Source organism: Aphelocoma coerulescens, chromosome 17 (genome assembly GCF_041296385.1).
Source record: "Aphelocoma coerulescens isolate FSJ_1873_10779 chromosome 17, UR_Acoe_1.0, whole genome shotgun sequence".
NCBI lineage: Eukaryota > Metazoa > Chordata > Aves > Passeriformes > Corvidae > Aphelocoma > Aphelocoma coerulescens.
In genome coordinates, this window is record NC_091030.1 from 947,430 (window position 1) to 1,433,234 (window position 485,805).

The 485,805-nt window shown below is 51.9% G+C and overlaps 16 protein-coding genes and 2 non-coding genes across 33 annotated transcripts; 12 read left to right on the forward strand and 6 right to left on the reverse strand.

The window, feature by feature from the left end:
• Positions 1 to 76,190: 76,190 nt before the first annotated feature.
• Positions 76,191 to 76,263, forward strand: TRNAT-AGU (transfer RNA threonine (anticodon AGU)). Its single transcript has one exon. It is a non-coding gene; the product is annotated as a tRNA-Thr (tRNA).
• Positions 76,264 to 132,741: 56,478 nt separating this feature from the next.
• RGS3 (regulator of G protein signaling 3) lies at positions 132,742 to 208,433 on the reverse strand. Of its 8 annotated transcripts, XM_069031464.1 has the most exons (25): positions 208,138 to 208,433; positions 205,788 to 205,931; positions 204,648 to 204,884; positions 202,844 to 202,894; positions 201,899 to 201,957; positions 201,180 to 201,274; positions 200,284 to 200,352; positions 199,549 to 199,609; positions 198,194 to 198,284; positions 197,513 to 197,580; positions 193,473 to 193,554; positions 192,695 to 192,800; positions 192,096 to 192,429; positions 191,657 to 191,696; positions 188,289 to 188,476; positions 186,422 to 186,505; positions 181,000 to 181,111; positions 176,374 to 176,414; positions 164,896 to 165,018; positions 143,308 to 143,958; positions 139,723 to 139,796; positions 135,746 to 135,847; positions 134,880 to 134,941; positions 134,097 to 134,263; positions 132,742 to 134,006 (listed from the first exon to the last, which is right to left on the reverse strand). In XM_069031464.1, exons 1-25 carry the CDS (start codon positions 208,178 to 208,180, stop codon positions 133,821 to 133,823), a joined length of 3,270 nt encoding a protein of 1,089 aa, XP_068887565.1. In that variant the 5' UTR covers positions 208,181 to 208,433; the 3' UTR covers positions 132,742 to 133,820. The 8 variants fall into 8 exon arrangements, with proteins under 8 accessions (XP_068887565.1, XP_068887568.1, XP_068887567.1 ...); XM_069031467.1 differs by lacking the exon at positions 204,648 to 204,884 and having other exon boundaries at positions 208,150 to 208,433; XM_069031466.1 differs by lacking the exon at positions 204,648 to 204,884.
• Positions 208,434 to 216,833: 8,400 nt separating this feature from the next.
• On the forward strand, positions 216,834 to 219,327 carry POLE3 (DNA polymerase epsilon 3, accessory subunit). Its single transcript, XM_069031911.1, has 4 exons — positions 216,834 to 217,098; positions 217,772 to 217,857; positions 218,515 to 218,633; positions 219,109 to 219,327. The coding sequence occupies exons 1-4, from the start codon at positions 217,033 to 217,035 to the stop codon at positions 219,267 to 219,269; spliced, it is 432 nt and encodes a 143-aa protein (XP_068888012.1). The 5' UTR covers positions 216,834 to 217,032; the 3' UTR covers positions 219,270 to 219,327.
• A 2,469-nt stretch (positions 219,328 to 221,796) lies between these two features.
• On the forward strand, positions 221,797 to 229,911 carry ALAD (aminolevulinate dehydratase). Its single transcript, XM_069032062.1, has 12 exons — positions 221,797 to 221,884; positions 225,080 to 225,221; positions 225,397 to 225,447; positions 226,137 to 226,233; positions 226,611 to 226,746; positions 227,177 to 227,260; positions 227,450 to 227,538; positions 227,811 to 227,866; positions 228,610 to 228,697; positions 229,126 to 229,212; positions 229,337 to 229,466; positions 229,548 to 229,911. The coding sequence occupies exons 2-12, from the start codon at positions 225,109 to 225,111 to the stop codon at positions 229,619 to 229,621; spliced, it is 1,005 nt and encodes a 334-aa protein (XP_068888163.1). The 5' UTR covers positions 221,797 to 221,884; positions 225,080 to 225,108; the 3' UTR covers positions 229,622 to 229,911.
• A 4-nt stretch (positions 229,912 to 229,915) lies between these two features.
• HDHD3 (haloacid dehalogenase like hydrolase domain containing 3) lies at positions 229,916 to 231,066 on the forward strand. Its single transcript, XM_069032063.1, has one exon. It carries the CDS (start codon positions 230,198 to 230,200, stop codon positions 230,912 to 230,914), a length of 717 nt encoding a protein of 238 aa, XP_068888164.1. The 5' UTR covers positions 229,916 to 230,197; the 3' UTR covers positions 230,915 to 231,066.
• Positions 231,067 to 231,416: 350 nt separating this feature from the next.
• BSPRY (B-box and SPRY domain containing) lies at positions 231,417 to 241,624 on the reverse strand. The gene is made up of 6 exons (XM_069032061.1): positions 241,554 to 241,624; positions 240,857 to 240,955; positions 239,692 to 239,922; positions 238,259 to 238,284; positions 237,021 to 237,145; positions 231,417 to 232,965 (listed from the first exon to the last, which is right to left on the reverse strand). The coding sequence occupies exons 1-6, from the start codon at positions 241,575 to 241,577 to the stop codon at positions 232,439 to 232,441; spliced, it is 1,032 nt and encodes a 343-aa protein (XP_068888162.1). The 5' UTR covers positions 241,578 to 241,624; the 3' UTR covers positions 231,417 to 232,438.
• A 23-nt stretch (positions 241,625 to 241,647) lies between these two features.
• Positions 241,648 to 249,837, forward strand: WDR31 (WD repeat domain 31). The gene is made up of 11 exons (XM_069032065.1): positions 241,648 to 241,714; positions 242,688 to 242,788; positions 244,078 to 244,181; positions 244,668 to 244,797; positions 245,183 to 245,257; positions 246,170 to 246,314; positions 246,398 to 246,498; positions 246,717 to 246,784; positions 247,147 to 247,288; positions 248,124 to 248,286; positions 249,593 to 249,837. The coding sequence occupies exons 3-11, from the start codon at positions 244,135 to 244,137 to the stop codon at positions 249,751 to 249,753; spliced, it is 1,032 nt and encodes a 343-aa protein (XP_068888166.1). The 5' UTR covers positions 241,648 to 241,714; positions 242,688 to 242,788; positions 244,078 to 244,134; the 3' UTR covers positions 249,754 to 249,837.
• Positions 249,838 to 251,376: 1,539 nt separating this feature from the next.
• PRPF4 (pre-mRNA splicing tri-snRNP complex factor PRPF4) lies at positions 251,377 to 259,789 on the reverse strand. The gene is made up of 14 exons (XM_069032064.1): positions 259,580 to 259,789; positions 258,710 to 258,887; positions 258,167 to 258,353; positions 257,482 to 257,569; positions 256,664 to 256,743; positions 256,334 to 256,427; positions 255,411 to 255,505; positions 255,070 to 255,128; positions 254,332 to 254,455; positions 253,082 to 253,171; positions 252,442 to 252,564; positions 252,008 to 252,115; positions 251,812 to 251,930; positions 251,377 to 251,660 (listed from the first exon to the last, which is right to left on the reverse strand). Exons 1-14 carry the CDS (start codon positions 259,628 to 259,630, stop codon positions 251,467 to 251,469), a joined length of 1,590 nt encoding a protein of 529 aa, XP_068888165.1. The 5' UTR covers positions 259,631 to 259,789; the 3' UTR covers positions 251,377 to 251,466.
• Positions 259,790 to 259,956: 167 nt separating this feature from the next.
• Positions 259,957 to 261,113, forward strand: CDC26 (cell division cycle 26). Its single transcript, XM_069031759.1, has 2 exons — positions 259,957 to 260,103; positions 260,171 to 261,113. Exons 1-2 carry the CDS (start codon positions 260,023 to 260,025, stop codon positions 260,348 to 260,350), a joined length of 261 nt encoding a protein of 86 aa, XP_068887860.1. The 5' UTR covers positions 259,957 to 260,022; the 3' UTR covers positions 260,351 to 261,113.
• An 853-nt stretch (positions 261,114 to 261,966) lies between these two features.
• On the reverse strand, positions 261,967 to 285,707 carry SLC31A1 (solute carrier family 31 member 1). 4 transcript variants are annotated; one of them, XM_069032175.1, is made up of 5 exons: positions 285,661 to 285,707; positions 269,124 to 269,279; positions 266,820 to 266,892; positions 266,268 to 266,436; positions 261,967 to 265,664 (listed from the first exon to the last, which is right to left on the reverse strand). In XM_069032175.1, exons 2-5 carry the CDS (start codon positions 269,232 to 269,234, stop codon positions 265,463 to 265,465), a joined length of 555 nt encoding a protein of 184 aa, XP_068888276.1. In that variant the 5' UTR covers positions 269,235 to 269,279; positions 285,661 to 285,707; the 3' UTR covers positions 261,967 to 265,462. The 4 variants fall into 4 exon arrangements, with proteins under 4 accessions (XP_068888276.1, XP_068888275.1, XP_068888274.1 ...); XM_069032174.1 differs by lacking the exon at positions 285,661 to 285,707 and adding an exon at positions 279,465 to 279,571; XM_069032173.1 differs by lacking the exon at positions 285,661 to 285,707 and adding an exon at positions 278,341 to 279,411.
• A 228-nt stretch (positions 285,708 to 285,935) lies between these two features.
• FKBP15 (FKBP prolyl isomerase family member 15) lies at positions 285,936 to 311,156 on the forward strand. Of its 2 annotated transcripts, none has more exons than XM_069031664.1 (29): positions 285,936 to 286,041; positions 287,294 to 287,403; positions 287,703 to 287,790; positions 288,356 to 288,425; positions 289,514 to 289,588; positions 290,634 to 290,732; positions 291,099 to 291,248; positions 291,936 to 292,004; positions 292,877 to 293,020; positions 293,468 to 293,613; positions 294,618 to 294,666; positions 295,368 to 295,487; positions 295,723 to 295,816; positions 296,501 to 296,604; positions 297,248 to 297,341; positions 298,078 to 298,187; positions 298,565 to 298,675; positions 299,290 to 299,384; positions 299,963 to 300,065; positions 303,299 to 303,470; positions 304,331 to 304,467; positions 304,787 to 304,942; positions 305,353 to 305,505; positions 305,828 to 305,920; positions 306,352 to 306,462; positions 307,273 to 307,380; positions 307,569 to 308,299; positions 308,718 to 308,808; positions 309,444 to 311,156. In XM_069031664.1, exons 1-29 carry the CDS (start codon positions 285,989 to 285,991, stop codon positions 309,516 to 309,518), a joined length of 3,711 nt encoding a protein of 1,236 aa, XP_068887765.1. In that variant the 5' UTR covers positions 285,936 to 285,988; the 3' UTR covers positions 309,519 to 311,156. The 2 variants fall into 2 exon arrangements, with proteins under 2 accessions (XP_068887765.1, XP_068887766.1); XM_069031665.1 differs by having other exon boundaries at positions 287,706 to 287,790.
• Positions 311,157 to 313,866: 2,710 nt separating this feature from the next.
• On the reverse strand, positions 313,867 to 335,113 carry LRSAM1 (leucine rich repeat and sterile alpha motif containing 1). 2 transcript variants are annotated; one of them, XM_069031498.1, is made up of 25 exons: positions 335,009 to 335,113; positions 331,635 to 331,817; positions 331,140 to 331,196; positions 329,730 to 329,774; positions 329,242 to 329,319; positions 328,987 to 329,055; positions 328,211 to 328,295; positions 327,302 to 327,423; positions 326,128 to 326,218; positions 325,170 to 325,300; positions 324,550 to 324,579; positions 323,841 to 323,963; positions 323,613 to 323,752; positions 323,023 to 323,067; positions 322,540 to 322,610; positions 321,959 to 322,058; positions 321,174 to 321,261; positions 320,479 to 320,553; positions 318,911 to 318,991; positions 317,488 to 317,583; positions 316,860 to 316,958; positions 316,074 to 316,205; positions 315,588 to 315,669; positions 315,284 to 315,423; positions 313,867 to 314,799 (listed from the first exon to the last, which is right to left on the reverse strand). In XM_069031498.1, the coding sequence occupies exons 2-25, from the start codon at positions 331,704 to 331,706 to the stop codon at positions 314,674 to 314,676; spliced, it is 2,178 nt and encodes a 725-aa protein (XP_068887599.1). In that variant the 5' UTR covers positions 331,707 to 331,817; positions 335,009 to 335,113; the 3' UTR covers positions 313,867 to 314,673. The 2 variants fall into 2 exon arrangements, with proteins under 2 accessions (XP_068887599.1, XP_068887600.1); XM_069031499.1 differs by lacking the exons at positions 327,302 to 327,423; positions 328,211 to 328,295; positions 328,987 to 329,055; ... (3 more) ...; positions 331,635 to 331,817; positions 335,009 to 335,113 and adding an exon at positions 326,892 to 326,968.
• Positions 335,114 to 335,626: 513 nt separating this feature from the next.
• On the forward strand, positions 335,627 to 338,556 carry RPL12 (ribosomal protein L12). The gene is made up of 7 exons (XM_069031501.1): positions 335,627 to 335,759; positions 335,844 to 335,917; positions 336,270 to 336,368; positions 337,045 to 337,126; positions 337,742 to 337,828; positions 338,259 to 338,371; positions 338,461 to 338,556. Exons 1-7 carry the CDS (start codon positions 335,723 to 335,725, stop codon positions 338,464 to 338,466), a joined length of 498 nt encoding a protein of 165 aa, XP_068887602.1. The 5' UTR covers positions 335,627 to 335,722; the 3' UTR covers positions 338,467 to 338,556.
• LOC138119905 (small nucleolar RNA SNORA65) lies at positions 336,759 to 336,886 on the forward strand. Its single transcript, XR_011155658.1, has one exon. It is a non-coding gene; the product is annotated as a small nucleolar RNA SNORA65 (small nucleolar RNA).
• Positions 338,557 to 340,503: 1,947 nt separating the features above from the next.
• Positions 340,504 to 351,509, forward strand: ZMYND19 (zinc finger MYND-type containing 19). Its single transcript, XM_069031938.1, has 6 exons — positions 340,504 to 340,624; positions 340,942 to 341,001; positions 342,203 to 342,309; positions 347,322 to 347,462; positions 348,420 to 348,600; positions 349,945 to 351,509. Exons 1-6 carry the CDS (start codon positions 340,574 to 340,576, stop codon positions 350,086 to 350,088), a joined length of 684 nt encoding a protein of 227 aa, XP_068888039.1. The 5' UTR covers positions 340,504 to 340,573; the 3' UTR covers positions 350,089 to 351,509.
• Positions 351,510 to 354,112: 2,603 nt separating this feature from the next.
• DPH7 (diphthamide biosynthesis 7) lies at positions 354,113 to 362,934 on the forward strand. 2 transcript variants are annotated; one of them, XM_069031706.1, is made up of 9 exons: positions 354,113 to 354,301; positions 354,749 to 354,885; positions 355,315 to 355,402; positions 356,119 to 356,213; positions 357,700 to 357,866; positions 358,682 to 358,754; positions 359,531 to 359,596; positions 359,766 to 359,938; positions 360,957 to 362,934. In XM_069031706.1, the coding sequence occupies exons 1-9, from the start codon at positions 354,164 to 354,166 to the stop codon at positions 361,565 to 361,567; spliced, it is 1,548 nt and encodes a 515-aa protein (XP_068887807.1). In that variant the 5' UTR covers positions 354,113 to 354,163; the 3' UTR covers positions 361,568 to 362,934. The 2 variants fall into 2 exon arrangements, with proteins under 2 accessions (XP_068887807.1, XP_068887808.1); XM_069031707.1 differs by lacking the exons at positions 354,113 to 354,301; positions 354,749 to 354,885 and adding an exon at positions 354,905 to 355,020.
• A 704-nt stretch (positions 362,935 to 363,638) lies between these two features.
• Positions 363,639 to 364,509, reverse strand: MRPL41 (mitochondrial ribosomal protein L41). Its single transcript, XM_069031708.1, has one exon. The coding sequence runs from the start codon at positions 364,313 to 364,315 to the stop codon at positions 363,908 to 363,910; it is 408 nt and encodes a 135-aa protein (XP_068887809.1). The 5' UTR covers positions 364,316 to 364,509; the 3' UTR covers positions 363,639 to 363,907.
• Positions 364,510 to 364,711: 202 nt separating this feature from the next.
• Positions 364,712 to 482,364, forward strand: PNPLA7 (patatin like phospholipase domain containing 7). 3 transcript variants are annotated; one of them, XM_069032100.1, is made up of 36 exons: positions 364,712 to 364,832; positions 365,457 to 365,491; positions 367,868 to 367,933; positions 368,639 to 368,726; positions 369,318 to 369,400; positions 371,239 to 371,327; positions 371,669 to 371,809; positions 373,142 to 373,301; positions 374,262 to 374,342; positions 379,285 to 379,413; positions 380,736 to 380,816; positions 381,312 to 381,456; positions 382,272 to 382,364; positions 385,329 to 385,429; positions 386,422 to 386,568; positions 390,831 to 390,908; positions 391,719 to 391,924; positions 397,071 to 397,202; positions 398,621 to 398,744; positions 410,382 to 410,495; positions 423,704 to 423,764; positions 426,302 to 426,451; positions 435,360 to 435,423; positions 435,889 to 436,057; positions 437,142 to 437,324; positions 438,322 to 438,440; positions 454,602 to 454,758; positions 461,216 to 461,332; positions 465,242 to 465,311; positions 467,245 to 467,361; positions 469,233 to 469,381; positions 470,652 to 470,804; positions 472,807 to 472,914; positions 476,865 to 476,949; positions 480,494 to 480,597; positions 481,552 to 482,364. In XM_069032100.1, the coding sequence occupies exons 1-36, from the start codon at positions 364,814 to 364,816 to the stop codon at positions 481,630 to 481,632; spliced, it is 3,999 nt and encodes a 1,332-aa protein (XP_068888201.1). In that variant the 5' UTR covers positions 364,712 to 364,813; the 3' UTR covers positions 481,633 to 482,364. The 3 variants fall into 3 exon arrangements, with proteins under 3 accessions (XP_068888201.1, XP_068888202.1, XP_068888203.1); XM_069032101.1 differs by having other exon boundaries at positions 381,315 to 381,456; XM_069032102.1 differs by lacking the exons at positions 367,868 to 367,933; positions 368,639 to 368,726; positions 369,318 to 369,400.
• Positions 482,365 to 485,805: the final 3,441 nt, after the last annotated feature.

Sequence of the window (485,805 nt, forward strand, 5' to 3'; positions counted from 1 at the left end):
GAGCCTCTCTGTGGGATATGTGCTCAATAGTCCGGAGGAGGAAATTATTGATAGCAGTCTGCCTAAGTAAATCTAGAGCTCATGATCCCCTTAATCCCATCACAGCATTCACTCATCTGGGCCAAAGGTTATCCCTGTGGGATGCGGGGTTCCCTCTGTTCCAGTGCCCACTCTGAAGTTTGGAATCTGTGCCCAAACACTGAGGTTGAGCCCCGTGCTGGGGCAAGATGCCGAACACTTCTCATCACTGCCATAAACAAGGAAGAGTCGGCAAACCACAGTCAGGAAATGGCCAAAGGACTATTTATAATCACTGCTATCTGCAAAGATATTTGTGAGACCGGCAGAAAAAAATAAATCCCCACTTCACTCTTCCTGACCCTGGCGCCGTCTGTTTGCTTCGCTCTGAGGCATTAAAGCTCACCAGAAATGTTTGCCAACGGTTGTACAGAAAGGAAGTGTTGGATTGTATTTGTTCTTGTCAGCACTGAGCCGCTCCTTCCTTTTCCACCTGTGGTCCCTTTCGTCCCCTCCTCTGGCAGGACCGTGTGTGCCCTGAGCACTCGGAAGGATCTGCACTGCTGTGAGGTGCAGCACAGACTGGGGATCTCTGCAATGCACTGAATGCACTCAACACCAGCTGTGGACAACTGGAGCTCCAAAAAGGTCTGGGTTCAGGTATAAAGCTCTTCCCTGCACAAGGATTGACGAGTCCTTCATTTGCATCAAAGCCTTGTCAGAAATCGCAGCGGCTGAGTCGTTGGGATGGGCTCTGTTTGGGCGATGCCAATAACGCCATGTCCTGGGGAAATTCCAGTGAGAGCCAGTGCCTCTGGCTGTGGAGCTGATGGTGTGAGCTGGGATGAGGGTGGTGCTCTGCTCCTCCTGCTCTGGGTGGCTGGTGAGGAGGCTGGGGCCGTGCACGGCTCAGGATGCAGCCGAATTTCAGGAGCAAATGCCAGGGTGTGGGAGCATTAACAAGCATGGGAGCGTGTACTTTACCTATATGAAACAAGAAACCTTAGGTTTCAAAAGCATTAGGATTGTATAAACATGACACTCTCCAGAGCAAACTGCAAAGCAATAAAATCCCAAACCATGGGACACCTCTTACCCACTCCTTAATGACCACACAACACATTTCTGCTGACAGGGGGAGGTTTATTGCTACAACAAAGAGCTTCCTTTTACCTCCAACAAATAATGAAATGGCCACCTCCCAGTGTTGGAATCTACCCTTCCTTTACCTTAGAGCATCTTCCAGGGCCTAAAGCGGCTCCAGGAGAGCTGCAGAGGGACTGGGGACAAGGACACAGAGGGACAGGACACAGGGAATGGCTTCCCACTGCCAGAGCGCAGGGCTGGATGGGATCTTGGGAAGGAATTGTTCCCTGGGAGGGTGGGCAGGCCCTGGCACAGGGTGCCCAGAGCAGCTGGGGCTGCCCCTGGATCCCTGGCAGTGCCCAAGGCCAGGCTGGACATTGGGGCTTGGAGCAGCCTGGGACAGTGGGAGGTGTCCCTGCCCATGGCAGGGGTGGCACTGGATGGGCTTTGAGGTCCTTCCTAAGCCAAACCATTCTGGGATTCTACCTGGAGGTGCAAGGCAGCAGATCCCCCTCTTGTGCATCCACCAGGTGGGACTGCAGCTGCAATTGTTTGGCCATCTGCCTTTATGGGAGCAGGGTGCTTGGAGCCCCCCTGCCCTTCCAGGGGCCGCACTGGAGGCAGCATTGGGATGCTGGAGCTGCCATCAGAGCTTAGGCATCTTCTTTCATTTATCTGAGAAATATGTGCTGGACTGAGGGAGAACATTGCTGGGAAGAAGTCCCTGGGTGCTGTCCCAGACTGGCGGAGAACCCACAGGGATGTTCGGGGCTGGCACGTGGGCAGCAGCTGCACATGAGGCAGGGCTGTGTGCCTGGGGACAGCTCAGGCTGTGCATCATGCCCAGGATTGTGTTTGCCAGGAAAAAGGTGTCCAAGAAAATTCAGACACATAAGCAAAGAACCTTAATAAATGGGATTTAAATAATAGATTTAGCTGAAAATCCCCAGAAGACGGATTTTTTATCCACACATCAGGTGCTGTAAGCTTAGAAAAAGATAACAAAGCATTCCTCAGACAGAAAAGGTTGAGTTTCTGCTTTAATTGAAAAATCATATGTGGTTTTGATATTCCTAGAGAGATGTTAAGAAGTAGTTTATACTGCAAGATGTATCATCACTATTTTGGGGTAAATTAGATTAAAGTGATTTGCAGTTATCCCCATGCTAAGCAGTATAAACGGGAGAAATGGGAAGTTGAAGTTGTACTTAGGAGAAGTGCAGGCAGTTTGCTGAGGAAGTCCTGACTCGGCTCTGCCTTAACAGGCAACTGTCGGCTCAGTACCAGAAAGGAATTGTAGCTTTCTGGACCCATAATCAGATTCATCTGTCTCTTCTTTACAGTGGCATGGCAGAGCAGAATTAAGAATATTTGCATGCCTTAAATTGAGTCTTTCTGCTTTAATTGTGTAATTATGGAAATCACTATTTAGGGATCCATAGCTACGGCTCTGCTGAATTCTGCACTCGAGGCAGGCACACAATCCCTTCGTTAAAGAGTATTCCCTGCAAAATCCCAGCATCCAGTGTGGAGTATGGAATACATGTCCTGAGTACATATTTGCAAATTCATTAATTAACTTATCAGTTAAAACTAATTAAAAATTGGTTCTTTAACAAATCTAATACATTGTGTCAGACCTGTCTCTTTTTTTCCTGAAGATCCTATTAGCGGAGTAACGCAGACCCTGCAACCTTCCTGTGTAATTAATACTCACAGAAATCTTGTGGATAAATTTCACTGGCAGAATTTATTTGACAATGGTCTCTTACGAGATTACACTTCATAACTGAAAGTTTATTAAGCAAGGCTCGTTTGCAGGGTTTTCCTTCAGTTTCCCATAAGGATTTGCCTCCCTTCCAGCCCTCATGGTCCCGTGTCACTGGGGCACTCGTGCTGCTCTGCTGGGGTGAAGCTTCACGGAGCAGGGAGCTCGGGAGGGTTGTGGCTGCTCTGGAGCAACAGGAAGCAGCCAAGCACATGGGAGAGTCGGACCACAAGCCATGGGTTGACTAACGAGCGTAAACTGTCCTTTAAATTCATTATAACCCGTTTAGTTCATCCCATGTGGGCCGTGGGGCGGGAGGTTGAAGAAGAGAAAGATTTCCTGGCTGTTTGTTACCGTCACAACAGAATATACTAAATAATACATGACTGAGTGGTGTGATTCATTTTACTTGCACTCATGTGAGGTGCTCCAAAACATGCACTCCCAGCTTCCCTGCGTGTGAGTAATGTGTCCCTGCCAGACACACGCCAGTAAAGCCCTTTGAGCCACCCCACCGCAGACAGCATCACCCCAAAAGCACCCCAGAAACTTCCCCAGGCTCAGGCAAGACAAAGAACCTGACCAAAATGTAACACGCTCTCATTTGTAATCCTGCCACAGCTGCTGACCCACCTTGGGTCAGTCTGAGCTGTGCCCAATCCAGTTGTGCAACTGGCAGGAAATCACGGATCCTCACGGAATGGCACTCAGTAAGACTGGGGATTTCTTTGGCAGTGGTAATTACAAACAGTAGCTAACACAGCTCTCACTCAATATCAGCAGAGCACAGCTCTCACGGAGCTTTGCTCCCCCTCCAAGAGGAACTGAGAATAAAAAAAGGTAAAATTGAGTAAGTCAGGGAAGGGCACATTTAAAAATGCATTTTAAAGCTGAAGTGGTGGTGAGGAGCTGTGCTGGGCTGGCTTCCCCAACACCAGCTCCTGTAGAGAGTGTCCCATTCGCTCTCCATGGAGCAGATCTGGTGGCCCATCCTGGCACAGGACAGAGCAGCTCCTTGGCACCCGGGAGCCCCTCGCTGCCAGCCCCTCTCGCAGCCCCCGGCGCTCTCCTCCCGCTGCGCCGCTGAGCCTCTGCTCATAAATTAACAAATTGCAAATACAACATTAAATAATAGCAAATGCATCCTTACAAACAAACAAATAAATATTTCCAGTGCTTTATTAATAGAATTTTGACAGCTTCATTAGGTTGGTGAAATTTCAAGATACTTAATGAAATAATGCTTCATCCCTTGGCTTGTGATATAAATTCTAATGAAATGCGCAATTCCAATTCATTCCCAACAAACTGTGATGCTCTGCTCACAAAGCACTATCATACTGCCAAGGGTTTTATTTCCCTGACATTATGATCTTAACAATTTTATTTTAACAGTTGGAATGGTTGTGCCTAATAAGTTAAACAGCAGAATAAAAGATCCCTCTAGAAGGAAAAAAAAAAAAAAGTATATGTTTAGGTGGAAGAGACTTCAGAACAGATTATGGGTTGTTTTATATTCTAAATATGACACATTAATATCTACTCATTTAATACTGTAATTTTTTTTAAGTTCCTTTCACTGAAAGATGATCTTTATTTCTCTGAAAATTGCCTGGTGGAATCCCCACTTGTGCAAATGATAAGTGACTGCCGCACACCACGAGCTAAATGCTCCAGAGCTCAGTGGAGCTGCCCTTAAATGAACAAAGTAAATGGGAAAAAAATTAAGTAGAATTAATATTATTAAAGATAATAATATAAATTATTAGTAGTATTCTATTAAGGTCAGATTAATCCCACTACAATTCAATTGGAATAATACATGCAATTTATGCAATCACAAATGTTTTAACATTTAAATTACCTTTCTGGCATTCTGGAAAGCTGTATTTTACACTGCAGAGCCAGGCGAGCCCTCCCCGGGGCGGAGCGCGGAGCCCCGGCCCCGCTCCCCCGGCCCCGCTCCCCGCTTCCCGCTCCCCCGGCCCCGCTCCCCGCTTCCCGCTTCCCCGGCCCTGCTCCCGCTCTCCGGCCCCGCTCCCCGGCCCCGTTTCCCCGGCCCCGCTCCCGCTCTCCGGCCCCGCTCCGGCTCCCCGCTCCCCGCTCCTGCTCCCGCTCCCCGGCCCCGCTTCCCCGGCCCCGCTCCCCGGCCCCGCTGCCCCGCTCCCGCTCCCCGCTCCTGCTCCCGCTCCCCCGGCCCCGCTCCCCGGCCCTGCTTCCCCGGCCCCGCTCCCCGCTCCCGCTCCTGTTCCCGCTCCCCCGGCCCCGCTCCCCGGCCCCGCTCCCCCGGCCCCGCTCCCCGGCCCCGCTTCCCCGGCTCCGCTCCCCGCTCCCGCGGCGCTCCGGCCGGGCCGGGCCGGGGTCGGGCCCGCAGCCCCCGAGCGCCGAGCGGCTCCCGGCCCCCTCTAGGGGCTGCAGCACGAATCGAGGGCTGCGGCTCGGCTCCAGCCGCTCACCCTGCTGGGGCTGCTCGGCTCGGAGAGGAGAAGGCTCCAGGGAGAGCTCAGAGCCCCTTGCAGGGCCTAAAGGGGCTCCAGGAGAGCTGCAGAGGGACTGGGGACAAGGGGCAGAGGGACAGGACACAGGGAATGGCTTCCCAGTGCCAGAGGGCAGGGCTGGATGGGATCTTGGGAAGGAATTGTTCCCTGGGAGGGTGGGCAGGCCCTGGCACAGGGTGCCCAGAGCAGCTGGGGCTGCCCCTGGATCCCTGGCAGTGCCCAAGGCCAGGCTGGACATTGGAGCTGGAGCAGCCTGGGACAGTGGGAGGTGTCCCTGCCCATGGCAGGGGATGAGATGTCTTTCAGGTCCCTTCCCACCGAAACCATTCCGTGATTCTCTGACTCTGATTCTCTGATCTTCTGGATGCTGAGTTTGGCACCCCTTGGGTCTGGGCTGGGGCACCTGAGGGATGGGGCCTTTCCCACCTCTGCAGCATGGTGAAGGATCTGGACAGGCTGGATCAATGGGATGAGACCAATTGTAGGGGGTTCAACAAAGCAACGTGCCAGGTTCTGCACCTGGATCACAACAACCCCGGTGCAAGGCTCCAGGTTGTGCCACAGGGGTTCTTCCTCCTTTTCCACTTATTAGAAAGACTGGAAGCCCTTTGAGACCCAGAGCATCTTGTTTGCTGTTTGTGCCAAGGCTGGCAAGGAAACCCTGCTCCCAAGGAGACCTCCTGGTACTGCGGAAATGCAAATAAATAAGACAGGAGTAAAGTTTTAACTCAAAAGGAGTTTTGTGGCTGGCTGTGGGTGCAGGATCCACCTTCACTCATTTTGCAGCACCATGGTGGGACAGTGACACAGTTGTGGGCTTATAATACAGTTCCAAGCACTTTGCAAGCTCCAGCAGCTGCTGTGCCATTCCAGGTCTGTGTAGGAACACCATCCCATCCCCTGGAAAGGCTCTGTGCCCTGTCACTGTCCCACCTGGGTGCTGACCTGTCCTCTCTTGGGGCTTGGAATTCAGGGATGAGGCTGCTGTCCATGGCCGCAGCATCCTGGGGGTGAATGCAGGGTGGAAAACCTTCTCCCAAGCTCAGGTGACACTGGGACATGGCCACAGAGATGGTGGAACACAGCTGTGGCATCACTGGGAGTGGGACCCTCTACTTGGAGACAAACCCTGCATTCCACCCTTGCGAGCTGATCCCATTCTCTCCTTCATCGCTGCTTGCAAGGATAAATGTGTCAGAGGCTGCCAGGGGTCCAGCTCTTCTCATAATGGTGGTTATACAAATAATCTCAGGTTTAAATTAAAAATAATCATGGTTTTGACTGCTTTCCCCCCAGTGCTCTGCAGCAGCAGGGCCGTGAGCCAGCAGCTGTCCCCAGATAAGATCTACACAGAGTAAGGGAGGGCAACTGGCCATCATTTTTAAAGACAGTATTTTTAAACACTGTGAGCACAGTGACAAAGGAGAGGCTCAGGAACAAGAGCTCTGTGGCCTGGGTCAGCCCCCTTCCCAAAGGGGGGGAAATGCTGGATTTCAGGAAGCCCTCGCAATATGCAATGGATCATTTGCTGCAGTGCCCTGAAGCCCTCAGAGCAAAAAGTCTCTTGTACGCTCTCTAAATTTAAGCTTCCTCCAATGCCCCGAGGAGTTTATGAGCTGCTTGACCAAGATAATGACACTCTGACATTTTTGGATCCTCTCGGTGACACTGTTATTAATTTTGCCATCTAATTTTATCATTTTTATAATCTTTTTCAAGTAGCAGTAGGGACCACAATTAGGGTTCTTTTCCTTGTTGATAATAACAGCTCTTAGTACCTATAACTCATCAGCCAGATTTTTCTTTAATGCATTTGGCTTCCCTTATCAATTTCCCTCCACTCAGAAATGTTAAATTATCTTGATTACTAGTTTTTCCCTTTTTCTCCCCTATTCTTTATACACTGCTTCTTTTTCTAATTGCTGCTTTCATTTTCACCTAGAGAGATCTCAAAATCAAACACCATTCTTTAAAAATTATGGCACAAATAGAACTTTTTAGCCAGGTTGGGAACTCTTAGTGGGAACTTTTAATTTTTCACTCATTTACGTACATGTTTATTTTTCTTCCCAGCAAGTTTCCCTCACCTCTTTATTCAGCCTCACAGAGCCAGGGAGAAGCACCAGGTATGTATTACTGGTTGGGACTGTCTTTTATTATCCCATAATTAATGTAATCAGGTCATGATCACCGGTCTCCAGGCAACCACCGATTTCTAGTTCAGTGATCAATTCATCTTTATCCATCATAATAAGATCTAAAATAGAATTACCTCACGTTAGGTGCCATCTCTTTTGTGTTAGAAAATTATCATAGATAATTTGTAGAGATGCCACTGATGTTTTATTGCTGCCTGCAGGAGGTCTCCAGCGTTCACCTCCCACAGCAATGTCCTGCAGAAAAGGAGTTTCTTTGGGCACCCCAGGGGCAGTGCCCCCAGCTCGGGGTGTGGTGGCACAAAGAGCCTCTCCCCACCTGTCAGCTGCCACCCTGCAGTAAAGAAATGCAGGAAATAGAGAGAATTGTCACTTCATCTCTGTTCATGGGATGGTGGGGATGGAAGGGACCTGAAAACTCATCCCATGGGCAGGGACACCTCCCACTGTCCCAGGCTGCTCCAAGCCCCCACCAGGGCTGGCCTTGGGCACTGCCAGGGATCCAGGGGCAGTCCCAGCTGCTCTGGGCACCCTGTGCCAGGGCCTGCCCACCCTCCCAGGGAACAATTCCGTCCCAATATCCCATCCAGCCCTGCCCTCTGGCACTGGGAAGCCATTCCCTGTGTCCTGTGTGGACAAGGACACAAGAACGCTGAGGAGCAGCTGAGCTCATTTGGGCTCTCCAGATTCCAGAAGGTTTCTCCCAAGGCTGGTGGAGACCAGCCTGCAGAGCTGTCATGAACTGTCACCCCCTTGCACCCCTAACTATCTGCAGAGTGCCCTGGCAGCCCTGGGGCAGGGGTCCTCTCTGGCTGGACATTGTGGTGGGTCCCATGTCCCTCCCAGGGGCAGAGGGTCTCCTCGAGCCTTGTGCTGCTCCAGTGCCCCACCTTCCACTGGAAACACTAAAATCCAGCCTCTTGTGTGGGGCTCTGCAAGGAAATGTTTTCAGACTGCCTGAGGAGAGGGAGAGAAAGCTAGCTGGATGGCAAATAATTAGAATAATTATTTGAAAATCAATAACTGTCTGAAACAGCAATCAATTAACCTGGAGACATTTCAAAATGAGATCTGTACTGACTGGGCAACTGAAGCCCGAATAATGACTTGGAATTTGCCCTGGATAACCTTAAATTATCTTTTGCCTTAGGTCTACTCCAGTCAACAGCCACCCCTGAATCACCCACAGCCCTGGGCCCTGAGGTGGCCAGCTCTGGGATGAAGGGAGCTTCCTCTTCCTCAGGGCTGTCCCAGGTCTGTCACTGTACACAAGGGATTGGAGACACCCCTACATGGAGAGAAGCCCATACTGTAGGGTGAGGATTCGCCTCCTTGTTCAACAAAACAAACCCTGGAAAAAGATTTTAGGGCATTTGTGTTTGAAGCCCCAAACAGGGGCAGGCTGGATCATGTTTACTGCAAAACAGAGCTGTTTGGGGGGCTCCTGGAGGCAGATCACTTCCCACAGAGCCCTGGAGAAGCAGCTGGTTTATTTTTGAACTGTAGCAGCTTTCTAGGAAGGGATGAATATCACTGCGGGCTGTTTTCTCAGATTAAAAAAACAAAATTAAAGATTTCACAAGTGTGATTGTGTACTGCCTGCATGAAAACTGCAACCCCAGCCTTTAAAGTGTTCAGCAAAGCCTTTTCCAAAGCTCTCCCCTGTGCCTGACTGGCCACTAAAAGCAGTGAAAAGGCAGAAACAGCCCAGCAACCTCAGGCAGGGGCGGTGTTGGGACGTCCCTTGTGCTGCTGAAACTCCTTTTCCACTTTGCTCAGTCCCTCGAGAGCTCCTGCCTGTGAGAAGGGGAGGCTGTGCTCAGGCTCAGCAGCAGACACAGCTCCCCACAGCTCCATGCTGGGACAACTCCAGGTGCCACCAACCCTACTCCTGCTTGTGGTGAGTTCCTGGAGTGCTTTAGGATCAGGTGTTGGATGTTTAAAGCAGGCAAGGGGGAAGAGGAGCAGGTGGGTGCCGACTGCTCTGCCTGCACTGGTGGCTCTGACTTCGAGGAGCCCTCACGCTCCTCACCCCTTCCACATCCAGCTGGGCCTTTTCTTTTTCATTTGGCTCCAGCAAAGACAACACAGGGATGGACCAAAAAGAATGTTGTGAGAGTATAATGTCCCCTCTAATCTGGCAAGCGAAATAAAATGAAGAGTTCTAATGCATTTTTTTTGTGTGGGTAGTCTCTGGTTAGTCCCTCAGCGTGTCCCCATGGCGTGAATTATGGTGCAATAATTCACACTGAGCTGCATGGACGGCCCTCAGCTCCCAGCCTTGTGCCTGACACTGCTCCAGGCATGAATTACTGTCCTATAATTCACACCTTGTCATATCTTATTGCCGGAACATCCCCGAAATGACAAAGCTGGAGTCATTAAGGAGAAATTCAGTCAAAACTTGGCAAAGGCAGTTGATGGCAGGAAGGACCATGTACTTAAGTGTGATGAGGAGCAGCTGAGGGAGCGGGGGGGCTCAGCCTGGAGAAAAGGAGGCTCAGGGGGAACTTCTGGCTCTGCACAACTCCCTGACAGGATGGTGCAGCCCCAGGCTGCCTCTTCCAATGCAACTCTCAAAGAGCAGGATATTTCTTGGACTTCACTGCCTTCCTTGGGAGTGCAGAGAGACATTTGGTGGGACAGGCTCCAGACTGTGCTGAGGCCTTGCATGGTTTCATCTTAAACCCAGAGGAGCAGTGACAGTACCAACCTGCTGGCACCGAGCTCGAGAGGTAGAACACTGCACACAGCACAGGTCCAAATCCACCAGCTTGCCCAGGTTCTCATTTCTCAGGACACTGATGCTGCCCTGAGTTAAAAGAGCAGCTGGAGAAGGTCAGGACAGCCTGTCCAGGCTGACATCCAGGCACAAGGCAGGAGCAGGGAGGTGTTTGAACAAGTATATCACAAATGACATGGCAAAAGCAGCAGCCAGTTGGCTGAGTCCCCCAGGGAGGCCACTTTGGACTTGCTCAGTGAAGATACCAGCAAAATGCTTTGGGCAATGGGGATGGCTCATGTCAGGATGTCCCAGGGGATGACACCCTGGACCACAGTGACCCTCCGAGCCATCTCCTTGCCAACTGTTCATGCAGCAGAAGGCAGCGAGCTCAGATGGAGACACATCCCAGAGAAGTCGGCAGCCCCACCAGCTGGCACCGTGCTGCTTCCAGCTGGCTCCCAGGCTGCATCCAGCTGGCAGAGGCAGGAGCACAGAGCCCTGGAAAGGTGAAGCCAGCCAGGGAAACCCAGGCCCCCTGTCGCCCTGGCAGCTCTGGCAGTGTTTGTGCTGGCACATGGATTCAGCTCGATGCTTCCTGGGTGGATGCAGCACCTCCAAGACATCAGTGCAGCAGTGTAGGCAGTGTTTGCTGGCAGCTGGGAATAAACATGCATTACCATTAGTTATCCAGTAATTAGTGGACTAATAACCAGCTAAGCCAGGTTGTTCTTTAGTAGGTGAGTCTTTCCTGTCATCCTGGATTATTATAATAATCACAGTCACTCTGTGTGTTCCTGCAGAGTCACTCACCCAGAAGGGACCATAGGACAGCCCGTAACTCTCCTGCTGCTTCTGTCACCCCAGCCCTGCCAAATCTGGTGGAAAAATACTGTCATCTGCCACAAAACTGGGTGTTGGGGTGTGTGTGTGTGTGTGTGTGTGAAGTCCAGAAATCTTCAGGACAGTTCCTTGTCCCAGCCTTGTGCTGGACCTCCACACCTGCCTCAGGTGTGAGATGTGGCAAAAACAGGAGCAAAGAGCTTGGAGCAGGTGAAACGAGCTGAGCCCAACAAGCCCAAGTGCAGCACGCAGCCAGCTGAGTTTTCTGACCACAAGGAGCACTTCAGCTTGTTCAAACCCCCTTTGGGATGTTCTCTGGGCTTGTCACTGCAGGAAAACAGCCTCTTTCCTCCCAGATCGTTGACGTAGCTTATTACTGAATACTCGTCTGTTTGCAGATGTTCTATATTTTCCTGACATGAAGTTTCTTAACATCCCTTTTAAATTGTCTTTATGCTCACAATGTTGATGCATAATCTCTTTTTTCCTTGAGAAGTTCCTGTAAGTGCCTCGTGCAGTGATGAGATGAAAGCTTTCTTTGTGTTCCTGCCAATCCAGTTTGTATGCCTCTGTTTGTCACCTGCAGATAAAAGCTCAGGGATGTTGTTTAGAGCCAGGCTATGAAGTAGAGACTCAACTGGAGGCAAGGACAGGAGGAGAATATTAGCAAAGCAACCACCTAATTCTTGACAATGCCAGCACCAGCCATTGTGAAGCTTTGCCCAAACAGGAATCCCTTCCTAAAGCCTCTTAGGGTGCTTACATGAGTACATTTGACTTCAAAGAGGGTACACACAAGGCCAGCTCAGCTGACGAGAGGGAGCTCATTAAGCTGCAGTAATTTGGCAGGTCTGTGTTTACTTCTGCTGGAGCATCACATTTTGTGAACCATTTTTTTCCAACCCAGAAGGTTTTGAACTGTGTTGAACTGATGAAACCCAGTCACATAAACCATTGCATGGCTCAAAAACACTCTGAGTGATGAAAGTCTGTGGACAGATCCTTTCATTAAACAGGGGACCAAGTTTCCTTTGGTTTTAGCCAATTAGAAACTGGTTTTAGCTGAAGCAAAGTTGTGTCTTTTTGTGACAGGCTCAGAGATGAGCTCTGCTGTGTGGGCACACTTGTTAGTTTATATCCCATGAGGGGGGACAGCTGGAGCTTTGTTCCCTTGGGGGTTCCTGTGAATCCCTCTCCACCTCCACACACCACAGCCCATCACTGGAAGCTGCTCTGTATCCCTCTCTGCCTTCTGCCCTCTGACCTTTGGGGTTGTTGTGTTTATATCTGGTTTGCTGGGAGAATGCTTAACGTGCATCCAGGCAGAACCTCCAATCCTTTAAATCCTATGGACTATTCCAGGATAAGTGAATTCACTGATGGCCCAGCTGTAGGAATATGGAACTGGAAGGAACCTGCTCCACCTGGGCCTGTAAAGGTTTGTTTGTCTGCTCAACAGTTTCTTTTCTTCTCCTGATGGATCACCTTGGTGGCCACCAAACACTGCACTCAGCCCATGTTCGCTCTCCCTCCTCTCCATCCCTGCCCCTTTCCTGCTCCTGCACAGTGGGCTGGGTGGGATGCAGAGTGTCAGGACTGGGGAGCTCTTTGCATTGGGGGAAGAGTCACAGAACCAGAGTCACTGAGCTTGGAAAGGACCTCTAATGTAGGGGTTTGGGGGCTTTTCCAAGGTAGGAAAATAGTATGATTTTCCTCCTCTCTCCTAATGCAGATGTGGCCAGATTGATTTCCCTCCAGCTTTCCATAGAGCAGATTCATTCCAAGAGGAGAATTCTGGGAAAATGTACAAGTTTGTGAAGACAGAGTGTTCTCGTGGAGGCTGAAATAGTCACTTCAGCTGGAACATTCATGGCACATGGCCACAAAGGCAGGGTTTGAAATTGGGGTAGGGAACATCTCTGGATGGAATCCCAGAGGAAGGAGGATGACAGTTGAGGCAGGGGATTCAGGGGCAGATCAGCTCTGGATAGTGCAGCACAGTGGGGAGACCTCACAGCATGGTGACAAAGAGAATGATGAGTGAGGGCTGAAGGGGGAGAGCCAGGGTCCCAGCAGGGCTCCACGCTGGCTGTTTGTCCTGGCTTTGTGTCCACTGCAAGGCCAAGTGCTGCAGTCTTGACTCCAGTGTGGGAATGGTGATGTCCCCAAGCCCCCAGTAATGAACACAGAAGTGATGATTTAGGGTAGATGCAGCCCCAGGTTTGCTCCAGGTGCTGGGGTAGATGATGCTCATGACTGGCTGATGTTGTTCCAGATCTCCTAATGAGGGTCTGACATTTTTATTTTCTTTGAGCTTTCTGCAGCAAGGTCAATAGAGAACCATTGCAAATCAATTTAAAGAATGGTGCAGGAGCAGGTAACTCTGAACTCCCAAGTATTTAAAGTAGCTGCCACATCCATAGTGAAGAACAGACTGAGTTACTCAGCTCATCTGTGTCAGCTGGTGGAACTGCCCCCGTATGGAAATGTGCTCTTTGCATTCGTTTGTGCTGAGAACTCGTTGAGATTAATATAGGCCAGCTCTGTCTCATTTCAGTTTTCTTTTGAATTACCCTGAAGATCTGTTTATTTACGGCTGTCTGAGCGTTTGAATGCAGTCACTTGGTGTCTCTGCAAACACCACAGGGTTGGACACGGCACTGACAGACCAAAAACTGAGAGCAGGAGAACTGAGAGGGGACCCCAGGCATGGGATGCCCAAGCTGTGAGAAAGCCATGGCTGGCAAGCAGGAGATGCTCCAGTTCCCAAAGGTCTGCCCAAGAGCAGCAGAGCATCTTTGGAGGTGGCAGGAAGGTGCCTGATTGCTGCTTGTTTAGCCCCAAAGTTTGTGTGGCAGGAAGGGCTGTGGTTTGGGCTGGAAGGGACCTTACAGGGAACTTAAATCTCATCTTTTTCCACCCCCTGCCATGGGCAGGGACACCTTCCCCTATTCCAGGCTGCTCCAAGCTCTGTCCAGCCTGGCCTTGGACACTTCCAGGGATGGGGCAGCCACAGCTTCTCTGGGCACTCTGTGGAGCAGTATTGGCTGGACACCACATTCCATCTCCTTCCTGCTGGGAAGACAGAGCTGGCCAGGACCTCAGCCATGTCTCCAGGAGCACTCAGCAGCTCAGGATGCTGCTTGAGGCCACTCTTGTGCATAGCCTTGGCTGTGTGTGGGCAGGAGCTGCAGGCTGAGGGAGCAGAGCAGACTCTCCATGGTGCCAGTGAACAGGCAGATCCACCAGGTTTGCTGCAGGTAACCTGGGTTTTGGGACTTCCCAATGTGTGCTGGGGTTTTCCAGCAGGGTGGGGTTCACTTCTGCTGATAAATTGTTCCCCCAAGGCAGAGGGTGCATGTGAAACCCTGGAGATTTCAGGCTGTCAGACATTCGAGTTCTCCCGTGGGGGGATGATGTGCTCAGCCCAAGCTGGCCCAAATCTTGGGCGGTACCTGTGCACAGAGGGATCTACCCAGGCTCTGTCTGCCATAAACCCTCCATGCCTTCAACCTGGACAAGCTGAGGCTGTTCCCAGGCCAGTTTTGAGCTCCAGTTCCCTGTGCTGAGGCACATGTGGATCATGGCCGTGGGTAAGGAGCTTCATGGAGGGTCATTGTCCTCACTGGCATGGTCAGCTGGGACCAGAGCACGGGATATCATTCAGCTGCCATGGGCTTCAGCCCTGCCCCTGGGCTGTGGGGTCCTGCAGACATGGGCTGAGTTTTGGGTTTGGGCTGCTGGAGGGACCTGCTGGAGCACTGGAACTGCCTTTTGTCTTCCCTGCACATCTCGAGGGGGTTCCCCTGGTCACAGAACCATCAGGTCTGACCTCCCACACCGTGGGCCTGCTCTGTCAGGATGAACTCACCATTTTCTGTGTGTTTTACTGAGCTGGGTGGTTCCCACCCTGCAAGAAGGGGCACAAGCCACAGCCCCTTCTGTGCTGCGAGCCAGGAATTACAGACAGAGCACGAAAGGTGAAAGACTTGGACTGGGAAGTTCTGCCAGTCTGAATAAAACTGGATTTCAGGTTTCACACCTTATCATCTGGATTTTCATCTGGCAATTCCAGGAGCCACTGCCAAGCAGCCAGAGCTCTGCAGATCCACCGAGGTGGGCCTGCTCCTTCTCCTGCTCGAGTTTCATCAGGGAGGCTCCATGCACTGTATCCAAGCTCTGCCCATCAGATAAGGGCATGAGGTACTCAGCTAATGCAAATGTACAGTAAATCAATAACACGCCACTGTTAATACACCTTAATTAAAGCACAACAGGCTGCAGCTCCTCTGCAAGCACAGGGAAGGAGAACTGGCTGATGTGGCGTCAGGAGAAGGCGGCTCAGAGATTTGGGGATCAAAGGAAACCTGTCCTAGGAGTGGATGGGGGAGTGGGAGGGATCTGAGCGAGGAATGGTGGAATTCCAAGGGAAAGGCAGGGGCTGGAGCACAGCATGAGCTGAGCTGCTGTTGCACGTGTAGAGAACAGAAACATCCCTTGGGATGATGGGGTGGGAGAACATTGGGGAAAGTGGTGCCTGTGGAAGGGATGTGAAATGGGTGGTGACTCTCAGCTGCTGCAGCTGAGACCTGGAAGGACTTAACAAATCTCCCTTCACAAGGTTTCAGTAAAGCAAATAGAAATGATGAATGAGACACTCCCAGTCCAACACCAAAGGGAAGTCAGGAGCTGAAGGGATGGGTTGGAGCATGTGGCCCAAGGCTCTGCATCCCCCAGGGCTCGGGCAGGGCTGTGCTGTGGTACAGCGGTGCCCTATGGACAGTGTGACCCGGCTGCTGGCCCAGGGCTCCTGTGGGCCAGGGGGCCCTGCTGCGATGGGGACTCCTTCCCGTCCCCACAGCCCTGCCCTCGAGCCAGACACGGACCCAGCTGCCACCAGAGCAGCCCCATTTTGGGAGGTTTGCAAGTGGCCACGCAGTCCCAGAGTGAATGGCCTCAGGGTGAGCTGCTCGTCTGCATGCTTTGATCCAGCCCTCCTGGTGATGCCGTGGCAGAGAACACTTTGCTCAGATCTGTTAATTGAAATTTAATTGAAACTGCTTGACTGGGAGCTCTCCGAGGGCTTAAGGACTGGGGGAATGGCAGTCCACTGAGGAGAGCTCTGCACTGCAAGGCAGCAATCCAGGCTCACCAGGGCCTGGGCTTGGGCTTAAAATAGTTACCAGTTCTCTGAAAGCAGGCACGGCAAGGATGTTTGTGGATTGTGCTTCTTTTGGAAGAGAAACAAGCAATGGGCAGCGATGGGATTTGAAGAGAAGGGGAGAGAGGAGTTGTCTGGATTTTTTTCCTCTGTGCTTTGGAGGGAATGATGGGAGAGCAAAGTGCTGCCTAGGTGAGAAACCAGGAGTCAGAGCTGTGGAATAGTCTGAAAGCAGGGAGAGAGAGGATGGGAAGGTGGAGATGGGTTTTCAGGATTACATGGTTGCAGGAAAGGGGGAATAAATTTGGCTTGCATCCCAAAGAGACACAAGAGCGCAGTGACCATTCATTTAGGGACTCCATTCCACTAGAAATATCCCACTATTTGGGAGTTTTTGGCAACTCTTACTGGTTCAGACTGGCAGCATTGGAACCATCAGACCTGAGGCTGATGAGGAGCATTCTGTGGTTCTCTGTGGGCTGTGGATTCAGCGTTGGAGGTGATGCCTCACCATGCAGCCCTGGCTCCCTCCCTCCCTATCAGCATCTCCCCTTCCCCCGTGTGGGACTCATTTCCCGGCACATCTCCGAGCTCTGGGAATCCCTGGCAGATTACAGCTGGCTCAGTGCACAGGGAAGGCTACCAGCATCTGATACCCCACCCCTGATATGGCTGAGGGGAGGAAGTTCCCTTGTCCCCAGCTGCTGGCTGAAATGCTACACCCTGCTCCACCCACTGCATGAAATCCCAAGTAAATAACTCAACAGAGCAGGATTACCCTGAAATTTGTTTCCATCCACTCACTGTGATTTGGTTGTCTGTGGGCATTAACTCCACAATGTAATAAGCAAAGCCTCTGAAATACCTTCATGAGAATTAGGGTTCTATAAATTAACTGATTACTGATAAAGCCTAATTATAAATTAGGTCTTATTATCAGAAGCTTCTGAACGAGTTTGAATGAATTAAAGCTGTAGGAGCAGGAGTATTTCAGTTAACTCTGTGAACTCTGATAAAGGTCTGAAGAGGGGCTGTGCTCTGCCCTGCTGCCAGGGAGCTTCTACAAAAGCACAGCCTGACACAGCCATGAGTCTGTTCTTTCCTTCTTTCCCTTTGCCCAAGGAGATCCCTTCCCCAGGGGGAGATCACTTCTCACCCAGTTCAGTAACACCCAAGGTCCCACTGCTACAGGCAGAGGTGCTCAAGGGATGAAGCCTGGGAGGCAGTGGGTCAGAGGGCTCACAAATATCTTTGCTCTCACTTTCCATGGAAAAAATCCTAATTCTCACCAGCCACTCTCTAACCCACATCCTGCAAATCCTCACTGTGACCTCGGTGCACTGTGCACACAAACAAACACCTGTCCAAGACTCATGCACCATTCCAGCTCCCCTGCCCACTGAAGAACTTGAAATCTATGAGTTACATCTTTTGAGCTGATAGAAGAGGCTGAGTGGCTACTTTGGATTTTAATGCTGTTTCCCAGCCTTTGAATGATTCTCATTCTGTCCCACCTGTCCAACATGTCAGCAAATTTTTGATAGAGGAATAGGAAACGTTCCCAATAGGAAATGATTTCCAGGTGTGGGGTCACCAGTTGCAGGCTGATGACCATTTTTGCAAGACCCATAGTTCTGGGAACAATCCACTTTTCCCACTCTGGGAAGAATCCACTTTTCCTCCTCCAGAGTGGTGGTTCCCTAAAGGAAAAGGAATTCTGGCAGGACTCAATTCAGCAGTGCAGGAAAATGTGCAATTCCCTTGGGAAGGGCACGTTCCCAAGCAGGTGATCCCTGGATACCAGCTGGAGAGCAGGAGCCAACGCCTGTGAGAAAGAACATGGAGAAAATAACACCCATCTGCTCTTCCAGCATGGAAAAATCATCCTTTGGCTTTTTAAGGAGAAGTTCCACATAAAGCTATTTTCATTCCTCCACAGCACACAGATGGAATGGGATTGTTTTCATGATGGCGAGGATTTGCTTCTTCTATTTGCCAGTGCAACCAGACATTTAATTATAAAAGCTTCTGAAATTAAGTAGATGCAAAAATTAAGACGAATATGCTCATTTTTGCCAATCCTGTGGAATGCTTTTCCTCTGCAAGACTCGTTCCATTACAACACAATGTAGCAGAAAGTTAACACTCACATAACGACCTTAAAACCTGCTTCGAATGCAGAAACAGGTCATTGCTGCTCATTCTCTTAAGAAAAGTTATAAACCCCTAAAAATTGAGTCTGCAATGGAAACCCTGTCATTATAGAGCACAACATGTGACACCAGCATTCTGTGCTCAGTGTAAGTGTCTTCGATTACAGAGCACTTACAGGATACTCAGCTGCCTCAAGGTCACTGAGGCTGTCCCCTTCCTTATTTCCCTCTGCTCTGGAACACTGGACTTCCCATGAAGTGTCCAAGGCCAGGCTGGACAGGGCTTGGAGCAACCTGGGATAGTGGTTGGGATGAGATGGGCTTTAAGGTCCCATGGCAGTGGGTGGGATGAGATGGGCTTTAAGGTCCCTTCCAACCCGAACCAGCCTGGGATTCTGGGATTTGTAGGAACAGAAATTCCCACTTAGGAGGATTCAGCTGGATGCCGCCATGGGGAGCTGAACCGGTCCCGTGGAATCAATGCAACCAGGCCAAGGCGTTTTTAGTATGGTTGCAGTGACTGGCTTAAGCTTCTTCCTGCTTATCTCAGGCAACCTGGCAGAGGCCTGACTGAGAGGCAAAAGGGAGAATTGCTCCTTTCTCAGGTGGAACCGAGTCACATCAATGTGGCACCTTAAATGGGCACGAGCCCAAGCACACGGAAACCCCAAAGGAGGCATTCTCCTCCCACTCCATGGAGAGCAGAACAGAGCAGCCAAGGGCATCTCCTGTGCTGAAGCCCAGGTCTGTGGTGGGAGGAAATGAATTCCACAGATTTCAGTGTTCTGCCTCCCCCAGTTCCACAGGGGACCTGGGGGTGAGGGCCTGACCTCAGGAGGCTGTGCTCCCCTATTGACCAACCCCACAGAGACACAACACCCGGACATTGTGTGGGTCCAGTGACACCCAGGCAACAGTGCAGGGCCAAGGAAAGCTGCCTGGAACAGCTCAGCTCCAACAGCCTCATCCCTCTGGAAAAATTACAGCTGCCATTGTGATCCAGGTGTTAAACTGGGACAAGGTCTCCTCAGCCCCCCAGAACCATGATACCGTGGCTGGTCAGGGAGAAAGGAGAGGGGTGTGTTGGCCACAGCTGCACTGTGCCCTGGAAAAGGTGTGGGAGTCATGGAACACGGGGGTCAGCAAGCTTGGAAAAGCTGCAGGGACCCCACCAGGCTGTGGGTCAGGGTGTCCTGGGGAGCTTGGCCAACTTCACAGCTCCCACACGATGTGCTGGTGTCACCTGTGTGACCACAGGCAGGCCAAACGAGTCGGGGGTAACCCCTGAACTATTGCACCCTGAAACATTGCATCAGCAAGGGGGGACATTGGTGGGCCTGGCACAGCCCTCAGATGTGACAACGTGCCCACCCCCAGGAAATTGTGTTCATGGTGTCACATCCCCTCCTCCTGCCCTGGTACCTGGAGCAAGGTCAAGCCTCTCTAGACCTCTCAGAAGATACATTTGAGCCTTCTGTGCTTAATGTTTGTCTTTAACACATTCAGAGGCCACCAGGCTCCAACTGAGAGCTCCAAGGAGCTGCTGGGCTGTGCCAGTGTGAGGATGGTATCTGCCAGGCTGCCATGGGGCACCTCCAGTTCTTCAGTCCTCCCCAGATCTGGGAACCCAGAGCAGGTTGTGGCAGTTCAGGCAGCCCACCCCAGCAGAGCTGCCTGGTGTTCTTCCCTTTGCAGCTCTTCCCAGGAGCTGCAGGAGGAAAATGTCACCAGCTGGCTGGAAAACCCTCCAGAGGCCATGGCACAGGGAAACATGGCCCTTGCTTTGAAACTCCCTCGTTAAATAATGAATTTCCTGGCAGCAGTATCTCAGAAAGGCTTAGCATGAGGGTGCCAAAGAAGTGACCTTGTGTGACAAAGCAGCTGGAAAATGCCACAAGAATTAGATCAATCAGTCTCCCTAATTTGCTACTGAAAAATACCACCTTTCCAGCAGGATGGAGAGGGTGCCAGGCCACCTCTTTTCACTTGGATCTTCAACTGACACCTTCCCGTGTGTGGTCAATCCACCCCTCACTCTGCTGTGTTATTCTGCAGTGATTTGGATCCATCCTCTGTGGAATCACCGTTTCCTCCCACAGCCCAACTCCTGACATGAGGAGGAAGGCCTGTGTTGTGCTCCCGTCCACCAGGGTACATTTACACACCATAAATCCGTTCCATTTCCCCCATATTTGTAGTAAAATAATCCTGGGTCTTGGCACCTGGGCTGCCAGGTATCAGAGCTCCTGAGTGCTGTCACTGTAGGGAAACACAACCCCAACAATGCGCCATTAGCACTACAAAGTGACACAACTGTAGCTGTAGCTGTGCTAATGCTCTGCACTCTATGATAATTACAAATGCTTTTCATACAGACACTTCTTTTTTTGAGAGAGAGAGAGAGAAGCCTGAAAAGACTCTGAGCTGGCAGCACTGCACGAAAACCTTCTGCTCCAGGGGCTGAGAATCAGGAATCCCAGACTGGTTTGGGAGGGAAGGGACCTTAAGGCTCATCCCATCCCACCCCTTGCCATGGTCAGGGACACCTTCCACTGTCCCAGGTTGCTCCCAGCCCCGTCCAGCCTGGTCTATTTGTTATAATATTGAATAAAACCAGCAAAACATTTCATAGTTTCAGCCCCACCACCTGCACATGAGCCTGTCTGACCGTCACTCTGTCACACACTCAGCTCCGTCAGCCATGGTTTGTAAATAAGGAATTAACAAAATACACACAGAAAGTCTCCAGTTGGCTGCTCTCCTTTGCAGACACCCAAACCAAATGTGCATTTGAATGGCAAAATGGCACTTGGAGAGCATGAGTGGGCACTGAGCCCCTCAGTGCCAGTGCTTGGCAAGGCATGCAGATGTACTTTCTCCTGTCCTTCAGTATGGCAGGATAATATTAAGCAACAACTATTAGATCCAAACATTTTAACATCATATTTCATCATCCCAAAACAAGGCTGAGGAGATTTCTTATACTCTGATGTGAACTTTTAATCCCTGTTGATATTCAAGCTGGGGTTCTGGGCTAACATCAGTTATTTCTGAGTGAGCCTGGCATAGTCCTGTGCAAAGCAAGGGTTCCACCACAGACTGAACACCTATAAAATCAACAAATGTTGGTCCATGTGGTTTCATAGCAATCAGATGCTGTCAAACAATTTTGATTTCCCTTTGTGCTGGAACTGGCAGTGGGTTTGGGAAGCAGCAGATGTTTGCAATGCCCCTGACCAGGCAGCAAATTGAATGACTGGGATCACAGGTATGGATGTGAAGCCAAGTGAAGCTGATCCATCCAAAGGCAAAAAGGACCTCCTGGAAAACAGTGGGGCCTAAAATGGATTAAAGACCACTGTGGACAAGCAAACCAATGTGAGCTGCCAGTGCACCAAGAGTTAATAATGCTCTGTTAACACAGGGATGGGCAGGGGAAGATTTCTTCCCTCCACATGGAAATCCTCACATCAAGCCTGGTTTGTGTTTGTAAAAGGGAACAGGAACAGGAACAGGAGAAGGTTCGGAAAAGAGCCGCAAAAATGATTTGAGGTGAGGAGAAATTGCCCTGAAGTGAATGATTTTGAAAAGCACAATCTGTTTAGATTGTGGAAGGGAAGAGTGAGAGGCGGCTTGAGTAGCCTGTAAGTACCTGCACAGGGAGAAAATACCAGGTGCTAAAGGGCTCTTTGATGTAATGGAGAAAGACATAATAAGAACTAATGGCTGGGAGCCGAAGCTGGAGAAATTCAGACTAAATGACCCCCAAGATTTTAACAATGGAGGTGATGAAACCCTGGCACAAAGTCCTGAGGGAAGTGAGTGTCCTCTGTCTCCTGAGAGCTTCTGTTCAGGCCAGGCTTGTCTTTTGGAGGACACCAAACATCCAAGATTTTCCTTTTGCAGGGGTAAAGCCCTTTCTCAGAGTGAGGAACCACAGAGTTGCAGAGTCACAGAACCAGTCACAGAATCACAGTCATAGAATCACAGTCACAAAAGCAGAGAATTACAGAGTCACAGAATCACAGACAGAATCAGTCACAGAATCACTTCATAAAATCACAGAGTCACAGGAGGGTTTGTGTTGGAAAGGCCCACAGTGGGTCACTGGTGCCCCCTCCCTGCTCCAGCAGGGCCATCCCAGAGCACAGGCACAGCACTGTGTGCCCACAGCTCTGCAATATCCCCAGCGAGGAGACCCCAGAGCCTCTCTGGGCTCTGCTCAGGGCTGGGCACTGCTCAGGGCTGGGCACTGCCCAGGGCAGCACTTCTGCCCCGGTGCAGGGGAATTGCCGGGCTCAGGCCCTGCCCATTGCTCTGGTGCCATTGCTGGGCCCTGGAGCAGAGCCTGGGCCCTGCCCTGAGCCCTCCCTGCAGCCAGGGACACCCCGAGACACCCAGGGACACCCAGGGACACCCCGAGACACCCAGGGACACCCAGGGACACCCAGAGACACCCAGGGACACCCCGAGACACCCAGGGACACCCAGGGACACCCCGAGACACCCAGGGACACCCAGGGACACCCAGAGACACCCAGGGACACCCCGAGACACCCAGGGACACCCAGGGACACCCAGGGACACCCAGGGCTGAGGGCCCCTCTCAGCTGGGGCTCCTCTCCAGGCTCCAATTCCCCTGGATGGAAATTTCATGGATGTGTGGGAAGAAAAGGCCTGGTGGCCGTGTTGTACTCCATGGGTAGGGACAACCCCACGACAGTGACAGAGGCAGCAAGGCCTCAGCAGTGTTAGTTGGTCCCTCAGGACTGAAAACACAAAAATAAAAGTAGACTCTGCAATTCCCCCCGTGGTGATTGGTGACTGCTACAAAGGGCTGAGGGGCTGAGACTCCATTTTCAGGCAGCAAAAGTGCTGCTGCTTCCGAGTGCAGGGAAGAGGAGAAGCAACCTTTGATTTAGTGTGGAGCAGTCCAGGAGCCCTGGTTCAAGGGGAGCCATCAAAACCCATCCCCACAGAAGAGTGACCGTAATAGACTGAAGTTCAATACTCGACAGGAGAGGGGGGAAAAAAGCAGAAACCAGTCTGATAAAGTTTAAAGGGAAACTACAAAAAAAAAAAAAGAGGAGACTAGTTAAAAGGGAATTGAAAGGGAATGGCTAGAAGGGTAAAATGATTGAAAGTGGTTGGGATACTTTTGAAATAAACTGTATTAGAAGTTCTGGAACATTATTAGAAAACTTAAAATGGGCAAAAGTCATTCTGGCCATGGTTATAAAGCAACATAAAAGAGGCAACTCGAACTCAAAGGATAACTCTGGCAAGTTAATGTAAACCCATATTAACAAGGGCCAAAATTGTGCTTGAGAAAGAACTTGCTAAGGACTATTAAAAGCAATGATAACCTTTTTTCTTTCAAGCACTAGAAGGTAACCCTTTGCCATGGTACAGCTCATGGAAGATCAGGATTCAGTGGGAGAACTGTGAAAGGGCACGGCAGGAAATTTAAATAAACAGAGGAATTTAGTCATGTTCCCACATGGGGAATTTTCATTACCAGGGATAAGTATGAGGAACTGTTTTATATTTTAGGCTTGAAATTAAAAATTGAATAATAAAAATTCATCAAGACCAGATGGTATTTTCCAAAGAGCGGCAAAGGAATGAAAAAATGAAATTCCAGTCTATTAACTGTACTGGGAAATCTGTCACTTCACCTATGCATGAGGAATTAGAAGGTTGAGAATTTCTTGCCAATTTATTAAAAGGAATTGAAGGAGAAATACAGAAAGCTGTGAAATGGGAACCCTGATTTTTTACAAGGAAATCCGGGAGGCACCATAGTAAAGAACAAACTCAGTAGGGAGAAGGCAGAACAAGCTGTTATCTCATCCAAAATTGACCAACAGAGCAATTCCACATCCTGGAGGGAAGAACAGATGTAGCCTTGAGTATTTAAATTTCCTAAAAAGCTTTCAAGTAAAGTTTTTCCAGTAATGAGATAACAAGAAAGAACCTTGTATGGTGTATAAATATTTTGGATATTATACACATTCCTGACACATACTCCTATTGAGACTGCCACAAAAAAAAAAAAAAAAAAAAAAAAAAAAAAAAAAAAAACCTTCAGCAAACTAGAAGAGCTTCAGAGATGGGAAAGAAGGGTAACTGAAGATTTAGAACAACTTTGGAATAACTTTGACACCCCAGCTTGGATGGTGCTCAGGGAAGAGAAAGATTGTGGTGGACAAAGAGCTACAAAATCATGAGTGACAGAGGAGTGAGTGGAGAGCAGTTATTCCCTATTGGCCCAAACACAAACTGCTGCAATGAACATCTCAAATCATCAGGCAAGAAGTTTAAAGCCAGTGAAGGGAGGATCCCTAAGAATGCACAATTACCCTTCATAATACAGGGGCTGGAGCCCAGAGGGACAAACAGGTTCCAGAAGCTGGGAAACCACTTTCTGTAAGAGAAGGATGTTTTGTGAAACACAGTGATGTAGAAAAGTGTGCAGAACAAAATGCTTGAGCCAGGGGGACAACCCAAGGAAAAGCCACTCCAGGGTCATCCTGTTTCTTCTGGGCATCCCACAGTGACCATGGGCAGGGACAGGTGATGAGAGGGATGGATCTGGCTCAGGAGGTCCCTTCTTCCATTCTTATCACATCCTGATGAGAGTTTGGTGACTCTCCCAGTGCATGGATTCTCAGCTGGGTGTTTCACAGAAGCACCAGTTGCAGCAGTGGACAGTGGTGGATTAGGATTTCTGACAGCAAAGGGAAAAGTTGATCTTTATTCTGTTCAGAGAACTAGAAATATGATCAGCCTTTTAAAAAACTGGGACACGTATTTGTCAACAATTTTTTTAGAATTAAAAATGCACTTTTTAAAATGCATGCTGGTGCCACCTCTGGCCCCGCCCGGCCCCGCTCGGTTGCTCCGGTGCTAAATTAAACTGGATTGTGCTTCTCCCACTTTAGTCATTTAGATAAAAGTAACATTTTGTTTGAGAGCAGCAGCAATTATACCCTGGGGTTTGGGATTAACATAATTAATACTTTCTCAATCTCCAAACGGCCCCCCCCGCCCTCGCTCCTGCTGCAATCAGAGCCTCTGTTTTTGGTGACGCTGCAGCTGAGAGCGTTCCCCAAAAAGGTACATGAGTCCTTCTGAGGGAGCCTGGAGTGCATTTAGGATGGAGCATCTCGGAATGGAAAGGAAAAGAGAGCCGTATCAGCCTGCATTAGTGTCTGCAGCACATGAAAAGCCTGTCACTCCACCACCCAGGGAACTAATGAAGATCCCAATTATGCAGCAATAAAATATACATACGCACTACACAGGGCCTTATACATTTTTAATTTTTTCTTCCACAGCCAAATGCAGAGAGAAAATTCTAATTAGTGGTTTTGTCATTTTTAAGTAAAAAGGTATGTGGCTGCAGGAAACACTGGCATTGCACCCCCAGCAGAGCTGAGCAGGCACAGTCTGGGTGTCCAGTCACCATCCCAGCACTGTCCCCATTCCCGCCCTGCCAGCAGCTCCCTGACTCCCAGAGATCCTGGGAGGAGGAAACCACATCTTTTAGCAGTGATCCCACTGATTCCCACACCTTCCACAGCACCCAAGCATCCGGCCAGGCCATCCCCTCTTGGGTGTCCTCACTCTGAGGGAGCTCTTTGCTGCTTCCATCACCTTGGCATTGCACAGGAAGGTGACAGCAGCACAGCAACGGGTGACAAGCCACCAGCTGCACCCTCCAGCTTGGGTTTGCTTCTCCTCCCTCATTGCCAAAGCTGGAGGGAGAGCTGGGATGACCCAGCCCAACTCAAGCCCCACCAGGGAAGACTCAGGTATCGCCTGATGAGAGCAGGAGAAGAACAAAATGGAGCTGCAGCAGCAGAACCAGCATCTTCCCACAGAAATCACGGAATCATAGGAGAGTTTGGCTTGGAAGGGACCCTTAAAGGGCATCTGGTCTGCCCCCTGCAGTGACCAGGGACATCTTCAACCTCTGCTTTCTGCCAGGATCAGAGCCCTGGAGATACCAGGGACTGTGAATGGTGTCCCTATTCCAACATCCCTGGGAAAGGGTGTTTGGGAGCAGCACAAGTGGAAACTTCTGGCTTTCCTGCCCTGGGTGTCCTGGGAACACTGAGCCTGCACAGCAGAGCCCCACACTCATCCTCCCTGAAAAATCCCAGCCCAGCTGTGTCCCTGCTCCCCTGCTCCTGCTGGTCCCAGCCTCTAATGGGATGTGGGGAATGGTGCCCATCCTCACCCCCACACCATTCCCTGCCCTTGGGGACAGGGTTTATCTTGGGGACAGGACCCCACCCCAGCCCTGTGACACAGTTCAGCTGCATCTTCATGGACTTCCAAACAAAATCAGAATTGGGCTTTCCTGTGGTCCACAGGACATTTAAACCTGGCTGGTGTCCACAGGGACAATATCCCACATCACTTCCAGCCCTCCCAACCTTCTGATGCTGCTCCCAACCAGGAAGGTATCAGAGCTACTCAACAAAAACAACTTTAAGAGGTTTTCAGCATTAGCTTAGCAATATATCTCCCTTAATTGCATCTAAAAAAATGATAGGCCTATTTGAGAGTCAGTTTCCCAACAATTTGATATAAAAGCATCCATCTGAAGCAGGAACTAAACTCAGAAAGTTTCTGACAAAATGCTCAAGACCTGGCAAGGTTTTAAGTGATTCAGAGCAATGTTTTAAAACGGAGCTGTCAGGAACCTGAAGCGTAAAGCAGTTCTGTCAACTCCTCCTGTAATAAAAATAAATGATCATTTGTTGCTTTCTGAATTCCAATATGCAGATGAGTGAATATATTATGCAATGTCCGATGTCCTAAACTCCATCTTCATTTAAATTTTAAACTCACCGTAATATGGTGCATAAATATAAGGGTAAAAAAATAACTCCTGATGGTAGCGAGATGCTGAAAAGTTTCCAAGCATGGAAAAAGCCCAGAAATTGTTATTTTGACATTAATCAGTGAGGAGGCTCTGAGCACAGGGAGATGTGACAGACACAGGATCATTATCACCAGACACGGCCGGAGCTCTCACCTACCGTGGAACTGTCAGGGGGCAGGGAGGGAGAGGGGAGAGGAATCCTTCCTTTTTCCAGCTACAGACCAAGGACAAGGTGTAAAAAAAAGTTTCCAGGGTCAAATTCACCCTCGTGTAGCTGAGATGAAGGGGAACCTCAGTCATGGCTAAGAGGGTGCAGGTGATGCACGGATCTCCCGGGAATTCCCTCACAGGGATTGAGGGACACGCCTGGAACTGGGGATTGTTGGGCTGAGTTTCCTGCTCCGCTGAATCCCTGCCGGCAGCAGATGTGGGCCCCTCTCTATTCTCCTCCTGCAGTGATCCAGGTACTTTAAAGCTGCTTGAGCCCTGGGGAGAATGGAATGGCTCAGATAAAGCAGACGAGGGTCTCTGGTTTAATGTTTTCCTTCTCTAAGTCACAAAGTTCATCTGGAAATCCCAGTGTATACCTGGCTGCCTTCCTAATTACTGTTATCTTAAATACTGGGCCAGTTTTAAATTGCAAGCTGAACTGGAATAAAAAGCAAGGCAAGTTTAATTAATTGGTTAATTAATTATTTTTCCTTCTTTTAATAAGAAGATAATATTCACAGAGACAAACAGGGGCACAGATAGATCTGTGGCTGGTTCACCACTGCGGTGCTGCTCCTCATTGCCAGGAGCTGCCCTGGGCCCCTGAGCCCTTGGAATCTGAGGCTTTTCTCCAGGGTCCTTCTCCTTGATCCTCCTGCTGCCTGAAGGAACTGCTTCTGAGCTATGAGAGTGCTCCTGAATTGGGTGAGGGGTGTCAGAGGGCCAGCACTGTCTGAAAGTTTGGGAGAAAACAATCCCAGGGTACAAAAATAACATTTGGATTGTTTCTTTCTGATTGTTTTTCAAAGTCCTGCAAGCACTCAGGGCTCCTGGTGAAAACAGTGAAGTATTGGGCACAAGGTTGTCTGGGGGTTCTATTAACTCACCCCTTTGCAGAAATTAATGCTCCAGAGCAGCATTTTGGGTGAGGTGTTCCTCAGGAATTCCACCAGCAGGACCTCAGGGCCGTGGCACCAAGTGATGGTCAATGAACACTGGGGAGATTCTGCCCAGCTCAAAAACCCCAAACCCCCAGATTTTATCAAGGGAGGGGGTTGTGGAGCGGCCCTGCAGCCAGCCCAGATATCCAGGGAGATATTTAGAAGTCAAAATATTTGCAACACTGATACCCAGAGGCTGAACCTGACAGATTCGGAAATAGAATTGTCTGGGGGGTTTTATTTTCCATCCCAGGTGATTCCTCAGCTCCAACTTCTGCAGCAATGGGATTTTTCACATGGGGACCTGCAATAAATAATTTTATCAACTTTTCCTGGTGACAATGACTCTAAATTGTGAGATGCTCATGATTAGGGGCAAGTGTTCCTGACTTGTGTTTGCTGGGAGGATGGCCTGGGACAGCGGTGGACAGCAGGGGAGTATTTCAGCAGTGACAACAGAGAGGAAAGCTCCTCTGCTTCTCAACATGCTCAAAAATCCCAGCAAAGTGTCCCAGCCAAACCCCACCTGGCAGAGTTGGTTTTTCCCGTGTGCCCCCCTGTGTCCCCACAGCTGGAGCCCATCGGTGCCACCTCACTGCTCACCCTGGAGCCAGCTTGAACTATTCCACCTCAGCTGATGCCTCTCAGCTCCTTACACCAGCAACTGAGGAACACAGAGCATCATTAGACTTTTATCTGGAAATCCACTTGTCTCAGGAAGGTACCTGTGCTTTTCCTCTGTTTCTCCAGTGAGAAATTAATGTGTCTGTCAACAAGTGCCCTTCCATTAAACCTGCACTTGTTTATTTTAAAATAAAAGTAAGCTGCCACGCTGAGCATAAAAACATGCAACGCTTTATGTGGGAATCTGAAAGAATATTATATTAACATGCACATTTCTTTGCTTCTTTTCTGAATCCCATGAGACTCTCTTCCAGGGAATTTCAGCTGGCAACTGCTTTCTTCCACATTAATGTGAATCAAACCTTTTCAACTAGAAAAGTTTCTTCTTGTAATACACAACCCTTGAGTGAAGCTTGCCTTAAAATAAACAATAAAGCAGTTCCTTGGCCCACCAGCTCCAGCACCTGCAACTGCACACCCAGGCAGGTCCAGGGAATGTGTCTGAGCACAGCATCCTGAGCTGATGGAGATTCCCAATCCCAGGAGCAGCCCAAAGGAGGGAGGGCCCAGGAGAGGATCACACCCAGCCCAGCACCTCTTTGCACCCCACTCTGGGCTGAGCTGGCCATGGGACGAGTCCCACGTTCTCAGCAAAATCCACTCGTCTGCGATGCTGTCGTGGGATTGGGAGGGGATCATCCATCCCTATCCTGCCTCACAGGGGGCTCCAGACTCTGCTTTCAGCCCTACTGCCCGTGGAGCTGGACTGGGAACATCCCACACTGAGGTGTAAATCCCGCCCATGAAATGCCCCTCTGATGGTCCTGCAGAAAAAACACCTGCAGCTCCTCCAGGGCTCTTGCTGGAAAGGCCACCCAGGCCTCTGCTTTCAGTGTTTTCATTTTATATTTTTCTCCACAGAGTAAAATATCAACTTTACACTGATATAACACCCTGTCCCCTATCCAGGACACAGCCTCCACAGGCTCCTCCTGTCCAAATCCAACTCTGGTTGAAGCAGAGCCTGGCGGGGCCTGGATGGGCCTCCTTGGAGCAGGAAACACCGGCTTGTGGTGTGCTGGGGCTGCATGTGTGCTCAGCCCACGAGGCTGCTGCAATTAAAAGTCCTCTCTGGGATTGTGGCTGACCCTCCCTTTATCCACACTCGATGTCAAATGTCAAACTGTCTCCCAGCTCGGGCAGCGCGGGCCTGATGAGGCGGCGGCTCTGTGGGGACAGCTGGCATTCAGCATAATTGTTTATGAGACACAACTCGCCAGCAGCAGCAGCAGCAGCAGCAGCAGCAGGCCAAATTGGAGAGAACTAATGGCTAAATATTGGGGAATTATCTGGCAGGAGCAGCACAGCCCAGCCTGGTTAATTAAGAGCTTGCAATGAATTTAGGATTGCTGTAAATTTTAACCCACCGTGCCTTTCCCGAGGCGAAATAGAGGAAGTATCAGTGTTATGTGATTTGGTAAAGGGTGGAAAGGAATGTTTAATAATGGTGGATTTGCTTCTTTATCTTAAGTGCTTCCCCCTTCGTGTAGCAGCCGCACCCCCACTGCAGCGAGGCAGCCGAGCTGAGGGCAGCACACACCCCCAGGACTTGCCCTCAGTGCCTTTCCAGTGCGGAATTCCTTCCATGTGGGCTATTCCAGTGCCTGCCCATTGCAGATGGAGCATCCGTGCCCCCCAGCCCCATCCCAGTGTCCCCCAGTCCCTGCAGTGCAGCCCAATTCTCTCCACAGAGCAGGGGCCAGAGCTGGGACGGGATGAGGATGATCCAGATCCCAGGGACTGCTGCAAGTGCTCTCCTGGGCAGGGCAGGCAGGGGACATCTCCCTGGGAGCCTGGGGCAAGGGGACTGCACTGGAGATGAGGGGACAGGGAAGTCCAGGAGCACTGAGCAGGTTGGGATCCATCAGAGATGATTTGGGGCAGGACAGGGGTGTGGTGAAGGGGGACAAACCAGGGCAGAAGATGAGGCTCTGCACTGGGACCAGATGAAATCAGACTGGATTTTGGAGCTCTGGAGGCTCTCCATGCAAGCTTTCAGCAAGGTCTGGGCCACATTTTGGTGAGATGAACCTGCACTTAGCATTCTCTATATATCAGCACCGATTTGGGCAATCAGGTTAATACCTTGGCCAGTGCTCCCATTCCAGAGTGTCGTATCTTAAATTTCAATGTTCCCAAACTGCACCCAGTGTTCCTGAACTGTAGCTTTGATATCTCTGAAACTGCCTGGGGGACTCCAATATCAGAGAGAGGTGTGCACCAGGGCAGTGCCACCAAGGGTGACAGTGACTGCTTGCTCTGTTAACCATGGGACTTGCAAATGCTCAAGAAAATTCTCCAAGTGACTCAGCAAATCCATGCTTCATTGTACCCCTCTTTAGAGAAGTTTGCCTTAAAATAAACACCAAAGGACACTTCACTTTTCTGAGCACCTTCTTTCCATAATTCAGGTGAGCTGGCCTGAAATTTTGGGGAAGGAAGGCTTTTTCTGCAACAGTAACCTTTTTTACTTCATTTAAACCTAAATTTATTCCATATTTCAAAATCTGAATGCTCCTGGCTGTAGAACATTTATACAGACAACAGGAAATTGAGTGTTGCAATGAACGGCACTTTCCATATTATTTGTGGCAAAATATTTTTAGTGCGTTTAGTGGAAATTTCAAAACATGTCTGGTAGGACATCACTTGGCTCGTGGATCTGCTGAAGTGAAATAAAGTACTCTGGGTTTATTAATAGCTGTGAAAATTCTTACCAGGCGTTAATAAGTAGGAGAAAAATCTTTTCTCTTTTATTTCTCCCCCTCCAAGGAAATAAATTATTATGTCAGAATGTAGAGGAATTTAGGAGATGCAGAAAGGTCTGGGTGGGATTTATGAAAACACCTGGGCATGAAATAAACCTTTGCTCCCCCTTGAAGAGCTGGTGCAGTGGTACAGCCACATTTTATACAATTTGTACAACGTTATCTTTCTTCTCAAATATTTAAAATCCCATGACACTGTTTGGAAAGCTCACTCAGGGATGTGTCATTTTAGCTTTTCATCAAGCTGCCATGCATGGATTTGTTAGTACACATTTTAAACCAGGCAAGCATTCCTTGTTCACCTGGCATCACTGAGAGAGGGAGAATTCTTTCCCTCAGAGCAATCTCAGAGAGGCACTGCGGTTCACGATCCATCCTCTCCCAGTGTTCCACAGACCAGGAACACTGACACTGGTAAATCACCAGCAACCACCAACTGAGGGGAAGAAATGGTGCAGGAAAAGGGTGCGACCTGCAGGACACAGCTCAGAGCAGCTGAGGAAGCTGCTGCTGCCAGGACGTGCCCAGGCCCCTCGGGCTGTTTGCTCTCAGTGACAGACAGGGAGGATCTTGATCATACAGACGAGGGTGGGTTTGGATGCCCTGGTGAGGGCAGATCAAGGGGAGAGATCACCTGGATAATGGAAACCCCCACAAAGAGAAATCAAGTGCAGAACATGCACAGAGCGTGGGAAGATGCCATAAAATGAAATCAGGGTGTGCTGGGGTAGAGTTGGAGGATCTGAACAGGCCCAGGGTGTTCACAGAATCCCAGACAGGTTCGGGTAGGAAGGGACTTAAAGCCCATCCAGTGCCACCCCTGCCATGGGCAGGGACACCTCCCACTGTCCCAGGCTGCTCCAAGCCCCAATGTCCAGCCTGGCCTTGGGCACTGCCAGGGATCCAGGGGCAGCCCCAGCTGCTCTGGGCACCCTGTGCCAGGGCCTGCCCACCCTCCCAGGGAACAATTCCTTCCCAATATCCCATCCAGCCCTGCCCTCTGGTAGTGGGAAGCCATTCCCTGTGTCCTGTCCCTCTGCCCCTTGTCCCCAGTCCCTCTGCAGCTCTCCTGGAGCCCCTTTAGGCCCTGCAGGGGCTCTAAGATCCATCTGGCATTGTCTCTTCTCCAGGTGAGCACCCCCAGCTCTCCCAGCCTGGCTCCATGGCAGAGGGCTCCAGCCCTCGGAGCAGCTCCATGCCCTCCCCTGGACTCAGTGTGCTTGAATTCCTTATGTCAGCCCAGGTATTTCTGACTGTAGAGGTGTGTCCAGGTTCAGCTGGGCTCACAGGAGCCCTGGCTGTGAATCCCACAGTGGGTTTTGAAAGAGGCCATGCAAACCCTCCTCAGCCCAGTGCCCAGCTGAACACCCTTCCTCCCAAACACGGCGCCTTTCCCAACCCCCCAGCCCTAAACCCTGCTGTGCAGAGCCTCCCTGGAGCTGTTTGGGAACACTCATGGGGTGTTGCTCCATGTCAAAGGCCAGGGGAACAGCAGAGGGGAAGCAGAGTGACCCATCCATTTTTAATGTCCCTCATCTCCGTGGGGATGAGCTGCAGGTCACATTCCCCGTCAGGTCCCTGCCTCACCTGTGCCAGCAGGGTCTGGGATAAGATTCCCCCTCATTCCCCACAGCCCTGTCCTGGCTCACACAACTGTGATTACAGCCTAACACTTCCAGGGGTTCAGTTAACAGCCTGATTAGCAAGATACCATTCCATTTTATAATTAGATTAATGAGAGCATTCATTCAGAAGTTGTTATCTCACTTAATAATGACCTCACTGATTATTTTATCTCCTTTAACTCAGTGAGTGATTTTGATTAAAATAAATATAGCTCACAGCACCTGGAAATTCATTCTTCTCTTTAGAAGGAGTCTGATGGAAAGAGATTCCCTTTTAAGAATTTCTTGAGAGTGATTAAATATTTTGGTCCTCCTGAGGCTGAATTTTCATGTTTTTAAAGATGACATTTTTGAAATATTTGATGATAAAATATTTATTAAGCCCTGTATTTATATTTTCAATACATCTGTTTCTGCTTTGACTGTTTGAACATCATTTCAGCAGAAATATATATTTGCATGCTGAGCTGATTTAAAAAAACACCCGCAAGTGCTTATACACACACACACATTTGCACACACAGACCTCACACACTGAGCCTCGCTCTTCCTTTCATCCTGTCCCTCACAGAATGGTTTCTGATTTAGGGAAAACGCTGCCAGCAGTCATTGAGCCAATTGAGTTTATCAGATCCCTGCTGCTCGTGGTGTTATTTTGTGTATTAATCTATTTTCTAAAAGTGGTAGGAATTAGACAGCGCAGCTGCTGAGGACTCAGATGGGAAAGAGGCAAACAGGAGTGCAAACAGCATTTGGGGTTTGCAGGACAGGCCAACCACGGCTGGTTACTGTGGGGCTACAATTAAATCACAAAATCTGGGCTGTTTCAGGCAACTTCAGCCGTGCCAGCAGCAGAGGGAAGGTGGCCATGGGGTGACAGCCCCTGCTTTGGGGGTTCACAGAATTCCAGACTGGTTTGGGTTGGGACGGACCTTCAATCTCATTCCACCCCTCAGAGCCCACTCTGCTCCTGCCCTGTGGCATCCTTAGAGCCCATCTCACACCCAGCTACTTCTGGTAAAGCAAGATCAGCCCTGAATTATCACGTGCTGTCCCTCAGTGAGCACCCCAAGAGTCACACGTGGCCCCAGCTCTTGGAGAAACTCAGGGCAGACCAAAGCTCTGGAGGAGCCAAATCCAGAAGGGGCAGAGGTGCTGGGAGCAGCTCCTACAGGGCTGCACAGCTCAGGGCCATCAAAGGCTGATGATTTGGATTCTGCAAGATGGTTCAGGGTGAGGGATGAATGGAGAGACCCAGCCCAGCCAGGGACATCGTTGTGCCATGGTTACTGTGACCATCCCAGTGCTGAAAGCAAATAATCACCATCGATCTCCAAATTTCCTGCAGCAAAAGCTCAACAGGCAGGGATGAATTATTCCTCTGCTTCCAGGGGGATGGAGTAGTTTAGAGGGGCAGAATTTGGTCTCTCAGATACTGGCTGGAGTAGGTAGATGAGGGGAACACTGAGATTTCCACAGGTTTAGCTCATGCTTCTTATTTTACAGGTTTTAATGTGTTCATTCTAATTTCTTGCCTTGCTAAAGCCTATAAAGGTTGCACGTCAGAAATGAGAGCAGGAGAATGTCAATCTCGCCCAGATTCTGGAGAAGGAGATGGTGTTTGCTGACCTGTCTGCGAGCAAAAGACAGGGACAAGTCTCATCCTGCATCTGCAGGTACGGAAGAAAAAGCCTTTTACCTTTAGAACAAGTCTGAGCTGCAGCCTGAATTCTGGGGAAAAAATGACTGAAGGGGACCTGGCAACCTTTGGTATTTTAGTTCTCGTTTTACAGTATCCATAGGCAATTAACATCCTGCAACCTCCTTTAGAAGCTCTTTAGAAATACTCGTGTTCCTTTTGGGAAGCTGACAGGCTCTGCCTCGCTTCAATTCAAAATGTTCAGAATTGCTGTTACCCAGTCAGGAGAAAATATTAAGGAAAAATATATATTCCTGTTTCTGAGGCACAGTCTAGCTCCAGGGGTATTCCTGTGGTTGTATTCCTGAAAACCCCAATGGAAAATAGGGACTTGTCCTGTAGGGTGCCATTCGCACCAGAGCTCCTTGGCCATTCAAAGGAGCAAAGAGAAATAAATCTGCTGAAATAAATTTGTCGAATTTTTTTGGTGGTGCTTTGGTTTTGCTTGGTCTGCCGCTTCTATTTCAATTTTATATTAAAAAGTCAAGTCCTGTGTAAGCACAAATATCCTCTGGGGCATTTGGAAACAGCTCAATAAGTGAGACAGCCTGGGGAATGGAAGTGGAGTGCTCACGAAGAGAAAGCAATGCTGAAAATGTTGTTCTGTGTGTACAAATAAACTAAACTGGGCACTAAACCTTCAGATGGAACAAGAGGAAACATTATTTTAGCAAAAAGGAAAAAATCAGCTCTTCTTTTTCCACAACTCATCTGTCTGTCTCTTTGGAAATTGAAAGGTGTGGGAATGGGTGGGACAATGTCCCTGAGCTGTGTGAGAGCTCCAGTGGAGCCACCCCTCCACATCTGGATCAACACCCCAGGAACCTGGGTTGGGCCAGATGGGGCCTCTCTGGGACTGGGGCTGTGACCTCATTTGGTGGAGTCCAATGATCTCCTGCTCCCCAAAGACCAGAGATCCCCACTCCCAGGGCAGGAGCAGATGTGGAGTCCAAGCACAAAGTGTCACACAAAGAAACAACAAATCTGGGCAAAGCTCCACAGCCCTGGGCCGGGTTTGGTGAGGGTTGTTGGGGCTCCAGCTTTAGGCCTTCTTGGTTGTGTTTGCCTCACACCAGGAGAAGATTGCTCTTCAACACCCCCTGCTCTGCAGGGTTCTCAGAATTTCTAGTTATGGGTGATCACAAATTCCTTTTTGTCTGGAGTGCCACCTTTTCCTCCAGCTCTGCCCTCCTGCCCAATTCTCTCGGAGCTACTGGAGTCTGACATTCAGCAGAAAATTCCTGTCCACCCTGATTTCCTGTGGCAGCTTTCACTTAATTAGGTCCTCATTACAGTGTCTTTGTCCAGAGAGCCTTCAGTGCCAGGCACATCTCCTGAGTCACAATAAATGGATTTTTAACCTTTGGGTAAACATTTCTATATATAAGGAAAAAAGCCGGGGAGGGAAATGACTTTTGAAGCTGAATTGAAGGGCACAGAGTGGGCAGAGGAGTGAGTTAAGGAGATTTCAACAACAGCCTCTCCAGAAAGTGAAACTTTGCTCTAAAACCATCACCTGCAGCCTGACTGAAATGCTCCAGGGAGCCCAGGAAGGAAGACAAGGAGAGGGAGAAGCTTTCATGTGGCAAATGGAAAGGCCTCAAAGGAAATTCAGACCCTGCTGATCCTGACTCTAACCTTGAAGCTTCTGCCCCGTTCCTCTCCTCATTGGCACAAATATTTCTGATAAAATCAGATCAAAGGCTTTTTTCTTCAGTGGCTGCTCTCTTCCTCTGTTTTACTCTGACTTGCTGGAACTGGCAGGGAAGTGGCCCCAAAACCCAATGTCCCTCTTTTCCCTCTGCCTTTGAGCTACAAAAGGGCATTTTGGCAGCCCAGGGCAAGCACTGCAAGTAGGATTGAAGGATTCAGGGATTCAGGGACACAGATAGATTTGATGGGCTGGAAGTATTTAAAAGTTAATTAGAACCAGCATCAATTCCAGTGTGTTTTATACGGGCACCAAAGCTACAAAGGGAAATTCAAGCAAGGAGAAGCCAGGAATGTGAGGAATGTGTGATGTCAGACAGATGGCATTTCATACTCAGGACATCTGATGATGCAGTTTGAGGAGAGAGGATGGTGCTGGCTCTGCAGAGAGGGAGCAGGGTGGGGGCAGAGGGAGGGACCTCTCCGAGCTGTTTCCAGCCTGCCCTGCACAGGATGGGCACAGGATGGGCACAGGGTGGGCACAGGGTGGGCACAGGGACAGCAGCAGCTGGAACCCCCCGAGATGGGCGGTGACCCCCTCCCTGCAGGACAGCACCAGCTCTGTTTTTGGGTTATCCAGTGCCTGAGATGGGTCATTCCAGCAGTTCCCTGTTCCACTGGCTGTGCTCAGAGCACTGGTGATACAAAGATAAGCCTGGTTCAGATGCCCAGTGAGATAAAGACACGACATTGTCACAACAGTTTATCAGTGACAGGAGATCCCTTTGCCTCTGCAGCCCTCAGAACAGAACAGGGGCTCTGGATTTGTCTCCCTGTATTTCAGAGCTCCTGTTAGGAGGAGAGACAGAGGTCAACTCAATGTAAAGAGCAGATGAAAAACTTCCAGCTCAGCATCAGCATCTGTCTTTAAGAATAAGGAGAAACCGTCAGGTTTCTGAAGCAGTCAGACCTAAATAATGAATGTGAGTAAAGAATGGGTCATCAAAAATGCTTCAGATTCTGCATCTGAAATACTCCCGTGTCCTTGTGCTGTGAAGGATGCTCAGCTTTACCTGTCTGTGCACTGCAAAAACCACAACTTTCTTTGGAAGTGTGTAGAAATCTACAAAAATCTCTGTGTTTCTGCCGAGCTGTGGCTCAGCGTCTCCTGGAGTGACTCAGATGAATTTTCACTGTGGGCCAACAGCTCTGCCCTTGCTCCTTGCACCATCCCTGCCCTCCTTCACAGTCCCTGCTGTGAAAGTGCTGCCAACTTTCTGGGCTTTCATTTCACTTTCTGCTGCTGGACAGAGCTCTGAGCTGATCTCCCAGACTTTTCTACTGGTGGAGACCACATGGAGCTGAACTTGAGCCACACAGAATCCTTAAGGTTGGAAAAGACCTTCAGGATCATCGAGTCCAACCATCAGTGCCACCATGTTCACCACTAACCACGTCCTCAAGTGCCACATCCCCACATTCTTTGATCACTTGCTGGGATGGTGACTCCTCCACTGCCCTGGCAGCCTGTGCCAACACTTTGCAACTCTTACCATGAAGAAATTTTTCCTAAAATCCAATCTAAGCCTCCCCTGGCACGACTCGAGGCCATTTACTCTCGTCATGTCGAGACATGAAAATGTGTCTGTGATTCTGATTATGCACAGAGAAGGCAGCACAGAATTCCTGTCAGGGTGCTGTGGCAAACAACCAAGAGCTTCCCAGTTCCAGCCAGAAGATCCTCATGGAGGTACTCAGGTGTCCTCATGGACCCACCTGGTCCATCTCTCTCCTCTGGCCAGGTCTGTGTGAAACTCAGAGATGTTTTTAATTCCTCTAAGACAAAGGTGCTGATCAGCCTCCAACACAAGCAGCTGGTGTACTTGGTAATCCTTAGGGATGCTTTCCCAGCACCCACTCCAAACACCCCTGAGGCAAATCCAGCCCCATTTCTCATCCTGCCTGCCCTAAGACTGCTCAAGACCTCTCTGAAGATGCTCTCAGCACCTCCTTCTCTAATGTAGCTTAAACAACCCACAGCTCTCTCAGCCTGCTCACCTCCAGTGCTCACTGCCAACTGTCCCATGTTTTTCCTGAAGTGCAGAGCCCAAGCCTGGGTGGATGCAGCTCTAGGAAGAACTTCAGGGTTGTTGGTCCACATCCAGCAGGTGATCTGTTTGATCTATTCTATTCTATTCTATTCTATTCTATTCTATTCTATTCTATTCTATTCTATTCTATTCTATTCTATTCTATTCTATTCTATTCTATTCCACTCCATTCCATCCTGTTTAATTCTATGCCACTGTGTTCTGTTCCATGGCAGAAGCTCAGGTGCAGAGCTGGAATCCCCTTTCTGATATCCCCAAGCCCAACCCCTCAGCAGCTACCCAGGGTCAGGGCCATGGCAAGGCCAGAATTCCTCATCCATTTAAAATTACACATCTCCTTTAGGATTTCTGCACAGCTGCTTTAATTGGCCAAAACTCCAGCCCCAAAAATTCAGGGAGTTCTGTCTCAGGATGCACAGGCCCTGCTTTTCATGTTTGATCAGGACAGGGTAACCTGGAGCCTTGTCCATGAGGATAAGCAAGCAAGGAAAGAGCAGAGAAGGCAGCCCAATAATCACAGAATCATGGAATCGTGGAATCATTTAGGCTGGAAAAGGCCTCAAAGATCCAACCATTCCCCCAGCACTGCCAAGGCTGCCACATGTCCCCAGGTGCCACATCCACCTCTTTTAAATCCCTCCAGGGATGGTGACTCCACCCTTCCCTTGGCAGCCTGACCATCCTTTCCATGATAAATATTTCCTAATATCCACCATAAACCTTCCCTGGCCTCGGCACGAGTCTGAGGGATGCCACAGCCCTGGGGAGGGTGCAGCCAGCAGCTGTGGACAGATTCAGATTCCAGACTCCTCCCTTTCCCTACAAATTCCTGCTGCTCCCAGATCTGAGTGTGGGGTAAGGACAGGTCCCCGAGGGCGGGGTGATGGAGCTGTGGGGACTCAGGATGTCCCTGACACTGCCCCTTGCACTGCTCCTCCTCCTGACACTTTTCTGGCCCCAAAGGCTGGTAGGAGAATGGAAATCGGGTCCTTTGCAGGAGCTGGGCCGGTCCTTTAGTGCCGAACCCACTAAACACAGGGAGGGTTTAGAGCAAATCACTTTCACTCAAATCAGCCACAAACACTTCAGAGGTTTTAGGAGGAGTCTCACCCCCTGAGGGCAGCATCAGCCAACACAGTTGTGAGCAGAGGACCTGACATCCCTTCGCTTTCTGCTGCTGAGCGACCGAGGACCAGAACCTTTGCTCCATTTCCATGGGATTCACCCAGCAAGTGGCAAATGGACCCAGCCACCGTCATACCCCACTGCTAACGAGGGGCACTGCTGCTCCCCGGCGCCTGGGGGGCCACAGCCTGCACTTTGTACCCAGTTTTCCGGCAAGAAATTTGCCTGCATGAAATGAGGGGCTGCAAGTCTGCCCATCACAGTGGGGCACCTCACGAGGCACAGCTCAGCCCACAGGTAAAAGCCTTTTTTCCCCCTTTGCATGAGTGCTTGTGCCCAGGCTGCTGTCTAATTCCATCACTGGGTACACTGTCCAAACTAACGTCCAGGATCAAACTGTAAATATTGGAAATAACCATCATTCTGCTTCCCAGAGCAGCCCATGGCTAACAAAGGACCCAACCTTCAGCTGGATGAGGGGATCTCATCTGAAGTCAGTTGAGATGTGCTGATTTATACCGAGGGACTTCAGCAGCTCATTAATTTTGCAAATCAAGCATTTGGACATTGGGAAATGCCTTTAGGAAATGTAACCAGGTTTCTGGTGCACCTTAATTGCCTATGTTCATTATGTTGATTGGCGAACAGAGATGCCACTGGAGTAAAGGCCGAGGCTTACATAGTTAAACAAATGAGTTCTTCTGAAGTCTCTTTTATATGGAAAATTGATCAGGATAATTATACCGCCGTTATAATTTTACCAGTACATCTCCCACTCACATCCCTGCCTACGGATGCTTTTTAGTGTCCCTGCTTTTCCAGGAATGCAATGGGAGATAAAACAGAAACTGTGCTGCAAACAAGTGCTCATGTGAGGGGTGTTGCCTGGAGGAGGATAATTGCCCTGCTAGAATTAAGATGCTGATTTCCCTCTGCAAGCAGACTAAAGCCATGTGCCTGCATCCACATGCATCCCTGAATTCCTTGGGAATTTTCAGCAGCAGTGCTGAGGTTCCTTCTGACTTCGTGGTGCTGAGAGCAGGCATCCCTGGGAGTTACTGGGGGCTGCTTTGGAGCCCACCTCCAACGCCAGGGACCAGTTTGTGCTTTTCCTCTGGACATGACAACTTGAGAAGTGCCTCAGCAGCCTTTGGAGGTCAGGAGCCTTCAGAAAAACAGATGGAACGTGTTTGAGAAAAGTGGGATGTGCACGGAAACTTCAGCTAAGGATACACACCAGGTAAAGGGGATGTCCGTGGAACAGCAGGGCTGGAGCTTTGCTGAGCTGAGAGCACTGGCAGGCAGCTCAACGGCGTTAGAAAGGGTCACATCCTGCCACAAACAATGCCCAAATACTGCACAAACTGAGGGAAATTGAAGTGTGCCCCATTACCCCCACCCAGCCCTGCACTGTGGGACCGTGTGTGAAAAGGGGAAGCTGAAAATCCCAGCGAGGGCAGCCTGGGGTTTAAAGCTTTCTGAGCATCACAGAGCTCTGCTCCAAGGACTCACCCAAGATCAAATTTGGCTGATATTATGCCAGAATCCTATCATATAACACCAGCACATGCTTTTCGTAGAAAGTCAGATTTTGAGGATTCATGGAGCCTGTGTAAAATGCAGGATCTCATCATTCACTCCTGGGTGGGGGCAGAGAACAAGGGGTCCCTAGGGAACAAGAGTGTGAGAGAACTGTGAGGTGCCTCAATCCCTGAGGCTGAAAGGAGCTCTGCAGATCACCCAGCCCTGCTAGAGCAGGAAGGGAGCCTCCCCATCCTGCCTGGGCTATCCCTGATCCCTGGCAGAGGCCAAAGCCATGGAGCTGGAGCAAAAGCATCTCAGGCTCTTTTCTTGCTGCTCAGTGAGTGTCTTGTCCAGTCCACATTGCCCTGTTCTCATTAGGGCACCTTCCAGGCACAGAAAACTCTGTTTATCTCTCCTGTTGTGTCCAGGGCCTCCTGGTCATCTCTTGGCAGAGTTGGGAAAGCTCTTAACCTCAGGATCAGACCCAGAGAGTTTAACTCTGGTTTAGGGCAGAAGCAGATCCCAGTCAGGGCTGGGAGCAAAGGTGGGAAGAGCCCTGTAGTGCCAAGGCTTGGGAAGGGTCAGCCCATAAAGCACAGGAGGTCCAGGTCCCTCCAGGAGAAGATGACTCTAAATGGAGCATTAGGAAATGTCAGGGGGGCCTGTGGGTTTGATTTAAACAACTCAAGAGAGATTTAGGCACCAAAACCCATCTGTGGGTGCAACTGAAAGGGCCGTAACAAACCTGGCACAGGAGATCATCCCCGGTGCTGAGGCTCTGCACAAACAGCAGCAAATACAAATAGCAAATGGAGCTGTAACAGGAGAGGAACATTTTTACAGATCTTCTGTCTCCCAGGCTAAAATGGAAAATCTGGTGCTGTGTGGCATTCTGGAGCCTCTGCTCCTGGCAGTGACATCACAGGAGGGCTCTGCCTGGCAGGAGCGCCAGGGTTCTCCAGCCAAAGCCCCAACAGAGCAGGGCAACCTCCCTGCTGCCACTTCCATGTGCTCTGGTGCTTCCCTTCAGAGCCTCACTTCCCTTTTGGATGAATTTCCTGATTTTTAGAGCATTTTGGAGGAAAGGGATGTGGAGTCATTCTCATCTAATAAATTCCCAGAGACCTTACCCCCAGCACTGATCCACAGCAGCAATTTTTCATACCCAGTCTGGAGCAGACCTCGTCTGGGAGAGCTGCAGCCCAAGTGAATTAAAGTAGCAAAGTTATCAAAAAGTGAGAGCTGAGTCCCATAATGGGAACTGTCAGCACATTTAGGCATCGCTGCCTGCAGTTATTGTTGCTTTCTCCCTCCAGCCTGCTCACCTGGGTTACATTTATTGCTGGCCCACTCGCCTGGCTTTGTTTAGTGAATTTTCTTGAGCTGTCTGCCACTTATCAGCACTATAGGATTTTTTCCTCAATGAAATCTATTTCTAAAACATTCTACTGCATCTTGCTGCCTGATACACTGAGCATTTAAAGAGCAGATTGAATTACTTGTAAGGCGATTTCCTTATTGCACAGAATCCCGTTTTCCACCACACCTTTAATATTTCTGTCTGGTTTGTTCTAAGGCCTAACTCTTTCTGAGCAGGACTCAACCTCCAGCTGCTCCACTGTTTCCTCCCTCCTTGCAGGTGAATTTGATGTTCATGTGCACTAAAAGTCCTCAGGGGCCTTTTGATTTCACACATCAGCTTTTCTGGAGTTGTGGTCACTCCCAGGTCTCTGGAACGGGTGGCTGGCCAAGGCTGTCAAGCCAATCTCAGTTCCTCAAACCTTCTTTTGGAAAGTGTCCTGGATGAATTTTAAGGAACTGGATGATCTTTAAGGTTCCTCCTAACCCAAGGCATGAGTCTTTCTGGGATTCTGAGAGATATTTCAGGAGGAATGTACAAATCTGGAGCATGAGAACATTTCAGCCCTGATTTTTCACACTGGGGTTGGCTCTTGGGGCACCTTGAGCTGGGGGTTCTGACCCTCCAGGCTGTGCAAACACCACTTCTCTGGGACATCCCTCCAGCACTGGACATCACACCACTACACACATCCACCAGCCCTCTCCTTTGGGTTAGGGACACACCATCCATGCATCCCACAGGAAAAATGGGATGGGACTGGCTCAGCCACACAACTGCTCCTTTTGCTTTGAGCACCTGGAGTTCTGCACTTCTTTCACTGCTCAGGTGTACCTTGGATAACTTCTGGAGGCTCCTCGTGCAGCCTGGAAGGGTGACAAGAAACTGCACAGGAATAGAAACTGCACCACAGCTCCCAGCAAGGAAAAGTCTGATTTTCCTGGCATAGCCACCATGAAGTGGAAAAAAAGCCCTGCCACCATCTCATCGAAGAAATCTGATCAAGCAATATCCTGAACTACCCACAGATGTGGCAAGAGGGAGAAAAAAAAAAAGAGAGACAAAAATCGTGGGATAACTCATTTGCCCAATTCTGCTGGCAATGGGACACCAGATTACTTGGAAGTCCTGGGAAGTTTCCAGCCAGGAAAAACACGTTCATTTCATTTGAGATTCCAGCCCGGATTTGAACTGACAGCACTTCACAGAAGAAGCAAAGCACTCAGCCATCCTTGCAGCCACAGACTCTGCCTGGCTCCGCAGCTTGCAGTTTATTCTGCACACTTCAGTTCCGCTGGGTTGGGAACAAATTTGGCTGTGTGGCACTTTGGGGTGTGCAGGGAGCAGGGCAGGGATCTGCTCACAGGGGATCAGTGGTAAGATGGGGTTTGTGATGCTGATAAGGATGAGCCACGGTGCCCATGATGTGATCAAACCTTCCCCTGGCAGCGCTGGCTCAGGACCATGGCCCAGGGTGAGGGAGGGTTGAAGGTGATGGGGTGCAGCTGCAGGATATTTGTGGTTTATTCTTGGTTCTTGCCCATGAGGGTTAATGAAATATTCGGGGGTTTTCCCTAATGCTGCCAATGCAGTAAAAGAGAGCTTTGCTCTCTGTGAGTTTCAAGGTGAGCAGCATTCCCTGGGCTGTGTGTGCAGTGCCAGCTCCGGGGCTGGGATCAGGCCTGCCACTGAGCACATTCCCGCTGGATTATCCACACCCTGTGACAGGGCATTAACGCTGCCCCTGCCAGCAGGGATCCTGCTGGGGCAAAGCTCCCCAGCAAAGCTCAGAGCAGTCTGAGCCATCCCCGTGTCCTGGGCCAGCTCAGAGCTCTGCAGGGGCTGCTGCTGAACATTTGGTGGAAAGGTAGAGGATTTACCTTCTCCAGGTTGTCCGGCTGCTCCTAAAGCAGGGTCAGCCAGGGCAGAGCTGGGCTCAATCACAGGAATGGCTCATATGGACTGGAGATGCTCCAAAAGGCCCTTCTGGTGCCTCTGCTCTACCTGAAGGCCACTGTGACCTTGCTTTCCACAGCTCCTGCTGCTCAAAGGCAACAGAGGTGCTTCCAACTCCATTTCATTTCACTTGGCATTAGGCCCTGCTGCAATTATGATGAAGGTGATCATCTCTAAAAGGGAATTTTTAATAGAAATAGCAAAACATGTGCTGATGATTCCTCATTGCAGCAGCCCTGAGAGGGATCTTATGGACTGAGGGCCCATCACAGGCACAACATTGGATGGCAGCAAGGAAAAGGTGAGGATGGATAATTCCAAACACAAATGGGTTAGACCAAGGTCCATCCAAAATACCCATCCATGAAGTTCCCAGCTCATCAGGTGCAGTTCTTTAAGCAATTGACACAAACCCATTGGAGAAAGTTCCTGATCATTAATCACTGCATGTTTTCCATGGATTTTATAGGAACCCCAGGCGAGTGTGCTCCCAGGAGCAGCAAATCCCTTACTGCCCCTTCCCACTGCTCTGGATCAGAGGGCAGTCAGGGAAGGCAAGGTTAAGACTAGGTTGGATTCATCTCTTTGGATTTGTTTGGTTTGCAGTTTCAGGGTCTGAAGGACAGAACTGCCGTGAATTAAAAGGTGATGCACGGGGCTGGTCATGGGGCAGGGCAGGAATTTCCCTTTTCTGACCTGCTCAGCCTTGCAGCCAGACACTGGCCCCACAGCTGTGCTCTTTGGTGGCAGGTGTCCTCCCCACGTGCAGCAGGGGACACCCTCAGTGTCCCCAAAAGATGAAATATTCTCACTGATTGTGTCTTCCCTGGCACCACTCTGAGATAAACAAAATTGCCCAATCAAAATTTATCAAGAAATGACATTTATTATGCGACCGAAATATCGCTTTCAAAAGCCACGATGGAGAAAAGCAGCTCCGAGCCCGGCGTCGGAGCTGGGTGAACACGCATAGATCTGATCTCTATCACACCAGACATCCCAAATTCACCACTGCTGCTTTGGCTGGTCCCTTCTTATACAGTTTTTGGGTGAAGTCCGAATTAATTATATTCTTTTCATATTCATGAAGTTTTCTTGTCCTGGAGTTGGGCTGCACAAAGCCTTTCCTGGGTCTGATGAATCGTCCATCCTGGGTGATGAGTGGGTCATTTCTGCTGATGGAGGGGCCATCTCTGGTTCGTGGAACAGTTATTTTTAGTCCGATTCCTTATCAGATGAGATGTAGATACCAGAAGGTGGAAATCAAGTGGTCACAGTGCAAATGTCCCGGTGATAAGATCCAACCCCACCTAGGTCGAATCCTCACTTATTGTGAGAGGACTTCTTTTGGTGCTGTGAAATTTTTCTCTCAGCCAAGCCGGTGGGGGGGGTTTTGAAACTTTGTCTCTACATGGTCTGATTACATTCTAGTTTTATATATAACAGCACGAATTACATACTTTATTTATAACAACTCCATGGTTCTGCTCTCAGGCTGGACAGAACCCCCAGGAGCTCTCCCTCCCAGCTGGCCAGAATTCCCAGCTGGTTTGAGGTTGGATGTTTGTGTTCCAAACTGGAGCTATTCCAGATTGCTCAGGTCTCCCCTGTGAAGTGGCAGTGTCAGGTATTTTGTGTTTAGGGCAGGAGCAGGATGGCTCTGAGGCAGAGCCCTCTGTCCCAGCAGGAGGCTGCAGCAGAGCACACCTGGTGTTGTTCCAGGTGAATGAAGCTCCCACCTCCGAGGTAAAGCACCCTGTGTGTGCCCCAGCACAGCTTAACCTCTGTTCTCAGTGGGGTCTGTTGTATCCTGACTTGACCCTGCCACAAAAGGCACTGTTTTTATGGGTTTTGTTAAGTTTATGCTGCTTTTTTAGAATAGAGGAACCCAATTCTTTTACCATCTCTTCAGATGTCATGATTTCCAACCTCTCATCGTTTCTGCTGTTCTTTTCTGGATTCTCGCAGATGGTGACACTCCTACTCTGGCATCTCACGATCTGTGACTCATGAGGTGCTCACGACCTGTCCCAGCCTCATGCACAGAGGGGCTGTCACAAGAACACCCCCAGTGCCACCCTGTGAATTATGAGAAAAATGGTGCTGAGGGTCAAACCTGGCTCTTCTCCTGGGAAATCTGCTGGCAATGCCATTCCTGTGAGAGGAAGCCCAGGCAGTTTTGAGTAAGGTCTTCCCAGCAGAAGAGCACTCACACCTTTCAATGAGAGCGTGAGGATATTGCAAGGAGAAAATGAGGATCTGTCCGGGGAAGCCTGGCTGCCTTTAGGCTGGAGTTTGCTCCCTCCCTGTCAGGATGATCAGGGGATTTTGGAGTGGGATCCTCCAAGAGCTTCCTGATGCATTTTGTGCAGGGGAGGGAAGAGCCCCTCATTGTTCACTCAGCCCCACGGCTTCCCAGTGCTCAGGGTTGGCATTTTCAGGAGTCCCCTCTGGCTCTGTGTTCTCTGGAGTGGTGGTGCTGGACAAAACCCACCCCTCCCTGCTCCTGCTGGAGTTGCTGAGCCCCCACAGCCTGAATTATCCACACTCTTATTTATTCCCTTGTGCTGAGCATCCCTGCTCGAGGCAGCACCTCCCAAATTTGCTCTCCAAATGGATGTGCAGGTTCTAGAAAGCAGCTCCTGGGCACCGGAAAAGCAGAGATGGTCACACACAGCCCAGGGCATCAGCACCTGTGGGGTGGAACCTGCTCTGCACCTCCAGGCTTGCACCAGACTAAAAAATATCCCTGCTCATTATGCCTCAGATTTTATGGCCATCAAGAAACTCTTGGATGAATTTGGGGGCATTTTTGTCCAGCAATGCTCCTGAAGGGGTTAAGCCAAACCTTTATCAATAGGTATTAAATGCAATTAAATCTTTAGGAACTTGGATGCTCAGTGGGTCTGGTGCTCTGAATTCCTTCCTGCTCCCAGACTGGCAAATCAGAACAATTCAGCTCCTTGAGTACATGGAAATGTGCCAGCAAATGGCATAAGAATATCAGAGTGCATTAAAATCAAAATAAGTAAACATCAGAATGAGTTAAAATCCAACTGAGTTATTGCTAATGGCTTTCAACCTTCAGTTTAGTTTTTCTTTAAAAATAACTATAAATGCAGAAGCTTTACAGGAAACTAAGTGAATATGAAACTAATCCCCTGAGATTGGCTTCAAATTTCAGCTCAATCAATCTCTTCTCTCTTTTTCATGTGAAATAAAGGAAAAGGAGTACGAAACAATGGATGCACTATGTGTGATTTTTTCCCCTCATTAACACAGAAATACTCCGAGTAGATGCCAAAGCAGCCGGTAAACAAAAACTCCAAACTTTAGATGTTTTCAATTTTTTGCTTCATTTTTGCAGTAAAATACTTGGAGCTTTAATGTGATTTTTTTCCTTTGAATGACTCAAGACTTGTGATATAAAATCCTTATAGCCTCATCCCTGAAAACTGTGAGAAACCAGTTCTGTTAAACACTGGTGTGGGGAATGTGGACCCCAGAACAGCAGGAACAGGGCTCTCGATGAATTTCCAGGGAAGCAGCTGCTGCCGTGTGGTTTTGACCCCAAACAGCACTTCCCAAAATAACTGGTAACGGGAATTTTTCCCAGTTTGAAATATTGATGATTTTGTGATCTGGATGGACCTCCTGGTCAGAATGGCCAGAAAGTGTGGCCAGAGAGATTTATTCTCTTGGACAGGAGCTTTTAGTAGGGATTTCTGAGGAAATATCTGCAACCTGAACACACAAACATCTCTCAAATGCAGGGGCAAAGGAGTTTATACATAAATGCGGGGATTTTGGAAATGTTCTCCTTGATACCTATGAGATATGGAATTATTTGAAGCCATAGGATTATTTCTGGAACCATTTAAGCCCAGACATTCACATTTTGAGGATGACTCTGCCCAGCACACCCAGCTCCGACCCCGAAATTCATCCTCCTTAAAACACAGGGGATGCAGGAAAACAGTGGTGGGAAAAGAGTGGTGGGTTCAAACTGAAAGAGGGGAAATTTAGGGTAAATATGTGGAAAAAATTCTTCCCTGGGAGGGTGAGCAGGCCCTGGCACAGGGTGCCCAGAGCAGCTGGGGCTGCCCCTGGATCCCTGGCAGTGCCCAAGGCCAGGCTGGACATTGGGGCTTGGAGCAGCCTGGGACAGTGGGAGGTGTCCCTGCCCATGGCAGGGGTGGAATGAGATGGGCTTGAAGATCCCTTCCCACCCAAACCATTCCATGATTTTAAATAAAATGCTGCCAGTCCTTGTGAAGGAATTATAACATTGCCAATAAGTGAGTTTTTATTTCAGTTCCAAGTTGAAGGATTTGGTATTTTCATTGCACTGCCTCGAAAGCTGACTCTGCCTGAAATACATTTTCTGTGTCCTAACCCAAGGAAGTTCTCCAAATGCAAAACAACCAAAATGTTTCACCCAAAAAGAGCTGGTTTGGTTTGATTGGTGAGATTTTTCTTCCCCTTACTAAAAATAAATCAGAATTGCTCTGATTTTTCTATCCATTTTCACCCATTCTACTTTTGACAGAATTCACTCTGGAGCACCCTGAAACCAGGTGTTTGGATTAATTATTAGTTGATTATTAATCCAGATGATGTCAGCCTAAATTTCAGGAGGGAGTTTTAGGTCCTGCTTTTCTTGTTGCTTTTTTCACAACCCACTCCATGGCAGGAATTGCTGTTTTCGTAGAAACAGTAGCTGAAGTTTATTTTAAAAGCAATTATAGGACACATATCCTCCAAACTGTCTAGAAAAATATTCCTGCTCACAGCCAGTCCGATTTCTCCAAGGGTTTTAGACTTCAGAATAAATCTACGAATCCCCATCAAAAGCAGCTCAGATATTTTTGAGATCTTGGCTTATCAAAACTGCACTTTTCTTTGAATTCTCCAGCTCTAGGTTTATATTTGGCTTGTCATGTTGGGTAACATCAGTGGCAGGAGTTTATTATTGGATGTAACACAATTTGACTGATGCAATATGATGTGATAGGTCACAGTCTGATGTTTCATCTCGGTTATTAAAAATGGTTTGTGGAGCTGCAGCAGAGGAAAGCCCGGCCTGAAAACGAGGGCTGATGGCTGGAATGAGCCTGCTCTGCTTTTATTTTTAAAACCCACGGCAGAAACACAGATTCCAGTCAGGTTTTGCCTCCCTGCAAGCCCAACAGAAGGATGTGACGTGTTCCAACCCACGCAGGGCTGGAAATCGGGGTAATGATCCACCCAAAATCCCGAGTGTGCCCAGCTCCCCTCTGGAACGGCTGCTGAGTTCATTCTCTGGCTGCCAATATCCACAAATAACCTTCCCTTGCCTGATCCCACTGCTCCCCATCGCTTTCCCCGGGATGTGGTGGCCGTGTGTGACACACAGAAGGTGCCCAAGCCCCTCTCCTGGGGAGGGGATGAGTTCTTTTTCCCCGGAGCCCTCCTCAGCCCCCAGCTCATCTCACATGCCCACAGCTCCTGGCCTTGCTGGGGACAGATTTTGTCGCTTGCCAGCAAAGCGAAAACAACAGGAAAAAAATGCTAAAAGAGGGGTTTATTCCAGAAAGTTTTCCTCTATTCCCCTGCACCTCCTCAATTCCTCCCTTTTTGTTCTTTTTTTTTCCAAGCTGCGATTTCCAGCTTTAAGCCTGTGGAAGCGGGGATTTGCCAAAGCTGCTGGAAGGTTGCACCTTTTGTGTGGGTTTCCTGGGACCAAGCCACAAGGGAAGCAGGATTCCTCCAATTCCTACATAATTAGGAGGAGTGCTGCTTTCCTGCTCAGATAAAGGAACTCCGGGTTTCCTTTCTCATGCAGGTGATGTTCCCTCCTCAATCCTGCACCTTCTGCTTTCTCGGAATATTTCCTTACCCGAAGCACTGTAAATGTCCTTTTGTTTTTGCTCTCATTCTCTGTTGGTTTAATTGAGGTTTGTTTAGCATTGACTGGAACACCCAGGATTCACCTTGAGCTTGGAAATAAATAAAAATATATATTTTATACTCAGCCATATTTAGTTCTTGCTGGCCTTGTACAACCACCGACCTTGACAGAGCCCAAGTCCTAAAAATAAATTAAATTCTCCTTCTCAGGTGCATTAATATCAGATCAGATGAGTGAAACGGTCTAAACAGGAAAGGGGAAGCTGGGAGACGGAAAATGTTCAGGAATGGGAGATTTCAGAGGGATAATCGAGCCCATGGGTGATAAAGGCACTGAGCACCAGCGCTCGCAAGAGCTCACAAGCTCTCACTTGCTCAAGAGCAAATGCTGCGTTTGCCTGGTGAGAAAAATCTCTCATTTTGTGTGCAATTCCTCGGGTTTTGGACAACTTTTCTGCTTGTTAAGGGAGGGAATATTTCAAAGAATTTTTCACACGCAGTTGTTGGAGGGAAATTACAGATTCATTTTGAGAGCGTGTCCGAATGGACTCCATAATTTTCTCTAAATGCCTTTTGACTGATATTTTTTTGGAAAAAGTGGGGGGAAGAAAAAGAAAATCCAAAGGACATCCTAAAACCATTGCCCAGATTGTCTGCGTGACATCCCCGCGGCTGCATTCAGTTCTGGGCTTTCAAATGCACCTAATGGAGCAGTACAAGCCCCGGCTTTTCAAAAGCATTTAGAAAGCTCATTCGCCTCAATTTCGGTGGAATTTGGATGTTTAAACCTCTTTGAGGATCAGCCTTAGGCACCTCTGAATAGCAGAACTCCCTCCGAAAACAGGTATTGCAGAGAGAGAAGGGGCTCTTGTGAAGAGACTTCAAAGATGGGGGGTATTGAGTTGGGAAGGAGAGAAAAAGAACTGGGGACCAGGGAAGGGAATGGGAAATAATGAATGGTCTGGAGGAAAGAAATAATTTTCTGATTCATTATTTTCATATTTGGAACAGCAAAAGAATATTCTCTGAAGTTGAATGGCATGAAATTTAAAACTGCCGAAAGAAAATGCAGTAAATGATCACTCAGAGGGACTCAACGTCACAATTTAGCCTCGGGGCCAGGATTTTCACAGGCTGCAGTGCAAGATGCAGAAAACGCGTTTATTTGGGTTTTTTTTCCTTTTTGTCTTTTTCTCCAAGGAAGAAGCAAAGTCCCAAGAAATTATTTGAAATGAGGAAGTGAGGAAAAATTCTTCGTTTTACGTGAAAAATAGCTAAATTTTTCTCTTGAACAGTGCTGAAAGTTGTCAGCACAGAGACAGCGAGCGACAAAACATCCACCTTGCTACTGAAAAATGAGATTTGGATGCAGGAACAGACCCTCCCTCCCCACCCCTGCACACCCCAAAGAGCCTGAGGGATGTGGGCACAGGCTGTGCCCCCCGGCCCAAGGGAGCACTGCAGGAGGTGAGAGGAGCCCAGCACGCCCTGAGCTGCTCCTGCACATCTCATCCCCTTCCGAGGGCTCTGTGCCCATTCAGGGCAGGCTCAGGCTGAGAGCAGGGAAAGGTTCTTCCCCCAGAGGGTGCTGGGCACTGCCCAGGCTCCCCAGGGAATGGGCACGGCCCCGAGGCTGCCAGAGCTCCAGGAGCGTTTGGACAGCGCTGCCAGGGATGCCCAGGGTGGGGCTGTTGGGGGGTCTGGGCAGAGCCAGGGGTTGCACTGGATCCTGCTGGGTCCCTTCCAAGGATATTCCTTCAGGATATTCCCTGTTCCTGTGGAGAATCTCTGCTGACTCCAGTGGCAGCCAGAGTTCCTTTGAAGCACAAGGACAACTCCAGCCAGGACACAGCCCCTGCCCTGCCAGGAGCCCCGTGTGCTTCGTGCGGCCAAACTCATTTCTGTAAGGACCAGCAAAAACCCGATCCTGTGGCCCAGGTGAGACCCAAACCTCACCAAGCTCCAGAAAGGTGCCCCCAGCTCCCCTGAGATTGCAAACTGACCCAGGGATTCACTTCCATGACAGCAGAGTGGGGTTTCACAGGGCCGGACTCTGGAAACCGCCGCCTTTTTCACTGCAAGGAGGAAATGGTGTCATTTATACCCTACAAACGTGTAAGAGAAATGCCAGCGTCCCAAATTCAGCTGCTACAGAATGTTGGTACGTTTGCTACACACATTTTTCACAAGTAATAATGAGTGACAAAAATAACTGACCTACTTCTAACTCCACAAATACCTGCACCTCACATTTGGAGGAACAGAAATCAGCATGGAGACATTTAGAACAAGTCTATTCTTGAATGCCCTTTTTTAACTCTCTTTAAATTATTCCAATTTGGACACTTTCTAATGTAATTTTTTTGTACACCTTGCAACTCCCCGGAGCTGTTTCTGTAGTTCCAGGCACGTCTGCACTGAGTACAAAACCCTGGTGATCACTAATAGGAGATGATGTGGCTCCCCCAGTAGAGGAGAATCCATTTCTGCCATCACACCTTCCTTGATGGAGCCTGAGGATCTGGGCCATGCCTCAAACCAAGCCAAGGCTGATCTTTCCCCTTCAGGCTTCTCCCAGCGATGGCACAGTGGCCTTTGAATGGTTCCAGTGCTGAGCTGCTGCTCCATTCTGAGGATTTTTAAGGTCAGAGTCATCAAGTGCCTTCCCCATCCCACTGGATTTTGCCCCGCAGGTGATGGGAATTAGGTGCAAGGGCTCCTGTGTGAAACCAAGGATTGGGTCCTGTGTAAAACAAGGCAGGAGCCATCTCCAGTTTGGCCAAGCAAAGCCCAAACCTGTGACACCACAGAGCTGTAAAACACCCAGAGAAATCCTGGCTGCTCCAGCCCTCTGCCTTTCACCCCAGGATCCTTTTAAACTTCCCCACATTTCTCGGTCTCGTTACAATTGTCCATCAGAAAAGCAAAAGTTTTTCATTTTTCTTGGGGAATTTTGTGTTTTGTTCAGGACAGCTTTTCCTTCTTGGTTCTTGTGTGGATACAATGACACCGAGCATCTCCTGCTCAAGACTTTTTAGGCCTTTTAACAGAATTATCCCAAGCCTGCAGACTGCTCCAGACAGAGCCCGAGTGCTTTACCTTTGTTATTGTTTTCTCACACAGACAAGTCCCAGCTCCCACATTAATTATCATTGCCAGCTCCTTCCAGTCTCCATCCTGCTTAAAATTCCTCCACAGCTGCAAAGCCCCTGGAATCAAATGCAGATATAAAACTGATATCCTTCAAAAAAACCTGATTTTGCTGCTGCCAGACCTGCCTGCTGGCACCAGCTGACCACTGCAGTCCAGTCCTGAATCCCTGTGGAATGGCAAAACAAATCCCAGTCCATCCCCTATGGCAGGATTTGATCCACTTGGACATAAATATTCCTTCAGGACAGGCCTGACCAGAGCAATGCCCCCAGGGGGGTTCTCTGACCAGTGGGTGGGGACTGACCTGTGGCATTTCCCCATCCCTGGATTTGGGGATCAGCTCTTCCTGGGGGAGGTTTTGGGGACATCAAAACAGAATCCCCCAGCCCTGAACACACTGACCAAAATTCAGGAAGAATGGGCAAACCCCCTCCTCTCCTCTGATGTGATAATGCCACTGCAATCGTAAAGAGGAATATCAGCACTTCCCGTCTGTTCAGGGGTGGGTGGGAGAGGAAAGAGCACAGCAAGACCATTATTGAAGGAGAATAATTGATTGGTGAGGGTGTTCTTCCTTTTCTATCAAATTAACAAAGGTGGTTTGCAGCATTTTGGGTTGGTTCTCCTGAAAAATCAGAGAAATTTTCCAGCTCTGACTTCCCTCTGTCAGAAATCTGCTGAAATCCAGGGTTTCGTTTTTCTGACAAAAGCAAGAATTACCCTTGCCCACGTTCCTGTCCTTAAAATCTTCCGACAAACCTTCTGTTCTCTGGCAATCTCTGTTTGAATGAACAGGATGTCGATGCTGGAGCCATAATCAGATTTTAGGGAGTATTGAGTGTGTCTAACACTGAAGGCAGACCCTTCAAATCTCACGTCATGTGTTTCTGAAATTTGAGAGCAGGATTTTTTTAATGCAATTGTGGCCAGCTCTGCTCTCCAGCCCCTGTTTTCACCAGAGCTCAGCAGCTCCAGGTGAAATAAATGTCAGGTCCTGTGTTCAAGTGACGTTGGTGATGTGTGAACTGAATTTCAAACCATTGGTTAAATGCTGAAAGGAAAATTTCTTCTCAGATGTTGCATTTTTAAATCTCTGCCTGGCAGATTCCAAATAAAAGTTATATTGGAGTCTGTGCCATTAATATTCCTTCTGATATCACCTTCACTTTGGGCTGGAAATGGGGTCTGGTCAATCTTCTCCAGGAAATCAAGCACCTCAAGGCTTGTTCTGGGTGCTGATGGAAGTGTGCATTCACATGGAGCTTTTGGGAGATAAATTTTTAAAATCATTTATCCATTTTTGTTAATAGATCCTACAAGCATCGGTAAAAAGAATTTGCAGAAGTGAGAGACAAATTGAATTAAGAAATTTAATCAATGCCACAGGATGCAGGGTGGGGTTGTTGGGGTGTCCTGAGCAGGGCCAGGAGTTGGACTCCGTGATCCTGGTGGGTCCCTTCCAGCTCAGGATATTCTGTGACTCTCTGCCACAGAGCTCAGATTTTTGTATTTTGGCTGAACAAAACTCGGGTATTTTGCATTACAAGGGGCCTTTTAGGACAGATAATTGCAGAAAGAATAAAAAAAATCCACTATCTAAAAACATCCAGGCCTCAGCCTCCCTCAGCATCTCTGACGAAGACCTGGGCTGGGCAGGAGTGGGAGGGGGGCACCCCCAGGGCTGGGTTCAGGAGGGATCCAGGGGCACTTTGGATCCCAGATCCCACCCCTCTCCTGGCTTATCCATTCTCCTTTCCCTCACAAACCTGCTCAGGCAAACAGCAGCACAAAGGAGCCCAGACGTCACCGCCATCAAGCATTTCAAGCCCAGTGCTCTCTTCACAGCTCAAAGACGGGAGACTTGCAAACATCGACTACAAGCAGGAAAAATGAATAATATATGAAAGAAAAAGCAAAAACCAGGAAACAGTCACAAGTGTGAGGCGTTAAGTGCTGTACATCCCCCACGACACAGCGACAGACAGGGAAGGGCTGGATGGATGTGGCAGGGAACGCCTGACAGCAGCTCCCTGCTCCCTGCCTGCTCCCTGCCCGTGGGAAGGGTGACAGTGACACTGTCCCGTGCCACAGCAGGACATCCACAGGTGGACTCACAGTTTGAGAAAACCAGGCAGAAGGTGCCACAAACAGGAAAATTCATTCCGTTTTGGAATTTGGGACTTGTTCTCCACACAAACAGGTCCTCCCTGACCCTGTCTCCATCCTTGTTCTCTCTCCCCTCTCTTTCCCAGCCTCACCTGCTGCTGGGGGGTTCCTCCTCTGTCCCAAACGAGAATAACCCAGGTCTGGGCCCCACAGACAGAGCCTCAGAGTGGCTCCAGCTGGGAGGGACCTTTGGAGCTCCCCCAGGGTCCCCTGAGCAGTCACTCAGGAGTGTGTCCAGATGGGTTTGGAGTATCCCCAGGGAGGAGACTCAGCCCCTCTCTGGTGTCTGTCCAGGGCCGGGCACTGCCCAGGGCAGGAGCTCTGCCTCCTGTGCGGGGGGAATTGCTGGGATCAGTCCCTGCCCATTGCTCTGGTGCCACTGCCGGGCCCGCGGAGCTCGATCCGTGCCTGACCCCTCCCTGCACACAGGCACGGACACTGATAAGCCCAAGGGACATTGATAAGATCACTGTGGATGAGCCCTTTTGGTCCCACAAGCAGACACAGCCCCGTGGCCACCTTGTAGCTCCCCCTGTCACCCACCCTGCAGCCCTGGGGACAGCTTTGCTGAGCTGGCCTAGGGGATGCAGGTAGGGAAAAGCCTGATTTTGGGGGACTCGTGATGCTCGGAACCAGACACTTGACAGACAGTGGGATTTTTCAGGGCAGTTTCTGGGGATTTGGCACCTTTTCTGCTCAAAACCCAACTCCCTTCTGTGCCGCGTCACCCCCAGCTCCTTCCTCAGCGTCACCCAGAGCCTTCCCCTCCGTGTCACTCCTTCCCCAGCCCCCCACACCCTCGGCAGCAGCACATTTGTTAGTTGGCAGCTTTTATTTTATATTTCATTTGCCATTTGTCAGCCGGGGAGCACGGCTTCGAGCTCCCGTTTGATGTTTCCATGTTCTCTACAAACGCTTTAAAGTCGCAGCGCTCGCCGGGCTCCGGAGCTCACAGCAGCACAGGCACCCCCCTCTAGTGGCCCAAAGGCGAGCGGAGGGCTGCGAAAATGGGAGCGTTTTTCAGGTGTTTGAGGGTCCCTCTGAGTGCCACAGGCAGAGGTGACAGGAGGGTGACAAAGCTCCATCCTTCAGGTGCCGCCCCAGCGCTGCTGAGGCCTTCGCGGGGACACTGCCACGCCTTTGGCTGCCTCAAATATCACTTGGAAAACATGGAATGAGGCAGGAGACGTCCCGTGTTGGAGCTGAATTGTGTCCCTTCTGCAGTTCTGGGACCACAAGGCTCAGTACACGTGGGAAAATCTCATTCTGCTTTGCACTCTGGTTGTAGAAATCACTCGACTGGGAAGTTAAAGTGTGATTTAAACGCTGTTAAGGTGGGAAAACCGAAACTAAGAGTTGGTTAAAATTACACAGCTGAGGTCACTGTACCTGAACTTTATCTTCCTCCAGAACTGCTGCTAATAAATGTCATATTTAGGGACAACAGGAGAGAAAACCAGTGGCTGATTCCTGCCCTGCCTCTGCCCATGTGTTCTGTGTGCTCCTGGAGGTTGTGTCCAGCACAGGAAAATGTGGGTGAGGGATTTAAACACGGGAATGGTTGGTTTGAACTCTGGACTGGAAAATCACTGCTCATTCCGAGTGTAAAGTGATGGGTTTGTCAAAGATATCCATGAGTGAGTTTTGATCACAGATAATCTCGTCTGTAACCACCCGTCCCATGGCAAAGCTGCATTAGGGAGATCTGGGGATTTGGACAGGCTTTTGGTACTTTTCTAGTGTGAAACTTTTCAGTGCCCAAAGAGGGATTGCAAGAAGGCTGGAGAGGGACTTGGGACAAGGGCTGGAGGGACAGGACACAGGGAATGGCTTCCCAGTGCCAGAGGGCAGGGCTGGATGGGACATTGGGAAGGGATTGTTCCCTGGGAGGGTGGGCAGGCCCTGGCACAGGGTGCCCAGAGCAGCTGGGGCTGCCCCTGGATCCCTGGCAGTGCCCAAGGCCAGGCTGGACATTGGGGCTTGGAGCAGCCTGGGACAGTGGGAGGTGTCCCTGCCCATGGCAGGGCTGGCACTGGATGAGCTTTAAGGTCCCTCCCACCCCAAACCCACCTGGGATTCCACAAACATTGATCTCCTTGTAGCTCTCCCTAAATCTGTGTTCCCACAGTCAGAGTCAGCACAAAATCCACTCAGGACTCTCTGTAGGGACAATTCCAGGGCTCAGCCTGGAAGCTCTGGTGGCCAGAACACAGCAGTGAAACATCATCCTACAGGGCGCAGGCTGGAGGATCAATGGTCCTATTAATAGGATGAGACAGGTAATTCTAGGTGGAAATGACCACTTTCTGCATCAATTAGTCATGGAAGCAATCAGAGGTGGATGCTATTTTAGACATGGTTTTGGCAAGGGGTGAAGAGTCTATAGAGGAGCTGGTTATAGAAAATAACCTTGGACTGTGTGGCCAGGGGTTGATTCAGCTTGAATTAAAGGGAAGGGGAAAAAAAAATCCCAGACAACTAAGCCTGTGAGTGGGGGGTTGGTTTCATGAAGGGCAAGTTAGGAGAAATTTAATAAAATTATTTAGTGAAGTAAGCTGGCCACAGAAGCCCAGGGAGGTGTGGGATGTTTTTAAGCCAAGGGGCAAACCGTGGAATTTGTAACTCAGTGGAGGGTGAAGGGAAGAGCAGGTGGGGAAAATTCCCAGGTGGCTCCACAAATAACAACCTCAGGAAGGATCAGAGCCGTGAGGGTGACACCCGAGGGTGGGAGCAAAGGGCTGAGCCACAAAGGGGGCTCTGTGGGAGAGGGGAGGAGAGCAGAGGAGGATCCTGTCGTGCTGTGGGATCCTAAAGGAAAGGTGGAGTTGGGTTTATGGATAAGAGGGATGAGGATGGATGTGGGGCTACCAGAGAGTCATTTGGGATCAGGGCTTAAAATAATGAGGTGCCAACAGCTCCACAATAAGAGATCAGCTTTAGAAAAGGCTGACAAAGGAGGGTTTGGAACTGGACAGTCCCATGCTCGAGGCAAAAGCCTGAATCAGGGCACTCAATACAGTGAAATTCCATGTGATCTGCAAAGGGAGGTGTGCAAACAGCAGGAACAACGGGGTTTGAACCGATGTGGGTTCAAAATTTCCAGAGAAGTGAAAGAAGTGAAGGTAGAGAGTAAGAGGGAAAGGGACAGGTCTTTATCCAGGACAGACTCACCCCATCCCCTCTCTCAATTAAATACCAGATCCTGTGGGCAAAGGGAATGCAGATCCCTCTGCATGGACTTCAGCAGAGGATCTGATACAGTTCCTCCTGGGAAATTATTATTTCAGCTGGGAAAGATGGGGATTAGTGCAAGAATTGCAAGGAGATAAGCCTGAGCCAGGAAAAACAGGCACACTCTGTGCTGAGAGGGGTCTGTGGAGCTTGGGCAGGGCACAGGGGGGTTCAGGACCCAACCTTGGAGCAGATCACACTGATCTTCTACTCCATGACCTTGGCTGAGGAGGCAGGAATGAGCTCACAGAATTGCTGCTGCCACAGAACTGGCAGGTGAGGGTGGTTCAGTGGAGAATCTGAAAATTTGGGGGACTTTGAGGACTGAAGGAAGTGCCCAAAATCTGTAACGAAATGCAAAAATGTAAGGAAATGTAAAAATGTAATGAAATTCCCAGGTAAGGCTTTGGGTCATGCTTTTGTGGGCCAGGATTTTGCTGGGTTATGGGGCTCCCAGCTGGAAGGAGGGGAGGTGGAGAAATCCTGAAATGCAGCCATTGTGCTGCCACCTTCGTGACGGAGCTGAGAGCTGTGAAAGGTTTGAGGCAATGACTGATGGAGTGTTTCCACAGAGGTTTCACATGTTCACACACACTGCTGCTGAAACCTCGAGGGGATCAGCTGCGGTCTGAAACGGGGAACAGAAACTGCAGCGAGGGCAGTGAAGGTGCACGGGCAGCCTGTGCTTCAGCAGGGAATGGAGACCTGGGCAGTGGAGCCAGGCTGGGACAGGAGTGGCTGATCTTTATAAATTAAACTTTAGTGGAGGAAGGGATGTCCAAAGAGCAGTGGTGGCACAGACACAGCTCCACAGGCAGCTCTGGGGTGCGGGGGGGGGGGGGGTTGGGATGGGGCCCTGAACAGCAGGAGGGAAACCCCCAAATCTGTCAGAGGAGCTGTGGGGACAGGATGGTTTCCAAACACCTGGAAGCACTTGGTGCCTGTTAAAGGGCTGGCTGGAGACAGGAGAGAGGGGACAAAGTGAGCTGCACCTTCTTGTTTTAAAACACACTGCGGAAAGTGTGGGCAAGGAAGAAAATCAGGGCTCTTTTGCAACTCAAAGCTCTGGCTCAATAGCCACTTCTAGACGGATGTTTTCTGATGAATATCCAGAATTTTTGTTTTGTCTCCTTGAGGGGGCCACAATCAAATGGTCTCTGTGCATTGGGGCCACTCCAGCCCTCTGTGCCTGTCCCATACCCATAGATCCACCTGGAGACACCACTGTCCCAAAATGACCCTATGGGAAGGGTTTGCCCTTGCTCTGTTGCTGAGTCTGAAACCAAACAAGCTGCTCATGTTTGGTTCACCCCATCCCAGCCCCACACAGCCCAGGGCCAGCCCCAAACCGAGGTGACCTCACAGAAATCTGGGTGCTTGGTGGCAGCTTCCTTAAAGGATGGCCTTAACAAGAAGGGAGGGTTCCGCATCCCCCACAGGGATGGGCCAGACCTGCAGGTCACCTCCTGTCCCCAGACCTTCTGCAGGTCACCTCCTGTCCCCCTTCATTTCTCTAAATCCCCTGGGATTGCTGTTGGCACTGCCACACGAAGATGTTCCCTGTCCATGAACTTGATCAGCCACTTCTCCTCCTTTCCCAATAAAATCAGCTGCCCTCTGTGCAAGGAATTGCTATTTCTGTACCCAGATCCGAGTCTCTCTGGAGAACCAGCCATTATCTGCTATCACATATCCTGCAAATGCTCCTTGCTCTAATTAAGCAATAATTAATGGCTCCAAAGTATGAGGTGGATTCCCAAGTTCTCTGTGCTGCACAATAAGTAGCAGGTCTGTTTTCTGCTTTTCAATTTCAATTAAAAAAGCTCATGTTCCCTTTCAGTGTCCTTGTGTCTGCAGTCAGTGCTCAGCAGACATCACCATTCCAGCAGTATCTCATTTGTTCCTCACATGAAATAATACTAAAAAAAATAATACTAGAAAGTAAATTAATATATCCTTTTTTTTTTTTTTTGGCTTTTTTCCCTGTTATGAGCTCCATACCTAAACCTGAGTAGGAAAACTATTTTTAGATAGTTTTAGAGTGATTTTTTAGATCAATGCAGGTGGCATCCCTACCCAAAGCCCTCTGCAAACCCCTTGCTCTCAGTTCCTGCTCAGACCCTGCAGCCAGGGCAGAATTCAGGTGGTTCCTGTGTTGTGTGGAAAATACCATTTTCAATCTACACATCATATTTTCCTCATGGTTCCTAAAACCAGGGGGCTTCCTACTGAGGGAATTCAGCTCCAAATCTCTGCTGCCTGGAGCATATGGGCTAAATTTGGTTGCAATCCTCACACTTCGGTTTTGGCAGGGACAACGTGTGAAGCCTTCAAATGAACATTCTCTCCTTGGCTGATTTTTTGCATCTGTTTGGGCAAGGCAGGGGAAGGGGAAGCCCAAGCACCTGACAACACCTTTAATGCTGCCCTGGCAGGTCCTGCCCAGGAGTGTAAACCCAAGGTGCTGCAGTCCCTCGGGGCGTGTGAAGCTCTTCCCCTTGCTCCTCCTGCCCCTCTCCTTCCCCCAGCCCAGGATCTCCGGTGCTGCAAACACCTGTGGGGCAGCGCCGGCTGCCAGCAGGGAGGATTCTCCCCTCCCTGAGCACTTTCTGAATGAGCTTCTCTGCCCTGCAGAGCTCAGATCTGCTGAGGGAAGCCCCCATGGGGAGCAAGCCAGAGGCAGCAGCCAGGGCTCAGACAGCCTGGGCAGAAAGCAGAGCTCCCTGGAGGGACACAGGGCTGGCTTTGTCCCCTCCAAAAGGCCACTGCACCCAAGGACAGGGTGGCTGTGGCTCAGTGGAGCCTCCAGGTGCCATTCCCCTCCCCGCAGAGCAGGGTCTGCAGCCTCCACTCTCCTGCAGGGATATTTGAGCTGGGGACTGGGCTCCTTGGGCTACCAGAGCACTGGGGTCTTGCTGCAGCCCCATTATTTTTGTGTCTCCTGTGCCTCCACCTCGAGGGGACTGAAAGCAGCTCCATTTCTGTAGATTTTTGTCCAAGTGAATCAGAAAATCTCTGTCCGTGTGGGTTGCTGGGAACGCTGCAACGGCTGATACAGCCCATATGTTACTGCTGAGCTGGTGGCACCAAGATGTTATTTCAGAAAACAGCTGTTATTAGCTTTAACCACGGAAAACTTACATTTGGGGGACTCTATTTTTACCCCTCTTATCACTGTTCCTACCCCTGATTTATTGACATGGGTAGGGAAAATGTTGTTCCCTGAATTGGAGCTGCTGTGATGCCAACACAGAGTTCATGGTGGCTCCAGCTCTTAATATGGAATTGCTGTGTCCCATTTTAGCTGGATTTCAGCTCTGAAACAGCACAGGCAGCTGAGGTGAGGGAACAGGGAAGGTGACTGGCTGGTCAATGAAAACAAAAGGGCTCAGTTTGCCTGAATTTTCATTAGGGAAACTGTGAGAGTTGCCCACATTTGCTAAAAACATCCCAGCAATGCCTGTGGCTTCCATGGAAAGGATGGTGAATTCCTGAAGTTCCCCAAAATTTTGAGAGTTAATTCTGACTTAGAAGCTCCTTATTTACTATTTCCTCCATTTCATTCACTGGTGTCAGGGAGAGCTCGAGTGCTGCCAGTCTCCCACGCTCCCCAGCCCAGCTTCCCAGACTGGAAGTTCTCCCAGCACACTGGTGAGTGCCAGATGCCAGGGAAAATGAGGGGATTTTTGGAAAATGGACAGCAGAAATCTGGAAACAAACTGTGACTGAAGGTAAAACTTCAGCTGCTTGTTAGCAAAGGGACTGTTGATGTTATTCATGATGGAGCAGGGGATTGATCACCTCAGCTCTGCCTTCCCGGTGAGGTCTCTGTCACCTGCACAGGCTCCTTGTGTAGGAAAGGCAGCAGAGAGCTGTGAGTCCATCCTGACCAGAGCTGTGGAATCACACAATGTCCTGACTGGAAGGGATCTGCCAGGATCATCCAGCCCAAGCCCCGGCCCTGCACAGACACCCCAACAATCCCACCCTGTGCCTGGGAGTGTTGTCCAAGCCAAAGGGTCTGGATGTCCAGCACAAGGAGCTGCTCTCTCCTGGCTCAAAGTGTCCCTGGGCAGCCCCAGGCTGTCAGGAACCAAACCCAGAGGGTGTTAATCCTGCCCTTACCCTCAGCACTGCCCATTGCTGGGACTTCCTCTTCCCCCAGGAAAGGGCTGGGGTAGGACATGAGCACAGGCTGTGCCCCCCGGCCCAAGGGAGCACTGCAGGAGGTGAGAGGAGCCCAGCACGCCCTGAGCTGCTCCTGCACATCTCATCCCCTTCCGAGGGCTCTGTGCCCATTCAGGGCAAGCTCAGGCTGAGAGCAGAGAAAGGTTCTTCCCCCAGAGGGTGCTGGGCACTGCCCAGGCTCCCCAGGGAATGGGCACGGCCCCGAGGCTGCCAGAGCTCCAGGAGCGTTTGGGCAGCGCTGCCAGGGATGCCCAGGGTGGGGTTGTTGGGGGGTCTGTGCAGGGCCAGGGGTGGGACTGGATGATCCTGGTGAGCCTTTTCCAGCTGAGGATATTCTGTGAGGATCTCCTGATCCATAGGACAGCCCAAGCTGCAGATTCCAGCAGCTCCATCACCACGGGACAGGTGGGGCTGGCCAGGCTGGGCACAGCAAGCCCAACCTGCTGCAAGGGGAAACCCCAGCACGTCCCAAAGGCACCGTGTGGGCTCGGTGATGGGAGGAGGGGATGGACCCCAGCGTGGCTGGGGCTGCAGTCCCTGTGTGGAACGTGTCCCAGGGGAGCCTGGCAAGCCCAGGGCCTCCTTCTCCTGGGGCTCCCAGTGGAAGCCAGCACAGCTCTGACACACAGGGTGGGACAGAAGCTGCTTCTGTCCCTTTTTGATGTCCCCCCCAAGGGGCTGAGAGCTCTTTGCTGGGACAAGGGAGTCGAGCACATGGACACTTCCCTGCTCCGCTGTTCCCAAGGCTTTGCCCTCCCTTCCCCAATGGAATGACACTGCTCACATGGAGTGGGAGCTGCTGCTGGCTCCCGTGCCAGGTACAGCCTGTTCCTTCCTGCCTTCCCATCCCACTGGGAGCACTGAGAGCCTCAATGGGGAACAACACCATCGTTGTGCTGAGCACAGCTCTGTGTTGGGTCTTTTGTCTTAGGGTTGCTCTTCTGGAGAGCATTAGATCAAATTCTCATGGACAATTAGAACTGGGAGAATATTAACAAAGGAGAAAATTATGCATTGAACATTTTGCTTGCAAAATTCACTGAATAAATTATTCAGATTTAATGTGGAAGAATAATGGAGGAAATAATTGAATAATGAAATATCATAAAATTAATGGACTATTCTATTAATAATTTTACATCTCAGTCTAATACAATAGAATGGGGAACAAGAAGAAGAGGAAAAAATAATTTGGCATGTTTGGATGAGAAGAGAGCAATGGCTCTGTTTGTGACACACAGCATTGCCAGAGCTCATGAATTTATCATGACTCCAGTGCTGCAAAGGGCCTGTGCTGAGCATTCCAAGGCCACAGGCAAATCTCCGACTTCCACCTCTGTGATGGCACCCAAAAAATCCAAACTGTCACCTGAGTTTGGCCCAAACACCACCCATAATACCCAGAGGTTTTTAGAGCAGTCTCGGGACCTTTCCAAGCCAACTTGCCAGGAGATTTGGGATCCCACTGGCAAACCCTGGGGAAGGTGTGGTGCTGCTGGGAAATGGAAAATGCCCTCAGGGTTTGCTGCGTGTTGGATTGGGCAGGTTGGATCATCCCCAGAGCTCTAAATTCAGGGAGATGAATCCCACCCTGGAGGACTCAATGACTCACCAAGACCCTTCAGAGCAGCCACAGCAAACCAAGGGTGGGATCTGACCACCAACCTCTCACCCCTTCCACGGCTCCTGGGCATCCCCATCCTTGGATTTTGCCTGGTGAGGGGGCTGCAGGTGCTGAGTTTTCCATCATTTCCCCTGAGCTCCGAGGGAGGGGGCCCTGTCTGGTCCTGCAGCCCCCCAGGCTGGCGAGTGCTCCCTTCATTACCTCCCGTAACTGATGAACCCACAGAGGGTCAGAGTGTTCTTTAGCAATTAACTGAGCTCCAGAGACTGTAATTTGTCTTGTTCATGTTACAGCACCAAATGAATTTCCCTGTGTTTAATAATCATTCTAAAAGCAGATCACAGAGCGGGGAGGGAGGGCGAGATTGTATCAATCATTTGTTTTCCAACTCTTTCAAGGAATTTCCTACTGTGTTTAATTTCTTGCTGCTAAGTCCTACATGAGCCTCGGGAAGGCGGGCACTGCTATTATTATTCATTTTTTAATCATCAGAGGAAACTATTTAGCTGCTCTAGAAAATTAACGTGCTTCCAAATTCGGGAGGAGCCAACAACTGGGAAAATGCAATTTTCATGGACACTGTTGTATTAGTCTAAGTGGTATAATTTAGGACAGCTTCATTTAGGGGTTTTTGAAGGGAATTTAGCTAAAGCCCATGGATTCGTGCTGCAGAGAATCCCTTTTGGGCCATTTTTGGACTGAGCCACTCTCCCACTTTGCAAATGAGGCAGAGAGAAATTGGCTCACCCAGGGCTGCAGCAGCATCCCTCATCCCAGGCTGGGACCACAGCAGCACCTGCCAGGTACAAACACAACCTCTGCTGCTACAGGACCAAACCTCTGCTCTGTCCCAGCTGGATAAGGACAGGAATTAGAAATAACCACAGAGAAACAGCTCAGAATACAGAAAGCAGAGTAGGATTTGCCCTGATTTAAGAGGAAAAAAAAAAACCAAAAAGACAAAAAAAATAGAAAGAAAATTAGCATTTGCCCTGAAAACCGACCGAGCTTGAAGGAATTGTCAAAATTCAGTGTAGACAAATCATCCATATTCTGTGGGAAAAGGCTGCTTTTGCCTCCTCCTGCCTGAACTCCTGTGCTGGCACAAGCTCCGAGGTCGGGCTCTGGGGCACACAGGGAAACTGCTCCAGACAGGTCCTGAGGGGAAAATCCTCCCTGCAGCCCTGCCAGGGGGGCACAGCCATCCATTCCCTTTCAGGGAGCTTTCCCACATCAGCTGGGCTCTTCTCAGCAGGAATTTCTCCTTCGGGAGATGATCTGGGTGTCTGCTGTGACATCCCGGGGAGGTGACATGTTTGGGCATCTTGTGACTTTTCAGGGCCACTGGGTGGGAGACATTTCCCACCGGGTTTTCCTCCTGGACACCACGTGTGCAAAATCTGAAACCACTCAAAGGAAGGAATTCTCCACGGCAATGCTGGAATCTCACACCTATTGGAAAACTATTCAAATAACAGGAATTTTTTCCAAGCAAAGGACAACTTTTAAAACAACAGCTCCCTGTCCCTCTTCCTTCTTGCTATTCCCAAAGGCGTCCCCAGCTCGGTCAGTGTAGATGGTCCATGGGGAGGGGACTTTGTCCGAGGCCTGGGGGTCGAGTTTGGGGTTCCTTTTGCAGAGGCCGGGGTGAGGGAGAGCTCTGGGTCCGCACTAGAGGGCACTCCTGCCATGCAGAACCTGCGCTCCAGAAGGATGCAGGATCCTTCCAAGGCTGCAGCCGGAGCAGAGCACACGGGGGAGATCCGTGCTCTGTGCGGAGGGAGAGCGGCTGCAAGGGACAAACCCCCCAGCACCCTCCACTCCCTGCCAAAATCTCCTTCTGGAGTCTGTGGGAGCTTCTGGAACGCAGGGCCCACCGTCCTTGAAGGGTTTGTCTGTGAAGGGCCAGCCCTGGCTTTGGGTGCAGCTTCAAACAGGGGTAAGGGCTCGAGACTTCTTGGGCTGATGAAGCTCCCAGGTCTGCCAGGGGACTGTGGAGGGGCCAAAGCACTGCTCAGGTGGAAGTGAGTGGGCACCAGGTGACATGAGCTGCTCCAGGAGAGTTAACGTGGCTGACCCAAGTGAAAAGGATGTTTCTTCAGCCTTCTGGAGACCTTGGCAAAAACCAAGAGGCACCACATGGCCAAAGGGTGAGCCAGCTGATGGAGCCACCTGGGTTTCTAAAGGCCTTTCACAGAATCCTGATCAAAATTTTCAAGGAAATTGAGAGAACGGAGGACAAAGGGCCTGGCATGGACAGGTGGTTGACAGCAGGTGGAGGAGAAGAGGCAGAAGTCAGCTCTGATGAGACCTCCAGCAGCCCCCGTGGGCTCTGTCTGGGACCTGGGCAGCTCCACACACTCATGGGCTGGGAGAGGCCCCGAGCAGCAAACCCCAACATTCTCTGGTGGTGAAAAATTACTCAAAGCACGAGGGAGAAGAGCAAACAGTGCCTGGCTGCAGGAGGATGTCACAAATCCGTGTGAACAGGCCATGAAATGGGAGAGCAAATCTGGTGTTGAGAAGTTTACAGTGGGACAGCTGCTGACAAACCCGGGGGGCCCCAGGCTCCGCAGCACCCTTGGGAATGAGGCAATTCCATGGAAGTATGCGAGTGCCTCTGCCACTGGAGCAGCAGTTCCCACGCCATCTCCAGCAGGAGCTGACACCACATCAACCCTCTGGAGCAGGAACCCCCCAGGCTGCCCCCACAGCCGCAGCTCTTGCCACACACACGGGGCCTGATCCCACAGGGATCGGCTTCCTCAGCGTTATTTTTATTTTGCTCTCGGGGCTGAGCTCAGATGATGTGAAATGTGTGTGGCAAATCCACTCCCCACATCACATCTCCCGTGTGAGGCTGCTGGGCCTCAGACAACAACTTCCCTGTCTGCAGCCGGGTTATTTATGGAGGCGGCCGATCCGTCTGGGCAGCTGCTGGAATCTGCTGCTGCTGCCTGAAAATGCAGCTCTAATCACCTCTGCCCTGCCCCTTCTTTAGGGATGGAATAATAAACCCTTGTGCTGCCTTAATAAAGAAGAAAAGAGGATCACATTTTGCTTTTCCAAGTTTCTCACTGCAGGGAATTTTAAGGCCGTGCTTGCTGTTGTTCCCCTGCCTCTAAGCCCGAGCCTGAAGGAGCTCAGGCATTGCCCACTTCTGATGGGGCTGCAAACCTGATTTCAGGGCTTCTGCAAAAGTTGCTTTCAATAACCCCACCTCCAAACCTCACTTCCCAGGGCTGATTTCTGCCCTTGGATGTTTGGAAACTATTTCCTCCTGAGGAGCTCAGGCTGTGCAGACACAGCTTGTGCTGTGCTGGTAAAACCAACTGATAAGGAATTTAATAGGAAAGGCTGCTGAGAGAGGAGAGGAATGAGATTGTGTCAGTTGATATTCCCAAGAGCTGGAACCCATGGCTGTGCCTCTGTCTGATGTGACAGCTCTGCCCTTCTGACCAGGACTTTTCCTTGCTGAAAGCTCAGCCCCCCTAGGACAGGTTCTTCTGCCCCAGCCCCCCAAGTCCTGTTACCTTCTTCCCAGTAGCTGCTTCCCCAACCCATTGGTTTCTGGGCTTTCTCATCCTTTCACACCCCTGGAGAAGAGCTCCAGGGACCTTTCCCCAGCCAGGGAGTTGCTGGTTCTGGTCTCTCTATAATGGGATGCACAGGCTGGGCACCACGATATAAGAAAGATCTAAAGCTGTTAGAGAGTGTCCAAAGGAGAGCTGTGGAGATGGTGAAGGGCCGTGAGGGGAAGCTGCATGAGAGGAGCAGCTGAGGGCACTGGGATTGTTCAGCTGGAGAAGAGGAGACTGAGGGGAGACCTCACCAGGGGCTACAACTCCTCCCAAGGGGCAGCTCCGATCTCTGCTCCTGTGACAGGGACAGCACCCAGGGAGCGGCTGGAGCTGGGCCAGGGCAGGCTCAGGCTGAGAGCAGAGAAAGGTTCTTCCCCCAGAGGGTGCTGGGCACTGCCCAGGCTCCCCAGGGAATGGGCACGGCCCCGAGGCTGCCAGAGCTCCAGGAGCGTTTGGACAGCGCTGCCAGGGATGCCCAGGGTGGGGCTGTTGGGGGGGGGTCTGTGCAGGGCCAGGGGTTGCACTGGATGGTCCTGGTGAGCCTTTTCCAGCTGAGGAGTTTCTATGACTCCACACTGACCCTCAGCTGCTCCAAGCCCAGAGGTCTGGCTGAACAGTTACAGTGAGATCCCTGCAATCCCATCACTTCACCCTTCACACGCTGGGCAAACACCTCCAGCACATTGTCGTTGATTCTGACACCCTCTGTTCCTTTGATTACATGAAGAGCCATCGGTTTCAGGGCAGACCCAGCAGTGTTTATTTTGTAGCTGGTTTGTGAGCTCTGTCACTCACTCTAAAGCTGAGAGCTGCACCCACAGAGAGCCCAGGATCCCTGCTTTAGAGGAAAACCCTCACTCTTAGCCCACACTGGATAACCCAACTCCCACCGGGAGCACTGCTGGGCAATGTTTTCTCTTTGCCTTCTCACATGGAAACTGCACTGGTTTTCCCCCACAATTTAAGCCTGCTGACGATGAGCAAGGCCTGTTTAATTTGCTGTCCTTGTTTGCTCATTAATTCCACTGAATTACTTTATTTACTAACATACTTCTTCTAAATTACTTGATTACTTAACTAAATTTATTTATTTACAGTGGATAGCAGAAAAGAAAAACAGCTGCAGTGGCTCCTTGCTGACAGTCCCCCAAACCACAGGCTGAGAGTGGCAGTGAAATCCCTGGATTTTGGGTGCTGCCAGCACGTTGCATAAGCTCTGGGCAAAGCAGCGGGTGTGTCCCTCAGAAGGACATTTCCTCAAACCTGAGGGCAGATTTTCATGCAATTTTATTGTCCCCAGATGTTGCTTGTCCAAATGAGAACAAGCCAGAGCCCCTGAAGCAAGACTGAGTGGTGTGAACAGCGCAGAGCAAAGCCATGGAAACTCTGGGGGGATTCTGGCAGTGTGATACCTCCTAAATTATGGGATAAACAAGAGATTCAGTTGGAAACCATGGAACTCTGAGCAACCAACTGAACAAATGGAGATAAACCAAACCCCACTTTAGGTTCTTCATTCCTACCAGGTGTGCTGGAGTTTCTTTTGCAGGTTTGTTTTAAGAGAAACCTGGAATCATAGAATATCCTGAGTTGGAGGGATCCACAGGGACCATTGATTCCAGCTCCTGGCCCTGCACAGACCCCCCAACAGCCCCACCCTGGGCATCCCTGGCAGCGCTGTCCAAACGCTCCTGGAGCTCTGGCAGCCTCGGGGCCGTGCCCATTCCCTGGGGAGCCTGGGCAGTGCCCAGCACCCTCTGGGGAAAGAACCTTTCAAACAGCACAAGCCAAGAAAAAGAGGAAAATCCTGGTGGTTCTCTGCAGTGCCCTGAAAGAAAATGAACAACAGCTTTTGCAAGAGACCCCAAGGGGGTTTTGCTCATTATGAGACCCTGGATGAGGCTGTGTGATATTAGAGGGTCTGATGGGAAACAGATTTCAGGGAGAGCTTCCTGAGGGCTCCCAGAAAAGAGTCCTCCTTCCAGCCCTGGGTATTTGGGATGAACAACAGCTTGTTTACTCCTACAGAGGTTCCTGCAGCTGGCCTGAGAGAGTTAGGAAAGATGGTATCTCCAGCAGCTGATGTAAGCCAGAGTGGAAACATTTGTTCAGGAATCAGAGGCTTTATGTCTGCTTGGTGTCCAGTAACTACCACGGGGTCCATGATGGGGCCAGTGAATTATCCCTTCAGTCACAGCATGCAATTCATAGACCCTGTCTTTACTGTTCAGCTCTGGCAGACCCAAAATCGAGTCAAGCTCAACCTGCTCAGCTCATTTAACTTTCCTGCTGCAGAGAAGGTGCTGTCTCCCACCCTTGTGATCAGCTTTGGCACCAAGCAGCAGTGAGTGCGTCCTCCCCAGGGCACAGCAGAAAATGCTGCTTTGGCTGCTGGTCTCATCTGTAATTAAGGGCATCTGTCAATAAAACATCCTCCTCTCTCAGGGCCACTGTGCTGGCAGGTGCTGAGGGCTGCCTTTAGCTGGGCTTTACTCCCAAAGAGTTCCAAGAGGGCTCTGTCAATCCCTCCTGGACACCAGAGGACCTCAGACCCTCCCCAGAGTGGTGGCCCTGGGTTGGTGGCAGGGTCGTGGTGCCCATGACAGGGCAGGCTGGGGGCCTGGGCCTGTGAAATGCAGGTTTCCAGCTGTGCACAATCCCTCTGCTTCTGGGCACTGGGATACTCAGAAATACCGATTTCTTTATGTTTCACAAGTGTTCCTGAAAATTCCTAGAAAGGCAGCTTGAGTGGTGCCTGCAGAACTCCTCAGGCCTACACAGCACGGGCAGCTCCACGTGGTTTTCAGAACAAGCTGGATTTTGCTCTTTGCTAATCTGAAACGGGTCAAGGGTAAAATTTTGACCAATTTTGTATCTGAGGAGGGCTCCAGGGAGAAGTTACAGCAGCTTAAAGAGAGGCAGCTGCATTCCAGAAATAACTCCTGTTCCCTCAGCACAGGGAACAAAACGGGCACCCTCGGAGCAACGTGTTTATTCCAAACAGCACTCCAGCCTTATTTTGTTTCCCAGGACTTGAGGAAACTCCTCCTGGCTTCCAAGAAAATGTTAACAAGGGTACTTTAAAGGAAGGCAGGGACTTTAAGGCAGTGGTGGCCACTGGGCTGTCAAAGGCACCAGCAGGCCAGGAGAGCCTGAGGAAGCCAATCCAAATTTCCAGGTTCATTTTAAGGCCAGAGGGAAGCCTGTACCTTGTAACACTGTAGTAACTGTGTCAATTTTCTCGTCTAATTTCATCTTTTCACTTCTAGAAGGATATAAAACAGTATCCTTCAGGTATGGCTACAAGAATGAAATGAGTTTTTCCTTCTCCGTGCTTCAGATCAAAAATGCTGCTGAGATTTCAGGGATTTCTTATAATTAAGAGGATGCAGCTTCTGAGCTCTTGGTAGAATCATTACCAGGGTTTACTCATGCATTTTACAGAGTGCATCACCTTGTCCAGCCTTTGTGTGTGAGCTGAGGTGGCCTCTCATCCCCAGTTTGGATCGGAGCTGGGCTCCAGGGACTCTGGGCTTGTCAGAAATCCAACATGACGTAACAATTTCATTTGCTGGAGATAAATACCCCGTAAATAATGCCAGCAAAGCTCGCTGTTCCTTCAGGAGGGATGTTTCCATCCATGGAAAACAAACATCTGGGCTTTGGTTTGTTGCTTTATTGCTGCCCATTGCTGCCTTTTGCCTTCACAGAGCAGTGGGAGGTCACTGTCCAGGGACTCCCTTTATGTGACTTTTGTTCAGAAAATATTCTTGAGGATTGCAAAGATTACCCATGAATCATGCCCATAATGCTTAATTTGCTGTACACAAACATTTCCACTTTGGAGTAATTTTCCTGATCCCTGAGTGAAAGCAAGGAACACAGTGGAAACTCTTCTTTTCCATGAAAACCAGAGGCATTGGAACTGTCGAGTTCTGCTTTTCAGACTCCTCATCTCACAGGTAAAACTGGGACAACTCCACAGTGTTTCCAAGGAGTCTGGATCCAAAAAGCAACCAGGAAGTATCTGGTAGGAGATAAAATCTAAAAGAGTTTTTTCCTGGTGATTGAGCTCTGCAGAGAGCATTGCGATCTATCCCTAGACAGGTGTTGCCCGAGTGAGCAGGCAATATTTAAGTTTGTTGCAGCTAAACAGGTAAATTTTAACTAAATTGATGAAGTAACTCATGTAGAGGTTCAGGGGCAGAGCTTTCCACCTTCCTGATAACCAAGTGGTTCTTAGAGCAGAAGCCAAATCCTAGCACCTGGCTATAAACACAGATCCAAACATGAAAAACAAATCAAAACCTGATTTCTCATTAGCCCAGCTCCCACTGAACAAGAAAGTTCATGATGCCTTCATTAGCAGTCATTTCATAATGACCCTGGACAAACTGCATCAGGACTTGGCCAAGGCACTGTATGGAAGGGTAAAATGTTCCAGTTCCTTCAGACTTCACCAGGAGAAAGTTCCTTCATTATCCAGCCTGTTGGTGGCTGAGGCTGCCCTGCCAGGACCTAGCAAACAGATTACCATTCCCATCTCATCTAGCAATTGTTATTCCTTCCTGTTCTCATTTTCCATGGTAGCTCTCCCACCAGAGGCGCTCAGAAGAGCCCCCCAGCACTGCAGGAGACAGCTGTGCTTTGATTCATGGTCTGTGGGGTGAGACAGGAGTTTGGGAGGGCTTCACTGCTGATCCTCCACGGCCCCAGTGCAGCTGGCAAAGTCCCACCTGCAGCTGGCAGAGGATTAGCACAGAAATCCTGGGATGGACTCACAGCCCTTGTCCAGCCAGGCCAGATCTCACTGCAAATGGGCAGGAGGCAGATTTCCTTCTAGGCAGTGGGAAGAAAGTCATTTGCAGGTGTTTTAGGGGTAAAAATAGAACAAGTGCCAGCCTTGCAGGCACCAGGTCCTTCATCTGAGGGTGCAGGTGCAGTCCTGCCTGGGGGACAGGCACAGGGCAAGGTGCCTGGGTCACCCCTGTGGAGAGAGGGAAAAACAGGAGAGACTCCAGGAATGGGCAGGGATGGGGCAGAGATCAAACAGAGACTGAAACCTGGGGACGTGCCCAGGCTGTGGGGACAGTGCCAAGAGGGCACAGGGCTGCCAGGGCCCAGCACAAGCTCTCCTGCTGCCAGAGGCCTTGCAGTAGTACCAGCTCCATTCCAGGCCAGCTCTCAACACTGCAAGGGTCTGGCACCGAGGTTAAAACCTCCAGGTATTGCAGAACGCCCTGACATTGGGAAATGCAGCAGGGTTTCACTCAGGAAAGCAAGGACACAGCCTTTCCAGCACCAGCCAGCCTTTCACATTCACCACTCCATCACTTCCCATTACCAGAAGCATTCATTTCTCACCAAAGTACTCCCAGCATCAGCACACATTTAAACCATATTATTTTTCAAGTCAAGGTCTGAACACAGCCTGTATCAAACCGCTCCATTATTTCCCTCTGCCAGGCAGCCTCTCATGGCTCAGCCATGTGTTCCCAGGCTCCAAGCCCAGCTGCTCTTGGAAACCACGCTCCAAGCACATGTTTCTGCATGGGATGTTCGTTATTATTTTCAGCTTCGTTTTATTGGTGCACGTCCTCCCTGTGTGCCCCCAAAGGGCTGCTTTCAGCAGGGTTTGGACAAAGTTGTTTGATTGGCTCCAGGCTTCTTTGTGAGTTTATCCAATGCCAGGCTCAGACACTGAACCCATGCCAGGTAATTCATCATTTCTCCTTAAAAGCTATAGACAGAATCCTGCTCTTAGCCTGTCAGATAAAGGCCTGAGAATTGCCTTTCAGCCCACCTAATGAGGGTTTGTGTTTTTCTACGCTCGGGAGGATGGATGGTCTTAATTTCTGGTTTCTTTCAAAGAGAGCAATTTTCTTCCACAAAAAAGACCAGGAATAATAGACACAATGTGGCTTATTCTGAGTCACCCTTTAACCATTTGTACATATATTTTCTCTTTTTGCATCTTCCCTGAAACTCAGAGTCCCCTTCAGCAGCTGCTGTACATTTTCTCTTGCCATGAGGCATTTCTGTGCCTGAGGGTTTCATGCACAGCCAGCATCCCCTCCTGGACTTGCTGACAGCCTCCACAAATACTTCCCTCAAATTCGAGGTCTTCCAGGTGGGGCTTTTCTATTCCAGCCCTGCAGGAGTTGCCTGTGGGATCTGAGGAAGCTGAGACTTGGTGCACACAGGACTGTGCAGGGCCAGAGCTCCTCCTTCTGTGCCCCGAGATCACTCAAGGGCCAGCCCAGGGCACCACGGTGGGGGATCTGTAGGAGTCTCCCAATCAGTCTGGCACTGCCCATATTGAACAATCCTGCACAAATATTCCTGGGCATCACAGGGGTTCTCGTTGGCCAAATGCTAAATCTGAAGTTCTGTTCCCTGTGGTTCTTGCTTTGTCCACATTCTCCCCACTTTTGTGACAGTTTCATCCCCAGCTGGAAGCTCAGCCTGGGGAGTGCTCAGTCCCACAGTCCTTCAGATTCAGCCTTGAGGTGGCATCTGAAGGGAGGATAAAGCAGCAGGAAAGGAACAAAACATGGACTCCTAAGGAAGCAGTGACATCTGTGAAGAGCTGAGAGGGAAAAGCTAATGCCCAGCTGGTTTCCAGTGGGGAGCAGCGGGATACAAGAGAATCCCAGATCATTCTGGGTTGGAACGGACCTTAAAGCCCATCCAGTGCCACCCCTGCCATGGGCAGGGACACCTCCCACTGTCCCAGGCTGCTCCAAGCCCCAATGTCCAGCCTGGCCTTGGGCACTGCCAGGGATCCAGGGGCAGCCACAGCTGCTCTGGGTACCCTGTGCCAGGGCCTGCCCACCCTCCCAGGGAACAATTCCTGCCCAATATCCCATCCATCCTTGCCCTCTGGCAGTGGGAAGCCATTCCCTGTGTCCTTGTCCCTCCATGTCCTTATGAAAATCCCTTTCCAGTTCTCTTGGAGCCCCTTTAGGTACTGAAAGGCTACAGTAAGGTCACTTTGGAGCCTGCTCTTCTCCAGGCTGAATAATCCCAATTCTCTCAGCATTTCCTCATATGAGAGAGGCTCCAGCTTTTGGAGCATCTTTGTGGTCCCTGTTTATTCCCTTCTCTGATAAATTATTGCAACAGCTCAAACATCATCGTTTCTTTGTAAACTTCCCACTTTGCAGGGGAAAAGGGAATTGTCCATCTTACAGGGGATGAGCTGAAGGAGAGTAAATTCCAGGTTTGGGTTCACCTGGTGTGGTGGTGGTTTTGTGACTCTGATGGGTTTTGGTGCAGTTTGGAAAGAGAATCAAAAGCCCTTGGAGCAGCACATTCCAGCAGTGCTGGGGCCATTTCACTCTGGAATGAAGAGAAAATTATGATATGAAATGTTTGCAGAGGCAAAAGTGCCCAAATTTCAGAGGCTCCATAGCTCAGGGGTTAGAGCACTGGTCTAGTAAACCAGGGGTCGTGAGTTCAAATCTCACTGGAGCCTGGGGAGGGTCTGCACCTCCTGCAAAGACCTTGCTGCTTTATCTTCCTGTTTATTCCCAAAGTGCTCCTGATGTTTTTTGGAGCATCCACCCCAGTCTATGTGGAATACAAACATCCCACAGCACCTACACCAATAACAGGCAATGAGAAGCAGAGAAACCAGCCATGGTCAGAGTTGTACCCTTGGGATATTTTTAATGGACAGCAATGGGAGATGGGGAACACCCAATAATGGGATTTGGAGCCTTCTGGGCCCGGCAGACTTTGTGAGGGTCATGGATGGACAAAGCTGAAATGGCTGCCAGGTATTTACAGCCAGAGCTGCTTCATCTCTTCAGACATCAGCAGGACGATCAAATTACAGCTCCAGAGCTCGGTAATTGCAGAGCTGGCTGAAAACATTATAAATGTGGTTTGTGGAGGAGCAGCAGCATCTGTTGTCTCCAGAGCCCTGCTGGGGGGGCTGGACAGTTATAATTTCTAAGAATAAGGAAATAGGTAGGAATTAACCTATTTTGCATCTTGAATACCATGAATTGCTGTCCAGATTTATGATATTTCCTACTCTGCCTTTGCACATCTCTTTTCCCTGCTCATTTTCAAGTAGACTCCCTATATTGAGTCCAAATGAACCAAACCAGTGATAGAAAAGGTCATTTCTGAATTTCAAAACGGCCTTTTCTATCTGAGGGAAGGACGGCTCAAAAGCCTGAACGATTTTTGTCTTGTGGAGGGGGACACAGGGTGGCAGGAGGGACATGGTGCTTTGTTTGCCTCTCCTCAGGCTGGTTCCTTCCAGCTCTGTTGTCCCAAAAAAGGGAGCTTTGGAGGGTTGGTGTGTTTCCTCCACAGGAGGAGTGACCTGCAGGAATTTCCCTGTTTTCCCCTGCATATATCCCAGTAAGGATAAAGAAACAGAAGCCAGCAGGGTTCCCATTAATCTGCAATTAATAAACGAGCACAAGTTACTGTTATTGTAACCCAAGGTCCTGGAAAATGGACAGATGGGTTTTACTAAAAGTGAATTTATCTCCAGGCTGCTGTGGCTCCACATGGCCACCCCCTGTCCCCCATTCCAGCTTTATCTCTGCATTTGGCTTTCAGAGGAGACCGCAGAGCAAGACCCAAGAAGATCTTTGTGGTTCAATGTTCACTTCTGCAATCAGGCTCATGGGTTCAGCTGAGCTGAGCCTGGTGGGGATGGAAATGATCCTCTGAAAAATTAATGTCTTTCTGTGCAAAGGCGACAAATGTTCAGGATGTGTTTTGCTGAATTCCTAATCTCTGCAGTACTGATATTAATGCCAGGGCTGCTCTCCCCGTGACCCTGCTGCAACGCAGAGCCCAAACTCTCTGGTGCTGCTTGCTGAACACAGGCCTGGGGCAGAGATGAGTTTTACCAGGGGACTTGGCCCTGAAACCCCTTTGTATCCATCACCCATCCTCTCCTTCTCTGCTTTCTGAAGACACAGCTTGACAAGAGGAACAAAGAGGGCAAAGTGGTTTATATCCAAATCTTGAAGCCAGGTAAATGTGGCAGAGGGGGTGGTGTGGAGGGATCTTGGTGGCCCATTTGACTGCCCATTCCTTTGGAATGTGTGAGCCTCTTGCAAACACAGCAGCCCTGGCGGCCGGCAAAGCTCATCTCGCTGCTGGGCACGGCAGCTCAGAATGGAAAGATTATCCATCATCACCACATCCCAAACATTGCTCCGTGAGCGTTTGGAAAGGATTATGCCCTGTTCCAGGGGAAAACCCCAAACCAGCAATTCCTGCGGGGATAAAAGACCCCGTGGACAGGTAACAGCACTGCAAAAATGTCTCAAAGCCACAGAGCAATGGGGCAGCTTTTCACAACTCTTCCTTAGCATCCAGTGTGGTTTGCACAGCTCCCGGTCCTGGGAATCCTGAAGGTCCCAGTCCCTCCCTGACTGTGCTGCTCACCCTTGAAATTTCCATACCTCAGAAAATTTCCTTGGCAGGGCCCTCAGGGTGTAATGCTGGCATTCTGATTCTCCTGGACTCAGCCAGGGAGATCCCACTGACCTGCTCAGGGCAGTTGGAATATAAGTAAACATCCTCATTCCTGTGGGCCATAACTCCATGGGAAACCTGGGAAAGAACGTGGGGTTGTTGTAGTTACTGTAAATTTAACCAAACTACAAAGAGTATAAAAACTTACTGCCAGTTGAACCCAGCTTTAAAAAGCCAGCCATGCCCACTTTCACCCAGGGATGCTGCCGTGGAAATGGAGCTGAAGGGCAGATCCAGGATGGGGTAGGAATGTGCCAGGAAGAATGGCCCAGGGATGGCAGGTCTGCCTTCGAGGGGGGGATGGAAGGAGTTTATTGTGTTTAGTCTGCCCACAGGAAGGCTAAAAGTAGACATGAGTAACTCACAGAAATACCACAGGAGTAAACAGCCAGGAGAAAGAACTGTTTAAACTCAATTACGTGATGAGCAGGAATGAATATGATAGGCTGGAATTTAAAAAAAAAAAAAATCTAAAAATCAGAGGTGTCATTTTTTCAAGCAGCTGAGGAGGAGAAAACCTCACGAGAGGTGAGAAAGGGAACCAAGAGGTTATGGAGGAGCTGGATAGCACAGCCAGACTCCACGAGGCCAGAGCTCCTGTCCTGTGTTCTGTTCAGCAGTGACACCAGGGAATCACAGAATCCTGGGATGGTTTGGGTTGAAGGGACCTTAAAACTCTTCTCATTCCACCCCCTGCCATGGGCAAGGACACCTTCCATGATCCCAGGTTGCTCCAACGCCATCCAACCTGGCCTTGGACACCTCCAGGGTGTGACCTTGACTAAGTTCAGCTCCATGCTGTAGTGGGTGAGTGAGTACCTGTGTGTATTTTGTGTATTTTTAACAGCCTTTGAAGTAACTTGTTTCTCCAAATGCTTCTCCCCTTTTCAGGAGCAGGAGGCAAGGACTTTAATTCTGCTTTCTCCTGCTCCCTGGAGAGCCTGTGACGTACCTGCTGATTGCCTCAGCTGCCCCCGGCTGGGAGGGAAGCAGCTCATTCCCTGTGCAGAAAGCCCAGTTAGAGAGCTCCTTGTTCTAATAATGGTCATCTATTTATAGCCTTTCATAATTTGTTTCATGACAAAGAGATTCTGCAAGATGGTCCTTGATTTTTGCAAGTTTGTAATGATTTTTCCTTTCCTGTGTTATTGAAAGTGGCTTTTGTGCTCAGCAAAATGCCGGTAATAAAGGCTATTTCATGTGTTCCGAGTAAATGACAGGGACTTTAATAGGTTTCTGAGGAAAGCTTAGAATTCCTCTTTGTTTGCCTTCAATTCTTTTCAGTCTCCTGTGTCAGATGGGCCTGGCTTAGCCCAAGCCTTGTAGGAGCAGAGGGGGCACAGAGCACAATGCTCTCAGTGCTGCTGCCCGTTGCCAGCACAGGAGCTCAGCCCAGAGCCTCTGGGGGTGACACTTTGCAAAAAGCCGAAGGGCAAAGCCTGGAGATGGCCCTGGCTGTGCTTGATTTGCTCATTCCACAACTGTCTCTCACCAGAAATGATAATTTCATTATATCTGGGGCCAGCTGTTTAATATTTTGGCATTGGCACAACTGCCCTGGTGAAATATCTCTGCACCATCACAGCCACACTTCTATCACCATCATGAACTGCAGTGCACAACGGCATCATTGGCACTCCACAAGAACCATCTCCAGGTTTCCCCCATTTCCTACAGCATTTTTAACCCAAAGAACAGTTTTTGTCCCCATGCATCTCCAGGTGACAGTGCTGGTGGCCTGTCCCACCTGCAGTGCTGCTGGGGGATGTCAGAGCAGAGGGACAAGTCCTTGTCTTGACTGTCTCGGTGTCAGGGCTCCCAGTTCTCAGTCCCTCCACACCTTTCTGGGGGCAAACAGGATGGGGAGAGCAGAGCCCTGAGGGCACAGCCCCACCCCTCATTCTGCCAACCCTCATCAAGCCCTGGGCTGTGGGATTTCATTAGTCCCCTGTCAGGTTCACACTGGTTTGGTTCTTCCCTTCTCACCTGGTCCCAGCTGTGTCTGGAGTCTTTTCAGAGCTGAAGCTTTCAGCAGTTCTCCAGTGGGCTCCAGTTTTGTTAACCAAGAGAATCATGGAATACCTGGAGCTGGGAGGGATCCACCAGGATCCTGAGTCCAGCCCCTGGCCCTGCACAGACCCCCCAACAGCCCCACCCTGGGCATCCCTGGCAGCGCTGTCCAAACGCTCCTGGAGCTCTGGCAGCCTCGGGGCCGTGCCCATTCCCTGGGGAGCCTGGGCAGTGCCCAGCACCCTCTGGGGGAAGAACCTTTCCCTGCTCTCAGCCTGAGCCTGCCCTGGCCCAGCTCCAGCCGCTCCCTGGGTGCTGTCCCTGTCCCAGGAGCAGAGATCAGAGCTGCCCCTTGGGAGGAGCTGCAGCCCCTGCTGAGGTCTGACCTCAGCCTCCTCCACCTAAACAATCCCAGTGCCCTCAGCTGCTCCCCTCAAGATCCTTCCCCATCCCTGTGTCCCCTCTCTGAACACTTTTTAACAGCTTTAGTTCTTACCCTGTGGTGCCCAAAGCTGCCCCCAGCAATCCTGTTGTTCCTGCCTGGGCACCACCTCCGCCTTTCCCCATTTCCCAGCCTTTGCCTCCTGCCCCTTTGCTTGGACTCCTCCTTGCTGAGCATTCCCAGGTGGTGTCCATGCATCTTCCAGGTTCCCACTGGGATCTCCCCAGGCATCCCAGCACTAGGAGCCCTTGCTGGCTGTGGAAGGTGCACGGACCATCCCCACACTGCGGGTGGGATTGCCTGGGACCACCAGGAGGCATCAGTCCTCTATTAGTCCTCTAATACTCCTCCTCCCGGGGCAGCAGGTGGTGGGAAAGCTTCACCCCGCTGCCCAGTTCCACGAGTCTTGTCCCCTCTGGGCAACGCCTTCCAGGTTATCCACAGTCCCGGAGAGGCAGAGCATCAGCACCAGCATCCAAGCGGGTTGTTGAGAGCCTGGAGCGGCCTCTCCTGCACTGGAGCAGCCTCGGGGCTCCCGTTGCCGTGAGAGGGCAGCACCTGGAGCTGCTGAAGAGTGGAGCTCCCAGCAAAGATGCATCGGGCTCCCCGGAAAACGTTCAGCAAACCTACAGAGGATTCTTTTCCTTCGAATCCAAGAGTCAGGCTGAGGACGGGTCCAAACTAAACCTTCCCACAGCTCTCTTCACAGTGGGGCCGTTTGCTTCCTTGCAGAGCCAGTTTCACAAAAGGATCTCCCATTGCCAGGGAACTCTGCTGCTTCCGCACAGGACGGAGGTGAAGCGCGTTTTGTTTTGTTTTGTTTTGTTTTGTTTTGTTTTGTTTTGTTTTGTTTTGTTTTGTTTTGTTTTGTCAGCTGCTGTAACCAAAGCGTTTCAAGAGTTTGTGGGGACTGGAGGGGAATTTTGAGTCCCAGTCTCCAGTTGGGTTTCCAGCACACCCACAGCTGTAATTCCCCAGTTCAGCACCAGTATCACGCCTGAACAATGAACCCAGAGGATGATTAAGGAGCCTGGAATTGGCTTCCCCTCTCAAGTGAGCCTTGTGTTTCCTCTCTCAGGAAGACCGAGCTGCTCAAGGTGTGTGTTTGCTTTTATTCCCCCTTGCTTCTCTCCTTCCCCTCCCCAGCAGTGGGAGCAGCAGGAGCCAATTTGCAGGACACAGCTCAGCCGTATGCAGGGAAGGCTTCCCCAGCCCTGAGCACACACCAGCTGCTCTCTGCGCCTGGGGGTCTGCAGGAGACCCCACACATCCCATCGTGCCCATCGCAGTGCTCCCAGCGCTGCCAGGGGGTGGCACATCCCCTCTGGAAGAAAAGCACGTTCTAGGCATGAGTCTGGTTGTGTTTGCAAGGGGAATTTTCCTGGGAACCATTCAGGAACTTCCTGGTTCAGACACAATTGGCTGTGGCTGTGCAGCTGCTGGGGGAAAGCAGTGGAATTATTTTGTTATTAACACTCGTCTGGCCACATCAGCTCAGGATCCATCCCATGTCCTTCCCAAGGCTGAGAGCAGAACTTCAGCCTACACCATGTGAATGTGGGGCATTGAGAAGTGAAAGGATCAGTTTCAAGGAGCTCCTTTTCTGCCATGAAATTCATAGACCGAGCATAAACAAAAGAGGGTGAATATCCCCAAAGAGAACAGAATGAACCTTTTCAGCTGGTTTCATTGGCAAGGCCCTTTTTTTCACAGTAACTGGTTGTCTCCGTTGATTTTGGAATGGGCAGTCAGAACTGAAACAAAGCTGTTGGGCTTTTTGGAGTGGGAACTGAAATGTTAGAGTCTCTGCTGACTTGTGCTGGCCCCACAGCCAAATGTGATATTCCCCTTGGCTTTTCAAAGTGTTAATGAAGTCCAGAGACTACCTTGACTCTTGTTTTATATTTCATGGAACATTAATGGCAAATTCAGCCCCCTGGCCCCAGGCAGCAGATGCCAAAATGCAGCCTTGGCTCCCTTTCAGCCCCTTTTGCAGCCCCGGGGCAGGGGCTCAGCTGGCACCCGCCAGCACAGCCTGAGAGGCTGCAGCCCCTTCCCTGGGCTGAGTGCACGCATTGTGTATCCTCAGCCTGTGCCCCAAGGTGAATTTTATCCTCATTATAGCCCTGAGTCCAGTCCTGGACCTTGTCCAGCCCCTGGATGCTGTCCAGAATCTCTTCTGCACTGGAGCCATTCCTGATTGCAGGGACACGTTTCCTGCTGGACACTGTCATGGTCCTTAGGCCCAGCTGTGCCATGCACTGTTGGGTTTGGTGTTGTTGGGCCTCTGAACTTGTGGGAAGATGTTCCCATGGAAGCATTGCTGGTGGGGTTCAGGCACAATTCCTCCTGTCCTGCTGGACACTCTCTTTTGCCTTTTCCCTTTGGGACAGGGCCATGTCCTTCCTGCAAGGTGAGCGAGCATTGATTTATTCTGAGGACAACCCCTGCTTTTAGTCCTTTCCTTCTGATCCCTCTAATTTAAGCTGCACTCTGTTCTGCAGCTTCTATTTTCTCCTGTACCACAGCTCTCCTCTGGGGCTTCCAGCCATCAGTGTCATCAGGGCTTCAGAAACAGAGAATTAATCAAACACTGAGGTAGTGACTCACACTAGAAACGCAGCTTTTACACATTCCCCACCTGGAGTACAAAGAGGATCTCCTTGAGATTTCATGGGGGAAGGTGTTGGTGTCGAACGCAAAGATCAGGAGCATTTACTACATGAGACTTCAGGAAGAAATACTCATCCAAGTGTCTGGAAATCAAAGGCAGGGCCAGATTTGGGTGCACAAGGCGATGGAGGGGAAAATGGCACTCAGCTGGCACCCACCACTGCCCCATGGACCGGAGATTTAGGTCAGGAGAACACCGGGTATTTCTCACCTGGACAGAGCCAGATGGGCAGCTTGGCAGTGAAGACCCTGAGCTGGGGGAAGAGGAGGCAGGGAGTGATCCAGGGCAGGACCAGGGAAGGCAAGGCAGGGAACGGTCCAAGTGAGGACCAAGGACAGACACCAGCAGCCGTGACAGAGCACTGCCAGCCAGGAGCACCATGGCCACACCTCTGACCCCCTGAGAGTGGTGCTTTGAGGGGGAATTGAGGCAACACCGAGATTTGGGTTCCCAGAAGCATTTAGGAATTGAGGTTCTGATTCAGAGGCTTGGAAAATGCCTGAGGCTGTAAAATCCTGCAGGGGTCGCTGGGTTATGTCCTTCAGCCCCCACAGCATGTGTGGGTCTTGGAGGTGAATCTGCACCAGACAGCAAGTACAGCTTAGGGGCTGACTCAGCTCGAGCATCAACTGGAAAAGATTTATGAGCACTCCATAAGAAAACTGCTGCCAAAGAGCCCTGCAGCACCTGCAGGGTTTTTCCTCTTCATTTTGTTGGTCTGTGGCTCCTGAGCAGTGTCCTCACAGAACCAGTTCAGCTGGAAAGGTCTCACCTTCCTCTGCAGACCACAGGGAGTTCAGGGATTTGGGATTTCATTCCCTCCCCTGCAGTTCACCTCTCGCCCCATATTCCTGGATCACAGCTCAGGCTGAGCTAAAAACGCCCAGGGTTTCCAGGCTGGGAGGAGTGGGCTGTGCACCTGCACTTCCCCACAGCTCCCTGGGCAGCGTTGGGATGCTGGGGGTGAGGAGCAACACGGGGAAAACAAACACAGCGGGAGCAGGGGTTTCACAACATGGGGTGGGCTGAGCATACTCAGGACGTGGAGCAAGAAAACCAAAAGCAAAAGGGTTTCACTGAACAGACCCAAAGCTTTGCCAGTGATGAGCACCCATGTGTGGCAGGAGGGGTGGGGGAGCTGCAGCTGCCACAAAACACAGAATGTGCAGCACAAGTGACCACACTGAAGTCAAAATTCAAATAATTATTCATTCAGCCTTTCAGAAATCCTGAATTCCTGCCCAAAAAGCTCAGCTGTCTTCAGAGAAAGATCCACCTAATCTGTAGGTGGCTGTGAGAGGCATCCAAGTGAGGATCCTGCCCGAGGCTGTGCAGGGCACAGTGGGAGCAGGGAAAAGCAGCCCCATATCTTTCCCAATTATTCGTGGGCATTGCTGGCCCCTTCCCCTGGGGGAATGAAACAATGAGAAATTCTAGAAGTTTGTGGCCACACAGAGCAGCTCAGAGGAACCTCGTTAGGGAAGTGGGAGGTGAATGAAAAGGGCCTCAAGGAGCCAGGAGAGGGATGCAGGAGCCCGGGGGCAGTGAGGGAGGCAGCTTTGGGTGATCCCACTGCTGGGAGGCAGGAGGCAGGTGCCTGGCAGCCCCATTTCCTGGCATTGCACCCTGGAAAGCCCCGTGGGAGTTTCCTGTTGCTCAGCTCTTCAGGCTGAAGCAGCACCTGCCTCCCTTCCCCACATTGTGCTGGGCAGCGGAGGGAGGATGTCACTGGCCAAGAATTCCTTAGCAAGAAAATGCCACGAGGCTTCCAGGCTTTTTCCAGGCTGCTGGGCAGTGGCAAAGGCAGAATAATGCGTGGGGAAGAATTTCCCAGGTGTATCCTGCAGGCCAAGGAAGTGCCAGAGCCGGGCAGGGGCGGCCAGGCCTGGTCCCATGGAACGTGCAGCACCTGTGGAGAGAGCTCAGCAGCAGCAGGACTCGGATGTCAGCTGAGATGTGGCTGCTCTTGAGGCTTGCCCAAGGAAAGGTCTGTGCAAGGCTGCAGTGCTGGAATTCCTGAGGTTGGACTGGAGCCCTGCAGAGGCCCTTCCCAAAGCTGGTCATTCAGAGGAGCTGTGAGTCCCTGGAGCAGAGCCTCTGCCCAGGGCTGTGCTTGCAGAGCTGTGACAGTGACCCACTGTCCACATGTGGTGGATTCGCTCCAGGATTTCAGTGTTCAAACAGCACTGGGTTGTTACTAAATCACCCTACAGACCACCCACACGTCCCATTTCATTTTCTCTTTCATGTTGGAACCAGGTCACTTCCACACCCATCCTCCCCTGAACTCCAACCAAAGCTGCATTCCTGGGATCCCACAGCATCTTCAGCAGCTCCTGCTCCTAGGGTTTGGCTGTAACCACTCCTGTCCCCTCCACCTCTATTTTTTTGGTGGTTTTTTCTCCTGTCTCCCTCCCTGCAGCCGAGGGAGCAGCTGCCGTGGAAGCAGCAGAGTGCAGCAGCTTTCCACCAGCTCTGACCGACAGCAGCAGCAGGGCCCTGCTCCAGCTCCACCAGCAGATCCTTCCCCATGGGCACAGCCTGAGGGATCCCCAGCCAGGCACCAGGGAATGCGCCCAGCAGCTGCAGACAGGTCACTGGGAGGACACCTCGGGGCTCGGGGACAGCCCGAGCACCCGAGCAGTGACAAGCAGGATCAGTGTCAGGTGACGTTTCAGCTGCTGCTTTGGGGAACCCATAAAAACAGCTTTGTTCCCTGCACCGGGGGCCAGCCCTGCCCCTCCCTGCGGCACTGGGCTCCAGATCCCATCAATCCCAGCACAGGTAACAGCCTCTCTCTGATGGAATAACCCCAGGGAGCAGGGGAGATGGAACAACATGTGTCCATCCACCTGAAGCTCAGCCTCCCTTGTAGGGCCACGTGTCCCGGCCGTGCCTGGGCACCCCTGGCTGCTCTGGGACACTGCTTCCATCTCCCTGGAAAGCCTCGGGTAGGTGTGATCCCTCTGGATGTCACTGGGAGGGAATTTCTCCAGTGATTCATTGCATTTGGCTTTGATCGTGTCCGTGATCTCCCCTGGATTTGTCCCAACAGCTCCGTGTCCTTCCTGTGCTGGGGACCCCAGAGCTGGACACAGCACTCCAGGACCTGCGAGGGAGAGGAAGAGCTTTGAGCAATTCCAGAGGAGGGACAAAGGCACAAAAAGAGCAAATGGACTTGGACCAGCTTTCCCTATTTAGACTCATTTGTTACGGAAGTGTCCGAAATGCTGGAAGCTGGAAAGCTTCAACAAGAAAAAGCTGCTGCCAAGGCTGATGTTTTCCTGCAATGTTTGACCTTTAGCTCCAGAAGTCACAGAATTACATAAGACCCCTCATTTCTGCTAAATAAAAATATTGTCATAATGGAGAAAGAACCTTTCAGAGAAAAATAAAACATAAGCAAGGACCCAAAACCATGGAAATGGGAAGGCAAAGAAAACCCCAGGGTCTGTTCCCTGAAGGGTCTTTCCCTGTTAAAGCCAAATTTGTGATCTGGGTGAATGTGTCATGGGTTTCAACCACATCATGGGTGGCACAGTGCACACCAGCACCCCTGGGAGCTCCACACTTTAATCTGCAAGTTCAGCCTGTGAACAAACAGATTTTTGCTCAGTTTTTTCTCATTTTTTTTTGTATCTTCAAAAGTGTCCAAGGCCAGGGCTTAGAGCAGCCTGGTCTAGGGGGAGGTGTCCTTGCTCATGGCAGTGGATGAGCTTTAAGGTCCCTTCCAACCCAAACCAGTCTGCAACTCTATGATTTTATAATCACTGCATTAAATAAAACCCCAGAATGCCTGGGGGGGAATTTTCTATATCCTCCCTTCTTATGAGAAATGAGAGCAAGCCAAATAAATTATACCTGCAGCTAAAAAAAGCATTTCAACTAATTGTAGAATGTCATCTTTTTTTTTCCCCTCTCAAAAAAATCAGGTCACCAGCAAATGACAGCTCCAATTTTTCTCTTTGTAGTCACATCCCCAGCAGCTCAGGGGGGATGAAGAGCAGCAGGACCCCCCTGACCCAGCCCAGCTCCTGGGCCTTCCCTGCCAGCATCCATGTGCTGGGGAGGCAGGAGAGAGGGAAAAGAGAGTTTTAACAAAAGGTGGCACATTCATGCACTGGAAGGGCCCCAGGTACGACCCAAATGAGCTGCTGAGGGTGATGATCCCAACATTTGTACCTTGTGGGTTCAGGAAAGTGAGAGCCAGGCAGGCTGGAATTTACCTCCTTCAAAACCAACAGAAAATCAGCACCCAAACCAGAATTTCTCTGCTTTCCAGAGCTCCGGCCTGGGCTGGAACCCCGGCCATGCATTCCCTGCTGGGGTGGGCTCCCATCCCACTGGGAGCCCCCCTGGAGGGGGTGAGGCACATGAGGGGACCCTTGGGGACGGGCAGAGGCTCTGCTGGTGGCTTCGGCCTCGCTGAGCAGAGGTTGGCCAAGGCCCACTGCTAATTAACCATCACTGGGGCTGATGAGCCCTCCAAGAGCTGCAGCTGCAGGAGCTATAAAAAGCTCCAACAGCAGATCCCTTTTGCCAGCTCAAGATATTTCTGCAGCTCCAGCCCTGGCCTGGGTCCCACAGCCTGTGGAGAGTCCCCCTCCACCTCCCCTCCCTGGCACGAGGTGGGCATGAGCATTTTGGGCCTCAAAGCCAACGTGGAGCTCTCCACATCTTGCCCTTGTCTGTGTGCAGCATCCAGCTGGAAAAAAAAGTATTTCTCCTTTGCTATTTTCCTTTTATTTAGAGAATTGCAGATCAGGATGAGGGATTACAGTTGGAGTTAATCTTGGTTAGGATAACTACGAGTTTAGGACTGAGCTTTAATTAGAAATTGGTTACTTTGGAGGTTAAAATATACAATTAGGTTTTTCTTTGTGTCTGTAGGTTTAGATAAGTTTTAGGGTTATATCTATGGGGATGATTAAACTCAAGGACTTAGATTTTAAATTTCAAGAGATAATTGCCTTTGGGCTGGAATTAAATTTGAAATAATTTGAAGGATTAGGCTGGTATTAAGGTTAGATATGATTAACCATTGCATTATAGTAGATTACTGTAAAATAGAATCTCAGACTGATTTAGGAGTTCAGTTTGAATCTAATTATAATTAGGGCTGTTATTTGGCATAGACACTGTGATTCCTGATCAGGGGACAGAGGAGAATTTACATCAGGGTCTCTCTGCAGCTGCATTTCCAGTGGATGCCCCTGATTTGGGACTCCCCATGAGGGGAGGCAGCAGGAATTTCCGTGACCCAGGAAATCCCAAATCCCTGATGCCACCAGGAGCAGCCTGGAGCTGTGCTGGCTCTAAGATTGCTTTGTTTGCAATCCCTATTTCTGTTTTATGAGGCACAGGAAGGAGAAACAGAGCATGGTTTTGTTTATAGCACGTTGACACTTCCCCAGGCTTCCAGCCATTCAAAGCCAGGCAGGGGAAAGATCTGATCATTCAAATCTATTTTCCATTCTGTGCCTAAGCCTTTATGAATAAAACCAAAGATTTTTATTTAGAAATAACTCTCTTCCATATATAAATCCAACTTATCTGGGGGAAAAAAAAAAAAAAACAACAAACTCTCTTGATGTTTAGTCAGTGCTGTTTTATTCAGTTGCAGTAAAAGCAGGGAAGAGGAGCCTCAGTCGGCTGTTTATTACCAGGGATGTTATTTTTTGTACTTTACAGGATGCATTTTCTGTCAGAATTTGTAAAATATTAATCAAACAAACAGAAAACAGCACAGAAACTACAACTTGAAATGAAGGTGATTTCACAGCAACACTAAATCCATAATGGCACATTCCCCATCTTTCTTCTGTCAGCTATGCCACCTAAATGCTTCATTTACAGGAGGTTTGCTTTTGTTTTGGTATTTCTTGACATTTTATTGTCTCGGTTTCATTGAAACGAGAACAAAGCAGAGAAACTCTCAGTGAATAACAATGTTAAGAAGCAATTAGCCAGTAGAAATCAAAATACACGGTGCTGCCATTAGAGTGACAGAGCACATGCAGGGGAGGGAAGAGCTGCACTTCAGTGGGGGCTGTTCCAACCCCACATTCCATACCCTGCCTGGCAGGTTTGTCCCACAGACTGGGACTCCTGGAGCACCAGGGAAGCGGGAATTTGGCTCTGTTCCCATCTCTTCCCATCCCACTCCTCCCAGGATGTGTCCAGGGGAAGGTTGCCCATGTTGGGGTGGTTTCCACCCAGAACCAGAGCCAGGGCTCGCCTGGCAAAGGTGACCCCAGGGCACAGCTGGGGCAGTGGGGCCGAGGGACACGGCCCTTGGGGGACTCCATTGGGAAAGCTGGATCCTCCTCTCCTCTTCTGGGCACACCAGGCACGATGTGGGCACCACTGAGCTCAGGATGAGCCCTGGGAGCTGCAATGTCACGAGAAAAGTTTTGCAACCCTTATTCCCAGGACCAAGATTCCAGTGTTTCCCACTCAGCTGTTTTTGTCATTAGTTAAATATTTTATGCATTTTGATTTTTTCCGTAGGAATGTGGGCAAATCCCATCCAGTGTTCTGATTTTGGGGGAGAATTTCCAAAGCTTTGCTGAGGGCTGAAGGCACCTCTGCCTTGTATTGAATTTTGGGAGTATTTGTTATGTTCCTGCTTCTGCGAGGGTTTCCTGTCTTTAGCATCTAAAGGAACCCTCTTCATTAAGGTTTTCAAGATCTCCATGAATTCTCCCTCTGATATTTGCTAGAAGAGCCTCAACAACTGCTGCATTTTACATTTTTCAGAAAGAAGTAGATTGGGATTGACGTCACAGCCTATATTTGGGCTGCATTAAAGCTGGAGCTGCTCTGACAGATGCTTTTTATAGATTAAAAATATTTGTGGTCTAAGGATGTATTTACATGGTCTTCAGGAAATTTTGGCAGATGGTTGTACCAAAACAATGGCTGCATTTTTTCTTTCTAATTCAGACCAATTTTCCCCAGCTGGAGCTGCTGCCCTGGCTCCTCTTCGTTCGTGGGTTTCCATCTTGCACAGAATCGTTGCACTTCATCAAATTCTCCACTTTGTCTTTCAGGATCAGCTCTTTAGTCCAAAAGCATCCAAATTTCCTTTGCTTCAGGTACTCAAGTGTAGAACTTGGGTCCTCCTATGGGACTGTCCTCATATTGGGATTTTCAGGACCCCCAGGTTGAAAACCCCAGTAGGAACCCAGCTTCTGGCATCTGCCTTGGCATCTCCTGATGGCTCCCAGGAATGGGATGGAGGAGGCAGCACGGTGGGGAGATGCTCAGAAATCACCCCCAGGGTTTATTCTTTGTCAGGCTGGATTAGCAGATCTCCAGTGAATTGTACCAAAGCCATTTTGACATTAGAAAATGTCCAATATCAGTAAAATTCACAAACATCTGCACTTTTCTTTATCAGCTTTGACCAGTGGCATCGAGGATTTACCCCAAACAGCTGCTGGGGTGACCAAAAAAACCAATGTGGTCACAGACTCCATCATCCCCGGGCCACTGCCGCTGGCACCATGGCTGGGCTGCTCTTTGTTTCCTTCTCAGCTCCTGTTTTTACAGATTCTGAACTGTAAATACATTTATTTATTTATTCATTTATCTATTTTTTTTTTATTTTATTTTTATTTTTTATTATTTTTATTTTTTATTTTATTTTTTTTTTTTTTTATTATTTTAATTTTTTATTTTTTTTTTTTATTTTTATTTTTATTTTTAATATATTTATCTTTATACATGTTATATATTTTTCTATTTAGGTATACTTATATTTTTAATAAATTTTAAATATATATTTTAATGTTTATATGTTTATATATTTATGTATTTATTTATGTTTAAAAGAAGATAGGGCAACAGCTGAGCAGTGACATGGATGGCCAGGGAGTGGGATGGGATGGGATGGGATGGGATGGGATGGGATGGGATGGGATGGGATGGGATGGGATGGGCCAGAAACTCCTTGTAAGAAATGGATGAAAAGCAGAAAAATCCCAGAATCAGTGGGAAAGGCAGGGATGGGTTGGGTAGAGCTGAGCTAAGTAGAAAACAAAGGTGGGCAGACCTGAGCCTGCCCTAAAGCCCTTCAGGAGGAGCTTCACTCCGGCCTGAATGATCTAAAGGGTCTTTTCCAGCTGAGCCTTTGAGACTCCACAGAACCGCTGGAGTCACTTGACATAATCTGTTGGAACAAGAGACATTCCAGAAATAGTTTTCCAAAAGAAAAATACTGACTTAATGCAACTTTTTCTTAACTTGGTGATGAAGCCGGGGGAGAATTTCCAGAGCAGCCCCAGGGGGAGCATCGTTAACATCGGGCTGGTTTGTTGCCACACAAAGTTTCTCCTGGTTCTATTTATGTTCTTTACTCCAAGTGGAATCCGTTCCTGAACGGGGGAAAGGCAAGGTCGTGTTTATTTTGTGCAAAAAGCCATCCTTTCTTGCTGTTCACAAACAGCCCACTGGAACAGGATGGGGTCACTTCTGTCATTTCTTCTTGGTAGTGTTTCACGTTTGATCCAGTGCCTCCACTGGGCACACACAGACAGGAGCGAGGGAGAGGGACACAGTGAGGTGGATTTTACCCCGTGGCCCTGATCCTGGTGCCAATTCCTGCCACAGAGTTCAGATCCAGAGTGAAAAGCCATCATTTTTCAGGGATGAGCCACCTCCCCAGGAGCACAAGTGAATCCCCAGCCCTGTTTTCTTTCCCCAAGCCCCTCTTTTTTTTGAGAACTTACACATCACTACCCAGCAGCTCTTTGGGGGGAGGAATCCTGCTTTTTATACAGTCAGCTGAAGATTTTTACACAAATTTGGGGGCTTCTCTGCCCTCCTGGCCCAATGAGGACTTGTGCAGGGCTCAGTGAGGGTGAAAATAATAACCTGGAGTTGGGGGAATGGGCTCTTTGGCTCTGTTTCCACTGGCCAGGGCTTCTCATCCCAGGAGAGCTGTGCCCAAACTGTGTGGCCTCTATTCTCCCCCATCTCCTCTAACAGATTTTCTTGGCACCAGTCTCAGAGGGCTCCTGGAAATTTTTAGAGGACACTTCTCCCCAGGCTTCTCCGAAGGCAAAGCAGGCCACTCCTGAAATTGAGGTGACCTGGGTGGGAAATGAGGGTGGGGCTCCTGGTGTTCCCAGAGCAGGAGACAAGGGCTGGCATTTGTCCAGAACTGGTCCCCAGGTAGCTCTGCCAGGATCAGACCTGCACTGACCAGTTGTGAGGAGTCATGGATAAAAATGCCAAGAGCAGGAAAATCCAGAGGGACCCCTTACTGCAATAACCTTGTAGTGTCCTTGTGGACCTGCCACGGGTCTTGTAGCTCATTCCTCCTGTGGGCATCTGGCCCAGGAAGGCAAGAGAAAGCAGAAAACCCAAGGGTATCACCTCCCTAGAACAGAGAATCCCAGAATCAGAATCCCAGACTGGATTGGGTTGGAAGGGACCTCAAAGCCCATCCAATGCCACCCCTGCCATGGGCAGGGACACCTCCCACTGTCCCAGGCTGCTCCAAGCCCCAATGTCCAGCCTGGCCTTGGACACTGCCAGGGATCCAGGGGCAGCCCCAGCTGCTCTGGGCACCCTGTGCCAGGGCCTGCCCACCCTCCCAGGGTAGGATTCCTTCTCAATATCCCATCAAATCCTACTTTCTGCACCTGTTCTGAGCAGCATGGAGATGTTTCCTGTCACTTCTGGTGGACCAAGGGCAGCATGGATGCAGGCAGGGATTCTGCCAGGGTGGGAGAAGCCTGGTGGTGAAGTGGGAGGAAGGAAGGGGAACAGTGTGAGGCCTCCAGGGTCAGGAAAAGCTGAATAAAGTGAAGATTTTAAAATTTCAGCTTCCGAGTCAGGACGTCCCTGATTTACTTTGGCCAGAAACAGGGGGAACCAGGAAAGAACCACTCTGACCTTGATTTTATTTTTGTTTTTTCTTTTTCTTGTTTCCTAAGCCTTCCCTAAGGTCAGTGGCTGTTCTGGGCAGCGGCAGCTCCGGAGAAGGAACTGTCTGGTTTTGCTTTGACTCGAGCCTGTCAGGGGATTTTCCACCCTGCAGTGGAAGGCTCAGCCCTGCTTTGGGAGCAGGGCCTGGGAAGGAGCACTGGAAGCATCTCGGTACTCGCAGGTGGAAACTCCCTGCGTGTGTTGCAAAGCCCCAGACTGAATAAAGCAGCTGAGGCTGCCTGGCCCCGCAGCAAACCCCAGGAGCTCCTCGGTGCCAGCTCTGCTGGCAGTGAGGGTGCGGACACAGAGGCTCAGGAAAGCCTCAGCCTGGGGACTTTGGGCTCTGGTGTCCCTCATCCCCTGCACTGGCAGGGCCTGGGTGCCTCCTGTCAGCACCACCGAGGGTCCCTGGTGACCTCGAGCCCTGGACAAGGTCAGGGCTCCTGTGGCTCTGCCAGGCCCTGGGAAAGCTCTCCCAAGCACTGAGCACCAGGAGCTGCTGCCAGCCCAGCTGGGAGGAGTCACTTTTCCACCCTGCTGGAAGGTCCCCCCAGAGATCTGAGATCACTTCCCAGTGCTGGGAGCAGCTCTGGCAGCTCCCTCTGGGGTGTCCAGTGCTCCTGGTGTTCTCCACAGGGGTGCAGGAACCTGGCAAGAGCACACTGGGCACCCAAAGAGCTTCGCACCATCTACCCAAAGTCACTGAACTTTGCTTTGTGGCTGAGCCCTAAAATGGCAAAAAAAAAAATTGGCCAAGGAGGAAAATAGAACATGGATCAAAATTCCCTCTGTGACCCAACCTTCCAGCACCTCTGGTAAACAGGGCTGGGGCCTGGCTCTGATCCCAAAGAGGGGTGCTCTTACTTCAGGATAGATCCTCTAGATCCTCTAGCTGGATCTAGAGCTCCAAGTATTTTCTCACTCCCTGCTCTAGAACTTGTACTTTAGTTAAATTGTAATTACCCATAGAAAAGTGGGTAATTAAACTACCAAGGGAGTATTTTCTCTCCCCAGGGCAATATTCTTACCCCAGAATATTTTGCTGATGGTTTGCCACTTTCACACTCCCAAAAACCGAATGGGGGCCCTCAAGAGGAGCCCTAAACATGAGTGTTTGTCCTCATAATAAACCCTGAACGCAGCACTGAACAGGACGCCTTGCCTTGCCTTCAAAACATTTATTCCTCTAAAAGCTTGGCTGCATTTCACGCCTGGCTGCAGCAGGGATAATGTGGCTCTGTTTGTGCCCATCAGCACAGCTGGACTCCCACTCCTCTGGGCTGTAAATATCTGTTAAAAAGAACATCTGCCACATGGAAATCCAAACAGCAGCGGGAGGGGAAGCTTGGGAGACTGATGGGATTGTGGGGGAAATACTGGGAGCCAAAAGGAATTAAGGAATTTAATGGAAACGGGAAGGATAGAGATGGGTTAAGGCTGGGCATTTTCAAAGAGTGGGAATGCCACCTCTAAAGGGTCAGGTGGAATTAGAGCAGATAAAATATTTTAATTGGAGTTGGAAGGAAGCTGTGACCTCGTTGCCATTCCTGACACTTGGTGGGATGAATCCCGGGGCTGCCTGGAGTGACAGGACAAGCTTTTAAACTTAGAGAGGGTGGATTCAGACCAGATATAAAAGAGAAAGTTTTTTTGAGGATGATGAAACACAGGCACAGGTTGCCCAGGGAGGTGGTGGATGCTCCAACCCTGGAAATATTTAAGGTCAGGTTGGATGGAGGCTCTGAGCAGCCTGATCCATCTGAAGATGTCCCTGCTCACTGCAGGGGGGTTGGATTCGATGGCCTTTAAACGTCCCTTCCAACCCAAACCTTTCTGTGGTTCACTGAGATTTCAACATTTCCTTTCCAGCCATGCAGGGGAGATGAATTTCTATTTGCTCTCCCTCATAAGTTTCTTTGCCGAGAAATTATCTCATGTATTGATCAAATTCCTGACTCTGACACTGGAGATTACCAAATCTCCCGTTTTCTGCACCTGTAATTTCCTCTGGGAAGGAGTTTGTTTAATGTGTGGGTCAGCACCTTGCTCAGGGCCTGAGCCACAGACAGCAACTTCTTTGGAAATGTCTGGGAATCAGGGGACAAACAGTTTGGAGAATCCATGGCCTGGATGGGGCCAGGCGGTGTCACAAATGGGAACCTGTGGGTCAGCACTGTCTTTGTGTAAACACTCGGATTTAGGGAAACTCAGAGTAAATATTGGCTTTAGCTTTCCACTGGTCAATATTTACTTTTTCTGTCAGTAAAGCCTGATGCTCATTGGAGCAGAAGCCTGCACTTGTTGGAACAACAAGGATTCTCCTCCCAAACAGCTTCTCATGCTCCACATGAGCAGGAGGCAGAAGAGCAACATCTGGGCTGCCCTCAACATCTGGGCTGGCAAAGCAGAGGAGACTCCAAAAAACACACAGAGCTTTGAACAGAGGTGAGCAAAGCTCCAGCACTTTTGTGCTGGTGGAACTGGGCCACAGGGAATGTTCCTCTGGACCTCCCCAGCCTTTGCCAGGCTTCAGCTGAGAAGGTAAAGGTGTCCTTTGTCCCCTTGTGAGGGAATCCCCGTCCCCAGGACCCCCACATCAGGGGACGGTGTCTCCTGTGCCTTGGGCTGCCCGTGGTGTCATCTGATGGTATCATCTCTGTTTTTCATCTCTCTTTGATATCCAGAAGTTGCTGCCCCAGAAAAGCTGTCCAGGAGGAGCTCCTGGCTGTTGCCAGCCCCACATCAGGCTCAGGCTCCAGGAAAGGTCAGCCATGGGTGTGCCCTGCCCCATCCTGAGGACCCGATCCAGCCGTGCATTGTCCCCTCCCTTGTGCCATGTGAGGGCCACTGGCTGCCACATGGACCCACTACAGGAGCCAACCCCACCAGGGAGCTGGAGGTGATGATGGATGGACATGTGTGATCCCTCTCCTGCAGGCACAGAAGAGCCCTGGAGGAGTCATGAGGGGTTTCTGGTGTTCCCCAGGTGCTATTCCCAGCCCCAGCTCTCCACTGGCTGGAGCAAGGGTGGGCACAAACCCCCCCTTTGTGCTCCCAGTTCATAACTGGCTCTGGGCTTCTCCACAGCCACGATGAGCACAGAGGCACTGGGACCCTCCTGGGCTCCATGGGGGCTCCTGCAGTGCTGCACAGGAGGCTTCTGGGTGTCCAGTGTCTGGAACCCTACAAAACCCACAGGGAGCAGAACCCTGGCTCTGCCTGGCAGGGCAGGCTTGCTCTGACACTTGGAAGAACCACTGCCGGCACTTGTTGCTCGTTCCTGCAGCATCCAGGCATCCCCAGGAGCTGCTTCCCTGCCGTCAGCACCACATCCCAGACCCCCCAGAGCCAACAGGCCATGCCTGTGTTGTTTGAAAACAAAGGACAAATCGGCCTCATTAAAGATAAACGCAGCTGGGGCCGGGATAAAATCCTCACACAGCCAGAAAGGGGGGAAAAAGTGAGTGGGGAAAATCACAAAGAAAGTTGAAGATTCCCAGCTGGGAAACACATGAGAGAACTGAGGCAAAGAGACATCAAAGCAAGACCCTGGGTGTGCTGCTGCTGCTGCTGCTGCTGCTGGGGGTGGCAGAAATGCAGGCGCTGAAAATCAGGGAGCCACATCCCAGCCCAGTCACCGGGGTGGCTGCAGTGAGGGGAGCCCTGCCTGGCTCCAGGTGTGCCCCTGGAGCTCCTGAGCTGCCCAGAATTGCAGAGCTGCTGCCTCTCATGGGCTTGGCCTCAGTGCTGGGTTGGATGCTCGTGTGCTGGAGGTGGTGGCTTCACAACTGGGGGAACACCCAGGCACCAAAGCAGACTCTGGGCTGTGGAACGGGAAGCTGCATCCGTTTGAAATTGAAGTTCCAGCTCAGGCAACATCAGTGAAAATCCTTCTTCTGCTCTGAAGCGTGTGGGCAGCATGAGTTGGAGAGGGAGGGATGGAAATGTTGATGGGGCTTTTTATTTATTTTGGAAGCGAATTCCTTTGATGTCCAGCTGAGCGTGCCAGGCCGGTGAATCAGGGTAACCACCAGCAAAGAACCCGCGTGTCCTGCTGTGTTCCCATTGGTTTAGCGCCCATCCGGCAGGATAGGAGCCGAGCAGCTCCCCCTTCCCGATTTCCCTGCTCCGAGGGAAGTGCTGATACCGGGATTCGCTTCTCCGTTTCCAGCGCTGCTCTATTCAGCGCACACAATGAGAAAGCCGACGGCAGATGTGGCCGATGAAAAGCATCATCAGCTGCCAGGGACAGCCCGAAAGCCCCAGAACATTGTCCCGTGCTGAGGCCACCGGGCTGAGCCTGATCGCAGCACCTCCATCCTCCTCCCCGGCTTTGATGCCGGTGCAGCGCAGCCGCGGGCATCCCGCGGGATGGAGGGAGCAGAGATCAGGCACTGAAGCGGATCCGGGGGATATTCCGCTATCCGCAGGCAGAGCGTGGAGCAGATCCTTGCTGGAAATCAGCGTTTTTAATGAGTGGTGGCGCTAATTGTGTTAAAAACGGGAACGCACTCCCTGTTCTGAAGTGATTCCAGCTTTTATTATGTGCCCTGAAGCATAGGGGTCCGCGGGTGAGCGCACGCCGATGGTCCGGGGAAGCAGAGCAGGAGGGCTCCCGGCCAGCGGCGAGCGTGGATGCTGCAGAGCTGGCACTGGATCTTCTTCTTCCGAGCAGGGATGCTCCCGATGTTCAAGGTCGAGCGGCACGCCTCACTGACCTGGATGCCCCCTTTTTATACTGTTTTTTGTCCCTTTGGGTTGGTCTCTGTTTGGATCCTTCATTTGCATGAAGGTTAAGGCGCTGATTGGTTCTTAAAGGTTTCGGCCAGGCTGGCTCGTTGCTTGGTGGGGGTGCACTAACACAGTACCCCTTTTATAATATAATAACCAAACCTTTTAACAGTACATGCATTCTTAACATAACAACTATGGACTATTTAACAATATTACTATTAACAGTATGACAGTTTCTAACCTATTTTTGGCAATTGCGCTGCCCGCTCGCAGCCCTGCCCCGCTGTCCCCTGCACAGCTCCCTGTCCCCTGTCCACACCTGCCGGCAGCCAGGGAAAGACCCAGCACCATCCAGAGCCTTCCTCCCCTGATGGGCCACACCGGGTGTGAGATGTCTGGGCACGCTCCCAAGGGCTGAGGCCGCTAATTGCTCCTGGGTTTTGTAAAGCTCGGGGCTTTTTCTGGGATTTTGGACAGCTGTCTGATTGTGATGGCTCAGAGAATGGTTCCCACTGCAGGCACAGCTTTGAAGCTGTGGGATCGCAGGAAGCTGCAGGAAGCAGATGGATTTAACTGACAAATTGAAGCTCACTGAGTTTTCGTTTAATTAACTTTTAATTGGCAAATTTGGGGCTCACGCATTTTTAGTATAATTAGCTGCTTAAATTAGCTTTTAACAGAGGTTTAAATTTAGAAGCAGGCTTTTTATAACCCCTGTCTGGGTTTATACTGTATCCACGCTGTGATTCCTTTCCAGCCAAATGCTTTAACTCCATCACACCGAAGGATGAGGAGGTTTGGAAGCCACTACAGGAACTTAGAGCAGGAAAAATGAGATGCACAATTCCACAAGGATTATCCCTGGTCTGTCTTTCTCCGTGGGCTTTCGGGTCACTCTGCACCATCAGATGTGGAGGATCAAAGGAAGATCAGAAAATGAAGGATCCCGTGGACAGAGGAGAGGAGAGTTCAGCTCAGCTCAGCTCTCCAGGGTTTCTGTCCTCACCATGGCTCTTTACACCATTTTTAGTGAACCCAATTCCTCATATCAGTCCTACAGGCCCAGTTGTCTCCTTCAGCCCCAAGAAGCTCCATGAAGTCCTTGAAGGGGGTCCCTCACATCCTGTTTGGTGGCTGGAAGGAGAGGAACACGCAGAGAACTCCAGGCCACCAGGAAATGTTGATCTTGGATGTGTTCTTCAAGGCTTCTGAGCTCCTCAGAAAAAACACCTCCATAAATTGGGATGGATTGGCTCAAAGGATGAGCTGTACTGAAGGAAGAGCTCCCAGCAGTGGGGTGTATAAAAGGATTTAAACAAGTCCCAAAAGAAGAGAGAATCTTTTGATTTTTGCAGCTGAAAACAGCAGAAAAGTCAGCAGAGGTATCGATGTGACAAAACAGCCGTGATTTGCTCCTCTTTCCAAGGCTGTGTCTGTTTACTATTTTAGGAATAAATTCACCAGCAGGGTGGGCAGACCCACATTGTTCTAATCCTGCAGATTAAGGGCAGCAGCGAGGGCTAAAACCTGCTCGAGCCAGGGCTGGAAAATGCAAATCTGCTCCTTCCTCAGTAGGAATAAACTCCACATTTTTCTTCTCTTTGCTAAGTTCTGTCTAAACAGAACAAAACCATGTCGTGGAGAAATGACCTTTCCCCAAACTGAACAAGAAAGGCATGGTCAGGTCCCTGCTCTTTCCTGGGAAAAAGGTCAAAAAATATTTTAAGAACAGTGGAAAGAATGGAAATGTGGCTAAGTGGAAATTCAAGTGGAGCAGGAAACAATAGCATGGATTAGGTCATTCCCCTGCAAGAAGAGGGAGAAAATGTCAGGGATTCAAGTGCTCTGCACCTTGGTTTCCCCTCCTGTTGTGAGCAAAGGAGGGCCAAGCACTCAGTAAACGAACTGGGGGGGAAATGAGAGCCCCCCAACACCATCCCTGGGGGCACAGAGGGGCTTTGGGGCTGGATGGTTCCTCCAGGATGAGACAAATCCGTGGGGAGCGGCACGACCCAGCAGAGCCCTGGGGTCTGGGAGAGGCAGCTCTGCCTATTCCTGCTGGGAGGGAATTTTTGGGGAACCTTCATCCCTCCCCCCATTAATGATCCCGCGTTTAATTACTGCCCATTAAGGGATTGCACACTTTCAGTAGCCTCTGGCTGTCATCTGGCCCCAGCAATCCCTCCAGGATTTAGGTTCCTGGGCTGACAGACAGACAGCAACTGGCCGGAAGCCTCCCACACAAAGCCTTTGCCAAGGATTTCCACAAAATTTTAAAAACCCAGTTCCAGGAAGAGCTCTGATTTCTTCAAAAATGTTGAAAAATTGGGAGGGGAAGGTATTTTTCTACTGAGCAAAGGGAAAAAAATGTAGGTATTTCCACTGTAATTTCCTTTAGAAATTTCTACAGCCACTGATGGAATTTTTCAAAAAACATTTTTCCGGGCCCTGTGGGTTATGGGGTCACAATTTCTCCAGCTGAGTGGCCCTTGGGGAGCAAAAATTGGCCCTGGATCCCTGGCAGTGCCCAAGGCCAGTTTGGATGGGGCTTGGAGCAGCCTGGAACAGTGGAAGGTGTCCCTGCTCACAGCAGGGGTGGGATGAGCATTAATTAATGGATGATCATTAAGAACCTTTGCAGCCCAAACCAGGGCAGAGAGAGGAGTTTCATCCCCATCAAGACAGGAGATTCCTGCATGCCAGACCTCCTTTCCCCAGGCATTGGCTTTATTCCCTCACTGGGCTCACTCCCACACAGATTTTGTCCAAAACTGATGAGCCCGAGGTGCCGCCACTGTGCTCCAGTGCAGCTCAAGCTCTCCTGCTCTTGTTTCATCCTCATTTTCCCCACTGGGAGCTTTGCTCTCTCTCTCTCAGCTGCCTGGTTACTCCCAGCCCAATATTCCAAGTTCAGCTGTCCACGAATTCAGGATTCGGGGAGCCAGAGAACAGATGGGCAGATTGAAGCATGAATGGAAACCTTTGCCATTGAGGAGCTGAAATCCCACCCCAGAGCCCTGCAGGGCCGTGAATTACCCGGCAGCAGGGGCTGGAGCAAGGCTGGCATCTGGGAAAAATCCTCCTCGTCAGGGAGGCACGAGGAGAGCTCCAGCTGTTAGCCGGGAACCTCTGCACCTGGCCAGCCCAGTAAATCTGTCCCAAACCCAGCAGCACCGACTGCCAGCGCTGCAGGGTGGCTCCTCCCGGGCTATTTGCACACCCTGCCCACAGGAAATGTGCCCAGAAGGGATTAAAGCAAGGCCACGCTGAATAAATTGATCCCATCCTGAGCCTTTCAGCCCTGCAGTGAGTCAGCATCGATCCCCAAAGGGAGATTTCCGAGGAACTCTGGAAGGGAATAAAGTGCCAGGTTCAAATGCCATGTTTATCAAACTGAGGGAGAGACTCCCTTGTTTCCCACGTGATTTCAAATAAATTAGGGGCCCATCTGCTGTGCTCAGTTCCAATAAATTAATTACTTCCAAGGGTGACGAGTTTTTACAACAAAGTAATTATCGAGCTAATAATAAAGGCAGAGGTTGGGCCTTCAACAGGAGAGGTTGCTGCCACTCCAGGGCCTGCAGCTGGGTGTTCCTGAGAATCCCTCGGGACTCCTGCCCCAGGGTCTCCAGGAGAGGGATGCAGATCAATAAATAGTGGTGACATCACACTGGGCCGTGTTCAGAAGCTCCCAGACTGAGCTGGGACCCAGAGCCCCCCTGCCCTGGGCTGAGCCCCGGTGTGGGCAGCAGGGGAGGGCGACTCTGCCCCACTGCCCACCCAGGTGAGACCCCACCTGCAGAGCTGCCCCAGCCCTGGGGCCTGGCACAGGAAAGATGTGGAACTGTTGGAGAGAGTCCAGAAGAGGCAACAGAGCTGCTCTGAGGGCTGGAGCCCCTCTGCTCTGGAGCCAGGCTGGGAGAGCTGGGGGTGCTCACCTGGAGAGGAGAAGGCTCCAGGGAGAGCTCCGAGCCCCTTGCAGGGCCTAAAGGGGCTCCAGGAGAGCTGGAGAGGGACTGGGGACAAGGACACAGAGGGACAGGACACAGGGAATGGCTTCCCACTGCCAGAGGGCAGGGCTGGATGGGAGATTGGGCAGGAATTGTTCCCTGGGAGGGTGGGCAGGCCCTGGCACAGGGTGCCCAGAGCAGCTGGGGCTGCCCCTGGATCCCTGGCAGTGCCCAAGGCCAGGCTGGACATTGGGGCTTGGAGCAGCCTGGGACAGTGGAAGGTGTCCCTGCCCATGGCAGGGGTGGAACAAATTGATCATTAAGTTCCTTTCCAACCCAATCCAGTCAGTGGTTCCACGATTCTATGAAAAATTGCTGCTCTATATCCAACAAGGATTGGGCTGATTTAATAATAAAACAAAAGGAAACCCAACTGAGTTCAAGGGAGGAAAGGACAGGCTGAAACTCTCCTGAAGCACCTATCATCAGAAATACAGAGACCCCAGGGACAGGGAAAAGGACTTCCCATCCTGCATTCCAGGAAAGTACCCTGGAAAGACTGATTTTCCTCACTGAGAACCTGCTCTATTGGGAAGCTTCCAGGACATTATGCAAGCAAACCCTCATCACCAAGCTCTCTCTTCCCCAGGGACAGGCTTCTCCAAGTGCTGCTGCAGCTGCAGCAGGCAGGGCAAGCACCAGGAGAGGTTTCTGAAGTGTCCAGATAATATTCCTGCCACTTCTAAAAATCCCCAGTGCTATGGACACAGCTCCAGCCTCGCACAGCCGAGGGTTTCTGTGCTGCCTGGAACCTCTCTCCTCAGCTGCATGATTGTTAAGGACACAGGGCTGTTCCTGTGCAGGCCAAGGGCTTTTTTCCCACAGAGCTCATGGCCAAAAAAGTGATGAATCAGGGTTTGGGGTGATTTATCTCTATTTCGGTCTCTCCTAACTGTATTTTCTATTTCTAGCATCCACTGTCATTCAGGAAAATCTTGTAGGTATCCAAGGACACCGTGACTCACACCTTGGCTCTCCCAGCTCTCATGAACAGTTTTCACTCAGATTTTGGGATCCTGGCTTGCAGCAAGTGGCTCTCTGGGAGCAGGCCCGTGACTGGGGAGAAGGAAAATGCTTGGTTTCCTGTGAGTCATCCCAAGCACTGCAGTTTGTGTTGTCATCATTAACACATCTATGCAGCTGGCTTTAATCAACTCAATGATGTTAATGGTTTTAATAACGGTTTTAGGTGATAATTCCCATCCTCCAGGGAATCTCTTTGATTTGTCAGGGTTGAGTGAAACCCAGACCCTTGGAAGCCAATGATCTCCTTTGAGGAGGACCCAGTGTTTCACCTCACACACGTTCTTCCCCTTCTCCTTCCCCTTCCTCTTACTCTTCCCCTTCCCCTTCCCCTTCCTCTTCCTCCTGCCTGAGCTGTGCTGAGCCCTCAGTTTGCTGCTCTGCAGAGATCTGGCAGCACATCTGGTGAGCATCCAGCACAGCCAAGGAGAAGAAGATTGGGAATGCAGGCACGGCCACCCCCAGCCAGGGGACACAAGTGGTGTGGTAGCCGTGGTCCTGCTGAGGAGGAATGGCTGGAGGAGGACATTGATGGGGGAATGTTCTGGTTGAGGGACTTGTCAGAAAGTAGGACACACCTTAATAGACTTCTCAAGGAGTTTTGGGGAGGATTTGACTTTGAACTTCTTTTTTAAAAATAAGAAGTGGCCTACATAGGACCGAGTTTAAAATTATGCAAGTATCCCCCGGTAATGTATGGAGCAGCAGGAAACCCCAGAATAGCATCAGAGAGGGATTTGTGCCCTCAGCAGAGACCATCTGCAGAGGAGAAACTGAGCTACTTTGGAAAATCCACCTTGGGTCCCTGGGAAAGGAGAGGCTTTTGCTGCCTTGTCAAGGACACCGGGCTGACTGCACACAGAACGTCGTGGGTGTGCTCGAGTTAAATCTCCTGCAGGGCAGGTCCTTGGCCACACCGAGGCACATCTGAGGTCCAGAGGGAAAGCAGAGGAACTGGCCAGAGCAGGAGTGTGGAGAGAGCCTACCCAGTGCCTCTGGAGGCAGCAGGGCCAGGAGCTGCCCACAGGCAAAGCACCCTGAGGAGCATCCCCGGCCAGAGGAGCCTGTCCGAGCACCATCCCCGAGCCACGAGCGTGTCCCGGGCCCGGCCATCGGGGCAGTGGGGCAGGAATCGCTGTGGGCTGGGTTCTCTGGCCTCCCCTCCCTTTGTCCTGCCCTGGGAGGGGACAGTCCCGCCCCTGGCCAGCCCAGGCACCCACTGCCCTGTGAGCACCTGCTTCACTCCAGTTTCCCACTGAAAGGTTCCAAACTGCCCCAGAAGTTTCCCCAGGGCAGTTCTGCTCCCTGCACAGGCTCCAGGCCCCCTTTCCCAGCCACTGCCCTCCCGGGAGCCCTGGGGAATGTCCCAAGGGTGCTGCAGAACTGACTATTCCACATCCAACTGTCACATCCATGAGAGCCAGCAGAGACCAACCCCAAAACCTCCCGCAGCCCCCGGACCGACCCTCCCTCCCTCCCACTGCCAGGGAACCAGAGGTGCATTTTTAACCCAGCTGCTGCATCTGTGCTGCTCTCAGACTGCAGAGGATCCCCCCTCAAGGACGGGCCAAGACTGGCTTGGTTCCAAAGAAGCCTCTCCTGCCTTGTGCCTCTTACAAAATCCACCTGGAAAAACAATCCTGGAGGCGGTGCTGACACATGAGTACGTCTGCCTGCTGCAGCAGTTTGCCCCTTCCCTTTCCATGGCTGTGCTTTGGAAACCAAGCCCAGAGAGAGCCCCTCGGGGTGGCCAAAGCAAACAGCTCTGCTCAGGATACAGAAATAAATACATAAACCAGGCTGTGGGCAAATGAGCGAGGAGCATTTCTAAATACAAACCACGGGGCCTGAGCTTTCCAGTGTGCAGAGCCAACACTGCAGAGGGGCTCTGCTGGTGCTGTCAGATTTTATTGCTGATTTACAGCAGCTCTTTGTGCAGTGTGGCCCCTGCTCAGGGCTTGTGTGGGGTTGAATCCAGTGGGAAGCAAGGCATGGTCAGGATCCTTCTTCCACTAGATGAAAACCCAGCAGAGGGAATCTCAACCTTCCTCTTAGGGGGAAAAAAATCTCATAATTCAAATACAAGGAATTTTTAAGATCAACCCAGCAGAGGAAATCTCAATGTTCCTGTCAGGGAAAAGAAAAAAAAAAAAATCATAATACAAGAAATGTGTAAAATCCTGGTCCTGGTGTGATTTCTTTGCTTTTAACAGCTGCTGATAGAGACTTTTTGAGGCCATGGGGAGGAGCAGCCACCGTCTGCAAAACAGATCAGGAGCAAGGCTACCTTCTGTCTCTGATCAGGAACAGGGGGATATTTTGGGAACACGCAGCCTGGAAAGGCAGGAAGGGAGGAGTCAGGATGGAAACATGGGGCTGACACAGATGGAGCAGAGCCCCTCTGCCCCCAAATCCTCACTGGAGTCACCCCTGGGCACCCCGGGTCAGGCCAGGGGCACCGTGGGGCTGGATGGGCTGTGGGATGGGCACTGAGCCCTGGGATCTGTGTGGGAAGGGTGCTCCTGGGAACAGCCTGGTGTGACCTTCCCGAGCCAGGACGGGGCGATTTATGGAGCAAATCCTTTTCCAGCCAGGCCTGGAAGCCCCAGAGCAGCTTCTCCACATTTCTGGGGAAACAACAGGCCCATGCTGAGAGGGTCCTTGAAGACAGGGGGAGGAAAACTCTCAGAACAGCTTTTTTTCCCAGAAGAACCTTCTTTTATTTCCCCCCCATTCTGACATTGCCTTGAAAAGGGCCTGGTTTAAGAACCAACCCCCCCAAAAATGAAAATGTTTTTGTTTGAAAAGAGGATCATGTCAAGAGCAAAGCTCATCACAGCACAGGGAGGAGATGGATTGGACCCCTCATCTCACTGGATTTGAGCCAGGGGACAGCCCAAGGACAGCAAATCAGAATTTAGTTTCTGAATCAAAATTTAGGGAGTTTGGTACAGAAAAAATAAGTTTCTAAATGTTTCTTCTACTGAGTCAAACCTCAGGGAACTGAAACACCCAGCAGATGCACTTGGGCTCCTCAGGGCCCCAACAGAGGTTATTGAATCACAGAATCATAGAAAGGTTTGGTTGGAAGGGACCTTCAAGCCCATCCAGTGCCAGCCCTGCTGATGGGCAGGGACACCTCCCACTGTCCCAGGCTGCTCCCAGCCCCAATGTCCAGCCTGGCCTTGGGCACTGCCAGGGATCCAGGGGCAGCCCCAGCTGCTCTGGGCACCCTGTGCCAGGGCCTGCCCACCCTCCCAGGGAACAATTCCTTCCCAATCTCCCATCCAGCCCTGCCCTCTGGCACTGGGAAGCCATTCCCTGTGTTCTCTCACTCCATGCCCCTATCCAAAATCCCTCTCCAGCTCTCCTGGAGCCCCTTTAGGCCCTGCAAGGGGCTCGAAGCTCTCCCTGGAGCCTTCTCCTCTCCAGGTGAGCACCCCCAGCTCTCCCAGCCTGGGTCCAGAGCAGAGGAATTTCTCTGGGCTCCAGAACACCCCAGGTGTGAGCAGAAGAACAGAACCTGAAGCTGCCACAGCCTTGAACCAGGCCCTGCTCCAGCAGAGGGGGGGAGAGCAGCCCCTCGTGCAGGGCAGGCCCAAAGCTGCCCTGAACACTCCCCTGTGCCTGGCCAATGACATCTTGTATTCGTGTCATTACTTAGCCCGTGACTGGCTCCAAGAGCAATTTTCAGTTTCCAAAAGAAGGTGTTGGAAGTGCTGCTGCCTTTTGCATGGCCATGGATGCAGGAGTGAGCACAGACAGTGGTGACACTCGAAAGGCATTTCCCAGGATGAGCAAAGGAAATGCCTCAAATGCTCGTGGTGCACTGTCAAGTGTAAAAGTGGAACGTAAAGACAGTTCTGGTGCAATTTCTAGGGACAAAACGCTCCTCAAACTTCCTTTTGTTGCTAAGAAATAGCAAAACATGAGAATAAGCAGAGGAGCGCTGCAGAGGACACAGATGTGCAGCACAGTCCATCATTCATGGACATGCTCATGGCAGCCAGCTAAACACAGTTGTTTTCCATGTCTAAAATGATCTTTTTGTAGCACAAAAGCTCCTTGTATCACCAGTAATGTATTAACTGCTCTTTGGAGAGAATCACGGAAGACTTGGCTGAAATATTCATACTTTTATTTGTGGTTTCAGAAGTCTCAAACCATGAGGATTACAAAGCATTTCATGTGGCTCATTACAGCTGAGCTAAGAGGGAAATCATCTATTGTCGAGCTATGTTCAAGGAAGAAGCAGCCCTAGGAAGAGCTGAAAATGTGAGAAGTGCTCCCACCATATGGTTTGCCTCCTGATGATGATTCATCACTTGCCACTAAAATTTTAATTTTCAAAGTCAGAAATTAAAGGAGGGGGTGGGAGGCTGAATATTTGCTCCCAGGTTCTCAACCCACGTGTGTAAAACAGCAAAGTACGGTGTACATGCACTGTGTTGAGGAACACAAATGTATGAATTCCTTCCCCTGGCAAAGGGCTGAAGAATTGTAGAGGATTTGGGATCATTTTCCCATTAAATAGAAAGAAATGTTGAGGGAGTCCATGGAAAAATGGCCCTCTCTTCCTGAGAGTTATCCCAGGGAATTCAGCAGGAATAGCCCGGCTGAAGTTTTGTATTCTTTAATACAATACAGATGGCAAGAGAGGTGGAAAGTGCTTGGTATGCAAGTGCTGAAGGCTTTCAGTGTTCATTTTAAAATGCACAAGAATCCTTTAAAAACGAGCCTGCATTAATCTTTGCATGCCAAAATTCATCCACTGAAGTGTAAATTACAGCCAAGGACTGACAACAAATTCCTTGGCCATAAACGCCGACCTTCTCTGAAAGAAAAACCAAACAGTGCAGAGCAGAATCAGCAGCAAAGGGTTTTGTTTGCCTGGGTGTGCTATCATCAGACACCTGACTTCCCAGGGATCTCAGCACGTGATACTCACTTAACCTGAATCAATCATTTTCTCTGAAATCCACCCTGACTTCTCATCACAAACATCAGAGAGGGGTGAGTTTTTACAGCAGGCTTGCTGTGTATCAGACTGAGCACACACATGTTTTACAGGGGTTTAATTATGGAAGGGTCTGATTATGAAATCCCCGGCCTCTCTGTTGCTCCAAACCTCCTGGATCTCCTGCAGCTGTCAGGGATGAGTCCATGAGTGCCAGGTAGAAGCAGATCTGGGCAGGCTGCAACCTCCTGATAAATTCTGATTCTGCCAAAGGATGAGTCCCAAATTAACATCATTTGTCCATAGGAAGTGTTTTATGGCTTGATACAAAAATAAAAATACAAGAGGAATGGAAACCTCATTGTCATCCTGCCATGAACTTTTTAAATGAGGCATCAAATGTTCTTTCCCCAGAGAGTGCTGGGCACTGCCCAGGCTCCCCAGGGAATGGGCACGGCCCCAAGGCTGCCAGAGCTCCAGGAGCGTTTGGACAGCGCTGCCAGGGATGCCCAGGGTGGGGTTGTTGGGGGGTCTGTGCAGGGCCAGGGGCTGCACTGGATGATTTCTGTGGCTCCCTTCCAGTTCAGGGGATTCTGTGATTCCATAATGGGATGAGGGCTCTTAATGCCCAGAGAACCCCTCCAAACCCCGCTCCCTGCTGTGCCCATGGCAGATATTCCTTAAACAAGCCCAGCACTTCCAAACTGCTTTTCCCACCCCAGATCACGTTGCAGAGGGAGTAGCAACCCCACTGGGGTGAGGGGGACCTCAGAGCCCTGGCCTTGGCTGGAGGAGCTGCCACCAGCACAGACAGCCAGGGGACATTGGCTGCCCTGCGGAAAACTAACCTGGATTTGAGAAACTGATGCACCCCACTCCCACTGGCACCAAACCATTCCCTTGGTGCTCCTGGGGTCACAGCTCTGGCCATGGCAGTGACATGGAGCCAGTCTCAGCTGCCACCTGGTTTGTGTGGGGCCCGTGAGATCCCCACACGGGACATCACACAGGTGTTCCCATTGCCTGGCCCTGGTGTCCCCATCCTGGTGTCCCCATCCTGGTGTCCCCACTGCCTGACCCTGGTGTCCCCACTGCCTGGCCCTGGTGTCCACATCCTGGTGTCCCCCACTGCCTGGCCCTGGTGTCCCCACTGCCTGGCCCTGGTGTCCCCATCCTGGTGTCCCCACTACCTGGCCCTGGTGTCTCCATTGCCTGGCCCTGGTGTCCCCATTGCCTGGCTCTGGTGTCCCCATCCTGGTGTCCCCCATTGCCTGGCCCTGGTGCCCCCATTGCCTGGCCCTGGTGTCCCCCACTGCCTGGCCCTGGTGCCCCTATTGCCTTGGCCCTGGTGTCCCCATCCTGGTGTCCCCCATTGCCTGGCCCTGGTGCCCCCATTGCCTGGCCCTGGTGTCCCCCACTGCCTGGCCCTGGTGCCCCCATTGCCTGGCCCTGGTGTCCCCATCCTGGTGTCCCCCATTGCCTGGCCCTGGTGTCCCCCACTGCCTGGCCCTGGTGTCCCCATTGCCTTGGCCCTGGTGTCCCCATCCTGGTGTCCCCCATTGCCTGGCCCTGGTGTCCCCCATTGCCTGGCTCTCACTGCAGGGCTGACTGGCACAAACCAGACCCAAACCCCGCTGCAGAGCAGCCGTGAGGGGCTCTTTCCTCGTCTCTCCTCGGTAATTCAATCCCAGCAGGGGCTGGCGGGAAGCCAGGCAGCTCCGGCCAGTGAGACAGGCTCCGCTCGGTTATTAACGCGTTTCTTGATCCCAACGAGTCCTTCAGAAGGAAAAACACTTCCCTGCCGTGGGCCAGCGTGGGGCAAACAGATTGGAGCTGCTTTTCTCCTTTGGCTTTGGTGCCTGGGCTCTTTGGCCTTGTGCCAGTGGGCAGCAGCTGGCCCCAGGCTCACCCCCAGGACGTGCAGCTCCAGCCCCTCTCCCACCTGCCTTTGGGGAGGGGGAATCAAGGGCCACCTAAATAAAGCAAATGTTAATGGGTTAAAGGGCTGAAATGGGTTATTTTTTGTTATTTTGCTTTGCTTTCTGTTGTGGTGGTGTTTTCTTGATTTTCTTTTGGTGGGCAAAGCAAGAATACAGCAGATCCTGAGTGCTCAGACCTCACCTCGTTAGAGCTGGGGGACAGAAATTTCAGTGACTTGGAAAGACTTTGTGTGGAATCAGTAAAAACCACAGGGAAATAGGCTCTGTTTTAATCATTTGCCCAAATTCCTGTGAGTTAAGGAGATACCAGGTACCCTGTACCCAGAGAAATATTCCTGCTGCTGTCCATAACATCAGTCCCTGGGCTTTGGCTGCCTGGGGATCTGTGCCGTGCCTCCAGCAGATGTAACCTCTGTACAAGGGTGATGTTTGGTGGTTGTACTCTCCAGCTATTTCTGGAAGTGAACGCAACAGTCTTCCACTCGGATATGACTGTCTCCAGCATAAACAAATCCAGGCCAGCTTTGCACCATAGATGCACTGTCTGGAAATATCATCATGGATGATGTTTACTTGACTCTTTCCAAATTTTTTTCTCATTCTTTGCTTTGTTTGCAGTCAAGCTTTATATATATATATATATATATATATATATACTTTTCCCAACCTAAATGTCTTCCCCCTGTCATTTCAGCATCTCTTGCTCCAGAATTTGGGGAACAGCCAACCTCCTTCACTGGAACCAGTTTCCATTTGGGACGTGACATCTTTCCCAGTTGCCATAAAGTCAAAGCATGTGTTCTATGTATAGAACCAGCATGGAGAGCTTGGTTGGCTTTGGCATTATGGCACTGCCCCAGCCATCCACGCCCACCTGTCCCTCTGTCACCTGTAGCTTCTGAGAAGTTGTTGGGATGAAATCTTCCAGGATTGGTTCAGATCAACACACGGACACTGCTGGAAGCAGCTCCGGGGGAGGTGAATCACACCCAGCCCTGGAGACCATCAAGACAAGATGAAACAGCCTCAAGTTGCTTCAGGGTAGGTTTAGTTTGGATATTAGGGGAAAATTCCCAGTGAAAAGGGTGATGAGGAATGGGAACTGCGCAGGGCAGCGATGGGGCCACCATCCCTGGATTTAAAAGATGTGTGAATGTGGCACTTGGGGACATCGTTAGTGGTGGTCTTGGCAGTGCATTCCAGGGGGAATGGTTGGACTCATGATCTTAGAGGCCTTTTCCAAGCTTAACTCCATGATTCTAAGAGTACCACCAGCCCCCTTGCTCAGCAGGACTCCACTCCTGACTCTGGAAGAAGCCCCTGTACTTCAGAATCCCCTGGAAACCAGAGCTGAGGGCCACCTTTGAGCCACATCAATGTTTTTTCCACCACCCCTCTCCCCCTAAACAGCAACCAAGTGTCCTACAAACCTCTGTGTTTGCTGGGATCTGCTCCCACTAAGGAATAACCCTGCAGGGAACGAGGAGGCAGAAAAGGGACCAGGTTAATCTGGAGTGTGCCCTCCCAGCCCAGCGTCACAGCAGCGGATATGGGGATTTTTGAGCTGCTTCCTCAGAGATATTTTTAGCCACTCAAGTGACTTGTGGCAATTCCCCGAGGCCAGAGTGATTCACAGGGTTTGACTGAGCTGGATTGCTCCTTGGGAAGGGAGCGTCATCCCACTGAAATCAGGAGCTGCTTTCAAAGGCGTAAGGACTGTGAAAAATGGAGCAGGATTTCCAGAATGAGGTTTTTGGCTCTGGCTAAACTGGAGCTGTGGAATTTTCAGATTATTATATCATGGCGGGGAGGGATCTTTTTGTCTGAGGTTGGTGAGAGGCAGTGATTGATCTCACAGGCTGGGGGCAGGCAGTGTGCAGAGTAAGACTGAGCCATGGAAATTCCCTCTTCCCTCAGTCCTCAGCAGCTTTTAACCCTGCCCTGGGCACCATCTCACATTTTTATCCTGCCTTCCTCCCCTGCAGCCTCTTCTCCATCAGTGTCCATCAGTCCCCCTCCTCCAGACCCCCAGCCCATTATCTCTGATGTGTTGGCCTTCCAGAGCCTTTTTCAAGCTCTTCTTGCAGTCAGGTGGCCTTTGGCGGGATTTGTGAAGTTCAGCGGCCCAAAGGTGGTGGGGAACAGGACATTTTCCCTGATCGTGCCCATCTGGCTGCCCCTTCCCCAGGTACCCCTTAGATCATGTCCAAGAACTGCTTCTCTCTAGACTGACAAAGGCAGAGGAAGGAACCTCGCTCCAATCCCTGTGGAGATGAGATGAGGTCGATTCACAATAAAGGTCCTTTGTGAGGTATGCCCAGCCCCTGCCCTGGAGGGATCTCTGCTGAGATAAGAGATTTTGCAATCACCCAGCAGGACTCCCTGGAAAGGCAACCACTTCGAGGCGGGGAAAGACAGACCCACAATCCTTTAGGAGACCCTATGCAGATCCTTTGTAACCCATTGGCCTTTACCCATCCCAGATCCTCTGTAACCCATTGGCCTTCACCCATCCCCTGTATCCCTATAAAAGTAAGCCCTATGGGCCCCTGTAGGGCTCAGAGAGGGTTCTCGTCCCTGGCTTTCCCCTTCACTGGAGGGGACCAACAATAAAGCTACCTCTGTGCAGAACCAGCCACACGAGCCTCTCGTCTCTGTCTCTGGTCTGGTCTGGCCTGGAGGCTGCCCTGCAGAGCTGAGCTGGAATCACGAGCTGATAATCACTGAAGAGCTGACAGCCTCTGCAAGGGCCCTCCTGCCAGCAGCTGAGGGAAGACACCGGGCCTGGGGAAGGCGATTCCTTTTGGGACCATCTCCCCTGACCGGTCACCTCTTCCTGGGTCAGAGCCACTGACCCCATCACCAGCTGTAATAGTCCTTCCTCTTCTCTTTCTCACCCCTTTACTTAGGAGACCTTTCCTAAAGTGAGTTGAATGTGGGTTTGGAAGAATGTTTTGATGTTCCTCTGGAAGAGAGGAGAGAAGGTTTCCTGCCCAGCTTGGTGAGTTGGCAGTAGCTGTCCAGCCTGTCCAGCAGCTCCTTCCAGAGAGCATCCTCTGGACAGCAAAGATGGGAATGGTCAGGGAGGGCAAGAGCAGCACAAGCAGCGACCAGAGAAGCTCCCCTGTCACCAGCCCACACAAAGCAGAGTCAGGAGTGCTGCTGCCAACAGCTGTGAGAGCCCCATAGGAAGAGGGGAGGAATCAGGGGGCTCCTGGCAGAAAGAGCCCACAAAAGATGGAAAAGATCTGGAGGCAGAGAGGTCAAGGGAAGACAGGCTTTGGTCAAAGCTGTCTGGATGGCATCAGGCTCTGGGAGCTGTGTCTTTGGGCTGCTCCTCAGGGCTGAGGCAGCAGCCAGACTTCCAGGCTCAGTCCTCAATTTCCCCGGTCATGTGGCATCTGCTGGGCTCCTGACATCCCTCAGCAGCAGCTTTCTGTGGGCAGATAATGCCTGGCTGCTCTTGTTAGAGATTGTCCTGGATACAGGGCAGTTCTTGATCCCCCCTGAGGTATTTCTGCCATGGACAGGAGCCAGTGGGATCATGTGCTCGGGATTCAGTTCCCAGCTCCTGCCGTCACAGGCCTGGGCACAGCACACAGGCTCCAGGAGTTATTTACAGCAAACCAGCCAAGCCCTCTGGCAGAGCAGCTGCTGGGTGCCGGCACCAAAGGCGAGTGCTGAGGCCAGGAGCTTCCTGCCCGTGACCAGCACAGCCACAAAAGCAGCTTCTTCAAGCCCTGTCTTGCTTGCCTGGGACTCAGCCTTAGTCCACCCTTGCAGAGCAGAGAAGAGGCAGTGACCACACTGCTTGGTCTGCTCCACTGTGAACACAGAATCGCAGAATTCCTGAGCTGGAAGGGCCCACCAGGATCAGTGAACCCCTGGCCCCGCACAGACACCCCAACAATCCCACCCCGGGCATCCCAAAGCTCAGGCCCAGCACAGGGACCCAGTGAAACCCCTTCCTGTGAGCTCAGCCCTGGCTCTGCTCCCCCACTGCAGCACGGCTGGGGTGCTTTTATCTTTATGCTTTTCTAATTGTGCTTTATTGCCTCCAGAAACCCCAGGGAAAAGGGGCTGTTTGTCATTACAACACTCCCAGTTGGTGCCTTATGATACCCAACATTCACACCCTTTCCTGGGGAAAACAGTGCTGATGTTTTATGGATATTAAAGTGTCTGGGGGAAGCCTTGGCATTCGTGGATTTACTGCAGCAGAGTGAGGACAGGCCAGTGCCTGGCACTCACAGCTGGATCTCTCAGCAGAGTGGGGTTATTCGGGTTGTGATGGCACAGAAAAACTTGTCCTCATGACTCTGGATCCATAAAGAAAACATCAATGGACAGAAGTAAAGCACCGCTGGAATTGTCTCCTTGCTCCCAAAAAAGAGGTGTAAAATATTGAAAGCACTGGGAAGTTTGTGTTTTCTCTTTCCCTGTGCCCATGCTGGAGTGGCAGCAAACATTTACACCCAGAATCCTACCCAGGCCCTGCTGCCCTTGCTGTCCCATGCTCCTGGGACTCCTCTCCAGGCCCACTGCTTCCAGACCTGATGGGAAAAGTTGGGAAACAGGGCTGTGGGAAACTGATGGGGATTTATCACATCCTCCTCGCTGCTGCTGTTCCCACCCAGCACTGGGGCCACAGTGCCAGGACACCCCAGGCTCTCTGGGGGTGAGAAGGTCTCTGGGCATCCCATGTCCCTGCATGGCCTCAGCTGGCAGTGGTGACAGGGTGTGACGTGCCCGGGCTGTACCGGGGCACTGCCCCTCCTCACCCACACCCTCCTGTGCCCCCCCAGCCCCAAGAGTCACCCCTGGCTCAGCTTCCCCTCAGCTTCCCCACAGCTGCCAAGACCTCCAGCTCCTCTAGAAAGGTGCTGGGCTTTGTCTCTCCTCGTTCTGCACCTCTGGGCAGCCCCTGGACTTGTTCCTGGTGCCAGGCAGGGCCAGCAAAGCAACACCCTCTGTGCCCTGCAGCGAGGCAGCCCCAGCCCAGCCTGCTTTGGCCCTGGCACCCACGGGCTCATACCTGAGCTAAAATCCTTCCAGGAGGCTTTCACAGAGGGAATCCGAGCTCCTGAGTGAGAGCAGAGCTCCCTGGCCCTGTGCTGCAGCTCAGCTGCTCCTCAAGGTCCTCTCCCACCCCAGCTCTGCATTTGGGCTCCCAGCTGGGCACAGCTTGTGTCTCTCTCTCTCTCCAGATCAGGCAGCCAGGGCCTGCCAGGGCTGCAGGAGAGGCCCAGGCCCTGATTTTGGAGATTGCTGTGCCCACAGGGATGGAGTGATTCGCAGTCTGGCAGCCAGCTGGGAAGTTCCCATGAACATAAGCCAGGCTGATGGAGCAAGCAGATATCTATTCCCAAGAGTCCAACAGGAGCAACACATCCACAAGTGCTATAAAGAGACAGAGAAGCAAAAGCAAACCAGACCTGGACCTGCCAAGATGAGCCAAAGGGCTTATGTCACTCTCCTCTGTCCCCAGGCCAAGTGTCCTGTGCAGGTTCTCGGCTCTCAAGCTCTCAGCCACAGGGCAGGACCTGGGGCCGAGATTGCTCCCTTGCCTTTGGGTAACTTCCCTTCCCAAAGATGGGGCTGAAGGAAGATCCAGGAACGTTTACCCACTTCTCCACAGGGTATCACATTTCCTGGATTAATCAGCAGATATTCCTAGCACTGCTCCCTGTCCCCACACATCTGGCTGAGGAGTCCATCACTGGACAGACACACTGGAAACGTCCCTCTCCCCCGACTGACCCCGACATTCCTGCTGCTCCACCACACACCTTCCCCACCTTCCATGAAAACCTCCTTAACTCGGCAGCCACGCTCAGTGAGCTCTTGCAAGACTTCCCCAGAAGGCTCCTAGAATGCTGTGACAGCCATCACCCCCCCTGGGGACACTGGGGGCAGAGCCTCTGGCCTTTACCCTGCCCTGGGAGAGCTGCAGTGGCACAGCTGCTGTGTCACTGCACAGAAATGATGCTCCACCAAGTGCTATGGAGCTGCCAGGGACAGCCTCGTCCCCAACCATGGCCAGCCTCGTCCCCAGCCATGGCCAGGGGACACCTTATCCCTCTGGGAGTCTGTGGGGCCAGAAGTGGAGTGTGAAAGGCTCCAACCTCCTTTCCAATCCGAAAGAGCTTCCAGCACCATCCTCCTCTGTGTGAGTTCCTCAGGCTGTGCATGTGCTGAGTGAAGAACATTTGCCCTCCTTCGTTTTAACTTTTTTGCCCAATGATTCCCTTCCTCTCCTGTCTGAACCAGAGGGACCAAGCAATGTTGCTGGTACCCTACAGATCGGTCCCACCTTGATTAGAACCTCTCCAGCTCTCCCTGTGTCAAACCACAGCCTCTTTACCTGGAGAACACCTGGAGCAGCAGCCTGGGGTGGGAGTCGGGTGCTTGGCCCTGGGCCCCCGCTGCTGTTCCAGACACATCAGGGCAGCTAAAGCAGCCAGGACACATCCCAGAGCTCCTGCAGACCTGATCAGGAGATGGAAGTTGGGTAGAACCACCCAGGCCATCTCTGCAGGCACTGGGGGCCAATGTTTATGTGCTAAGGCCCAGCATTGGGGCCACCAGCCTGGGCCACTGGAAATCCTCAAGCCTGGAAGCTGCAGGAGACGCAGCTGATGGGGTTTTGGATCCTACAAAGGGTGTTCCCCTCACACACAGGGAGGGATACCTGAGCTCTCAGCCCTCCCTTCAGGATGTTTGGTCTCTATGCCATCACCCCAGCCCTCCCCCTGGACATGGAAGTGCAGAGCATTTTCCTGTCTGCAGAGGTGGCTTCTTGCCAGGCTCTCAGTGCAAGGATTTGTTACTCTGCTCCCCCAAGGACTCAGCAGTGGCAATTTTCCTACCCTGATCTTATTTCCCACCTGGTATTTGGCATTTCTCTGCACAGCTTCCTCCTCAGCTGGGGATGAAGGTCAGCCAAGACAGCAGGAGCTGAGAGAGACGGAACAGAAACATCTCAGGGTGAGACTGTCTGGCACAAGGGCACGCTCAGCACCAGCATCCCACAGGAAATACACATTGTCCTTGTCCTCAGGGCTGTGGGTCACCCTACCCCAGCCAGGAGGGGGCTCTGGGCAGGATGACCACCAGGACTGACACAGGAACCTCCAGGCAAGGGCTCAGGCAGCCAAAATCAGAGCCCCAGAGCAGGGGACAAGTCAGGCCTCCCCCACTTCCACACAGCCCCCTGAGAGGCTCCAGACAGGGGACACTGGAGCCAGGACTGGGAGAAAAAAGGGTTCTGGAGTAGCACTGGAGCACCTGAGTCACCATCCCAGCTCTCTGACTGGAAACAGCTGCTCGTCCAGGGATGAGTGGCCACAGGACTTGTGCCAGGGGGCGGAGGTCTCACCCCTTGGGCTCGGCCCTCTCGCACCTCCAGCCACTTTCCTGAAAGTTGGTGTCCCTTTGGGAGGAAAACAAGAAGAACCTCACCTCTTTCTGGAGCCAGCCTGGCAGCTTTGAGTCTGGCAGGGTGATTCCTGTGGGTTTTACTGGGAGGGTGGGCTTGGGGTGGGCTGGAAGCTGAGCAGCAGCGTGGTGGTGCTGGGATCTGCGGCTCCAGCGCAGCCCAGGGACAGCAGCTCTTTGTCTGCCCCAATCAAAGGATGTTTACCCAGCCTGGGGGCCATCACTTGATTGGAAATCACATCCCCAGAGCCCCAGTCATGCTCATCTGCCTGCCAGCCCTCCCCACCTCCTCCAGAGCCCTGACCACATCTGAGGTTCCCAGAACAGCACAGGACTGAGCAGATGCCAGCAGATAACAAGTCAGGCCCTGCTTGAATCCTTGGTGCTCTCTCTTGTTCCTCCAGCCGGGGGGGCAGGACCAGTTCTCCCTGGAGTTTTCACACAGACATCGTGAGGAAGGAGAACTGTCACTGACCCAAACAGCTCATGGCAGGAGCAGCTTCACCAGCAGGTGGAAAATGCCTGGAGAAGTTGGATGACACAGCTGGGGACTCCCCTGAGAGCTGGTCCTGAGCCTCACCAGGGAGTCTGGAGTCTGCCTGTTCCTCAAGCCCATGTCAAGTCAGACATGACCATGATCCCCCACAGCCCAAAAAAACCCGCATTTTTGGCATGTAAATAAATGAAAACCCTGATTTTGTCATTCTGCCTAGCTGACTTGCTGGTTCCAAGGTGCATTCTTTCCCAGGAAACACCCAGGAAGGCAGCTCTGGACACCAGCACTGGGCTGAGGAGGAGGCTAGGTGCTGCAGAAAGTTGTCACTGCTGCAGACATTTGAGCATCCCTCCAACTGCAGCAATCAGCTGTCAGAGCAATCACAAGGAGCTGGAAAGTTCCTGTAGCAGGATGAATGGAGCTGTTATCACACAGTTAAGGACTGATGAGAAGACTTTGGTTTGCACTTTAACAGCCCCTCTCATCTGCAGAGCTCAGAACACTTGAAAATGTTTATAAATAAGCCCCACATCTCTTCAGAGGAGACTTTATTCCCCTTTTAATGCTGGCCAAGTGCACGGGGAAGAGCTGAGTAGCTCAGCAGAGATCTGAGTTTGATGCTGGGAGCAGAGACCCCCCCTCCTGCTGCTCTGGCTCCTGTGGCAAAGAGCCAAATCCTCACGACATCTTGATGCCAGACCCAGGGCTGATAAAAAGGGCGTCTCCAGACAAGGTCCCAGCACTGGTGTTCCTCACCTCTAAACCCTTTTATCAGATGTCTTCATCTCGCGTTGCTGCCTGAGCCATTCCCAGTGAGCAAACCTCCCTCATGAGGAGCAGGAAAGGAACCCACAGCACATCCCAAAACCTCCAGCTAACCCAGGCAAGCCAGCACAGACACAGAGATTTCACCTGCCCTGAGCACGGCTGCTCTCTGGTTTCCCAAAACCCCATCTGCTTCAACAAAGTGTCCCAAAACCCTCTTTAGCTGTCCTGGTGTTTAGGACATGTGCTGATGACACCTCACTGGGGGTTTGATCCCTGTATGGGCCATTTGCTCAAGAGCTGGACTCGCTGATCCTTGTGGGTCCCTTCCAGCTCAGGATAACGAAGTGTGGGAGCAGAGCAGCCCCCGTGGGTGGCAGTGGGGCAGGAGGTCCTGGCCTCCATCAGCCCTCTCCTGGCCATTGTCCCTGTGCCACCCACAGCACCCACCCAGCCTCCTCTGGCTCCTCTTCCTGCAGAGCCCAAACCTCCCCAGATCCCATCTGGGCACATCCCCCCAAACCTCCGAGCCCAATCCCTTGGGATGGATGGGATCCGACCCACAGGCTCTGTCCTCTCGCAGCTGCCCAGGGAGGAACAGACCCCGGGACAGAGAGGAAATTCAGCCTCCTGTCCCGGGAGCCTTTCCTGCCCTTCCCAGAATGGCCACGTTGTTCTGCAGCCCCTTGTCTGCCCAGCCCTCATTAACTCCTTTTCTGCAGCCTCGTTAGTGCGGGGGATCAATGGGGCGATTGTTCCCCCGCGCCCTCAGTGAAGGGGGATTTTGTTTATTAAAAAGTCATGCTGCTGCTGAGGAGCTCCTCGGAGCCAAAAATAACTGAGGCCGCGATTGTTTCCTCGCTGCTCCCTTATCTGCTCCGCAGGACTCGCGGGCAGAGCCGCAGCCGGAGCAGATGCAGCTCCTGCTAAAAATACCTTGGAGCGAGGAGCAGCAGACGCCGGCGGGGCTGCAAAGGGCATTGGCGAAGCTCTCGGACACGCAGGGCCACCGGCCACGCTGGACAGGGGCTACAGGTGTTGGCTCAGGGTGCCAGGGGGTGTCCGTCCCCTGCCTCTGGAGGAGGAACAGCACATTTCAGCCCTCCTGAGGTGCTCTCTGGAGATTTCCTTTGGGAAGGGAGCAGAAGGCAGGAATCCACAGGCAGGGAGACTCCAAAAGGGGCTGGGATCAGCACAGGGTCTCCCCAGAGCCTGGCATTCCGTGGTCTCTGGGAGTTGTTCAGGGCTCCCTGCAGACGGGGAGCAGAGCCCCAGGGATCCAAGCCCCAGGACAGCAACACCCAGCCAAGGAGGCTGCACCAGCCACAGCTTTGGTTGGCTCTCCCAGAGCCCTCAGACAAAATGTTTGTGTCATCCAAACAAACAACCCCGATGCTTTTCCTGCTGCGGGGATGCAGGGTGGGCACTCAGAGGACACACACACAGAGCCTTCCTTGTGCCACCTCTTCCATCCACCCAACCCTGGGAATCTTTTTGCTTCCCAGAGAGTCTCCTGGCATGAGGTCCAGCATTTCCTGACCACCAGCCCAACCCCACCCCCAGCCCTCCTGGCACCAGTGGTGGGGAGCTGTGTGCCAGCCCTGCTCCACAGCCGTGCTCCATCCTGGCAGCAGGGACAACAGGGAGCCAGGTGAGCAGCAGCTCCAAGCGGGTCCCAGAGGTGCCCTTCACCCCCTCTCCATGCACATGGAGCATCCCACAAACAGTGCACAATCAGTTGTGGCCTCCCATCGCTTCCCTATGAACCATTCCTCCCTTTCCTTTTCCCAGCTGTTCCTTGACATTATTTAACTGTTTGTAATTAAAGGCCAAAAGCCTCTGGGCTGCTCCAAACCCTGGAGGGCAGAGCTTGCCCAGGACATAGTGCTGGTGATGCTCTGCCCAGGTCCACTCCCCAGAAGGGCAAGACATGAAATCTTCAGCACAATCTGGGACAAAGAAGTGTAATGTCCCCCCATCCCCAGGCTCCCGTGGGATATTCTGGCAGGGAAAGTGTCCATTCCCCACGGAAGCAGCACATCAGAGCCAGCCCCAGCCCCTCTGGCCATCCCTGACTCCGGACACAGCTCCATGGTCCTGCTCCCTCCCCAGCTGGGATTTCACTGCAGGAGCATTTTGAGGCTCGGGGTGGGGGAACCTTCACTGAAGCCCCCGGCAGCTTTGGAAACTCTCCCTGCTGCTTTTCCAAGAGCCTGATTTTGGCTTTCTGGCTCAAACACACCACTCATTTTTCTGCAGCAATGAAGATAAATGTCAATAAATCTTCCGCAGTCATTCCACGAGGCCAAGAGTGATCTCAGCCCTGAGGCATTTCAGTATCCTGCAGTTACACCCTGAGCCCCCATCCAGCAAACTCAGCCCGCTGCAGAGCCTCAAACACACAAGTACCTCCTTCAAGGAGGTGCCCAGTCCCTCTGTGGTCAGTGACACCTCTGTGCTCCAGGATTGGACTGGATCAGCTCCCAGACAAGCAGCCTGTGTGCAGCAGTGCCAAATCCCCCTTGCAGTGCTGCTCCTGGGGTCCCAGGTGTTCTCCTCGCAGCTCCCACCAGCCAGGCCCCAGCAGGGTGACCCCAGGCTTCACAGCCTCTGGGGGCTCTTTGCTCACAGGCCAAGGCACATCTGTTCTCCTTTTTGTCCCTTTAACGAGGGCTTGGGAAGTGGGGTGACGCCCTGGCCTCTTCTGCATAAATTCCCAGCGAATGGCCACTCCTCTGGAGCTGCCAAGTCCTTTTCCAGCTGGATGGGCAGGGAGAGATGGGGGATCCCACACTGTGCAGGGTGCAGCAGGCCCAGCTGATGGACACTTCTCAGCCAGTGGGGTTTTTCTAACACCTTTCCTGTACCACAGCGCTGTGGGAGATGCAGGATCCTGCTGGATTCTCCCTTCTGCTCCTGGCAGCAGGAAGGGTTTTCCCCCAATATCCAGCCCAGGCAGCTCCGTCCTCTCAGTCCATGAGTGTCCTGCCACGGGGTCACTGCCCTGCCTGGCACAAGCTGTCTGCTCCATGGAATCTGTTGGAGACAGCAGGGAGGGGCAGCTCAGCTCCACAGCACAGCTGGGAGCAGGCAGGGCACCCCTGAGGGTGCTGCTTTAAGGGATAAGGAGTTGTGTCCTTGCTGGACTGAGCCAGCAGCAGTGGGAGGCTGGAGCTGGAAATGGAGTTACGGATCTGCAGCACATGGCAGGGAACCAGGAGCTTCCCCCTGCCCAGGGCAGCAGGATTGTTCCCCTCCTGGGCATGCAGAGGTTGGATTTGGTCACAAAATTCAGTGGGGAGAACCTGTTACTCTGCAGCTCCCAGGTTCTCATCCAGCCCAAAGGCAGCAAATATTGCTCTGCTTCAGACACACTGAAGCCAATCTCTGCTGGCCAGGGTGGGTGACCCCAACCCCTGGAGCAGAAATCCCTTCCCCTTGCAGAGGCACAATGTCCATGCTTCCTTCAGCAGTTTTACAGCTTGAATTCCCCTCCTTCCCTCTGCTTTTCCTGGGTGAGCAGGACCTGCCTCGTGCCTAAACTGCCACGAGCTGCAAGGTCTGCAGTGCCACAGTTTCCCACCCTAAATTCAGTCTGTTCAGCATTGCTGTGGGTTGGCCCTTGCTAAACAACCTGACCTTGGAGAGTGCCCATGAAAATAGACTGTATCCAACCATCCTGGGAAGGCTCTTATCAGAAAATGAGCTTAGAAATTCCTCAGCACCCAGAGCTGGTGCCAGGTCATGGCTCTTATCTTCTGCAGTTGCTGCAGGAGGAGGGAACATCCAGTGTGTTCGGGAGAAACACAGAATTAATTGTCCTGGAGCTGGGATGGAGCCCAAAGAAATTGAGGGTAACTTTTTTTTTTTCCATCCCCTGAGTTTCTGATGTTCAAAATGTCTCATTGTTCCTTTGCAGTTGTTCTGCTCCAGTTCAAATGCAGGTTCACAACAAACACAAGCAGCTCTTTGAAATACACTTATTAGGAATTTGCACCTTGTGAAGGATGGTGAAGGAAATCTGAGGGATCCTCCTCTGAAAGCAACTGTGAACAACATTCCTGAACTTCTTCATTCCTCTTCATTCCAGGACCCCCAGAAAATCTATTCCATTTCATAGAATCATCAAATCCCAGAATCCCAGACTGGTTTGGTAGGAACCTTAAAGCCCATCCAGTGCCAGCCCTGCCATGGGCAGGGACACCTCCCACTGTCCCAGGCTGCTCCAAGCCCTGTCCAGCCTGGCCTCGGACACCTCCAGGGATGGGGACTCCACCCTAGCCCTGGGCAGCCCCTACCAAGGCCTGACCACCCTTTCCATGGAGAAATTCCTCCTGGTGTCCAGCCCGAGCCTCCCTGGCCCAGCCTGAGGCCGTTCCCTCTCCTCCTGTCCCTGTTCCCTGGGAGCAGAGCCCGACCCCCCCGGCTGCCCCCTCCTGTCAGGGACTTGTGCAGAGCCACAAGGTCCCCCCTGAGCCTCCTTTGCTCCAGGCTGAGCCCCTTTCCCAGCTCCCTCAGCCGCTCCTGATGGGATTTACCCCCTACACCCCTCAGTCTGTGTGTCCAACCCTGTCCCACTCCCCTGCCCGTACCTGGGGTGGTTATGCTGAGTTCAGCCTTTTACTGCAAATTCACTTTCCAGAGCCTGCTCCAATCCTTGGAGCAAACAGGGAATCACATCCAAGGGCCAGTTGTTGGCTTCCCACCAGGTCCCACCCCCTGAAGGCTCCCAGCAGAGCAGAGCCCCCCTGGCAGGCCCCGAGCCCCCAGGTACAGACTGGGAACAGCTGTTGGACAGATGTGCTGCAGACAGGCAAAGGCTCCCAGCCTGCCGGGGTTGCTCTGGTAACACCCAAACACAAACCTCACCTCCAAAGGCTTTGAGCCTTGCCATCAGCACAGTATGAGACAACAAAGTGATGGAATCTCCACCCTGCAGAAACCCCCTGGAAGCACCAGCCTGGCTCAGATTTTCAGGAAAAAATAATGCCAAGAAACTGAGCAGACTGGGAACAGGCAGTGAGAACAGCCTGGGGACAAATCCATGGAGTGCAGCAGAGGCAGGAGAGAGGACAGAGGCGGCAGCAGCCCCAGCAGCGAGTGGAAGGTGGAGGAGAGAGCAGAGGGGTGGTGGAAGGAGCAGGTGGTCCCCAGGGATGGGCTCTGGTCCCACTGGGGCCAGCGGGAATTGCTCTGGAGTGCACAGCCTCCAGCAGTGCCGTGTCCTGCTGCAATTCCCGGGAATGCTGTCTGGAGAGGGACCTCTGGGATCACCCCCAGAGCAGCTGCATTTTCAGACTCATCAGATCAGTGCAGTCCAGCATGAGGGACCTCCTGCAGCCACAGCACCACCTCCTGCCCCACCACTGGCTCCAAGGGCTCAGTCCCCCCTGTTGGAGTATTCACCCCTTCCAGCAGCTCCTTCCGGAGCACAGGGCCATGGAGGGGACACAGGGGACAACCCCTTGCGTGAGCTGGGCCAGCACACTGCACAACACCTCCCATGGAGCTGCCCACGAGGTGCTGGAAGTCCCTGGAGCAGAGACCAGGATTCACCCCTCCCTGCTCCAGGCACGGGGCTGCCTCAGGCTCTCAGTTGTTTCAGCTGACAAAGCCCCAGCCCCTTTTCCTCCACCTCCTCAATCAGTCGAGGGCCTGCTCTGCCAAACCCCACCACGTGCCCTGGTACCAGCAACCCCCAGTTCAGGAGGGACCCACCAGGATGGACCCACCAGGATGTGTGTCCTTATGAGGCAGCAGCAAGTTCAGGAGCTGGGAACCACACAAGACCACCGGCCTTGGCCCCAGCACTCCCTCACTGCCAGGCACCTCCTCAATTTATAGCCCATAGTTTTAAAGAGAAACAGCGCCCAGCCCATGCTGTCCCTTCAAGAGTGGTCAGGAGTCAGCCTTGGATTCACTTGGGAGCTGCCAGGACCCAGTGCTCCCCTGCAGCCCCACGGTGCTGCTCTGGCTGTGGGTTTGCTGCAGCTCTGCAGGACAAGTAACACTCCTGTGCCCTGTGCCAGCCCCAGCCACGTGGCACAGGCAGCTCAGTGGCAACTCCTGGAGCTGGATCACCCCATGGCCCTGAGCCTGCCATGTCCCTTGTGACTCATCCCACAGTGCTACCAGGCAGGACCTGGCCAGGCTGGCACTCCCTTCCCTGCCCAGCCCTGGGTGATAACAGCTCCACCTCATGCCCGTTCTGACCTTGGCTTTTCTGCCTTTGGAGGAGCCCTGCTGCAGGACAGCCACGCCGAGGCCAAAGGACAGCAAGGGTTTGGACATTGGGAGTGGCATCACCTCCATCGTGTCCAGGAGGAGCCTCGTCACCTGGGGACGCTGTGGGAGGCACCCAGCAGGTCCAGCCCTTTGCCCTCCACATTCCCACCTCCTGCCCCATCCCTGCTGTTTTCCACACCCAGGCACCAGCCCATGGTGCAGCCCCATGGAGCAGAAATGATCCCGGGCTGCAGAGCACAACAGGTGCAGGAGAGCACAACAAAGGCAGGAGAAAAGCAACGAAGGCAGGGTGAAGAGCAGGGGGGAACAACGAGGTGGAACCGAGGCCCCATCGCCCTGTGGGTGATGTCAGCCCAGAGCAGCCCCAGCCCCGGCTCCCAGCCCTGCTCACAGAGAGGCTCTGGTTCCAAAAGCCCTGGCAGAGCTCGGTCCTTCCATGGGAAACCAGAGCCCTGGAGCCCTGCAGCTCCAATCCTGGGCATCCTCACCAGGGAGCTGGGCAAAGTTTGGGCTTGACTCTGCTTTTCCAGGGCATTTCTGGAGTTTATGGGAAAAAGAGCCTCAAGTGGCCCCTGTAAACACACCTGTGCCTCTGGAGGAGCAGCCACCCCTGAGGAGAGCCCCCCAGGCTTCCAGACCCCTCTAGGGGAGGCAGCAGGAGGCCAGGAAAACATCTGTGAATAGGAATTTTTAAAAAGAACCAAACAATAATTTGAGGGATTTCATCCAGAGGAACGAGGGCTGTGACTGTTCATTTTCCTGACCTGGAACACGCAGACCTTCAGCACTCCCATGTCCAAACAAATTAATCTGGGAATCGCTGGCTGGACCAAGGATGGACGTGGTGGGGTGGAGTGGAGCCCAGGAATATCCCAAACCCTACCCTGGCCAAGATTCAGGCACTGCCAGCCCCAGAGCCAAAGGGGTTAAACCCTGCTGAGATCCACCAACCAACCCGAGCTGCCAGCCTTGTGCTGCACTCGATTTGTGCCAGCCTTGGAACAGACACATCTGGGGATGGCTCCTCACAACACTGGGGTTCAAACATCCAGGAACTGTCACAGCGAAGATTTGTCACCAACACAGAGTGTGTGGCACGTCAGAAGCTCAGGAGGGTGAGACAGGAACGGGAGATTCTCCCAGGGCTTTATTTCCATTGACAGCTGCAGTTATTTTGGGAGCTTGGCACAATGGAGAGTGCGTTTGCAGGGGCCAGTTGGATCCAGGAAAAAAGGAGATGTGTTTTTCTTTAAGAAAAATACAACAACAGTGTAGCTTGATTGGAAAAAGACCAGGTTTTGTTTTTCTGGTTGTTATTTTTTTCCTTAGCTGGAATTCCTCTGACACACAGCAGCATTTTAAAGTTTTTCCAGAAAATGAGGAGCAGCCTCAGCCCTGCCAGGAGCAGTTACTGAGCCACCAGGGCTAAAAGTGGCAAAAGCACTGAAGGTTTCCAGAAGCCACAGCTGGAAATAACCAAGCACAGCACCACAGAGAGCACAGGGCAGCCAGTGGGGCTCCACACAATCCCTGCTCCAGCCTGGGGCTTTCCATCCCTGTCCCCTCACCCTGGAGGAGTCTGACATTTCCTGATGACTCTGTGCAGCCATGGAAAAGTGGGGAACACGAGCAGGATGGTCTCAGAGCAGAGCAAATGGGGTGCTCGACAGCAGAGGGCTTTGAATTCGTGGTGCCTGGGGGAAGTACTGGGGATGGAATCAGAATCCCAGAATCCCACTCTGCCACCGTGCTTGCTGCCCTGTGCTGGGGACTCCAAATTCCCCAGAGTCCCAAAGCTGCCCACAGGGAGCCAGAGCATTGCCCTGCGTGCTGAGACCAACCTGGCTGGACCCTCAGCTGGGGGAAGAGCAAGCAGAGGGGTGGGAGCTCTCCCGGGAATAACTTCCCTGGCACGTGGACACAGCAGAGGAGAGAGGGCAGAGCCCCCAAGCTCCTTGCCAGAGTCAATTCCTGGGCTGTAATGAAGCTGCAGTAATGAGCGTGTCCATAATTATCGTCTCATTAATGCCGTGCCAGTGCTTCAGGAACTACGGTTTTATGGCTCAGCCATAAAAGCTGACACTATTTAAAATGTGATTTGCAGGGGCTCCCATCCTACTTCCTTCCCCTCTATTTATTTTAGGAAAGATTGGCTGGATCAACTTATCAGACTTCCTACCTCTGGCAACACTTGTGCTCCCTGAAAGATCATCTCGTTAATTAACTTGATTGTTTGCATACAGATGACAAATTAAATAAAATACGTAGGGCAATAGCTGCAAGAGCCATCCAGGATCCCCATCCCACAGCCGAGCCCTGTGCAGCTATCAGTGCTGCTCAGGCCTGGGGTGGCCAAATAAAAAGATTTTAGGAATTATTTCTAGAAAACATGGCAACGTGGAGATGAAAATTGTGCAGCCCCATCTTTTGTGATAGGGGACAGGGCAGCTGGAGGCAGCAGGAACATCACCCTGAGCTCCACAAGGCCATCCCACGGCCCAGCCCATGCAAAAATTTGTCTCTCAGCTCCCATCTTTTACCCAGAACCAAACAGGTTCGGAGTGGTCAGAGGGGAAAGGGAAAGACTCTTCCCTCAGCTCCAGCGTTAACACCATGGGTCCATCCTCAGGCTGTGGAATTGAAATTTTACCTTGTAGAAAACCACAGGATTTGTTTTCACATGAGGCCTTTGGCCTCCTGCAGCTCTGTCCTGGGGGACGTTGTCCGTGTCCACCCGCGAAGCTGCTGGGTGTGCCAGGGGTGCATCCCTGCGCTCTCTGCCCCAACCCTCCCAAGGACCAGGGATGTGCCCAGCGCCTGGACAGGTCAGCTGGGGCTGGGGTCAAGTCTGGGCCACTCGCAGCAGTGAGACCCCTCCTTCTCTGGGCCCTGTTTTTCTGCTGTGCCAGCTTTGCCAGGAGAACATCTGTCCTGTGGTGCCAGATGAAGGTCTGCCAGCTGCCACACGCTGTGGCTGTTCTCCCTTATTGTGCCACCTGCTGCTACCTAGAAAAGTTTGGCTCCATCACCTTTCCAGCTGTCCTCCCAAATCTGTGGGTGCTGTTATAGCCCACCCCTCTCCACCCCTCACAGATCCATGACCACCTCAGCAGCTTCTCCAGGATTCCCTCTGATTTCTCCACACCCTTCTTGAGCTGGCTGGAGGGAACAGGGCACAAAATCAGATGGACCCATCCAAAACCCCCATGTCAAGCACAGGAGCTCCATCCAGCAGCAGAGCAGTGCTGGTTTGGCTCCAGGGATCAGCTCTCAGCTCGTGAGCCCGTCCGGCCCTGGGAGGATTGTTTGGTGCTCTGTGACCCATCCCAGCTGTCCCCAGGCCCAGGAGCAGGAGTTCCACCTGCTTGTCTTTGTCTAGAAAATCACCTTAGGGACGGCAGGGCTGCTCCCCCAGGAGCTGACGCATGGCCTGGGTGGAACTTTCCATGAGGAACACGTGTGGCCCAAAATAATTGTCCCATTAGTTCGGGAAGGGACGAGAAATCACTTGCAAATGGCTCCTGTGCAAACACTCCCTCCACAGCCCCCACCTGCTCCTGCTCGGCTCTTCTTCCTCTCCCCCACCTCCCTCCACCTCTCCCTCTGCCGAGGGACGAAGGCAGGGAAAATGGGGGGTCCCAGATTTTTCCAAGGTGAGAATCCCCTTATCAGCTCCATCCCTGTCTGTGCCCCATGCTGGCAGTGGGGCACCCTGAGGAGCAGGTCCCCCTTGTCCCCTCCCTGTGTCCCAGCCCTGCTCAGCCACAAAGGAAAGTATTTCTCCCCCTCCTTTGCTCCAGCCTCCCCCCGGCCTCGGGGCTGGCTGCGCTCGGTGTTATCCGCTTTCCTTCCCAGCCCCGGGGAATGTGTGAGCTGGAGGGGCTGAGTAAAAATGACCTCATGCAGGGAAGAATCAGAACATGGGCAATGAGAGGGACACAACAATGCTTCCCCCATGAGCTGGAGGCACCCAGGGGACTCTGACCACCGCTGCATTTCCTGCCCTGGCACCGGCCCAGCCGAGCTGTGCTTGTATCCTTGACAGAAGCCTCTGAGTCTGGTTTTATTTTTACCTCAGAAGCCTTTTACTTTCTCTGTGTTTGCTCCCTTGGATTGTTTAGGGGTGACATCGTTAATGCCACCTGCAGAGGTCGGTGGCACTTGTGCTGCCAGCCTCAATCCAAGGATGCTTTGGAAGGGCATCCTTGGCACCCTGGGCAGGACAGTGAGCTGGGTACCCCCTGACCCACCCCAGCCAGCTTTTCTGAGCCCCGGGGTCACCACCCGGAAGGACAAGAGCCCTCAATCACACCCTGCACCCTCTCACCCTTATCACACCCAGAGGGTGCCAAAGTCCCCAAACAAACCCAGACCAAGCCTGACCTCCATCCCCACCGTGCAGACAGCTGGGTGTTCCCGTGGTGGGGCTCCAGACAGCTCCTGGGCATCTCAGACGCCCAAATTAGAGCTCGGTGTGCTCCTGATAAGCCTCAGTAGCCCTGAGCAGGGTGAAGGGACTCTCACAGCAGCTCCGCTGTTTACTCCGGGCAGGGAACTCTTGTGTCAGTGGTTTCAGTATCAAACTGCTGAGCTGTGTTTAGTCTGGGGCTGGAAAGCAGCCTGGCTTCTATTCTGAGAGTATTTGGCTAATCAGGGGTCCGAGGAATGATTTTGCTCAGGAGGAAGTGATGTTGATTTGGGTAAGTTTGTCCTCCAGGATGGGTGCCTTGGAAAAGCCCAGTGAAGGCTGGGCAGTGCTGGAGCCTCTTGGGGCACAGGGCACACCTGTAAAAAAGGCAAACTTCTGTTTCTGTAGAAATAAGAGAAAAGCTTCCAGCCAGCTCTGGAATGAGGCTCCTTGCAGCCCAAGATGCTCACCTGGTATCACCACGCTCCTCATTCCCTTCTCCCAATAAATCTTCATCCCAGAGGTGCTCAGCAGCTTGAGCTGCATTTTCCTGTTGCTGCCACGTTCAGAGCTTCCTTTGCTTTTGTAAACCACAGGTGACCCCAGCACCTGTCCCTGGCTGCCACATCAGGCAGCTGATGAAATACTGAGCTGAGGGACACCTGAAGGGTCAAGGCCATCACCTGGGACAGGTGAAACATTTTCCAGCTTCTCCAAGTGCTTTTGGTTCATGCCAACCTCCTCATCCCTGAGGGTGTGAGGGAACCATCACATTAAAGCCAGGACCTTAGGAGGTTTTACCTTTTTCACACCCAGAATCACGTCAGGTTTTGGACCTTTCAGCTCTGTCTGGGGATAATTCCCATTTTCCCATGTAAATCCCTTCCCTGGGGAGCTTTGCCTCCAGCTGGGTGAGCTTTGTCCCATGGATGAACCAGGAGCACCTTGGTGGACTTTGCCCTGTTTGCACACAACAAACACGGCTGAGTTGTGACTATTTGCAACTCAGCAACCGCTAATTTTTAGCCCAGAGATAAATCCCTGCTATCTGCCGAGATAAGGTCCTCCCTATTTTGGAAGGCACCAGTTTCCACACTGGGAAATTCCCTTTGTCTGCGGCACCAGCAATGTCCTCAGGCAGCTCTTCCCCACATCCCTGAGCCTCGGGATGAGCCTGGGACAGGCAGCAGCTCCTGCTGTCAGCCTTCAGAGGTGGCTTCATTGCAGGTGACATCCCACCTCCTCCCCCAGAGCCATCCTCAGCCAGGTGACCCCCATGATTCCAGCATTGCTGCCACAGGAACATCCCTCCAGCAGTGCCAGTTGTGCTGAGGCTGTGACTCAAATTAGGAATACACCTAATTCCCATTCCCATCACACAGGCTTGGGGCATTGGCATCAACAAGTCAAGAATTTCTTCTCGTGGCATGATTGGATTTTGTCCTGGACATCTGATTTTGTGCTAAATAAGGACATTTTTCTTCCCCTTCTGTAAGCTCAGTGTCCTGGAAGAGCTCCGTGTCCCCTTGGGGCAGTGGGGCAGGATCTCCATCCCAACCAATGTCCCCAGAACAAACCCCCCCTCCACGGGCTGACTTCCCTCACCCAGCTCCCACCCAGATGCTCCAAGCTCCTCACACGTTTGCTCCGCAGCACGAAGCCTCGGAGCAGCTGTCACAGCCCCTCTCCCGCAGCACAGCGAGGACAAAGCTGTGGCTTCGCTCTCACCACAGAGTCCACGATGAGACCTGAGCTCATTGTGAGACCTGTCCTGCTGCGGGGGCACTGCCCAGCCCAGGAAAACACGGGACAAGCACGTGGCACTTGCAGCTTTCCCCCAGCCCCGTCTCTCCAGGGAATCGAGTGTCTCCGAGCACGTGGGGATGGCGTTTGCTGAGTGACGCCAGCCTGGAACCAGCAATAAATTCTCTTACAGCCATAACCCAGCTCCTGCCGCTCACCCAGGGCTATTCCCAGCTTTCCAGGGAGTCACCCCAGGTCCCCATTTCTCCACCCCCACGGTGCCTTTGTCCCCTGCAGGGATCAAAGCCGAGCACCAGATTCCCACCCCACACGTCCCACAGCAGCTCCAGCCCTCCCTGCCTGCCTGGCTCACTGGGCTGGGATAATTCCTGGAGGGAAGGCAGGTTCCAGGCTCAGCACCCAGCGTGGTTATAGGGTTGGGATGGTCCTGGGCATCACCAGCACCATGGGATGCACCAGGGCTGCTGGGGCTGTGCTCAGGGCAGGGAGAAGGTGATAGCAGGGACTGAGCCCCCGAGCCCAGACCCTCTGTTGGGTGCCCCAGTGAGCCTGAGGACGGGGAAAAGTGGGGGAGCAATGAAGGGTCCCTGCTGTGAGTTTCCTAACGTTGATAGTTTGGGATGGAGTGAGGGGAGCTCATGGAGGGAGAGAGGGGGGAGGTGCAAGAAAATCTGTGTCGAGTTCAGACATGAAGGGAAACCCTCCCAGCTAGGAGGAAGAGGAGATGAAGGCTCTGGGCAATGCCAGGAGAAAGAGGAAAGGTCTCTTGGAGATTCAGCTGGGAGGGTGCAGCCCCCACTGGGTCCCAGCAGCTCCAGGTCAGTGACTGGGTCACCACTGGGACACCATCCATGGACCTTGACCCTGGGGTGCCAGCAGCATCTCCAGGAGAGCCACATCACCAACCCTGCTGTCTCCAGCCCTCAGCTGTGCCTCAGTGTCCCCACCTGGCATCACCTGCTGGTTGTTGAAGAGGGAAAGCAGGCGGCTCCCCAGGAGAGATGGTACCTGCTGGGGGAGCTGTGCTCAGGTGGGGCAGCCACACATCCCTGGGCATCACCAGCAGCACCTCTGGGCAGCCACAGCACAGCCCAGCACAGCCCTGTGACACCACAATCACATCCCTGAGCCATCCCAGGCCGACCACAACCAGGTGACACTTCAGGTACCAAACACGAAACATTCACATCCCACAGCCGAGCTCTGCCCTTGCTGGGGAGCAGCAGCCCTGCCAAGCTGTGCATGGACCTGCAATAGCTCTTTGTTGCTGCTTTTGGTGTGTCCCCAGAGGGACCCGGAGCCACAGGAGGTTGGTCACTGGTGTGTTTGGGATTTCCGTGGTCAGAGGTTCGTGCCCTGCTGTGTTGAACAGCGACCGCTGTCCTTGGGAACAGTCTCGCTTTGGGCAAAACTCTGCTCCTACACCCAGACCTGGCCTCAGGAGCATGTGGCAGCTGCTCCATTGCAAATAACAGCTCAGAAATTCACAGAACCAGATTTTCCCTTCTTTAGCCACGCAGTAATAGGATTTTACACTCCTCAGTGAGGCGAGGGCCACACGGCTCCACCAGCGCTGACAAACACGGCATGAACAAAAGGCATCTACAAGAAATGATATTCTCCTTTTATTTACCTATGACCATGACAATGTAGGTTTTTTTCTAGCTGCAGAGATGCTTTGCACTGTAAACTGGGAGGCAGGCAGTGCATCCCGCCCTGCCAGGGCCAGCAGGAACCCCCCTTCCCAAACACAGCATTGTTATCCAGAGTCAGGAGAGCGGCTGCTGCACAGAGTGGCTTTTCTCCATCACCAACCCCTCCGTCGTCAGAGCATGGATATATTGATATTTACACCAGGCTCCCCCGGCGGCCCGCTGCCAGGGAATGGGTCTGGCACACTAAACCTGCTACCTTACAAAATCTACACACCTGGAAAAAGAAAAAGGCATCCGCTCCGCCGGAGAACTCGGCCGCGACACACACGAATATTGCACTTTTAACCTGGGGACGGGGAGGACAAGGGGGTTCCTATCACACAGCAACGTGTCCAGCTACAGGAGGGCAATAAATAAACCAGGGGTGAGGGCAGGAGGGGGTGCTTTGCACACCTCCAGCGCAGGGCAAGGACCCGGCTCTCGCCGCTCCCAGGGGGACCCACCATGAGCCAAGGAAGCGCTGGGCTCCTGCCAGAGCTGCTCGGGGCCAGCCGGGAGGCCCCGTGGCACGGGGAAGCACAGCAGCATCCTGGGGCTGCTCCAGCTCACAAGGCTTTGATCCGGGACCGTGTTTGTGTCGGTGCTGCTGTCCCCTCGCCAGAGCCCTGCACGAGAATCCCTCCTCCTGCTCGCCAAGCTGGGCTCACTCTGCGCCTTGCAGCAACGCTCGTGGCTGGGGCAGGTGCTTCACAGTAGTCTCGTGGGAGCTTCCCTCCTGGCTAAATCCATGCCGGGGCCACCCCGACGGCGTCGTACCAGCGATGGTGGCTCGGGGTGGTGCAGCAGTACCAGACTGCTCGGCCTGTTGGTCCCCTCGGCCCCGAGCTCGGTGCCTTCAGCTGCCCCACGTCCATGGTCTGGGGGCACGAGCAGGGCCACAAGCTCCCACCAGCTCCCAGGGAGGCCTCCACTGCCCAATTCCATGTAAACACACAGCTCCCAGCCTGCCCCGAGACAGTCCTTGGGCCTACAGCGGGGAGCTGCCTTTCTTCTGGTTGATTATGTCCAAGTACAGGTCGGAGCGGAGGAAGCGGGGGTACGAGTCCTTCTCCATGAGCCCGTAAATCCTCTTCTGTGCCAGGTCAAAGCAGCTGCGGGTGATGTTCTGCAGGTTCTCCTTGGTGTGTTCCCGTGTGTAGGAGTCCAGGTTGACCTGTGGGCAGAGACACCAGGGCTGGTGAGCAGCTCCCCAGGCAGCCACAATGCCGGGGAGCCGCACACCAGCGTGGGAGCCAGCCCTCACCTCCTTGCAGGACTGGATGGCAATGTACTCAGCGAAGATCTTCTTGGCCTTGGAGACCATCTTGGACTGGGATTTGATCTTCTTGAACTCCTCACAGGCCAGCCAGAACTCCAGGTTCTCCTCGCTGAACTCGGTGCGCAGGAAGGCCCTGAAGGCAGCGAGCCCGTCTGTGGGGACAGGGACACGGCTCTACTCCCGCTCTCCGACAGGGAACACCCCACAAGACCCTCAGCAACTCTGCAAAGCTGCAGCCCAAACCACCTCCCTGCACTGCCCAAAACCTCCCCCTGTGCAAACGGGCAGCGATGGCATTGCCAGGCCAGCACAGCCCAGCCAGGAGCTGCAGCCACATCCCCAGCCTGGCTGCAGCATGGAGAGCCAGAAGGGAGGCTGGGCTGGAGTGGGGACAGCACCCCGCAGCCATCCCCATGGGCTGGGTGTAGGATGGGGTGCCTGAGAAGGACTGTCACCCCATCTTTGGGATGTTCTAAAGCAGCTCCTTCTCCACGGACCCTCTGCACAGCCCCAAACCGGGCACAGACACAGATCTCTGCCTCCTCCTCCCCAAGCTGGGGGGCTGCAGCCCCAACCTGCCCCAGTCACCAAGTTCCCCCAGGGCCAGGCAGGAGCAGGAGGGGTGCAGACAAGAACCACGCTAATTTCCCTTTGTGTATCCCCAAACACCAGAAGGGATTAACAGAGGAAATCCCAGCTTTATCCAGGCACGTGTCTGGAGATTCCCCTGGCAGCAAACACAAGTGGAAGGGATGGACACACACTCACATTTGTGCAGCAGCAGCTTCTCCAGGGAGTCCCCCCACTTGAGCGCTTCCTCGGGAGTGGGTCTGTGGAAAAAGGACGGCACGTTGGCAAAGCTCAGCAGCAAAAGCTGCTTTTGCTGCCTGTTAAACATTTCCAGTGGATTAAAAGCCAGGCTGTGAGCCCAGCACGGCTGCTCTCAGCTCCCAAATCGGCCTCCTGCTAAATGTTTCCAGGGGATAAAGCCACGCTGTGTGCCTGGTGGGGCTGGCCCTGGCTCCCACCTTGGCACTGGCACTGGCAGAGCAGCTGAAGGCAGAGCCAGGCTCTGCACCAGGCAGCACCACAGCAGCTCTGCCGGAAGGAAACCGCTGCCTTCAGGCTGGCAGGAAGAAAATCCGACCCCAGGAGGTCTGTGCAGGCAGCTGTGGCACTTGGGGTGTCTGAGCAAGACCTGGAGAAGCTCCGGGTGATGCGGAGCCGCGGGAAGTGGGATTTCAGCTGTCCCGTTCAAGCAGCCAGAGAAGCTGCCAGGAGCAAGAGCAGGGAGGGCTCGTCTCCAGCTGCTGGAGCATCTCCAGAGCAAAGTGGTTTTTCAAACCATCCTCTGGCCAGTTAAAGTTCCACAGACAGGCACTGGGAGAACGCTGCTGTCAGGTAAATTTCCAGCCCAAGCTGCTGCTGTGCCACTGCCCAGGCAGGACCTCTCACTCTCCAGCAGGAGATTTTCAGCCAAAAAATATTTTAAATGCTCCTCCAGATACAAAAATTTTGTCCACAGCTTCCCCAAACGGGGTGAACGCGTTGAACGGGGTGAGGAGCTCCAGACTACAGCTTGTCCCCAAGCCCCCATGGTCTCCATGCCCACGCCACCCGCTCGCAGCACCTACTTGAGAGATTTGAGCACTTTGTCCAGCTTGCCGGAGGGGTTGGCCCCGGGCGACTCGTTCCGCCGCCGAAAAATCCCCAGCCGGTTCTTCATGTCCTTGGCTCTGGAGAGAAGAGCGAGTGTGAGCGGGCGGGCGAGGGGACGCGGGGACCGCCAGCCCCGCGGGGACCCTCCGGCAGCCGCGTCCCCCCGTGCCCACCACCTACTCCTTCATGGTGTGCCGGCGCTGCAGGCTGCCCGTGTGCGGCCTCTGCACCGCCAGCAGCATCTCCGCGTGGAACTCCAGCGGCGGCGGCTTGGACAGGTCGCGGAAGAAGGGCATGGCTGCGGGGACAGCCGGGGCTGCGGGGACAGCCGGGGCTGCGGGGACGGTCCGTGCGGCGGGGACAGCCGGGACTGCGGGGACAGCCCGTGCTGCGGGGACAGCCCGTGCTGCGGGGACAGTCCGTGCTGCGGGGACAGCCCGTGCTGCGGGGACAGTCCGTGCTGCGGGGACGCTCGGGCGCTCTGCCGCCCGCCCCGAGCCGCGCTCCTGCCCGCCCCGGCCAGCGCGGAACGGGAAGTGGGAGGGTTCAGCCCCGAGAGCTTTAAATGCGGCGTGGGGCGGCCGCGGAGCGTGTGAGTGAGTAAAAGCTGTGTCAGCCCCGCCGCTGTTTGGGACGGCTCTGCCGTTGCTGGGGAAACTTGAGGAAAGGTGGAAAAATCAGCGCCGAGGCGGATAGTGGGGCCTTTCAAGAGACGGCGGGGGAAAAATAATCACGGCGAGGATTTACGAGGGCTATTTATAGAGCGCAGGCATCCCGGGAAGGCAGCGGGGCCGGCGGCGGGGCGGAGCGGGCTGAGGAGCGGAGCGGGGACGGCGGCGCTGCCCGGTGTCCCCCCGCTGCCCGGTGTCCCCCCCCATGTGGGTGCACCCACACATCCCCCACGGCTGTTCACATGTCTGCGGTGCCAGCCCGTGTCGGGCATGGCCGTGGGGACATTTCCATAAGGGGGTGGCCGGGACTGGCAGCGCGGGGCACTGGGGCAAAGACACCCCACTCTGTCACCCCAGCACGGGTCTACCCGCTGCAGCATCCCTGCACAGACAGACTGACGGACACACGGGCACGGGGCTCGCGGTTGCCCCCGGGAGCTGCCAGCAACACGAAGCGGGACAAATTTTTGGGAAGCTCCGTGGGAAAAGGCGCCGGAGCCCCCCCGGAGCAGCCCCGGGCACGGGCAGGGACGGGACGCGCGGGCGGTGCTGCCCCCGCGTGGCACAGCGCGGTCACTGCACCCGCACACAGCGGGGACAGGGACACCCGGGGGGACCGGGATGGGGCCGGCACCGAACACCCCCCAAAAACCCCACAAAATGCAGCAATGACAAGTTCTAGCGCTTGGACCTTGCTTCTCACTCCCTTCTCTGGCAATCTTCTCCAATGGCAGTGATGTGACGCTCATTAAAAAGCGAGTATAACGCTATCTTAATTACATGTGGCCGGGACGTTTATAATGGAAAGAATTACAGCTTCCATCTGTGTTTTTAATTTCTTCCATTTAAAATACCTCTCCTCGATCTCGCCGCAAAGTGCACACAGACAGTATTTCACTGCCTATGGATATACTGTATTTATCAAAACTTAAGAGCCTTTACACAACACATGTGCACTCTGCCCTCTAAATCTGAAGCTCCTTACCTGACAACATCTCATTGGGCAAGCGGCTTCAGTTTTCATTCCTTGCTCTTTCTGACTCTGCAAAGTTAATGTTACAGGACCTCCCAGGGGTCACACAGGTCTAAACAGGGATGCTCAGGGGAGCCACCTCTGCCTGGCCAAGCCATGCCCAGCCTGGCAAGGGACACAAGGGGGGCAGGAGGGATTCAGGGCGTGGATGCACCACCCCACCCCCAGGTGATGTTCTCCAGATCCACAGCTCTCTCCAGTCCCAGGAGAGTAAAAAACAGTCACCACCAGAGGGGAAAAAAAAAGACCTGCAACAACACCAGGGCTCAGACCAAGGAGCCACAGAATGACTGTGGAGGGCAATCGCTCCCCCCAGTCCCTGGTGCCATCCGTACCCTCACGGGCAGGGACAGTTTCACTGCCTTCACACCCTGGGCTGTGCTCCCAGCAGGACACACGTCCCGTTGCTGCCAGCTGCCAGCACCCACCAACGTGGGAAAAGCGGATCCAAACACGGAGCCTCACGCTCCAAACACCATCTGTCTCCCATCAATGCGCTGCCAGCGCCACCGGCAGCCGGGGACTCGCCAGCACACAGGACAAGCCACCCCATACAGCCTCGAGCAACAATTCCAGCAGCGTTCCCAGTTTAGCGGGGCAGCAGTCGGCGGGGCTGGCAGAGCACTGAACGCCCCTTGTGTGACACACGTGGGTCACCTCCACAGCACAACTCTCGGCACAAGGCCAGCTGGCCCACACCAGGCAGGTGATCGCGGCTGCTGGGTGGATTTTCCAGCTGGAACACACCAGGCAAGCACCTCCTAAGGAAGTTCCCCAACTTCCACGTGCTGCTCCTCTTGCACACCCTTGCAAAGAAAGAGCAAATGGCACCAACCCAGGCTGTGACAGCCCCCAGCTGCAGCCACAGTGCACAATAAATGCCACAGCAAAAATAATTCCATAAAAAATTGCTGCTTTCACTCTGGAGTTGCCTCTATAAAGTGATTTTCCCCGGCACCCCAGAATGACCACGAGGCCCAGCACCATCACCCCGCACTGCTTCCAAACCATCCCCTGGGCAGCACATCCCCGTTCCTGGCAGGATGCTGGCTGTCCTACCTTTCCAGGTATTTTTCCGAAAAGTCCACCATGGCGTGGTACATCGGGGCCGGCAGCGTGTGCCGGCCAGGCAAGGAGCCAGTGCCGACCCGCGGCCCCCGCACCATAAATACCCCCGGAGCCGGCCGGGACCGCGCCGCGCAGCCAATGCGGTGCCAAGAGCTCCCCGGAGCATCCCCCGCAGGCTCAAGGTGAGCGCAGAACCCGCTCCGCGCCGGGGGGGCCGCGCCTCCCCCGCCAGCCCCGTCCCCCGGCTCTGCCACGCGGCCGGGGGGACGTCCCTGCTGCAAGGGCTTCGCTTTCATTTCGACTGCTGGGGGGGGGGGGGGGGAAATAATAAAAAGAGCTAAAAATAGGCGGCAGCGATGAGGCAGCGCGGGCCGACAGTGCCGCTCGCTGGCACGGCCGGCGAGGCCGGGCAGCTGCGTGCGCAGCCCCCTCGCACCCTGAGCCGCTCCAACCACGTGTGGCTCCTCCACCTGCCCGCCACACGTGGCCCGGGGCACAGGACACGCAGCCACGGGCACCGCCGTGGCCCTGGCACCCGGCCGGATCCGCGTTCCGGAGGAGCTCGCTCCCGAACATCCTCACTCGTGCGCCTGCCCCCCCTCAGCTGCAGCTGTGTCTGAGGAGAGCAAAGGCCACGGCAGCCTTGTCCTTGCTTGCACCCCCTTTTTGGCACCCCAAAGCCTTACCGGGAGCAGCAGAGGGGCTGCCGGTGTCCCTCGGGGTCCCTGCAGTCCCTGCTCCCACCTCGCTGCCGCGGATGTGCCTCGAGGGCTGAGCCTGACCCGCGGTGGGAAACCTCCCCATTCCACCTCCCCATTCCTCCTCCCGGCATGGGGCCAGCGGGAAGGAGGCCCCCAGCTCAGATTTCACCGCTTCCATGTCCTCTCCCTGAACCCGGGCAAGCTGTTTTTCCCAAGAGCCGGTGTCTTCCCCCTGTCAGGGCACGGTGGAAGGGGGTGCTCCCAGCTGGGCTAGGCAGTGCCCCCAGCACACCCTACCACCCTCCCGGGACACAATTCCATCTGAAGTGAGACCCTGGTTCATGGCTTTGGTGCTGGAAAAAGTCGGGGGAAAAGACGGGGATCCTGAGGGCTCCTGGTACCAGCGGGGCTCAGCCGAGGTGTCTGACCCCACAAACAGCCCTGGCACACCCTGATGCCACCCCCGATGTGACACTTACAGGCTCCTGCTCCGTTTCTTGCGGGAGGTCTCGTCCCCTTCGTCACAGCTGCACTCAGGGTCTGCTCCACTCAACTGGGGGGGAACAGAGAAACAGCGACTGTGTCATCACACCAGGATGTGCCCACGGTGTCACTCTGTGTCACCAACCAGCAGGGCCAGCATCCCCAGGGTCCCCACAGCCACATAGACCAAACCCACGGCAATCCCAGGGCTCCTTCCTCGTGATGGCAATGACATGAGACAAGCTCCTGATGCAGGAACCTCCCTCCCCTCACTCATCCTCTGCCTCCTTCAGCCCGTGGCATTCCTGGAGCATCCAAGGAGACCCCACAGCTGGCGGCCCAGGTGCCCTCCAGGTTCAAGGAGTGGTACCTCCTACAGGGAGGGCATTCACATCCCCACTCCTGATGCTCCTTCTTATGCTCCTGAGTGGGCACAGGGATCCTGCCACTGCCCAAAGAGCCCCCCAGAACCAGGCTGGGCACCCAAAATCAGTCAGGAGTTCCCAGCAATCCCCAGGCAGGAGAATTCACAACAGTTCACCCATAATTGAATCCTATCTTTGCAGTTTACAAGTCTGCTCTCTGAGCACTGCTCCGGGGCAGCCTGGACAAACCAAGGGGACCTGGGATGTGCCATGAGTTCAGGGCAAACACAAAGCCTGGCACCGGGCGGGGACACCCCCGGGATCACCATAGCTCGGGGGCTTTAGCATTCCATCCATTCCTGACCGCTGCAGACGCTCACAGCCAGCCCTGCATCCCGCCCTGCATCCACCCGACCCCCGCCGCCTCATCCCCGTGCTCCCGGGGCTGCCAGGCGCTTTCCAGGATCATCACCCCGCGGCCGGGCCGTGGGAACCCTGTGCTCAGCCCCGCAGCCCCGGGCCCGAGGTTTCGGACACTTCCTTCCATTCTGCGCCCGGGTTTCCGGAGTTTATCGGCCCCGAACAATGCGGCCCTCGCCGAGCACCTTCCCCGGGCCGCTCCGGCCCCGGCAGACGGGCTGGCCGGGGCTTCCTGCCATTGTCCGGAGAGGCTCCGTGCTCGGGGACAAAAGGCAGCAGCAGAGCTCTCCCGAGGAGTCCCAGCGCTCGCCACAATGCCCAATAAAACGAGCGGCTGTGCGGGAAGGAGGGGAGTGGGGAGGCACACCGGGCACGATGGTGTTAAACAGGGCTCTGCAATGAGCCCCTCTGGAACGCTCCCAGCTGGGAAAATAACCGAGAACCTTGATGGATGTGATGGCCCTGCAGCCGAGGCCGCCGGGTGCAGGCGTTGCCAGTGCTTGACAGCTTGGTGGGGGAATTCCGTATGGGAATTGTGCATCAGTGTCCTGTTCTAAAAACCTCGGAGGTTTCATTGAATTATTCAAAAGCACAGACCAATAAAAGTGCCTCCAAAGTGTAGGCAGGGGGTGGCAGAAGCCCAATCCCACAGTGGCTCAGCCCCGTGTCCGGCTTCCCTGACTGCTGCAGACCCTCCACAGGCAGCTGGAGAGGCAGGGCAAGGGGAGCAGGGCAGTGGGAGCGGAGTGGGAATGGGGCAGTGGGAATGGGGCAGTGGGAACGGGGTGGTGTGAGCGGGCAGTGGGAACGGGGCACTAAGAACAGGCAGGGGTGCCCAGGAGGACACAGGGCCAGGGATTTAGGCTCCAGGCAGCCAGATCTGCTGCAGGCTTGGAAGTGGGAGCCACAGGAGGTGCAGCCACCACACTGCCCTCCTCGCTGGCACAGGCTGCCCGATCCCCGCCCCAAAAATCCCACTCTAATGTGCACCAGAGCAGTTTAACGCAGGAGGAGCTCCGTTCAACTCTGTGGAAAACATCCACCCAGGTGAGAGCAGGAAGCGCAGCTGGAGGCTCCCCGGGGCAGGGTGGGGCACGACCCGGGTGCCCCGGGACAGCGCCGCAGGGCTGCGGGGCTGCAGGGTTGCAGGGCTGCAGGCTCAGGGTTGCAGGCTCAGGGCTGCAGGGCTGCAGGGCTGTGGGGCTGCGAGGCTGCAGGGCTGTGGGGCTGCGAGGCTGCAGGGCTGCAAGGCTGCATGCTCAGGGCTGCAGGCTCAGGGCTGCAGGGCTGCAGGGTTGGAGGCTCAGGGTTGCAGGCTCAGGGTTGCAGGGCTGCAGTGTTGCAGGGCTGCAGGGTTGGAGGCTCAGGGTTGCAGGCTCAGGGTTGCAGGGCTGCAGGGTTGCAGGGCTGCAGGGTTGGAGGCTCAGGGCTGCAGGGCTGCAGGGCTGCAGGGTTGCAGGGTTTCAAGGTTGCAGGCTCGGGGCTGCAGGGTTGCAGGGCTGCAGTGTTGCAGGGCTGCAGGCTCAGGGTTGCAGGGCTGCAGGGTTGCAGGGTTTCAAGGTTGCAGGCTCGGGGCTGCAGGGCTGCAGGGTTGCAGGGCTGCAGTGTTGCAGGGCTGCAGGCTCAGGGTTGCAGGGCTGCAGGGTTGCAGGCTCAGGGCTGCAGGGCTGCAGGCTCAGGGCTGCACACACAGCAGCACTGTGAGCCCTCCTTCAGGGCACTGCTCACAGCAGCTCTAACAGGACACTGACAGTGTCACCACCTCCCTCGCACGTGCCGCAGGCAGCGGCCGTGTCCCTGACACAAGGGTGGCTTTTCTTTATCGGGGATAGGGCGGGTCTGAACCCCCCTTCTCCTGCACACAACTGTTGGCATCAGTTTCCAAGAGAGTTTGGATTGCCTTTTGGACAGCAGCCCCAACCCAGTACCTGTAACCTCAGGAGGAGCTCTCACCAGCTGGGCAGGGACTCTGAGCCCAAAAAGTGCTCCAGGAAACAGCATCAGGGTGGCTTTTCAAGCAGCACCCAGAGCCCCAAGAAGCACCCAGAGGCAAGGCAGGGATGGAGCTGGTGGGGGCTCAGGGGGCAGGGCAGGGTGTGGGACCAGAGGCCACTCTCAGCACCCTGCCAGTGTCACCCAGGGAGAACAGGAACAGCAGCACTTCCCATGAATGATCTCTGCACTGGCACCTCGTTTCCTGCAACAGTGCAGCCAGGGCCAGCTCTGCTCCGGGGGCTCAGGGAGCCCCCCAGACCCCTGGGCTTGCACAGGTCAGTCCCATGCAGAGCTCCCTCGGCACAGCCTCCACTGCTCCTCCTGCGTGGTGGGGTCACACCTCGCTGCTGACCACAGCTTTTGCATGAGATGGACCCCCACAGGGGCCGAAGCCCTGCAGGAGGCTGGTGGGGGCAGAGGGTCACATTGCTGCTGGCATCCCCTGCACACTGGGGATTCTGTGACCAGGGACTCTCCCCACTGCTCCTGTGAGCAGCTCTTCACAAGCACAGACCCCCAGGTGCACCTCTGCCACCACCAGTCCCAGCAGACAGCGGCTGCCCAGGCCATGGGACCTGCAGGATCTGGGTGCAGCGGTGGGAATGGCCACCCACGGCCCCAGCGCTGCTCTGGGTGACACGCCCCGGGTGCTCAGCACCTCCCGCAGCTGCTGCCAGACCAGGCACCTTCCTGACTGCTCAGAGGGCAGCTTGGCCATGGTCATGGAGACAGGGACCACGTGCCGGGACAGCTCCACCCCAGGAGCTCTCCCACCACCACGGCCAGCCGTGGCTCACGTACCTTCCTGTGGCCCGAGAAGAGCAGCGTGAGCTGGTGGATGGAGCCGCCGTTTTTGACGAGCTCTTTCTTGAGGGTCCTGGGGGAGGGCAGCGCCCAGTGTGAGGCGGTGCCCTGGCTGTCGGAGCAGTTGAGGGTGGTGTCGGAGGTGAAGCAGTGGCCCTTGGCCTCCTGCAGGAGGCTGCCCTCGCTGTGGGTGCGGCGCCGCAGCGAGCCCTGCACGCTCAGGGTGTAGCCGGGCTGCCCGCCCGACGTCTCGATCATGCTGCTGCGCTTCAGCTCGTTCCTGTCCAGGTACTGCTCATCGCTGTCCTCCTCCTCCTCGTCCTCCTCCTCCTCGTCTTCCTCCTCGTCCTCCTCCTCGTCCTCACCGTCCGTGGTGCTGCCCACCGGGCCCACCGGGCCCTGGCTGAAGGTGTTGTCAAGGCGCAGCTCGGGGATGACAAAGGCTGGCAGGGAGCTGGGCTGCTCCTCTCCCTTTGCGGTGGCCACCGGCTGCTTTTCCGCCAGGAGAGGAGCCTGGGTGGCTCCCAGAGCGTCCCAGGGCTCGGCCAGAGCCGCTGCCTTGGCAACCAGAGGGGCATCACCCACTGCTGCTGCCTTCCCATCCTCCGAATGCATCTGCCCCGGCTTCTCGGCGTCCGTCTCCAGCATCTGCCAGAGGGGAAGATAAAGAGGGATGAAAGCAGAAGCACCCCAAATCTCTCTGGCCTCCTTCCTGAGGAGCCTTTCCCCTCCTAACACCCCACCTACAAGGCTGGCACCGATTTGTACCACCCTAGCAGTGCTCTAGTGGGGCAGGATGGCATCATCCCCGTGTCCCCAGGTGGTGCCAAGTCACCCATTGCTCTGTCAGCACCCAGCCCTGCTCCTGAGCCCTGGAACACCAGCTTCCCCCAGCTGGCAGGAGTGCAATGGTGGAGCTCAGTTCCCCCCTCCAGCACCCGGCAGCACCGGTGGGTTTTGAGGGCCCCCAGGGTGCCGGCTCAGCTCCAGGCGCAGCGGCAGAGCCGTAACAGCATCCTCACCCCGATGGCTCCGAGTCCCCTGGGAGCTGCTGCCCTGCAGGCATCTTCCCCAAGGGCTGCAGAGAAATCCAGCAACTTATCCAGCAGCTCTGGCCCCTCCTGCACCGTGTTATCAAATGCCGAAGGGAAGCGCCGGGCTCAGCCCATCCCTGGATTGCCCCAGCTCAGTCCGTGGCTCTGGGCAAGCCCTACAAAACCACAGCCACTCCTGCCATCCCCTGTCGGGTTTTTAGCCCCTGGGGCTGTTTTTTCCAGGTTTCTTTGCAGCTGGAGAAGGCTTGAGTCGGCTCTGTCCTTTCAAAGGGAAAAGCCCAAGCGAAAAACTTCCAAGGCTGTTTTTGTGAGCAGGAGGAGCCTGCGATGAGCCCTCCCCTGCCAGCGCAGGGTCCTGTGTGATTTTTCTGTATAAGCCAAAGGGGCAAAACCAGCCCAGCAGGGAAAAAAGACCAAAGGAGAGAAAAATCCTCCCTTTAGGAAGTAATTCCCTCCTACGCACATCCTGGGCAGGGGCTGTTCCACAGGACCACCCCCAGCTAAGAAGTCACCCAGAAAAGTCACTGTGTCCCCAGCTGAGATCCAAGCATTTGCACAAACCCAATGGCAACCAGAAAGCTGGGGTTAACAAAGACACCCCCTCTGTATAAGTTAAGTTGACTTCAGCTTCAAAAAGGGCAGCAGCCCCAGGAATGAACCCATCCAGCCTCACATCCCATTGGGAAGGGGCACCCATGGAGTGGACAGAGGTTGTGTCCCCCTGGAGGCCCCAGCCTGTGACAGCATCCCCTGGGACAGCCACCCTGCTGCTGGAGGGCACGGAGGTGACAACCACCCCTGCACATCCCTGGGCAGCTGTGAGCAGATGTTGGGCTGCAGAAGCTGCTGTCACCGCCAGGAAACACCCGGGGGTGTGTGAGCCCCATGTGCACAGAGGGGACAGCACTGACACAGCAGCAGCTGCCTGAGCTCAGGGGCAAAGAGCCAGGCAGGTTTCCAGGAAGGTGCTGGAGCTCAGTGCCACAGCCAGCTGGGCAGGAGCCCACATGTGTCCAGCTGTGCCTTGTCCTGTTTTATCACACCCAAAGGGCCCCTGTGACACCTGTAGCACAGAGACCACCCAGCCTGACTCGCCCCAGCAGCAACTCAGCATCACCTGAACTCCCCCAGTGAGTCTGAAGACTAAAATTCAGAGACCACCACGTCCTTGGCCCCTTCACGACATCGCCCCATCCATGAAACAACTGGATTTGGTGTCAGGCACAAAGCAGATGCTCCTTTCACCCCATCCTTGGGGCTGTTTCACTCCCCCCCCAGTCATTCCTTGTAAGAAGGGAATGCTCCCAGCCTTGCCAGGCCAGGCTGCCATTGGCACCAGCGTGTGCCTCAGTGATGCTGCTGATGCTTTATTTGCAATCACTGTCATCATTATCTCATGAAATAATTAGAGGAAAAACCCACACAGCCCTCGAGTCACTCCCCACAAAGCCCTCCCCCCAATGCTGCCGATCTGCCCAGTCCTTCTGCTCACATTGCTGGGTGCCTGCATCAGATAAGGTCCTAGAGGGAAATGAACAGGCTCCTTTAAAATGAGAGACGTTCGGGGATTAAATTAAATCCTTGCACTAATTCAATCAGAGCCTCTGCTGCTCTTCTCTGGCATGGAGGGGATGAGCAGCAGCCTCAGCACGAGCAAGGCTTGGTTCCATCTCGGGCTGAGAGCCTCACCAGGGCTGTGAAATCCTGTCTGCACAGGGCTGAGCTCTGCTCAACATCACCTGGGGTGGGGAGAGACAGGGGAGGAGAGGCAGCAATGCCATCACTGCCAGACCTGCTCCTGGCTGGAGGCACCAGGGACTTCATCAGCACGAAGCCAAGACCACCCTGCTGCCCAATGCTGACTTGGGACCTCAAGGATGGGGATGGGACCAGGTTTCACAGACTCACAGGATGGTTAGGGGTGGACGGGACCTTAAAGCTCACCCATTCCCACCCCCTGCCATGGGCAGGGACACCTTCCACTATCCCAGGCTGCTCCAAGCTCTATCCAGCCTGGCCTTGGACACTGCCAGGGATCATCCTGCGGCAGCCACAGCTGCTCTGGGCACCCTGTGCCAGGGCCTGCCCACCCTCACACGGAACAATTCCTTCCCAAACAATTCCTTCCCAATATCCCATCCATCCCTGCCCTCTGGCAGTGGGAAGCCATTCCCTGTGTCCTGTCACTCCAGGCAGCAGTGGAGGCAGTGCTGGGGCTGTCTGAGCAGGGAGGTGCTGTCCTTCCACCTCAGAGATGCACCCAATACATTCCATGCTCTCACTGCAGCAGCAGCTCAGGAGCCAGCAGCCAACATCTGGATCTCTCCATTCTCAATGCCTTGCTCTCACTGCTCTCAACATCTGGGTGTCCCTGTTCTCCATGTGCAGCTTTCCCTTTTTTCACCATCTGCATCTTTCCCTGCACTCCACAAGTTGCTCTTCCCATTCCCAGCATCTGGGTTTCCCTGTCTGGATCCGGGCAGGTCAAGAGGCTGTGGAGTTTTATTCCATCCTCCCTGGAGGATCTCACACTTCACTGTTTCAGTCTGTCTCAGACTGAGAGGTCAAAGCAGCATTTCCTGAGAAGGGGAAGAGAAAGCAGAAGCAAGAGCTGCCTCCAAACCCCAGGATGGCTCTCTGGGGTCATTTTAGGGAAGGAGGATTGTTGCTGCCTGTTCTGAACTTCCCCTCCCCCTCCCAAAGACACGTGCTCCGGCCACGTGCTCCGAGCTCCTTTGTTCGAAGCGCGGGCAAAACCAAATGTAACTCAAACTCTTCAGCAGTGTCTGATTGGCCACTCACCCCAGGTCCTCCCCTTCCCTCTTCTCCGAATAAAGGATAGTCGAGGGGAGGCTCCGCCCTCTCTCAGCTCAGCTATCTTCCTGTGAACATCTGTGGTTGTCTCTCTCTTTCTTAAGGCTTCTAACTGCAGGGAATTGAGCGGGCAGGGAGCTATATTTCTCCCTCTTTGCTTCTGCTGATGGTATTTGCTCTGCAGCTGATACAGGTACCGATTTTAGAGCTATTAAGGTGCTAGATCGCCTGTGCTGCCTCTCTAGGCTGCTCGAGGCTTTCTAAGGCATTGAAATACAAGCGCTAGCCGGTATAAAGCTGAAAAGATACCATCCACATTTGGCGCCCAACGTGCTATCTCTGAACTCCGGTTCTGAGAGACTTTTAGGGTGTCCCGGCAGCTGTGTGTCTGCTGGAGTTAGCTCTGCACGTCGTGCTGTGCCAGCTCTGTGTAGCGAGCTGTTACTTTTTGCGTAACAGTGAGCCCAGAGCCTCAGCCTGTACCTCCCCCACACCACGTGGCGAGGGAACGGCTGGAAAGCAGAAGACCCTTCTCGCATGTTTTTTTTCTCCGGACCTGCTTTCCTGTGGTAAAATCCAGATTTCTGGTGAGTATTTCCCTGCTGGTTTAGGGGCTCCTGTCTTAAGCTGGTGCCGGTTCAAACTTTCTCTTTTTTTCTCCTTTTGGGCGAGTTGGGTTGAGGTTTGTGGTGTTGCTTTCATAATGGGATCTGAAGTTTCTGCACACCATAGAGAAATATACCACCAAGTTCAAAGCTACCTTTCCTTAACTGGGCATAAATACCCTAAAAATCTAGTTCAATCTTTTGTAGGATGGCTTTTTCAGTACTTTCCTAATCTTACCTCCGAAGACATAAGATCTCCTGAATTTTGGGATAAGGTGGGGAGAAAACTTTCCTCTCTTAGGCGTGCAGGAGATGAAACAGTTTCAAAATTCTTTCCTCTCCTGTTACTAAGTTATACTTTGCCTGAGAAAAACGCAGTACATGAAAAGCCTCTGCAAAATACCCCTGTTAATTCCCTTATACCCTCTTCCAACCCCTTTGTCCCGGACCCCTCTTCCCCTACGCTGGTAAACACAGCTCGAGCAGACTGCTTTTTAGCACAGGAGAGCTACCGTCCTCCTGGCTCACCCGTGTTTCCTCAGCACCCTGCCTCGGACGGGAATCCGGAGCCCGTCCCAGGACCTTCCCAACCCCTTTTCTCCACTCCCTTGTCCCCAGTTTCTAGCCCTCATGTTTCAAGCGCGCGAAAAAACCCCTTCTCCCCTGATCTCTTTGTTCCCAGGGAGAGCCATTGCCATGTGCTCGCAGCCCGGGGAAAAACCCCTCCCCCCAACCCATTTTCTTCGAGTTTGTTCGTCTCCAATAATGGCGGCCGCGATGTTCCTTCCTCTCCAAACTACACCTCCCACAATCCCTTTCTCCCCCACCCCACAAACCCCTTCTTGTCCCCATCCCCTCCCACTCCCGCGTCACAACCTGACCCCGCCCCTAACCGCGCCCCCACAGCGTCGTGTTTCACCCCTCCCTCTGTGCCCGCCCATGGCTCAAGTACCGCCCCTGCCTCCCACAACCCCGCCCCCAACCCCTCCCCTCCTCCGGCCGTGTCCGCGCCTCCACTCCCCGCCCCTGCGCCTCCACTCCCCGCCCCTGCTTCCTCTTGTCCCGTCCCTGGTTCCCACAATCCTGTAAATACCTCTTTAAATCCGGGAACCCATGGCTACCAGGAAGTAACTCCAACTGCTTCTACTGCACTCTCTCCTACTAGCAATGTAGCAAACCCTGACTGGAAACCCTTACCTTGTTCTAATATTAAGGATTTGTGCAAGGCCATTAAGGAGTTTGGAATGCATAGTAATTATTTTAAGAGCCTTTTAAGTGCTACTTTTGCAACTCACTTACTAGTACCTCATGATTTACTAACATTGATGCAAACTCTTCTAACAGCTGGTGATTTTATGATGTGGAAAAAGCAATGGAAAATAATTTTATCTGATTTATTAAAAATTTTGTGGCAAACTCCAGATAATTACCTGGACCTTGAGAATAATTATATCACATTAGACCTTTTATCTGGTGACAATAATATGGCAAATCCTCAAAAACAAGCAATGCTTATCCCTCGTCCAGTTCTTACTGAAATCACACGTGCTGCTGAAAAGGCCTTAACATTATTACCATCTCAAACTCCTAACTCTCATTATACCACCATCAAGCAATTGCCACATGAAAATATTATTCACTTTTATAACCGTTTGTGCGAAGCTGTCTCTTCTCAGGTCCCTAATCCTGACCTCCGACAAGCGCTCCTACTCGAACTTCTCCAAGTGAATACCAATGATGCTTGCAAACAAGTCATCCTCACTCTCCCTCTTCATCCTCCTCCTACTGTTGAATCCATCCTCGAAGTCTGTACAAAGAAGGTGCAGCTGAACACAGCTGCTCCCCTTTTAAAAAAAGTGGGGATGGTTGGGGAAGTTGTGGAGAATGCTATGGGTACAGGAGAAACTCAATCGCGTGGTAACCTTATATGCTATCGTTGTCAGAAAAAGGGACATGTAGCTCGCAATTGCAGAGCCATTATAACTGCTGATAAAAACTCTCCAAAGACTGTTTCCCCAGGTCAACAGCAGGGAAACTAGTGACTCAACGCGTCCTAACAGCTCCGCGTTCAGACAAAAATAGAGCTGCAGACAAAGCAACTTGGACTTCTGGACTAAGGTTTAAGGTAACCTGTGCCAAAACACACCATTTTAACAACAACAAACAGACTGCAATACCCATCTCATTCCAGAATGTGGACCACATGCAAGACTTTACATACCTTTTTGTTATTGGGGACACTCGGGTAACACCTGCTGGGATAGAGGTTACACCCACACTCATGAAAGTGGATCAGAATGGGTGTTCTAACGTAATGGTACAATGTATATATCCGCCGTACTTTATGCAAAAGGGTCAAGTCATTGCACAGGCCATTCCACTGCCCAAATACCTGCCCACAGATGGTCATATCCCAGCCATCTGTTGGACTGAGGTTTTGGGAAATAACAAACCTATAATAGAATGTAAGCTCCGTCATAAATCACATAAAATCAGTATAATGGGAATGATAGACACAGGTGCTGATGTGACTGTCATTCCAGTTGATAAGTGGCCTGAGCAATGGGAATTGCAATCTCAGGGCATCATACAAGGGATTGGAGGTACCCAAATTGCAAAGCAATCCAAATACACCATCCAAATTGAAGGTCCTGAAGGACAAATAGCAACTCTTCGTCCGTATGTCCTGGACACCAAATTCACCCTGTGGGGAAGGGATGCCATGTCTCAGTGGGGAACAAAAATTGATATCACCCCTAGATATCAAAATTTTCTCCTGCAGGCCACTGAAGCAGAGTGCCATCCACAAAAATTAACTTGGAAAACAGATGAACCCGTGCAAGTTAAACAGTGGTCTTTAAAAAAAGAAAACTTAGAGGCACTCAAAACATTAGTAGCTGAACAATTGGCTAAAGGAAATATAGTTCCAACTAACAGCCCATGGAACACACCTGTGTTTGTAATAAAAAAACCGGGAAAGAACAAATATAGGCTACTCCAAGATCTTAGAGAAGTTAATAAAGTTATTGAAGACATGGGACCCCTTCAACCAGGTATGCCATCACCTTCAATGCTCCCACAACATTGGCATTTAGCTGTTCTTGACATTAAAGATTGCTTTTTTCATATTCCACTCCATCCTGCAGATGCCCCTCGATTTGCATTTTCTGTACCCTCTCTTAATCATGAAACCCCCATGGAACGTTACCATTGGCTTGTGCTTCCCCAAGGTATGAAAAATTCCCCAACTCTCTGCCAAGAGTACATTGCTAAAATTCTATCTCCCATCCGTGCCAAAGCAGAGAAAGCCATCATCCTACATTACATGGATGATGTGCTGGTGTGTGCTCCCAATAATCAGTATCTTGAGCAGACACTTAACATGGTGATTGAGGCCCTAGAGGCCAAGGGCTTTGAATTACAACCTGAAAAAATGCAGAGAACAAGCCCTTGGAAATACCTCGGACTCAAAATCACAGAAACCTCTATCACCCCAACACCCGTCACCATTAATAATAACCCAAAAACATTAGAGGAAGTGCAACAGATCTGTGGGACACTGAAGTATTTAAGGCGCTGGTTAGGACTCACCACAGAGGATGTAGCTCCTATTGCAAACCTAGTAAAAGGGGAAGGCGGTCCAGCATCCCCCAGATCCCTGACAGAAGAGGCAAGGCAGTCTCTCAGAAAGATACAAGAGCTCATTTCCACCAGACAAGCACACAGGTATCAGCCCTCCCTACCCTTTAAGCTTGTCATTCTGGGGAAGGCACCACGCTTTCACGGCCTCATATTTCAGTGGGACAAAGAGCAGAAGGACCACCTCATCATAATTGAATGGGTTTTCCTTCCACTCCAGCCTCCTAAAACCATCACACAGCCACAAGAATTAATAGCAAAAATTATCATGAAGGGTAGAGCAAGGCTCCGCACCCTGGCAGGATGTGACTTTGCATGCATCTACTTACCAGTAACAACAGACGCATTAGATCACCTACTCCAAAATAATATAAATTTACAATTTGCATTAGATAGTTACTCAGGCCAAATCTCAAATCATTACCCAAAACATGAAATGTTTAATCTGGCATTCTCTTTCATCCCTCGAGAGATTCAAAGCAGAAAACCCCTCGATGCGATTACTGTTTTTACTGATGCATCAGGGAAAAGTAAGAAGTCCGTGGTCACGTGGAGAAATTCAAAGACACAAAAGTGGGAATCTGACATAAAGGTAATCCAAGGATCACCACAAGTAGCTGAATTAGCAGCTGTCATTAGAGCATTTGAGAGGTTCAAAGAACCCTTTAATTTGGTCACAGACTCAGCATATGTAGCTGGAGTAACTGTTAGAGCTGAGCATGCTCTCCTAAAAGAAATCTCAAACAAAAAAATTTATGATTTACTCTCAAAATTAATTTATCTGGTTTCCCACAGAGAGCATCCCTATTTTGTCATGCATGTGAGGTCACATACAAACCTGCCAGGATTTATTGCGGAAGGTAATCGTAGAGCTGATGCTCTGGCTATGCCAGCAGACATAGTTCTATCAGCCGACTTACCAAAGCTCCCCCAAGTTTTCGAACAGGCAAAACTGAGCCATGCTATGTACCATCAAAATATTCCTGCTCTCATCCGCATGTTCCATCTGTCACGGACGCAGGCAAAAGCAATAGTGGCAACATGTCCCAACTGCCAGAAGCTACAGCTTCCATCACTGGGCATGGGAGTCAATCCCAGAGGCATTAATAGCGGTGAAGTGTGGCAGATGGACGTCACACATTTCCCTGAATTTGGGAGATTAAAGTACGTTCATGTTTCTATTGATACCTTCTCTGGTGCTATGTATGCCTCTGCACATGCAGGCGAAAAAGCTAGGGACGTTGAAAAACATCTTGTCCAAGCTTTTGCTGTGCTCGGTATACCTGAGGAGATAAAAACTGATAAAGGACCTGCCTACACCTCTCAGGAGTTTAAAAACTTCCGTCAGCAGTGGGGATTTCGACATGTTACAGGTATTCCTCACTCCCCAACCGGACAAGGCATTGTTGAACGTGCCCATCAAACCCTCAAGCGAATGCTGCTACAACAATCAGGGACCACCAAACTCAATTCACCTGTCCTCAGACTCAGCAAAGCACTGTTTACCATAAACTTCCTGAATGGCACCTTTGAGGATCCAAACCCTCCCATCTATCGTCATTTCCAGAACACCGGGAGACAGAAACTGAAGGAGAATCCAGAAGTCCTGATCCGGGACCCAGAGACTCAGAAAATCCAAGGACCATACAAACTTGTAACTTGGGGACGTGGGTATGCCAGTGTATCTACCCCTCAAGGACTGAGATGGATCCCAGGGAAATGGGTAAAGCCTTATGTCACTTCCTCAAAAATTAAGGAGGTTAAAACTGCCTCCTGGAAGAGACGCCGTAAAAAGGATCCTAATTTTGCACCCTCATGTAAACCCTTTGCTGCAGATTTTGATGTTAATCCCTTGAGTTAAGTTGCACTGTTTTGCACTCAGGTTTTGCACTGTACTCTGTAAGTCTTCGTCCTGATACTCCATACCATAGATGTCCTAACTAACCCCCCTGAGTTTTGCTGGGGAACTAGTTTAAAGGCATCCTAGGTACTATCGAAGTTGTAGGGACGATAGATTCCAGTTATGTTTTGCACTGTTGTTCTGTTACTGTTCTATGCACTTTAAGTTACTAAGAGTTACAACCCAGCTTTAAAGAAAAAAAAATAGGGAATTGTTGCTGCCTGTTCTGAACTTCCCCTCCCCCTCCCAAAGACACGTGCTCCGGCCACGTGCTCCGAGCTCCTTTGTTCGAAGCGCGGGCAAAACCAAATGTAACTCAAACTCTTCAGCAGTGTCTGATTGGCCACTCACCCCAGGTCCTCCCCTTCCCTCTTCTCCGAATAAAGGATAGTCGAGGGGAGGCTCCGCCCTCTCTCAGCTCAGCTATCTTCCTGTGAACATCTGTGGTTGTCTCTCTCTTTCTTAAGGCTTCTAACTGCAGGGAATTGAGCGGGCAGGGAGCTATATTTCTCCCTCTTTGCTTCTGCTGATGGTATTTGCTCTGCAGCTGATACAGGTACCGATTTTAGAGCTATTAAGGTGCTAGATCGCCTGTGCTGCCTCTCTAGGCTGCTCGAGGCTTTCTAAGGCATTGAAATACAAGCGCTAGCCGGTATAAAGCTGAAAAGATACCATCCACAGAGGATGATGGGTCTGAGACCAGAGCAACAGCAAGAGAGCTCCTAAGAACTATCTCCTCATTCAACAAGTGTTAACACACTCCAAAAAAAGCCAACACTGCCCTGCCTGCTCCAACATCCTCAAACCTTGCACCTATAACCCACTTCCTGGCTTCTCTGTGCCTTCAAGGATCACTCCCTGACCCAAAAAGTTAAGGTTTTTTTCAAGGTTTTTTAAGTTTTATTGAAACCAAGGCATGGCAGAAGTACTGCAAACCCTCTGCTCCTTGGTCTGTACCTCGAGCAGCTTTTTCCCAGTTGCTGCTCACAACCAGGGCTGTTCCAGTTGACCAGCAGAGAAAATTCCAGCGACCGTCAGCACAACCTCGACTTCTTCAGCATTTCTTTAAATAATGTGGCCTTGCTGGTGGCCCACAGCTAGGACTTCCAGCTGGGAAAACCCCAGCCATGGAGACAGCACAGCTGGGAGCTGCAGCCTGCCCTGCCCTTGCCCTGGTGCTGCCAGCCCTCCCACTGCCAGGAGTGGCATTCCCTGAAATCCCCAGCTCAGGGAGATCAGGGATTGTTTTGAGGCTCTCAGCTTCTCATTTCAAAGGCTCTGCTCTTCTCAGTCATGGAGCCACCGTGGCTCAAGGAATGCCTGGCCATGGGGACATCTAATTGAGTCTCCCCTGGCTCCTGATGGGGATGCTCAAGTTTTGTCTTTCTTTTGTGGTGATGCTGAGGAAGAGGAGGCAAAACACAGCTCAGAGAGCTGCCCTGCACCCAGGTATCTCCTCAGCCAAACTCAGGGATTGGGAAAAGCAGGGAAGTCCCTGCAGGCCTGTTGGACATGGATGTGAGCAGGAGAGCTGCTGCAGCTGTGCTCTCACCCAGGAGGAGCAAATGGACGTCCTGGGATGCTGCAGGAAGAGCTGATTTTGTGGCTGTCCCAGACCATGGCAGCGCCATCCTCTGTGTGTCCCATGGGGAAACCTCTCTGGCTCCTGCTGCCCTTCAAAGGACCTTTGCTCCAAGATGCCTCACCTGTCCCCAAAAGCACTGAACTCCATGGGAATGAGACCAACTCTCTCTCCAGGGTTATTTTGGGAGAGATGCAGACAGCAGTGGGTTCCCTGTGCTGGAGGCAACATCCCACCCCACAGCAGAGGGGTTGCAGGGAAAAGAGCACCTACATCATCCAGGGCCCCATCAACCTTTCCAAGGTAGGTTTTTCCTAAAGCAGAAGGAAAATATTTTACAATTCCAGTTCTTAGCATGGGACAAACTGTGCCCAGATGCACCAAATCAGTTTCATGACTGTGAAATGCTGCTGGTGATGAGCACCTCGGGATTTAAAAAGTGACAACAAAGAACCAAGGAAGCTCACAGCTCCAGGGAACAGCATCTAATGCACAGCATGGATGAGGGGAAGAAAGCAAAGCCAGGAATGCAAAGCAGAACTACCAAAACTTGAGAAAATCTTCATGGGAGTCATTGTGAAAGTGCTCACGAGGAGCAGTCCCCGAGCTCTGCTCCTCACCCTCTGCGGGGCCGGCCAGGGCCCGGGGCTGGCTGCACAGCCGGGTTTTCTACCCTCTCCCTGCTTCATTACTGCACAATGAATAATTGATCCCGAGCAATTAGTGTAACAGCAAAAGCAGCGCGGGTGTATCAGCCCGAACAGCAGGGCCAGCAGTGCCTGGGGCAGGGCGCTGAGGGTGGAAGCACAGATGGGACGCTGCCGGGGGAAATGTTTGCAGCACCCCAAAAACCTGGCCGTGGGCTGCCTCAGAGCGCTGGCGGGAGAAGCCCTCACGAGGGAGGAAGCGATCCCGTGGTGCCCGCACAAATCCCGTTCCCCATCCCTGCATTCCCAGCGGGTCGCTGCGCACGGGGCTCTGCCCAGCCCCAGCCCTGCGCCGCTCCCGGGGCCGCTCCGCTCCCAAAACTCAGCGGGAAGGAGCCGACGCTTCTCCGAGGGCAGCAGCCCGGGCCGTGCCCGGGGAGAGGAGCCCGGCTGCGGGCTCAGCTTGCACCCCGCACCTCGGTGTCACCACCTGCTGAAGGTGCGGCCACCAACCCGGGACCAACCCTCCCCACGCCGTCACCGCCGCAGCTCCGGGCTGCCAGCCCCGACCCGCAGCTGCCCCGGCAGTCCCAGCTCCGGACCCCAACCCGTCCCCTGCCCGGTGCCCTCCATCCCCGGCGAGGCTCCGAGCGTGTCACGGCTGCAGTTCCAGGCTGAACCTGCTGGTTGTTCCCCAGTGCCAGTCCAGGGAGGGTATCCAAAAAGCTGCAAAAGTCCTGGAGCAGAAAACCCACACTGTGGGCACATTGCAATGCTGGTCCCACAGCAGGAGCCAGCTGGTGACGATGGCACAGCCGTGCACAGCCCAAATTTGAGAGGCAACCTCAAAACGTCCCCGCCGCTACAAATGCCCCTGCGCTCCTCCCGGGTGCTCCTCACCAACCCTCAAGCCCAGCCTGGTGCCAAATGAGCTGTGCAGGAGCCACAGGTTCCCCAGGAGAGAGCAGGGCCGGGAGCGGAGCGGGTGCCTCGGATCCCCAAGGACATCAGCGCCCCTGACGCCCGGTGCCGCTGCCTCAGCCTGAGCCGGATCCTGCCCAGCGAAGGGTCCGGCCTTCAGGCCGCAATCTTTGCGAGTAAAACCTACCACATGCGGGCTCTCAGCTGCATCCCCCGGGCCGAGCGAGCGGCATCTCCCCCGGCAGCCCCGGCCCCGCCATGTGCCCGCGGCGGCGCTCGGCTGCTGCTGGCGCAGCGCTCTGGCTCTGCCCCCGCCGTTATTAATGTCCGTGTCAAGCGGCGGCTGAAACCGCCCCAGCCTCTCCCAGACACGGCTCCCTCGTGCCCCTCGTGCTATTTATGGCTCTGCCGGCTCTCCCTGGAGGTGCTGTTACCTGCTGACAGCAGCGGACGGCCGCCGTGCCCTGAGGAAGGGCCATGCATCACCCTGAGAGCCGCCGCGCTCCCCTTCTGCTGCCCTGTCCTGCCCCCGAGCGACACCGAGCGCAGAGATCCCGGTGCTTCCTGCTTAATGAACCTCTGCTGCAAGTTCGCTGTTTGTGGGGTTTTCCCCCCCAAACTGTTTTCTGTGGCGAAGGGACAGCTCTGAAGTGGGGGATGCTCTGCAATGGGGCGCTTTGCCCTTTGCATCCCAACCTCTGTGAGCGGCTCGACCCCAATGGGCAGGGACAGGGAGAATAAACAGGCAGGATGGTGGACAGTGTCCATCCAGGGGACAGCCCACGCATGACCATCTGCCCCTCCTCTTCTCCTGCAAGGCCAGTGCCCTCTCGTGACACCCCCCTGCACACCGGGCTGGGGACCTGACTGGGCATTTCTCCTGAGATTACACTTCACTGACCAAGGCAGGCAAGTTGTCCTGACAGCTCCAGAGAGAGAGCACAGCGAGGGGTGTGTGCACAGCCACTCTCAGACACGTGCTGGTTTTATCTGCCCCACAGCCACCGTTCACTGACGGGTCCTCGCTGTGCTCAGCTCTCCTCCAGCACAGACTTCGGGCACACACATGTCCCCGTGCTCCGGCCAACTGCAGCCCCGTGAATGCTCCTGAGATGGAGCAGAGGACCTGTGCTGCCTGCTCTGCCTCACAGGCAGCCACAGCTTTGCAGTGGCACAGGAAATGTGGGCGCTCCCTGGTCTCACTGGACACCCTCTGTCACCACGGACAGCAGTGACATGGCACGGCCACCCCCACAGCCGTGCTCGGCTCCCATCCTGCCTGCGCTGGTGAAGGGAGCTGGGCCTGCTGGGGCTTGTGCCTGTTCCCTCCCCGAGGCCACCTGGGTGGCTGCAGGTCTGTGGGACACAGGATGTCACCACACTGGGGGTACCTGGATGTCCCTGAGACTTAGAGCACCCCCAGCCTGAGGGTCCCTGGCCCCTCTCAGTCAGGAATGACCCAGCCACCACCCAAACCTGCCCATACCCACTGCTCTGTGCCCACTGTGATGGGAATACAGCTCCTGAGCCGGACTCCAGCTGCTGCCTGCAGCCTCATCACCGCAGGGCGAGTGCCGGGGGACCCAGAGCTGTGAGATGATGTCTGGGTCATAAATATCCCTGGCAGTAAAAATCCAGAGTGGTGGGAAAGGGGGAGGAAGGAGCAGATCCTGTCACTGCCATTCAGCCCACAACCCTCAGCACCCTTTCCCTTCGGTGCTGCTCAGAGGGGGAATCTCTGCAGCATTATGGGCTGGGGCAGAGCTCTGTCCCCTGGGAGGGATGAGGGAGGTGACATCCAGAGCCTGATACACTCAGCCACTGCAGATCCACTGGGAAGGACTCATCCCAACACCACTTACACAGGACCACGAGGTTGGTGCTGGAAGCTGCTCCAGCTGCCAGCAGAGATCACTGGAAGAAAACATCCACCGAGAGGAGAGGACCTGGCAGAGCAGCTCTGCTGTCACTGCCTCCAACAGGGCCGTGGCCAGAGCCACACACAGGAGGGAGGAATCCCAAACGGTCCCAAAACCAGCACTGTTGGCTCCAAAACCACGCACAGCCCTCCTGCAGTGGTGCTGGCAGTGCCCTGCTGCTCCAGCAGGAAGGTGCTCGTTCCAGGGCAGGACACCAAGCCTCGTGGAGGGCCAGGGGATGCCACAGGGGCAGGATGAAGCTGTGCCTATCAGTCCCACACCGCTCTGGGCATCAATACCCAAAGGTCCCTGGAATTTTGAATAGGTCCTTTGACTCTGCAAAGATATCGGGGTTTGAGTAACTTTTGCAAGTAGTTACTTGAACTGGACTTCATTGGCTGCCCAGCCACACACTCACAGCCCCTGCCATGCTGGGAGGGAAGAGGAGGAGCAGCCACCCGAGGCAGGAGTTGTTTGGGGACAAGGTTGGAGCAGGGCTCCAGCCTGGCAGGCTGCAACAAAGCACTTCCAGCACCTTCATTAAATCACAGCCGCGCTGGCTCGGAGCACTCAGTCTGTGCCTTTGACCACCCTGTGCAAATGATCTCACACCGCTCAACCCCCCCCGGGCTGCCGGCGCCGCTCCTGCCGGCACTTTTCCTCTTACCAGCCCTTCTGGGGATTCCTTCCAGGGTTTAAAACTGCTTCTGGCCATGATGGAAGTGTTGGCGGCTGCTCATGCCCGGCTCCAACCCCGAGCCCTCCTGCTCTGGTGGGCGGGGGGATGCGGGCTCGCTGGATGCAAGCTGGGAGAACGGGAAGCACCCAGAGGAACGGGAGCCGCTGTTTGGTGGAGGGGAGAGCTCTGCTCTCCTCATGGCTCTGGAGCCCATCTAAGCAAACGAACGAGCCCAGGGGAGCTGTGGCTCTCGGCTGCCCCATCTGCTCCACACCTCGGGCGCTGGGAGCCAGCTGGGAGCCCCCGGAGCCTCGGTGCCTCCAGGAGCGGCACCAAGAGCCTCCGGGCTGCGCAGAGAGGCCAGTGGAGCCAGGGTTCAGTGACCCAGGGCTCAGGGGAGGTGACAAATAGATCCGTACCCCAGCCCAGCCCCACAGGCACATCCCAGCTTCCTGGGGCCTTGGTTCATGTCCTGGCAGTGAGGGCTAGAAGCCAACTGATGTGCAACTGTTCAGCCTGGGGAAGAGAAGATTCTGGGGAGACCTTAGAGCCCCTTCCAGTGTCTAAAGGGGCTCCAAGGGAGCTGGAGAGGCACTTTGGATAAGGGCATGGAGTGACAGGATAAGGGGGAATGGCCTTAAACTGAGGGAAGGCAGGATTAAGTCAGATATTAGGACAAAATTCTTTACTACAGAGGTGAGGAGGCCCTGGCACAGGGTGCCCAGAGCAGCTGTGGCTGCCCCTGGATCCCTGGCAGTGCCCAAGGCCAGGCTGGACATTGGGGCTTGGAGCAGCCTGGGACAGTGGGAGGTGTCCCTGCCCATGGCAGGGGGTGGCACTGGATAATCTTAAAGATTCCTTCTGACCCAAACCAGTCTGTGGTTCCATGACTATTCCAGGAGGGACAGCTTCCTCCAGATATTAGAGTGGACAGAGCTGAACTGGAGCCTCAGAGAGGAAGAGCATCTCCGGTCCCACGGCCTCACAAATCCATGGAGCCTTTGGCTGTCCTCAGTAAGGAGTTTTCCCAGTCCAGGGCGAGCTGGGCTGTGCTCCCTGGTGTGGAACAGTGCAACAACACAGAGCTTTGGGTTTGTGACCTGGCTGCACGTCCTGCCAGCTGATGCTTTAACCCTCACTGGGGCAGAATCACCCTCAAGGTTTCTCCCCTATTCGAGCCCCCTGACAGCACAAACGAGGTGCTGGAGGCTGTGGCCAGGGTCAGGTTGGCCCTCCAGGGGCTGCTGTGATGTGCTCAGCCCTGCCCAGTCTCTCGTGTCGGTATCATGGAAGGAAAGCAGTCTCTGGTGAAGTTCCAGGTTTCCTGCCCCTTGGCCATGCCCTGCCCCACAGCAGCAGATCAGCAGGACCCCCTGGAGCAGAGCTAGCACAGATGGGGCAACAGGTTCCCAGACCAAAATGGAAAGCCTTTGGCCAAAAAAAAAATAAGAAAGTACAAAATCTTCCCCTCCTTCCCCATCGAAGAGCTGATCACACTCTGACTGAACTGCTGTGAGTGAAGCACCTGCTCAGAGGGACAGCGAGGAATGGGGTTGGCCACAACCTTGTCCCCAAGTGCCTGTCACAGCCACCCCAGGGCCAGTAGCCCCTTGACCGTGCAAGGAAGTCCCGGGAGATGCCCCAGTGTAAGGAAAGGGAGTTGCTGGGGCAGGGAGGTGCCGAGGAGCAGGGATTGTGGAGGGACAACAGGGTGGGTGCCTGGGACGAGGAAGAGGAGGCAGGGGATGGGACAGGAGAGGGGTGACCCGCACTGACCCATCCCCAGCTGCAGGTGCCCGGGGAGCAGGGCTGTCCCCGCACCCCCCGGAGCCCTCCCACCCCCCCGGCCCTGGTTCCAATCAGCCCTCGGTCACACACTGTTTGCTTTTGCTGACAGCTCATTTACTCGCACTTGTCAAGCACGTTGTAAATAAGTGAGAGAAACAGCCCTGCCCTTCCTGACCACAGGGACGGCCAGGAAGGGGCCGGCCGGTCCCCCCCGGCCGCGCACCCACCGGCCGCTCATTCCCAGCACCGGAGCCAGCGCTGCCAGGAAGGGCCGGGGTCATCCACGCCTGCTCACAGCCATGGCACCGGGACAGCAGCCAGGGCTGGGACAGTGCTGAGCATCCACCACCTCCCTCGGGAAACAAGGGGAGCACCCGTCCTGGACTCCCAAAGTCCACGCCACCGAGTGTCCGTAATTATTTAGCTTAAGGATAATCTGCATCTTTCAGATACAGCCAGCCATCATCTCCGAGGTAATCTCAGGTCACGGAGCCAGAAGGGAAGAGTAATCAGCCGTTCTGAGTGTGGAAGACACAAAGAAAGAAGCAGTGAGAATCAGACGGTGGCAGCAGGTCCATTACACGCAGGGGGTTGTGCTGGGAATCTTTTCCCCGGCAGCCAAAGCAGCTGGAGCAGCTCCAGCCCCTGTGCCTTGCCTTGTCCCTGCTCTGCTGTTTGCCCTCTCTTCAGTCAGGCTGAAGCACCCTGAGCTGGTGCAGCAATTTGAAGTTGGCCCAGCACTGATGGCCAGCACCCGGCCCGGGGAGGCCGCCCTGTTAACTCAGTTAATGCTCAAAGCTGCTCCTCTCTAATCACATTGCCATGGCTGCGGTTCCTGGCAGCCCCAGCCAACCTCCAGGCTCCACACAGCCCCGCTGGGGAAGGTTTGCTGCCAAGCTGGCTCACCCTGGGCGTGTTTTACAGGCACAGGGCACGGAGCAGCATCCCGGAGCAGACCCGAACACACAAGAGGGGGGAAGGCTCTGCAGATGGAGAAAATATCCATAGAGTAACTCTTGGGAGCTGCTGCAGCTGCCAGGGTGGGCTCAGGGAAGTTCAGCCAAGTCTTAGAGTGGCAGCAGAGAAGCCCCACTTGCACCACATCTCCTGGACAGAGGGGGTAGAGAGCGGGACCACAACAACAGCCACGTTATCCCTGGAGCTCCTCCTGCACTGTCTCTGGCAGGAAAAGCCCACTGGGAGCAGGGCTGGACTATCACAGCTGCATCCCTCGTGGATTTCTCTTCCTCCATCTCCAGAAGCAGATGCTGCATTCAGCATGTGCTCAAATTCCCCAGAAAACGACAGCTTTGCTCCAAAGCCAGCTGCTCTGAAAGCAGCAGTGCCAACACGGCCCCTGCAGGGATCATCCCTCAGCCTGACACCATCCTCCCTAGAGACACTGCCAGAGGCACTGCCAGAGGCAGTGACAGCTCTGCAGAGCCCTGGCACCTTCCTGCCTTTACTGCTGCCCTGCCCAGGCAAAGCTCAGGGGGGCCTTGAAACACAGGAGGTACCATCCCAAAGCCCCAAACCTGTCTGATTTCTGTGCAGGCTGAAGGTTGCCACTGGTGGCAGCCATGGAGGCTCCTGAGGAGCTGCTCTCTGCTCGGACAGTGTCCCTTTCCCTGGCTCCAGCACGGAGCTGGCACATGGCACAGCTCTGCCTGGCACCGAGGCTGTGCTGGCCCTTCTCTCCCACCCCACAGCAAAGCCCACATCCCCTTGGCCAGACTGTGGCCACAGCAAAAACCTGCCTCTTGCTGAGCTGGAGCAGTTCTGATGGCTTTGCAAATCAGATTCCTGACCAGGCTGATATTTCCAGCTTAATTTGTCTGTTCGCAGAGCACAGACACTGGGTTTTTTCCCTAAATAGCCCTGGTATCGGATGCCCTGTAAGCAAAGCTAATGGATCAGTTCTCCCTTGCAAGAAGCAGCTGATTTTCCCAGCTCCTACCTGCCTCTGCTCTGGCATCCCCAGAGAGGTCTGCCCTGGCAAACCAGCCTGGGCACAGCCCCAGCTGCAGCTCTCCCAGGTCAGGCTCCTGCCCAGCCCTGTGCGCCCACCCTGCCCAAAGCACCCTCACCTGTCCCCCTGGGAGCTCCTTCCCCACGCTGCTCCTTCTTGCATTTCACACCAAGTTTGCTTTAAAATTGCATCCTGGGCACTTCACACTTTGCTGGGTATGGTGCTATAAACTCAATTTAAAGTGCCTGGTAGTTGCTGTCACGCTCCTTTTCTCCCTCCTGGCCCCACACCCCACCAGCGGGATTTCCATCAGTTTTGGCAAGCCAAGACAAACCCCTTTTGTCACAGCTTTGGAGGGCCCATGCTGGCTCTGCACAGCACCCAAAGAACACCCTCTTGGCTACTGAGGCACAGAAAAGCCTTTGAAAGAGATGTGATGCCTTCTGGAATGCTTTTTCTTCTGTCCAGTGGCCAGACTCCTTCCACAACTCGGGGAGCAGATGCTCCAGGGCTTTGCTCTGAGCAGAGCCCCACGTCCTGCCATGAACAGTCTGGGCTGGGGATGGCAAACAGCACCATCCCCTGAAAGCCCAAACAGCCCAGAGCTCCTGTCATGATGGAGAGCCACCAAGATGCCCCTTTTCAGGACCTGTTAGAGATACTCAGGTTGGAAATGTCCCTGCACAGCTTCACCCTGGATGATCTCCAGCCCGTAGTGGGATCGCACCCAGCCTAGCACAGAGCCCCTGGCAGCATCCAGCTCCATCCTGTGGATTCCAACAGGGCCCCCATGCCTGGGCACGGAGTTGTGCCAGTCAGATGCACCACAGGACAGCAGGAGCCGCGGCCGAGCGCTGTCACCTCCGTGAATCAGCTGCCCGGAGCCGCTCGCAGAGTGGGAGGTTTGGCTGGTAACGAGGTTCTCAGGCTTTGTGCGCTGCTGTTGCTATTTTAGTCCGCCTGAAACGTGCAGGAAAAGGAATCCGGAGGCTCTGTCTCCTGCGGAGATGTTTGTGCTGACCCAGTTTGGGAGGCTGCAGAGCCAGAGCTGCATCTCCCTGCTCCAGGACCGGCCAGTGCGGCGCCGGCTCCGGCTGTGCCGCGGCTCCAAGGACGAGTCACCTGCCCCGGAGCCAGCCCAGCCAGGCACCCACACACGGACAATGACGTGGGGCAGGAGCTGCTCCACCACCCTGCACCAGTCAAGGGAGGGATCCGGGGGTTTTACCCCTGAAATCCCCATCTGCAGCACTTAAAGCTCTTCAAACACTCAGCACAGGGGTTTCTCTTCTCCCAGAGCAGCATCACCCACCAACAACTCAAACCTCACCCCCAGACACAACATGACCCAGCAGAGACTGCCGCTGGCCCAGACAGCTCCGTGGGGCAGCCCCAGCCCCAGAGGAGGCAGATGAGGGTGTTCTCTCCACCCACGCAGGGCAGGCGTGTGTGACAGTCCCTCAAAGCCCTCCACACACATTTCTCTGCCAGAGCTGCTGAGACAGCGCTCCCGGGCCAGGCTGGAGCTCCTCCGTGTGGGAAAAGTGCTGGGGCTGCCTCGCTGGGCATGACAAAAAGCACTCTCCAAATGACCCCTCTGTGCTTTGAGGACATCTGTGGGGTCAGGATCAAACACCTGAGCCCACCCAAGTGCACAGAAGGGGTAAATCTCTGCCCCGCTACTCCCCTGACCTCAGCCTTTAAATCAGCACCCAGAGATCACAGCTTGAACCTCTCCTTCTGCTTTCAGTCCTGCCCCAGAGCCGAGCTCTCAGAGCAGGCTGGCCACGGGGGTTGTACAGCCTCAGCAATCCAAATACCCAAATGCAGAGGCTGGGAGGTGTCAGCCCAGCCTGCCTCGGCTCCAGCCAGCGGATGCAAACACAGCCACTGCTCCCCAGGCAGGGCAGGAAGCTGCAGACGCAGCAGTGCCTGAATACAAACTCACTCCTCACCTGGCAAACAAAGAGCCTCCTGCACAGCCCTCCTGGCAGGAGCATCACTGAGCAAAGCCCCGCTCTGCCGTGCTCCAGGCAGGAATTTCCAGCTCCCGCGTGGGTCTCTTACCTTGCTCTCCGTAGGAGCTGCTGCCGGATGTTGCTGCTTGGTGATGTTCTCAGCCAGACACCAGCAGATCCTCTTCTTCTGCTCCTGGGAGTAAGCCTCCAAACTTAATAAGCACTCCGACTTCTGACGTAAAGGAAACACAGGCAGGGAGAAGGTCATTAGCTGTGTGTCGCAGGCCCTGCCTGGCTTTGCAAACTCCTTGCTCCCCACACACCACAGCAGATGAGGGGACAGCTCATACCCCTGTCCTGCACCCTGGGCACGGGAAAGTAAAAGAGACTGGAAACCAGCTCCCTCCAGACAGGGAGAGTGGTGCTGGGGAGCTGGGTTTGCTTCCAGGAGCAGGAGTGGAGCAGCACGGGCAGAGCGCAGGCGGCCCTGCACCCTGTGCCACTGCGGTGGAAATGTGTCTGTGAAACCCATTCCGAGGGTGGAAATTGCTCTTTGCCATATGCAAACATAAATGAGGCACCAGAGCATGAACTGGTGAGAACAAGAGCCTTTGGGCTGGGTGGAGCTGGGAGGAAGAGCTCAGGGAAGCTCCAGAGCAGCCTCCCCATCCTGCTCCTCACTTAACACCAGGGTGAATTTGGGGATGAAGCTCCTCCAGCTCTGGTCACACACTGCCTGAGAGCAATATGCAGCAAGGAAGGAATTAAGAGAAATGATGGGAAGCCATCCCAGCTGAACCCACCTCCTCTTGCTGCACATGTCCTTTGTGGCACAGCCCTGTTCCTCTTGCACAGGTTTTCTTTGGGCCAAATCTCACTCACTTAAGGAACTGTCTGACCAAGTTTTCTCAGCAGCTGTCTCCCAGCCCTTCACCTGCTTCTCTCTCATGCTAAAAATTAAGCATTATAACATCTGCTGCCTGCTGGGATTTTGCATGTTTCGCTTTAAAAAGGGTCCAGAAATGCCCAAGGTTGGATCATCTCCTTAAGTGGCCAGATGGGAAGAGAAAAAAAAATAAAAGCAGAACTTTAGGACAGACCGCAAAGAAAGGAAAAAGAGTCTTTCACTAAGGGTCATAAAAAAGGCCTTTTCTTTCCCCCTAGAATTTCCTTCCAGAAGGGCAGGTCCCCAATAGCTGTTTTTTCCCAGAAAGGTCAGAGAGAACCTGCAGCTTTGTGACTCCAGAGACACAACACAGCCAGAAGGGGAAATGTTCTTTAGTCACACCATTTAAATCACTGTTTGCATTGGATGGGAATCCATTCACGTTTCATCCAAAATCCCCTAAAGTGGTAAATAAACCAAGCTCCTGGGAAAGAGGGCTCTGGTTCAGACCTTTGCCCCTACAAGGAGACTTCCATGAAGGAGAAAGTTTGGGCTTTCTTGTGCCTTGTCCCCACACTTACTGCTACAGGCCTAAGCACTGAAAATTCCTGCTCGGGCTTCCTGAGCACAGTCAGAATGAACAGAGGTTTGGGATTCAGGGACACAGGGTGGTGGGCTCCCTCTTCTCCCCCAGATCCTGTGATCCAGTGATGCTCTGAGCATCCCTGGAGTGTCACAGTGCTCTTTCCCATCCCAGATGTCCCAGTCTCTCCCAGCCTCACACCAGCAGGTCACCAGGCTGGACCACTGTGACACCCTAAGAAGTCGTTCCCACTTTCAGAGGAGAGGATGAGCACCCATTTGCTGGGATGAAAATCCAGGCTGGCATTTCCCTGCCCCACGCTTGTGGTCAGAAGAGAATGAAGCAAGAACTCAGAAAAGCCTCAAAGCCATCAGGGCAGCTGTGAGGAGCCCACCCTGATGCTGTACCTGCTGCACACTCCCAGCCCTGCCAGGCTCCCCTGGAGCGAGGCTCAAAGCAATTCCAAGGACATCCAGTGTCCCCTTGCTGTGACAGACACAGAGCTCACCTGGCCCTGCCCTGAGCCCCTGGCTGATTCAATTACAGCCCATCTCTTTGATTGAATTCAGCGCAGCAATGCTCAGCTCCCGCTGGCTGCTGAGAGCAAAGCACCCCTCTCCTCCCTGCTGCTCCCCCTCAGCTGCTGCAGGCTCCCTGACCTCGGCCACAGGGAATGTCACAGCCAGGAGAGGAGATCTCCCTCTGCTCCAGAAGTCAGGGAAAGGCAACCACCCCAATGTGTGTCCCAGGGATTGCGGGCAAGGCCGAGGGGGAAAGTGAACAGCCAAAATTGCATTTATCCAACCTGTACATATTTGACCACCACTTTTATTCCTTCACGGTGCCATTTAACTTCTCCAACGTACATTTCCCAAGGAAAGAGCTCTGGTTTTCCCTCTTCCATTAACCTGCTCTCCCAAAAACTTTCACCTGGACTGGGGATGGCCCAGCCCGCAGACCGAGCACCCACAGCTGCCTCCAAACCCAGGCAAAGTCTTTTGGGATGCAGCCAGATGAAGGGCTGGGTGTTATTTGGGATCAAGCTCGTGGCACATGTCCCTGGCCTGGTGGTCCATGCTGGGCACCGAGCTGCCCACACAGGGGAGGCTGGGCAGGGGGGACAGGGAGCTGCCCCACGAGCTGGGCACGGCCTCCCCGCTATTGTTTCCCTTCAGGGAGGCTGCTGCTGGGCCTGCCAATGTTTACAGAGAGAAAACAGGGTTTAATCTCCCGGTGCTGGGAAAGGAGGATGCAGATGGCGTGAAGGGGGCGTTTGCCACCAGATAAAGGCAGCGACTGAAGTGGCTGCCAGTGGCTTTCTGCCTGCCTTGCCCCAGTGACAAACATGTTATTGCAGGTGCTGTGTGCTGGGCTCAGGGGCCGCTGGTGAGCCCACGGCTCCAGGGCAGCACCGGCATGAGACCCCCCCACCCTGCCCATGGGAGAGCAGGAAAACACAGCAGGTATTGCAGAGAATGACCCAAACCTACCAACACCAGCCCCAAACGGGTCCTGCCACAGCCAAGGATTATCTGCAGGAAAAGGTTCCTTCTGCTCCATGGGAACAGCTTCCCCAGGCTGAGACCCAGCCCCACGGCAGCCAGGTGAGAGGTCTGGCCAAGCAGAGCTCCTGGCTACCCCAGCACACACCACACAGGGAGGGCCTGTGGGCTCTGTAGCCCGTAAATCATGTGAGGAGCTCCCAGAGAACGAGAGCATCACAGGAGAAGCCCCCAGACCCTACACACCGAGACCCCTCAGTGCAGACATCCCCTGCTTGCAGGGCCCAGCACACACGTGGGGCTCTGTGTGACACTGCCAAGCTGAGAAATCACAGGAACTACGAGCCAGACTCAATCTGACACCTCTGGTGCCCTGAGCTCAGTGCCCAGCAGAACCCAGGGCTGTTCTCTCACCGCTGTCTCCTCTGGCTGTGTCAGGGACACATTCCCAGGGTGGGAGGGAGGGGTCCTGTCACTGAATCATGGAATGGTTTGAGTTGGAAGGGACCTTAAAGCTCATCCAGTTCCATCGAGTCCAGGGGCAGGGACACCTTCCACTATCTCAGGTTGCTCCAACCTGGCCTTGGACATTTCCAGGGATGGGGCGGCCACAGCTGTGCTGGGCAATCTCCTCTCACAGATGCAGGGATGCACTTGTGCTCCTTCCCGGGCTCCTCTCTGCACAGGGTTTGTGGCAGGGTGGTTTGGGGTCAGGGCTCCCAGCCCAGCCCTGCCAGCCCCTGGCCTCCAGCGCTCCGGGTGTTGGTCCGTGGCCAAAGCAGCAGAGATCCCAGAGGGGAAGTACCTCGGAAACTGCTCCAGACTACAATGGCTCCAAATCACAGAGCAAACCTTCCCAAGGAGAAACAGCCAGCCCTGGGAATATCCTGTGCACAAAACACGGGCAGCTGCTGCCTGCTGACTTCATGCACCACCAACCCAGGGCTGGTGAGAAAGTTCTGTTTGCTCCCATGCTGGGGGGGAATGGGGGGACCACGGCTCTTCCTGTGGCTTTTGGACTGCTGGGCACACTGGTGACGCCCATAAAAAAAGCCCTGGCAGTAACAGCAGAGCCCTGCTAGAGCTGGGATGCCCAAAAGGTGCCAGGGGTGCTGCAGGAGAGGATGTGCATGGAGATAACACGGGCAGGACACAGCAATCTCTGCGGGGCTCTGCTGTGGGGCTTGGTTTTGGGAGCACTGATGATGGCACAGCCTGGGGGATGCCCAGAGGGACCTGGAAGTGTTCAAGGATAGGTTGGACAGGACCCTGATCTAGGGAGTGGCATCCTGGCCACGGCAGGGGTGGAACAAGATGAGCTTTAAGGTCCCTTCCAACCCAAACCAGTCTGTGATTCCGTGGCCCTCTGTTAAACCTCTCAGAGGAAAAGGCAGCCTGAAGAACCTTTTCCACCCACTGTGGAGCAGCCAGTGAGGACACAGGGCTGTTTTCCCAGGCCAGGCAGTTGTCCCTAAGTGGCTCATCAGGTAAAAGCCTTCAGAGGAATCCCTGAGAGGAGCCAGGCACAGAGCTCCTGCTGCAAACAGAGAGCAGGGCCAGCACCTTCCAGCTCTGCAAACATCCTTTCCTCTCCTGGAAGAGGAAAACAGCTCAGAGCTGAGGCTCCAGCAACACCAAGCTCACCAAGCTCACCCAGCACAGCCCCAGAGCTTCCCATGCCTCTTCCCTGGCACAGCCCCATGGACAGCGAGCTCCAGCCTCTGCAAAAAGCCCCAGGACCGTTTGAAATCAGCAGCCCGTGGCATCTGGGCCTTTTTAAAATCTCTCCAGCACTGTGACTGCACCATATCAACTCTTCTTTTTGCCAACATCTGGGAAATGTGACCCCAAAATTAAAGCTGGGGGGAAAAACCCCCATGTTTTTTGGTTATCTCAACACTCAGGTTCAGGCTGAGCTGTGTAAAGATGCACAAAACCAGGAAAGCTGAGTGTCTCTGTTTATCTGTTCCTCCAGATGGGACACGAGCACTCCCTGCTCTGCCTGAGGAGCCCTGAACTGGGAGCTGGCAGTGCCCAGGAGCTGCCCTGTGCCCCTGCTCTGGGTGATGCCAGCCTGGGGCTTCTGCTACCGGTGTCACTCAACATCTGACCCAGGTAACCCCCCTGGGCAGAGGAGGTGAAGCCCAGGGTCTGTCTGCACAGAGCAGCAGCCTGGCCACCAACCCCAGAGCCACAGCCATGGGCACTCCAGCTCCAGGGACATCCCCGAGACAGCTTGGACCAGGGGGACATTTCAGCTGCAGCTGGAATTTGGGGCGGTCATGGGGATGCTGGGTAGGGCAGTTCAGGAATGCCTCAGCCTCTGGGGCAATCTGCACTTGGGTTCATGGCACAGCACCCTCCAGAAGGGCTTTCCCAAATGCTGGCATTGCTCTAACGGTGTCTCACTGCTCCTGCAGCTTGGACTGCTCAGCACCACCCAGGGAAATCCAGGGGCTGGGACCTGATGTCCTTTGGAGGGAGGAAAATGGAAAGCACTGTTCAGGAAAGAGTTAAGCTGCTGCTGTGAGTGTGACATGGCAGAGGGACTCAGTGTCCAGCTCTCACGTGAGCTGGGTGACTCAAGGCTTGGGGAACCTCTTGGCATCCCAGAAATGAGCCACGGAGGAAACAAAGGAAATGTGAGAGAGCAGGAAAGGATTCTCCATCTGGGAACATCTCCTGGCCAGCAGCAGCAGAACGGCCGGAGCAAAGGGAGTCCCCCCTTCCACCGAACAGGACTGGAGCAGAGGGAACACACTTCTGTTCTCTCAGAATATGCATGTCACAGAACTGGTGAGGGCAAGGAGTCTCCAGGCTGTCTCTACCTGAAGTGCAGTGCCCACTCCCCCACAGCCCAGGGGATCCTTCCCCCCGTGCAGGACAAGCCCATCGGACAAATTACAGCCACAAATCTCACAAACACCATCTCTTGTCCTTTTGTGAATGAGAGGAAGTTGAGGTACAATTCCAACAGAGCACACAGCCCATTTGCCAGACAAAGGCTCATCTCCACTCCCTTCTCCCATCCTACAGCTCCTCACTAAACAAATTCCTCTCAGCTGTTCCCTTGCTCTCTGTAGGTTTGATGACACCCCCTGCCCAGCCCTTTTGCCCTCTTCCCTAACACCAAACCATCTGCCCAAGACAGCGCCCCAAATGCTCCTTGCAAACTCTCCTGCTGACATGTCCAAAACAGCCAACTCCAGAATTACCCAGGTGTACAGTATCTGCCAGGCTCCAGAGTGCCCCTGAGACTTGTCCTCTGTGCCATCAGTAAATTGCTTTTCCCAGCATTCAGCTTTGCTGTTTGGAGACAGGAACCTGGGCTCTCCCTGACGTCTCCCTTTGGACAATGCCACATCCCAAAGGGATTCAGTGAGCAGTGCTGACTCCCAGCAGGAGCAGAGAACACTCTGGGGAATGAATGCTCCTATGGAATGAGCTGGGACCGGGATGGAGTGAAGCACATTTACAGAGGCTACAGCACTGCTGTGATCCATTTGTTCAAAGCACTCCCTTGGCAGCAGCTGGGACACAGCCTGAGGGTGGGAACAGGAGCAGTGCCCACAGGGACCCTCTGCAGGGTGCAGGGGTGTGTCCACACAGAGCCAGGCTGTGGCTGCCCCATCCCTGCAAGCGTCCAAGGGATAGTGAGTGGCATCCCTGGCCATGGCAGGGTGGGACAAGATGATCTTTAAAGTCCCTTCCAACCCAAACCAGGCTGGGATTCTATGAAGGGGCAAGGTGGGGGACAGTGGCATTCCTCTGGCACTTGTCCAGAGGCTCTCCCATGCAGTCAGGAGGGGCATCTCCAAGGCCAAACCAGCTCAGGCACAGATTCACAGCATTAATTCGCTCAGCTCTGGATGGGTTGCTCACCACAGCAGCACAAGGAGCTGCTACTGGAAGGATTTTCTGTTGGAGAAGTTTCCCAAGACAAACCCCGGTGTCTGCAGATGAAAACTTTCAGAGGAAAAAAAAAAAGATCAAATTTGCCAGAGCTTTTCAAAGGAAAAACTTACAGAGCTGTTTGGTTTTGAGTCGATTTGGTCTGAATACGTTGGGTTCGAATCAAACGCTTGTAACAATGCATTAAACCCCTGACCTGCAGTTTCCTCTCAGCAGGATATTTCCGGAGCAGGGAAGGGTGTGAATACAGTCCTGGACCACGCTCACAGCTCCACATGGCTCCCTGGGAGGCTGCCCATTTCCTTCTGACAGGTTTTACACATCCCACGAGGTGTGTGTGTCCTGCAGGGTGGGATGGGGAAAATGGGGCTGAACTCCCACACCCCAAATCCTGTGGGGTGCAGAAATATGGGTCCACATTGAATCCCAGAATCCCAGACTGGTCTGTGTTGGACGGGACCTTAAGGGACCAGTGCCACCCCTGCCATGGGCAGGGACACCTTCCACTGTCCCAGGCTGCTCCCAGCCCCATCCAACACTTGGGCACTGCCAGGGATGGGGCAGCCACAGCTTCTCTGGGCACCCTGTGCCAGTTCCATCTATTGCAGTGCTCAAATCAGCCACAGAAGCTGTTGTCACCACAGGCAGGGTCTGTTCAACTTTAAACTGTGCTCTTCATATTTAAAATCCTGAAAGGAAAGATGCCCAGGCCAGGTCTCGATGCACTGGCAGGACTTTTCCACATATCAGCTGGCAAATAGAAAAGTTAGAGCAGCTGTAATGGCCATAAGCTACAACACAAGGAGTTCCACCCAACATGAGGAAGAAATTCTTTCCATGAGGGTAGCAGAGCTCTGGAACAGCTGCCCAGGGAGGGTGTGGAGTCTCCTTCTCTGGAAACATTCCAAACCCACCTGGACACATTCCTGTGTCACCTGCTCCAGGTGACCATGCCTTGGCAGGGGGCTGGACTGGATGATCTCCAGAGGTCCCTTCCAACCCCAGCTGTTCTGGGATTCTGTGATTCCAGCTATGCACAGCATTCCTGAGATCAAAAGGTAACACCTTCCCTTCCAAAGCCCCGGCTCGTGTCACAGCTGCCCCTCAGAAGGAACAAAACCCCCAAAAGGGGCAGCTCAGTGCAGAACCTCCCTCTACATTTGCAGTCTTTCCAATCCCATTCTACATTTAGCCTTTTCAGGATGCCAAGTGCCCCCCAGAACCGGGTCCATCTCCACTCAGGATCTCCAAACCCTGCAATTCACAGCTTGGAGAGGCTGTAAAACAAACACCCTTTGTGCTGGACCCCACACCAGGCTCTGCAGCTCCTGTTAGCTCTGCCTGCAAACAACCAAATTGCCCAGGGTTTAACCTCTGTGCAGAGATTTATTACACACAATTAGACAGGATGACCAGCAGGAGCTTTTCTGTGCCACTTCCTGAAGGTTGGAATTTTCTCTCTTGTTTATAATAAATTAAGCAATTCATAGGTAATAGAACATATTTTCATTTTGTGACACGTCAGATCCAAGTGCAAATCTGTGACCGTATGGGTAAGAACATTACTCAGAAACCCTCACGATGATCAACAGCAGGAGCCTGCGGCTCAAGGCTTCAGCAGAGAGCTCTTCCTGCAGCAAAGGCAGTGTCAGCCCGGCCCCGTGGGCTCCTCGCAGCTCACAGCAGCACTAAACACATTAGCGCTCATTGCAGATGATTTGTGGGCAACAAACAGCAGCTCGAGAGCTTCCTCCAACCTCCCAGCCCCGTGGCAGCAGCACGACGGATGTGTCTGCCCAGCCCACGGCGACAGGAGCCCTGCTGAGAGTGGCCACCAACCCCCTGAGCCACCAGCAATGCTCAGCAGGGAGGGCTGAGCCAGGAGAGGGCTCTGGGCGCACACAGAGCTGCTGACAGGGCAGGGATGGAGCAGGTCAGGGCGGGGAGGGACCCCTCAGGGTGATATGGGGCCGAAAAGCCGCGTCAGCTCCCACATCCTTCCCTTACCCATCCTTATCCTTTCTAGCTGCCACCAGCGGTCACAGGGTGGGCAGCCAGACGGTCCTGACCCCCTGCAGCCCAATTCCCACAGCCTGAATGTGTCCCCAGGGCAGAGCCAGCCCCCCTCTCAGGGGAATCCATGTTCCCAGGGCAGAGCCAGCCCCTCTCAGGGGAATCCATGTCCCCAGAGCACAGCCAGCCCCTCTCCAGGGGAATCCATGTTCCCAGGGCAGAGCCAGCCCCTCTCCAGGGGAATCCATGTCCCCAGAGCACAGCCAGCCCCTCTCCAGGGGAATCCATGTCCCCAGGGCACAGCCAGCCCCCCTCCAGGGGAATCCATGTCCCCAAGGCAGAGCCAGCCCCTCTCAGGGGAATCCATGTCCCCAAGGCAGAGCCAGCCCCTCTCAGGGGAATCCATGTCCCCAGGGCAGAGCCAGCCCCTCTCAGGGGAATCCATGTTCCCAGGGCAGAGCCACCCCCTCTCCAGGGGAATCCATGTCCTCAGGGCAGAGCCACCCCCTCTCAGGGGAATCCATGTCCCCAGGGCAGAGCCACCCCCTCTCCAGGGGAATCCATGTTCCCAGGGCAGAGCCAGCCCCTCTCCAGGGGAATCCATGTTCCCAGGGCAGAGCCAGCCCCTGTAAGCAAAGATTTGCTCCCACAATGTGAATGCAAAGAATAAAAGAGAGACAACCTGAAGGAAACGCTCTTCTTGGCTTCCGTGCAGGAGTCAGATGCTGGGAGGCTCCCAGGCTGGCCCCCAGCACATCCCGTTATTTCATCTCTGTTCACCTGGGGCCAAGGGCAGTTCACTGAGCCGCACAACCCCTGTGCTGCACAGCTGGGAGGTTCCTGCTCTCTGCCTCCATGCCCAGCCCCTGCAGCCCAGTCACCCCCTCCACGTGGCTCCTGGGGAGGGGACCTGCAGGTCAGTGTTTCCCAGAAGAGAAGTCTTGGACAAGTCTGGTGGGAGAGCCCCGTCCTGCCCTGGCTCACTGCTGACTCACAGGCACATCCCCCACTCTGTTCCCCTTTGGAACCCGAATCTCCCACTGCTGGAGAGCCCGATGGCATCTGCAGCTGGAAGGTCACTGTCCCCTTCACCCTGGGGCCAGCTGGTCCCTCTGGCTCAGGACAGACCACCCCGTGGGGCTGGCAGGGAAGGGGTGGCACAGGGCACGTCCTGCTTGGCAAGGTGCTGTCCCTGAGCCAGGGGCTGCCCCCATGTCACCTCAAAGCCTGGGCTGGCCAGTGCAGGAGGTGAACAGCCACTCCTGGGGTCCAGCATGAGGCAGAGCTGCTGGTCACCACGGGTTGGGAAGTCCCACTCCCCTTGTGACCTGCCCCAAAATACCCCAGGAGGAACAGGAAGGGTTTGCAGAATCCCACAGCGTGGCCAGTCCAGGCCTACTGAAGTCTGTGGGGGAACAGGAGGTAGGAAAGCAAAAGTCTCACATTTTCTATCCAACTACTCCACTCCAACCACAACAGATGCCAGGGATCTCCATTACCAGAGCTCTCACAGCCAATTAGGCCCCTCAGAAGAAAGCCCAGCACTTCATTACAGCCTGACAAAGACACCTCTTCACCTCTCCAGATCTCATGAAACACAGCCAGCTTTCTTTTAGTCACTTCTACTTAGGCACACTAAGCTTCTAAATCAAATAGCAGGCTCTGAGTGAGTGCATTTTTCCAAGTGCCTGAGAAAATGCTGGAGAGCCTCATCCAAACCCCCAGCGCAGCCTGGCTGAGTCACAGCCCAGGATCAGCTGTCACCAGCCCGGGGTGACATTGCCTTGGGACACGCACCGAGCCCACCCCGAGGAGAGGCTCAGCTCCTGCCCAGCCACCCCGGGCAGAAACACAGGAGACAAGGAAGGAACAGGAGGGAAGGAACAAGAGAGGAGTCGAGGATTCTGCAGTGAGTCGTGCCCTGGCCCAGCTCCAGCCACTCAAGGTGAACAACTTCCATGCTGAGCCTTTGCACCCAACTCTCACAATGGTTCATTATTCCACAGTGCTGCTGAGCAATGTTTGCCTTTCTCCTCCGTGCCCTGGGGAGCTTTCCCAGACCCACCTTCCCACCTCGGAAAATACAAGGCCTTGAAAGCAGGAACACAGTAAAGCCACTGGAAAAGGAAAAAAAACCTGCAGCCTTCAATGATTGGGGAGGTCCAGCGGGAACCAATTTTGCAGAGTCCTTGACAAGAGGGACTGTGCCACTGTCTGGGTGACCCCAAATCTGCTTAAAGCACTCAGGCACATAGGGGTTTCGAGCTATGATTCTGTCTTTTAGACTGGGCTTCCTTATTTTATTCGAGGGCTCCAAACCTGGATGTTTGAAGACAAGAAAAGCAAGGTGCCTAAAAATAACGACAAAACATTTGGCAAAGAAATCTGCCCCCAGGGGAAAGAATCCCAAGAGAAAACAAAAGTGAGATGCCTCAAGGAAGATCCACAGGGGGAAGGGGAAAAGACCTGTCCTAGTGCTGCCCAAACTCCCTGTTCACAGCTCCTTTTAGCAGCTTCTTACTCATGTATTCTACAGCCATTACATTTCTTTTCCAGGCTTCTGGCAAATTCATTTAAAGGGAAGTTAAAATCAGTTCTTTCAGTGCTCCTTGCCCCAGCAGAAAGGATCAGAGCTGTCAGTACCTGTCCAGCTGCCACTGGAAAGTTAAAGTGGAAAACAGAACCACTCACCTCTGCCAGGTAAAGGATGCAGAACTTCCGATCTTCGGAACCTGCAGAGAAGAAAAACCAGGATCAGAGCGAAGCTGCAGCTGCATTTCTGCAAGTGGAGCCACTGTCAGAGGAACTGGCCAAGAGACAGCACTGAATGAGTGTTTGTTGTTGCCCCCCCCAGTACCAGGCTGTGACCTGGGTGATGTATGTGGCATCTGCCGGGGCCGGGCGCGGGTGGGATCCTGCAGGGCCTCACTGCCCTGTCAGGGATTCTCCCGTGGGCTTCTCCTTTGGAAAAGGGTTTGTTTCATTCACAGGCCACGTGCAGGCTCTGCTGCCCAACCTGCCTTGGCACCTGCAGCCTGTGGGAGCTTCCCAGGGGCTGCAGAGGTCCCGCAGCACCCACACAGCCATCCTGGGAATCAGGGATGGGCCTCTCCCATCTTATTCCTGTGGGCACTTTGCTCCCAGGAGGGCTGACAGGGAAGCTCCTGTTCCTACACCTCATTCCCAGCCCCGAGGGAAGCCAGCTCCAGACACACACCAGCCTCACAGGAGGACACAGAGCTGCCCCAGGACAGGGTCACCTCGGCTCTGGAGCGGGACCATCCCTTCTCCAGAGCAGGACACCCCATCTCCAGGAGCTGGCTGGCTCCTTCACAGGCCTTTGGCTCCTGCTGCTTCCCAAATGCACCTAATGCTATTATCTGTGCCAGGAGCTCAGGGCTGCAGCCTGGGCATGGCTGCAGATCCCACTGGAAGTGGTGTCAGCACAAGTTCTGCTTCATTTCAGCAGCCTGAGCTGCTCGATGGGGGCAGGCTCTGCACGGGGCTGGAAACACCCTGTTCCCTGGAGGAAAATAATTCTCCCGCTGCAGGCAGCAGCCCACATGTCAAGGTAAGAGCTGGGACCCACTGAGGGACTCAGCTGCCTCTTGAGTCACTCCCTGGGCAGTGTGAAACCCATGAAGAAGTGGCCTGGAGCCCCTTGCTGGATGTCTATTGACCCTGCTCCTCTTGGGCCTCCGTGGATTCCTTCTGCAGTAACAGTGATAATAAAGAGACACTGACAAGCTCCAAACCCACCAGAATTAAGTTCCCTTCCAAATTCCTCTCCACTGAGCTGTGAATCCTGGCACCAGCGACCTCCAGAGCCAGCAACTCCTGTTCCCTGTCCCTCCAAGACTCGCTGCTACGCATGGCCCAGCAGCTCAGTGCCTGCAGGACATACAAAGCAGGGAGCCAGTCTGAGCTAAGGAATGGCTTAAATCCCATTTTCTACCAGCCTTTAGGGACAACTTTAGCAATAAACTGGCTGCCCATGCCAGCAGCTGGGCTGGAGCCAGGGCCCATCCCTGGCGAGGCACAGGGGAGGCTGGAAGGCGATGGCAGAGGCAGGCGGGGCAGACCTGGGTGCAGATTTCACCACAAACCAGGTTTGCCAGGATTCCTTCCACTTTTTCAAGTCTCTGGAGGATCAGGATGGAACAGCAGAGCCTGATGTGCCCCAGAGCCCAGGAAAAACACGGGAGAGGCACAACCTGGCACTGGAGAGGTGGCAGATGCGTGGGATGATCCCCAGCTCTGCTCCCCACATCTCTCATGACAACAGCACAGCAGCACATTCTCTCAGCCAAACTTGGGGAAAAGCTGAAAGGAAATAAGCAGGAGGAAAAAACTCACTTGGAGATATTTCCTTCTCTTCCTGATGTGTTGTGCTGGGGACTGGCTCAGCTTCCAGAGGAACGTGAACTGTCCCTGTGCCAGGCTGGGCACGAAGCACAGTGGGAGCTCTGTGGGGACACGTCCCCTCTGCAGCTGAGCCCTGTCCTGCACACCCACACTGCCTCACCCAGCACAGCAGCACTCCCAGCACCACCCTGCTCTGCCACTGCCCCGTGCAGCCCATGGAAAGCACCCACTGCCCACAGGATCTGGGAGCTGCGTGCCTCGTGTTGGGTCAAAAAGATGGGAAAAGGGGAAGCTGGTCCTGCTCCTTTGCACAGCCCAAGGGCTGTGGCAATGCCCTGGTGAGGGCAGGCACTCTGAGCCCCCAGAGCCTCAGATCTGCTCAGCGAGGCTGGAACTGCATCCAGCAGCCCTGGATGCGTGGGAAGGGAGGGAGGCTGCTGAGCACATGAAAACCCAGCTGCCAGGAGGGGACAAGCTTGTCCCACTGCAGCACATGTCCCTGGGGGAATGTGGCAGGGTGCAAGCCCTGGGTGCTCCCCAGCATCCCAAGGAAGGACAGAAGGCCCACAAATCCCACTCTCGGCCCTTGACTCCCTTGGAGCTGCCCGACACTGCAGGTTGGGAGGGGGAAAGGGTCAAGGCCAGTGAGCAGCACATGAGAAGCCCTCATTTGTAGGATCCCAGCTGGGGATGGGGCTCCAGCGTGGAGATAAAGGAATGCTCCTCTCTGTCCCAAAGCTGAGTTCACCCACCCAGGGGGGAGCCAGGATCCCGGCGCGTGGAAATTCCCACAGTGTCTGGTGAGGAAGCCAGCCCTGTGTCACTGGGAACCTGGGCTGGCGTGGTGCTCATCAGCCGTGCCGGGCTTGTAAAGCAGGAAGACAGAGCATTGTGAGGCAGATCAGACTGATTTGCTTTCGCACAGAGCGGCGAGCGGCAGGAACAGGAAACAGCACAATGGTCCTGAGCGCACCGGAGATGTCTCAATTGTTGGAGGCAGCCACACGCCTGTTCCTATTCATGTGCCATTCAGTCATTCAGGAGAGCGGCAGCAAAGCCCTGCCAAAAGGGACAGACATCTTCTCGCTCTCTCCACCCGCCTGTGAAGCAGCCCTGCCCGAAGCAGGAGGGTTTGAGCTGCCCGGGCACCAGCTGTGCTGGATTGTCAGCGTACGGGGGGTGGATCGGTGCTGTAGGGACTCCATCCCCTTTGGAGAGCCTTGGGAAGCTATTCCAGACGTGATCCAGCCAAGTTATTACGGCAACAAGGAAATAAGTGACAGAAAACTGCTCAGAAACCCGCCGTGCCTGAGGTGAGGAGGCACAGTCCTGTGCTGAGCTGCAAACAGACCTCGGGGTGCAGAGCCAGCAGCAGCACCAGGGGAGCTGATTTCTCCAAGCAGGTGAACAGGAGCAGAGCTATTCCCCAGCCTTTGGGAGCAGCCAAGGGCACTTGAACAAGGAACAATTTCTTTCATCCCTTTCTTAGAAATAAGCAGTGCAGAGAACACACTTGACAAAGCCCAGGGAGGCTTCAATGGCTTTTCTCAATGGCTCATGGCTGTCGTGCCCCATGTCCCTCACTTGTGTTTCTGCTCCCACCAAATAGGTCAGGGAATTCATCTGGAAACAGAAACGTTGCTGGAAATGGGAAATAACAGCTGACAGGCAGCCTGTGGTGTCCAGCACTGAGGCTCAGAACGTGGGGCACGTGGAGAGACACAGTCCATCCACAGAGCTCATGGCTGAGCTGGGAGAAGTCACGGGAAGCAGCAAAATTCATCCAGAAAATGATCCTTTTGGAGAAGCAGCCCAGATCTGGATTCATTTCTTTTGGTCAGGGCCACAGGACTGTATAAAGTCAGCAGTTCCAGAGTAATTTGAGTGTGAAGAGGCCTCTCTGGCGGGCTCTGGAGTCCAATCCCCTGCCCAAAGCGCCCAGGATCAGGGCTGTGCCCATTGAGGCCTGAATGCTTTCAGGGATGGAGATCCCACAACCTCTCTGGACAACTCAATATCTGACCAACCTCATGACAGGAAAGTTTTTCCTTCTGTCTCATCCCGATTTTCCCCATGGGGTCCCAGCACAGCTGCCTGGGCTGGAGGAGGGGCTGTGGCACAGTCAGGTAACTGTGCATAAATCAAGCCCATGCCCCAAAAGCAACCACACCACACAAGGAACAAGGTGAAACTGGGCCCAGGGCCAAGACGGGGCTCCACCATAGCAAATAGGACGTGGTAGAGCAATTCCCTCGTTCCTCTTTTGACCCCGAGGAGCTAAAGGGAGTCTTTTGTACAGCCTCAGCATTTCGACCTGAAATAACCCATTTCTAGTCACCCCCTGCCCTAGGAGCTCTCTCTGAGCCCTCAGCCAGGCACAAAAGGTGTCAGCCAAGGTGGAGAGGGAGGGCAAGGTCCCCAGCCCTGCTCTGAGGGTTTGCTCTTTCCTCCCCAGAGGGGTGAGCAGGGGGAAGGATGCGAGCAGCGGGGAAACCGTGGGTGGCTGAAGAGAGAAGCAGCAAAGTAAAGCAGCCAAGTAAAGGTCATCAGAGCTTGGCCAGCCACCCTTGGAGCCAATCTCTGAACTCCCACGAGGCACCACAGGGGAAACCTCAAGCCTTTGGTTCCCTTTCCCAGCCTCGGCCAGTCCCTGCTGTCACAGCGTGACACCAGCCAGGGGAACAGACTCCGGGGAACGGCACCCCAAATCCTGGGACATGCACCCAAAAAGGCCTGGAAAGGGCCTGAGAGCTCCTGAGGTGTCCCAGGAGATGGAGCTCCCAGGGCCTGGTTAACGCAGCGATAGGAGGGAAGGATGACCTGGAAGCACCGGTTGGATGGCACTGGAAGCAGCAGGACAGTGGGATACTCTCCTGCTGCTGGCCACAAACCTTGGCAGCTAGCAGCCAGAAAAGCCCCAAAATGCCTCCAACTGCTGCTGCAGACACTCACCCTCCTGGAGCTTGACACTCTGCAGGTACAGAGGGTTCCTCAACACGTTGCAGCGCCCGGGCTCATCCTCCTTGGTGAAGAGCAGCAGGTCAGAGTAGACAAAGAGAGTCACCTGGAGGCACAGGAGCAGCAGAGAAGCTGTGAGGAATTCATCTCTTGGCACTGAGAGTGTCCTGGGAATGTCCTCTGCCCTGGGGAGAGGCAGCAGCCACAACAGGGAGCCCAGAGAGCCCTTCCCAGGGGCTGATTGCTGCTGCTGCACCCAGCAAGCCTTGGATGAGGCTCCCCTCACCTGGCAGCTGCTTCCTGGGGCTTGTGGAGTCCTGCGACAGGAGGGATAAACCTGCCCGACAGTTCCACGCCACACAAACACACCCTCTGCTCCCTCCTGTCACTTCCCACTTCCATGGGTTACAAATCAGAGCAGGAGGAGGGAATAAGTCACCGACTAATCCCAGCACACTGCAGAAGTTGCAGCCTGAAAGCAAATCTGATCACCCTGAGCACCCTCACGGAGGAGCTTCTCATTTTTCTCAGTGAGAAAGTAAAGTGTGGTTTTTACAAGAGCAGGACCCACAAGAGCAGCTGCAGGGAACAGCCCTGACACCTCAAACCACAGCCGGGGTGGAAGGGAAACAGCAGCCCAAGTGTCTGCCCAGAGCTGGGCTCGAGCAGTGCCTCAAGAGTCCCAGGGGCTTTGAGCTACTCCAGACCAGGGGGAAAAGTCTTGCCCGAGGTCCTCAGTCCAATCAGTTCAGATTAATGAGACCTTTAATATGAGAATGAGCTTCTCCACTGCACTGGAGATCCTAGACCCAGAAGCCTCCCAGGGATGAGCAGCTTGGTGCCGCAGCTGAGGTGTGAGCCCGTCCTGCCCTCCAGGAGCTGGGGCACACAGAAAACCTCAAAGATCACAGAACCATGGAATAATAGAATATCCTGAGCTGGAAGGGACCCACCAGGACCATCAAATCCAGCTCCTGGCCCTGCACAGACCCCCCAACAGCCCCACCCTGGGCATCCCTGGCAGCGCTGTCCAAACGCTCCTGGAGCTCTGGCAGCCTCGGGGCCGTGCCCATTCCCTGGGGAGCCTGGGCAGTGCCCAGCACCCTCTGGGGGAAGAACCTTTCCCTGCTCTCCTTTCCCTGCTCTCCAGCCTGACCCTTCCTGACACAGCTCCAGGCATTCCCTCTGTCCCTGGTCACCAGAGATGCCAGGGACAGCTGCGATGTGGCAGTGGCACAGTGCCTGGCACAGTGGCACAGTGGGTGCCACACCTGCTCAGCGTGAGGCCCTTGGGGTACCCCCCAAAACCTCCCACAGCAAAGGGAAAGCTTTGCAACACTGAGCCACAGCAAGGAAGGGTGTGTGGCCTTTTAGCAACGCTAAAAGGAGCAAAAGGAGACACCCAGAGTCCCAGAGGGGTGGGAGAGAGCACCAAGAGGTGACTCTGCCCCCACAGGGACCGAGTCCCCGCTGCCAGCACAGTTTGTGTCCCTGCCCAGGGGCTGATGGACACATCCTGAGGAGGACAGGCTGGGTAACAGTTATCACATGCTGGGGAGCCTCACATCAGGGCAGCAGCACCTGGCTCCGAATTCAAAACCAAGCCCTTGCCACAAGATTTCTCCTCGCAGTGCAAGTTCTTTTTTGTGGGATTCTCAGTAAGTACAAAGCTGCTGGTGGAGCTTTAGCTGACAATGAAACCAGGGAGGGGCTGCTCTTCTCTGTGTTATTTGGAAAATCTCTTCCTCTGCTCTCAACACTCTGCTGGCCCAGCGCCCACATCCACCCTCTTCATTCCTTCTGGTCTTGTTGGTAATACAAGGAATAACCAGGTACAAACTGCACTATAACCTTCATCCCATGCCCACCTTGTGCCAAAAGGTGGCTTTTCTGGGATGTGTCTGGTGCCACCTCAGTTCCCTCAACCCCAAAGAAGAGATGCTGAAGGGATTTGGGGAATAGCAACCCAAAGTGAAGGAGATAAAAGCATGATCAGCAAATGGTCACATGGAAAGGGAGGAAAGAAACTGAAGACCTGCTACCCGTGGAAGTTTAAAGGGCAGGAAAAAGACTGGGATCAGCAGGAAAATCACTTCAACACCATGCAGGTTTCAATAGGGAATCCTGGAAATAGAATTACATGATTGAAGTGTCTAAAAAAAGCTGAAAGCGAGTTTGAAACACCTGTGCCAAGGAGTAGATTTTGGGTCAAGCCACTGTGTTGGCCAAACTCAGTCACCCACCACAGCAGGGTGCTGGCAACGAGGAGAGGAGAGGAGAGGGAGAGGAGAGGGAGAGGAGAGGGAGAGGAGAGGGAGAGGAGAGGGAGAGGAGAGGGAGAGGAGAGGGAGAGGAGAGGGAGAGGAGAGGGAGAGGAGAGGGAGAGGAGAGGGAGAGGAGAGGGAGAGGAGAGGGAGAGGAGAGGGAGAGGAGAGGGAGAGGAGAGGGAGAGGAGAGGGAGAGGAGAGGGAGAGGAGAGGGAGAGGAGAGGGAGAGGAGAGGGAGAGGAGAGGGAGAGGAGAGGGAGAGGAGAGGGAGAGGAGAGGGAGAGGAGAGGGAGAGGAGAGGGAGAGGAGAGGGAGAGGAGAGGGAGAGGAGAGGGAGAGGAGAGGAGAGGGAGAGGGAGAGGGAGAGGGAGAGGGAGAGGGAGAGGGAGAGGGAGAGGGAGAGGGAGAGGAGAGGAGAGGAGAGGAGAGGAGAGGAGAGGAGAGAGACCTGGCCATGCCCATCCATGAGGTTTCAGGACTCCAGGGAGGCCCATCCTGACCTGCCAGGGTGGCAGAATGGAGGGATGAGAAGGGGAAGAGCGTGGCCCATGCTGGGCAGACACAGGGCTTTGGGAGGCCTCCAGGTCCATTGGAGATGGATGGACAAGGCCAAAGCCCACGCTGGACACCTCGTGTGCCATCGCCCGCTGGCTCCTCTGGCACTCCATGGGCTGGAGGGATTTCAGGAGACCATAAAAGCGGGAATCGTAGCAAAGTCTAGACAGGATGTGATTAAGGCCTGAATAAGGATTGCCCCAGAGGTAAGGTCAGGGAAAGGACAGACCCTGGCAAGCCTCCAGAGAGATAGGTTGACTCCTTCAGGAGATGGGAGAGAGTTTGTTCAGGGACAAGGATGCAGTGCCTGATGTGGGAACGGCCACAGGGAAATGATTCTGGAGGGTTGGGGAAAAAAGAAAGGAGCAGGACCTCCAGCTCCAGCAAATTCACCTGGGCCCTCCTCTCTCAAGCCACTCGGTCCTGCAAACCACAGAGCCCAGTTTGAGAGGAGCTGGGTGGGAAGAGCAGTGGGAAAATGGAAAACCATATGGAGCAAGGAAAAAGGGACTGATTGGACACAAGACAAGCTCTGTCCAGGCATCAGAGGAGGCTGGAGAGGGAAAGAACTCAAATCCAGCAAAGAGAGGAGTGGGAGCCCTCCTGCACCAGGGGCAGCTCTGGTGTGTCCAGGCTGGTTAGGTCTTGCTGGCTCCAGAGGTTCTCTCCCCTCACAGCCCAGCAGGAGCACAGCAGACAGCCCTGCTCTGCTGGAGAACAGGAGCTTGGCATCCCAGAGAGACCTGCACAGCTTCCTTGAAGCTCCACAAAGCCTTCCATGGCTGTGCCACGCACTCAGACCTGAGAGAGCCCTTCCCGAGGGCCAGGGGTGACATCCTGGTGTTGCTGCCTCCAGGGTCACTGCCAGCACGGGCTCAGCACCACGGGGTGTTTCCCTTCCCCACAGGTCTGTTCTCACCCCCCTGACTCAGCCCCTCCTGCCCTGCCCTGTGCCAGCTCACCCAGACACCACAGCCCCAGGGCACCAGCATTCCCAAACGCTGTCTCACATTCCTGGCCAGCATCCTGCCCTTTCCTGGCACCAGCTCCAACTGGGAAATCCTCTCTCAGCTCCACGCTCATCCCAGGAGCATCATAAGCAGAGTGCTTTCCCTGAGACATTTTCCTCTAATCAATCATGGAATTTTTCATGTATTTCAATTTGCTTTCATGTACTTCAGTTTGCTTTCCTGTACTTTTTGGCAGAAAAATACCTCAAGTAATTCAAGTCAAAGCAAGGGATGAATTACACCATGAAAACCAGAGAGATAAGTCTCTTAGCACAACCCTGTACTGGTTTGTACTGGCCAGTGATGGGAAGTGGCCCTGGGCTTCTGCTGTTGGCCACCCAGAAACCGGAACAAGTGAAATAGAACTTCCTTTAGAGATCTGTGAAGATGACCCATTGCTCACTCCAGCTGAATTCAGCCCCAAATTACTCTGTGCAGTGGTGAGACCCTCTGAAACTGCCCCAAAGGAAATGGCCCTGGTGAGCAGTGCATGAGTGGGCTCTGCCTCTCTCCCAAATTCCAAGGCTTTGCAGACTTTGCAGTTGGATGCCAGTGGAGCCAGCAGCAAATGTGATCAACACATCCAAACTCTATAAAGTTGTCACATCCTCAGGGTGCCAAAGCCCCCAGACTTCTAGGAGCTTTCCAACAACGTGGCAGAAAAGCTGAAGTAAGAAGAACGAGAGGAATTTGGACGGGACATGTGAGCTGTTTCAGGAACAGAAATTCTGAGGACACCTGTAGCAAGTTCTCTGTCTAGTTCTAGTTTGTGGATTCTCCTTCCCTAGAGATGCTGCAAAGCCATGTGGACACAATCCTGGGGCAGTGACTGCTCCAGGGAATCCTGCCTGAGCAGGGAGGTGAGACTGGGTGGCCTCCAGAGGTGTCTGAACCATTCTGTCGTTCAATGCTTCTCTAACCTGGCACAAAATATCCTTAAACCCCCTCCTCCTGAGTCTGCTGGGCTGCCACTGATGTGTGTTTGCCACCCACAGTTCCTCTCTGTGAGCCCAAAGGAAACAGGAACAACAGCTGATTTCTAGCACAGGAGAGCTTTGATCTTTAGTTCATCCCACAATAAACTGACTACAAGTCTTTCCAAGGATCACATCAATATAATTACAGCACAACAAAACATTTCCCTTCTCAATGTAATGAGGTGTCCCTTCCAGTCCCTTCTCAAAGCCCCCTCCAGGGCCTAAAGGGGCTCCAGGAGAGCTGGAGACAAGGAAAAGAGTATGGAGTGACAGGACACAGGGAATGGCTTCCCAGTGCCAGAGGGCAGGGCTGGATGGGATATTGGGCAGGAATTGTTCCCTGGGAGGGTGGGCAGGCCCTGGCACAGGGTGCCCAGAGCAGCTGTGGCTGCCCCTGGATCCCTGGCAGTGCCCAAGGCCAGGCTGGACATTGGGGCTTGGAGCAGCCTGGGACAGTGGGAGGTGTCCCTGCCCATGGCAGGGGTGGCACTGGATGGGCTTTAAGGTCCCTCCCAACCCAAACCATGGTGATTCTATAATTCAATCCTCTGTATAAGACAGCAGAAGAGCAGGTTTGGAGAGCTCAGACAACAAGGAACAGTTTTACCTGTGTAGTCCTGTTCCTGCTCTCGTGAAGGAGCAGCTCCTCCGACAGCAGCAGAGTCCGGGCTGGGTTGCAAAGATCCAGGGGCTGCATTGGGACAGAAAAAAAAAAAGAAAAGAAAACAAAAGAAACAGTCAAACCTTCCAGTGGCAGCGTGGTTTGTGAGATAAACTTTCCACCCACCAAACCCACTCTGTCTTCACTTTGAGCTGTAACTCACCCGGGGAGAAGCAACCCCTCACTGTGCTCAGAGGGACACAAAGTCCGCAGTCCAGTGAGAGCAGAAAACAAAGCCTTGCACTCACACCTACGTCAGCCCAGCTGTGAAAAGACAGCCAGCCCTTGCCTCTGCTCAGGGGCTGCTCTGCACGGGGGGGTTACGGGTGTTTGTCAGCAGGAAGCACAACCACAGCGCTGGCACGTCAGGTCCCCGCGTCCCTCAGCCACCAACATTTGTACCCGATGGTTTGGATCACTCTTACTGCAACTTTTAAGAATTCCTGTCCCTTCCCGTGCCACACCCAGCTCCCCAGTCAGTGCTGGAGAATGGGACAGGTTCAGGTGTCCTGAGGGTGGAACAAACCCTGCACCGCCAGCCTGGGACCACCCTGGGGAGCAGCACAGTGGGAACAAGAGGGGACCTGCACGGGGCCCTGCAGATGAGACAGTGCAAAGAGAAAAACCAGCTCCTGAAGTGGCAGAGTCCCAGGCACAATCCAAGATGAGTTTTGGGAGTAAGGAGCCAGAAACTGCCAGCTGTGTTCCTCCCAAAGGCCGCCCATGCAGAGCCCAGGCAGGTGGGCACAAGGTGAGTGGTCACCCACCCAGGTGCCATCGGGGAGGAGGGAGGTGACCAAACACCTGCCCCCGGCTCCAGCCCAGCCCACACTGGCCCCAGGCAGGCCATGGCTCAGGCTGGAGCCACAGGGAACAAGGACCATGGTTTCAGCCCAGAGGAAGTCACCAGTCTGAGCTGAGGTGACACTGCCACTGGCAGGGGAGGACCAAGGGTTCTCCACAGGCTCAGAAAGGAAGGGATTCATCAGCAGTGTACTAAAACATATGGAGAGGATGAGATTTTGTGGGGTTCTGGCCATATGAAGGACAAAATGAAGGACACAGAGGGAGTTAGAGCTACTACCACCAAATTCAGGGCTGTTTTCTTAAAACATGGAATTGTGGAGGCAGAACATTCCCTGTCAAGCCATTACTGCTCTGCATCCTTGTCCTCTGCTCTGAAGCCAGGCTGGGAGAGCTGGGGGTGTTCACCGAGAGAAGAGAAGGCTCCAGGGAGAGCTCAGAGCCCCTGCCAGGGCCTAAAGGGGCTCCAGGAGAGCTGGAGGGGGCTGGGGACAAGGCATGGAGGGACAGGACACAGGGAATGGCTTCCCACTACCAGAGGGCAGGGCTGGATGGGATATTGGGCAGGAATTGTTCCCTGGGAGGGTGGGCAGGCCCTGGCACAGGGTGCCCAGATTTTAGTGCGACCACCAGCTAAACTAAAACCCCTTTGTTCGCACACCAACTGCACAAAGAACCTCAAGAAGAACCACACTGATCTGCAATTCCAAAGCTGGCTCTGAAGCCCAAAAGCTGGGACACCTTCTCCTAACTCAAGCAAGCACTGAGGGCCAGATTTGAAAGCTGAAAAGGAGACAAAAATCCAACAGAGAATTGCTTGGGCAGGACACAATTCCCTTTGAGACAGCCCCCAGCACTGTGCCAAGTACAGCCAGCTCCAGAGGAGAGCTGAGGGTGACAGGGATCCATGAATTCATGGGAGATACTGCTGGGAAAGAGGTCCCTGCATGGCTGCCTGGCCCCAGCCTGGGCACTGAGCACATCCCAGCCCCCTCCCAGCTGCACTGACCTGCACGAAGATGGGGAACACCAGCACTTTGGGAGCCAGGGTCACGTAGGTGCCGTAGGAGTGGGGGATGTGGGGCCTCACTATGGTGCAGTTCTGGTAGTTCCCGTAGCTCTTCATGGTCTGCACAGTCTTCATCAGCCTGGATTTCCTCCCAGAGCCCGTGTGGGATTTCCCTTTACAGGCATTCCCTGGATGGACAGAGGAGGCAGAAGGAAACACAGGATGAGGAGAGAGCTCCAGCTCTGCCTGCTCCAGCTCAGTCCTGCTCTCCCAGGCTGGAGGAGGGAACGGAAATCCTGGGGGAACCGCTGGAGCCAAGAGCTGCAGGGACAGGCATCACTCAGCTATCCAGGAGTCCCAGGGATTCATGGAATAACAGCACTGAATCCATTTTTTCTAATGGGAAACGAGTTGCCCCTGGGTGGTTTTGCTCCAGAGCTGCTCGCTCGGTGACCCGAGGACCTCAGTGGGTGGCACCAGCAGCACAGACACGGCTGGGAAAGGACAAAAAGAACCCCAGGGAGGCCACAGCAAGCTCTGCTTCAGGCCAGCACATCCCACCAGGTGCTCTGCCCTCTGATCTGCCCTTGTGTGTCTCCACCTGCAGAGCTGTGTCCCAGCACGGGAAGGACATGGAGCAGGTCCAGAGGAGGCCACAGAGCTGCTCTGAGGGCTGGAACCCCTCTGGAGCCAGGCTGGGAGAGCTGGGGGTGTTCATCTGGAGAAGAGAAGGCTCCAGGGAGAGCTCAGAGCTCCTGGCAGTGCCTAAAGGGGCTCCAGGAGAGCTGGAGAGGGACTTGGACATTTTTATCCACACAAGTGCTGCCTGCTCTGGATTCTGGGCATGGAAGTTAGCAAAGTGCAGGAATGTCATGACAAGGGGCAGTGGGTTAATCCCAGTTTTCAGGAGATACTGAGATTGGAGGTGTCAGAGACAGAGGCAGAAGTTATAAACACATTTGTGGCTGGGATCAATCCCTGCTGCTGCCAGCAATGGCTATTCGGACATTGGGGGTATTTATAAAGGATGACCTCATTGTTCATGAGGCTGGCACCACATCATCCTCTGCTTTTCAGCATTACATTCTGGGGCTGGAAAAGGTCCGAGCAGCCTCACTGGGTTTCAGTCTGTCCCTCCTCCCTGCAGAGCGTTATCCTCACTCAAAGCAGGGATTACAGGAAGCTGCACACTCCCACCTCAGCTGCTCAGCAGAGCCCAGACCACGTCCTGCTGGACACCAGCAACCTGTGCTCTGCCCTAAAACTCACAGGCAACAGCTCCAACAGGAGCTGAATGGCTCTCTAACCAAAAATTCATGTTTTCTTCAAAAGAAACCCCACTGAACAATCAAAATATTTCCTTCCTCCCTCCTCCCGTAGCTGATGAACTGAGCCAGCTCGGGACTGCAGGCAGAGCTCTCCCCTGAGATTGAACATATCCAGGTGAAGAGCTGGAGTGTTCTCCTTCTCCCCCACAGGGATGTCTCAGGAAAAGGAACGAGCATCCCTCCTGCAGCTCCCTGGGGACCCCCAGCAACCCTCCTTCCCTCCCTGCAGCCCCCCCGGAGCTCCTGCTCCCACCACAGCAGCTTTTCACCCTCCTGCTGTAACGGATGCCCAGAACCTTCCCAGGCAGGAATGAGCCCAAACCCTCCTGACCACGGCCCGGGGCAGATAAGGTCTCATCCAAAGCAAACACACAAACCTGCCTAGCATTACATATTCCATTAAGTATTAGGAAATGGCACATTTACTCCCAGATAAAGGCAGCAGAGCCAGCCAGCGCTGGGCTGGGAAGCCAGCCCTGCTGTTTACTGCTGCTGTAGCAGCTGCCTTTGCTGGGGGGGACCCTCGTGACCTAAGAGGTTGTTTCCACCTCTAAGTGCATTAATCCTGACATTTTCCCTTTTCCCTTTTTCATGGTTGCACTGCCAGATAACATCGGGGCACAAGAAACAGCTCAGCACAGGGCAGATAAGATCTGTCTGGGCTGTTCAGGATTTGCTTTTGCTCTTATCCCTGAATCACCTCGTTTTATCAGAGGAAATAATCACCTGCACAAGTCCAGGCACAGAAACACACCCAAATGTCAGCTCCTGTCACTGGGTGGGCAGCTCTGTGCTGCCACACTTCATCCCTGCTCACGTTAACCAATGCCTTCCTGCCTCTGAACTTAACATTGCATAATTAAAAACAAATCCAGAAAAATCCAAAATTTGTTATGGGAAGAAGCCCAAGCCTTTCAAATCCCACCCCACTGTAAGGACAAGTCCCCGTGGCCCAGCTCATCTTTTTACAAGATCCACAAACAGCAGGAAAGAGCTGCAATTATCCATGGAACAAAACATCCCCTGCAGCTGAGAGTGGAAAACTCCTGGCTGCAGAGCTCCAGGGCTGGGAACACCTGAGGCACGGGGGTCTGGCACCCACACTGCTCCCTCCTGCTCCCCAGCACTCCCCCCATGGCTCTGCCAGCCCCACACTTTGCTTTCCATGGACACTGCCCCACCTTAGAGACAGCACCAAGTTTTCCAGCTGTACCTTCAGCAGAGAGGGAATGCTGAGGGATACACACTCCTACAAGAGCTCAGCTCTCCTGGGGACACACAGCTCATGCTAAGGCCATCCAGACAGGCCAGGGTGCAAGCACAGCCTCCCAAAGCTCCCAAATCCATGAGCAGACAAGAGGCATTTCCACATGGACCTGGATTCCTGCAGTGCCCAGCCCTGCCACCCACCTCAGCCCACTCCTCCCACAAGTCCAACCATCCCCAGGGAGCTCCCGGAAAACCCAGCACACCTGTCACAGGTATGGTTTATGAGTTTATGTTTCAAAGGTTTTTTGGGGAGAGCTGGCCCAGAGACTGCCAGAGACTTTGCAGCAGCCCAGGGCTTGAATATTCCCCAAATCTGGCAGAACCACGTGCACTGCTGCTGGCCCTGATCTGAGCCACAGCCACCCTCACTGCTGTAGCACTGAAGGGAACCTCAGAGCAGGGGATCAGCTCTCCCAGCACGGCCTCATGGATGGGAAGGGAAACATGTCATGGACGGGCCCACGACACGTGGGGAACTACGATGCTCAGAGCTTTCACGCTTCATGTTCTCACCCTGCCCCTGATGGAAAGTCCCCAGCAGCCCTCTGTGAGCTCCCACAGACCTTCTCACACGAGGCTCACCCAGTTCCACCTCTGCTTTTAGGTTTGAGCCACAGTGGGAAGATGATCCCACAAAGAGCCCCAGGTTGCTGCTGTTGCCCTCAAAACATGAGCACTTTGCAGGGCTCAGGACAAGGATTTGAGGGTGCCAGGAAGACCAGCTTAGAGCTGGGTGCTCTGAGCAGCATTCCCAGCACAGGGGCAACTTACCCACAGTAGTGCTGTCCTCTTGATACACGGGCCTCAGCAGCTGTAGGGGACAGAGGGGACACGGTCACCTGCAGCAGCCCTCAGGTGCAGTGACAACAGCTACAGATCTTAACATGCCAAACCCAGCCAAGCCAAAGCACTTCAGAGAGGGGAAAAACCATTTTTGCAGCAGAAAATGAGAGCCATGACTTGCAGTGTGGTGTGTGCAGCGGGAACGCTCCCCACATCCTCCCCATATCCCCAGGGCGAGCCCTGAGGGGAGGCAGCAGGGAAATATTTTAGGAAAACTGTGAAAGCTCCACCGAGGGACAGAGGTGTGGCTTGTAAACTTGGCACGGCTCTCACAAATATTTAGAGATGGTGCGGGATAAGGCTGAAGCAGGGGCCAGGAGAGGCTGCAGCACAGAGCCCTGAGCCACGTGCAGCCCCTGAGCCCTACCTGGCTGCCGGGGTTCAGCGGAGCTAGGATGATGTAGTTCTGGTCTGCAGCCGAGGGCACCCGGGACAGGGCCGGCAGGGTGTTCTGGCCCCGCTTGCCCAGCTCCGTGTACCTGTCCCAGGTGTGCAGCCCCAGCCCCTCGGTGCCATCGTAGAGGATGTGGCAGCTGCGGCGCTGCTCCGCCTGCGCGGGGCCGTTCTTCTCCCGCTTGTTGGGAGGGGACTGAAGGTCGTAGGTGGATTTGCAGGAGGACCTGCGGGTCATGCCCTCGTGGGCCGGCTTCACCTGAGGCACCAGCCTCCACACCAGCAGGATGATCTCCGTGGGACAGTTCCTGGGAGAGATGGGATGGGGAAATCAGGGGTGGAGCACCCGTGTCCAGGCACCAGCCCCGCAGCCCTTCCTCCCTCCAAAGCCTCTGCCCCTCTCCCATGCTCCCCAGCTCCTGCATCCTTCCTTCTCCTCCAGGGAACCCTTTCCCAGTGTCCTGAATCCCTCAGAGCCTTCCCCTTCCCACAGTCACTCAGTGGCCCCACCACCCTGCCCTGCGCTCCCTCAAACCTCCTCTCCCTGCCCTGGGGTTTTGGGGGAGCCCTCACCGGATTTCGTGTGCCAGCTCCACACATTTCCAGTGCTCCACAGGCTGCTCGTTCAGCTGCAGCACCGTGTCGAGTTGCTGCAGACCTGCCTTCTCTGCTGGGCCACCTGCGAGGGACAAATGCCAGTCACCTGCCGGGCAGGAGGCTGAGTGGGAGGGGGAGGAGAAGCCCTGGAGCTTGGAGATGCCCAGAAAGCTCCACAGCTTGCACTATTCCCTCTCCCAAATCCCATCTGACACCCACACCTGAAAACGAAGAGGGGTCAGCCAACCTGGAGCTTCCCCATTCACACACACACAGCACCAGGGTGGAGCCATCAGTGCTCCCTCAGAGCTACTGCACGAACTTCCCATGTTTCCTGGGGTGCAGTGGGCAGCATCAGGGCACAATGGGGACACCAGCCCATCCCACAGGTCCACAGCAGGAGGATCTACTCAGGGAACTGAGGATTCCCACAATCCTGCTCCCCTCTGACCTGCATCCCCCCCAAATGATTTCCGAAGCTCACTCAACCAGACAGACAGTCTCAGGTTGGAGAGGGAAGGGAACAAAATCCCTGCAAGTTACCGCAAAACATTGCCAAAATAGTGACACAGTGCCAACCCAGTGGCCTGTGACCCCGTTAGAGGCAACAGAGAACTCATTAAATGAAGTTCCTTGGAGGTACCCAGAGTCCTGCAAGGTGTGGGAGCTCCAGAATCACAACCAGCTCTGGGAAGCAAAACAGGAGCAATAATTCATTCAAATCAAGAGGGATGAAAAGGATCTAGTCTCTTACCAGAGTCCACTGCCTGCACACGGACTGGGGAGTCGCAGCAGATTGTGAAGCCAAAGCCATCAGTGCCTCGAGGGATCGTGATCTGCAGGGAGACACCGGAGCCGCCCGTTAGGTGGGAAAGCAGCCACTCTGTGTGATGATCCCCCCGCATTCCCACCCTGCCCCACAGCCTCTGGAAACGCTGGCACACGGCATTTAGAGATGGGGAAGGGCTGTCACTGTGACCCCCACGGATAATGGGTGGAAAGGGTGCAAAAAGGCAGTGCCAGATCGAGCCAAGGATCTCTGGAAAGCCACAAAAGGAGCGTTTGTTTAGCACACACTCTGCTCCCAGCTCTTCCAAGTGTAAGGAAGGGTCTGAGTAGCCATTGGAAAGGAAAACCTGGCAGTCTGGCTCTGACACTGACTTTGCTAAGCAAGTCACTTAAGCATTTCATTTCCTGTTGGAGAATACAGAAATAGCAGCACTCCCCTGCTCCAGAGGGAGCTGCGAGCTCGGCACGCTCCCATCCTCCAGACATCTGTGTGCATCACCCCCTTCCCTGGGCTGAGCGTGTTTTCCCTCACTGAGTTTGGAGAGGATGGATGCTGGGTTGATTTGGGCTCATTTCTCCCCCTGATTCGAGGAGCATTGAGCTTATTAATAAAATGATGCTTATTTTTTGATGTTGGCTTCCAGCAGCAGCTCAGCGTGACAGATCCTGTAAATACCTGATTAGCCCCCAAGACATTAGTCAAGATGCTTGTTTTACTGACAGAGAAAAGAAAATTAAAAATCCAACGTCTGACCTGTATTATTTTGAGAACAAACAGGCAGAAGGAAGAGGAGGAATTCAGCAGAAGTTGCCAAGGAGGAGATCTGGTTCCTCACTCCTTTACCACGGGAGGGCAAAGGCAGCGAGATTTCATTGCACCTTGTCCCTGCGTGATTGCTCAGCATAAAATCAGGCTTCAAAAGAGAAACTGGCTTCCCTGGCAGGATCAAAACACAGATCCAGTCCCACTACACTGAGTATTTTTCTCTCTGGAGTTCCCTGGATTCTCAAAGAGGCGGCTCTGCATGAATGAACCTCATAGCTCGGTCCAGCCCGGAGTTGGACTCCGTGGTCCCTTCCAGCTCAGGATATTCCATATCCTATGATTCCACCTCCAGTACCAGCCACTGGCACCTCAAGAGCCAGCCCAGCGTCTCTCCCACCACGGAGACTCCATGGGCACTTCCCAGCCCAAGGTTTCCCCTGTGCCTGATCTCCCACTCCTCCCTGAGCTGGCTGGCTTGTCCCCCACCTCAAGAGCAGATTCTCCCTGCTGATGCTCCTCACCCCCCACCACCATGGCCATCACAGGCAGTGATTGCCCATTTTTTGCCCATTTTTGCTGCTGTGCACAGCACTAAGGAACTGTGAGCTTGAGCTGGGAGGTGGGTGGGGAGGTTTGCTGTACCCAAACTGCCAAAAAAATGCAGAGGAAATTTTCAAAATAAAGACTTGAGGAGGTCTCAGAGACAAACCAGAGTCAGTTGTTATTCAGCCAAGGCAGAGCAGCTTTCCTGCATGAGATGGTCTCCACAGCCCTGGCAAGAAGGGGGCCGTTGGGTTTGGGATTCTGCTGCTTTTGTAATTCCCAATATTTGCTGTTCCCCACAGCAGCTTTGGAATAACTGAAAAGATGAGCACAGGGAGAAGCTGACCCTGAGCTGGGAGTCCCAATCCAGACCACGGAGGGAATATTTCTTTGAAAAAGGAAATATTTCTTTGAAAAAGGAAATATTTCTTTGCAGGAGACTGGAACCTGCCCATGGAAAAGCAGCACCTGGCATCGCGCACTGGGAGAACTGGAACCAGCACAAGCTACTCCTCAGGAAACAAGTGCTGTTGGCTCCCAAAACCACTAAAATCATTCAAAAATTTAAAGTAACTTAAAATAATTTTAAATAATTTTAAAAGAGGCAGTAGCAGCCTGCTGTGCCTGCTTCTCCTCTAATAAGGGGGAAATTAAGACAACACCTTGCAGCTTAACGCTGTTACTGTCAGCATGCTGCCTGCAAGTTGCACAGTAAATATGAAATTTCTATTCAAATATATTTATATATTTGAATAATTTATATCTATTTAAAAAGCACCCCTCTCTGCCCATTTCTCCACTGCAGCAACAGGCAGAGACCAGCCACAGGCACCCATGTGAAGATGCTTTCCTCATGTTCTCACTACAGTTTACAAATTATAACGGTATCAAGTCGATGCCTCACCACCAGCACCCACAGAGCCCAGCCATGGCAAGAGAACTCCCAGACACTCAGAAATCTATCCAAGGCTCACAGCCACACGCTGGCACGGGGATTTTTGGCAGGGGGGATACAGACCTGCCTGTACCTCCGCTCCGAGCACACCTTGCAGAGTCCATTGAAGCGGTTCATGGCTGGAATCGCCGCGAGCCCATGAAAACCCCGCAGCTCCCCGGAGCCGCCGTGATCCCGAACTCCTCGCAGCGCACGAGTGTGGAAGGAGCCCCAGTCAAACTGGCATGACCGCCCATGGGAACCCAGCTCCCGAGAAGAATGGCAGGAAGCCACCTTTCACCTCCCCGGCCCCTGCGAGCGCTGTATGCCGCTTTACGATAAGCCAGAGGCTTCCTGAAAACCCTCACTGACGAGGAAGGGAGAGAGTTTTATATTAAAATTCCTGTCAACTCTTTAGTATTCCCTAGTCCCCGCTCTGTTGATGTGGCTTTTGTTCCCGTGGCATTCTTCAGGCGCACGGAGCACTTTGTTATTGCGACGTTCTCACAAACACTCGGAGGATGTTTGAGCAGCGTTTCACAGGCACCGGCTGTGAGAGCCTCGCTCCATGAAAGACACGACTCCAAGCTCATAAAAAAATCAGAGGTTTGGGTTTATGGAAGCAAAAAAAAAAAGAAAAAGCAGAGTTTGTTTTTGAAAGCACGGACCCAGAGGATACGCACGTCCCCGTGCTTTGTGCTCGTAAAGTCACCGAGCGGGAAGCACTGAGGTCAACTGAGCTGCATCCATGGTGGGATTTGGGAATTATAGGCCAAGAGGAACTCTGAGCACAGCCAGCAGCAGGGCACACAGCAGGGCTCAGCTGCCCCACTGCCAGAGTTGGGCACAACTCCTTGGAGATGGGGCTCCACCGGAGGAGAAAACGCCTTCCACACTCCTACATGGGGATGGAAAAAGAGGGAAGGCTGGAGGGAACCCAAAATCCAGGTTGTCTTGCAGAGCAGCTGGGGTGGCAAGGCCAGGGAGGCCAGGGAGGGAGCTGAGGAGCCTCAGCGCTCCCAGGGGAGCTGGCAGCAGCAGAGCCATCGCAGCATTGTCCCGGGCGGCCGCGCTGCCAGGCTGGAGCTGGAGCGAGGAGCAGCCTTCCTTCCCAGCCACCACCTTTCAAGTCGGTGGCGACTGCCGGAGAGGAAGGGAGGAGAGGGGCGCTGGCTTTGTTTGTCTTGCTCAGCCCTGCGCTGTAAAACAAATAACTGCAAATGCAGCTGAGGGAAGCACAGGGCGGAATTCGGCACAGATAAATCACGGGGCCGCCCGAGCCCCGTTTCCGATGCGAACCATGTGTTTGTGTTCCCATTTCCCATCCTTGCCTCTCCTATAAATCACCCAGGCTCCACCATGGGCCTTTCCCTCCCCAGAGCACGCGGTCCTGGGAGGAGGAGAGGAGCACACATGTCCAAGGAGCCACGGGGCCGGGCAGGAGCCAATGCCGTGGGGCAGGAGCCGGCCAGCCCCAGCCCCCCCCCCATCCCAGGCACTGCTGGTCCTTTGTCTTCAGGGGGAATACACTGGAAAAACAGGAGGTCCCTGAAGCAATGGGGGTTAGCACCCAAATCACAGCCCTCCACCAGCTGGGGCCTGATTGGGGTAACAAATTGCCTGTGGCAGCTGTGGTGTGACAGAGAGGTGACAGAGCTCCCTCACCAACACACCGTCCCTTGGCTCATCTGGACCCCCCCCAAGCAGGCACCTGACCTCACCTCTTCCCAGTGCTGGTGGGTCACAGCCCTGTCACACCCACCTTCAGCTGCTGCCGGGTCACAGCGTCCTGGCTCTCCTGGGCTGCACTTTGACTTCCTGGGTTGACCTCTGAAACAATTTTAAAAAGAATTTTTATAAAGGACAAGGCCCCGTGAGTGTGACAGCACATCTGACAATCCCACACTGCAGATGAGACCTTCACATGTCACGGGCACATCCCCTCCAGCTCAGGGGTGGCTGCACACCTGAGACGGGCACTGCTGTCCCACCCTGCCCTGTGCCAGCCTCTGCTCCTCCACACCCTGGCAGCACTGCAGGACCAAGGCAGGAGAAAAAGCTCCAGCACCCTAGGGGCAAACAGAGCGTGGTCACAGCAATGAGCCCCAAGGGCTCCCCAATGAGCTCCTGAGGGGCAGGAGGCAGCACGAGGATAAGGCCAAGCAAGAGGAAGAGACGTGGCTGCAGTGTCAGGGTCCCCACAGAGCCCCAGAAGTACAGCTGAAGGGGAGAGCAGGGCCTGCTGAACCAGCCAGGATCCCCACCCTACAAGATTTTGGGATCCCAGTGCCCACTGGGCACCAGAGGGCTGAGCAGTGCCTGTTGGGGCACAGGGTGCACTGGGGCTGGGGCTGCTCCACACCAGCACACGCTCAGACACAGGAGTGACTCCTCTTCCAAGCTTTGCCAACACCCCCTGGGATATTCCTGTGATGGGACACACCTGTGCTCTGCTTCAGCCTCCTCATGGCCACCTTCAGGTGCTTGGTCCTGCCCAGCTCCTCCCCAAGCAGGTAATACCAGCCACTGATCTCCTGTGGGGAGGGAAGCAGCTGTGGGTGCAGGGGCAGATGCTCAGCCCCATTTCACCCAACCAGGGCAGGAGGTGCCCCAGGAGCAGCACACGGAGGTGCCCAGACACACACAGAGCCCACAGCCCTTCTCTCAGCAACAGCTGAAATTCCATCCTCCTGCCCGGGGGGAATGAGCAACAGTGAAGCAAGAAGATCCCAGGTTTTTACAGGGATATCCAGCAGTATCATGCAGCAGCCAGAGGACAGGGCCACCTCATCTCAGCCTTGCTGAGGTCCCAGGAGCACCGCACTGCTTTAAAAAAGCTGCACCTCACTTGTCCACATTTCAGAGGAGGCCATGCTTAAGCCACCTCTCACCCACCTCTCAGGCCACCAGCTCCTTTTTATTCTCCTGCTATGAAGAAAATGTCCCCACCTCAGGTGTGGAAGTTTAAAAAATCAAGGAGGATTTGGACAAGGCTCTCAGGCACAGGGTGGGATTGTTTGTGCAGGAGTTGGACTTGATGATCCCTGATTCCAGCTCAGGATATTCTGTGGTTCCGTGAGCTCAGGGGATGTATTAACACTTCCATGCAGCCTCTCCAGCTTGCCGAGATATTCTGCTGCCCAGAGACAGAATCCCTCACCAGAGGCCACCGGGATGAAGCATTCCCATGCTTTGGTGGTGGCTGGGAGCTGTTCCCACGGGAGCCTTGCCCCAGGAAGGCAGAGCCAGCTGTACTAACGAGCAGCAGCCAGGCTGGGGCAGCAGCACTGTTACAAACCCGCAGCAGGGACAGGGATTCTGGCACAGAATTCCTGCAGGAACAGCCAAAAAACCTCTGTTGTCTGCCCTCTGCCCCCACCAGCGCGGTGCTGGGAATCAGGCAGGCTCCTGGGAGGAATGTGTCCCCACCATCACACCCCCTCACCCACGTGTCAGATGTGACCCATGCCAGGCTGGCCCCTCCTGTGTCCCCTCCTGCAAACTGGGCAGGCAGCACCTACTGGGGACACCTCTGTGCACCCCCAGTCGCTGCCACTCTGTGCCCCTGCCGAAGGAGGTGACATCCCCTGTGCCAGGATCCCTCCTCTAACAGCCTCCCCACCCATCTCCAACAACCACGCTAACACCAGTCTCACACTGGCCATCCCTCCTGGGAATGGGAGCAGGGAATTCCTTAGGAACCTTCTCCCATGGCGGGAAAAGCCTGTTTTGATCCACCCACCGGGCCAGATAGCCCAGGGAGCCAGGCCCCAGCCCCACACCCGGACACAGAGGTACCTTGTCCAGGGACAGGAGGGACTTCACCCCAAAGCTCATGCAGCCGATCAGTTCACTCTGCCTGCAGGACAACCAGAGTTCAGGGACCGTCAGCACACGCCTGTTGAAGAACCACATCCCCCCTTGCACCCCTTTCCAGGGAGTCCCCAAACACCCCTGCCCATGCTGGGAGCCAGGCAGTGCCCAGGATGTGCCCCTGCCCCGTGGTGTGAGCAGGCACGGTGTAACCACACGGCTCAGCTGCAGCAGGGCAAGGAGGAGCTGGGCTGAAGCACCCTGGTGCATCCTGGTGCTGGCAGCACCTTGGCCAAGGAGGCAGATGGCACTTGCCTGGGCTGGCAGCACAGCCTGCAAGGTGCCAGAGCCCTTGGTGCCCCTCGCTGCACTGTCCCCAGAGGGAGGGGAGAGTGTCCCAGCCCACTCCAGCCCCACCTGGCTTTGGCCAGCAGTGCAGGCACGAGTGGCTGTAGGGGGTTAAATGCTGGCCCAGCTGATGGCTACCAAGCAGCAGCAATGGCAAGAGAATGCCAAGGGCAGTGTTTGCTCTCTGACAGCACTGGCTGCCCCTGAGTGTGACCCCAGCTGGGACATTCCCGGCCCAAGCCCTTCCCGGAGCCAGCCCTCAGGGCCCAGGGCCCTGGAGGAGCTCACATGGGGTGACCAGAGCAGGGGGCAGGTTCTCTGCCACAACAGCCCCCTTTGAAAAGGATCATACGACAGCTGGCAGCCCCTTACCTGGAATTCCTCTCTCTGTTCCAGACTGTGACCAGGAGACGCTTCTGCTCATCCTCCTCTTGCACTGGGCTGGAACAAGAAGAGGGCACAGCTCATCAGCCTCCCCAGGAGCACTCAGCAAGGGCTGCCCTCGCAGCCACAGACTCCTCAGTGTCCTCAGAACCAGGTCTTCTCCTCCAGTCTCTGCACAGAGCACTGCAGCAGCTCCCCAAACAGCAATCTGCTCATTCCTGGCAGACACCTGCAAGGGGATGTGACCTCTCCCAGGCAGATGTGGGGACACCACTCACGTGGTTTCAGGGGGGAAATAATCTTGCAGGAAGACACACATCCACCATCAAAGGGTAAATGCAAGGAACAAGCCACAGTTCATGCTCTGAAACCACCACCCTGTGCCAAATCAAACGCTGCACGGGTCAGAGGGCTGGCACAGCCTCAGCCACCAGTAGTGACAAGCTCTACTCAAACACTAAGTCATGCAGCTCTTTTTCCATGCTGGAGCTGTAGGAAACCCTTTTACCTTCCTCATTCACACTATTGGAGGTGCAAGGTCTAGGAAATGCAGTGTGTTTGTCCAACTCCTGCCCAGCAAGAAAGTCTGAGCATGCAGGAGCAGCGCTGCCATGCTGTGTGTGCTGACAGCTCTGCAGAGCTCTGCCCGAAAGTTCAAGGCACTTCAGCTACAAAAACCAGCAGAATAATGTCTGTCACTCCTCATCTCAGCAGCAGAGCTGCTCAGGCGTGCTGAGTGTTTATTAGAGATCACAAAGCAAAAGCAAACAGGGGGTCTTGGCGTGGGGAGGGAGCTCCGGGACAGCAGGCACGGGGTCCCCGTGGCTCTGTGTGACACGGCGCTGGGGGATGGCCCAGAGCTGCCTCTGCCCTGCCATACTCACAACACAAAGTGCTCATGGAACACAGGATTTTTGCTGTCTGGCACAGTCTTCGTCTTTTGCCTGCACTTCCAATCAGCATCTGGCACAATGGACATCTTTGGGAGGGAAACAAAGAGTGTGTTAACGTTCCCAGAGCACGCACCGGCCCCAGCTGCCGTGGCAGGAGACTGGCACAGCCACTTGTATGGATGGCTGAGCTCAAAGACCCTCCTGAGCTGGTGCTAACGGGTGCTTGGGGTCACCTCACCCTTCTGCCTGTCAGGTAATTGCATCACAAAACTGCTCGGGGCAGGGGAGGGAGGGAAAAGAGCAGAAAAATCAAGGAATGATGCACACGAGTGCCTGGCTGGTGTCTGACTTGCACCCCCTCTCAGGGGAGCGGCTTCCTGCCCTGTGCACATCCCAGCAGGAGACCCACCCTGTGCCAGCAAACATCCCCACCAGGCTCTGGGCACCCACTGGGACGTTCTTGCAATGAATGGTTGGCACAGCCCTCAGCAGGGTCCTGTCCTCCCCTTTTCTACTTCATGCAGATGCTGCCAATAAAACCCATGAGCTGTCCAGGGCTGGGCAAGAGCCCAGCCAGCTCCATGCGGGCTGGAGATGCTCTTCCAGAGCAGGATGGAGAAGGAAGGGGAAGGGACAAACAGTGCAGAGCAAGCCTGGAAGAGCCAACCACAAAATTCCCAAAAAAAGCACAAAGCCCCAGGAGAACCCACCTTCACGTAGGAGTCGCATGCAGAGCACTCCGTTCCCATCAGACCTTTTGCTTCCATGACTGGAAAGGAAAGGAAGTGAAATGGTCGCATCCCAAAGCAGCAGGGAAGGCATCTTCCTACTCCACACTGCTCTGCTCCACAGGGGGGTCCCTCCTTGCGGGGCAGAACCCACAAACAGGGGCAGGGCTTTATTGTACTTTCCCTTTAACACACCCGTGCTATAAATACAGGCTGTGGGTGAGCTCAGTGGCAGAGGCAGTTCAGCATCCAGATGGCAAATTGCATTCCCTCTGCCTGACTTCCCCCAGCTTTGGTCTCCCTGCCCTGGAGCCAAATGTATCATCCAGTTAAATATCAACGGCCGCAGCCTGGCGCTGCTGCCCCGACCCCGCTGCCGGGACCCCACGGCTGCCTGGGGCAAGGGATGTGCCAGGGATGTGCCAGGGATGTGCAGCAGAGCTGGAGAGCACAGGATGGGCTGTCAGAACAAGGCCAAGCTCCCTCCTCACAAGCCCAGCAAGGCAGCAGTGGCTCTGCCTCTGTCACAGGCAGATTGTGCTCCTCATAAACTCATCCAGCCCGAAGGAAAGCCCAGGGCATGAGGGGAAAGGGGCTCTGCCAGCCCCTCTGGTGCTTCATGAAGGGGTTTGTAAGGTTCCTCCAGGAACCTGTGTTTGCCTTTTTTCTCTTCATCTGGAATAAAAGGAAAATAAGTCACACATATGGGTGCAAGCACAGTGTTCACCCTGGAATGAAGGTCTCTGGAAATTTCAGTTTGTTCTCTCAATCAAAGAGCTCCCAGTTGTGCCACCACACCACAGAGTTGTTCCCAACAGCTGCCATGAAGCTCCAAAGAGCTTAAAGGAAGAGCATGGAATTGCTGTCCCCACCACCAGCCCACTGTGGCTCTGGGGACACTTTGGGATGCTCCAGGGACACACTCACCGTGCAGGATCAGCGTCCGGCCCCGCACCTCAATGGACAGCTTCAGCTGGCCTGGGGACAGGAGAGGACAGGCTGGAGGACAGGCTGGAGGAGAGGCTGGAGGAGAGGCTGGAGGAGGCAGGACTCACCCACCCCACAACTCCAAGGCTCACACAGGGCCAGACACATCCTGCCTCCCCACCTGGGGAGCTGAGGGGAAACATCCCACCTCATAGAGGGTCAGGCTGGAGATCAGCACTGTCTGCCAGCACTGAAAACCCATCGGGTCGCAGCCCCTGTGCAGGAGGTCAGTGCTGGGAGAGCCAAGGTGTGCCCTGCTGAGTGAGGGCACAGCTCCCAGGGCAGCGCCACTGCTCTGCTAGCCTGCTCACACCCATTCCCTTGCTTTTCCATGCACTGGCAACTCTGCATCAGCCCAAAAATCTCCCCACAAGGCTCAGACTGGCACGCAGAGTCAGGCCATGGTGTTTGTCAGGGTCTGGTGCACTGGTTAAGGGGTGCAGGATGGGCAGCCACCCCTCTGAATGTCCTCTGAAAAGGTTCCCTGGGAGCTGGGCCTGGCAGCCTCGATGGGATGTGCAGATTTCAATGGCAGTGAAGGGTCTCTAATCATGTAATTGTTCCAGATCAACCCAAACATTTCCCAATGCCCCTGGAGAATGCAAAGGCTGAAGCCATCACTACTACTACAATGTTTCCCTTAGTCCAAAGCAAAATACTCCTTTTTCACTTCTTCCCCAGTTTACAAAACACAACAAACAAGTGAGTAAACCTAATTTCCAGGCGAGTAAACATAATGTACAGACACACAAACATCTTGCAAGTTAAAACCCAACATTTCATTTTGCCAAAGACACACCCAAGGGCTCGGGCTTGCTTGGGAGGGGATATCTGATGGGATTGTTTAGCCTGAAACAATTCAGAGAACACATTTTTCACTCAAAGAAAAAAAAAGTCCAACCTCTGAGCAGCTCACGTGTGCATGGACTCATGGAAATGGTGTGTGAGTGCATTTGTACAAGTGCAAGGTGAGAGGGCAAAGACCAGAGCCGGGTGGGATGAGTCAGGACAAGCTCCAACACTGCTTTGCAACAGAGAGAGCGCTGTCCCCCGGTTTCATCCTCCCACTCCAGGCTTTGGGCACGAGGTTTGAACTCCTCTGCAATCTGCAGATCTCTGAGGCTGTGGGAATCTCCCTGCTCCACTGTTAGCACACAACAGATGTTACAGCACGAAAGGAAAGTGTCCCTGTGCGGCCAAGCATGATGAGGAGTCAGCGGGAATGAGAGGGAGAGGGGAAGGAGAAGGGAAGCTTTGTGCTGGGTGATTTGGGGGGATGCCAGTTGGGGACTGTCCTGCCCTGTGTGCCCAGCCATCACACACCACGGGCGGCCGGGACATCCACAGGACATCCAAATCCTCCTGCTCCAGGGAGGCACTCGGGGCTCGCAGCCGAGCCGCGGCCGGGCCGGCTCCACCCGCAGAGCCGGGGGCTTCCCGGAGCCGCGCCGCACACCTGAGGCAGCCCCAGACGGACCGGCAAGGAGCAAAAAGGAAACTGAGGGCACAGCTCCAGCCAGCCCTACCCCAGCTCGTGTCCATCCGGGGGGCAGGACGAGCCGGGCGTGGGACACCTGGAGAGCGCTGCCCACACCGCAGCGGCTGCACCGGGGCCCAGGGCGCTCCTGGTTCCCGGCATTATTGCGGCTCAGCGAGGCAGAAGCTGCTGCCCGGCCCTGATTCCTTCAGGGAGCGGCTCCCCAGCCCCTTCCCACGGCTGCCCGAGCCGGGGTTCCGCGCTTACCGAACGTGCTGAGGCAGAAGGAAGCTCCCGGCAGGGCACCGGCCCGGCGGGAGCAGAGCGAGACTCTGCGCACGTTGCCAGCCTCCATGGCACGACACCTCGAATTAGGAGCTGCAGGAGCTGGAGCCGTGCCTGCCGAGCCCGCAGGGAGCGGGGTTTCCACGGGACGCGGAACAACCGCCGCGGTTTGAATGGAGCGGCTCCCATCGGCCCCGCGGGTTTGAACGGGGACCGCACCTGTGGCAGGGTGGGGACAGTGCCAGGCTGGGGACAGTGCCCTGCCCGCCCCCGTGCCGGGACGGGGACAGTGCCAGGCTGGGGATAGTGCCCTGCCCGCCCCCGTGCCGGGACAGGGACAGTGCCAGGATGGGGATAGTGCCCTGCCCGCCCCCGTGCCGGGATTGGGACAGTGCCAGGATGGGGACAGTGCCCTGCCCGCCCCCGTGCCGGGATGGGGACAGTGCCAGGATGGGGACAGTGCCCTGCTCGCCCCCGCGGACCCCGGAGCCGCGGCCACGCTGCCGATGGCCCCAGGAATGAGCTGCTGGGGAAGGGGGAAACCCTCCCTGCCGTAAGCAATCGCTGGCACTGGCCGTCCATCGGGTTTGCTGGCACATTCTCAGCTGTTTAAGGAACTGTCCCACGGGACAGGAGCATTCACAGCACCCCGGGGAAACTCCTGCAGGCAGGAGAACTGGTCTCTGAGGGTGAGGCAGGAAAGGGCGGATGGCAGCGCACGGGTGACCTGCCTGGCTCTCGTGACAAGGACACAGGCACGCAGCTCCCCCAGGGTTATGGGGTCACCCTGCAGGACCCCAGAACAGCCCATTCCATCCCTCGGGAGCTGGCAAGGCACCCACCGGCTCTGGGTGCTGCCCCGCGGCTCACCGGGAGGCACCAGAGCTGAGCACCAGCTCCGGAGGGTGTGCAGGAACGATGAGAGGCGTTTCTGGGGGAAAAATCCGTCCCCAAAGGCTGGGCTGTCCCAGAACTCTCCGGGATGAAAAAGAACAAGATCTCCTGTACAGCCCAGGGCGCTGGACACACACCCCCACCCCTGCCCGTGGTGGCCCCTCCACACAGCCCTGGCCAGCTCTGAGCCCCGGCTGGCCACAGCCCCTCCCACACCCCCTCGCTCACCTTTCCCTTTCACTCGGGCACGGCTGATCCTCCTCCTGCTCCCCGAGGGTCGCCGCCGGCCCCGCAGGGAGGATTGTCCAGCCCGGTGTGGCCCCCCAGTCACTGCTGGCAGATGCTCCAGCACCGGGGGACTCTGCCCTGTCCCTGCCAGGGAAAAGAGGAGATGAGAGCAGGACACGGCAGGACAGGGAGCGGGGACACCAGGGACACCACAGGCTCTGCTGTACCCACAGCTTCACCTGCCACAGGGCTTTGTCTCCACCTTGCCCCAGCCTTCCCTGTGAGCACAAAGGAGATGAACGATGGCCGCTCACCCCATGCAGTGTCACAGCAGGAGACAGACCCACGTTCAGAGGGAGTCACCCCTGGCAGGAGCCCCAGCTGCAGCTCTGGCCGTGGCCCTTCCCATCCCACGCACCAAGTGCGTCCCAGAGGCTCTGCTCAGCACCATTTTATTTTATTTAAAACAGATGACCAGTCCTGTCAGGGCTTCATTAATCTGTAAGCAGCTGTCCAGGACACTGCAGATGCTGCCTTGAACTGGATGTTCAGGACAGGCTTAGAATCACAGAATGGTCTGGGTTGGAAGAGACCTTAAAGACCATCCAGTTCCATCCCTGCTTCAACTACCCCAGGTTTTTCCAAGTCCCTGTCCAACCTGCCCTTGGACCCTTCCAGGGATCCAGGGGCAGCCACAGCTTCTCTGGGCTGCCTGTCCCTGCAGTGTCAGGCCGACCTTGGCAACCTGCAGGGGCCTTGGGAGACACAGCCCAGGGTCTGGTGCCTCAGGAGGCATTCAGAGCTGGGGAAGGCCCGGCAGGGTTTGTGCTGCCAGCTCCCACACAAAGCTCCTGCTTTCCTGGTGGAAAGGGGCCAGGTGCCTCCTCCTCCCTCCTTCACACAGCACAGCAGCGAGGCACGAGCCAGGATGGGAGCGGGGCAATGTGCAGCTCAGTGACCAGTGGGGCAGAAAGGGCTCAGAGCTGAGTCCACTCAGGCTGTGAGAGTCCCTTTCCTGCTCTGGGAAGCACCCAGATCCTGTGGATGCTGTGCTGCTGGAGCCCCCTGCCCCGAGGGCACTCCCCGCCGCGGGCACAGCCGTGGGCACAGCTGAGCTGCCCAGCCCTCCTACAGCTCCCCATCACCTCCCGCTGTCTCCAGCCACTGGGATCCAGAGCTCAGGGTGGGGTGAGGAGGGGGCCCTGAACAAAGACATGATTTATTCTCTAACTGCTGCTCGTTTGCTCAGCACAGCTGTGGCCTCATCAAAGTGCAGGGGATGCACAAGCAGTGCAGGATGTGTCAGCAAGCAGGAGCATCTGTGAGACAGCACCAGCAGCTCCAGCACATCTGCCTTTTCTCACTGCTGGATCTGAGTCCAGGGGGAAGCTGGATCCCCATTCCTTTCACTTCCAAATGTTCCTGCTTTCAGGATAATAAAAACTCTTCATTTGTTCAGCTGAACCCATTTGCTGACATTCCCACTGATCTCTATCTGCCACCCATCAAAATGAAAGCTTTTTTCCTGGCAAATTTATTTGCCCCTGGGAAAAACCAAACCAATCTGGGATTGCCTTTTTCACTGCGCTGAAGCTCAGCCTGCAGGACAGACGACACCAAGCAGCCTCCTGAGCGAACAGCAAACAATTCCCTCCACAGTCCCAGGTACCCTGAAGCTCCGGAGTGGGAGCAGAGTGTGCACCTGCCCAGCCTTGCCGTGTCCTGGTCCCTGTCACAGCACAGCACCTCAGCAGCCCCAGCACCATGATTTGTGTGGTTCCTCTCAGCAGCGCCCGCAGCTCTCCCAGCACACAGAGGTGTTTACACCCTCCCTGTCTCCCAGGAGCTCCCCAGGCTCACACAAAGCCTCCTCTCTCCATGCCTTCACTGCAAAAGGCTTTTCAGAGGCAAACAGGACTGTAACAAATGCTCTGTCTCTCCAGCTAAAGCAGGCAGTCTCATAGCTTTGGGTGAAAGAGTCCCAGAGGACAGGGCTTTCAAAATAATAATAAATAAATTATAGTAAAGAGTCTCTGTGGGACTCCCAGGCCATGGAATTCCCCCCACCCATCTCCCAGAGGGTTTGAGGCTCGCTGGCTGCAGAAATCACTCCTAACGCACAAACCCAGGAGATTCAAATCTGCTCCATCCTGCAGCACAGAGAACCCTGAGATCAAACGTGATCCCACACGGAGCTGGGCATCTCCAGCCCCCCACAGCAGGCACAGGGGAGATACAGATACATTCCTCCAGCCACCAGGATCTGGCTCCCACAAGCAGCCACCCACAGAGCCATCATCCATCCTCCCCCCAGGAGAAAGCGGTGCTGCAAAGGCAGTGGGGAAATCACCTGAGCACTCACGCCTGAGCCCCGGCTCTCCCAGCTGTTCCATGGCTCCCACGCAGGGTCAGGATCCTCTCCAGCGATGTCCAAGCTGTGACTGAGCTGCCACGAGCCTTTGATGGTGGTACCACTGCAAAGGAAGGGGGAAAACCCCAAACCTAAACCAGTATATAAATGTCCCAAGGGAGCAGAGATTCAGTCTGGGAAGGTACAAATTAAATTGTAGGCTGGGAAGAGATGGTGGAGTTGGAACAGCCCCGTTCTCTCCTGGCACCCAACAGCGAGGAATCGACTCCTTCTAACTTCCCTCCTCACATTCCAGCCCCGGGACTGACCTTAACCTGCAGTTTTGTTGGAGTCTCCAGCAAACTGCCCATTCAGCTGGTTGGCCTGGGAGTTAATGACTTTCTTTTAAAATTTAACACCGTTCTCCATCACAAATTTCAGTCTGCCAGCACCAGGGTCTGCCTTTGGTTGGATATTCAAATCCAAACACGTGCTTAGACAGTTATTCCAGGCAAAAGGGTAACATATGCACACAGAAAACCCACAAGGTTGAGGCTGCCTTTGGAAGTAAAGAAACTAAATCAGACTGGGAAAAATTATCTGGCTTCCCAGATGGTAAGAGGATTGCAAGAAAGAGGGTTTGGGCTATTTCTGGGCAATCCTGAGGGCAGATTTCTGGGATTAGCACAGCCTGCCATATAGGGCAGACACACAAACCACAGCGCCTTCCAGCAGTAGGAATGCTGCAGCCCCAGGGCCCAGCTGAGGTGCCGCTGTCCCCGACACCACCTCTGCAGCAGGCACAGCTGAGCCTTTCCCTGGAAAACTCCAATTAGGAACCCAGAAAAGAGGCAGACTGGCTCATTAGCAAATCCTTTTCCAAAGTGAGGCCCAAGAAAGGTTTCTCCTCCCGCCAGGGTGTTTTAGATACACCACCCCTTCTTTGCTCACGTCCCAGAGTGTGAACCCACCGTTGGGACCCAGATCTGACCCAGAGCAGCAGCAACATCCCCAGCGTTGTCTTTGCTGCTGCCTTTGCCACCCTGCAGCTCCCTTGGCATCTGCTTTTGAAGCAGATGAACTTGGGAGTCCACATTCCTGGAAAATTGCCCCTCCCAGCTGGGAGAGGACAGTGCACTGAGGATTAAACCAGCACTGACCCGACCTCATGGGCAGCTCCTGCTCACTGCCCACAAAACCATCCATCCCCTTCCACAGTGTCCCCACAGCCCGCACAGGATCCCAGCCCAGGATCCCAGCACAGCACTCAGCTCAGCGCTGCTGCTTTGCCAAAATATCGGAGTCTTGGCAACATCCAGAGTCTTACAAGAACTGTGTCTCTGCCTCTCCGTAGGACTTGATGTGTTTGGCATTTTGCACCCATCATTTTGGCTAACAAACTTCTTTGGCTGATCTTTTCTAAATCTCCCTCTCTGCCCCTTGCCCACAAACTGACCACTCTGAACGTGCAAAGGGAGCAGTCCACAGCGGTTCCTGGGCTCTGAGGCATTGCTGTAAGAACTCAGGATGCCCATGGCTGGAAGCACAGAGTATTTCTAGGGCAGGCAGAGGCTGTGTAAGAAACCCCACGTGAGCAGAAGCTGGCACAGCCCCTCAGTGGCTCACCAGGGATGCAGAGCACAGAACAGTCTCCATGCACAGCCACTTGTTCCTGTGCCCATCCTTTGGCAGGGCCAAGCTTGCTGGAAACAGTTCATCTTGTCCCTTTGCCATTGCTAAACTGTGGCTGAGACTAAGGCACTGTGACCACAGCATGGTTTGTATTAGAGCTGCTCCATAAACCAGCTCCTCTCCAGGAGGAGAGCAGCAGGGAAAAAGTGGGACAGCGAGAAGCTCTTGTCTTATTTCAGTTCAGATTTTCACCTGTCTTGAACACTCTAAAGCTGCACAAACTGCCTGGCTGCTTCCCTTGCCTGCCCTGGGGCTGGTAAGGGAGATATCCAGGGTTAACTCAGGAGAGGGATCCCTTTGAGGCACAGGGAGGCCCCCTGATCACTCCAGAAACATCCTGTACAGAACATCTCCTTTAGGGCTGGCAGAGCCTCCCACTGTCACCCTTCACAGTGAGGAAACAGCAATTAGAGAGGACAGTGGCCATCAGAGCACCGTGGGTTATCCGTGGGTTGTGGATTCCTCATCCCTGGTAGTGGCCAAGGCCAGGCTGGATGGGGCTTGGAGCAGCCTGGGACAGTGGGAGGTGTCCCTGCCCATGGCAGGGGTGGCACTGGATGGGCTTTAAGGTCCTTCCACCCCAAGCCAGTCTGGGATTCCATGATTCTCTCTTCAGGAAAGGAACACAGCACAGTCCAATCCCCTCTGAGCAGGCTGAGAGGAGACGCTGACCCCAAAGCACTAACGGGGCATCATAAACTCTTTTTTTCTCCTTTCTTTTTTTTCTCCTTTTCCCCTTTTGCCATGCCTAGCCTGCAGGATAACAATAGGTTGGGCACACACTTGACTTAGTACCCAAACATCTCACAATTCTCCCAGCTGAAGGCTTTGCCCTTGGTTTTGCATTTCCTTGGGGCAGTGGGACTTTCTCAGGCCAGGTGTTTAACACACACCTGCCTCACAGCCTTAACCTGATGAAAAGCCCAGTGAATCACAGCAGCACATCAGCTCACAGCACCATTCTTCTGCACTCTGAACCCTCAATGACACAGAAGAGCAGCACCATGAGACATTCCAGGTCTCTTAGAGGATGTCTGATCTTTGCATCCAGTCCTGCTGCAGCATTTTGACAAATGCTGAGTTTTAATCCATTGTTGATTTATTTTAATGCAATAAAAACAATGTAATAACCAAGCTGGGTCTTTAGTGACACTCCTCATAAAAGAGATCAGTTTCAATGTAGCAAAAGGTCTCTTGGGAATTATGCTTTTGGCCTTAGAATGGTCAAATGGATCAAAGTAATGAAGTTAAAACAGCTTAGGAAGTTATTGCCTGTCACCTGAGCTGAACTGCAGAGCTCAGTCTGGAGCTGCAGGAAATAGCAGAGCTCTCCTCTCAGGTACCTCACACAGGCTCTGCTCCCCAGGGTCTGACACTGTTCTGCCTCCCAGTCAGCCAGGTTAGCTCACTAATTTCACAGAAAATCAAATATTTCTGGCATTTGGCACCAAATCTTCGACTGGTTTGAGCTGGGAGAGACCTTAAAGCTCATCCCATTCCATCCCCTGCCATGGGCAGGGACAGCTTCCACTGTCCCAGGCTGCTCCAAGCCCCAATGTCCAGCCTGACCTTGGGCACTGCCAGGGATCCAGGGGCAGCCACAGCTGCTCTGGGCACCCTGTGCCAGGGCCTGCCCACCCTCCCAGGGAACAATTCCTGCCCAATACCTAACTGAATGTACCCTCCTTCAGTTTAAAGCCATTGTCTCTTGTCCTGGGGCACAACAGAAGGGGGTTGAGTTTCCCTTTTTCTTGACAGAGTTCGCCTTTGTCATCTGGTGAGGCCCCATTCCCAGGCTGGACAAGGTAAATCAAGGTTCTCCAATGCTTTTATGTTCAGATTAAGCTGGTCTAGAGTGAAGCTGCTGCTCCAAGGGCAGCTGCCTCCTTTCTCTCGCCACAACTGTGATCCTGAGCCCCCCCTTTAGCCCAAGCATGGGAACAGGCACACAGAGTCTCTCCAGCTAGAAGGGATCCAGAAGAATCATCAAGCCCCACTCCCTTGCAGGACTAGAATTAAAACCTATGACTAATCACATCCCCCAGATGTTTCTGGAGCTTTGGCAGCCTTGGTGCCACTTCCCCAGGGAGCTTGTGCCAGTGACCCACCACCCTCTCAGCAAGGAATTTTTACAAGAATATTTAAGGAGACAACAATATTCAAGAACATTTAAGAAAATAAAAACAGACCCATTGGGTCAGAAAAAGCTCCTGTTTCGTGTCAGAAGGTGATGAACAAAACAATAGGGCAGGCACATGAGACATTTTCCCAAAATAGCTGCCCAGCCCCAGACCATTTTAAATTCAAGGACTTTCCACTCCTGTAGGGTCAACTTAATGCACACTTGGCAGACATAGAAGCAGTTGGATCCCATTTGGGTAGTGGCACACCATTAGCCCAGCCTTACTGGGGCCCCTTGTGAAAAACGAGGTTCACTCTCCTGTGAGAATTTAAAGGGTTTAATAGAAAGACAATAAGAGACACATCAAATAAAGCAAAGGGGTAACGGTCGGGTGCCTTGGTGCTCTGCCAAGGGCACACCTGATGCCAGAGGTGAGTCCTTTTTATACCATTTTTACTGTCTGTTCTTTAATAATATTCAAACTTTTCCCGGAGCTGTTCTGCATGGCCACTCCTTGGTTCCGCCTTTTTAGAGCATGCGTATTCTTCTGCCTTGTGGTTTTATTTCTCTTGATTCTTGGGGTTGGGCCCGCTAGGCAAGAGTCGATGGTAGGGTGGATTTCTTAATTCTCCAGACAGTCAGGGCTGATTGCAGCTTTGGCCTCTTTGCCCCCCGGGCAGAGCGGTGATAACGGGTCTCAGACTCTCCTGGCCGCCCGTTCTCCGGGCGGAGCAGCCTTTGGGCCCTTTTGTTCCCTGGACAAAGTGTTGATCAGCAGCTCCTTGGGCCTCATCCCCTGTTCCCTTGGAGGTTATCTTACTTGCTCACCCTTGCTAACATTCTTGCTAAAAAGAGAGAAAACTACATCCACACAGCAAAAAGCATTTCTAACATTATATAATATCTACCTTTATACTTTGCGAGAAGCCAATATATAATATATGTTTATAACACCCTTTAAGCCACCTGTGTAGATTAATTTGCACTCTGGATCAATTAGCCGAGCACAGCCTGATTATTGCCTATATTGCTTAACCACGATCCCATTATCTGCAGTCAGGGGGCCATTCCCTTCCCTCGGAGCTGAGAGCACCCACTCTCCAGTGTTATTAGAGAGCACCAGCTTCACGTTTCCAGGTGAGACAGTGCCTGACCCTGCTGCAGAGCCCAGCTCTGGCGCAAACAGAAGCAAGATTCATGGAGTCACAAACCCGAGTGAGCACCACGAAAGGTGACCCAGAGGTTACCCCACAGGTTTCCTTCCCAATGCACTTTCCAAAGGGAATAACCAAGTTACAGTTAATGCAATAGTCAGTCCACGCAGCTGAAAATAGCTCCTGACCTGGTACACAGGATTTGTCCAAGTCTCTGTCTGAGGTCACACAGGAGAGTCCACTCAATCAGCAGAATTTTAGGCTGGCACTTTTTTGACAGTTAAAACTGCTGCATTAGTTTATGGTTAAAAAAAGAATGCCAGGAAGATATTTTGAGAGTGAAAGTGCTGCACTCGGAAGCCTTCGTCAGAGGTGAGCTAAACTTAGAGGGCCTGAGGTAGAAGAGAAGGGTGTGAGTGACACCTCCATGGGACAGCTCCATCCTCTGGGAACCAGCTCCTGGCTGCAGTGCCTGGCTTGTCTCTAGGGAAAGGAAAAATGGAATGATCCCAGGCACTAGCTCTAAGGTAGAGGCCTGATGCACTTAAAAATTTAGAGATTATAATGACCACGTAAAAGCTTATTTCCTTTTTAAAAGGGTGCTGCCAAGTGTTTCACATTCATTCTTCTTCCGTAGCCAAAAGGGAAAAAAACCACTTTTAAAAAACAGATCAGTCGTGGACAGTTTCCCAAGCAAATTTAAACTGGTAAGTGCAAACCATCCACACCAGTTTGGGATGTGTCCCTGTGTCCCTTCCTTCATCCACACCAGTTTGGGATGTGTCCCTGTGTCCTTACCTTCTGCTTTGTGAACACTGGGTCTCTTCTTGTTTGTTTTGACTCTCTTGAGCACTTCCCTGTCCCTCTGAGTCACCCAGAGCCAGCTCTCAGCAGCAGCTGGAGCGGATCTCTTCAGCACTAAGGAGGGAGGAGAGGTGTGAAGTGACTCACGGGATGAGGAACGCACTGAACGATTCTCAGGCCCAAGACCTCACAGTTAATCCTACAACCCCAAAACATCCCGAGCAGAGCCAGGGAGTGCCGAGAGGGAAAGGTTTGCAGTTCAGAATGTCAGCTCACCTGTGCACCACGTCCTGGCACACCTCATCCCTGATTTTACCAGAGGAAGGGTTAATCATCTGCATCAACAGCCTCCTCTTTACAGGACTTGTATGGCACCCATCAAACCAGGACTTCAAGAGTGCTGGAAACAATACAGGTGTTCCACAAGGACTGTTCTCCACCGGAATAATCTGTATTTTTGTATTGATATTTCTCTGGCCATGGTGATACTGAAGTGTCATTTCCACAGAAGCCAAGTGAGATTCAAGCCCCTCTGTACTAACAGTGGGTTCTGAGGAGTACAAACACTGCTGGGTAAGCTCTGTGCCTGCAGCTAACCCGTAAATGTCACATTTTGGTGCAATTTTGTGAAAAACAAGCAGGCTAAGGGAGTGCCCACCCTCACTGCAGGCTTAAAGCTCACAGTGTTCATTTCCTGACATCAGTGCAGAGTCACAGAACAGAGTCACAGACTCTGGAAGGGACCTTAAAGCTCATTTCATCCCACCCCAAGGCCAGGTTGGACGGGGCTTAGAGCAACCTGGGGAAGTGGAAGGTGTCCCTGCCCATGGCAGGGGTGGCACTGGATGGGCTTTAAGGTCCCTTCCTGGGATTCAGTGTACCAACCTTCAGACACTGTGATAATTAAAAACAAATCCAGACTCACACCAGTGACCAAGGAGGAGAGCCTGGTGTGTCAAGAAGACACACAGAGCTGGATGGTCCCAGCCCAGGCTTTGCTGGTGAGAGGGGCAGCTTTGGGCCAGATCCCTGGATTTGGGCAGCCCCATCCCTGGCTCTGCTCCATCCCCAGGCAGTCCCACACCACCACCTCACCTGGTTCTCAATTCATGGACAAAAACTCCTCACGCTCTAAAAAACAGAAACCAAAATGAGCAGCAGCGGCTCCCAAAGGCTCCAACAGCTCTGAGCCAGCAGCGTGTCCAGGAGCCGAGTCTGTCACGGTCACTGTCACAGCTCAATCTGCCACGGTGTGAGTGCACCCTCCCCACTGCCAGCACTGCTACACCTGCCCAGGGACACACAGCAGCCAGGCTTAACAACAGAGCACAGGAAAAGGAGCTAAAAACGAATCTCAGACACAGTTTGTACACGCAGGGATGGTGTTTATTAATCCAGTCACTGGAACTGTCACCCAGGGCTCACACAGGCCTGGCCTTTGTGTATGCAGTGTGGGCTTCTCCCAGCACAGCATTATGTCCACCACAATTACCTTTTCCTGGGCTCACAAGTTTCTGTGAGCTCTCCCCACAACAATAACACTGCCCTTGATAACAGAAAATTCCCATTTTCCACGGGAAAGAGCTGCACTGTCAATCACTGCTCACAGTTTCAAGTATCACCCCAACACAGCACCTAATTAATCTGCTTTCTTGTGCTCTGAGCTTACTTACCTGGTCAGGTTAACAACAGCGATAAAGTCTCATGGAATTACAAGGTTTAGGCCAGGCATGGGGCCAGGGGGGCAGCGATGGAGGAGCTCACACACCCTGTGCCCTCACACAGCACTGAAGGAAGAGGCCAGAAACCAGTGTGGGGGAAAACAGCTGTTATTTCCTGTTGGAAATGATGTAACTTTCCTAACTAATTGTTTTAATTAATTGTAAGCAGTACCCACTTTTAACCAGCATCAGTTAAGTTTCTTCACAGGCTCTTACAATTACTTTGATCATTAAATCACCAAAACCTCAAGTCTGCTAAAACCAACCTTGCCAAGCTTCAATAAACAAAGCCAAAGGGAGTTGTAGATTGGACATCTGGGATCTTAAACTTATGACCCTCCAAGAGTCCAGGGGGGTTGGAGTAACCAGAAAATGCAGAGGAGATTAAGGCCTGGAAAGCTGGTGATTCCCTGTCTGAGAAAAAAGATGATAAAAAGAATAAGGAATGTGGACCACATTAACATGAAGAGTGAGAAATTAATAACCAATAGTGGATAGAACACTAAGTAATGAAGAGAATTATGTAATTTAGAACCAATGAACATTAATTTGTTTGCTAAAGATGTATAAATTAGTGAAAAAGTTTTGTATCTGCATCGGTGTGGAGGCTGGAACTTTGTCACCCAAGGGTACAGTAACGCCTTACTCGCTAACAGCGCCAGACAGCGTTAGAGGGAATCTTACTGATCCAAAGGATTTTGGAGGATTTCGGTAACACTCCCACGGGCACCAGCTCTGCCCTAGGGCTCCACCAATTCCCCCTCCCCAGGCTGCCCCCGTGCCCTCACTCTGCTCCCAGCCCCAAGAGCCCCTGAGGCCCCGCGAGCTGCTGGGGCCTGCGGCGGAACACCACCTACACCTACACCTACACCTACACCTACACCTGCACCTGCTCCTGTCCCTGTCCCACCACCTACACCTGTCCCTGCCCCATCACCTACACCTGTCCTTGCCCCTACCCGTACTCCTACACCGCTCCCTGTCCCCTCACCTGCCCCTACACCTACACTTGTCCCTACACTTGCATCTACACCTATAGCTACGCCTGTCCTTATCCCTATCCCTGCCTCTCCTTCTCCCCCTCCTCCTTCTCCTTCTCCTTCCCCCTCTCCGTCTCCGCTCCCTTCCCCTCCCTCCCCGTCCCTCACGCCGCCGCCGCCATTTCCCGCCGCTGCGGGGGCAGGGCCGCGGTGCGCGCCGGGAGCGGGCGGGGCGGCGGCGGAGCGCGGGCTGGGAACGGCCGGGCTGGGGCGGCCGGGCCGGGCCGGGATCCCCCGTGTAGCCCCGGAATCCCGCGTGTCCTGAGGGGATCCCCGCATCCCACCGGGATCCCCCGTATCCCACCGGGATCCCCCCTGTCCCCGCGCTCCTGACGCCGCGTTTGCCTTGCAGGAGGCCCAGGATGGCGGAGAGACCGGAGGACCTGAACCTGCCCAACGCCGTCATCACCCGCATCATCAAGGAGGCGGTGGGTGCCGGGCCCCGCGGCCCAGCGGAGCGGGGCGTCTGGAGACCCTGGTCCCGGGGAGATCCCGGCCCCGGGAGGACCCGGCCCCGGGAGATCCCGGTCCCTTGAGACCCCGGCCCCGGGAGGCCCCGGCCCCGGGAGGATCCGGCCCCTGGCCGTGCTGTGGCCCCGCCCGCGGGGCTCTGTCCTGGCGCTGCTCGCCCTCGGGTACCGGGGGCTGCAGCACTCGCAGGGATGCTCCACCAGCACAGCTCCCGCAGTGGCAGTGTCAGAACCAGGCCCTCCCCCCAAAACCTCAGCGCTCAAGTCCATGTCTATATAAAAATCCAGAATAATTCCCAGCGGTTAATTCAGTAGGTTTGGTCCGAAGCTGTGAGGTGTTGCTGAGTGGATCTGGGTTTGGCAGGGGTGTCAGGAGCTGGGTAGTCACAGGATGAGTTACCTGGAGACAGTGGCCAGACCCCAAACTCCAGAGTCACTGGGCTTCTGCTCAGTCGGTGCCTTTGAGGGACACATTCCTACTGCCCTTGGCTTCCAGCTGGGAGCAGAGCTCCTGTGACAGCACCCAAGAGCAGTTCTGAGTCCTCTGCGTGCCTTCATGAACTGGAACATGAATTATGTGAGTTTAAGTCATTTCTAGCAGCTTCTGATAAAAGTTGGACTTGTTTTTCAGCTTCCTGATGGAGTCAATATTTCCAAAGAAGCCCGGAGTGCGATCTCCCGAGCAGCGAGTGTGTTTGTGCTGTATGCAACATCATGGTAAGGCTTTGGTGCAGCAGTCACTGGGGCAGTTGATTGATAATTCACCTCTCTGCTGGCCTGGGGACTCTTTCCCAGTGTTTGTTTCTGTATTGTCTGTTTATATAAATAAACCAGTCTGCCAGGCTGCAGCAGGTGGGTTTGGACTGCCCAGAGCAGCCCATGGGAAGGTAGCTGGGCTCTGGACACAGACATGTCCCAAAAGGAGGGGTCCCAAACTGCCATTAACCTTAAAGCGTGGCTGCACAGCCTTCCTGGCAAAGGCAGGAGCACCTGACTCACTTTTCAGGCTCCTCATTATGAAGCTGTCTTAGGGCAAGAGCTGCCACAGAGGACACAGTCACATTTTTGGGGTGGCTCGGCTATGCGGGGACCATTTCTCTGGTGTCAGGTGCTTCCAGGGCTGTGTGGAACTGTCACAGCCAAGGTTCAGGCTTTCTCCTTCTCCTGCTTGTAGAAAAGGTCTGTGCAAGCAGAAACTAACACTGTGGGCAAGCACAGCCAGCCAGTGTAAACAGAGAAGTGTTTCAAACCTCTGTTAGTAAGTGATAAAAAACCCCTAAATGTTTAGGAGATGGCTTTTTTAAGTTGCTCGTGACTTTAATAAGATGGAATTGACAACAGTTTCCAATTACCTCTCTTTTTGGTTCTGCCTAGTGCAAATAACTTTGCCATGAAGGGGAAGAGGAAAACCCTGAATGCTGGGGACGTGCTCTCTGCCATGGAGGAGATGGAGTTCCAGAGATTCGTGGCCCCTCTGAAGGAGTCCCTGGAAGGTACCGTGCTCCGTGGGTGTCCAGGGACTCTGAGTAGCAGCGAGTCCTGTTTTCCTCGAACGCTGGACAAGCAACACTTATTGCCTGTCTTGTTTCTCTTCTCTTTGCCCAGCATCCTACACTGCAGTTTGCCTGGGGAATAACTAATGTGCACCTTAACGGGACTGGGATAACATTATTGCACAACTGATGAGGACTGAGAAAGTCTCATCTGCTCTCACTCCCCTATTATGTTTATCTAAGGAAAGCCGTAGGTGCTGCCTGTAAATGTGACCTCCTGCGTCCTTTTCAGCATTTTTCTGCTGAAATTTAACCTGATTTCCTATGGAGCTGCTCAGCACAGCTCAGCTCATAGGGTGAGTTGTGCTCTGAGTTCCCTGCTCCCCTCGAAAGCCAGGAGAGCAAGTGGACGTTGGACCTCAGCCACTGACCTGTCCATGCCAGCTCCAACCCCTCACTGTTCCCTCTCCTCCAGTTTACAGGCGTGAGCAGAAAGGAAAGAAAGAGGCCAGGAAAGATAAAGACAAGAAGGCAGACTCAGAGGAGCAAGATAAGAGCCGAGAGGAGGACAATGATGACGATGACGAAAGGATGGAGGAGGAAGAACAAAACGATGAGGAAGAGGTGGACAACTGAGCTCGCTCGTGGGCAGGGGCTGGGGTGTGCTCAGAGGGATATAAACGCTGTAAATCAACCTTGCTGTGTCCCCTCGTGTTTCCAGCAGAGCTTTGTGCTGCCCCTCTGTGGCCTGTCCCTTCTGGCCTTTAATTTGTACATAAAGGACTTGTGCTGAGGCTTTTCCCGTGGCAGGGTGGCTCCTCCCCGTGCCTGGAGCGCTTTGGCCCTCCCCAGGCTCTGGGCTTTGGATGCTGGGCTGGCTCTGAAAGAGAGAAACAAAGAACTGGTGAGTGCTCAGTGCAGAAACTGGCCAGGAGAACATGAGACTCTTGAGTATGAGGGGCTGAATCCAGTAGATGGTTAATAGATCACTTCTGGGGTGTAGAACATAGATGATGATGTCCAGAGGCTTGGAAGCTGCACGTTGAAGCTGTTGATCCAAGTGAGTTGGTTTTTCCCCTTTGTTTCCTTGCATCCTGGCTGTGCCTTCTCTCCCTGCTGTACTGTGACAGTGACACTGTGTCCTTCAGCCTGAGCAGCAGTGCAGGGTGCCTGGACAGGGACCATGAGTTTACTCACTCACTCACCCAAACCAACCCAAAGCCAAAAAACTCACAGTGCTGACAATGTAAACTGCACACTGAAAGTGTCTTTGAGAGCCCTGAGAGACAAAGAGGAGATTGATTTAAAATCTGAAGCACCATGAGGGGCTACAGTGAGGAGCAGGGCTGGAAACAGGTGGCTCTGTGCAGTGCTGGGGGTGTGACAGGTCACTGGTGGCACTGGGGTCTGGTGGTCTCACCTGTCCCCCTGCAGGAGCAGCCCCTGCAGCAAGTTGAGGTGTGGCAGAGCAGAGTGGTGAATCGTGGTGGTTGTTTTTTCCCCTTTTCCCAACTGGAATGAGCTAATTCCATTCAAGGTCCCTCTGTAGCTTTCACTGGTCATTCCAGGGACACAGATGCCTCTGGGAGGGCAGCAGGGGCAGGACATGCCCAGCCAGGGGGTTCAGAAAAAGGCTCCTGCAAGAAGGAAGGGTTGAAAGAAGCTGTTGGTATCCCTTGTGCTCATGTAGGTTTGTGCTTTTCCACCTGAACTGTTAGTGCTGATGCCTTTCTCCCTCAGAAAGTTTTAGGTACATTTAAAACCCCCAAGTTTTGACGATGTGCAGTTTTAAAATAGCACTTGTGAGGAATCCTGGATCCTTTCCACCAAAATGTCACAGAGCTACCCACAAGAACCACCCTGCCTTGCTGCTTTTCTGGCACGCTGGATTTTCACATGCACACAAGCCCAGCTTCTGAAAAGAACTGAACCAACACGGATTTTCTGCTGTCTACTTTCTGCTGGCGTTCAGTGAGGCTGTGGAAAGCCTGAGCTGATGATGTGTTCCCAACATCTCTGACAAACACCAACCTTCCAGCTCTTTTCTTTTTTTTCTCTTCAGCACATATCTGGGGTGCATATTCCAGAAGGGAATGAGATCTAAATAAAAACCGGATTTTTTTTTTTTTACTGAAACGGAGTCTCGTATTTCGGTCAGTTATAAAATGAGCAGGTTTGTGGTTGCATAATTGGGATGGGAGCATGCAAGGCAGCAGCAAATGCTCTGGAAAATTGTTTCTGGAGCAGCTGACAGTGCAGGAGGATGAGGGGAGGATGAAGGCTGCTGCAGCTTGGCCTCTGTGAGAGGAAGGAGGGAATTGTGGAGACTGGGAAGAAGGAGGGGATTTCCAGGTCTCGGAAGTGAGGTTGGAGTGCTTATGTTTTCTGGAGGAAGGAGCCTTCAGCTCACCCTGGCTCCAGAGAGGCTCTAGGCTGGGGGGGAAGATCCAGGATCTGGATCCAGGGTTTCTGTGCTGGAGTGAGTCAGGGAATGATGCTTTGGTGTGGGAGCTGCAGAATGTCCTGCACTAAACCTCATCTTGGCCATGTCCCCTGCTCTGAGACACCAAGGCAGGGGTCTGGGCTTCCCTAGGCCTGGAAGACCCCCACCACCCCAAAGCCCAGCTCCAGGTCCCTCTGCAGCACCACAAAACCCTGCTCCACACCGCCAGAGCCTCTCAGCCATGCTCCTTAAACCAAACCCTCACAGCACCGCAGTGCCCTGCTCCAGCCACTCCAGAATCCTAAAACCTGGCTCCAGCTCCTCCTACAGCACCCTAGAACTGGACTGCATGAAACCCCAGCACCCCAAAACGCTGCTCCATGCCCCCCAGAACCCCAAAAACCTGGCTGAGTCCCCCTGCAGCACCGCCAAACCTGGCTCCAGGTGCCCCTACAGCACCCCAAAACTGGATTGCTTGGCCCCCCGCACCGGAAGCCTGCCTCCCGCCCCGCAGCACCCCGAAGCCGCGCTCCACGCCCCCGCAGCCCCATCCCCGCCGCAGGCCCCGTCCCCCCGTTCCGCCATCGCCCCGTCCCCCCGTTCGCCATCGCCCCGTCCCCCCCGTTCCGCCATCGCCCCGTCCCCCCCGCTCCGCCATCGCCCCCTCCCCCCGCGCCGCCTTTCCCGCGCTCCCCCGCGCGAGACTTCCCGCCAGCCCCTCCGCGGGGGCGGTGCTATGCTGATTAGGGGGCGCGGTTATGCAAATAGCGCGGGCGCTGTCGCACGGCCGGAGCGGACGCGGCGATCGGTGAGTGCCGGGACCGGGAACCGGACCGGGAATGGGACCGGGAATGGGACTGGGAGCGGGGACCGGAGCTGCGGCCGCGGCGACTGCCCCTCCTCCGGTCCCCGACCCCGGCCCCTTGCAAGACTGCCGGGGAATGACTCCAGGGACGGGGCCCCGGCCGCGCTTGGGTGCAGGCAGGAAGGGCAGCCCCGGGTAACGCAGCAAGGACAACCCAGCTTTTGCTCAGTTTTGTTCGGTTTTTGCTCGGTTTTTGCTCGGTAACCGTGGCAACGGCGGGGGAAGCACCGAGCAACGTGTGATGCTGCGAGCTGGCGTTGGTCCTGAACTCCCGCTTGTCCTGGGGCGTAATTCCAGACCCCTGAGCATCCCCGTTTCCATCGCGGAACAGGAAACCTGCCCTAACAGTTTGGTAGTTCTTAATTAACCCTGCTTGGCCTTCGTTACTGGCTGTTAATTAACCCACAGCTCCGCTGTCTGCCTAGGGAGCTCCACTTTCCTAGAACATCCCAGTCCGTTCCCAGCAGGGATTTTGGGATCTTAAATGTCCCTGGGATTTAGCTAAATGGTTGTGCGGCGAAGGCTGGGGCCACGTGGGCTTGTGTGTCCCGAAATGCTGGGACACAGCTTGCTGCCGAGATGAGACGAGAGCGAACAAACACTCCCAGCTCGTGGGGGGCTGTCGGGAGCCGGAGCAGCGTCGCGTCTGGCTCCAGCCCGTCCCCGAAAATTGTCCGGTTGGTGCCGGTGCCAAGGCCCGGCGTGTGCCGGGTTCTCCCGCTGGGAAGTCGCTGCGCGTCCCCCGAGAGCAGCGAGGCACCCGGGCACTGCCGCGGGCACGGGCTGGGCACAGCTGCGGCTTCGGCTGCTGCGGCTCTGGGCTGGCCCCAGTGAGAAGGAGCAAAGGTGAAGCCGCTCTGCTGCCGAGCTCTCCTTGAACTCCTCCGGAGCGCACGGAGCGAAGAGCTTTACAAAGACCGGTTTGGACCCTGGATGTTGAAGAAAGGTTAATTTGCTCTGCCGGGAGCCCTGCGGGATCTCGGGGGGAGCAGCCCCAGCCCAGGGCGCAGCGGCGCAATGTCCCCATTGCACACTCCCGCAGCCCTCGCTCCGCGTCCCTGCGCTCCTTCCCCGATGTCCCCGGCTGTGCCACCCCGGTGCCCTGCGTGGGCAGCAGCTTGTCCTGGACGTGGGGCTGGGAAGGAGGACCTGCCCCAGCAGCCTGGGACCCACCCGTCCCGCTCTTATCTCCACACTGCAGTCCGACCCGGTCCCGGCCCCTCCTCGCTCCAGAGCGCAGTTTGTGGAGCTGTGGCCTCTATCTGTCCCACACAGGCAGGTGCCTCTGGTGGGATTAACTGTTTAAAGCATTTTTTGGATTCTCGAGATGGGTTTTGTTCACTGAGCCCTTTGTTTGCCATTGCCTGGAGCCCTGCCTGGAGCCAGGCGCCTGCTGGAGCTGCCAGCTCCGGTTCACCCGAGGGCTGTCCCCTTCCCTGGAGTAAGGACTGGGGCGGCAGCTTTCCAAGGGCTAAAAATTACTTGCCAAGGGATGCCATGAGGCTGCCAGCATGCCCGTCAGCTGCTCTGCATCCCCCACGAGCACCACCTGATGTTTTTATTCAGGGTTTTTATACATGTAAGCCTCTAACTAAGAGGGGCCTTTCCCCATCCCCAAGCAGAAGTGATTCTTTGGGGTATGAGAGGCTCTGTTCCAGCCCTGGACTGAATACAATTCCCCTTTGTTCCAAGTGTCCTGTGCTCTGCGGTGCTCTGACAGACAGAGTTTGGCTCCATATTAGAACATCTTAAGGGTCTTGAGTGTATAAAATAGGTGAAACACCTCATGTTAAAGGTTTTCCAGAAGCACTGAGCCATCTCCTGCCCAGCTCTGTTACTGGCTGGTGTCGTGGGTGCTGGTGTAAAATTTTGTCCCCTGGATTTTGTGCTGTGAGCTGTGCCTCCAGAGAGACTCTGATCCCACTCTGGGGAGAACTGGATGCAGGTTGGGGGGTCAGCGAGGTTTATTGCCTGGGGAATCCCTCCTGGGATTCCCTCCCCAGGGAAGCCCTGCCCTGCCCAGGATACTCACAGGAATCCGCCTGCTCTTCCAGAACCCTGTCTCAGCTCTGCTCCTGCCCACCTCCCTCAGGCTCCAGCTCCCAAAAATCCATGTTCTCCAGCAGGAACTTGGCTTTGTCTCCCAGGGCATCCCAGCTCCTCTGCACGGGGTGTTCAGGGGATGTGGCCCGTGTGAGCAGCCAGCAGAAGTCCTCGGAGCTGCTCTGCACAGCTGTTCCTCTGCACTGCAGCCAAACACCTCGTCCCAGGAGAGCTCCCTTCCCACAGCCCCTTCCATCGCATCCACCAGCAGCATGGTGGTGGGAACTGAGCCCTCATGGAAATGGAATTCTTAATGGTGAATCACAGAATTACTACTAGGTCTGCTAGAGAAGAAAACATTGCTACAGAAGACGTTTCAGCCATGAGATAGTGATAATGATTGATTTGTGTGTAAGTTTTGTTATCTCTGAAATCAGTTTTGCCCAACTCCACGGTTTTCTTTATCCAGCAGCAAGTGGCCACTGGAGCTGTGTAACTGTGAAAGTTGTGTGATAGCTTTAGAGCCCTCAGGATGATCCCTTGCCCCTCTCCTGCAGTGCCCCTACTCTTTGTGACTGCGCCTTCACACTGCAGCCATAAATGTGCTGTGCTACACGGAATCACAGAATGGTTTGGGTTGGAAGGGACCTCCAGGATCACAAAGAGCAGCTCTGTATCCTCTCCATGCAAAAGCTGCATCACACAGTTTCTCAGCACTAAGGAAAAGCAAAATGAATGAAGAATGACCCTCGTGGGGCTCAGGGAAAGGAGCCCGTGGGGGGTGAACGTGATTTTGCTGGGGGAGGTTGTCAGTGGCTGGAAATGGGGGTTTCATACACAGAATTGGGGGGGCTTGTGGGGAGGAGTCACTGACATCCCTGTTAATGGGAAGGGCCGAGCTGTGACTGCTGCTGGGGGTCCTGCAGCACCCCAGGGTGCCCGGGCTAGGTGGGGTGGAGCTGCCTGGGCTGCAGCTCATGGCCTGGCATGGGATGGGGTCAGTCCTGCAGTGGCTGCCTGGATCCCAGCCCCCTCCTCACGTGTGCCAACATGAGCAGCTCACCAGGACCCTGCTGGTTTGTTCTGGTGTTTCAGAGTCTCCTTCCCTGGCAGCAGAGCCCACCATGCAGGCAGACTCCGTTCTCCACAGCGGCTACTTCCACCCTGTGCTGCGCTCCTGGCAGTGCACGGCCACCACCTTCGACGCCTCCAACCTCATCTACCCCATTTTTGTCATGTGAGTGAGCCCCAGCTCTCGGGGCAGGGATGGACCTGGCTCAGGGTGCCTGGCTGGGGCCATCCCTGCGGCCCCCTGAGCTCTTAGATAGGTTCAGAGTCCCTGTGCACACATGTGGGAGAGGGGCTTCCTTCTCACACCGAGTCATCATGTCTGTCCCATCCACCTCCCACAGTGACAGCCCTGATGCCGTGGAGCCAATTCCCAGCCTTCCTGGACAAGCCAGGTATGAATCCAGCCCCCCAGTCGCTGCTGTGCCCTGTGAGGAGGGTTGATTTATGCCCTGAGCATGAGCCATGGACGAGGCTTCCAACCCTCTGGTTCCTGCTTTGGAGATCTCCCAGCATCAGGCAAAGTGGGAATATTCATCCACTGAGGGAGCAGAGGGAATCATGCGGGGAATGCTGGAAAAGTATCAGCACAGGGAGGGACAGCACCAGGGTCTGGCTCTGTCCCAGAGCACTCCCAGGCTGTGTGGGCTGGGCACACAGGGAGGCTGGAAGTGAACAGGAGCAGCCAGAAAACCTCTGCAAGGACGTGGGATCTGCTCCTGCAGTGGATCCCACTGCGCTGGCAGCCCCTGTCTGCATCTGCTGCCCCATTAGCAGGGCTTTGGGCAGGGGTGCTCTGATGGGAAAGGGGGCTGGATCTGCAACAGGGACACCAAGATAAGGGATCCAAGGGCAGGCTATGCCCATCCTCCCAGAGCAGTGTCCCTGCCGGGCAGACAGCGCTCCTGGAGCCCAGATAAGGCCTCAGATTGCTCCTCCCAGTGTTCAGGCAACACCCCCCCTGTACCTCCAGCCACTGCCTGGTGCTGCTGGATTGCTCCCAGAGCAGCATCCCACTCCTAGGCCAGCTCTCCCCACAGAGCAGGTCTGGGTCCTGGCAGCTGCTTCCCTTTGCCCTGCTCAGGTATGGAGTGAACAAGCTGGAGGGGATGCTGCGGCCCCTTGTCGAAGACGGCCTCAAGTGTGTGCTCATCTTTGGGGTGCCCAGCAAGGTCCACAAGGTCAGTGCATGTGTGTGGGGATGCTGGGGTAGCCACAGGGCTGTCAGAGCAGTGTGGGGCCGGGCAGCAGGGGTCTCCTGATCAAACAGGAATGGTTTGGGGTCTCTGGCTGTGCTTACAGCCCACTTAGAACAGCAGATGGGGATGGGACATTGCAATGGCACCCAGAAAGCCCCCAGAGCTCTGCAGGTGACCCCAAAACCTGCCCTCGCTGCCCAGAGGCAGCTTCTCCAGTGCCCTTTTCCCTCAGTGGGGTCACACCATCCAGCCTTATGGGGTCCCACAGTTCAGGAAGTGCTTCCTGGGCAGAGCTGCAGCCACGGAGGAGCCGGTGGGAAGTGTCAGCTGTGCACGCTGAGGTGTTTCTGTCCTCACAGGATGAGAGAGGCTCTGCTGCTGATGCCGAGGGCACTCCTGCCATCCAGGCCATCAGGAAGATCAGCTCCACCTTCCCGGAGCTGCTGATTGCCTGTGATGTCTGCCTGTGCCCTTACACCTCGCACGGGCACTGCGGTGAGCACGGACTGCGGGGCTGGGCTGCGCTCTGGGCCCTTTCCTGCCTCTGGGAGCCTCTGGGATTTGTCATTTTCTGCTGAGGGTCTGGCCAGCTCCTGCTCCAAGACCTGGCTTCCCTGTACTGGTGTAGTTGAGCTTGGGTGACCTCTCCTGGGTTTTGACCACAGGGAGGGAGGCACAGCTGGTTCAGACCCTCCCTCAGGCCACCTGAGTCTGAGCACCCATCCGTGTCCCCCATCTCTGCCTTCCCTTCCATGGAGCACCCACATGTTGTGCCCAGTCCCTGGAGGGCTCCTGGTCCTCATCCACCTCCCTTAGCACATCGAGTTGCCCACTGCTGCTCTGAGCTTGTCCCCAGAGCCACACACCCCTGGCGACTGAGGCACCAGCTGTCCCTCCCCTGTGTAACCCTGGGTTTGTCTCCCAGGCATCCTGCGTGAAGATGGCACCATGCAGAACGAGCTCAGCTGCCAGCGGCTGGCAGAGGTGGCGCTGGCTTATGCCAAAGCAGGTGGGGAGCCCCGGGCAGTGACACCCCAGTTCGGCTCTCACAGAGCTGCCCCTCTCTGGCTTTGGGCAGACCCAAAAGCAAACTGGGCCTGGCTCCAACCAGGAGTGCTCCCCTGCCCTCCCTGTGCTGTTCTGGCAGCGCCAAAGCCTCGGGTGCTTCCCAACATCCCTGTCCTGTCCGTCCCCGCAGGCTGCCACATCGTGGCCCCCTCGGACATGATGGACGGGCGCATCGCGGCCGTGAAGCAGGCGCTGATCTCCAACGACCTGGGCAACAAGGTGAGCCAGGGACCTGCATGTGCCACAGGCAGGAGCCACACCCACGGGAGGCTGCAGCACCGCGGGGCAGGGCGAGTGGCAGGAGGGGCAAACCCCCACCTGGGTGCCATGGGCACTTCCCTGCCCCGGCGCACGCAGGAGGGGAATGTCCTTGGCTGGGCCCAGGCACGGTGAGGTGCCAGGCCTCTGGCAGGGGGAGGCTAAAGCAGCCGTGGGAGGGAATCTCTGCTGTCCTGAGCTCCCAGCCCTCACGGCCCCTGTCTGCCCCACAGGTCTCAGTGATGAGCTACAGCGCCAAGTTCGCTTCGTGCTTGTACGGCCCCTTCAGGTGGGTCTGTCCCTCAGCCAGGTGTGCCCAGCTGGGGCCAGGCTGGCTGGGAGGGTGTTCCCAGGGAGTTACTTGGGAAAGGGGCTTGCCCAGAGCGTGGGCCATACCTGGGGCCACACTGGTCACTTTGCAGCACCCTTCTCCTATTCCTCCATGCAAAAAGGAGACAAATGTACCTCAGGATCACAGAGAGCAGCTCTGTATCCTCTCCATGCAAAAGCTGCATCACGCAGTTTCTCAGCACTAAGGGGAGGGGGCTGGCTGGCAGGAAGGTCACTGAAGGGTGATCTTCCATCTCACCCTTCACCTGCTCCTCTGGGGTGCTGGTGGCAAGGCAGGCAGGGAGAGAGCTGCCTGCAGCTTTCCAGAGTAGTCAGGAGTCTCAGGAGTCACAGGAGTCAGTGTTGCCCCGCAGGGGCAGTCAGCTGTTAGACCTTGTCCCAAGAACAGCCTAACCCCAGTGGGGTATCCCCGAGGAACCAACCTTGGAAAAGAGTCTGACACAATTTTACCCAGACTCTGGGCATGGGGAGGGCAGTGGGTGTTGAAACAGCTCCCAGGGCCAGCCTGGGTCTGTAGGACCTCCCAGAGCAATCCCTGGGTGCTGAATCGGGTCAGGAGTGCCCCCTTTCTCTGGCTCAGTGGCTCAGATGCTTATCCTGGCCTGTCCTCGTGTTTCTGAAGCTGCACGAGGGGGGAGGCAGGGGTTCCTCACCCACCCCCTGCCCTCTGTTCCTGTGCAGGGACGCGGCGCTGTCCAAACCCGCTTTTGGGGACCGGCGCTGTTACCAGCTGCCCCCGGGCGCCCGGGGCCTGGCCATGCGCGCCGTGGTGAGTGCGGGGTGTGGGGTTATGGCTGTGGGGTGGGACACCCTCACTGGGGGCTGGGTGATCACACCCAGCAGGGCTTGGGGAGAGCAAGAGGGTCGGAGGTAAATGGTCAAGGATCTTCCCCTTCCACGAGTTAAAGAAACACGAGGTCCTCCAGCCTGGCAGAGCTGGTCCCCGTGTGTGCCCGAGGACTGGGCACTGGGAGCTGTGCAGTTGCTGTCCCTGTGCCCTGCTGTGGCTTGGGGTGTCAGGTCCAGGGACACGCAGCCATCAGCTCTCCCCGGGCACCACGTGTGTGGCGAGGGAGCACCAGCCCCCTTCACCATGAGGGGCTCACAGCCTCCTGTGATCCCTCCTGGGAAAACAACCACCGGCTCCACACTGCTGCGGAAAAACAACCCGTTCTTGTCCCCGCGCTGCCGTGGCAGGACCGGGACGTGCGGGAGGGTGCGGACATGCTGATGGTGAAGCCGGGGATGCTCTATCTGGACGTCGTGAGGGACGTCAAGGCTCGGGTGAGCTCCTGGGTGGCAGGGAGGGCTCTGGGGAGGGGCTGTGGGCTCTGTGTGCCGGGACGGGCGCTGGAGCATCGCGGCGGGGTGCGGGGTTGCTGTCCCCGCCGCTGACCCGCTCCCGCAGCACCCCACGCACCCGCTGGCCGTGTACCACGTCTCGGGGGAGTTCGCCATGCTGTGGCACGGGGCGCAGGCCGGCGCCTTCAGCCTGGAGGTGGCGGTGCAAGAGGCGATCACGGCCTTCAGGCGCGCAGGTGAGGCTGCGACCCCCGTGCCCCCCCCCTCTATCCCCCCGTGTCCCCCCGGGCTGGCTCCAGCGTCTCATCTCTCCGCAGGGGCGGACATCATCATCACCTACTTCACACCGCAGCTGCTGCGCTGGCTGCGGGAGGCGGCGGGCCGGCCCTGAGCGCGGCCATTGCGGCCGGGGCGGGTCCTCCTGGGTGGGAGGATCCTCCTGCATGGGAGGGTTCTCCGGGGGGGCGGGAATTCCGGGAGGGGCGGCATTTCCGGGCAGCGGCGCAGGTGGGCCCCGGCACCGCGCGCACCCCCAGCCCGCAGCCCCCGCGCACCGGGAGCTCGGCCCGGTGAGCGCCGGGACCGCCCCGCACCTCCGCGCCCCGGGAGACCCGCGGGGACACCGCGAGTCTGCACCGACCTTCCACCGGCGCTCCCGCCCCGGCCACCCTCCCCAGATACCCCGGATCCAGCCCCGGCGCCCCCGCCCGCCCCGTCTGCAGCAGCCACGTGGGGAGTGTCACTGCCCCGGCCTGGCAGCCTTTGCCCCTGGGACTCGGAACAGGGTTTGCCCTCCCTGCCGCGTCTCCATGCTGACCCCAGAGGGGCCCTGAGCCCCCGCACCCTCCGAGGGACACCGACACTTGGTCTGAGGTGGACAGAGGGCTGGCGTGCCCGCAGCCCCCCGATGTGACTGGCACGGCGGGGAGCAGCTGGCTCAGCCGTGTCCCCGGGCGTTGCTGAGGCCATGCTCAGGCTGCGCCTGCTGACGTGGGACGTGAAGGACACGCTGCTGCGGCTGCGGCAGCCCGTGGGCCACAGCTACGCGGCCGAGGCCCGGGCCCATGGGCTGCAGGTGCAGCCCGAGGCTCTGGCGCGCTCCTTCGGGGAGGTGTACGGAGCCCAGAGCCGGCGCCTCCCCAACTACGGCCACGGCCAGGGGCTCAGCTCCCGGCAGTGGTGGCTGGATGTCATCAAACAGAGCTTCAGGCTCTCGGGCGTGCAGGACGAGGCAGCGCTGACGAAGCTGGCGGAAAAGCTCTACCGCGACTACTGCGGCTCCCACAACTGGGAGGTGCTGCCGGGCGCCGCCGAGACCCTGAGCCGGTGCCGCGAGCTCGGCTTCCGCATGGGAGTCGTCTCCAACTTCGACAGCCGGCTGGAAGTCATCCTCTCGCAGTGCGACCTGCGGCACCACTTCGAGTTCGTGCTCACCTCCGAGGCCGCGGGCTTCGCCAAGCCGGACGGGAGGATCTTCGAGCAGGCGCTGCGGCTCGGCGGGGTCCGCCCGGAGCAGGCGGCGCACATCGGGGATGACTACAGCCGCGATTACCGGGCAGCCCGGGCCGCGGGCATGCACAGCTTCCTGCTGCGGGCGGCCGGGCAGGGCGAGGGGCCAGAGCTGCCTCCCGAGCACGTCCTGCCCACGCTCAGCCACCTCCTGGCTCGTATCGAGAAGGGGTAGCTGCGGTTCGGAGGGGTCCAGTGCTACTGCCGAGTGCTGAACTGTCCTGACACGGGATTTCTTGCTGCCAGGTGGGCAGGGAAGAGCGGCAAGCAGGTCCGAGCTGCCTGTGGAGCAGGAGTGTTCATGCAATAAAACATTTCTGACACCCAGCAATGCTGCTGATGTGTTTCATGGCTCTAAGAACACCACAGGAGGTCAGCAGTGGTGTCTTCCCCTAATGGGGCTGGGAGTGGGTTACTCCAGAGGCAGATAGTGAGGTTTATCCCTTCTCAGTCACCCCGGGGATAGGCTCAAGCATCCCCCAGTGCAAGTGCTGGCCCTGTCCCAGGCAAGGTTTGCCCACACAGAGCACCCAGGACACCCCTGCCCAGGCCCTGCACCCCTCAGTGTACCCCAGCTTTGCCACCTCACCAACATCTCCCCCTTCCCAACAGCAGTGGGCAGGCAGGAGGTGCCTGCAGGTCTCCTGCTATCGGCAAAACAGTCTGGAGTTGGGCAGTTTCACTTAATGAATTGCCAATTAACAAACTTTACTGATTTGGGTAGTGAGAAATAAAGATGGCCATTTTAAACCCCCTTATTTGGCTCCACTCCAGGCCAACACCTCTCCTTCCTCCCTGCCTGCTGCCATCAGCTCCCCATGTTTGTACCATGTAACACTCAAACCCCACTCCCTTGGGACAATCAGGTTTGGTTTCCTTCTGCTGCTCTTTGCTTGTTCCTCTGCTCAGACAGGGCCACAGCCCCTCAGCAGTGCCCCAGTCCCAGCGTGGTTCCCGCACAGGGGCAGCCTCCTGCACTGTCCCAGCTCTGCAGCGGGGTAGCTCCCCCCAAAAGTGCCTCCAGCTGTGTCCCAATCAGAGAATCACAGAATCATTTCAGCTGGAAAAGACCTTTAAAATAGAGTCCAGCTGTTCCCCCAACACTGCCTAGGCTACCATTAAACCATGTCCCCAAGTGCAACATCCACACCACCTTTTAAACCCCTCCAGGGATGGTGACTCCATCACTGCCCTGGGCAGCCTGTGCCAATGCCTGGCCACCCTTTCAGTGAAGAAATTTTCTCCACTATGCAGCCTAAACCTCTCCTGGCACAACTTGAAGCCGTTTCCTCTTGTCCTTTCACTGTTGCATGACCCCCACCTGGCTCCACCCTCTTTTCAGGGAGTTGTAGAGCACGGTATGTTCCTTTTTCCACGGGCCTCCTCCCTGCCATTTCTCCATACATACCTCTTACTATTTCCCCCCTTTCTCCAGCCCACCAGCAGGCTGGAAAGCTGCCTTTAATGGGGCAGAAATTAAACCATTCACCAGCAGCTGGCCCAGCCAGGCATTCCCAGACCCCTCACCCCAGCACGGGGTTTAGGCTCCAGGAGGGGAGGAAAGCTGCGGAAAACACGCGAGGAACAGGTGTGGTGTGAAGGCAGGTGTTGTCTGAAGGCCCCTGTACACAGCCCACAGCCCTGCCCAGGCTCCTTTCCCCCAGGCACTGTGCAGGGCACACACAGTCACACACGGCGCTCACGGGGCGAGCGAGATGCTCTGGTGGGCCACGGCAAAGACGGGGTAGACGGGCTCCGGGAAGGCCTGGTGGTGGGAGAAGAGGATGGCGCAGGAGTCGGGGTCGTAGAAGAGCAACTCCCCCCCTGCAAAGTCCAGCAGGACCCCGATCTCTGCCGGGGCCTTGATCAGCTCCACGGGCTGCGGCTGCCCCGCGTGCAGGAACCGGAATTCTTTGTCGTAGCGCGAGAACACCCAGGAGGCAGCGTTGAAGCCCAGGCGGCCTTCGTTGGCAGAGCCCTTCCTGGGCACGGAGCTGTAGCAAACCCCCAGCTTGTAGGCACAGCTCTGCTCCACGCTGACCTTCCAGGCACAGACCCCCGAGTGGAAAGGTGCAGTGGCCAAAGCGTTGGGCCAGTGGTCAAACCGCTCAGGGCAGTCCGAGGCCACCTTCGCTTTCTTGGGGCTGAAGGTCAGGGTTCTCTTGTCTTCTGACAGGCTGAGGTGGGGGCTCAGGGTTTTCTCATCAATGTGAATCTCCTGTGAGCCTGCAATAGAAGCCACGCAGTGAGCACTGACTCGGTGGCCACCACCTGAACCACCTGAGGTAGTCATGGCCATCAGGAACACAAGTGCAACCACCCTCTCCTTACACATTGCTCCTGGGGCCCCATCTGCTCCCCAGGGTGACAGTGCTGGGGGCTCAGGCTGGGTGCCACAGCTTCTCTCAGCCAGGGCCAGAACAAGGCAGAGACATCAAAGCCCACATTCACCAGACACCTCTCCACCTTGCACTAGAAGCCCTGCTCCTCTTTCTCTGACCCTGGCGTGACTCCCCACAAAACAGAACTCAGCAGGTTTGGTGCACCCCATTTTTGGGAGAGATCCAAGTCTCAATTCGTGTCCTTTCCCACCCCTGCGGTGGGTGAGCAGGACCTGGCTGCTCCTCCCCCAGCCAGGGGAGCCAAGAGCCTGGCGACAATGGGAGGGCTGCGTGCAGAAAACCTGCAAAGCTGGAAAAACTGGACTGGAGAGGGCTGGGCAGGGAAATCTCTTTCCTGCTACAAAGCCCCAGGTGTTGATCAACCCACCCTTAGGTGCCGGGAACAGCAGTGGGGGGAGGTGGCATGGGCGTGCCCAGATTTGGCTTTGCTGTGAAAGAAGGGGGGCCCAGCTGCACAAACCCCACGAGCAGCAGCCCAGGGTGAACAAGGTTGGCCAGAGGACCCTGCACCCACTGTGGGTCTGCGCCACTTCAAAATCATGGAATCCTAGGATTGTTAAAGTTGGAAAGACCTCTAAGATCATGGTGCCCTGCGCTGGCTGCATGCTTCCCCCTGAGACCCCTCAGTGTCTCAGACTGTGGAACTGCTCAAGTGTGTCCCTCACTCCCTAAATTTGTGAAGCAGGGATGAGGCTGATGCCCAGTGGACTCACCTGCTCCCAAGGAGACCCAGTTCCTGCCAGCAGGTGCCCCTCCTTGCCCTGCCTTCCCCCACCCTCACTTTATTAATTTTAGGTTTTAAACCACCATGGAAACAAGGATGGAGTGGGTGAGTCAGTGGCTCTCCCAGCCCTGCCAGCAGCTCTACCCTGTCACGCCAGCACCAGCCATTGCCCAACACCCTCTGCTCAGCATCCAGCACACAGCAGGATGAGCCCTTAAAGAACCAAAGGATGACCTGAACAGGGTCATCCCAGAGCCCAAGCTGCTCCAGGACCCAGGTCAGCATCCCTCTAACAGCAAACAGCACCCAGCAGCAACACTCCAGGGCTGCCTCAGGCTGCACCTGCTCAGGTGCTCCTTGGAAGATGAACCGAGGCTGAATTATCCCTTTGCAAGTCAGTGCCACGCACCTGTGCATGTTAAATAGGAATTATTGCAAGCAAGAGTGAGTCCAAAGAGGAGCTGAAGCCAGCATTTCCTTCAGCAGGAGCTGCCAGCCTCATTCATCTGATGATTTATTTCCCCACACAGCAGCCAAACCTGAGCTCTCCACAGGGTTCTGGGGCTGCCCACGCTGCTCGGTGCAGGGAGGCTTTCCAGGAAGCCAAATGCTGCTCTGAATTCATAGAAAACAGAGCAGCACCAGACTTTATCTTCCTCTGGCAGAAGGAGGGCACTAAACCTCCTCTTGTGCAACACACAGCTAACCTAGGGCTGCATTCTGGTGGTCCATGCAGGGAAACACCATCCTGGTGACACCCACGTTGCTTTGCTGTGGAATTGCAGCTCCAGGGGAGCATCTGAGGGAGGGGAAGTGCTGGCAGAGGAACAGCAGAGGAATTCAGATCAGCAAATTTTGCCCCTCACACAAGTATTTTGTCATGACTAAATCTGGATTTTAACATACAATCCTGATGAATGATTCCACCAGGAAGTCATCTTGCCCCCAAGTCTATTTTCTCTGTGTCCTGTATCCATCGGGGTGGCCTTGGACATGAGGGATACTGGGACAATAAATTCCCATGGTTAACAGCTCTGGGAAGCACATTTGTGTGAGCTGCAGCACATCTGACTGCTTTTAAAAATCCAAGTTCCCATGAACCGAGATCCCTCCCAAAACGGTGCCAGGAGATTTACACCATCTCGTGGTGTAAGGAAGAAGCTGCCAACCCCAAAAAGAAGTGATGCAGAAGCCTGGATGCCAAGTGAAGGCATCAAAGGAATCATATTTATTTTTGAGAGTGAAATGGAGGCCTTTTTGCTGCTGCTTTCCAAGTTTTTGAGAGGCTATGGAACGAGCCATCAAGGCTTGGAATTTTGTGTTTTCAAGCAAATAAACAAGACAGCCACCTGCTCACCTGCCTTTGGGAGAAGGACCACAGAGTGACACTTAACATCCCTGTGTCTTAAGGAAAGCTCAGACCACTGCAGTTAATAATAAATCTCTAAGGCTTGGTCCAGGGCAGACTGTGGACTGCAGAGATCCACAAGGATACACCAGGCATCCTCAGCGTGCAGTAAGGACACGTGAAATGTAACCACACGCTCAAAAAACCCAAACAGAATGAAATTCCTGTGTAGTAAGTGCAGCAGCACACCCACCACAAGAATCAAATGCCTTAAAGTCATTACGTTTCACAAGGATGCTCTTGGGAGAGGAATCCTGAAAAACTCTGTGTCACAACAAAGAAAATTAGGGAAAGGCTTCCTGCTTGACTCCATGGCTCTGAACATTGAGAATCTGCTCAAGTGAGTCTTTCAGGAAGAATTTCTTCACTGAATGGGCTGGTAAATACTGGAAAGGGCTGCCCAGGGAGGTGGTGGAATAACCACCCCTGGAGGTGTCCAAGCCATGACTGGATGTGGCACTCAATGCTCTGGGCTGGGTGACAAGGTGGTGATCACAGGTTGGATTTGATGGTCTTTGAGGTATTTCCCAACCTGGACAGCTCTGGGATTCTGTGTGACACTGTCAGTGCACCACTGCAGGGGCTGGCATAGAATCACAGAGTGATTTGGGTTGGAAGGGACCTTAAAACTCACTGAGTCCCAACCCCCTGTAGGGATACCTTCCACGACTGCCAGCACTCAGATTCCAAAGAGGGAAATGAATCACAAAGGGAGAGCAACACCAGAGTTTGCAGTAGAAGAAACACATGATGGTAGTGCTTGGCAGGCACAGATTCTCAAGCTAACACTTGAAACCATGAGAGCAGTAAAAGCCTGAAGTGCAGACCTTGGAGGGAGGCCTGGAAACAGGGAAAACTGGAAACAGCTCATCAGAGTCACAGCAAGATGAGCAGAAATCAGAAGTTTGTACAGAAGCTTTGGAAAAACCACCCTAGGGATTGTTCACAAGGCAAATTATGAAGGATGTTGCCATCTCTGAGAAACAAAAAATACATTTGAAATACTCTAACAACAGACTGAAAGCCAGAGTAAAAGCAAACATTTCACAACCAGCCATCCAAGCATATCATAGCCAGAAGAAAAATGTCTTTCCCTGCTTAACACAGCCAGCACCAACCAGGTAAACCGGTCCCAGAGCCTGTCAGGGGCCTGGCAAATGCCTCCAGTGCAGCCTCAGCTGTACAGCAGGAGCTGAGCCAGAGCACAAACACCTCTAGAACCACCAGCTCGTGCACAGCCACAACCTCAGCTTGTGATCAGAAAGCTGCTCCATCTACTCACTGCTCCCTGCACTGGTCAGGGTCTCACAGACACATCACAGATGAAATCACCCTCTCAAAGTCCCCAGCAGCCCGATGCTAAACGTTGTGAACACAGATCTGTGTGACAGAGATTCCCCCAGCAGCATCAGTTTCACTGCTGTCACCAAGAGACCCAGGAAACAGCAAAAGAAACCACACAACATTAAAGCCACAGAGCTGATAAAACACACACAGTCTTTTCAAACTCCAGTTCTTCCCTGAGCCACAGCCTGCTTGGAGCTGCTGCTTCCCCTAAATCTCCCACAGCTGCTGCTGCCACCTCCCTGAATGGAAGGCTCCAAGAAACAAGCAGGGGCTGGGAGAGCAGAGGGGCAGGACACAGCATGAGGGAGTTTTGACACGGTATGAGGGTGTTTCTTTGGGCACAACACGAGTGAGGGTGCAGGAATCCCTGGTGCACGTGAGATGTGAGCGAGACACTGACCTGTGAGGCAGCAGAGCACAGCAGAGGCCCACAGTCGATGCAGCAGTGGACTCTGAACACAGGTCTGATTAAAGTTTAACTTCAGGGACTCCTGTGGCTCCAAGATTCCCTCCGCCACCTCTGTCCTAGCAAAGAAAAACAAGAGTTGTTTCAAAATACAATGATTTATTGTGCTGGGAGGTGTTTATAAAGATCATGAGGAGGTATGGCAGAGGTTAAAGAGGAGCTGTGGCTGCAGAGAAACCACAGCAGGGGTGTCTGGGCCAGCTCTCCCCCTGAGCAATACTTTCAGTTGGCTTTGCTCACAGTTCCTCGTGAAAGGGCTGCAGTGTTGTAAAACACATCCCAGCAGCCTGAGTCAACAGCTCCTCACTCAGCAGACACAGGGTAAATAAATGTGTCTGAGAGCAGCCACCAGGGTACCAGGGGAGCACAATGAGCAGGGAGAGAATCAGATTTCCCTCTGTTGCCACAGTCTGAGCACAGAGCAAGCCAGGACACCAAGTTTCACCCAGGGGTTTGCTGGCTCCTGTGGCCTGCACCACCCACAGAACTGATGGTTCTAAGGACAGGCTGTGGCACAGGCTGCTGGGGATGTGCTGTGGCACATTCCATACTCTCCACAGGCACAAATACCCCCACAGACTCTCTGGGCAGCACACTGCAGCCACGGCCAGCACCCTCGCAGCAGCCACAGAAATCAATTCCTTAAATAAAATTAAATAGATTAAATAAAAACACAGCTACCAAGGTGCCTCCTCAGGAAGGGCAGCCCAGTGTCACCAATGGGGCTGCTGGGGACACTGACACCTGCACCTGGCTCTCCCTGCCCATGCAGAGCTGGGGAGATGCTGTGCCAGCCACCCCTAGCACGGAGCAGAGAGCATCCCACCTCCTGCCAACAGCCTGGCACAGGCCTGCTGCATCCCCCAGCAAGCCCTGTGGTTTTCTAAGGAGCTGGAGGAGTTCTCCCATAAGCAAGGGCTGCTGCTCTGACAAAGCACATGGAGCATCTCCAGGTGCAGCGCAGCACATGGAGCAGAGACAAGAGGCCACGATGGCATCTCTGCGCTCTGTCCTTGTCCACAACAAAAGCAGCACGAGGGACAAAAGAGGTGTCATGGAGTGCCTGAGTCACAGCACACAGCACGGGAGCTGTGAGGATGCAGGTGTGGAGCAGGAGCAGGCAAAGCTTGGAGCAGGGTCAGGGAAAGGACCAGGAGCAGCCGGGTACTGACCTCTCGAAGATCTCTTGTTCTGCACGCTGGGGACAAGGAGAGAAAGAGTCATCACAGCTGAAATCCCCACAGATGACACCCCAAACACAGCAAACCTGGGACCCAGGGAGCAGTGTTCCCCCTTCCTGACCCAGAGAAGCCACCCCTCACCCAACACCAGCCCTGGGGAGCAGTGGGAGCATCCAACATCCGTTTTCTTCAGCTGCAGCACTTCCCGACTCAGAGAATGAGTGGGAATGGCTGAAGGCAATACATTGCACATGTGGCTGGGGCACTGTCTGCTGTCTCCTCTCTGCCCCACCCCACAAGGACAGGCTGCAGGAACAGCCTGTGCTCCCAGCAAACAACCCCAGGGCTTTCAGCAAAGGAGGGAGGCTGCAGAGGGACTAAGCCAAGAGTCAGGTGACCTCATGGTCAGTCCCACTTGTTTCTGTACCTGGCGGGCATGAGGCATTCTCAAGATACAGCAAAGTGAAAAGAAAATACCTGATCCCTGCTCAAATCCACTTTGAGCACTTTGCATGCCTTCAGCTTCCCTGTGGCAGGGCACGTGTTGATTCCAGACAGGCACGAGTAGCAACACCAACAATCCAAGGGGGAGAACACATGATCCCCGAACTCCCCTCCAAAAGGAGAAACTGAGGGTGTGGCTGTTCTCTGCCACAGGCAGCTGATGGATCCTGCTCTCCAGCCTCTCCTCTTTATGGTGCAGCTACCGCCCAGCACACTGAGACAGAAACTGCCTTTCCCATCAAAGGAACATCTGCCCTCTTTCCATGGGATTGGGTCTGTTTTCCGAGCTAAGCTGCTGTTCACCTCCTCACAAAGTTACACGTGGGAAGCAGAGGCTGAGCACGGTGGTGCAAGGCAGACCTGCTCACATCTAAAATGAGAGGAATCACTTGGGTGAACCCAGATGATTCAATAACCAGAGAAGGAACTGAGCAAGGGGAAGCACAGGCTGCTTTGCACGGCAAATATCCCTAACAGAGCTAAGCCAGGCAACACATGGGGACTTTCCAGCAGAGCTGCAGGTGCTTCCAAGGGTCAGTTTTGATTAAAACTGCTCACAATACTAGAAAATGGATGGCACAATCAACACTTGCAAGAGCAGCTCTCAACCCAGAGCTGGTCTGGCTGTCCAGCCTAAAGGCAGCTACAAGCCCAGAGCTTGGAGACCTGAGCCTGGGTGGTTCTGGACCTCACTGCAAGCAAGAGCAGGATGGGGCAGAGCAGATGCTCTAGGAACCACCAGGAAACCACAGGGGCTTATCAGGACCAGGTCAAGGAGGTTCCCTGAGCCAGACCTGCAAATGTACGGTCCTGTCCACCTCCACCTCCCTGCTGTCAGCACAGCAGCTGCTGAGCACCACATGTAAATCCCATAACAAAAAGTCTGGTCAGCTCTGGGCTCCCTGACTCACAGTACTCACCAGCAGGCCCCGGTCATCCAGGCTGGTGATCATGTCCACCAGGTAGGTGCGGAGGGCACCCAGCTTGTGCAGAGCCTCTGTCCAGTGCACCTGCTGGGTGAGGATGCTCTGGTGCGCCCGCTCCTCCTCGGCGTGCACCCTCTCCAGCAGCCGCTGCTCCTCGTTCTCACAGGCCTTCCCCACGAAGAGCAGCCTCTGGATCACCAGCTCCCGCGCCGCGCTGGCCGCGCTCTGCCACGGCAAGGACACAGCAGGAGCATCAGCCCTGCTCCAGCCCCGAGAAGAGCCCCAGCTGCTTCTGCTGGCTCTCCATGTGCTCAGGCATTAGTGCTACTCTGTTAACTAAGCCCAGGCCACAGCAACTGGCATGATACCAGTCCCAAACCTGCCCACTGCCTCCTCAGCCAGCCCCAGTACCTAAGTGACAACCTGCGAGGGATCAGAGTCCTGTCCCTCAGCAAATCTGCATAGATTCACTGTTGGTGACAAACATGAGAACAGGCTGAGACAGTTGGGGATGTTCAGCCTGAAGAAAAGGTTCCAGGGAGAACTTAGAGCCCCTTCCAGTGCTTAAAGGGGTTCCAGGAGAGCTGGAGAGACACTTGGGACAAGAGCCTGGGACAGGACACAGGGAATGGCTTCCCACTGCCAGAGGGCAGGGCTGGATGGGATATTGGGAAGAAGTTTTCCCTGCGAGGGTGGGGAGGCCCTGGCACAGGGTGCCCAGAGCAGCTGTGGCTGCCCCATCCCTGGAAGTGTCCAAGGCCAGGCTGGATAGAACTTGGAGCAGCCTGAGACAGTGGGAAATGTCCCTGCCCATGGTAGGGGGTTGGAACCTAGGTGGTCTTTAAGGTTCCTTCCAACCCAAACCAGTCTGGGATTCTATGATTCCATCATTGTCCTTTGTCCTCATCCTCAGTGACAGCAAGACACAAATAAACCCAGGAACTCTAAGGCAGTGATCCTAGTGGGATGTTTGATTGCTATACACTCACACCATTGTCTGTGCACATTTTTCAGGCAAATGAAGCAGGAATTGCAGGCACACCCTGGCACTCCATTTCCACAGCCGCATCCCGACGATCCCCCCCCCCCCCCCGGCAGCTGAACATCCCTGCTGGGAATGGCGAGCAGGGAGCAGGCTGGGCCAGCCCTAGGGACTCACCAGGACGCCCTGGTCCTTGGCAGGCAGCACCTCGTCCACGTGCCGGGCGATGGCCGCGCTCTGCAGCTGGAGCCGCTCGCACCGCTCCACGAGCTTGTTCTGGGACACGGAGCAGCGGGGTGAGGGATGCGGGCCTGGACGGGGCCCCGAGCCCCCCGGCAGCCATCCCACACCCACACCCACACCTCCCCGCTCCCCCTGCACCACCCCACAGAGAGCCCCTTCCCACCGGGGGACCCCTGAACAGCCCCACACCCCACCAGGGCCCCACACCTGCCAGGAGCCCCTCCTAGAGCCCCCGTCCCCATCCTTGGGTGGGCCCACATCCCCCAGGGGTCCCCCAAAGAACCCATCTCCCCGTGGGAGCCACCCCCACGGCCCCACACACTCTGCCAGGGACCCCACACCCTGTCCGGGACCTCCACACCCTGCCAGGGACCCCCAGGGTCCCACAGCTCCCGAGGCACCCCCACACCCCGCCAGGGTCCCCTGTGGCCCCAAACCACCACAGGAACCCCCACACACCCCCAGGGACCCCCACATTCCCCCAGGGACGCCCATACCACCCAGGCGCCCTTACAGCCCCCGGGACCCCCCGTCCCGCCGGAACTCCCCGGACCCACGCGGCCCCTCTGCCCCCGCCCGCCCCGGGCTCCCCTCAGCCGCCGCCGGGCCGGGCCGCGGTCCCGGCGCTCACCCGCAGCCGCTCGGCCCGGGCCATGCTGTGCCCGCACCTGCCGCGGGGGCGGCGGCGGCTCCGCCCGGCCGCGCTCGGCGCTCCCGGCTCGGCTCCGCCCCGGCCCGGCCCCGGCGGGAGCCTGGAGCGGGCGGCGGCACGGGCGGGACGCTCCGGGGCCGGTGAGTGCGCGGCGGGGCCGGGCCGGGGCGGACCAGGGGGCTGCTCCGCACAGGGACGCGGTTCTTCACAAACCTTTCCCGAGGGCTGCCCCACATGGCAATTGAGGGACTCCCTCGGGATGCTCCCATTGACCCCCACGGGCCACCCCCATCCACAGGGACCCGGGATGCTCCCATTTAACCCCACAGGGCCACCCCCATCCACAGGGACCCGGGATGCTCCCATTGAGCCTCCCAGGAACACCCCCATCCACAGGGACCCGGGATGCTCCCATTGACCCCCACAGGGCCACCCCCATCCACAGGGACCCGGGATGCTCCCATTGACCCCCACAGGGCCACCCCCATCCACAGGGACCAGGGATGCTCCCATTGAGCCTCCCAGGAACACCCCCATCCACAGGGATCCGGGATGCTCCCATTGAGCCTCCCAGGAACACTCCCATCCATAGGGGCTCGGGATGCTCCCATTTGACCCCCACAGGGTCACCTCCAGCTCTAGGAACCCAGGATGTCCCCCATTTTCTCCAAAGCTGGTCAAACACCCTCCTCGAAAGGAGGCTCATTCCCTTGTGAGGTTGGGGCAGCTCTGCTGGGGTCCCCGTGCTGCTGCTGTGGTTGCTGATATTCCCTATCCCACGGTACAGGTTTCACTGCAGAGCCTGGACAGGTGGAGGCAGCAGCGTGGCTTATTTTTTAAAACCAATTCAGTAAAAAATGTGTTTGATTTCCATCAAGCAATGCATTTGTGGGGACGGGAGGATAAGGGGATCCTCCGACATGAAACTCGGGCTGCTGGAGGTGAAACTTGGTGTGGATCAGTTGTTGTAGGATCCCTGAGTTTTTGGAGCTTTGTGGTGGAGCAGGTGCTGGATAAACGTGTGTTGGGATACAGACAGCAAAACCTTGGATGAACATCCTGCCTGAGTGCTGTTCTCATCCAGGATGCAGAAAAATCTGCTCTTTCTTGCAGTGGGGAAGAGGCAGGAGAACTCAGTGAGACACAGGACAGAGCTCCCACCTTCCCTGCAGCCTCCCCTGGCCTCTGGCAGCTGCCTGTGAGCTAATGTGCAGGTAGGGATGAACATTAACTAACTGCTGGCTGGAAACAGTAACCATCAGAATTAAAAACTCAGAATTCACACCTTAGCTTTTCCTAGAATCTTGCTTTGCAACTTCCAGAGTTCTCCCACTGTCAGAGAAAAATCACATTCCTGATGGACTGAAACGATTGGGTCTGATTGAAACTCGGTCAGATTGAAAGAGTAAATTGCCAAATTATCACAGCCCCTCAGCTGTGAGATTGGTCATTCCTCACATCTTTGGAACATGCAAACTCACGGATAGAACAGCAGGAGATTAACTGGCTACTACTAATTGCTAATCACAAAGGCTGTCAGGGTAAAATTAGAAAGGGAATTTTGTAGAAACCCAACTCCTTTTGCTCAGTGCTTCCAGGATTTGGTTGTCACTTTTTTGGTGGCCAGAGCCTTCAAGCAGTTTTTTGCTGGAAAAAGAAGGTGTGGAGGTTTTATCCTGATTTTGATTAGCAAAATGCTGCAGCCAGGGAAGATGGGGATGCCAGCAGACTAAATCCAATTAGCATGCCTCGAGCTAAGCAGCAGCCAGTTATTGCCTGTGACAATTCACTGTCACTGAGACTGGTTTCTGCTCTGTCTGTGACCTGTGAGGACAGGAAGGAGAGATGCTGCTCCTCACCTGGATGGATGCTGGTGCAGGGTCTGGCTGTGCTGACCCCTCTTGAAAGGGACAGGGCAGCCTGGCCCCAGCCTGGCCAGCAGGTGTTTGCTGAATGCATCTGGGTTATCCACACGGTCCTGCCTTGTTGGAATTGGCGTTTGGACATGGAAACTCTTCCCAAAGTGTTCCTCAGCTCATGGAAAGATCACTTCAAGGATTGCCAGGCTGTCTCAGCTGAGCGGGGGCTGCCTGTGCCTGCACGTGGTTGGTCCCAGCAGTTGCTGTACGAGCTCCAGTCTGAAGGTGTTTGCCTTCACCGATCCAAAAACTGGGATCTCCAGGATATATGGAAGTCCAGACCAGATCCAGGAGTAAGAGGAGGTGTAAAGAATGACAAGCATCAGCTCCATCTCTGTTGTGGCCTCACCAAGCTTGGGTATTTTTAAGCTCAGTGTGAGGTCCCAGTGACCTCACCCTGCTGCTGGCTCTGCTCTAAGCTAAAGGCTCCACTCAGGACCTCTGGATGTCCCCTCCCTGAGGTTTTCTTCTTACTCTGAATGGAGTTAGGATGTGGATTACATGTCACCAGCACCTTATCCTGTTTGTGTAACAAACAGAAACTTCTCTGGATCCCTGGTGATGCCGTGTCCCCTCATCCACAGGTCGTGTCCCCATGGTGCTGATGTGACACGCACCACTGCCTGCTCGTTGCCAGGGCTATGGGGAAACTGCAGAGTAAAATCAGCTTCCACACCACCAAATACAGGTAAAGCAACACTGGGAGATCAGTTCTTGTTAATAAACCAGGTGTGAGAGAGAAGAGAGAACGTATATGAGCAGAGAATATAGCAAGCACAAGAGTTTAGTTTCATAATTGCATGTTTGAATCAGGTTTTTATTCCTAACCCTCACTTCTAAAGTCTGCTCAGCTTCTCTGGGGGATTGAAATCCCAAATGTCACTCACAGGAGTGGCCAAGCACATAACCATGGCCAGTGGTTGTGCTCTGTGATGGCTGAGGCAGAGACCTGAAGGGGAACAGCTCCGGGAGTGGCTCTTTGGCCCAAATATCCAAACTGCTTTGTTGTGTCTGCTCCATCTCACTCACAGCCTCTCTCTGGCTTTCTAAGACAGATGTTGTCAAGTCAGAAGATGCCAGAGGTGCCATCTCCCAGCCCCTGGTGCCAGGGAATGGCACCCTGACCTCGCTTCCCAGCCCCTGCAGCCCCCAGTGCTGTCCCTGTTCTCTGCAGGGCCGACGGCTCCGTGGGACAGACGGGACCCGCTGGTGCCCCCCAGCAGCACAGCCCCGCTCACACGGACGCTGTCACCTCTGTGGCTGCTCTCAGACCAGACCTGTGTGTGTCAGGAGGAAGGGATAAGGTGAGGTATCCCCCGGGGCAGGAAAATGTATCAATGGGTCAAAAATAAGGGTGAAATGTGAGCTTTGAACATTTCCGTGGATGGTGACTGTGTTGGTCCCTGAATTTAGACGGGAAAAATGAGCTTAGAGTGAGGGCACGCACTGAAGCACCTGGAATCAAATTTTATAACCTCTCCAGATCTCATATCACATCAAATGCTCCCACCCAGGCTTGGGATCGCTGGACTGACTCATATCACTTGGCTTTAAGGACAGCTCTAGGCACTGAAAACCAGAGGAACCTGTTCCCTGTCCTGTGGACTGAGCCTTGGTATGATGTAACCAAGGATGTGAAAAATCCTCCCTGTCCTGCTCTCGTGCTGACCCCTGTCCCTGTCCCTGCAGAGCGTGGCCGTGTCCAGCTGGAGGTCTGGGGCTGCCCTGCGCCGCTTCATCGGCCACGAGCGCGAGGTCACCAAGGTGAGAGCGCCGGGGTCTCCCTCAGGAGCTGGGGAGCCAGGACTGGTTTGTCATCCACACAGAAGGTGGGATCAGGCTATTCCTGGTATCCAGCTGGGGGCAGTTGGACTTGATGACCTTAAAGGTCTTTTCCAACCTTCACGATTGATGATTCTGTGATCAGAGCACGTCAGGTTTTTCCCAAGGTCCCAACAGATCCTTTGGGAAGCAGCACGGAGTGGTGCATCCAGACTAAACAGGGCTGCAGGAGGTCTGGATGTCAGCTTGTCTTCCCCTCCAAGACACTGTGTAGCAAAAGCTCAGGATGAATTATGAGGCCAAGTTTTTGATGCAGAGATGCCATTTACTTTTCTTCAGGTCTCATTCTGCTAGACTTGACATTATTCCACAAATCAGCCATACCTGGCTGATACATTCTGGGAATACCCATACCACGTGCCATAGCTGGACTATTCTGGGAATAGCAGGGCTTTAATTTCCTTTCTGGGACTGGAATGACAAAGCCAAGCAGGCTGCTGGGAGAGCAGACGTGCAGGGGGGCTGTAGCTGTGCATGGTGTGGCCAGTGCACCTCCACTGGGGACAGCCCTAGTGGGTCCCCTGGGCTCTGGGTACTGCAGGGACAAAGGGAGCTTTGTTCACCCCAGTGCTCAAAGCAACTCTGTACTGGGTTCATTTGGGCTTGTAGGGAAGTTTTTCCTGTAAAATGAATGGTTTCTAAGGACGAGACCTCAGAGCACCCATCCACCATCCTGCCCCCTGGCTCTGAGGGGACAAGGAACAGAGGTGGAAGGCCAGGCTCTCCCCAGACACATTCTTGCATGTCTTGGGCTGTGGCAGGACAGCAGCAGAGTTGTGCTCTCCCTGTGAGCTGGGTGGAGGATGAGCAGCTTCTCCTTCTGGTCCTTGGCAGGTCACCTCAGCCCTTGACTCTAACAGAGTCTTCAGCGCATCCCGGGACAAGACAGTGATGATGTGGGAGCTTCATGGGGCTTCGGAGCCAAGCCAGCACTTCCCAGGACATGACCTGGTTGTTACTGGACTGGCTGTGAGCCCAGGTGAGGGACAACACACTCCCAGTCCCCAGGGACTGAGTGACAACGTTCCCTGCCTTGTTTCTGATGTTGATGTGTGGTTGCAGATGCTTCCCAGCTGTGCACAGGCTCCCGGGACAACACCGTGTGCAAGTGGGACACTGAGACCGGGGAGTGTCTGGGCAGAGCTGCAATCTCCAGGAATCTGGTAGGATCTGCTGGTTCCTCAAATCCCATCCCAATACCTCCCCACCTGAATCACCCCCAGTAACCCCACTGGGTCTGCACCTGGCAGGGCAGCAGAAAATGTCTTGATCCAACATTTCCAGCTCCCAACACAGGGAGGGAGAGGATGGGAGCTCAGTGGTTCCACACTGCCTGGGCTGCACACAGAGATGGCTCCTGCTCATCCTTCCCTCTCCACAGGTCACACACCTGTGCTGGGTTCCTGGGGAGCCTTATGTCATCCAGACCTCAGAGGATAAAACCACCAGGTAAATTCTCCCTGTGGCCAGAGAGAAGGGAGGTGCAGCCTGAGGCAAGTGGGGCTGTTGTTTGGTTGGTTGTCATGACCCCTGCTGGTGTAGCTACAAGCCACCTGCCAGCTCACCTGGGCCTTGGAGTGCAGTCTCCAGCCAGGGACAGGGGCTGGGAACAGCACTGGGTGATGACTGCAGGTGAAAAGGAGAATTTGTGGAAAAGAAAGCTGGAGAGTGATCCAGCATGGATAAATGCAGAGATGCATTTGGGAGCAGCCAGAGCGCATGGGCACAGCTGGGGTGTGCGGGAGGCACAGAGGGAAACCATCGTGGTGATGATGCCTCAGGGTGTCCTTGGCCTCTGCTGTTCCCTGCAGGGTGTGGGACAGCCGGGAGCTGCAGGTGGCACACACGTTCCCAGCCAAGCAGCACATCCAGACGTGCTGTGACGTGAGCCAGGACGGGCGGTACTGCCTCAGCAGCAGCAGCGGCTGCGCCGGCCACGGCGCCGAGGCCACCGTGAGTGACGGGGCAGCGAGGCCTGGGCTCCTGCTCCCTTTCCCTCCCGTGTCCATGGCATACAGGGGAGAGCAGCACTTCAGTGCTCCAAGGGTCTGAGTGCTCCCACTGCCTCGGCCTTGTGCTGGTGTCACCAGCCAGGGCCAGTGCTTGGTGCCTTCCTGCCTGTCCCTTTGGGAAGTTCTGCTCAGAGATTATCAGCATTTATTCTGCCTGATTAAAGCACTGGGATCTGCCCCATCCTTGGAAGTGTCCAAGGCCAGGTTGGATGGGGGCTTGGAGCAACCTGATCTAGTGAGTGGCATCCATGCCCATGGTAGGGAGTTGAAACGAGATGGTCTTTAAGGTCCCTTCCACCCCAAACCAGTCTGGAATTTCATTTCAGCAAAACACACAGGGGGAAAAACAATGGAGGGCTTTGAGGAGCACAAGGTTCTTGCAGAAAGCCTGTGAGGGACCCCTTGCTCCAGGTGTTTCCAAACCAGGGATTCAGTCCTGCATGTTCTTAGCCCTTTGTGTGGGGCTCAAGAGGATGAAACTATCCCATCCCAGGGAGGGCAGGGCTGAGGATGGGAGCAGGCTGGACACTTCTTATCTGCCTGCATAGTCTTAGCTTGTTGGCTCTAATGGGTGTGGGCATGTGCTCAGTCACCAGTGGTGAAAATCCTTCAGATTTTGATGTTCTCCAGGCCTGTGAGCATGAGCAGGAACAAGGGCAGTAGCCAGGGTACTCTGAGGATTGGCAAGGAGCTCTTTATCCCAACCCACCTTCCTGTCCTGGTAAAACAGCCCCATGCTGGCAGAGCTGGGCTCTAACAGTGCCTGTTTCCTGCAGCTCTGGGACCTGAGGCAGACCAGGGGCCGAGTGTGTGAGTACAAAGGGCATTTTCAGACCACCACCTCGTGTGTTTTCCTGCCCCGGGGCCCAGCGCTCGCCCCCAGCATTGCCACATCCTCCAGCGACAGCACAGTGAAGGTCTGGGACCAAGACACTGCAGGTAGGGGAGGCTCCTGGCCACTCCGTGTTCCTTTCTCTTGGATAACAAATCCACTTCCCTCAGTTCTGTCTCCTGGTGGTGATGGGCAGGGTGACTGCTGCAATCTCTGGAGTTTACTCCAACCCAGCTGCAGGGGGGGGGGTGGAGAAATGCCCCAGAGCATGAAGGAGTTGCATGTCAGAGGCGACAGGGGACCTCCCTCAGCTAAAAGGAAGAGCAGCTTTTAAAGATACATCCAAGTTAAGCCGTGAAAGGATAAATGATAAAAAGAAAAAAGATCAGGGGAACTCCAGAGATTTCTGCAGGTGGAAGTTGTAAGGAACAGAATTTGTGCTGGAGGACAGAGGGCTGGTCAGCCAACACCCTCATTTTCATTGTCCTCTTGAAGGGGAATCGTGGGCATTTTTGGATTAAACCCGGTGGTGGGGGTGAGTCCTTCTCTGAGCTGGACACAAAGGTGTTTGTTTACCTGCCAAGCCCTGCCATGGCAGCAGGTTCTTAGTAACCCTTGTGCTGCAGGCAGAGACCTCCTGGGAAGCTGTTCAGGTTCATAGCATTAGACACTCCCTGGGGCTAAGCCCCTCTCCAAGGGAACTTATTTAAGATGGGATGAAAATAGAAACCTGAGGCTCTCCTGCAGAGAAGGACCTTCTGTTCTCTTACCCATTCCTTTGCCTGGTACCTGTGGAGCTGGCAGCAGCTTTGATCCTCTTGCCTTCCCAGCTGGGTGACCCATAATCCAGCTGCTTTGGGAAGAGTGCACGGCACCAGGAGGGGCAGCTGCCTGTGGGGCCACGCCAAGTGCAGCTCTGTTTGCAGCTCAGGCTGCTGTCTCATTAAACCCCCTGAGACAGTTTGTAACAGACACAAACAGAAAGGCTCATGTGACACTGGATATTGTAAATCTTATTTCTCTTTTGGAGATTGATCAAAACTGCATGGTGAGCATAGCACAGCCCTTAGGAAAACTTAATTTTGGGAGAGAAAGGTGTGTTGGGAATGGCTCCAGGCACACCCTGCAGCTCTGCAGTGGGGGCTGTAAGTCCAGCCAGCCCTGCTTCCTCTCCCAGGAAGGGGCAGAGCCTGACCCCAGTCTGGACCCCTGTCAGCCACTGCCTGCCTGGGCAATGCACAGGGGTGAGGGCCTCTTCTCCAGGGGGCACATCCCAATTGGATGTGTGGATCCAGGACAGTGAGGGCAGCAGCTCACTCACCTCAGGTGAAGAGAGCCTGGAGGTGGGAGATTGGTGTGGTCCTGCCTTGTCTCAGCAAACCCAGTGCCCCTCCCTTGTCCCTTCCCTTGCAGCCTGCCTGGCCACGCTGTGCCTCGAGGGCTCGGGCCCGCTGGCCTCGCTGGCCGCCTGCGACAGCTCCACCCTGCTCTGTGCCAGCTCCAACTCCGGCATCCACGTGCTCCGCGTCAGCGGCGGCGCAGAGCCGGCCCTGGAGGAGGTGGCAGCGTTCTGAGCACTGGAACCTCCTGTCCGAGACTGTCCCAGGAGGGGACGTGACCCCCAAGAGCTCCCCTGACCATGGGCAGCAGGGACTCTGTGCCTGTGGAGTGGGGATGTGTGAGCAGGAGCTGGGGGAGTTGCTGGTTGGTTTGGGGGTGGCAGGGAGGCACCAGGGCTGTCCAGGAGAAGAGCCAAACCCTGGGAGCCTTCAGACCAAGCTCTTGCTCCTGACTGAGCCTCCTGCATTTTCCTTACAAAGCCTCCCTGCAGAGCCAGAGGCAGGGGATGGGCAGAGGGAAGAGATGAGATGCCAGGACCAAGGAAGCTGAGAGCATCAGGCTGAGCACACACAGCCAGACCTGGGCTTGGACCAGAGACTGCAGTTAAATAATTCTTCTGTGTTAGTTGCTGGCCTCTCAGTATTTTCCCTGGAAGGAACTGTGCTCACATTCCCAAGGAAGAGACAGCTGCTCTCCAGCTGACAACAGGGAGGTGAATCCACCTTCTCTTTACTCCTGAAGGTTTTCATCCAATCACAAGAAGTCCAGGACCATCCAGTCCCACCCCTGGCCCTGCACAGACCCCCCAACAGCCCCACCCTGGGCATCCCTGGCAGCGCTGCCCAAACGCTCCTGGAGCTCTGGCAGCCTCAGGGCCGTGCCCATTCCCTGGGGAGCCTGGGCAGTGCCCAGCACCCTCTGGGGCAGAGCCTTTCCCTGCTCTCAGCCTGAGCCTGCCCTGGCCCAGCTCCAGCCGCTCCCTGGGTGCTGTCCCTGTCCCAGGGAGCAGAGATCAGAGCTGTCCCTCAGGAGGAGTTGTAGCCCCTGATAAGTCTCCCTCCCCTCAGCCTCCCCTTCCCAGTGACCTCACCCCCTCCTCAGCTGTTTCTTACACCAGCAGAAATCAAACTGAGCATTGTGGAATTCCTATAATTTCTCCATTCCTTGTCAGACCCAGAACTCAGGATACACATTCAAAACGTGTTTAGATTTTCCAGGGCACAACATTTGCAAAACCTCGATTTAAAGAACAAACAAGTACAAAAGCTCTCCATAGGGTAGGGCAGAACAAGACAATCCTACACTGAATGACCTCACACAACAAACCCTGAACAGGAGATGCTGACATGGATTTGCAACACCCATCCAGGGGACAGCTCAAGGAGTAGGACACAAGGTGGTACCTGGAAGATTCCCTGGCCTTGGACATGTACTGTAAACGAATCCAGGGGGATGCAGATCTCCATCCAGAGACACCCATGCGCAGGCAGGGGCAGGAGGGCACCACTGCTTCTCCCTCTGAGCTCTTTCTCTAAATGCAAATCAAGTTTGAAGTCACACTCCTACCACAAAGGAAGGTGAGAAGGGCAGTGACAGAGGCTGACCCACACACCAAACCTGAGGTGCTCTCTGGTTACTGCAAACGTCTGAAGGACACCTGGGAGCCGAACTTGCAAGGGAGGGTGGAAGTACATGGATCAAAATTACAGCAGAAAGTGGTACCTGCAGTACGAAAACAGTCCAAAAACTGGGAAAACCCCCAAGACTTGACTCCAACCAAGCCCTGGCCAACACTGGTGCTTCAAACACACCCAAACTCCAGAGCAGCCATGACTGCAGCTGCTGTAACATGTTGGAATTGCTGATTCCTATTTTTTTCTTTAATATAAAAAAGCAACCGGAAGTCATTAACGTCCCCATCCCAGTCCACAACCGGCCCCTCTGAGCTACTCGGCTGTCCAGAGCTTGAAGGTTCTGTCGTAGGAGCAGGTGGCAATGAGCTGCCCATCCAGGGAGATGTCCAGGCCCATCACCTTCCCCTCGTGCCCCGCCAGCGTCTTCAGCGGGGACCAGCCAGGGTGGGTCCAGATCTTGGCCGTGTTGTCGTAGGCGCCTGTGAGCAGGAAATTCCCGTGGTTGGCTGCACAGGAGGAGAAAAGGGGAGAAGTGAGACTTGGAAATAAAAACAGGACATCTCTGCTCACCAGCACAGGCCTTCCCGAGCTGCAGGTGTGGGTTTGAGCTGCTGGAGGGGCAGGGAGCAGCAGGGACAGGGAGCAGCAGGGACTCACGTTCGAACCTGACGCCGGTGACCAGGTTCTGGTGGGCAGGGATGGTGTAGATGCACTTCCTCTGCCGCAGGTCCCACACCTTGCAGGTGTTGTCCCCACTGCCCGTGGCCACGTGGTACCTGCCAGGGAGGGGAGAGCAGTGTTCAGGGACTGGGGTTTGCACCCAGAGCTCCCACATCGCCAGCTCCCTCCTTACCCATTTGGGGAGAAGTTGATCCCGTAGATCTCCTTCAGGTGCCCTTCCAGGAACATGATACAGCGTCCTGTGCGCAGATCCCACACCCGGCCAAAGGCGTCCAGGCCTCTGGAATCACAGGATCACACACTGGGTCAGGCTGGGAGGCACCTTACAGATCATTCAGCCCTTAGGCAGGGACAGCTCCCACTGTCCCAGGCTACTCCAAGTTCTATCCAGCCTGGCCTTGGGCACTGCCAGGGATCCAGGGGCAGCCACAGCTGCTCTGGGCACCCTGTGCCAGGGCCTGCCCACCCTCCCAGGGAACAATTCCTTCCCAATCTCCCATCCAGCCCTGCCCTCTGGCACTGGGAAGCCATTCCCCCAGCAGAAATCTCTGGTCACAGCAAGCCCTTGGTAACGTTTCCCCCCACCCTGAGCCGAGGGCAGCTCACCCCGTGCCGGCGAGGGAGCCATCGGTGTGGAAGGCAATGTCGTAGACCCCCTTGCTGTGCCCCTCCTGGTGCAGGATCTCCTCCTGGGCCTCCAGGTCCCACAGGCGCCACGAGTGATCATAGCTGCAAGAACAAAGCACTTGTTAAACCACGGAGTCATTCAGGTTGGAAAAGCCCTCCGAGACACTGAATCCAGGTGTTAACCCAGCACCACTAACCCATGTCCCCAGTGCAATCTGGATGTTTTTTGAACACTTCCAGGATGGTGACTCCACCCCTGGGCAGCCTGTTCCAGTGCCTGGCCACCCTTTCTGTGAAGACTTCTTTTCCCAATATCCAACCTAAACCCTCCCTGGTGTAACTTGAGGCCGTTTCCCCTGGTCTCCATGTAACTCCAGGGAGAACACCAGGGTATTTCACCAACTCTGGGGGTATTTTACTGCCAGCTGGAGCCCAACACTGTCTCACACAGGAACAGGGAAAGGAATCCCAGTGACCTGCTGTCACTGACACTGCAACAGCCCAGCTGTGGTCACAAATGGCCAAGCCCTACCCTGCTGTGGACAAGTCCTGGCACCACAGGGCCACCAGCTGGGCAGCCCATGGTCACTTCTGAAAGCCACTCCCGAGGTGTCCATACCAGGTGGTGCCCAGGAACCTCCCGGACGGGTGCCACATCACACGGGCCACTCTCATGCTGTGTCCCTCGATGTCTGCCACAGGCTCATCACTGAAACACACAACAAACCATTGGGCACTGGCCACAGGGGGCTGGCTCAAGCCAGGCCTTTGCCCACACATTGTGATGGCAGCAAAAGCTCTGCTGATGAAATCAAACCAGACAGGAACACCAGAGCTGTAGCTACTGGCTCTGAATTCTGCCTTTGGGTCACACTCCTAAAGCTCGGAGTGAAACCCTTTCTCCACACTCCTGTTGGTTGTAAAGCTCTTCTGGGATGATGATGATGAATAATAATGAAAATTAACAAGGCCCTTGTTATGAGCACTTTTGGAAGTACAGAAACAAACCAGAGACCACCTGTACTGCGGGGAGTTCTTCTGAGAACAGAGAACATCCTGAACTGCAGCAAATCCTGCTGTTCTGAAGGATGCAGGATGGAGGGAATATTTATTCTCCCAGAATGACAGGCAGCAGGTCAGGAGCCTTCACACACGACCTGAACAGCAGTGAAGTTTCTTTCCAACGGGTTAATTAAGAGATGTGGTCACATGAGCCTAACAACCCCCCTGTCGCTTTGCACAGGGGCACTCTTGCTGTTAAAAACTGTGATTTTCAGCCAGGGATAAACTGCTGGGGCTCTGGGAGCTGCCTGCCCTTCCCAGGAGCACTGCAGGCTCCACTTCTCAATCAGGTGATGCTGGGGCTCAGTACCTGAACCAGTCTCCTCTTCCCAGGCCTGAGAGAGGTGCTGCCCATCTGCCCCAGCTACTCTGTGCAGTGACAGCTGCTTGTCTGCAGCACAGGCAGAAGTTTCTCTGCCTGGTTGTGTATTTGGTCAGTCCCTCTCCAAATCCTGGTGCTTCCCAACCACTCAAATTCATTTCTTAATATCCAAGAGGGGCAATTTTCTCCTAAGTGATATGTTAGAATGACACAGTCCCCAAACCTTCCATCCATCAGCCCCAGCAGTTCAGCAATGCCCAGCAGCAATTCTGCCTCAATCCCTTTCAGACAATCTCCCTCGACTCCCTAATCAGGGAGATCTCTCTCCCTGCTGAAGAGGCTGGCACACACTGAGGCCAGGGATTGCACTGGGGTAACTACAGCAAAAGTTCATATTGGCAGGAGGATGGTAAATGTCTGGAGGAACATGGAATAAACCCCAGAACAGCAATGCTGCAGCTGTGCACATCTGGAACAGTTCTGACCTTTCCAGGTTCCAGAGTTTGACGGAGCCGTCGGCCGCGCACGAGGCCAGGCTGACGTCCTTCTTGTCCAGGGACACCGTGGCCTTGGGGTGGAACACAACTGCCCCCACGTTGGTGCTGTGCCCTGAGGGGAAGGGAAAACCAAAATTCAGAATCTGCCACGGGATCTTGGGCAGTTCCTCAGAAAAGCAGCATTTCCTTGGTACTGCTGAGTGAGGTGAGTGGACACCTTCACTGTGCCCTCAGTGCTGGGTGACACTGCCCTGTAACCCACAGGCAAACTGCACTTCCAGGAGCACCCAACACAGAGCATCCAACACCAAGGTTTGGAACTCTCAAAGTGCAGACAAAACTCAACATATAAATCAAGAGATTTTTCCTCCCATCTGTATTTAGTCCAAGTTGTGACCACTGCTCAAAGAACCACACTGTTGTCAAGTGACCTGCCCAAAACTGCTGCTGTTTGTAACTCAAGTACTTAACTCAAACCAAGTTTGGAAATGAAACAAAACCGTTCAGAAATAAAAACAGCAAACTGGGAGCTGAGGTCGGAGCTAAAGGCCAGGTCTCCCTCCTCATTATCTGACACATTCCCATGCTCTCAAGCCAAGGGATGCTCTCAGCAAGAGAAAAATCTGCCCAAACACAACATTTTGAGTCACAAAATAATTCAGATGTGGGAGCTCAGCACAGAGAGGAACAAAAGAACCAAAAGCCTCAATGAGAGCCGCTCGCTACCTCGTAAGGTGTGAACCAGGTTGCAGTCGGGCACGGACCAGAGCTTGCACAGCCCACTCCTGTGGAAGACAAGGAATGGATGTCAGTGGAGAAGGAACATCAAGGAACACATCAAACAGAGCTGCAAAGCCACCCTGAGGTTCTGCACTGGCTCAAACACCAACACACTTGGGGCAACCAGCTCAGATCAATGAATCTCTGCTCAGCTCTAAAACGAAGTGATGAGAGCTCAGGGTAGGAAGAAGCAGCCTCTCACAATTCCCAAGCCTCCAGTAACATCCCTGTCTTTCCCTGGTGTGCTCTCCCAGCCCCCAAAGCAGGTGCTGCCAAGGCTGTCTCACCAGCAGGCCGTGGCCAGGAGTTTGGAGTTGGGGCTGAAGTGGCAGTAGGACAGCGGGCGATCATCCCCGATCTGACTGCAGAAGTTATTCAAGGACTGTAAAAAAACCAAAGAAAACCATCAATAAATGACTAAAGTACAACCAGCCCAGAGCTATCCCCCGCCAAAGCCTGAGATGAGGGAGGCAAATGTGCACAGGAAGAGGCAGAGGCCTTTGGAAAGTCACTTTCAATGGGAGGAGTTGCCTCAGAGCCACTCCAGGGCCAGCCTGGCCCAGGTGGCCCAGCACAGCCTCGGGTGACAGCTCAGCCCCCATGGTATGGGCCAGCCCCAGAGCTCTGCAGCTGCAGCTCTGACACAGAACTGGCTGGAGCTGGGCATCTTTCCACAACTCATCCAAAGAATCCAACCAGACAGACAGGGCAGAGGGGAGAAGCAAATCCTCTGGCAGCTGCTGCCTCTGGAGTAAACAGGATTAGGGGAGCAGCACACAGTGTGCCTGAGGCTCTCTGGTTAAGCGGGGAATCTGGCTTAGCATGCTCGGAAAGGGCATCTCAGAGTCATCCCAACCACATTCTGCACCCAGAGTTGGGTATTGCCCTTGGATTCCCTGGATTCCCAGCCAGCCAAACTCGTGCCAAAGCCAGGAATGCATTCCTTTAGCTTCACAGGAGAGTGCCAAGGCAAGGCAGGGATGCCTCTACCTCCTGCCACCCACAAGAACAAAATACATCTCCCTGGATCACTCTGAAGGAATCAGAGCATGCTTTAGAGACACAAGGAAAGAGGAAAAGCAGAACTTCCCAAGATTGCAGAGACTGACGTGCATCTGGACAGCACCTCACACAGCTGAATTCCTGCTGAGCTCCTTGGAGGATCAGCCAAACCTTGTGAACACAGCAGTGGAGCAGCTGCCAAACCTACCCGCAGGGATTTGTGCAGCTCCTGCCTCTGGGATGTCCTGGTGGCCTCGGGAATCTCCTTGAGCAGCCGGGCCTCCTCCAGCCGCTTCGCTGCCCTGGGGAGAGCAAAGGTGGAGTGACAACTGCCAGCATTCCCCCTTCCTGCTGCTGGAAACAGGCTTCTCCCTGCTCTTCCCCCAAACTGGGCTAATGCTGGATCAGCCCCTGAGAGCTCTGGGCTCACTGGACGTGCCTCCCCACTCCTTGGATTTCCTGCGCTACCCCCAGAGGGATCAGCACTTGGATTTGACACATGGCTGCATCTCCCTCCTCCTCTGTGCTGTTTTCTCACCTGGGGAGTGAGTAGTTGGCCAGCCACAGCCTGGCTGTTTTCAGACTGCGTGGGCCCTCATGGTACCAGGTTTGCTGATACTGTAAAAACAGGAATAAAACTGATGGAAAAGCTCTGGTGCTGCTGCCCCTGCATTCATTCCCCTCGGCTGCCTCCTCCCAGCACCTGCCCCCAAACCCTGCTGTGCTCTGGCCTCTTTTTAAGGGCCTTCTGCACAACTGTAAGCCCCAGGAAAAGGGATTAAGAGAGATAAACCAAACTCTCTGCCCTACAGATCCGATCCTGACGTGCTGCCACTTCACTCAATGTTCCAGCTGAGCCCTGACTCATCTGTATTCACTGACATGTAACTCCCTCCTTGTTTACACATCACCCAGTAAACAGAAAGCCCAGAGCTGCAGAAATTATTTCTTACAGCACAACTCAAAAATAATAAGGAAAAAATAGACTCAGAAGAGAGACAGCAGCAGAAAGAGTAATCAAAGGCAGAAAGAGATGCAGCAGCAGGAACATATTTTTTCTTCTCGAGCATGAACAAAAGTAAGGGACTTGCTATAGTGAGTAAGAGCCCACACACCTGCTCTCCTGGTTTGCACACTGAGTGCAGCACAGAGCTCGGTCTGGGAGTAAAAAACCACACTCAGTGCTCCTCACTGAGGCCAAACATTGCCACAGGTTTGCTGAAGTGGGCAACACAGAAAAAGCCTGAAGGGATGACACGAGAATCCACAGGCTGGCCAAAGCCAGGAGTCCTGGATATATCAGCCCTGGATATACCATCCCTCCCTGAGCACTGAGAGGACAGCAGACACCCCTACCTCTTCTTTGGACTTTTTGGACCTGTCATCATCTTTCCTGGTCTTTTTTAACGCGTCTGTGCCGACCACAGAGAGGATGTTCCTTAACCTGGAAAAAAGTCATGAAGCTGGATTTAGCCAGTGAATTCTCAGCTCACCTGACAAATACCAGCGTGACATACCCTCTGCCTTGGGATTCTTAGAACAGAAATACAGACTGGGATGGGCTGGGAGGGCCATTAAAGCCCATCCAGTGCCACCCCTGCCATGGACAGGGACACCTCCCACTGTCCCAGGCTGCTCCCAGCCCCAATGTCCAGCCTGGCCTTGGACACTGCCAGGGATCCAGGGGCAGCCCCAGCTGCTCTGGGCACCCTGTGCCAGGGCCTGCCCACCCTCCCAGGGAACAATTCCTTCCCAATATCCCATCCAGCCCTGCCCTCTGGCAGTGGGAAGCCATTCCCTGTGTCCTGTCCCTCCATCCCTTGTCCCCATTCCCTCTCCAGCTTTCCAGGAGCCCCTTTAGGCCCTGCAAGGGGCTCTAAGGTCTCTCTGGAGCCTTCTCTTCCCCAGACTGAACACCCCCAGCTCTCCCAGCTGCCCTGTGGCACAGCACTGCTGACCAGCAGCACTCACTGCACCCCCAGCTCCCTGGAAAAGCTCAGGGATTTGCTAAATGGCCATTCCCTGTTTGCAGACACAGCACCTCTCCCTGCGCTCCGCAGGCCCCTCTCCGAAGAGCGTGATGGGCTCCCCCAGGGCCCTCAGGCAGGCCTTGACCTCGGAGTCGTCGGTGGAGACGTTGATCTGCCGGGCGCGCTTGCGGCGCTCGAACTCCGCCAGCACTTCGGCCTGGCGCTCGCTCATGTGGTCCTCGAGGTCAAACACCTCCCCTGGACACAGACACAGCCCTGAGCACAGCACATCCACCACGGATCACACAACAGCTGGGGCTGGAGGGACCTCGGGGACCACCCCGTGCATCCCCCTGCCACGGCACGGCCACCCAGAGCAGGTGACACAGGAACGTGTCCAGGTGGGTGTGGGATGTCTCAAGAGAGGGACACTCCACCCCCTCCCCGGGCAGCTGTTCCAGAGCCTCTCTGCCCCTGGATCCCTCCCAGGTGGGAAGATCCAAGGAGCTGCCCATCCCTGTCTGGTTTGAGGTGATGCCCAGTGAGCAATGAGAGACATGTGGAAGTGTCCTGTCTCCAGGGAGGGATAACAAAGGGTGGTTCCACAGCCTCACCGCTGCTGATGTTGATGTTCCCAGCCTCCATGGCAGCCTTCATGCCTTCCTTGCCCAGCAGCCCCGACTCGCCCTTGGCCAGGCGCTCCCGCTCCTTCTCCTCCAGGCTCCCGTAGAAGATGGGCGCCCGCTTGGCTGGGGGTCCATCGCTCTCCTCTGCAGGCTTGGGCTTGGGGGGCTGCAGGGAGAGGCACAGTTTGGAGTGTTTGGGGACACAGGAGCCAACAAACAGCCTGGGCATGCAACAGAGCCGAGCTGTGCACCATGCAAAGATCCTCTCAGAATCCCAGACTGGATTGGGTTGGAAGGGACCTTAAAGCCCATCCCATTCCATCCCCTGCCGTGGGCAGGGACACCTTCCACTGGCCCAGGTTGCTCCAAGCCCCGTCCAGCCTGGCCTTGGGCACTGCCAGGGAGGGGGCAGCCACTGGACATTGAGGTTTTTGCCCGAAGGCCAAAGTGCAGAAGTAAAATGCCACATTAAATCGCTTAAATCAGGCTGTGTTGTGTTCCTATTATTTATTATCTACAGACTTATTTTTTGAAAAAGCTTTAGAACATGAAGCTTTTCCTCCTCCTGCTGAGCGCCAGCACAGCCAGGAGCGATGCCACGCTCCAGCTCCCGGCGGCCTCCCAGGAAGCCTGGGGAAAGCGAACGGTGCCCGGCTCCCTCTCCCCGGAGAGCGTCACACGAACTTCTTGGGAAATCAATCAGGATTGTGCAAAAATGCAGGAAAACACGTGAGCGTTCCGGCTCCTTTAAATGGCTCCGGCGTCACCGGTGCATCGCAAACCTCACACAGCAACAGCAGTCGCGACCCCCGCGGCCTCTCCCGCTCCTGCGGGCCCAGAGGCGCCCCCGCCACTCACCTCGGGGGGCCGGGCCCCGCCTCGCGCGGCCGGTGCCCGCGCGGTGGCCATGGCGGGAGCGGGACCGGGAACAAGACCAGGAACCGATAGCAAGACTGGAAGGGGAGCGAGAACGTGAACGAGACGAGACTCGCCGCGCTCGGGCTCCGGCGCCTCACAGCCGCTTCCGGGTCGCGCAGGGCATGCCGGGAGGCGTGGCGGACGGGCTGCGGGAAGGGCGCGCAGGGCATGCCGGGAGCTGCGTCGCCCTTTAAGGTAGGAATACGCAGAGCACGCCGGGAGGTGTGGCGGGAGGGAAGCGGTGTGCGCGGGGCGCGCCGGGAAATGCAGTGCCCCTGGGGGCGGGACGCGCGGAGCATGCCGGGAGGTGTGGCGGGGCGGGCGGGGCCCGCTGAGGGCGGGAGCGCTCGGGCCTGGCGCGGGTCGCGGTGTCCCCGGTCGCGATGCTCCGTCGGAAGCCGACGCGGCTGGAGCTGAAGCTGGACGACATCGAGGAGTTCGAGAGCGTCCGGAAGGAGCTGGAGGTGCGCGCAGGGCCGGGCGCGGAAGGCTCGGCCCGCCCCCGGCCCTGACCGGCGCGTTCGCCCGCAGAGCCGCAGGAAGCAGCGGGACGAGGCGGAGGCAGCGGCGGGCGGCGAGGAGGCGGCGGCGATCGGAGCGCTGGGCACGGAGCACAAGAGCCGCGAGCAGCTCATCAATGACCGCATCGGGTACAAGCCGCAGCCCAAGGCCGGCGGCCGCACCGCGCACTTCGGCACCTTCGAGTTCTGACGGGGCCGCCCCGGGACCCCGCGAGCCCCGGCCCCGCTCAGCCGGACGGGCCGCGCCGCTCCGCCTTTGAGCTGTTACATATTTGGTTTTTAAGCTTGGTTAACATGCCCGTGAACGCCCCTTGGCCGAGTGTTTTGGTTTAAATAAATACTTTATTATTTTTTTAAAAAGAAAAGAATAATAATCCCACGAGCTGCTGTAAACGGCTGCAGTGACCAGGGGATGGGAACACCTGGACCACCCGTCCCCTGCTCCTCTGAGCAGGGGGGTAACACACTGCAGGACGATCCTCTGGGATCGTGATTTTAAACCAGACAGTGGAGTGGGGCCACCTGAACCTCCAGCTCTACCCGCTGGTGACCCCACTGAGAAGGTCCTGGAAGTGTCTGTTGAGTGTTTTGGGATAAAGGTGCCACGGTTCTGGGTGCCAGGTACTGCTCTGTCCTTTCCTGAGGCAGCCAGGAAAGAATCCCCTGTCTATTAAATCACCCAGTCCTAAATATGTCCCAGAGCTGCTGCCCAGTCCATGTCACAGCTGGGATGTGCCCTGACCAGGGAATGGCTGCAGACCTGGATGATGTACTGGGCACATGGATGTGGAATGATATCCTGTATTTTCTGAGCCACTTTTCCTTCGTACTTCCTTGTTCCCCCTCCATTCAGCCCTGCTCGGTGTCACCCCAGCTGCCCTGGTTTGTCACCCTTGGAATGGAGCTTCAGGGCTGTTTGCTGCTCAAAGCTCACCAAATAGTTCCCAATGGACAGTGTCACGTGAGAAGGCCAAGGGGGCACACTGATTTCTTCAGCAGGTCCCTGGATTTACCCTCATCAGCTGCCTGGGCAGGGTGAGGTGAGATTTGGGGCAGAGCCCACCCACGAGTCTGGCACACAGTGGGGTGAGCTGAAGGAAGCAACTTAAACACCTGAGCAGCTTCTTGGTGTTTAGGGAACTCTGATGCCTGCAGCCTGGGGAAGGAGCAGGGCAGGCCCAGGACACCTGCAGGGAATTCAGGAGCGGGAGGTTCTCCCTGCCTCTGGCCAGGGCTGTTTCCTGCCATCTTCAGCACAATGACCAGTTCTGATTTTTCAGTGTTCCAAGCAATGCTCCAAACTGGAGTTAGTCAAATTCAGGCTTCCTGTGTTGTAGCTGCATCAAATTTCAGGTCAGGCTGGGAAAATGTACAGAACTTCGAACTTTTCCAACTGGAAAGAGGCCCAGCCTGGCCTAGAAAAGAGCTGCTGTTCCTGTCTAACACAACATAAAATGATCAGGGATGGCTCTGCTGTTCTGGCATTCCCAGCAGGCCCCAGCTCAGGAGGTTGTTACAGCTCCCTAAAACTCCTGTCCCCAACTCTTCCCGCTCCAGGGCAGGCAGATCTGGGAGGCACCAATTCCACACTGCAAAGTGTGACTGGGCTGGAACAAACAGAAACTTCTCAGTGAATCCCCACATTCCCATTCCAGGAGCTTCAGGGTGCATTCCTGGGAGCTGGGGAGGCCCAGAGGATGCTGCTCCTCACCCCCATCCCAGAACACCTGAACAGGGACACTGGGCCCTGCTGCTCCCTCGGAGGGATGCACTGAGGATTGTTCCCAAAACACACCCCCACCACACTAAAATGCAATCTATTTTATTGGTTAATTATGTACAGGAGATTCTTGATTTTCACAGTAACATCAGACAAGTTACCGCCACAAAGAGCAAGAGTAAAAACAAAACTGACAGTCCACTGTAAACAAAACTAGAAATCCTGCTGGATTGGGTGGGACTGGCTCCAGACAAACTCAAAAGGCACTCAAAGAAAAGCAACAAAAGCCTGCTGAGGGCCACAGCCTGGATGCTCTGTGCTCCCTCCTCGATGACAATGTGGAGGCACAGCATGTGGAGAGCAAACATCAGGACACAAAGACACGCACAGGATGTCACCCCCAAGCAGGACAGCACACCAAGCATGCTACATGTGTGTCAACACAGGAATTTAACGTACCCAGGTCTGGAAATCCTTCCAGCCCTCCCCTTCCCGTGTTACCAGGACAACTTTACATTCAGCAGAGGGGCTGGGGCTGCCCCAGAGCTGCCGATCCCAGCCAGAGGGAGCTCAGGCTTTGCTCAGGCTCTGCCACAGCACGCAGCAACCCGGGCTGAGAAGGCACCGTGGTGGCATCTGGTGGCAAGGGGGAGGCTGGGACACGGGGAGGGCAGTGGCTTCTCTGGATTGTCACATTAACTGAGGAAAGCACGGCCACGGCAGGAGGGAGCAGCCTGGACACGCCCCTCCCCAACTGTGCGTCAGGGAGCTCAGGAGCAGAGGGGACACAGCCTCGCCCTGCTCTCCTCAGCCGCTTCCCTTCTGACGTTCCCTGGGCAGCCCAGGGTGCTCAAAGCACCCCTCGTGCAGGCTGTGGGAGCAGCTGGGGCACCTGAGACACTCCTGCCCAGCTGACCCCTGCTAGGTCAGTGTCCCTTCCCAGTGCATGCTGGAGAAAGCTGTGAGCCCTCTCTGGGAAGAGCATGGGCAGGACAGGAGCCTTGGGAGCTCATCCTGGGGGGGAAACAATTCCAGGGGCACAGGTGATACAAGTAGAACGAGGCAAAAAAGCTTAACAAGAACCAGATTCACACTGCACGAGCCACAGCCTGATCCCCAAGTCATCCCTCAGAGCATTCAAGTCTGGTCACTTGGATACACAGAAAGATGGCTAAAAGGTGACAGCAAGGTGAGGCCAAGCAGCTTCTTGTCTTCAAAGAAAAACACAGCAAGAGGTATATGAGGTGACCAGTGTCACCACACAAAGCCACTCCTCACTCCACCTGTGATTGTAATGGCAACAATTCCAGCCCCTTCCAGAAAAACCAACGGCAGCAGTGGCAGTGTCACCCTGGGCTCTTTCAGGGACAAGCCCTGCAGTGCAAACCTCCCACACCACCAACCACCATCTCCAGCTTTTAACAGCTCCAGTTTTCTCTGACAAACACTCAGATTTCCTCTCAGTTCCAGCAGGAGTGGGAAGGGATTGCCCATTTCCTTTGTCCAACACTAACATTCCTCCCAGCTCTCCAGGGATGGGGAGGGTCAGGTTTCCCCTCCCATGATTGCTTAGAGGGCGCAGGAGTTTTACCTTTGTGACAGGTGCAGAGAGGGCAGCAGTAGGTTCTGTCCCAGACAGAACTCCTTCAAAGATCAGACCGGGGAAGGAAGCACTTTTCCTGTCTCTCAGCAGGAGGTGGCTAGAACTTTTCCATGAAAATAACTTTGCCTCCTTCACCCAGATGCGAATTTGCTACAGAAAGCAGCTATTTAGGAACCTAAGCCTGCTTTTAACTCAGCTCCTTTTATTCTCTATTTACACTGTCCAGAGAAAACAAGGTGTCCAAATAAACAGTTGGCACCAGCCCAGGAGGGCTGACTTCAGGAGGTGCAATTCAAGTCCTGGTAGCAGCAGTACCGCATTTCCTCAGAGAGGGTGAGCTCTGTGCAGGGACAGCAGCACCAGCATCGTGGAGCACCCATGTACACAGGGATGGCCTCACCCTCGAAGGCTCAGGAGCTAAAATATGTCATTCCAAAGATCAGCTTTCCTCACACAGCTGCTGCCAGCAGCCACCAGCAGCATCTCCAGAGGAAAAAACCTTCCTGTGTGTGCCCAGAGGCTTTATCCCAGCAGGATTCTCATGGCATGTCCCAGACATCTGCCCCAGTCTGAAAGCGGGGCCTGTTCTCAGGTCCCTTCTCTAATTCCCACTGTCTTCTTTTCCAGCCAGTTACAGGCACAAACTGGGTAGAGGGAAGACTCCAGCTCTGCACCACACTCTGCACAACTTTTATTAACATCCAGGTGCTACACCAGAGCTGCTCCCCAAGCCTGTCCTGGCACCAGGCAGGTTCTGCCCCCTCACAGCCTGTCCTGCCTGGGCACTGGGCAGAGCCCACAGCACTGACAGAGTTCTTCACTGCACCACAGCACCTGTCCCCCCCCAGCACTGAGAACCTGCAGCTCCAGCATGGGCACACTGTGATTATTAAGACAAAGAGGAGTCATCTGGGTCAGGAATACTTTTTTATCAGCCCACACTGCTCCAAATTTCACCTGAGAAGACATTGAAGGCTGCTGTAGTCCTGTATTTTCCTTTTCCTCTTCCCCAAATCTCTCCTTTACAGGAACATGGTTGTTTTCCCCCTTCACCTCCATCTAGGAATACTCTCTTCAGCCAGTTTAACTTTCATGTCATGAAATCATTATTTAGCTCTTGCCTCATTTACAGCATCAGTCCTAATAACCCAAAGCTTAGCTCTAGTCCCATCCAGGTGCAGTTCCACATGAAGTATCTGTGGGTTCAATGGTTTATTTAGAAGCTTTTTTGCCCTCTGAATACAGAACTATTATCCTGCATCTGCTCCATAATTGGGAAGGGAAAGCAGCCAAACTCGAGTGTTCTCCCCGGAGGCTGAGTAAAGCTGCTGGATACATCAGATTAACAACACTCATCATCATCCTCTGGTGGGCTTGGAGGACAGGTTCATCCAACCCCTGAAGCACACAGCTCATATCCTTGGGTCAAAGTCCTCCCTTACCAGGACACACCTGAGCATGTCTGATGTGCAGCACCAAATCTTCCTCAGAGGCTGAGTCCTAGAGCAAAACGTGTCATTGGCCCCAAAAGCCACAATGCCAGGGCAATCTCCTCCGCTGGCATTATGTACACATTGAAAAAAATCAAAATTAGAACAGCCATTCACACATTATTGGCAACTTTGATCTTTTCCTACTGTTCATTAAACCCTCACTGACGAGCATTTACAATTTAAAAATAAAATGGTTTTGTTTTCTTTTTAAAACAATAATTTCTACAGTTCTGTCAGCCAACTAATTTCAATCACAGCATAATCTAAAAATAAAGCAAATCCTGGCCAAGAATGGGCTCTCAAGAGTCAAGGGGAGCAGCGTGTCCCAGCTCCTCACATCCCTGCACCCCTCCAGGAACTTGTGGTGAACTCCAGTTGATTTTCTTTATCATGATTCTCTTGGCAGCTTAGGAATGCTCCAGTCCACGGGGCTGGCTGCACTTGCAGGGAGCAGTGGGGTGGAGAGGCCTGTGAGCACATCCAGTGTTAGTGGCAGTGCTCTGTGATATCCACCACCACGGCCTTTTTCCAGCTGAAGAAGAAGTACCCGGTGCCCGCTCCGGCTGCCACGGCGATGCAGAGGTACCCGTTGTAGGTCATGAAGATCAGCATGAGGAAGTAGCTGACCACCACCTGGATGATGTGCAGCACAGTCTGCAGCAGGTGGGGCAAGCTCAGCATCTGCTGGCTGGGAACACAAACCCAAACAAGTCAGCAAACACAGGACAGGTGGGAAATGCACATCCCCAAAGAGAAAGCTGCCAGGACAGCAAGGTGGGCGTGCGATGGCAGAGAAGGTGACACCAGCCTGGGCAGGGACTCCTGCGTGCAGCTGGCACCTGGAACTGGTTTTGCTCACAGAGCAAAGCAAGCACGGAGCTTGCTGGGAGGACACAACTTTTAGCTGAGAAACAGACTCCACCAAGCTTCTTTTACCCCCCCATTCAACAGCTGACTGGCTCCTGTTCTGCAGAGGCCTTGACTACCTGTCAGCAAAAGGATCCTGAGTGTTTTCTGTCGGGGTCACTGGCTGTAACACCCAAACTCTGTTCCTGGGAACTCCCCCAAACACATGCATTACAAAAACCCCCAAGCTCATCTGGCTCCTTGCTGCTTTCCTCCTTTTGTCTCCATCCTCGAGGGTGCCCAGGTGTCCCCCATCCTCCAGTGCCACGCAGCATCCCAGTCTGGAGCCAGGACACTCTCCAGAGATCAAAACCGGCTGCACAAAGTTACTTCTGTGCCAGTTTCACCTGCAGAGCTTCGCTTTAGAATGAAGTGCAATCCTTACCCCACGGTTTTGTGTGTCTCCATCAGGATGGTGCCATTGGGGCCTGGCACTGGCATGGAGTTATAGCGGATGCTGACTTGGGATTTACGGAGCAGACACTCCCGGGCAATCTTAAGGCCTTCATAAAACATGGCCAGGAAGAAGACAGCCACAAAAGCACCAGCCATTTCTGACAAGAGAGGAAACATTATTGTCTCTGGGCAAGAAAATGTGTCAGCAAAGCCACTGCATGATTGAACAACCCCACTGTGCTGCACAGGCCATGGCTCTGTGTGCATGCATAGATAGGTGGGAAATGGGAATTTTAGCCAGACACTCACTGCAATTTGACCCATAAAGCAGAACCAGCAATCACTTTTGCTAATAAAACCAAATTCTTGAACTCTACAACATCTCCTTTTTTCTTTCACCCCACAGATGCCATTTAAACCAGATTCAACACAGCGTGTCCACGTATTTTTAGCACAAGTAACAGGGTAATTCCTGAACTATGAATCCTGAAACACCAACTGTAAACCTTTTGTTTGGACTGCACAAGACAGTGTTACTAACCTCCAGGAGAATTGATTGTAAGTCCAGAGAACAGCAATGGCACATTCTCACAGCTGAAGTGGAAAGTCATGGCCTGCCCAAAACACAAAGAACACCAAAATGAGCCTGAAGAGCTCATCCCAAGGTGGAGCTCACAGCAAGGTGTAGCAATGGGGTTTGTATCAGAACAAGAACTCAGATCAGTTTATTTGGTCACCACCTAAACACCAAGAAAGTCTCCAGTAAATCTGGTATAACACACCCAGGTGAGACAGGGATGAGATGCTCCAGGCTCCAGTTCCAGTTCCCAGCTCCTTCAGGCAGCCCTGGGCAGGAGGCCCTGTCCTGCACAGAACTCCAGGTAAGTGCCTTCTCCTTGCTTTTGGAGCTCCTTTTCCCCTCAGCATCAGCAGCAGTCAGGGATTGGGGATGTCTCCATGGAGCTCCTCCTTGCCTTCCATCCCCTCAGCAACTGGGGACAGGGCACTTTCCCTTCCCCACTTTGACTCTGTTTGTATGATGCAGGTAAGGGCTGTACAGGTAAGTCCTCTGCTCCCCTCCTGTACTGTGCCAGCATGGTTGTCTCCCTATGGAATTCCCAATATCCTAAGGGAAACAGAGGCCTAAACACAGCTACCATGAGGAGGTAAAGCAGGACTGCAGCTTCCATGGGTGAAAAAAAGGGCTCCTGAGCCTGCACAGTGAGGGGAAGGGGAGCCATCAATGATCCCCAGGCCAGTGGAGGTGATACAAACTTCCCATCTAGGTAAATACAGCTTGGCATCTCTTGGGCACAGCTGCACACAGTGTTTTCACATGGCAAGTACTGACCAACCAAGAGGAACTTCTCTTTGAACTTCCCTCATTGCTTAATTAAGGTTATTTGCTGAAGCTCAGAATTATGGTTCATTTCAGCATCCATAAGAATCAGCAGACACTCATTTTTCCCAGAGCAGAAATTACTGTAAAATAGCTTTTAGAGAGTAATTTCATCTCTTCAATTAATTTAACATCTTTATATTTAAAACAAAAGCCACATAAATCAAAGAACTGCAGCTGAGTCTGAGCCTGAGTTACTTGGTGCCAGTGAGGAATGGGAAAACACACATTAAATGTGCTCAGTCTGTTACCTAAGATGCTGTACCTATGTACTGCCTTCCCTGACAGATTTATTTGCAGTATGAATTCAAAATCTTGTGCAAATACTCACAGTTTTCAGCTGCAGGGCAAGGCAGGGTCCTGTAACTATCCAGGGAACACTTGACATGTGTAAAGAAATGACATTTTCATGGAAAGTAATGGCCCAGGGATGCCAATACTGAGCTGTGAGATGATGGGAAGAGCTTCACAAGGAGAGCAGTGGCAGTGCTGGACTGAGAGCTCCACGTGGGCCATGCCCACCAAGGCTGTTCTAGTGCTCTCTTCTCCTGCTGTGACACTGGTTGCAATAGAAGTAGAAGCAGAGATTCTTGGTTCTCTCCTCAGGCACACAAACTCCAACTGAAGGTTTGCAAAATCCACTCCTTGAGAACATTCTCCTTTGAAATGGAAATGTGCCCTCTCTCCCCTTCTTTTGAAATTTAACCAGAAACAGACATGTTTTAATAATCTGAAACTCACTCCAAAAGTATTTAGGCAAAGGAGAAAAAGCTGAAAAAGTTCCTAGAACTGGCTACACACAAACACTGATCCTATGGCCATCTCCATGGAAACTCTGGCCAGGATCTCTGCAAAGCCCCAGTGATGCCAAATGCACAAGTCTGAACCTGTTGGAATCAAAGTCTGCTGCAGCACCAGGGATCAGGACCAGTCCAGCCTTAATGCCAACATGGCAAAGAGCCCTGGCAGTGCTTTCCTCCCCAAACCGAGTGTGCTCTGAGAGTTCAGGAGGGAAGGGCACAGAGGGAGCTCAGCAGAGCCCCTCACACTGCTGGGCAATCCTCTCAGGGCTGCCTGGGGCTCGCACTGCCAGCCTGGAGAACTCCATTCATCCACTTCCTGCAGGAAAATGCTTGCTTTGCATTTCTGCCCTTAGTTGGCTGTCAAGCAGACACCAGGCTGGCTGCTGGAAAGGTTTTTGCAAGAGAAGACAATTTTGCCAAAGGATCTCCAGCTCTGAAATCCATTTCCTGCTCCATATCCCCTCATGCTGTTCCTTCACTCCAGAAGACCCACAATGGGATCTGGGTTTTACCTGGAAGGATTCCCACCTTCCAAAGCTCAGGTTCATTCCCAGTTCTCAAGAGCACAGTCTTTAAGATGACAAGTTACTCTGAACCACAGACAAGGAAAAATTCTCTGGTTAATCCTGACTTCTCCACTTACCATCATCATCATGTCGGGTCCGTGACCGTGGCCTGAGGCTGTGGTGGAGGAGTGGTGATGCTCAGGAGGATGCGAGGTTGGCAGCATGGAGCTGTTCATGTGGTGAGACATCTTGAGGACAGAGCGGTTCAGAAAGGCACATAGAAAAGTGGGACCCTGAAAAACAAACAAAAAATGAAGCCCTTTTCTAAACAGAATGTGGTCTATCTACTGCTACTGCAAGAGAAAATATTCCAAGCCACTGAGAACTGCTGCCTCTGGAAAACTCCTGGAGCATCCTCACGGTCCTGCTCTGGCCACAGAGAGCACACAGCAGGACAGTTTAAAGGAGGTGTGTCCCTCTGCAGCCTAATTTGATTGAGGTGGTGCCTGGGGACAAGTGCTCAGCAGAAAGGAACATTTCTTATCTACATGAGGAAAAAAACAGAGCCCCTTCCCAAGTGCAGTCTTGCAAGAGGCAAAAATATCACAAGCACCACTTTAAATTGCATAGACTAAAGACCAGATTATGGAGTTTCTCTTAATTGACAGTTATGCATTTTATTTGGAACATGTTTAACACAGAAATTGTGTTAGTTGGTACAAGACCTACTGCCAGGCAAAGGTCTGCAACAGCCACAGGCAATCCAATTTCATTTCCAGGAGCTTTACATTGCCACATCTCCCCTCTAATCACATTACCCACAGTGAGAGAAACACTCAAGAGACTGCCAGTCCCAATCCCTAATCTGGTTACCACAAATCAGGGATGTCTGGGCACACTAAAAATAAATAAATAAAAATCCATGGTTAGCTGTGGGCATGGCTGCTGCACTCTGCCCCAGCACTGCCTGGCAATTGCTGGTGGGAAATGAAAATCATCAGGTAGAAACAGCAACGGGAGAGAAAATAACCTGGGAATACCAGTCAGTCCTGCAAGCACAGCTTATGTCCTGCTGGGCCCTGCCTGGAATACTCTGTACCCTCCCACTTCAGTCCTGCACTAAAGTAAAACCAAGTGAAATAAAAAGCAAAGTTCGGACATTTTATAAAATTAAAGTTTAAAAAGAAATGAGACACTTATTTCCACATAAACCATCATAAGAGTTTACAAGTATGTTTTTTCAGTTTTCTAAGTCAAAAGGCAGCATGGTGTTTGAACAGGTAGGCATGGCTGTATTTAGATTGGAGAGAGGAAGTGACACTCTAGAAGAGCTTTCTAAACTGGAAATAGAAAATAAAACCCCAAAAGGCAGCTGGTGGTGGAGCTGGGTCAGTGTGACAGCAACCCTGAGCAGGGGTCACTGGTGGCCCAGAACATGAGTGCCAGTGCAGCCCCGTGGAGCATCCATGACAGGGGATATCTAAGGGCTTTAGGGTTAAATTAAACAGAGAAATGAGAGAAATTAAAAGATTTGGGAAAGAGAACGAAACTAAGTCAGCAGTGCTGGGGAGGGACTCAAGAAAAAGACCAAAGTAATACCCTGCAAACACTGAAATTACATAATGCAGGGAAGCACCAATCAGCAACACTGGGAACCCACAGCTCAGGTATGTTCTGCATCTCTGTGCAGATGAAGTTTGTACCCCATCCCTTATTGCAGCAGACGACTTCACAATAATCCCCTGCAAAGTAACTTGTCCTGGAATCTAAGGGTACTGGCTAAAGCACAATGAATTCCCTGTCCATATTTCTGCTAAGATTTTTTAGCTCACTTTGCCCCTGATTTGTGCTTAAATACTGAGACCAGTTACAGGGAGATAAAAAGGAGACCAATGCAAGCAGCAGCTCAGCTGACACAGAAACACTTCACCAAGGGACACCTGCAGAATGCCCAGTGTGATTTCCATATGGCACAGCTTGGAAAATTATCCTGTTCCAGAGCTGAAACGTTCAGGCTCCAGAAGTCCCAAAATACAAACACTTGGGAAAGGAATCCTCTGCCAAGACACACAAACATCAAATTGTCTTTTGCATCAGGGAAGGAAGAAGAATAGCCCAAGTGCTTTATGCACAGGATCAAACGTAAGTGTGCAGTGAGAGGAAAGACGTCACACAAGAACTTCCCCTCTCTCCCAGCCAAAATCTCCTGGAATCATAGAACCATGGAATATCCTGGGCTGGAAGGGACCCACCAGGACCATCCAGTCCAACCCCTGGCCCTGCACAGACCCCCCAACAGCCCCACCCTGGGCATCCCTGGCAGCGCTGTCCAAACGCTCCTGGAGCTCTGGCAGCCTCGGGGCCGTGCCCATTCCCTGGGGAGCCTGGGCAGTGCCCAGCACCCTCTGGGGGAAGAACCTTTCCCTGCTCTCAGCCTGAGCCTGCCCTGGCCCAGCTCCAGCTGCTCCCTGGGTGCTGTCCCTGTCCCAGGGAGCAGAGATGGGAGCTGCCCCGCTGTCTCCTCCCTCTTCTCCTCTCAGGTTGACTGATCCTTTGCTTTTCCTTTGGATACAACATCCTCACTAGTGACTACTGTCCAATGATTACTTATTCCTTTTAGGATTTCACATTCCTGCCAAGCTCAGCAGGTTCCAAAACGCTCCACAGAAGCCCTGGCTGGTTACCAGATGAAAAAACTGCCTTCGTGGCTGGGCTGTGTCAGCTTTTCACTCCTTTCCTTCTCACTCATCATCATTTGTCTGCAGAAAGGGAGAAACAGTGGCTGCATTCTCAGGATATTTACTCTGTAGGAACAAAGAATATGGTCAGGTGTTCAGGAGTGGCTGCCTGTGGCTGGGCAGGCAAGTTTAACCCTCACCCGTGTATGTCCTTCCTGCCCTGCTATCCCAGTGCTCCAACACCAAATCCAACCCCTTGCTGCAGTTACCCAACATTGAAGGACATTTTAAGAGATCCTGAAAGGATGGGGTATTAAGCAGTTTAAGAGGAAATAAGTGGCTCATCTGAGCCACTTCAGCTGTGTTTTGTGTCACTGAAGGTAACAAACAGTGGATAAATTTCTGTTTTAAAAGAAATCAGTTCCAGTGGACAGTCAGACTCTGATTTACAACTTAGGAGATCTCTATCTATGCCTTGAGGTAAAAAACAATATATAGGGCAGCAATAGGTTAATGGGTGTGTAATATTCCAAGCAGCAAATCCCTGGCTGGCTTGCACAGCTCCTAAGAAACAAGCTGACAGAGATGTGGAGCTCTGTGTGTCACCAGAAGGTGGTGGTTTAACAAGGCTGACTCCATACCTGAAGGAAAAAAATCTGCCCCCCTGGCCCTCCCCCAGTTTCTATTACTGTAAATTCTTTAAATAGGTTTAGTCTTGTACAAAGCCAGCCTTCAGCAGGTATTTCTGTCTGAATGGGTGACTTGATCTCTGGCTGCTGCCTGCTCCAGATGTTTGCACTGAGAGGGAGAGGCATTGCAGTGGATTCCTGAGCACGGAGCCCTGGAGAGGGATCTGCCACAGCCCGTGGCTGCATCAGGCTCAGGTACTTTGAACACCTGAAGGGGACAGACCCCAGGGTGTCCCTGTCACAAGGGACACACACACACACAGTGATATTTTGTGCTCTGCAGTAACCTACTACTTAAGAAAACAAACAGGGTAGAACAGGAGAGAGGAATGAGGAAATTCTCCTCCAGGGCTTCTTTCTTTCCCTTCTCAGTGCTGTTACCCCAGGTGAGAGAAGCCACAGCCTCCATTACACAACCCCTCAGATTTTTAAGGAAAACTGCAAGACTCAGAGCTCCACACAGGATTCCTCTTCCTTTAAGCAGGACCTCAGGCAGGCCCTGCTCACACAGAGGTTTCTGTCCCAGCCCTGCAATGCCACCGTGGCAGCTCTGCAAACCAGGCTGGCTCAGGACAGGTGCAGCCAGGAGCAGGATCTGACAGCAGCAACTGTCAGCACCAGGACTCACCTTCACCCTCCACCAACACAAAACCGGAGCTGCCTCACCTCACACATACCAGGAGGCCACGTTTGCAACTCCAGGGCACAGAGAAGGGGAGGACAGGCAGGAGATGGCCGGGCACACACGAGTGCAGGTAAAGGAGCTGGACCTGATGAGATGCCAAAGCCAGAGCAGTCTTTTCAAGCAGGTCTCAGCCACAAGATCACTGCCATTACACATAAGCCCCTCCACAGCTTCCCAATCTATTGCTTCTGCTGTGTTCATCCAGAGTCCTGCAGCTTCACAGCAAATCACAGTTTTTCCTGTGGCAAACACCCAAGGAAAATACACCTTTCAACGCAGAAACAGGACACACTATGGGAAGGATCTACCAAGCTCCCAGAAAGTACTTCACAATCAGCTCAGTGTCAAACAGATCTTCCTTAAAGTCACACTCCAAGGGAATTATGCCCCTTTCCAAATCAGAAGTCTAACAGGATTAACACTGGAGCCCTAAAGCAATGCCCATTACAGCACCAACTCTTCCCTTCTAAGCAGTGCCTCATCTTTCCCAAGCCAGTTCAGAAAACCCAAGAAATAAAACTAATTCCACTGGCTCTGCCCAAAAGGACCAGAGCCTTAAAAATCACCTCTTCAGTCTCCTTTAGAGCAGTTATTTGTCCCACAGAGAGGGTGCTGCTGCAGTGGCCAGCACAGGACTGGCTCCTGCTCAGAACCCTCCCAACTCCTCTCAGCACAGCTGGAGTCATTCGTACCCAGCGTCTCTCCACCAACATGTCTGGTAACAACAACAAGGTCAGGAGGTCCCTCTCTTCTGAAGAAGTCAGAAAGACTTGGTAATATTTACTAAGAATTAAAATCAAAGTTCCTGAGAGAAAGGGAAGGGAAAATAATTAAGAATAGCCAGCTGGAAAAGCAAAAATCTCTTGCTTACACATCACATATGGCTCAGTGCTGCATGACACAAAGGAATGCTGCAGCAAAAACACAGAAGGAATGGAAAAGGCACCCAGAAGTTCTTGGTGCTCTACTTACAGCAGTGCCCCTGGCAGACCGAGCTCCACTGGCTCCCAGCTTGTGGTCCCAAGCCCAATCCCTTTTTTGTTTAGCAGTGCTGTAAATGGAGTGGGAGGGAAGCAGGAGCCTGCAGACACTGCAGCTCTGTTCACTGGCTCTAGCCGTGGGCTCCACTGAGCTCTCATCAGGAGACCTAAGCACTGCTTCTAGTTTATTCAATTTCCTGGCAAACTTTTCTACTTTAACTGCTTCCTTTCCAAATGGGTGGACTTGTGATTCTTCCAGGATCCCGGGCATAGCTCCAGAGCTGCTTAAAGGCACCGCTGTGGGACAGACCAATTCTACCTGTTCATGCTGTAGGAGCACCCAGTACCCCAGGCCAGCTATAAAGACACACTTTAAAGACACAGGGAACAAACACTACATTCTTCAGTAATGCAGCAGAACACGTGTTACAGACACACACTGCTGTTTCCCAGCGTGAAAACTCCCCTTGGAACTCTCCCAAGCAGCTTCAGCAACCCCAGGCTGGCACTGAGACACAGGGAGGGACTGTGCTGTGCCCAGCACACTTAATTGCACACCTCTGTTTTTCCCTTGCACAATTCCTGAAGAAGGAACTCTTAGAGCTATATTAAGAATTCAAGGAATGTTTGTGAGATCACAGAAGAACTGTGGCTTGGCTTGCCCTGGTACTGCCTCACTACCTTAAGAGTCTCATCCTAAAGCTTTTCCCAGAAGTTTAAGGCTTCCCAAAAGCTGAACACACCAGAAGGGGTTAGGATAAAGGGAAAGAGAAGGGCACAGCTCAGCACCTCCAATACATGCTGAGGGTCAGGCTGTACAAGTTTGCATCTCCTGGGGCTTGTCCCTGACCACGGAAGCTTGAAAATGGATTCAGGCTGGATCAGCAGAGCCAGGCAGGAACACAGTGTGACACAGGGCACATTCTCCATGTCTACCTGTAAGCAGGCTGAGCTCTTCACAGCCATGGGTTTCAGAAGTTCTGAAGGATGACAGGCACTCTGCAGGATGTCCAGCCTGAGATGCCACAGGGTGCAGTGCAGGGAGCAGAGAATAATGGGCAAAAAAGAGCTGAGCAGGGCTGCAGACAACATCTTGTGTTCAGGGTCAAAAGGGGACAATGCCTGAGCAGCCTGTGACATGCCAGGATGGAAGCAGTCAGCAGGGACATCAGCAGGGACAGGAAGCCAAGCTGGGAGCACCCAGAGCCCAGCTCTCACAGCTGGAATGCACAACACAGGCAAAGAATGGGCTTTTACAATGACACACAGGGCTTTCAGGTTTTGTGAGGGGAGAAATCCACACAGGAGATCTGATCCTCCACTGAGGACCCCACCTGGAACCATTATAGCACAGCTGTGGATGCTGAAGGCAATGACAAAGTTTTGGCACATCCAAACCACTCTGCTGTCCACGAGCCGTGCCCACAGCTGATGGATTTGCCCAGGCTGAGACAGACCCTTAATAAGGTGATCCTGACAAACACCACAGGCAGGATGTGGGAGGAGAATGAAGTAAAACCATGTCACCCACACAGGGAGGTTTGGGGGTGACGCCTTAAGCCAGAGTTGAGCTGAGGTTCACTGCAGCACAGCCAGATCACAGGGCTGGGGCTGACAATCACACCCTGCAGTACGTGCTCCTCCAAACACCCATCCTTCAGGCCTCCTGGCTGCCATCATGTGCTTCTTTTACCAAATCCTTCTGTTTCTTGTACCAATACACATTTGTCCCTCTCTTTATTGTGCTGCTGTTTCCCCAAGGCTCAGGCTGCCCCCTCCACATGGAGCTGCCACACAGCACCCACTGACACGGCAAAAACCCCAAACAGTGCTCCAGTTCCAGACTGTGGACTCCAGTTCCAGGCTCACACAAACTTCCTGGAGCTGCACCACATCATATGGCAGCTTGATGCAGTTATATACATTAATTAATGATGAAGTATCAGCATATGTTCAATCCTTAAGGTGCTGTCCTCTGCTCTGAATCAAAGCATCCCTCAGCTGTCCAACTAAAGCAAAGCTGGTCACAGTCACTCAGCACAATCCCCATTACTCGAGGAGGGGCCAGAGCTCTTCCTCTTGGCATGGCTACAATAATGTCCCTTTGATGGAGTTTATTTTCATAGCAAACTTGTCTGGTCACTCTCTGTTAGAGGCTTCCCTAGAAGGGGATGGTCATTCCTAATCTCCCAGCTTCTGCAGACACCTCAGGAAATCTGTAATCTTTGAACAAGAAAAAAAAATAACCCAGGACAGATTGTTCTTTACAGGACAATGCACTAGACTTCATTAAGTGAAGCACACACCATGTCATTACCCACAGGCCCAATGGAGTGAAAGGCAGCCGAAAACAATCCTGCAGAGCAGAACACCTCAGACTCTAAGCCTGATAACATCAGAGGAAAGGCATGGCAGACACCAAAATTTCTTATAGCCGATGCCAGCGTGAATTCAGAGCTAGAACTGACAAGTTTCCATCAAAGGCAATCCCCAGGAGGGATCTACAGAAGCACTTCAGCACTCCCTGGGCATGTGAGAGCCTTCTGAAGCAAGCAGTCACCCCAGGTCTGCAGACCAGCAGGCCACACCATCAGAGCTTCACCTCTCTTCCTCACGTCATCGAGGGCATGACACAAAGCTCACAAAGTCCCTGGGATTCAGCTCTCAGGGAGGAGAAACCTGAGGGCCTTCCCTTCCTCGCAGGAAGGGAGGAAGTTTAGGCAGAGATAAGGCAGAATGGCTCAAAGGCCAGGGGTGTAAGAGCCGTGCTGGGATGGAGGAGCAGGAGGGTGGGTGGTGCTCAGGCAGGAATCACCTGGGAAGCTCCTGCTAGAACTCTCAGCACTCGCTCATCAGCTGAGGACAACTGAGGATGCTGAGTAGTGAGGAGACACAGGACAGCACTGGGAAGAGGAGACAGAAAAGCAGGGCCATGTGACCCATATTTTCCAAGATTACGTAGTTCCTGAATAAATAAGATGATGCTTCCTTATCCTCAGTGGCAGTTTTTGCTCAGATGTTACACAACCAAACACAGGAATGGTGACCAGGCAGATGTGATCCATATGGCCAGAGAGCAGGAACCATCCTGCTGCCTCGAGGGAAGCTGAGAACAAAATGGGACAGAGTCCTGAACCTTGTGATACTCTTCAACAACTTTTTAATATAAAAAAATATTAATATTTAAAACTCCATCTTGCAAGATGTGTATCCTTTAAGATTAGACAACTTCTGCTTCCTTAGAAAAACCAGGCCTAGTGGAGAATTTCACTTCCTATTTCACATGCCCTGATCAAGAACAGCTTCTAGCATGTATTCCTCTACTATAACAGCTCTTTTAAAATGAAGGGAGAGTTTTCTCTTCAAATGAAAAAAGAAAACCTCCTTTTGCATACAAGATTCTTCATCGTGCTCACTAATTCAGCCCCCAGATTCCTGCAGGTTCAACACCTCCTGCACCATCTGTACACCTATGGAAAGAAGCCTGTCTCCCACAAAAATGTGTCTGTCCACAGGGTAAGGACACAGACTATTGTTTGTGGATGTTCAGTAGCCACAGGCAGAAGCATTCCATCTGTAAGGAATGACAGATATGTCAGGATGCAAGACAGGGAACTACCTGCAAGTTAATCCTGATAAAGCATTACTCCATGGTTTGCTGGAGTGGGAAGGACACACACCAGGCTACACAGCACAAACAGCTCTGACCAGATGGATTTTATGGCGCCTTCAAGCCTTAAACCCCGTAAAACTATAAAATAATCTCAGGAGACACAAAATGCAACCAGGGTCAAAAAGTGCACTGCCAAGAAAGCAGGGCCTCAGGGCCAAAAGTGATTCAGTGTATCCTAGAAGTGCATTAGTGGGCCTTTAATACAGGTGAAGGAGAACAGAAGTTACCTGTTATTATCTCATTATGTTATCTAGCAACAGCATAAATACCTTTGTCCCATGCAGATAAAACTAAAGCTGAGGGTAATAAATGGACGGCACTGGTTTATTAGAGGCCTCATAAAAGGGAGTCCAGCACAGGTGATTCACAGGAGATCCCCACATCTTACACCACTTGCCCATTTTCACACAGTTCATTCTCCCTCTCTGGCTGCTCTTCAACATCATCATCAGACTCAGCCCAGAAAAGGCAACACTTGTACAAGTTCTGAACTGACTTTCAGGTGTTTTGAGACTCTGAATAGCAAGAAAACCACACTCCAGAACTGCTGGTTAATTTTTAGGAGGCTGTTTCAAAGGTATATGAGACACACTGGTTTAAGCAATGCACACACGTTTTTCCATGTCCAGGACAGCCACACACTCATTACCTTCCACCACATGGGAAAGCATCCTTGCAAAGCAATTCCACTTCACTCCTTTCTTTTCATATTTAAGCAGTTGTTTGTCTGTAATTACTCCTCAGAAGCGTGTCCATCTGCAGACACAGCATTTTAAGGTGGTCACTCAACCCTTCCCTGGAGCTGCCACGTTCCAGCCTGTGTCAAACGTTGTCGCAACAGCCACGTGTTGATGTCAGCTCCTACTGGGATACCCTGGGATTTCCAGCTCCTGCTCTGGCATGTCAGGGTCACCTCTGGAATGCAGGCTTTGACTAAAAACCTAAGAGTTCACAAGACTGACTTTTGGAAAAATGCCTTTTCTTGCAGAGGAGATACGGATGCGTGTTCATTTCATTTTGCAGCACCATCCATGACTGTCTCTCAACAGAAGAACTTGTTCTACCACAGCCAAGAATCAAATTCTTTTGTGCCTCCAAACACTTGTTTTGAGAAGCCTCAAGCTGTTCATGAGTAAAATGCAAGGTAGAACTCAGGTCACCAGCAGCAAAATCCATTCCAGTGGGTTTTTAATTAAGCCCAGGAAGTCGACCTCTGTTTTGGCAGATGGTTAAGGCCAAATATCCATCACCAGAGGCACCTTTCCACTCTTGATCCATGATCTTGGCAAACAGCAATAAGATGGCACAGTGACATATAAACAGCTTCCAGGTAGTGATGCAAATACTTGTAAGGGTTCAGAGCACAAATTCATAGCCTCAATCCATGGAACAGAGCATCTGCACATTCTCCTTTTCAAAATGCAACTGAACGATTAGAATTATTATTGAAATTACTGAATCACTGAAAATACAATCTCAGCAAGGTAGAATACCTCCAATATCAAGAAGAGGAAAAGAGCAATCAACTCAATTCTCTGGAAAGGAACTTATCTTTGGAAGAGCCTTGGCCTCGTGACACTCTTCTGACAGGAAGAGCAGTGACTGTAGGGCATGGAAAGCCGGAACGAGAGCCATCAACAATTTTTCTGTGAGTAACAAAAAACCACTCTGGGAAAGAGCTGCCTTTTTCATCATTTTCCATCCCCTGGATGGCCACAGAGCTGCTAATCCACAGCAGAAATGATTCAGAGCTAAAAAATGCTGAGTACTTACTCTTCCAGAGACAGGTTTTCCATCTACCAATTCCAGGAGAGCCTTTTTCTCCAGAGAGGCAACAAGTCTGAGACTGATCAAAGTTTCTCAACCCTCACATAATGCTGACAAGCACATCCTTATCTCTATCAAAGGCTAATCATTAACTACTGCTCAGAGGAGCTTAGGACCAGACCGAGCACTGGGATGCTCACACAGAGATCCACAGAGTAGCAAAAGCAGCTCCTGAGTCTCCCTCATGAGATCTTGGCAAAAATGCAAAGAGATTTTAGAACTCCCTGATCTGATTAAGTGCATTGCAGAGATTACTTTCCAACACATTAACCAAAACATTTAACATTTGAAACATTCATATCTCTATCAGATATATTAGTGGTTTGCTTGTTTTTGGATAACAAAGCAAGTTTATTTTGCCATTAGTATTTAAGTATTTTAGTATTCAGCTGAAAGAGAGAAGGTTTAGATAAAATATTAGGAAGAAATTCTTCCCTCCGAGGGTGGGCAGGCCCTGGCACAGGGTGCCCAGAGATGCTGTGCTGCCCCTGGATTCCTGGCAGTGCCCAAGGCCAGGTTGGACACCGGGGCTTGGAGCAGCCTGGGATAGTGGAAGGTGTCCCTGCCCATGGCAGGGGTGGAACAAAATGAGCTCTACGGTCATTCCACCCCAAACCATTCTGTGATTCTATCTGCCCCATAATGAAGAAATGTGATGTTTTCAAAGCTATCAGTTTTTAGAAGCATTGGGAAGTGAGAAAAAAATAACAAGGCAGATAAACCATCAATTGTGCAGAAATTCTTCAACACTATGTACAAGACAAACCCTGTTGGGGTAGCTCGCTCTGGGACCCCTCTGCTTGGAAGGCTGGAGCCAACAACTGCTATGGAAAAAAAAAGTGACAAAGCAGAAAAAGTGCAAGAACAGCTGTGCTGTGCCCTGCAATACAAGGGGCCTCGTGGTGGGGGCTGAGGTTTCAACCACGATCAAAAGCAAGAGTTACACAAAACGGGATCAACTGACAAGCAGTGCACATGGATCCTGCTCTTAGGATGTCCTGGAGGGTTTTACTGGAGGAATTCAGAAAATTAAGGAAAGTCATGCTGCTGCCAAGAGGTTTTTTAAACTAGAAGCAAAATAATCAGAGTAAGTGCATTAGGCTTTACCACCCATACAGCAGGAGATCCCACAGACACTGCTCTGTGCCTTGTATGAAAAGAGCACAAAAATGGCTTTACAAGTACAAGCAAGCCTGTAACAGGAACATGAGGACAGCTGTAAAACTCCCAGATGGCTTTGTTTCCAGCTGTTCAGGTTTCAGTATCTATAACATACTCCTCCAGCACAATTCAGTCTCACCTGACACCACCTCAAACACTAAAGTTCAGCACGTCCTTGTGAGATAATGTCTTATCCCAAGTTAATGAAGGGCACCAAAGCCAATGGTAAGTTGATTTGTATAAAACCGTCCTGGCAGAGAACCCAGAAATCCTGACTCAGTCTCTTGTCAAATCCATTAGACCAGGAGCTCAGACAAACACTGGAGCTGAGAAAACCAGACCAACACTGATTGCATTTCACTTGCACAGTATCCCGAGGCTGGGTGTGCTCCTCAGGAGCTTGTGCTCCCACTTCCCTTATCACTTTGATGTACGAGGGCTGATTTACCTATCGGAAGTGCCCTCCCACGGAGCCACACTGATGGCAGCGCTGCGGTCACTGCCCGAGGGCTGCAGGAGAGTGAACTGGGATGGCTCCTACTGGGAGCACTGGCTTTGAGTCTGCTCCACGTTTGTCAGTGTTTCTCCTTCCCGAGTCAAAGGTGCAAGCTTGAAAATGCCGTCCAGCTGTGCCAGTGAGTGCTTTGAGTCTCTTCAGTAGAATGCCTTTCGGAGCAGGGAAGGTTAAAGGGGAAAGCAGGTGAGCAAGGGGATCCCTGGCTCCCAGTGCAGCCTCTGGAAGATCCCACCAGGAGCAGCCAGGAGCTGCTGCTGTTCTCCCACCCAGAGTGCAGCCACCATTTAAAGATATCAGATAAGGAGTAGGTTGGGTCACAGAGAGGAGCCTCTCCCTAAGGAGGCTGGAGCCGTATCCCTTTCCAAGAGCTGCTTTTCCCAGCTCTCTGGAGCTCACAGCATTAGCTCAGGATGTGCACTGCACCTCACAGGTGGCCTCAAAGCACTTCTTAATCCTACAGAGCAAGTCCAATTACATTACCTTTAATGTGAAAAAAGCCTGAAAGTGTATTTGCCAGACACTCCCTCCCCTAACAGATGCAGTACTTAGAAAAGAAAAACAGCCAAGACTGTCAGGGTTCCTCTTTACCCAGGTTAGCCAGAAGATCAGCTAAATATATCACAAAGCTCATATTCCAAGCTCCTCTACCTTCATCAGAGGAATGAGATCTGAATCCGTGATAACTAATGAGTAACTGTGGGAAAAGAAGGTTTATGGAAGTGAAGTGGTTCTCATGAAGTCTCAGAAGAGTTCCATGCCAGAACACCTGTATTCTGTTCCCAGTTTTCTCCCAGTTTCATACCAGGACATGCTGAGCAAGCAGTGAGAACAGAAGAGCCTTGGTCACTCACAGCATTTGGCCTGTGCTCTAGAGCTACCATGCACTGCTATATTCATTTAGATAAATAATAAAGTGAAAAGATTATGTGCTTGTACAACCTTTTTAACAGAGATAAATGACATTTACATCTGTGATACAGCAAGTGTATGATTTTCTAAGGTTACACACACAGAGAGGAAAAGTGCAGGAAGCAAAGCTGTTGTTCTGGCTGCAATCACAGCTGCATTAGCAGATTCCAGCTTTCAGATGAAGAAAAAGGTTAATGAAAAAATCATTGTTTCCTCAGGACCTGATTGGGAACATTTCCAGAAAATTAGATTGAAACAAAAGGCAATGGAGTTGATTAACTAAGATTGGATTTCCCAGAGAAAAACAACATAAACTAGATTGAGTCTTTTTCATCCTTCCCTAAGAAAAAGTTGCCAAGACTCCCAGTGATTTCCAGGCAGACTTGTGGAGAAGTTCATGCTGGCAATGTGCTTCAGCTCAACTTCCCAAAATTCTGCTGCAGGCTCCTGCTAACTTTCAGGTGACCTTCAGGCCAGGGCAGGGAAGGCAGGTCTGCAGAACCATGGCAGCTTTCTGTTGGGTAGAGGGGTCTTCGCAGCCAATAGAAAAACCAAGAAGGAAAGGAGAAAATAGCACATTTTAGTTCAAAGACCAAAAGTTCTGTCTTGGACCTAATGCCTAACTGGAAAACAAGCCAGCTGAAAGGAAACTCCTCAGGGCCCCGCTCAAAACTCACTGTGTGAACGTGGTAGATTTTGTCATTTACTTGTAATATAAAACTGGAAAAGATTATTCTCAATGCCCTCCCTTCTCAGGCATTAAGCTTTCATTCAGGGATAAAGTGTCTCACTAATCCAAAACTTGAAGTTACACTGTAAAGGGAGAAGTGAAAAATCCTCCCAAACCTCTTTTCAAAAGAAAAAACAAAAAAACCACCCCACAAACCTTGTCCTTGTACCACTGCAAGTCTGAGTCAGTGGCAGGGATGATACCTTTAAAATAAAAAAGCAAACATGTAAAAGTGACTTGGAAAGGTGATTTAATTCCTCCTCTCTACTGGCAGAAATTATCCTAATTCTCAGCTTAGTTAACAACCTGGTCTAGATGAGAAATCTGATACGATGTGAAATGAAAAGCAGCCAAATCTCAGTAGGAAACGGTTGTAGAAAAATTCTCCATTCTCACCACAAAGTTGTGTGGGAGCCTGCAACTCCTGCCAGTTTCTTATATTTTCTTTATTACCTTGCTTTTTGGGGGGGAGGAGAGCAGAAGCAAAAACCTGCTTATTCCAACAATTGCTGTGTTTGTAGCAAAAAGCATGACTTTAGTTTCACATTGTACAGCAGAGCAGTCAGAGCTTCACCAACAAATCCTTAGTTATAAAACCAATTCTCATTTAAACAGCAACATTTACACATTATTCCCAGTATTCCCTTTTTAATGAACGATGGGGGGAAAAAAATGCAGAGTCCAAAGCCTGATGAAAGCCTCAGGAACCATTACATGACAAATTACATGATTTGGGATCATTAACTTGAATGCTAACTTACCCTATAAGATCCCACATGGTTACTCATGCAAAATCCTGCGAAAGCTTTGCTGACCTCAGGCTCAAGCAAAGGCAAGTTAAGATCAAAAAGACTGAAAGCCAATTTAATAAACACTTGAGAGGAGCATTTCATCCACCTGGGCACAAGAAGCAGGACTAGTAAGCATTCGGGAGCTTGGGATTCGAGCACCAACAGGAAGAACTGGCCTCTGCCTGGAAACTGTGTGGAACCACAAGCCCACTGCACACTCAAATATAGATGAGAATTATGCACAAATCTTAAATTAAAAAAGGACAAGTGATTAAGATGTGATGCTTGCTGACTGCTGCAGGATGTGCTGCTACAGCCTCTTCCTCACTACACTGGCATTAAAACCGGCCAGTGCTGAATACCAGTGGAAAAAAAAATAGGAAATATATACAGATCTAACATTGGGCTAGGAAGATGGTGAAGGGTCTCAAAGGGAACACAAGGAGCAGCTGAGGGCACTGGGATTGTTCATCCTGAAGGGGAAACTGAGGTCAGAACTCACCAGGGGTTGCAGCTCCTCCCAAGGGGCAGCTCTGATCTTTGCTCTGTGACAGGTCCTGAGGGAATGGCCTGAAGTTATTCCAGGCTGAGAGCAGGGAAAGGTTCTTCCCCCAGAGGGTGCTGGGCACTGCCCAGGCTCCCCAGGGAATGGGCACGGCCCCGAGGCTGCCAGAGCTCCAGGAGCGTTTGGACAGCGCTGCCAGGGATGCCCAGGGTGGGGCTGTTGGGGGATCTGTGCAGGGCCAGGGGTTGGATTTGATGGTCCTGGTGGGTCCCTTGCAGCTCAGGATATTCTGGCATACCTGTACCTAAAAAACCTAAACCAAAGTGCCACACCAGGACTTAGCCACATGGGTCTTCACCATTTAAAAACCACAACTATCTTGACAATCAACCTGATAAAAATACAGGAGCCAAAGCAACAAACTCTTCATCCAAGCGACCACATTTCCCATTGGAAGGAAGTTCATGTCCACCTTACCAAGATTGGAACAATCCGCTCTCACCAGGAATTTACACCAAATTATTGTAGTTTTTTTAACACAAATAAGATTCTGACCTTTTCCAGGTTGCATTCTAAATTCATCACACATTCCACAATATACATCTGCTTAACACTCCCCTTTACCTTATCCCTTTAGAAATGGAATCATTGATATCTCAATCGTTGCAATAACCTCCCCAGTTACTGCAAACTCAGCTCTGCAACAGACCTGGCAACTTCCTGCTCAAACACCCAGTCAGTAACTGACAGTACAAATTTCCAACCAGTGCTAGCAAATACCCAAAGCCAGGAAATTATTCAACCCTTATTGCCACTCTGACCTCCCATGCATTGTTTGCCTGCATTTCAACATCACTTGGATCTAAGGTGAAATTAAAGCCAGTGGGTCTCACAAAGCACACAGAGGGGAAAGAGGGGAAAAACACAGAAAAACCACAACAAACCACAAAAAACTCATTAAACAAACTAACAGAAAGGTGTATTTCTCAAGGTACAAGGCGAACGTGGAAAACTGCTTCGGCGGGCCAGCTCAGACATTTAACCACGCAAGGAACTATTCCGATGTTAAGAACACAGCGCATTGCTGATGTCCCTGGGTAGCTCAGAGACACGAGAGCCAAACGTGGAGCACAGCAGCGCTCCGGTGTCCCCAACATTCCCTCCCGAGCGCCCCACGGAGCCGCAGGGCCCTCAGAGGCCCTGTGGCTCAGCCCGGAGCCCCGGCAAGGGCAGCACGGCGGCCGCGGGGCCCGGCTGTCACCTTGGGAACCGCAGCGCCGCGCCGGGCGCCTCCCGCGGAGCCCCGGCAGCGCTGTCCGCACCCACACCGAGCTCGCCCCTCACCTCCACCCCCACGTCCCAGCGCTGCCCATCCCCTTGGGCCTCCCCCGGTGCCCCCGGCCCGAAGTCCCGCGTCCCGGCCTGAGGGGAGGGGGGGCGGCCATGGGGCCCCCTCAGGCGGGTTGGAGGAGAGGGGAGGGGGCACACGACCCCCTCCCCCCCCCCCCCCGACCCCACTCGTCACTCACCGCGAGACCGCCACGAGCCCGCCGCCTTCGCCCCGCCCCCACGCCAGGCCCCGCCCCCTCAGCGGCCCCTAAGCCCCGCCCCACAGCGGCCCGCCGCCCTCCGCCGTGCCCGCTGAGCCCCGCCCACTCCGGCGTGTCCATAAAGGCTCCGCCCCGCACGCGTCATCCCCGCCCCGCCTCTCGCTCCCGCCAAGCCACGGCCCCGCCCCGCCGGCCCATTGATGCCCCGCCCCCTGTGACGTGTCCGCCGAGGCCCCGCCCCCCGCCCCGTGCCGGTGCCTCCGGGCCGTGAAGCGCCCGCCCGCCCGCGCCCCGCTGCTCGCTGGTGATGTTCGCCGCGGCCGAGGAGGACGACGCCGATTTCCTGTCCCCGGCCAGCGGGTGAGCGCCCGGGGCGCGGCGGGACCCCTTCCCCGCCACCGGGAGGGCGTGGCGGCCCTGGCAGGCCGCGGGGCCGTGGCCCCGGCTCCGGTAGAGGCCTGCGGCGGTGAGGGGCGGGCAGGCCGCCTCTTGTGCGGCCGGGGCTGCCCTCCTGTGACTGGGGGTGCCGCCGGGGCAGTGCCCCTCTCCTCTCCGGCTGCGGGAGCGGCGTAGGGGCAGCCCGGGAGGGGTCCGGCCGCCGGCGGGGCTCGGAGGGGTCTCCGGTGTGCCCGGGGCAGGGGGTCTGGGGTTTGAGACCCCGCCCGGGGTCCCCGGCCCCGCTTTGCTCGGGGAGCCCCTCCCGCAGGGGCAGGCGGAACCGCCCCGGGGTCCCGGGGTTTTCACTTAAGCAAGGAGTGGGCGGGAGGTCCCTGAAGTGCTGCTTTGGGGCTGTTCGACCCCTGGTGGCTCCTCCCAGACTCTTCACCAGGGTTCCACTTGGATCGTGTCTATGTGTAAGCACATCCAGGTTTTTGTATCGCTGACTTGCTGCCGCTCCAGGAGCCGCGATTCCAGCTCTGTGTACTCCCCACCCCCTTCCAGGACCTTCTCTTTAGCAGTTCTTATAAACTAATCCTCTCTCTTTTTAGAAAGTTTAGTTATTTTTTAAAGCAGACTCACTGACAGTGGTGTCATCATTTGTTTGAATTATTCCCTTGTCCCGTGATAGCAGGCATAGCTGAGCCTAACTGGCCTTGAAGCAGTGAAATTGCAAACATCATGTCCTGAAGGAATAACCTCCAGCATTAAACCCTCTGCCCTTAGCGGGGAGAGCTTCTGCCCTCTTAAAACTTAATGGGAGAATGTGTTTCCTGGACAATTAAAGAAAAAAAACTTCAGATGCTGAATGTGTAGTTTCTCTGTCACATTTTTTGGGGGGGGGGGGGGGTATTTTAAGAATCAACTATTTTATGTGAAGCTAGTTCTAGTCATTGCTTCAAAGTACCTTCTTTTCTGAGTAGTTTCGGTTCTTATACCTTCCGTCGATTTTTGAGGAAATGAAACACAATTGTACCACTTTCCCAACCTCTTCATATACAAGTTCTGCCTATTCAAAGTTAAATGGTTAATTAGCATAGAGCAACTTAACCTGCAGCCCTTTGTTAACTTCCAAAGTGATGGTAAACACTTTGATATAACTTCTAATTAAGGGTGTTCATTATCTATAATGCCTGTTTTAAATGAGGCTAAATGGTTTTATTTCCTTTTCTAGAGCCAGATTAGCCTCCCTCTTTGGCCTGGATCAAACAGTCTCAAGCCCGGGAAATGATTTCTTCCAGTTCACTGCTCCAAAGCAGCCCAAGAAGGGTCAAACAGCAGCTGGTGAGTAACGGGGCTTGAGAGTGGGGAGCACACTCAGCAGCACATGTGTGTGATGAGAACAAGGCCCCTTGTGAAGAGCAGCAGAGCAAAGCATTCCCTGAGCTTTCCTCAGCAATGTTGTCCCCCAGCACCCTCCTACACCCGCATTTTCAATGTGGTGATTTTTGAACGTAAGTCTTGGGGGGTTTTTTTTTGTAATTTCCTTCTGGAGTTATTTTTCCTCAGGGGAAGGAATGTGTTGTGGAGGTGCCACTGGCCACTTCTGTGCCTCTGACAGATGTTCTGATCTCTGTCCCCAGCAGGCCAGGCCCAGAAGGCGCCCGTGGCCCCGGCAGCCTCAGGAGCCCCCTCAGTGTTGGTGGCCACCGCGGTGCTCGCCTATCGATAGTAAGTGACTTCTGCCTGACCTGGTGCACTCTGTGTCCCTAATCCCAGGGGGGAGATTTTTTTTTTTTGGCTAAATGGGAAGAGACAGTTGTTTTCAGACATACCTGCATGGTAGAAATGCTGCAAGTCGGTGGAAGCTTCTGCTCGAGAACAGTTTCAGTTGCTGCGCTGCAGCTCTGGGTAAGGCAGTTCTGAGATAAAGAGCAAGTTGTGGGTTTGGCTGTTGCTGGGAGCGTTGCTGGCTGCTGGGCTGATATGTGCACTGCTTCAGGTGGCTCTGTCAGGGGCCTGTGGCTCATGCATTAGAGAATTGAGGCATGAGCAGAGTGAGAGCACTAAAACTGCCTGCCTGATGCTCCCATCATGGAAGAACTCTTCTGCCCTGGACCTGTGAGAGCAGTTTTCAACTCACTCCACAATGTGTGCTCTTGCTTGTGGGCAAGCAGGAATGTCTCTAAGCTAAGCGAGGCTGCCTGACATTTTAGGCCTGAGGAAAGGGACCTGAACTCTAAAGAAGTCTGAGTTAGGGACAGTTCTGCAGCTGAATGTCTCCTTTATCTTCCAGTACAAATGGGCAGTACTTGAAGCAAGGCAAGTATGGAGCAGCTGTCGTGGGGAACCACGCTGCCAAAGAGGTGAGAAACACTCCTTCCCTCACTCTCATGCTGAGGGCTCATGGGTATGCCCAGTAAATTGGTGTGTTTGAAAGCTACTTTGAAAACTCTCATCCATCCTTGATGCTGGCATCTGTGATGTTTCATATTCCCCAAGTCCTGATTCATGTCTCACTAAGTTGCTTCTGCTTTGGCAAGAATAAAATAGATCTTAGTTTGGTAACTAAATTCCTGAGTCAGTGATCTGGGAAGCGTTGAGCTGTGTTGTTCTGGGGGAGCTGGGGAGGACAGAGAGTGCAGGAGGAACCTGAACCAGCCTTCCTCAGGCTGGAGATATCACATCCGGCTGGGAGCAGTTAGTGGGTCACTCCCAGTTCACCATTGAGCTGTGCCACGTTGTGCCAGCAGTGCAGGTGCACAAAGGAAAACACGTTTCCTTAATAGATTATGTTTAGTAGAGCCAAATATGTCAATAAATATCATATCTGTGCTGTTTAGTACTAGGAAAGCTCCCTCCAACTCAGTCTGTTACACGTTAATGGGCTTATGCAAAGAAAAAAGATTATACACACAGACATCTTGAGGCTGGATATTGGGGAAAATGTCTTTCCCAAAAGTGTGGTCAGGCATTGGCACAGCTGCCCAGGGCAGTGGTGGAGTCCCCATCCCTGGAGGGGTTTAAAAGCCATGTGGATGTGGTACCTGGGCACATGGGTCTGTGGTGACCTTGGAAGTGCTGGGGGAAGGATTTTGGGTGTCTGTTCCAACCTAAATGACTCTGATGGTTTTATGCCATGCGTGGTGAGTTCTGTATCTGGGAGGGGTAGTGCACCATCTTTTTCCACTGGAACTGTGAAAAATGTGGAATTAGTTAAAGCGTGTTGCTTATTACAAACCAATGAGTTTGACTTGCTTGTTTACTGCAGTTAAATAAAACCCTTGAGAATAAGCCAGTTTTAATAGGTGTCACAAAACTCTGTTAAGTATTTTTGCTGTGGTGTATTTGACAAATACCAAGCCTCAGGCTCTGTGTGTGACAAAGCACCTTAGAATTGAAGACATTTAGAGTTTCTGTTCTTTTTCCCTGTCCAATTCCTTGTGGAATCCAGTACAGGATCCTCCTTTACATCAGTCAGCAGCAACAGATCACCTCTGCAAGGATCCATCCAGGCTTCGTGCTCACGGTGAGGCTCTGGCTTAGAAAAGCATTTGTTGATCACAGCAAACACAGGGTTGGCTCTAAAATTCTTCCTTAAGCCTTGGTTTGTAACCTTTGAGATCAAACATCTGAGGGACAGAGCAGGAGGTGTCCCAGTGACTGTTCTCCTCATGTATTGCACAAGAGGCCCTGACAGCTGCCTTTTGCAGAGCACCTCCTCAGGAGATTTCCTAACCAAGGCCCCTGTAGGAGGTAAAGGATTACCTGTGCTCACAGAGGTGTTTTGGGGTTTGCAGCCCTGTGATGGATAAAACCAGCAAAATTCCTTCTGCTGAGAATTTCTAATTAAGTGTCTGAGAGAATACAACTGAGTAAGCAGGAGGAAATGACAGCAAGGAAATGTTTTCTCTCAGAAAATTGACACTCAGCATTTTCCTGCTGTTGAGAACAATCTGGAACATTGTAAGCCCTAAAATGGGATCTCTCAGGAAGTTGGTTTCTGCCAGTTTTACAGAACATTGATGTGCTGGTTTGCTGTTCTTCAAATTTCTTGGTATGATAGATAGAAATTTCACTCCAAAATAATGAAACTTCTGTCCCAGCTTAGACCTTGCTCTCTAGTTTTATAAGCACGTTCTTGAAAAATTAATGGGTTATGTAGTCACTTCTGGTGACATAGGTTTTTAAAAGTGAGGAGGAAGTGACTTCTCCAATTGATTCTGGAAGTCTAAATAGAATAAATTATGAAATGTACATTATTTACACTTAAAAATTCTCAGTATATGTTAAAGAACCAGGCTTCAAGGAAGTTTCTGGAATGTTTCACCTTCCTGTGTGAATTGCCGCATCTAGGAAGAGCTTAATATTTGCTCAAGTATTTGAGTTATAATAATTCTTCCATTATAATGAGCACATAAATTAAAGCAAATTCTGAACTTGGGCAGTAGAACAGCAGGGTTCTTCCTGCTTAATTTCAGGAGCTCTTATTTTAAGCTGCTTTGGGATGTGGGATGTGGGATGTGGAATGCATCACTTAATGCCTAAGATAGGACTGATTTCCTTTCCCGCAGGTTCAGCCCAACAATTACAGCACGTTCTACGATGATCAGAGGCAGAACTGGTCCATCATGTTTGAGTCAGAAAAGGCAGCAGTGGATTTCAGTAAGCAGGTAACTGCTCACCTCTGGGCCAGGCAGTTCTTGATGGCTTGTTTACAACAGGGGCAAGTCAAGTTTTATTTTCATTGGAGTTCAGCTTTGAGTGTCTGCATAACTGTGATGGAGACAGAGCTGAGAGGAGCCTGCCCTGAGTTTTGTTCATTAAAACAAATCTCTTCCAGGCAGGGAGCCTGTTGGTTCTCAAGTGCTGTAGAGCAGAGGGTGCTTAAGCAGCAAAATTCAGCACAAGGAGACATGGAATGCCCTGGGAGTGTGTTTCTAATGGGGGCTTGATCAGCACAGCAAGGAATGCATCAGATTAATGAGTGGAACTTGTCCATTAAGGGCAAGAGACACTGCCAGGCTTTCCCTCTGCAGGTGTGCATTGCCAAATGCAACAGCTCCCCAGCACTGGACTCAGTCCTCTGCCAGGATCTCCTCCTTGGAGAAGGGCAGGGAGTGGAAGGAGGAGACTCCCTGGAGGTTGCCTACACGGGGTGGCTGTTCCAGAACAACGGGCTTGGACAGGTAAAGACATTTCTGCCACCTCCTAATGCTGAGTGGGACAGTCCTTGGAAGGAACTTGCACATCTGGCATAGTACTGGTGTTGATGTTAAAAGTGTATTTTGGGCATTTATGGCACTGTAGGTGGGGTCATATGTATTGCCTATAGAATATTAAGGGATTCTGGCACATTACAAAAAAATTTCCTCACTGAAAGGGTTGTTGTGCATTGGCACAGGCTGCCCAGGGTAGCAGAGGAGTCACCATCCCTGGAAGTGTTCAAAAACCTGCATGTGGTGCTTGAGACATGGTTTGGTGACGAGCATGGCAGTGCTGGGGGAATGGTTTGACTTGATAATATCAGAGGGCTTTTCCAACCTTAATGTTTCTATGCTCTATTACTGTTCAGGGGAGGTGACTGAAATACTTTTAAACTTCCTAGGCACTCTCACACACGAATATTTAATGTTATGTTTTGCTGACCCAATCCTGTCCTAAAGCAGGTCTAAAATCTGAGTCTCCATGAAATTGTACTCGAGGAAGTGGACTAAAGCTCTGTCTTACGACTCAGAATTAATTTTGGTAGTAGTGGGATGGGAAATAGCATTTAACCAGAGGTTCTAGGAGTTTATGGAATGTGTAAAGTAGTGTTCAGAATCTTGAAACAGTTGGGAAGTCCATGTATTCTGTGTTCTTATTCAACTCTCCAGGTGTTTGACTCGAACGTTAACAAAGACAAGCTGCTGCGGCTGAAGCTGGGATCTGGAAAGGTCATCAAGGTACAACTTCTGGCACTTTCATTACAATAATTGAGAAGTCTCAGAGCTTTGAATTACTGCAGATCTTGTTCAGGATTCATATGTGCTATTTCTGTTCCATTTATTAGCAAACACTCAGTGACTCACTCAAGCTTTTTCTTCTTCGTTTGTGCAATAGAGCCCAGTCTCCTTTTCAACACCAGTGTTAGACAGGAGTTGTCCTCTCTGGGAAAAAGAAAACATCCTGTTTTCAGGAGCTGGGGTTTTATTGTCTTTGTTTTTCTGGAAGCCACTTAGTCCATTCCCTTGTTCTTGGGGAACTCTGTTTCTAAAGGAACTAATTTTTCCTCTGGGTGGTGTGATGTGATCCCATAAAATCAGGGTTTGAGCCAGAGATGTTTTTGTTCAGGTCACTTCCATGACCTGAGTAATTAATGTATGATCTGTTACAAGTTGTCCTTTATTGAACATGTGCTATTTATTTATTTTATTTTATCCTGTATCTTACTAGTTTTGCCAGGCTGTTAAAGCCATCTGGTTCAGTGCTGGCATCCCTTGGGAAGTTTGCATTGCTCTGACTTCACGTCCCTCGTTACAACTATTTTCTTTGGGTGCTTTGTCAATCTAACCAGAGCAATTCAGATCTCTTTGGAATCCAGTTCTTCCCCAGACTGCTGAGTGAGGCCACAACTCTGTGGTGGAGCTGCATCTTTATTCTTAAGTTAACACTGGAATTTACAACTGGCTGTCATGATTCGTGGCAGGACAAAGGTTTAGTGCTGCTCACTGAAAAGAAACAGGATTTTGCAAGGATCTCTCTAAATCTCTCTGAATTAAACTAATGTCACTGATCCAGCTGTTGCTTTCTCTTCTGTTGTCTCTGCAAACCAAAGGGCTGGGAAGAAGGAATGCTGGGCATGAAGAAAGGGGGGCGAAGGTTCCTCATCATTCCCCCAGCCTGGGCCTATGGGGCTCAGGGCGTGGCTGGTCGTGTCCCTCCAGACTCCACTTTGGTGTTTGAGGTGGAAGTCAGGCGGGTGAGTGTCTCCTGCCAAATGTTTGGTTTACATCTCTTTTGTGACTGCGAGGTGGGAACCAGCTCTCAGTGTGAGAACTCCAGCTCAGAAACTATTAGAAACCTCAGCAAAATATGTATCTTTAATTAAAACAAACAAACAAACCCAAAGCAGAACCCTAAACCTAGAAAATCCCTCAAGGCTGTCTGTTGTAACTGTCTTGGGACTTTTTAGTTGTCTCATTTGTTGAGTCACTTGGGAAAAAAAAATACTGTGGGAGGAATGAGAGGGTGTAAAGATTTAGCTTCTCCAGCTCTGAATGAATTGGCTGCTTTTCCTTGAAGTGCAGGAGTGGCATCACATCCACATCACATCCATGGGGAGTGGCATCACAAATAAACAAATTGATGAAAATTTTTACAGGAACCCAGAAAAACGTTTTTTTTTATTTGCTACCTGCTTTTTAAGGTGAAGCTGGCAAAGGAGTGCTCTGCTTCAGATGGGCTGAGTGTGAGTTCAAGGGATTCCCCTGCACCTTCTCCAGTTCCCAGCTCAGATGGCTTCTCCTCAGACACGGGTTTATTGCCTCCCTCCACCATCCCTCCAAAGCCTGGGTAAGAAGCAGCATGGTTTAAACAGCTTTCTGTGTTAAGGGTGGGGATGCCCATCAGCAGAGTGCTGCACTAACACATCATTTGCCAAATGTGGGGCCTCTGTGTGCTAGCTCAGTGCCCTCCATGTGGCAGAGCAGTGCTTGCTAACAGGACTTGCTGGAATTTTCTGCTTGAGTGCTGGCTTCCAGATTAAAGCAGCTGGAATAGGCTCCAGTGAAGGAAGTGATTCCTCTCCAGCATTCCTGAGATCCCGTGGGATTGAGCTGTGTGGGTGCTGCTCTAACAGCTGTCTCATCTCAGCTGGCATTGTTGTCATCACTTTGGACCTTCTCAGTCTCTACAACTCCCTGAAAAGAGGGTGTAGCCAGGTGGGGTTGGGTTCTTTTCCCAGGTATCAAGTGACTGGGGAGAGGAAATCGCCTCTTAAGTTACTCCAGGAGAGGTTTGTGTTGGATGTTAGGAAAACCTTCACTGACAGAGTGGTCAGGCATTGGCACAGGCTGCCCAGGGTGGAGTTACCATCCCTGGAGGCTTCAAAATGCAAATGTGGCACTTGGGGATGGGGTTTGGTGGTGAACGTGCTGGTGCTGGGTTAGTGGTTGGTGATTCAAACTTAGATGTCTTTCCCAACCTTAACAATGCTGTGTTCTGCTCCTTAAATTAAATGGGTCAGCCAGCCTTTTTAGGGAGTCCAAATAAGTAGTGCTCTTGTTGCCATAAGTAGTTTGTTATTGGACTTGGCTAAAATTGTTTGTAGCAGAATGTGGTCATTACAGCAATCAATAAAATCATCTTTCTATAATCAGCTGTTCCCACAGCGATGTCCTGAACATATCTATGGATAACACTGCAAAAATCTCCCAGAAGTGTAGGCTGAAAGAAATGCTCATAGTGTAAGAAAACAGCTTTCCTAAGGAGAGGGGTATTTAATGGTATTTATTAATCCAGAATGTTGGCTCCTGAATTTCCTCCTGGTTAATCTCCACACCTGTTTGGCTTTGCAGGGAGCCAGCTGTTCGGGCCAAGTCCAACTCCATCAGTGAGCAGCTCACAGTAAGTGCTGGCTTTTCCTAATTTGAAGCCTGAGTAGGGAAGTTGATTTGTTTTCACCTTAGCATTGGCTACTGCTGAAGATAAAGTGAGCATCATGCAAGCAAGACACTGGAATGTTCACCTTACAGCAGCTTAGGGCCTTGTTTTGAAGGAATTAATGGTTGGACTTGATGATTAATGCTTGGACTCTATGACCTTAAGGATCTTTTCCAACCTTAATGATTCTGTGATTACCAGGACCACAGGAATCTCAATCCCAGTTGCCACTCTTAAATGCAAAGTGACTTTGACCATGTGGATGCTCACAAGGCTACTTTTGAGATAAATGGACAAATTTAAAATAGATGACAAAGGAATTGGGACATTCAGGATAAGTTTATATAGCTGCATGAGAAGACTTTGTGTGTGTGCTTCCAAACAGAAAAAGCTGCTAAGCAGCTTCCTGAACTCACACATTTTCTTGTTGGTGTTTTGTGCAGGGATAGACTTTTCTCTGTGATGACAGCACTGTCATTCCAGAAGGAGGATATCTAAAACAAGCCACATTAGCAAATCCTGGTGCTACTTGTGTGCTTGAAGAGTAGATTTTCACCCAGTCATTGAAAAATTGAGTCAAAATGAAGTCAGAGATTTAGAAGTGTTTGTAATACCTCAAAAGCCTGGGCTGAGACAAAAGGAAAGTAACTAAATGTTTCTTTTAGAACCCAGATGTAGCAAAGGCAAAGCTGATTTCTCGGATGGCCAAAATGGGACAGCCCATGCTGCCTTTCCTTGCTGGGACAGCAGGGGGTCAGCTGGACTCCAGTGACTCGGAAATAGAGGTACCAGTCGGTCACAGCAGGGTGACTCCTGCACTGCTTTTCCTCCACTGGGGGTTGCTTAAAGTGGAATCTGTAGCAGTGGCTCTCCCCTTGTCCAGGGAAAGTCTGCTCTGGTTCTGGGTCAGAAAGGTTCCACTTGGGTTCATGGGGTAACACCTTGTCTCAGGTGACCTTGGGCTCAGGCTATTGGTTTGTTCTTTGGTGTTTCTTGTAACATGCAGAAATATTTTTTTAGGATCCAAATACTCTGAGAGGGACAACACAGCCACTGGCTTCAACCAGACCCTCCCAGCCAGCTCAGGCAGTGCTGCCCACAGTGTCCACACAAGGTAAAGTGCTGGGGAGCTGCTGCACTCCCATTCCACTCCATGAGGGCTGTGGGAATGGAGGATTCCTTCCAGGAACCGAAATAGGAACTGAAAGCTTCTTATAAGGCTTGCTGATCCACAAGCCACTAGTCCATGAAGCACAAGACTGAATCCTTGGAGTGTTTCTTCATTGGGGTCTTGTGCTTGAGGAAAAGCAGCCACTGTGCCTGAGCTGTTCTGTCACTGGGCACTGAGATGTGCAGGACATGGGATATGTAAATGGAATGTTACAAATCCTTTCCCAGTGAACAGCAGCTTTTAGGAATGATGGAAATCCAAGTGAAGGGCAGCAGAGGGCTGGCAGCTCTGCAGGGCTGGATGTGTCTTCCCATGATGGAATGGTCACATCAGCTGATGGTCAGCTGAGCAGACCTTGGAGTCAGTCACCTTGTGTCAATAAACTTCAGAGCTATCTCTGCTGAATGAAAAGGGGTTGTTTAAGTGTAGCTAGAAGTGGGATTTCTAAGAAAGGTTACTCTTTTCTTGACTGAATTTCATTTCATGAGGTTGCAGACAGGCTTTTGTTAAACTTTTGTCTATTTAGTGATTTTTTTTGTTTTTGGTTTTTTTTGCCATTTCACACTGGGTGAATTAAATTCTTTCGAGCTGCTTTATGGCATGATGAATTTATTTCTTCCTTTTCAGTACCTCAAGCATCTGGTGCTGCACCCTCAGTATCTTCTGCTGCTTTAATTCCTGCAACGATCCAGCCCCATTCAGCTCTGCCTGGAGGAGCACAGAGCTTTCAGGTACCAAAATGAAATCAAGGAGAATATTGGCACTTTTGTCCTTTCTCCTGAGTCTTCTCCATTGCTTGGAGCAAGGACTTTAACATAAGGATGAGAATTCCAGGCTGTTTCCTGTGACTCTTTGGCTTTCTCAGGTTTTCATCACATGCCTATCAAATTCACTCAGAAAGGGCTTATTTTCTGTTTATGTTCCCTAAACTAAGGATGAACCAGGCTTTGTTAATACCTGGTTTTGTACTGGATACCATAAAAGCTTCCAAGTACTTGAGCAATGAGCAGTAGAATTGCAATTAAACTGTGTTGTGCTTTTTGAGCCCTTTTTAGGCAATAACCTTGTGTTCAAATTAGCATAACTTCCGAGGGTGCTGTTCATGTACTGATCTCTGACTCTCACAAATGTAGGGTAACATGCTTTTGCTTAAATTTGAGTGAAGATGGGAACTAACTAAGCCTCAAAAGAAGAGTATTATTTTCCTTTCACAATGGCTGTTGTGTATTTTGACTTTCCAACTCCTTAATTTTTGGGTTGTTTTTTTTTCTTTCCAAACATCATCCTTGCTTTTGGGCTTAAAAAAAGTGTGAAACTGTGAGGACATGGGGACATAACAAAACACATTCTAACCTATTGAACTTGTCCTGCAAGGCATATCCAGGAGTGGCATTTGCTTACCCCCAAACTGCTGCATCTGCTTCTCAGCTCCAGCCTGTGGGTCAGATGTATCCTTCTCCTTACCAAGGTATGTTTTAAAAGAAGCATCTGCTTCTCAGAGGGCTGCAATTCCTGCAGAAAACTGTTGGTGATGATGATTTAGTAGCTGTGGTAGCACTTTGCTGTTTCACAAATGTTTATTTTTTAATACCAGATAGGGGCAAACACTTCCCAATAAATATCCATCTCTTTCTTACCTTAAGGAGATTTGTGCAGTGTGAAAGGGGCTGGAATTTCTGGGTCTTCCCAAGACTGGGAATTACTAAAGGAATTTGGTAACTGGTGTTTCCAGTTATAAATAAAACTGTAAAAGTAACCAGCTCCTACCAGCCAAGGAAAGAATTGAAGTGTAAAAGGCACAACCCAGAAAGGACTAAAGGCATTTAAAGAACCATTGAAGTCATCACAGTTGGTGAAGTCTTGAGTGTAGCTGAGCCTGTTTTTTCAGTGCAGTTTCAGAAGCTGACCTTCACTGCTGTGGTTTGATTGTGCCTCTGCTTTGATTGTACCTCTGTTGCTCTGGGGGCTTTGCTCTTGTTGAGCTGAGCTGTCACATGGCTCCAGAATTTCCTGTACTCATCAGCCTGCCTGCTGAGGTTATTTGGGAAATACCTACATTATTAATTTTCCAAATACCACACCCCTTTTATTTCTGGGCAGAGAGTGGCTTTCCTGGTGGCAGGCCTCATGCTGCCACGCTTTTGCTGTGTCTGTGTGCAGGTATTTCCCCTTGTTGCTATAAATCTCTCTCCTTTCCCTTCAAGCACCTGGAGATGTCACTTCCTTTTTGATGACAGAAGCTCGGCAGCACAACACTGAAATCCGACTGGCTGTGAGCAAAGTCGTGGATAAAATGGATCACCTGGCTGCCAAGGTATGGCCTGCTCCTGTCATTCCTGCTCTCCAGGTGTGCTGAGAGCAGTTGGCTCTGTTTAAATGCCTGCATTAAGTTTAAGTGATAGAGTAAATGAGCAAAATTCCAATATGATCCCATGTTGAAGTGGCAGCAGTTCAGCTACTGTGAGAAAGCCAAGCTTAGGCTTGGGGAAAGGGGCTTTCTTACTGTCTTGAATATCATGTGCTGCATTGTTTGGAGGGATTCCCTGCCCTGGGAGGAGTCTAGCTTGATTCAGTAGCCTGTTCCCTGCAGCTGAGCAGAAGGAACAGTGAAGTGCCCCTTTGCACATGTCTGACTCATACCTGCACCCATAAATTCATTCCAAATGGCTTAAGAATGGCTTATCCCTGCAGGTGGAGGAGCTGAAGAAGCAAAGCACTGCTAACAGCTCCCTGCTGCCTGGCATCTCCTCTGTCACCATGGAAGCCTCCATGATCATGAGCAATATCCAGCGCATCATCCAGGTGAGCTCTCACTTCCATCAGGAGCTGGGGCTCAGAGTGTTATCCCTAATGAGAGCAAATGTCCATCCACCCATGGGTTCTGGTTTTGTTTGGCCAGAATGAGGATGAGACTTATGATTTCCAGCCCTCTTTCCTCTTCCAAAAAGCTCTTCTCAACACTTTGGGGTTTGGGTACTTTCTGAGCTGGACTTGTTGGTATTTGATAGGCCTTGGCAAAAGGTTCATGTGGGAGAAGTTCAACTTCTCAAACAGTTACGGATTTAACCCCCAGCCTCCTGCAGAACAGCTTCACAGCTGAAGTATCATGTTGTAATAACCACCTGCTTCTGGTATTCATTACTTATTTTTATGCTTTGAAGCCTTTCTAAGCAGCAGATTTAAAAACTTGGGGGTTGTGGGTAAAAAAGCCAACCAGACACAATATTTTCTAGAATGTGATTTGGCAGCCACTGTCCTGTGCCAGGATGTGCTAAACGTGGCACGGTGCCTTCCTGGGCTGTTACCACAGGAGGGATGAGCCTCACCATTGTCCTGCAGCTGTGCAAAACAAAGGTTTAACAGCTGCTGCAAGGAAATCTGAGTAAGCTGAATACTCATGCTGAGCTGTGCTTTAGGAGAACGAGAGACTGAAGCAGGAGATATTTGAGAAGAGCAGTCGGATTGAGGAGCAGAATGAGAAGATCAGTGAGTTGATTGAGCGCAACCAGAGGTAAGGGGTGGGAGCCTCACTGCATTTCCAGACTCTCCATCTTACACTGAGGGGTGTTTGTTAGGAGAGAGCCATATTCTGATATTTTAATTTTTTTTCTAAGGTATTAAAAGTGTGGGATTCCCCCCACCCCCTCTTTGCAGGGCTTATCCCCAAAACTCTGATTTACAGTAAACATGAGTGTGTATAAGGGGAACAAAATCCCTCGTGCTGTTCTCGAGCACACTTGCTCTACTTCTGGGAGTTGCTTTAATTTTGCTGGCTTTTTAGTGAGGTTGAAGAAATTGTAGGGGATGTGGTATCCTTGGTGAAGTTCAGCTGATACCAAGTTACCAAAACTCTCGGAACATGAGACTTTTTCAGAGAGGTAAAGCACTTACCCCAGCTGATAAAATCTCTGCTGTGCCAGGCACAGCCCTCCCACCCCTCTGAGATCAGCACATCCTGCAAAATTGTCTGGGACTTGCCATGAGTTCCACAGAGAGCTTCTGTGCTTTGAAATGTCACCTTTTCTGTCTGAGGCCTTGGCTCCAAGCCCTGCATTCCCAGGAATGCTCACGGAGTCTCCCTGTTCCCAGGTACGTGGAGCAGAGTAACCTGCTGATGGAGCAGAGGAACCACTCCCTGCAGACAACAAATGAGAGCACACAGGCAAGAGTGTTGCATGCAGAGCAGGAGAAGGTAATGCTGGCATGAACAAAGCCAGGGTTGTTGCATTAAAAGATGCTGAAGCCTTGTTGGTCAAGGCAGCTTTCTTAGAAGGCAACTGCAGTTCTGAACTTTGTTTTGAGAAAAAAATTGAATGTTTTGATGGCTTTCATGACAAAAGCATCACAGAGGATATAACCATTTCATGCTGTCATAACTTTAATGTTCTTATCTTGTAGGAAAGTGACTGATTTATTTTTTAACTGAGTAGGAATGTGGCCAATGTGTTGAGGAATTGTGTATCACAGGGCTTTTAAGCTGGAAATACTTCAGTCATTTAGTTGCACTGATAGTTCCAGAAGAGTTTAATTCCTCCTATTGAACTGACAAAGAGTGAAGAAAAATTATTTCCTACTGGAGTTTCTTCATTGCACTTTTGTGCTTGTTTTAATGCTAATCAAAAGCTGTTTGTTTCTCCCAGTAATATGTTGTGCTTTTGGGAGAGGGACTGTTGGGAAATAGCTTCAAACCAGTGCAATGTGTTTATGCATGGCTGCATATCCTGAACCATCCCTGCAGGCCAGCCTGGCCCAGGTGTGCTGCCCTGGCTCTGCCATTGCATGGTGCCTGCTCTGCTTTCTCAAGCACTGGCTTCTTAAATTACACCAAGTTCAGCCTTGCACTGTGCTCTCCTGCTGAGCTGTGTCTCTCTCCAGTTCAAATGGGAGGTGACAAATGCTTCCTCTGCATGAGAACCATAACTTGGTGCACCTAAAACTGACTAAAACTGCAGCTTTCCAAAATGTGGTAAAGAGCAGAGCAGTGAATGGCTGATGGTGGTGAGAGCAGACAGGGAAGGGGGCTGGTTTTCCACCCCCAGCCCAGGTTGTATACCCATAATATGTAGGAATGTGAGAGATTCTAACCAGGAATAAGTCAGACTGAAATAAGAAATTAAATTCCTTTTTCTCAGTGAGGACGGCATCCTGCTGGTGCAGTAAATAACTTGGGGAGGAATCATGTTGTGGAGGTAGAAGATCCTCAGGAGTCTTTTGGGCCTCATCTTCAGCAGGACCCCACTGACTGAGCAGTTGCTGTTGATGTTACAGGAGCAGGCTTCAGGCTGTTCCAGCAAAGCCCTGACTTGCACTGGGAGATTTCCCCTTGTTCCTGGAGAGTATTGGCTGTAAATATGAAGGCTGGTATTCCTTCCTCTTCCCTTTATCTAACCCAGCTTGCCCTGGGACTGCAGTCACTGAATCCCCAGGGACAGACAAATCCAGGGAAGAGAACTGGAAGCTGTTTTATCCACTGTTTACACACAGATAGGGACTTAGCGTTTATTTGGTTGTAGCCAGGATCATTGAGGTGTTGGTAACTCACTGCTTTTGGGTCATGGATCTTTGGCCCTGGCAGAGCAAGGCACAGCTTTAGGTGAAGGCTCTGTGTACCATCAGTAATTCCCCACCTCTCCAGTGCAGGTCACACCCAGGACTGCTCCCACCTCTGGTGTGTGACATATCCTAAGGATACCTTTAGTGTCTTTCTTTTACATCAGGCTTCACTCCCTTTTCCTGTCTGAGCTTTTACAGTTCTTGGAGTAATTTAAAGGCTTCTCTGGCATGCCTTAGGCTCCTGCTATGAAGCATTTTGCTTTTCTGCTGATGAATGCCTCTGCCTTTCAAGTTGTGTTCTTAACCCTTCCTGTTTCCTGTCGCTGCTTTCTCTTCCCAGCACATGCTGCCAGTGGATCGGGGCTGGGACCAGGTGAGGCAGTGTCTGCTGACTGTGTAGGTGGTAGATGGTTGTGCCCTAGGTAGTGCCAGCCCAGCTTCCTCTTGAACTAGAAACTGATTGGCATGAAAAGAATTGTCTCAGAGCTTGAATTAGCACAGATCCTTCACTGGGGAAAGGGCTTTGTAACTGGCAGTGTCTCCCCACTGGCCCCCTCTTTCTTGGGGAGCCCTTTCCAAGAATTCTCTCACATTGCTGCTTGTTCCACTCCCCATGGGAGAACAGGATCACTGTCAGAGCAGGTACAGGTCACCCCGGATTCTTGGTGCCTGAAAGCTGGAGGCTGGAGCTGACCTGTGGACATGAAGCATCCTCTGTAGAAACTTCTGTCTAGTAACACTTCCTGCTGTAGGATTTCCTAGTTTTGTTTTCTTTCTTTGCCATTAAAGACAGAAGCCAGGGTTAAAATAACCTTTAGGTGTCTTTAGCTATGCCGTGGGGTTTGGTTTTAGCATGCCAGGGGTTAGTAGAGCAGTGGGACATTTATGGAAACATAAGAGGAAAGCAGATCTGGTTTTGGCCACTCTCTGAAATGCTGCCTCCTCTTTAAAATGAGTGGTGTAGTACCCCAGCCCTCCAGGTCAGCACATCCTCATCCTCACTGTAGTTGGAACAGTTTTGCTCACACCTCTTCTCTGCCACAAGGTGTTGGTCCTAGTGTGGAGGGAATTCTTTTAGAGGGGATAAAGCAGAGAGAAAATCCAGTTCCCCTGAACTCACCTGTTACAAGAATGTGCAAAGTCTGTTGGGAATCTCAAAATAGGCAGAGGTGTGGAAGCTGTTCAGGGATTCCCTGTGCAAGTTCTGTCTTTGCAGAGCATCCTCTGAAATTTGTGTGTCACTCAACAAGACTGGGATCTGGACTTTGTGTCAGTCTTGATGCCTTGAGCCCCTGCTAACGTTGTTTACAAGGTGTCTAACAAGCTGTGCTGGTGCCTGGTTTTAGCTGAGTCACTGACTCTCAACAATCCTAAATCCAAACAGGTCCACAAATGACTGAGAACTGCTGGGGAATGCCAGCCTTGCCCATGGGCAGCTGAGGTGACCTCGTGCTGTGTGCTCTGGGGACAAGGTGCTCTTTTGGCTGGGACAAGCCTGTGTTTTAAGTGGCTCTTCAGTGATTTGTAAGCTTATGGAAGACAATTAAACGTTGGAGCCCAGGCTTTTTACTCAAATAGTAAACTGAAAACTGAGTAGAGCCACCAGGCACTGGTACCAGGCTTAAACACCTTTAACCTTTCCAGGAAATCTCACTGGGTTGAACTGATGTGGTGATGAGGTTGTTGGTGACCTCGGGCAGCTTTCTGGTCAGTCTGGACAAAAGTGACATGGCAAAAAAGTCATTGCTGCCTTTTCAATTTGGAGATGTCTTCCCTGATAGGGCCTCCAGCCCTTTTCCAGCTCTTCCTGAGAGAAAAATTCTGCTGCTTCCTCATACTTCCCTTTTTTCCCTGCTCCATTTTGTGCTCCAGGCCAAAGTTGCAGAGGAGCTGGCAGCTGCCACAGCCCAGGTTTCCCAGCTGCAGCTGGAGCTCACTGCCCACCAGAAGAAGGAGATGGACCTGAGGAAGCAGCTCTCCTGTGCCGTGCAGGATGCAGAGAGACAGGAGGCACAGCTCAACAAGCTGCAGGCACAGGTGGCAGGTGAGGCTGCTCCTGCCCATCCCCTGAGAGCTCCTTCATGGCTCTTCTACAAGTCATAGGTTTTTCCTGTCTTCTGGGCTACCTTCCTGCTTTCACTAGGATCAGTCACAGGGGATGGAAGAGGGATATGGATGCACTGAAATGTCTGAAGGATGTGCATCCTTGTCACCACTAAAGGCAAAGTGGGATGACTCAACAAACAAAATCATCCTGTTACAGAGATGCCTTTTGTTAGAACAATCTCTTGGCTTTTCTGTCCAACACCCTGTAGAGCAGCCAGAGATGTCCCAGTGGATGGAAAGTTAAAAGCTGAGGTGTTTTATGGCCACATTCCTCTATGCTGGGCACTGGTGTAGCCCCACCCTGAATCCTGGGGTCAGTTCTGAGCTCCTCACGACAAGAAAGTCACTGAGGGGTTGGAGCATGTCCAGGGAAGGGAATGGAGCTGGGGAAGGGGCTGGAGCCCCAGGAGAGGCTGAGGGAGCTGGGAAAGGGGCTCAGCCTGGAGCAAAGGAGGCTCAGGGGGGACCTTGTGGCTCTGCACAAGTCCCTGACAGGAGGGGGCAGCCGGGGGGGTCGGGCTCTGCTCCCAGGGAACAGGGACAGGAGAGAGGGAACGGCCTCAGGCTGGACCAGGGGAAATTTAGGTTGGATATTAGGGAAAATGTCTTTACAGAAATGGTTGTAAAGGATTGGAACAGGCTGCTCTTGATAAATTCTAGTCCCCACTGCAGGCACAAGCAGAGTTGTTGGCTGCACTGTGTAGGAGATGCTGTTCCTCCCTATCAGCCCCAAAATATGCTCCCCTGCAGTGGGAGTTGCACCCAAAGCCACAGGGAAGTGTGGGGGTTTGTTTGCAGAGCTCCAAGAAGCCTCTCAGGACACTCAGAGCAGGTTCAAGGCCGAGAAGCAGAGCCGCAAACAGCTGGATATGAAGATTGCAGCACTGGAGGAAGAGCTGACAGACCTGAGAGTGGAGAAGGAGACTCTGGAAAGGGTATGTCCAGTGCCAGCAGCAGAGCTGGAGGTTTCAGTAGTTTACTGAAGGTTAACCCAAGGCTAACCAAAGGTTCTTGCTTTTAAATATATAAGTTAAGTAAAGCTTGACTCATCTGCAAGCTGGTGGGTCTTTGTGCTTATGTGGGTTTTATTTATTTATTTAATGTCTTACCCAGTAATGTGTCAGCCTTCCCTGAGATAACCTCAGCTTGATTTCAGGTGATGAAGTTCCCTGCCCAAAGCAGCTCTTTCTGCTTGAGGGAGAGAAGCTGCTTTGGTGCAGTCTGGCCTATTCTGTGTCATGTTCTGTCCTGCAGAATCTTGCAGAGAGGAAGAAGAAATCCCTCTCAGAGAGAGCTCAGGCAGAGGAAGAGATGGAAGAAATTCGCAGGTCGTACCAGCAGGAGCTGGACAAGCTCCGGCAGCTCCTGAAAAAGGCCCGGACCTCGACTGACCAGGCAGCAGCAGAGCAGGTGAGGAGTCAGGGGAGCTGCTGCTCCAGGTCTGGAGGGCTTGTGGGAATCTCCACATGGGAAATAATGTGAAAAGGCTTGAGTAGGGGAAGAGTGGAAGCGTTACCTGCTTGAATTCGTGGGTTAGTGTCAAACTGAGGAAAGCAGAGGCACCAAATTGAGCTTGTAGTAGAGAGAAGAATATGGGACTTCTGAGGAGTGAAAGGTTGTTTAGAAATATGCCAAGAGGTCTGAAATCTTAACCAGACCTTCTGGCCAGCTTGGGGTTTGTGGCTGGAGCTGAAGTGAGAGGTGTGGGCAGGAGCTGGTGGCAGCCACTGTGCTGCACTCTGTGTGGGTGTCCAGCCCCGGGCTTTCACCTCTTGTGCAAACACAGATTGTGTGTGTGTGTTCCTGGTGGTCTCCTACAGCTGTCACTGATCCAGGCAGAGCTGGAGTCCCAGTGTGAAGCCAAATGTGAGCGTGCCCTGGCCTCAGCCAAGGAGCAGCACGTCCGGCAGTGCCAGGAGCTGTGTGAGCAGAGGGACTCCCTGCAGCACCAGGTGGCCCAGCTGGAAGAGAAGGTAAAGGGCTGTTCTTCATTGCTCTAGTGGGCACTGAATACCTGTAGCTGTAACCAACAGTCTTCTCCACCTTACTGGGGCTGGACTTTCTAATTTCTTGCCTGTTGTGGAGCTGGATCTCAGCCATCGGAATGTGCACTTGTTCTGTTGGGTTGGTGGGTTTATGGAGGAGGGAGAGCCAAGGTGCTGACAGGGCTGAACTACAGCAACAGCTACAACTTCCACTTGTCTGCACTGTCCTGAGCAGCTGTTTGTGAGCAGAGGCTGTTTGGAGTGGGTGACACTGCCAGGGGCTGTACCTGCTCTGGTTCTTGTGTTTCAGCTCACGGCTCTCAAACACTCGAAAAAAGCAGAGGAGCAAAAATTGTCTGAGGTTCAGCAACGTTTGGAGGAACTGGAACCTATCCAAGAGAAGGTAAAGGAATAACAGCAGCTGGATGGGAACTGGAGTGCAAGGGAACACCTGCCTCAGGCTAGTCCAGAATAATGAGGATGGGAGTTCCAGAATATGGTAGGGAAGGACAATTTCACAGGGTTTCCAGCAAACCAGAACAGGCCAAATAATGAGCCCCAGGCCTCATTTCACTGGGATCTCAGTGATGCTGCACCCCCCCATTCTTGGTGGCACTTGAGGAACTGGTGACACAACTGTGACTCTCCCAGGCTGGGCTGGGTGTCCTTATTCTGCTGCCATTGCTTTCAGCCAAGTCTTTTGTGACACTATCAGAGCTCTGCTTAAAACTCCACTCAGAGTTTGTGCCTCACTAAAACCCTCCCCAGCTCACGCCTCGAGGGGAGGCTCTGGTGTGAGGAGCTGCCCTGAGGAGGGTGGGTTTCCCTTGGCAGTACTCAGCCCTGCAGGCAGACGTGCTGGTGCTGAAGGCTCGCTACGAGGAACGGATCCGAGACCTGCAGCAGGATCAGGATGGATCTTCCCCTGCAGACTTCACTGAGCAAGTGAGCTTGATGACTCCCCAGTACTTCTCCTTCCTAAGCAAATGGATGTATCTTGAATTATTTATCTTTGAACTGACATAAGAAGGGAAAATAGAATTTTGTCCACAGAGCACTGTTTGTAATAACAGTCCACAGAGGAAGAAAGGATGGGATCTTATCCTAGAATTACAGTCACACAGGATGGTTTGGGTTGGAAGAGACCTTAAAGCCCATCAATTCCACCCCTGCCATGGGCAGGGACACCTCCCACTGTCCCAGGCTGCTCCAAGCCCCAGTGTCCAGCCTGGCCTTGGGCACTGCCAGGGATCCAGGGGCAGCCACAGCTGCTCTGGGCACCCTGTGCCAGGGCCTGCCCACCCTCCCAGGGAACAATTCCTGCCCAATATCCCATCTGTCCCTGCCCTCTGGCAGTGGGAAGCCATTCCCCCTTGTCCTGTCACTCCATCCCTTGTAAACAGCCTCACTCCATCTTCCTCTTGCCCACTTTGTTGCCTGACTTTTATTTGTTGTTGTTAAAACTCTAGATTTGAGGTTTAGATTTAAAAACTAAAGTAAGTAAGAAGTGCCAGTCTGCCTTGGCTTTGTGCAGCCTGCCTTAGTTTGGGAGGGATGAGTTTGGTGCACGTGGAGTGGTTCTGAATTAAGGTGGCCTGATCTTGTGAGGATTTCTGCTCTGAAAAGTGGATTATTTGAAAAACCACCTTTTTGTGTTTGGATTTATTGTTCCTTCCCCTGGAGAAGTGCCTGATGTTGAGTGCAGTGTTCACATGCCAATGAATTGTATCTGTTTCCTGTCTTGCCCTTTTGCAGGTCAAGAAGATAATGAATGGTGTATTTCAGTCTCTTCGGGGTGAATTTGAGCTGGATGAGATGTACAGTGGCAGGACAGTCCTGGGGGTTGTCATGAACACTATCAAGGTATGACAGGGGTCAGAGAAGAGAGAGAGAGCCTTGGGCTAAAACCTCAAATCTGTGCTGTGAGACTGAAATAACTGAGGGAGAATTTGTTGTGGGTGGCAAAGCAGCCTGGTAGGAGGAGATGATGCAGGGATCTGTGATGGTTTGTATTTAGGGTATAACCTGTGTTCTCTCACTCCCTTTTCCAGACTGTGACACTGCAGCTGCTCAACAGGCAGCAGGAGAAGCCAGACCATGGCAGAGAAAATGGGGAGTCTGGCACAGGAGCAGGGAGACAGGAGGGGTCACCTGGAGCAAAGACTGAGCACGAAGAGCCCCTGCAGCACAGCCCAGCACAGAGCACTGCACCCCCAGCTGAGCCTGGGGAAGCAGCCAGAGGCTCCCTGGAGTCTGAGCAGGAAGACCAGGCTGCTCCTCACCCTGCCAGGCCCAGAGCTCCTGAGGAGGAGCAGGGGACACAGAGCAGTGGGGTCACAGAAGAAGAGAAAGTTCAGGAGGAGCATCTCCCTCCCACAGCTGAATCCAGCCCGGATCCAGAGAAGGGGCCTGTACTTGCAGGACAGGCTGTTCCTGGGCTGCAGCAGAGGCTGGAGAGTGTTCCCATCAGGGAAGCTGACCCAGAGCATGGTCCCTCTGCAGTGCCTTTGCAGGCAGAGGCTGCAGAACCTTCTGTTCCAGAAGCCAAGCCAGGAGCAGTGGATGAGGCAATGCTTCCAGCACATCCAGCTGTGGAGCAGCAGGCAGAGGAGGCTGTGGGAGGTTTAGAGCCTCCTCCCTTAAATGGGGAGAATGGGAATGGCACAGATCCATGGGATGGAGCTGCCTCAGTGTCCAGCACAGCACAGCCGGGCTCAGCTGTCGTGGGAGGAGCTCCAGGATCGCAGGAACTGGGCTCCAGCCCCAGGCACACGGATTCCAGGTGAGGGGTGGTGCTGGGCTGCCTGGGGCAGCAGCAGGCCCAGAGGCTGGGCTGGTGTGTCCCTGCTGCAGGACAGCACAGGCTGGGGGGCTGCAGCTCCCTCACAGTGCTGGCATTGGGTGGCACCAGCCAGGACCTGGCACAGGCCAGGCTGCCCAGGGCACATTCCACTGGGAACAGCCCCAGAGCAGCCTGGTGTCTGGGGGAGGCAGTGGAGGACATTCCCAGTGGATTGGGCAGTTCCTGCACAGTCTGATCCTGGTGCCTGCCCAGTCCCAGAACTGCCCTGCACTGCTGAACAGTACCTGCTACAAAGGTTTCCCCCAGTGCCAGGGCTTTGCCATCTCTCTGTGACAGAACTTGGAAAAGCAAATCCCATCCTCTGAGAGCAAGCTGTTCATTCTTTATCTCCTTGCAGCCTCTTTGAGGATGACAACTTCTTTGAAACAGCATCTCCTAAACCGCTGAAGCCTCAAGTTCCCTCTGAAGAGGAGGATGAGGAGGAAGTGGTATGTATTTGGGTGTTTGGGTATTTGGGGCTTTGCTCTGGGTCTGTAGCTTGTCTGTAAAACCCTCCCTGTGGCACTGGGGGCCTGGCTGAGCTCAGAGCTTCCCATCCATTCCCTGTGTACATCAGGAGTGTCTGGGGTGCTGACGGGGCTGGCTGGGCTGAGGGAGTTGTGGCAGACTCCTGCTGGCATGAAATCAGTGGGACTTGCCAGGTTTAATTGAAGGGTTTTAGTGTCTGGCCCCTCTCCAATCCCTTTCAGCCTGTAAGCAGCTCCTGGAATCATAGAACCACAGAATCCTTAAGGTTGGAAAAGACCTTTAAGATCACATCCAACCATCCATGTAGCACCATTCACCATTGAACCATGTCCTCAAGTGCCAGATCCACCCACTTTTGAATGCTTGCAGTGGGCCAATGCTTTAAATTCCTTTCCATCAAGAATTTTTCCTGGTATCTAATCTAAACCTAATCTAAACACTTAAGACCTCACATGAGAAATAAAACCTGGGGTAATGAGGCTTCTTGTTCCCAGCTCCTCAAAGCTGGCAGAGATTTCAGAGCAGTTTGTGTTGTGATTATGACATCCCAGGAAGCTGCTGGGGCTGAGCAGTTTCCCTCTGGTGTGGCTTGCAGAGCATGAAAGGGCGTCCCCCTCCCGCGCCGCTCTTTGGTGACGATGATGACGATGACCTGGACTGGCTGGGATGAAGATGTGGCTGCTGAGCCCTCTCCTCTGGGCATGGCCTCTTCCTGTGCTCTGAGCCCTTGGCAAGCTGCACATGTGGGACATTGGGAATGACCAGGGACTTCCTGGGCTTTTGTCCTGCGGATGGATGGGGGGTGGCAGCAGGGGGGCTCCTTTTGCACCTGTGGGTGCTCAACCCCATTGCTCTGAGCTGCCAAACACTCTGGGGTTGGGCTGAGTGCAGGAGCCACCCAGTCCCACAGCACATCCCACCACTGTCCTCCTCCCCTGAGCCCTGGATTCATTAACCTCAAACTTTATGCAGATAGGAACTTGATGAAGAGCTTCCGCAGAGTGAGTCTGGCAGGACCCTGCAGTGGCAACAGCCTGTTAAAAAATGAATCTAAAACCTCCTTCCCCAGTGAAGAACTCCTTGGAGTATTTCTTAGTCCCCAGGGTGGCTCCCAGGGACCTGGCACCCTTTCCCCACTGTGTCTGAGCCGTAGGGAGATTCTGTCTGCTACTGCAGATTCCCCCAGGAATCCCAGTCAGGTGTTTCTTGTGAGCCCCTGGCTCTGCACAAGCAGCTTGGGGAGCCCCGAGGGCTGAGGTGGTTCAGGTGGGCACGGACTCAGAGCTGGGGCAGAGGTGCTGCTGGACCCTGGGGTGCTGCTGGACCCTGGGCCTGTGTTAAGGCAGGGCCTGAGCACAGCTGTAGCAGCTGTGCTGGGTGCAAGGAGCCCAATCCCTGCTGTGTTATTCAGACACTCACGGGCAGCTCCTCTCCTGTGCCCAGAGCTGAGGTGGTTTTTGCTGGGCTGTGTTTCCCTGTGGGAGCAGCAGCTCTGGGCTGTGCTGCTTGTTTGGGAAGTCCTTCCCCTCCGCCCAGCCCTGCTCCTGTGCCTTTGGCTCTGCTGCTGCTAAGGTGTGACCATCCCAGCACAAGTTAAACTGTAGAGGGGGGTGGGACACAAGCCCCAGGCTGGGCTGGGCAGTTTGGGGTGTCACCCTGCACTCTGAGGGGACCAGGAGGGGAAAGGAGTGAGGACAGAGCTGGGCAAACAGCCTGGGGCTCTCACAGCACTTTTATTCTCTGCTCCTGGGCACTAACAAAATTTCACCCCAGAAGTCTTTAAAACAAATAAACCCTTCCTAAAAGGAAAGAACTTTAACTAATTATCTTAATTCTCTGGTTTAGTTTCTACACCTGCCTTTACCATCTCTGACTGGAATTAGATGTGTGTTCCCCTAATGGCGATTCCTTGGGAGGAAAACACCCAAAAGAGCACTGGGTGCTCCTGTTGGGGTGTGTGGCAGGTTTGCCACACCCTCAGTGCCACAGCTTGCCAAATGCAGCTGAAAGTGGGGCAGAGACTAAAGCCGGTGACAGCCCCCCTGCTGCCAGGCACGGTGACCTGAGCAGGGCTTTCCTGGGAGTTACTCAGTGCTGAACATGTGGGTGTTTGAAACTGGATTTTCTGAGGGTCCTTGTCCTGCTCTGAGTGTCAGGGCCCTGATGTGGCCTCTGGACCCGTCCATGCAGTGTCCCAGGGGACATCATTGCTCCTACTAACAAGTTCCACTTCTTGTTCCCCGTTACCCATAGACACCCTGAGGGATTTGCATTTCACTTCTCGGAAAATAAAGTGCAATTAAACCTGTATTTTTTGCTTGCAGTGGCTTTACTTTAGTCTGGCCTGACCCCGGGTGTGGAGTTCTGACCCAGAGCTGGGTGAACCACGGAGGACTTTGCTGAGGCTGTGCCCGAGGGGCTGTTGCTGGGGGCTGGGAAGGAGAGGACCCCCTTCTCCATCCTGGCCCTGGTGCTCAGCCCCTGCCCTGCCTGCCGAGGCTCACGGACTCACAGAACAACACCAGAACACGGAGCTGGGCCCATGTCTGGCTTTAATGTCTCGTGCCCTGAGGGGCTGAGCCCATCCCCGGCTGCCTCCTCCCTGTGCGGGCACCGCGCCGGGCTCTCTCCTCCCGGGAAAGGGCTTTGGGTTGCTTTGGAACAGCTCCGCCGCCAGGGCAGCACTGCGGGACCCTCCGGTCCCCTCTGAGCCCGGCCTCGCTGCCGGCGGGGCTGCACCGAGGCGCAGGCGGGGAACGTTCCGCTCCCTGGGCCTGCGGCACCGGGAAGCGATGCTGGCCCCGGGCTGCGCCTCCCGCCGAGCTGTGCCGCGGGGCCGGGGCCATTCGGGATGGAGCGTGAGCACAGCCGGGCCCCGGGGGGAGGAAAGCGCTGCAATAAGTTAATTTTTAAAAAGAGTCTGATGGCCGGGGGCTCTCGTGCGGGGCAGCCGAGCGTCCTGCGGGCCCCAGGGCTGCATCCAGGCCGGTGCTGAGCCCTGGCCGTGGCCGTGTCCCTGCCCACCGAGGTGTCCACGGCCCGAGATGTCCCTGACCCACCACCGGGTCCATCCGCTGGGGTGGGGTGGGAGCCCCCCTCTGCCATCCGGACCTACTTGAGGAAGACGAGCAGGAAGAAGGTGGAGACGATGAGCACGAGGATGCCGGCGGCGAAGCCGAGGCGCAGGTTCTCCATGGAGGCCAGCGGGGGCTGCGTGTCCAGCAGCAGCCCCCGGCCCAGCAGCCCCAGCACGAAGGCGTGGTGGGCCTCGGAGCCGCGGCGGAGGCCGCAGGGGGACACCGAGCTGCTCACGGTGAACACGGGAGCGGGGGACGAGCACAGCGCGGCCACGGAGCGCGACGAGCCCTGGCCGGGGTCCGGGGGGGCACCGCCGCCGTTCTCCTGCCGCTCCCCAGGCGGGGTCCCCGGGTCCGGTGTCACCTCGGGAGCCGCCGGGGCCAGCTCGGGCAGCAGCGTCACCATCCTGCAGAAGGGGCAGCTGAGGAAGGCCACGCTGGCAGCGCGACAGACGAGCCTGCGGAGGCAGCGCCGGCACAGCGAGTGGCGGCAGGGCAGCTGCTGGGGGCCCCCCCCGGCACCCCCGTACGCCTCGTAGCAGATGCCGCACTCCCGGCCGGGCTCGGGCCCCGCTGCCATCGCGCTCCGCGGGCACGGCCTGGCACGGCCGCTTTTGAAGGCGGGGGGCGGCGATGGCCGAGCCCGGGGAGGGGAGAGGGGCCCGGGCGGTCGCCCCACCCTGAACTTCAGCCTGGCCTCAGGGTGCCCGGCGGGCGCTGGAGCGGCACAGGGAACGCTCCTCCTCCATCGCAGGGCTGCTGCCCCTAAAACACCTGCTGCTCTTTCCCTTTTCCCTTTCCGAATCCATTATATTCTTAATACTTCCCAAGCACAGTTTCTATAGTTAATTTACTTCAGGACCAGGCCAGCAGCGGGGACAGCAGTCCCGTCGTGCACCCATTTCCCACCAGCCCTGGGGTCTGTTTGCCACCCGGTGCGGGAGGTGGCCCTGGCCATGAAGGACAGCCCGGCACTGCCGACGCTCCGGGAAGCGCTGGCACCTCTTTACGGGCATTGTCCCCGAGCTGACCTTGCCCTGAGCTCCTGTCACTCGTTACCATCCCCCGGCTGGGATGGAGGCGGTGCCGGGGGCGGTGGGATGGGAGCGGGGCACAGGGGATGGAGGGGGTGTTGCAGCATCGCTGCTGCTGACCAGGTGTCGGGGCAGCCCTTGGGACTCTCCTCTCTCTCCGGCCGCTCCCCTGTGGTGCCCGTGTGGTCCCTGACTGCCCCGGGGAGGGGGTGGGCGCAGGGGGGCTCCTTGGGGGCTGGATCCACTCTCCCTGCTCCTCGCCGTGCCTCATCTCCCCGGGCAGGGCTTGTGACTCCCTCCTCCTCCCCGATCCCAGGGAATGCCGAGGGGGAACGGGGAGGATTGAGGGTGCGTGACCCTTTCCACGACCTTTCCTGGCCTCATTCAGGCACCTCCGCCAGGGCTCCCCTCCTCCCTCCCAAGCACCCGCTGCTCCTGGTGCAGCCCCTTGCCCTTCCCCAGACAGGACCTGCCTGCTCTGATGTGCAGCAGCAGCAAAACGTGAAAACAGAGGCTGGAAACAGCCCCAGGATGTTCCCGAGGCGCCGGCCCTGGTGCTGTGGCACGTCCCCAGGACGCTGGTGGCACGGGGTGCTGGGCACAGGCCACCTCCATGAGGCCACACACGTGTCCCACAGGGATGCTCTGCACAGGGCACCTCATGTGAGGCAACCCAAGCGCAGGGTCCAAGGTCTCCTGTCTGCCTGGACATCCCCGGGGCAGCTCCACAGTGAGCAACACCCTGGGAGAAGGCCCAGAGCCTCAAATTCTTCTCTGTTTGACAAGGAGATGAGAAGGAGGAGGTGACACTGGGACAGCCAGGCACGTGGTGGCCCCGTCACTGTTCCACAACCCCCAGCTTTCAGCCATCCCCCCTGCAGAAGGAAAGAGGCAGCAAACACCCCCAGCAGAAACCAGCTGCAGTTTAATGGCTGCTTCTGGGGAAGGCTGTGGTGGGACCAGGGTCACAGCAGCATTTTTATATTTCAAGGTCAAGAGCCGAGGGACAGACAGGAATTGTTACTAATTAATGACAACGGAGAAGTCCCCACACCCCAATGCATGGAGGCACCGTGGATCTGAGCTGGGCACAGCCCCAGCCCTGTGTTAGTGCTGTCCAGCGGCAGCAACACTTTCTGCTCCCTACCTGATTTTTGGACAAGGGACCCCACTGGGCTCCGCTGGCCAGGGCAGGTCCCTCCAGTCCTGAGGGTGTTGCAGACTCTCCCCGCCCACAGGAGCAGGAATTAGGGGCTGGGGAGCTCCTGGCACTGCCCTGCCTGAGGCTGCAGCCCTAGACATGCTCCTGGGGGTGTCCAGAGCAGAAGCCCCAGACCTTTGGCATGACAGAGGTGCAAGGCACTGTCAGCTCAGGAAGAACAGCACATCCTGGTCGAGCGCTCCCACGGGAAATTCCCCCACTGCTGGAAGCACTCCCCGTGTCCCTGTTGAGCCAGGGCCCTTTCTGAAGGCAAACAGCTCTGCAAGAGAGGGGGAGCCACGGGTGCTCCCAGTTTGTCACCCAGTGCTCCCAGGCACGGGGATGCTGGGCGGACAGGCGGGAGGAGGGGATTCATTAAATGAGCCCCAGCTGGGAGCTGGGAGGATGCGAGGCTCCCGTGGGGCCGGGCAGGGGCTGGTGAGGGGCTCTCAACAGGGGCGTGAGCAGCAGCGGGGAAGAGCCCGGGAGCGCGGGCGGTGCCTCCGGGCCGGCCTAGGCGCTCTGGAAGATGCGGATGCGCTGGGCGATGTCCCGGCGGCACAGGGGACACGAGTGCAGCCGCTCGCAGCAGCGCTGGCAGCAGCAGACGTGGCCACAGGGCAGGAAAATCGTCTGGGGCTGGGGAAGAGACAGAGAGGGGACACGGACAGTGCTGCTGGCCCCGAACGCTGGTCCCAGCACGGGGGGAGCTGGGGATCAGCCGGGGGGGGATCTCAGCGTGGGGGGCAGAGCCCCGCACCCCGGTCTCCGTCCCCACTGGGTGTGCAGGGCCTGGGCTGTGCCGAGCAGGAGCGCGATGGGACACAGGGAAGGACACGGGGGGGCTGAACTGAGCAGCCCCCGGAGCGCTTCCCATGGCCGGTGCGTGGAGTTCAGCGCGGTCCTGCCCAAGCCCGCAGCGAGCCCTGTCTGTCCCTTCCCTGCCCTGCCCTTCCTTCCCTCCCTCCCTCCCTGCCGTGATGCCCGAGTCCGGCGGTGCTGGGAGCTCCGGGATGAGCACCCAGCACTGCCAGGGCCAGGCTGGGGACACAGACCCGGAGGTGTGCTGGGTCCCGCCCTCCCTCCGGCCCCTGCTCCAGCCCCAGCCGGTGCCAGGTCTCACCTCCTGCTCCATGCACACAACGCACTCCGACTTCCTCTCGTCCCACGGCAGCGGAGGGGCCGTGGGGCCCGCGGGCTCCTCCGGGGGAGCGCTGGGCTCTGGGGCCGCAGGGACTTCGGTGTCCTCCTCCCTCCGCAGCTCTGCAACCACAGCCGGGCCTGAGCCCGCTGCCCATGGCCCGGCCCAGCCCTGCCTACCCTCCTCCCACTGTACCCACAGAGTGTATCTGACCCCCAGGGCTCCCTGCCCCAGGCTCAGGTGCCTGCTGTGAGTGTAAAATGTGGCAGAAATTAACTGGGGGTACCTGGGATGGTCGCGGCCACAGCCAGGATCTCCTGAGCCCGCCTGAGGATGGCATGCTGCAGACCAGCCTCTGTCACACCGAGCTGTGGGGCAAGAGGAGGCTGTTGGCCCCACAGGAGACAGGGGGCTGATGTCCCCAGGGGGACACTGAAGACTCCTGGGCATTGCTGGCAAGATGTGGCCATGCCAAGGAAAGCCCCTCTGCCAGACACCAGGAATTCCCCGGTGCCATTTCTACACAAAGAGCATCTGGAGGATGTTGGAAGATGGAGCCAGGCTGCAGCTCACCCTGCAAGTCTCTGGGAGAGCCACTGCCCACAGGGACAGGCAGAGCAGCACAGGCACCTGTCCCTGTGGGGAGGTGACACAGCAGAGCACCAGCCAGACCCTTGTCCTGCCAGACCCGCCAGGCACAGCTGGGCTCGGGGCAGGGACAGGGACAATCCCTGCTGGTGCTGTCCCACACTGTGGCTCTGCTGTCTCGTACCTTTTCCAGGTCACTGGCACTCATGGTGCCGAGCATTTCCAAGGATATTCGGTGGTGAGCGAAGATTGGCACGTACTGGTCAGCAGAGAGCTCGAGCAGGAGGTTCACCAGCTGCTGCTCCAAACCCTTCTCCTGTGAAACATGGAATGAGCTCCCAGACTGTGCCCCTGAGGCCAGGGTGTGCTCATCCCTGCCCTGCCCTGTTCCAGGTGTTCTGCATCCCAAACACACCAAAGCCTGGAAGCCCAACAGCTGGAGCAGCTCTGGCCCCAGGTGTTTTACGAGCACGGTTCAAAATGTTGAGGTCTGGGAATCATGGAATATCCTGGGCTGGAGGGACCCACCAGGATCATCCAGTCCCACCCCTGGCCCTGCACAGACCCCCCAACAGCCCCACCCTGGGCATCCCTGGCAGCGCTGTCCAAACGCTCCTGGAGCTCTGGCAGCCTCGGGGCCGTGCCCATTCCCTGGGGAGCCTGGGCAGTGCCCAGCACCCTCTGGGGGAAGAACCTTTCCCTGCTCTCAGCCTGAGCCTGTCCTGGCCCAGCTCCAGCCACTCCCTGGGTGCTGTCCCTGTCCCAGGAGCAGAGATCGGAGATGCCCCTCGGGAGGAGCTGCAGCCCCCGGGGAGCTCCCCTCACATATGAAACATCCCCTTTGGCAATCCATCGGGATTGGATCTGTGTGACAGGTCTGTGCCCTGCTCCCAGCCTTAGCTCAGGGGGCTGTCCTTGCTCCCCCCACAGCAGAGCAGAGCCACAGTGGGAACAGGAACAGCAGCAGCACCTGGAGTTTCAGGGAGAGGGGCTTCTGGTTCAGCAGACGCTGGTACTGGATCAGCCAGTAGTTCTCCTGTTTGGTTTCACTCTTTGCCTCCATTTCCAGCTGAAAAACAAACTCCTTCACTCAGCAGCCCACGGGAATGTGGCCAGGGGGGTTCAGGGATGGATGTGCAGGAGGGAACCCCCAGGCAGAGCAGTGTACTGAGGGTAAAACAGGCATTTCTGGCTTCTGCAGGCTGGCCCCACTTTGACCCCCCTCCCACCCAGTGCACAGCTGTGCATCCCCCTGCCCCTTTGCCCCAGACCCTGTGGCCTGGATTCCTGAGGCTCAGGAGAGTCTGGAGACCTTCAGGATTGCAAGACCACAACTCCCATCCCTTGTGCTCATCCTGCTGACCAGTCCCTTTCCAGCAGGGTCGCTGATGGTGATGATGGTGCCTCGTGCTGCACCAGGGAGTGCTGCTGTGCCCTCAGGTTTACATCAGAACTTTCCGGGGTTAAATTTGCCTCTGGATCTGGACACAGCCCTGCTCTGCTCCCCTTCACTTCCACACTCAGCCATGGACTCTTCCCTGCAGCCAAGCCAAATGCTTCCTCATCCACAGGCAGCACTCCATGAGGGACTTCATTACCAGGATTTGTTGCAGTTCTTCCTCCCTTTGCTTCTTCTCCTTGAGCAGCTGCTGCAGGAGGCAGCTGAGCGCCCGGCGCTGCTCCATGACGGCCTCCTGCAACAGGAGAGCTCTGGCAGCCACATCCCCACACTGCTGCCACCCTGTCCCCTTCCCAGCAGAGCCCCTGCCAGACCCAAACCAGTCCCTGTGGCTGTGGAATCCCTGTGCCCCACAGCTCGGATCCTCTCCTAGCAGCTGGCAGGGCAGAGCCAAGCTGAACCCACTCCTTTCAGCCCTGCAGTGCCACTCTGAGCAGCCCCAGCCCACCCTGGCTGCAGCAGCTCCTCCTCACTCCATCAGAAGTTCAGCCAAAAGCATTCATGGTCCCCCTCCTTAGAATCATGGAATCTTAGACTGGTTTGGGTTGGAAGGGACCTTAAAGCTCATCTTGTTCTACTCCATGGCATGGGCAGGGACACCTCACACTATCCCAGGGTGCCCCGTCCAGCCTGGGATCAGCACCTGGACCCTGCACAGGGACAAAGCCCCTGATTAACAGGAACAGAGGCAGGAAGCATCAGGACCTCCACGGAAGGGACAGGGACAACTGATGACAGGGGAAGCTGCTCCAGCCCCAGCAGGGACCCTTTGAGCTGCAGGGCACCAAGGGCAGGGGCATCCAGAGACATTCAGGTGTTCATTCCTCGTTCCTCGGTTCCTGGTGCTGAAGCAGGTGGGTGCCTGAGCAGAGCCCTGTTTCCTGCACTGCTCTGTAGCTCCTGTGCTCACCAGGATCACATCTGGTCTGCCCTCCATGAACTCTGGGCAGTCCCTCTGCCCTCCAACACCACATAGTGACACAGAGGAGCTGTGTGAGTTCAGGTAGCACAACCCAAACCTTACACCTGAAGGATCCAGGACAGGGCTGGGAGGCACTGCTGCCTCAAGTCAGCACTTAGCACTGCTCTGGGGGTTTGTCACTGATTTTGGGCTGACTGAACAGCTGACCTGGCCTGGAACATGGCACACAGAAGAAAACAACTGGTGCAAAAGCATCACAAAACAAAATTTAAAGCCAAGCTTGCTTAAGCTAAACCTGGTATTCCTCAATGCATGACTGCTGATGAAGTCAAAACCAAAACACAACACAATGTAAGAGGACATGCAGTGCACAGCAGGCAGGTGGTTTTGGGACAGCCAACAACTGGGTTGCAAAATCCTTCCCCACCCAGCACACCTGGAACTGCCCATCCCTATCAGGGCTCCTCTGTCTCTCCTCTGAGAATGCCTGGGGATGTTCAGGAGCAGCAGGACAGAGGGTTGGTGTGTCCTGTGCAGAAGGACCTTCTGACTAAGCATAAAACCATCTGGAAACTGCCAGGAGCAAAGGAAGCAATCCCAGAGCAGAGAGGGTGGGGGGCAGGCCCAGAGCCCCACATACCTGCAGCGTCTCTGTGTCCAGTTCTTGCCTCTTTAACTCCAGCTGTGTCAGCTGCAATAACTCTGTTTCTATTAATTTAATCTAAACAGAAGATGAAACATTTTTTACTGACATTTAAAATGACTTTAATTTATGCTCTTTTAAAATGAGGTCTGACTGCTGCCCTGGCAAGGGCAGCACTGCAGAGCACCCAGAGGTTTGGAGGAGCTGTTTGTACTTTGGTGATGTTTGTGCTCAGGGTCCCTCTTCCTTTGCCTGAGGAGCTCTGTCCCCAACTCTCCAACTGTCTCTCTACTCTGAACACCTTCTGTTCAAGTCCAGAACCTCACTGCAATCAGTTTGTGCACCCAAACCTTTTGCAGCCACTCTGGAAAGCAGAGTCAAGGCCCTCCCAGCACCACAGCTCAAACCTCAGATTCTTGGGACAGTGCCCTGGTTTCCAGGTGCTCCAGCAGTCCCAGAACAACACCTGCTCTTGCAGGTGGGGCAACTGAGACACAGAGAGGTGAAGTGAGTTGCCCAAGGTCCCACAGCCAAGCCAAGATGAGACCCCAGCTCACCCCTCTGCCAGGCCACCAACTGTCCCCAGGCCACGCTGCTCCCGCTGACCCCGGAGCTCTGCCCCTGCCCTGCCCCTGCAGCACGGACTGGGAGGGGTCCCAAGGGTGAAAGGTCCAGCCTTGGCATCAAGGAACAAACTCCCTTTGTTCACAGAGCAAGTGGGAGCAAAATGCAGGGCCCTTATGGGTGAACCCAGGCAATGATGGAGAGCTGTCAGACAGTTCACAGGCTGCCAGCAGAGACTGGTCACTGGGGCACTCAGAATATCCAAGCCCTCAAGTTTATCCACCAAATCCTCACCTGAGACTTCTCTCCTGTGTTAGATCAGGAGAGGGAAGATTCTGGAGCACTGTGTCAGAAACCAGCACCCCACCTTCCTGCATCCAGCACTGCCACCTTCCCACCGTCCTGCATCATCCACTGCCACTTTTCCATCTTCCTGCATCATCCACCTCTACATTCCCACCTTCCTGCATCATCCACCACTGCTCTCTCCACCAGCTCTTGCTCTTCCCCCCCGACTACATCACTGCACCTTCTGTGGAATGGAGCTCAGAAAGGCAGGCTGAGGATGGGAAAGAAAAGGTGAACTTATGGCTCAAGGTGCAGCTCTGATGTGCTGGATGGAGATGCAGTGGGCTCATGTAGGAAGCAGCAGCCCTGCCAAGTACCTGGCCTGAAGGAAATCAGAGGTGCAATTGCAGATCACCCCCAGAGCCAGCACAGGTCTGTTCTCCAGTGCTTTACCCACCAGTGCTGAGGAGCAATGGCAATGCCACCACCCCCAGGAATCTAAAACCTGCTTTGACACTCCCTCCCTTGGTGCTGGGAGACTGGGGTGTAACCAACACTGCCCAACTCTGTTCCAGAGCTCTCAGCAGCACCAGAGCTCTCCATGGCCTCAGACCTGCTCTGTGCTCACAGCACTTTGTTCTTCCTCCCAGGGTCTCATCGAACAGCAGGATGAGCTGAGCAGCTGGTTGTTCTTTCCTCTGTTGCTGACTCACCTGGTTCCTGATCTGCCTGTGCATAAGATCCTTCTTCACCTGGAGAGCTTCAAAGGCAACTTTCTGCATCTCAATCTAAGGGACAGGCAAAATCCTGCTTAGTGAGGTGGTTGGTGATGGGCTAACAAGCTGCTGCCTTGCAGGGACTCAGGTACAAGTCCCTGACTGGTGTTTGAGCAACAGTGTCCTGAAACTACAGCTGAAAGCCCAGCAGGTAAAATCCACCTTGGAGACACACAGAGAAATATTAATGTTCTTCAAACATTCATCTGGAATGCTCTGTGTGACCCCACCTTTCCTCTTCAGTAGCACTGAGCAGCCAGGCTGTGCAACAGGGCACAGCTGTCCAGCACTTCTGAGAACAAACGTTGAAAATGCTTGTCCCAAGTCCCCCAGGAAATCTGCCAAAAGACAGGAATTCTGTCTCAAAGTCCCCTCTTAATTATCGTGTCAGTTTTGCTTCCCATGGTCTGTGCTTCTGTCTTCTCTGAAAACTTGCTGTCTAGATAAAAAGTAATTTTCTTTCAGCCACCCAAGTTAGTTTGCCAGAATAGCAGATATTCTCAAAGTTTAGCATGTAGTGTTCAATAAAATAACTCCTGCATGCAGCCCAGCTCAGCCCCCGCTGCTCCTGTGACCCACTCTGGATCCTGCTTTCCCTCAATCCCCCGTGAGCAGTTTGCTCCCTTGCCTACCTGCTGCAAGATCTGACTGACAGCTTTGTTCTGATCCAGCTGCTGCCAAGCCTGGATCTGCTGGAACTTCTGATCCATCTCAGCTAGGCTGCATGGAGATGGATTTGCCACGGAGTTACTGCCAGGTCTGGGACTCTTGAGGCAAACCAGAGGAAAAGCAGGCAATGGGGAATGCAGGGGGAGAAATTTCTGACTGACCAGGGGGAAGAGCTGTGGCACCACACAGCTGAAGGCCATGGATTTAACACCTTCCTTGCACCCAAACCAAACCTGCACCACAGGCCCCTGTTCAGCAGGCTCACAAGGCTGTTTTTGGTCAGTGCCAGATGTTGCCAGATTAAAATTTCTCACCTTGTTGTAACCAGTGAGCCAGGATGCTCTCAGTATGTGCAGCAACACACAGGTACTACTTGTGCACACACAGCATCCTTGAGGCAGCCTGGGAGGGGAGGGAAGGAGCTCTGGGCCACAGTTTGGCACTGGAGTGCCTCAAAAAACAGGAAGACAGCTGGTCTAATCCCCTATTTAGCAGAATATATAAGGCAAAATAAACAGTGCACAAAAGTGACAGCTCCCCCCAAGTGTGATTAACATTCATATTGTGGTCACTAGAAGGGAGTTCATTCAAGGGAGTGTGACAGTTTAATTTGCACTGTCCTGTGCTGTTACAACTGTCCTGCTGCATTCCAGCAGCTGCAGGAGTTCCTGGTGTACTTAGGGGAATTACAGTGCTGAAAGAAAGGGATTTAACACCAGCACCAGCAGCCCCAGACACCCCCCTGCACCTGGAGCAGGCCTGGCTGACGAGGTCCTGCCGACGAGACTCAGAGGTCATTTGGAGGAGCTTGTTCTTGTAGGTCTCAGCCAGCATCTGCTGCATGGCAGCTGGGGACAGAGGGGACAGAGGGGCTGTCAGTCCCTGCCTGGCCTGGGTGTGCAGAGCAGGACTCACCCACCACTGCTGCTGCAGTCACTGCAACCAACAGTGACTCCTCTCCCATTGCTCTTCCCATTTCACTGATTCCAGAGCACACCCATCCACCTGAGAACTGTGGCTCTTCACTGGGAAAAGAGCTGAGGAAACTCCACTCTGCCTGTGCCTGCTCCTCTTCAGTGCTCAGAGGAACCCAGTCCCTGCCTACCAACCCTGAGATCACAGAATCATGGAATATCCTGGGAAGTAGGAAGGGACCCACCAAGTCCAACCCCTGGCCCTGCACAGACCCCCCAACAGCCCCACCCTGGGCATCCCTGGCAGCGCTGTCCAAACGCTCCTGGAGCTCTGGCAGCCTCGGGGACGTGCCCATTCCCTGGGGAGCCTGGCCAGTGCCCAGCACCCTCTGGGGGAAGACCTGTCTGGACTTACAGGCCACTTCCCGCCTGCGCAGCTGCTCCATCTCCTCCTGGGTTATTGCCATCAGCTGTTCCATCCTGATTCTGCCAACACACAACAACAATTCAGCCACTCCTTCAAACAAGGCCTTCTCCTCCACCCACTCAGCTCAGAGTCTTAAGGCTGGGCAGGTTCACCCTGCTCAGGAAAGCTGGGCTTATCAGAGACAGCAAAGCCTCAGTGATTTTTTGGTGAGCAACCTCTAAGTTTTATGGGAGACAACATAATTTTTGCTCAAAACCACGGAGACAATGGCTGGGTGTGCCAGACTGGGTAGGACCAGGCACACCTAGTCCAGTGTTTTGCCTCAAACAGTGACCAGAGCCAGCTGCAGGTATGAGATGAACCTCTCCTGACTTAGGATGGATGCAGACTGGTGACTCTGAAAGGAAACTCCCATCCCTCTTCCCAGCTTCTTGCCCCTTTTCCAGACAGTCTTGTTTCAAGGAGACTCACCTCTCATTCTCCAAGGACTTCAAAATGTCTGAACTTTGTTTTTGCCTATAAAAAAGATAAAACAAGAGGCTTTCATCAAGCTGAGCAGGACATCCTGGTCGCCCAGAGAGCAGAATCACAGAGTCACAGAATATCCTGACTTGGAAGGGACCCACAAGGATCATCCAACTCCTGGCCCTGCACAGGACAACCCCAACAATCCCCCCATGTGCCTGAGAGAAAACAACTTTGCTGTCATGCACAGCAGAGCAGCTCTCAGCAGGCTGGGCACCTCCCATCAGCACCAGCCCACACAGAGACCCAGCAGACACAGGCAGGGGCACCTCAACACTTCAAATTTGCACCTTCCATGAGGAATTTGAATTTGTTCCACAGCACTGCAAAATCCCAACATCACACATGTGTGAAACAGCTTTTTGAAGATGCAAATTCCATGTGCTTTAAATGGGTCTTTGGCAGTCCAGGAGCTAAGGCAGCTCCTCCACACATCGATCCTGACCAGGTCCAAAACATTCAGGGATGAAATGAACCACTCAAAACAACATGACCAAAAAAAAAAAAAATCAGAGAAAGACCCCCTGGGACCCCACCTCTGGTTGTCGTCCAGCAGCTTCTGGATCCGGCTGGCAATGCCCTGCTCTGTGTCCTTCAGCTGCTGCAGCAGCTTCAGCCTCTCCTCCTCCAAATAGCGCTGGTGCTTCGACAGACCCTGCTCCAGCCTCTGCTGCTCCTGCCCAGAGCACAGGGAAACCAGGAGAAGCTGCTGGGTTTGGGGAAGGCAGGGGATGCCCTGGAGGAGCCCTGCCCAGCACACCCACCTCTCTCACTGTCTGCAGGATCTCATCCTTGTGGCTGTTGAGCTGCTGCACGAGCAGGGCCTGTTCTCGCTGCCCCACATTCAGGCGCCGCTCAAATTCCAGCTTCTCCTGCTTTTTTTTTTCCTGAGAGGAATAAGGAGAAAGATGAATGACAGGAATCTCCTTCCCAAGCAAGAACATATTCGGGGGAAAAGGTAAAGCAAGGCACAGCAGCCTCCTTGCAGAGAGGAAGGGAAGTCAAATGGCAAACAGGAGGCTTGTCTAGGGGATGGAATCGTTCTCTCCTTAGGAACCCAAAAACCGGGAAGCAGAAGCTGCTGCTCTCTTCACAGTCTCCAAACTCTTTCATGTTGTGAAGCTGAGGTCCCTGGGCATCGACTGATACCAAACCAGCCAATATAAACACGTGGAGGGAAGCCCAAAATGCAGGGTGGGTTCAGTTCCACGTGGCACAGGATTCCCTTGTCTGAAGGAAGCAGCCAGCTCCGAGCAGCTCGAGCCACAGGCAGTGGGAACTGCATGGCAGGAGCTGCTGGTTATCTCAAAGTGAGTCTTGCACAGGGGAAGAGACAGAGACCAGGGAAACAAAATGAACAAACTGAAAGTGCAGCCAGGTGAGGGGAATGAAAAACCAAATAAAAAGATGGAAAACAAAAACCAGAAGCAGACCCATGCTGCAGACAAAGCATTTGCAGGAGCTGATCCTTACCTTCCTCTTCTCATAATCCAAGAATTTGTTCTGAAAAATAAGCAAAGCAGACATTTACCCCCAGAAGGACTTTTTTTTTGTAGATGCTATTAGCCCTCATTACATCTTCCCCTAACTGAGTGAAGGCATCAACCAAAGGCACAGGAACACAGGCCCAAAGTCCAGTCCCTCAGGCTTCTCCAGGGGCACAGGCATTGACTCTGCACTTGCCAAAGAGCACAGGAATTAGCACAATTAACACAATTATTGGCCCAGCCTCCCCTTTCCCGTGTCTAGCACTTGGCTGGGAAGCACAAGGTTCTTCTGCAGCTTGCTGTCCCCCAGAAATACACATCACACACTGCACACTCCATGTCCCACCATCACCCCTGTCCCTTGGCTCCATCATTGCTTTCAGGATGGAGACAGTTCCTTGGGTTGTGTCTTCCAGGAGTCAGTGTGGCGACACCAGCCCCAGCTCAGGAAGGAGATGAGCCACCCATGCACACACTGTGCCTGGCTGCTCCCTCGATCCCAAAAGACACATCTCATGGAGGGGAAGGTGATGGGGGATCATGTGCCAAGTGCTGTGATGGAGCACAGAGACAAATCCCAAACCCTCTCGTGCAGAGGAGCCTCACCTGCCACTTGCTCTCCTCCTCCAGGTACTTCTCCACTGTCCTGTCCACCCCATCCACTGAAGTTCCTCCTCCATCGCTCTCCAGCGTGGGGAGCAGGTACTGTGAGGGAGGGTAGTATGCAATTCCACACTCTGGAAGGAACCAGACACAAAATAAGAATATTTGGGGATCAAAGACCTCCTTGGCAGCATGGCTGAGGGCTGGCTGGTGTGTGGGACTGCTTCCAGCTGTGCTCCCTCTGCCCACACACCAAGGAGTGCCTGGCAGGGCTCCTCCAGCTCAGGCAGAGTGGACAAGGAGCTCTGGGAGGAGCTGGTGCCACTCCATCCCCACCAGGACAAGGACCTGCTCAGACAGAAACACACCCTGCACACGGGTGCAGGCTTGGTGACTTCTGCAGGCCTGCAGATGTTACTGCCCAGACCAAAATAAGTTCTGACTATGCCTTGCAAGGCACTTGCCCTGCATCAAACCTCCACCAAAGCTCCCTGTCTGTACTAAAAACAGTGTCTACAAACTCACAGTAAATTTCCTTTGTTATTTGAGTTTTCCATCTGGTTTCACCATTCTCATAACACCCTGCAGGGCCCAGGTCCTTCCTCAGAGAAAATGAGGGCAGAAAGGACCTCAAGTGACTCCTGAGTCTCTCTCCTTGTCCCAAGGCAGTGACATCTGGACAATGCCTACTCCTCCCCCAGGAGAAAATCCAAATAACCACAGGAGATGCACTGACTTCCTACAGTCACTGAGATAGCCTGCCCCAGCCACTCTGATTTTTAACAAACCATTCTAGACTTCAGTGTGGCAGGGCTCAGGGAAGGACTCGTGTTGTGCTGTTTGCCAACAAAGACAGGTAACCAGGAGTGCAGGGCATCAGCAGGGTGCCAAGCAGAGCCCACACAATGCCTGTCCTTCAGAAGTGCCATCCCTGAGCACACCACAGGTGCTCCTGGCTTACCCTTGCAGAGGAATTGCTGGATGGCCTCTGTACCCGCACTGCAGATCTCAGGGGATGGGTAGGTCATGGAAGAGGCATCCAGGGTCAGCGTCTGCAAAAGAGAACACACAGAGCTCCAGGTTATTCTGATGGCCCAGACAGAGCCCAGCTGCAGTTCTCCTTGCAGCTCTCCAAAATTTTACTTAATGTTACCCTAAATGCTGACATAAATACGAGGCTGTAGGGAATCCCTGCTGGGTGTCTGGCACCCTTCACAGGTGACTCCACTGTCCCTTATTTGGGAGCTTCTGAGCTGGCCACTCACTGGCACATTCCCCTCATGCAGACATTGGCACTTGATGTTTAGGTACCAGAGGTCCCAGCACTTCTCAGCTACAGACATTCCCTGCTCCATGTCAGGGAGCTGGAGCCCTTCAGCATGGAAGGGAGGATGATACAAGGGCATGGAGAGGAGTCCCATAAAGAATGAAGGGAAGAACCAGTGTTTTTGTCCTCCTGTGGCCACCAAAAGGACCTAATGTTGCCTTTTGTAGGGAAGGACATAGCAGGAAGGCCTAGAAAAGAACCACTTTATCAAGCACAGGGGGCAAAGCTGCACAGATCCCTCAACTCAGGCTGTCCACAAGAGAAGTGAAGCCCAATGTTGTTTGTGAGACAGGAGAGAGCATTTATTCACACCTTCCTGCTGGTGTCTGAGGCAGCCCTGTTGCCTCATACTTGCACCATTTAGTACTGACAGGTTTGGCAGACAGGAGGCAACATACCCATAAAAATCTTGATGCTTTTCCCATCCTGAATGTGCACTTCAGGGAGCCATAAACCCATGGAAGCTGACAACGAGCTGGAGATCTGCCAGGGTGACACAGGCACAGTTTGTGCTCTCAGAGACAGCCCTGGCAGGTAAAATCCAGGGGTTCACTCCTTGGGGATCGCTTTTGTCATGATTAAATGACAAAATTCTCAGAATTAAATGGCAAAGTGATCAGATTAAATGGTAAAAATGATCAGAAAAGACCAGAGCAGGTACACAAAAGTTATTTTGGACAGTGTGAACAGCCCTGTTACAATCCCCTGCAACACATCCTGCCCAGACCCTAAACATTCCCCTCCTGGGCTGGGTTTCTGCCCAGCTGAGGGAAGCAGGCTGGGAAGGGATGGAGCCAGGGCTGGGTACCTGCAGGGTGCGGATGTGGGCCAGCACCCGCGGCAGCTCCTGCAGCACGTTCCCACTGACATCCAGAGCCCGCAGGCTCCGCAGGCCGCTCATGCTCCCGGGCAGTTCCCTCAGCTTGTTCCCTACAGAGACAGAAAAGCCAGTTAAAACCATGGAACCTTGCCAAGACAGGAGCCAGCAAGCTCATCTGCTCCAACACCAATCCACAACCATGTGTACGGCTCATTTCCCCAGAGACGGGGCTGTCCCAGGTCACACAAGGACTCAGATGATGTCACTGCCCACTGCAAAGGGCAATTTGGGATCCAAATCTCCTTCACAGCTGAGGTCACTGCTGCAGGCTGGATCTGTGCTCTCTATGAGGTCAGTATTTGTACCATGGAGTCTTCTCCCCTCTGGTATAAAGTCCCAGGGATGGGAGGAAGGGGACTGAGTGGGGCTGCACACCCAGGGCTCAGAGCCCAGCTGCCCTTTCCAAGTTCCTCATCCTCCATTCCCTTCCCCGTTTCACCAACAGCTCCACGTAACTAAATCCCCTTTTTCTCTCAGATTTATGGCACTGCATAGCTGGAAAATGCCCAAGAGTCTGGCAAAGAGGTGTGACCTTTGTGCTCGGGCTGTGCCAACCTGGTGGGGATGCACAGGCTCACAGGACCCAGCTGGGATTTGGTTTATCTGGCTGAGTGCTCTGCTTACTTTACTGGAGGGCTTGAGGCTGACACATTTTCTGCTTAGATGATTTCTCCTGCCTTGCCAACTATTTGAATTCAAACCTTCCTTGTGTTCTTCCTCAGCTTTCAGAGTGTAAACCGTGTGGTGCTTGCCTTGGCTGAAAGGAATAACTGCTAATGCAGCTCAACATAACCCAGATAATAAATGTGCTTTGCTCAGAGCAATCCCATTCCATACCTTTCACATTGAGGACTTGGAGCTGGGTGAGGTCTCCTATAGATTGTGGAAGGCTTTTTAAAAGATTCCTTTCAAGGTTTAGGACCTAAGGTATTAACAGAAAAGATATTCAAGATATTCATCCAAGTCTCATGTCTTCTACACATCTGTGCTGCTGGGACTTTCAGGCCCAGAAGGACAACTTGAAATTGGTTTAAGCAATACTTTCTGGGTTAAAAAGATGTATTTTCCACTAGCCCTGGATGAAGGGTATGCCAGGCTACCAGGGGCAGTGAGAAACCCTGCTCACCACCAACATCTGGTGCTGAATCCAGATGCAGGATTGGAGTACCCAGGGCAGCACTCCCCAACTCCAGCTCCCACAGGCTGAGCCTAAAGCTGCCTCCTGAGCAGAGAGACCCTGAGTGTGCCCTTAGACACCACTCTGGGCTCTCCACATAACCACACCAGGGACAATGGCAAAAGCTGAATGTTTTGGGAAATCAACAGACTCTGCTTGCTTGGCCATGGGAGCCACTTGGGCTGCACCAAGCTTGGAGAATATAAGCAAGCCTGGCTTTTCCTGCTACTCTCCTGCTCCTTTCCTCCTCTTTTCCTGCTCTTTCTCCAACCAGCCAGCTCAACAGCAACAGCCAGGTTGATGTGATAGATCTGACAAAATGGCAGCATCATGGAAGTTGTGATTAATTATAAACCAAGCAGCAGTAACCCCACACCCCTGCTGACCCCAAACATGCCCTGTACAGACACCTGGGATGCAGCTGCATATCTTTTACCTGGAGAGCTGCCAGCTGACCAATATCAGCAGGAAGCGATGCCAGCTGGTTGTCATGCAGGTCTAGAACCTGGAAAAGCAAACAAGGTTGGCAACAAGTCATGAATTACCTCACAGTGAAAATTACTTTGCTTCCAGTGGGGCTTTGAAGAGCAGCTCAAGCTTTTCAGGGGACGTGGGTACTTAATTCTTGGAGGTCTTTTGGAAATGCAAGCATCAGTAACAAACAAAATAGGCTGTTAAGAATCACAATTACCTTCACAGTTATGAGACTCAGGAGGCTGCAGGACTTTGGAACTAAAGATGTCAGATTATTTGTATGAATAATCAGCACCTGGGGGGGAAAAATCTCATTGACACATGAACACAAGAGACACCAGAACAAGCACTTCTGTTGAGGTTGAACTGGGGAGGCTGCATAAGAGCTCAATATCTTATTCAGCATCATATAAAATATTAAAGTAGGAAATGGATTGTCAGAGAGGTCAGACATTTTACATGAGATCTAAACCAGAGCCCAGTTCCTCACATGAGAAATGCCCTTAGATAGGCTAAGACAGGAACAACCACCTCATCTTTCCTGGCAAAAGTTAACTTTAAAGAACACAGACAGGATTCATCTGACTCAAAATGCTCTCTGTGTAGTATCACACATAAAACAACCACACACAGTCATTTCAAACACAACAATAATACTCAAGCATAATAACAGAATTATTTAATAATTTCTGATTGCAACATTACCTTTTTTTGCAAGACCTTGCAAGTTGCAAAGGCCCCATAAGGAACCTAAAAGCAATTAAAAAATAGTCATGTCAGACTTCTCTTGTAAGCAGTTCTACGCTGTACTGTAAATTTATATATAAATATATAAATTTATATATAAATTTATAAATATATAAGTTTACTGTTACTGCCTGTAAAGTGTAAACAACTTGACTGAAAATAAAAGTGATGTTAAAATTACTGCCCCCTGATTTTGGCCCAGTATTTCCCAGGGAGCTTCCATTTAAACAGCTTCCAGTGGCTCTCCATGACACAACAGTGCCACAGAACAGGCTGAGGCTTAGGCAGGAGTTCAAGCCTTATGTGATTTAATATTCATTGTGCAGATGAGTTCAGGCAAAGGTTCAGTTTAGTCATCACAGAAATGCATTCTGTGGTTTGGCAACCTCACAACCACGCTGCAGTGTGCTGAGAGAGAAAGGTGAGCACCAGGCAGGACTGAGTGTCCCTGATGTGCCAGGAGAGGGGCAGGCACAAAAAAGGAGATGCCAGTTCAGCCCCTGCCAGGCACAGCTGGGCACTGTGACCTTCCCAGCAGCAGCCAAATTCGTGTCCATGGTTAATTTTAAAACCAAACTGATGTCTCACTTCATTTATTGAAACAACAGTGACTAAAATCAAACAGCAAGACAGAGTTTTATGGGTGGTCCCAAATCTTCCCCACAAGAGCCTGCTTGGCAAGGGCATCCTGTGTTCAGGATTGACATTGTAGAAGCATGAGACAAGAACTAAAAATTGAAAGTGAAATAGAAATGGGTTTCTGCCTGAGGCTGGCCTGGCTGGCAGCAGGAAAAGCTGTGTCTGGGTGCCTGGCACTCTGTCAGTGCCTGCCCACACACCAGCAGATGGATTGTTTCTCATTTAGTTGGCTGCCATAAAAGAAGCCAAGCTGGGAGTGAGATTTCCATCCTTAATCAGCAGCTTGGAAGCAGGATTGGGATTTTCACTTACACAGAAAAATAACCATGGGTGGCAGACTGTGTAGCTCTAAGATTAGAAATACTCAGCCTTTGGCAAACCAACTCCCTCAGGACCAGCAAAATTAAGCCATGAGGTCCCAAGCTAGGGTCAAACAGGGTACTGGTGGAGGATATGAGACCACCCTGCCCTCCTCACCTTGTCAAACTAAAAGATTCCCAGGACAGAAATGGTGTTGAAGCACCAGGCAGGACAGGCAAACTCCCACCAAAAAAATAGAGCAGAAGCCCCCAGCTAAAAGCCAGAGCTCAGGAGACAGAGGAAGAGGTGGACCAGCAACAATTTCTACTTCAAGGCTCACAGGCACAAGACTAAATATGCCAGTTGGCACCAAGAAACAGAGAGAGAATCACAGCAGTGAGTGAAGACTGGAGGTTGTAGAGGACATACCTCAGAGAGCTCACATTTGGATATGTCAAGGGTGTCATCAGCACCAGCTTCTTTTGCCTGGGGAGGGAAGATACACATCCAGAGAATCAGACCATGCAAAAATCCAGCACCTCTTGGTGCATCTTGCCCAGAGAGGTCGTAGACTCCCCATCCCTGGAAGCTGACAGGGCTTGGAGCAGCCTGGGATAGTGGAAGGTGTCCCTGCCCATGGCAGGGGGTGGCACTGGATGGGTTTTAAGGCTGCACCCTCCTGTCAGGGAGTTGTGCAGAGCCAGAAGTTCCCCCCTGAGCCTCCTTTTCTCCAGGCTGAGCCCCCCCCTGCTCCCTCAGCCTCTCCTCATCCCTTCCCCGGGAGATTCCCTGTGCCAGCACTGCTCCAGAGCTCCCACAGCAGAGAAGGTGAAGCGACCCAAAAGCAGATTTCTGCCAGAAGCCAACTGTAAACCTGTGGCTGCTTTGGACAGACAGGACAGAAATGACCCTGGCAGTGCTTACCAGGCACATCTGGTACTCAAGGCGCTTCCGGGCATCATCACTGGGTTTCTTCTTCCTGGAGAAGAGAGGCATCTTCAGTCCTGACTCTGGCTCTGTCCAGGGGCACGGATGGTCAGTGCAGAGAAAGGCTGAGGGATCCTGGGGTCTGTGTTTGCTGGGGAGCCTGGGCTGCAGAACTGGGACCTAGTAAGTGGCAGGGGGGAAGATTAAATGAAAATAATTGTGTCAGCAATTGTCTTTGTTTAGCTGCATCACACAGGCAGGTTCCAGCACAGGGAAGTAAAAACATGAGCCACTCAAGCCCTGCTGTGGTTGTGTGGGTCAGCCCTGGAATAGGTACAGAGAAAGGTTACTGAGGGATCAGGGAAATGCAGGGTCCATTCCAGGAATTAGAAAGCTGTATCAAGAGATCAAGCACCAGGGATAAAACCCAAACTATTTAAACTCACAGTCAATTCTGGCACAGCAATAAAGAACTGAGAGCAAGGATTCCAGCTGGTTCAAGTGTAAAGGGAAGAGAAGTTGAACCTGAGGGAGGAAGGAGTGGGTGCAGGAAGATGCCTGGTGGAATCAGGAGTGCAGGTGGGTGGAAGGGTACAGACACCAGGCAGCTCTGGGACAGGGCTCTGACCCAGCAGGGGAGAAAAAAGGAGCTGCTGGCAGGTTTTGAGTGAAAGGCAGAAAGCTGTGACTGGACAAGGAACGGGGAGAGCAGCTGGTAATGGTACCAGTGAGGATGCTGGAAAAGAGATGGGGCCAGTGGAACAGTGAAATCAAGGAGAAAAAGGGGTTTATCTGTGGCTGCATAAGAGCAGGGGGCACAAATGGGCAATGCAGAAAGAGCCTGAGCTGGGGTTGCAGGTGAACAGGAGCTCCCAGAGGGACCTGACACAGGGATCTGGCTTGGAGATAAGACTGGGAGAAGATGAGAGAAGGGCAGGAAGGCAACAGTGAGCCCTGAACAGGGAATAACATCTTAAACACTTGCAGTGACTTTTTTAAACACTGTTTTCCTAAGCAATTTAAAAATCAGCACAAGAGAGCCTCTACTTCACCAGTGGAGCAGAAACTGGCACAGCTACAGAACACAGTTAACTCAGGGCTCAGAGAAGCTCAGGTGCTGGACACAAAATGCTGGTTCTCTGCCAGCTCTGTGTCTGCAAAGTGGCCTCAAGCTCTCCTGAAAAGCAGGTACCCACAGGATCCAGCCAGGGGTGTTCCCTGAGCAGGGAGAGCTCTGCCAAAAACTCCGTAAAATCTTCATGGAGATAAATCCTCACTGTAAAAGTAAAATAATTCAGTCTAATTCCTCCAAGTCTCATTCATCCCTCTTCCTTTCACTCCAGGAACAACGAGGCAGAGACATCCTGAGTCACTGTCCTGCTCTCACACCACTCACTGCAACAAGCCATGGGCCACAGCAGGAGGTGGCTACAAACTCATCTCCAACCGTTCCGTGGCTCTTTCCCTGCCATCCCCATTCCTGCCTTCTTAGGCAGTTCAGGTTATTGAAATGCTGAGGAGACCCAGCTCCCAGGAGGGGAGGTAAGAGCCAGAACTCAAAGGATTGAGCAAGAAGGGAAGGTGTCTGTCAGGAGCTACAGCAGGGAAATGCAGGACAGCAATCAAGGGCAAGACATCAGAGGCAGAAACAAAAGGAGATTTAAAGATGAGAAAGCTGAAGGACAAGGTGCCTGCAGCAAGATATCCTTCAACTGATGGCCATGTTCACGTCTTTGCTGAGCACTTCTGCATCCCCTTGTCCCATCTCACCTTTCTCTATTCCAGCCAGATCTCACTGAGCATGGGGATAGCAGGAAATCACCAGTTTTCACCCAAGAAAATGATAAAGACATGAAGGCTGAAGGGCAGACAGTGAACAGGAAAAGAATCCTACCAGGGGTTAGAAGATGAAGAATCCATTTGCTAAATAGATTGAACAGCTTTCAAAAGTGGAAATTAGTGAAGACACATCAAACTCAGCAGCCAGGAATGAGAAAGGCCCTTGGCATGTGACCATTGCATGATGTAATTTTTATTTATTCAGTTACTGAAAGAACTGTCTGTAAGTGCCAGGGCCAGCACCCACCCTGCAGGCAGTGAGCACCCATGGACACCAAACCCTGCACCCCACGGACACCAAACCCTGCACCCATGGACACCAACCCCTGCACCCCGGGGACACCAAACCCTGCACCCATGGACACCAAACCCTGCACCCCAGGGACACCAAACCCTGCACCCCACTGCTCTCTGCAGGCCATGAGCACCCATGGACACCAAACCCTGCACCCCACAAGCACCCATGGACACCAAACCCTGCACCCCCACTGCTCTCTGCAGCACCAGCTCTGCCTGAGGAGCAGCCACACACTCGGGGTGGGGAAGGGCACAGGAATGTCCTCTGGGTGCTTCCCAGCCTGCAGCTGTTGGAGGGATGACAGCAAAACAAACCCAACCCCCTCATTTTACAAACAAATGTAATTAAAATGCAGCAACACAGCTCTGGAAGAAGCCCCAGTTTTCAAAAAATTCTGGACTGTAAATGCATCTGGGCACTGCAACAAGGTAAGATGGGAGTGTGGAAAGAAGAGATGTTTTATTTAGTCTGGGAAAACACACTCGGGAGCACAGTGAGGGAGCAGCGAGCCAGGGTCTGGATGTGGGTGGGCTCCTGAAGACGCTGCCTGGCCCTGGGGGACAGAGGTGTCACCGGACACCCACAGGCTGCTCTGGCTCTCTGACAGGTTATCAGTAGGCAGCCCTGCAGGCACTGGAACAAGCCACAGAGGAGACAACAGCTGAACTGCAGCTCTGGAAGTCGCTGTCCTGCATCGTTTGCTCTTTGTGCTGGAGCTGCCACCCCTGCCACAGCCTGAGCCTGCCCAGGGCCTCCCCTGGCAACACCTGGAACAAATCTCCGCTCGTCTTCACCAGTCCAGCTCTGCCTCTCAGTCCTTCCCTTCCCTCATCAACACTATTCTCTTCTTCTTCTCCCTGGGGGTCCCCGCAGGGTCCCCCTCCCAGGGTCACACAGCTTCCAAGCTCCTCGTCTTCTTTACCCTTCCCTCATCCAGAACAGCGCCGTTCTGTGCCCGAGGGCCCAGAAACTCGGAAGGATGAAGGACTGAGTCGACCCTGCCGGGATTTTGGCTCGCAGCGCTCGGGCATCGGCCCGACACCTGGGGAGAGCAGCGACAGTGAGCGAGGGCAGCGCCTGCTCCGCGGCGAACACGGCGCAGCTCCGGGCAACGCCTGCGCCCGAGCCTTTCCAAGGAGCACCCCCGAGCCGCGGTGGCCGGGGCCGGCCCGGGGCAGCCCCAGTGTCCCACAACGGGTCCCACAGCGAATCCTCCCTCCCCAGCCCCGCTCACCGCTCGCCGCCGCCATCGCTGCCTCACCGCCGCGTCACGTGACCACCCGCACCAGCGAGAGGCGCGGCCAGAGCGTCCCGCCCCACCACAGAGCTCTGCCCTCCGCGTTCATGCGCCCCCATGCGGCTGGAGGACCGCCCCGCCGGCCACAGGATCCCAGAATTGTTTGGGTCGGGAAAGATTCCTCTGGGATCACCGAGTCCAGCCTGTGACTGATCCCCGCCTCGTCCCCATCCCAGAGCACTGAGTGCCACGGCCAGGCCTTCCTTGGACACCTCCAGGGATGGGGACTCCTCCAGTGCCCTGGGCAGCCGCTTCCAGTGCCCAACCACCCTTCCACATTTTGCAACAGGGATAGGTGAAAGGAAAGAAAGAGAAATAAAGAAGAGAAAGAAAAAAAATAGAAGAGAAAGATAGAAAGATAGAAAGATAGATAGATAGATAGATAGATAGATAGATAGATAGATAGATAGATAGATAGATAGATAGATAGATAGAAAGATAGATCTCCAGAGATCCCGCCACAGCCCCCTCTCTGCCTCTCGCGAGATCTCGGCCGTTATTTATACTTGCCTGTCTTCTCGCGAGATCTCGGCGCTATATCTCGGGCCCACGCCGCCCTCTCCGCCTTTTCCGCCGTCCCGGAAGGCCTCGCTTTCCGCACCGGCCTCCATCCGCCTCCATCCGCCTCCATCCCCGCCATCCGCCGCCGCGATGCCCCCCAAGTTCGACCCCAACGAGATCAAAGTCGGTACGTACCGGGCAGCGGGTGCGGGAGGCGGGCGGGGCCGCGCGGGGCCCGGCGAGCTCGGCTGACGCGGCGCTGTCCCCGCAGTTTACCTGCGCTGCACCGGCGGCGAGGTCGGAGCCACGTCCGCGCTGGCCCCCAAGATCGGACCCCTGGGGTTGGTACGTACCGGGGACGGGGTTTTGGGGGAGCGAGGGCAGGGAGGTGGGAGGTCGGGGGCGAGCGTGGCCTGGGAGGGGAGGGATGAAACATGTCCCGAGCGGAGTGGGAAGCGTGTCCTGCTGAGGGGAATGAGTCAATCCCGGGGGAAATTCAGCGTGTCCTGGGGGGGAGGAGGGATAAAATGCGTTCCGAAGGTGGTGGGAAGCGTGCCCTGGGGAGCACCGGGGCGGTGCTGCTCCATCCTGGAGTAAAGGTGTTCAGCAGTAGCACACACGGAGAAGAAGCCGGGGCAGCGCTGGGGCTCTCGGCTTTAACCCGAGCCCTTGGTGACCTCCACGTGTTGCCCCTCAGTCCCCCAAGAAGGTGGGCGATGACATCGCCAAGGCCACGGGCGACTGGAAGGGGCTGCGGATCACGGTGAAGCTGACGATCCAGAACAGGCAAGCGCAGGTACCGCACGCCGCAGGGCCCGGCCGGTGCTGCAGGCGTGGAGCCCACCCGAGCTCCGCCTGCTCCAGCCACCGGCCGGGATCCCGGCAGGGTCCACTCAGCCCTTCATCCTTCCGAGGTGGATAAAATGAGTGCCACACAGGGGGTGTGTGGGGGTCTTCTGAGAAGACCTTAAAACGTGGGTGGGGGGATGTGTTTGGAGCCTGGGGCTTTGCCAGGCTGGAGGATCCTGAGAAATGATCCTCATGTACCACAATTCAACTTCCATCCTGTTGTAGAGGAATTGTTTTTTCTACAGAACATCCAACCAGCAAAAAAAAAAAAAACAAACCTGTTACTTAAAGCAGCACAGAAATAAATAAATTGAAATCTTGCCAGTTCCTGTAGCCACCTGCCACCGTACCTGTTCTGATGCCCGTGGCTGGTACATTCCAGTGGTGAGCTGAGAGGAAGCCCCAGGCAGGAAGCAGTCCTCTCCTGCATGTGGGGAGGCCTGTGCCGAAAACCTGGGAACAGATTCCTACAGCACTAAAAAAAAACCTGGAGCATGAGGGAATTAACCAAACCCACACTGCTCTGGCAGTTACCTTTGCTGAGAAAATTGACTGCTTGATTATGTTTGTTAGCAATAGAATTCCATGTAGAATAGGGGGGAAATTAATCTCTTTCCGTTTAGATAGAGGTTGTTCCTTCTGCCTCTGCTCTGATTATCAAAGCTCTGAAGGAGCCACCTCGTGACAGGAAGAAGCAGAAGAACAGTAAGTGTTCCCCTGGCTCTGGTTCTGAATGTTTTGGGGCTAAAAGAGGGGAAATACCAGTAGCTTCCCCTGGGATTATTCAGCATAAACTGGCAAATGGGGGACACGAGGCTGGTTTTGGGCATCCCCATTCCTGCAGTGCCAGGGTGCCAACAGATGGCACATCAGTGTTTTAGGAGATTACGGAATTATGGACTGGTTTGGGCTGGAAGGGACCTTAAAGCTCATCAATTCCACCCCTGCCATGAGCAGGGACACCTCCCACTGTCCCAGGCTGCTCCAAGCCCCAATGTCCAGCCTGGCCTTGGGCACTGCCAGGGATCCAGGGGCAGCCACAGCTGCTCTGGGCAAAGTTGGGGTAGAACAGGCAGCTGTAGCTGTGCTGTAGCACAGGGCCTGGCACTGCCAGAGGGGAGCTGGCAGAATTCCAGCTTAGAAAGAGGAGTTGGGGATAATTCGGTGCCGCAGTCCGGGAGCGGCAGCACTGACAGCAGCCCTGCTGGAGCTGCAAACTCCCAGCTCTCCACGTGGTCCGAGTGCTGGGAATGGTGCTCCCAGAGGAAACCAGGAGCTGGCAGTGCCCAGGTGGCCTTAGTGCTGCTGTTCCCTTCGCAGTTAAGCACAGCGGCAGCGTCACCTTCGACGAGATCGTGAACATTGCGCGGCAGATGCGGCACCGCTCCCTGGCCCGGGAGCTCTCAGGTGAGTCCTGGCGATGGGATTCAGGGAATGCTCCTTCCACCTGCTGCAGATCCCAGGAGGGAGGGCTCACAGCTGAGTTGGGAACAGGCAGCCTCAACACCTGGGGAGGGGAGAGGCACAGGGAGCGCTCCCCAGTGTGTTCCTGGGGGAATCCAGGGTGTGAGATCTGGGCAAGTGATTTGATGTTCCCTGGTGAGCTCTGAGGCTCCAGTCTGCAAAACCCCAGAGGGAAGAGGGACAGCTGAGAGCTGTGAGGAGTTCTCTGTGTCAGAATCCAGACTGGTTTGGGTTGGAAGGGACCTTAAAGCTCATTCATTTCCACCCCTTGCCGTGGGCAGGGACACCTTCCATTAGCCCAGGTTGCTCCAGGTAAGTTCCTCGGATGTTTTCCCGTGGTAAAGCACTGACCAGCTGCATCTCCCTGCTGCAGGGACCATCAAGGAGATCCTTGGCACTGCCCAGTCCGTGGGCTGCAGCATTGATGGGAGACACCCCCACGACATCATCGATGACATCAACAGTGGTGCCATCGAGTGCCCGGCTGTAAGTGCCCAGCTCTAAAATGAAATTGCTGTATCACGTTTAATTACTGAAAGACTCCACTAATGAGCTGTGTCTGCTTCTTCCTACAGAGCTAAGACTGCAGAAAAGGAAGTTGCCACTTAAAGGCTCCTTCAGTTTTTTGTAGCACTTTAAATACTTTAATAAAAGACCCAGTTGTCTGCAAACACTGGTGCTGGTTTGATTTGTCCCTGTCCCATGCTGTGAATTTTTCTTTAGGAGAATGGTGTCCATGCCCATTCTGGATGGATTGGGGCAGGGATGGAAGTGTGGCTGTTAAAAAACGTGCTGAGGAACGAGCAGAAAGTTTAACATTGCTTATTCAAGATGAGATCCGTTTGTGTCCTTTGCTCCCTGATGGAATGTGGGTCAGTGCCCTGGTGGCTTGAGGGCCACAGAGCCTGAAGTGGGGCTGTAGTGACAGAGGGAAAGGCATGATCAAAAAAACCCGTTTTTATCAAATGCATGAGCCCTGGCAGACACCAACTGTCCAGGACATCCCACTGTGTCCCTGTCAGTGTGGAGGGGAGCTGGACCCTCCTCGCTCCTCCAGCAAAACTGAGCAAAACCCGACCTGGGTATTCCCAGACATGGGAATCCCACGAGCTCAGGGATCTGTCTGTCCCTCCCTGGTGTGGCTGTGCTTTGGGCAGCTCTTGGGGGGCAGCAGTGGGGTTTTCCTCCACTTGGCAGTGCTGGAAACAATTGGAAAAATGATTCCTTTTGCTTAAGGGGTGTTCTATGGAAAGGATCCCTAACCTTTCCCATGCTGCCCGAGGGCAGGGGCTCTGGTAGAAGCAAAGCAGTGCTTGGAAGGAGGGTTTGCCCTGCCAAAAATTCATTTTTTCCAAATTGGGCTCCTTTAAAAGGAGGCAGAGGGTTCCAAAGGTAATAACCCACATTAACATCACCCATCTTGCTGATCATTTATTGTTTAATTTAATACCTTTATTAATGAAGACATCAAGTGCAACCTCAGCAGGCATGCAGGTGACATCAAGCTGAGGGTGCAGTCCCACATCTGAGGGATGTGATGGCATCCAGAGGGACCTGGACAAGCTTGAGAAGTGGCCCATGGGAACCTTGTGAGGTTTAACCATGCCAAGTGCTGGAGCTGCACCTGGGTCGGGGCCAACTCCTGGGATCAATCCAGGCTGGGGATGAGCAGATGGAGCAGCTGTGGGAGAAGGATCCCACAAATCTTTAGGGTTTTTGGAGGGAAGGAAGATGCAGAGAATCCACTGGGCTGAAATCTGAACCAAAAAATTGCTGTGACACCCTCACAGGTGCTGAAGTAACCCCCAGGGCTGGCAGTAACTGCTCTCCTGGGGAGTCCCTTGCAGTGACCCCACAACAGCTCTGTGGTCCCTCTGTCGTGTCCCAGCTGGGCCTGGCTGCCGTCCCCACGCAGGGCACGGCCAGTTTGGGCTCCACAGCCCCTTCCGGGGGCCACCTCACCACCCCCAGGCAAAGCCCAGCACCGCTCTCGGGCACAGCGAGAGATTGTTGGGTGCCTTGGGCAGGGCCGGCACTTGGACGCCATGATCCCTGTGGATTTCTGCACCTCTGGACACTCTGATCCCGGCCCGGTCCGGCCGGGGCGCGGCTCCCCCCGCACGGCCCGTTGGGGCTGCCCGGCCCCGCCTGCGGGACGTCCCGGCCCCCGGAGCGCCCGAACGGCGGCGCATCCACGCGGCGGGGCCGGGCCGCCATGTGCCGCCGGCAGCGAGCCCGGGGTTCGCCGGCCCTGGGGGTGTCCCTGGCCCTTTCCCAGGGTCCCCGGGGGTGTCCTCGGCCCCGTCCCCGTCGTCCCCGTCCGGCCCCCGGGGGGGCGCGGTCCCTTTAAGCGCGGCCACGCCCCCGCTGCCGCCGGCACGAAGCTTCCCGCGAACGTGACGTCACCGCCCGCGCCTCCCGCGCCCGCGCCCGCGGCCCCGTCCCACGTGATCCGAGCCGCGGCGCGCCGCGCGCCCATTGGCCGCGGCCGCGGCTTTCGCGGGGTGACGTCACGGAGGCGCGGATCGCCATTGGTCCGCCGGGCGAGGGTGGGCGGTGGCGCGGGCCGCCATTGGCCGAGGGGCGGCGGGGGGGCGGTGGCGCGGCGGCCCCGCCCCCCGGGTGTGCGCGAGGCGGCGGCGCGTGGCAGCGGCGCGGGGCGAGCGGCGGCCCCGGCCCGGCCCCGCCATGACCGACTTCAAGCTGGGCATCGTCCGGCTCGGGCGGGTGGCCGGCAAGGTGGGCGCGGGGCGCCGGCGGGCCGGGCCGGGCTCGGCCGCGCCGGGCGGGGCGGGGGGCGGCGGGGCCGGGGCGAGGGGTCCGGCTGGGCGGGGGGCAGCGGACGGGCGGGCCGGCCGGTGCTGCCGGGCGGGGAGGGAAGTGCTGTGCCGGGCCGTGCTGTGCCTTACCGAGCCGCTCTGGGGCCGTGCCGGGGCCTTACAGAGCCGTGCCGTGCAGTCCCGGGCCTTGCCGAACCGTGCCGTGCAGTCCCGGAGCCGTGCCGCAGCCGTGCCGGGCCGTGCGGTCGCGCTGACGGGGCTCTCTCTGTGTTCCAGACCAAGTACACGCTGATCGACGAGCAGGACATCCCGCTGGTGGAGAGCTACTCCTTCGAGGTGAGGGCCCCGCTGCCCGCGCTCCCCTCGCGTTATTTGACCGGGTTTTGTGCCTCCCCTCCCCGCCCGGGGCTGCCCCGGCCCCGCCGCCGCTCCCCGCGCCCTCCCGGGCCCGGCGGTGCTCGGGCTCCCGCTGGAGCTTCGGCTTTTCGCTTTGCTTGTGCTCTGCTCCAATCAAACCGCTCGTGGAAGTGCTGTGCCTGCAGCTCCCCTGATTGGGGGAAAAAGAACCAGTTTTAAGTTACTGAAGTCCCAACGTGGAGGCTTCCAAGCAGGAAAAGTTCTGCGTTTTCCGTTTTTTTTTTTTAAATTAGATGAACACTGGTTTAAAACATGTATTTACTAATTTATTATGCAGTTTTTAGTTTTCATACTATATGTATGCTTTTGGAGAACTGGTAATTTGTCCTCCTGTGGTTTGGCAAACATTAAAAATGTTCACTCTGCACTTACTCTTGGATAAAAAAAACCCTGCATTATTGTAAGTGATTATGGGACCAAAAAAATGTGTCCTTTACTCTTAACATCCACTGGAAGAGGGTAAGTGGGTTCCAGCAAGGCTTTGAAAGTGAAAGAAAATTATTACAAAATATTCAACAAATCAGGCTCTTTTGGAGGAGGGGCCATCACTTGTTACATTCTTGCTGTGCAGTGGATGTTTTGGGGCTGTTCTTAGGAATTTTAGGAGTTGTGGCAGTGCTGCTGCCAGAACACTCCCTGTTTGTCCACGCCTCCCCTCTGGCAGCCACCAGTGTCCCTGTCACTGGTGGCAGTAGCACACTGTGACTGTCCCAAATGGATCAAGTTCTTGCTGCCCTCTGTGAGCTTTGGCACCAACACAACCTTGTGGAGTGCAGGGAAAAGGCCAGGCCCTCACTCCCGGGAGCACCCCAGTGAGGTGGGTGTAGGGGCAGTGCTTAAAGCAAAGCCCTGCTGGCTGCACAGGGACAGAATGTGGATCCTGACGTGAATCCCAGCCCCAGAGCTGGATTCCTGCTGTTCCTTCTGCAGGCAGCTCCTCCCTGCCCTTTCCCAGCCGGGCTCGTTGGGTCCCCTTGGGGGTTTGAGACAGCTCAGATGGCACCGAGCTCAAGTGACCCACAGGGACGAGTGTGAAATGTTGGGTCCACCCCCATCCCAGTGGAGCAGGGGCTCTGCTGCCCTGTGTGGGGTGATCTCACAGCCTTTCCCTTCCCTCTAGGCTCGGATGGAGGTGGATGCTGATGGGAATGGTGCTAAAATCTTCGCTTACGCGTTCGACAAGAACCGGGGCCGGGGCTCAGGCCGCCTCCTGCACGAGCTGCTCTGGTGGGTACTGGAGGGAGAGAAAAGCTAAGGGTTCACCCAGTTTGCTGCCACCAACTCGTGTGGGGTGATTGCTCTGCCTGTAGTAACTTAAGTCCCCTCAGGAGAGTTGGAAACCCAGCACAGGGTGCCCACAGGGCTTTGGTGTGCAGAGTCCTCACACGGCACAGCCTGTGAAACATTCCAGGCAGGGAAAGCAGTGAGAGGTGAGTGTGGTTCATGGAGACCCTGCTTACACCTGAGAAATGCTGCTCACACTTCAGCTGGGGGGAAAAACAGGGGACCTGCACCATTTAATAGGTGAAGACAAGGTGAAGGTTTGTTGTGGGGTTTTTTGTCCACTGACAATTGGCAGAGCACTGGATAGAGGGAGCTTCTGATAACTTTGAGGTGTTTTTTATGGCTTTCTGCAAAACTGCCTGAAGTGATGCTGATGGTTCGTCATATCAGCTGCTGCATCTTATTTTCCATACTGTACAAATCCTTGAAATCTTTCATAGGATTAACATTAAGAATCAGGGGCCGATTTCCTCATGTGTGAGAGCAGCTCACCCTCTGAGCTGATCTATTGCTCTTTCTAGATGTTGATGGGTTTATAGAAAAGGTGGGATCTGCTGAAGAAACCTTAGTTCTTTTAAAATCCTTTTTGGAAAAAGTAAGCATATTTTCTATTCAGTTCCATATCCTTGGAAGTCACAGTGCCCGGGATGCCCTTTATCATTCCAGGTTACCTTTTATTCCCCAGAACCAGGCTCTGCACAAGAGGAAGGAGACAGGAAGACTATCAGACCATTATTATTATTTCCAATCTGCTTATTAAATATGGATTTTAACCTGCATCTGTTAATGTTTAATCTTATTGCACATAGAACTTTTGTTGAAGTTATGAAATTGGCTGCAGCATGTGGAGCAAATCACTGACAGCTGCTGCTAACTGTGAACCTCAGACAGTCATAATTATTATCTGTAAGTAGCATTAAAGAGCACCTTAAAATGATTCAGGTCAGTTGTTGAAGGCTGTGCAAATGATGACAGCCCAGCTATTTGTTTATGGCACAGCCCAGCCATTGCCTCTTCTGGCTTGTTGTACTCAAATTAGGAAGTAATTTGAGCGTATTCAGTTAGGAAATTCAAATTGTGTCACTCGAGCATGGGCTGGGGTGAAAAATAAGAGATTTGTGTGTAATGGGGATTTTGGAGAGGCACAGAGGGGGGTATCAGCTGCCAGGCAAGCAGAGCTGCAGTTCTGGAGTTGCAAAGGCAGATTTTTGGACTAGAAAATGTAAAATATCTCTGCTGTTGCTGTGAAATCCTTTTAGTCCTGAGGGTGTTTGTGTTGCTGATCTTCAGTTGCAGCCCAAGCACTGCAGGTCCATGGCTGAGCCTCTGGTGACTTTGGCTGCAGGGGCTGTGCAGCTTCTGCCCCAGCTAAACAGAGCAGTTTGGGGGCTGCCCTGAGCACAAACCAGAACTGGAGAGTAGTGGCAGGTCCTTCCTTGGGTGAGGAGGGGCTGTGTTGGGGGTTTGGAGCCTGTGAGAGTCAGGAGAGCTGGGCAGAGCCAGGCAGTGATTGCACTTCCCAGTACCAGCCTCACTCCTGGGATGGATGAAAACCAAGGAACGTGGATTGCTGCAGGTGTAGGTGTGCAATTCAGTTGTTCTCTGCACATGGATCCCCAAAAACATGAAAACCCAGCCCAGCTGTGTGCCTCTGGTTTAAGATACAGTGAGTGGCATGTAATAGATACAAGTAAAACAGATCTTTGAATTCTTTTTTCTTTATAAGTTAAGCAGGTCGTTTTGTTCATGTCAGGAGGCCCTTGGGATAGAAAGCCTGGAGCTGCAACAGTGACAGGACCTTCTCCCAGAGCCCTCCTGCTGCCCTGTGCAGAGGGAACTGTGGGATCAAAAGGCAACCAAGAGCTGGAAATTCCCCACATAAGCTGCAAAAATTCTTACAGGAGGAACTTCCTGATGGTTCTTCAGCCTCTCTGGTGCTTGCTGTGATTTCCACATGGAGTTTTGGCTCCCTCAGAGCAGGTTTGGATGTCTCTGCAGAAGTCTCATCTCCTCAGCCCGTTCCCTGTGGAGCAATCCCAGCTCTCTGTGTTCTGCTGGGTGCAGAGATGTTCCCTGGGGAACAGCAGCAGCAGGGGATTAGTCATAAGTATCACCAACTGCATGTTCAAAAAGACATCCAAGACCTCATTTCTGGGGGTTTTTAGGGTTTTTTTTAGAGCACTTACCATCTTGCTGCCTGTAACAGGCTCAGTTCTGGTTCCTGGTGCCTGGAATTGCTGTGTCTGCACTTGTATTCCAGTCCTGAGTTCTGAGCTGCTGAAATACCAAAAGAGCAGAATCCAGATAATTCCCTGAAAATCCTGCTGGAAGGGTTTTGCCTGGCATCTTGCAGGAGCTCAGGAGTGCAGGGAGAGGCAGAAGCTCCAGCCCTGCAGGAGTTTTGGCTGCATTACTGATGTTTCTCTGCTCCTTCTCCAAGGGATAAGGCAGGTTCTCCACAGCCTGTCCTTGCTGCCCAATTTGGATGAACTGGGGAGGTCCATGGTTCAGACTGAGGCCTGGGGAGGGGAGTGGGAGGTGCTCATGCATTCAAAGCTTCCTTTGTGATGTGTGCAGAGAAGGGACCACGCTGAATTTGGCATTACCAGTTCTGACACCTCAGTGCAGCGGTGTTCAACACTGCTCACCAGCAAGGCCCAACTTCCATCTTTACTTAGGCTTTTGTCACTTGAGGTCACAGAGAAGCTGCCAGTGATGTAGATCAATGGGGTTTCATACAGGGGGGAAAGATTGGCATAGTGTGGGAGGGGATTTGGTCAGAATTTGCTTTTTGGGGTGGTGGGTGCAGATCTGGGCTGTGGAGGAGCAGGGGTGAGTATGTGCCACTCTGCTGTGACTTCCCAGTGTCGGGAGCAATCTCTCATAATCCTCCCTCTTTCCCCAACTCTAGCAGTTTCTAAACTCTCATCCAATCAAATTTTAAAATATTTCTTAACTTAGTCTTGGAATCCCCTTCCTTTCCCCCCCTGCTCAGTTTTTCTTGCTCTGAACCTCTGTCTCCTCCTCCCAGATTCCTTGCTCCTATCTGTCCCATCTCTCCAGTTGGCACTTTGTCCTAGGCTCATTCTAAGAACCTTCTCTCCTTCTCTGTCTCCATATGTGAGTGCTGTGCACCTTCAGCAGTTCACCAGTTCCTGGGTTCCCACTTGGAGCCCTCAGGATTCCTGATTCCCTTTGCCAGACCCTCTGCTGGCCTTCAACAACTCAAAAGTAGCTTTTCCTGTAATGGCTTCCCAGTGCCAGAGGGCAGGGCTGGATGGGATATTGGGAAATCCTTCCCTGGGAGGGTGGGCAGGCCCTGGCACAGGGTGCCCAGAGCAGCTGGGGCTGCCCCTGGATCCCTGGCAGTGCCCAAGGCCAGGCTGGACATTGGGGCTTGGAGCAGCCTGGGACAGTGGGAGGTGTCCCTGCCCATGGCAGGGGATGAGCTGAATGTTAAAGTCCCTTCCAGCCCAAATCAAGCTGGGATTCCAGGATTCCTCCTTTAGGGCACTTCAGCAGACTCCTTGCCATAGTTTGTTTGCTTTTATGTGTGTAGTTTGGTTTCTTCTTCCCCAAAAGAAGGATTTTATTTGTTTTACCTTCAAAGGGAAGAACTTTTCCCTGTTCCATGGAGGCCCAGCAGACTCCCTGGTAGGAGGCTCCAGGCTCTGTTCTCGTGCAGGGTGTCCTTGCAGCTCCTTGTGGGAGCTGGAGCACAGTCTGTGTGTAGCTGCTGCTTGTAGCCTCCCCAAGGGGATTCTGCTCATTAAATTCTAGGAAGTTTTGGGGCAAGAGTTTTTCTTACCCCCAAGGTATATAACTTATCCATATCTGGATGGATTTTGAGCAGGAAAACAAAATCCTCCATTTTTCATTGTAGATCCCAGTGAAATGAGTTTTCTGTTCTGCTGGGTAATGCTGAGCTTTGTAAAGGATAAAAAAAAGTGGGAATTTTTTAACTCAGGCAAGTATCTCTTGAAAATTAAATGAACTGTTTGAGCTGAAATGTTCAGTAAAGGCTGAGCAGGACTCAGTGTCCAGGCTGGGTTTGGGTGAAGCTGTGGGAAGCTGCTGGAAGATCTCCAGGGAGGAGGTGCTGGGTTACCTCAGTGAGTGCTGTCAGCTCTGCTTGGCCCCTGTGCTCCTGTGCTGGGAAGTTCCTCATGGCAGAACAAACACAGGGGCACAGCCTTCTGTCCAAGCCTTGCATTTCAGCTGGGATGGGGATTCCTGCAAGAAGTGGTACAGAAACTTGTCCAGACATGAGGGTATTCGACAGAGAACTTGATGAAACAGAGAAAGGAGGGGTGAAAAGAAGGGGGAGGGGGAATTGGAAACTCTTAGAAGGCAGTAGGGAAGATCCCCCCTTCAGCCATCCTGGCTTAGTCCTGCTCTGGGTTTTGGGCAAGGTGTCTCTTGGTCAGTTGTGGAGTCATTTCAGACTTTCAGTGTGTTACACACAATTAGAGTCTAAAAAGCGTTTGCATACTCGGTGAAACCTCTGTCCTGTGGCTGCTCAGGGAGGCTCCTTCACAAGCTCTGTGGCTCCACACCAGTGCCAAACTTGCACAAATGTGTCTGATAGAATTTCCTATGAAAATAATAAGCCAGCATTGGCACCTTTCAAGGAACACTAATTCCAAGGATCTCTAGCAGTAACTGCAGGAATAGACTCTGGAACTAAGCAGTATGCTTAAAATTACTCTATACTCTGAACTCTATACCCTTTTCATTCAACTAATTTATAATTGAAATCACCTGCTGGAAAAAGGCACTTTCTCCTGGGACTTGCCCTGTCTGAAGTAGCCACTGGAGTCTGCCATTGGGCAGCCCAGTGCCCAATCCCAATCCCAGCAGGTCCCAATCACATTGCCTCTGGAATTGGTGTGATCCTTTGTTTTTTAGCTGTTCTTGGTCATCACTGACCTTCAGGTTGGTTTTGTCTCCTGCAGGGAGAGGCACCGGGGAGGGATTGCTCCTGGCTTTCAGGTGGTGCACCTGAACTCGGTGACCGTGGACAACCGCCTGGACAATCTGCGCCTCGTCCCGTGGGGGTGGAAGCCCAAGGCTGAGGAAATCTCTAGCAAACAAAGGTATGGCAGCACCTGGCAAGGGGGAATGAAGATCTCTTCAAATGTTGTCTCCTTCCTTTAGTGAGTTTTGCCTTGCCAGAGCCTTTTTGATTTGACCTTGGACGCTTTATGCATCACTCTGTCCTGGCATCCTCACCTGGGGCACAGTCTGTGCTCACCATCCCTGCTGTGCAGGGACCATCTCACCCTCGGGGCTGTGCTGAGGTCCTGCTGTGCCAGGAGGAGCAGGAAGCCTCTGTGCCCTCCCAGCTGAGCAGAGGCTCAGGGAAAGCTGCACATCTCGCTGCCTTCTGCCTCTCAGGCACCGAAATTCCAGTGTGACCTGCAGGAACAGGGAACTGCAAAATGCTCGTGATGGAAGTTGTGGGTTGGGGTTGGATTCACTCAGTGTCAGTCTGGGCTCAGCTTCCAGCACCTCTCACCAGCAGCTTGTGGGAGCTTCCCACGGGCTGGGTTTCACTGATGCTACTCAGCACATCAAACTCTTTGTGCCAGGATGGATCTGGATAATCAGGGATGTTACACAGTGGGAGATCCCAGACTTCACATCACACTCTTCTCCTGAAACACCTGCAGCACCTTTAAGATCGGGATGTTGGGAGCTGCTTAAACTGATTTTGAGAAGTTGTAGTGAATTACAAATGCTCTGTGTGATTTTGGGGGTTCAAGAGCAAGGAACAGACTTCAAGCCAGAAATAAATTTTGACTTGGTGTGAATAATTTTGCACAGAAATAGTTTTGCTTGATAGAAATGTTTCTTGATTGATACTTTTAAACTTCTGAGTTTTGCACTTGGGCTAAAATAACCCTAAAAATACCCAATATATGAGCAGTATGTGCAGTGTGAGGCTAAATACAATGTTAACCTTATTTATTAATAAATTTGGAGTCAGTTTCTCTGTATGATTATTATGAATTGGTGTACCAAATTGGTACTTGTTTTTTTTTTTTTTCCAGGGAACAAAGTCTGTACTGGCTGGCAATCCAGCAGCTTCCTACAGACCCCATAGAAGAGCAGTTTCCTGTCCTGAATGTAACCAGATATTACAACGCTAACGGGGATGTTGTGGAGGAGGAAGAGAACTCCTGCACTTACTATGAATGTCACTACCCTCCCTGCACAATGATTGAAAAACAGGTGGGCTCAGAGAGCTGGGAGTGAGCATGGAGTGCCTTGGGCTAATGGTGTGTCCAGGGATTTATTTGTTATTTAAAATGCAGAGCTTTATGTGAGCCATTCAGTGGCTAAAACCAATAATTTTCTTCCACTCAGGTTTTCTTTGGCCTGAACCTCCAGACCCTGTGGTAATTTTCAGCTGGAGGGAACGTGGGTTTGATTGGAGCAGTGGATGTTACTGGGCTGCTGGGAGGAGGGTGATTTCTGCAGAGTGCACAAAAAGCCAGGTGGAAGCTTTCCTCCAGGGAGCAGAGCTGGGATGAGTGAGCAGCTGTGTGAGGCAGCAGGAAGCATTGTAAGAGGGTTTGGGCAGTCATGGAATCAAAAAATAACCTGGTTACCATTTCCTGAGCAGAAGGTGAATTGGAGTGGCCTTCATTCAGGGCAGAGCTGGGAGGAAAGGTTCTGCTGGAGGAAGATAAAGCAACATCAGGAGGGAGAGAATGAGCTGTGCAAGGGCTGTGCCTCTGTCACACAGATGCCTTATCTATAAAGGGCTTTTCTTGTGAGAGCAGATGCTGAGCGGGCTAAACCCGTTGTGTTCCACTTCCTGCTTTGGGGAAGGGAATGTTTGCAAAAATCATCTTAAATGCCCTGTATTTGAAGCAGAGGGAGCTCTGCCTTTAATTTGGGCCTGTGCCCAAAAGCTCCCTGGATAACAGTAACTTTGGCAGTGGCTGAGCTTGTGCAGCCTTCCTGATACTTTCTGAATTTCAGGTGTTTGTAGTTGAAAACAGAACTTAAGTTGACAAAATGGCAGCACTGTGACAACAAATGTGCAATGCTCCAATATTTTGTCTATTAAGCTCATTTTATAAGAGCAACTGTAAAACCACAGAAATTGCTTCAAACCCCTTTGATTCTCTGATACTCATGGTGGATCTTGTGTTTCATAGAATCCCAGAATCCCAGCCTGGTTTGGGTTGGAAGGGACCTTAAAATTCCTCTCATTCCACAGGCAGGGACACCTTCCACTATCCCAGGTTGCTCCAAGCCCTGTCCAGCCTGGCCTTGGACACTTCCAGTGATCCAGGGGCAGCCACAGCTGCTCTGGGCACCCTGTGCCAGAGCCTCACAGAGAACAGTTTCTTCCCAATATCCCATCTATCCCTGCCCTCCTTCAGCTTAAGGCTGTTTATCCTTGTCCTGTCACCTGTGTGTGAAAGGCGTGCAAGACCCGACCATGGAGCTCCTTGGGAATGCTGTTGGGTTCTCTTGGGAATGCTGTTGGGGTGCCCCTCGGGAGCGATGCTGAGGTTCTCCTGGGCCCTGAGCAGCCCCTCTAATGCCATCTTTTGTCCCCAGTTACGTGAATTCAACATCTGTGGCCGCTGCCAGGTGGCGCGGTACTGCGGCTCGCAGTGCCAGCAGAAGGACTGGCCTGCTCACAAGAAACACTGTCGGGAGAAGAAAAGGACCTTCCAGCAGGAGCTCGGACCAGAACGATGACCGGGTGGCAGAGGCCTCTCAGCAGCAGGATTCCTTCCCAAAGGCATTGGACTCTTGCTTTTGCACAGTATGACAGACTGCTTATCGAAGCCAGAGGCACTGAAGAAAAACCCTGTGATGCTTGAGCAGAACGGCTGACTGGACTAAGCCAGCTCTGACTGGTGCTGTGGAAAGGGATCGGGTCTGCCCTTCCAGTATTATATTCTCAAGCAAAAAGACTACTGTGGAGGCTCCAGGCAGGAAGCTTCTCATTATTTATATGTTAATACGTTTGTAAACTCATGTACAGTTTTTGTTAGGAATTCTTGATAGCACTCATTAACTGTAATGTTCAGATGAGAACATGTTGTTGGCCTAAAAGTTTAAAAAAAGCAAAACAAAACAAAACAAAAAAAAAAAAGAAAAAAAGTCATGTAGCAAAAGCTTTTCCTCCCATGTGGCAGAAGTGTCTGTGGCAGTGCCAAGGCCGGCGGGGCAGGCTCCGGCATCAGCACTAACTCTGGAGAACTCTGCATGGAAGCTCTATTTAAAAGAAAATACAAACAAAAAAAAGAGCAAACAAAGTAAAGGTTGGAATGAATCCATGTCTGCTCTCTGGCTTTTTCCCCTTCCCTTCCAGCTGCCTTCAGAGCTCAGTCACCCCTGGGTGCTGGAAGTGCCTGCAGGGTAGGAGCAGTGCCCCAGGAGCTGGCATGGGCTGTAGGGACCCTCTGGGATCTGTGTCCAGGCACTGCAGCCAGGGCTGCCTTGGAGGGGCTGCTGGAGATGGGCCTTAGAGCAGCCAGGATTTTTAGGAAGCTGGCTCAGCTTTCTGTTCCAAAGCCCTTGTACAGAAGGCAGTGGTAGGGGAGCTCAGGTAGCAGCTGTGTGTGGATGTGGTTGCCCTCGTGGCTTCCCCGTAGCATAGCAAACACTCCAGTCATGTGCAGAGATGTTTAAATATCTAATACTGGGTAATTTGAATTATTTATTCACTTTTTTTAAGAGTTGTCATTAATTCAAGAATGACTTTTTGGCTTTTTTTTATGTAGTAACGAGTAAAAGTAGAATGGGAGGAAGATTTCCCTTGCAGAGCACATGCCTATTTTTCTTTTCATGAATAACCATTTTCTTTTTCATTTTTGCCTTAGAAGTGTAAGGAACATCAGTTGAGTTTCCTGAAGAACTAAATGGATAATTTAGTGCCAGGTGTTAGTCTTGCTTCACAGTAGAAGAATGTGAGCTGCTGAGTGCTTAATGCAGAGCCTTTCTTGGAGTGCTTTGTGAAAATTTTTTTGTAAAAGCCGTTTAGAATTTTGATTTTTCAATCAGGATTCACTTTGCCACTTCATGTTGCAATGTTGGTCTTGCTTGTATTCAATTTGTTAGAAAATTGATCTGCTGTGGACTTCCAATATTATATTCTGTTTCTAATATCTGCACAGGAAGTTCTGAATTATTAATATTTGGGTGGGTTTTCATCCTTTAAGCACCTTGGGAAATAGCAAAGAACTTCTGAAACTTCCTGCTGGAAGTTCACTTGAAGGCACTTGGTCAAGTTGCCACTCTTAAACCATGGTTGTACTGTAATTTTTCTGTTCAGGCAGCCCAAAATGCTCTTCGGTGTGAAAAAACCAAGAGGGATCTAAGCACATTTTCCTGTAATGGGTAATCCTTTTTTTTAAAGGAAACATTTAATTCTTTCCTTGAAATGAACTGCACATTTTTTGATTAATATAAAATGGGACATAAGGAATATTTTTTTATTATTACTTGGGGTAATCCATTGAACAGGGCAGAAGTATTGACTTTTTTTTCCTTGTCTGTTTAAAAGGCTGCAATTTGTCCTGCTAATTTTCCATTTTATTACCAGGAATCATGTTCATCAAAACAAAGTGCAGTCTTAGAGCCCTTAAACACTTGAGCAGCACCGAGCAGGGAGGAGTTGGTGCTGATGTTTGTAATGCTGCTGCAGTGAGGACAAGGACAGGCTGCAGACCAAGGCCTGGTGGGGCAATGGGGAAATTCCCCTGAGGGAATGAGGGAAAGGTGGGACAGAGCCAGGATGGAAGGTGCTTGGAGAAATCCTGATGCCAGGGAATGTGGGAGGGAAAGGGCTGGGAGGATGGGGTGCAGCAGGTGGGAAGGAGAGATGCTCACAGGGTTAAAGGGCTGTGAGACCAACCCAAGTGGAAAGAAACTGCCCAGACATCCTGCAGAGGCTTGGGGAGAAACCGGTTCTGACCTAGCTGAAAGACCAGAATGCTTATGGGGGGCATGGAGATGGTGTAAGACACCACATGGGCCAGGAGCAAAGCTTCACCACCCAGCAAAACAGCACTGAGGGCAAAAGGGGGCTGGTGGGATTAAATGGGAGCATGTGGGATACTCAAGAGTAAGAAGAAATCCTTTGTGAACTGAACTGCGTTCAAATGTAAGAGATGGAAAGAAGTGGCAGGTGAAATGCAGAAAAAGCAAACAAACCAACCCAGCAAAATAATGCAAAGAAAAATGGAATAGGAAGAATGTTCAAGTCATAAAGTGTATGAGTAGTTTTGAAAACACCAGGAGCAGGGGGACTGCTGGAGTCAGCAGAGACTGATGCACAGCAAAGGGACGGGCTGACCTGAAGATGAAAGTGTCAGCAGAGGAAAATCCAGTGAGTTGTTTGCATATGTGTTCCATGTGAAAGAGCTGGTGGAGTTCACACAGTAATACTTCCATATGGAGAGCTCCACAGAGAATCTGTTCACAACAGAAGTGCTTTTAGGAGAGATTAAAGTTCAGCTGAAATGAGCAGCAACAAGTTGCCAGGACCAGACGGTGCCACCTACGGCTCTGAGGGAGCTCAGGGATGAATAAGCCGAGCTCCCAGCTGGGCTGGTGACCTCTCCCTTGGTACAATGTCACAGCAAATGCCACAGCAGCTTCTAGGAGGAATTTCAAACTACAGCCACCTGCACTCCCCAAGTCCATGGACGCTGTGATGCAGCACCAGTGGCTGAATACCAAGAAGGAGGCAGGGTGGGTTTTGTACAGGGAAATCGTGCTTCAAAACTCTACTGGAACTGCTTCAATTACAGGCATCAACAAGCAGGGAAAAGGGGATTTGGTTGGGACAATCTGAACTTCCAAAATGCACTTCATGATGACTTTGCTCAAGGTACTTAAGGAAAAAAGCTGCTGGTCAAAAAGGGAAATGTCACATAGACAACTGTTTAAAAGACAGGAAAGGAAGAGTAGAAGGGAGGGTTATTTTGTTGGTGGGAAATTAACAGATGCATGCCTAATAGATAAAAAATAATTTAGAAAAAAGGTAATGAGTAATGAAGCTGACAACATCCACTGATGAGGTTATTCAGTGTAATAATATAAAAGGCTGAGTGAATTGCAGAAGGATGTTATTGAGAGAGCGGGAGATGAAGTTCAGTGTCAATAAAATGTAGGGTTGGTTACGGGAAAACACCAAACGGCGAGGCCTTGACTGTTGTCTCTCAGCAGCGAGACCTTGGGGTCTGCAGGATTTCCGCCTGGGGAACAGCGGCAATGCAGGCTCCAGGGGAGAACGGGAGCGGCACCGCGGCGGGAATGGGTGCGGGATGCATCCCGAGTGTGCAGGACTCGCCCTCCGACTGGGAAAGGACTGAGGGGAAAGGGAAAGCCTCAGGCCAGGGAGCAGGATCGCTCCGAGGTCCGGAACAGCTTCTGCGCAGGAACAGCGCTGTCAGCCCGCGTCTCCTCGGGAAGTGCCGGGGTGGGGAAGGTCTCTAAGCGAGGCGCCGGGAAGATGCCGAAGGAAGGCTGATCCCGGTTTTCTCTCGTGAGCAGCTGCCGGGTTCAGGGCCGGGTCCTTCACCGGGCGGGGCTGGAGCCGCAGCTCTTTCCCTCGGGAAGGACGCGTTGGGAGGGGGCGCGGACAACGAGCGGAACCCCCCGAAGGCCGGCGTGCGCGGACTGCCCGGCCGGGGGAAGAGGCGGCTCCGCGGGGGCAGCTCCGCCCCGGGCCCGCCCTGACCGGGAAGCAGACGGGCGGCGGCCCCGCCTCCCCGGAGCCTCCCGGGAGCCGCCCCGGCGGCGCAGCAGGGCCCGGCCCGCGATGGCCGCGCCGTGCCGGACGCGCACGCTGCAGGTGGTGGACACGGAGTTCAGCGCGGACGCGGTGGAGTGGTGCCCGGTGGAGGGCTGGCACAGCATCCTGGCCTGCGGCACCTACCACCTGCGCCCGCCCGACCAGGTGAGCCCGGCCCGCTCCGGGGCGAGCCCCGGCCCCGGCTCGGCCCCGCTCCAGGGCGAGTCCCCATCCTCATCCCCGCCCGGCCGGCACCGTTCCGCGGCGAACTCCCATCCCCGTCTCTGCCCGGTACCGCTCCGGGGCGAGCCCTGGCCCCATCCCTGGCCGGCTCCGCACCAGGGCGAACCCCCCGTCCCCGCTTGGCCCCACTCCGGGGTGAGCCCCGTCCCCATCCCCGGTCCTGCCGGTGCCCGCGGCGGGGCCGTGCCTTGTCCCGGCTGCGGCGGCTCGAGGAGGGGCAGAGGCCCCTCTGGTGAGCATGGCTGGCCCCGATGGTGGCTTTCATCCCTCAGGGTGGGGACTGCCCAGTTGGGAGCCTCAGCCCCGCTCCCCGCTCCCAGCAGGGAGCAGAAGCGCGGCTGAGCCTGCCCTTTGCCATGTTTTCCACAGAGCGATTCCCGAGGGAGCAGTGGGGCCTCTGACCGGACGGGGCGGCTCTACCTGTACCACTACAACGAGGAGCAGCCGTACATCCCGCTGACCGAGATCCAGCGCATCGACACGGCCGCCATCCTGGACATCAAATGGTAACGCCGGCCCGGCCGGGCTTGGTGCCACAGCAGCGGGCTCTGCTCCTCTGGGGATCCTTTTTTTGGCATGGCAGCAACAGCAGCAGTTACTAATGGAACAGTTCCTGACTTCTTGGAGGGAAATACTTTCCGGTTTGTTCCAATGAGCAAAGACTGCCTTGTTTCTGTTTTACCCTTTCTGCTGACTTGTGAGTGGCTGGTTGTGATTTTGTACCTCATTTATTTATATAATAACATATAGTAGATCTCCCCTGTACAGAATCCCCTCCTCGCAGGTGTGTGGGAACTTGAGGAGCCTTAGATTTTCTTAATACGAGATTTTTTTTGGTCACATACCTTCTCCTTGTGCATGTTGGAATGAAAGTTATGGCTTTGCTCTCTTCAAGAAAGATGGACATCAGAGATTTGTTTAACTTGATCTTGTAGGTGCCACATTCCTGTTGCAGAACATCCCATGGTTGGCATCGCAAACTCCACAGGCGCCGTGGAATTTTGTCACCTGACTGGAAGTGAGGTGGGTGGATGCAATGCTTGCTGCTGCTGAAGCTGGTTTTAACCCGTGTTTGATACATCTCTGCATTTACTAGCAGTGTGCATTGGCTTGCAGGAAAGCTGGGTGGTTTCCATGGCTTCCTCAGCATCCTTAGCTTTTTTAATGCTTCTTTTGTCTTCTGATAATGTTTATCATAAATTCTATAAACTTGTTTGTGGCACCAGAGAGTTGGGCTGGGCTCTGCCCACCTGCAAAGTGGGGGAGGAGAGGCGGGAGCGGGGCAGAAGCAATCCCTGGAAACAAGAATGGACTAACGGAAACATCAGAAGGAGCAAAGCTGGTGAAAGCAGGGAGAATTTTTGGAGTGGGGTTTCTTTTGGTGGTGAGTGAAGAGAGTGATCAGAGCCATTCTCACAGAGCAAAGAAAGCAGAGGCCAGTCTGTAAGGGAATTCAGCAGCTGAGTCATCACTTCTCCTGCACTTATCACTCCCTGAGAGGAAGCAGAGTTTAAGGGTGGTTTGGAGATGAGCAGCAGAAGGGTGGAATCCTGTGTGTGCACGTCTGCCTCTCAGCCAGCACTGGGCAATTGTAGTGCTGGGGGACATTTCATTGCTTCTTTGGTGTGGGACCCTCATTTGCTCATCAGTCTCTGGAAAACTGCCGTGGGGAGCAGTGCACCTGTCGTTATGTGCCTGCTGTCTTCCCAGTCTTAATCCATTCCTTTTGTTTCCAGTAGAAGAACAGCTGCATGTTGGAGCCACGCTTCAGGGTGGATCTCGGGGCCCAGCGACTGGCCTTGTCCTTGGACTGGTCCACTGGACGAGAGCAATGGTGAGGGTGGGGATGGAGGCTGGGGGCCAGTGTGTGTGGGACAACTTTCAGGAGAAGTTGAGGACTTGGATGAAGGAGTCTTTAGTGGTTTTGACTTTCTTGATCCCAGCTGTCTCTCTGGCCCTGCTCCAGAAGTTGCTGTTTCCAGAGCAGAGGTAACAGGAACACAAACACTGTGGCCACTGGAACAGGAGCAGAGACTAAACAAACAACAAATGTGAGGTTGTGTTCTGGGGAATAGCAGCAGGTGAGCCAGGGATGTGTCTTCTGCTGCCTTTGTTAAAAGGAAAGACCAGAACGAGATGCAAATGGAGCTGCTGGTTCCAACTCTGCTCTTAGAACAGCTGAAATTTTAGTGTGAAGTTCTCCTTAAGAATTGCTAATAATAGTACATGTAGGAAGTTTAATCATGGCTTAGTGAGAAACAGGAGAGAATTGGTTTGGAAGCGGCTCCTTCCTCTCTCAAGCACTCATACATGAGATTTCAGAAATGGCATTGCTGCATGAAATAACCTGAATTAGCTGTACCTTGAAAGAGGAGGGTCAGTGTGTTCTGTAGGTGCAGATGAAGAGTGGTGCCTTTGGTGTGAGCCTGGAAACCAGGGGGGTCAGGCAGTCATTGCTTAATGCTGTAGGGCAAATTTGCTAATTAAAGCTGTTTCTGTGCATGCTGTTTCATGAGTAAGTAGAATTGCCAGTTAGACTTTCTTCTTACATTCCTCCTTCTTGTCTCTGTCCTTCCCAATACTGTTGCTCTGATGAAAAGCCCCTTTAAAGTCTGTCATTGTTGTCACTTGAGAGACCAGTAGCGTCTCCTAGAAGCCAAGTGTACGTTGTTCACATCTCTGCAGGAAGGGGGTGGCCCTGTATCTCTTATGTGGGAATTTGGGAGATTCAGCGTGGCTGAATAATTTGATCAGAACTGGAAAGAAGCCCCAGGCCACCAAAGCAGTGCCTGCAGTTGCAGGTAACCAAACAGAAGGGACCTAGTTCATGTCAGGGAATGTCACTGTGTCTAGAAACTAACTGTGCTGTGGCACAGGAAGAGAGCAGGAAAGGTCAGGATCAGCCCAGTGCTTTGGGTTTCAGTGATAGCAAGGAAATAAAACATCTCTTTGTACTCCAGAAGAGGGAAGAGGCTCTGAAAGGGCATTGTGAGTCTGACTTGGAGGAAAAAAAAAATCCCTCTTCACATGGAATTTGTTTATTGATGTAATGTGAAGCATGTAAGAAGTCAAGTTTTGCATCTCTGAAAAAGACGAGCTAGAGGTGGTTCTTTCCCTGATGTGGGTGTGAGTGGTTGCTCCCTGTGAGAGCAGGGATCACTGGGGTAGGTGATTTAAAGATGGAATGGGCTGAAGCTGAAAAGAATGGTATGAACGTGTCATTCCTGCCACCATGCTGCCAGTGTCTGTCAGTGTTTAGTTGAATTAAAATACTTGATTGTTGCAGTAATTCCCGATGTTTTCTCTGTACCCCACTGTAGTGGATGTCCTTTGAGAGTGATCAGCAGTGATTCAGAGGGGAAGCTGAATCTTTTCTCCATAGATGAATCTGCTCCTTCTGTGCATGTCCTGAACCAGTGGGAAGCTCACAAATTTGAGGCCTGGATTGCTGCTTTTAATTACTGGGACACTGATATTGTGTATTCAGGTCTGTATGGGCTGGGAAACTCCTTTGGGGCTGTTGGGGAGGGGGCCCCTTGTTTAGGGAAGTGTTCCTTGGGATTTTACTTCCCAGGGTTGGGTATGGTGTTTGCATCACCTCTTGAAGGAGCTGGGGTCTCTGCTTAGGGGTGAAAGGCTTCTTGATGGTGGGAAATGGTTGGAGTTATTGAGGAGAAGCTGTCCCCTGAAAACTGTACTTTGGGTGGCTATTGGCAAAAAAGATGATATTCTCTTGCAGTGTGGAGAGAGCCAGAGAGCTGTTTGAGTCCAGTCTTTATGACTTGTAATGTTTGTTTCTTACCAAAGTGAGGGTACTGATAACAGATGTGTTTTCTGTGGTGATGGGTATTGCCAATATGAGCCTCAATGTGATTTTTGGTGTCTGTTAAATTCTATGAGATCCCAGGGCTGGAAAGCATCAGCTCTGTATCACAGACTGTCCTGAGCAGAAAAGGACCACCAACATCATCAGTCCAGCCCTGGCCCTGCACAGACCCCCCAACAGCCCCACCCTGGGCATCCCTGGCAGCGCTGTCCAAACGCTCCTGGAGCTCTGGCAGCCTCGGGGCCGTGCCCATTCCCTGGGGAGCCTGGGCAGTGCCCAGCAGCCTCTGGGGGAAGAACCTTTCCCTGCTCTCAGCCTGAGCCTGCCCTGGCCCAGCTCCAGCTGTTCCCTGGGTGCTGTCCTGGTCACAGAGGGCAGAGATTGGAGCTGCCCTCGGGAGGAGCTGCAGACTCTGCACTGCTTTGCCCCATGCTCAGGGCTGGTGCTGAGGGTCACAGTGTTTTGTCCCCGGGCAGGAGGGGATGACAGCCTGCTCAAGGGTTGGGACACCAGGTGCAGTCCGGAGGCTCCAGTCTTCACCAGCAGGAGGTGAGTGAGCCCTGTCCACACCCACACCCTTCAGCAGTGGGGTGGCAACACCCACTGTTGTTGTGCCCCTTCCCAAGCCACTGAATTCGGAGATGAGCAGTGACAGTGGATCCTGGTTCTGCTTCCCTTGGGAAATGGATCTATTAGTGTTTTTCATCAGGACAGCTTCAGGTTGAAACTTTCTTCTCCATGTCCTTCAACACGATAACCCAAGTGCTGACTTGCACACGTGAAGAGGGTGGTAGTTTCTAAAAAAAGGATCCTGATTTTACACTTTTATTTTGGCAATTTTTGTGTGTGTTAAATTGGGGTATATTATTATGGAATGTTTTTTAGAAAATATTTTGTAATCCACTGTTTAGTTAGTCAAAGTGATTTCTTTTCATATCTTATTTTAAAATATGATTAAAACAATATACACAGCTCTCCAGTGGAATTCTAAATGTAAACTTAAGTTACACTGGGGACTATTGCTATGGAAATATTAATTCTGGGAGTAAAGTCTCCTGGGAATGGAGTTGTTCTGCTGGAATTCTTAGGGCCTTTGAGCAGCAGTTTATGGGGTAAATATTATTAGAAAATACTTGTGCTGAGAGATGGTGTGAGTAGAAGTTTTGCCCCTGGGAATGCTGTTGGACTGTAGATGGAACTCTGCTTGGGTGGGTCACTGGACTGAAATTTTGAGCTCACCTCTCCTGGGACACCTTGATGAAATAATGTGGACTCAAAATTCAAGGAAGAAGCCCTTCTCGAATTGCTGTCTCTTCCCTCTGCAGACATTCCATGGGTGTGTGCAGCATTCAGTGCAGTCCCCACCGGGAGAATCTCCTGGCCACAGGCAGGTGAGTCCCTTCCAGCTGCTCTCCCCTGGTGTGACCAGCCTCCTCTGTTACCTGAACGTGCTGCTGTCTCTTCAGAAATCCTGTGTGGTGCAGAGCACGTGGTCTTCCCTACCTTTCTTCTGTGCCCTGACCGGGCTGTGCTGCTTTTCTCTTTGTGGTGTGTCCCCAGCTACGATGAGCACGTGCTGCTGTGGGACACCAGGAACATGAAGCAGCCACTGGCTGACACCCACGTGGAAGGTGGGGTTTGGAGGCTGAAGTGGCACCCCACGTGTGATTTCGTGCTCTTGGCAGCCTGCATGCAGAGCGGCTTCAAGATCCTCGACTGCCGCGGGAGCCTGGGTGAGTGTCCAGGGAAGAGCTGCTCTGCTGCTCTCCTTTGCTGCCTTCAGGTTAATGGGGAGCTCCAGCTCTGACCCTGCTGGCAGGATTGAGATGGTGTTAACAGCCATAGACTTCTGTTCCAGTTTGAGGTAACTCTTCCAGCTTTTCCACACCTGTGCACTCTGCTGGTTGTGCCAAGGCCCTGTCACTGTTCGTGTGCAAATCTCCCATAACTTCTTCTCACGGGAGGAAAGCCTTTGTGTTTGGTGGGAGGGCACAACCATTCCGGGTTTGTGTTCATTGTGATGGTTCAGAGAGGTTCTCCTGACCGTCAGGTGGTGCTTTCCTGTTAGAAGGAGTTACTGACCTGCTGGAGAATTGGTTATTGCCTCAGGAAGGAAGTGCTCTGCAGCCTGGTTAATCCAGAATAACATGAATAAGCCTTTCATGTGAATCACGAGGTACTTCCATGGTGGAAAAGCTGTTTGCATTCACATTACAAATGCAGTCTGACAGAGGATAGTTGGCTTCCTGGGTTCTCCAGACCTTGGGCAGATCCACTGTTTAGGAAATGAGGATAGCATTTCTCCTGTGTGAGGAAGGAAGGAACTTGATGTCTACTTACTGTCAGAGTCAAATGCTGAAAGCTGACAGGAAGAACATCTGCAGTGTATTAATAACCAGGACCTGGCAATCCCCCAGGTGTGTTCATGGGTCAGTGAAGGTTGTGGTGTGATCAATCTTGCCTATCTTGAGCCTTTGTAGGTACTTTGAATAATGATGCTCTTAAACCTCATGCATGTTAAACCCTCTTCTCATCTGCTGCTGACCCAGGGCAAATCAAGGCCATTGAGAGGTGGCTGAAAAATAGTCAGTACCTCATTCCTCCTGGAGTGCTTCACTCTGTGGTGAAGAAGGCAGTAACCAGAGAACTCTTCCCATGGGACACAGCCAATGCTGGAATGGCTGCTGAGCACTCTGCCACAAGCCACAACTTCATTTCTAAGTCATTTCATTTATCTTTTTTTTTTTAAAGCGGAAAACACAGAGGAATGCATCATCCTGTCATCCTATGTCCTGCACAATTCCTTGGCCTATGGGGCTGACTGGTCAAGGCTGTGTCCAAGGGATTCCTTGGCTGCAACCCAGGACCTTGCTGCTGCGTGCCAGCCTTCAGAGGAGCTCATGGGAGCATCAGGGGAAGATGAGAGGCTGAATTTGCAGGTCCAGAACCTGAAGATAATTTATGAGTCTCCTACAGCTACTTTTGATGTAATCCTGGATGAGGAGAGTGAAAGCCCTGCTGTGGCACTCACAGCAGGGGCAGGGCCAAAGTTGGCTGGGGATCCTGGACTGGTGAGGGGCTCTGGTTTAAAGGGAGGTTTAGATTTGGCTGCCCAAGGGGCAGATCCGGGGTCAGCCAGTGGCTCTGACTCAGGAGCCAAGAGGCCCAATGGAATGGGCCTGGACAGAGGCAGTGACTCAGCCAGGTCTCCAGACAGCCCCAAAGAAATGAGCATTGTAGCCACTTGTTCTTTCTATGACAACATCCTCCACATCTGGAAGTGGGAGATGAGCCTGGTGACCCCTCTGGATGTTCCAAGTCCTGGATGTCCATCTGAAAGAACAGCTGAAAGTTTGCATTGACCAGTCCCGAGGGAAGAGGGAGGAAAACTCCTGAACTGAAAGTGACAGCTGAACGTAATGCCCTAACTTCTGCTGGGCTTTCCCAGTCTTACTGCTGAGCTTGGGAGTCTTTCAGGGCCAACACTGATGGAATTCCTGGTGTTTTATTTTCAGCAGAGAGGGAAGCCTTTGCTTGGAGGCCTGTGGTCATGCCCAGACAGGTTTATTTAGTTTTTCCCTTAATGTCCTAGTTCCAAGTGGAACAGCCCTCCTCTCACAGGCTGCTGCTTTGTACCTCAGATTTGAATCCTTTCAAGGCTGGTTTGCATTTCACAATGGATCTGTTAAGCACGTTCTCCTCCTTCCCTCACAAACCAGGCTCAGCTGTGCTGCTGTACAGACCCTGTAAGTGATCAGAAGGTTCCCTGAGTGTCTCAGAAAAGCCCCCGAGCAGAGGCTTGGCCGTGTGATGTGTGTGTGTCCCTGGAGAAGAGCTCAGACAGGCCAGATGCAGTGCAATGTGCTCACAGTGATGTCTAATAGAGAAGTTCTGGTTCAGAAGGAAGTGCAGACTGCCTGGCGTGATGGGAAGTGCTGTGGGATGCTCCTTGTGAGGATCCTGGTCCATCTCCATCATTTCCCATCACACTCACCACCTGACTGCAGACTCCTTCATCATTCCCAGCTGAGCACCCACCCTGGTTCAGATAAATCCTGTAGTGACCTCACCATGTTTCAGTGCCACTCAGTCACCCCCCACAGCCTCTCAGTACCCAGCTCATGTTTTCTGCTCTCCACAGAGCCACGTTTAGGTCCAAAGTCAAGCTCAGTTTTTAAAAGGTGAACAGCTTTAAGATCAAAACCTCCAAAAAGTGTAAGCGGTGTTTCCTGACATCTTTTTAAGTTCAAAGTAAGTACAGAAACCAAAATCTTAACAGCATTGCCCAACTACCTCCAGGAATGGCTGCAGGATTTCTCATGGTTGCTCCATTAGCTCTATTTTTTTCACTGTGAAATATATCAAAACACCCCTTCTGGAACATTTTCTCGATTCCTAGAAACAAAAAACCAGCTTAAACTAGATGAGTAACTTTGAGCTTGCATGGTTTGTCTTTGAGGGTCCTAAAGAATGAGTTATCTGGAGGGAAAGAAACACCAGCAACAGGTCTCTGTGTAACAGTGCTGCAGCTAAACGAGGTCGAGCAGATGAGAACTTTGCTGCTTTGAAACAGGTGAATGTGTATTTTAGCAAGGGTGAATGTGTATTTTAGCAAACATTCTTGAGCACTGTTACATGAAGATTCATATTAGTAATGAAAACAAGAGCTTTTGCTAAAGAAAAAACATGCTATTTTTGGATGTTTCTAAAATAAAATCAATACAAGTGATTTATCTCTTTTTGGTTGTTTTGGGTTTATCTCTTTTTGGTTGTTTTAGGTTTTAAAAATCAAATGACTTGGCAGTCCTCGTGAGGACCTTCTGCCCTGGGACGGCTCAGGCTGCAAGGGCTGAAAGTTCTTTAGAGGAGTCAGAGCGGTCAACCCAGTTTCCTGGGAAAACCGAGGGTGTGTCCCTGTATCTGCCGCTGACTCTGCTTTAAAGGTTGTAATGCCTTTTATTGCCCTGTGAGATCGGCAGGGAACAGCCCGAGGGCAGCGAAGCTGGAGTGGTGTCACCGACTGGGACCAGCCTGATTTAGGCTTTGGGCCAGTCCTTGCTTTGCTCAGAGAAAGGAGGAGACCCAGTTTTTATCTGCCTTCACACGGGGTGTGAGGCTGATGCCGAAGCCATTCTTTTGCCTTTTTTTCTTTTATATATTCTCTGTATTCTTTACACATACAAATATCAATTCGGCATCATGGCAAGTGATGTGGTCAAGACCAAGCTGGAATTGGCATCCAAGGGCACAGGATTTCCTTCTGGGACTTGGGGCTGCAGCACCCCCACTCCATCACAGCCCTGCCCTGAAAATGTGGCGGATTTAACCACCACCTTCAAGACTCATCTGTCAGCCCTTATTATAGACTAAGTGCTCACAGACCATCCACTAGACATGCTTCCTTTCTCCCAAAGCGAACGTTTTCAGTCTTAATTTAATTCTTAAAGTTTAATTCTTAAACTTGGCAGTAGTTTGTATTTACAAACGTCACGGAGCCGTCACCCTTAGAGCCCCCAGAGAGGGCTGTGCTCTCCAGGCACAACTGTCTCCCAGAGGAATTACCAGTCATGGATGGGAAATCAAACCGCCGATTTTCCCCGGGATTTAAATCAGGTATTACAGAAGAACAAGGCAGAAGGATTTGCTTTAATGTTCATGACAGAGCTTGTCCCGCGCTGGCCGGCGGTACCACTGCCCGCTCCCTACCGCACGTAGTTCTTGGGGAAGAGCTGGAAGAGCTTGCCCTCCTGCGTGGGCTCGAAGCCGTACTTCTCCAGGTTGTTGGGGTCAAATGTGCCGTCCTTCACGTCCTTCTCGATGCGCGGAGCCACCAGCTCGTCGAAGAGCTGCTTGGCCGTCACGGGCGGCTCGGAGCCCTCTTTTGCGCGGTACGACACGTAGGGCCGCAGCTTGAAGCCCGTCAGGTCGGGCACGACGAACTCGGGCACCATCTCCTTGACGAGGAGGAACTTCTTGTTGCGGGTGAGCACGCCCAGCTTCTTGGCGCCGCGGCCCTTGTTGTGGCTCCGGGGGCCGCGCTTGCTGGTGAACGGCGACACGCGGTCGGCGCCGCGCACCAGCCCGCGGACCAGCTGGGTCAGCAGCCCCATGCCGGGCACCGAGGAACCAGCGGAGCCGGAGCGAGTCCCGGAGAGCACGCGGGAGGGCTCAGCGGAGGCGGAGCCGGTCCCGGAGGGCACCGAGGACTCCCCGCACCGCGCCGGGGCCCGCTCGCCCTCTCAGCCCGGAGCGGCCCCGCCGCGCTGCCGCGTCCGCACACCCCAACAGCGCCCGCTCCCATTGGCCGGGCCGCGCCAGCCAATCCGCGGCGCCGATGCTGCCCCCGCGCGGCACGCGCGCCGAGAGGCGCCGGGGGGCTTTCCCGACCAATCAGCGGCGAGCGGCCCGCGGCGTGGGCGGGGCCTGGCGCGGCCGGGTCTTCCCGACCAATCAGCGGCGAGCGGCCCGCGGCGTGGGCGGGGCCTGGCGCGGCCGCGCCCCCTGGTGGAGGCGGGCGGGGTCTGCGCTCAGCGCCCTTCGCCCCCGGCCCGGGGAGCTGCGGGAGCCCGGGCGGGACGAGGGCCGGGACAAGGGCCGGGACCGGGAGCATGGCAGGAGCGGGGCCAGGTGAGAGGGTGCCGGGGGTCGCTGGGGAGCAGCGGCGGGCCCCGGGCCTTGCGGGCTTGTGCAGCCCCGCGGTGCCCCCGGCCGGTGCCGGTGCCCCAGGCCCGGCGGGAGGAGGTTGTTGTTTAAGGTGCGCCCCGAGCTTTAACCTGGCGGAACGGGGCCGGGCAGAGCACCCGGGGCCGGCCGGGAGAGTGCGCCGGGGCCGGCCGGGGGGTGGCTGGAGGGTGACCGGGGCTGTCCTGAGGCGCAGCCCGGAGCGGTCGGTGCCCGGTCCCTGCCGGGCAGTGCCCGTCCCGCGGTGCCATCCCGGTGTCCGCTTTCCTTGGAGCGCACGGAGCAGGGAGAGGTTTGGCTGTGGCACCTTGTGGAGGCTCCTGGGGAGTTTCTGTTTCAATGCCCGTGGCTGCGGAGAAGTTTCTTCTGGAGAACTCCCGTCCGGGGAAGTCCCGTCCCCCAGCACTTCACTGCTGGGTTTTGTTGCTCAGCGGAGAGATAAAGGGATGATAAAGTTAAAAAACTTACTGTTCCCCTTGTGGTGTTCAAGAGTTTGGATCAGAAGCTGTGGTCGTGTCTTAATTCAGTTTTCTCTCTTTGTTTTTGTCTTTGCTCCTGCTGCCCCTCCAGACATGGATGAAGGAGACAACAGCACCAGCCTTGAGGTACAATATGTTTTGCTCTTGTTTTTAGACTTATTTATTTCCTTATGGGAGTTCCCGGAAGCTGAAAGCAGCTGTAGCTAATTTGATAGCATTGGGACAATACCTTTAGATGCTTTTCCTCTGTAAGAGCCTTTCCTGCTGGCAGTTTTATCCTTTCAAACTTTTAAGGATTGGTCCCATTTTATTGTGTGTATGTGGGGGAGGGTTTTTTGTTTTGTTTTTTTTTTTTAATTTCTTGCAAACCATTCATGCTCTGCTTCATATTCTAAACTGTTTCAATAATGCTATGATTTAAATACTTTTATTTTTAGCCTAAAGAAGGAGGACTTGCAGGATTCTGGCAGACTGCTCTTGCATTTGTTTTTAATCATAAACGTGAAACTCACAGACCAGCAAGGCACGTGGTGCTTTCCATAGTCGTGAAAAACAAACCCCGTGTGAGGAAATAGTTCTCAGAACTAAAAACCATACACAATGTACTTGTACACAGTTAAAAATGTTTTGTGAAAATCCAGGTTCTGTAGTCAAAACAAGGCATGTGCCTCTGAGCTGTGAGGAAGTCTTGTGTTTTGGGCTAATCCCAGTTTTAAGTCCTTGTTTTCAAGGCTGATAAGCCTTGCCCACCACTCCCTGCACGGGGAATGTCTCAGTGTTTGCCTTGGACTGCAGTGAGGAGTTGTTGGACTCCCAGCAGAGCAGAGTGTTGGGTGCCTGTGCTCTGGATGGGTGTGAGCTGCAGTTGTGAGGCTGCATGTTTGTGTTGATTGCTGTTAAGTCTCGGGTTCTCAAGGAAACTTTGACATCAGGAAGCAGAGAAATGCTCTTTGTGCTAATCCATCCTCTTGGCAGGTCACTGCTCCATTTTCAAATGCAGTGAGGGGCCTTGCAGGGTGGTGCCATAGGGGTTGTGGGTCTGGGGGTTCTTTGGGGCTGTGTGAGGGCAAGTCCTTGGAGTGGGGCGCTGACCACAGCCCTCCTCAGAGAGGAGCTGCCCTGGTGGCTTGGCTGTGACCTCATTCCTGCCCCAGGAGCTGTCACAGCAATCACTGACGTGTCTCAGGTGTCTGCACAGCTCAGCCTGGGTGCTTTGCTTCCTCTGCTTGCCCAGAAGGATTCTCCATGCTGGGAAAGATTCCCCCCTCCCAAGTCTGAGCAGGGCAATATCATGTTTTCACTGGTGAAAACTTTGCAAGAACCTCTCAGTGGTTCTTGGAGCTCTGAATTTCTTCAGCCTGGCATGTTTGTGTTTTATTCTTTTCCCCATGGGTTTGTTTCTCCTCCTGCAGCAGCAATGTGAGTGTCAGTTGGCAATTACTATTTTTGGTGCTATTTGAGATCATCCAGGCCTGGGGAGCAGCAGAACTGTCAATGTCCCAGTGTCCCTGACAGTGTCAAGGGGAAATAAATATGTTAAGTGACCACAACAGACTTGGAACTCTGTGTCACCAGGTGCTGTACCTGTTGCTGACACATCTCCGGCCTTTTAGTTTTTCAAAATCTTGTGGCTTTTCACTATAATCCCATGAGTAATAGGCTGATAACAATAGTGGCAGAGTTAGTTTGACTCATGTTGGGAAGATAAACATTAAAGTGCTAAAGGGACCTGAGAAGGCAAAGTGAGCACAGGGATCTGGTGACTGGACTGGCAGGAGTTTCATTTGTGCTGTGAAACTGGAATGAATTTCATGAGAGAGACCAGTTTGGTGACTTGGTGTACACTGCATTTTTCTCTTGGTGGCAAAGCTGAGTTAGATGTCATCCACATCTGGAACCAAGGGCAGGAATAGGACCTGAACTGTGTGTAGTGCTTAATTCAAGTGATTTTAAGGTTCAGGACTTAGAGGGGAATGTATTTCTCTTGTACTCATGTTGTTTTCACTTGTTCCTGAGAGTTGTTTTGCCTTTCTCCCCGTCTCTTAAGTTTTGGGTTGGCATTTGTGAGACTATTTTAAGTGCCAGGTTTTATTCCTGAGTGACACTGGTTGGCACAGGTCCCAGGACAGCACACCTGAGGTCAGGGTTTCTGCCCATGTGCATCATGTGCTTTTCATGATGACTGTAGTATGCTGGTTTATGACTTGTTTTCTCAGTCTCACAAAGTCCTTTACATTCCATTCTCATCCTCGTTGCTCTGAATAACATAAAATGATGTTTAAAAGTGTTCATCTCACTGTTTGACCCTGGTTTAGGACTGTTTGGGAATGCACTGTACTGACAGCAGCACAAAACTGCCCTACTGACCCCTCTCCACTGAATGTTTCTGTTTGCAGAGTGGGTTATAAGTCAAAGAAAAACACAATCCAGTTGGTTGAGAGGTTTTTATGGAGGCTTTTTTCCAGTTGTGGGAAACTAATTTCACCTTCCTTTTGGTGCCAGGCTGTGTTGCCAGGAGGTAGGACCCCCATCCTGCAGTTTGTGGAGGACAGGATCCAGACCACCATGGTAAAGTATAGCTGCAGTCAGCTGGCTGAAGGGTGGGGGTGCATCCAGAGCAGCTTCTCCTGAGCTCCAGGAGCTCTGCTAAGTCACTGCCAAAGTCTGAGCGTTTGTTTCTTTGCTGTCACTGTGCATGAGGCAGGAATTAATTCCTGTTATTTAGAATCACAGGCTGGTTTGGGTTGGAAGGGACCTTAAAGCCCATCCAGTGCCACCCCTGCCATGGGCAGGGGCACCTCCCACTGTCCCAGGCTGCTCCCAGCCCCAATGTCCAGCCTGGCCTTGGGCACTGCCAGGGATCCAGGGGCAGCCCCAGCTGCTCTGGGCACCCTGTGCCAGGGCCTGCCCACCCTCCCAGGGAAGAATTCCTTCCCAATCTCCCCTCCAGCCCTGCCCTCCTTCATCTTAAGGCCATTCCCCCTTGTCCTGGCACTCAATGCCCTCATGCACCTCCTGTACACTGCATTGATCAGCTCACAGCTCCTGGGGAATTAAAACATGGGATATTTTGCATGTGAGCTTAGTACTGGTCACTGCTGCAGTTTAAACTTCTTGCATATGTGATGTTTGAATTAAAAATTAAGTATTTATGAATGTGCTTGACTTTTAGACATCTCATTGAGCTGAGTGTTCTTCAGCCCTCCAAAAAGTACATAGTAGCTTCTGAAGCTGAAAATTATTAACTTCTTTCTCCCTGAATTCCCCTCCCAGCTGACTGGAATTGCAATTGGAGCTGCAGTTGCACTGCTGCTTATAGCAGTTGTTGTGTTTGTCGTGTACAGAAGAGTGAGACAGTCTAGTAAGTACTTGATAACCATGTAAGCTTTCAAACCAGTTTTCCCATCAGTCCTGAGTCTTTTTGTAATTTTCTGTGGTAGCTGTTTGCTGTAGGGGTGTGGTTCTTGCAGGACAACAGCTTTAAAGGGTGAAGAACTTGTGTTGCTTCACTTACCCAGGTCTGAACCCAGAGCTGTCCGTGCAGGACCTGCAGGGTTTTATTTCTTTGGTGTCTGAGCAGTATCAGCCTCAGTATCAGCTGTGAATTATGCAAATTTCAGCCTGAATTATGCAAGTTTCAGCCCTGCTGTGATTTCACAGTCACAGTAAGGAGAAAGGACTGAATGAGAGGTTTCCCTGAGGAGATTAAAACTACCCACTCCTTCTGTCTGTGTGGAGAGCCCTTTGTCTCCTCTGGGGCTGAGGTAGAACCCCAAGCCAGCCCTGCCTCGGTCGGGCTTGGCCAGAGCTGGGGAATGAGGGATCCCAGGGAGGTTGAAGTTCCAAACGCTGCCCTGAGCTGTTCTGGAGGCAGCAAAGTCACCGAGCTGTGCTCAGGTGTTCTCCCCCAGCTGCTAAAGGTGGTTTCTGATGTGCTGCTTCTGTGTTCCAGAACAACTTCAGCCACACGTGCCTCAGTACAGGTTTCGCAAGAGGGACAAAGTCATGTTCTACGGGAGGAAGATCATGAGGAAGGTGAGGGCACCTGGTAAAATCCAGTTGAGGAGGTGTAAAGTTTGCAATACTTGACTTGCTGAGCCTGGCCCAGGGCCTTCAGCCTATCAAATCTCACTGGGATTTTGTGGATGTTCCTGGAATACTGACTGGATTGCTGATGGAGCAGCAGTAGCTTCTCCTTCTGGCCAAACCTTTCCTCTTTGAAAAGTATTTGCAGACAATGAGGGTAGTAATAAATCAGTGAGTATCTAACTCCTGTTGGGAGTTGATAATTGTTTAAATATCCCATAATCCCAGACTGGTTTGGGTTGGAAGGAACCTTAAAGCCCATCCAGTGCCAGCCCTGCCACGGGCAGGGAGACCTCCCACTGTCCCAGGCTGCTCCAAGCCCCAATGTCCAGCCTGGCCTTGGGCACTGCCAGGGATCCAGGGGCAGCCCCAGCTTCTCTGGGCACCCTGTGCCAGGGCCTGCCCACCCTCACGGGGTCCTGGCTGTTCCCTGTCCTGCCAAGTCAGGTGTGCACTCACTGCAAACCAACATCTGCAGAAAAATAAGGTACAGGGAAGTAACCATCCTTAGTCACCCTGTGTGGAGGAACACTTCCTCCTGTGAACTGCCCCAGCCTCTGCCTCCCACACTTCACTGAGGTGAATTCAAACACTTGGACTTAATTAGACTCTGGTCTAGAGCTCTGTTTCATTGAGGAAGAGGTGGTTACTCCCTCAATCTTGCATGGCAGGTCAACCTTTAAGTAGAACTTGGCCAAAAAAGCCCTCAGTGAGAGGAAATCTTGTGTGTGCAACTTCAAAATTTTGATATTCTTCATAATTTTCATGTGCAGCTTCATAATTTGAATGATTTTTCACCAAGCTGTGTATATGTAACTCACATAAGTAAGAATGCTTAGAATTCCACATGGAAAATAATTTCAGGTAGTTTTTTGTTTGGGTTTTAGACCTTACCTTTTGCTGTTCTTCCTGAGTAAGGCACAGAACGTTACACCCACACTGCTGTGGGTTGTGCTTCATGGATTTTTTGATAACATACCAAGATTTTACTCCCTCCAAACTAATCAAAGATTCCTTTTGTGACAGAAACTTTTTAGAGATTCAACTCTTTGGGTAACAAATGGAGAACTGGGAATGTTTTGAAAGTTACTAATGAGGGGCTTTCTTGGTGTAGCAGTTGTGGCGTTTCTCCAGTGGGTGGCACCTGGGAACTAGGAAAAGCAAGGAAAAGCTTTGGTTTGTCACCATCGCAGCCTGGAATATCATCCGTGGGAAGGGACCCACCAGGATCATCAATGCAGCTCCTGGCCCTGCACAGACCCCCCAACAGCCCCACCCTGGGCATCCCTGGCAGCACTGCCCAAACGCTCCTGGAGCTCTGGCAGCCTCGGGGCCGTGCCCATTCCCTGGGGAGCCTGGGCAGTGCCCAGCACCCTCTGGGGGAAGAACCTTTCCCTGCTCTCAGCCTGAGCCTGCCCTGGCCCAGCTCCAGCCGCTCCCTGGGTGCTGTCCCTGTCCCAGGAGCAGAGATCAGTGCCTTACTCCTCTTCCTGATGTTGAGTGTTCCTGAATGAGAACCACAGCTAAGAATCTTTCCCCTCTACCATCCATTAGCACTGTAGTAGTTGATGAGTAAAATCAAAATACACTCTAGTTGCTTTATAGAAAGGAAATGATCCTGAAGTAGTTATTCCAATCCTCCAAGGTCTTACATGAGCTCTTCCCTCTGCTCACACTCTAATGGCTGGTAAATGTGTTGGTACCTCAGCAGGGTTGGAATTAGTGGGTTGGGTTTTTTTTGGTTTTGGGTTTTTGTGACTGTTTTTGTTTCCATTATTTCCTCCTAGGTTACAACTCTTCCAAACTCTCTGGTTGGGAACACTGTCCCTCGCCAAAGGATGCGGAAACGGGCAAAGGTTTTATCTCTGGCTAAAAGGTGCTTGGGATTTTGGGAAGGGGAAAATTCATGTCGTGGAGGCTGGTTTGGGGCTTTTGTTTGTGGTGTGGAACTTACCCCTAGCAGAGCACTCTTCTGTAGTTGTTGGTTTTTCCCAGCTCTGTCAGCTGTGGATCAGCTGGGAAATTTGCTGAACTGGGATGGTTTTGGTGAGGAAGAGCAGGAGGGTGGAATGTTTCAGCTAACTGATAATGTGTAACTTGGGATGGTGAATTTTAGTATTTACTATCTACTTATTTAACATTTCCTATTAATACAAATTTAATATTTCCTATTAGTACAAATGATGGAACATCCTGAACTTACCTTTTCCTTTGTAGGATTCTGCGTATTAAGAAGGAATGTCCAACTCTGCAGAGGAAAGAACCTCCTCCCTCTTTGCTAGAGGCAGATCTGACTGAATTTGATGTCAAGAATTCCCATTTGCCATCAGAAGTGCTGTACATGCTTAAAAATGTCAGGTAATGTTAGATGGAAAGAGAAGTTTAGAGTTGGGTTTTGATGGATGTTCAAGTGATGTAAATATTTGACAGTTTGTGTCAAATCTCAGATTTTATGATTGCATGGTCAGAATCCTGAGGGAGCTGACTGAAATTCATCTGAGCATGAGGACAGAATAAATGACTTTGAATTTTTTAGAAACATTAAGAAAATAGTTGAGTTTGGAGGGGAAGAAAAGGAAGTAGGTTAGTTGCCTCATTTTGGGAGTAGTGCTAATGAAGGTGTTCTAACATGAACAGATTTAGTGCATCTTAAAACTTCTGTATCAGACAATTTTTTTGTACAGGAAGGCATCATAATTGGTAAATGTTAATTGGAGACCATATTGACAGCTCCCTGGGCTGCAGAATCTTTTACTTCTCTGCCTGAAAAGGTTGCAAATAAATCAAAGTCAACTTAATCCCCACAGCTCTTTGGCAGACTTAAGAAGAAGGGATGGGCTTTGTGCCCCTTCAGCAAGGGGTTAATTTGCTGACACAGCAAAGAGGAGGAGATCTTCCAATCTGTAATTTTGGTTTTGCTTGTGGATGTTCTTTTTTCCTCCCAGCTGTGATATAATTTAGTCCTGAAGGTCATACATTCTTGAATAAAAATGCTATTTAAGTCATCTGAACTTGCTGCTGTGGAATTATGATCTCCTTTGACTAACTGACGTTGCAGTAGGATTTGATGGATTGATCCTGATAAATGTGAGCTGTTGGAGCTCTGTGAAGAGTGATCAGGTGTAAGACCCATATTTCTCTCTGCCTGGCAGTGACTGACTGGAGTCCAGGTGCACGTTACCTGCAGGAGATGGAGTATTCCAAACTTGCAATTGCATGCAGATGACAGGAGCTTTTCCCTGTGTTTTCAGTGTCCTGCTTCCATGGGCAGGGCAGCTGCACTAAAAGGGGAAGTTTCATGGGGTAACTTTTCTCATGGAGTGTGTGAATCTGGCAGGTTTTTATTCTTACTCCCCTCCAGAGGCCATGCTGGTGTTTGCTGGAGGAAGTTTGGCTGCACTTCCCTCTGAGCCTGCATTCCTTGGAGTGCTCCTCCAAGGAAGTTTGGCTGCACTTCCCTCTGAGCCTGCATTCCTTGGAGTGCTCCTCCAAAGGAGCCCCAGCATTTACAGTTCTGTGTTTCATGCTGCTCTTGCACCTTAATTTTGGGGAGCTCTTTGAGGCTCCTTCCCTGCAGCCGCTCCTCTGGGCTTCCTCTGCTCCTCCTGCCTGTGGCTTTGCTAATTTAGGAAGGATTTTCCAAGGACTGTGGCGATTTTAGGTTTTCCCTTTGCATTTTCTTTGCTGCAGGGTCCTTGGGCACTTTGAGAAGCCCCTGTTCCTGGAGCTGTGCAAGCACATGTTCTTTGTGCAGCTGCACGAGGGCGAGTACATCTTCCGTCCCGGGCAGCTGGACAACAGCATCTACGTGGTGCAGGATGGAAAGCTGGAAGTCTGCATCCAAGAAAGTGTAAGAACCCACTGCTCTGCCCTTCCTGAGAGAAATCTGTTGGCACAGCAGATAGGCTGGCATGAATCATTAGGCATTGATTAAACTTCGACGTGTGAATCACAGTGGTTTAGGAGGGATTAATCCCAGCTCTTCGGGGCTGTGGTATTCGTAAAGATCAAGGTTTGTAGCTCTGGTCCCTCGTGTCTCAGATGAGAGAGCAGAACACAAAGCTGATGAGGCAGCTGGAAATATCCTCACACAGGAGATGCAGAAGTTATTGAGGGAGGACAGGGTGCAAGGTGGGCTTGGAAACATTCAGCTTTGGAGAGGTCATTACAGAAAGTTTTTGAGCACAGGAGAGACCAAGCTCACCTCAGAATAGTCCAGCAGGAGTCAGGGGCTTTGTCTGGGAGGTGGAAGAGTCAGATTCACTTTTGGGTCGACAGGGGAGAAAAAATGATGGTTTGTTTTCCATGTGAGTCTGAAAAATGTTGAGCACCAGCCCTTGTAACCCTTCTGCCAAGTTAACTGTTTAGTTTTTACCTTCTTTCTGACTGAACTTTGAGTTTAACTTTAGGATGTGAACTGTTTTCCAGTTCTGAAAATTTAGTGGGCTTGGAAATTATATCAAATTTGCTGCTTTCTGCATATTTTTACATTTTGCTGCTCCTGTTTTGTACAACCTCTTGACAGGTAACCCCTCAATAAAGGGAGCTCAATCTGCCTCTGGGTGAAGGAAGCTTTGTTTTGTTGGTGGTTACATAGCAAAGACAAGCAGGTCACAACACCCCTGGACAAAACTGGCTTGTAGTTTCTTTTAATTTATCACTTTTAGAACGCTGGTTTAAAACTCTGTGGTTGGAATTAGCACATTTCCATCAGAGCAGAGAGAAGAGAAGCATCCAAGCTTTTTGAAATGCTCCAAATGTGCCAAAAAGCAGCTGTGAGCCTGCAGTGATGCTGTGTGTGTGCTTGCAGGATGGAACAGAGGTGGTGGTGAAGGAGGTGCTGGCAGGAGACAGCGTCCACAGCCTCCTGAGCATCCTTGATGTCATCACGGTGAGTCCTGGGAGGTGCAGATTCCTGCTGCATCCCACAGAGCCTGGCAGGGAACCAGGCCTTGAACATTCCTAGGAAAGAATCAGAATGCAAAATGGTTTTTTGATGAATTCTCCCCCTCCTGGGCCTTCACAGGTGTAAACTGAGCTCTGTGGTGTGGAGGCTGGTTGTGAAACGTGTGCTTGACTGGCTGCTTCTGGTTAGCAGGAGGGTTTGAATGATCCCTTTATGTCTGCAAAACTGAGATTACAGCTTGATTTGCTCAAATCACAGCTCAGGCAGGAGCAGGACCAGGCTGGGGCTCAGCAGTCCAGGCTTTTACATGTTTGATGAGTTACTTAATAAATTTGTTTTTATTCAGTCTAATGAAGATAAATCTGACAGTTGTTATTACTGTAATGATGCTGTGAAACCAGGGGATGGGTTTATTTTGTTTTGTAACATCAGTGGTGCTGGTGGCCACCTGAGGGCTGTGCTCTTTGGCAGGGGCCAGGATGAGCTGGGTGCTGATCCCGTTGAGTGCAAAATTGGTGGATTTTGTTTCAGTTGGAACTAGACTGCTGGTTTTGCTGAAATCACCACAGTGCATCTCTTTTGGAATGCCTGGATGGAAGGTGTTGAATTCAACATCTTTGATAACACCCAAGCCCTGAAGGTGCTTTCTTGAAGGGTTTTGGTAGGATGAGATTTGAGAGGATGAAGAGAAATCTAATCAGTAAGTTGTTCATGTTTGACCTGGTGCCCTGTTTCTGCCATGCTTGGCTGTCCCTGTTCATCAGAAGGTGCCATTGCTCCGTGTGTGAGTATTAAAGGGTTCTCTGAAGTGTTCTTTGCTGCTTCCAAAAGCAAGCACATACCTCTCTATCCACATGATGTGTATATTTTTTATATCTAAAGTTCCCATAAAACCTATTGACAGTGGTAACATTTTTTAAGCTTGGTCACAGTTTTCTCTGTAGAAAGCGAATAATTTGGGCTGTACAAGTCTAGTTCTTGCTGTCAAATCCATAATATCTTTGTAAATTCATATTAATACCTTTGCCCTTGTTACTCCCACCACGAAATTTTCTTCATCACAATATTCTAAGGAGCAGGGCCATCATAAAGGAACAGGAATACCAGTCATGTTATTGCTTGTTCAAAAGGAATAAATATAAGAAAAGAAATCCTTCTATGACAGTGCTTTATGGCTTTGTTTTTTCAAAAAGTGGTTGCCATTCATTTTGTGTCTTGTTGGGGTTTTTTTCATTTTTAATTCTCATTCTGTCATTGTTTTTCTCTTTCTCATTAGTTCTACCACTGGTAAGTAAAAAAATAAAAATGATTGAAAGTGTGTTGAGCAGAGTTAGCAGCCTGCAGAAGACTCTAATGAAAAAACCGTGAAATATTTTTTGCTAAACTTGTTCTCATTTATTTTTACAACTCTTTTGCTCCTCACTTCCCAGCTTTGTGAACTGCTTGTTTCATTGCTGTTTTTCCTATCCTTATGTTCTTTGCAGACTTCAGGTAGAGGAGTAGCATGAAAATAGGCAAGGAGAGAGGAAGTAGCACTGGATCAAAGTAGGAGACCCCTCAGTGTCATTCCAAAACAGTGAGGGGGTCTTAAAACATCCTGCAGATGCCATAACCTGAATTAGATTTCACTGCACCACCAAACACCTGGCTCTGACATGAAGGAAGGGTGAATTCAGAGAGGATTTCAGTTGTCTGAGCTGGATTTGTGATTCTTTGACTGATTTTGTAGCACGTGATGTCAGGCTGGTCCCTCAGTTCTGAGAGCTGTGCAAGAAAGTTGAGGTTGCTACAAGAAGTGGCAAGATCTTGTTGGTGGACCTAAAAGGAAGGTCACACCAGAGGTACTTTTCTAATTGAAAAACTTCTAATTGAAGTTTTTAAACTGAAAAGCCCCTTTAGTTCTACTAAATGCAAAGGTAGCAGCTGTGACATGAGCCTGCACTTATTCTGGGAAAGATCAATGCTGCTTTCTCCAGACTCTGAGGAGAAACTGGAAGCTTTTGAGTCCAGGTAGCTGCAGGCCCTTTCCTGGTATTGTGGAACAGTTCTGAGGTGCAGTTAATGGCTCTGATTTGATACTGCCTCAAATAGCAAAGAAATCTGAGCTGAGCCTTGTTGATGTGTCTGTTTTCAGCAGCTCTTGCTGAGAGCTCCTGTGTGCAGCCAGGGCTTTTCCCAGGACACTCAATGTTCATCCAGAGTGAACTGCTCCAGTGGAGATGCAATGCTGATTGCTGGAGCTTTGGGGTTCACTCTTCTCTTGGACTCCATGTGGAGATGGTCTTAGGAAAACTGGGCCCAGGTGGCAAAGCTGGAAGAAGAAAGTTGGAGAAAGAAGAGGCTGTGAGGGATATTGATCAAATGGCAGTGATTGAGGGGGGATAAAAATGAAAGTCAGGATTAAAAGAAGCTGGAAAAACACTTGGATAAAGGTGAGCCTGCAGGGCTGACAAGATAGATGAGGTTATAAAGAAGTGATTGATGGCTGTGAGAGCTTTGGGTGCAGCAGTGCTGATGCAGAGGATGTCAGGAAGGAGCGGAGGAGGACAAAATCCAGCCGTGAAAACGGGGAGAACATCCCAGATTTTTGGGTCCAAAAACGAGCTGCCACTGCAGGTGGGAGAATGCAAAGCATCTGTCTCTTGCAGCAGATTTCTTGACCAAACTTGATTGGATTTGGCCATTTGCTGTTACCTGGGTTTAGCTGCTGCTTGGAGGTGATGTCTCACAGTCTCTAGAAGTAAATAGTTACCTGCCCTGAGAACAAAAAGTTCTCTGTTGAAAAAAAAACCCTGTTTCATAACTGATTATAACTGAACTGTTCTTGTCATCTCAGTGTGTGATTGCAAAATAGTATAATTTGAACATGGTATAATTTGAACATGGTATTCTCCTTGTGCTGCTCATAACATTATATCAGAGAGAAGTGACAATTCTGGAACATTTCCTGCTCATGCTCCTCTGACTGCTCTTAGCATGTTCCAGCCCTGTTGGCCCCGGCGTTGGCCCTTTCAGAAGAGCTGCCCCCATGCAGGGATTTCAAAGAGGCAAAATTATATGCTGAAAACCTGGAGGAATGGGCTGTTCTTTGGAGAAAAAGGCTTCTGCATCATTATCTGTTATTATCCTAAAGCTGTTTTTCTGAGATTGTCAGCACTGGCCTCTCCTCTCCTGAGCACTTTCCAGAAAAACCCAAACACTTTACTGGGTAAACTGGAGACCTGAGTTCTGGGATAGCCAGGGCTCAGTTTGCTCTTTGGAATAACTCCTATGAAACATCATTAAACTTGATGCTTATCCTTGCCCAGCAACTGAAGATTTAATGATTTCCTTAGTTTTTTACTACGTATTTGCTGTAGAGATTGCTAGGAAATACAGTTGATGGCAAATGCAATGCTTAAAAGCAGATTATATACATTTTCTTTTACATGTAAGTGTAAGAAGTCCAAATTAATTCTTCATGTAAAGCCAGACTTCCAACTGGCCTGTAAAAGAGGATTGTTGCATTTATTTTTGGGTACAGCTGAAGCACGGAAATGTTATTTGTTAATTTCTTTACTTAATTAAAAGAAACTTGGGAAAACTGAGGACACTGTCAGCTTTGCACTGTAGGTCAAAGAGATGTTTAAAATTTCAGATCCCTCAGGAACTTGAAAATCAAGGCTATTAATATCATCCCCAGATTTTATAAAAAGGTTCAGCTGAAGTTGGTGTAATTAAGAAATTGGTTCCAATTAATTTAATTTAATTTTAGAATCTGCTTCATGGTGCCTTCCAGACCAGCAGGCAGACAGAGCTGCAGCTTTATTTTCTGGAGTGATTAGAGAAAGTCTCTTGTTTGGTTTTGCTGGGTTCTTTAGGCAGGAATTCCTCAAAGTGCTTGTGTTGAATTGTCTGATATTCTTTGCAGGCAGTTTGGTTTGTAATCAGCATTTAACATCTGTGTGTCAGTGTAGGGAAAAAGGTGCCTTCTGTTGCTCAGGAGGGGGAAAGCTTCCAGAGCTGTGAGGTGCTGTTAAAATAGAAACTCCATTTCTTCCTTCGCCCCTGCTCTGTGCTGCAAAAAGGCTCATTTTATCTTATCAGTACTGTGTAAATCAATATTTGATGGATTAGTAAATTAATTTATGAGTTAGAGGTGTTATTTTCAGCATTTATTAAATGGGTAGAAGGGATATTGTCTGTCTGGAGTTTTTTATCTAAGTGTTTGACAGTAGATTTTTGTTAAAATCTATTCTCATTTAAGGGGCAAAATCCAAAACCAGAGGCTTGCCTTCTTCCAGTGTGAAAAAAATCTGTATTCTACCCACTTTTCATTTGTTTGTTAGTTCTCCATCTGTTCTTTGAGCAGGATGGTCTAGACCCACTTTGTCTCAAGTAAAGAGAAGCTGTTCGGCTTTGTCACATGGAATATTTCATAGATATATATGAAAATATATATATATATGTCTTGAAACACAGGAAGTCTGCCTGTCTTTTGTCTTCCTCCATTATGTCTGTAATTACTGTACAATTCTGTTGTGTTTTTCACTGTTTGTGTGAGTCTGGGGTTGTTTTTGCAGCAAATAGCTTGGTTGTCAGCCGAGATAATAAAATCAACAAACCCTCTTTTCTCTGCAGCCTTGACTAGCTGGGATTTCAAATGCTTCTGAAGGCTGGCTCTGTAATAAAACTGTGTCAGAGCTGAGAGCCTGGCACTTCCCTCAGCCTCATCCACATCCCTGGGGCTCTTGTTTCTCTGCCCCTGTCTCTAATGCAGATGTGAATTCACCCTCGTTACACCCCCCGTGGTCATGGAGCACAAGCTGAAGGCTTTTTGGGGTCAGACGATGTCTGTCAGACATAGGCAACAGCAAAGCAGGAATTTGGGAAGAATTGAATTGGATAGTTGATGGATTAACCCCGTGTCTCTGGAACTTTCTCTTAGGGTCACCCTGCTCCCTATAAAACTGTCTCAGCCCGAGCAGCCACTCCATCCACCATACTGAGACTTCCAGCCAGTGCCTTCCAGGATGTGTTCCAGAAATACCCTGAAACCCTTGTGAGAGTGGTGCAGGTAGGTGGAGCTGAGGGGGAAGGGGGAGCCACTCTCATTTCCAGGTTGAAGGAGGATATTTAGATGCTCAGCAAGCTCATCCTTTGGTAGCTACGGAGCTGCTCAGCACAGCCTGTCAAGATTTGGACTTGTTCTGCTGCTCTCCTGGCTGTTGAGCCCTAGACTTAATTATCACAAACATTATCACAAACAGGAAAATAACCATTTATGTATCTATATATCTCCATTAATTGAGTTTCTGCCTGTGGTACCCTCATCAATCAGCCAGACCTGCAGTGTGAGTTTGTTGGTCCTTGGCGAGTGGAAGGTGCTGGGGTGGGCTCTGCAGCTTGGGCTGCACCAGGAGGGCTCCAGAATGGCTGAGAGTTGTGAACAGACTGTCACATGTTCTGAAACAGGACTGCTGGGCCCTCAGGAGCTGCTTGGTGAGGGCTGATGCTTTGTAAGAGTCACAAAATTCAGACTGACATGTGAATTTCAACTTTAGAAGCCTTTGTCAGCCCCTGAGGAAAGAGCTGTGCTTTGTGTCAGTTCTGTGTTCACCTTCTATTGCTTTGCAGGGACTCAGTTCTCAGGTGAGCACTGAAATCAGGCTTGTACCTCCTGCAGGTGGCAGGTGGTGCAGGGATCAGGATTAAGGATTTCCAGGATTTCCTTGTCCCACAGTTGTGGCAGCCAAAGGGTGACCCCACCAGTCACTCTGGGCTGTCCTGTTGCTTTACTATCACTTCTAAATCTGTTTGTCCTTGCAAACTGTTCTGGTCTCTGGGTGATTTATGAGCAGCACATGAACCTCCTCACACTGATGGTTGAAGGAGAACAGATCATTAACACCAAGTTAATTTGCTCTGTGAGAGCTGATACAACAGAGAGGATGGCTCAGGAGTGGGAATTAGCTGGCAGGGCAGAGGAAGGTGCCACTGATTCCAGTGTTGGGTTTGAGTGCCTGTGGAGCAGTGGGATAGGCTCTGTATGGGGAAAGCTGGAATAATTTTTTTAATGAGAGGGGAAAATTGGAAGCAAATACTTCTATTTCAGGGCACTTTTATTATTGATGTTTATAGAAAACAAAAAGCATTTGGTGTTTGGGAGTAAGACTTTGGATTCTCGTGCCATCAAATGATTATGAAGTCATTGGTGGATCATTTGAATCTATCTCTGTCTCAATTTATCAGTTGCTAAAAAGGAATTTCAGCTTAGGGTACAGCCTGTATTTTATGGACCCTTTCAGGTACTCTGGTGCATGATTGTATCTAAATGCCAGAACGAGTGTGGGAGAATGCTAAATCCATTGCTCTTGCTTCTTTATTCCCTCTTTGTAGATCATCATGGTGAGGCTGCAGAGGGTGACATTCCTGGCCCTGCACAACTACCTGGGGCTGACCACGGAGCTCTTCAGCTGTGTGAGTTTGGCAGGCAGGCCCTCAGCTCTCCTGCCAGGACACAGAGAGGTTTTCCTTCTTGCAGAAGGCCATAAAGCAAATGCTACATATTAATTTCATAATGACAGTGCTTGAGGATTGAGGCACTTGTATAACCAGCCCATAAAGCCCAGCCTATGCTGATGCCTGGGGAATTGGTGAGGAGGCTTAAACTTCCCAAGTGCTTCATTCCAGAGTGATCTGTGTGCTTCTGATGTTTGCTAATTATGTCACCTCAGCCTGTATGCTGCACCCGTGGTGCCAGAGGGTCAGGGAATGCTCAAAGTGCCAGGCTGTGAGTCCCCAGGGCCTGGTGGGATGCACTGAGGGAGCTGCACATCCCAGGACAAGCCACCCTTGGCGATCTGGGATTGATCAGCACAACGTGAGCGGTGCCGGGGGGTCTGTGCAGGCTGCAGGGTGTGGAACACGTGTGAGGGGGAGGTTCATGTTTGCTTGTCCCCCTGCTGCTCCCAGCAGAGCCAGGCCATCCCACTGATCTCCGTGAGCAGCGTCACCGCCGGAGGCAGCGCCGGCAAAGCGGGCAAGAGACAAGTGAGCAGCGCTTTAGAGGAGGATCGTGGAGAGAAGTTTGAAAAGTCTGGGGAAGCACTGGAAACGGGTAATGCTTCTGGAAACGTGGAGAAACTGTCCTCTGTGACCTTCTTTAGCTGTTGTAGTATTCATTGAAACCCAAAATGTTTTGGGTTGGGAGGGACCTTAAAGCTCACCCAGTGCCACCCCACCTTCCACTGTCCCAGGCTGCTCCAAGCCCCATCCAACCTGGCCTTGGACACTTCCAGGGGTCCAGGGGTAGCCACAACTGCTTTGGGTACCCTGTGCCAGGGCCTCACTGTCCTTAATAGTAAAGAATGTCTTCTCCAAATCCAATCCAACCCTGCTGTCCTGCAGCACAAGGCCATTCCCCTGTGTCCTTTCACTACATCTTGATATCACTGCTGTTGATCAGAGGATTTCTATTTTATCAGAGTGGTTAGGGATTGTCTTAGATCAGCTTCAGGTTTGAAGCCTTTGGATAGTCCTTAGCTTCAATGGGGAAATGTTACTGTGTTCTTAATGATGTTGAGGGATGAAGGAAAGAGGAAAAATTACTCCTAATTTTGAATGCAGAGGGGGAGTTGGGAAAATTCAGCTCTCTAGACACTGGCAGAAGAATTGCTGGATATGTGTCTTTTCAGGCTAAAGACTTAGTATTGAGGGTAAGGCCAGGAAAATAGATGGAGTTGAATTTTGCCCCTGCAGATGGAAAAAAATTAATTAAATCAAAACCAGGAAAAAGGTTTAAACAATATTTAATGTCAGTGTTTCAAAATCTTTAAATCAGCCTTTAATAAGTAGTTAAAGGTTCTTGTTGTTAGTGAAACTTACTTTATTAGGGGCTACCTTATGTTTATATAATTTGTTTTTAAATTTCAGATATGCTGAGGATTTCTGGTGCAGAAAACTCTGAGCATGTTTTCAGAAGGAGCCTTTCATCACCTCCCTATGCAGGGTCTACAGAGGCTTCTAGTAAGTAGTGCTTGGCAAAATTGTGGGAAATATGTAATTTATCCAATCCTGGGGGGAAACCACATGATCTCTGGAGTGCTGGGTTGGACAATTTTCCTATTTATGGTGGATAATCATCTTGCAGTCCTGTTCATGGCAGATAATCATCTTGCAGTGATGCCTCTTCCTAACTCATTTGTCAAAAAATTATTTCATAAAAAATGGACTATTATCCAAGAGAGCATTCCCTTGCTGGTATTATCAGCAATGGGGAACATCATTTGGCTACCAAGACCTGCAAATGAAGAGCTTTATTAATTGATATTACTGAAACCAACTGAATTATGATGATAGGCCATCATCCTTCACATAAAAGATGACACACGTTTCTTGCTTGGCTGATTGTCCCAAAAAGCACATTACATGGCTTTGCTGCTTTTAGAGGAATGGTCTTTAGAGTGGATAATAAAGGTGATTGATCATGGGATGCTCTGAGGAGACATTTATGAGGCTGAGCTGCTCTGATGCTGCAGTATCATTTTGGGGAATTTTAGTTACTCCACTGTAGACATTTTCCTCTGGGCCTGGTGTTGAGGACAGCTTTGTGTTCCAAGGTGGAGAAACTGGAGTTCTTGTGGGAATCACAGAACACAGACATCTGTTGCTGTTAGATGAGTACTAAATTAACCACTGTGAGGGAATTCTAAGGTCATGCACAGGTACTTTTAATAGAGAAATCTTTAATCAGTGGAATAAAGGTGTCCTGGGTACTTTAGAAAATGCTTTTATTGCTCACCTTGGGAGAAAGGAACATACTATGAGGGGTTGAAGAACTTGGAGACAAGGAGAAAGGAGGGAGCCAGGCTGAGGGAGCCCTCAGCACTGAGAGTTTTCCCCAAAGTAAGGGTTGTGTTTTTTGTTGCTGCCACGTGATGTTGTTGGTGTGCACACAGGAGAGCAATGGGTAGCTCCTTCAATTTTAACACTGGAGGGCTGATTTGTTTCCTCTTCTGGTCCTGCTGGGCAAGTATAAAGGGTCCCACTTCAATTTTTTTTTTTCATGGTTTCCATGTTACTGTCCAGAGGCATGGGTGTGATGGAGAGGTAGGATTTTGGCTGGGATCATCTTTCTAAGCCAGGGAGACAAATTAGGAGAAAATATTGACTGACCCACACAAGACTTGGCTTGATTTTCATGTGGGTGAGGCTGTTTTACACTGGGATTTATAAAAGGTACCAGCAGACTTAATTCAGTGGTAAATAAAATAATCCTTGCCCTGAACACAGCCCCTTCTGCCAGGTAAATGAGGCAGTTCAGTGGGCTGGGCCTGTGCAGCCCTGTGACATTCTAAGGGACAGTCCCTGTGTGTTCTTAGGAGCTGTTATGTGGAAGGATCCCTGCAGACTTCTCGGTGGATACATCCATTTGTCCTTCCTTTCTCCTTTTATGTGTCATAAAAGTTATGTCAGGGTACACAGAGCTTAGCAGAGAGAGAAAATTAATTTTTACTGACGGAAGGAGTGTATCTAATTGGGTAATTATGATTTGCCTCAGTTAACAGAGCTGATTTCTTCTCACTGCTTAGCTTGCACGGAAAGTGTTTTGATATCTGTAATGAAAAGATCAAGATCTTGCTTCAGATTCTATTCCACTGCTTACTGTGTGTTCAGACTCCATGGAATATTGATTATGTTTATTATTAATTCAGAGAGGAGAAAACTGTCTTAGAGTCCTACAAGTGCTGTTATCTCAACATCTCCTTGATTTGCTTGTTGTTAGAATTAATAAACACTGCTGAAAATTGCTTTGGGAGAAAACACTTTTGCCTCAGTTGCTCCTGGGGCTGGGTGTAATTTGTTCTTCTGGTTTTTTTTTGTGTAGTTATCTAATTTGAAACATAGCAGTTGTGTAAGATAGGGAATAGGATCCTGCCAGCTCAGGCTACTCTGCTTTAGAAGTGTGCTAACTTTGTGTGGAGAAAGATGGAATTAATTCCTGTGAAGCATCTGGGCTGGGGGACAGAGGAATTAGAAAGCAGAAATAAAACAGCGGGGCCTTTTGGATGTGACAACTTCACCCCTTCGTTGTCCCTGGAAGTAAATCTTCCTAACTCTATTTTTAAGGTTAAGCAGCAGTTGTCTTGTACTGTTTTGGTGTTTCTTTTCCCCAAGAGTTAGAGAAGCTGCTTTTCCCCCAAAGCCCTGCCGTGCAGCGCACGTGGGACCGGCAGAGCTTGGCAGGGAAGAGGCCGGGAATGCTGCCAGGAACTGTGGCAGTTGCCATTGTTTGTGCAGTGCCTTCCATCCCAGCAGTGTGTGGGACACCGTGTGTTCATCACACAGGATCCATCCCTCTCCTTCCCCACCGCCTCCTGTGCTCTTGACTCAGCGGCTCCGCGTGCAGCTCGTCCTGCCGGCTCCTTCCTCGCTCCCGTTTGAGCAGCAAGACGGTTTAATTAATCACTGTGTGGGCACCACGGCTGAGGGGAAGGCTTCTGCTTTGAATAGCAGTTGAGTAGACAGAAGCTTTCATTCTTAGAATGCCTCCTCGTTCTCTTCTCCCCGGGTTTTTGAGGTGCAGGGCTGGGGAGGAGATGCTTTCCCTGCCTGCAGGGCCAAAATCAGAGTGTTTGGGTTGCACCTGAGAAATGCGTGTTCAGACTGAGAGGGCACTTGGTGACCCTGGGCTTTGGGGGGCAGGGAGATGGACAGGGAGTCAGATCAGCCCATATGGAGCTGCTCTTTCTCCAGTAAACCTTCGAATAATGATTGTATTCTGTACAAGAGTGGCTGTGGGAATTCTGGGATGTGTTGTAGACCTGACTTCAGACAGGAAGATTTAAGGTTCTGGGAAAGGAGCTGGGACATCAACAGGAATATGAAGATGCCACTTGCTGAAGTTGCTGCATTCAGTGTGTTACCTGCTGTTTCTGAGAAACTGCACTACAGGAGGTGCTCAAACCAAGCTTTGTGCATTGCTTGCAGACAGTTCCAGCGGTGCCAAGTCTGACATGGACATGGCCTACGAGAGGGCCAGGGTGCACCTCGTCCCTGAGGACGCCGCGGGCAGCCCCACCGTGGCCAAGGTGGGTCTGCTCATCCCCTGAGAGTCCAGCCTGCTTCCTGCCCTGTGCTTCCTTACTGCATTCTGCTCAGAGGCATTTAAATTTCTTCCTTCCTTCGAAACACTGCCCTTGCAGCTCTGTCCGAGTTGGGATATTTGGATTTGCAGAATCCTCAGATGGTTTGGGTTGGGAGAGACCTTTGAAGCCCAACTGGTCCAACCCCCCTGCCATGGCCATGAGCAGGGAGACCTTCCTCTAGACCATCCAACCTGGCCTTGAACGTTTTTTGTATTACTGTTTTTTTAACTTACAGTTGTTTTAGTAGATTTTAGTGGCTGTCAAGTTGTTTTACTGCACATCTTGAAATTCTGTGGAGGTTCCCTTGGTGAGCAATGGGAAACCACTGCTGCAGCTTTTCGTGTATTTTCTTCCCCTGACTCATGAAATGGATTATTTGGATTTGTCAGACCATGCTTTATTTGTGAGAGGTACTTTACAGCAAGGAATTAAAAACTTGTATCAGTTGTAGGCTTCCAGTCATTATTTATAAATCTGTTTTTATTTTTGTGGTCTGCTTTTTACAAATACTGACCTGGCAGTTGAGCCCAAAACCACTCTTGAATTATAAAACTGTAACCCAAAATCTGGAATGAAACTGTTGCTCACTGTGACCTTGACAGACATTTTATCTCTTCCTCCATCTTTGTGTACAGGGTTGATGAAGTTTGAGTTCCATCAAGCTGGCAGAGGCCCAGTTTATGGAAAGTCTCTTATTCTTCCCTTTCACAAGCTTTGATGAGTAACTTTGTTTGATTTGAGTGTCAGGCTGTGCAGAAAAGTACAGGGATAATGAAGTTAGCAAGCTGTTGTTTTTTTGGAAACTTAGATTTCTTTTTTGCAGACCACCAGTTGTGGTGCATAGAGAATGCAAATGGTAAAGGCAAATTTTGGCCAGGTAGGTGCCAATTTTGATGTTTAAAAACTAATCCTTGATGTGTTTGTTCTCTTTGCAGTCGATATTGAAAAAGACAGTGACAGTGACAGAAACTCCTTCAGCAGTTTTCCATTACAGTGCTGTGCAGGATTCCTGTAACAGCAAACACATTGATGCCATCGTGGAAGCAGCAAAGAAAGACCTCTCAACCTTGATGAAACTTGATGTGAGTTATTGCAAAGGGAACTGGCTTCGGTTCTGCTTTTCATCTCATTCTGCCAGGAACTGAAAAGTGGATTTGTCTCCTCAGTGCACTGGAGATGGGCTGGATGTTTTATTCAGTAGGCTGTTGGAGTCATTAGAAGGGCTGAAATAAATTTGAATTATTCTGTCATTTCCACAAGCCACGCCGGGATGCAGCGCACGAATCTCCCCCGTGTGTGTGCGGAGTTAGCCCTGGGCCTGTGCAATTCCTGCCACCTCATTCTGTGCCCCTGCTGAGTGGGGGAAGCTACCTAAAGGCTCAGGTGGTTGCTGAACCCATTAATCCTGGTGGCACTGCATCCCAGGGCGTTGTTTGGGTTTGGAATTGTGTCCCTGGACTTGCCCAGTGGCACTGGGAGCAGCTCCCAGCTGGGTCCTGTGCCCGTGGCAGGGGCTGTGCCCGATCCTTCCTGAGCTCAACCCCTGCTGAGCCCCTTGGTGTTGTAAGAAGGATTGAAAATTTATGCTTTCGTCATTCCAGCTGCATTTCATTACAGAGGTGTGTCTGCTCATGTGGATAATCAGACAATTTGGGAAAGCTCTGCATCTGTCTCAGCCTTGGTTTGTTCCAGCCTGCACTGCAATGATTCCAGTCTGCTGGTGCTGCCAGAGGCTGGGCACAGCTGCTGCACCTCCTCCCCTGCCTTCAGAGCTGTCACCAGACCACACTTGCTAAAACTTGAAAGATTTTACTTTTGGATTTTAGCATTTCCTCCTGACTTCCAAAATTATTCCCCTTGCAGCTTCAAAATCCTTGTCAGGGTCTTTCAGCTCCCAGTTGTGAGGCTCGAGGTGCCTGTTCCATGTCACCACTGATCTGAGGTCTCTTAGTCTGCAGGAGCCTTACCTGTCTCATTATGTTAATTTTCAGGTTTTTTCAGGCATTTATATCCTCATGAAAGGCTACAGACTATCTTAGAAGAAATTCTTGCTGCAAAAGGAGTAAAGTAGGACTAGGTACCTTCATCTGTTCTGTTCTTGATCCAACTTTCAGATCATAAGCAAAGATTCCAAGGTTGCTGAAGCTCCTGATTTACAGCACTTTTAGTCTAGAATAAGTTTCTCAGTAATTAACAAGTAGCAGTTTAGAGATAATTGCAACAGTATCCTTGCAAGGAAGTGCCTGAGGCACTGTTTGTAAGGTGAAGATCAAAATAATGGTGAAGTAAGGTAGGATTTTCAAGCACCTTAGTTTTTCACAAGCAAATCAGAATCTGGTGGGATGTAGCCAAATGCCAGAAATGTCATTGAAAGCTCAATTTTTTTTTTTTTCCATGTAGGAATAGCAAAAGTTGATTATTCTACAGGCAATGCAAGAAGAATCTTACTGTGTACAAAATATTTGTGTTCAATGCTGCTTACATGAAAGAAAATTAATTCTTGTAAGCTCTTCTCTTGAAAAAAAATGAGATTTTTCTTTCTTAGCTGGATGGAAGCATTTTAAGTTGTCATTTTTCAGAGCAGCCAATCAGAATGAATAAAATAAAGATGTTTTAATGACAGGTGGTAGGTTTGGGGTTTGTTGGTTGTTGGTTTTTTTTCTCCTGTGACAGAGAGGGAGAGGTGTAAATGTCTCTAGGAGAGAGTCATTATTTCAAATAGCCTTTAGGTATCTGACTTCAGAATTCAATTTCCTTTTTTAAATTTTGTTTTAAGTAACATGAATTCCTTGGATCTGTGTCATGAATGGTTTTCAATCTCATACCATTTTTGTGTGTTTTCAGCTTTATCTGCAGTTATGATGGGAGGGTTAAGCAGTGTTGCAGGGCATCTCTTCTGTGTGAGTTATAAGGGAATTTCCTTTGACAAAATAATTATTTGTCCCAGCTAATTATTGCTTTATTTAAATTGTTTATACTTGGTTTGTGTTTTCACTTCTGTACTGTAAACCCCTGCTAATTTGTTACCCAGAAATAACCTCTGTTGCTTCTTATATTTGTTATTGTAACCAAATTTGTTGGGTTTCCTGCTGCAATCATTTGTTACAGTCATGGACAGAAAGAAACTTGCTGGGAAATGGAGTTTCTTGGGGTAATGAGTTCTTTTTCTAAAAGCTCGTGGCTGGCAGGGATCAGTGCAGGTTTTTAGCCTAAACCCTGTACCTGTGCAATGCTGAATTTGGGTTTGCTGGTCTCACCCATTGGAGAGAGACAGGATGGATTTTATTTGTCAGCTCTTTTCTTGCTTGATGGGGCAGTAATAGCACAGCAAAGGAGGATACCAAGGTCTGCTTGGAGGTCACTCAGTCCCTGCTCACGCCTGAGGCAGAATCAGATATTGCTAAGTCATTTCTGGCAGGTTTTTGGCTAAGCTGTTCTCAAAGATCTCCAATGATGAGGCTTTCACAGCTCTGAGTACAATCTATCCCAATACTTAAGTAGTCTTAGACACAAAGAAAATCTTTGCAGCAATTTTTCTTGGAGCTAATGCAGCCTGGAAATGCTCTTGATAAGTAGAGCTCGTGGGGGAGCTTGTATTCCCCTACTGAGAGGTGCTTTCAGAGTTACAACTTTGGCTTTAAGAATAGATAATGCTATACAACCATAAATGTCTAAATATAGAAAAAACATTATAAAAATTAGTTGAGTTGCTATTGCTGAACTGAAATATTTTGACAGGTGCTTGTCAGGTTCTCTGCATTGGATATGTTCCCATGAAACAGATTGGCTTTAATAAAACTATTTTTGATGAAAATATGTTCTTTTTATCAGCAGTAGGTGTAAAGAATAATTGTGATTATTTCACTTGCATTATTTTTTTTCAACCCAAAATGGAAAAATTCCAGCCTGGCAGAACAATTACTCTGGTGGAGTGTTTACATCTCTGCTGTGCTGGTTTCCTGCTGGAATGGGGTTAATGACTGGGGTCCCACTCTGCTCTGCTCTTGTGCTGAATTGGTTCTTCCTGTGAGTGCAGCTTTCAGTGCTTCTGCCTCTGGGGCAGAGCCTGGGCACAGCCAAGTACCCAGGGAAGCTGTGAGAGCTGGGACTGTGCTGCCTCTCCTCAGCCCAGCAGATGAACTCATAACTGAGCTTTGTTTTCTGCCCCAGCCCATTGAGGGGTGGTGATAAAATGTTGAACTTCTGAAGATTTATAAGAAGAGGAGAGGAGCTGTGTGCATGGAGTAACCGGACAAGGGGGAATGGCCTTAAGCTGAAGGAGGGCAGGCTTACATTAGATATTAGGAAGAAATTCTTCATTTGAAGCATGGTGAGGCCCTGGCACAGGGTGCCCAGAGCAGCTGTGGCTGCCCCTGGATCCCTGGCAGTGCCCAAGGCCAGGCTGGATGGGGCTTGGAGCAGCCTGGAACAGTGGAAGGTGTCCCTGCCTGGAGTGGATGAGTTTTATGGTCCATTTGAAACCAAACCAGTCTGTGACGCTGTGGTTTGCTGGTTTGGGTGAAAGTTGTACCAAAGCAAAGGTGGCCAGAAGCGTTAGGGTTTGATCCTGATTGCTCATGGGACCCCAAATTGGGGGGGCAGTTCTTTGGGATGGAAAGAAAAGTCTGTCCATGCCTGTTTGGTTGTCTGTTATGCACTCAGGGTTATGGTGGTGAAAGCCATGTATGGATTAAAGGAATTTTTAGGCTCAGCCAGCTCAGCTCCTTGACGTTGCAGGGGATTGGGATCCAAAGTGAGGGTGGCTTTTGGGAAGACCCTTTCCTGCTATGTGCTTTTCAGTTTAAGAGGAAAATTCCCACTTTTCTCTGCCTGAGCACAGGAGTTCATGAGCTTGGGGAAGCTTTTGTTGTACAGAGTGTATAAAAATGCTCTGCAGGTACAGCACAGCTGAGCTCTGTGCCCAGGGCTGGGCTGGGACAAAACCAGTGCTGGATCATCTTGTTCAGTTACTCCATGATGTAGAGAGTCTCCTCTGGTTTCACCTTCCTTTCGGAATAACTTCATGTTTCATGACTTTCATATCAGCTGGTACAGGTCTCTTATCATAATAGACCTTTAAAGAGTCTGGGTGAAAATTGGCAAATAAAAAGTCTTTAAGAATCCAAGTGTGATCAGTTAAAATGGATCAAACCTTTCTTTCTCTTTTGGCAGAAATGTCTGTTGGGTAGAGAAATATAAAAATAGATGCCATCTTTTAAAGAGATTCAAGTAACATAGTCTTAACTGTTATTCTTACTTGCTTTGTTTGGGTGCTTCCTCACATTCTGGGCCTTTAGCTGTGCACAGAGCAGTAAATTGTACCTCACATTCCTTTCTCCTCCAGAATCCTGCGTTGCTGAACGGCAAAGTGACGCTGCATCAGGTCACTGCTGGCACTGTGCTGTCCAGGCAGGGAGATCAGGTGAGTCTGGCTCAGTCTGTGCCCCCCTCCAGGAGGTGTTTATACACATTGATGGGAAATCAAACATTCCCACCTGTCCCCTCCCAAGCCATCTCTCCTGGAGGGGAAACACCCCCAGCTCTGGGCCTTCCTGCACACAGGGCTGGTGCTGCAGCCAGACCCAGAGTGGGAATCTGGTGCCTCTGTGTTACCAGCTCTGATGAAGCTCGTGGGGAGTGTCCCACCTGCATCCTTCCTCACGAGCTGTGGGGACTGGGAAGTCTCTTCTCACACCCTGCACTTTGGGTTTTTGTGATGTCACTCAGTTGCAGTAAAGCCCTCACACAAAACCAATCCAGCATTATTCGTTTATAGCAAAGTGTGTTTAGGATATAACAAGCTTCGTTTATAATAATCCTGTGTAGGTAGAGGAGCTTAAGCAAAGCAGGTGATGGGCAGGTCCAGTGCCAGTGCTGGGTTCTGCTCTGCTGACCTGCCATGCCCCTCATCCTGCTGCTGTGATTCCCCATGATCTCCTCCACTCCCAATTCTGTTATTCCTTGATATCTCAAAGATGCAGCCTTCATTTTTCATAACCACCCAAAGGAAACACATCTTTCAATATTGTGCCTGCTTAGTTTTAAATATTCATAACCTGCTTTTAATAATTCACTGTTGTGTCTTATTTTACCTCCTAATTGTTCAAAACCTATAGGGAGCTTTCTGGGAAACAGATCGGTCATGATAGTGCTGTCACTGGGATAATTGCTTTTAAAATCTTGGGGGATTTTTATTGAGCTCTTTTTTTTTTTTTTCTCCCATTTGCTCCAGGATGTCAATGTTTGCTTTGTGGTCTCGGGGATGCTTCATGTGTACCAGAGGAAGATTGACTCTGAGGAGGACACCTGCCTCTTCATCACCCACCCCGGGGAGCTCGTGGGGCAGCTTGCTGTCCTCACTGGGGAGCCGCTGATCTTCACCATCAAGGCCAACAGAGACTGCAGCTTCCTCTCCATCTCCAAGTCCCATTTCTATGAGTGAGTTCTGCCACAAAAACCCCAAATCAATGTATATTTTCTAAGTTTTTTTTAGAATTTTTGGATTATTCTTTTGAACAAAGGACCAGGGCAGTGACTGTCCCACTGTGTTGGGTGCTGGTGGGACCACTCGTCAAATCCTGGGTTTACTCTCACAGCAAGAAAGACATTGAGGGGCTGGAGCATGTCCAGGGAAGGGAACAGAGCTGGGGAAGGGGCTGGAGCCCCAGGAGAGGCTGAGGGAGCTGGGAAAGGGGCTCAGCCTGGAGCAAAGGAGGTTCAGGGGGGACCTTGTGGCTCTGCACAAGTCCCTGACAGGAGGGGGCAGCCGGGGGGGTCGGGCTCTGCTGCCAGGGAACAGGGACAGGAGGAGAGGAAACAGCCAGAGGAGGTTCAGGTTGGATTTTGGGGAAAGTTTCTTCCCTGAAAGGGTGGTCAGACATCTGAACAGGCTGCTCAGGCAGTGGTGGTGTCACTGTCCCTGGAGGCATTCAAAAAACATGTGAACACCTAAGATATGCCTGAGATGTGGCACTTCATGATATGGTTTAGTGGCCCTGAGGGTATTCAGTTAAAGCTTGGACTTGATCTTGGAGGTCTTTTCCAGCTGTAATGATTCCATGATTTTAAATCCAAGTGTTGGATGTCTGTGCTGCTGCAGGTGCATCCCACAGCAAGCCCCTCACTTTCTGGGGTGGGTTTAGGTGCCTGGATGAGCTGTGGCCCATTTATCAGGTGATTTAACTCCAGCAAGAAGCAGTTCGGGGAACGTGGGAATATTAAATAGTGACATCTTTGTTCAAGGCCTATAGAGCACTTAACCCAGTGGGGTGGGAATTATGGCCCAAGAATCATATACTTCATAATCCAGATAAGAAAGTCTGCCCAGAGCCTGCACTTCATGGGTTAATTGCTGTTTTGCCAGGCCCTTTTCTTGGATTCATTATTCCTTTTTGCTGGAAAACCTCCCCAGTTCTGTTCCCAGGGTGCTGAGTGTGTTGTGAGTGATCAGTCTGGCTGTAACTGTGGGTTTTTAATGCTCATTAATAGAACAGGTTAAAGAATAATTCCCCTGTGCAAGAGAGGTTCTTTTCTGGACCTTGGATGAATGCTTAAAGGGGAATATAGGTAATTAAAAATCCAGTGTGATGACTGTGGTTAGCCTTGTTGCCAATAATAATGATTAATGCCCTTGATTTATTCTGTGATCTTGTAATTTAGAGTTACAATTAGTTCACTCACATAATTTGTGTCTAATGCACAATTTCCTTTCATAAACTCTTTTTCCAGCTTCTGGAATGTGCCAGGAGCTACATGGAGGACTGCTGGGGGGTTGTTGTGTTTTCTGGGCCGCTGTGATGTTGTCCATCTCTGCACACTTCCTGCTTTCTAAATAACTGCAGCTGTTTGTATTCCCAATCAGCCCTACCCCACAATCCTTACTGTGGGGTTTTGGTTTTCCCACCTGGGGCAGGAGGCTGTGGAACTGAACCTGCTGTGCTCAGCAGGTGCTTGTTGATGAGCTGTGTTTTTCCCAGGTTTGTGAGGTGGTTGTCAGCTCTTTGGCTTGATTTCCCAGAGATGCTTCCCACTTGTGCCATTCCATGTGGTACCTGGCTAGTTCTTCTAAACAGCTGCTTTTTCTCTCTGTCTTTTCCTGCTGTTGTTTTCCTACTTGTTTCTGACTTCAAATTTCATTATGTTGTCTCAGTCAGCCAGGCAGATTTTACCTTTTCCTCCTTTTTTTTTTTTTCCCCTTGTTTTTTTGATACTCAGGGCTGGATTCTCTCTCATTTACTGAAGCTCATTTTCCTGAGATTTCTCTTCTCTCTCAAGAACTGAATTACCTCTTGTTTATTCCAGGTTACCTTTCTGCTTCCATTAACCCCTTGCCATTCAGGGATCAGGACCTATCAATGTATCACCTCATCATCATTTTTGGGTCCTTTCCAAATCTTTTTTTTTTCTCCTTTCAAGCCTCTTATCTGTTCTCTCCATTTTACAAGCTCTGTCATATTCCAGCATTTCATCTTCACAATTTGTCCTGAACCACAGGCTTTATGGCACTTCTGACTCCTGTGCCCATACTTAAAAGTGACATTGGAGAAAGGCTTTGAAAAGCATCACATTTATTCTAGTTGGTTCATTTTTGCTTTGAACTCTGTGAGAAAGAAAAACTTGTTAATAAAATAAGATGCAGTTCTATTTTCCATTTTTATGGAAATTCTGTGCTCATAGTCCCACAATGCTCGGCTTTCTCCTTTGCCTGGAATCTCAGAGGAATAGTTTTTGTCTTAATTTGTGTATTTTTCTGTTAGCTTACAGACTGGTGAAATTTGACAAGAACTCCTATTCTCTGAAATTTCGTTCTTCCTTTCTTGTCACATGTGTTTCCTCTTTTCCTCTGTGCTGCCCTGGAACACTGGCTGTGGTTTTTCTCAGTAATTAATGAGAGGGTGAAGCAGAAAGCACATGGTCAATGGTTGCCATGAGGCAAAGAGCCTGGCGTGGAGAATTGAGTGTTGGGTGTTGGATTAAATCCTTCCCACTGAAACTTCAGGGCAGGAGCCTTTTTAGTGGTGTTTCCATGAGTAAATTACTGTCTGTAGATGCAGTGTGCAAGTCCAGGGGTGGCACAAGCTGAAGGTGAGGTGAATCCAGGGGTAATTCCATGGGATGTGCCTGCAGTGCTTTGGGAGCTGCCACTCTTGGCATGCAGCTCCTGGTAAACAGGAATCAAGTTGTCACCAGGATCTCCTGGAGGAATAAATTCAGGATCTGTGCTACCAGTGGCTCTCTCACATCTTCTGCTTCAGTAAATTTCACAGTTTGGAGGCTTAATCATGTGCACTTGCCAGAGAAGCAGGAATGCTTTGATTTTTATTTGGTCTTGCCAGCTAAGCTGAAAATCCTGTTGCAACCACATCCCCAAGAATATCTGCAGAAGTTCCAGGCATTCACAGAAACCACTTAGCCCTTTCATTGTTACAGCTGGTGAGCTTTCTAGTAAAGAATCCTCAAAGTCCCTTCAGAAACCTCTGTAGTACAGAGCTTTGGATTTTAATTTTCCCAGTGCCAAGCATGTGCCAAGCAGAAGGATGTAAATGCCCACATGAGAGGAAGGAAACTGGACTGATAATGGGGGAAAAAACCTCTTTTCTCTTCTCTTCTCTTGCATAAGGGTGGGTCTTACCTGCTGTGTTAATTCTCTTGTAGAAGCTGCATGGCACTGAGGGACGTGAGAGAGCTGCAAGTGGAAATAAAAGAAGCCTGTTAGTAGTTTGCATTTTGAATGCATTAAGTATTAAGATCTATATTGTGAGGGAGGAAAAGAGTAAATGGCTTTTATTGACAACAGCAGACAGCCTGTGTGGGAGGAGACTTTGAGGGCTAAGTAAGCAGGTGGAGTAAAACCAAAGAGCTAAACCATTCAGGAATTTTTAGGGGCTTTATTTAATTTTTGAATCAGCTGAGAAGGGGGGATAGGGCTGGGTAATTTCCATGTGTCTGTAGGTATCTTGGTCAGAATGGTGGGATGGCAGGGAAAATTCTGGGCAAGAGAAGAGGTCAGGAGAGAAAAGCTGTGCTGCTTTTTGGTAATGGTGTTTGCTGGCTGGACTTTGTGGGCAGCAGGGGAGGGGGATTGTGCCCCTCTGCCCCTGTGCTCAGGTGAGACCCCACCTGCAGAGCTGCCCCAGCCCCGGGGCCCAGCACAGGAAGGAGCTGGAGCTGCTGGAGAGAGGCCAGAGGAGGCTCCAGGGGGATCAGAGGGATGGAGCAGCTCTGCTGGGAGGAAAGGCTGGGAGAGCTGGGATTGTTCAGCCTGGAGAGGAGAAGCTTTGGGGTGACCTCAGTGTGGCCTTGCAGGGCCTGAAGGAGCTGCAGGAAAGATGGAGAGAGACAAATTTACAGGGTCTGGAGTGCCAGGACACAGGGAATGGCTTCCCAGTGCCAGAGGGCAGGGATAGATGGGACATTGGGAAGGAATTGTTCCCTGGGAGGGTGGGCAGGCCCTGGCACAGGGTGCCCAGAGCAGCTGGGGCTGCCCCTGGATCCCTGGCAGTGCCCAAGGCCAGGCTGGACACTGGGGCTTGGAGCAGCCTTGCATGAAAAGGTTTCATGCAACTCTCTCATCTTTCTGTGTGCACTTCTCATGCTGGGACTGCAGACAAGAATCTGCTTCTGTGTGAATTGTTATTTCTCTTGTGAAATAACCATTTTTTAGTAGTCTGCTCTTGATGCTGCACAGGAACAGGAAAGATAAGCTGCCTTTACAGGTACAGCAACCTGATGTGTGTGATCCATTCACTCCTGGGAGTGCTTCAGGAGGTATCTGAGTGCTCACTCCCTCAGTGACAGGGTGCAGTGATCTTCAGTCTAAAAAGAAGGAGAAATTAGACATCCCTGAACAATTCCCAGGTGTCTGTGAGAGTGATTTTTTTGCTAGGCCTTGCAGTCAGCATGGAGTTTGAGGTTGTCCTGGCAGAACCTCCTCAAAGTTTTTCAGTTTGAGGAACATATTGAATTACATGATGTCTTTATTATTAGAGACTTTTAAGCATGGCTAAAAACATTCAGTGTGAAGATTGGGAGCTTTATTAGGAGATATTTCAGTTCTTTGGGGTCTTTGCGACAGGGAAAAGGGAGTATTTGAAATGCAGAGCAGGTCTTTTATTTTTCAGAGCATCAGACTTTACATAAAAAAAGATTCTGATGTGATATGTGGGGGAAAGTGAGCACGAGCTAGAGACTGAGATGTGCAGAACAGCAGGGAGGCAAGATCCTGGGGACAGGATGAACATTTCCCTGAGTCATGAGAGACCTGTGTGAGGGGGAAATGAGGAGGGTGGCTCATACACAAGAGCTCATGTGGCTCCTGTCCATCCTGCTGCACTGGGAGAAGGGCCAGACAGCAGGACTGGCATCCTGCTTCTAGGACAGTGCCAGCTCTGAGTGCCATTTAATTTGGGCTGGGTTGGAAGCTGGGCAGCCCCGTGTTTTGTCAGAGAGCCCCTGGCGAGAGTGGTGGTGGCAGGAGTGGGGTGTGGCCTGGGAGTTTCTGCCCAGCTGCACTGGGATGTGGTGCCTGTGGGTACCTACTCCTGTTCTGGGAAGGGGGTTCAGTAACACTTCCCTTTTTCCTCAGGATTATGCGGGAGCAGCCCAGTGTGGTGCTGGGGGTGGCCCACACCGTTGTGAAGAGAATGTCCCCCTTTGTCAGGCAAATTGACTTCGCCCTGGACTGGATGGAGGTGGAGGCTGGACGAGCTGTGTACAGGTGAGATGTGGACAAAATTGTATGTTTGTTGACATTTTCCTGCTTCGTGAGCTGTGCTCCCTTGGGGATGTGTGGAATGAGAACCTCAGACTGTATTTATCAGCCATTCCATCGGGTTTCTCTGTTTGCCTGTTTTGAGATTATTTTCTTTCTGCAGTACCTTCAACATTGCCTCTTGTCTCCACGTGTTGCTAAATTATTTCATACTATTCCTCATCTTTTCTGTTGTCTTGGCGAGCTTTTAAAGTGACATAGTTGATTAAGACACAGTTCTGTGTTCTGGTGGTAGTTTCTGCATTGTTGAGGGCATGAACATCTATTGCTCAGAGGTTTTCAGCCTTTCTGAAATAAACAGCAAAACTCAAAGGTAATTCAGTTAGGCTTATTCAGTAGTAAATTAAAAATAGCCATTTTGTGTTTAAGGGGCAAAAGTTACCTTGGGAAAACTTAGTTTTATGGATATGTACTAGGATTCTATTGAGCTGTTATGTGGTTGTTGCAGTGGTGGGAGAGTAACAGTCTGATTTAGGACATGATCTGTATGATTGTAGTTTTTATAACCATACCTGCAGCACCAATGCTAATGGAAGTTTTGGGTTACTCTGTGCATCAAAGCATTCCCAGCTGTCAGTATCTTGTTAAAATCATCTGGAATTCCTTGCATTTGGTTGAGCTCCACCACCAGAAGTGTGGCATTCCAAGCAGCACTCCTAATTGTGCCAGCTGGGTAGAGCAAAATGTTCTTAGTAGACAAAGGTGTGTGCACCAGATCTGGAGCCACTTGGGGCTTTTTTCTCTTTGACCTGCAGAATTCCTCAGCACATCCATGTTGACCTTGCAATGGGAATGAGCTCCTGAGTAACCAGCAATGAGCCTGTGGTGTCCCCTGGGGCCTGCTCACACCCTGGTCATCCCCTTCCAGTGCTAACATGGAACCCCACACTGACAAAGGCTCATCCAGTGCCCCCCCTGCCATGGGCAGGGACACCTCCCATTGTCCCAGGCTGCTCCAAGCTGCAGTGTCCAGCCTGGCCTTGGACACTGCCAGGGATCATCCTGGGTCAGCCACAGCTGCTCTGGGCACCCTGTGCCAGGGCCTGCCCACCCTCCCAGGGAACAATTCCTTCCCAATATCCCATCTAAATCTACTCTCTTTGAGTTGGAAACCATTCCCCTTTTGTCCTATCACTCCTTATCTCAGTTAACTGCACAGCCTGTACATTTACACATTAAACCTACTTCGAGTCACCTTTAAGTGCCTGCTCCATTCCTCCTTTGCTCCTTAAGTGTCAATTAAACACTTTCCTGTGTCTTCCAAGCCAAGCAGGGAAAAATCACCAACTTATTCAAAGCCTCCAGAGTCGTTTGCTGAGCAGAGATGCTTCCTTAATGCTGGTTATTGATTCTTTTCCCTGCAGGCAGGGCGACAAGTCTGACTGCACGTACATCGTGCTGAACGGCCGCCTGCGCTCCGTGCTGCGCATGGACGACGGCAAGAAGCACCTGACCGGGGAGTACGGCCGGGGGGACCTCATTGGAGTGGTGAGAGGGGGTCAGAGTGACCTGTCCAGCTGGGAAACTGGGATTTACTCCACACCAAACACACACGGTCGTGCTCCCATCCCTTGTTTATCCTAAGGGCTTCCGAAGTTGAGAACGTGGCAAACTTCCCTTCTGCCTGGAAAGTTTTTGTAATGATTGGTGAATGGGGTTGTTAGGCTTGGTTTGAAAAGAAAGATAAACCCAAAAAAGGTCTCTACCAAATGAGCAGGTCCTGCCTGGTGCTCCTCTGGGCTATGGGTTACTTTCCTCCCCGTGACAGCAGTGCAGCCTGTTAGATCAGGGCTGGAGGAATTGTGGGAATGTGCACTAAATGGGGATTTGAATAAATTTAGTGCCATAGGAAGATTCAGTTTGGCTGAGCCCCCCCTGGAAGTGTCTAGTCCAGCCTCCTCAGAGTTAGCAGAGCTGACTTCAAAGCTTTGTCAGGTTTTTGAGGGAGTGTGTAATTACTATAGTTATTAAAGCAACTGTTCATTTCAAAATTGTAGTATTTATCCATGTTTAATTTCTCTCTTATGTTTTTTTTTTTTGTTTCTCAGACCTAGATAACAGCAGAAATAGGAGTCATAAATATGCGTGGCTTGTCTGATTTTTATATTTAAAATCAGAAGATTTCTGAAGTTCTGAGCTTGTTGTTCGGTCCCTGTTCTGCTTTCTGAGCTGAAAACTAAACACTGAACGTGCATCTGTTTATAGGCAGAATTAGCATAGCTCTGAAGCCAGAAAACATGTGAATTGGGATTAGTGCTATGGGAAGAAATCCTTTTTTGTAGGAGTGAAGGGGAAAGAGGAGTCCAAAGCTCCCTTTAGAGAGCTGATCCAAAATTGTTCCTGTGGAGTTCATGAGGCAGTTCTGGTGGTGCTCCCAGCATAGACAGAGCTGGGCTGGGCTGGTGCTTGCCCCATATTTGATAGTTCCATGTGCTCAGTATTTAAGGATCTCTTCCCACACTCAGTGCTGCTCTGGCTGAGGGGTTGTGTTGGCTTGGGATGGTGTTTGGAGAAGCAGGTCTGTGCTGGAATGTGCTAAAGCACACCCACAAGTTTTATTTGTTTTTTTCTTTCTTTGGGATACCTCATTAAAGGTAAAATGACATGGTTTGACAGGAACTAAAGCTGACATCTTTTGTGACTAATCACGATGGTGTGAGGCCTTTTGGTGTGTGAAGAAGGGTTTGTCAGTTTTGTCACATCCAGGCATTCTCCTGCTTTCCTCTGCCTGTGGTGATCTGCAGCTTTTCACTGTCAAGCTCCTGGAGTTTTGCAGCGCTCCCAGGTTAAAAACAGAGCTGTTCTACTTTCTGAAAGCAGTTTTGAGTGACAGGGCAGCATATGGTGCTCAGAGGGAGGTGAGGCCCTGGCACAGGGTGCCCAGAGCAGCTGGGGCTGCCCCTGGATCCCTGGCAGTGCCCAAGGCCAGGTTGGATGGGGCTTGGAGGAGCCTGGGACAGTGGAAGCTGTCCCTGCCCATGGCAGGGGTGGAATGGGATGAACTTTGAGGTCCCTTCCCACCCAATCTTTTTTACAATTCAGTGATTCTATGAAACAGTCCAAACTCCACCTCCCTGTGCAAGGACTGATGCTGGTTTGGGTGTAACATTCCAGGCTGGCCCAGCTGTTTATCTGGGGAGGAAGGAGGAGGTGGGTTTGGTGGCTGCACTGGGCTGTGTGTGCTGTAACAGTGCCACGTTTGCTGGTGAGTGCCCAGGCAGGGATATAGAAATACCCATGCAGTTTGTGCCTCAACCACAAGTCCCTGTTTTGGATCCATGTTATGACATGAATCACGTTGGAGACTTTAGTGACTCCATGGACGTTGTCATCTCCTTCCTGCCCACAGCTCCCAGCCCCACTGACTCACTCTGCCATTTGTTGAAAGTGTCTCCATGCTCTGGCTGCCTTTTGCAAACATGGGGGAGGATCTGTGAAGAATGCCAGCATTAATGCAGAGGCCATTAGCAAAATGGTATTTTTGCTTTTCAAAAGTTTTGTTTATCCCCTTCTGCAGAATCTGTTATAAACCTTTAAAAACCTGCTGAAGGGTTGGGGTTTTTTTCCCTGACATTAACATAATTGGGGTTCTGGGTGCTTGAAGGGAATGAAAGCAGCAGTTGGTGTTGGTAATTGGTTTTTTTGGAGCTGGTGGCTTGTTCCTCCCTGAACGCCTCCGAGACCCTCCCGTGTCATCCGTAATTGTGGGCACTTAGAAAACACAAGAGTCTTCAGTCGATGTTTTTTTGTTTACTGCCTTTATGTCAGAACTTTTAAAATGCCACGTGTCATTTGCATAAGAGATTAGGCTCTGCCATTCCTGCTTTCAGAAGAAAAGCAGTGCAAGATGAAGGGTTTCAGACAAGATGTTCATTTCCAAGCGTGTGCGTGCACTCCCCAGGCTCAACTTGTGGCTCGAACTGTTTTGTTCCCTGTACTGACTCAATGGCATCTGTTCCTGAGGTCTGTCGATGCAGGGGGAGAAGAACAGATTAGAAACTGAAGTTTCCTTCCCTGTGGAGTTCCTTGAAGAGCTGACAAGGACAGTTGTCAGGGGAAAAGGATCCTGACTCCCGGCGAGCCTTTATGGAGGGACAGTGGCTGCTGTTGGCCCTACTGATGGGCAACTCCAGGCAGTGCATCTGGTCAAAACTCAATGAAAAAATTTCCAAATAATTTTTAAAGAACAATGATGAATCTGATAAATAATTCCCTCCCTGTTGAAATACTGTTGATGTAAGCCTTGCTTTCCAGAGACTAAGATTTGACCTATTTAGGGGAAGTCTTTTAGTTTGGTGGTCCATTGCTATAGCTGCACTTATGGAAAAACGTTGAAATGTGAATTTTATCTACCAGCTAAAGGGTCACTTTTCTAGTATCACCTCTGCCATGCCCAGGTGATCCCAGAGAAGATCAGAGAAGCCAACCGTGTGTTGATAGCATGAAAAGGCTTCTCTTTACCAAGCTACTTGTTTAAAATGCTTATCTTATCTCTCTCTTCTAAATCTTATCTCTCACTTCTTTTCTTGATATTCCTGCTTTGGTTTTGATCTTGATTAACCACTGGAAATTGTAGCTTTTCCTCTTGTTCTCTTGCTCTCATTAGCACTTTGTTGTGGGTGAGAGAGGATTCCTTTTAATTTGCTTTTTGTGCCTATCAATAGCAGGTGCTGCCCAGGCTCTGACATTGTGTTGTCCCTGGCACTGCTGCTGGGACTGGGGCAATTATCCCGTGGTTTATTCCAAACTGCAGAATAGGTTGTCAGAACACAGGGTCACAACTCCAAGCATGTGTTCAGGTGGGTGTTCTTTGCTTTTTGCACTGCTGGGAGGACAGCAGTGGGTGAGGAGAAGGCAACAAACCCATCAGAGGCATCCCTCAGAATAATCTGCTGCTGAATTAAAGTTGTTTGTGCGCTGCCTGCGCCCTTCAAACACCTGCAGCTGGTGGAACCTTCAATGCAATGAGGTTTTTATGCAAGGCCACACTTTGTCTACCTTCAGTTCTGAAGGATGGCTGTGGTGTTGGGGAGATGACTGAATGCCAGGCAGGTCTCAGGGCCCTCAGCAACAGCTGTTAACTCCAAATATTTTCCAGAGCTGGGCTTTTAGGTGGTGTAGAGCTGGATTTACTGGCAACCCCCTCCCAGGACACTGTTGTGTGCAGGGTCTGACCCAAAACCAGTCAGCTTTCAAAAATACCTGCTGAGGGGGGAAGTTGCAGCGGTGTTTTGATTAATTCAAGACCTTTTCTGTTTCTCTTTAATAACCAGAATGTTCCTCTTATCAGGAGGGCTACACACAGTCACTTCTGGGTAGAGAAACTGCTGAACAAGTGCAGAAAGACATTGTGCACTGACTCTGGTAACAGAGGGACAAATTGCAGAAAAAGAGCCCTCAGCTGCCAGTGCTGCAGCACACTGGTCCTGCTGGGCAGGAAATCATGTTTTACATTCTAGAAATAAGACATTTTAAGTATTTTCAGATGTTAAGCTGTTCATCTAATTAAGACAGCTAAATGTCCGTGGCTTTTTTCTCTCTAAAAAGTTGAAACCCAAGAAGAATCTGTAAATGGCTTATGATTTCCTCAGGGGATTGGAGCGTTGTCCTTTGGAAATGTAACACTGTTAGAAATCTTTAATTGCTGTGTAATCCTCAAAGGAATCTCACAAAGGGAAGTATCAGGATTACACTTGTCAGGCTTTTGTTCTTTATCAGTATTAATGTTATCAGGCAGCTCCGAAGCCAGCTGAATGTCACTGCACCCTCCACATTAAGGCTGCTTTGCTCTGCCTTTTTTAAACATGTGATTTCTTTTTTTGCCAATTCCTTGCATTTTTGTGATTTTTGTCAAACCATGGCTACTTCATTTGCTGAAGCTGTAAGATACTACAAAGCTATTTCAGGTGAATTCAGGTTATTGTCACCTCAGGCACACTGTGCACAGCCCGTAGCTGTGGGAATTCGTGGATGAGGTTCAGGGACAGGCTGGAAGACATGGCCCTGGAAGGGATTGTTCTCTTTTCATCTTTTCCTCTCTCTCTTGGTAATACATTACTAAAAATGATTCTTTTCCTAGCAGCTTCTTAGGTGTGAACTCGTGTTTAAAACAACCAACAAAAGCGAAGCCAAAAAAATCCAAACCATCCAGTGAAACCCCCAAGCAACCAATCCCAAACTCCAAACCACAAACTCCAAACCACAAACAGCAAACCCCCAGTATTTGCCAGCCCCAAAGGGAGGCAGAGGAAGCCCCGAGGAATGAGTTCACGTTTGCACAGCTGAATTAGTGTCAGAATGAAATGAGCTGTGTCCTGATTTCCAAGCCCATCTTGAGGGTTTTTGTTAAACTCAAATCACTGATCTGAACCATCTGTGTGAACCTATGAGGATATTCCCTGAATGAAGCTGCTGAGTGCTGTCTATTTTTCAGATTCTTTACAGCTACTTCTTCTTTTTATCCACAGCAATTTCTCTTTTATCTTTGTTTGCCTCAAGTTCTAAACAGCTGCTGAGGGTAGGAGATCACCCAGAACTGCAAATCGTTGTGGTGCAGTTCGGTGTTCTCCTGGCTGGCTGGGAAAACCACAGCACAGCTTTGACAGGATCTGGCATTAAATTATGTGGATTTGTGGTGTGTGGGAAAGTCATTTGGCTGTGGAGCTGCCTCAGATATCACTGCAGAGTGCTTGATGTGCTTTGTGTCCTAGGCCACATTCTTTTTAGAGTATGAGGAGCTTTGATGACAGGTAGTGATGGAAATTGTGACCTGCTGGGTTCCAGACAGGGGATTTCATGCATTAGGCCGACATTCCTTAAGATATTTTGTGTCTCCCTCCTGCTTCCACCTGAAATTTTGTGATAATGTTTGCTAAGTCCAGCTATCAACTTCTGATACACCTCCTGATCCCCTGCAGGACAGCTTTTTACCTCCCTTGCCTCCTTCTCCTTTCTCCCTTCCATTTTGAGGGATTCTATGTGGAACTAGGCTGGCTGGGGAACAGCAGAGGTTAATATTGCATCCCCTTTAACCCTGGCAAATGCACAAGAGAAATTTTTGTTTTCCTTGATAGAACCTGTTTGGTTTTGGTTTTGTTTTTTTTTTTTTCTCTTGGGCAAGCATCGTTAAATAAAAGCCACTGAAAGAGAGAGAGGGACAAGTGTGATCCTTGTCATCACCACCAGAATGCTTGGAGGGCAGTGAGTGGTGGGAGGAGAGCCCAGTGGAGGTGACAGGAAGGATTTTTGGTAGAAGAGTTGACAGTGGAGGATGGGGAAGGGTCCCTGATAAAGTTCCAGCCAGGTTTGGGGCTCTTGTGTGAAGCTGAGTCAAAACCAACTGGATCTCTCCCTTCTAGGAAAGTATTTGTGTAGCTCATCATTGTTCTCTCTTTCTCTGTTCAGGAAATTCAGGTATAATTCACCCAAAGAGGAGCAGCCTGCCCAGGGCACTGCACTTGCAGATCCTCTTCCAACAGCCTGCATAAATGTGATGGTTTTGGTGGGTGTTTGGTGTGGGTGTCTCAGGTGGCTTCTGACATGGTTTTTTGGTGGTGTTTTGACCTCAATGTTGGATTTAGGGCAGCAAAGCATGCATGAAACTTCACATCTCTTCTACAGCCACATGTAAATAAGGAGTAAAACTTAAATACAGGAAGTTGGGCTGTTACCAATTCCCTTCTCAGCTTTGATCTTCCTCTTTTCTGTCCCTTAATGACATTCACTGCTGCAACAGGACTGTCATTGCACTGCTACAAAGTCCTGGCTCAGTCCTTTGGGGAGAACCTGTAGCCTGACTCCATCTGCCCTAATTATAAAAGGTACCAAGCTCAGCCTTACTGGATTTTTACCTCTGTTTTAGATCTACACTTGCATATAGCCACATATAGATACACAAGACTTACATGCACGAGCGTGTGTAAGTCTTTCATGGTTTTTTAATACGTTTATCTATTAAAAAGATGAGAGAGGGAGGTTTGGATTCTTCTTTGCACACAGCAGAAGGGCTGGATGTCCTCAGTCACGGGGTTAACTTGGCACACAGGAGATTGCAGAAGGTGGTTGTTAGAACAACTTTGAAGAGTACATGGTGTTCTGAGTTCATCCATTGGCACTGCTCCCACAAATAGCATTGATTTGCAGCTTGTCTGTTTGCTCTTCCCACTCATTCACTGCTTCCAGCAGTGTCTCCTCCTTTGTCCTTTTCTGATACAAACAAGTTAGTGTTTCAGGTCCTTCTGAGCTGGGGCTGGAGCAAACAGGTGTTGAGATGAGCATCCTCTGCTGCTCCAGGTGCAAGTGAGCTGGAGAAGGGTCTGAGGGCAGCTTGTTTAAGGCAGAGAAAGCCAGGGTTCCATGTAGTGTTTGGTTGCCCTTCATGGAACGTTGATGGTGTTGCTTCACTGGCTTCAGTTGCAGCTGCAGCAGCTCCTGCCCTTGTTTGGACAAAGACACTGCTGTGGCAATCCACAGGTGGCTCTTTTGTGCTCTTCCAGTGCTGGTGTTGGCCTTGAGATACAAGTGTGCTGCCTGTCAGCTGCCTCACTGCCTGTTCCTTCTCCAGAGCCCCCTGAACTAGCAGCAGGTGTCAATGTTGATATTTCCTCTCCTTATCCCTCCTTGGGTACATGTCCTTTCATCCCTGTCCTTTGTGTCCTTCCCCAGCACCCTGGGGTGAGCTGGTGGCTTTGTGTGGTGCTTGGCCTGCTTTGGGGTGGGTGTTTCAGGATGGAGTGATGGGGTTTTGGCAGATGGTCTTTCCAGAGAGGAGGTGGGTGTCTGTGCACCCCCAGTGTCACCCTGTTGTGTCTGGAGCTGCACCCTGTGAGGACAGGTCCTGCCTGCTGTGTTGATGCTCCTGGTGGGAGCCTGGCCTGTGCTGAAGAGAAGACAATACAAGTATCAGGCTAACTACCAGACAGAGATTGTGGCTGTTAGGGAGGAGGATTTGGAAAATGAAGAGCTTAAGCTACATAATTTAATAATCCTTGGGGTCCTGCCCTGCTTCCCAGGGTCTCCTTGTAACTCATCTTTCACTTGTGTGCTCTGACTGCATCGTGTCAGCACAGGGACCAGAGGGGGAGGGTTCCCGTGGTGAGGAAAGATCTCTGCTTTTTGTGAGCTGGCAGCAAGGAAAAATCGATGGGAGAGAAAGAAATATGATGTGTGAGAGGATGAAAGATTCTTGGTTGGAATAGTGGCCATGGTGAAGAGGGGCTGAAGGCAGTGTGCCACAGAATGGATGGGATGGGAATGCATGGGAAGAGCCACTGGTGTAAATGTGTTCCTGGCTGGAGGCTGGGGAGAACAGGCCTGTGGCTGTGAACATTTGCACTGGACGTGTCTCCTTATGCCTAGATCTGCTTGGAATCTCACTTGGAAAGAAACAATCTCCACAAGAAACTACTTGGAAATAATTTGTATTTTTAGTGGCTTCTGACTGTGAGAAAAGTCACCCAACAGTTTGTCAGACTGAGGCTGAATTTGTCTGGGGAAGCAACATTTTCTTGGCAACAAATCAACTGCCCTACACCAGCCCCAGTTTCCTCCAGGAAGTCTCAGAGATGCTGAAGGCTGAGCAGGAGAATAACTGTGCTCAGGACAATGGGGCTGTGCACACACCGAAACTTAAGCAAATAAAGTGATTTCTTGAATGCAGCTCAGAAAGGAATTTGTACTTAGACCAACTCACAGAATATGTCACTTGCTGGTTTTTACCTCCCAACTGTGTCATTTGGAAAGCTGTAAAGAACTGTCAGGAATGACTGTTGGAAATGAAGTCAAAAGAGGTCGTGAGAGTATAAATTGCTTTTCCCCTCCCTGTAAAAGATTTACAGCAACACTTTTTCTTCAGATAGAACTTGTAAGGCAGGGTTGTGAATCATGTGCAGCGTATGGGATGGAGGCAGCAAAACCTGGTTTTGTCACTATTTAATACTGAACTAAGAGAAGGTGTGGGAATCATGGAGTTCCAGGCTGATTTGGGTTTAAAAGGACCTTAAAGCTCATCCAGTTCCATCCCTCTGTCCCTTCCACTTGATTTCTCAAACCTCCACCCTGTCAGAATTAACTGGAACAGTACAAAGAGCACAGGTCTATTTTTAGGTTTGGTTTGGTTTTTTTTAGGGGGGGTTTGGGGTGTTTTTATTTGTTTTGTAAGTGTTAGGAACAACAGAACCACAGCAGTGCAGGAGGGCCCTCAGCCATGGTCATACCATGATTAGTAACAAGAACCACAGAGTGTGTAACACTGGAAATGGTTCTGTGCTCCGATTCAAATTATTCCAGCATTTGAGATGCTGTTCCTGTGCAATTCCCTCAATTTAGAGGGAGTGGAAGAAAAGGCAGTGAGGGATGACAGATTTCTGAGGGTGGGCTGGAGATAGGGATTTTGAGGATGAGGAGCCAAGGGGTCAACCCCGGTGAAGGGAACATTCAGCATTTTTGTAGGGCTGCTAAAATAAGGCACGGCAGGATTTTGGAGAGCTGGAGTTCCAAGTGAAATTAGCACTGCAGTGTGGGCTTGCTGAGTTTATTGCATGAGGGGAAAACCAAACCACCACCAGGTAATGAGGTGGTGAAGAGAAGAGCTGCCAGTCCAGGTGGAGCAGAGGACATGGTGGGCTCAGCATTCAGTGAACTCAGGAAAACTGGAGGATTCCTGGAGGGAGAGAGGAGCAACAACGATGGCAAATGCAGGAACCTGGAAGAGAAGCCCAAAAATGGGCAGTGAGGTGGAACTTATTTAGAGGCTTGTTAGGGAGGAGGAGGAGGAATGGATGTGACATGAGGAGAACAGAGATGTACAATTGCCTCGAGCAAGAAAAGGGCTGTGTTGGCTTGAGGCTGAGGAGAAGTGGGAAAGACTCCACTGGTTCTTTTTTGCACTGGAGCAAATGCTGTGGCTGTGTTTGTGCTGGTGTGGAGGAGTGATGCTAATGGTAGTCTGGGAAGCAGCTCAAGAGAGAGCCTTGGGTGATTATGAAATCAAATATATAAATAAACACTCTCCCCAGTCAGGGTCAGTAAGATCTGAAAGATAATAATGCTATTTCTTGAAACATTTGGTTATTAATGTTATTGTGGAGGTGGTTTTGTGTTGTTTGCTGCAGCTGTGGTGGGTGATCAGAATGTTAAATTTCCCTTTTTATGGCCAAGGAAATAATCCTGTGGTCTTCTGATCACAAGTGGATTTTGTTCATTTTGAAGTTCAAGCTGGATCTCTGAGTCTTGTACTTTTACAAACCTGGAAAAATAAGAAAACCTGTTCAAAAGGCTCACTGGGCAGAGGAGTCCAAGGAATTTGAATGTGGCTTAAGGTTGAAGTTATTTTAAATACTCATGTTCATGAGGTTTCTGCTTTTTCCTAAACAAGAAGAAAAATATCTGAATCTCTGAACAGTTGATATCTCAAATGGTTTATTTAAAAAATACAGAGTAAAAAAGTGTTATTTTCAGGGGAGAACTGCTGCTCAGTGTTAGAATGTGTTTGATCTCCAAAGGAGATGGGAATAGCCAAAACCAAATGGGTTTGGCAGATTTCCATGTGCAGGAAATGTAGAACCAGTGCAAAAAAGGCTCTAAAACCACAGCGTGTGAGGAGGGGAGAATGTGGTGAAGGTTGAGAATAATCCTGCAGATGATCCAAATGAGAGCCCTCACACTTCAGTGGAGAGGAACTATTTCATTAATTATTGAATCCCAGAATTATTTGGGTGGGAAGGGACCTTAAATTCCATCCAGTCCCACCCCCTGCCATGGGCAGGGACACCTTCCTCTATCCCAGGGTGCTCCAAAGCCCATCCAGCCTGGCCTTGGACACTTCCAGGGATCCAGGGGCAGCCACAGCTTCTCTGAGACAATTAAAATAAGTGAATAATTGGGATTATTAATAAATATAGAGATTGGTAACTCAGATGATTATACCCAAGGGGAAAGCACAGTTTGAATTTCCCTGTGTGCAGCGCCTGGAACCCAGATATTTTCCACACTGGAATCCTGGGGTGTATTTAAAAGACTTCCACAGCACCTGTATGTAAGAACAGTCCAAGATCCAATTTCTGTAATCTCTTGGGAATTGCAGTCACCACTTGCAGGGGTCCCTGGGACTGGTGGTGTTGCAAATCTGGAGATTTGAATGGCTCCTTGGGAAGGAGGTTTGGAAAAGGTCTCCCTGTGCCCTCTGCTCTGTCAAAAAGACAAAGTTACAGTTTGGAGCTAAAAAACCCTCCCTGAGGCTGTGTTTAAAGTTAAAATTTAATTCTCTTTTCTTCAAATTTACAAATTTCATCTTTTCTGAAAGGCTCTGGAGCCCCTTGGAGCACAGTTAATTTTATGCACTCATATATCACCGAAATTGTGGAAAAGGATCTCGGACAGTTTGAGTGTTTCTCTTCTTGATACAAATTAAACTCAGTCAGGAGGTGCCTGGCTGAGAGGAAAGGTTTTATTTTAACAGCTGAAACTCTTAACCTGCTTTCAGGAGGAGGAAGGTAAATTACAGAGCCAAGAACCTGTGATAAAAAGCTGGTAATAGAGGAGAGAGATAAAACAGAACATCTTATACAGCCCTTTGGGGAGCCTTAAGGGGATTTTTTTCTCCATAAATGTATGTACAAAGATGAGGGGTTGTTTGTTTTTTTTTTCCCCTTCTATATAATTAGTTTAAAATTTGATGACAGAACAAAACATTCCTGGCACCTGAGCAAAAAACAAAGGATTGTAAAATGAAGGTGCTTTAAATTTCCCTGTGCAGTTTTCCATGCAGAGCAGTTGGTGCTGGCAAAATTCAAGTTAATATTGGCAAGTTCATCTCACTTTTCTGGACTAATGGCAAGTTTCTGAGCTCAAGATGTTCTGGCTGGCTGGATTGTCCATTTTGTGCACTTGGAGCCTTCCAAGGAGGGATCTTGGTGGAAGTGGGGACACCGAGCTGGGTGTTTTGCACAAGGCATTGTACTATTATTATTATTATTATTATAGTATCTGGTGTTCATTCAGGTGCCCAGATGGGCAGGGCTCTGCTCTGGCTGTGTGGGAGCAGCACCAGTTCTTGGGTTCTTCCTCCTGCTGTTTGATGTTTGTGGCAGGCTGTGGATTGTCGCTGATGCTTTGTCCCCGTTGCAGGTGGAGGCCCTGACCCACCAGCCCAGAGCCACCACGGTGCACGCGGTGCGGGACTCGGAGCTCGCCAAGCTCCCGGAGGGGGCTCTCATCTCCATCAAACGCAAATTCCCCCAGGTAAGGGAATTAAAAGCCTTTTCCTGTCTCTCCCAAAGGATGCCTGAGAGGCTCAGACTCCCCGTTAGCACCAAACCCTCTGGGTTTTCTGTGCTGTCTTGGTTTGAAAGACAGGTGTCTGCTAAGGAAGGCAGAAGCCTCCCTTGGAATGGCAGATTTAACCCCTTTCCCTCCGAGTTATTGTAATTTTGAAATCAAGGGCCTTTAGGCAAAGATGTGGGAAATAGGAATAACAGTTCTTTACTATTATATATCTATATGTGTATAACCAGTCAAACAAACAGCAATAACTCTGGCAGGAACAGCAAACACAAACCCAGTCCCAGCCTTCTCGGCTGTCGGGCCCTTTCCCCTCGGGTGCAGTTCCGCTCGCAGCCGGCAGGGGCGCTGGCGGCTCCCGGTGAGCAGGGCAGGTGCGATGGTTCCCCCGCGGCTGCAGGGGGCGCTCCGGAGCGAGCTCGGGGAGCACGTGGCTGCTCTGGTGCCCTGGGATCCCGGGAAGGGATGGGACAAAGGCTTCCCAAACCCCTGGGCAGCCGATCCCGGTGTCCGGCCGGACCCTCGGGAACAGCAAAGGCTTCCCAAACCCCTGGGCAGCCGATCCCGGTGTCCGGCCGGACCCTCGGGAACAGCAAAGGCTTCCCAAACCCCTGGGCAGCCGATCCCGGTGTCCGGCCGGACCCTCGGGAATGGCAGGCTGGAACAGCAGGGATGAGCACAAATCCCGGGTGGCAGACGAGGTGTATCCAAACGGAGAACCTCCCTCCCCGGAGGCCTGGGCAGGCAGGGTGAGCAGGGCTACAACGCAGTGAAGGCTCGAAACAACAGCGGGGCAGGGCGGCCACAGCCCGGCTCTGAGCGGGACAGGGAAGGCAGACTTGGGATCCCGGAGCTTCTCCTGTAGAAAGGAAAAGCACCCAAAGAAAGCAGCCTCCCTCTCTGTCCGGGGCAGGGAAGGTGGGCTTTGGGATCCCGGAGCTTCTCCTGTAGAAAGGAAAAGCACCCAAAGAAAGCAGCCTCCCTCTCTGTCCGGGGCAGGGAAGGTGGGCTTTGGGATCCTGGAGCTTCTCCAGTAGAAAGGAAAAGCAGCTGAAGAAGCAGACTCCCTCTCTGTCCAAACACCAAGACTACCCACACACCCAGGTGAAACAAAAAGAGCAGCCAGGTCTTTTGTTTTTCTTAAGTACCTAGCCATTTGTTCCCCTAGCAACATGTATGGGGGGAAAATTCCTTTAACAGAAAAACAAACCAAAAAAAAAAAACAACAACAAAAAACCAGGAGAGCACCTAAAACCCCAACACGTTCGAGGGATGCATTCTGAGAAAACATCAAGTGCTCCTTGTCCACCTGAGCGGATCCATCCCAGGCTTCCCCCAGCTTTCCTTGCTCTGTCCTCTGATCAGCTGTAGCAGGTTTTTATTGCAGGGCTGCTTTGTGTATCTGGGAAGCGTTCTTCGTAAATGCAGGATGTTAGCAAAGTGGAACTCACTCAGTGCTACTGATGGGAAATGGGAGTTTGGCTTCTAAAATCCCTTTAGAATTGTTTTAGAATTGTTCTTCGTTCCTCCTCCTCACTGGGGCTCAGAGTCCACCCTTGGTTCTCTGTGCCTTTATTCCCAGGGCTTTGCTATTTGGGGGTTGGTTTCCCTCTTCCTGCCCATTTTAGGTAGTGGATCCTCATTCTGCAACTGCCAGATCTGTGTGTGTGTCCTGAACACTCTGATTGCTCCCCTTGAATCCATCAGCTCATCCATCTTCTTTAATTCACTTGACATTATATCTCTCTCCTGAAAATTTGGAGACTGACAGACTTGAAATTTAATTCTTTTGTCCCTAAGTGCATCAGGGACATTATACTAAGCACTAAATCATTGCACTGGCCTTAAAGGAAATTCTTTAATGCTGTTACTTCAAATTATTTCTGATTTGTCATTTTACTGTCTTTAAGACCTAGACTTTTTTTTTACCAGATTTCTTTAAAAAATCCTGCAAAAATAATAAACCTGATTTAAATACTTGTATTCTCTTGCTTTCCTAACACCTGTAGCAACTTTTTTTTCATAGTACCAAAGCTATAGGGTTTTATCTGTATTATTGCCAGGAGAATTTAATTATGACAATAAGTGTTTGGAAGTTATGTCAGTGAAAAATTATCTTCCTGGTTTCCCTGTAAGCATTATTTTTGCTGAAGTGTTTCTGAACTTCTCTTGGGGATTATTAAGGCACTTCTGGTCCCTGGAGCTCACTTGAACAGACCTGTGAGTTTATTCCTCTCTATTTAATTTGATTCCCTGCCCAGGTTCATGAAATGGGAGCTCAGTACAGAGCTCCCCACAAACTGGGGACATCCCAAACATGTGACATTCACCCTGGAGCTGCTGTCACCCATCACTGTCCTTGTGACTGATCCAGGAGGGAGGAAACGACCCAGGGAGGATTCAAACCCACCTTTCTGCTTGTGTAGTGGATGATTTTAAATGTAACTGCTAAACATACAGGCTGTAAATTACCAGTATCCCAGACTGGTTTGAGTTGGAAGGGACCTTAAAATTTATCCTGTTCCACCCCCTGCCATGGGCAGGGAGCCTTCCCCTAACCTGGTTGCTCCAAGCTCATCCAGCCTGGCCTAAACGTTGAGCAGTGCTTTGAACACTGCTCTGCACTAAGGCTGGGTTCTAATTCTGCCTCTTTATCTGGGGCAGGAATTTATTTCAGTGTCTCTTTTCTCTCTCTTCCCTTTCTGCCAGCTGGCAGAGTTGTTTTCCCCTGAACAGTGATCTCTGTGGAGCTGTGAATCTCTTTGCTTTGCAGTTAAAATTGAGCTCGAATGTTACATTTATAGCACAATTCAAAACATTTATTTGTAATAGAATTCAATTGTCTTCCCATGTCTGCAGAGTACAGCCCATCAGCCTCAAATTCCTGACCTTTTTCAATATGGAATTAGTTTTATCTAGACTTGCCTATAGTCTGGCTAATTAGTTGCAATGAAACAAAATGCTAACATAGATATTTTAAGGAAATGTGTTGCAACACAGGTTGTTAGAAAGACACATTCGTGCTGCTGTTTGAGGTCTCCAAATTCTAAGTCGATGTAAAACTGGGATAAAAAAAAGTGAGAACTTACTTTTTTTTCTATGGGATTATTTTAGAACCCCACTAGAAATAGAAAGAGGAACATTAGATAGACTTTATGTAGGTGATTTATGCAGTTAATGCCTTCAGACTCTCTTAAGAATTTAAGGTAAAATATTTTAATATGATTTCAGAGGCTTTGTGTGTTCTCTTTTTGGCTGCTAGGTCCATCATAGAATGGTTTGGGTTGGAAGGAGCCTTAAAGCCCATCCAGTGCCACCCCTGCCATGGGCAGGGACACCTCCCACTGTCCCAGGCTGCTCCAAGCCCCAATGTCCAGCCTGGCCTTGGACACTGCCAGGGATCCAGGGGCAGCCCCAGCTGCTCTGGGCACCCTGTGCCAGGCCCTGCCCACCCTCCCAGGGAACAATTCCTTCCCAAGATCCCATCCAGCCCTGCCCTCTGGCAGTGGGAAGCCATTCCCTGTGTCCTGGCACTCCAGACCCTTGGACAGAGTCTTCATCTTTCCTGTACCTTCATGTGCAAGGCCCTGGAATGAGGTCACCCCAGAGCTTCTCCAGGCTGAACAATCCCAGCTCTCCCAGCCTTTCCTCCCAGCAGAGCTGCTCCATCCCTCTGATCCCCCTGGAGCCTCCTCTGGCCTCTCCAGCAGCTCCAGCTCCTTCCTGTGCTGGGCCCCGGGGCTGGGGCAGCTCTGCAGGTGGGGTCTCACCTGAGCACAGGGGCAGAGGGGCACAATCCCCCTCCCCTGCTGCCCACACTGCTTTGGATGCAGGTGAGAGAGGAAGGACAGAAGTGAGAGAGAATTGAAGTGATGGAGCAAAACTCTAGGGTAGAAAGTTGGGAGACAACTAGAACATCCAAAGTAAACTTAAAAGGATCTTACTGGAGAGAAGAGCTGGAAACTGATAAATGGTGTGCAGAGGACAGAGGCTGGTTCACTTTATTAGAAAAAGAATCCAGGCATTAGAGGATCAAAAGCTGCCCATGCCTGGACAGTGTCATGCAGTTGCAAAAAAGCCCTAAACTATGCTAACAGAATGTTTTTGGACTGAAGAAACCCTGACATTTTCCTTGATGATGGAAAAGCTTCAGCACCAGCCTGTGGCAGCACATCTGAAGGCAGAGGCAGACCAAAGGAAGGGAGTCTGGAGGACAAGGAGGTGGCTGAGTGCTGCTTAGAAATACTGAGCTATAAAGACAAAAAGCCTGTGAAAGGTTAAGGGAAGACATGGTGGCTATTTTCAGATGTATAAAGTTGTCTTGTGCTAGAAAGGGCAGAAGCTGCTCACCATACTGGAACAGAGCAACTGGGACTGAACTGAAATGGCAGCAGTTGGGTAGTGAGAAAATGCTCATTCTGCTCCCCATAAAGACTAAAAGATTGTTACTTGTTTTTATAACCCCTTCCAAAATGATCAGTGGTGTAATGCTTAGTGCTGAGCAGAGGGATGGACCAAATGAATTCTCTCTGTCCGATTTTCTTGGCTGTTAGTCTAGGAGAGTGATTTATACCCAGGGTTTATGATGTTGTTTTCTCCATTCAAGCAGAAGTAATAAAGTAATGAAGGGATAGCAGGTGCAGTAGTTCTGAAATAATTGACTGGGTAGCAAGAGCTGGCTGGTGATTCAGCAGAGTGGTGTGGAGGATTTCCCCCTGCCAAGCAGAAAAACACAGGACAAAAAGCAACTCTGCCTCTGTCAGCTCCATGCTCCTGCACTGCCTGGTGAGGGTAAGTTGGCATGAGTCTCACTTGGTGAATAATGACCAACAGTGGTGCTGGTGCCCTGAGTCAGGTGAAATCCTCTCTTAGTTCAAGAGAGAACTGGATTTTTTTGGTGTTCCTCTTGGCAACTTCTGTAGAGCCTCAATTGTGTGTGTGTGTGTGTGTGTGTGTGTGTGTTAACAGCCAAAAACTGGGCAGTTCCTGAACTTGGGTTTCCTTCTCTTTGTTACCCTTGAGCTTTACAGAATCATGGAACCACAGAGCATCCTGAGCTGGAGACACCCACCAGGACCATCCAGTGCAATCCCTGGCCCTGCACAGACCCCCCAACAGCCCCACCCTGGGCATCCCTGGCAGCGCTGTCCAAACGCTCCTGGAGCTCTGGCAGCCTCGGGGCCGTGCCCATTCCCTGGGGAGCCTGGGCAGTGCCCAGCACCCTCTGGGGGAAGAACCTTTCCCTGCTCTCAGCCTGTGCCTGCCCTGGCCCAGCTCCAGCCGCTCCCTCGGATCCTGTCACTGTCAGAGAGCAGAAATTGGAGCTGCCCCCTCATGAGGAGGCTCCAGACAGTTCCTATGAAGGGTGAAAAACCCTTTCATTTTAGGAGTTAGTGGGAGGACTCCATCCTGCAGACTTTTCCCCAGCCATGTCGTGTTTGTAGGTGATCCAGGAAGGGTTCCAACTCTGGAATGCATTGTAAGAAAACATTACCTGGTGTGTAAAAAAAATTGTAGGACGTGGGTGGTGCTTGCCAGTGACAATTGTGTGACATGAGGGAAATCGTGCTCTGTTAGTCCAGGCAGTAATTCCAGTTCCTTGAGCTGCAGTGTACAATCCAGAGAAGTGGAATGGCTGATTCTTGGGGAAGATCCACATGATTGCCTTCTGTTTTGTCTCCCAGACAGCTGCTTTGGTCCTGGGAGAGACAGGAGCTGATCTGCTGGGATCTTCCATGTGCCCAACCGTAGCTGAGGTTATTCTGAGGGCTGAAACAGATGGGTGAGCGTGGGGAGCCTGACCTCAGTTATAAATAACAGCCAAAACTTCTGATTTTGTGCCCAGAAACGACAGATGTTGATTTCTAGATCCTGCTCAGTCTGCAGAAGTCAAGCCTACATTGTCTGGCTTCTCAGGAAAGCACCTCAACCTTGATTCACTCTGGATATGGCATCCTAAACATTCCTGATGGAAAGTGGTCCGTGGTGCCAGACTTTAATGGTTTTGTCCACCCTGATGCCCCCAGCTCTCTAGCACAGCCCTCAGGGCTCTCTGCCAGCCAGAGCATTTGCTCCCTGACAGCCTCTGTGCTCATTTCTGGTGCCGTTCGAAGCTTTCCAGCCTTGCAGGAGTGGAAAGGAATTGATTCTTTCTATTTTCATCCCTGCCTTCAGTTCTGGAAAGTAGGACAGGGAACCAGCTCACGATTCCTGGCACCACAAAGCAGCGTCGAGGCAGCAGTGAGAGCACAAAAATCTGTGAGCAGATCACAGAGATGTTCTAACATCGCTGCAGAGCTGGGATCACATTTCCTAGATTAGCTTTGCCTCTTCTGAGCTGAGTTAGTTTTTAGAATTCCAACTTGAAATTTAGACCTGCTGGTTGCTGATGGAAATGCTGCTGAGAAACTGCTTGGGAGCTGTGGGGGCTGAACTGTGAGACAACCTTTGGCGTGCTGGAAACGCGTGCTGAGAAATAGAGATTTTTTGCATCTTTCTTTTAATTCTCTGAGTCTGCCCTTGGGGTTTAAATATATTCAGAACCTGTCATCCACCTCCAACTGGAGTTGTGCTATCTTTATAAGAGTATTTGAACAGGGCCTCTCTGAAGTGGCTGGAGCCTTCCCCAGGGTTATCTGCCTTACAAAGTGAGCTCTGTAATGTGCCCTCTTTCCAAAATGCTGCCCACAGGAACTGGGCAGATTGTGCGTCATGGCTTCAGCTTGATGTGGCACTGGGGAATAGGTCAGGAGAGGCTGTGCTTCTGGATTTTTCTGTCTTTGTTCTCTTGGTCCATTCCAATAAGTGTTCCTCGACTGTAGGAGGAGTGGACATGAAATGGAGAGAAGGAATTCAGTGGGAATGCCGTGGTCACTGAGCAAAGCTGGCAGGAGCCGGGGTTTAATCAGCACCGGTGCCAGAATGACTTCTTTCTTCGAGACAAGATTGATCCCAAGCGTTAGAAGCTCAAACAGCCCCAGGATAAAGCTTCAGTTCCTCCGTGTGCCTCAGCAGCATTTGAAAAGGTGCCAGGAATTGTTTGAGGGAGCACTGAGGATTTGCTTTGTCACAGCGCTGATCAAAGTGGGAAGTTTCAATCGGAGCCCCCTTGCTAAGCTCCCTGATTCCAGGACAAGCCGGTGCTTATCTGATCTGGGGCCGTGTGAAGCTTCAAGAACACCCTGGTTTTATTCAAGCTGAGGATCTAATTTACCTCTCCTCCTCCCTTGTTCCTTAGAAGAAGCCCTTAAGAAAGCTGGTAGAGGATAATCTCAGCTCCTGGAAAGAGCTCCCAGAAGCTGTTCTGTGGATTTGTGTGGGTAAAATGGCAGTTTGCACTATTTTACTCCAGTTATTTTAGTTTTGCAGAACAGAAAACCTTTGGCAGGCCTGTTTTTCATGGCAGCTCATTCACAAAGCCCTTTTACAGGTCCTTTAACTAAATCACATCTGGATGTGAAGCTCTGCAATTCCCTGCTGTGGAGGCACTGGTAGATTGTCATCGAACATATTTAATTTCTCTCTGGTGACCAGTGACCTGTGTCAGGGGAGGTTTAGGTTGGTATCAGGGAAAGGTTCTTTCCCCAGAAGGGGCTGGGGCACTGCCCAGGCTCCTCAGGGAATGGGCATGGCCCATCCAACCTGGCCTTGGGCACTGCCAGGGATCCAGGGGCAGCCACAGCTTCTCTGGGCACCCTGTGCCAGGGCCTGCCCACCCTCCCAGGGAACAATTCCTGCCCAATATCCCATCCAGCCCTGCCCTCTGGCAGTGGGAAGCCATTCCCTGTGTCCTGTTCCTCCAGGCCCTGTCTCCAGGTTTCCTGTAGGCTCCCTTCAGGTATAATTTTCTCTAAATCAAAAGTTACCTAAAATGGAGCAAGCTTTGTTTGGATTAGTTGTTGTCTATCAGATAATTCAATTTGCAAGGCAATCCATAGCATTCACAGAATGAAATAAATGTCCACAGGAAAATATTTTCCAACTGAATTCTCATGAAAATCACTTCCAAAAGAGCTTTTTGTAAATCAGCTCTTGAGTTTCACAGCTGAATAGGAACAAAAGCTTTAACCAGAAGCCAGCCTTGGAAGATTAGCAGGGGTAGGTAATAGTTTGAAATATTTAAAGGGATTATAGGAAATACAGCACTGCAGAGTGACTGTAACCTCTTGGTGTGGGAATTACAGTGGCTATGGAGCAAGTGGTGCTCTGATAACACCTCAGCCCCAGGATGGATGGAGCACTCAGCTCTGTGCTGGCACCATCAACAGCAGAGCTGAAATCCTGCCTGGCCACATCCTGCTTTTGAAACAGGAATTAATCATCCTAAAGTAAGGAAATGCAGTCCCTTGGGATGTGGTGTTCAGGCCTTGCCCTGCCACGATTGCAGAGGCTGCAGGTCTGTGGACTAATTGAACATTAGTTAAGCAGAGGGAAAATTAATGGTTTCCCAGAACCTTCTCTGCAGCAGATGCAGGAACAGACTGTCCCATTAGACAGGAGAGATCTGGGGGCCTGGGGTGCTGAGGGAGCCTCAGCAGCTCTCACTGGGATGGAGTTGATCCAGAAACAACCATGAAGATGAGATGTTTGCAGGTAGAGGAGGTGGTGAGTGGTGAGCTGGGTCAGAGAGGTAGAACTGTGCTGAGGGAAGTGCTCTCCAACACCATGTGAGAAACAGAAATTCTTTGTCCTGTTTTACGCTGCATAAAAGTGTTCTGGAGAGTTCATCTGAAAAGGGGGGTGGATGGCAGGAGGAGGAGGAATAATGGTTATTTCCCTTGTAAAATGTCTTACCTGAACATCCTGCCCTGGGCCAGGGCTATGAGCTGACATTTGCAGTGGTGTCTTTGGGAGCTGGAGGGCTTTGGGGCTTTTGGAGAACAGCACTGATGCACCTGGAGCCCCAAGTAGCTTTTGAAATGGAGATTTACTCCATTTTTTAGACCTGCTAGGTCAGATTTCATCCTTGTGGCCTGAAAACTCTTGCTTAAGCTCAGGAGAGTGGGGTTTTGTGTGCTTTGGGGATATTTTCCATGGTGAACTCGGTCACCTCCCCAGCCTGGTCAGACCCCACAGCTCCAGGCTCACTCCATGAGCCCCTGTAGTGCCTCTTTGGGTGTTCTGTGACCTTCCTGAGTCACCTCCCAGCCTGGGCAGGCAGCAGTGGGTGGGAAGCTGTGTTCCCTGGCACAGTTTGGGGAGCTCTGAGCAGACCTTTCCTGACAGCCAAGTGTCCAATCCATGGCTCCACTGCTCGTTACTGTGATTAACTGTGATTAATTGAGCTGGGTGCACTCACTGCCACTGCTGTTCCTAACCATAAGGAAGGATTAATTCAACTGCCTCACCAACCAAAGCAAGCTCAGCTGCATCCCCAGCACGAGGGGTCCCAAAGTTGCGTTTGCTTTACAGGCAATTAACGATCCTCGCCTAAATTAGGAACCTCCTGGTGTTGTTTGATCTGTCTGGGCTCCGACTCGCTGCCTTCTTGTAGATTTTTCTTCAAGCCTTAAATTGAAACTGCCTGATCCTGTGCCAGCAGGAGGGGTGTTTGCAGGGCTGGGTGCTAGAAGAGACTGTAAAATCCAGGATGTGCTGTAGGGATGAGCACAGCAGACACTTCCGACTGGGAGGGCTGTCTAGCCCTGGGTGACGGTGACACCCTGGGAATGAGAGAATTGTGCTTGTGCAGATGCCTGGGAAGTGTTCTGGGCTATTCTGGCGCTGTGATTGGGAAAGACTGGTGTTCCCTTGGGAAGGGGTGCAGAAGGCTCTGGGAAAAGCAGTGCCCAGGCTGTGCCTGGCTCAGGAGTGCGGGGCAGTGCTGGGGGCTGCACCCCCAGAGGATGGACACTCTCTGTGTTGTCCAGGTCCTGCCCTACCTCTCTGCCTAAACCCTCACTGCCAATTCCCAGAGCTTTCTGTGAATTGTTAAGGTTGGAAAAGTCTCCCAAGATCGTCAAGTCCAACCATTCCCCCAGTACCACCATGATCACCACTAACCTGTGTCCCCAAGTGCCACATCCACACATTTTGTGAACACTTCCAGGGATGGTGACTCCACCACTGCCCTGGGCGACCTGTGCCAGTGCTTGACCTCCCTTTCAGTGAAGAAGGTTTTCCTAATATCCAGCTGAACTTCCCCTGGCACAGCTCGAGGCTGTTTCCTCCTGTCCTGTCACTTCTCACCTGGGAGAAGAGACTGAGCCCCACCTTGAATTTCTTACAAAATGACCAGGAGGGTTAAGGGACTGCTGAGTCACAGCCCAGAGTCTGCACTGAGGTACCCACCCCTATATCTGCCCTTCTGCCTCCATCTCCTCCAGACACACTTGGGATAACTGTTTCCCTTCAATCTCTGTCATTTTGCTCCTAGCCCGAGGGCTTATTCCTGCTTGTTCCTCCTCCTCCTCCCTGCCCAAGCCATCCCTGTCTTCTCCCAGATCCCTTGGCTTCCTTGTTGTCTCTTGGGCTGCCCTGAGCTGTGCTGCTCCTTCCCGTGCCCTTCTGCTGTGTGGGAGTGAGAATAAAGGGGCTTGGAAAGCTGAAGGATGAATTTTTCCTCTCGTTTTTCAGTTCTCCCCAGCTGCCCTGACTTTGGGGAGAGCTGCTCCCGGTGCCCTGCACAGTGAGGGCTGTGGGTCGATCAGGTCAGGTCTGTTCTCGATGGAGAGATGGAATTTGTATTGATTTCTCCCTCAAAAGGATGGACAAGTCCCTTTTAAAGGAAAACATTGCCTTTTTGTGGAAGGATATCTGGTGTATGTAATATAAAACTGTGGAAATTTCAGTTCTGAGCTCGGATCCCAAATTGATGTTCCTTGGACGTTGCCATGACTGCGACAGAGTGACTCATCCCGTTCTGGGGAGCAGCTTTGCTTGTTGTACAAAGTCACCAGGGAAATAATTTTCCCTATCTATACATACCAAGGCTGTAAGGTTTGCTCCAGCAAACAGGACAAATAATATTTCCTGGTAATAGGAGCAGCCAACTGGAAAATGAGACCAATAGGTTCTATTCTTAGTTCCATCATTAACCTTGGACATATTTTGTAACTTAGCTGGAGCTCTCCTTAGCTGCCTGTAAAGCAGAAAAAGTTATAAATACAGGAGATGGTTTTAGCAAGTAATTAAAATTCTGATGCTTAAGTGCTTCAGAAGTGTAAAATGTTCACAGCCCCTCCCGAAACTGCTGAAGGAAAGTCCTGCTCTGCTGCTGCGGGTTTAGGTGAAACCTGTGAGCTGGGTATTGAGCAAATATGCTCTGGGGGCAGATTAGCTCCTTTAGCAAGGGCAGTCAGTCTCTATTTTTGTTAAGAATTCCCTGTTCCCCTGAATACTCCCTGTAGTTGGGGCAGTTTTCCGTAGCTGCACGCGGTGCCTTTGGGGAAGCCCAGAGCCACAGAGCCTGGTGGTGTTGAAGTGGCAACGAGTTGTGTGGTTGGGTGATGGTCACATTCTGGTGTATTTTGGACAAAGGGAAGCATTTTAGATCCTGTCTGAGATTCCAGGATAAGGCTGGGAGCTTTCCTGCTGTCATTCCCACATCGGTGGCAGCAGGCATGGACACTGTGTGCCTGCTCGTGGGGCAAGTAAGATGCGCTTCCAAGGGGTTTATCGTGGTCACTGGGGAGATGTTGATGTGACATTTTCAGGATCTTGCAGTCATGGCTATGGGGCAGAACTGGCACAGGCTCAGAGAGGTGGGAGATGCCTCTGGATCCCTGGAAGTGTCCCAGGCCAGGTTGGACAGGGCTCTAAGCAACCTGGGCTAGTGGAAGGTGTCCCTACTCACTGCAGGTGTTGGACTGGATAGGCTTTAAAGGTCTCTTCCACTCCAAACCATGCTATGAAATCCCTGAAATAACCTTGGTTTAGGTTTTATCTGTGCTCTACTACAAGTCACCATGTGCTGGAAGCCTCCTGTTTGCTCTTCCCCCCTTTCCCGTAGAGAACTTAAAATATTTTAGTGCTTCATACACAGCGTTCCATAGTGCAGGGCAATTTGCTGCATCAGATTTCATTGTTAAAGCAAGATGTATAAATGATTCAGGTGGGCATCCTGACCTGTCTTGGTGCCCACATGGCCCTTTATTTGGAAGATGCATCCTGAAGTGCCTGTTCCTGTAGGGGCAGCATTTGTCCAGGTAACCTGGCTGCTGCTTGTTTTGCCTGTTAGCTTTGGAGAACTTTGGTTGGTTTTGGTTGTTTTGGGGTTTTTTTAATGTCCTATTTTGATCTTGAATTATTTGTCTGGGGGAGAATATTTAATGATTGCTCTGTTAATCCTTAAGGCATTTAAATGACTCTTCTCCTTATTTGGTAAAACATCTGTGTAGAGCTTTCTGAATAAACGCTGCGTTTTCCATGTCTGTCGCTTTTTGATATTGCAATGATTTGTCTTCTGCTGCCCCACTTGTCAGGAGTTATTGATTGTTCATGATGGAGAGAGGCTTGTCAGTTTGGAGATACGTTTGGCTATTGGAATATTAGTTTATATTGATGTGAGTCCTGCTGGAAAAACAGCTGGGAGAACATCTGTGCCTTCAAACATGAATTACCAGGCAAACATGATTGGAGGGGGACAGCAATTTCTTAGGGAGTTTGCTGTGATTCTGCAGGTGTTGAGGGGGTGTATTTATCCCTTTTTTCTTTTTCCCCAAATGTTTGAAATTGCCTACTGTAAACCATTCACCAGGACTGGGGAAGGGTCTGTCTGAACACAGACTTGAAGCTTTTTGAGCCTTTAGCACCTACAAAAGGTGTAGCTGTGCAGCACCCACTGAGCAGTGAGAGTGACTTAGAGGTGCAGGTGCACTGCAGAGAGAAATGAGGAGAGCTGAGAATGCAGTTTGACATGTTTCCCCAAATAATCAGGTTTTTTTCTTTTTTTTTCTTTTTCTTTCCCTAAAGCAAGTTAAATCCTGCCTGTTCTGGGGTTGTTTTGTTTTCTTGTTTTTCCAAATTAAAGTAAAACAAGGTAGGAGAAATCAAGACAAATGATCAGTCACTGTATATTACAGCCAGCAAAGAAGCTACATCTGCAAACCCTTGACTCTGTGTGGCTCAACTTGAGGGAACACCTTTAAAAAGTTTGGAAGCCTCCATGTGGATGCTCTCCTTCCAGTACATTCTGCCTGAACGTTTCTTTTTTTTCCTTTCTCTCCCAGGTTGTGACCAGACTTATTCACTTGCTGGGCGAGAAGATTCTTGGCAGTCTGCAGCAGGGAGGTAAGACTCATTCCTGGACTATTCCCATTGATGCTGGGGCTTCCTTGGAGCCAGACTTGCATCCTTAAATTTGGAAGTAGGCAGTGCATACTTGGAAAGGAAATTCATTGCTAAATTTCGGTCTGGAGAGGAGAAGGCTCCAGGGAGAGCTCAGAGCTCCTTCCAGGGCCTAAAGCGGCTCCAGGAGAGCTGCAGGGGGACTGGGGACAAGGGCCTGGAGGGACAGGACACAGGGAATGGCTTCCCAGTGCCAGAGGGCAGGGCTGGATGGGATATTGGGCAGGAATTGTTCCCTGGGAGGGTGGGCAGGCCCTGGCACAGGGTGCCCAGAGCAGCTGTGGCTGCCCCTGGATCCCTGGCAGTGCCCAAGGCCAGGCTGGACATTGGGGCTTGGAGCAGCCTGGGACAGTGGGAGGTGTCCCTGCCATGGCAGGGGTGGCACTGAATGAGCTTTGAGCTCTCTTCCCTCCCAGACCAGGGATTCTGTGGTCTGTAACAGCTGTAGATTTTTATTGGATGGTGATTTTTATTCTGTCTGTGTACACATGTTGTTTTTGGCAGAGCATGGTTAACAGGCTGTGGGGATGGAGTGATTTGCAATTGAGATAGAGAAGTGTTGCTGCCTGTGTGCAGTGAAATTTCCCTGGAATTTCTTGCAAGAGCAAAGTAAAGGGAGTATTGGAAACAGCAGCTGTAATGGGCTGTGGTCAGAGCACTGTGCTGAGCAGCAGCAGCATAAAGACTGACTTAAAATGCCTGTATTTGCAGTATTTTAATGGATTGTCTGGGAGGAAAAGGCCTGCCATGGGTTGGTTCTGAAGCTTTGTGTTTGTGGCAGCACCAACACAAAGTCTCTTTGCAGACTGAAGGGAGTAGGAGGGAATTATCCCAATTTTCTTGAGCAGCATTTAAAAGCAAGCAGATGCCTGTTAACTGCTGAAGATGTTGTGGGGCTCTTTGGTGCTGAGGAATGTTTGGGTTTTGGTTGGTTGAGGGGTTTTAATTACTTCAGTTGCTGGTTTTGCCAAATTCCAAGGAGACTGAAAATGAAGGCCACCAGTTTTCCCATTTGAGAGCAGTCTGGGGAAGGGAACCTGCTGTTTCTTCACCTGCTCAGCTTTCTGGGTGCAATCACTTGAGCACAAATACCTGGTGATAATTGTACTTTTAACTTCTGTGCCTGCTGAAGTGCCTCTGTGGCTCAGGGCAGAGTCTGGGAAACAGGGCAAAATGGAGGAAACAGAGAAGGTGGGAGGAAAATTAGTGAGAGTAACAGGAGTTCCATGAGAGAATCACCACTGAAGTTCTGAGGAGGGAAGGGCCTGTGGAGATGAAGGGGTTGAGCTCTGATGTGTAACCTGTTTGAACCTACAGATATCTTCTTGAAGATCACCAAAAGGAGGGGGAGAACTATTTGATGTTCTGTGCAGAGCTGTTTTAGAAGATTTGAAATGAATAACTCAATTGCTGAATATATTTTTTAAAAGTTTATCTGATATTTCTTTGTGTCCTCCAGTGGTCTGTCACTCTGGCACTGAGCCTTTGGATGGGTTTGCACAGGGGGTATCAATTTCCATATGCCCAGCTCAAGAATTCATCTTGATGGTACATCTTAGGCCTTTGCTGGGTGAAATGAGATAAGCAGGATGTGAAATCCTGACTTAAATCCAAAATATTTTGTGTACTTGGAGCTGAGTCAACAGGCATTAGCAGCAGAGTGAGATTTTCTGAGAAGGCTCAGCTAAAGAGAAAAAAGAATAAGAACAGTTTGTAGAACATTGGCTTTTACCTGCTCTCAGCTGTCTGGGAAGATCTTGATCTTCCTCACATGCATTGCAGATTTCTCTCAAAACTGCTTTTCCTCTGCCTGGACTCTCTGTCCTTACTCACCAAATTACATAAGATATAGTTCCCAGGTATTTGCTGCTACTTCAGAGGTTCTGTATTTTATTTTAATACTCCTAAGTCCATATCTGTAAAGCTCTGCATCTTGGAGAGAAGGGCAAACAGGTGGAGATGCACATTTTCTGTAGGAGCTTTGCTGAAAACAGGTATTTCCTTCCTTGCTTAGGAATACTGAAAAGAAAGGATTGATAATTTTTGGAATATTTTAATACTGACACCAGGTTTGGGGGTTTTGTTTGTTAAGCTAATTCTTCTTGTGGGCTAAATCAGTTCCAAAGTTGTGGTAAAGGGATTTTAAGTGCCTTTTAACTTTGTTAAACTTGTTAAACTGTTAACTTCCTCAGTCAGGTAAATGCACGTTTCATTGAACATATTCCTGGCATGTTTTTAACATTGCCTGACTTCAACCCACATATGCTGTACCAGCAACCAAAAATGATGGAAAACTGATCTTTATCCTGTTAAAATGCAATATGTGGGGACTCTGCTCTCCCGTGCTGTGCAGCTCTCTGTTACATTTCTCTGACGTGGAGCAGTTCGGTGACACAGTGACACTTTCCCTCCTGCCTGAAGGTGATAATCCATTGTTTGCAGCCTGGCTGACTGATGGCAGGTGTTTTCTCTGTGGGCAGGTCATCCTCTTGGACTGCACAGCTCCAGCAGCAAGTGGGATGCAGGGAATCCTGCCAGCAACCTGTCCACGGTGGCGATCATGCCGGTGTCCGAGGAGGTGCCGCTGACAGCCTTCACCCTGGAGCTCAAGCACGCCCTCAGTGCTGTGGGTGAGTGTTCCCATCTTGGCATCACAGCAAACAAACTCTGCTTGTCATTTTAGAGTGTCGTGGCTGGGTACTGTCACCTGTCAGAGGGGGGTTCATGCTGTGTTAGGGGGTAGCAATACCTGGGGGTGGTCGCAGGGCTGGGGAAGGAGGTTTGGGAGAGAATCCTGTGGCCTTCCAGTGCCTTATAAGAAAAGGAGAGGGAGGGACTCTTTATATGGCCAGGTCCCCACAAGACAGTTGGGGAATGGTTTTAAACTGGGGGCAGGATTAGATCAGAGATTAGGGAGAAATTCTTGTGAGGGTGGGGAGCCCCTGGCACAGGGTGCCCAGAGAAGCTGTGGTTGCCCTTGGATCCCTGGCAGTGTCCAAGGCCAGGTTGGAACTACCTGGGATAGTGGAAGGTCTCCCTGCCCATGGACAGATAATCTTTAAAGTAATTTCCAGCCCAAACCATTCTGTGATTCTACAGCAGTGGTCAGGATGAGCCTTTTTCATGCTTCCTGTTTCTCTATTCCCATCCTTCATGTGCATTTCATTATAGTTGAAAACTTTGTTGTCTTAATGACCTGGAAATACTCACCAGCCTCTCTGGCCCTTGTTTTGCCACCCTCAGTTCCCCTAAGTCACTCCAGGAGACACATCCCATACCAGGGCACTGTTCCCACGGCACTTGAGAGTCTGATTCTCTCCAGCTCATGGGTGAGAGTCTTTCAGACCTCCTCAGCTGAAAAGCTTCATCCAGCAAAGGGTTTCTTAGGCAGTTTTCTTGTGTTGTGGTTGCATGAGTGGTAAGCGTAAGACTCGGTGGAAGATGCTTGTGGAGGGGATCCAGATTGGCACTGGAAATCCAAAGTTTAGTCTGAAATCATTGTCCCATTTGTTGCCAGCTTGTTTGTCTGTCTCATGCCCACAAAACCATGTGTTCAGCTCACAACTGAGTCATTAATTGCTTTATCCATGGGTGAAGTTGCTTGTGCAAGTTCCAGTTCCTCACAAACCCATGTATTTAATTCAGAATTCATTTTTTGTTCATTACTGGTGTTTGACATTTCCTGAACATCCTCTTCTCATCCTCAAATGCTGTTACAGATCTCTTGAGTGAATCTCCTTTGAAGAATTATTAGTCTGCTCTCTCATGGCTTATAATTTTTTTAAGTACAGGTTACCTGCTGCTTGAGGTGTAACCACTTACATTTCTTGGTAATTTCCTTTTTGACTTTTGGTGTCTGGAGCTGACGTTCCTGTTTGTGCTTAAAAATCTTCTGGGTGAACAGGCACAGGAAAAAGCTGGTGGTGCTTGAGCTCTTGAACCTTCTGAAGCCTGAATTTGTGTGCAACTTATGGTGGAAACTCATTGCAGTGAGAACTAATTTGTGGGTGTTTGAAGATTTCTCTTATTTTGGAGATGGCAGAGAAATGTTACATCCATAATGGAGCTGTGTTGCTAATGGGGACTCCTTAGGGATCACTGCCAGCTTGTTTTGATGTGTGACAACACTAAGAGCCTGTAAATAAAACAAACAGAAACTTAAGTAGGTAGATGGACTGTTCAGGATAAAAATACCCATTTGGGCTGAAAGCAGCAGGCACGTGCCAAGGGGGGAGTTTGGTGGGGTCACTCGGCCTTTCCTCCTTCACCCTTCTCCTTTGCTTTCCCTGGGCTGACGCCTGTGCAGTGCTTGGCAGCTCGAGATGGTTCTGTACACCCTTGGCACCTGAAGTTGTTGCCAAAAGGGAGCAGACGGCTGCAGTGGGAAGAGGAAAGTGTTGTGGGAAAACACAGGGAGCCATCTGGTCCCAAACACCGCTGGCACAGGAGCTCTCTGGCCCTGCAGCTGCCACTCCACACCCAGCCCGAGCTCCCTCAGCCCCCCAGAGCTCCCAGGCAGTGCAAAACCTCTGCAGAGCTGTGCTGGGGCTGTTGGCAGCCTGCAGTTCTTCTTTCTTTATTTAGCAGAAGCAGCATTCTCTTTTTTCCTCCTTCTTATTTTTTTAAACTTGTAGCTTTTGTATTTTCTCCTTTAGCCTCTGCCTGAGTTTGTTTGGGTGCTCCCTCTCAGTGCCTCACAAAGTGCTGGGAGCCACGTGCAGGTGGTGCTTTGCTTTCAGGGAAGGGGCTGATGTTTTGGAATGATTTTTTTTCTTCTGACTTCCTGCAACAAAAAAATGAACTGAGCAGTGGAGTGAAATTTTGATTTGTTTTCAGGTGGTTTTGCTATTCACCTGCACATTTGACATGAGGGGAACTGTTGCCCAAAGAAGCTGCCCCATCCCTGGCAGTGCCCAAGGCCAGGCTGGACATTGAAAACATTCTCTGAAAGGAACTCTCCCTTTGGAAAATAAGGGGTTTGGCTGTGTAGATTTGCTGCACTTCACATTTTTTTGGTGTTTGTTTTTTGGTTTTTTTTCCTTGAGCCAACCTTTTTTCTAGCTGTAAGTTAAATGGCAGCATCTGATTACAGTACTTGACTTAACATTTAATCCATATTTAACATTTCATCCATATAATTTCATCGCTCTGAGCTTCAGATAAGTTCCAGAGCAGTGGAGAGCAGCCTTGATATGTGGGGAGGTAAAAGCAGCTGGTTTTAGCTTTCTTTTGCAACTTAATATATTTATTATAGAAAATTCCTTCCCCTTCATGTTAATATGAACTTAGCTGGATATTGCAGTGATGCCTTGAATGTCCCTGCTTCAGGTTGGAGATGGGGATAGAAGGAATTAGGAGGATGCAGACAGGAACACTGAGACCCTTGCAGGAATCACCAGCTGCTGCAGCTCTGGGAAAGGAGCCTGGTCTCAGGATGCAGGCTGACCCCAATCCTGGTGGGAATTCAGGCTGGGTTGTAACACAATATAACACATTAAAGGTGGTTTTCCTTTTCCATGAGAAGGCTGTGGGCAGTGCTTGGAGTTGGAGCTGGTTGCAGGTGAATCTATTTAACAGGATTTTGGGGCTGGTTTTGGTAATTCTTAGCTAATTCTGTATTATTAAAGGGATATAAAAATAATGGCAACTAGAAAATCTCAGTCTGAGAGTGAGTATGTACTCTCCATAAAAACTGGATAAGTATTCAGAATCTTCCTTTCCCCAGGAAAAAGAAAAACCAAAACACTTTTGCCTGTAATGAGACAGGACTTTTTTGCTTAATTCCTTTTAGTGGTTGAATTAATTTTTTTTCCAAATTTCTTTTTTTTTTTTTATGTTCTGATTTGTAATGGGAACAGCTCAGGTGAGCAGCCTGCTCTCCATCAGGGATGCATTCTGCACACAGGGAGCACCAACGTGTGGGACCACCCACAGCTTTCCCCAACCCATTCGTGCTGGTTTCTTTGACATTTGGTGTTTCTGTGGTTTATGATAATTCACATATTGTTTCCAGACAGTGGGATTGTGTCCCAATTAAATGCTAAGGGATGCTTGTGCTTCCACAGAGCTTCCAATCACAGAATGGCCTGGGGTGGAAGGGACCCTAAAGATCACCCAGTGCCACCCCTGCCATGGGCAGGGACACCTCCCACTGTCCCAGGCTGCTCCAAGCCCCAATGTCCAGCCTGGCCTTGGGCACTGCCAGGGATCCAGGGGCAGACACAGCTGCTCTGGGCACCCTGTGCCAGGGCTCCCCACCCTCCCAGGGAGGGATTTCTTTCTAAATTAAACCTCCTCTCTTTGAGTTTGAAGCCATTCCCTGTGTCCTGTCACTCCAAACTTGTAACCAGTCTCGCTCCCTCTTTCCTGTACCTTCGGACCCTGCAAGGCCACAGTGAGGTCACCCTGGAGCTTCTCCTCTCCAGGCTGAACAATCCCAGCTCTCCCAGCCTTCCCTCCCAGCAGAGCTGCTCCATCCCTCTGATCCCCCTGGAGCCTCCTCTGGCCTCTCTCCAGCAGCTCCAGCTCCTTCCTGTGCTGGGCCCCGGGGCTGGGGCAGCTCTGCTGCTGTCACAAGCTGTGTGATGAAGGATTTATTTGGGACCTGGCAGCAGCAGCTTTCCACGGACCTTCCCTCACCTTGAGGCAGATACAGAATGAAAAATGCCCTGAGCCCTGTGGGCAGAGCAGGAAGGGCCTGCAGGGCACAGTGACCCAGAGGCTGCAGCCCTGCTGTCCCCTAGCTGTGCTGCAGGCTCCAGTGGGACAGCCCTGCCTCTGAGTCTGGGGCTTTGGCTCTCTGATGAAGGATTCTGTGGAATATCCAACTTCAGAAAGCAGGAACAGAAATTTCCAGCTCCGAACTGGAGTGCCAGGAAGGGGGACAGGTTTTTCTGCCATGCAGTTCATCATGCTGATGAATTCTGGTCAGTGCTCGTGATGTCTATTTTTATTATTAATTCTTTTCCTCTTAATCCTGGTAGAGCTGAGAGCATCTTTTGATAAGAAGTTCTTCTGCAGTATTCAGATTTTTCAAAAGTATTTGCCTGACTATTTTTTTGTTCCTTTACTGAGACCAGCTAAAAGACACCACATGGCTCTGCAAATTCTGGTTCTATGTGGGAGCCCTCTGATCTCATAGAATTTCAAACTGAAGTAGAGAGGGATTCAGATGCAACATATGTGTCTCTCTCATTCCTTTCTGCCCTTTAAATTTTCCTTCTTTTCAGTTCTAAAAATGTATAATGTAGAGAGCTCGCTGAAAAATCTTTGCTAATAATTTATTGGGGTTTTTGATTACAGTTCTGCCTGTCTTTACACACAAATTAGATTTAAATGTGAAATGTTCACTGTGGTGCCTGAACCCTGGCACAGTTTGGTATCTTTTTGCTGGGCAAGATCTTCGGACTTGCAAACTCATTTATCAGTTATGTGACTTTGCCACATAATTTTGTAGACTTTTATTAGGCCAAAAGTAAAATTTCTTTTGATGGGGTCCAAGCAAGTACGTTTGCTCTGCTAAAGTTTTTCTGTGGTGCATTTTGTACAGGCCTTGTCTTTTGATGTGGGTGTGTTTTTCAGGTGAGGTGAATTTGAAACCATTTCTGAGCCTCAGAAATTACTCTCTGCCCTCTGGGCTGCTCATTTCTCCAGGCAGCTTTTGGACCATGTTTTATTAGACTTAGAACTAGGACACCTGTACTCCTGCCCCTGCATATCTTAGAAAGTGATGTTTTGTTAGGAAACAAATGACCTAAGTGAGTACCTTGCTCATCCCTGGAAAGAAAGGGAGGGTTTTTGTCTCGTGTGATGCTTTTTCCCCTCACTGAGGCAGGAGGTTGGAAGCTTTGCTGCAGCCCTTCTCTTCAGTGCCCTTGTTTGTTAGCAGAGAAAATGAAGCAGATCTCTGGTATTTGCCAGTTTTTCCTTCCTTTCCCTTCTTTTTCATGGATTCTTAGTTCTGTACTGAAAAACAGATGGCTCTGGAGTACAGCTTTAGATGCTCTGTGAGGTTTTCCCAGAAACCACGATCCCTGTGCCTGGGGTGATGCCACTGCCTGCAGTTCTCTCACCTGAAGCACAGAAAACCTGGGATTCAGGATCCCTGTGAGTTCTTGGCTGACAGAAAAAATCCCCAGGCTATTGAAAGTCACCACCTCAGGCTTGAGAAATCCAAAAGGTTGTGAAAGCTGTGGATTGCTGGAGGCTCAGGGAATGGCTCTCAGTTTTCCTTGCTCTGATACTCCTCCCCAGCAATCTGCTGCTGGCTGCTGCCAGAGACACCACAGGGCTTGGAGAAATATTCCACGTTACCTCACATCACCTCTCCTCTGCTCTTCACTTTGAGCTGTTCACCCTGTGTCTGATCCTGCTGCCAGAGCACCCAGGGGTGCAGGGATGTGTCCCTGATGCCAACTCCAGCTGGAACTGCCCATGAGGCTGATTCCAGGTGTGGAGAGAGGCTGGCTGGAGGTGTGTGACTGTGATAATGCACTCGAAGGACACACTGACACATTGACCTGGTCACTCCTGCCTGCAGGTGTGGCTGTTTGAGGGCTGTGGAGTTGAATCATCACAGAATCATGGAATGGTTTAGGTTGGAAGGGACCTTAAAGCCCATCCCACCCACCCCCTGCCATAGGCAGGGACACCTTCCACTATCCCAGCTTGCTCCAAGCCCTGTCCAACCTGGCCTTGAACTTCCAGGATGGGAATGATGTTTTTTCATTGCTTGCTTGTTCTCAGCAGTTTAGTGGAAATAACACTTTTGTTGGTTCTGTTTGCTGAGCTCACATATGTTGGTGTTCTTGGTTGCATTAATGGTGGGGTTTTAATGGCTGATTAATTGGGAGCCTGCTAGAAATTGGGAGTGCAGAGCAGATGGTTGGTATTTCTGAGACAAAACAAGTTGGTTCTGTTGGAAGCATCACTGTGTTCCGTGCTGGGGATGAGTGAAGAAGGTCTGGGAATCTTTGTCCCGTGTCCCTGGCATGTGGAGGGATGGGATGCTGGGCAGGCTCCTCCCAAGCTGGCACAGCCAGAGTCTGTCTGGGCACCCTTGTTTGTGTCCTGTTCTGTGAACTGCTGATTCCCAAATCAGAATTGAGGTCTGGATAGGATTTCTAAGTCTCTCCAAAGCTCTTCTGGTGCTTGCTGGACACGTGTTGTCCACAGTCAAGGTGTGTCTGCCTGAAGGAGCACAAAGATCCACCCCAGCCCTACAAACTCTGCCTCTCCCCTGGGGTGAAAGCTGTTCTGGCTGCAGGTCACTGGCTTTGATGGTGTCCCCTGGGTTTAGTGGTGTCCACCTAGGGCTGGACCCCATTGCATCACCAGGGGCTGATGCTCCTGGGTCAGTGCCCAGGTAGGGGGTGACAGGCAGAGGTGCCCACGCTGCTCCCTTGGTGTTGTCTCTCTTGTTTGACATTTTTATTGCATCCTCAGCTCATTTGGCATTTCAGGCAGTTTGTCTTTGCTTGCTGAACTTCCAGCCCTGCCAGAAAGCTCTGTAAGCCACATATCCTGGAAGGATATTTAATCCACATACCTTTTCTATTTAGCTGAGAACTCTGACATGTTAATGAACACTGATGATCACTCTGCTGCTGAATGCTTGCAGAACTGCCCTGCCCTCTGCCCCTGCTGTTCTGTCCTGTGCAATGCCATCAGGATTCCCTCTGGGAATCCCATTATGCCATTCAGAGCTGTACCAGACCAACATTCACATCAGGTGAACAGTGAATCAGATAAAAGAATCTGCCAGTGTTAAAAATAAGGTGATAACCCCCTGTCCTAAGACTGGGGCTGTTCCCTGCAGTTGGGTGGTTCAAGGAGCAGCAGAGGGAGGAGGGAAGGGCAGGCAAAGCCCAGGTCTGTTCTGGGAATGATGCTCATTCCCTCTGCTTGGGACTTGTTGCTTTCATAGGAACCAATTTCCAGAACTCTTGTTGGAGGATGAGGAAGTCAAATTCTGTTCTTGAGATGTCCTCCTCTCTGTGCTTTCTCACCAGCTTTATCTGTTGGTCTCTGCTTAAGGGATATTTTTGTCCATTTCTGTTTGCTCTTCCTCGATAATCAGCGTAGAAAAGAGCAAATGTTATTTGGGTGTTGGAAAGTACAAGATGAAAAATGACACTTGGGAACTTTCTCAAGTCTGAGAGTAAAGTCAGTTAAAGCAGAGTGAAACCTTTGCAGTGGGACTTGAGCACTGAGGGGGAGATGAGTTGGCCCTGAAGGTCAGGACAGCCCGTTCCAGATCTGTACCTGTGGGCTTTGCTTTTTGAACACATAGGTGGGAATTTGTGACCTTCTCCCGTGTTGGTTGTTCACAGTTCCTTGATTTTTACTGAACTCGTTATAACCTTGCCTTGAGACTCCTCACATAATGAAGTGTTTTGTTATTTAGTACATAAATTTCAGTTCTGTTGTTAATGAAACAATGAGGGATTGCACAATGAAGACATGAATACAAAGCAACTGCTCTGTCATGTTCTGTAAACGTGAATTTCTCTCTCAGTAAGAGACAGGTAATATTTTCTCTAGGTGTGCAGTTATTCCCTTAAGTTTTCTTTTCTTTGCATTTTTTTTTGTATTTAACTGCAGTCACTCTGCAACCTCCACCACATATGGCACAAATTGCTGCAGCAATAGAATTGCTAATAAGAAAATTTAACTAAAGTGCCTGCAAGAAGGCACCAAAATTCAACTCAGATCTGAGGTTGTTGCCAGATGTGTCTGTGTCTGTCTGTGCCCTACAGATTTGGGGATGTCTTTGGGGTTGGTAGTGCTGTGGGTTCCTGCTGGCATGTTGAATAAGTGGTAATGCTGCAGAGAGCTTGAGGATTCACCTGGAGGGTTGGTTCAATGCAGGATGAACAAGTTCTGGATTTTGGGAGGTCAGTGGAGTGGCTTTTTTCTTTGAAACCAGGATCCTGAGCTTCGTGTGGCTGTAAAGGTCTGTGATATTTTGAATGCTGAGTTTATGAAAATGCAGCTGCAATAGGAGCTGTCACCAGAGCCAGGCTGGACAGGGCTTGGAGCAGCCTGGGATAGTGGAAGGTGTCCCTGCCCATGGAATGGAATGAGCTTTAAGGTCCCTTCCAACTCAAACCATTCCATGATTCTGTGATCCTGCATGACACCAAGGAATGGGATAACAGAGCTTGCAGGTTGTGACTCCTGGGAACAGGGAGAATTGGAAGATGTATTCCTAGAAAAGTGTGAAAATTTTTGTGAAGACTTTTTGCCAGCTCTGGTCAATGCACTGATCCATCACTGCCTTCAAAGCCAATTCATGGAATTGAATTCTTGGAATCATAGAATGGTTTGGGTTGGAAGGGACTTCAAAACTCATCTCACCCCACCCCTGCCATGGGCAGGGGACACCTTCCACTATCCCAGGTTGCTCCAAGCCCCATCCAACCTGGTCTTGGACACTGCCAGGGATCCAGGGGCAGCCACAGCTTCTCTGGGCAGTTTTCTCCAGGAGCTCAGGAGCTCAAGTTCAGGTGTTCACAGATGAAATTCCTTGTTCCCCAGGTCCTGCCCTGCTGCTCACCAGTGACAACATCAAACAGCGCCTGGGCTCTGCTGCTCTCGACAGGTACCTGCCCTCGTCACTGCTCAGGGAGATGCAGAGAGACACTGGACTGCTCTTAGAAATACACAGAGTTTGGGAGTAAAATCCTGTCTTCTGACATACATTGAGCCTTCTGCTCCAGGTGTTGGAGACAATAATGTTTCAAGAGTATTTGGTGCAGATGTGGGTGGGTTTTTTCCACCATTACTTTCTCACTTGTGAAATTGGAAAAGCTGAATTGCTCCAAGTGTGCTCATTCCTAGGGATGCTGGGGGAGCATTACTGAAGGGAGGCATCACTGCATCCTCTTGCCATGGTGTATCTGTCTAATGGTGTAAATCCTGGAGAAACAGAGCCAGCAGGAGCTTGGAGCAGATCCTGGCTGAGCAGGAAATACAGGACTCTCCCTGTGTCAGATTCCCCTCTATTCTCTTGGGAGCTGTGATGTAAAACCAGTTGAATTCCCTGTTTTTTCTTGTCTGTCCCCAGCATCCACGAGTACAGACTGACCAGCTGGCTGGGCCAGCAGGAGGACATCCACAGGATTGTGCTGTACCAGGCTGACAGCACCCTGACCCCCTGGACCCAGCGCTGCATCCGCCAGGCCGACTGCATCCTCATCGTGGGGCTGGGGGACCAGGAGCCCACTGTGGGAGAGGTGTGGGAACTGCTCCTTCCCCTCTTGGCACTGGGAGCAGTCCAGGTCAAAGCAGGTTGCTTCACACTCGTGCATTTTCCCGGGTTTAACACCCAGTGAGGCATAAATAATGAAGTATTCCTGAGAAATGCCTGTTAGGAATAGCAAAAGAATTGCATGAGAATCCTCTGAAATGGCAAGTTTTATGTGGGAGTACTTCCAGCAAAGTTCTTTTCCTCTAAAGAGTCATTTTTGGCCCATGGTAAATCAAAAATTGCTTTGAAGCTTTACGTGTCTGCTCAGAATGTCTTTGGGTCTCCACATAAAGGGAGAAATTCTTTTCTGCCTGGATGAAATTTATGGTGTGTGCTTAGGAAAAAGTAGATCTAAATTGCAGTGTATGAATTATTTATTATATTTTATTACAGATTTTAAGCTGTAATTTTTCCCCCCCCTTACTATCTATTTTTACAGTTTTATATTTTATTACCAAAGTCTTCTGACCAGACAAAAATTCCGCAAGAAATTAAAAAAGAGATCACAGGTGGGGTTTTTTAGGATGCTGAAGTGCTGAGTCTGACCTGCAAAGAGCCTGGGCTGGTCCCACGTGCAGCTTTCGTGTGTGTCCCGTTGTGTGGGCTCTTCCTGCCTGCACGTGGGAGGCAGGAAGCACAGGCAGAACAAGCTGCCAGCAGTTGCCTAAAACAACAACAAAAAATTCAAAATCAGAAATGCAAGGAGGAAAAAAAAAAAATGGACTGATGGGAAGGGAAAGAAGAAAACACTGAATATTTGTGGGCTCGAGTCTGACTCGGGCAGCATCTCACGTTGCAGGAGCAGTGCCTGCCTGTGCTGTGCATTTAATGGCCTGGTTTAAGTCAAAACCAGTCAGGTTTGAATCCTTGGCTGATTTTAGACTTCTGTGTGCTGTGTAAGCCCAGAGTTAACAGCGTTGTTGCCTAAATAAATCATGTTTGGGGGTTCTGCGTGTGCAGAGTTGGATTCAGGTGGGAGTAGGGGTGTGGGGTGTGTGTGGATGAATTTCACTGAGGCTGGAGCAGCCAGCACTGATTGCCCTTTCCTTTGGTGTCCATAACTGCTGTAGCTGGAGAGGATGCTGGAGAACACTGCAGTGAGAGCCCAGAAGCAGCTGGTCCTGCTCCACAAGGAGGATGGGCCTCTCCCCTCCCGGACCGTGGAGTGGCTCAACATGCGGAGCTGGTGTTCTGCTCACCTCCACATCCACTGCCCACGCAGAGTCTTCTCCAAGAGGAGTCTGCCCAAGCTGGTAAGAGATTCCTGATTTGGTGGCTGGTCCCTTGCTGTCCCTCACTTTTGTCTGTAATGTGTGTATCAAGGGGGATCTGGGATAATGACACTCCATGATATTCTGGTATGCCGTGGGTTCTCTTTAAATCTGCCTGGCCTCAACTGGATTCAGGAAGCAGGGATAAGGGAGCCAGGTTTTCTCTATGGATGCACACTTGGCTTTTTTACCTCCTGAAAAGGGTAATTTCGACATCCTGAAATGAGTAACACTGTCTCAGAGTCCCCAGTCAAAGGTGTGTACAGGCCATAGAGTCCTTTTTGTTGGAAGGATCCCTGTGCTTCCCAAAGCCATGCTAAGTATAAGGCAGAGGCAGCCTGGGATTGTTCCTGGATCCCAGGAACATTGTCAAGGAAGAGAAAGAGCTCCAGAGGAAATGCTGTACTGCCCTCAGCAACTCTAAAAGACTGAGAGAGGCCACTGGTTACTAGAATTGTTGGGGTGGTTCACAACCCTCTGTTCCTTTGGAGAAGCGCTGTAACAGAGTCACCGACAGCTTCAGGCTGGAAGGGACCACTGGAGCTCCTCCAGTCCCTCCTCCCTGCTCAGCAGGGTCCCCTGGAGCAGTCACTAGGATTGTGTCCAGATGAGTTTGGAATATCTCCACTGAGGGAGAGTCCACACCCTCTGTGATCTCTGTTCAGGGCTTGATCACTGCACAGGAAAGAAATTCTCCCTCCTGTCCAGTGGAACTCTTGGGCATCAGTTGCTGCCCGTTCCTCTTGTCCCATTGCTGGGCCCCACAGAGCAGAGCCTGGTCCATCCCTGCAGACAGGGACAGACATGGATAAGATCTTTCTCAGTCCTTTCTTCCCCAGGCTGAGCAGCCCCAGCTCCCCCAGCGTTCCCTCACAAGAGAGAAGCTCCAGTCTCCTCATCTTTGCAGCATCTTTTAGCAGGCTGCTGTTGGCTGACTCTGCCCTGCTGTGCAGTGACCATGCCTGGCTCTCCTCTGCAGGTGGAGATGTATGAACGTGTGTTCCAGAAGGCCCCGGACCGTCACTCTGACTTCTCGCGCCTGGCCCGGGTCCTGACGGGCAACGCCATCGCGCTGGTGCTGGGCGGCGGCGGGGCCAGGTAGGGCATTGGCCCGGCCATCCTGGGCTGGATGGGGCTCTGAGCAACCTGGCCCTGTGCAAGGTGTCCCTGCCCATGGCAGGGGGTGGAACAGGATGGGCTTTAAGGTCCCTCCCAACCCCAACCACTCAGGGATTCTGTGCTGGTGCATCTATCAGATCCGAGAGCCCCTCTGTCCCTGGGCTGTGACAGATCCCTCAGGGTGACAGACATCCTGGGACACCAGCACTGCTCTGCAAGCAGCCTTTGGGGGAGGAGACACTGAGGAATTACACAAACTTAGCCTGCTGGGGGGATTTGTGCAGGATTTCTGCAGAAGGAACACGAGTGTTTGTGACCTCTTGAGGCCCCTCATAATGGTTTAATACCAGGAGGTGACCAGGGCACGAAAGATGACGTTTCTTTCTGTTGGCCTACACTATGGACTCTTTTTCCCTTATGGATTCTTATATTAGAAAATGGCTCACAGTATTTCAAAGCTCTTCAAACTTTGAGCAGTAAGGGGAATTATGTCCTCTAATGGAGAATGTTCTCATCCTTATAATCCTCCAAACCCCCAGGTACCCATACACTCTGACAGCCTTACCTTACAGAAAGAGTGTTTTTGCAGACGCAAGGACAAGGTGTGTGCTGAGCACTCTGTTAGAATTCCATCTGAAACCCCCAGTGAGCTTTAGAAATAAATTATTACTGGCATTTTTCTTTGGAATCCCTTTTTACTTGGAGAGTTTTCTGTTGAGACGGAATTGAGTCGCCCTTTGTCTCAAGCGAGTGCTGCCTTTGTTGTCTCCATCACTGTGTTCTTGAAGCCCTGCTTTAAAAGAGTGCTTTGAAATACAGCTCTCAAAAAACTAAAATCCCTAATTTGCACGCAGTGTGTCTGTTTAAGTGCACAGAAATATCACATTTTTGTCGTTGGGCCAGCGCGCGCTTCGGGGGAGCCTTGGCTGCAGGAAGGGTTGGAGCTCCTTTGTGCCAGCTCCTCCTGAGCAGTCACCGGTGCTGAGACAGCCAGAGCTGGTTCCTTGAGTGTCTCACAGGTGCCTTGATCCTGCTCCCTTTCACAACCCCTCACCTGAGCTGGTTTCAGGATTTCATTTCCAACACAAGCTCTGTCCTGTGGAGACACAAAGCAGAGCAGCAGAGGGGAGCTTCTGTTTTATCTCAGTATCTCAGGAGGCTTCTCATCCACTGATACAAAGCGTTTGTGGTTTGTTCTTTGTTCCCAGCTGATATCTCTGCCTCTACCAAAGCCTGTGTCATGCTAAATCTGTGCACTCCTGTACTGCTGGCAGCACATTTTTCTCGTTCCCTTCCTTCCTTCTGTAACACTGCTGTAATTTTTGCCAAACTGTTTATTATTTTTTTGTTCTACTACTTAATTTGCAAGCTCCCACCTGCGGGTGTGCAGGATCCGAGGTAAGGAGGAGCAGGGTCACTGAGCCTGTGTTGGTCCTGTGTTGTCCCTCTCTGCAAAGCTGCTCTGCTGCTGTGCTGGCTTTGGGGTCTCTGGATGCTCATCACCCATTCAGCAACGAGCCATGGGCCATTAGCCATCAATCTGCTCATTTCTGCATCCCTGAATGGGGAGGACTTGAAGAGGATTATGGCAGAGGGGATAAATGGGATATTTCTTCCTTCTCTGGAATGCTTTCTATGCCATGGACTGAAATGCTTGTTCAGGGGTTCCAGGCTGGCACAGGGGATGGTGTGAGCATTGTGTTTTCCCTGGAAAGGTACAGAATGCTGTTCTAGTCATTAAATAGTCATCTAAATTGTGGTTAGATAAAGATTTTTCAAAGTGAGAATGTAATTAAGACTGGGGAAAGACAGAATTACTCTGAACCTCTGCCTTTGGAAGGGCAAAGTAAATTCTTAGATTGCCCATTTCTACTAACAAGAGAATTTCAAGAGATTAGATTAGGTACTTAGAATCATCCTGTGATTAAAGCACAGTCAGACTAAGAATGTCTTCATGGGTCTCTGCACAGACTGTTAATGGCCTTTGGATAATAATTGCATGAGGAACCTCCCAGCTTGCTCTCAGAGCAGGAATCATGCTGGTCACACAGCCAGGGAGAGGTAACAGTGACAGGGGCTGCCTAGTGGGTATTTGTTCAAGGTATTGTGTTCTGTGACTCCAGTAATATCAATTATTTAGTTGTTATTTTGGGAATGTTTGTCTGGCTTCCCAGCGACAGCTGGATTGGGAGGTTTTACCAAGAGCAGCTTCCTAGTAATTATCATTGTGGTTTGTCATGACAAAAGGCTCATAGGAACTAAAGGTTTTCTTTCTCCTGTGACCATAAAAATAAAACAACTTGAAGTGATACGGTTCTAAAATTACAGTGTTTTGCTTTTGTTAAATGCTAACTTAATTTTACTTAGAAACATAGTAGAGTTTGAGGGAAGGGAAAGGGGATTTGTGTTTAGGAAAACAAAATCTTTGAGGTGTAGTTGCAAGAATAGTGACACATCAAGCCCTGCAACAAAGGCATAAACCTTCCATAAATAGTTGTCCTGACCTTTAGCCCTCCCACGTACAACCCTTCTTTGGTTTGCTGTGGTTGTCTTAGCAAAGCTGTTTGAAAACTAAAATTTCTAGGGAGTAAATAATTATTACAGAATTATATGGGAATCCCTAAGGCTTTGGAAAAAAAATGGGCTGAGCTGCTCCAGAATCACAGAGTATCCCGAGCTGGAATGGCTCCACAAAGATTTTCAGTCCTGGCCCTGCACAGACACCCCAACAATCCCACCCTGAGCATTTCAGCCTCCCCTGAGGAGCTGCTGTCGAAGGATATTTATAGATATTTCATCAGGGCGTCTTTTCATTTCTCCTTTTTCTGTTCAGTTTTCTCCTCAAACTTATTATCACACCTCAGCACTTGATGTGTCGAGTAGCTGGGATTTTTGGCACACAGTTTTCTTGCTGACTCTACAGATGTGGCTCAGACCTTTTCATTTTGGGCAGTTGGCTCGTTTCACTTGTCCTTTCTGCCTTTTCTTTGTTTCCAGCTCTGGCACTCTGCAAAGGGAGGATAAAAGCAGCAGTGTAGGAGAAGCAAGTTCTGCCCTTCTTGTTGTGGGATCTCTGTGTCTGATGAGCACTCCTGTTGTCTTCTCTGTCTGTCTGTGCTCCTGCAGCCTGTGCCATGTGCAGGGTGCTCATGCTCCAAGCTCTCAGAGAAGGACAAGCAGGCAGGTCTCCAGCTGGTCACTCATGGGCTGCTCCTGAGCTCCTTAAAGCCTGGCTTTATCTTCCCATTCAGTGGCTTTACCCAGGGATGAAGAGGCTGGAAGAGTCCCTGAGAGGCAAATCTCAGTTGTTCTGCTCTCAGGAGATCAAATTTGCTCTCTGCACTCTGTGTTTGACTCCTGGATTGCAGGGAGAATAAACCATGGAGGATTTTCTGTGTCTGTGATGTTTGGCTGCAGCTCCAGCTCACTCAGGCCACTTTGAGTAAAAACCTTCTTGTCAATCCTGCCTCCTTTCTCTCCCACCAGACACTGATCTGTTCTTCCAGAAGGCACAAGGAATTTGTTTTTCCTGTGTCTGCACTGGGACACAGCCCTGCAGCTTCTGAGCCATCCCTGGCACAGGCAGGATGGGCAGAGCTGCACTCAGTGCCTGGAAGGGTTGCAGAGGTCCCACTGTCCTGTGCAGTGGGTCAAGCAAGGAGCAGGTGGGGCATGCCCACAACCACCATAAGGAAAACCTGAAACAGATTTTGAGAACTTGGAGAACTTCAGAAGATCATGTTCCTTTTCTGACTGCTGATGCTTTTAGCCTGCAAGTGTGGCTGGGAGGTGAGGAGCTCTTGCCTGGGAACAAACCCTCTGGTGCTTCCCCCGCTCCATCCTGCTAAAAAAGGAATTGAGTTTGGGGATTGATGACCTGATCTACCCATGTAAAACACTTTAAAGCAAGTGAGTGCTGTGCTGTGAGATCTGATATTCCTCCTCAGGTTGTCTGGGGAGCTCCTGGCTGCCTTCAGCAGGCGCAGGGACGTGGTGTTGCTGCTCCGTGGCTGGTGACGCAGCATTTTAATTACACCCCCAGCAATTAAGTGCTGTCAGAGCTGGCAGGATGCAGAAGCTGAATCTGCAATATGCTCGTGTGAGGAGTCAGAAATGATTAATAAGGACACCAGTAAGTTTTGGAGGTTGATTTGTTTTTCTGTTTGGTTTGTTATTCTAACATGGAGAGGAGCCTTAAAGCAAAACCCTTGTGGTCCCATCCTGGCTGAGGGCAGCTGCTTCTTAATTCTGTCCCTTTCTCATGATAATTTGGAACAGACAGGGTTTGGTGATTACCCTGTTACTCAGATGCTCAGTGCTTCCTCCTTAACTGGATTTTGCCATCTTAACTCTGAGAAACTTTCATTTCTGCACTGCATGGTGCAGGTCTGGTGTTTGGCAAGAGGGTCACTGCAGGCAAAAGAAATTCCTTCCTTGTCTCCTGTGAAATTCTCATCAGCTTTTTTTCCTGAGAGAAGCCATGAAGTCACTGTGTTCCTTCCCTTGCTTGAATTCGTTAAGGTAAAATTGACAAGCTGCCAGAATTCATGAACACTGAACTTGTCGTCAGCGTAACCTGGGAATGACTGAGGAATGTGCTGCAAGGAAGGGATGGTGGAAATAGCACCTCTGCTTTTGGGGGCTGTTTTTAGTTCTCCCAACGTTAAGTGGCAACATGGGAAGGTCTGGTTTCCAGCACTGCTGCTGTGGAGAAGAGCTGAGATCCCTTGTGCAGTGTCATCTTTTGCTCTATGGTCCACAAAAGCAGAGAGAAGCACAGGGACAGAGAACAGGGAAGGCTGCACAGAAGATATCTAAGCTTTGTGAGTGTTTTAGGGCCTGATAAAGGTGATGTCCTCTGGGTGAGGAGCAGGGTTTGGCTCCCAGGGGTGGGATGGGCTGGCTGGTGGTGCAGTGGCGGAGTTGACACCTCATAGCTCAACTTCCAGTGTGTGATGCAACATCTGAGGAATAAAAAGCTGAAATTTGAGGTGGAAATGCTGCTCCAATGCCAAAGTGCTGTCCTTGGGATGGGCAGTTTGCTCCCATGGTGCTGACAGCTCCCTTCCCAGGCTGCAGCTCCTTTTCCTGCATCATGGTTGTAAAACCCTGGGGTTCAGTCTTGGGCAGTAACAGAACCTCCTGGGGAGACTCTGTGAAGTTTGATGGTGCAGCTGCTTTGGATTCAGTTCCAGCAGTTAAGGAAGATTAGTTCTTACTCCTCAGCTAAGACAGGTAACTAATGATAGGAGGCTTTTTGCCCCTATCAGGAGAAGTGTGTGCATGGATGTTGTTTAAAACTGCCCCTGCAGAGCTGCAGAACTTGAGATGGAGCTGGTGGGCTCCTAAGATCGATTCCTGAACCTCAAATACAGGGAGGGAACTGGAAATAGGGGGGGGAGTTGCTTTTTTAAACGATCAAACCTGACTACAGGCACCCAGACAAGGTGCTCTTAGGATGTGTGGGAGGAGAGGGGAGGAATTTGCTGCCTGAAGGAGGCAGCTCCAGAGGAAAACACTGCTGGAAAGAACAGAGAGGTGTTTTCCCCTCTGGGATCCTAAACACACTCAATATAGAGATTACAGAAGGGATGAAAGAAAATCCCATGGGAGTTTCCTGGGCTCTTGATGTTCCTCAGATAAGGTGGAACACAGTAAATGTTTCTCAGCTCCTTTGCTGGGTTCAAGACTTAACATGGAGTGAATCTGATGAGGGGCACCCCAGGGTAGGAGGGATAAGGGGTCTCTGGAGCCCAAGTGCTGTCATGACCAGTTCCTTGTGCTGGAGGATAAGAGTAATAACTTGAGAACTTGCTTAACAATGTTTCTCCACACTTCCACTCCTATCTAGGTCATACACAACCTATTTCCCCTTTTTCTTTTCCCACCTGGCTGTGTCTGCCAGTCTGAAAGTCTTTTCCCTTTCTAACACATCCAAGCCTTGAGATTTCCCAGTTTCTTTGCACCGTTTTTAATCCCCACTCATTCCTTCTTGTCTCTTTACATCTGCCCTTCAGTTCCTTTCTCAGTCTTTGCTTTCAAGTCCTCTCATAAATTGTGAAATTTTCACATATTGTGAAAAAAATGCAGTTTGCCAGCTTTTTTTGCCTTCCTGATGTGTCCCTGTGTGTCAACAGAAATGCACTTGGCTTTGAAATCATTCCAGATCATGCAGTGAGCTTCAGGACTGTGCCAAGTTTGCAAATAAGTTCTTGATTGCAATGCTTGATGTTGTTTGCAGTGGTTTGTAATGGGGTACAGGTATCCCCTTCATTTGGTGTCTCTGCCTCACAGTGCTTAAAATTCACAGGGCACAGAGCTGACAGCTTGAAATGTCTAAAAATTGGATTTGGGATTGTGGTTTTTCCTGAAGTGCTCAGAAAACATAGCCTGGAGAAAATGCTTGTTCTGAAGTAAATTATGGAACAAAATTGTTGATAAAACCATTGCTCTTCATTGTGACCTTGGCTAGGAGGGGTTTGGAAGGGCAACAGCAGCCTCTTCAAGGTGCTCGTGGTGGTGCCAGGAGCCACTGGCAGCCCTGGAGGGTTCGGTCTCTGGAGAGAGGAAGGGACAGGCAGGATATCATGGGGCTGGGATTCAGCTCCTGATGGGACTGAGGAAATGGCTTAAAGGTCACCCTCTGGAAATGGCTCTGGAGCACTTAGAGGGAAGAGAAACACAAACCATTACCAGGAGGAGTTGTTTGGGGTTTCAGGAGGATGTTGTTACCTCTAAATGTAAATGGATTTGTGCTGCTGCCTCGTGGCTTGGAGGTGTCTGGGGAATTTGCTTGAAACCTGCCATGCAATTGTTCTGATGGAGGTGACTCTTCAGCGTGCAGAGCAGTGACCAGGTGACGCTTTGTGCTGTCTGGGTGCAGTGCCAAAACATGATCAGTGTTTCTGCGGGGCTGCTGAGGTTTGGGGGTATCTTTGCCTCCTCTGACAGGAGGGATCTGGGTGCTGGGCTTGTTGGGGGCTGGCCAAGATCCCTGTCTCCAGCCTGGCGTCTGGCAGCCCTGGATGGAGCCAGTCTGGCACAGGCTGGGCCCTTCTGCACTGGGTTCTCACCATTTCCTGATTTCCACTTACGCGAGACGAGAGCAAGGATTTTCTTTTTTGCAGTTCCTGTCTTTTCTTTCTCTCCCCCTGACGCAGTCAGGCAGCATCCCTGAAATTCCTGTTCCATTTCCAAGTGCTTGCTGGAGGTACTGAGCTGGCATGTAAGGGTTTTCCTCCTCTCTGGCAAGACAGGTCTTGAAGAATATGTGCTGCTAAAAGGATCCCGTTCCTCATCCTGATCGTGCTCTGAAGGTCCAGCAAATTAAGCTGAGACATGACAGGAACTTGAAAAATGCTTCTTCCCTTTGTTTAAATGGAAGAATCAGGCTTGCTGTGCAGCATCTGCAGCGCCCAGAACAGCTGAGGAAGCAGGATTTCTGCAGCAGAGAAGTATCAAAATGATACAAAAGGGGCTCAATCTGCTTTGTGTCATGGAAAAAACCCACCCCAACCTCTGAATACTTGAAATATCTTTCCTCCAGTTCCTGTTCTTCAAAGTAATCCCTTTGTACGCCAAGCCAGTCTGTCTCTTGACTCTGGAAAGGCAGAAAGTTGGCAGCTCTGAGGTTAATCCTTGTGGCCTTTGCAGCCTTCCCCCATCACGGACAGCCTGCACTGGGCTGGGAGCATTTTGGAGGAGAGGAAGCTGTTTAGTGACCTGTATTATGGCTTTTGTGTGTGTGGATAAATGTCTGGATCTCAGTGCACACTGGAATGGAATTTTTGTCTGTAGTGTCCTTTTTTGAAGCTCAGACTGATGCATGGGTGGCTTCAGAGCTTGTAATTGCTGCTGTAGGTGCTCAGAGAAGTGGTCTGTGCTCTTGTCACGAGTGGAGCATCCATTGCTACGTGCAGATAAACCAGAGGGAAAGCTGAATTCCAGAGCCAGGCTTCCCAATTCCCAGCATCTTTCAAAACCAGATTTGATTCCAGGGCAATATTCAGGATGTAAAATGACAGAGAAGCAGCAAAACTCTTTACCTTTGAAGATAAAGCTGCACCTTTGACTCGGTGTTTTACTTGTGCTGCTCTTTTGGGGAGGCTGAAGGAGTAAGGGTGAGGAAGGTGGGCTCCTCCTTGGAAAAGATGATGATAATGTGTGTTTGGTTACCTAATTTGAGTCTTATCCAGGTCAGCCCTAGAGTTATGTTTGAACAAACGAAAAACAACTCCTAAAATAAATCAGTGAGTTGTATTTGCTGTTGAGCAAAGCTCCTGAGACACGGCTGGGAGCTCCTCTGGGGGCCTGGGGCTCTGTGTTTGCAGATGGTTGGGAAGAGGCTGCAGCCTAATTGCTCCTGAGAGGCTCTGCTTTGATTTCTTCAGGGAGGGACCATCCTGAGCGATGCCCGGCGCGTTCATCGTGCTTTTAATCGTGGTTGTGCAGCAATTCAGAGCTCTGCCTCCAGTGAGCTGGGGGAAAGGCAGAGCCTGTGGCTGCTCCCAGATTCCCAGACCTGAATGCCAGTTGTTCAGAGAGCTGTGTAACAGTTGGGTCATCACGTGCCCACAAAAGCCATGTTCACATGGCCTGGCACCCACTGAATGCTTAATGAGCTGATTTTTCCTTTTCCCATCTGCAGCACCTCTGTAATTGCTCATTTGCTCCCATCTGCCACAGAGGTTGAAGGTTATAACAGCTTCTATTAAACCCTCCAAGCAGCAGGAGCTTGGGAGTCATCTACTTCAAAGTTATGGCTTAAAAAAAAATCTCAAAAATTAATTGTGGATGGTTTAGTTGGACTCTCCTGTCCTGATCTCCAGTATTCAACCCACCAAACTCATTTATTCACAGCAGTGCCTTGATGAAGAGGTGAACTTAAACAAGGAGGCGGTGGAGTTGTGGGACAGCTCTTCTTGCTGGTTTTGCACCTTTTTCTATCAGATGTAGAAGCATGTGCTGTGTTCACTTCCCATGGAGCAGCTTTCAAGCTCTCTTGGCAAGTCCCTGTGCCTTCAGGAGTGTGTGGTTCTTGCATTGCTGTGGTTTTGGGGAATCTCTGTCCAGCCCTACCTGGGCAGTGAGCTTTCCTGATAAGAAAAAAGGAGATTGGAGAGGAGTTCTAAGTAAACTCACACTTAGATTCTCTAAAGTGCTTTGGTCTTATTTCTGCAGCTTCCAGATGTTGTGCTCAAAATGGGTTCTTCCAAGCTTTAATAAATAAGTCTCAGAGGTGTGGGGAAGGACAATATCTTTGTTTTCCAAAGAAATTATCTCCCTTTGCAGACAATGACTGAATTGTTCCTTGGCTCAGAGTAAGAGACAGGATTTTGTGACATCCCCAAGTGGGTGCAGTTTGCCATTCAGCCTCTTCCCTGCTCCTGTGCCCCTCTCCGAAAATGCTGCTGCCAGCTGGGATCAGAAAACAAAAACCCTGGTGCATTTTATAATTTACCTCCACTATTTTGTGCATTTTCTCCCCTCCAGTGCCTTCCTCCTGTATCCCTTCACACCCCAAGGCTGGGCAGCCCTGACAGCCATCCTGGAAGGGCTGAACACATTTTGCTCATTTATTTTCCGTGTCAGGCACAAATCTCTTTGTTTAAAGCTTGTTCTAAAGTTAGTGTATAAAGCAGAAACAAGATCAGGGCTATAAAAGGACATTGTATTTGGGTTTTCTTGCAGGAAGGGGGTTTCACTGGGCTTGTGAGGAATAGGAGATGCTTTTTCTGCAAGATGTGCCTGCCTGGCACGGGGTTGATGTGTGATCTCTGCAGCATGGCAAGGCCAAAGGGAAATGGCTCCTGAGCTTTGGCTTAAGGAGTTGCTGGAAATCTGAGGGCAAAGCTAAGTGGGAGGATGGAATGAGATTGTTGTTAATGGAGGGGAAGACAACAAAAATTCAGGTCTCTGGATCAATACGTGTGGGCTGTGGAAGGGAAAAAGCTTCCTCCAGGGCAGCTGCTGGGAGAGATCTTGCTGGATGTTAGGAGAGAACCCAGTAATGTGGGGTTATTCCCTCTGTTTAGCTTAGAAATGGTGCTTAGTTGATTAATCAGTTAATTAATGTTGTCAAGATTGGAAAGTTCCTTGTGAGTGCTCATGCAGGACCACAGCAGCAGAAATGCAGGGGTCTGGTTTCTGTGTTCCTTTGGAGCTGGCAGAAAATAATGGCAATAATTCTGGCAGATTTATGATGCTGGGAAGTTTTATGGTCAGGAAAGCTGGGAAATAATGTTATTGGAAAGATATAACTGGGATTAGATTTCAAAGCAGTGTTTGGGTATATTGCTGCTGCTGCAAAAGCTCGAAGGTGCCAGTTGGAGATAATCCAGTTGCAACTTGTAGTAGGCTTGCTCCATTTCTGAGCCAGTGACTGAGCCTCTCAATGCCAGGATCAGCCACAGAACACACCAAAAAATGCTGCTGTTTGTGTAAAGAGGCTTTTCCTTATGTCACCTTTCCTGATGCCATTCCATGGAGCTCTTCACATAAACAACATCCGACTTCCCCTCATCCCAATACGAAGAGCAGCTCCACAATGACTCCAGGATCAATCTACAACCACCACCACCCCTCAGACAATGGTTCTGTAGTGGCTGTAGCTGCATCTTGTTACTCTGAGAGCTGCAGGCTCAGTCACCAGCTCCAGTTTTGGGATCATGGTCCCTGAAGTGCCAGTGGTTCCCTGTGTGCTGGCCATGGTGGATTTCAGGATGTGCTGTCCACTCCCATGGGCTTGGAAGCTCAGGCACCTTCAGTCTGTGCTCAGAGCAGGGCTGGGGGAGTGGTTGCCCAATGTGATTTTAGCACATCTCCAAAACAGACATGGTAAAGACAAATTTGTAGAATTTGTAATTCATAGCATTACAGAATCCTTAAGCTTGGAAAAGACCTTTGAGATTATTGAGTCCAACCATTCCCCCAGCACTGCTCAGGCCAGCACTGACCCATGTCCCCATGTGCCACATCCACATGGCTTTTAAACCCCTCCAGGGCTGGGGACTCCACCACTGCCCTGGGCAGCCTGTAAAGGGCTGGACAATCCTTCCAGGGAAAAACTGTTTTTATGGCTTTGCTGCTTCAGGAGTTTTGAGGTTCTGAGGGTGTCTTAATTCTGGTTTGTTGGGCTCTAATGGAGCTTAATAAAGTCCCCTCAACAATTTCTCTATTTTTCTGCCTCCTTTGCCAGGTAACTCCATCAGGAAGGAGGTGTAGGAAGCCTGGGGAGGCTTTGGTGGGAGACACAGCAGAGCTCTGCAGCAGCCATGGCCTTAATCCTGTTTTTAGCCAAAGGAACCAGCATCTCTTCAGAGCATTCAGGGAGATCTCCTTCATCCTGCTGAGTCAGTTAGGAGGAGAGATGGGGGCTGGTGAGGCTGAATGCCTGAGCTGGATTCCTCTTTGAATCCAGCTTCTTCTTTGAAGCTGAAGTGGATTTTAGTTGAGCTGCAGCCTTGCCTGGCTGCCCCCTCAGCCATGGCCTGAGAAGTGAGTGTCCCTTCTGGCTGCTCCCAGGCTCAGGTTGTTCTTTCAAACCCAGGCAACATCCTGCTGATGTGTTAAATGTGGCTCGTGGGGAGAATATTGGTGCAGAGCTCCAGTTTTGTACTGATTGTGTTTCCTTCAGCCCCTGCCCTGAGCAGGGAGGACAGCCTGCATTCCTGCTGGCACTTTAATCTGGGATGTCCCGCTGCATCCTTGCTCCTGAGCCGGATCTGATCCCAGCTCTGGCAGCACGTGCGGGGCTGGCACATGCACAGCTTGCAGGGGAATTTTCCTTTTATCACTTCTGCTCTGGCCTTCGTGCATCACAGTCACATGCCAGCAGCACTTCCCCAGGGCATGAAAGCAAGGGCTCATTTCAGCAGCAGGAATTTTCCTCCAAGACCTTCTGGCAGAAAGGCTCTCTGTGTGCACCGGGCTGTGGTATTTAGGGAAGCAGGGCTCCAACCCTGTAACTCCTCTCCCTGCTTTGTGGTCATTTCTTTCCCAGAATCACTGAATACCCTGAGCTGCAAGGGACCCACCAGGATCATCCAGAGCAGCTCCTGGCCCTGCACAGACCCCCCAACAGCCCCACCCTGGGCATCCCTGGCAGCGCTGTCCAAACCCTCCTGGAGCTCTGGCAGCCTCGGAGCCGTGCCCATTCCCTGGGGAGCCTGGGCAGTGCCCAGCACCCTCTGGGGGAAGAACCTTTCCCTGCTCTCAGCCTGAGCCTGCCCTGGCCCAGCTCCAGCTGCTCCCTGGGTGCTGTCCCTGTTCACCACAGAGCAGAGATCAGAGCTGCCCCTCTTCTTCCCCTCACAAGGAAGTGTAACTGCAGTGAGGTCTCCCCTCAGTGTCCCCTTGTCCAGCTGACCAGACCGAGTGACCTCTTTGTGACCATGAGTAGTAAAGAAGGAATGGTGCTTGGAGTTTAGCCAGCACAGCTTCTGGAGACTTGTTCAGCACGGGGATCACGGCTTAGGGAGTGCAGAAAGCAGCACCTGGGGCAGCTGATGCTCAGAGCAGCCCCTGCTTTGCCTCGCTCAGGCCAGGCTGAGGCAGTGGCAGAGCTGAGAACACAGCCTGGCTCTGGCTGCCAGCTCCTCCTCGAGCTGGGTGATGCTGGTTCAGCTCTCCCTGCAAAGGGCATTAATGAATCAGGCCTGTCCTAGGCAGTGAATGCGATGGGAAAGAGTTTCTGTTCAGATACTGACTGCACTTCCTGGGCAAAGCTTTGGGTTCTGATAGGAATTATTTCAAAGTCCTCTTGTAGGTCATTGTTCCTGGGTCACTTGTCACTGTCCTGGGACAGTGTTAGTCCTGGCAGGGGAGGTGTTCCATCCAGCTGCTCCTTCAGGCAGCTTTAGGGTGAAGGAAGCTGCATGTGCAGCTCCAGGGACACGCTGTGTGTGCATCCCCTCTCTGGGGTGCTGCTTCCTCCTGTGTAACAGCCCTGCCCTGTCCTTCTCCTCTGCAGTGAGAGACATTCAGCTCTGTGTCATCCAGGAGGTTTTCCCTGTCCCTGTTGTCATTGCTGTGCAGGTACAGCACTGGCACAAGCCACCTCCCTTTGTTCTCCTCTTGTCCTACACTTGCATTTCCACGTTTCCCTAAGCCAGGACATGTCCCCTGTGAAATCAGGTCTGGTATTACAAGAAATGCACAATCCCTGGGGATTTTTTTTTTTCTGCACTAGTCCTCTGGCTGTTAACATGGATCTTGCTCCTGGCTTCAGTTTCTTTTCCTGCTCAGTTTGCAGCTGCCCAGTGCAGCTCTGTGGGAGCCCTGGGATGCTGTCAGAGGGGGATGTGAGTGCCTGGCAAGGCGCTGGCACACGCTTCCCTTGGCAGCCTGCCTGTGTTTTTGGAGCTGGGAAGAAGTGCCCAGGAGAGAACCAACTGCAAGGAGTTGTTGAGAAGTCTCATGTAGGGGCAGTGATGGCCTAAAGCTGTAGGGAGAGGGGGGAAAAAAATCCCCATTTCTTTCTTTTGGGAGGCTGGGTGGTACCTGGAAAAAAGGGGCTCAGGCACATTTGCCTTTTTCAGATTTAGTTTGCACATTCCAGGAATGCTCCTGCTCAGGGTGTTGGAGCTGGAAGAATCAGCTTTGTGGTTGTGTCTAAATGAAACATAATTTAGTCAGGCAGCTCGTGGGAGGTCCCTTTACAAGCAAGAAAAGGACTTTGATTCCCATCTTGCTTTGGGATCAGTGAATCTGCTGGAGATCTGTGGCTGTCACATGTTAGTGGGATATTGGCAGGGACTCTGTGGATGCACGAGGAGGGGATGACTTGCCAATAAAAGTAATAATGATGTTTTATTATTCATTCAAAGGCATCATGCAGCAAAGTAGGAACAAATCCAGAGTGCTCACATCAAATCCCTCCTATTTATTTACGGATGTGTGAATCAGGAGAAACAGTTAAAGGGAGAGAATCCAGTCTGGAGCTACTCCTGGCCTGTTTAAAATTGTCCTCCAAGTAGGAAATGATTTAAGGTACTTCACATGTCCTAAGAAAGGCACCTGATGTGGGCTGTCTGCAGGGAGCACGAGGTGTAGGGTAAGGTCTGTTCCTTGGTGGAATATCTGGGCTGAGGCAGTGGGAAGTGCCAGGCACGAGCAGCAGAGTGCAAAAATAGCTGCACTCTAAAAGCCTAAAAACAATGGGCAGGATAAAAGTGTAATTCCTTTCACTCAGGGCATCTTATGGGAAGAAGCAGTAGGAGATGGGGAGAAGGGGAATTTGGAGAGGAAAGCAAAATGAGCCATTTTCTGCTCTTGGATTGCAGCAGCACGGATCTGTCACTGAAGTCATTTACACCCAGGATAACCACAAACCTGTCCCAAAGCATTTCAGCAGCTGGAGGGGATTTATTTGGATGGAAAGAATGTGTTCAGCATAGCTTGGCCAAATGACACCTACGGTGGACTTGGCAGCTGTTAGCAAGTATTTATAGGATGTAAACAGCAAGGGGAAGGAGGATGGAAGTGGAGCAAACTGGGGGAGAGAAAATGGGATGAAAATGGGAAAAGGAAGATTATTTTTTTTTACTGCTTTATGGCTTAGAGTGCAAAGCATCCATCCAGGTGGGATGAACTAATCAAAAATGGTTCTCACTAATTGGAAAAAGCATTTGAAAGCAGAGGCTGTAGTTTTGGACTGCTTGGAAAGGCAGTTGGTGTCCACTGCAGTGTTCTGTGGTTCTGTGATGGTTCTGTGGGATGGGCAGGGATCCCTCTCCCACTAGGAGATGAAAGATCAGATTTGATGGGATGTTCATAGGATCAGATCAAATGTTCCACCTCTGCTCTCTCATTTCTGATGGTGGGGAGCAGAGACTGCTTCAGAAACGAGTGTTTGCAGCAATCAGCAGCTTCTGAGCCTCCTGAACACCAGCTTGTACCTCCCATCTGTCATGTTTAGTAGCCACTGACAGCCTGGTACCTTTGATTCATCCTTTCCACATTTAAATCCATTTGTGATTTGACCTCTCCAGCATGTGGTAACAGTGGCTTCCCCACTTTGTGCTCTACGTACACCTGTCTGCAAATTCTTTCCTTTCCATTAAAATCTCTGCATGGTGATATCATTGCTGGCCCTGCCTGTTTCCCATCAGTCAGGATCTTCCCCAGTGAGTGATTTGAGTTTTGTTTCTCCTCATGTGAAGTCCATCCCATATTCTGGTCACCTTTTGTGCTTCTCTCTGTCATTTTTTAGTTCTGCTCTTTTTCTTGGGGTGAGAAGTCTGAGCTTGCTCGCAGTTTTCCAAATGCTGGCCCATCCTGGATGTGTGTTCTTATGTTTTCTGTTTTTTTCTGGTTTCTTTGATTTGCCACTTGAACTTGCAATGAACAGCAGGTTAATATTTTTCAGGGAATATCCCCAGGGGTTCCCAAATCCATGTGAGCAGAGCTGGATAAGAACTGGTTGCTGTAGGGGCGTTGCTGCTTCTGTTTTCCTCTTATCCCATCAGCACTGAGGTTCATCTGTTGTTCATCACCTGACTCCATTGTTGCTCAAAATTCCTTCTGCATTTGAAATCAAGGAATATGTTTACTCTCCTGAAGGCATTTGTGTCATCCTCAAAAGTTGCCTCCTCACCTGCCCCTCTCCCGGGTCTGTGTGCAGACTCAACCTCTCCCCTCTCATCACTGTTTGTCTCTGCTTGCTTCTGTTTCCACCTTCAAATTCACTATTAATCCATGTGGTGCCCCCTCCCAATAACCCAGGCTGGCTCAGTTTCTGTGGACAATCACTGGAAAAGAAACTTAGGGGAAGGGCTGTGAACTCCAGCCTTTCCTGGCTGCTCTGGAAGGACCCCAGCAGCTTCTGCTCCCTCAAATCCACGCTGACGTTCCCCTCGCCCGTCCACTGGCTCAGCTCTTGGCTGCTTTCATCTCCCTGCCTTTCCCACTGATCCAGGCTGCGTGGTCGTGTTCCCTCAGATCCTCTGGGAGTCTCTTGGAAGATTCCTGCATTCATAATGTTTGTTCCTGGCACCGGGGCTTGTTTAGCAAGAGATTGGCAGCTCAGCTGGCGCGGGCCCGGCTTCCTTAGAAGGCACCATTCATCACCAGTCCTTGCACTCCTTCAATGACTGCTTGGCTGACAGTGGCTTTTCTTTCCCTTTCCCTCCCTTGGCACAGGGGCTGCTCCCAGGTGGGCATTATCCGGGCGCTGATCGAGGCTGGAATTCCCGTGGATATGATCGGGGGCACGTCCATCGGCGCCTTCATGAGCGCCCTGTACGCCGAGGAGCGCAGCTACAACCAGATGAGGATCAAAGCTCGTCAGTGGGCCATGGTAAGCACTGGGAATGCTGGATTCCCTCCTCTGGGAATGCTGAATTCCCTCCTCTGGGAATGCTGAATTCCCTCCTCTGGGAATGCTGGATTTCCTCCTCTGGGAATGCTGCACTTCCCTCCTCTGCTGGAGCAAGGCCCAGGCACAGCAGGGCACGAGCAGCTGCCCAGGAAGGTGCAGCCTCCTGAAATTCAGTGTCTGTGCCACAGAACAAGCCCTGCCTGGCAGTGATGGATCACCTGGAAAAGCTGCTCCATGTCCAAGGTGTCAGGAGGCAGCTGCCTGGCTTATCTCTGCACAAACCCTGGTCACGCTGTCAAGGCACAGTGGTGTTGTTTCAGTGTGCTCACCTGTGGTTATCTTTGTTTTATTTTCTCTTTTTATGTGCTGGGACCTGTTTCCTTTCCAGCTCTCAACAAATGTGTTTCTCTTTTGTGTAATTCTCTCTCTTTCTCACATGCTGTCATGTGTCAGTGGAACTGAGTGACAGAGGTAATCCTTCTCTAAATAACTCCCAAATGTGTCATTCCTGGGCCTGCCTGTGTACTCCACAGCAGTGGGACTCTGGGTCAAGAGAAATTCCTAACTTTCAGTATTTAGTACAAACAAAAACTTATTTTCAAAGTTAACCCAAGTTTTGGGAAGGTTGTTTTCAATAGTGACTTCAGTGGGTGAGTTTATTTATCATGGAATTAAAGACTGGTTGGGGTTGGAAGGGACGTTAGAGATCATCTTCCACCCCCTGCCATGGGCAGGGACACCTTCCACTACCCCAGGTTGTTCCAAGCCCTGTCCAACCTGGCCTTGGTTTTATTTATTGATCAGACATTGGGTAAAAACTGTCCCAAGAGCTGTTGGTTCAGATTGACTGAAGGTGAGGGTTATTTCTGAAGTTTACAGTTTTATTTCTGGTTACAACTTTGTATTCTTCATATCAAACCCACATTTTCCTGTAGATTTTCTTACTGAAAATGAAGCGACAGAGGGAATTTTCTAAATGAGATTAAGATTCTTCAGTCTTGGGTTTCAGGGGGAAATAGGAGCCTGTTATTGGCACATGGGCACTGTTTATGTCTCCCAAGGATCTTCTAATCTGCAGTGGCTTTGCAACAAAAACTGTCTCTTGGAAGCTGGATTGTCTGGGGCACTAAAATCCAGACTGAGGCCCTGGGATGTTTGTGCTGTCCTGGTGGGCAGAGCACTGTGGGACTGATTCACCTCCCCATCGCTGCTTGCCAGAAGAATATGGATTTTATGCTTTTTATTTAAGAACTGCCTGTGCCTGGCTGGCTTGGGAAGCACCCAAAACATAAACTGTTTATGATCCAGAGCAGTTTGCTGGAATCAGAAACCTGGGGGAGGCTCAAGATTAAAAACATAAAACCAACTGCACTGAGTTGTGTCAGACATCCTTTTAACCTTGCTCTCTCTTTCCCACCTTGGTCACTACCAGATGCCTCCAAGGCAGCATCTGGGTGGGTGCTGACACCTCCCTGCAGTGCTTTCCCAGCACTCTGTGGCTCTCTGCCCTCTCTCCCAGCTCTTGGTTAAGCTACAGCCACGGAATCTTCCTCTGTGCATTTGTCCAGAGGATTCTCTCCTTGTTTGTCAGGTCTCCCCTGTGCAGGACATGGAGATGTTTCCTGGGCTTCTCAGGGCTGTGTTCCCACTCTGGAGCTTGCCAGCCTAAGGTGGAATCGCAGTCACTTTTAGCAGGAATAGTTAGAGATGAAATGAGGGCATTTAATCTGTTGATTAACTTTTGAACACAAATTGCAAAGCTCAGAGAGTGTTTCACAAGGTAAAAGGCAATTTTTGGCCCAGCCTGAGGCTCTTTCAGGTGTTGGTGCTTTGAAACCTGCAAAGAAGTAGTGGGAGAGGTGACTGACCTCTGTTAGAGCAAACATTTCATCTTATTAATGAAGAATGGATTTTCATGAGGGCTTCCATGAGTGTTCTTGCAGGTCCATGTCCAACCCAGAGATTGTCCAAGGGTTTGAGGAGGACAAAAGCAAAGCCTGCTCTGTTGGAGGCCCTTCCCACTGGTACCAGCAGTGTCCAGCAGAATGGCCACAAACTGAAGGGAGCCATGAAGTCCCCTCTCCCAGATGACACTAAATATACAGAGCATTTGGGGGATGATAAATCTTTATTCAGGGGCTGTTCTGGGCTGTTGACTCTTGGATGGTGTTTATAGTGAGCAGGGAGAGGGGAAAGGAGCCCCAGTGTGCTGGAAACAGCCAGGAGGTTTGTAGGGGATTCTTGGAAGATCCACTCCAAGGAGCTGAGTGTGAGAGAGCTGAAACATCCCTCAGATAACCCCAAATTCCTACGTCCCAAGTGGGTCCCTTCCTGCTGTCCCCAGAGCAGCACCGGTGGTGGCTGTGCTGGAGATGCCCCAGGAGCTCCTTCCTGAGCCAGGACAGTGATGCCTTTTCCTGGTCTTAAAATCAAGAGTCATACACAGTTAGAAGGGGAAAAGGGATTTTACCTTGGTATTTATTTTAAGCATCCTTAGGTGCACACGTCCAGGTCATGTGCATCGAAATGCACCCCACCGAGTCTCTCTCCCCAACATCGGGTATAACATTATAGGTGTTACTAATTAGCATCTCTATCAAAGATTCCCCAATGAGAGGCTCAAGTGAGCCCCCCTCCCCAAGGAACCTTCCCCTGGATGGTTCTATCTTGGTTTACAGAATGTTCTGGAGAGGACCTTGGGCTCTGGGGCACACTGATCCCTGGCTATGAAGCTTCTAAAATGTTTTGTCTCTTAGCTTGACAAACAAGTCCAAGAATGTAGGAAAAAAGCATTAGGAATACAGAAGTTGTAAAAAGTTACAACAGGGGTATAAAAGAAAAGGCAAAAATCTTCATGGCATCAGCAGAAAGGCTGGAGCATTCCCTGCTCCAGGAATTCCTGCTCCTCTGGAGCTGTGAGCTTTGCTGCTGAAGGTTATTGCTGAGTGCAGCCTGGCTTCTCCAGCCTGGGGGCAGTTGGGAAATGTCTTCATTGGGATGGATTAGTTAACTCTGAGCTTTCCTTAAGTATCTTTTTAATCCATCAGACTGAACGCTGTTTGTCCTGCAGTTATTTCTCTTCCTGGTATTTTTAGAAACTGGCATATCTCTAGTTGTACAATTGGTGCTGGGAGAAGGGATATTTTTAATGGGATGTGTTTTCTGCACCTAATGAAGCAGCAAAGAAATAAATGACTCTTGTCAAAATACAGGGGGAAATATGAAAATTCCCAGTCAGATTAGTTACTGTTTATTGTCTGTGTGTGTCTTCTGTACCTCTGTTTAACCAGCAGAGTGAGCAAGCCAAAGCTTTGGTGTTTGCAGATTGTTGGGTTTTTTAATTGGAGGATTAGTATCTCAAAGTAGAAACATTTCACAAAGAATGGAATATTCTTTGAGAGGAATATGGTTATAGGTGTGTGGGGCTGAAAAGCTGCCTCTAATGGGAATGAGGGTGGGGTGGGTGGGACACTGCCATCATTTGCTGCCTGTCACGTTCTGGTGGCACTGACAGCTGAGATAAATGTGGGGATTCTGACCATGGAGTCATGAGGTTCTTCCTCTGACCCTGCTCTCTTTGTCCATTGGGAGATTCTGTGGTTTAATGAGCTGACAGGCTGCAAATTAGTCCTGTTTGGTTTTTCCCTGTCATGCCAATGCTCATCCAGCCCTGAGTTATATTTTTATTTTATTTATTTAACTTCTTTTTGGTGTGAATTCCTTTCCTTGCTTCATTGAAACTTTATAGGTAAATGCTAAGCAGGCACTAGATGATCTTTTGAGTAGTTTAAAAAATACGGGATCTGTTTGAAATTTTTGTTGTTGCATAAGTTTTCCCATAACTTTGGGATTTTTTTATAGTCAGGAACATTGAAAAATCCTGGGATTATACTGGCAGTATTAAACACCAGTTTGCCACAATTCTGCATCAAAGAGCAAAAGAGCCAGAGATGAAAAGTCCTCCACCATCATGTGTCTTTGCTCTTGTCCTTCTGCTCTGTGAGCAGAACCTTCTCTCTTCCTTCCTGAAGTTTTTTATACCCCAGAGTCACTTTAAAAAATTAGTTTAGGATTGAATGTCTTTTTAAAAAGAAAGCTCATCCTGCAGCAGAGCTGTAGAAGTGAAAGTTCATGAGAAGTTAATGAAGAGTTGGGAAGGAATTGTTCCCTGGGAGGGTGGGCAGGCCCTGGCACAGGGTGCCCAGAGCAGCTGTGGCTGCCCCTGGATCCCTGGCAGTGCCCAAGGCCAGGCTGGACATTGGGGCTTGGAGCAGCCTGGGACAGTGGGAGGTGTCCCTGCCCATGGCAGGGGATGGAATGGGATGAGCTTGAAGGTCCCTCCCAACCCAAACCATTCCAGGATTCCATGACCTGCAAAGCCTGAGAGCGCTGGCAGAGCTGGCTCAGGGCTGGGCTTCCTGTGCTGGTGGTGTCAGGGGATGAAGCTCTTGGAGCTGCTGGAGCTGATGCCAGAGCTCCTGGTAGGAAGTGGAGCAAGAGCCAGAAGGCTCTGTCTGCCTTTCCAGAGGGTGATCTTTAACTGAATTTATCTGGGGAACAGGAGGTGGTAGCAGCTATTCTTGGAAGGCTGAGGGAGGCTGTTGGCCATCAGCATCAGCTAAAGGGCATCTTCCAGCTCCAAGAAATGAGAATATTAAGAAATAACTGTTAATTAGAAGTATTTTGTCCATGGGTAAGACCACTGCCAGGATCAGGAGAAATGTAGAGGCTCAGCATTATAAATATCACTTGCAACAAGGGAAGCCCGATGGCTGGTGCTGAGTGGGAGAGATTTTTCTTTGGTATTAAATAAAGGGCTCTTTGTAAATGCCTCTTCCCCTGCTTTAATCACTCTGACTACTGTCAGAGACCTAATCCCTATTTTAGGTGCAGCACTAATTCCATCTCCTCTGAAGCTGTGGGTAGCAGTCTATAGTTAGTTAGGTTGGCACACTGTCCTCAGCACATCAAACCCAGAGTGAAGATGTGAATGAAGCTGACGCTTCATCATTGGGTTTGTGCTCAGCCTTTTACATTCCCCCACATTTCCTGTTCCCATCCTTGTTCTTTATGATCTTTTTTTATCCTTGCACTCGTGTTCTCTGGGCAGATCCCTGACAGAAATTGGAAAGCAGCTGGACATGACAATGGAGGCTGATCCTGCTGCTCTTTAAATCGCTGTGAGAGTAAAGCCAAGGCCAGATGTTGCTCACAGCTGCTTTAACAGCTGGCGGCTCTGAGCCTGTTCCATGTGTGTGCCTGGGAATGATGCCCTGTTCTCTGAGAACATGTTTTTTAAATCACAGAGAACATGAAGAGAGAGAAAATATTTCATCTCATAGAGATATTTCATCCAGTGAAACCCCATTTAGTTTAAGAGGGATTCATTGGGTTTTGTGGGCTTCTTTTACATTTAACTATGATGTAATATATTAAGCATTGAATTTTGTTGAGATTTATTAGGATTTCACAGCAACAGCCTGGTTATGGACAAATATTATGGCCATAATGCCATAAAGTTTAGGGATTTTCATCATTTTCTATGTAGGTTACTGCATAGGTGAAATAATGCTGTTGAAATGGGGGGAAAAAAAGGAATCCATGAAAGCTTAATTGCAGGATCTATGTGTTAGAAGAGCTGAGTTGAAGGGTTGGTGTGCAGGGACCTATAGTGCTTTAAGAAACCTGATGTGGTTTGGTTTTGCTGGCTGGTGCAGAGTCTGTACCAGTTAAATGCTGATCCATAACACATCCCCATAACTGACTCTGGGAGTGAAAATAGTGGACCCCAATCCATAGAAAGTGTTTATAGCTCTTTGAACATGTGCCTGACTGAACCTTGCTGCAGTCCCAGAGAATCCCAGGCACGATTTTCTGCTTCCACTGAGGCAGAGAAAAGCTTTAAGTCTGGGAGAAAAATCAGGTGTGATCCCCAAATGAGAAGAGACAGATGAAGGAATTCCTCGACCATGGATTTATGGTTTCCTTCCCACACCACTGAACCACAGAGGTGCTGTGGGAAGGATGGTGAAGAGGAAGATAACTCATAACATCTTTTTTTAGTTAAAAAAATAAATAGAATAGAGCTGCACCATCCATGTCCTTGTGCAGAGGCTGAGGCCTGGGCTGGGCACGCTGCTGTGGGGCTGGTTTTGGGGCACAGGGCAAGCAATGCACGTTCTTGCAGGGCTTGATTGCAGGGGTTGCTGCTGCTTTGGGGTTTACTCAGTGTAAATTTACCACACAAGGAGCTCCTGGTTGTAGATTTTGCAGTTGTTTCTCTCAACACTTCATGCACCTGTGATGCTTCCAGCATGTTGGCTTTAAACTCTGGAGTATGATGTCTCTGGAATTGCAGCCTTAATGCTCACATTCCCATGGATTCTGCCCTATATTTACCTTTGAAATGCCTTTTTTTTTTTCCCCCTCTTTTTAGGTTATGAACTCGGTGTTTAAGACCATTCTAGACTTGACATACCCAATAACCTCTATGTTTTCTGGAGCAGCATTTAACAACAGCATCAACAACATCTTCAAAGATAAGCAGATAGAGGTAGGTTGTTTATTCACCTTATGGATAGGAAATTATGTCCCTATGTTCTGTTGGAGCAGAAATAGCTTTTTTCCATGTTAGTATGGAAATCTGGAGCTGTTGGGTGGCTGAAAACGTGGTGAAACTGTGAATGTGGTGTTACATGACTACAGGAAGGAGCCTGTTCTTTTTGGTGGATTTAGAAAACACAAACTGTAGATGATTTGTAGCTATTTCAGTTTGACAAAGGGATCCCATTGTCTGAGAGAAGAAATGAAAATTGTGACTCTGAAGAAGAACAGCTGAGACTGCTTCAGCATTATTTTTCTGCAAATCAGGTCTCAGAGACCTTCAGGGCACACCAGAGAAGGGCTCCAATGGGTTTGGCTTTTTTGAATTTTACTTTGGAAGCTGGAGTGAATTTTCTGAGCAGCCCACTGAAAGCTGCAATAATGGCAGAGTCCTTTGTGTCCTGGTTTGCACTTGGGGACCTTTTTGTAGTTGCTGGGTGTTGTGTGGTCCACCTGGGCCAAGAGCCACCTTTGGAATCCACCTCTCCTCCGTCCCTCAGCAGCAGCAGATTGTAAAGCACGTTGTCAGTGTTTGTCTTCCTACATTACCCAGCTCAGGGAGTGTTTGGGTAGCCTTGGAATTTCACCTGATTTGCAATTTTAACCAAATTATTCCTGTGTTCGCATCCTTGTGATGAAAGATCATGTAGCAAATTAACACTGTATGTACTTTAAATATATTTGGTAAAAATAATCCACAACGTCCCCTACCTAAATGCAAGGATGAAAGTAAGTGATTAATCATCATGTGGATTAAAATAGCAGTTTGCTGTGCAGAGGGGAGGGTGCTGGAGACAAACAGGTTTTAGAGAATCATGGAACCATCAAGGTTGGAAAAGGCCTCTAAGATCCCTGAGTCCATCAATTCCCCCAGCACTGACAAGGCCACCACTGACCCCTGTCCCCAGGTGCCACATCCCCAGGCTTTTGAGCACTTCCAGTGACTCCACCACTTCCCTGGACAGCTGTTCCAATGCCTGACCATCCTTTCCATGAAGACATTTTTCCTGCTATCCAACCTAAACCTCCCCTGGTGCAACTTGAGGCCGTTTCTGTCTATCCCTGCTTTGGATTCCAGCAGTCAGTTCATTGTCCTTCCTTTTTAAGATGCAGCAGATTCCTTCCTTAGGAATTTTAACAGCTGTAGTTGCATATTCTGGTCTTCCCTTGCAGTCACAGGAAGGTTTTATGCAAGAGAAATCCAGTTCTGAGGCATCCACCAGCATCATCTCTGTGCACGTGTGCTGACCATCACAGCCCCTCAGTCTGTGCCCAGGGTTTCCTCATGTGGAAGAAGTATTCCCTCGGATAAATAAGGGAAAACGTTGTGTATCTCAATCAGGAAAGTCAGGAGAGGGTTATTCCTTCATTGCAATTCCCACTATCAGTGCAGTGTAACCAGTCCTGGAACTGAGAGCTGCCCCAGGGTAAAGGGAGACTGAGAAAGTAACAGGAGCTGAGCCAGGAACCTTGAAAAAAAATATGTTCTCAAAGCATTTAAGGCATCCAAACTGCAAACATCCATCTTTTCTCCCTAGCTGGGGTGGGTAGCAATGATTTCCACCTGGAAATTCCTATCAATAAAAATTAATTACAGCCTTACAAGCAGAGGTTGTGTTTGGGTGCTTGGCCACAACTGCTCCTTCCTGAGAGGATCTGCAGTGATCCCAGGAAAACCTTGGGAACTTCCTACCCAAGGGGCTGACCCTCATGGCTCTAGCAAAGTTGAAAATTCAGAAGTTCTGGGCCAGATCCTCCTTTTTGCTGCTGTGGCTGTGAGGTGACACCCCTGTGCTTCCCACACGAGTCCTCACCCCTCTCCCACACGGGAGCTGGGAGCAGGAGCACTTACACTGAACTGTTATTTCTGACACTGAAAGGGAGGTTTCCATTTTCTCTGAAATTTGCTCTCTGCCAACCCTTGTAACGTGGGTGTCTCCTGACTCCCAGCACTGCTGCTCGTGTGGGGGCCCTGGTGACAAAAACCCCGTCACAGGCACTTCCCAAGCAGGGATCATCCACGTGGGTCCCTCAGGGAGCACACAGAAACACAGGATGGGGCACTTGGACACACAAACCCAGGCCAGGATGCTTGAAAGAAATTTCTCAAGAAATAGCGCTATTTTCCTCTCAAATTACCCATCCTGTTGTGAGAACATCAGCCTCTGGAATTTTTATTCTCCGTGCCAGAATTCTTACCCTCCATGCCAAAACGCCCTTGTAAATCATCTCAGCTGGGGGTTCAGGTGTGAGGAATCAGACAAGACTTTTATTAAGTCCTGTTTCAGATTCGAATGATGCCCTGTTCCAGAATGAGTGGAACAATCCCTGAGCACTGAGATTTTATTGCTGCGTGGGAGGGCTCGGGTTAGTTTGCTTGGTGCAGGTGTCTGCATGAGCATGAAAGGAGGTGTCAGAGAGGCTTCTTTTCCCATTCCTCTGTTTTTGCTCAATATGTGGTTGATGCACTGAGAACTGCAATGCCCAGAATATCTCCAGCATGGAGAGGAACCTTAATACTCTTGTGATCACACTTTGTTCACCCCCTTTCCTCTGGCATTTACACCAGGGTTGTGATACTAGTGCAGTGTCTGAGTCCTCCCCAGTTCCACCAGCTCTGCAGAGCTGCTGAAGAGATGAAACTCATCAGAAAAAAAGCTCTGCTTCTTGGCAGGGCAGAATTTCAGATTGAGCAGCCCAGAAATCACACCACGAGTTGCAGCCTGACCACTGAGGGAGGGCTTCCAGCTCCAGTGGTCCTAGAGTCCAAACTTGTGTTTGGTTTGAGTTTAAGGCCCATCAGAGCTGTGCTGGAGAAGGCCCAAACACTGTGTCCAGTGACCAAAGGCTGCCTGGGAGAGCAGCTTTTCCTCTTCAGCCTTGATTCAGCTTTTCTGATTGATGGAGCAGCATCAGCTGTTCCCTGGGCATTAGCTCAGTTTACTCAGACAAGTCCTCCTCCTTCCCCTTGGCAGCTACCGTTTCACCAGGCACCATGGAAACTTTCCAAAACTGTCCTCTCCCCAGAAAAGCCCTGCACAGTTGGGAGGTCACCTTCCCCTTTGCTTTTTCCAGCTGGTGGGAGGTGAGACACAGCTGAAACCAGAGGGAGAACTTCCCCTGCCAGGAGCGGGGCTGGGTGCTTTGTTCTGGACCCATTGAATAAACTCCCAAAGCTCTTGGCTTGGCCGTTCTTTTTGTGTCTCACCCTCCTTCTGTTCCACACTCCCCACTGTTGTGTTACCCTGCAGGACCTCAGGCAACCTCTAGAATCTTCTTGGAGATCGACCCTGCAGGGTCCTTTGTTCCTGTAGCCAATGCTCCAGAGTTTGGTGTTGTCCTCTTTGGTTCCAGGAAATGTTGGGTCTGCATCCTGCTGAAATGACCCCTGGCTCCATCACCAGGAGGTTCAGATTGAACATTGTTCAGTCAGGAGGCCATGGATCATGTTCTTCATGTCCTCCAGCACTAAACGGCCTCAGGATCCCTTGGGATGGGAGTGACCATCAGACCCCCACCCTTTACCTGAAATTAAAATAAAGCCACCCCCAGAAGGTGGCTCTGGTTTGTGTGAGGAGCTCTCTGTGCTGCCTCTGCACACTCTGCTGGAACAAGGGCTTCTTGCTATTGCAAAAAGGAAATGAGGATTTTTGTCTGCCTTGGTTCTGAGTGAATTATTTGTATGAGAGACAAATTTATGAATTTAAACACCGGCCTGAGGGTTTTCTCTCCATCCGTGCAGGAGTGTGTAGCTCTGTCTGGTAAGGTCTGGAGGTTGTTGCTCTGGTGTGTGTCAGGCAGAGGGTGTGGTTAAGTGCAAGGTCACAGATTTAGTGAAATTGGGACTCCTCTGTTGCAGGATCTGTGGATTCCTTACTTCACCATCACCACCGACATCACTGCCTCAGCCATGAGGGTGCACAGGGATGGTGAGTGTGCACGTGGCCTCTCCAGGCCTTAAATCATCCTGTGGGACTTCAGGGTCACCCCTTTTTCCTGGAATTTGTCTCACCTTTTAAGTTTGTCTTTCCTTTTGTTTCTCCCTTCTCTGTTGCTTGTGAGCACCAAACTGGTTGTACACAGGTAACAAACTACAGGGCTGCTGGGAAGGAATTAAATGAGATGCTGCATTCCCTGTTTGAGGAGAAAATGGGTCCATTGACACTTTTCTGTGTCCTTGAAGCATCCTTAAAGTGAAGTGCAGGTGTTTTAGCCATAAATCAGACTTAAAGCAACCGAAACCTTTGAAGATTCACATTCTCCTAAATGCAGCTGTCTTCCCCCAGAACAGACTCTGCCTGAAGCAGGGACTGGGTTAGGCTCTCATTTGTGGCCAATCCTTTCTGTTTCTCACTGAGTGAAGAGGGGAGGAGGATCTGAGGTGCCTGGGATGTGTCCCTGCCTTTGCCTTTTGTCTGTCTGGGGTAACAGGGCAGTGACTGAGGCTGCAGGGGAGGCCTCCAGGTGCCCCAGATATTCCTGGGGGGAGCTGCAGCCTTTGCTGCCACGTCTCTGTTGTTTGTCCTTGGAGCTGGCACAGGTCACTCTGTCCATTCCTGCTGTTCCTGGGGGTTTATGGAGCTGCTGAAGGACTCTGGGCTTTGGTCAGGGCAGCTAAAACAAGCAGAAAAAGAATTAACCCTTCTCAGAGGTTTTGGATTCCCATTGCACAGCAGGTTAAGCCAGTTGAGGTCAGGAAACTCACTCCATCCAGCTGCTTGTCCCTGTGGAGGTTTAATGTAGGGATAGGAATCAGCTGGAGAGTGGTTACGGTTGTCTCCACGGAATGGAGATAAATTAAGTTCCCAGCTGCTGCTATTTCCCATCTTGGTTTGGTCTGTGAGGTGTAACACACATCAGCAGTTTCCTTGGATGGAAGTTCCACTAAAACTATGACAATTAACCCCCAAATGTGCCAGTATTAACCTGTGCTAGCAGCAGGAGTGCTGGGGTTGTAATTAGAGACAGAGCTGTTATCTGTTTGAAAAAGAAAAGGAAAAAAATCAATTCCCAGGGAATTTGCTGGGAAGAGTTGCTTTTGGAAGCACCAAGCAGTTAATTACTGAGCAGTGAGTTAACACTGCAAGGCTCACTTGTTCCTGGTATTTTAAAGATTCACTTCTCAGACAAGCCTCTTGGCCTGTGGAAATGCAGTGTCTTCCCAATTTGGCTGATGCAAATGTTAAGAGAAAAATCAGCGTATAAGAGCCTTAAAGCAGAATGTTTTACAGGAAACACGTCCAATCGATTTCTACTTGACTAAACTTTGTTTCTAACAGCTTAAAGGATTAGAACTGCTCCTTATAGGACCAATAGAAATGGCCCAAGAGAAGATAATGGTCCCCACCAGGCATTTGCAGTGGTTTCACAAGTGAAAACATTTGCTTGTTGCACAGGAGGGAAAACAGAATTTTGGGGGTTCTACAGCTTGTATTTTTCAGGTTCAGGTCCTGCTAAAAGCCAGAGGTTTGTGGATCTCTGTAGAACATAGTGGTTTCAGCTGCACTTCTTCTGTCCATCCCTCTGTCCTCAGGAGAAACCTTTGCCTTCCTTCCTCAGCCCCAGCTCCACAAAGCCCTGGTGCTCCCTGCAGTCAGGAACATGCTGAGATTTCACAGAAAGGCAGTAAATATGAGGAATGGGCTTAAAACCATGGATTCTGGGGCTTTTGCCTGATGTCTGCATAGTCTTTGCTTTGTCCTAGCCAGGATTAGGATATAGAAAATAATAAACTGCTTTAATAATTTCCTCACAGTGTTCTGAGGAAAGCCTCTATCTTGATTATTTTAATGAGTGCACCAGCCTCCCCCCTGCGTGGCAGTAATTAATGCTGGGTAATTAATGCTGCTGCCCTCCCTGCAGGCTCCCTGTGGAGGTATGTCCGTGCCAGCATGTCCCTGTCGGGGTACATGCCCCCCCTCTGTGACCCCAAGGATGGCCATCTCCTCATGGATGGAGGCTACATCAACAACCTGCCAGGTAGGAGCACAGCTCTTGGGGGAAGAAATTCCCAGAGCTGCCCATCAAACAGCCTGCAAGTCTTGGGCCTCTTGCTTTTTCCCTCAAACACAGAGAAATCTCACAGACACCTTTAACCTCATGCTGCTTACCTGGAGTCCTTGCTCTCAGTTTCCTGGGTGTTTCCTTTATCTTGGCTTTATTAATAGTATTTTTTAATGAAGTATTTCCTGATAATTCTGAACACACAACTCCCAGCCAATTCTGAATTATTTTAGTGCTTGCTGAAGGGAGAGAGTAGGAATCAAGCCACACACACACAGCCTACCTTGGAGTTTCTCTTCAGTCCGTTAATTAAGAAATAATTCTGAGAGAGCAACAGCATTTGCTGCTCAGGCTGGTGTCACCTGGAGCACGTGGCAGTGGGGGAATCACGGGGCCATCGAAGGAGGGGTGTGGGATGAGGTCTGAACCCAGCAGGGCCCAAGGGTGTGAGCTGGCAGTGTTTGGGATGTGTTCTGTGTCAGGTTTCACGGCAGTCAGGAGGGTGGGTGGCTCCGGGGGTGGCCAAGGCAGCAGAGCCCCGTGGGCTCACTGCAGTTTGTGACTGTGCACAGGGAGGAACCTCAGGTAGAGAGTCCCCACCCAAGCAACCTGAGTGATTTACATCTTCTTGTCACACCCTGACTTTATTTTTCCATCAGGGCTGTATTTACCTAAAACCCAGAAATGGAAATGGCACAAAATAGATGCCCCAGATCAGCATCTGGCACTCTGTGTCTGTAAGCAGAGGTGTGAATTGCAAACCAAAGCTCCACAGCTGGGGAGGGCAAAGAGCAGACACGGGTGACTCTGGGTGGGAAACACACAATAGACTGAAGGAGCCCAGGAGTGTAAATCCAAGGTACAGAACAGATCTGATTTAAAGAAGTGTCTAAATTAAGCCTCTAAATTGGCTCTTCAGAGCTGTGGTTTTCCTACGCAAAACTATTCTGGAAACTGCAACTATCTTGGACTCTGGGGGTGTGAAAGAAATATAAATTCATTCTGTGAGGTTCATGTCCTTCTCTTCCCTCCCTTGGCGCTTCCCTAAATCCTCACCCATATCCAAAGACTGCAGCTCGTCCTTTTACTGACCTTGAAGTAGGAAGTGTTGCCTCATTTCTCTCCCACTTTCAAATGTGAATCTTTCTCTTGGATCCCAGAGCTGTTCTCAGGCTGACATCCAGCCTCTCCTTGCTGGCAGGTCCCTGTGCTGCTCCTCCCATTGCCCTGCAGGGCTGGCACTGCTGCCTCCCCTCTCTAAGGCACTGCCACTTGTTCTCTCTGCAGGTCCCCCAGGTCTTTTTTTAGAATTTATGTGGGTTTGGTGTGCTCTATCCCATTATTCCCAACGCGGTGTCACTGCTCTGGTGCTGTGTCCCACCCCCTGTCCTCTGCTGCCTCAGGTCATCCCACTGAGCTGGGGCAAAACATCCCCTGTCAGTGATGTCCCCCAGCAGTTCAGCAGTGGGGACTGATCCTGGGGTCACACAGGGCTTGATTTGGGATCCCTCCCTCCACATGGAGCCTCCCTGAGCGGGGATGGTCTGGGCAGAGCTGCCGCACATGTTCATAATGGAATCACAGCATTGTTTAGGCTGAAGTTCCCTCTAAGATTATCAAATCCAACCATTCCCCCGGCACTAACCCATGTCCCCAAGTGCCACATCCACCTGGGTTTTGAATCCTGCAGCGATGGGCACTGATGGTCACTTCTGTCAGGCTGCTCACTCATGGTAGATGCGACCTCAGGTCATGCACCTGAGCCATGTAGATCTGTACCTGCACCTGTGTGCACCTGGGAGCAGCAGCAGGGAGGGCAGAGGGGCTCTGACACCTCCTGTCCCCAGCTGACGTGGCCAGGTCCATGGGAGCCAAGGTGGTGATCGCCATCGACGTGGGCAGCCGGGACGAGACCGACCTCACCAACTACGGCGACTGCCTGTCCGGCTGGTGGCTGCTCTGGAAGAGGTGGAACCCCCTGGCTGAGAAAGTCAAGGTACTGGGGGCTAGACTGGAATGGCAGCTGGTTTTCCAGAGCAGTGGGAATAGTGGGAAAAGTGGGAAGCTTCCCTCTGGTGTTCAGGGAGCAAGTCTGTGACAGATTCGTTGTTTCACTGCATTTGAGTTCTTGTGCAGAGAACTGGGCAGTGCCCTCACACCACGGGGAAGGCAGTGATTGGGAGGGGGCTGGCAGAATTCTTAGAGCAAAGAAACCTTTTCTTGGAGCTGCATGCATTCTGATAAAGTCAGAATTTATTAATTTTACCAATAAAAGTAGTAAATCTGTCCAGTTCACTTTCTATCCTGTATGTCTCTGAACGACTGACTTAGGGAGATTTTAGCACTTGGCAGTAATTAAGTACAACTGATAAACATGGGCCCGCAGAGTATGATTTTTTATTATTATTATTTTCCTTCTGTTGCATGTGGTCAGGCCAACTCTGTTCCTTATTCTGCATTTCCTAAATTACCTGGCTGTGCAGCTCTCCCCCAAGTGAACATTGATTTTAATTCTGTCCTCCCAATTGCATTCCCCAGTTGGAATTGGTCTCAGTAGTACCCAGTGAAATATTCCAGCTGCCCAAATGGCAGTAGGCACCCATGGGAACACGAGATTCCTTCTGAACACTTTTTTTTGTACTGGTAGCGGTGAAACACTGGCCAAACAGAGGGCTGGTAGAGTTTCCATCTGTGGAGATGGTCAAAACTCAGCTGGATGTGGTTGGTCTTGGACAAGCTGCCCCAGCTGACCCTGCCTGGGCAGGAGGGATGGACTGGACAATCCCAAGGAGTCCCTGTCCACCTCAGCCATTCTGCAAAATCTCTGCCCTGGCACTGGACAGATCAGAGAATCATGGAATTACAGACTGGCTTGGGTTGGAAGGGACCTTAGAGCTCACTCAGTTCCACACCAAGGCTCCAAGCCCTGTCCAACCTGGCCTCGAACACCTGCAGGGATGGGGCATCACTGCTTTCTGCCTTGAAGGGTCACTGCACCCCTCACCTCAGCACAGATCTTTAAGTTTTGTAGATATTTCACTATATCCTGGCATGAAAATCTTGGTTCAAGCTTGAACTGTTGGAAGGCAATCCCTTTGTGCCGCTGATCACGGAGCCTCCACACTGGGGCACAGCTGGAGGTGCTGCTGTGCGAGGGCATCACCGGGTGCCCGTGTGCCACCTCGCTTCTCCCCCATCCGGAACACGCAGAGCACGTTCTGAAATTCACTTGGAGGAGCTGAATTTGTGACTCGTGTGCCGGGCAGGTGCTGAACATGGCCGAGATCCAGACGCGCCTGGCCTACGTGTGCTGCGTGCGGCAGCTGGAGATGGTGAAGAACAGCGACTACTGCGAGTACATCCGGCCCCCCATCGACCGCTACGGCACCCTGGACTTCGGCAAGTTCGACGAGATCTGTGTAAGTGCCTCCCTTGGGCCCCCCCATGGCTGCTCCTCACAGCTCTGCTGGTGCTAATTAGTGCTGGAGCCGGTGGACAGTGAGAGGAGTCAGTTGGCACAGAGTGAATAATTGACACTCAGTAATGGTGTGGAATGATATCCCGGCCGGGAGATTGGATTAGCAGCAGGAATTGAGTTAGTAATCTTGATTATATAATGACCTGGGAAGGGATCGGTTGCCTCGCTCTGTTTTGTGGCAGTTCCTGCTCAGCTGCTTGGTGAGAGCTCGTGGGTGTCTGAGCTGCTCTGGGCAGTTGGGGCTTGGCATTGGTGTGGGCTGGGCTTTGTACTCGCTCTCCTCTCCTTGTTGTAGCATGAAAGTCTGTTGTAGCAGACTTTGCAGAAGTCTGTCAGGGGGGCCTTGAACCCTGGAAATGGAGGGAAACATGAAAATTCCTGGTTCTGCTAATGTTTTAACATTTCTATGAATAAAACATCATCCACAATTCCTCTGCACCCCTCAGAGGGTCAGGAAATGGCACCAGTGTCAGTGGAAGGACGTTGGAAGAGTGGTGCTGCCGGGTCACACATCACTGGCATTGGGTTGTGTTTGTGCCAGCATGGGCAGAGCTGGCTCCAGGGCATTGTTCTGGTGACATAACCCAGTGTTCAACGCAGAAATGTCCCTGCCCAGGCAGGGCAGCAAAGCGATTCTGGCTCAGTGTCTCCTGTCAAGAAAGTGATTTTACTGTCTCCGTCCATTCTTTGCCTGTTTTAGCTGTGCATGCATCTTCCATGTCCAGGTGTTCCTGCAGAGCTTTGCTCCTCTCCCAGGCTGGGAAACCACCACTCCTTTAAGTCAATCTCCATTACAGTTCAGTGAGAAGCTGTGATGCTCCTTAGGCTGCAGCCTGATCTCTCTGGTCCTGGCTTAACAAACACTCACCAACTCCAGGAACACAGCTTAGCCCTGCAGATTCTCATTGAGAGACTCCTTAGGACACCCAGAACTATTCCAAACCACCAGCTGATTTCCCCAGTCTAAATATTTTCTCTAGGATATTTGGTGCCTCTTGGCTCCTGGGCAAACACTGCTGTCTGCAAGTGGATCCAGGACTTTGCTGATAAACAATTCTTTGTTCTTTGCCAGCTGGAGAGCCCTGGCTGATTTGAAAGACAGGTGTGGTAGTTCATCACAGGAACAGATCGTGGGCTGTCACATCCCCGCTCTGTTCTAATGTGGTGCTGTTAAAGAGATGTAAAGGCACCAGGCAAATCTTGTCAGTGCAATGAAACCTGAGAGAAGGGCAGTTCCTCAAACGTGCCACTGTCTGTGAGCAGGTTCTTGGCATGAGACCCTGCAGGGATGGAGGGGCAGCACCTCCTGGATCCTCGCTCCCTGCAGCACAGCTCGATAACTTCTGCCCACAGTGAAGCTTTAAACTGTGCTGGCCTCAGAGGGAAGGACAATCCAGGCATTCCTTTATCCTTAGGGGCTGGGAAGTAGTGGGGGTTTCATTTCAGCTGCGTGCCTGGATTTCACAGGAAATAGAAATGGGCACCAGCATTTTCCAAGGAGCTGAAATCTCTTCTTGTGAAACCCCTCTGGGGTACAGTCCCAGAGCAGTGGGGGCTCTGTGTCAGTTGCTGAAGCTCAGCTTCTCGTGGTTATTTTGGGTCAGTCTGACCCAGCCAGAGCTGTCAGCTCCTTTATCTCCCCTTAATCACCCCCACCCTGCACTGGGATAGATGGTGAGAGGTGAATTCCAGCCCCAGTGTCTAAGCTGCTCTGAACCCTCATCCAAAAACCACAGGAGAGACCAACATCAGGGCTGGAGAGGGGATCCAGGGCTCTCAAAACCTGTTGCTCTGTCCCTCCCATTTGGTTGTTCAGCATCATTCCTACTGTGTTCTGAGAAAAAGAGTAAAACTTTGAGCAATGGATCTGTTTTTTCCAGTTGTTTCCATGCTATTGGCAGTTATTAATTACTTTTTTTCCTCCTGATTTTTTTTTTTTCCAGGAAGTGGGATACCAGCATGGGAAAACTGTATTTAATGTGTGGTGCAGGAGTGGAGTCCTTGACAAGATGCTGAAGGACAGGCAAGAGACCTGCAAATCCAAAACTGATGTAAGTGCTCAGGGAAATGCTCTGTGCTGCAGGAGCTGCTCAGGGCTGGGACAGGGGACAGTGACTGCCCCGAGGCTGGGTCACAGCTCAGTGCTCTGGATTTCTTGGCAGGGAAGTTCCAGTTGGTTTTAAGAAACAGTTCTCACCTTTCTGAGGAATTTGGATAATATATTATAATATATTCTAATCTATCCTTCCCCTTCTTTGAATCCCTCTGATTTGAAACCCAAGTGCTACAAAGGCTTCATGTTTTACCCAGTAATTCTTTTCATCATCTTTCAGAGAGAGGGAAATGAGCAGTAATTTTTTAAGGGATGGCCAGAATGAATCATAACCGTTGTGAGCCTCGCCGAGGGAAGTCAAGTGAGGTGACAGATGACACTGAGGATTTGCAGCTCTCCAGGGGTGGGTGGCAGAGCACTTTGGCTTGGAAATAGGGAGAGGATGGATGGCAGGATGGACACGGGGCCAGGGATGAGGGGTGGATGATTCCACATCTGAGCCCTCGGTGTCAGCAGAGGCTGTGAGTCACTGAGGGGTGGAAATGGCTCTGCTGGGATGAGGTGAATGTCACCCTCAGCTCCAGGGGGACTTACACTTCCCATCATTAGATGGATCTGCCCACGCTGCCTGGCAGAGTCAGAGTGGCTTTGGAAGGAGCACACAGGGACTGAGCCATGGAGGAAAGCAGCTGGTGATCCAGGAGCCTGAGGAGCCCCCAGACTCCTCAGCCTGGGATTTCTTACTGGGAACACACCTGGATGAGGAGGTGCTTTAGTGTGGCTGCAGAAGATGAGTCCTCAATCCACCTCTGCCACCTCCTGATCAGATATGAGGGGCTGGGGTTCAGGTTTTGTGTTAAAAGTCATAAGGAGAAATTAAGGGAGGGAAAATTGTGTGTCTCAGAATTGGTTGTGTCCTACTTCAGCCTCACTTTTAAAAGCCTCAAACATTTTCACTGCTGTAACAGACACTTCTTTTAAAACTGCCCTTTTTATGGGATGCACTAATGGAGGGGAATACTTCACTTATGTCATGGTATCACAGCAGCATGATGACATTTATCACACCCACCCTGGGTTCTGGGGCACTTCAGGGCCCTGCAGATCAGATACATCCTGTCCTCACTGCAGACACAGCCTGGCCCTGCACTCACTTGATTGATAACGAGGCACCAAGTGCTGATTGCTGAGGTGCCAAAGCATGGAAATAACGGGGTTGGGAGAGTGACTCACCAACCCTCCTGGGTTACAGAGCATGAACCACGGGCTCTGTGCATCCCTGGTGCTCCCAAGGACCTGCAGGATCACCTGCTCATCCTCCTAAAACTCTGGAGCCCAAAAACCCAGGATTTTTGCATCTGACTTCTGTTGCAGATTTATTTCTATGAAGTAACAACTGTTGCAGCTCCCACTGGGGCATTTTTCTTGCTTTCCTTAGTCCATTAGAATCACTTAAGTTCTTTAGCTGTGTTATCTTCCAGGCAGAGCAGCTGATATTTTTAACTTGCCTTTCATTAGCAAAGGTTTTGATGCTTTATATGTTTTAGTTCTTCATCTATTTCTGGAGTGCTCAACATCTGAGAGCTGAGTGCCATTTCTTATCGTCTCATTTCCATGTCGTGAGCATTGCAATTTTATTTTAAAATCCAGATAATTAATCATTTAGATGCTTTTCCTTCACTTTGATCATTCAGTCCCTGTTTATCTTGCGTCCAAAATGCAAATACTGAAGACACAAACAACAGGAACCTTACATAAACTTTACTTTGAGCAGCCCTTAACTCTTCCCCAGCATGGAATGCTGCAGCACCGTTAATTGGATCTCCTTGGGGAAGTTTTGTCTACTGAGGTGTTATTCATAGTCAAAGCTAAATATAATCCAGCAGACTACAATAGTAACTGTCTTTCTCCTCTAATTTATTTCATAAAGATTGTGCCAAAGAGAAGACTTTTCTCCTTGGGGAAAAAAAAACATCAGAAAGGTTTGAGAGTAGGTTTCAGGTACATCTGAGATGCTCCTTTGCTTTGTGTTATATGATGGGATGGTGATTTTGTCCTTAAAAGTAGTGAGAGGAAGCACTTAAACATTAAACTCCAGTTTGTAAAGCACCAAACGAGAGTGGGGAGACACCTGGTTTCCCACAAGTGGTTTTCCAGTCCTGGTGCCGAGGCTTTAGGTGCAGCTGCCTCCCCAGGTGCCCTCAAACAGGCTGACCTGGGGGTCAGCTGGGGGACAGATGCTCCTGAGGGCACAGTCACACTTCATTCCCATCCATCCCCACCTCAGGAGCTGCTGATGGTTTTCCTGGGGCACCCTTTGGTGCTGGGCCCTGCAGGATTTTGCTCAGCTGTTCATGCAGAGCCCTGGGCTTTGATCCCATCCAAAGCTGTCCCTGCCTGCTCCCTGCTCCCAGGGACAGCCTGGCACTCGTGTGCCCGAGTGCTCTGTGCAGCCACTTCATCCTCGTGGGGTTTGGAGTCCAGGGATGGCCTCACATGGCTGTGTTTGTGTGGTGGCCAGAGGGTGCACGTGTCCCTCACGGGGTCATGTGGCACAGACTGGAGCTGCCAAGGAGCTTTTCTTCCCTGTGCTGGGAAGGAGCTCTCAGCAAGTGCTGCACTGGGAGCGTTCAGGTTGGATGTTCAAAGCGAGCCTGGGCTGACTCATCCTGTCCAGCAGTTCCTTAACAGTCACAATGAGCTTCCCAACTTCTTGATATTTCAAAGTGTGTGTCCTCAGCTACTGCTGTTCTGTTTCACACAGCTACCTTTTCATTCTCTCCAGGCTTTTCTCTGCCCCCGTTGCTTGTCCTGGATCTGCTCTGTGCTGTGGCTGTTCCAAATTGCATCAAAATCAGCTACAGATGAAAGGTCAACTGAGAGCACTTTGCTGCAGCAGTAATGGGCTACTGCTGTGACCCCACAGGGGCTTGTGATTCATAGGGTCGGTGTTCTTGCCAGAAGAGCAAAGGACTGTTCATAAAACCCCGTGTTAGGAAGCTGCCTTGGCTGGGAGCACATGGGCAGGTCTGGGTGTTTGGGAAGACAACTGTCACAGCAATTCTTGGCAGCCCAGAACCCTCTGCCAGCTCTTCTCCATCCCTTTCCTCTGGGTTGGGGCTGTTCCTGCATTCATTAAACTCACTGGCTTTAAAAAAAGGTGAGAGGTGTTCAGGTGTCCACCTGGTGACGTTGTGCCCGGCCCCAAGGAGGGAAGTGGGGCTGCAGGAATGCCAGAGTTGGGTTTTCTTAGAGGAGAGACTGGAGCAGGAACTTCTCAAAATAGAGAACCCTCAGCCCACTGCTTGGGTGAGACAGTGAAAATAGCAAGGGTTTATTGGAAGGAGGAATTGCAGTGGGAGATGTCTCTCTGCAGGCTCTTGCTCGCTGCAGCATCTCCAGCTCCGGGCCATGCAGGGGCCCCCGGGGGGGTCCTGGTCACCCCAGTGCCCACCTGTCCCTGCAGCCTCTGTGGCATCACTCCAGCTGAGGGATGGGACACCTGGACACCTTCTCCTAGGGGAAAGCAGGAGCTCCCTGGCGGCTGCACCTGGACCAGCCAGTCCTTCTTAGAAAGGGACTCTGATGGAGAATAAACAAGTGGAGTGAGCTCTGTCCATGCCAGGGCCCAGCCCCTCCTGTGCTTGTCTCTGGGGTCTTTTCTGTAGTTTGCTAGATTTTTCATAGGGCTTCTTGTTGCATAGGTGGAATGGGAGCTGTTAAAAGCATGTCCCACTGCTGGGAATCCCATCTCTGCCATCAGACCTGCCTCAGGAGAGCTGTTCTGAGGATTTCTCACTGATGAGTAATGGCTTTTGAGGGGGCAGCTGTGGAGAATGTGTGCGTCTGGAGCTTTGTCTGTTCGAGATCATTTTTGTACGGTCTCAGCTTGTTAGGATTTGCTGTGTTTATTTGCTGACACACCTTCACCTTCTCCCTGTGTTTCAGAACGTGACCTGTCCCACCACCTCCTTCACAGACCTGGCAGAGATCGTGTCCCGCATCGAGCCCGTCAAGGCTCCGGTGGCAGACGGTGAGTGGGGTCGGGAGGAGGGACAGCTCCTGCTCTGACTGCCAGCTCTCCCCTCCCCGTGCTCAGGGAGGGCCCCCCTGGGCACTGCCAGCCGTGGGAGGCCATCCCCTGCTCCCCTCAGAGCCCCTCCTGGGCTGTGCCCCCGACAGACCTTCCGTGTGCCCCTCCTGCCACCTCCTCTGGGACAGCAGGATGTCCTCGCCATGGCGAGGCACCTGCTGTCAGCCTCTTACTGGTGTGCTCCGAGGTGGGAATAATCCCTGCTCAAGTCTCATCTGAGGGAAGTAACACATGTGGCAGCTCAGCTTCCATCCCCTCGGGCTGTCCCGTGTCCTCCCGATGGCTCCTCGGCCCTGCTGGGCCGGGAGGAGGCTGAGTTAAAGCTCTGCCTCAAGGGATGTTTTCCCTGCTGTCGTGAGTAGGATCAGGAGTGACTCACTGGCTCCACTGCTTTTTGTGTGCTCCTGTTGTGGGAGCAGCAGTGAACTGATGAGGAGCAGGTACCAGCTCCTGCAGGGTGGCACAAAGGTGCTCTGTGCCCTGTGGCAGCCCTGCCCTGCAGAGCAGCTCCCTGTTCGTGGAGCTCCCAGATCCAAAAGGATCAGAGCCTTGCAGGCCTGAAACCCCCGAGTGTGTCACCAGGGCTGGAGCTCTTCCTAAACAGTCTCTTCCCCTCCTCCTGATTCTTGTTCCTGCAGAGGGAAAGCTAAAGTTAGCAGTGCTCCCATCTGTGACTGTTTGTAGAGATGTCCCTGTGGTAATTTGAAATGCTAATTACAATCATATGCCTTATGAAGAAAATATTAATCAAACGTGGTTGAAGCAGCCATTGTGAATAAGAGTGAAGAGTTCATGGTATGTGGTTATTTAAGGCTCAGGCACTGAGACTTGCTAAGATTTAACCAGAGCACTGGGACAGATCCTCCTCCTTTCTGTAGCTCCTGATTATTCCCCCGTTAGGCTCCTGCTTCCTGCTGAGCGAGGCTGTGGATGCAGGTGTGGCAAATGGACGTGGCTCAGGGAGCAGATGTGGCACATTCTGGGCTGAGGAGGGGCAGTGCAGGGGCTGCTGGGAATGGGATGGGCAGGGGCCACATGTTCCTCAGGGATGCTGAAATCCCTTGGCTGTAGAGTCTGGAGGAGGGGGAGGATGGGATGGCAGCAGAGTCGTGCACGTGGGCACCATCTCGTGAAGGATCCTTTGTGTTCCTGCCGTGGGTGGCTCCGTGTGGCTGCAGGGACCCTGCCCATGCTCGGGTGGCAGTGACAGCAGTGACATTCCTCTGTGCACGAGACTTTTGCTAAGGAAGTAGCTGGAGCTGTGGGGGAAGGTCTGTGGTGAGGTGAGCTCAGGGGGAGGGTAGCACCTCCCTGCAGTGGCCTCGTGGCTGTCAGGTGGCTCCTCAAGGCTGGTGAGCCCTGGCATTGGTCTGCTTATGGGGGTGAAGGTGGTCTGAGGCTTGTGACCTGTGTAGGAGAGGGGACAGGGAGCTGCTTGGTGGCCTGGCTGTGAAGCTGCACCGTCACCTTTGTTCTCCTCTTGGCTGGCTGCATTTCGGGCTGTGCTCTTTGGGTGATGCTGAGCTGAGCAGAGCAGCGGGGCCTTGGTCCTGCTTGGTGCTTCTGGGAGGTTTTGTAGAACCCAGAACAGTCACTGTGAGCCTCAGCCTCGATGGAGGGTGACATTTGGGGACAGCAGGGCCACCTCCTGCTCTCCTTTTCCCCCTTCAGCACCCAGAGCTGCTGTGTGAAGGATGTGAGAAGGGTCACCCCTTTCTTGGTTCTGTGTCTGTAGAAAAACCTGTTAAATGCTCAATAGTGCTGGGAAAATCAAGGAGTTTGGTTTTGATGGCAGCTGGTTTTATTGGAGGTATAAACTCCAAACTCTCGTTTGTGGTGTCTGTTGCTGTTCAGATGAGTTTCCAGTTTCTCTGGTGCATTATCATTAGTGTTTTTAGTGAAAACTAACAATCATTCTCTAATTCACAGAAAAAAAAAAAAACAAACCAACAAAAACCCACTAAAAATAATAAAAGAAAATAAAAAAGACCAAATGTCTTTAATCCCAACGTTCTAGCAATTGGTTGTAGTTATGTGTTAGGAGACAAGGCTGTGGAACAGACTGTGCTGTTGTCTTCAGCATGGAGCAGATGCTACTGACAGCTCCCGGGAGAAACACTTAATCAAGGATCCGGTTTAAACAGGAGCCCTTCTCTTCACCAGTGGTCTGGAACCCAGGTACTGCTCCAGAGCACACTGGAATTAACTCAGGAAAGGGGTGGAAGAACTGGTGTCACACAAACGTGATTTTATGGCGACGATGAAATGTCACTTTCACGCCTTACGTTGCATCCTGAAGCTCTGGGTGCCAGCAGAGGAAGGTGCTGCTTGCCACGGGCTCTGCCTGGCTGCCCACGTGCCCTGGTGTCACGAGGGGCTGGGACAGGCTCTGCTGGTGCACTGGGGGTGAGCTGGGACCATCGATGGGGCCCCCCCAGCCCAGCACGTTCCTGGCATCAGGTGGAGTCATAAAAGGGTTTGAGTTGGAAGGGACCTGAAAGCCCATCCCATCGCACCCCTGCCATGGGGTCCCAGGCTGCTCCAAGCCCCATCCAGCCTGGCCTTGGGCACTGCCAGGGATCAGCCACAGCTGCTCTGGGCACCCTGTGCCAGGGCCTGCCCACCCTCCCAGGGAACAATTCCTTCCCAATATCCCAGCTAACTCTGCCTCCCATCAGCACAAGGCCATTCCCCCTTGTCCTGTCCCTCCAGGCCCTTGTGAGGTCCTGCTCCTGCTGCCTGACTTGTAGACCTGCAAGTGATCTCCAGGTTGGAGATCATTGGCTCTGCACTGATGTGTCCTCATTCCACGGGAACAGGCTGGGACTGGGGCCTTGCTGGCATGTCCTGCTGCTGTGCACAGCTCTTGAGATTCCCTAAATTATGTTAATCTGCTGGATTACTGGAGAAAGCAAGTGATTGTCCTCTGCAGAGAGGAAGGGAATGTGAATGTCATCGTCCCCTGTGGAACAGGGATTGTGAGACACTCAAGTTATCAGCTCACACCAGGCAGAGCTCACCCTAAGCCTGGGATCCCTGTTCCCAGAGGCTGTGACCACTGTGTCCAGGGGAGTTGGGATTGGCAGCTCAGAGGCTTCTGAAGGTGTCCCACAGGTCTGGCTGGGCTGAGGGGTGGGAAACAGCAGCTGTGCTGTGAAGGGCATTCCCCAGGGAGCAGCCCCCTGGTACCAGAGTCTGTGTCCCTCAGGCTGGGAACCAGCACCCACCAGAATGAGCCAAACAGTTGCCGCTGTGCTGTGGTTCCTTGGATTCTGCAGGGCTCCAGGACAACAATTCACAGAGAGGACATGGTTTACTTTTATGTGCTGGGGAGCTGAGATCTGTGTGTGAGCAGTCCCAGCTCACTGAGCTGCTGGCACTGTCCTGCCTGTGCTCAGTGACAGTGGCAATCACTCCTCTCCCAGTTTCCTCTGCCTGTCTGCCTGCCAGTTAAACCCTGTGCTTTGTCTCTTCTCTCTTTCAGATGAGTCAGACTACCAGACTGAGTACGAGGAAGAAGTTCTGGACAACCAGAAGGATGATTATCTCGATTTCATAAGCAACCAGGTTGAGGAAGACTCTGACTCGGTATGAACCGTGCTGGAACAAGCAGTGGCTGATCATTGTTGGGAAAGAAGCATCTGGGAGGGACTGGCTGAGGAGGACTGTGCAGAAATGAATTTGCTCTTTGTTAGTACAGACACTAAATGGCACATGCTCACTTTTCTCAGGTCAGTCCCTGCCATGTGTGGCAAAACCTGGGCACAGTTAAATCCTGGTCCTGCAGCTCCGTGGGTTTGTTCATGAGGTGGATCAGGGCTGGAGAGGCTGAGGGAGCTGCTTCCTCCAGCTTGGAGGAGCTGAAGGGAGGATCTGCCAGCTGCCTGTGGGGTGGGTAGGGAGGAGGTGGTTATGGAGAAGAAGGTGGTTATGGAGAAGATGCCCAGCAGAAAGCCAAGAGGGGACAGGCACAGCTTGTGCTGAAGAAAACCTTCCCTGGGAACAGTGGGAAATACTGCCCTGTACACACAGCTGACACCACCCTGGCCTGTGCAGGGAGAGGTGCAAACTCCACCCTTGTGGATACTTGAAAAGCAAATTGATGCCCTGAAGAATCAGCTCCAGCACTTGAGTCAGCCATGCTCAGAGCAGATGACTGGATTTATCTTCCAGAGGTCCCTTCCAAACACAGAGGTTTGATTCTGTGGGACAGCAGGCCCACCCTGAGGTAAATGTGAGATGTGGTGTGACCCCCAGGCTGAGCAGCACGGCTCAGACAGGGCACATCCCTGCTGCTCTGACTGCAGCAGCGTTTACAAGGTGCCTGTTGTGTTAGTCATGAACAGCTCCTCAGTGGGAGCACGAGGATGGATTGGGAAGGCTCCGTGTGAAGGTGTCAGTGTTTTGAAGAGGAGCTGGAGTGATGTGGGTTCTGTTTGCTGGGCTTATCTGAGCTGGTGGGAAAGAAGGGGAAGAGGACAGGTTTTATCCAGCTCAGAGAGGACACTGAAGGATCAGTTTGTGCTTCCTTTTCTCCTGCAGGATGAGGACATGCAGCTGAGGAAGCGCAGGAACGTCCCCAGCGAGGAGGGCCAGGCAAGCAGCACGGGAGAGCCGGGGTAGAGCTCGGGAGAGGCTGAGCTTCCAGCTGAGAGCCACAGCCCATCCTACTGACAGAGCAGCCCTATTTATTTATTTAATACTTCACCAAACCAAAACAACACCCAGATGAATGAAGCCAGAGTTCATCCTTCTCCAGCCAGGGCTGGGCACTCGGCACCGAGCACAACCTGCACCGTGCCCGAGTCCCTTTGGAGCTCCAGGGAGGGGGGGCTGCCGTGGGCCCTGCTCCTTCCTGCAGGTGCCAGGAGCAGCAGTTACTGATCACAGACTAGCAGAGGGGAAATGTGCAGTTCAGAGCTGCCTTGATTTTTGCTGCTGTGTTTTTAGCCACTGCTTTTACCGTGGAGGCCCAAGGAGCACCAGGATCTCCCCCTGCGAGGTGCTGGGAAGGCTCCGAGCAGCAGCACTGGAGAGAGGGAGGGCTTTGAGGGGTTCGTGGGTTGCAGCGTTGCTTTCTTTTCATACGAATCAGGTAACTGTGTAATTAACTCCTCAGTGACTTCCAGCCATGTACTGGTGAGCAATGCTCTGACAGGAGCAAATCTGAATGTATTTCACTTGCAATCTAAACCTAAGAAATTATTGGGAAGGATGGCCACAGAGCCTGGATCCTCGAGTCACCAGCAGGACATTTACTGATGGATCAAGGAGCCAACACTTGCCGGGCAACTCTGGAATCACCACTTGGCTGTACTTGCCCTGTTGAATTAAAGTTATTTTGCTGGATTGAAATGTCTGGCTGTTTCTTTGCATCAGGTCCTACAAAGAGAAAAGTTGTCAACAACTAAGAGCCCAACTTGCCTCTGCTTGTATCAGACTTGCAAAGGGACACACAGGGTTTCCAGCTGCTCACCCCAGCAGGAGTCACTCCGGGTATTGTCAGGCACTGGGAAGGACTCTCCAGTGCTCTGTCCCCAGGGCTGGAGCTGTCGATGGCAGTTGGAGCTTGTCCAGGCATCCCCTGGTGCTTGCTCAGCCTGTGCCACATCTGTCACTGCCAAAGGCTGCATAACCGAGCTGATTCTTGCTTTATGTAACCTCCAGCTCAGCTCCAGCTGTAGGTGCTGTTGCCTTGAAGGGATTTGTCATCCAACCACAGCACCGAGGGCACCCCCAAAGCTGCTTCCTTCCTTCAGCTCTCCTGGCCCTCGAGGCAGCAGCCTAAGGCCAGAAACGTGTTTGGTGGCACCACTGAGGACTAGGGGCTGTAAAAGCTGTAAATTGACCTGTTCTCTGTATTTAACCTCCTCTCCCCTCCTGGCACAGGCTCTCCTCTACCTGTTCTGTGTCGTGTTTTCCTCTGTCACAGAATCCCAGACTGGTTTGGGTGGGAAGGGTCCTCAGCCCATTCCACCCCCTGCCATGGGCAGGGACGCCTTCCACTGTCCCAGACTGCCCCAAGCCCTGCCCATCCTGGCCTTGGACACTTCCAGGGATGGGGCATGTCCATGAATGTGCAGCCTGTTCCTCTTACACAAAATGTTATTTTCAAGTGTCAGAGCCCCAGGTCAGTGTTTTGTTCTCAGGTGAGACCACCCCACCTGGCCAAACCTCCATGCAGCTCCAGGCCTCTCCAGAAGCAGTGGAAGCAGTTAGAAACCTTCCCTGCAAGGATCATCCAGATCTTTGATGCAGATTTTGGTTAATGCAGGTGTGCAGAACATGTTGCAGTCGCTGGAGGCTTTTCCCTGCTATTGCAAAGAATTCATTCTTACAAAGAAAACTTAAAAACAGCTTTAGAAGTGAAGGTAGAGCAGCTGGGGGCTTCTGTGGAGGCACAGGCTGCCTGTGGAGCTGGAGAGATTGAATTTCTGTTGAGGCTGGTTACAGGATGGTGATGCTGTTACGGGAAAAGCTCTAAGCTAGAAGTGAGTGCAGGTGAGTGCCCACCTTCCAGCAAATCTGCTCCAGGCAAACGTTTCAGAGCTTTGTTTTTCTGATGAGGGGATGGCAAACCAGATGTGAGGCCCTTCAGTGTCTGTGTTTGTAGGTGGTTACACTGCAGGAACCTCTCCCTGGAAAATGGGGATTAGAACTGGAGCACAAACCCCAGAGATGACTGAGGTCCTCTGGCTGCCCTTACCAAGCCCATCCTGGGCCATCTGTCTCCAAAGGATACAGCTAAAAGCAAAAGTGCCTCCAGCAGAGGTTGGATCCAACCTCCTGGCAATGGACAGTGTTTGTCACACCCCTGTGCTGTGCTGCTGGAGCAAGGGCTGATTACCTGTGTTCCCTCTGCCCAGGGCATCCCCCAGCCAGGGGCAGAACAGGCACCACAGGTTATTGTCCAGAAGAATGAGAGCTCTGTCAGCCTGAACCCAGCTGCTCTTCTCCCAGGAGAGCTCTTCCCCTCTGTTCTAACAGGTAATTCCTTTCTGAGCTGTGTATTTTCCCTATAAACATCCTGGCAGCCAGACGTGCTCCTGGAGCCTGGGTGGGAACTGCTGGGCTCATGGAAGGAGTCACAGAAAACAGACAAATATTGGGCTCCTGAGTATGTTAATTAGAGCCTCTCTATTTGCTCTGTGCCCTGTACCACGGGGAAACAGCACTTAGTTCAGCTGTATGAATTCAGAAGATGAACCTCTGATGTGAGACTGAAAGTCTCTCCTAAATAATTGATCACGTCTTTCCTCCCTGCTGCATCTTCCGGAGCTGAGCCCTGGACATGAAACCAATCTTTTCTTCCATGCTGAGGAATGTAAACCAATAATGGGACAAATCTAAAAGTAAAACTGTTTTTCCATCTTGCTTTGCTGCTGGCTGGGTCATGCCCAGCTGCCTGGCTGGGCAGGGCAGGGTCCCAGAGGTGCCAGAGGTGAGCCTGCCCCATGCTGCCCCTACACCCAGGGGCACCCCAGTGGCCATGGGTGCAATTCCATGTCAGGAGGTTTTAATCAATCCCTGCCCACGTGCCCCAAGGAGGCAGTGCTGTGTCACCCCTTTGTCCCCCAGGCTCAGCTTTGCTGGAAAGGCAGTGGGAGGAGGGTGGCTGGAAGAGCCTGAGGCTCCTGGCTCCTCTCTCCTGGCCCAGGCCGGGTGCAGGCTTTGCCTGGAAACCACCCTGCAGTTTCTTCATGGGTGTGTGACATCCCCAAAAAGGTGAAATCTGACCAGCAGTTGATGAATTTGTCTTTGCTGGAGGAGCTGAAGCAGTTGCTGAGGCCTGAAGGCTTCATTGTGGGTGAAGAGGACGCAGAGTTTGTTCCCACAACAAATCTGATGCCAGCCAGTGCCCACCCTGAGGCAGCAGGGTCAGAGCAAGGTCCTGAGGAGCCACAGCCATGAGCAGGAGCTGCAGGGGGAATGTTCCCCTCAAAACCTTTTGGTGACTCATCTGGTGGGGGTAAAGCCTTGACTGAGCTTTCAGAAATGTGTCCCAGCACTGGATTCACAGCAGATCAAGCCCTGATCCTGCTCGGGGGCCTGGGCTGAGCCCCTGCCAGCAGCCGGAGAGGGGGAACACCCACAGGCTCTGCAGTGCCCAGGTGTGGCAGGGGACTCCAGGCAGGGATTTGGGAACCAGGCTCCCTCTGGAGAGGGGATGCCATGGAGGAGGGAGGGTGTTCGGGGTTGTCCACACCGAGGGCTGGTGGCAGTGGCCCTCTTGTCCATATGGGCAGCACCCTGGGGCTGACCTCCTGCAAATGGCTCGGTGCAAGCAACAAACTCAGCTGCTTCCTTAAAGCAGCCACACGAGCTCCTAGAGAATCTCCAGTGGGGTTTAGAAAGAAGAAGGAACATGAGTCCAAACCCTCCAGGAAGCCCTGCCCGGGCCGAGGGAGAGCTTTGATCTGTGCCATGGGGCTCTGGCTCATGCCCAGCCGGCTGGGACAGCTCCTGCTGTGGCTTCTCAGGTTTCTGTCCCTGTGTGGGGCTGATGTGTCTGTGCAGCCCCTCCGGGCTCTGCTCCACAGGCAGGGACAGTGGTGGGCCCCAGCGATGCTCCTTCCCTGGCAGACGTCATTCTCCCTGCGTGTTGTTCCCAAATTAATCTCATCCTATTTACTGGTGCTCCCTGACCTCCCCCAACGTGTGATTTTCCCTGCGTGCCACCCGAGGGCTGTGTTTGAGCTGTCGGGATGCGGGGGCTTGGCTGCGCCGCTGGGTTTCACTCGCTGTCGCTGGAAGAGCTGGTGAGAAAATCAGCAAACATGAAATATATGGAAAATA

What these genes read in the sequence shown, in the direction of transcription:
- RGS3 (XM_069031464.1), bottom strand. Translation starts at nt 208,180, where the DNA reads ATGGAACAGCTGGGAGAGCCGGGGCTCAGGCGTGAGTGCTCAG. An exon ending in AACAGAGAGAGGAATTCCAG is followed by an intron (nt 199,610 to 200,283) that starts GTAAGGGGCTGC and finishes GTTGTCCTGCAG; the next exon opens with GCAGAGTGAACTGATCGGCT. An exon ending in CGCTGAACCCCGGCAGCCAG is followed by an intron (nt 191,697 to 192,095) that starts GTAGGGCTCAGG and finishes TGTCCCCTACAG; the next exon opens with CTGCTGAGGCCCGTGTATCA.
- POLE3 (XM_069031911.1), top strand. Translation starts at nt 217,033, where the DNA reads ATGGCGGAGAGACCGGAGGACCTGAACCTGCCCAACGCCGTCATCACC. An exon ending in CCCGCATCATCAAGGAGGCG is followed by an intron (nt 217,099 to 217,771) that starts GTGGGTGCCGGG and finishes CTTGTTTTTCAG; the next exon opens with CTTCCTGATGGAGTCAATAT. An exon ending in GTGCTGTATGCAACATCATG is followed by an intron (nt 217,858 to 218,514) that starts GTAAGGCTTTGG and finishes GGTTCTGCCTAG; the next exon opens with TGCAAATAACTTTGCCATGA.
- ALAD (XM_069032062.1), top strand. Translation starts at nt 225,109, where the DNA reads ATGCAGGCAGACTCCGTTCTCCACAGCGGCTACTTCCACCCTGTGCTG. An exon ending in ATCTACCCCATTTTTGTCAT is followed by an intron (nt 225,222 to 225,396) that starts GTGAGTGAGCCC and finishes CACCTCCCACAG; the next exon opens with TGACAGCCCTGATGCCGTGG. An exon ending in TGCCCAGCAAGGTCCACAAG is followed by an intron (nt 226,234 to 226,610) that starts GTCAGTGCATGT and finishes CTGTCCTCACAG; the next exon opens with GATGAGAGAGGCTCTGCTGC.
- HDHD3 (XM_069032063.1), top strand. Translation starts at nt 230,198, where the DNA reads ATGCTCAGGCTGCGCCTGCTGACGTGGGACGTGAAGGACACGCTGCTG.
- BSPRY (XM_069032061.1), bottom strand. Translation starts at nt 241,577, where the DNA reads ATGGCCCGGGCCGAGCGGCTGCGG. An exon ending in GAACAAGAGATCTTCGAGAG is followed by an intron (nt 237,146 to 238,258) that starts GTCAGTACCCGG and finishes TTTCTTTGCTAG; the next exon opens with GACAGAGGTGGCGGAGGGAA. An exon ending in TGTGCTCTGCTGCCTCACAG is followed by an intron (nt 232,966 to 237,020) that starts GTCAGTGTCTCG and finishes CTTCTATTGCAG; the next exon opens with GCTCACAGGAGATTCACATT.
- WDR31 (XM_069032065.1), top strand. Translation starts at nt 244,135, where the DNA reads ATGGGGAAACTGCAGAGTAAAATCAGCTTCCACACCACCAAATACAG. An exon ending in TTCCACACCACCAAATACAG is followed by an intron (nt 244,182 to 244,667) that starts GTAAAGCAACAC and finishes TGTTCTCTGCAG; the next exon opens with GGCCGACGGCTCCGTGGGAC. An exon ending in TGTCAGGAGGAAGGGATAAG is followed by an intron (nt 244,798 to 245,182) that starts GTGAGGTATCCC and finishes CTGTCCCTGCAG; the next exon opens with AGCGTGGCCGTGTCCAGCTG.
- PRPF4 (XM_069032064.1), bottom strand. Translation starts at nt 259,630, where the DNA reads ATGGCCACCGCGCGGGCACCGGCCGCGCGAGGCGGGGCCCGGCCCCCC. An exon ending in CCAAAAAGTCCAAAGAAGAG is followed by an intron (nt 256,744 to 257,481) that starts GTAGGGGTGTCT and finishes CTGTTTTTACAG; the next exon opens with TATCAGCAAACCTGGTACCA. An exon ending in GGCTCCCTCGCCGGCACGGG is followed by an intron (nt 252,116 to 252,441) that starts GTGAGCTGCCCT and finishes CTGTGATTCCAG; the next exon opens with AGGCCTGGACGCCTTTGGCC.
- CDC26 (XM_069031759.1), top strand. Translation starts at nt 260,023, where the DNA reads ATGCTCCGTCGGAAGCCGACGCGGCTGGAGCTGAAGCTGGACGACATC. An exon ending in GCGTCCGGAAGGAGCTGGAG is followed by an intron (nt 260,104 to 260,170) that starts GTGCGCGCAGGG and finishes GTTCGCCCGCAG; the next exon opens with AGCCGCAGGAAGCAGCGGGA.
- SLC31A1 (XM_069032172.1), bottom strand. Translation starts at nt 274,289, where the DNA reads ATGCCCGGGATCCTGGAAGAATCACAAGTCCACCCATTTGGAAAGGAA. An exon ending in TACAATCAATTCTCCTGGAG is followed by an intron (nt 266,437 to 266,819) that starts GTTAGTAACACT and finishes CTCTCTTGTCAG; the next exon opens with AAATGGCTGGTGCTTTTGTG. An exon ending in GAGACACACAAAACCGTGGG is followed by an intron (nt 265,665 to 266,267) that starts GTAAGGATTGCA and finishes TTGTGTTCCCAG; the next exon opens with CCAGCAGATGCTGAGCTTGC.
- FKBP15 (XM_069031664.1), top strand. Translation starts at nt 285,989, where the DNA reads ATGTTCGCCGCGGCCGAGGAGGACGACGCCGATTTCCTGTCCCCGGCC. An exon ending in GCGGTGCTCGCCTATCGATA is followed by an intron (nt 287,791 to 288,355) that starts GTAAGTGACTTC and finishes TTTATCTTCCAG; the next exon opens with TACAAATGGGCAGTACTTGA. An exon ending in CTGCAGACTTCACTGAGCAA is followed by an intron (nt 306,463 to 307,272) that starts GTGAGCTTGATG and finishes GCCCTTTTGCAG; the next exon opens with GTCAAGAAGATAATGAATGG.
- LRSAM1 (XM_069031498.1), bottom strand. Translation starts at nt 331,706, where the DNA reads ATGCCTCTCTTCTCCAGGAAGAAGAAACCCAGTGATGATGCCCGGAAG. An exon ending in CTGCTGGACGACAACCAGAG is followed by an intron (nt 323,068 to 323,612) that starts GTGGGGTCCCAG and finishes TCTTTTTTATAG; the next exon opens with GCAAAAACAAAGTTCAGACA. An exon ending in CCCTCTCCCTGAAACTCCAG is followed by an intron (nt 316,206 to 316,859) that starts GTGCTGCTGCTG and finishes CATGTTTCACAG; the next exon opens with GAGAAGGGTTTGGAGCAGCA.
- RPL12 (XM_069031501.1), top strand. Translation starts at nt 335,723, where the DNA reads ATGCCCCCCAAGTTCGACCCCAACGAGATCAAAGTCG. An exon ending in AGATCGGACCCCTGGGGTTG is followed by an intron (nt 335,918 to 336,269) that starts GTACGTACCGGG and finishes GTTGCCCCTCAG; the next exon opens with TCCCCCAAGAAGGTGGGCGA. An exon ending in CAGGAAGAAGCAGAAGAACA is followed by an intron (nt 337,127 to 337,741) that starts GTAAGTGTTCCC and finishes TTCCCTTCGCAG; the next exon opens with TTAAGCACAGCGGCAGCGTC.
- ZMYND19 (XM_069031938.1), top strand. Translation starts at nt 340,574, where the DNA reads ATGACCGACTTCAAGCTGGGCATCGTCCGGCTCGGGCGGGTGGCCGGC. An exon ending in TGGAGAGCTACTCCTTCGAG is followed by an intron (nt 341,002 to 342,202) that starts GTGAGGGCCCCG and finishes CCTTCCCTCTAG; the next exon opens with GCTCGGATGGAGGTGGATGC. An exon ending in GAAATCTCTAGCAAACAAAG is followed by an intron (nt 347,463 to 348,419) that starts GTATGGCAGCAC and finishes TTTTTTTTCCAG; the next exon opens with GGAACAAAGTCTGTACTGGC.
- DPH7 (XM_069031706.1), top strand. Translation starts at nt 354,164, where the DNA reads ATGGCCGCGCCGTGCCGGACGCGCACGCTGCAGGTGGTGGACACGGAG. An exon ending in GCCATCCTGGACATCAAATG is followed by an intron (nt 354,886 to 355,314) that starts GTAACGCCGGCC and finishes TTGATCTTGTAG; the next exon opens with GTGCCACATTCCTGTTGCAG. An exon ending in CGACTGCCGCGGGAGCCTGG is followed by an intron (nt 359,939 to 360,956) that starts GTGAGTGTCCAG and finishes TTTTTTTTAAAG; the next exon opens with CGGAAAACACAGAGGAATGC.
- MRPL41 (XM_069031708.1), bottom strand. Translation starts at nt 364,315, where the DNA reads ATGGGGCTGCTGACCCAGCTGGTCCGCGGGCTGGTGCGCGGCGCCGAC.
- PNPLA7 (XM_069032100.1), top strand. An exon ending in GCATCCTTGATGTCATCACG is followed by an intron (nt 374,343 to 379,284) that starts GTGAGTCCTGGG and finishes ACTTTCTCTTAG; the next exon opens with GGTCACCCTGCTCCCTATAA. An exon ending in GGGGGGACCTCATTGGAGTG is followed by an intron (nt 398,745 to 410,381) that starts GTGAGAGGGGGT and finishes TCCCCGTTGCAG; the next exon opens with GTGGAGGCCCTGACCCACCA.